At 35.5% G+C, this 576,716-nt stretch overlaps 24 protein-coding genes and 2 long non-coding RNA genes across 35 annotated transcripts; 9 read left to right on the top strand and 17 right to left on the bottom strand.

Annotated features, from left to right (window-relative positions):
* The first annotated feature begins 6,595 nt into the window (after positions 1–6,595).
* On the top strand, positions 6,596–17,150 carry LOC102809767 (uncharacterized). Its single transcript, XM_085496270.1, has 6 exons — positions 6,596–6,685; positions 12,282–12,371; positions 12,617–12,671; positions 14,828–14,887; positions 15,821–15,910; positions 16,641–17,150. The coding sequence occupies exons 2-6, from the start codon at positions 12,303–12,305 to the stop codon at positions 16,724–16,726; spliced, it is 360 nt and encodes a 119-aa protein (XP_085352396.1). The 5' UTR covers positions 6,596–6,685; positions 12,282–12,302; the 3' UTR covers positions 16,727–17,150.
* A 3,445-nt stretch (positions 17,151–20,595) lies between these two features.
* On the bottom strand, positions 20,596–34,554 carry LOC100374581 (uncharacterized). Of its 2 annotated transcripts, none has more exons than XM_006819109.2 (4): positions 34,417–34,554; positions 24,759–24,844; positions 22,989–23,233; positions 20,596–20,987 (listed from the first exon to the last, which is right to left on the bottom strand). In XM_006819109.2, the coding sequence occupies exons 2-4, from the start codon at positions 24,838–24,840 to the stop codon at positions 20,976–20,978; spliced, it is 339 nt and encodes a 112-aa protein (XP_006819172.1). In that variant the 5' UTR covers positions 24,841–24,844; positions 34,417–34,554; the 3' UTR covers positions 20,596–20,975. The 2 variants fall into 2 exon arrangements, with proteins under 2 accessions (XP_006819172.1, XP_002736921.1); XM_002736875.4 differs by lacking the exon at positions 34,417–34,554 and adding an exon at positions 27,027–27,099.
* A 20,598-nt stretch (positions 34,555–55,152) lies between these two features.
* On the bottom strand, positions 55,153–61,237 carry LOC102809305 (uncharacterized). The gene is made up of 5 exons (XM_006819107.3): positions 61,221–61,237; positions 56,995–57,119; positions 56,492–56,598; positions 55,712–55,874; positions 55,153–55,495 (listed from the first exon to the last, which is right to left on the bottom strand). The coding sequence occupies exons 2-5, from the start codon at positions 57,116–57,118 to the stop codon at positions 55,431–55,433; spliced, it is 459 nt and encodes a 152-aa protein (XP_006819170.2). The 5' UTR covers position 57,119; positions 61,221–61,237; the 3' UTR covers positions 55,153–55,430.
* A 15,744-nt stretch (positions 61,238–76,981) lies between these two features.
* Positions 76,982–96,316, bottom strand: LOC144356175 (four-jointed box protein 1-like). The gene is made up of 6 exons (XM_078011030.2): positions 96,047–96,316; positions 87,382–88,101; positions 86,816–86,992; positions 83,800–83,980; positions 81,106–81,255; positions 76,982–79,034 (listed from the first exon to the last, which is right to left on the bottom strand). Exons 2-6 carry the CDS (start codon positions 88,037–88,039, stop codon positions 78,575–78,577), a joined length of 1,626 nt encoding a protein of 541 aa, XP_077867156.2. The 5' UTR covers positions 88,040–88,101; positions 96,047–96,316; the 3' UTR covers positions 76,982–78,574.
* Positions 96,317–108,385: 12,069 nt separating this feature from the next.
* On the top strand, positions 108,386–199,960 carry LOC100376781 (tumor protein p53-inducible protein 11-like). Of its 5 annotated transcripts, none has more exons than XM_085496234.1 (7): positions 108,386–108,643; positions 193,694–193,787; positions 195,662–195,720; positions 196,053–196,101; positions 197,485–197,584; positions 198,225–198,326; positions 198,977–199,960. In XM_085496234.1, the coding sequence occupies exons 1-7, from the start codon at positions 108,552–108,554 to the stop codon at positions 199,147–199,149; spliced, it is 669 nt and encodes a 222-aa protein (XP_085352360.1). In that variant the 5' UTR covers positions 108,386–108,551; the 3' UTR covers positions 199,150–199,960. The 5 variants fall into 5 exon arrangements, with proteins under 5 accessions (XP_085352360.1, XP_085352392.1, XP_077867152.1 ...); XM_085496266.1 differs by lacking the exon at positions 108,386–108,643 and adding an exon at positions 140,109–140,415; XM_078011026.2 differs by lacking the exon at positions 108,386–108,643 and adding an exon at positions 158,127–158,346.
* A 10,179-nt stretch (positions 199,961–210,139) lies between these two features.
* Positions 210,140–216,360, bottom strand: LOC100376631 (ras-related and estrogen-regulated growth inhibitor-like). Its single transcript, XM_006819106.3, has 4 exons — positions 216,130–216,360; positions 212,169–212,225; positions 211,656–211,729; positions 210,140–210,694 (listed from the first exon to the last, which is right to left on the bottom strand). Exons 1-4 carry the CDS (start codon positions 216,254–216,256, stop codon positions 210,275–210,277), a joined length of 678 nt encoding a protein of 225 aa, XP_006819169.1. The 5' UTR covers positions 216,257–216,360; the 3' UTR covers positions 210,140–210,274.
* Positions 216,361–220,849: 4,489 nt separating this feature from the next.
* LOC146750885 (uncharacterized) lies at positions 220,850–222,674 on the bottom strand. Its single transcript, XR_014928623.1, has 2 exons — positions 222,562–222,674; positions 220,850–221,382 (listed from the first exon to the last, which is right to left on the bottom strand). It is a non-coding gene; the product is annotated as an uncharacterized LOC146750885 (long non-coding RNA).
* A 59,811-nt stretch (positions 222,675–282,485) lies between these two features.
* LOC100376478 (harmonin-like) lies at positions 282,486–302,633 on the bottom strand. The gene is made up of 15 exons (XM_085501892.1): positions 302,520–302,633; positions 297,817–297,884; positions 296,971–297,114; positions 295,283–295,430; positions 294,929–295,037; positions 292,710–292,786; positions 291,504–291,683; positions 290,620–290,745; positions 289,028–289,167; positions 288,566–288,857; positions 286,128–286,262; positions 285,267–285,420; positions 284,612–284,721; positions 284,013–284,074; positions 282,486–283,711 (listed from the first exon to the last, which is right to left on the bottom strand). The coding sequence occupies exons 1-15, from the start codon at positions 302,556–302,558 to the stop codon at positions 283,699–283,701; spliced, it is 1,797 nt and encodes a 598-aa protein (XP_085358018.1). The 5' UTR covers positions 302,559–302,633; the 3' UTR covers positions 282,486–283,698.
* A 198-nt stretch (positions 302,634–302,831) lies between these two features.
* Positions 302,832–320,943, top strand: LOC100376326 (eukaryotic translation initiation factor 4 gamma 2-like). 2 transcript variants are annotated; one of them, XM_085501876.1, is made up of 22 exons: positions 302,832–302,920; positions 304,298–304,556; positions 305,271–305,373; positions 305,877–305,990; positions 306,255–306,321; positions 306,495–306,587; positions 307,089–307,147; positions 307,255–307,365; positions 307,513–307,623; positions 308,051–308,122; positions 308,236–308,277; positions 308,897–309,029; positions 309,298–309,432; positions 309,767–309,933; positions 311,769–311,936; positions 314,595–314,678; positions 314,811–315,035; positions 315,310–315,568; positions 315,909–315,955; positions 317,194–317,351; positions 317,750–317,958; positions 318,705–320,943. In XM_085501876.1, exons 4-22 carry the CDS (start codon positions 305,916–305,918, stop codon positions 318,899–318,901), a joined length of 2,412 nt encoding a protein of 803 aa, XP_085358002.1. In that variant the 5' UTR covers positions 302,832–302,920; positions 304,298–304,556; positions 305,271–305,373; positions 305,877–305,915; the 3' UTR covers positions 318,902–320,943. The 2 variants fall into 2 exon arrangements, with proteins under 2 accessions (XP_085358002.1, XP_085358005.1); XM_085501879.1 differs by lacking the exon at positions 308,236–308,277.
* Positions 320,944–321,503: 560 nt separating this feature from the next.
* Positions 321,504–337,989, bottom strand: LOC100376174 (bifunctional FAD diphosphatase/FAD synthase-like). Of its 2 annotated transcripts, XM_006819102.3 has the most exons (12): positions 337,864–337,989; positions 337,288–337,382; positions 334,742–334,865; positions 331,761–331,876; positions 331,010–331,150; positions 330,347–330,495; positions 328,772–328,860; positions 327,404–327,629; positions 326,574–326,672; positions 325,741–325,862; positions 323,777–323,918; positions 321,504–323,402 (listed from the first exon to the last, which is right to left on the bottom strand). In XM_006819102.3, the coding sequence occupies exons 1-12, from the start codon at positions 337,985–337,987 to the stop codon at positions 323,222–323,224; spliced, it is 1,608 nt and encodes a 535-aa protein (XP_006819165.1). In that variant the 5' UTR covers positions 337,988–337,989; the 3' UTR covers positions 321,504–323,221. The 2 variants fall into 2 exon arrangements, with proteins under 2 accessions (XP_006819165.1, XP_085358014.1); XM_085501888.1 differs by lacking the exon at positions 321,504–323,402 and having other exon boundaries at positions 323,773–323,918.
* A 1,142-nt stretch (positions 337,990–339,131) lies between these two features.
* LOC100376022 (liprin-beta-1-like) lies at positions 339,132–395,278 on the bottom strand. 2 transcript variants are annotated; one of them, XM_085501872.1, is made up of 23 exons: positions 395,142–395,278; positions 377,978–378,212; positions 376,803–377,011; positions 376,018–376,047; positions 363,933–364,139; positions 362,755–362,886; positions 362,164–362,281; positions 359,517–359,578; positions 358,743–358,827; positions 355,392–355,483; positions 354,409–354,687; positions 352,292–352,481; positions 349,748–349,907; positions 349,402–349,530; positions 348,319–348,469; positions 347,692–347,892; positions 347,363–347,485; positions 346,182–346,226; positions 345,147–345,272; positions 344,425–344,613; positions 343,446–343,658; positions 343,271–343,330; positions 339,132–343,007 (listed from the first exon to the last, which is right to left on the bottom strand). In XM_085501872.1, the coding sequence occupies exons 2-23, from the start codon at positions 378,048–378,050 to the stop codon at positions 342,957–342,959; spliced, it is 2,925 nt and encodes a 974-aa protein (XP_085357998.1). In that variant the 5' UTR covers positions 378,051–378,212; positions 395,142–395,278; the 3' UTR covers positions 339,132–342,956. The 2 variants fall into 2 exon arrangements, with proteins under 2 accessions (XP_085357998.1, XP_085357993.1); XM_085501867.1 differs by lacking the exon at positions 376,018–376,047 and having other exon boundaries at positions 352,214–352,481.
* A 6,942-nt stretch (positions 395,279–402,220) lies between these two features.
* LOC100375877 (RNA cytidine acetyltransferase-like) lies at positions 402,221–424,174 on the top strand. Its single transcript, XM_078011032.2, has 26 exons — positions 402,221–402,394; positions 402,494–402,585; positions 402,844–403,015; positions 403,773–403,957; positions 404,420–404,534; positions 405,189–405,296; positions 405,923–406,056; positions 406,156–406,249; positions 406,676–406,774; positions 408,110–408,246; positions 408,490–408,635; positions 409,020–409,170; positions 410,280–410,376; positions 410,720–410,836; positions 411,223–411,324; positions 411,581–411,655; positions 414,802–414,915; positions 415,501–415,634; positions 417,108–417,156; positions 417,460–417,556; positions 417,803–417,910; positions 417,994–418,163; positions 419,458–419,676; positions 420,103–420,176; positions 420,261–420,341; positions 422,798–424,174. The coding sequence occupies exons 1-26, from the start codon at positions 402,287–402,289 to the stop codon at positions 422,892–422,894; spliced, it is 3,075 nt and encodes a 1,024-aa protein (XP_077867158.1). The 5' UTR covers positions 402,221–402,286; the 3' UTR covers positions 422,895–424,174.
* LOC144356174 (hsp70-binding protein 1-like) lies at positions 422,899–430,921 on the bottom strand. Its single transcript, XM_078011029.2, has 6 exons — positions 430,859–430,921; positions 430,148–430,323; positions 425,593–425,814; positions 425,164–425,319; positions 423,932–424,140; positions 422,899–423,744 (listed from the first exon to the last, which is right to left on the bottom strand). The coding sequence occupies exons 2-6, from the start codon at positions 430,293–430,295 to the stop codon at positions 423,664–423,666; spliced, it is 816 nt and encodes a 271-aa protein (XP_077867155.2). The 5' UTR covers positions 430,296–430,323; positions 430,859–430,921; the 3' UTR covers positions 422,899–423,663.
* A 955-nt stretch (positions 430,922–431,876) lies between these two features.
* Positions 431,877–436,555, bottom strand: LOC100374427 (hsp70-binding protein 1-like). The gene is made up of 6 exons (XM_002736873.3): positions 436,211–436,555; positions 435,820–436,000; positions 433,833–434,054; positions 433,353–433,508; positions 432,810–433,018; positions 431,877–432,516 (listed from the first exon to the last, which is right to left on the bottom strand). Exons 1-6 carry the CDS (start codon positions 436,358–436,360, stop codon positions 432,436–432,438), a joined length of 999 nt encoding a protein of 332 aa, XP_002736919.1. The 5' UTR covers positions 436,361–436,555; the 3' UTR covers positions 431,877–432,435.
* A 282-nt stretch (positions 436,556–436,837) lies between these two features.
* On the top strand, positions 436,838–459,356 carry LOC100375726 (sorting and assembly machinery component 50 homolog A-like). The gene is made up of 12 exons (XM_006819099.3): positions 436,838–436,949; positions 448,105–448,209; positions 448,834–449,023; positions 450,323–450,429; positions 452,079–452,212; positions 452,539–452,626; positions 452,923–453,048; positions 453,465–453,623; positions 453,888–454,026; positions 454,808–454,954; positions 457,558–457,699; positions 457,865–459,356. Exons 1-12 carry the CDS (start codon positions 436,929–436,931, stop codon positions 457,908–457,910), a joined length of 1,404 nt encoding a protein of 467 aa, XP_006819162.2. The 5' UTR covers positions 436,838–436,928; the 3' UTR covers positions 457,911–459,356.
* Positions 459,346–466,164, bottom strand: LOC100375583 (uncharacterized). Its single transcript, XM_002736881.4, has 2 exons — positions 465,932–466,164; positions 459,346–461,712 (listed from the first exon to the last, which is right to left on the bottom strand). The coding sequence occupies exons 1-2, from the start codon at positions 465,977–465,979 to the stop codon at positions 460,819–460,821; spliced, it is 942 nt and encodes a 313-aa protein (XP_002736927.2). The 5' UTR covers positions 465,980–466,164; the 3' UTR covers positions 459,346–460,818.
* Positions 466,165–467,103: 939 nt separating this feature from the next.
* Positions 467,104–470,540, bottom strand: LOC146750884 (uncharacterized). The gene has a single exon (XM_085496233.1). It carries the CDS (start codon positions 470,522–470,524, stop codon positions 468,401–468,403), a length of 2,124 nt encoding a protein of 707 aa, XP_085352359.1. The 5' UTR covers positions 470,525–470,540; the 3' UTR covers positions 467,104–468,400.
* A 102-nt stretch (positions 470,541–470,642) lies between these two features.
* LOC146750883 (uncharacterized) lies at positions 470,643–471,875 on the bottom strand. The gene is made up of 3 exons (XM_085497834.1): positions 471,431–471,875; positions 470,705–471,135; positions 470,643–470,666 (listed from the first exon to the last, which is right to left on the bottom strand). The coding sequence occupies exons 1-3, from the start codon at positions 471,837–471,839 to the stop codon at positions 470,643–470,645; spliced, it is 864 nt and encodes a 287-aa protein (XP_085353960.1). The 5' UTR covers positions 471,840–471,875.
* Positions 471,876–476,559: 4,684 nt separating this feature from the next.
* LOC102800550 (neurotrypsin-like) lies at positions 476,560–481,428 on the bottom strand. The gene is made up of 7 exons (XM_006819114.3): positions 481,310–481,428; positions 480,984–481,122; positions 480,002–480,195; positions 477,995–478,157; positions 477,705–477,877; positions 477,408–477,555; positions 476,560–477,237 (listed from the first exon to the last, which is right to left on the bottom strand). The coding sequence occupies exons 1-7, from the start codon at positions 481,335–481,337 to the stop codon at positions 477,033–477,035; spliced, it is 1,050 nt and encodes a 349-aa protein (XP_006819177.2). The 5' UTR covers positions 481,338–481,428; the 3' UTR covers positions 476,560–477,032.
* A 3,819-nt stretch (positions 481,429–485,247) lies between these two features.
* LOC100375280 (prostaglandin reductase 1-like) lies at positions 485,248–494,450 on the bottom strand. Its single transcript, XM_006819113.3, has 11 exons — positions 494,283–494,450; positions 493,940–493,985; positions 493,414–493,473; positions 490,180–490,291; positions 489,923–490,002; positions 489,420–489,537; positions 488,659–488,811; positions 487,358–487,463; positions 486,506–486,633; positions 485,932–486,057; positions 485,248–485,592 (listed from the first exon to the last, which is right to left on the bottom strand). Exons 1-10 carry the CDS (start codon positions 494,386–494,388, stop codon positions 485,947–485,949), a joined length of 1,020 nt encoding a protein of 339 aa, XP_006819176.1. The 5' UTR covers positions 494,389–494,450; the 3' UTR covers positions 485,248–485,592; positions 485,932–485,946.
* A 305-nt stretch (positions 494,451–494,755) lies between these two features.
* LOC100375137 (scavenger receptor cysteine-rich domain superfamily protein-like) lies at positions 494,756–501,921 on the top strand. 2 transcript variants are annotated; one of them, XM_006819112.3, is made up of 13 exons: positions 494,756–495,040; positions 496,218–496,244; positions 496,343–496,426; positions 496,927–497,065; positions 497,166–497,359; positions 497,690–497,849; positions 498,259–498,431; positions 498,978–499,119; positions 499,440–499,657; positions 499,979–500,126; positions 500,643–500,824; positions 501,087–501,225; positions 501,554–501,921. In XM_006819112.3, exons 1-13 carry the CDS (start codon positions 494,863–494,865, stop codon positions 501,729–501,731), a joined length of 1,962 nt encoding a protein of 653 aa, XP_006819175.1. In that variant the 5' UTR covers positions 494,756–494,862; the 3' UTR covers positions 501,732–501,921. The 2 variants fall into 2 exon arrangements, with proteins under 2 accessions (XP_006819175.1, XP_085357953.1); XM_085501827.1 differs by lacking the exons at positions 500,643–500,824; positions 501,087–501,225; positions 501,554–501,921 and adding an exon at positions 500,428–500,572.
* A 7,288-nt stretch (positions 501,922–509,209) lies between these two features.
* On the top strand, positions 509,210–512,943 carry LOC102810213 (opsin-5-like). Its single transcript, XM_006819111.1, has 4 exons — positions 509,210–509,240; positions 511,590–511,753; positions 512,262–512,385; positions 512,750–512,943. Exons 1-4 carry the CDS (start codon positions 509,210–509,212, stop codon positions 512,941–512,943), a joined length of 513 nt encoding a protein of 170 aa, XP_006819174.1.
* A 21,495-nt stretch (positions 512,944–534,438) lies between these two features.
* On the top strand, positions 534,439–535,917 carry LOC102810101 (bindin-like). Its single transcript, XM_085497815.1, has 3 exons — positions 534,439–534,490; positions 535,196–535,396; positions 535,672–535,917. The coding sequence occupies exons 1-3, from the start codon at positions 534,439–534,441 to the stop codon at positions 535,857–535,859; spliced, it is 441 nt and encodes a 146-aa protein (XP_085353941.1). The 3' UTR covers positions 535,860–535,917.
* Positions 535,918–542,887: 6,970 nt separating this feature from the next.
* LOC144356172 (uncharacterized) lies at positions 542,888–543,729 on the bottom strand. The gene is made up of 2 exons (XR_013421401.1): positions 543,650–543,729; positions 542,888–542,936 (listed from the first exon to the last, which is right to left on the bottom strand). It is a non-coding gene; the product is annotated as an uncharacterized LOC144356172 (long non-coding RNA).
* A 4,388-nt stretch (positions 543,730–548,117) lies between these two features.
* On the bottom strand, positions 548,118–550,325 carry LOC146750882 (uncharacterized). The gene is made up of 4 exons (XM_085496210.1): positions 550,188–550,325; positions 549,478–549,599; positions 549,098–549,131; positions 548,118–548,554 (listed from the first exon to the last, which is right to left on the bottom strand). The coding sequence occupies exons 1-4, from the start codon at positions 550,260–550,262 to the stop codon at positions 548,381–548,383; spliced, it is 405 nt and encodes a 134-aa protein (XP_085352336.1). The 5' UTR covers positions 550,263–550,325; the 3' UTR covers positions 548,118–548,380.
* A 2,270-nt stretch (positions 550,326–552,595) lies between these two features.
* On the top strand, positions 552,596–559,886 carry LOC100374987 (tumor necrosis factor ligand superfamily member 10-like). The gene is made up of 6 exons (XM_002736877.4): positions 552,596–553,034; positions 556,685–556,742; positions 556,836–556,985; positions 558,549–558,691; positions 559,201–559,279; positions 559,498–559,886. The coding sequence occupies exons 1-6, from the start codon at positions 552,705–552,707 to the stop codon at positions 559,716–559,718; spliced, it is 981 nt and encodes a 326-aa protein (XP_002736923.3). The 5' UTR covers positions 552,596–552,704; the 3' UTR covers positions 559,719–559,886.
* Positions 559,887–576,716: the final 16,830 nt, after the last annotated feature.

Below are 576,716 nucleotides of genomic sequence, written 5' to 3'. Positions count from 1 at the left end.
TCACGCCACTGTATATAACTCAGCGCATAGAATTCATCCAATAAAAACGCCATCGTCAGATATCAGAAGCCTTTTTGTGTGGACAACCAGAACATAAAGGAAATTTAATCATTTCTTTCTATGATGGTAGCCACACGTACAGATGACCCGGAAGTTGTTGTAAACTTGTATTACGGTGACTCAGTCAAAAAAAAAAAACACCAAGAAATACTAGACTTACGAAGAAATAAAAAATAGCAAACACGGTTAAATTTTACGGGCTGGCATTAGGAATCAAAATAATCTCTGATGCAAAACAAGTGACAAGGTTAGGAACTGAAATGTAATTCCTTTGTTACTATGAATGTGTGCAGGAACTCTCTAGGGACGAGTTCTGTAATATCAGTCATAAATTAATGAATAAATAGAACAATCAGTGAAATCGCATTTTAAGAAGCGACACTTTTTGCTTCATCAAAATCGAACAAAACTAATAAGTTAAAAAGAACTAATGAGTGTCAAAAATGGATCACTTAATTTGATGAATGCCTGTCTCAATTTTATTAATATTGAAAAGTCACCGAATTAGCATTATTTAACAGTTGTTTTCAATGCCAGATGATTTTTCTGTGAAGTCCATTGACACCACATTTTGGAAGAACAAATATATTAAAGATACAAATTCATTTTAGTATTGTCTGGCGGATACATGGTAACCGGAGTAATGGTCTTATAAATGTTTATATCAAGCTTTTTGCCTGTACGACTGTATAAACCTAGTTTTTACACGTTAGAAATTTGGATAAAATGACTTCAATAACAGACAAAATTACAATATTTGGAGTGAACCATAGTAAAATTCCAAATTATAGCAATAATTTGTATTTTTGGATAAATCTGTAATAATACCTGCGACATTAGTACTGAACGGAAGATTGGTATTTACGAGGTATACTATGACACAAGAATAAGTTGTTCATCGTAAAAGAGTTGTTCATCGTAAACAAGTAAACCTCATTTTGAATTGATGTTGTTTGTTAATATTTATATATATATATATATATATATATATATATATATATATATATATATATATATATATATATATATATATATATATATATATATATATATATATATATATATATATATATATATAAACATAATCCAGAGTATAACGTGCAGAAAATATAACATTTTGTTAAAATTCCACATCTGGCTTCAACAATATAGCGGTTTACAATTTCCGTGGAATACAACCATAGATGTTTACAATGTGAATAAGAAAATAAAAATAGTGGATAGCAATCTGCATAATAATTCAACAATACAGCGGTTAACAAATTCCGTGTGAATACAATCTTAGACGTTTACAATCTGAATATGAATACAACTATAGCGCTTAACAATTTCCATATGAATACAACCATAAATGTTTAAAATCTATATATGAATACAGCCATATTAGAAATATGGAAATATACAATCTACACTCAAATATAAATATAGACATGTACAGTCTACATATGAGTACAACTTTAGACATGTACAATCTGCATATGAATACAACCAGAGAGATGTGCAATCTACACTAAAATAGAAATATAGACATGTACAGTCTACATATGAATACAAATTTAGGCATGTACAATCTGCATATGAATACAGTCAGAGAGATGTGCAATCTACACTAAAATAGAAATATAGAGATGTACAGTCTGTATATGAATACAACTTTAGACATGTACAATCAGCATATGAATACAGCCAGAGAGATGTACAATCTACATCTGAATACAACCAGAGAGATTTACAATCTACACTCAAATATAAATATAGACATATACAGTCTACATCTGATTACAACCAGAGAGATGTACAATCTACACTCAAATATAAATATAGACATATATAGTCTTCGTATGAATACAACTTTAGACATGTACAATCTGCATATGAACACAACCAGAGAGATGTCAATCTACACTCACATATAAATAAATATAGACATATACAGTCTACATATGAATACAACCAGAGAGATGTCAATCTACACTCACATATAAATATAGACATATACAGTCTACATATGAATACAACCAGAGAGATGTCAATCTACACTCAAATATAAATACAGACATATACAGTCTACATATGAATACAACTTTAGACATGTACAATCTGCATATGAATACAGCCAGAGAGATGTACAATCTACACACAAATAAATATGGAAATGTACAATCTACACTCAAATATAAATATAGACATGTACAATCTGAATATGAATACAACCATTGAGATTTACAATCTACGCTCACATACAAATATAGACATATACAGTCTACATCTGATTACAACCAGAGAGATGTACAATCTACACTCACATATAAATATAGACATGTACAATCTGAATATGAATACAACCATTGAGATTTACAATCTACGCTCAAATATAAATATAGTGATGTACAATCTACATATGAATACAACCAGAAATATATACAATCTACAAATGAATACAACCAGAGGTATAAAATTTACATATGGATACAATCAGAAAGATGTACAATCTACGTTTGTATACAATCTTTGTATAAATACAAACATATCGGTTTACAATCAACATATGAATACTACCATAGTGGATTACAATCTACATATGAATACTACCATAGTGGAATACAATCTACATATGAATACTACCATAGTGGATTACAATCTACATATGAATACTACCATAGTGGATTACAATCTACATATGAATACTACCATAGTGGAATACAATCTACATATGAATACTACCATAGTGGATTACAATCTACATATGAATACTACCATAGTGAATTACAATCTACATATGAATACTACCATAGTGGAATACAATCTACATATGAATACTACCATAGTGGATTACAATCTACATATGAATACTACCATAGTGGATTACAATCTACATATGAATACTACCATAGTGGATTACAATCTACATATGAATACTACCATAGTGGAATACATTCTATATATGAATACTACCATAGTGGATTACAATCTACATATAAATACTACCATAGTGGAATACAATCTAGATATGAATACTACCATAGTGGATTACAATATACATATGAATACTACCATAGTGGATTACAATCTACATATGAATACTACCATAGTGGAATACAATCTACATATGAATACTACCATAGTGGAATACAATCTACATATGAATACTACCATAGTAGATTACAATCTACATATGAATACTACCATAGTGGAATACATTCTACATATGAATACTACCATAGTGGATTACAATCTACATATAAATACTACCATAGTGGAATACAATCTACATATGAATACTACCATAGTGGATTACAATATACATATGAATACTACCATGGTGGATTACAATCTACATATGAATACTACCATAGTGGAATACAATCTATATATGAATACTACCATAGTGGATTACAATCTACATATGAATACTGCCATAGTGGATTACAATCTACATATGAATACTACCATAGTGGATTACAATCTACATATAAATACTACCATAGTGGATTACAATCTAAATATGAATACTACCATAGTGGAATACAATCTACATATGAATACTACCATAGTGGATTACAATCTACATATGAATACTACCATAGTGGATTACAATCTACATATGAATACTACCATAGTGGATTACAATCTACATATGAATACCACCATAGTGGATTACAATCTACATATGAATACTACCATAGTGGATTACAATTTACATATGAATACTACCATAGTGGATTACAATCTACATATGAATACTACCATAGTGGATTACAATCTACATATGAATACTACCATAGTGGATTACAATCTACATATGAATACTACCATAGTGGAATACAATCTACATATGAATAAAACCATAGTGGAATACAATCTACATATGAATACTATCATAGTGGATTACAATCTACATATGAATAATACCATAGTGGATTACAATCTACATATGAATAAAACCGTGGTAGTTTATTATATGCGTAGACACAAACAAAGAGCTAAATGTTGCTTTACAAGAATTATACCACTTTCGGTAATGTGGTTTATTTATGTAAATCGTTTGTTCTTATGCAAATTATAAACCAACCAAACTCAGATACACTGCGATTTCTACATTGTATGATATTTATAGATGCTTGTAAACCAGTCTTAGCTACAAAACTGAACCATATCATGTCAATTAATTACTATTGTAAATCAGACTGTGGAGCCCTGACCAAATGTTTGTCGTTATATCAGGTAACCAACACTTTCTGCTGGTGTTTCCATTAATAAACGTAGACCAATGAGTCCATGACAAAGAGTGTTATCACTAAACATACACTATACAGACTAAAGGACGAAGGTTGTGGATTACGCACACGTATCGTCAATTGATATGCAAATTCATCCGTCACTCAATCAATGACATCGCTGAAAAATGCGCATGCGAAACATTGTTTCGCTTGTCAAAAACAGTGGTCGTAATTGAAGAATTTATTACAATAATGAAATAAAATTATTAAACGAGTAAAATTCAAATACAATGGGATCAATTTGAAAATTTTGCTCACTGTTACACAATGGTCGAGTGGATTCAGATCAGGGTAAGTACGTCACTTAAGACCGGAAGACGTCTCGTTTTAATTTAGCCTCTCATAAGCTGACTCTAATAAAAAAAAGCCTGGCTGTTTCTTTGTTCTGATTACGTCATACTTTGTATATACGCTGAAATGCGATTCTTATTCTAGTTAATCATCCCTGGACACAAGTTGTTTTCGATCTACACTGAACAACGTGGTTTGAATAATAGCATCACAAGAATCACCGATAATCAGTTTGTAGTCAGCGTGTAAAGCTGTATGACGTGACTGGGACCAACAAGTTGATGATGTTGATACCCGCGAAGTTGTAGGACTTATACAAGAAATGGGCATTATTTAAGATGTAATTACGACAAAACAGGCCACCTGTTAACAAACGTTAACGTTGTTTAAGTTTCGTTAATTCCGAGCTCTTTTTTATTATCAAATGGAATTGTAAATATATACAAATTTAATATCTCTCTACCACGAACAATAATACATGCATGTATATGTATTGTTAATAACAATCAGGGGAATGTAATACTTTTGTGGCAATGTAAATGTATTTAGTTTCTACTATATGACTACTCCCGGTATCATGAAAAAAAGCATACGACGATTATACCTATCCATCGTAAAACAGTAGGTACCTTAATGGCGCTATCATTATGTCCTCAGTGACGAACTAAATTGCACGAGAGTAAAAACTTCCCTTTACTATTATTATATCTAATTGTTATTTTTGTGTATAATTGGGTTATATCAAAAACCATAATGCGACTACAACAACCGTACAAATCGAACACATAGAGCCCAAACAATTTACGCGACACTGTTCATAGGTTATCACCAATACTTCAATTTGTGATGAAACACAATATACTTTAAAAAAAAAACACCTTGACAACTGTTCCATTGAATGTTGAAAGAAATTAATGATGTCACTCCTCTACATGACTAAATAACTTCAATAAACCAATGACTGTACTCTAGATATCAGACTACGGTATGGCAATTCAACACGCGAATATACTATAACAACCCAAACATTTTCTAGTTTACGATAATAGAGATAAAATGATCTAGAGAACATGTCAATAATTAATATTTCTCCATATATATGCCACAATCTTCTATATAGCAATATTAAAGATATCAGACGACATATCCACGTAGTTCCGACTACCACGGCGTATTCAACGTTGATTGAAAAATAGATTGTACAACCTTCGGAGAAAGAATTTAGCTTTCAAAGCGCATAGTGATAGTAGAAAGGTGATATTGTTTTGTAATTAACTGTGAATGTTGCCAACAGGAGTGTATTTTTGTTAGATCTCGTTTCACTTTTTCGATTAGCAAGATAATTGTTTTACAGGAAGAAGACCCTATGTCTGGTCCTTCATTTCAAGACCATTATCTCATTCTGCGTTCCAACTACGTAAAACTAGGTATGCTGAGATTTTAATTGTTTTGGCTGATTTACTCCACCCACCACATCGTGACGTCATAGTCATTCTATCACGTTAAATGTAATTAAGTTTGAAACAAATCAGGCGCTAAATCAGTGCACTGATTCATATAATTGATATTCATTAATAAGAAACATCATTAGATACGAGACTATATTATCAGTTGAACAACCTTTTTGTTTCTATATTTGGTTATGATGGTTACATTTTTGCAGAATTCAAACATTAGAATATCACTTATCGAAGTATGCATGTCCCGTGAATAGAGGTAACACACGCCATCCGCATGGAGTGGGCATGGCATCTTCAATCCCCGGTCACAGACATTGAGATGGTGAATCAACGTTGCTATCGCATTACACTCCCTAGCATAAAATGAAAACGATTCCTTGAATATGGCTGCTCTAAATCAATGTCGTTGATATGCGGCACGGCTTTGTGTTGATTGGCGCACTAGATTCCTTGAGGAGGCGGAGTCAATTTGCATATATCTATTTAAAAGGTTTTCCACCAGGGTTATAAGCGCAGAAGGAACATAAACATCATTGTTGGAGCGACAACCTTACTGGTAGTAGTTTTGGATTTTAGTGTATATTTCGTAATAAGGTAAGTTTCAATAACTTCTGTTTTTTACTTTAAGTGTTATCTATAATTACAAACTAGTGCATGTACTTTGGACAATTTTCCGTTCAACACCGAACGAACACAAAAACAATACTTAATGCTAAACAGCGTGATTGTATGAGAAATCGATATATCGATATATCGCACATTCCGGGTGTGCAACTCACGTTGCTTCGCCGTAGTCTAAGCACGACCGTCGTTTCAACGGCTAGATAATAGCATTATATTTTTGATTAGAAATAAAATACGACGAGAATATTTTATATATTATGACTTACATGTTTCTACAAAAGAAACTAAAGGAAAAATATTCAATGAACACAATTTGTTCAATGTACTACTAGTCGTGTAAATTCCATTATAAACATATATACAGTCGTTGGTGGGTCTCATGCGACTTAGTGTTATAATTGATTTTCAGATCACCGCGAGCTTCCATGCAATAGTGTTGTTACTCGTATTGAAGGATGGGTAAAAATAAATTGGCTATATGGTGTGATAAGAACATTAGTTGAGGAATAAAATGCCAATAACATAATGGTACTATTAGTTTAAAAACACGCGTAAAAATCACTGTTTGTTTCTTTAATGTCATGCGTCGCTACATGTCTTTGTCGCCTTCGTTGCACGCCTTATTACCTCCACTGTGCGCATTACGTGCATTTGAGTTGAATGTGACGATAGTTTGAACAATCTCGCTCCCAATTAATGTTGCCAGGCTTCAGTTGTTACTATTATCTTCAATCCTGTAATGAAATTTTGAATTTCCGTCGGTATATTGCATGATAAAATAAAAACACGGTAGACAAAAGTCATTTTCAGGTTTTTTAATACAAGCAGTTCCCATCGTTATGTTTATATATCCTTAGGTAATGGCTTTTTATCAATCTTTACACTATATTGTCATTTGGCTGGCACGCATAATTCGAAAAAAATAAACAAAATTTTAGCATCATTAACGAATCAAAACTGTGTTTGCTTCCTAGATGATTTATATATTTTATACCATGTGCTGAATATATACAGAACTTAAAATTGATACAACTAAATCCCTCAATCTCATATATATTTTTTTCTTTGCGTCAAAGAAGGAGCAAAATATATTTTCTTTATCACAATCGATCAAAGCTGCAAACGTTATTAGATGATCCAATGTTATATTACTATTATTTTTGAAAAATCAGGCATTTTCATGGTGTTAAGCAACTGACACCTTATTTGAATAAAAACACTTCATGCACATCTACGGTTTCTAAGAAACTAACAATTTCTTGTTTTCAATTGATGTATAATATAAGATATATCATTTTAGGAGAGAAATATTACATATAATTATCGTATTCAGAATAAAAGTTGTAAAATACTTGTAATTATGAAGTAAAACAATAAAAGATTTGGCGACAGTAGCAAAGTGAAACTTCTACTTCAAATATATGTCCTACTGAATTTGAGATTAAGACAACCATAGAATCAACTTTTTCTCCTAAAGACTTCCAGACTTTATATCAAAATAGACCATATACATGTTTTCATCCTTTAAATATAATCCATCCATTTCAACTCTGTTAATAAGTTACTTCACAATTAAAAAAATTAAAATTACCTCGAAGAAAAGACACTGTTATAGCATTATACACGAATCTGGGATAACATGGCTTCATAAATATATGTGAGCCGATTCGAAGATATTCATCTCTACGTGCAAATATGTTAGAGAGCACTTTTCCGTGATTTATCTCAGTATGACATGTACGATAGACGCTTCAAAGAAATGTTTAGTTGTATAGTACATAGACCTTTAAAAACAGTCACTGTCCCGTCACGCAGGGTACATAGAGTATAAACATATATACCAATTGAAATATTTTACCTATCGATCGGACAATTTAGACAATCATGCAAGCATTTAATGTCGCGCAACAACGTCATTGCTAAGGTTATACTGCTGTAATTCCGGGAATAATATCTTAAATGTTTGAGAGTTCTAACACTAAGTAGTACTAAGGAGTACTAATACAGGTAACAATGTGATAGACGCTGAATTAGATTCAAGTATCGGTTCTGTTATTCAACACCATTATGGATTCAACTGAGTCTTACAATATCTGACAGACTATTTATACATTTGCATCCTTACGACCATCAACAAGTATCATGATTTAATTAAATGGCAAAATGGTTATTGTTCTGGTTACATCTCTACATTGTTAACATCACAACTTTCTAACGTAAACATAATAAATTTAGCGATCTGCACATCTGACCCGCAATTAATTTGTGTTATTTGCTAAACACGAAACATTGTTTTAAAGTACCACAGGCGTGTTGGCCAAAAATAATTTCTCTGCGATAAACTTGTTGATAATAAGTGAATAGGGCCGATGTGACTTATAGCAGCAGCCGCAAGCTTGTAAAATATGAAAGCCTTGACTATCACGATGTCACGCTATTGCCAGGAACCAGTAACGCCGCCACTATTCATTACGTGCCTTTTGTCGAGTTTCGACGGCAAGATAATTGTGTGATTACCTACTTCGGTTGGTTGATCAATATTGCCGCTAATCTCAATAGATTAGGTTCGCACCGTATGACGTGTGCGTCTTTCCACTCGTCGCTTCTCTGTATTCATCGGTAAGAATTAACTTCGTCAACTCAACGTTAAGTTATCAAAATATGAACTCGGGTATATTTACGGTAAGCGAAACGAAATTACTGTTTGTATCAGTCTCAGCACACTGTATATTGCATTGCTTCGTCACTATAAGATGACGTAATCACAAACCTCAAACGAATTGGAAAGTGATTATCCTGAAACCTATTTTCGAAGGGTGAATGTACAGATGAGTATCACAACATTATACAGCATATCCAGCTCTGTTCTTTAACAATTGTGTAATATGATTAATTTGTTTTACGTATTTCGTTTTCTTAGAACTTTTGTTGGCTTTTGTTTCGTCCGTGATTAAATAGTACTACTTCAACCAATATACTAATTTATATCAATTTAATATATTGTATCAGAGACTCTTTAAAAGGACATTTGATTGATATGTACTTGAACACAGCCTGTTGATTGATTATGCACATGTCTTTGAAGACGCAGGTATTAAACTCACGTTTTTCGCCAGTTTACATAACTATTATAATCGACGTTAAAGAATGCCAATCGTAGAGTCAATACAGGTGTATACTGGATTAGAGTTAACTCATCCATAACGTGTCCGGACGTGAAGAAGTTGTCTTGAGTGGCAAGCTCCGACGTGCAAGTCCAACAAATTACAAAACTCCTGGCTTTTAATACTCAATTGCAATTCCATGAACGCAATCAACTGATACACGGGCGGCCTGAAATCTTTAAATAGATTGACACGCATTAAGACAATTGACGACGTTGTAATCTTCGTTCAAGAATGAAGACACCATTTCATCCTACGGACTGTCTTATCTAGTGTTTTACGCGACTCTCGGGAAAAAACGTTGTCACGATTCTATAGATTAAATAACATGCACTTCAAAGCCGGCTTAAGATAATATACCTAATTTCCCGTGTATAGCGTCATAATATCGTAGTTAGTGTGTCCGTAGCACTATACTTTAATAACTTCATTCAACAATATATGGTAATACGACATTGATCGTTTAGTACATGTAGTTTACGTCGTTGTACGTTTTGCGCGCGCGTGCGCAGAAAATATTTGGCAAGAGCACCCTAAAATAAAATTATGACGATATTGCTGCTTATGTTATTAAATATGTATATTTCTATATTAATATAACAACTTATTGACAAATTGTTGATCAGTGAGTGACTTTTGTTATATTTGAATATTTGAATTCTAGTTGGCAAACAAATGACGTCACAGTGCAATGGTCTATAAATTCGTGGATATTAATTATCCTAAATATTAAATTTTGAGAGCGCCATGATCCAAACACAATTTTTTAGAGGCGCTCTACAGTTTAAAAATCATTGTAGGCTTGATTAAACCGATATGTTTGAAGTTTCTCCTAATGTTACAGTACCATAGTGCTTAACATCTATGGTTAAGACATTCCACAACTTCAGTGCTGCATTAGAGAAAGCGTATATGGTAACCTAAATGAATGTCTTAATTAGCTGATTTTTAATGAAAATTACGTGTACGTTCATAGGACTTGGACAGTGATGATAGGTAAGTACGTGCTGAGTTATAAAGTAATCTGTGGTATTTGTTGATACTAGCAAGTGGGATCGGATACAATTATCGTGAGATAGGTGCAAAAAATGTTTAATTGGGCGACGAGTTCAACATATGTCATAAAGAACGAAATGTGCGGAGACTGATGTCATCCCGTAATTCAGAGTGTGGCTGCCTGTACATAATTATTCGCTATATTTGTATTGTATTGTGTCAAAGATTAATTTTGAGTTGCACCATGCGTTTGGATGTTTTTATGAACCGATGAGGGCCACATACTAATTCAAGCGTTTTTACGTTGTGCTGTACTCAGCATGTATCCCATGCGTACGTGACGTGACGACACATATTCCATGCGTACGTGACGTGACGACACATATCCCATGCGTACGTGACGTGACGACACATATTCCATGCGTACGTGACGTGACGACACATATTCCATAGTATCTAAGCTTAATCATTGTGCATCGAAGACAGAAAACGACATTTGTGATTGGCGTCTGCATTGTACACAACTACCACAACCTGTGATCAGAAATGTGATAATATCGAAAGACACGTACATGTATGTTGAAATACATGTTGTTCGTGGCCATATTTGGGTATGCCTCAATTGTACCACGAAACGAACTTGCGGTAACAATAACTTTGTTCACCCGAAAATAAGCGTCCATAAAAGAAATGAAAGCTACAACTGACTGAGTCTATGTCTATATTTCTAATTTTTTTTAACAGTGATTGGTTGAACATATTTATCGATTTATGTAACAGATGTGTCTATTTCCTATGGTAAACTACCTACCTAGACATTTGCACGTATGTCGTGAATTATTCACTGAGAATGTCGCGATGGGGGACATTCTTTGGGACCGTGTCTCTGAAGTAACGACATTTAATTTGCATAAACGATGAATGAATCACAATGGCCGTGTATGATTCAGACCATCATAACTGTGACACGTGCGTGTGGCGGCGGTTGGGCTCAGAGACCTCGAGTAACGTGATACGGAAAAGTAATCAGGAAAAGGAAAATGTCAATTGACTTGATACGTATCTTGTGTAAAGTAATCTTTACGATAATTACATCAATTACCAGCGTAGAGTAAAGACCCTACAGGCCAACTCGCTAGGTTACTAAAATAGTGGGAGCAGGTTGAGCTGGCGGATATAGTTATGCGTTTCCATGTTTCGTTGCCCGCAACTCTAATATCTGAAGGTATGGCGAGTAATACGGCGACTTCGCAAATTATAAGGACTTGGCTCGTGGGTTATTTAGGGGGGGGGAGTGTAATTGAACATGACCAATCTATGATTATATATTTTATTTTGATTGACACGTAGAAGCTCAAAGTTCAATGTACTGCGTCTTACATATATTCGTTTTTTTTTTGTTTCAGAAAACGTAGGACACGTTCAAAATGAGACTTTTAATCAGCTGTGTTTTATTATCTGTTCTTGTGATCATCACAGTCAGTGCTGAAGAGAAGGTAATTAAAAAAACAATAATTATAAATAAATGAGTATACGGAGATCCTTGGAGGTGTGGATACAATTCACATTAATCCAGCCCATAAGTTGTTATATGGCCATGGTGTTATGGCCTTGGCGTTGTAAATGCGTATTAGAGTCGTGTTCGATGCGATATCATCAGCGCCATCAATTGTCAATATTTCATTTAGCTTAAGATGACATATCCATAAAGTGGAACTGACCATATTTGTTTCTATTAAAGAGAGTGGCGGAAAAGAGGAGGAATAATCCATGGCCCGGTCCGCTCCAAGGACATGGTGAGTATGGATATTTTTTTTATAGAATACAATCTTATTATTCTTTTAATGGTTAGCCATTGAATATATTGATCCCAATGCCTCATGATTTTTTGTCGTATTCAAACGTAATATTATATGAAGCATGAGACACTGTCTTTCATTATTCAAGAAGATTATGTAACATGTTTAGTTGCGTGATTTTTAAATAATTCAACTGACTGATCAATTTCATTGTCTTGTTCCAGCTGCGTAGTATAAAACATCGTAACACATACAAGACTGTTAAAAATAAGACGTTTATTTCATACTAGCATTAAGTACTATTTTAACCAACTAATTATTACAATTAAAAATCACTATTTTCGTTCTATTTCAACAAGAAACCCACCGATTTGTATATTAAAACATAGAAGACAAGTTTATCAAGTAAATAGTTGATGAGGTTAACAATTTAAATCATACAGGGAAATCAAGCAAGCGGTTTGTCAAATTAAACTTCTTGTGAAGTGAACAGGAAAACAGAGACATTGTTAGTTCCTATATAATAACCTTCGTTGTGACTAAAGTATTATTAAATGATTAGATAGAGTTTTCCAAATAAATAATATTATACATCTGTTACCTTAACGCCATAAGTTACAGAGTGCCATAAATTTGCGGTATTTTACGGGGTATTTTCATCCTACCATATTAGAAATTGCGAATTCCAAATATGGAATGATTACGCGCGTAAGCGTCCTCTAATAATAAAAACAAACATGGCTGCCACCAGGGTTTGACCGGACTCCGTACAAAGAAGTTCCCTGATTCTATTCTAAACGTTTTGAAATTCGGCATTCCCATGATGTATCCGTGGAAGGAAAAGATGTATAATAATAAGGTTATTACGAAGATACCTCAAAGAATGCACTCAGACAGTACGCTGTCGCATCGACCTCCGCTGCGTGTCGGTCGATACTGCCGCTGTACTGTCCTCGTGCATACTTTGAGGTATCTTCGTAATAACCTTAGGGACGACGTCAAAGGATCGATGTCGGATAAGAAACTTAATTCCTTTAGTTTTTTTCCAAACCCCCCTACCCCCACTGAAACTTAATTGATAAATATTGGTCATGGCGTCAGACTACATTCACCATTAAATACAAATCATGATCGGACAGTAGTATTGCATAGACGTTGGTTGTCGGGTGGGTGTAACAAGATTTTACAAATGCACCTCATTTGACGCACAGATTTACACTCGAACTAAACCATTTATCTGTTTTTTCCCTTTTCGGTTATTTCTGTCCATGATTAGATAGATAAAAAACGAACTACAAATACTACAAGATTTTTTTGACTTCATTAAAAAATAAAATCGTTTTTGTAGGATGGAAACTTTTTGAGCTTAAAACCCCCCACCCCCAAACTAAAGGAAATACGTTTTTTATCCAACATCGATCTTTTGACGTCGTCCCTTATAATATGCAGCCTCTACAAAGAATAATAACGGCCTGTGAATTAAAAATGTTACTCGATCCAATTATCAGTGTTGGAATAAACGCAACGATGTCACCATGATGTCCAAAAACAATAATTAATGCGGAAATGGGATAACTTTGATTAAAAACTTCAATGTTTTCAGAAACGTAACGTAATATACAGAAAAACGCGTTTCATTTATCTCTTGTCGGTATACTAGTTGACATTCAAGTACGGAATAGTTGTAATGCCATATCTTTGAATACTGACTTACTCAATGAATATCGTTGGATAGGTGACATTCAAACGAAAGCGTATATTGTCACCTAGTATCGAAAACCAGCAGATTTAATATAGTCGATCATAAATTGCGATCATTTAAGGTGCCCGCTATCGACAACTTGAAATCGCATAAATGAGTCGCCCTCTGCAGTTGAACATGTAATGATTTTTTTTTCAACAAACAACAAATGGTTGATTTAAAATAAACATGATCATTGATCTCTTCTCGGATATTCAGTGTATTTAACGTATTAATGGACCTTTAATATAAGTGATTCTTTTTCTGAGAGTTGTTAAAGAACGCTGGTCGTCGCTACGTGTTCGATATGGGTTTCATACGACGCTTGCAGCACGTGTAAAATACATTATTGGCAGAGGCGTTTCATTTGTTCTAAATGCGTCTAATATAGCACGTTATATTTCATCTGCAGTGTCAGGAGGTCAACATAGAAGACAAGGAAAGAGGTGGAGTCCATTCATTTTCAATAAAAGTAAGTCGATGTAAACACAAACTACTAGAAGGAATATATGCACCATATTCATCTCACGTAACAATAAAAGAGGTTTGCTATAAATAAACATAGCAATTGTTATAAACCTTAAACCAAGAACACCCTGTAAGAATATTCAGTGAGATACCCCTCGTACGCTGAATACACTGTGAGTATCATATTTGAAAACTGGGGTGTCTCAATTCCCCGTTCTTATAAGTAGCGCCCCCTAGAGACAACGTTCTTTTGAGCTGTAATCAATTGTATAGGACATCATTGACTGCTTCTATATTGTTTTGAATGCTTTTGCCCATCGATTAGAATTCAGTTTTAGAGAGATTTACTACATTATTAATCACTACATGACTAAACAACTGAGTTTTCTATTCGCACCTCATACATCTAAGTCTTTGAAGCGTTTCGTCGCTAGAGGGCGCCACATTTGGGAGGGTGTAATGAAAATATTGCTGAATATGAATGAGATACTGTCGGAAATGAATTGTATTGTAATTGTAGACGAGTTTGGTCCAAACTTGAAGAACTCGTTGACATAACAATATTAGGATTTGAGGCCCCTTATTTAATTTTCAAAAATGTAGTTCTCGACACATTTTCTAGAGTTTCAAAAAAAAAGAAAAAAACGATAGAACTTTTTATACTTGACAGGTCGTATGTTACTCTTCCCCTAGAGTTCTATCAGGGTGAGATAATAACAAGTTTAACTCTATCAACTACCAGCATCGCAAAGTTGAGTGACCCACTCATTAAAAAAATCGATTTCACTACTGTGTACTATGAGAAAACGTCACTGTAGGCTTGTTGGGGATCTAATCGCAGTGCTGGACAATGCAAGTTGTCGCGCAATGCCTTGACACAATCCAGGCCATATACTCTGACCTACTTATTATGTAACGTTGCAAATTTTATTTTCAGATACTGGTAAACGAGCCTCGGTTGAGTATGACACAGAGAGTGACTTTGAAACAATAATCAAGGATGTGCTCACCTACATGGAGATGAGAGGTATGTATGACGTATCATATCACGTGCATTATGTGTTCAAGTTGTTAGTTGTCTTTAGATAATCATAAACTTGAAACTGATCATGTCCTTGTTTATTTAATTATCACAATTTAAGTGAAATATAATACTTGCACAAATTTCACGTGGACGCGAGCTGGGTTTAGTTCACACGTGATAATAGTCTCAGTATAATACCCGGTGATTATTCACTAGATAAAATAAAGTATGGTTTCAGTATTTGCAAAAATATAGACAAATTAGCAAAATGCGCCGCTTGTAGTCAGTTAATTAAGATGGTTACTAATATACTTATGGAATACAGATAATTCTTGGTTTGTTCGATCATTATGATTTATCGATTATTATGAAGTTATGATTTATCACACGTAAACCGCTCTTTGATTTATTTTTTAGAAGCATATGCACATGAGCATTGATTATATAGTACGTACCTGTATTATTGTGCTCGCTCGACCAAAATAACTTCAACAAATTATTTTTCCCTGCATCAAAGTAGCGTATTTTATTTTGAGGAGTTCAGCGTTCTTAAGAAAACCCAGCATGATAGGTATGAAAAGCCAGTTAACTGAAATCGCGTCGTCAAATAAAAACCTGATTTTGCAACGCCCTCAATATTCACTTTACATGAAATTGCCGTGTTTCACGTTGTTTCAAAACAGAGTACGCCCCCACGTTGACAATAGCTTAATGATTCCGTTTTCGTTTACAGAGAACGGCATATGGGAAGAAGTGACCGAATGCCTATCAAGAAACTCGTATTATGGTGAAGACACTAATTCAGCGGACGAGAAATAAATACAAATATATATACTTGTTCGGTCATTACATCCTGTGGTGTATTTTTCTCAAATTTTCATCATCGTAATTTCCAAGATTATTTATAATACAATTTGCTCGCTATAGTTTAAATTGAATGTTCACAAAGACATTAAACATTGAATATTTTCACATGACATATTTAACCATGTGAGATATATCAGTGTATCCAGATAGTATTTTCGACACTATTTTATTTGTGATTTTATTTTATGAATGCATTTTATCTACGAAAACCGCACGTTGACTGGCCTGCTGGGAAATAGACCGACACTCATTGGCGCCTTGGTGGTATTTGTATACTGTTGTAAATTTATACGATATGTAATGCTGTTCCTTTGCGACAAGATTACTATTATTGTGATATTTTTCGAGGCTGTAAAATAAAATTTAATCAATGACATTTTGTGTAGTGGTTGTTACGTGAATGTTCATTACAACAAGCTATCTCAAGGACAATCATGGTTATTGTAATTTACATAGACGTGGTCCAATTTAGAATTCTTCCTACATACAACAAACATTATTAACATATTTCTTATATAGATATGATAAACATTTAATTATTCACAAGATTTTACTCTCACATTAATTCCAGAACAATCGTAACACATGTTTCATTCCTGGCATACCTGTTTAGAAAAGAAACACATGCGTTAAAAATACAAATGACTGCTAGATTATGTCCTCACTATACAATTGATACTTTTCTAGTGATTGCACAGGAAGTAATCAATGATCAACCAATCCACTCTGGTTACTGAACTAATCACTGTAAAATTTGCCTTCGAATGCACTTTGCAATTCGAAATAACGTTCGACATTTCAGAATACTACAGGGAGTGTCAAAGCGATAATATCGAATAACAAGGACTATCACGATGGCCGGGGGTATTTAATAGCTACACACTCGATGCCGGGTTCCGTGTAACTTTATGCAAATTAGCCCACGTAACGCCATGGAATATATACCCAACGGGATTACAAGAAATCCACGCCCCAGGATGTACAGGGAATACAATTACCATAGTTTAAAGGGCTCTGGCGTGAAAACTCTGATGAATTCAAAGTAACCGGGGCAGTGAATACGCGTTGTGCGCCAGAGGATTTACAAATTAATTCGATACTTCTAAAACTATAACTGCCCTGGTTACCTTTAGGCAGTGACGTAGTTGGTATCCTTATTTCTCGTGTTTTATGATGAGGTTTTACAAACGAAATCCCGCTGATGCCTTCTACTAGTTGTGAACACGTGATGCAATGATGCAACGGACATTAAATTATAATAATTTATTTCGAGTGTCACGCTGCATTTTGTAATCAGATACAAATCCTCAAACGGAGCAAAATGTTATAATGGAGCTACAATGAGATTGACTGGTTGTTCTCTATGTTTTCTTTTATAGCGTGTTTGATGATATAATTGCTATCATGTTTTATATGTACTTATTATTTCCAACACAGCTTCATTCTGTGATTATTTCCTATGTATCGGTGTTATTTTCACTTCCTGATATGTGACATTACGTGATTGTGCAAATATGATCATATAACAGGACGTAGATGGGACCCGAGTTATTGCAATTATTTACAACACACATATTTGAAAAGGCGAATTATAATTGAACAATGTTCAACCGAGAGTGTTCGATTCAAAAATTAACGAAACGCAACCATCTGACTGCTTTTGTTATTTTTATGATTTACTCCCTTAATTTGTTGCAATTGCTTTTAAAAGTAAAGTTCTTAACAGGGCAAGGAAAGGCCCGTGGCATTCAAACAACAATAAGAATCGTTGAAACTTAAGACGGCACGGATATATTTACCATTTGTACATTCGTGCAAATTATCACACAGCAGTAAACAAACTATCTTCACAGCGGATGGGGTTAAATAATACAGGCAATTCAGATTTGATCACGTTTTTCATTTGTTATCGTTACATTAGTCCCGACTTGAATTGAATTTGAGTTATAAAATACCAAACGAAATATATCATATATAGTCTAGCATTCCATTATCATGTCATTATTATTTGACACAAAAATTTAAAAGAATATGAAACACACTAAATCACTTATATATCAGATCTGTATCACACTATTGACGGGATATGTTGCACCAATGTGTTTCAAGACTCCCCAGTGAAATTAACGCGGTCATCGAAGCTCATTTGGTATATAGAAATGGACTCTCATGTTAGGCGTTCCTAAGTGTAAATAAAAGACTCATCAACCTTGTCGATATTTGGGCACCTTGGGTCAGAAGTAACGTTCTGAGAAAAGGATTTCCCAGGGGTGCAACTTCAAAGCTATCACAATCAAATACCGACAACGTAAGTCACAGGCTTGAATATTTATTTTACCACACCAAGTGCAAAACTTTAGCATATATAAGGAAAATACATAAGAAGACCTCCTTGAAGTTTTTCATTAACACAACGATCTAGAAATTAACCGGTGCGTTATATTGATACGATAGTGATGACATTCATAATTAGTTCAGAGACATGTCAGTTCAAGGGTCAGTTCACAGAGTAAGTAAAATCTCACGAACAAATCCCGCGTGACGTCTACTCGACGTTGTATCAGAGCTGAAATAATACCAGTAGGTTGCAACCCCACATACACCCAATGAATAATAAATAAGGCTATTCCATTTTCTGAGGTGGGTGGTCACATTGCTTCCGTAATTTTTTTTCGATGATTTAAAATGGTAATTTTATGCTGACGTTTATATTTTGTTAACGACAGGATATAGTCCTTTTATCATCCCTCATATATGTAGGGAGAGTATCACAATGTGACCGGAGTATACGTAGAGAATTTTAAATTGCCCCAGATCATTTTACTTGCTGTACAAATGTCAGTGGCAGTCTTATAATAGATTGCGAAATCGATTTCACTGAGTCTGCACTGTACAAGTAAGTGTAGCCAAGTTCTGTACATTCTTTCAACTGTGAAACACCTTGTAAAAACCTGTAATTAATGGGAAGCCACCAACTTTTTGTGGATTTACCGAAAAAAAACACACACCAATATGGCACAGAAAATGAAAAATCTGCATTCAAAGATAACTGATACCGTTATTGGGAACATGATCAATTCATATACTAATATACTATTATAATAAGACAGCAGACGATGTCCCGTTTAAAATAAATCGCCGAATAGTATTCAGTTACAAAATTAGAAACAATAACAACCATGTTTATTACACTTTTGCAAATAATGTCAATAGATCTTAGGTTTTATACGTGTCTACATCTCAGATGACCAGTAAGTACAAATGGGTATGAAAAAAGTAATTTTTTGCCACCATATCATGTACTCGAATTTATGTTCTTTTCTAATTTAACTTAATTTAATTTAATTTAATTTAATTTAATTTAATTTAATTTAATTTAATTTAATTTAATTTAATTTAATTTAATTTAATTTAATTTAATTTAATTTAATTTAATTTAATTTAATTTAATTTAATTTAATTTAATTTAATTTAATTTAATTTAATTTATATGTATTATAAAATATAATACCACAATCGCAAATTACGTTCGTGAGATTCAAAGACATGCTTACTATAATATTGACTAATCACGGAAATACGTGATATATATTTGTGCCATCTATATGTGTTTTCTATACTATACGCTTACATATTTTTCATGATATTTTGGGAATTTGTGTGAGGCATTACAAAGTGAGCACTCCATATATGGAAATAAGTAATGGGCGTTTCGTTGCCAGTGGGCATAATTAATTCTACCGGGTTATCTCCTCATAACTTATCCGCAGGAATCGCGGAGTCCTGATGTGAATAGATATGTGTTCAATAATAAATCGCACTTTTATATTTCAAGTCATTTATTGACATATTTACGAAAAAAAATATATGGCTAAGTAACCATGGTGATGTCTACATGATATATATGTAACACGAAACTATAACATTCTTTAAGAACAATAAGAATATATCAAAAAAGGTAAGTTATGAAAGTATTACTAAACGTTTGTGAGGACATTTTCATACAGGAGACTCAAATTACCGTGGCACAAGACCGTGTAGAGAATAGCAAAAATAATACTCTCAGATTTGATGTGTGTGTTGTGATGAGAACATGTGTCACGAAATGGCATCGAGAGTTGGTAGAACATTCCGAGTACTGATGAGGAGGCTAGATGATAATGACGATGATGATGATGAAGACCTGAAGATAGGTGATGGTTTAGGAGAAGCTCTGAAAAAGATAAAATAACATAGTTACGATGACGTTATTAGTTATTGTGTCCGATGTATATCGTAAGTAAAGCCAAAAGTTTGCATTGTGGTATTTCTTTAAGCTATTGGTTAATATATATAATAAAGTGTCATTTTCTTGTTTTTTCTTTCATTTTTTTCTGAAATTACAATCCCAGATTTCAGCACAGATTTCAAAGAATGTAATAGTACTGTTTGTTTCCGCAGTGCACTGTTTAGTATCAATAATTTCAGTTCAAACAGAATATTAAATTGAAATGCTCATGTCACACATGAAAAAACAAGAAACTATTTTGTTGTGAAAAAATACATTTTCCATGTTTATATAAGGTTTTGATGGTGACCGTTTTTTTTTTACCATAAATGGTAATTTTTTTTTACGTATTATTGGCAGATTAATAGTCTAATTACAGATTGAATTGAATGAGGGTAAGTTGCAGATATTCCGCGGTAATCCGCGACGGCCTATTCGGATAGAAATCTGAAGCATAACATTTTTTAAAAATGTTGTATTACATTAGATTTTGTTGCTCATACAGTCAGACTATTTCAGATAAAATTAATCTTTATCTGATCATCTGAACCGGCCTTTGGACAACAACCTTATAAAAGTAGAAATTAACCAATCAAAATACCAAATTATAAAAATATAAGCTCTAATGGGACTGCATCAAATGTTCACAATAGACTATGCTAGTGACTGATTTTCATTTGATGCTTTTGTTTCAAAATCGACAAAACATATCGTGATAGTTGTTTTGGTGAGATGTACCCCTATTTATACAGCGAAAAAGGAATTGCGAGAAAATATTAATTAAGATAATCATCAGTTATTTGACAGCTGACCCCATTCTGGATTTGCGTCGACTAAAGGAATTTATATTTCGACCTTCCTACTTATGTACTATATCATGTGTGTCAAAAGTCACCATTAAATACAGTATTATAAATAATTAGGTTAACAGAAATAATGAAAAAAACGTGACAGTAAATTGCAATATAATAAGATATATGTGTATAAATATTACACATTGTGACTGTATGTTCGTATATTTGGTAAATAAGTATATTTACGTATTAGTAACAAAAAACATGCAAATCCTGATCACACGCCGAACAAACTTGCATTAAAAACAATTATAAAAACGCATTACCTTAAAATATGTTAGTCATTCTCCCTTGTGCGCATACTAACAACTTAGACCTTAATTGGATAAAACGTACTACAGGGGGCGGTATATCAACATAAGAAATATTGTTGTTAGTTACAAAAAAGAAAACAACTATTTCGTGTTAATTAGCAAGACATAAAAAGAACACTAAAAAGGCACAACAAGCACATGATTTCTCCGACAAAGAAATTTTAATATAATCATTTGTGACAATAAACTACCCTTAAAAAAAGGACACTCATGCCATGCTACTTAATATTAAATAAAAAAGAAAACAGTTTTCTACAGTTACAGTTTCTACTAGAGATAAAAAAAACATGCATCAAAAGATGTTAGTTAAAATATCAGCCTCAAAAAGACGGAATATCGTGAAGGAAATGTAAAGTAAGTTTTTTGGTGTTCAGGTCTTGGGTCATAGAAGATATGACGAGTCATCGCTGAGAAGGATAATTCATTCCTGGGCATGATACAAAATTATAATATTGTTCTCTTATAATATTAGTTACTTGGAAATGTAAATTATGGTTTATGTCGATCACTTCACACTAATTTTTGCTTCTGTGCAAAGATCAGTCTTTGTTCACGCTGAGCATAATAAATCAAATTCAAATATACTCGGTTGGAAAATACATTCTCGTAATGTAGACAGCCGTTTAGTGTGTCAATGTGTATTTTTGTTTGTTTATTGTAAATGGTTAGTTATCAATGACATCGGCATCTCGCTTTCCTACAGGCATATGATACATTGTCTCCCAGTAGTTACCGGCAGGAATGCTCTGTCGATTACCCGACTGCCTTCTTGTACCGACCTGTCGCCTGCCGTTGTTCCTTTTAGCAAAATCTGATGATCTCCTTCCGAACATAAGACCTAATGTTCCTCTGCCGGGTGTTGCACGTTTGTTCGATACCATGTTGTAGCTCAGTTCATCGCAGCTGTCCTCAACTTTTCGGAGACGACTATATAATTTACAGTTGATGAAGTCCATCAGACCATTGATAAAGGTTTTATCTTCTTCAACATCTTCAATCTTGTCTTCATCAGCGAAAGTGTACCCTGTAAAACACGATTGATAAGAAGTGGAAAGCTAAAACATGTTTCAACATAGTTAATTGCAATCGATGAGTTTAATTTATTTTCACACTTTAATCAATACGATTGAGTTACTACCGGTAACACCTGAACGGAACGAAACGACGTAGTTAACACAAACGGTTACAGTGATTGTAAAGGAATAATATCAAAATTGCTTCCCGAGAAGTACGGCGTGATATTTACAATAGAATAGTGCATCAATGTAAAAAAAAAACATTATAAGTTTAAACATTTGCCATGCATATATTATTATTATTGCTACCACCCCTCCGTCATCATAGTCACATTGTATATTTTAGAGTGAACGCGATCGAGACGTCGAGGTCGAGTTCATTTTAAATGAGTTTCCTGAGCGGTGAGCTGTGTCATTCTTCTGAGGACATATACCCACTGGGCTATCACCTTCCGTGTTTACATATCCCCGGGGTGTCACCAGTAGGAATTTGCCATCAGTCGTGGGCCATCCAAGGGGTTAAATTATGCTTTATATTGGAACAAGGGTCGGAGTTACCATGATTTTGAACTAGTGTAAATGTCCTTGTGTTTTGTTAAGTTGTGTGTTGACAAGCTGCCGTACATAGAATGTGCAAACTGTTACATTTTGTTATCTCACACTAGAAACCTATAAATAATTTGGTATTGGACAAGGTCAACACTATCTTAAATTACATACTAAATCTCTCTAGATAAAACATAATTAATGATTTGTGGTTAAAACAGAAATTGTTGATAATATCAAAAGAAAACAAATAAACCAGGCACTACATTCTAATTGAATTATTCAGTGATCCAATAGTGTTTAACGCAAACGAAAAATGCAACCCTTGGATAAAATATTTTACTGTACGTGTATTATATATAAAAATGACAAAGAAAACTGTACATGTAAAACATATAATAAAGCTAGATATGATATATTGATGGTATATGAATTAGGCGATTAAGAAATGACGTATCACTAGCAAATAATCAAGCCTAGTGTATAAAACCTATTCTAGTATTTACAGAACAACATTATATTATGCCTAGTTCCAAACCAAAGTCAGAATCTATTGAACAATTTGAGCAAAGGGTGAATTTTTAAAAAATGCAGGTGCAAAATTTAATATGCACTTATGAAACAAAGTTATCTATGGTGACGTTTTAGGGGAGAAACATTTTACTCATATGTGCTTATAAATTACATCGATCGGTGATAATTGGCACTATTAAAAATGAATAAATAATACATAATTTATAGATACACAACAACAATAATAACAACAACAACAACAAAAACAGCAAATATTGCGTATCGGCGAATGCCAATTGTGTATACAGAACTAGGAACACGTTCATATCTGTAATTCAAATATAGTCTTAGACACCCCGCGTGTGTACCACAATATCCATTTACATTTAGTGAGAATTCTGCGTTATTAATGCTATACCAATGTGTGTGCACCGTGAAAACGCACTAGTTATTGTAATCCTAAAGACGCCATACCTGAGTCACCTTGGGAGTCGGCGGCTAGTGTCTGAACACAAAGAATAGCAATAAATGCAGCACAGACCGTTATTTGGTTCATGGTTCTGTGAATAAAAAGATAATAAAAGTACAGGTTAATTGAATTCAAAAACAAATTCAAAAGTTGCTGAAAAAACAATAATGATTATGAGTATATAACAATATGGTAACGTGTCTTATTATTCTCGATCTAATATTTGACAGAATTGTTCACCATGTCTGAATGATTGTGACTACTCAAACTATTTATTTTTTATTTTTGAGAGAACGATTGGGTAGGCGTGGAGGAATCAGGGTATGGTTGAGGTTTATAACGTGTTCGTACATAACATTCAAGTTTGTGTATCTCGCCTTGTATGAAATGGATACCACGACCTCTCATAGCGTTGCTCGCCTCATGTAATGGTTTAAAAATGTGAGAAACGACGCGATAACATGACACAGTAATAACAAATAATTGAATAAGTGATTTATTATTGTTACAAAAATACTTGGATATCAGGCCTACTTTTACCTTCAAATGTTCGATGAGTCTGACACGCTCATTATAAGTGTACAAAATAAAAGATCTCTGATATTACAATATACTTTGTCGTTAAGTTGACGATTTTTTCGAAATGTTCTTAGATGAAGTTTTTAATTTTGAAAAAGTGGGTTATTTAGTCACAGTGCCGATGTTCGTGTGGTTGTGTTTATTATTGTACCCCACTGTTCACGCGTCGTGTGGAAACACTATGTGCGTAAATGTGATATACCATTCCCACTTGATTTGATCTAATTGAAACGTTTAATTTTCTCACGATGGAATGAGGGCTAACGCATTCACTTACCGACATGAATTCAAAGTAAGAGCACCATGTGGTCTTGCCACAAATTGTACACCTGGTAACGTGAACGTAATACACAAGAACTAATTACTAATTTAAATACAAATAAATCAGCAATGTCTTCTGGGTAGAAACGAATGATACCATTCATACAACAACACAAGGTATTAAATTGATGTGTTGTGCTTCTAATCCAAGTTCGTAATGAAATTACAAGTAATTGGTAATATATCTTGTTATAAAGTATGTATGTGTTTATAACCATTGTAAATGCGTTAATTACGCTCAGGGACACGGTCGACAAATAAACGCCTATACGAGTACCAGCTGGGAGAATAATCCGCTAATTAGACGAATGAGGCAGCGGAGCTACCGCCATGTGATTAGTGCGAGCACGCGAACAACGTATGTTCTAATGGTCAGTTCATAACTGGTGCGTTTAAAAAATCAAAGAACATACATTGACGTGTTGAATATTAATTATCGCATATGGTAGGTTTATACAACACGTAGGTATGTTGTTAAGTGTACAATCTGAGCCGCGCCGCGTGTATTATGGGTAATTTCATCTGAATACCAATAACTATATTCTTAAAAATTCCTAATTTCAACATACTGTTTGTTTTATTTGCATGAATCGAGCCTAATTCTGGTACTAAAAGTCTTATATAAACTGCCCAACCGCAACATATACTAGGCAAAAAAAACTGTGCCGCCGCGGCTGCCATAAGCACATTGGTCGATAGCGTGAAGTGAAAATATCAAATGACCATAACAAGTGGAAGAGCTACTAAAAAACAAAAACAAAAAAATAACAAAAAAAACAAAAAACAAACAAAAAAAACAGCACACACAAAATATTAAAAAGAACACGCATATACATATGCAATATATTTAATTTAAGTGTCACTTAAGAACGCACAAATTCATCAATTCATCGACAAGATGTTCAGAGATAATACAAAGAGCATTCATTATCAATCCAGCTGGTATAATGTTTCTGCGCTCTTCACTACAACCAGAGATTACATCACATTTATGGTATCAGTGTTCGGAAACATTATCTGCCACTGGAATTAGTTCCCTAATATCTGGGTCTTGTACATCGTGTTTAAATATGGCTTGCAGAGCTCGTCACACCCTATTTCCGTCCTGACTTAAGTTACAATATACAACAATTGATAAATATTTCTATTGAGTTTGCTTTTAAAATGATGGTCAACATATATATCGCAATATATAAAAATACAATACATTCAACCAGCATTGTAAGTGTCTAAAAATCTACTCTAGCTAAAAGATGTACATAAGAAATATGCACAATATTACTAATTAACTTTGTTATAATTGTTGTTGAGCGCATCAGAATCAACATGTAAGTATATCTCTCAATGACAATTGATCAAATTAATATCCTTACCCTATATAAATCACTTAGATGAGACCACGTTTAAAGTTGCACCCTCTCGCATGTGATCAACTGTCGACTGAATGGTGAAATATACTAACTGCTTGATAACGATACATGATTCTCATGAATATGTAATAACTTATCCTCATTATAACGACACCAACGCAATATTCAAATCGTTGGAAATAGGCGGTCTGACAAGTCATGATTTGTTTATTTCAGCTGGTTAACGTTGGCGGATTGGGGATAGTAATTATAACGTTTTTTAACTTTAGTGAAATTACAGTTCGTATGTATTGTCTGTACAGAAATAGATCTGAAGTTAACACGTAAAAATTGTATTATTAATCTAACATTGACATGGCAGTCTGATCACCTGTAGGTCCAAACTCTTGGTTTTACTGTGGGCATTATAAAGGAAATGCAACACAGTGTGTGTATTGGTCAGGCAATAAGGACGATTATATGTTAGCCTAGAAGAAACGAACACTAATTGTGTACGCTTGACTACTAACAATCTCACTTAAATGTGTACTATGTGTTAGCGTGCTTATGGGAACGCATTGAATTTAGATAGCTAACGTTCTAGTTTAGAATTCGTATCATCTCTGTTTCACAATAGTTAACGCACATGCAAATATTTAATTCTGCAAATACGTCGATGCTAGTGTATTTACGTATAGGGTTTCTAATGAAAAGAGCATCATGCTTTTCAGGAACGGAACGGTGGTGATCAAACATAATTTAGCTAAGAACCCACCTGATGCTTCAATTAAAAACTCCAGTGACTTTACATATGAACCGTATTGCACACTGTCATCTGTTTCAAATCAGAAATCGGCGTGCCAGTCAATACTTATTTATTTATCTCATCTTCTATTTAAAGTATTGAAAAATGAATTCAATTGTAATGCATTATGTGTTTTATTTTGACATAGCTACTCATATCAGATATGTTTAACTTAAGAGATATTATTGGGGCCTTGCTTATTCATTTATTCGGTATATGAGTTTTTTTAGCCGATGGGCATATTAATGTACATCTACTACCCCGAGGATCCGCGATATGCTTGATCAATGCTGACTCTGAACGGCAATTAGAACTGAAGTAAAATACAGTAATGGCTACGTGTAGTTTGTCTTTTTATGAGGGTTGGACGCTTTTGAATGTCACCCAACGGAATCAAGTGCATTATGTACGAAGGAAACTCACTCGCTGAAAATAACATTTAAGAATGAATCGATGGATACGAGAGAACACGAATACAAATTTTACAGCGATGAGCAAAGTATTTTTCAAGTGACATTCAATACTATGGTTCCCTAAAGTTTAAATAATGTTGCGATTTACATAATAGAAATGTCATACTTTTCATCTCTAATTAAAAATAGTAAAGCCAGGAGCATCCGTAAAATATATTCCTTCAAAATGTTAGTGGCATGTATTCCTTTCTTTTCTTTATTAATGACCTAATTTGGAGTACAATTATCTCCTTGAAAAAGCTTATAATCCAGGATCACGTTACTGTCGCGACGGTTAATTCAGTTATTTTGACAAAAAAAAGAGCAGGAGATATTTACTTAATTCCAGGGGATTACCATCCATCCATTGCATTGCGTATAATTGAAAGCCGACATCCATGTTTTCTTAAAGTATATTTGCCGATAAACGTAAAATCATTACTCTCTAGTTAGGGTCGTGACTTAGAATGAAGATTATTCATTGTAATGTTTGCAGACATATCTATATAATATACTGATTATATAAATTGTATATTAATGACAAGTCAAAAATTTAATAAACATATCATAACATCTATAAACAAACCTAATTTGAAAAATCATTTTCCTGAACATTGATAGTCAAATAACAAAAACATATACTCTTGTTGGAAATATATCTCGACAAATAGTGAAATGCGTGAAAGAATACGTCGGAAACAAAGGAGAAAAGGCAATCACGGCATTTCCTGATCCATTATCTCAACCGGAACGGAAAATTTCAATTCAGAAACGTCTGCCTCTGGGCGGTTGTTGTGCTTCCCGGGGATATTCTACGTGAGTCGCATGGGATAATGACAACACCTGTTCGTTAAATATGTATTGAATTTAGCAAAACAAAATAGCGAGAGAGACTCATTGATATTAGTCAGGTGACAGTCTAGTTGCGTTAAGCTTCGAACAAATGAATGTTCCTGTACGTGTTACACACTGTAATGCACTACATGGAGCGACAGTTGTTGATCGCCACTTGATAATGTATATGCCTAATCGATTACCTTAGCAACAAACCAATGCGAATAAATTAGTGTTAAATTGGCTTGGCTCTGTCTGTGGAAACCTTAATTAGTTTCAGACATGTTTTTTTGTCGCTGATGTAGTTGTAAATGTTGATATGACCAACCTCTGAATATCTAATGCAATACCGTAGAATTGGTGCATGTAGTACATTAGTGGTAATCGCACATAATGGCGTTACTGAGTGTTTTACAGAAAATATAGGCCTCTATGTTTGATGATATATATTATCAAACATCTCACGTGCTTTGTCAATATATGTATCTTCATTCACGCTTTTAAATATCGATTGCAGTCTGAAACAATAATATTATAACGATCCCATTTTCGGCAAATTGTGAACTGAAAATTACTGAATCGTCATACCACTTTGCGAACACTATTTCACAACTAAGATGGGCTGGAATTTAGTATTTTCTTAATTGGCATACTATTTGCAATAATTTGCGCAAGAACCTTGTTGTTACTACTACAATCTGCGTGGTTCATTGTACACATTGGTACTGACAATCCGGGAGATCGATATATACATATATTTTCAAAGAACTGGTCAATTAATATATATGGACAGCTCTTAATTACTTTGTGTAATTAGATGAATACAATTAATTGTCATCGACAGCTACATTATATATACATTCCGGTAATGTCAAATTCTGGAATTCTATGGTGACATGACAAATGGAGAGTTATTGATTGACTGATCGGTTGATTTCCTAAAGTCAATTTAAAAAGTTTCGTCACAGTAGCGGTTTAGTCGATTTGAAAATGCATTTAGTGTAGTCTATTTCTGTCTAATATGCCTTCCATAAAAACATTGCCGATCAAACAGTCAGCACAAAACACATACATACACACACTTTGTTGGCATAAGTTGTGTATAATACACTATTATAACGTATCTGCAAAGACGTATGATATGCCTCAAATTCGTACTTACGCGAAATATCAGTGGATCACTGCATTGAATCAATCGATTCGCGCCATAAACGTTACGGGTCAATTAAAAAACTCGCATTTTGTTTAAATAGTTAACATCGATTAATGTGACCTCGACATATTTAATAAACTGACTCAATAAAACAAGATGTCACTAATGATTGTGTGTACATACCTTCTATTTAATTTATATTTGCTTCATATAAAATTAAACCCGTTACTTATGTAACGCTATCTTGGTAACTGCTTTCTGCGATACACGCTTTGTAGTCTTTGCCGCTAAGCGTGACACGTTATCTGATGCTTAAATCATGCATGTGTTTTTGTATGTCACATGAAATATTTAAAATCATCACTTTTACTTCTTTCATTTTGACAGTGATTTTTGTTCTGATTGAGTTTGTTGCACTAATGAGAGCCAGCTGGCTACCCAATTATGGTGTGTTCAACTTTCCCTTGTATCGTTATATTATTACAGGTCTTTTCCTGAATGAAGTTGATTTTTATTTATTTTTATTGATCACCGTCGGACATTAAATTACTACCATGTAGACATGTAATTATGGACAATAACCAATGACAACGTGTTTTTTCCAGTTTTTTTGACAGAAGAAAATTTTTTTCTTCAAAAGATACAAATTTATTATTACATATATTGTTAATATTGTGAATATATTTCCGATAATTTGCCACTAAATGTTTAACGTAAACGTGGATGTGTTTTTTTTTTCAAAATATTTAGCCAACAAATTTAAGAATTGATACATAGAATTGTTCTTGCTCGTAAAATGTTAATTATTGAAGTCAATATGCATGTATATAGCAATGGTTAGGAATTTGTCATTGTTTTTTTTTATAAAACAAACGGAAAAATTTAATTATAGGGGTTTACAAATCGCGACCTCTATGCTGTTTGACATGGAACGAAACTTGAATAACTCTGGTTGACAATGACATTATCCTGCCGTAAACATGTGTTCGAGATGAGAAGCGGCAGTCAGCTGGAAATCTCAAGATATTTGTTCAACAAATGACTAACTCAGCAGATTGACGCCGCGATGTCCTAACGGTGCAAGTCTCTATATTGTTGGACGGTGTTAAGCCATTCACAACTTGCTACCCTTGTCCATTCAATACACCTGAGGCGATGACAAATCTCATATCAAATCCAGATTATCTTATCAAACTGAGTGATTAGAGGTCTCTCTAGAGCGCGTTTTAGGATTCGATAGAAAGGTCCGTACATTACTGATTACAGTCGTGCTTGAATGAAACATACCACCACATCCACAGCGAGTGGCTAATCATGAATAATGTAATATACAGGAGGGAACGCAACGCAGTGGGAATTGGTAATGATACGGAGTGGCCCAAGGGCTGACAAGTACCTGTCAGTCACAGCGTGCTGTCCCACTCGACGCATCATAGATGCTCTATTATGTAGATAACCGCCTTGCAGCTAAGTGAGGGAAAGACGGTGAAAGATATTATTTTTATATTTGTAATCATCGTGAAAATGAAGAAGTATTTAAAAAAAACAGAACATATCGACATATTACGAAGACAACTAAATTCATCTGATATATTTAAATAGTTGTAGGGGAGGGATAGTTTATAACAGTCGTTTATAGCAAAGGCATTCCCGATACGGCGACAGGTTCATTATGTTCAATATACGAAACGATCCGGTTACAGGAAATGTTAGTAAAACTCTAAGTGATTTTTGGCGCTATCTAATCGGTATGTACTGAGCATCTGTACGTAATGTGGAACACGTTTCGCTTGAACCATTTAACGAAGGTGATATACGACAACAACCACTTCAAATAACTGTCTTTAACGGTAAATTGATTGCTCTATAAATTGGCGAGAAAGTGAGCCGCCAATAAGTTTTCATCATTCCATCTCATTTTAACAACTTAACTGATAGACTCTAAGCGATGTGTGTTGATGGAAAAATCAATTGAAGCATTTTACAGGTTTCCATTTAGTATTAGTATACTGCTGGATCTATGCGCAACCCATACACCTATAAATTACTACTTTTTACATTGTACGTAGAACAGTGAAGAGGAAGTAGATTAAAAAAGTATTTTTGAAATTGAAAATCAGGTGAAAGATCAGCGAAATAGAAAAGCCTGAGTTGGCATTTCGTCATGCCTACATTGTCGTGAAAGGTAATCCTAATTCGGTACGTGCCGAATCCTAAAATTGTTTTAACGAACCGTCTCATAGTACTCATGATTGATTTGTGGTATGACATCATCATATATCATTATGTACAAAGTTCAAACGATATAGAATGTGAAATAGGAGTATACGTATACATTGCCATCAATCTTTTTATGCATTTCAAATTTAAACATAGTTTTTGTAGACATCACGGTTTGTTAAATATGGTTTCCCCGGCTAGTTATGCCCAGAGAGATGATAATAAAACCACGCAAGGTCATCGTGAAGCTTTAATAAAAATACGATATTTATGACATATGAGATATAATCAATTTCTTCTTAGTAAAAAATTCAAATATCTTCTGTATGAATTATACTTGTAAAAATGTTAACATTTAACAAGCTAGATGTCGTAGTTTTCGTTTTGCTAAATATAAATAGTAATAATAAGGAAGTGATGAGATTATATTATGAATTTTCCCTTCGCTGAACCGTATATAATGCACTACATATAAAGGTAACTCAGTGAATTCGTTGTTAAACTTCATTTTGCGAGAAAGAGAGAAGAAACAATCGCCGATTGTGTGATAATGGTCGATTATTTGACGTGTATTCTATATAATTTTGAAGTCTAGTAAATTGGAGAAGTATTATCAACCTTGTAATAAAAAAACACGGACTGTTCGACAATTTAAATACTTCACGAATTACTATCACGTTGGTCTCCCGTGGTTTCTCTACACCTTCAAATCGAATTTGAAAATATACTATTCACTATATTCCGATGCAAGACAGTGCGCTTGGTCGAACACAGGGAAGATCTTTTGATCTTCAGCTTGATTGGAGAGGGAATATTCAGTAGCCTTACGCTATGTGTTCATAATCCGCTCAAGTTGAAGCGTTTGATATCTTCACACGTGATGTGAAATTTCTATCAAAAGGTGGTAGTTGGTCCGTAAATCAATCGACTTGCATCGTTACTCCGACAATGGGTATCCGATACTTAATGCGAATAGTGTGTAGGAACTTTTCAAGTCGTTGCACGAGCAAAGATGTGCAGCTGAAGATGCGCATAATGGTATAATATACATAATTGACGTTTTTTGTCAAAATAACTGATTTCTCCTACAATTTCCTTTCGATTGTTCTTTGCTACTGATGAAAGGTCACGTATAACTGTCAATGACACACACAGTCAGTCAGTACAATGGTGAATCGGCTTTACTATCAGTCATAATGAATTCAATTAAATTTAACTATTAACAACCCATTAGTGAAATTATAACGTACACACTAGATTACACTGACAATATTAATAACTCTGTTTATTTAAATATTATACTAAACCACATACATGTATATATTTAATAGAATAACCACGGTGGGCGTAACCGACATTTTTGACAAAACTGACGGATACTCTTCCATTTGAATGTTGAGGATGAGCTCCTAAGCACGCTATTAAAGTGAGATTAACGATGGGAAAACTAGATTAAAAAAAATACTTGACATATACTAGACAGCTAAGGTTTGTAACTATCAAGGTGTCCATGCATACCGCAGAATCAGTAAATAATTAGGGGAACAAACGCAAATCTCGAAACGTTAAAAAATACCACGGCCTTAGTAATCATCATTTTTAGCTGTGACACTATATTAAACGAGAGTAGGAACGGTCATCAAATAATCAGGGTACATCTGCCACTCGCGAAAAAATAAATATAATCTACTAGAGACGTTAACTAATAAAACACAAACCTAACATACACATCTTTATATTCATCCGCGTTACAATTTCGAATAAAGTATATAAAGATTAGGCAATATATTTACTTGGACGATATATTAGGTTGAGTTCATCGAAATCATAATCATCTTATACTCTAAAATCGACAAATAACTGTAAAATCCTAATCACAGTTTCAGCATCCTCATTGCACATTCTAAATCAATCAATTCAGAGACTAAAAGTAAAACGTAAAAAACTTACCCCGTGTTGGTTGCGTATGACACTGAGCTGAAATGCCTTGGAATGATTTACAGAATCACTGTAACCAGTTTCTGTCTCTTCAGCTCTCTATCTTCTGACAGAGGACACGTCTGCTACTTGCTAGTGATTCTCTCACTTATAAGGAAGAACAAAACAATAGCCGCAGAAGGCGTAGTCTCTGAAGCTGTCAATGCTCTCATTGATAACAAAAGCTCTGTCCCAGATGAGCTCATTAAATATCCGGAGGTAAAGCTATTTGCTTACGTACTATGGTTTCTTACTGTGTTTTCCCTCCGGTGCTATGAAGCAAGACCGCGGCCATACGAAAATTCGGGCGATTTTTTTCTACTTGTCCGCGAATGATAAACAACACATATGTTCGCAGAGAGGCTGTAGACTATTTTTCTAGAAATATGGAGCGTTCAACGTACACAATCCTAACCTAACCCATTATTCTGTCTAATATAACATCAACATAGAAAACTTAAACCCGACCGTTCTTATATTGCAGTTTAAGTGATGCGAATTATTTTGTTGAAAAAAATACAAGGTTTGTCAAATATCAAATGAGAGATAGTGAATGAGACAGTATGTCACGTGACCACATGCGCTCATCTTACGTTCATTCATTGAATTCTTGTTTTCTAGCCAAATTATAGATCTCAAAAATGTAGTCCTTGAACGATACAATTGTTTGGTGACTGTTTTCCAGCTGTTCCTATGACGTATCAATCTAAAACTAAAAATGCGTATATCCGACGAGGTCGATGTCACCTGATCTCATGCCACTTGTTTGAAATTGAAAATAACCTGTACAGAACATACTATATTGTAATATGCGAAAAATAATAGCAAACAAACAAGTGACAGTCGTTTTTTGAACGAATGTCTAAGAACGTACACGCTAACATCGAATCACATGAAAATATGCACTCCAAAATAAGAAGAACGACTTTTCCCGGGCCGTAAGGGTACTTGCGATGTTTTGTTTGCTTTGTGATTTAAACGTTCAGAACGATAAAACACTTAGAAATCTGCAAACAAACATCAATAGAGTGTGTTTCGATAAAGGTATGCGCCATTGTACAGCCCATACATAGAAACAGATTGCAGATAATGGACGACAAGTTTTAAGGTTGTTTTATCAACATATAGTTCCTAATTCGATGTTTTCACAGACATATATTTGGGAGTAGGTAATTTATTTGTTCTTACATCCATTTGGGTTTTATTTATTACCTTCATTTCAACCGGACATTTCTAAAAAAATCAATCTCGTTTGTTAATACTGTCGGTGGCACCTGACTTGTACTTCCAACACCAATGTCAAGTGAATCGTGGCAACTTATTTGTGCGGTGAACTCAAATGCTACCCGATGACGCCTGTTAATTTCATTTAAAGTTACTGACATTAATACTCCATGTAATTGCTTGATCTGCACTACTACCGTTAGTTTAGTTAACCGTAATCATTTTTAACGCACTGAGAACGAGCCATTACCGTTAGTTTAATTAACCGTGATTAATTTCAACGCACTGCGAACGAGCCTATTACCGATAGTTGAGTTAACCATAATCGTTTTTAACGTACTGCGAACGAGCCTTTTACCGTTAGTTTAGGTAACCGCGATTGTTTTTAACGCACTGCAAACGAGCCTATAACTGTTAGTTTAATTAACCGTGATCGTTTTTAACGTACTGCGAACGAGCCTATTACCGTTGCTTTAGTTAACCGTGATCGTTTTTAACCTACTGCGAACGAGCCTACGAGTCGCTAATGTAATCAGACAGAATACGACGAGCACCAGAAAACTACAAAAGATATATTTACATTATCGACATAACTCACTGAAGACAATTCCGCTACTGATGGCAACAGTGTCTAGAATGAAACCAGAACGATGAATTAACTGACAACCAGACAAATGAATATGGTTTGTTCAACTAATATACCAGTTTGAAAGTGAGATGCATTCTACGAACATTCAATCGTATTTATCCGAAAATGAGCTCTGTGACCAATATTCACCACCGCAGAGTTTCTGGTCGTGTTCCCTGGTTGCTATGTTACTGAGCGAACTTACGACAGAAAGGGGGAGAGCGATTTTACAAACCCGGTCGCCTGGGAACCCGTTCGCCTCATTATATTAAGTTGAACATACATGCAGTTATGTTGTCTCAATATATTATTGTATCCTTCAAGTATACGTACGGATACCAAGAAAATGTTTTATTTTATCCAAATGTATTGTATTCTGTCTGATTATATATATATATGAATGAAAAACATATGTTTCATTTTTTACGGTAATTTCGCAAACTTTCAAAGGTAACATGGAAATGTATAATATAGAATGGCCATTATCTAGACAAAACTGAAGCAGGAATAGTAAGTATTTTCCACTAATGCTGCTTATTTCTGCTGATCGGAAGTGAATCTACGTCGACTCGATTTCCTTTTATGGGCATGATAGCCAAGCAACCAAAAAATCTGAAACTCGTCTATTAGTCAATAATTTAATTAAGCGTTTACATAATAGAGACAAAAACACGCATTGTCTAACAGTTGCTCAGTTGTAATCATTATACTTTATAATTAATGTTTATCCTTTATTATTATTTTCAATTACCTATTGACGTTGTATCTTTCATTCTCAAGTGAACTAATACCTACGTCATTCGTCGTCTACTGATTACATTATATCAGTTTTAATGAAATGATGTCATAACATTACATGATATAATATACAAACCAGGCGCCAAAGAAACAGATGGGATACATCATATTAATCGTTGTACACAGCACCCTGAAGTCCGAAGGATTGGATAAAGAAGTCAATAAACTGACCGACTTGTTTTAACTGTTAATTATAATTGTAACTGAAACCAACATGATTGATGACAACCAAAAATAAACAAAATAGTTTTACTCGGCATCCAAGCTCAACATTTATCGCTTCATTTCAACTGCTGCTCACGTATTGTGGGGTTCTTCATCGTACTCTGTTGCCTCAGCACATGGGAAATGATACATGTTTCGTTAATAAGGATCAAATGCATCAATGTTCCTGTGGGAACCATCGGCTGATACTCAATGGTAAAAATACCTGCACACGCAAACATATGATACTTAAATGGAGAACAAACTAGAAAACAATTGCTCAAAGATAAAGTTAATTAGCCGGGTAAGCCACAGAAGCTGTCATTAAATCCGATTACATAACCACGTCCGAAATACTTTGAACAAATGAAGGCTCACGAGTTACGTATCTCATAGCGTCAATATGCACGCGCCTACGCCGCTATTAACGCCGCTATTTTCTGAATCACTCTGTTCATTCGCGTGGTCGTACTACTAGTGTGGTTGGGCCATAGTGATACGTCACAACATTTAGAAGTAAAGATACCAACCTTTTCGAAATAAATTTGATTGTCGAAGAAAAAAAACAAACTTTTGTTTAAATTGACGGCCTACTTCGGATATTATTTATCACAAAAAAATATACATTAACATTAGTCAGTAGTAAAGTTACAATGTAGGTAAGTATAAGTGTTAGGATTATTTACTAATTATATAGATTTATGACAATGAAATACAGACTTCGAGCGGACCATACTGTCGTCCAGGAAAACGTTACTGCAACTTTACCTTACAAACAGATCACTCATGTATCTTTGTTTCCAAGGGATTGTACATGCCACATATAACTAGACCTTGTCGCCCACTTCGTCGTATGTCAACTAATTTGCTCACATCCACGTATGGAGGTCATCGCGCTACACGTCGTGTGTTTAAATTCCGTGTACCTCACATACACGTTGTATATGGCGTTATGGGTCCATATCGATTGCGTCATGGCACCCTGACGGCCGCCTTGCGTGTATGTATGATATATGTTTATGAATAACAGTGGGAAAGCTGCTACAACCGATATAATATATGGACCAAGGAAGAAAGCAATTATATTTCTCAATAATTATTCAATATTCACTTTATTCAGGTATCTCACTCAAAAAATGCCATTGCTGAAACGTCTCGTTATATTGAATAATTGTCATTCTGAGAGCGAAAACCTCCGATATAGGTGCAAATTACATATTGTCACTAATACCCATGTCCTTATGTAAACGTTTATCACACTCCCATGATAAGCTTCTAATTTGTTTTTTTGGAAAAAAAGGAACTTGATTCTTGAATAGGTCCAGATTTCTTCTAAATCTAATCGCTTGGTTTATGTTTGAAAGGACAACTACTACTTTCGTTAACTTTCTTGGTTATTTGACCGCAAATAGTCATTTGAAACGATTTTTTGTTTTTATGGCAACAATGTCTAAATCCAAACTAACCTTCTACTGATTGGTATCACTTCTGAAAATAGCATGGGAATTTATCTATAGCTTGTTGAGGTATAAATGGTGGCGGAGATAATTACTATGATTGACTATTCGCACTCTCTATTTAATATTTGTATATATCAAATAAGTTTCTGTATTCGAAACGTATCATTGGTGCTTATAAAGTAACATCAATAACACGGCATTCATTGCACGTATATGCCATGAAATGTGAAATATATGCCTTGAAATGTGAAGTTTATGCTTTGAAATGTGAAGTTTATCCTTAGAAATGTGAAATATATGGCAACAAATGTGAAATATATGCCGTGAAATGTGAAGTTTATGCTTTGAAATGCGAAGTTTATGCTTTAAAATGTGAAATATATGCCATCAAATGCGAAATATATGCCTTGAAATGTGAAGTTTATGCTTTGAAATGTGAAGTTTATGCTTTGAAATGTGAAATATATGCTTTGAAATGTGAAGTTTATGCTTTGAAATGTAAAATATATGCCACCAAATGTGAAATATATTCCAGCGAATGTGAAATGTATGCCACCAAATGCGAAATATGTGCCTTGAAATGTGAAGTTTATGCTTTGAAATGTGAAATATATGCCATCAAATGCGAAATATATGCCTTGAAATGTGAAGTTTATGCTTTGAAATGTGAAGTTTATGCTTTGAAATGTGAAATATATGCCATCAAATGTGAAATATATGCTTTGAAATGTGAAGTTTATGCTTTGAAATGTGAAATATATGCCATCAAATGCGAAATATATGCCTTGAAATGTGAAGTTTATGCTTTGAAATGTGAAGTTTATGCTTTGAATTGTGAAATATATGCCATCAAATGCGAAATATATGCCTTGAAATGTGAAGTTTATGCTTTGAAATGTGAAGTTTATGCTTTGAAATGTGAAATATATGCCATCAAATGAAAAATATATGCCTTGAAATGTGAAGTTTATGCTTTGAAAAGTGAAGTTTATGCTTTGAAATGTGAAATATATGCCATCAAATGCGAAATATATGCCTTGAAATGTGAAGTTTATGCTTTGAAATGTGAAGTTTATGCTTAGAAATGTGAAATATATGACAACAAATGTGAAATATATGCCTTGAAATGTGAGGTTTATGCTTTGAATTGTGAAATATATGCCATCAAATGCGAAATATATGCCTTGAAATGTGAAGTTTATGCTTTAAAATGTGAAGTTTTGCTTTGAAATGTGAAATATATGCCATCAAATGCGAAATATATGCCTTGAAATGTGAAGTTTATGCTTTGAAATGTGAAATATATGCTTTGAAATGTGAAGTTTATGCTTTGAAATGTGAAATATATGCCACCAAATGTGAAATATATTCCAGCGAATGTGAAATGTATGCCACCAAATGCGAAATATGTGCCTTGAAATGTGAAGTTTATGCTTTGAAATGTGAAATATATGCCATCAAATGCGAAATATATGCTTGAAATGTGAAGTTTATGCTTTGAAATGTGAAATATATGCCATCAAATGCGAAATATATGCTTGAAATGTGAAGTTTATGCTTTGAAATGTGAAATATATGCCACCAAATGTGAAATATATTCCAGCGAATGTGATATGTATGTCACCAAATGCGAAATATATGCCTTGAAATGTGAAGTTTATGCTTTGAAATGTGAAATATATGCCATCAAATGCGAAATATATGCCTTGAAATGTGAAGTTTATGCTTTGAAATGTGAAATATATGCTTTGAAATGCGAAGTTTATGCTTTGAAATGTGAAATGTATGCCACCAAATGCGAAATATATGCCTTGAAATGTGAAGTTAATGCTTTGAAATGAGAAATATATATGTGAAGTTTATGCTTTGAAATGTGAAATATATGCCACCAAATGTGAAATATATTCCAGCGAATGTGAAATGTATACCACCAAATGTGAAATGTGTGCCTTTAAATGCAAAATGTATAATCTCATAAGCCACCAAACATGAAACGTGTTCTAGCAAATGTGGAGTGTATGCCTAGAATTGCTAAATACACGACTCCTACGCGAAATGTATGCCCTGGAATGTGAAATGCATGCCTTCAACCGTAAAGTGTAATACTTCATATACGAATTGTATGCCTTAAAGTGAAATGTATTCCACCAAATGTGTGGAGTATGTCTTGAAATGTGAAATGTATGCCTTCAAACGCGAAATGTATACCTCGAAAGGTACGTCAACTAATGTGAAAAGTGTACCTTGAAATGTTAAATTTATGCTGGCTCTCAAAAGCGGAAGTGTGCCTTGAAAGGTTATATATATGCCACAGATTATGGAGTTATGTTAATATGAATATTTTGTCTTGAAATGTAAAATGTATGCCACTAATAGCGAGAGTATGTGAAATATATACCATCAAGTGCTAAATGTATTTCCTGAAATGCGAATAAGGATAAAACTATGATTTAAATTATTGAACATTTAGTTATTTGCTAAATGTACATTTACATAATATATAAAATATAGTTATTTTAGAACCATCACTTTATTTATGGTTCAGGGATAGCATTGGTAACATAATTGCTTTCAAACCATGGTCTCTCAGAAACAGTGACAAATCACTAGTTGGCATGGGCGAATCACATTTTTTGGACGGAAAAATTGAGGTTTAGATAATTTGAAAGACATTGCAAATTTATACGGTCCACATATGTCACATATATTACGTCACTTCCGCGTAAAGTCATATATTCATTAATGACTGATTACTGACTGTTTTTAAGTGATCGCCACTTTTTTGTTTTTTTCTCGAGGTTGATTTATTTCGTGTACATTCCTATTTTGAACTTGCGAATGAACAATCAGAAAACCATCACAATCATAAAATGTTTGTGTATTTTGTAATACTAAGCTATGATGTAAACAGTTCAATCTACTTGCATGGGCAAATCAGATTGCTAGGACTATTATTATACATTAATAAGATAAATCAAATTAATACACTGCTTTATCACACTAAACTATCATGATATACATGAGATATATGGGATAAATATAAATATACCTGTAGTATTAGCTTATAAGTTTTCTCTTTTTTTAGCAAAATGATGCAAAACATATCTATCCCAACTATTATAGGTATGGAAGATTTTAGCAGATGCACTTCTCCCAAAGCGATTACTGATTTATTTCATTTATCTCAAGAAGCAAATTGTCACGGCACAATTTAAATTTCGCATGACAAATTTGAATAACAGTATCCGTACACTACTTTGAATCACAAATCACAGTGTTTACAGGTTGTATAGATTTTCTCATATTTCAAATTGAGACATTGATATTAAGTACTGCCCAATAAGGACAATGTTCTGCACTTCATTCTGAATGAATTGGTTCGAGTACTTTCCGTATTATTTTGATATTTACTAACGCAGTGAGGTTCTACTATAATTAAATTATCATGCTACAATAATCTGTCAAATGTCGTGTAAAAACGAATATTCTGTTATTTCTCATTGACGTCATGCGCGATGTAATTAATGAAACCATCGACGTAATATACCTAGCATACTAGACACACTACATAAGTACCGTGCTAAGTCTAATTATAGCGTTACCTGCGAATAAACCACATGCGAAAATGTCTGCCAATATCTCATTGAGAGTGATGGAGCCTTAAACAGTGTTGTAATCTCTGCCGTCATCCCGTCTATTGATCCTAATACTCAAATACTGTGATGCCCATGTTCAGGAGAACAGAGGACTTTGTGGCCACGACGACAGGGAATGAAGCACTTACTTGTGCCATTCTTATTTTCAACGAGATCTCTTAATAACACATGCTTGAGAATTTATCCTTTAGACTTTCATGTTATTATAATGGTAACAATCTTTGCGGGAAACAACTATATTCAGCTATGCATCATAACATATTGTATATTGGCATCGACACATTTCTAATCGATGTTGAATTATAGTTTAGACATCGTTGTACTATACACTAAAATGTCATTGCAAATAGCAGAGTAATAGGAGTAGAGGTCATTGTTAATATTTGATATACGCCAAACTTTTTCAAAATACACCTGGGACTAAACACGATTCCGTGTCAGAAAACAGAGTTCAATTTCACTACAAACAAATAAATCAAAAATCTAGTATTAAAGCGTGTTTTCACAAATGCCAATACCAAGGTAGGAGTCAACGGTCAAAGCTGATTCGTATTGTATCTAATGGGGTCAACACGGTAACAAAACCTGAACCGTTAGGCAATATAATGAACTAATTCTATCAGCATTTATTATGTTATATTCAGATTTCTCCGTGCTACACAAGTTAACCTCCCCAAACTAACTGCATTAGAATTAAAATACGTAGTTTGAAAAAGTACCGACGGTAAAAATATTGTGGGAATCATTTGCTCTCTTGGGATATTCAAGTACTATTCATGAAAAAACTCACTGTGTGTGTAGATCAACACGTGTACTCGGAAAGTGAAAACTCTCATTTTTAGTATACATTTGGAAATTGTTTCACAATGTGTATTACATATATGTTGAATGCAATTCATTTTGTATAGTTGACAAAAATAATTTTATGATTAAAATGGTTTGTGACTATTCACCAATGTATTGGTATTTTTCAACAAACTTGTGAAAATTGAAACCTTCCACTAAATATTGGTCTAATATACCCACACTAGTATTAATATGTACGTTTTGAATAAGGTTAAATTCGTGATTAATTACTTAATTAATTAAGTAATTCTGCACACAAGTAAAAGAACTGTAAATGTGATAAATAAATCATATTAGTTACTGATACATGACTTGTAAAAAGTGATTAAAACATGATATAGAGTGTTTAATATATATGTCAAATAAAACAACGCTGGGTACAATGGCCTTAAAACATGTAATAACATAATGTTTATGAATAATGTTTATTTTACCTGAAATAATCTGTGTGTGGGCGAGAACATGTCGTATATTCAGTCATGATATATATGTATCTACTGTGTGCGTGTGTTTAACATCCACCTTTTTATAATTGTTATATACTGTAAAACAAACTGAGAATGGATTGCATTTACGAGGTTACCTCTCGAATAATGTCGTAATCTTGGAACAACCTCAACAACAACGCACTGAATATGTAGGATTCATGTATAATGCCAAAGTAGTCCTTTTAATGTGCGTTCTTTTCACCTGAACTAGATGTCCCAAGAGGCTACCATTGCTTACGTATACCCGGTAAGCCAACAGCAACACAGGATGAGTAGACTCTTTAGGAAATGGATAACTATTTCAATCAAGATCCTAAGGGAATTTCAAACCATCCCTGTTTCCGTAATGTATACTCATTTTGACACGGGATGCCCCCTTTCATCAAGATAAAAACTACTGACACAGATCGCTCTGATAGCGGGGGACAAAGTTGTTGAAGTGAATCAGATTCATATCGTAATTTGATCTGCGGTCTGTTGCATTACCGGGCGCATTTACCATTATGAAACCGAAACGAAATACTGCATATTTTCTACTCGTTTAAAATCTTCCTTTGATGTAAACACATTAATTGGTTGACTAGTATTACTTAACGCTAAAAATAGAGACTTTAGGCACAACGATATACTCGTTTTCATTTAGTAACAATTTTGGCATTTTTGCTGCATGTTTTGAAAATATTTAATATTCTATTCAAAATTTAATTCAAAGAGAAAGGGGTCGCAATTTTGAATTATCGATTATGTACGGGACAACTAGAACATAAATATTGATATACTAACTTCAGTGGTAGTAAACTATGTAATTGTTTACTATCAAAATGGCTTTCTATCAAATATTTGTCTACATCTTCTCTCTCATCGACGCAACATAGGAGTTATCATTTTGATTACAGATTCACAGCGGACTTCGATAGAGCAGATTATTGTGTAAGACGTATCGGCATACGACCGTTAGGGTATTCAATTGATACACTACTGGAACTCCCGAAACAATTTCAACTGACCCCGATTAACCTCTTTTAGCGAATCCTGATGCTGTGATTAACAGCAGTGATCTGTGCGATAGTAATCTGATCAGGATTCCCTTGTGTGATACAAGAAATAAACTTCGAAAGAAAGGGTAATTTACAAAGATCTGCAACTGCAAAATTCATGCCTAAACTTTGGTTGGTTGAAATTTTTTTATAACGCGTGCGAGTATGATACGTCAAAAAACATTGGATGAAATACAAAAGAAAACTCATTATCACAATCTGGGTGTTTGGGTTTTGAGTACTTTCTCCAATTCGATACTATATGAGGTACATTCTCGCTGTGAAATCAGACTATGGTTCAGACACCTGTGTTGTAGAACCAATAAGTACAACACTTAAAATAAATGTCTCACACACAAGCTGAATCAATGACTTAAATCTCCCCGAAACATTCCCCACATATTATGCCTTGAGTCAGCGTTGAAATGAATATAGTCTTCATATATGTCGTCATCGTCATGTGCGTCAGTGTAGGTGTACGTCATTCTCATTCCCTTGACGTCATATCTATTTATAAATGATGAAGTACTGTATTAATGCAAATAATTCATGTCAAATAAATGGAGTTTGATCAAAATGAAAAAATACAAGATTTTTGGCCGAACTCGCCAGTTTTATTACTGTAAAACTGAACACTTTGACGCAAAGTTATTTACCTGAAAGAGACATGGTAGCAGTTTCAAGTCATCCACATATCTCTATACAAAACGATACGCTAGCTCCGTTCAAAGCTATCATTAAAACAGATGGACAACAACATATAACTGATTCTTGTTCAATTCTCTTTAAACCATACAGTTTGCGAGTTGAGTAGTTTACTGTGTGTAAGTCGATATGTCGAATTACATGTTTATCTATACTACTAACTGATACAGCACAATTGTCTTTCTCATTTTCAGCTGCCAAAGTCACTAATGACTAAAAGCAATGTCTCTCATTTGTAATGCAGATAGTTTACCCGGCGGCTACGTTTGTGTTGTATAAAATACAATGACTGCATTTAAAGTAGGCATATAGTCAGGTAGATTGATTGTGTAATACCGCAGACATCGCAAAACATGAAATATTGCTCAGTATATGGATTATATTTGCTGTGTCTGATAGACAGTTATGGTGTAATATCATCAAATAATACTGAATTGCACTCCTTATAACAAATCTACACTCGTTTACGCTACCCAAAACAAATGCTGACACCAATTTATGAAATAAACATTGGAAGTTGCTTTCATGATATGAAGTCAATAAATAACCAAATTTGTTTGACTGCATTGTATAGAAACCATGCTTATGATTGGATAGCATAAACCATTGAACACATCCAATTCAAACAAAACAAATATTTACAATAAGGCGAACAAACATGTATACTCGTTGTTATCGGCTGTTTCAAGTAACAAATACATCCCTTTTCACATGATTTATGTATACATTCACGATTATAAACGAAGATTAATGGTTTTAATAGATTAAAAAAAAATATTCACAAAATATAAGTAGACACGACACAAATTGCCATTACTATGCTTTTATTTTCACGCAACAAACCCAGAAACAGCAGAGAAATTGCATTGTATTTCGTTACCGCATTTATCATCTAAATGGTATGCAGGCAAATTAAACGTGATCGAGTAATACTCTACCGTCTGATAATGCATAGCAAAAATATAACACAATGTCCAAATATGGGCATTTAGCTACATATTAATTGAATGGAAATATTTGTAATGCTGATTTCTTCAAACCATATACAATATGAAGAAAGTGTTGTGAATTTGAGCTAATATGGTTCTTCTATATATTTCAAATACAGACATTAATCCAACTCGAAAACGTCCCATGCCTATTTAGGAAGTCTGTCGTATTATATAAGACAATATTACATCTATGATGAGTCGGCATCTCCGTACTATCGGTTACTTGTTTAGATGAATCCTTGACGAGTCAACTAATATACATTCTCTGCCAATTTCCATGTACTGAAAATGCATTGCTACGACAAAATGTATTACGTCATAAATCGTGATATTAATGGAAATGTTACTTTTTCATTGACAACACATCAAATCTAATAAGCACACGCACATGCCGAACCTTGGACTTTATAAACGTTAAAATGCCTCATCAGGGCACCTTCATTTTTTAGATGTACTAACTATACTATGTGACTTTGGCATTTTGGCATGGCAATTTGGCATGTTACTTTACCGGCATCGCGACTTGTATAATACAACATGAAGACCACTGTCAGTGTCGATTGATCACAATTTGTGTAGTGTGATTAAATCTATTCAAGTTTGTCAGTGTATTGGGGTTTGCAAGATTGTTAAATTTACAATTTTGTACTATTTTAAAGGGAACAGTGTTTCATTAATTTACAGTGGATGAGGGTTTTTCTGGTTCCCGTGCTCTTTCACCACTGGTGAAAAACATGACCCAGATCATTCAACGCAGTGACGGAAATGACAGCAGAACGCGGACAAAAAAGTACAAGCCATTATCAAATTTGGGCATTTTGGAGGATTCCCAAAACATACCTCATATTATTATTAAAAACGCGTCACATTATTTATAAAATCAATGAGCAAATCTTTCATTGCATATCAAATACAGAAGTAAAAAAATAGTAACCTAATTCAATCAATTGCTAAAACAAAACAGTACACTGACAGTGGCTTTTGTTTACAATCTCGAATTCCTGAGCCACACGCCATGATGGACCAAATTTCCCATAATGCAATGGTATCAGAAGAAGAAGGCTGTCTTAGCGCAGACTGTTCAACCAAAGACAATAGAAATCTCTTTCTATTGTCTTTGGTTCAACCATGAATTTTGTTTATTCGCCGAATAATGTGAACTTATAGTAGTGCACAAGGTGTGCATATCACCTGTATGTATTGCCTGACATTCGATGTGTAAGTTTGAAAAAAATCGGTCAATTTAATTGGCTGCTAGTCTAAAAAAAATCACCAAGAATAACTGAAAGGAAATTGCAAATCAATTGTATGTACCTGAGAAACAGATAATACACATGTAAACAATGATATGCATCAATGTCATCAATGTCTTCATCTCTATATATGAATATTCAGCTTCATGACTTTAATAAGTGATTAATAATTGCATATTAACTCAGGCATAGGTTGCAAATATAGCTGCAGATGATCTGTGGCTTGCGATAGGATACGATATAATTTCTTACATTAGTCATATAAATTCAAATGAGAATAAGATTTAAAATCATACGATTGATGAGGTGAAAATGTAGCGTTATTAAAATAATGTTTGTTTTCAATGCACCCCCCCCCCAGTAAGTCACCAGCGTGATAGTGCGACAGAAGAATATAATAGCCTGTTTGTATCTGCGTCAATCAATTTAAACTACTACTCTACGTTTGTCTACTATTCTAAGACAGTTTGGGTCAGATAGTCTACTGGTATGCTAGTTGGTGTTGCCGTGTATTTTAACTATCGCGCGTCAACAAAGAATAATATTTCTACCTCGTAAATTAGATAATATACAGTCAAATCAATCATGTATGTATAAAAACAAATACACAATTGGCATAGTAATGTGCTCTCCAACATCATGTTTTCTCAGTGACAACTCGTGACAAATTACACATGCCACGTCGGAATTGTACAATACAATGTATTTTAAAGTGCATGTTTTACATGTATTGTTCCTCTACTACACAAGTAGATACGACGTGTATCTGTATATGTATATGTTTACTGTTTTTGTGTGTTTTGAATTCGAAGGCTAGCGTCAATTATATGTTTTTAAACGTCTACAAGTGAGAAAAATATAACGAATTTGATTGTCACTATTACAGTTGGAAAAGTTGAACCTGGAGCATGTTCGTGATCCGGAAATTGGAAATGATCAGTCTTAAATGTCGCATACTTCCTGACAGGAAGGAATGTGTACTGTCATAAAATCTCGGGGGGGGGGTTATCGATATGATTCTCAATTATCACGACTGGACATTGCATCAATTACATTACACCAATGATCAAATACTATAAAATATATACACCTCAGTCATAGTTCATAAAATACAGACTAATAAGCAATTAACTAATGATGTGCTTACACAATACTCCTGAGAAGTATGAACGTATGTAGCTGCTGAAGATATACTGATATTTGATGCTAGCATAATTTAGCCGAGGTCGACATAGTAGTACCTCTTTATAATACTACATACTACAACCAAAAATTGAACATTGTCAGTGTGTGCGTCTAATGTTGGTATTGTAACCATTGTCTTATTATTTTGGTCTTTGCACTTCACTCTTGTGTACATTGAGCTAATTGGAGTGGTGATGAATATTGCCACAAATCCGTGGACAAATCGAGCTAATCTTCCTGCTTGCTTTTTTTATTATCACACTTCTGTTCCTACGCTTCCTTTTCTATATTGCTTTGTCTATTCACACTATGGCGAACATGTCCCACGAGAATAGAACACTCAATCACGTAGATTACATTTCTACCTGCATAATCAAGAGGTTCGATACATTCAGTATTTTATGACAACCTTGTAAGACCGCCAGTAATCTCGTGTTATATTAGGATATTGCATGTTGAGTGTTTGTTGAAGCTACAACTCGTGACATTCACTAAGAAAGTATCATTTTTTCACTTCAGCTGTAATGTGCCTCGTGTAGCCTGGTACGACCTTGTTAATCCGCGCGATTATTAAGATTACTTTTTTTTATTGGAAATGTACATTATCATTAATTAATATAACAATAGGCTGTCAGTGAGAGTTTGGCTAACTTGCAAATCAAATTATGTATAACGCCTACGCATGACTTGACAGGAACACACGTATTTCGTACAACGGAAAGTTTTTAATATTACGTAGGAGTCATTAGTTGCGGATTGAGTTACATTAATTGCCTAGCCTTGAATCCTTTGAAGAGCACAGGGGTGTTACGCTGGAAAAATCGGGTCAATCATTGGGGCATTCGAATGTTTGCGTTATAGTAGTAGAACGAAATCTATGGTTTCAATTTGTGCTGTAAGTCGTTAAACTCAAGAACATATCATAGAGTATTGCGTTAAATCTGTCAGTGGACACTGTACATTTTGCACTTGGAAGAGAGTGACATATAAATGTCCATGCACTAACAGTAGTTATAAGTAAAAGGCTTCGTTCAGGCATAGTAACAGGAAACTCAATTTATGCGTATGTACACGAATAATACGAGATAGATAATGAAAATCACTTCACAGAATTTGTGGTCGATATATGGTGTATGTATAATCTAAATCTACAATTGATATGTGTGGAATTCGTGTATTTTATTTATTAGTTGAGTTGGTCGGATGATTGATTGATAGATATGCATGGCTGACATACACATCGATCGAGAAGGATGTCCTACCTCACCGAAGATAAAAAGCGCACAATGTCTGTGCTATATCTTTTGTTATGTGAGAGCTGATATTAAATTTCGTTTTCAATGTAATCTTTATATAAATATCAATGTTAAAAGAAAGCTTGGGACTAAGTAACATATTTTCCATGGTACATAATTACATCCAAGTTAGAAAGAAATTTGCCGACATAGCACAACAATCGGACAAACTAGCATAATGTTTTATAAAATATAATGTGCTATTATAGGCTGAATTTAAATTATTGTCACGCTAAATACGCAAAGTTATGCACATAGTGGTCCTGTTTAAAAACATTATCTTCTCATTCTCCTGAACCATATGTGAAGGTGTGTGACCTGGAACTATTTTGTTTTGTATCTTTCACAAGTGCATACCACATAGTTGTTGATTGACAGCACTAACGTCAATTCGACGCAATAGGTCAAACGTTCAGTTTAATAACGTTTGCCGGACGTATGATTTATGTCAGCAGAGAAGCCAAATACATATTCAAAACTAGATTATGCTACGACCCCAGGGTAGGTAGTGTACTTACAGTGACGGGGTATATGCATTTGACTTAAACCTTTATCTTGACGTCGCCGCTGTTAATGCGATTACAATGTCAGCTACACGATATAAATATTCAAATCTCCCGCAGGAATCCTCCCATATTTACATAGTAAAACACCCTTAGGACATTGACGCATGATGCTTGACTTTGACATTGTCAGCATTGCCCGTGACATTCAAAATCATGCATTGTATATTTCAGTATTGTAGATGCGCAATTAAATCTTGATGTATTTATTTATTTAAAAATGATTTTGAGAAATTATTAAAAAATGATAACTATAAATGAATTCGTGTAATTTATTATTTTAATAAAAGGATATCATACTGGGGTGATTTATCAAGTTATTAAAGTCAATGCATCTCTAGCAATATCCACGAGAATGAAACACTCAATAAACTGTGGGTTCACTTCGCTTTTTATTATTTACAGGATTAGTAAGTGTTATTGTACACCTCAGTACTTGCGACACACATTAATACACATGTCTTCCTCGAAAGCAGCACGCGTATTCACAATGTAATTATGCAATGCGTTATTTGTTTCTGTCACCGTGCGTTTTGAAAGTTCGATGTAAGTCTCTGTAACGACAAGAAATATGTGTACGAGGATGCATGCAGTTTCTTAGAGCTAACCAACAACACGCATTTTAAATCAAAGAATTGATGAAATAAGTGAAGGAATCTTATTTCATTGGTGATATTAACACACACAGTGGCAATGTTATGTATGTTGCTGAAAGTGATTGGAAATTGAAAATATTCTACATTGCGATGCAGCAATAACTAAATTACTCTTCATCATGACGTCATTATTTACGTCACCACTGAGTCACAGAAAATTATTTGTATGAGTCCATTCGATGTTTCATTTTACGTTAAATTGACAATATATAATCCGAAGAATTTGATACCTAAAATAAGTACCCTAGTTTATTGCCGTGTAGAGGAACTGACAATTAAGAGCAAAGCCAAGCCGCTGGTTAAGTATATTCAAATCCCAAATAAGTATGTAAGGGGAGGAGATCTTTACTCGTCTAGAAATTCAATTACTATACCCCTCTAAGCATCGACCTTCAACAATAGCGCCCGTAGATAGCGTATATTTAGTATACACTGTTCACTCTTTTTCCAAGAAGCGTTTAAAACTGCAATTTTTGCACTACGAAAAATATTTTTTTTTTCTTTCACAAATATTTCCTCTACGCGTATATTATATTGGTAATAGCCGTGTATAATATCTGTAAATGTGTTAAGGAAACCAACCAACAAACCAAACTGATTTTAGTCGTCGTTCCATGATATATATAGTGAGATATGAGATACTTAGTAAAAGTTGATATAAATGACGTTGTTTGGTGATGCATGTCGCATGAATGACACTTGACAGCAATAGATCTGTAGAAAATCGAAGATTCTACCAACAAAAATGAAGGGTGGCACATGATATGCACTGACGCACATGACATTATTTGAGCACATGTGAATAGATGGTTGTACACGAACAACTCGTTAGCCTACATACCTTACCTGTGCATATAAAAGCGGTCGTTGGTGGCGCGTATCGAAAAATCCTATACTGATGTACGTCATTTGTTTGAAGACAACCGCAATTTCGAGCTAGTACTATACTCCGCTGTATACCATAGATCTGACTTGCGTTTTGATTACGTCACATAAATATGGCTACGAGTATGATTACAGAGTAAATTGATCAATACATTCTGATATAGTATAAATATATGTATTTAAAATGCAAATTTAATTACAACTAATATGCAGACATATAATCGACAATTAAAATGTTCCGGATGTTGTTTTCAGATATTCGTTGTAGGTACTGAGCCTTTATAGTACAGCACCGTTTGTAATAGTTAAGTTCCTGTGTATACCTTCACCAATTCTATCGTATACTGCAATGGGCAACATTTATGTTTAAAATTATTTTTACTATTTCTAGGCTCATTGACTCAATTGTCTCTATTTCTTAGTTAACTCTCTTCGGCTGCCACCTGGTATGATAATACCGTCGACAAAACAAAATTACCTCCTCCGTAAGTGGCGCTCTGAATCCAAATGACAAGCTTTTAAAATCTATGACATTCAAAAATACTTGGGAAAGAGGGCGCTTTTATGGCCAACTCTTATTTCTCCATTGGCTACTGATTTTCCACAAGAAACGCAATGATTCAATACGATCTAGAGCTACTCGTGGAATTTATTCATGAATAATATCTTATAACGTCTCATCTCATCTTTCATATAATCACAAATTACACACATATAATTGTGAGTTTAACCCTATATTATATTACAGTGTAGTGGTAAATTGAACATATCCTACATCATGTACGGTCAATTGGGTGAAACAAATATATCAAGTTTACATATAGTGCACAGCATATTAATTACAAATGTATTCACCCAATCAATGATAGTTAGTTGGCGAATTAACCAACGAAATCATGCGAGAGGGTACATAGTTATAGATATATCCCACTTTATAGCGCTTGAAGCAAGTAAATAGGGTCCAGAACAGGAAGTCACACATCGTCGCACCGTAACTGAGGCCAGCGACTCATTTGCATATAACATCAACAGCGACTTCTCAATCAAAGAGCAGGGTAAACAAACTCGATTTTCGATTTTTCAGTATGTTTCAGCATTGACAATGCTCCAACATTTCAACACTATCTAGCCAAGACTGTCTGGGTAAGAAAAAAACTCACGAACCTGCATCACCGTAAATCAATATTTAGGGCGTTTATTGCGTAGGCGTATCATATTACTATTATTTCTAAAAGAGTGAAATCAACATTATCATTTATCGCGTGCTCGAATCTTTTGTTTTTATATGTATTAATGAGGGCGCACGGCAATGTTCTAAGGAACTTTGCTGTTCACCTCCGTTTGTGCAAGACGCTCATATAACGATTCTTATAAAATAGGACACAAGCATTTATTTTTAGATAATTAACATTTCTGTATGAATTAGATTTCTGTATGAACAGATAATAGTCTGTTTTGTTAATCTAATACTTCATTCACTCCTTTATTTGTTCATCACATCAATGGTTTATTCACGGAATGGAAGTCTGCACCGAACAAAAAAAAAGTAATTAAAATTAATTATTGGTTGAACGTTCTTTCATAGGTTATCTATGCAACGGATAATGTATCGCTGCAATGGATTGGCGGAAATTAACTGTGTTCGGTGTCTTCACAAATACGTATGTTCATTAAAAAGTCGACTTTGAGGGTTTTGTCTTTTCTAATTCCTCCCAAACTTACCGTGACAAAACAAGGTATTAGAAACACCGCTAACTCATGACAATTTACTGTTCATATGCGTGTAAACCGCTAATAAAACTGGACAAAAAATTTGGAAAAAAATGCCAATGTATAAATACATTAATAGATCTAAAAATAATTTGTCTGATTAATCACATCTGTTAAACTGAACGAAACGTATTCACAAAGAAGTTCCATCATTCATGTGTACACGAAAATTGTCCTAAGGCGTTGAGCAGATACTCGAAATGGGGTCGTAATAATTAAAAAATCTGCAAGGATGAAATGTTTTTTTAAAGAAGAACATATTCCATATAGTAAAAACAAAAAAACGTTTACTACTACATAACTTCTATTGGTCCATTTCTAGGAATCTTATACAGATATTACTTATCATTTATTCAAAGCTACTTAATGTTAGCCAAGCGCAAGGTCTGATTTAAAATATATGCTTAGCATATGAAAACAACTGTAGAAATTAATTCTGCATATGTTGGTTTACAATTAGCATAAAGACAAAGAGATATGTGCGAATTTCCCAAAACAACAAACCATTGGCCAGAAAAATTGTCACACGACGAAATTTGATGATCACAGTTCAAACTATCATTGTCAGAGTGTCAGTAAAACACTAGCAGCTACAATGGTGTTATTATACTACTGTGTATCAAACTGTAATTTATTGTCACTGCATGCTCAAAAGTATAAGAGTAGAATTCATTTCAATAAGGCAGACAGAACACAATAATCAGGGATAACGCAAATTGATTCACAATCAGAACAATATATATCCCATTCATAGTACAGGGAATATTTCGAATTAGTTATTAAAGAGAACTACTTGTGGAAGAAGCTTTAATGAACCTAACATCAAATTAGATTAGACAGAAACATAAGCATTGAAAAGAAAATACATGTTTTAGAACCGATGCCTCCCGACGGACGCTGAACACCGCATGATTGCAACATTGCAGATATGCATGCGAGTAAATCTATTAACTTCCCGTTACTAGATACGATATTTAATTCATCGCTTAATAATACCTCAGCCCCCTGCGAGTACATAATGGACAACAGCAGTTACAATAGTCTACACGTTAGATCGAAAACGGTTGTATATTTTATAGCATAAATACTTCTTTATTGTATTTAACAATTACATATGATACACTAACAGTTTTCACAACGATAAGGAACACTACAGTAAAACAGCAAACTCCGTCAAGTTTATGCATGAAATATGTTTGATTGGTCTTGCAATAAGTGAATGAAAGTGTATACTAGTTAATTAAAAGAGATAATCCCATAATGGGATCATTAATTTAACATCATCAGATAAGCTTCGTAGTAATATACTAAGTATGCCAAACAATACTCGCGAAGATCGTAACTAAACATTATAATAAGCTTCTTCTTTCGCGTCTTCTTGAACATCAGGGTAAATGTCACCAAGTTCTATGAAAATGAAAAAAAGAATGACATTGCTAAATACCGTAGAGCATAGCGAACAAGAGCTTAGATAGATTGCAATTGAAATAAATAAATAAATAAATAAATAAATAAATAAATAAATAAATAAATAAATAAATAAATAAATAAATAAATAAATAAATAAATAAATAAATAAATAAATAAATAAATAAATAAATAAATAAATAAATAAATAAATACCTTCTTTCATTTCTGTCAGGTAACTCAACATGCTTTCCAGTTCATTCAGAGATCTTGCCCTGGCAATCGATCTGTATATTGAATAACCAAGACCTTGTTTTGCGTTGAGTATGTCATCATCCACATCGCCATACTCTTGATTATCATCATCTCGTGGATAGAGCTGTTACATTATGATACGAAAAAAGTAACTTTTAATTACTTGAAGATTATGCACACACCGTGATAAATTGATTTATTTCGTTGAAATCCATGCATGTATAGCGCAAATAAATCACACTCTCATGACGTGGTATACTCTAAACTGTTTGTGATATAATACCACAATAACAAGGCTTTAGATTTGATTGCGGGATTTTGTTCAATCAGCGTGGTTTAATTGGTTCCATTTGTATGATTTTAAACGCTATCATGGTGTCATTTGATTTTAAAAACTCGTCACACAGCTCTTTTAAAATTGTTTTAAATGTTGGCTCTACATGTAATATAGCCCAATTTTCAAATTGTTACAGTGTCGTCTATGGGGAGTGGCAATATGGGACCTGAAGAATACTTTATATTGATATTCATTGGAAAGGAACGTCATTATATAAGACTATGTATTCCCATCACACGGAGATAATTAGTTTGCTAAAGACTTTCTTCACCATATGGGATCCGGGCGGCGTTATCAATATTTAGTACACACTTGAGTCGTGTTTTACATTGTAGAATGGACAGGCCAGTCACAATAATTTACAGTTGCAGTTGATGTCTGTAAACGTGATGCTATCCACTAACCGCCTGCATGAATCGTTTTCCGGTTATATGTGATGGAAATGCCATAAGACCTCCTCTCTGTGCACCAGCAGGGCTACAATTCAGATCGTTCGAAGTGGCACCCAGAGCTGTCAAGGAAAGAACAAAAATACATTAATTAAACAATCACACAGACTGGTTACTAAATGGTTCACCCTAAGAAACATTAACAGTAAAATACATTTACATTCACTCTTGCAATACGGTAACCCGGACTCACACTCTCAGCGTAAATTACAATAACGATTCAGTGTTTCTTCGCAAACATACAGGTATTGAACGCATACAAGCACAAGGAACACTCCTTTTTCTAGTCGAGGGCGGAATAATAAAGTAAAATTATTAGATAACACAGCAAAGTCAAAAACAAACAAAATGTAAACGAATATATGACAAATACTTCCGTATATTGTTAACATTAGACTAACATTCACTATTTTGATTTGGAAAACTCGATAGTTGAAAATAAAGTGAACAAATCTTACGACAAATAGGTAAATTGTTTGTCCTTGGCCTGCCCCTTCTTCTCGCTTCTACTTGGTCCATCAGCAAAACCATAACCAAGGCAACGAATGTGGCCAACATGAAGAGTGTTTGTCCCGTTTTCATTCTGAAATTAACTTAAAAAATAGCAATTATTAATCCAAAGAGTATAAGAGTAAGTCAAATCACTGTGTTGAGTCTTGGAAACAGTTACACCAACTGCTCTGTTAACGAGACGACGATACATTATCTATTCCATACATAATATACTGTGCATATCGTATCACTTTATTTTACGTCGAGGTGCCTATTAGTTATTCTTATAAGTTATTCAACTGGTTAATCATCAGTCTTTATTAAATTACATAATTGAAATATTTAGAATTATGTATCATAGCAATACTTGAAGAGGGCATTCTTAAAATGTAAAAGGAAATACAACCATGAACTAGGATATGTTATCTATGAAAAAGCACATCATTACATTTGTTACTGTAACACGTTTACGTACGCTTTGTTAACTGTTTTTGTCTTAAAACGCAAAATTATTATCAAGAAAATCCAGAAGCTATGGGGGATGTTTATTCTTGCAGTGACAGATCCATGTATTGTGTAAGATAAGGTGACTGTTTAAAACCGAACCGAACTAGTCCACAGGTTAGCGTGTCCACAACATCATGCCGTCTACGATACAAAATTATACCCACACGTCAGGCTTGTAGCATTAGTTGGAGAATGCAGACTATCATGGTATAACTGTCACCCCTGTGACGTTTCTTTACTCAGTGCATTGGGTGAACGTCGGAATGACTAGCTGTGAGACAACAAGAACATTCTCCCGTAAAACCCAGTCCTTTAGTTTTAGTGGTACCTGTGGTAGTACTATTGATGAATCGTTTCACGCAACATATACAACGCGAGTTATACATTATCTGCTTATAAGAGATTCGAACACACTGGCGTCCTTTAAGAGGGTACCGAGTATAACTAAAATAAGCAGAGCGTAGATGTATAATTATTTCCAAGAGTACTTTAATGATTACTATATACATCCTATGTCTTGACATTTAATTAAATATATATGTATGTGGACAAAAATAGACAAAATAGAAGACATGTTGGGTTGAACTGATCTGATACCGATCATGAATTAGTTTTCGCGTATCTGTTGACCGACTTATTTAGCTGGTTACTAGTGAATGGCTGTGTTATATCTGTCATCATTTAGGCTCATGCGAGGTCCTGGACGGAACTTGACTCAGTGATTTGGAACTAATTACGATATAACCGTTGCCATCCGGACCGCTATTTCTGACAGTTGGGTATTCGCAGTTAGTAATATAGTGAATCAAAAGATATGACGTGTCCAGTATTTAGTGTGATTGGCTATGTGCAAGTTGAATGTGTGAAGAGTACGCCCTATGTCTTTTAACTGCTTTGTAATTGGTTAAGTTTTGATTTTTGATTTAAATCCAAACAAAAAATACACACACGCTGCTTGGGATTTTCGGAAAAATATATTATCCATATTTCAAAGGTTTCTATTCCAATATCATTCTTGCGACACCCCAGGTTTAAATGGCTTCATAGTTATTGAATCGTCAGTAGCACTGTTTAATTGTCAGTCGTGCTGTAAAAAAACGTCAGTCGTCCTGGAAAAATATCAGTCGTGCTGGAGAGACGTCAGTAGTGCTAGAAAAAGGTAAGTCGCACTTGAGTGTTACACAATGATGATTCCGGAACGAATGAGAAAAGGTGTGGTTCGTAGTAATGTAATTTTCATGTAAGTACATGATTCAAGTAGGTGCCATCTCGGAATCGACACGCAACCAACATCAACATCTAAATCATATGGAAAATGCAGAATCTTATTGCCATTGCAAATGCGTTCATTGCGTGCTAACAGAAACAAGCATGTACTATTATGTTACTAAGAGGAAGATTTACTATTTCAGACGAAATACATATAAATGTTATTGTGCTTCAAACATTTGAACATTCAGTGGACTGCATTCGGTACAAATATAGATAATGTAATAATGTGTTTTGGCCGTTTGAAAATAATTCAAAGAGGGTGATATGCAAATTATCTAATATCTCTGTATAATTTTGGGCGCTTAACTAGAAATTTTATTTGAAAAAAAGCTTTGACCTTTCAAAAAAATTAAAAATGCTAGCTTATCATTACATTGTGATTTCATCACAACGATATCAACATTGTTTGATATTGAACAGAACACGTAAATAAAAGTATAATTTATGCAAAAATATCGAATTATGTTTGATTGTTTTATTGAAGGACTGCGAATACAAACTAATCTTGACACCGTTATATCTTCACGAATGTTTTTTGAATTAAATCGGTTAGCACAAATTTGAATAAAAAGTGTTTATTTTTTCAATTATTTGACCCAACATTCAATCTTTTAGCACTCATTTTATAAATTACAAAACATAACACTATTTTTGATGAGTTACAATATTCTGCATTCTGACTACATATAACATGGCGCACTTCAAAAGTAATTTTCATAATCAATTGGCAAAACAAATGTGGTTAAAAGGGTACTTCTCATCCTTTTACTTCCGGCGATTAGAATAAACAGATATTGTTTTATTTGATGTAAATTCTATTCCATATTTTCATATTCAAAGATGCGTTCATTGTAAGCGCATTAAACTTATAAACATAGAAAATACATTTTCCATTGCTTCACGGAATACTAGTAAAACGATTTAATGGGTGTTCTTCATTGACGTTAAATTAGAATGTGCTCTTCACTTTGTCAGTACATCTGGGTTTAATTTCTTATTGACCGTATAAATGCTACGAATATTTATGGGCCTGTTTCTTCTACGTTTACAATCTGTCTTGGCAGTAATGAAAGAGAACCAGATGAGCATTTAATAGATCGTAAAGAGAAGGCCAGTCGGTGACTGTAATCACGCACTTTAAACGTCAACAACGCTGTAAAATAATCTCAAAGGAATACTATTGCCAGAATCCTGATTTCAAGTTCAGATTATGAATATTACTAATCCTACGCATATGTTTGTACTCAATGCACACACAAATAAGATAACTGTACAGTCAGTCCGTTATCAATCGGGTTATCGCTAATCTGAAGGTGTTTGTAAACGAGCGATTCGATATAGATATATAGGACATAACTAATCCGCAGTATTTGTATTTGCGGAAAACACCGACAGCCTGGCGTCATGTGATTCATATATAGTAATAAGAAAGTGTCTAAATTAAGAAAAGAATAATATTCCATGATATATTCAACCGACATAAAACTATATACAGTATTTGTTCCTTGTTTCGTTCTCGTTTTCAGTTCTCAGATCAATATCAAATATAAATGCCTTAACAGTTTTTGTATTTTTATCTCAATAATCTTATTTTGCTTGATATATCTATCGTCACAGCCGAGAGAAAGACAATGTAATATTTTAATTGTAATGTTCAATTAATCTAACCTAATATGTTTGATATTCTGAAGCTATTACTGGGTATTATCGCCAGTGTCACATCACTAACGATCCTATTATTTTAACGAGTAGTCGTGTTTCTTTCATCTCGAGGGAGTGCTCAACAATGTACCACTCGCGCGACTCTTCATAATCTAACACGAGACGCGATGTAAACCAAAAACATTAATAAAAGATGGGACATGATGTACAATGTATTTCACGATAGTTTTTCCCAAGAATCCACACTATCTCATAGACTCTCAACTAGTAGGCTTATAACACTGTGCCTGCAAGTTGGTTTAAACAATCAAACATATAGCACACATAAATGATGTTTAGAAATATTATATAAACATTTGTACATGTATGTGCGTCAGAAAGCATATTGTTAAAATTCCACATCGGTTCGCGCGATGAATAGAACTGGCTTATATATTAACTTATCAATACGAGAAGGCATTCTATACAACATATCGATAGAAACTAAAGAATATATTAATGTTAATATGACATAGATCGACTTTCTTACACGTATATTCGTTTTCTGCACAATATACACAATCAAAATCCAATTTGGCATTAGCTAGAGTTAATCAGTGTTTTATTATGACTGAATGTATGTTTTTTAACGCGCTCGTGTTTGCGTTACCGATAGACCGGAAATTGCAGAAAATTGAGAAACGCCAATTCATAAAACACTGTACGTTACAATCGAATAACCATCAATGTTAAAATAACCATAAATACTTACCTTTTAATTTGCTTTGTTTTAAAAGAAACAACACTTAAATTGGACAAAATATCCAGACGCTTGAACCTAGATCTACTGCAGTACAGAGCTCGTTAACGTGCTGCGATACGGACAACAAGTCGTTTCAAACTGTCTTGTATTCGGGCACCAATTGTGAAATGTCATGTATATATAATAACGATTCGATCAATAGAGAGTATTACATTAATTATGTTAATAAGCGATTGATGTCGGACAGATATCGTAGGCATGACAGAATGACATGCGATACACGCCTGCCCCTTCATGAATACGCCCACAGAGCAATAAGGAAATCATGAAAGCTGGTTTCATCGTGTAATCTGAACATTTATAGGGTATCGATGGATATCAAATTCAACTCTTCTGAATCATTTCGATATCTCTAGAACGTGTAAAGTTATAGTTGTCACAAAATATCTACTCGCTGAAGCTACTACAGTCATGTGAGTTTGGTCACAATGGCGGACAATCATAATTCATAGAATATCAAGATAATAAACCAACTAGACAACGATTTGTCGGTATCTTTCAAAGTTCGACACAAGGGGCGTTCATGATCGTATTTGAGATTCTTCTTCGGGGACAGATTGTGTCGTGTACTTGAAAATGTCATCATATTGACGTCATATCACTTGATTGTCTTCTTTTCTACGGTCTTGAGTATTTTGAAGCAGTTAAAGTAATTTGTAAGTGAAGATGAAAGAGCCATTTTACGAATAGTGTGCGCGTGTCCTTGCTTTCCAATTGGACATCCCACTCCTGTAGCGACGAGCAGGTTACGTGTTGTGTGTGAGTATACAGTCATCGGGTACACGAATGAGTGGGTGCAAGATAACTTCTTCAAACACCTGAACTGAATTTATTTAAATAAAAAGTATACTACTGTTTAATTTGATGTGTAGAGTACTTACAAAATAACTCATATTGATTTTATCTAACATGTATGGTATATCATTGCCATTGGCGATATTAGCGAATATAGCATGTCATCGTTGACAAATAGGTGTCGTTTTTTAAATGTTAACTAATGTTTGAACCAGTAATACCACAAGTAAATTAGAAGAATTTACTAACGTTCAAATAGTGACTATGAACATGTTACTAGGACTATTTTAGTACTTCAATAAAATCCTACAGGCAATATGAACCAGTTATTGACCATAACACAACACATTAAGATGAGATTCAGCGCCATATGAGACGATATTGTTGTCGTTACATAACATATGTGATTTTATCGGGAAATCTGATAAACATCTGGAAACCTAGCCTAAGTTCATCTTATGTATTCATTACTTGTAGGATGTTTGACCTGTATTGTTATCGAGATAGTAAATTATGTCAGCATGTCACATAGAATTGCAATTTGAATCGCGTGGATCGGAGAATACGACATGTAAATATCAATAAGAGTGTTATCTTTACTGAATAATATCGCAAATATTACAATAGATTTCATTCCAATGCAAACAAGGGTAGATTGAATGTCATAGATTTTACAATAGCAAAATAATTTATGACAAATCTAGCTGCGTAATATGGCATTTCTAGTAAGCATTTGTATTGCAAACCAGATATATGTAAATAAATATAAATAAGTAAATGTAGAATTATTTTTTAGTTAGATCATTACTATTGGATAAAGCTATCAGTGAGGGAATTATCCTTTGATGCATTCATCGTTTCTCATTAGATTTTATGATATCTAGGTTGTACATTTTAACACGTTTTAATTAACCATTGAACAAAAAAGGCAAAAATCTGTAATCCCTAGAACAAGACACATATATGTACTATTTGCCCAGACAAAAAATCAGAGCATAACCTTATGTGTGGCATATGCCTGCTATGCGTTCACCCAGCCACATTGCAATATAACAAGTAGATATGTAGTTAATAAATCATAACGCGATACTTCGGCGTCCAAATTGGCAATCAGCGTTTTGCACTTGTAAAGATTTTGAGAGGGTTCGGTGCGATCTTCGTTCCACAGCCAAATTGATTAGTCAAAACGTATTCTGATTAAAAGATAGTAGGACAATACTTATGACATCGACTGCACGAGGTGTCCCTAATATACGCGCTGGTATCTCATTTGGAGAAACCTAGCAACCCTAGGCCTGCCAATTTAGAATCATTTCCGAATATGAAAATTACTTTACGCACTACATGTACATAGTTGATAACTCAGGTCCAAAACACTAATTGGTACCCTACCCAATTTACATTAAAGGACCTTGCAACACGTCACGTGCGTTATTACTCACTAATATAAAATTAACTGGTTTCCTTTAATTCATGTCAAGAGATGAAAAGAATTACGTCGTTTCGTCGTGTGCATTGCATCACGTAGGTTGCGACACATTTCGCTGATTTCAAGGATTCTCAAGCACGCAATTATATAATGTTACACTAACAAGATTAAGTGTATGTAGTATGTTGACGATTGTTTTATTTTATTTTGAACCGATAAATAGCCGATCTTCCCGTTTTTACAAAGTAGTGACGTTTTTAAACCCTAGGATGTGAGTTTTGGTGAATTATTTATGTAGGCGACCGAGTGTAAAATAACCTGTCACTATACTTCAGTTGGTCTTCTTGTGTTACGTGTATTATTCGTGGCATGGAATTATTCATACCTTGGTTTCTATAGATACGTTAATGAAGACAATAAATTATAAACGCCATGTCACCAGTAGCATCAAATACTATAAAAATAATGACCCGGGCCAAAGTCGATATAAAGATGTGTCGACCCGAAGAAAGCATAGCCGACCTTTCAAAATTCATCTAAAATAGGATGGAAAATTTGATTATGTATAGACTTTGACTTGCTCCAAACAACTGTTTGAGGTTTCAGAAGCTGCGACGTTTACACATGCCGCGCTCGCACACTGACAACACAGCACTGGGCCACGTTTACACATGCCGCGCTCGCACACTGACAACACAGCACTGGGCCACGTTTACACATGTGTGGCGCGTATCGCGTGGACGGGTTTCACGTTCTCTGCACGTAATAAGCTCGGTTATTAAGCATCCTTTTTTGGGGATGCCCGGTGGCCGAGGGGAAGACGTGTAGTGGCGTGAAGCTAGGCGATTAGGTGCCGTACGCGAGCGCCGGTTCGAGTCACGCACGCAGTACGTATTTACTATAATTAGACATAGTCTTTACCTTGCCGTTTATTCGGTGTTATTTGCTCACGTTTACACATGCCGCGCTCGCACACTGACAACACAGCACTGGGCCACGTTTACACATGCCGCGCTCGCACACTGACAACACAGCACTGGGCCACGTTTACACATGCCGCGCTCGCACACTGACAACACAGCACTGGGCCACGTTTACACATGCCGCGCTCGCACACTGACAACACAGCACTGGGCCACGTTTACACATGCCGCGCTCGAACACTGACAACACAGCACTGGGCCACGTTTACTAAAACAAAACGCAATATAACATCACATTTCTGGTTAAATGAACATTTTAATGAAACCAATATGTATGTACAATACACAACGAGTAATAAAAATGACCTTGATGAAATAAATAGAAAAACTATACGTTGGTACAAATCCAAGCCACGCACACGGTGTGGCGCTTTTAGACTAAGTCAACATTCCTATATTATTGTACTTCAATCCGATTCACGCATTTGGCGGTCAATGTGTTTGTGTATTCGTCATCCGTCTGTCGACAAAGGTCAGGTCAGTAGTATTATTTTGAATGGTTTAATCTACCTCACCTCAAAAATCAGCAATAAATTTAGTCAAAATATTAGGATAGTTTGTTTGTCAGATTATCCTATGATTAATTGAAATTTATTCGGAAAGATGAATATTCTATATTTACCATCCAAATAAGTTGCCCAAGTGACATATCCATGTAAAAATACTACATCGTAGTAATAATTCATTTGTATTTCAAGATCTCCGGTATATGCACAAAGTATGAAACTAGATATGTTCGAAATAAATATTTACAAAAATAAAATTACATTAAAACATATATAGAAATATGAAGATTTATTTTTCTTATATGTAGTGCCTTAAAATAATAGTACACAGGTCACGATATATATTAATGTTTGTGGAGCGTAATAGAGATTGAAATTCGAAATCATTCGGATGCACTATGCTTTGATGTGTTGAATTGCGCCCTCAGCAATTGATAGGCAGGGCACACACAATTTTCCACGGCTACTAAATTATACATTTTACATAATATGGCAGTCGTTCCAATGCTTTCGTGTCTTCTCTCTTCAATACCAAAGGGAGACAACCACAGCGAAAACATGCAAGTACTTTGATACATTTAAAGCTTCAGTTTAAGATAGATATTACTCTTTTAAAACGTATGTATGTGCGTAGTTTGGGTTTATTACACGCCTTCTTCCGCCTTTGTTGGTGGCAGACATCTTGAACACAAGACATTAAATTTAAAAAATAAAGATATTTTGTCACCCGCCGTCAAAACCATTAGAATATAATAAATGTGTAATATAGATATCAATACTCGACTCGTCTTAGCTGAAAATCGTGCGATAGGCTTGATGAAATAATATATGCAGAAGGAGTACATATCTTTAACCAAAAGATAATACAACGCTTTATACTTGCAACATGGATATGCATACGACCACGTTCTTCAATAACTTCCCCATTTAAGGCGTTTAAAGGCGTTGTCGTCGAGAAATCATTCTATGTCCCCCCTTTCTACCTGCCATGCTCCACTTACATCAGAATATGCCAAAATATCTAATAACCTCTGTAAGCTTACTATCGATTCACCAAAGAGAGCATTAACATCAGCATACAACAACGAGAATAATATATAAATACCTTGTGATAATTGAATACCCTGAGTTCATTAGCATCAAATTCAATTCTCCAATAAATAAATAAATAAACTAAACTAAAAAGGACTTAGCATACAACGCTGCATCAATCCTATTGGATAATCAAAATAATTTGATGTATAGCTACCATACTTCACAGTTGACATTCTTATACATAGAACGCAAAATAATGTACATATAATGTACCTCGACATACACGTAAGAACTAGTTTGTACATAAGGGATTGGTGATTTACTCTGTACACAACTTACCCTTTCACTTGCTAATATATTTATGTATAATTTCATGTAGCTATGATGAAATTGTTTTCGCGTATCTTTTAATCGACTTAATTAGCTGATTACGAGTGAATTGCTGTGTTATGTCTGTCATCGTTTAGGCAGGCGAGGTCCTGGACGGAACTCGACTCAGTGATTTGGAACTAATTACGAGATAACCGTCGCTATTCGGACTACTACTATTTCTGACAGTTGATATTCGTAGTTATTAATGTAGTGAACTATTAATCAAAAGATATGACGTATTCAGTACTTAGTGTGATTGGCTTTATGATTGAAGGTTACGCCTTAGAGTCTTTTTTCTGCTTCGTAATTGAAAATTGAGTTTTGAAAATGAATATAGTTGTTTTAGTTGGTCTTGGCGAGTACACCACAACAGACGCAGTCCAGTCCTAGAGAGTCTTGGGGCGAGCCTTGAGGCAGTCCAGTCTTGGGCTAGTCTTGGGTCAGCCTTGCGATAGTCTTGGGGATTTTTCCCCAGGGCGCTGTGTCTTATAGAGTGCTCGACTGATCGACTAAGACAAAAGTTGAAACGTATTTCGCTGTGTGTGTCTTATTTGACTGTAGAGCTTAAGTGACTTCCCCGATCCCGTACCTCAAGGGGACGAGATATAGAGACGAGACGAGATTCCCCCTGACACGTGTGGAGAACCCGTGATACGTGAGTGGAGATCCGGGCAGGTGTTTAACACACATTGAGATCCTGTGAAGAAAAGTGAAATGACGAAGGTGTGTCTTTGTTGTGAACCGAATTAACAGCTCTATGGCAGAGACGACACCGCGCTTGACGACTAACGACTTTACCCGTATGGCACCGATGAACAACGCTGAAGAGATGAAGATTTCAGAACCCCTTCGGAAGGACGAGTATCGAATAGGACAGTATAATATAACGACCCGGACTAACGCAACGACAAGAGAAGAGACGCTTATAGACTTTGATTAGAACTTTAGCTATCTGTGTATTGCTTAGAGAACTGCTCGCTGGACACTGTAACTGACACTGTGTAACTCAAGACGTTGAACTCTTTTCCAGAATCACAACACTATTGTTTAGTATGTAATGTATTGGTTGCTTTTCCTATCGTTTTTTCTTAACGTTTTTTTTGTGATATCGAATTGTATGTTATGTAGGCGCCCAGATCTTTTTTGAAATGATATTTAGTGACGTGCGAGGTCCTTTATAACGATTTAAGCGCGTTTCAGTGGACAAGTATTTGCAACACAGTTTTTTGTTTTGTGAAGTTTTATGGTGTTTTAATAAGTTTATGAGTACGGAATATGATGGGAAGAATGATGCCCCCACGTGTTTTTCAGAGTTTTAAGATTTGTCGATGTACAGAGATATCGACGTTTTGAGAGTTGTTTTTGTTTATGTGTTGTTCCGGAATACTTCTGACGCTTTTTGAGTTGAAAGCACCTTTGTAACGTTTTTTAATGTCTTTTTGAGATGAGAGTGTGGTGCGCTTATTACCAAACGCTTCAGCGTGGTATTAAGATTTTGTTTTCAGGGGTGGGTGATACCAAGGTGGAAAATGGTTGCACATATGGGGGGTAATTCCTGGAATTGCAATAGAGAGGGTTCAGGCCGAAATACATATATATAGTGTTTTCATGTTTCGTCTGATATTTCTGTGGTATTCTGCTGCTGTAAATAATGCAAGATTTTTTCCGAAATTCAGTGTGTTGTGTGCACTCCAGGGTTATTCGTTTTTTGCTCAAAACACCCCTATTTTTTAATGGCAGAGTCGAATAGTTTCACTCCCACTGGGAAATCTGCATTGTTACTTGAATGAGAGCTAACTAAACACATTTTCCAGACCGGCGAAAGTGTATGCAACAGCCAATTTTAACAGTCTGTCACGTGATTTTAGTCTGAATGTGAACATCAAAAGAGGCTAAACCATTTACGCAGGTATAACTGGGAATAGAATATGTGAGGGATTGTATCAACAGAGATGTGTATAATGAAAAGTAACATCTATCCTTCTTTTGCATCGCTGAGCATTTCTGTTTTAGTATACTGGTTTGAAAATGTTGAATTTGCATGATTTGCAATGTGTTTTTTTACTGAAACTCCCCTATTGATCGAATCCCGGGTTTGAAAGAGAACGGCACACCACGTGATTCGTTTGAATACAATGCTGATGGCAAACATGCCGTGCTACTGCGGTACTCCACTGACGGGATGACTTACTAGTACTGCATGCTACAACTTCGCTTGTGATGTTGCTTGTTAGCCGTGGATTAAAAAAAATAAAAAATAAATGAATCTTGATTACCAGTCAAATGTTGCTCATTTGACGTTGGCAATCTTTAATGGAACTGAGTAACCTCCTGGTACTTCGTACTATGATAAAAATCAGTCAACATACATCATGTTCTCTCAATCGTAGTATTCCATGTGATGTACACCTAATATGCCAAAAATGTTGCTGAACGATTTGAACTGGATAAAAATACTAGACGAAAATTTGTTTACAAAATAAAAATACTTCGGTTGCCAATGAAAACAAACCGGTAAAAAAAAGCAATATGTTTTCGGCTGTTATCATGGTAGGACATGAATGTGAAGCTAACGTCTGTTTATAACTAAAACCGGGCACCTTATACGAGGTTCGCAAAATAACATGGCAGACATTAGAAGTCACTTTATTTTATTGTTAGGACGTATTGAGCCGTTAAATGTATTATTTCCAACCGTTTTGCGATAGTATTTTCTAGATTGGAGGCAGCATTTACATTTTATTCAAAGTTCAAAGCTGCGTTGGGATTACGTTGACAGTGGTAACAATGTCGGCGCCGGTGATCTCTTACCAGTGCGCAACGTAGCCAGAACAAAAGACATGATCATTTAGACACTGCTATTACAAGACTGGTAGGAGATAATAAATTTGGGGCGAAAGTATTCAAAAAACAGATTTTGGCTGTTGCCATGGTAGCGGTAAGTCAGAATTGTTTTTCCAATTAGTGATGGTACGACCTGCCTGTCAAGTATGAACAAAATCAGCCAAGCCAAAAAAATCACAGAAGAGTTAAAAAGCCATTCCTACTGAACAGTTACTCTAACTTAGGGGTCAACTTTCTCATTAATGAAAAAAGATATCAAAAATTCAAATAGTAACTTTTTGCCCTCACTCAAGCCGAGTACAATGAGTTATGTTTGAGGTGTTGTATCACAGGGAGTTGGACAAACTTATGCATTTTAATAAATTATTGAATAATAAAATGTTATATAACTTTTCTTTTACCCCTTCCCTTCCTGGTATCTATTTCAAGTAATCACTATTTTTATTTTGTAAACACATTTCCGTCTGCTATTTTTGTCGGGTTCAAATCGTTCACCAGCATTTTTGGCATGTTAAATGTACATCACATAGAATACTAGGATTGGGAGAACTTAATGTTTGTTGACCACCTGGAAACTGGGTTTTATAAATCTTGAAGGGCTCTCGGAAGATCCACCCGCAGCCTGGACCCGCATTAAAATCTCCGGTTAATATGCAGCCGCAACCATCAACATCGATATACCATGAGGTTTCTGCTGGCGACTTTGCGGCGTTACTCAGTTCCAAATAAAGATTACCAACGCCAAATGAGCAACATTTAACCGGTAACCAAGACTCAGTCTATCTACGACCAGCAAGCAACATCACAAACGAAGTTGTAGTGTGCAGCTCACGAGTCAGCGACGACCGATGTCAACGAAAGTCATTCCGTCAGTGGAGTACCGCAGTTGCACGACATGTTTGCCAATGCACAGATCTGTGGAGGAACTTTTAACTTCAACATAAACCGTGTATAGTAGTCGCCCAGTTTAAGTTCAGGTTCTGTCGTGGTCCCAACTAAAGGGCGACAGTCGTCGTGTCGCGTCCTGTTCGATATGGGACTCATAGCGACGTATGTAACGCGTGTAAAATACATTGTTTATTTACATGAAATTCGAACACGCGCTGCGCTACGAACACCGCGCTTAAACATCCACGAGTTATTTATTCGGACAATGACTCAAATTAGACGTCTGATTATTTTATTTTCACACGTACAGCGACACGCGTTCTACACTGACAAGCGTTGCTAGGTCGCAGCACTGTCTTGGAGCATATTAATGGGCAATTGGGTTCCCCGACCTAAATTTCTATCCCGGTTTGTTGCACGTTCTTTTTTTAATATGGAATAATCAAATATGGGATCTATGTATAATAACAGAACCCCACACCCTCCCCGTGGCTTCGCTCGTGAAAGTACGGCAGCAGGATACACCGCATCACTCGTGAAAATAACTTCCATACGCAATGAAAGCCACGGGGAGGGTATCTGTCATAATACTTCATTATCACTGAAAACATTTTTCCCCTGATAAATAAATTCCAGTGAAAATGCCATTTCCCCTCATACTCTATTGAGACACAGCGCAGTGAAAATTAGATTCACATGTAATGTCAGCAAAAATAAATTAAGTGAAATTCTACGTGTCTTCATAATAGTTGGAAATGAACAAATTACACCCGACCCTACCACTCCATATACAATGTAAACTACACCCCAAAACATCCTTTCACCCACAGTTACTACCGTGTTTCACCAGTGCATTCTATTTGACGTCAGGAGAAATTGAAATAAACAAATTAATTATAATTTCAGCCTCTAATTGAGCACTGATTAAATAAACTACCTCGTCTTTATGTCAACTTGCAGTTATTCGTTGTCTACATCAGTGACTTCAAAATATATTTTTCAATCCCAGGAATTTCACTCGCTGTTAATTGCATGGGAGTGCCAGTCTTAAATGAATTTCTATTGTCATGTCAATTTCTTGCGATTACTCGAACATTAAGCTGTAACCAGATACCGCCTAGGTGCTGTAACTAAATCCTGGTGTAAGCACCGGTTAGACAGGCTTGAACTATGCATGTGAAGCCAGCTGTGGGGTATATTCAATCCTATAGATTTCTCATTGTTTGGTAACTATTTGCTGCAAATGCAACAAAAATCAATATAAAAAAATATTACCCACACAGCATTCTACAGGTTACTTGTATACTATATTGTTTGATAACGCAAGCTTTTGTTCATGATTTACAGGATTATATGTAACTTAGTAGTGTCTATCGTTTTCCGTCTTATTGCCAGAAGAGTAATGTGTTATGAAAGCGACATTGTCTTTGCATTCCGTTTCCACGCCGTATGACTTTTGTTTAGATTAACGACTTGTGAGTTCAGTTGAAGTTTATAAGCGTATATGACAGGAGTTTAATTAATAGCTTCTTTATTCATTGTTTATTAGTTACCGCTTTGCAATGCTTTAAACGAGAGACGCATCCCTGGTAATCACGTGATCATGCTGTCGACGGCCGCGATTAGCTGTTCACATGGTTACACCGCCACGCCTTAGTTTTTTTTTTACCTTTTGATATAGAGTTTGTAACCTTAGTAACGGGAGACAGTGCAGCGAAGGGTTACCTCAGCGAACCTGTTTGAGAAAAGCGAGTCGATTGGCAGCCTTTCCCTTGTTTTTTGATTTATAACCGTTGATATTTGTGACTTTATAACCATTGTATTTAGACTTATAATCAGTTTATTAATCAGTGTGTTTTACTCTTTTTGATTTATACCTTTTATTAGTATTGTATTTAACCCATATGACGACGAGTAGATGACGGTATCTTTGATTTATGAACGTGTTATGCCGGGAGGCATGGCTTAGTTTGAGTGAAGGGATGTATGATGAAATTGTTTTCGCGTATCTGTTAATCAACTTAATTAGCTGATTACGAGTGAATTGTTATGTTATGTCTGTCATCGTTTAGGCAGGCGAGGTCCTGGACGGAACTCGACTCAGTGATTTGGAACTAATTACGAGATAACCGTCGCTATTCAGACTACTATTTCTGACAGTTGGTATTCGTAGTTATTAATGTAGTGAACGATTAATCAAAAGATATGACGTATTCAGTACTTAGAGTGATTGGCTTTATAATTGAAGGTTACGCCCTAGAGTCTTTTTTCTGCTTTGTAATTGGTTAGAGTTTTGAAAATGAATAAAGTTGTTTTAGTTGGTCTTGGCGAGTACACCACAACAGACGCAGTCCAGTCCTAGAGAGTCTTGGGGCGAGCCTTGAGGCAGTCCAGTCTTGGGCTAGTCTTGGGTCAGCCTTGCGATAGTCTTGGGGATTTTTCCCCAGGGTGCTGTGTCTTATAAAGTGCTCGACTGATCGACTAAGACGAAAGTTGAAACGTATTTCGCTGTGTGTGTCTTATTTGACTGTAGAGCTTAAGTGACTTCCCCGATCCCGTACCTCAAGGGGACGAGATATAGAGACGAGACGAGATTCCCCCCTGACAAGTGTGGAGAACCCCAGAGAAAAGAATTTCCCCGTGATAAAGCTACTGCACTGTTATTTTTGCGATACCCTGCCTGAAAGTCAGATAACAATTATTAAATTCCGCCCATTTTCTCAACCTCGCGTTGCGGACACTGGCGAAAATCTTACTCAAAAAGTTCAGAAGCGATATTCCCCTATAGTTTTTAAAGTCACCACGGTCTCCTATTTCGAAAAAGTGGGATAATCAGTCAATATCTACCTAGATTAAATATGAAGTTGAACAAAGTTGTTAAAAAAGAATACCTACCACTGCAGACAATTTATACATTTTATCTGGGATTCCATCACACACGGGCAATTTTCTTGATTTTAACCCGTTTTAACTAAAATTTCTCCTTCCGTTATTGGTCTGTTTATGTCCTCAATAAATACATCTGCGATGTTTGTCGTACCTTTTGATGTGTTCATATTTAATAAAGTGTCCCGCACCATCCGAACGAACTTTTAATCATTGTATTATTGCATTTATTATAACAATGATGACACAGACTACTGAATTATTCAAACCATTCATTTAAGTATTTGCTGCTATATGTTTACGGTTCATGTACGACTTGTGGATAGACATTATATCAGAATTTTTATTTTCAAAACAAACCCTAGTTTTTTCTTGGACAATATTTTGATATTCGTTTTTCTTAGTTCTACACGTTTCTTTAAATTCTCTTTCAGCAGCAATACAATTTGCCATTGATTTCATATGAATTCTGAACATGCATATGATGTACTGAAATATTGACCTTTAATCCTAAAATTGTAATTCTCACTAGACTCCGGTTTTAACAGCCATGATTTTGAATTTAACAGGCAATGTCCATTTTGAATCATTTCTGATGGTCTAGGCATTGTGAATTTTTCGTAGTAGCATTATTGATATACGGGCTACCTATTTCAACAAAACACTTGTAAATTCTTCTCCAGAACCACTGGACATATTAATAAGAATTTTGTTTTTTTGTTTTGTTTCGCGAATCTCTCTGTGATTGGTCACGTGGTATGGGTTTCTTCTAAACAGAGGGTAGTTTTAGAGAAGCCACAATTACTAGTTTTGTTAATAATATTAATACACTTTAATAAAGTTTTCACTTATCAACCCCCTCCCCCCACGGCATCAAAAAATAATAATACACAACTAGAGAAAGTAATCAAAATGACTAACAAGCTATATACAAGTGCAATCTAAAATGCATCAAGGATTTTTTTTTAATATCTGTGTTTAAAAATATGAATATTATTCGATTGACTAATCTCCTGTTCTAAAGTTGTTATGCGACAATGTACAAGATCATGTAATAGTAACCAACGAACAGATTAAAAAAAACTTAAGATGAGTGTCCGCCTGAGAAATCAAGAATTAGACGAATGCATGTTTCTGTAACCAAAATAGTTTTGACCAACCCGATGATAAGCCCTAAACTGAGTAACAATATGAGAAATAAAGGACATAGAATAGATCCCTTTGGGAACCAAGCAGTCACAGGTCTATTTTCAAAATGGAAACCCTTGATTGTTAAATTGGTATTTGTAAGTATGATGTGAGCAAAGTAATAGCTTTGATAATTCACCGAGTAAAACTGTGTGGCCTACAAAATCAAAAGCTATACGTAGGTCTAATAAAATTAATTCTAGTAAGTCCCCCGGCCCTTCTGTATGGTTGTTATCCCAATTCTCGGAAGGGGGCATCCGGGCATTTTCATCGCATGGCAACCATCACGGTGAAAACAAACGCCGAAAACTCTCAGAAAACGGTAATTTGGGATGGTTGTTGAGACTCCTCTGAACAGTGTAACAAGATGACCCCTGCGTGTGTAACGCATATAAATTTGATTTTTCAGGATTACTTCAAAGTTGAGTTTCTGTTGTTTTCTCGAATTTTCACCGGCTCTTCGCTCGGCATTCCGCGTTCCTCAGCTGCGCGCGCAGAGCCCATAGAATTACGTGGTACAGTAGTGCGCGTCTTAGCAACGTGGAACGTCTTTTGACGTAGCTCGGCCTACGAGGATTGGTACCAGACTACTGAGGGCAGTGTAACATGAATATAGTTATCTAAATCTGACTACGCTGTTGCCAAAACGCCATAATCAGTTACATATTGTGTATGAATGTGCTTTTCCAAAATCTTGGAAACCTCTGGCAAAGCAGATATGAGACGATACTTATTTTCATGTCTCCAGCCTTGAATATAGGGGTTTAACCTTGGCCACTTTGAAAACAACTCCATTTGAAACATAAACATTACAGATCGTAGCCAGGGATTGACCACTACCGGGAGCAAGCCTCACCAACCAAGCACTATTAGCATTAGCAAATGTTGCTTTATTTCGTTTTAAATTATCCAAATGACGCTAGATATCCATCGCTTGTACCAAGTTTGCCTAAAATTGCCTTAAATATCATGGTTATTTGTGCTTATGGCAATATTGATATATCGATCAGCAGTAGATGTAAAAAATAAATAAAATGAAATGGATTGAAAATTTCGTCTCAATTCTCACTAAGTAAGATAATTGGATATTTGCATATATTACGTACAGTCTTTAGTATTGGCATTTTCACTTTCAACATTTGACTCAAAATAGGTAGTTTTAACCTTCACAATTAAGGCATTAATACAATTTCTCGTTTTCTTATAATTGACATGCCATGTTGCATCTTTATGCAGAACTTTTTCAGACAGCAAACAAATTAGTCACGTGAATTTGCCGCCATCTTTGATTTTCATCAAAAATGGTCACAATTTGGGTAATTTGATTCTCATGACTGCTTTGACCGATCAACTAAATATTTGGCATGTTGCATATATGACCATAGATTCTTACGAGAAAAATAAAACAATTGTGATTAGTCACATGTTTTGGCCCCTATCTTGGATATTCTTTCCACAACTTTAGGAATTTGTTTCTTAAGAGTCTTTCAAGTGATCAGATCGACTTGATATGCTGCGTATTATATGAATGGCTAAAGCTTATTATTATGAAAAGATGAAATCATCAGTCACATGGTTTGGCCACCATCTTTGGATTTCCAACCGCTCGACTAAATATTTTGGACAAAGCATTCGCTGAAAAAAATAAATATTAAAGCATATCCAGCCTTCAAACTTGGACAAGACAACGCTAGCTCTACAGCTTCAATTTCTTCTTGTAGTAATACTTAACATACAAAAGCAAATACCGTGACCTTTACCTTTGACCCGAAAATATAACCGAATTTAGTGGGTTGGACAGTGGGTGTAAAGTGTATATGCACTCGCTATTATAATCTGTTAATAATCTGTTAATTTGACCTTTGACACCAGACACTTATGGATCACATCGAAACCACGTATATCAATTTTTAAGTCTATGGTTATTTCCACACCAAGTTTTCGCGTTTTAACATATATAAATACGCACATACGTACACACACATACGGGTCTGAACGCCACAGTCTCACGGGCTGGCACAGGTGAATTATGAGCCCCAACCAAATAGAAACGTCCATATTCAGTTCTGACTCTCTAGTGTATGTGTGTAAAAAGTCGTCTCCAATCCCTTCGGTTCGATATTCACAGGGAAGCCTGAATGAAGCACAGTTGTGCTAAATAGCTAGGAAAGAATAAATCAGTTCAATTTTCTACGGCGAACATTCTACGTGGAAAACTCATTAATAATGTTATCCTGGTTGCACCGTATACAAAATAATACACGCCACGTAAGACCTAACGTATTGGGAGACAGGTGGTGTAATAACTGCAGTGATAGTGAAAGATGAATTGGAACAAGCTGTAAATAAATGTATATAAATATAATATCTACAGTACTAGAGCACACGATGTTCTATTTGATATTGTCAAATACTGTAGTTGTATAGACCGGAAAAACAGTGAACCCGATTAGGAGAGAAAACAGTGAACCCGTTCTCAACGCGTTCTTGGCAGTCAGTGCGGGTCTGGGGCCCATTAGGGCGCCCTCTTGTGCGGAACAAGCAAATGATATCGCTTCGTTCGTTTTCCAAGAAAAAATAATGATTAGCATTGACATTTGCCATCAACAGGTTCAAGTCGAGCAATGTGTTCTCTGGTTCAGTGTTTAGTAAACGACAACACATTTGTGAAATAGCCTGTCCATGGGGTATTGTGGTAGGAAAGAGCAGTCTGACAAGACACGCATAATATAACACATTGCTTTGGCGACTGATATCTACACAAGGAATGTATTCAAAGCACCGTTACTGTTTGTTGTATATAAGGTTAACTTTTATTTCAACATTTGCATACATAAACAAAATGTAAAGCGACGCTTACTTACATACATATACATAAATAAATTGATAAATACATCTCTTTAGGTTCAAATGCATGCAGCTACGTATTACTGCGCAAAATTTCATACACGTGGAAGCCATTGTCAAATAATTTAACCAATTTCCGTAAAAATGTCAAATTTTTGGTATAATAACGGGCGTCTCTGTGCGCTGTATACTCCCAGCTATTTGTAAGAGAGTTATGCGACTAGTAGAATCGATATTCGACACGCACACCTGTTATTTGTGCATGACAATAACACCGAATACACGGCATGTTAAAGACTATGTTGAATGAAAGTAAACGTGCATTGCATGTGTGTCATACGAACGCTTACTTACAGCACTGGGCGTCCGAAAAAACTGCTCAATAAACAAGTCAAAGGCCCTCCGTTCCTGATGGTGAAACTGTTATTAGTGCCAGTGACTTGACATACAATACAGCGTACTAACAGAACAAGGGAACGTTATGAACCAACGTTTGTGGTTAACTATATACAATACTTTGATCACCTGAATATGCTCAAAATATACGTTTACATAGTTCGAATCTAATATAAATATTTTATTCCCTATTTGCCGTATAATTGTAAACTTTCCGTATGAACCAATACGCGGGATTACTGATGATGAAAGTGTGATTCTATACTTTACAGGGGATCCATGTCACTTTACGATTCGTCTGAATCAGTTCACTCGATTATAAGATCAAGGCTTGTCCTCTTCTTGCAACTTTTTAAAACAAACACACGTAGCCGAGCAATGCAGTCTGGGCGATAATATTGGAAGACAGATTGGAACAAAGCTAGTCCACGATTATACAAATACAGTACCTATTGGAGCATACATTATTCCATTCCAGTTTGTGTTACGTTCTAAACAGATTGCTGGTAAACATAATATTGTTGCTATGACTTTCAATTCAAAAATTTAAAGATTTCTGGAGTTCTCAGCATCATCTTTCAGCAGAATGCTAAAAATTATTGTATTTACATACACATGTCACGTGCATGAGTGGATTATTCAGTATAACACATGATATATGTCCACAGACAAAGCACATGCAAAGAATTACGGTATAGCGTCTGAGTATTTTTTTCGTGACCATTTTTTCATGAAATACAATAATATGTGGTCGATACATAGATTTAAAAATGGTTTAGCACTTCGTTTTGTTTCTGAAATTAAATAAAATATGGTAAAACGACACAGTAATGTTGTCACCAATGTGTTTACATGGGAATTACATGGCACGGATTCATGTACTTAAACTGTAGTTCATTTACACGCAAAGACTACAGGTACATAACAGTACGTACTAACTAATAAAGTACTCATAATTGGTTCATATATTGCACTATACAAGTATTGTCAAGATGTAAATAGTCAGTTTGCATCAAATGTCCTCTAGATAAGTTGAATAAAAACAACTTGTAATCCGCCTATAAACATGAAAGAAATACACTAAAGTCACACGTGAATCTGCCTTGCTTGCGAGATGTCAATACGATATAAACACTACGGCAGCCTGGTGGCTTCGGAAATTACCGAACGGCTATGATTTCTGCAATATCGTATTCTATCATACACATCGGAAATTCTTCGTTTTAGTGTCGACGCAAATTGTATTCTTTTTGGAATGGCAGGAAGGTAATGTGCTAGTGGTTCGTTCTGATGGACTGTTTCCAGTAATAAGCTAGCAGGATTCCCGTCACTGTGTAGTCTCTCGATGTTCGCGACTGTTGATTTGCGAAATATGCAAATAGAATTCAACATCTGTTGATGGAATGCAACAAATCGACTCGCTTCGTTGACCCCGTGAGGATTTCGCATGAGTTCATAACCATCAATCAGACCACTTTCATTATCGATTAGCCAGATTGAATTCGTTCTTTTGTTCGTTTTGAGGTTGTGAATATATTCACTCATAATGCTAGGTCGATTTTCCTTGGTGGCAGCATCTTGGTTGTTTGCTACCCTGTGAAATAGATATTAAAAGTGTTATCAGATCATCTAGACGGAATACTTTAGAATACGTTTGCAGTTACCAGATCATTCAGTCACGTGATATTTATTTCCAAATGTGGCGTGCATTCATATCACAAATTCGGCAGAAAATATACAGTTTAAGGTAAAATCTGGGAAACGTCTGTTGCAAAAATCGAACGATTTGATTTTGAATGTGAATATCTTTTTTATAACACTATATCAAAATGCCGATCTTTAAGAGGGGAATTACTCAATTGTCGAATCCGACGCGATGTTGTAACGCTACTATGATGCTTCAGTTGATTACAATTGTTGAGGTTCATGTTTCTTATGGCACTGGTAGTGCTTCTAATTCAAATTATGCTAAAATATGCCTTGGAAAATATTGAAAAGAATTTTGAAAGCAGTGTAGTCTGATCATGCTATTTTTGCATTGTGGTGGCGAATTACTAATTATTTCTATTCATTTATTTTAGCAAATACACTGATTGTTATCCCTATTACTATTGCTCATGTTTAAATTACTAATAATAATATTAGTTTGTCATAAACCCATTTGTGAGACTGTTGCATATACAAGCTACTATCATACCAACGCGTATTTTACATGCAAATATTTAAAGTAGTGGTATTTTGTAGCTTATTCACGTGGTTATTCATTAAGTTAGTACAAATAATGATAAATTCATTGATAAAACGAATGCCTTATTCGAATGAAGTTAAGTTAATTTATTTAATTTATCTTTATTTTATTTATCTCTGCGTGTCATATTGTCTCTCAATGCAACTTTCTTACTGTAAATTCGACGTTATTGTTCACTCTGGCAGCTTTTGGCAACATTTTTGTACATATCGAAATCTTAACAAAATTCTAATTTTGAAATAAAAACTTACATTTGCCTTATAGAAGAACGCCCTCAACACTAACTCGGGTATTTTAAAAACGTTTGTTGTCATTTTAGGCAGGGAGATTTTGGATAGCGCCACCACAAGCTTACGACTTACAATGTCACGCCAAATAGAGGTGAATGGCAAGTGTAAAATCATTACAATAAAAAATACATTACACGTGATTATAAAAATTCACGTTACCGGTCGTTTTTAGTTGGAATTAACACAAAACCACGGTTTTGATATCAAATAATCATTGGAGGCAAATTCTAGCAATTGCATTGTAACACTGCGTGCATACTTTAACTGTGTTAAACATATACACCATATATATTCTGTGTACAATATGGAGAATGGCCACTCGTTATCACAAACTGTCTATACCTGTCTCGTGTTTGTTTGCATACATCGGCCGATATCTAGACAGCAATCGACATATTCAGATTGATTACAATCAGGTATCGGTCTGTGTCCTCTGTTGGTGGGACCGATACAACGCTCGCGTATTTCGACAGATAGCAAGCATTCGATAACTAGCCTGTTCTAATATGCAGCACAAATATTGCTACTCAACAATAGAGAATTGTGTACCCATAGTAACCGCAGGTACACGCGTTGTTTTCACGCTGATGTTACAAAATCTCCTATTGTCATCAGTCCGCTTGTTTTGGGCGTGTATTGGACCGTGTTATAATCATATATACTATTAATATCGTACACGTATTCTATCATCTGTGCTTGTATCACGACTGCACAATGTTTTACCACGTCAATGCTATGTTATGGTATCATTGAACGGTGACGTAATGCCTCGCCGCTATACAATCATATGCTTTATATAAATGCACCGAAGACAGCGGGTTGGTTAGGAAAAAGTGCTGAACTATCTGTAAAAAGCTTTCGCGTATTCCTTTGGGTTGAGTCGCTCACAACGTCTACAGAGTAAATGTTGTCCGACAACCGAGTAGAGCTTCCTATGTCTACGCAGCTTTTGTAGCAATTGCATGGATGATAATTCACTAAATACATTACATTGGCATATGTCTTTTTATGGTTTCATATACACATGGTAATAAAGGGATTGTTAATCACTCTGTTCTTCCGGTTAGGGTAACAGCAATCGATCGCAGCTGCCACAACCATAAGCGATTCTACATTAAAACACGTACCTATCGTAGTTTCCAATGATATAATCAAACACTATAAGGTCAGACCATTGTAATAATTCAACAAGGTCGGATGTTGACATTGTGTGTAACAGATCGTTCTCAGCTGACTTCTTTGTTATAACATCTAAGAGTATACGGGGCATCCTATCCCTGCAATCAGAAAACATAGCATGATGAAAATATACCGGACGATATAATGTTCTAATATTAGCCTGATAGAGGGCGCCATGATAAACATTTCATAACCCGCCTGTAATTTGATATGATGCTATCAATCTGCAATCTAAATCATTAATAACTTAGACAATGGTTATAATTAATACAGTTAGCTGTTTGATTCTCTTTGAATTGATGCGATCTGAAATGTACACATCCAACAGGGCAGATGCATGAGTTGGTCGATAGCAGCAGAGCAGTCGAATGAATCGATCGTTTATGTATTAATTTGACAACTAAAACACTGCTGTCATGGAAATGATGAAGTTTAATGTCTGAATATATCCAATTCAAATTGAATGCAGAATCAAGTCAGCAGTTCAAAGATGGCACTAATTCTCGCATGAGGGCAGCGTCACAGTTCTTACATCCTTTGCAGTGAGGAGTATGACCTTCAGGCCATATGAACAGTAACTGTTCCGTGAACTATACTATAACACACGTACATTGCATCAAGCATTTATAAATTCTCCACATATTTAAGATGAAGCTCCAATGAATTACCAAGTTCCCACGTAAGCTATTGCGCTTTTTAGTACATAATTGAAGCAAATGAAGTAGACGAGACACTGCCATCTGGGCAGGATAACGTCACGTAATCAGATAGAGTGGTATTCTGAAATTTGCATTCCACGTTGAGATTGTTCTTATACACCATTAGTGAGTAGGGCATATTTGGAGAAGGGATCAATGAGCTACCACGTTAGCACGCAGATTTAGTATTTGCTTAGAATAATAACGTGCTCGTTATATGCTTGACATCGTGCCTCTTCTCCATTAGTTATATTACAAATATTAAAGAATCAAATGACGATTTGAAATTTTTAAAAGGTTCAATCACTATTCGCCTGAAAATAGGAGAATATTCCACACGAATATTTTGATATTTATTATTCAATTTCAACTTATATTACTATATCACATATCTACTGAGAATAAAATAAATATATATATATAGTTTTATTTACTCGTGTTTATAATGTATATACTATAAAGGCAAAATACGAGGGCAATTCTGAAATAGACTGAAGAACCCAATGTACGAGGTGCCTCACTAGACTTGAATACTACCAACCACCTATTGAATATACATTCTAACGATCTCATACTTTTTAATGCATTCAACGAGTCTTGTCAATAGCCCCGGGCAGAGGTGGATGCAAGGTGTTCAATTAGACGGGTGTCCCTTTACAATGACGTCAATTCCGCGCTGCATTGTGGGATATAATTCTACGAGCAACGACGATTTTATAAGGGGTGTGCCATCTTTTGTGCTTCCCCTAAAACCGCAAAATTTCTTTCTGGCTAAAAAACACATGGTACACATGTGAACGTCGTGGTTGACTCGGGATGTTTTACTACTCCTACTAATATGAATAAGTACTGATCAACATATGAATATTCATGATCTAATCCCGAACAATCTACAGTCCAATGACTGATATCGATTCGAAGTTCAGGTACTGAAGTGTGCGTTTGAACGCGATATGTAGTACATATACGTCCAGACAAACGCCCAAGCATTCTGATTGGTCGAGAAGCTTTACTTAAATTGTTAACAGCTGACGATAGTATGACGTATTTATTGCGATTATTGTCTTGACAACGTCACGTGGGGTGTTTTATTGCCCGGTATTTTACATTCACGGTTGGTTATTTCAAATCATTGCACGTCAATTCTAAAATGGCTGGCTTAAGATATCCTCCCATAAATCGTATTGTAATGAGAATGAAGTTAATGCGATCAATTCCGATGAACGTAAATGTAGGGTACACACAACTCCGAAGAGTAACCAGACATTGCCATAAGACACGTAGCTGGTCTCAGTATCATGTGGTGTGGCATTGTTCGTCTGGGTAAACACAATTGCATATTGTATTCATGAAATGTTCGTATGCATTCGAAACGTACATACTAAGTCAATCGCACCAGACATCACAATTTCCTTCCCGTGGGTCTTCGCGCCCATACTCCTAAGTACCTCTCCAGTACCTCGCATACTCCCAAGTACCACTCCAGTACCTCGCATACTCCCAAGTACCTCTTTATTGAATGTCGATTATATGGTAATTCGACTTACTACGTACGTACGGTTATTTGTTCACATTATTGTACTTAAACACTACAAAAATAAAAATAAATTGTACTTTTTTTATTAAAATACAAACATGTTCACTAGACACGAGTATCGAACTGTCCTGATATACAGAAACGAGCAAATATGAATGTTGTTGACAAATAGTACTAATAACTATTATCCGTGCTGAGTATGAATACAGTATTAGTGCAGGATTACTATGGGATACAAGCAGTGCGTGGAGCAGACGACACATTGATAACCTTTATCCAAAATAGTACAGGATATCAATATATATTTAATGGTTTAATGTTAGCTGACAGGCACCAAGACGATTACTATCGTTAACATACACTTCACAGTATATCGTAAGGACACACTTACTCTATATTGTACATACCTTTCCAGATTGTCTATCCATTGCACAAGGCCTACAACTACTCCTTGCTGCCACCCTGCATTAGAGATACCCACCATCTGTTTCTTCCACTGTACCGAGGTATGGTTAACTATTGATAACACGACTGCTGGCACATGTTCCATTCCCAGTAAGCGTGACATCCAAAATGAATATAGTTCACCTAATACAAATAATGATGAATATAATGAATAATGGCATAATGGACAGATATATTCCACCGTTCGGTACATAAAGGGTTGTTTCCATCTATGTGGAAGCCAACATTTGAAATTATAAGCGAGTGTGTGTGTAGGATTCTTTTTTCACGTCATTTCAAAAACAAGCGTTGCTTTAGAGTAGAGCAAGTAGACTCAAATTAATGGATGTATTATTCCGCACCAAAAACTAGTATGATCAAATACATATTTTTCCTAGAGGCTGACAAAAGTAAACCAGCCACAACAATGATGTTCCACACACGCAGGTACGTGGTGATGCCTGATATGCAACCTGTATATTCTAGCGAGTTAACTGTCGAATGTTTAACGTCTTCTACAGGTGAGACATTAAAAATATGACATATACTTTTATATATACAATAAGTTCTGCATGTGAAGGAGGAGTGTTCATTATTCTAGTCTGTCATTGTCGGCACTCCCAGCGGTGCGGCACTTTCGAAACCATAATTTTATTAACATTGCGTTGACGACACCTGCTCACTTCGTAGTCCCAGCTCGTCTGTTGCGCATCGGACAATACCCCGGGCGTCTCTGCAACTCTTAATAATATCATCAAATCACAGAACGTTTTACAAAACCGTTTCATATACACACATATATTCATAGAGTGGGATCGATTTGATCCCATACTTGTGGTCTCACATCCCAGTGGCCACGGATGTGAAAACAATCTATCTGTCTTGCTCTTACTTAAGGTATGATCTGGCTTCAACAGAGCAAGACAGGTGGACGTTGTCTACACAGACCTCTTCAGAGCATAATTCGATAAAGCCAATCATATATACTCAGTATACTTGCTTAGGAATTATTACATCCAAGGCTGTCTCTACAATGGGTTTCAAGTTATTTCAATGGTCCGAAGGTCCGAAGCAGTTAGTGTAAAAATGAGCAAATTCTGTCTATATTGTAGTCCAATCAAGTGTACCACGGGCATCGTAATTGGGTCGTCTGTTCTTTACTCAAGTGACAATTTTAGTAATTGTATCTGTAATTCATTAACTCATGTAACTGATTGTAAATTAGTCAAGACAATACATAATATAGACAGACATCTAATCTACCCGGTTGGAATTTTGCGAAATGTGTTGTACTTGATACCACGTTTACTTTAATGCAACATGTTAACTACGATGCATCATGAACCAGAAGTCAGCTTGGTATGTTAAACATTCTCAGGCTAGAAAAAGGCCTTTTTTTGAGTGCATTGTTATCAATGTGAATATCCTTTGTAAGAACCGAGCTCGAATATTGGCAAATTCAGACAGACTAGAATCAGGTCACTGAAGCTTTTTAAAATACTTGTGTTATGTAAGCAAGTATATTATTGATGGTTTCAATTATGATGATTTATCAGTGAATTTAATCTAGCTTTCTTAGGTGACAGTCTGGTGTCCAATTTGTTATCTCCTATTAAATCATCAGTAAATACACATTTTGACTGCTAATCGATGTTTAGCCTTCTGAACGAAACACCAGACATATGAAAGTGTGATGATTCTAAACGCATTATTAATCGTTTACCATGTCTTTTTAATCCTTATTCATCTCGATATACATTTTAAAAGCTGTGCCTTTTATTTTGTGTATCACTGGTTATATATTACAACTAATACGATCAGTACTAAAACGCCGATTATCCTATTGAAGTTTAAATATCTGTATCTGTGTTGGAGTTATAATAATTTAGTAAATAAATCTATACTTCACTGGACTTTAAGTAACAATTATACGTATACGGATTTATAGTACTCCTTAGCACGGAAATATATTATATTACAGGTAGATGACCGATATTCAAAAAAAAACGATGAATACGTTTACCGGATATTGTCACGGATATACATTTCTTGCATAATCTTCAATGAAATCAAATGCAATAAATTAGAATTCAAGATTTGTTAAACGAAAAAGCAAATTAACTTTCTAAACATACACATCAGACTAAGAATATAACGACTATTCAGTTAAATTCCAAAAAAGCCAAGGCAACGAACCCAGCAGAAGAGGCAGCTGTTACGGAAGGTCTTTAACACTATAGAATGACATAATTGTATGAGTCATAACTAGGCCAACAAAGTCTAAAGCGCCGATCACACACCCTCCCTCATTATAATATGTAACCGATACACTCTATAGACGATGTCCATTACAGATAACGTACAGAGTTAGACATCGAGAAATAAAGATGATAAAGCTCTAGACGATATACCTGGATGTTTTGTTTGAGCATTTTTTTTTGTCAAAAGAATTGTACTAGCTTCAACTACTTACAATATCCCCTGAAACCATCAGATGGATTAGCCAATCCAATAAATATAATCGCATGTTTAGTCGTCTAATGTGTATGTTGGATGAGGTTTCAGTAAATGTTTTCATGTTTCAATAAAAAATATCTTTTCCACTATTGTTGTAGTGAAGAAATAATTCACGTACATACACGTAAATAAAACGAGAATTGCAATACAGAAAGCTTTAGTAACGGCCTGTAATCCCGCTACCGCATAGGTCTCGGAACACAGTGTCTTCAACGTTTATTAAAATTATTGTGGACAGTCGTATACGTTGTAACATTATTATATCTAACAGTCAATCAGATTTGCACATTTGTCGTATTAGTAGTTCAGCCTTTGCGCTAGACGTTACAAATGAGCTAAAATTAGTTGAAGCGTTTTTTCAATCAATCAAGCTAATGTGTGTTCATGTAACATGTCCTGGTCATCATGATAGTATTCACAGTCCATTATTTATTTTATTTTACGACAGAGCAGAGGTCTCACCTTGTACCAATTCTATATGTGGATGGCGATATCTTGCACAGATACGAGTACCATCATCCATAATTATCAGTTGGTTTTTCGGTCTACCACACTCTTTCCAGTTAGGTGGGTGCATCTCTCTAACCGCTTGATGACGTACAATGGAAGCCCACCGTGATACATCTTCATCACTTAACCCTAGTAAATGAAGTTCGGAAAAAAAGGGTTAGAAAAACTACATACTAAAGTACATACTAATGTACGTTCATTGACATGTATGATAAAACTACTGCCTCAAATTGCAAACCAGTTTTCTAGACTTTGAATAAAATTACTGAAATAAAAAAAAATAATAAAAAAAACAGTTGTCAGTTGTCAAATTATTGTTTGTGTGTGCATTCTCATTCACACTCAATTTCAGTTGTCTCGCATATTGAATTATATTTATTCTACTTATATGCCTGCAATTATTTACATAATACATAGCAGTTGTTATAAACCGAAGTTTCGTGAAAATTATCATAAAACGACAAGAAAACAAGTTTCCTTGTCTTACCATGACCTAGACGTGTGCAATTCGTCATTACCTCTTTTGAACTGCCGTTCGATGGACTCAGACCAGTATATGCCATCTTCAATTATCTGACTTCTTTTTAATGCTTGATTGCTCAGAAAATATTGCTTAAGTTCCGCGTCGAAATGTTCATACGGATATTTTGCCACCTTTGATGAACTTGGGATTTTAGAGTTATTCGGCGGCCGCTTTCCATTAGACGACTTGTAAGGCTCGTTTTGATTAACACTGATTTTATACATATCTTTACTAAGATCATACTTTAAACTTCTAAGACTTCTCGACAATTCTTCATCTTTGTTGGACTCATTCGCCTCCCTAATTTTGTTGGCGTCTGCTGAATATGTTTTATTAATTAAAATGTCGGTTGACTTGTTTTTTATCAATTTGGTGTTATTGGTATAAGTCATAGCTCTCTTAATGTACAGCAAGGCATCATATCGGTTGCCAAGCCGTGACATCCCTTCTTTCAGCTTCTCGACAATTTCAGGTGAAAGTGGTTTCTTCCTTTGATTCGCTCTTTTGAAGTATTCTTCCCATACGCTGTTGTAGCTCTCCGCAGTGGGTTCATTTGTGTTAGATAGGTACATCCATAACATTCCGACGATCGATATGGTGGCCACAGATTTGATAACCAAAATCAGGTATGATCGGTAGCGTCTTCTTCTCATCTCACGGTCGGATCAGATCGGTCGCCCGTTCGACATTCCACATAACAAAATAATTTGCATACCTGCTTGGCAGAAAAGAGTTTTCAGTTACAGTTTGTCATGGCTATACAATCTCACGCAATTCACTGGAAACAACTCAACAAATGATAATAATGTAACATTCATACATGAAATTTAAACTGGAAAATTTAAATCAGAACATAAACGGGTGTCAACCACTACCGTCGGTGGTTTGCGATGTTCAAGCAACAACGTTCTCCAAGCCTCAATAATAATCTATTGGGTATTTATCGTCAACGCAATACGTGAAAATAAACCGTGATAATAATAACACCAATATAAGTCTTGCTACCAATCAAATTTACATAAATTGTCAGTTAAATCATAACTGCACCACCGACACAAACTACCGAGTTTAGTTTTGTGATTCTTAATTTCCGGTCATTACAATCGAATCTATGTTGTGTCATTTAGTTTCGTCAGTATTTTTAAAAGTAAATTATATAGTTTTTTCTGCATTTCAGGTCTTACAGAAAACTAAAACACAATATATGCTGCAAAGGAATTTGTCACGTTGTTGCGAAAATTAGCTCTATTTTTCGAACTATAAAAATTTTGTTTATATCGGAAATAACCCCAAACAATTAGCTACAATTTATGTTGATTAAGTTAATATTACTTCACAAAAATATCCGGTCAATACTAAAACATAATAATGTAATTAAACAGCAAATTAAGGGAAATTAAAATTAACGGGTGCCACGAACAGCGCCATCGTCCTCCCCATTTGGCATTATGCAAATGAAAAAAAAAAGTGTTCAGACTGAGCTATTGACCAAACATTAATGCAATATTTATTGAGGCTACTCACGCAGCTTTTAGCAGAACATAGCACAAATTAGTTCGACACATGCCATTATCCATATTGATTTATGTAAACGTTCTCAATTATTCCGAAGCCATCATGGCAGTTTCTGATTCGAAATTTAAATTTCATAACTAAAGCAACGATCCATCAAACCCATTCCTGATTTTTCCCATAATGAGTTCATTATTGAACAAATGTATGACACGTGACATGTGACGTCACCTATTCGTTAATATTAAAGGGCAAACTCGCTTTTGTTTGAGCCTTATTAAATACACAGATTTAGTTTTTTCAAATTGTATACTAGGAAAGAAACTGTGTTCAAGTACAACGACCTGCTATTACGACGTGGTCATTAGCATATTTTACAATTTACAAGTTGTTCAAAGAATCATTAAAATGAGCGAATAGTATTAATAGTTGATTCCGTCATATCGCTCCGTCTCCCAATGATTATATTTTATTTAATGAGCCAACACAAGTTTATCCCGCATAAACATTCCATTTATGGATTTTTTCTACGCTACGTCATAAATCGTCAAATTCACTCACGAGTGGGTACTTTATCATATGATATAGTTAGAACTATAAATAAACTTATGAATTCGCGTCCATCATGAATGAAAATGACGCAGTAGGGGCGAACATTTTCGATTAATCGTGACCTCACGTGTAAATGTCAAGCTTAACTCACATTTAACAATGTTTGAGTCCATTTATCGAAAACAACGAGAAGTTGGAACGGCGGTTGAATTATTATTAGACAATCAATGATTCATTCTGGGACACATCGCTAAGAAAGTAGGTAGTTCAACGCGTTATAGATATTGTGTCTTTTTCTGTTTCTCAGAAATATAATTGGTACATTGATGTTACTATGTATTCACGCATTTTTATTTTATGAGCAGCAGATGGGTATTTCCACTAGTTTTGGTATTTTTTATGTGTGTTCGACTTTGGATTGTGGTTACAATGTTCAATTTAATCTGTTTATTGATGATTTAATGTAAGTCTGTGTCGAGTCTAGATTGAGTTGTTGTGTATTAAATTTAACTATTGATATCTTTCCAGATGATTGTTCAAAGATACAATTTAATAAAACTGCAACTATAAAACCTTCATCGAGTGACGCAATTATTTTGTAGCGGGTTCACATTGTGCTGTTAATTTGGATATCAAATTTGGGGTCATTCACGCGTCGGTTCAGTGACAACTCACTCTGACCTACGTATACTATTAATGGAGATCTCATTACCTCTGAAAGAGACATTTAGACATTTATTCGAAAACAAGTTCCATTTCAAGTTCTAAAATGAGGTAGGAGGATAATTTCTTGTCCTTGCATCATTGCAAAAAATCAACCGCCGATTCAGAATTGCAACTAATCATCAAAACACTAAAAAAATGCGTTAAAATCACCCGGTAGACATATAGCTTGATATGACTGAATATGAAAAATGAGATATCCAGGTGGTAGACGCCATTACGGATGCAAAAATAACACGCACGTCAGATCGTGATTGTATAGATGAATTCGAGATACTTGAGATACAGATCTTTAAATTGAGTTTGTGTTGAAAATCGCTAATGTTTAAAAAGTTATTCTGACCCGTAGATGACCTCGAATCAACGTCAATCAGTGTTTTAAGGATGATGCGTTACTGTGCTGTGTTCGTTAATTTTCTTTTTTTTTACAATCGTATTGCGTATGTATATACGACATTGCAAGTTGGAAATAAAAACACGTAATCCGTTTGCTAAGTAATGACGAGGAATTACACTTGATTTCTTTCGTTATTTGTTAACGGTCTTGATCGCGAATTGATGAACAGCATTAATTAAGTTGTTTGAGATAAGTTAAGATAATCGTCAGCTGGAAACCCCGTTACATCGGTTTATCGTAGGAAACTAATTGAGTATTATATTGGACTGTCAGTCAAACGCAATAAATTGATTAGTCCAGTTCGACATGCGATGTTTTTCAACTCATCACTTGCATAGTGATGATTAGGTTTGGTTAGCAGACGACAGATCAAGACATTGAATATTAGTGTTCTTTATGCCATTAGCAAGTGTATTTCGTACATTCAATCCATCCTTTGCCACATAAACCACTGTTCGACATTAGAAACTGTAGATATTAGAAGCCGACCATGCATGGACGTCCCTAAGAGCCCGTGCATGATCGTGTTAGAATAAGGTATATTTGACCTCAGTTAAATTGAAAGATTTGATTGAGCGAACCGAGGAGCTGGATCAATCAGCGCTCCTGTAACTACAAATCGCAACAATTTCAATTGTGCGATTGTTCCGTCTTATATAACGTCATAGCTTAAATGGTGGTAGTCGTCGCGCCACGCATGCGCGAGATATATGGGTCTCTTATAAACAGAGATGGCGACTTTGAATGTTGCGCAGATCAACGTTATCAAGCTTTAATTAGGTATGTTTTAGGTTATTGGTGGTATAGAAGGAGTCACCGGCGGTATTTAGTGCAAAACGTGCCCAGGTTTGAACCTCATATTTCTAATTTCCATTAGAATTGGATTGTGGGAAAATCAATTTTTATCAACACAAATGTCGCACATGCGCAGCGCGAAGACCATCGCCCTTTAACTGACAAAAGCACGCGACTTTGCGTTCGATTTCCCATAAATGTGTCACAACACTTTTTGCTATGGAAACGCACCAAAGAACGTGTCATTGTGTTTGATTTTGTGAATTTCTTCTTTAATGCAATAACTAATTTCATTGCATTTTTGTGAATTTCGAAAAGGAATTTATATGCATTTTTTTACATTTTTTGCATATATTTATGCCTATAATGTAACTTATGTATTAAACGATTCACTGCATGCCATCACGAATCCTTCTATGAAAGTACCTTAAGAATATGTACTAATTACTCGCGGGTTATAAACACAGACTAACTAACTATTTGGAAACACGTAATCTGTATAGAGCCACTACCGATGTATAAATTGCTAAATTATATCACGTTCAGATATAAATTCACATCAAATCAAATAAAAATAATTCACCAATTGTGTTTGCGTGTCTGCCATGACTAAATATTAAGGTATTTAATTGTGGCCTTGCTGATATTTACTATTATTATACATCTGTCACCGTAACGGTATAAGTGACAGCGTCCCCTAAATTTGCGGTATTACACTAGGTATTTTCATCCTACCATAATAGGAAATACGAATTCCAAATATGGAACGATTACGCGCGTACTTCGTTTAGTTTTACGAAATCCTGAGAGCTCTGAACAATCCTGATTTCCCATGACAGAATGTGTTCATTAAACCACATGACAAAAGTTAACGTATAATACATTAATACATAACTGGACATTATTATTCAGTACTGAACATTATTCTTGCTGAATAGTATAATTCAGTTCGAATGTTAAGCAAGATTGCTACTTTTTGACGGTTTAGAATGAAGGTAATAATAAAGCGTTTATGTTCATTCAATTGATTTTTTGTCATAGAGAATAATTTAAGTTGCAAGATATGTTTTCACTTTCTGACGTCAAGTTTAGACATTCTAAACTATTTTTCTATACATTTTCTATAATTTACACACAAATGCCACTACTGAAATGAAAACCAGAATGCTTGATTGGATTGGTATTGTATACAAGAATCTCAATGGCTAACACTGACTTATTGGCTAGGCATACATCATGACATTTGCACAAGTATTTTCGTGCAAATCGTGCAAATAGGTGGTCTGTTTGGATCAAGCATAGAAACGTAACAAATGTTTTTATTTAGTGCCCTATTGTCACAGTACATACCATGAAATGTATAAAATTACCATAAGCCGATTGGTAAAAAACAAAAACAATAATATGCCACTTTATTGTTAGATGAGGTATAACATGTGCAGATTTAATGTATAATGTGAAAAATTCTAAGTGTTTTTTTAATTTCTAAAATCGAACGGTAAAGAATATTATTACAATACAAGAACCCCCATCCCACCTTCCCTGAACCTATATCGCACGGTCTCTACTGCTGTATTTCAATCATAAATTACTACTATCCCCGTACCTCAGTTTTCAGTAATAAACGCAGACCTACACCCTATTCTCATGATATTAATGTATACGAATACATAAGTATGCAGTATCCTAGGTTACAGACATTATTCATGTAATGGACACCAGAGACCCAGAATAATTGAAACTTGAAACAATCATTGCCGCAGAATCGTTACAGATAGATAAAACAATGATAGAAAAACAATATAATGGTCATGCTATGGTTTACGGAGGGATATGACCATATACACACACTAACAATACAACGTTCTGTAATGAACGAATACGTATTATCAATAATTTAATAACTGATTTATCAAAAGGTGTTAGTCCATAAAAAGTGTGATTTCAATACTCATTACTGACGAACTTGTCAATCAAATATTATTATAACTATAAACACGGCACAGAATTGGAGTAAATTTGATGTGATGAAGCATTTGACTTTTTTTACGTCCAAGTGAACAATAACGTCGAATTTACAGTAAGAAAGTTGCATTGAGCGTAGAATGTCCACTGACACGCTGGGACACACTGAGTAAATTTAAAGCATCACAGTGACGCACTTTCAAGTGAAATGCCACTCAGTTGCTTCATATTTAATATTTTTGTGGGCGTATATATATATACATACATATTTTATATCCAGACATGTTCTTTCAAACTCGCTTAAACATCATTGTTTCCTCAACAGCTGTGTTAATCCTACTCAGATTCACCTGTCATTCAACGATCTATCCACGACCAGCCATAACAAAGACACATATACGACAATGTGACTTTCTGTGACACTTTTTAGATTATGTACATAATGTACTTTGACTTTAGATAATCCATAGTAAGTAGTTTTCATTGAATTAATAAAAGGAACCATCTGCAAAGTATGGTTTGGAAATATTGTTTACCGAGGAACTGCTGCTGCAAATGCTGTCAGAAACTGAAACAGTTATGTTTGTCAACATGCACTAACAACAGAGTATGTGTTTAATACACAGTGACCATGTAAACCAGGCACACAGCAACAACCATTATGTCAAACAAAACGTGACAAAATTAATTATGTTAGGAATTGTGGCAAGAGCAATGCACGCGTACAGTTTTCGTGAGTTCTGGGAATAAATACACATTTAAAAAAGAAAAGAATACACCTGTTAAAAAATTAATTGTTTTCTATCCAACATGGGGGCTTGGAATAATGGGTGATCGTTATTGCAGTTTGTTGACCAACTGTGACAATGCGTCCACGTTTACACTGCCGAGTGTAGCCAGCTAGCTTTGATCTAAGGGGCCATATATGACGACAAATAAACGACTATACGCCATTTTTGTTTTACAATAATATTAGTTTAATGCGTGTATACGGACGAATGTTTCCAAACTGTTTACAGAGCTCCACTGCACGGCCAAACTATGTGCTTCAGAATTTCCGCTCGGATGCCCAATAGAGTAAAAACAAATTGGTAATTCACTGACCTAGAACTGTCGACTAGATGCGTGCAAGTTACAAAAGCGCATCGTTCGTCATGTAGCTTGAACATTCAATGTTGACCTGACAGTAAACACGAAAACATTTCCGTTACATCACATTTTGCGCTGTTTTACGAAGTATATATGGCGCCACGTCAGTGAAGTAGAACTCAACTCGAAAATAAAATCAGAATTTACAGGAATTAAACTTCAGTATATTGTACTCTGTGGTGATGGCATTAAACAAGCTGTAGTGGACACGTCTCCCGACCATAGCGTGTGGCGCGAATATTATATATCGTGACTGACATTGTCTTTTTATAAATATCTGTATTACCTTCAATATAGTTATAATAAATAGAACCAAAACAGCGAGTGCGTGTAATGGTGGATTCATGTCTTTCAAAATGTAGTGTTGCAAACCACAGCGGAATGTCGTCAATGATATTTTGACTAAATTATGAGTAGGCTTTTACCTCAATGCTTACGTCATATTTAATGTGTTTATTTGTTTTTCTAAGGTAACATGCTATTTGAATGAGTTAGTGTTTGAAAATTGTTAACCAATCACTGACTAAGATACACATTGACAATATGAATAAATTCCACTACATGCCATCGTTAATATTTAACGCAATTCACTGACAATGCAATTAAACAAGATGCCCGTGGAAGACCTTGGTTGTCGCGTTATTTCAACAGTACTCTGATTGATCTCCTGATCCGAGTAAATTATTCAGCAAATCGGGGCTGCTAACACCTCCCGATTCGACTACGTCAACATCACGTTCGGCAATGATTTGCAGAATTTACCACCGCCGATATGCACCTTTAACATTCATCGTTTGCGCCGTTCCAGTTACAGTGACATTGACACCAGTAGCGTCACTGACAATTGATTTGAGAAGTGAAGACCAAATCATGGAGGCGAAGGTTGATGCTATTAATGTGCATAAACCGGAAGTTAAATTTGACAGTGACTCGTACAGAACTTTAAATCGTAACACTGAAAAAGGACTTCCATAACTTAGCCGGTCGTCGGAATCTATTTGCCCCAGGAAAACATTGCCATATGGCACACTCGAATATTTATTGACAGGATGCAAGTAAACATAATATGATATTTCGATAGACACACGTATGTGCGTATATTCAATGGCTTTTATTTATTGGCCGATTCATTGACAAAATCAACACCCTAGTGGCCGATGTTAAAGTTTTGTTGCGTTAAATACAGACAGCTATGTGGCAAGCAGTGGGGTTTATTTTACGATAAGTCATCCACATGCAAACGACCAATAACCACTTCAGACTGTCACGATACACGATAGAGATGTCGCCGGCATGAACCAAGTCAGACGTGGCCACCGCCTCGAAACAAACCATGTCTCCAAAATCAACAACGTATGCCACCTATTTAACAGAAAACACACTAATATGTCTAATATAATGGGCAATACAACTATGACTTGGTCAATAGACACACTGGGCTAGCAGATTCCAGTAACTGTACACACATGCGGAAACAACTCTTGGTTCAATTCAACAACAGTCTTCCAACCATATCGTTAGGAAGAGTGAGTCGCAACTGTTTGATTATCGACTACGATATACATACCTCCACACGCCACCCACCACTGTAATGCCCGGACGTGGAAGGTGTACTCGTATATAACGCGTATCCAGCCTCACAGACTGCCAATATGGTAGTACACAGTGAACGGTGCCATTCTCACTATCATGCTTTGCGTATGTACTGGGTCGCCACGTCCATGCTTTCTATATAAATAACGATAGAGGTGTTAATTCGGTGGCCTATTCAGTGTTGTCTGCGTGATCTAGCGAGCACAATAACATAGAAAGAGGCCTAGCAAAGGCCCGTATTCCCCTTCATTAACTATTCATATGCTAATGACGTGTTTTTGACCTCTGGCACTAACTATGGGGTCACATCATCGTTCTACAGTTAGGGTTCAGTAATTTTATTAAATAATGAGTGCACTTCAATTATCAGCGATGAAGTAATTTCTCACCAATCAGCGTTTGAGGTCCCCATTACCAATTTACGTTATCGCTCCGGTGAACAGTTATTTATCCACCGCGTGAGTTCGAAATTAGATTCTAACATATGGCACGAATTAGGTGATTCACCATATTGGTATCGCCCATTATTTGGTTGTTTTAATTTATTACAATATTGTAAAATATCAATGAATTTTTTTGTATCACGAAATCTAACTTGACATTTGGTCGAATGATTTAAAATTCTGTTTTTATGGTTTCACGAAAACTCGTTATTATTGCTCTCACCAGCATGACCCATGTGCTTACTGCATTAAGTAAAATTGCTTTTAGAGTAGACACATGAATTACAAGCAATGTGTAGCTAATGGCGTGCATTAAGTTCTTCTGTTCAGGATGTTCGTGGTGAATACGTATGAATGTATAGATATGATACATTCCTTACTGTCCTAGTACTCGCATTTACGGCAATGACAGGTCATGATGTCTTAGTTATAGTCTGTAGGCTGCTGTAATTAGAGTTTGATTTGAAACTGAACAATGTAGCGATTCATGGATGAAGACGTTAAAATTCATGATTACATGCATGTGGTGATTTCAGCGTAGATGATGAGCACCCATATGGAAACAAACAGTTATGGTATCATTCATATTTCCAGCTGTCTTTTTAACTCAATAAATTATAATATACGCTAATATATTTTTCCGTCAAGAACCGACACTATTTAGATCTGCTTGTAAATGAGCTACTATATATACATAATAATGCATAACTATCTTTTTTGTTCATTTGCTGTATAATCACTAATATTAAACGTGTCATACCTACCACTGTTTTTGCAGCGATCTGATTCCCAGACAATGCCTTTTTTAAATGAAAAGAAACACTGCAAAAAATAGCTAATAACATCTGAAATATACTTTATTCAGAACGAACATCTTATAAGGTATACAGAATGTTAACATATTCTGAAGGAATTTATCCATGTCAACGTAAGTGGCGCTACATTTGTTTCGGGAAGTGGTATCATTTTGTTTATATGTGTACTCAGTGGTCTTAGCGTAACCAGTTCTTACGCTTGTATACTGGCTTACTCATCAACACAGATGGTCTAAATGATGACATGCTGGAATCAGTTCTGTAGCGCTTTTCAGTTTTCACTAACGTAACAATCATCATTATGAAAACTTGTATGTTCCAGTGAGATTTTAGTAATTTTCACAATTATCGCCATGTATAATTATGAAAAACAATAGCTTAATTTCTGAAACGTGAACGTTTTCGTATTCCAAGGCTGAAATCATATTCCCATCATCCTATTTCAACTCAAAATCACCATTTCTGACAATATATTGCGGTTTATTTAACTAAATAAATATACTTTAATTAATGCCAGTTTTTCTCCAGTACAATTATGTCAAAAAGCAAGAGCATATTTTTCCTAGGACAGCGCAGTTATGAACCGCCATAAGAGGGCGTGGTAAACGGCAATGAATTGCCGGTTATTTTGCACAGACCGACCCATATTTGAGGCGGAAGCTTCATGCTACACTGACACATCAGGATCACTTAAGGTATAATCTGCACAAAATGTTCGAGCAACTGTGTACTACGCCACATAACGAAGATAATCCCTGCAGTGAGAACTGTGAAAATGCTGCAAATAGTGTCGGCAATTCTTTGTGATTCATTGCTACATTTTGTTTATGACCAGTTGTCACATATTACGACAACTCTGAATGGGTGCATGTTTTAAAAGTTCCTCCAAACAGATCTACGCATTTGGCCGAGGTGAAATACCCGACTTCTCAGTACATAACGCACGGGGAGTATGTTTACATCGAGCTGGCAAAACCTTGGAACTCGGACGATGATGATACCAGGAAGTAATGTTCTTTTGGCATGAACATTGCAAAGTACATGAATCATTATATGTAGTGTCCGTAACACTCACCACTATGTCCTGCTGCATTTGGTATAGCACGTGACACACGACCATTAAATATTGAGTATTTATTATACACATTGTATCGATTATGTTTAGTTTTTTTATTATGAATTTTCATTTGTTTGTAGTTCCGATATTTCAGAATAAACAACAGTATTTATGTAAAATCACTTGCAAAAATAAGGTGTATATTATTATTTTTTTTTACACCTAAATTGTGATTATATCCACTTGTATGCCTATAGATCAAATACGACAAGTAACGGTAGGCGAAAGTCAATACTAAGCGTACAATATCACGTGTCAGATAGAAATGCATACTCACAGCCAATTGTTACTCCAGAGTTTGTCCTGATTTAATCTGATAGCGCCATCTATAGTTCAGTACGGATTATAACGACAATTTACAACACTATACTTAATCTATGTGTTTACGCAGTGAATTTTCTGGCCGATTGACTAAGTGCCATCTTGTACATACAAAGTCAACACTCGTATGAATTTTAGAGAACATGACTGACTAGTGACCTTCATATATTCAAACATTTTCAAATTCGCAACTACAAGCCTCCTCAATCTGCCACAAACATTAATAAAACATTGTAATGTCATTCACCTGCGATGTATTTAATGTCTGAAAATGTTATGTAAACAATCGAACCAAAGCCCGAAACACGTGTACACATACACAAACGCAATTAGTTAAACTCGGTGGGCTATTACAATCTCACACATTACTCGGGTCTGCTGCCCCGTGTCGTTAATATATCTGAACTATTACACTCCACTCGTGCATTACCCATACCCAATCTAAAATCAGTACAACTATTTTGTAATAACTCCGTTCAAAACGTGTACGTTGATGTTGGATGTGATGTTGTGGTGCCGTTAAGAGCACCACCAATGGCAAAAGTCAGAAATTAATAACACACCATGTGACTGAACTCACCATGGTGTTTGGTGGAAGACATAGGGAAACATAGGCATTGACAAATGTACCATGTTGCCCTGGAATTTCCAATCACCATGGCAACGCTATGATCATAGAAACGTTAGTAGTTGAATGATACTGTTCCCTCTTTTTGGCAATTCTGAAATTTTTCTGTAAGATGATTTTTCTGACATTTTAAAGTGCCCTATTCTGAGATTTTTCTGTGAAATGATTTTTCTGACATTGTAAAGTGTCCTATTGTTGTGGTTTTATCTTTGATTATATGATGCTTAAATTTAATACGATTGTTTATTGGAGAAAAATTTCTTTATTCTCTTTCTCTTGACCGGTCGAAGGTCATGCAACATCGGTCCATCCATCTTGGATTTGTTTCCTGCTTTTATCACTGTTAATCCCATGCATCCATCATTTTATTGTCGTAAATTTCACTGGTAAGTAATGTTTTTTATATTTTTTTTTCTTCAGCATTGTATTTCATGTTTCTCGATGAGAAATTAACATATGTTCAGAGATTTATTGACATTTGTTATTGTTTTTTATAGTATAAAACTAGAGACTTATGGGCTCCCGATGACATTACAGTGGTGCTTCATACATCGTCTGTTCACGCACTTTATGATTTCATACTATATGACCGTTTTAATGTAAATTTAATTTAGTGTGTAATTTATGCATTTCCATCTCGTGCCCAGACTGTTAGTTGAGATATTGAAGCTGTGTATCGCTGGAAGTTGTCCAGTCGGGGTGTGTTTCGATTGCGCACGTTTTTAGGATTATTTACAGAAATGTTTACTTGTTTACTACTTATTTACATTTTTATAGTATTGTTAACCATTGTGAACCATACAATATATTTCCTAATGAGGTTAATTACTTTATGTGTTATTCTGATGTTGTTGACAGCATATAAACACCTTGTTTACATTGTTGACAATATGGTCGGCCTATTTGGCGTAGCACTGAATGGTAATATGTCTGAGGTGTCGTGTATATTTAGTATGTATCTAGATATTGATAACATGTAGTCATTTGGAGATGTATTGATTTTTCTCAATTATTTATTATACACAGGTTTTACTTCTGGTTGTATTTACGTTATGTAATTTTAATGTGTGGAGTCCAGAAATAAAATAACTGAATGTTGCATTAAGCTCTATAACGTAGTGTTTGTGTAATAACCTTACAGTACAAAACAATGGTATATGGATCCCAAGGTTAAGACCAAGAAACAATACTCAAACATACATTAGCAAAAACTATACAAGTCCTAACTCATTAGACAATCATTCCATATTACATCTTTTATAATGTCTAGCATGTTCATGTACAAACCGTTTTTTTTCTTCAGTTTACACATATTTTAATTGAATGATAATCTAAATATAATCAACGTATTGGCTAAACATTTTCTTTATTTTTATTCAGTATCACAACAGTAACTAATGTACTGAAAATAGTATTTCAAAAGAAGCCAGCAGGCAATTCTGCAAGCATCTCCATTCTAAAATATTAAAGCACTGGCTATTTTATTGGAAGTCAGAGTCAGAGACAGCACAACACGTCAAATAATTGAAGGTATTAATTGTTTTATTGAAAGCCATTACCTTACTGCATTGTCAGTTCCTAATTTCCAAAACATCACGACCTGACAATCAGGAACATACCATGTGTAATTGATTTAATTTTCAAACAACCTGAAAGGTACAATATCAGTTTAATACAAATTAATATTGCTGAAATGTATATTATGTACATTTATTATCATGAAGTTATTTTTTTCAATCAATCACAGGCTCTCTGAAAATGATTATTAATCTAGGCTAATTTGAAGCTGTAATGCTTGTGGAATTTAAATATATTTGTGTTTTCTGCAAATATTCAAAAATTGAAGGTGTCAGTGCAGTTAAAAAATATCAGTTAAAAGAATGAATCGTTGTAGAACACCATTACTTGTGACAAATTTGTGACGAGTTGATAAATATCGTTTAAAGTAGGGAGGATCCAGGTTAGTCTTCCAACCACGTCGTAACTTCAGAAATCAAGGCTGCATCATCTGGGAAACGCTTTTCTTTCAAAAACAACTTCATGGCTGGGAATAGTTGAAAGTTAGAGGGTGCAAGGTCAGGAGAGTTAGGGGGATGGGGGAGGATTTCATAGCCACACGGCCGAACTTCTGATCTGGCGATTGGCGAGTTGTGGACCGGAGTGTTGTCCTGCAGGAGGAGGATACCTTTGCTGATCTTGCCCCGCCTCTTTATTTTGATAGATTCTTTTAATTTCATCAAAAGTGAAGCGTAATAGGCTCCTGTAATTGTGGTACCCTTTGCCAAGAAATCTGTCATCACTATTCTGTCCTCGTCCCAGAAGATTGTGAGCATGACCTTGCCAGCAGAGGGCTGCACCCTTTCCTTCTTTGGAGGTGGTGAGTCCTAATGCTTCCACTGCATTGACTGGGCTTCGGTCTCTGGATCATAGTAATGGACCCAATTTTCATCAGTCTTTTGAAAAACTTTGACTCATCTTCTTGGCACATCTCCAAATTCATCCTCGAGCACTCGACGCGTTCTTGCTTCTGGAAAAGCGTGATTAACCTGGGAATCCATCTGGCAGACATTGTATGCATAAGCAAATAGTCCTGAATGATAGTTTCCACAGACCCCGTAATAATCTTGACCTCTAGGGCTATTTGGCGAACAGTAGTGCGTCGATCTTCCAAAATGGCTCAACTTGACGAACAGATGCCTCATCAATGGCAGAAGAGGGACAACCAGGTCTGGGAGCTGTTTCCACAGACTACCGGCCATGTTTGAATTCACGATGCCAGCGTTTTACAAGGTCATTTGATAAGGCATCATCACCATAAGTGTCTTTCACTTCATCAAAAGTCTGCTTTGGTGTGCGTCCTTTCAAATACAAAAACCGGATCACTGCGCGACACTCAACTGGCTCCATTTCACACCTGACTCAGTTCAAACACCTGTAAATCAGAAACCACAATTAGTTCAGTACTGTTTTTTGCAACATAACCCATAGAGATGTGAATCGTTACACATGCACAATTTCGTCTAGATCAGACAACTGGAGGTGGGTCAGGGGCATTACTTATTGAACGCCCCTCGTATGATACTAGTTTTGTAACAAAATAGATTATTAATTAGTTTTTTATTGCTGGATTTTGGCAGGGTGCCTTTTTATAAATGGGAAAAACAATTTAATTTTATCATGATGTCGGCAGTCAATAACTAGTACTGGGTGGATCAAATCATGTTCAAATGATTTGTTAAGTTTTTTTTTTGTTTTTTTTTAGCTCTTTGAGAATTTACTCTTCATCACAGGTGCTAAGTTTATTGGGGTATCAATGTTTACATCATCAAGGATAAGATATTTCTTACCCCTGGTTGACTATTGGTCAAGATGCGAGTCAAGACTAGTCTCGAATTTAAAGTGAGGAGTGTCTGTATCCAGGCAACTAAAAAGGTCTATAATATGTGAAGAATTTCTGACAAAGCAACAATGTCTAAATTGCTAAACCTGAAATGGTGAAGAAATGAATATGTGTTCGGTAAAGATCTGTTGAAAAGGATTGAATTGAACTGGTCTAGTGAGTACGAGCTATAGTTTGATTTTGTCAGTAACGGATTGATATCAGTGACATTCATGGGAACCGAGGTATTGAAAGGATAGTAGCAACTTACACTATTAGATCATGTGACTGAGCTTTGCTATTCGCACTGTCGTCATAAGTAAAACGGTTATTTATTAGCTGAATGAGATAGTTTTAAATGAATATTGGGCTGGAGTCCTCATAATCTGTGTTGCACGTTTTTGTTCGTCTTCAGATGTTTCTTTGCATCGTACATGGTATTTCGTAAAAAAAAACGTCTTACAAATTTAGCAATTATTGGATGAGTGTCATTTCATCCTGATCCTCGGTGTAATTTTTCAATGTATTTTGGAGACTTTTGCAACTTTGATGGCCAATGTATCGGTGTTTTCAGCATTAGGATTGCCAGCCATTTCTAAATGATTTCGGCGTGTGTATTGCTGCAGGTCACGTCTTCAGTGTTCAATAGCAATAGCTACAGATATAGATGATGGAGGCATGGAGTTATGTGATGTAGTATGTATTTATGACAGGTGATCCATTTTCGTAGTTGATAGAGATGATAGAATAGTGTTTATCTTGGTGACCTCTTGGGTGAATACTCTCTGTCAGGTGGCTGTTGTTAATGTTGTTGTCCCTTGTCTTCTGCACAACGGTCCGCCATGTTCGAATCAGCATGAGAAATTTGTTTAGATCTTTCACGTTGCTTGCATAGGGGTCGTCTTCATACGTTTTCAGTGAGCGAAATGATGCACCATATAGTTATCGCAATTCGAAAGTGGAAATCTTAGTACTATATTCGATAAATGAGAGTATTTTTCACAAGAGCGATTTACACTAAGGGATCTGTATCACTGACTTCATTTCTATGTGTATTACAAAACGCATTAAAAGTATTTAAAAAATGTGAGTTTGTCTTCCCAGAACTCCCGACCACGTATTGTCGTATAGTTGCAGTCATTCTATTGTACTAAGGCGTTTCTGATGGTGCACAAAATAGCAAGTTGACTTCTATATCCATCCCCGAGGTATCCGTGACCGCGCACGTACTGCTAACTCTTATCATCGACTTGACCTTTGCTGTTTTCCACAGCAGAGTGTGTCGCAAACTTCTAGTATGGTAATTGGAAATGACACTGTACCCCAGCAGCAATGACATGGCATATATTAAACCGCTTTGTAAGGCAATCGATTTCTCTAGAATCATCTTTTTTCCTTGTTAGTCGCCGCTCGTGCGTGACTCGCAAATTCGAAAAAAACAAATTCATGTTAGGATCGTAAAATCCCGCAAAAGAACGATTTTGTTGACAAGGCAAATTTAATTTCCCTATTCAGTCAAATACGGTCATCTGAATATCAATTGAAAATCAATTTAAGACGCGAGATTTCTTTGTCCGGCAATGAATAGACAGCGTGTAAACAGATTACGTGCATATATACGTTAGGTTGGATAGATTACTGATTAGCATAAATCGCACAATCAATGACCTTTGTATGACCCAAATGATATAGAAAAATTCATACACGACAAAATCAAAATCGAACTGATCGTGACCTTCATGTGTTATTATGCCTATTATTTCGGAGATTACATTCTTGTTTTAAAACAGTTATCACCATCCTTATTATCTATCTATTTCATGGACTTGTTTTACATGTTTTTATTGGGCATATGCTGTATTAGTTGGTACATGGCCCGATCGCATCGTCCAGATTGTTCTCGGACATAAAGACCCACATTATTTTATTATTTGACAGTACATAGGTAATGACAACTGACAAAATACCTTGAGGCGATATGGCAAAATCTTTCGTTTTATTGGCATTTCGTAATACATTCCAACTCACTCATTGTGATTCATAATATCTATAGTATGAAATAACGGGCGTATCAAACGAAGGAAGGAATACGTCGAACCATATGAATAGCAACTATCTTAAAAACGAAATCATACATGAATAGTAATTATATTTTTCGCATGAGGGCAGTATACTTATTAATTTCTTATTTTCATTGAGTTGTATTTGTGCAATTTACATGCCACTCACGATAAAATAGCCATGGCATATGAGAGCGGTGTATGCATGTTGTATGTAAATCATTGAAAGTCGTGATTTGTCATTAAAATTGCGTTCAGATTTGACGCGCTTCATAAACTTCACAATACCGCGAGGAGGATACGAACAGTCAGTTGCCGGTATGTTCAATAGACCAACTGTAAATTTGATTTGAAGCTACATTTTCACCTGGAAGATCAGAACGAAAGTTGTCCGCACGAAGTCATCATGCGATTGCTTCTAGATTAAGAACTTTAATCAACTGCTCGAATGTGTCAATTGAGCAAATGCAATTTATGCATCGTTATTACGTTATACTGGTTTGGCTAGTATTATTGCGTTACATTTGGCAATTTATGTCACAGCTTTTTGCTAAATTAAACGCAATCCCGTAATTGTTCATTCAATACCGCAACTCCGTCTTCCCGTACTTGGCGTCTTCTTTTGATGTGCCGTTGAACTGAGACTATTATTTACTAAATTGTGCGTTACAATTATTTGTGATTTTCACTATTTATATGCTAATCAACAGACATTCGTTTACTAATAGTTATTCCCTGGTGTAAAGTGGCAAATTTAAAAGCAATTTAAGTCTGGCTATAGTGGTGTCACGTGACGATATATAGTTCTCGTGTCAAAAGGTTTAATTGTACTTCCACTAAATTATTTTTGCGTATTAAATATCAAAAGTGTTAAAACTGAATGAATTGTGACATGAATATATGCTGTGTACATAAGAAAGCCCTGGAATATTCATGATGGTTCTGACCATATACTACTAGGATTTATTCGTGTGGAGAAATATATTCTGTTTGTTGTTTGAGGCGTCAAACATTCTCATTGCACATGACCTTCTAGTCACTGTAAGTACACAGTCACCCTATGCTATTTGGGGGGGGGGCAGTGCGTTATGGCGTACCGGAGGCGAATCTTGTGTAAATTACATTTAAAACTGCCAAATACAGTTACTCACGATAATCCACAATTATATGTTAATAATCTACTAACTGAATTACTAGTTACAAAAGTTACTGCATATACTGTTTATGAACACAACGTTATAAAGACCCCTTTTATAAATATCAGGTTATTAGATACATAAACACGTACGCTGGTTTCTCTATCGCGTTTTACCTGAAGATTGCAATAAAAAAGGCCTTGTCACATACGTACACTACAGATGAAGGTGTTCGAATATGCGTAAGAGTAGCGTGTACTCAATGAGGTGCATTAACTCGTTCGAAGTAGCAATATGTTTCTAGATGACGGAGTCACCACTTTTCACTGACACTTTCTTATTGACAGGTAACCCCATGCATACAAAGGCGCGAGTTAAACCATGTTGACGTAAATTTAGCAGACTCCCGCCACCCTCACTACACATTCGTCGCAATATGACCTATATACTTATACATAAATACATTTACAACAGTACACATTCACGTACACATTACGTGATATTACAATTTAAAACAAACATGATGCCAATTAACCAAGATAATGTGATAGTAAATAGACAATCGACCCACTCGTATTCCATCGATTGTTCTTAATGTCGCTTTGTAATACCATCAAATTCAACATTAGTAGGTCTATATCGGAGTAATTAATCTGCAATATCGACAGTGATTGAATGAAAGACCGACTGTCATATCGCCGGAGATAGATTGTATGATAACCCGTTCTGTCGAATCAGTTTGTATTCTTCTTTAAGATGATTGTAATTTTAATCTTAAGTACAGATTATATTTCTCTCCATTCCAGGCATCATTTGCCTTGCGAGATGGATAGGATAATTGTGAAACGGTTGATGACCCTCCCCGTCATTTCATTAGAACACTGCGCTCAAATAGTATAGTAACGTAGACTACTGATAATCGTGGTTAATATATTTGTAAAAATGGTAAGATAGAAATTGTGGTTTCAGAGCCAAGTCATTCAACAGTATTTGACAACTATGTCAGCAATTCGTTTATTTTTTACGCTACAAGTGTCGTATTGATAGGATGGCTTACAAAGGCAACTTGCTTCATTCCTCCATACATAGATTCCTTTCAGGAGATTGCCACTAAAGTGAAAGTAACGAATGTTTGATTGACAGCACAATGTGCAGTTCCCGTGAACTAAATGGGCTCATGGTTCCTTTCAATGACTGAACTAACGCTCATTGGTTTTGAATAAAGATGCAAGGAAGTTAGTTTCCAACTGCTAATATGTAGCTGGGAAACGTGTTTTATGGACCGATGATAAGAGGGAGAATTGCTGAACGAGGTTGGCTTAATAATAAAGCGCGTAGGGAAGGTGGGGGAGTGTGTTAAATTGTATAACGTAAATTAGACCTGTAATTGCCAACGGCCGTAATTCATGTTACGTTGTCAATATATAGAAATGAATCAGATCTAGGGGTTTACACTCAGTTAGAACTCCTTTGCGCAGATTGTCGCACAGTTACTTGTGTGAATATTATGTGATTATATCGTTTATTTTGTTTCTGTAGGTCATGTTTTATCTAAGTTTGACCAAGACAGTATATGGTTTTACATAATATCGGTATATAATTTCGAATTACAAAAAATGAAACGGCAATTCCAGTGAGCTCAGCGGTCGAATAATATTGCAAATATTTATGCAGCAAACTAGACTGCTATCTAATACAACCGTGATGCAATGCATAGCCTGACAACGGAGGGCAAATGTCATGAAGTTTGACATGACCATTTCATATCTACACTTTCAAATCCCATACAAATATCGCACAGAGCTTTGCGACCTAGCATGTAGATACTTTAATGCGGTGTCACGAAGGTCGTAGTGTAACTATGGATACAGTGGCCTTCATTTAATACGCTAAAATACAACACATGCAAATGCCTGAGTTATTCATTCTGATACACGTCTACGTAACCAATGTAAATTATTTTCACGTGAAGTAACTCATTGTGTCAAAGTGTAATCCGAAAACCGATATTTCTTGTCACGTTGAATTGACGGCTTTCGTTGGGTACAGCACCGGTTGTCACACGTACGTGAAACGGTAACTAGGTGACTTGAATTTAACACGCACACAAAAACAAATTTCATCCGAAGGTAAAGTCATAGGAAACAATCCGACAACAGACGAAGCAAATATTCGGATGAAGGAAATTAAGTCAAACTCAAGCATATTATAAACTTCGGTTCATTTCTCGGTAACGGAACATCTTTCTTGTTCACAATTTGCATATATTACGATGTATAATGCACTCAGCGATTTGTGAATAACGAATGAAAGAGAGCGGAATGTTCAACTGAGTTACGGGTACCTGTAATATAATGGACCAGTCCACGATATTCAAGTAACCTGTACAATATGTGTTCATTTGTCATCTCTGCAGGCTCGTAGATTGAATATCGTATACTCAGGTGGCAACCAGTGGATTTTTTTTCTCTAAGTGTGTATTTTAGCTGTCACTGCATCAAGGCTCGTTGATTTCCAGCCTCTCTTATAAACATACAGTTGTTGGTTATTACAACATCGAACTTAGTAGATACAGAACAAATGGCGCACCATTTAGGAGAGGCATTTCCACCTTCTCGGGAGTCGACACCACCTCTGTTTCCACGTACAGGAAGATTCGCTCATCCTAAACGGTAAGCAATTCATAATGTGTTTTTTCCTCTCCCAAAAATTCTTCAAAATAATTTACATCAATCCGAAATAGTGTTATATTAAATACATAAAATGCAGCTCAGTTGAAAAAAAGTGGTAGTCGTTCACCCCTACGACCTAGGATTGTTAGGATGTCCTAGATATGACTATGGTCTCCGTGTTCATTTGAGCTAACTTGTGCCTCAATGAATCGATAATAACTACTATGTAGTAAGTGTTGAATAAATCTGAATACACGCCATGGTATGTTGTAATGCTCGAATGTGGAGATGCGAGACTGAATCAACATTGTGGTATGCAACATTTATTTGCGTTGGTACGTTCCTTTTACCCACCAACTGTGTCCGTTGATATTTATCATATTATTAAAACGTTTTGTGATATCCCAGGAGAAAGAGAAGCTCAATCATAGCATTCCCCGTCAATGGTAATGAGTAAATAGAAAACGGTCTTTGACACATTAGCTATTTTACGTCTACTTGCCCACAGTACATTTATTATTCTGTAAATCATACTAGGCTTTCACTCTCCGATTGTCTTGCGTATATTACACTCCCAATCACGGTGATGCACTTTGAGACGTTGCAGACAGCAAACTGCTCGCCGGCTTCCCATAACGATGGCATTATCGTTTAAGTAGCATGTGGTAGATCACAAAAAGTAGATTTCTATTTCAGCTATCAAATTATCAAAATTAGAAGCTTCAGTTTCGTTGTCGACTTCGCCAGCGAGGAATTTGCGTCATTGCTTCAAAACCGTTTTTGTTTTTATTGTCTTCCGAGTCACAATTGCGATAAAAAGTACATTGTCCATGAAGCTTTTTTATACTGCAATGTGTGCTGAAAGGCATAATTTATCACAAGAATAAAACTTCAATAGTGGTCGTGTGAGAATTGCGTTGAAAGAAACTATTAAATTTTTTATGATGTGCTGAATAAATTACGGCATCATTGAAATCATATCCATGAAAAGCTTTCTACAGACGATTACAATTGTCCAGGGCATTAGCATTGACTACACCAGGGATTATTTATAATTGGTATAGCTAAGACATGATATATAGATATTAAATTATATATAACCTAAAACATGGAGCGACCTATTAAGGTATAAGCCATCGCACTATTACGTCATTTGTTTACATCTATGCCAACCAGCACGGCCCTGCACGCGGTCTGCTGTGACACATTACCAGTAATATTTAATCAACCGGTACATGTACGTGTATATTTAATTACAACTGTAGCTAAAACGCCGCAATTTTATCTTCGGGGGGGGGGGCGGTTTTCGCTAACCAGTCACTGCGCACGCGCTCAAAACCTAAAAAGTGCAACGGCATATACTCGCGCGGATCGTGCTCTTAAAGCGCCACATACGTCGGAACGTGTCGTGTTCGACATGAGTCCAATACGTTGTTTGTTACACGAAATTCGAACACGCACTAACTATATTCTTTGACAAGGTGAGTTTAAATGATAACTGACACCCACACACTTATATCATGTTTTGTACAAGTCATTTTATGAATATCACAATCCAAGGTCACAGTTATTACTTTAACATTTAAACAGTTCAATTGAATGAAATCGACCATTTGAAGTCATTATTAAAAGCAGGGGAGTCGTCACCTGCGCATGCATCAGATGGTCATAGTGTGTCATTGTTTACAAACAAGCGTCTACCCATGAGCCTTTGCGTTTTTAGCGTGTGTTGTTATCGTCGCTTGGGACTCAATTCCCGCGCGTTCGCAGATGACGACCCTCCCGCTTTAAATACTTTGAATATTATATTATATTTGATTTATTCTTCATGTGAGATGGTTTTCGATGTCGGAATAATTATATAAGCTCCAAATCGTTACCTCATTTTATTTGCGTTTAAAAGTCCGACACATTAATATATTTTTAATCTAGAACGTTTTGAATTGTAATTAGACGAACAAATCACTGAGGCGATGACGAAGGTGTTTTATAAATAAAGACATAATGTAATATGGAGAATCTAACATAGAAATAATTCTATGAATAAAAATCTGACTGAAGCGAAGCTTACTATAATTTGTTTTTCCAAAATACTGATATTCAAATCTGAGCGGCTGGCACCATATTGTTTCAATGGCATCTATACACTGATCAATAGCTGAACGCCTGCAGGCTAACAAAGGTTGTAGGTTACCATGCTGCTGGAATGTTGCAGTATTAAACTTGTATCTATATGTGTTTTGCTCTCACAATTACTTTTTTTAATTGGAAATAAGGTTTCCAGAGCAATATGTATATCACTTGAATGATTTACTGACTTATAATACCTCGCATAAATACATTTATTTCCTTACACTCGACTTGTGAACTTGTTACGAATTTACCGGGTTTGTGAGCGCATTCAACGAGAAGAAATATGCCGGTAGTCTTGAACTAAAAATAAATATCGTTTTCATATAACATGTAAGTTAGAAACATGGATAATTGTGATTGTTGGTGGTTGTTGCACGATTTGTACATTTGTCTATTTACAAAAATATTTAAGAATTACTTGAATATATTTAATCTCATTGAAACGACCAAGTTTCTTTGTGTATCGGGTAATTTATAATTTTATCAACAAGTTTATGTAACCTCAAATAAAACCTTTCGAAGCATACATTGTTGCACCTGTTTTATCTCAATGTTTAATATCTCATCGACCAAACTACAGTGGTGATACACGTCATTTCCCACCCGTGCTTCTTCAAATTGTTCAAGCAATTACATGTGACATTTAACGGTAGCGATTATTTTGTATCAATGCCATACGAAATAGCTACTAATTAGCTCAGATTAGAAAAAACTTAGTTTTAGTAAACTACACGATCTCTCAAGTTCACAATTATTTCCTCAAAAAAGTCGAAATATGTAATGATTTAATTGCGGCGAACAAGTAAGTGTTGACGTGTAACAGACGCGTTTTTTGTGTGGAATGTAGAAAATATTAAGCATGCATTGTCTTTGCTCCGTTCAGAACCCAAGTCATATATAGCAACATGTTGCTTCTAGAGGGTAATTTTTACACATCTTTCACATTCATGATCAGGACGAAAATGATTTATTTGAAAAAATGAGCTTCCTTCAATTCAAGATCTATTTCAAACTTGACAATATTTGTACCTAAATTACTTGATGAATGTGAAAGACAATTTTTCACAAGTGACGTAAATTGTAATAACAAATCATTCCATAAGAAAATAGTAATTGGCGAAATGTTGGAAAATAAATTTAATGATTGTAACTTTGTCAAGATGCTAGATAATATCAATTTAAATTAATGTAATGCATTATCGTTAATAAAGTCTACCACATCATCTAGATAGTAATAAATCTTCCTTTATTTTCAGAATGTCTATTACGCCAATTCCGACTCAAGCAGCCGCGTTCAGATATATAGTTCTAATTGGAACGGCAGGAAAGAGAACTAGTAATAAGCCATCGTACACTATATGACAACTAATTTTCATATAACATTCTAATTCAAATCCCCAGTCTCAGCTACTGTATGTAAACAACTGAACTCTATATAAATTCAGTAATTTCATACGCTGGGTAGAATGATACATGTATCGCAACAACATCACTGCTATAGAAGAAAACGAAAATATCAGAAAGTACTATTTCACAGAGGGAAATTAAAATCGCAGCTGTCTGTTTACCGCCTACGTTCTACTAACCAAATAGATATTTGCGGTAATCAACCGCTTGCTCACATATGCTACCTGGCGTTCAATTATCCGTCCTGACGAGTTCAATGTAGGAGTATTAACTTCCTCAATAAAACATTCGCTGAAAGTACATTCGTCATGGAAACAGTACACGGTGACATTGTCTGGATATATATTATCAAGCTGCGTAATAAATTTACTTTAACGTGAATAGTTTAAACCCAAAGGTCACTCACAACATAATTGCGCTGTTTGAGGTAATGTTTGAGATTAAAATTGATTAAAAAAAGTATTTAAATTTGGCAGTTTGAAACATGCAAAAGTCATCATGACGTAATGCAACACAAAACCCTTATATTCTCGATGAATGAATGGAAGGTGTCATACACGGATATGAACGCACGAGTAATATTGCGATGGACAGCCTCATAAATAAAAAGCATTATAAATGATCTCGATAAATGTGGGGAGCACGATTGCTGTACCCAAAACATCGTATCTATTGAGGAGTAATATCAACAATCACACTATCATGACAAATTGAACTTGACAAAAAAGGGCAAATGTAATTACAGAAAGGCTACAGCTGCCGATGGGAAGGTCATTAATGTTTTGGTGAATATACGTCATATGAAATCAATAATTAAAAAAATCGAAAAAAACCTACATAATTATGTAAAGTCTTGTAAGCTATTCACGGTGTTTTTTTAAAATTATATACATCTTGGCAGCTACACAGTGCGTAAATATGTCAGGAAATTGGATAGTATTAGATGAGTTAAAGTCTTGACTAAGAGTCAAGGTTGTTGCTCCCTCGTGTATTCTTTATTGAAATCGTTTAATCCCAGTAGACCCAGTTGGTTCACTCGAGATGTTATGATAATTAGACCGATTAGATATCAACAATCTAAAAACCGTAATGATTACAATGAAAAAATCTTTACATTTGCAACGAGCCGTAAGCAGTATTGAATATTGTACATTTCACATACAAATTACTAATAACAATACAATAATTTCAGACGTAATTAAAATGTGAATACATTGAACAGTTCTGCGAACACGCACACATATGTTTACTTACAATCACCTAACACACTTACACTATTGGCCGCTTCAGTTCACCCACACCGTCATAAAACCTTTTATTTGTCTTTAGGTTCTTGCCGAATGCCGTTAAGCAGTACACTATTTCGTGATATTCAGTTTTTCATGTTCTAGTGTTATATAGAAAAGGCAATTGCATTTATTGAATATTATTTTTTATTGAATAGGTAGTAAACATGTCTTGAAAATAGTTTTCAGAATATAATTTGAAACAAGATGGTTCTATTTAATCATCGATTATGAAGGTTTTTTCCCGCGCCGACCTGAGATCTCAACGAAGGCCTAGATCTCAATACGTGGAATCATAGAATTTATTACTTCCCAATGCCTTGATTTCGTCACGTCACTTGATAACTATTTTACTGATGACGATGTTGCTATTGCCAGATCGTCGTTACGTTAACCTGTTATCTCAATGACGACTAACTCAAGGTTAATTATTATGTCACGGACCTTATTCGATGACGATTGCGCTATTGCTTAGACGTTATGACTTCGGTCGAACTATTAACCCACCAATAACGAGTGTGCTAGTGCCTAGACAGCATCACATATCATTGATGAAAGCTGTTACGGTGCATAGACTGTATAATGCACTCAACTCGATAGTGATTTGACCAGTGCCTAGACATCGTAACTTTGGTTGCCTTTTTTCTCACCATTGACGATCATCATTGATTATCATTTAGGTTTTCCTGTTATAACATTGATGAAGATTGTCCCAGTGCCTATACGTCTTTACGTAGATTGACCTGTTATCTCGACGATTACGCTAGGGCTAGGGCGTTCTTACATCGGACGACCTGTTATTTCAAAGCAAAGATTGGCCCAGTGCTTAGATGTATGTTGACGTGTTATATTGAAAGTAGTTTAACAGTGTTGTTGTGAGTGCAAACTAGAAGGTATCTTACCATCTATGAATATATGACGTAATAACGTAAAAATAATAAAACAGATGCAATAACACTCTGACAAACAAGTGAATAGATAACTGTATGACGACAAGTTGAGTTGTATTGTTTAAATGTTGAAATTGACAGTGGGACTTGCATCAACCATATAGAAACTGGTTGCCATCTACGTGAGCATATTTTACAACCATCTCCTTCTTAATTAAAATGATTGCATGAAATCTGTTCTCAATTGCTTGTTCCCAAGTGCTTAAAAATGGGTATACCATATTACGACACAATCTAGATGTTCGAACGTCATTTGATGTTCACTGTTTTCTGTTACGTTGACTTACTTTATTGAGTATATATACCAGTACTGAGATCGAAGCATGGTAACTATTTCACTGAAAAACGTAACTTGGCATAAGATTCTGAAAAACAACCAATACCATCTTGAATAATGATTAATGTACAATATATTAATGTGTCATAGTATCCAATCCGATTAATTTCAATAATGAATTCTAAGATTGTGCAACGAAATGAAAGGCATAGCATACGGTGTTGTCACTGATCCCATGTCACGCCACAGGATTTATACTAAGGTTGTAAGTATGTATTTTCTAATCATTCATGCCGTATATCACGATGTGACCTTATAAGGAACTACCAGAGTGAGGATGTCGGTCTCGAAGTCAGTTGATGTAAAACGCATGTGAACTGGCATAATACCCCCAACTCATCCATATCTGAATTGACATCGATATCATTATCACTATCGTTTGCCAACTCTTGTATTTAATTTTTTACTCCCATTTATTATTTTCTCATACATACAGATATTATCATTTAGATATACTGCCGCTATCAGTAACAATGCTGATAAGAATAGGAATGATAGTTAGACATCAAACGAGATAGTTATATCCTGGAAAACAACAAACCGTTACTTTAGACACGTGCATGTATGATAAATCATTAAGACATCAAGAACCATAAGGTTTTTTTTATAAAGCCTCTCTCGAATAAGCCTGTGCTTGCACGCAATGTTTGATATTCATCTAGGTCAACTATATAAATGACATTCTCATATTCTATGAAGGCTGATTTTTATAATTCATTCATTTATAGTTCTATTAATCACATAGTGTATTACTACTCTAAATTTTTATATATAAATGTATAGATGTATTGAGTAAAGACCTGGAATATTAATTCAAGTAGTATTAGCTCGTAAACTCTGTATTGCTAGACACCCGAGAATACCGTGTAAGAATGCTACATAATGAAATACCAACAGAATATCTGCTAAAATATAAAGGAAGTCTAAGTCATGCATTGTAACGTAAACTGCGCAGAAAATGTATCCATCGAAATAAATTTAATTTCTTTTTTTCAGATTTACGAGTTGTCTTTTAACTAGACATTTTTGTAATTCGGATTAACGAATGATCTCGAAAAGCCCCGAACTCATTATTCATGATCAAGCACTATGTATTGATGTATGGCGAGTGTCACATGTGAAGCACGAGAATAGATTCTTTTCAAAACACCTGAAAACACTTAGTGTGCTAAGAGGTATATATAACTGTGTTCCACTTGTGTGCTTGTTGTTTACCTTTAGAATCTTGTAATTGGATGTGCACCTCGCAGAATATCTATACATTTTTATTCGATATAATGTCATTTTCCTACATTGTTTTTGTGATTACGTGGACTTCTCCATTTCAGTTCGAGTAAATATCTAATGGATAACAATTGAAGAATATGCAACACTGATCCGGTATAAACATGTGAGAACAAGGTTTTGTGTCACACCTCCAATTCCAGAGTTCACTGCCATCGAACACATACAATATGATATATTATAATCCCTCATATGTGCCATATATATTACATTATCCCCACTTTGTTTAAAGTTGAATGATTATTGTGATCATTGTTATTGATCAGTAAAACATCAGAGCAATAAAGCTAGTCTGTAGTCTGCAGCTCATGGTTTTTAATCACTGAACTAAACACAAGTTATCATATATAAGATATAATTCCCAAGAGCCGCATCCCAATCTACTTTAAGTTAGCCGTTTGAAGATTTGATTTCAGGATTTTGTTGGATAAGATTTTTCATAAACTGTTCAAATTCCAACGCCCTTATGTTATTTACAGAGGCTGTCTACGGATCATACAAACTGGAAATGAAATGTTATATAGCCCATATGGAAGAGTTGTATGTCCACGTTGAATGTTCTACGTTTGTTTCATTCGTCACACACACCATAAAGCTGTTACCACTTCAACATTCGATAATATTTTCAACGTAATGAACTCAACATTTCAAATTAGTTTCATTAGTGAAAGGTGTAGTGGATACTTTCTTTCAAATACTATTATATATTTTTCAATCGTAAAGTTAAAAAACTAAAACCAAATAAAAAAAATGATTAATCGTAAAACGTCATCCTTACGAAAATATTATGTTTTTGTTTGGTTGTCATACACTACTCAATAAATTCGTGGACTATAAATCAGGGCCCAGTCACGTCGATGTCTTTTCTTCTACTATCTTTTATGTGCTATCATATTACTATTATTCTGTCTTGTTATCTTGTTGGTTAAGTTCAACATCATCATTAATTATCCATTGCTGAGCACCGTGACTAGAGCTATCTGTTCTTTACAACAAATCAACGATTCAAGACGCGCCAGCCTCAGCAATATGAAACAGGAAACCTGACAGGGGAATTGAAAATCTGTTGTGGAAACGATAACCCCTCGTAACGAACGTATTTATATAATGGTCGGATTACAAATATTGCCAGAGGACGTTAGAGTGATTCAGTTTAGGTGTAACAGTATATAGACGTAAAGCAATGTTGGAATAATGGTTTATAAAACCTTTCTACGATGTTAATACACCACAATCAAAACTACCCGTTAACTATATACATCATTATAATATTATTATTATCAACTTAAACACAAGACGGTTAGAGACGGTTGACTTAATTTTACTTGTTTTGAACCAATGATATAGTGATTAAATTTTCAGTAGACCACACTCAATACATAATTAGAACTGTATTTATATAGCTGCATTTGATTTACATAATTAATATGAACTGCAAACTAGTGTCCATTTGTATGAGAAATATTAGCTTTTGGACAGACATTGAAAACATTAATGTAATAGCTGTGAAAATCTGCTACAAAAAAGATGATTAGAGGTGATTCTATACGACTAACCATCAAATTGCGTTGCTCCTCGAAACTATGTTTGTATTTTGATGTATTATACAGAATATTTTATGTAGATCAAGTGGAATTGTAATAGTAGTCTGACACTAATTTGTACTAATAATTTGTTCGTGATTTTGATCTTTTGATTGTGATTTTGCCTAAATCCAAGCTCTTTACATAAATCATTTTTGACAAGCTGCGATATCCAGCTTTCTTAATATATAAATATAATTTCACATGTCTTTCATTAGCACATTTAAAAACGTAGTTTAAGATATGCATCTCATCTTTGAATAGTGATTGTATCAGTGCATATCAAGCGACTAACAACAAATCAATTGTGTTGACCTCATGTACTACTTAAATAAAACAAGTTTCCATTACTTGTCCAAACCTTTTGACTTGCTATGTATTAGGGAGAGGCTGTAGTAATTGTAATAAACAGAAGTTTTTCGGAAAATCCTTTTTTTTGTTCATCTATCCTGGTATGTTTGACTTATATGATTCACGAACGAAGAATAGCCATACAATGTTCATACAATGATCGATTCGTTAACTGCAATAGTGCATCGATCGTGTTATAAATGAAATCCGTACAGTCGTCAAACATATTGAGTCATCTGAGATAGTGTCCCCGCGTTAGAATATTCCAGTTATCTCATAATAAACGGACGCAGTGTGACAATTATATCTCTAATGAATGTATATTCATTCTTTGGAATGCACACTGCTGCGTTGAAATGATTGCACCATGGCGCGAATATCGCTAGGCCATTCTTGCATCAATAATACATGATATATGCACTAGGCCAGTAAATCACCTTGTATCAGAGTGTGACATCTAATAATCATGTTGTATCGTGATCTTTTAGTATTAAATTCAAAATTCATTTATTAAAATTTGTTTGAGATTGAATTACAACAAAACCCCGTCATACACATGTCAGACAACATATAAGGATTGATCACGTGTTCGTCCAAGAGAAGCATTAACATTGGAGAAAACATAATCAAATAATAAATCTAGGTGGTGACTAATAAATATAGAATCAAAATATTGAGCCGCGATGTAGAGCTGTTAACTGGATTTCAGTGCGTAACGACTCTACAAAATGTTTTGCATGGTATATACTATGCATACATAATTATTTGTTTCAATTACATTTGAAATCTATTTGGGTAAAATGAATCATAGTGACGAACATAACATCGTTTTAGCTTCATTTGCCAAATTACTCGGTGTGCATTACATGATGAAAAATTCCAATACTGAGAATATTGACAATTTGTTCGTTATCATTCTTCTCAAACACTCATAGTGATTGTCTAATCCAAATTCCCGGAGCTTCTTGTGAACCATATTAGACATGAGTTGCATTTCGAAGAAATTACCATATACTTTTACGACTATATTATAACAACCTACGTGCCACTTCAGGTTGGTACTACTTTATATCCAACAGAGAGAAGGAAATTACTTGAAGGCAACATGCATTCTTCGTTCATGATTGTGCCTATTTTCAAATTCATAAAATAAATGCTTTAGGCAGATTATGTGCTTATTTTATTATATCCGTTATCATGTCCGTACTAAGTTATGCTATTTTGCGCTATCAACCGGAATACTATAACGTGGTTACTCCGTACTATAGTAAAAGTGGTATTTGTATATAATTGATTATGTATTGTCAAATTTAAACATTGAATATATGCATACTACATAATGGAGGAAAAAAACAAAATCATTATATTTGAAGATGGCTTTTATATTAGACAGGTGACATGATTGATCGAACGTTTTATCTAATATAACTCGGGAGTTCAATGTCTATTATGATGTGCGTGAAAAGCTCGTGCCATTCCCATTCTCACTCTTATCTTATCTGGTGACTTAGCGTTATACGGGATTGAGTCCTATACGTTTTTTTTATCAGACTATATACTGATTAGTGCAACGTGTGGCATTAATCTGCTGAAGGCGAAAACATTGACGCATGGAATTTCCACAAAAGACGACCAACCCCATTAACGTTTTCACTCCTATCGATCATGATGCTCTAGTCTCTGTGGATGAATCAGTCGCGGAAACCATGCTTTGCGTTAATTAGGGCCCGAAGGTCTTTCCAATATTATGGAACTTACAGCACGGTACGAACACCGTTATACTGTTCTTGTGGATGCTGCCCACTAAGAGGTTCTCAATAATATCCCGGGTACATGCCATATTTTAACAACGAATTCTTTGAGTAATTTACTATTGGCTTTTCGCTTTCCGTGGAATGTGCAAATAGTGCAATCTTGAAACACGTTCGGGTATAACTGTGGTTTCCAAATAGCTGTACACTGTCAAGGGCGTGCTTGAGTAGTGATTTATATGGCAATGCCAAGTTCCACTCGTGTGCATGCACTGTAAATACTTTATTAATTTCTAAGTTTTTCCCACCACACTCTTTAAGGCATTCGACCTGTTTGACATTGACAATAAAGTATATTGACTTAAGATATAAACGACCAAAACAAATCATATATGTATAAGTAAATCACCAGCTTCGAAGAAGCCATTAAATGTGGAGTTTAGTCTCAATGGTTTTTGTTGTTAAAAATGTTTCTAAAATCCTTTAAAATTCGTTTTTCAGATTTCACGGGCTATTAAATGTTTCAGTGGGTGGTATTGAATCCATGCAAGGTTTATTCCAGTAAGTGTACGAATTAAAGCCTAACGGGGTCCCTGTACCATAAGTAAAGGAGGGAAATGGGTATCCAAAGCACACAGCAACTTTTTAGGAACAAAAGGCCATATCAAGTTTATATCACTTGTTTACGTGTTTTTGTCCTATGTAATATAGCTGCATAAGACAAATTAGCCAGTGATATTGGCACACAGCATCCCTGTAATATTTAAATAACCTTGACAAATGTTGAGACCAAATTCACAGTTTATGTATGTGTATAGCCAAATAGCCAAACGTGTTCCCAATGTAACTCGCAATACTCGCCAATGGTCAAGGTCACATTGTTGACTCATGTATGTTCAGTATTGAGCTACAAGGGTGAGAGCGAGAAACCTCAAACTTGAAAACATTCATTCATACAAGCCACATGATACGACAAACTTCAGGACAAAGGGTCAAAGTTCAAGGCCACAATGTATGTTGATATAATGTTAATTAACTACATGGGAAAATAGCTAATGTCATTAATACTGGTGAATATATTCCCTGTGCGGTTCACAATATCTTGATATATTTTGAGGTCAAAGGCCATTTTCCCAATGAGACTCGCAGCTCGTGAGCGCATTTTCGAGCCAAAATGCCAAAGGTCATGGTCTCAGTAAGTGTTTATGTATTTCGGTATTTGGATACAAGGGGTACTAACTAGAAACAAATGTGAAATTATTTTAAAGACCTTATAGCCATATGCAAGCGCATCAGTAAAAACGAAAATACAATTAATCAATAAAAATTGAATAACTTCTTCCACGATTCCATCATAAAGATTCATGATTGAGTGTACTTCCATTTCTATATTAAAGTTTATCCTAAACGCCTGTTCCAGTTATTAAAAGGCGGTGGTCGTCGCGACACGCATGCGGGTCTCATATAAACAAAGATGGCGACTGTGACTGTTGTGCAGATCAACGAGTACTGAGACGTTGGTATTTTTAGATGATTGGAAGGTATCGTAGGAGTCTCCGGCGGTAATCAGTTCAAGTCGCGCCCAGGTCAAAACTCATACTTGTGATTCCCATTAGAAGAGCGCATTGGATTGTGGGAAAATCAATGTTTATCAACACAAATGTCGCCGCGCGACGGCCACCGCTCCTTATTTCATAGACCTTGAATTCCTGTGTATGATGTATGGTGCCATACAGAATTCGTAATGCGTGCAAGGTGCTTTGCTGAAATTTTAATCAACGAGTAACTATCCATCCGTAATGTTTCGCATAAGGTTTCGCTGTCGCGATATATGTCTGGCGTAAACATCTATGTTAGCTCGTTTCAAATATACAGTATTCTGATTAATAGCTGAAATCGCATTGTCCATTGTAGGTAGCTTGAGTAACATAATTCGTCATTGTATAAGCACGCATACACGGGATTTGGGTACAGATACAATCGCCTCCAACTATACAGGTATAGAGGCTTAATTAAATCCTATTATGTTATCCTGCTGCCCAGAATAATGAAACATCGGCGACATAGTCGACATAACCGTGTCGCTGTTTTCATAATATCTAACAGCAATGTAATAATCTGCTTTGTCGGCAGGAAATCATTTTTATTCATTACTCAAAGGTTATAGTTATTTATTATGTAGAGCCGTGTCAGCGCATTAGGCTTTATTAATACGTACTATAGTTTGTCATAACTAGGTTGCTCCTGTGCCCTGTGAAACGTCTACGTAAAAGGCAATTCACTTTTACTTACTCGACGACTGCCAGGATGAGAAGAAATTTGTTGAATGTTCTGTTTACTACAACCAATCAGGAACACGCGTTAGTTACGTCATTAATCTAACTGTTGAGCATGCGTGCTACCATCATAACAGATAACAGACAGCCATTACATATTAGTTAATTTAGTAATTTGGTAATGTATAAACTTTCAAACAAATGAATTTAGAATAATACGACGGTGTACATTACGTGTCGTTATCTGCTGAAGAGAGCAGGTTACTGGAAATCTCCTGAATAACCTCAAATCTCACTTTCTTTACTATGTAAGCCGTTCTCTCTCGAGGGTGTTCAAACTCTCTGCATAATAACAATTGATCTAATTTCCACATCTGTTTTGCCAGCTGATGCGCCAGACAACGCGGAGGCTCGGATTTATTTATCTCCGTGTCATTTGCGTCGCAGCAACAACATTAGCAATGTGTCGTTGAAATTTGAGTCTTTTGGTTTGGTTGTTTTGCGCCCATAATACTGACATCCAATTATACAATAATCTCAGTATATATTATCGTACTTGAATGTTTATTCACGTATAGATAATGTCTTATGAGATGTCTATACGCAACTCATTTGGCAGACTGACATTGGTGATTATGTACGACACAGTGAGTTTGGACAGTTGCCGGCTTTATACAAACAAAAAACAACACACATTTCAAACAGTGGAAAATCGTTTTAGCGCTAAAATGTTGTTCGAATACGTGAGCAACATACAGATGTCAAAATGCGCAATAGCTAACAAATACGGGCATAGTGATTGTTTATGCTAACGAGTCCATGAATTCTACCCCGGTATCACTGTGAAAGCATGACGAATTGAATGATAAATATAAATACGTCCATCAGCATAACGCACTTTATTTATTTTCAGTTATCCATCTGGCATATTTTAACGATTGTGTGTGCATTGTGGAAAAGTGTGTGCATTTGTAAATTTATCACGACAATTTAAGGCGCTCTGTCTATTTGATCAATATTGCAATAGAGATTTGGAATTTATTTGAGAAAGCGTTTTGTTCGGAGAACTGCTGTAGCGTACACTCTGGTGGTACGTTGATATGTGGCTCATTCATACGTAGTGAAATGTACGTCATAAATATTGACAAAGGCAATCGTGATATGTGAAAAACGATTTTTTTTCGAAATGGCTCTAAATGCTAATTCATTGCATATGCGTCTAATGAACAGCGATGTTTCTTGTGACATTGTTGAACCATTTTTCGATATTTACGTGGTTCCACGTATGGGTGATGTGATGTTAGTGGTGAAGAAATATACACTATCCCATCATTTCAGAATAACGACAAATACATTATGGATGAGTCCCCGGTATAATGAAGTGTGCCTAGAAACTAGCAAATGAATACATCAAGGGTGGCGTAAACTATTACTGGCGTAGAGGACGTGATCGTGTTTTTCTTAGAAATTCGTTGATGACCGTGCGAATTGGCGCAGATGGGTGCAAAGGACCATCAATTATTTTTAACTAATGTCATTATGCTTACATATATTTTTTATATATGTTAAAATCCGTCATTTTATTAGTGAAATTCGTAGTCTATGACCAGAATAAGAAACAATCGTATATGAGTATTTTATCACAGTATGTGGGGCTTTGATTGGTACGTAGATAATCACAACAACGTATTCCGGACAATTACATCTCATCCACATTAGATTTTCAAAATTGTCCAAGCGCGTGTTACTCCGTGCTCGATAAAATCGATGGCGGTTCAGTAAGACAGTGCAATGTAGACATATGAGGCAACGCAGGGTGAAGGGCTGGTCGATTCATCGATTGAACTCATTTAGTCGCATTCATAGAGTTTTGTAAATTATTATTCACTTGAGGATGTAGTAGTATATTGTATTCAGAATTAAATTGATTTTCCCGCCAACAAGTGTATATCTACCAAGAGATTTGGCGTTGTCGCTATATCACTGAAACACATATATCTTTATATGTCGCACGACTTACTATTTAGGTAACGTGTTGCGGCAGTGTAAGGTTCTGAAGTATTCATTGTTTGAGGCTTGTTTAAGAATAACTACTACTTCTTTGAAGCTCGAAATAAAGCTGTGCGAAATAAATGTGCGTTGAAGCTAGGCTACACTGCAATATAAATTACCCAGAATTACTGATGATTTTCACCATCAGGTATTGATTTTTCTAGAACGTTTTACTAGCTCACAGGCTTTACAATGTGTAATCACAATGCCCAATTCACCTCAAAGTCTGGCGAATGACAATTTGTAAAGATGCTAGCTTGTAGCTAATTTGCATATAATTTGCATATTTTCGTAGTTATCTGAGAATGATAGAAGTTTGGTTTACTGTTGGCACAAAACGCAACTACACTACTGGCAAAACATCAAGTTATTAAGCAATTGAGAAAAAATGTACACATTAATCATATTCACAGATGGCTGTGTAATGATGACTTTTGCCAAACAATATTTGTTAGTACAAATCCCATAGAAATGTCAGTAATCACACTATGAGCTATAATAAACTGTGTCGTTTTCCAATGTGAAATATGTTAATATGGCTTTTCATCTTGTTAATTTAAATACCAGAATATACCAGAATATAACGCATTAACAAACAATTTGATTACACGTCAAACACACAGATGCCGTACACTAAAATTCCATCACAACAATCATTCAAACCACTGGTGTTATCAAGGGGTATGCCAACACAGTGTGCATGTTCACTTTACGCGAATGCTTAGCGATGCTAAATTTGAAAGCAAGGCTGCTATATCATCTTCGTTTAAATGAAAAGTTTGGTGTGAATATTTTACGACATTGTTTACGTATTTGGAGTCACACATGTTTTTTTTCGACGATATCGATGGAAACGCGCCAAATAATGGTGAAAATAACATTCAGTGCTAAGGGAGATGCAATGTACATTGTACAACGTGACATGGAGTTGGAAATTACACTGACACTGTCAATATTATTACTATATTCTGCTTGCAGGAACATTTTCTAATTATCTAATTTTCTCGCCAAATTGCCATGATTGTATTGGGGCAGCCGCCTGTCTCGACAATACAAATAAGTCTGCTATGTTAAGAACACAATTCAATAACATCTAATGGTTCTGACTTCGATCGTCCAAGCATACATTGGACTCTATCTATATGCCGCAAGCAGAATACAGAGACATGGAAACGACGGTAGTAGTTATAACGGGTCATTACGCCGTACTAATATTTCAAATAAATGGCGATATATGAAAACGGTTGATATGATATGATATTATCATACTTCGTAGCTCTATAAGCCAATCCGAATCGTGCATTTCCGTCAATATAATTACTTTTTAATCTGACTTCATGTCAGCTTTAGCGCCTGCGCAGACGTTATGAGTGATCTACACGTTGCTGCTTTCATGTTCAGGTTTCTCGACGAATCATCTTCAATTGTGAGCACTTTCTACTGACCAAGATATACACCACTTTGACCGAATTGTCTTCTGAATACATTACCGGAAGAAGAGACTTGAAAATCCTGAACAATTATATATGACACCTCGGTAAAGGCAAATGCTTAAATTTGATTGACTGACACGCTACGTGATGAAATAATGTATACTAAATAATTACGTTATGATAAGATATGATACAATACGATACTATATTTTAATATTGTAGGATATTATGTACTCTTTGACCTTTTGGAATCTTTTTTGAACGCTACTACAGTTGATAAACTAGATTTTTCTATTCTAATCATGATGCAGAAATACTGGTTTCTAAAATAATTAATTAATCCACAGTCATATGCACCAGACATCCGAGGTCCGCCTAGTGCTACAGTGATATAATCCAAAATTATACTGTTAGTATCGAATTACACCGAACGTATATAACAATTCGGTTTCAAAACGCAAATACACTTCGTAGATTAAATGCAGCTTAATCCCATAAGAAGATTTTGAATCGTGTTCCTATTCTTTGATTATTTCGTATCATATAATTACAACATCGATCGATGGTTAGTATCGTATCTACGAGGTCGTCATTGTTACTATAACGATGCGTAGAATGCTGCTCCTAAAGTCAAGAAAAACAACATGTGGTAGACCAGACACAGCGCCGTGAGTATTACGCAAAATATGTAATATATGTGCGACCTTTTTAACGCTAGTTTAGCTGTATTGATTATTAACCATGCACACGGCTCTGTTGTGTTCAAATCATCATGCAAACCAACGCCTTGTATCGGCAATGACATGCCTAGGAGTTTCAATTAAATTAGAAAATTTAAAGTGAAGTGCATGACATCGCTTGTTTTCAGTAGATATATGCGATATTTATTTATTTTTTGGATTGACCATGAAACACACAAACTGGTCACATCGAATATATCATTATAGAAAATAATTTACTCACTTGAGAAAAAAAATCAGACCGATTATTGTTTTGACGATGATTTGTTGAACTTGAGAGTGCCTCCGCATCAAATGAGTGTGGTTTGGTTCATCAGCGTTCGCTAGTAAAGCGAGGGTGATTTGAACAAAAACATATACGGTATACAATAACGTTTCCGAGCGTAATTTCTTAACAGACATGGCATCTTCACGACGCGGAGATGAACAAATTGTTCATGAAGGTGAAAATTAAATTCGCTACTTTCACCCATTATTCATACAACAGACAACTGACAGCGCCATTAGCGTCGATGACGTCATTGTGCCAGGTTTTCTTTATATAGAGTGTCGAAGTTAAAAAACGATTCGCCTCACAGCTTGAAATGCCAACTCAAGTGTGAGTGCCTTTTATCAATCGTCGTTACGCTATCATGATTCTTACGTGCAACTCTGTCTTCTAGTTTCCTTTTCAAAATATATCCCATTTGACCAAATTTACTTGAATTTAGTTTAATTGACTTAAGTTCAGCTTTCCGTGCATCAAGTGTTGATCATTTCATATCTACGCGTGTGCCGAAGTAATGATTGAAACACGTGCTAAATGGAAGGGTCATAGTTCTAAAATAGATCAACCACAAATACTTGTGTTGATCATGTGAGTATACGTACATTTAGACTGGAAACGTGTATCTTGGTTTGTACTCTTACAACTCTGCCAATTAAAACAAAATATATTGTTATGGAGTTAGTGACGTGTATTTTGTTCTTCCTCGTACAATCCGATCGAGAATAAATCGTCGCCATGACAACCATACAACCAACCACATATGTATGTAAGTATTACATTGTACGTAAATACCTGTGTACACATTACTTAGAAAACGATAGATTATATATGAGCAATCTCGCGCTGGCGCTATCATCTTACATCGTCGAAGCCATGTCTTCAATTTCTTGGGGTCGCGACAACACATAGTTATATATTAGTGACGCGTTTGGCAGAGGAAGCAACAACCAATGAACACCGGTTACCTGCTAGCTGAGTTTCACAACGCATGTCAATTTGTATGCCTGGCATCTAGCAGTTAGCAGCGATCATACATCATGAAATGTGTATTAAGCGGAGGTCACTGCTTGGGGTACATATGCAATTAACTGAGCACGCACTCTAGGGTTCCCGTGACGTACATGTACGTTATCCACTGTGAATAGCAGGTTATTATTTTACTTGGAAATTAAACAACCAGAATATGATATATGTATATGTAAGGTTAAACAATGTGATTCAACGTAACGACCACAAACACAACAATGTGCAGATATGTTTTTCAATTCTCTTGGTGCATATAATGTGGATATCCCTTTTGAATACACAGTTCATTTGTATAACTGACGTCACTATAGGATAACATGAACCATCAAATGTATATCACTATAGTATTGTATACAATCTCACTCGAGGAGCGTGTGCTCCAGCTGTGGTTTCTGGTGTGTTAATAAAAACACATGTCGATTTACATTTTCGCTTCATTCAGTAGTTTATTGTCGTAAATATATAAATATTTAAGTCATTGCCAGAAATGCTACATGGAAGTTATCAACATTGGCAAAAGAAACTACTACCTTACAGCAAGAAAATATATCATAAAACGATGAATAATCCTAATAACGAAGGGAAATGACGTATGCGTGGTTATTTATTCATCGTGTTTTCCCTGCTTGCGGCCTCGGTAATATACTGACCTCTGTCTCAAGGCTTATTCTACATATGTACAAGGTGAATGTTTCCAGTCACTTTCCACACGTATAGACTCCTTTCCAGCAAAGAAAGTTAATTCTGAATAAGAGCATAGTGCTACGCGATGAATGTCTTTGGATTATATCTGTATCTTGCAGTTTCACGGAAAATAATAAATAAATAAATGAATAAAGTTATTAGTGATTGAACTATTGAAAACCTTTGGCTTATATTTCAAAACCAAGAGACCTAATAATTTAATAATAATAATTTAGTAATTGGTTGTAAATATGGTATTATATTGGTGATATCTAAACGAAATTCGTGGAAGTGATTTTTTGCTATTGTAACATATTATTTGTGCGTGTCACGCTGAGCTACGCTGTGGTTTCAACACATTACAGTGTCACGAGAGACAATTTATCCATGTTTTGTTGAACTTCAATTTGGAATCAAATAAAGTCGTTAATGTTCATTTGATTGCACACAATTTTGGTTAGAGACCCGGATGTCATTTATCACGTCAATATTGAATATCGAGTATCTCTAGCGTTATGATTGTGTCGACCATGGAAACCAGCAACTGTCATTGCACAAATTGAATGTTCGTTTAGTTTCATTCATATTCTCATATGTATTAGGGGAATTTTCACTGTTTACGACTTGTTCCATTACCGTGATGAATTTCTTCAACCGTGACTTACATGACGACGCCTCTACAGATAGGGACATTGAGTGAACGTTTGTAGCTGAATTATTGTATGGTGGAGTCGATATGCAACATATATTTTTCAATGATATGGTAATCAATCGACTGCTTGTTTAAGATATGTCTAAAACTAAAATTGATTAATAGGTGTTACAAATCAAATTGTAAATTGAACGAGTTCAGTTTGGCTCTTACTTATTGTCGTGCATGGGAACGTTAATGTTGTCTTTTAATGTTGATGGTTTTTAATGTTACGTTATGTTACGTTATCCAGGATGGATTCCTTCCATAAACTTTGGTATCTATAATTAAGTTGTGAGTATTAGTTTGTAAAATAAAACACACCTGAAGCCAATATTATTGTTCCAAAAATCAATATTTAATTAATAATGGAAACATACACGTCATTGTATAAATCACCGTGTACTTCAAAGGATACTACTACTATATAACCTAACTGAAGTTTTTCATTTGCCACAGTACTCATAAATCAACATGATGCTTGTGTTGATTATTCAGCTGGTCCAGCTACCATTTATCAAACCTGTTTAAAGTATGATACATCTATTAGGTCACAGTGGTTCAGCGATCGATGTATACTACTCATATTTACGTTCTATGCTTGATTGCACTCTTACGTCTTTCAGTTTGATATAACATATTTATGTAAATCACTTTAGAACCTTTGACCTTAAATCACGCTAGCTGTGAATAAGACATATAGTCATTGTGTATGTATTATGATAGCTCTGAGTATATGCATGTAATATTGAACATAAACTTGTGGAATGTCTATTAATAGAAATCACGCATTGTTTATTAGTCAACGTTTCGATATTGAGTTTTCGGACGTGACAGCTCCATGGCAACATCCAATGTAAATACGTTATGCGAACAAATGCGTGGATATATGAAGTAAATTCACGTATTTCAAGATTTAACGCGAGGTGAATACTTAACTCTTTCCCTTCAGATTTGTCTCACCGCTCGAATACACTGATCCCGTACGTGCGCAAGACAATGTGTCTGCCTGTGTTATGGAAATAGGCTACTTCCTCTGTGTAGCTGATCGACATGTGCGTTGTTCGTGTGTTCAGTTTTAGTCGTCGTCCCTGGTTACTCATTTTGATATTTCGCCAATATATTGACATATGGATTGGATAGCGAGATTACAATATAGAAAGGCTTGGCACTGTGCCCATTTCCATGGAAACTATTTTTGTAATTTCTTAATAGCGTTTTCTCTCTCTCTCTCTCTTTGAATGTCGGGTAAACGTTGTTTTCCACAACCCTTATCTACATTCGGAGTGTTAAATTATGTAGGACATTATCCTATCATAATTTCTCTCATTCCTGAATATTGTGCCTTGAATAATACAAAAGCAACTGCCTCAAGGGGTTGTACATATTTAAATACCGTTCTTTTGTATATTTCATTAACCGTATTATTCAGCTATTTCTTGTATGCGAACACGGTGTACTCCAATAGTCTCTGATCGGCGTGCTACAATTATAACATTCGACACTGTATGAGCTGGGAATATTTCTTTTGACCTGTTTTATAAAAATATTCCCTAGTGATTACTTAGTTTTGTGTTACGTGTCGCGATTAATAATCACTGAAATGTATGTGAAAAATGTCTAGTAGGACACCACGTGTAATAACAACGTCAGGAAGGTCTGAATTGTAATGACCTTTGAATTTGGTAACACATGTCAATGATTCCGAATTATGTACTCCACGGTATTAGAGCTACAAGACAGTGGCTTATACCATGTGTTATTATCTGATGGTATGTCATGCTGTTTATTTTGATCAGACATACGTGTCAATCCCGTAGATCTATCAATGGGGAAACGCACGCACACAGACAGATGTAGTTACTTGATCATCCCCTTATTTGTAATGATAATACACCTTAGGATTATGGTGAGTTTCTCGGTGTAAGCAACCAAACACTTAAAAGGGTAGACTAATTGACGTGGTTATGTAGAAGGCATAGGATTCTGAATAGTGATTTTGTCGATAAACAAACATGCAAATATTCTAATGATTCTGTCAATACAACACTGATCGAATCCTAGAAAACATAGTCAAAGACGTGTAACCATCTAAGATTGTAATTTAAAATGGACGTATCATCAGTTACCGACTACATTGCTTCTATATATGTTTGCTGTATCAGATATTGCACCTACCCCAGTCCCTGACACGTTAATCACTTTAGGAATTATTAATTGCCATGAACAACGTGTTTACCCAAATTTTCAATGGCACATCTTTCTAATTGAAATATTAGACTGAAAAAACATTCATCCTTTTTTTCCTTGGCGAACTGGCACAATGGGTCGTATTCTGTACAACACGTGCATCAATGTGAACTGTTGTTATATGGTTAAAAACATGTATTTACTGTTCAGATCAAAATAAATCATCATACTTTCCTAACTGTTGATTTTCAAATATTGATATTGAAGCTCATGAGTATGATAATTATAGCAACAATAATTTATAGCAATACTATTTAAACCCACCTAGTGCTTCTTGAGTAATCAGAAATATTCATGGCCGGACTGTATACGCACTAGATGTTTCCGAGTCTGACTCGTGCTCTCGACGTAAATCTTTTTGTTCTCAAAAATTGTTTTAAGACTTTTATCACGTGACATCAAGGAAGAAACACTCACCAAGTGTCACTGTGCTAAATAAAAAAAAACAATAACGTGGTTCGATGTCAGTCATTGGCATTAAGGCTAAAGTTAAATTAAGTTAAATGATAAATGTATATACATTGATTATTATGCACACTCACCATATATGGTCCACTTGCCAGTATGGAAATGGGATGCATTTACGCATTGTGTATTAAACTTCTCCAGACTTTTATAACACATTCTATTTATTTAAAATGTGTTAAAATTTATTGCATGGTGGCCATTTCCCACAACGAATTTCATGCAATATATTTCACATGACTCACTAAATGTCTTAGTGGGTTTCAAATCAGATAAAACACTCGTACTTTTACCCATCTGGCATATAAACTCCTCCCACGATAAAATGTCTGTGGGCTTGACATTGAATCACGGATAGGGCTATATATCTCTTTGTAGTCAGCTTTATTCTATATTTGAACCACTCTTACTGACATGCATATTCATATATTAAAATCAACTTTGTAAAAGTCTAGTATCAACCCACGTGTCAAATATTCATAACTTAGTTGCACTTAAATTAGAATAAATATTTTGTATTTTTCAAAATGCATACACTGAATAATAATCTGTATACGCTTAATATTTGGATTGCGAGTGTAGGATGAGAGAAAAATAACATAAATCTACCACTCTACCAAACTACCTATCTTTAATCCACAATGCAATATTGTTTTTTACTACTAAATTTCTTATACGGAGTATGAATATGATATTGATTTGGAAATAATAAACTGATTCACACGGGCAAATTACCCTTCTGTGAGTATTATAAAGAAATATATTAATTGTCGTAAATAAGTACATCTTTGAAGCATATGGTGACACCCTGCTACAGATCCTCAGTTGATAAGCTAGAGTACTTTCAAGATCCCAGTTAGAATGTGTATTACGGCATCTGTTGAACACTATTGACCGCACAGATCATTTGTCTTCACGATGACTTTCAAAGTGGGCGACTGTGACCCGCAAGTATTTTTCAACAGTTTCAACGAATCCACACTTCTGTCGTGACAGACATTCATAAACAGGTTTCATTGCGCAGTGCGCAGAGCTTTAGAACCATTGTGTATGATATGATATTGACTCAAAAAGTACATGCAATTTATCCTCAAAGTACCCGTTCTATTTTATTCTTTAATAATATTAGGATCTTAAATTTGTTGGTTTACTAGAATATTAAAAATTAGGTTAATAATCGCAATAGCTAGCGTATATATTTATAATCTTAATACGTGCGCGCCAGGAGGTAAACTGTAGGAAGCTTCCTCGGGTTGCCAGCCTTTAACACTTAAAGCAAATACAGAAGATTATATTTTAAAACATTGACAGGACCATAGGCAAGTTTATCATAATAGTCTTTCATGTTTCCGCCATTTAGATTATGCCTTCCAGAAACAATCGCTATTATCGCTATTTTAGTACGGTGCTTATTCTCGCAGTTGGATAGTCGACTGTGAACCTGTAGTCTCCATTACCTGCCAGTTAATGTCCACAGTTAAAGACAGATGACTGAAATTAAGTGCCGATATAAAACATTCAATCAAGCCATTAGCAAATTTATATATCATTCACAAAGTGCTATAATAAAGTCGATTTCCAAACGCTACTTAAGAGTGTTTTATCTCAAGAGAGAGAAAGAACTTTCGGCATGACGTGCATTGATGTACATCATCCTTAAGTTGCCAGTTGCCAATACCAACTGTTCTTCATGACTGGTAATCAATTTCATATAATTATTGTCACTGCTTGCTTCGATTAAACGCCAAGCTACATCATAGTATTGATGTCATTCAATCAATTGTTTGACATGTGGTTTCAATAAATATTTCATGTATAATCTATATTAACTCACACTCAGTATCTGGAGTCTCTGCTATATATCTGCGTTCTCGAAACAGACGATCTTTGAGTTCATCATTTTATGGCTGTCAATTTTTATTATGTGGGATGTCATATGAGAGGCATATGGTTTATTTTTGTTCATTTACCTGTCTTATAGAATGAACATTTCCATTGCCGCGCTGATTGCTTTTGTAATTATTCTGCACATATCAATGACCTGATTTGCATTCTACTTAAGCACACAACATAAGCCCTGAAACATTTCCAGATAAGGGTGTGTCACCTCAACATATTAATATTGTAAAATGACATATGTCTTACTTGGGTAATTTGACCTTGAAACAGGTAAAATGGGATGGATGTTTTATATAAAATAACTTTAGATTAGTTTAGTCAACTATATTAAGACGTATCATTACAATCTTGAAATATCATTGCAACGCATACATACGATGTATTTAGGTGTGTTGTTCTAAATATTGATTTGTAAATTACACATAATCGGTTGTAATTGTTCAGATTGCATGCCTTGTATGTCCCCGATTAGTATGTGAAAATAGGTCATACAGACAAAATTGTGGGCGTCTTGCTGGGCAATTAAGATAATATCAGCTAATCAGCTAAAACGCTGAGACATTTAGGCTTAACATTTATAGGTAGATGCCAATAGAAGATTGACTTTAATCTTTATTATTGAAAGACATAGAATAATACAATAAACATGGTATTGTTTCAATACAAAATTACTAATACAACTCCGATATCCAAATTTACGTCAACGAACACAACACACTAGATTCCCATTAACCCACAAGGATAAAACAATTATTGATACATCCTAGATCATCACGGATTATACAGTTCGTCGTAACTATCCGTATGTTATTTGTTTGTGAATATTCGACTTTATATCACGTTAACACACACGCTTCCAAAAATCAGTTGTTGGAAGGGTGTGAGATTACAAATTGTTTACTTTGTCGAATGTGTACACATATTTCATATTTGATGACAGATTTAATTTCAGTACAATTAGTTATAATTTAGTACAACATTTAGTTGATGTATATAGGATGAATAGCACTAAAATAGCACAGTGATTCACGTGATGATGCAAATAATAATGTAATAATACTGATACAATGCGTGTAAAATTAACGTCCCATATATGTTCATGGACTTCACTGATAACTTTCAATTAATCTATTACAGTCGGTTAGGATACTCTGCACATACTTTTTCATTGAACTGCCGTTACCGTAGTGATACACACTAATGAAGCACGGTTTTATATTTCCACTCTGTGATCAAAGGAACCGCGCAAATAGCAACGCATAATAAAGGAATACTTCAGAAATTTAGTGTTTATTCAACGACAGATAACAATTTCTGTGATGAACAATTTGATATATGGAAAATAATGTTGAGCATGCTTTTGACGAAATTGTGATGTATTGTGTTTAAATGTGCCCTATAACTATAAGCATTGAGTAATTGAAATTGTATTGGCTGTAGATTATGTTAGATATCTTACCGTTGAATATGCTTCCCGTCAGATTGAAATAAACGTGCATTTATATCTATACTACTATTAGTGTCCACGGGGATCTAGTACGATTTTGGAACTCAATTCTTTATGGCTATTCATAATGCATTATTGTATCAGATGTTAGATCTAACAATATAGTCAAGTAGTCAGTACAGAACATTGAAACAATTTATAATTTTGCGTACTAATAAAATTCGAATTGTTTAAAACGGTAGATAGGTACAATGTATGTGTATATGACAAATCTGATTAGCACAGTTGGTCATGTTTTTAAATAGTTCCATCTACTATGCACCTTTTTCCCGTATTAAAGAATAACCTAAATTAAATACGTGAGGATATATAATAATAAATTATTGTGAGAATTGCGACACTCAACAATTATTGTAATGAATGAACATAATATTTATCTGTAACACAAAATCAAGAGATAATGTCATGATGTCGCCGGTGATGACGACCCAATGCATTCATGTGGTTTATATGAGACTCGTATTAGTTGCTGAAATCACAAACCCAGACAGATAATTAAAGATGGTCAGTTACATAAATAGAAACACATGTGATCAACTATGTATAAGCCACAGTTAAAGTGAAAAATACATCATCACTATACATTAATAAGCTACAATAATATAAGTTGTACTCCACTGGGAAGTAATCGGTTACTTGGTGGATAAACATCTTATTTTCACTTACTATGTAATTATTTGGTAAATCTTACTTATGGGATTATGTTTAAGTTATATTAAGTACTTCTAAATTCCAACAAGTTTAATCTGATTGGCATTTTTTATGGCGTATGTATGTTTATTATTTATTATATGATGATGAAACATTACATAGTCAATAATATGATGTATTTATGAATAAGGATTGATTATAAATAAAATATGTTATAATGCGTTGTATTTAATCATTTTTATGGGGTGTATTGTGTTACACTTTATATTCAATGTCTATTCGGTTAAAATTATTTTATTTTCAGTCCACATGAAAATCAATTTGACAGTGATTAAAATGTGCGAGCACAGTACACTGATTTCACGGTTTAACACAGTGGAATAATTGGTTTAGTATGTTAATTGCCGAAAGAAACGTGACAAATTATACATCCGCGTGAAAAATAAATTGTACGACATCACCAAAGGCGATGTCTCAGAGGAAAGTTCAAGTGTGGTCAGTTGTTAATGGCCTTACTTTACAGAAGAACAATTACGTTTTAAATTCAAACAGACAACTGATAAAGCAGCTTATATGGCACCCCGAGTGGTGTCGTCGTTTAAAGAAGCAGACATCGGGAAATTCGAAACCTTTCTATACATTGTGTCACATGGTTACATGCAAACTGGTAATGATCAAAAGGGCATGTAGGTAAATTAGAGAATATAGGTTTACTTGGAGAAAAGTTATGTAAAAGACTAATTAAACTCATCATATAGTTAATACGTGCATGTTTATCCACATGGAGTATGTACTCTTTGCTCTGAATATATATTTCAATAAATTAACCTACATTTCGAGATTAGTTAATGTTAGCCTCGAAACATTCTGACGCATATTATCAATGTTTCACACATAGTGAAGGTATATTATTTGGATATTCATGGACGATAATATCATTACAATTCTTGTAAATTTAATTATAAAAAAGTCATCGTGTAGTATTTATTTGAATGTGTTTTTTTATATATTATTTTGAACGTGAAAAACCTCGCTGGCCTCTTCCAATAACTCAATCTATGAGACCAATGGTTAATTATAAATATAACTGTGTTTTAAATTATGTAGTTGTTCGTTTTGTTCTGGTGAAATAGCATCACGAATCGCAGTAAATTAAAGTGTATTAGACTAGTGAGTGAATTGATAGATGCACCTCGAGACATACAAACCAGAAGAAATGTCAGGTGTTTCTACTTCGCATGTCGTACCTGCAATATAACAAATGGTTTCAATTAGAAACTTAAGTCACTAACTAGAGCTACAGTGACGATGATGAACGGAAATACGCTGGTAACCATCCTCATAACATTTATCTCTGCTGCAACCGTATACGAGTGATGCAACACTGTAATAGTTAGCTGATGTGTCGAACAAAGGCGATGTTAAAATCGTGACGCTCTCAGTCAAAAAAGAAGAAAAACTATAAATATTGCAGGACAAAATGCGCAACTGACTGAACCAATTCATATTGTAAATGTAAAAGGTTGTGTTAAGGTTCAAGTCCAATATCAAATTTGAAATTTGATTGAATTTCGCGACGAATAAATATTTCAATCGATCACATTGAAAAGTGTATTCAGCCAATAGGCCTGATTATTTCCATCCTTGACATACTTTTGCGCTATAAAGAAAGATACAGCCTATAAATAAATAATCACCAATCACTTGAAGGAAGGTGATCACGTGTAACCACATTCACCTCAATCGGCTTTATTTATCTGCGTGATTTCAATGTTAACATTGATTTCGTTCCTTTTTGCATTAGTTGCATTCACATATATATGTCCCTTGCTAATTTTATCGTTTTTCCACCGGTTTCAGTGAATACCATTCCGATTCTCAAGTGCTAACGTGAATGAGAAGTACTCCAGCTGGAAAATGAGTTGCTGTTTTTCGGCTATGTGCATGGTATTATAATAAACATATGCAAAGCTACATGATATATCATAATGTTTTTATTTAATTTATACCAGTATCATATAGAGGTCTCTATGCAAATGGATCTGTCATTCGCAATAGCTATCTCAATGATGCAGTGGAGTCCACGCTACATAACCGTAATCTAATCTACAGCACTATATACACTGGCTTTATAGTAGACAGTCGTCTGTTTGTAAGTGTATACTGGCGTCACGCTACCGCTCAATACCTTATCAAAACGACGCCATATGTTAGAATATCCTTCTATTCAAATTTTTCGGCTGCCATAGATTTATGTATATTACTGAAAGAGACAATTGACATGTGTCACGTGATTCCGATTTCATCATATCCGGTATTGATGGTTTGTGTGACAGCCCGTTGAAATCGTACGAGCTAGAGGTGGATCGTACGAGCAAGACGTCATTTTCGTAATCGTTCACGAATACATGTGTTTGTGCGATAACGCCAAATACGTGTTTTTACGACCAGCAATGACACGCTGTACGCATTAAAAAATCTTCCGAAAACGCATTATGCTCAAGTAGGCATCATTAACGACGGATAATCCCTTCCGCTGAAAGAATGCTTTACAAATTCGTATGTGTCGTGTCGATTTTTACTTTTTAGCCATCAAATATTATTCGCGTCATATAAGTCCCGTCAACCTGTAACAATGATTTGACGTACAAGGTATTTCCTTTTACTGAGCTACAGTGTGGTATTATGTAAAAACCTTGAGCAAGTAATATGAGACCCTACTCCATAGCGGAATTTTCCAGACACATATTTTTTTGTTTCAATATTGATCACTAAACAAATTCCTGCTTGTTATAAATTTCTGTTTACATAGTCAAAATCACTCATTTTGTATTATCAAATAACGTAATTTTCTTAATTGCTGAATATTCATGTATAACACAAACATGTGACACATCAAATTAAATGTAGTATTTAATATAGAATCCGATTCTGAAATAAAATCATAGAAGAGATTATTACTTTTTAGGTTATCATTATTTTAGTTCAATTTTTTTACGATTTCCTTTTTTACTCATTTATTCACACTATACCCAACTTCAAAGTGTTATATATCTAATCAAAGCTATTTTTATTTAGAATTGTGTTCTGCAAAGCAATTTAAAATTAAACAATTTGATAGTGAAATATGCATATTGAAATAACATCATGTATGCCTACGTCACATTGTGCCTCGATGCAGCAATGCTCAATACAATTGTCCTAATAGTGGCTTATATAGTCATATAGGCTTATATAAGTAATTGTGGTCCAAATATGCGATGATTGTTAACAGTTGGCAGCACAAATAGTATTGTTTGTTGTCAAATTCAAAACGAAAAAAGCAATAATACAGTTTTTCTGCGGCATTTGACCCTAAAAGATCCAAGATGGTCCCCATGAAATTCACAATTTATATTGAATACTGCTACACTGCTGATAACAATGTACGACAAAATAGATGGATCGTATAACACTTCTACCCCTGTAGTTGTTAATTAACTACAGGGGTAGAAGTGTTATACGATCCATGCAAAATGAATAAAACTGATTGTGCCGTGGTGCATCTACAGATGGTAATTAAATTAATTTGCAATTAAAAATTATTGGATTATTATAACAAAACAGACTTGTGTAATTATATCACCGGTCGATTCACACCCTGTTGTCCTGAGCATAGTTCCAATAGTTAATAGTTCTAGTTTAATTCCAGTTATTTTTCAACGAATACATCTAAACAATCAATGGCAAAACACACGGTAAAAGGATATCATCTTTCATGCATGTCTACTTATCTGTGAGAAAAGAGTTGTGTCCCACGGTACTTCAAAAATGCCGATTTTTGTATTACAATTGTGATACCGACTGAAATAATACTATGCTAACATTCGCTCTCGAAACGAACCATCCTAATGTTTCAATCAGAACTCGTCAAAGAGCGGCAGTAGGAGTATTTAATGAGGAACCTGGCAGATCTACTAAAAATAATGCATTTGTTGCGCCCCAGAGTTAGGTATAATTCTTTCGCTAATTGCTTAATATCTCAACCGGCATAGGCTTAGAAAGTACTTATACTTCGAAGTATACACGTAATATTATGTGTACGATTCGCCGTTAGTTTCACTCTATCAATCGTTAACACTTAAAGTTATCAAAATATTCAAAAATAAAGATTCCTTTGATTTGGTGATTGTCTCCAAATCTGTTGTTTTTGGCCACTAAATTACACGGAGAATAATGCTTATTAATTTATACTGTTGAAATGAAAGTAATATTATAATTATATGAAGTAGTTTAAATGACAACATAATAGCATATGTCAGACGACATCAAACGCTATAAGCTGTCAACATAGACGAGCTAAAACTTGACTGCGATGCATGGACGTGAATAACAATGAACCCCTGCAAAATTAATGGAATCGCCCACTGGGCTTAGTTTACGTGAAGCACCAGTCGGTCGTTGAGCATAACTGTTGACTACTATAAAGCCTGGTTGCTCGCTGTGTATATCAAAGAGCGACTGTGGGGCTTGTTGGATAATGTTTGAGCTACTTTCTTCGCCTACAATATCATCCAATCATTCAATCACGCACTAGTATTCGACTGCATTCACTGGAGCGCACGTTTTTATTTTACGGTTTGCCGGATAAAAACACCATTGCTGCAACAGACGATCACAGCTTTCTTCAATCAAAGCGTTTATGTGTGAAATATGTCAAATAACGAAGCAAACAACCCGATCAAAGAGTTCGAATATGTTCCTATGCGGTAAGGCTCAGTATATAGTTGTATATATGTGTATAACATTCTCAGGATCGAGTGTATTTAAACAAGTATTCATTCAAACCAATAAACAAAAATATTTCTTTTGCAATTTGATGCTGACGTGGTCTGTCAACACAAGAATGTTATGAGATTCACTCAGCAATGTAGCCCATGTAGAGTTGGTAATGGTCGTCAGTATAAATATATCCTTACCCTCCAGCAATCTGGCAATCATTATATAAACAGTTACGTGAACAGCATATGGTTTGTTTAATCAAGAAAATTGTTTCAGGGTTTCCCCTATAACTAATACGTATAAGCTTCATACATCTACTTCCATTAAGCGAATAGGGTTATAATAATCGACGTACGACCTTTGTGTCCCAATTATTATACACTACGTTGACATGTGTGCTTCGGTAAAACATCCTAAAGGAAAACATAATAACATATTAGCTTTTCCTTTGCCGAATCTGATATTATGTTTAATGAGTTGATACCAGTTATATATAGATTTTAGGAATGTGAACATTCATGTCGTCTTTGCTTCGGTGCATGGTTTAATTTATAATGAGTGCATTGGCACTGAATAGTAGCGTTACCGAGAAAATATGCGACTAGCATTACGTTGTGTTTTAATAATATCTTTCCACGCTCGCACCATAACTATTCAGATTGACAATCTAATGCAAAGTCCTTCATTTCTTGCGCTACTGATTCACCAGATTTTGTGTTCGTGCAAATCGTAAATCTAATGGCATACCGCTTTTAACTGTTGGTTTGGTAGCTCATATTCCACCGAACTGAGTTTATTGCGTCGTTCAGTTCAGTCATCACAGTGTATATCATTTCTCTAAGAGTGAAGTGACACGTCATCATCATCATCATCATCATCATCATCATCATCATCATCATCATCATCATCATCATCATCATCATCATCATTATTACCACCAATATCATTATCTGCGTGTGTCGTTGCAATGCAATATATTTTACTGTCAGAAAAAAATCATTTTCGCTTGTTTTGTTATTGCGCAATCTAGTTGAATCATTCTCTTTACGAACGCATGCCACTACACGTTTCTCTCTTTATGTATAATGATGTGTATATGTAGATGGAAATGGATGCTAGCATTCACGTATGGTAACCAGCACAATGAATGAGAATGTTTCCGCACACAAAGACTTTTGTTATTTTTAATGAGGAATATAATTGAGGTGAATTTCAATACATGTTACAAATCGATATGTTTACAATAGGCGTCATAAAACTATTTTATTGAAAATAATATAATGCAAAAAATTATCATTCTCTCAGTTCAACTTCTGTATGAACTCGATTGTGATTGTGAAATAACTAAGCTTATTGGAGAACCAGTTCAAAACATGGCTCAATGGATGTTTGTAACTGGTAAGAGCAGCATCACGTACAACCGAATGGTATTGAATTTGAATAGAAAATAACAAGGGTTTTAACAAGCCATCTTTGTATTCTAGCTTTGACATAATCTAAAGTACAGTTCACATAATGTTCACATAATGTCACATATCTGCATTCACATCTCCTAATTGTTTATACCCACACGATTCATGAAACGAAAGTATTTGTCCTGATCATTCGTGAAGGACACATTTAAATCGCTAAGCACGTATTACATCGATTCACGATCTATGTTGTCTTGACGACTGGGATGCCATTTCCTTCACACAGTATCTGCCTTTAGCAAGAGGTTGAAATCCAGCAGGTTGTAATTCCACATTTTAACTGTACTTTACACGATTTAGATTTGCACTACAGTGAGCTGCAAAGGTCAATGCGACCTTCGAAGACACACGATAGCACAACTGGTACATATCTGATAACATCTCAGAACAATTAGCTACCATTTCGCAAAATGAATGTTGGATAAAGTCCACATTACCAGAATGGTGTCATATTACTGGCTAGTGAAACTGTCGTCTTTTCATATCATAGGACGAAACTATAAAAACTTAAACTGCTATAAAGTCAGCAAATACAATTCGGTATTTCTCTAATGGTGAGCATTCGCTCATATTACAATTGGCCAATTTGGTATGTCCTAAGATAATTGCATCACCATATATAGATAACCGCTAGGCTGTAATTATATGAAAGAATAAATTAAATCGAACATCTCCGGCCTTGGAACAGGAAGCAAGTAATCCATATTTTTACGAACAGTCTTAATCGATATTTTTTTTATAAAAAAAACAAAAACAGGCGGATATGTACGTCTTTCGATGTTTATTATCTTCTTAAACGTTATGTGCAATTAGAATATTTACAATCGAATATTTTGAATTGCTTTTGTTGAGTCCAGATCGGTTGCTCATAAATAATAACGCAGCAGGCAGTGTTATCTTTATCTTTTCCTCGCGTGTATAGGATACAATGGTTAGTCTGGTGATTACAATCTGGATTACAGAAGAGGATGATGAGTTATTTTGATGTTCTATTATGCGCCATTTCTTGCATTTTAACGAGGATAGAATGCCCTAATTTACGTAGTAGAATTCTACTAGTAGAAATAGATATATGTTTTGCTTAGTTCTATTTCCTATCTATTTATATAGCTATTTATTCTACCGGTACCTTTATTGAATATATTATATCTGTGTTTTTACTAGATGCCGTTAATTTTCGATATCATATGGACACAAATAATCATACTAATATATAATACCTATGTACGCATTTGCCCATAATGTACTTTTTTCTTCGCTGAGTGGAATTAACGATGATAACTGGCAGCCAAAGGACTAATCCTGAATGATTGGACTTGCAACAAACAATTGTTTAATGCGACACTGTATGGGTGTACTTTTCCAAGGTGATTCACTCCGCTTGTGGAAATTGCACTGTTTACGACGTATGTCGCTGAACTGCAAATGCCGTAAAATGTCAATGAAATATGGCGATATTAAAAATACGTAAAGGGGCGATAAAATGTTATTATTCGTAAGTGCCCTGTAGTGGCTTTTCACAATGTGAATAATCTAACTAGTCCAACCACTTATTTTAATTTAAAATAGTCGGAACTTTGAAGTATTGAATAATTGACCTTCTTGTACAGCGATATTAACTCGTTCTGGATCGAGTCTATCGATGAGCTCCAGTGCCGACCTCTTTTATCAATATACATATGCGCTGTACATATAATTTCATCTTAATAACAGACGAGGACGTATAGTTACTGAGATTCGTTATTTCGTTTTATTTTATTCTTGTCTGGTAATGCTTTTAAAACACCTGTTTAAATGTCAGAGATAAAGATAGACATCAAGAAACAAGTATGTTATCTCCTCACGGATATTATACACTCTCCCGCAAACTTTGTTCAAAAGTTTCGACTAGAAATCGGTATATTACTACTATTAGTATTATTATATCAGATGATTTGGTTAATCCCGAGTAATGTGATCTTATGAAATCTTCTCTGAGGTCATTTTAATATTCTAATTTAATCATACACTGACATTTCTTTCACATATATATGTATTCTTCCCATGGTCTTCCAGTGTTTATTCCTATGCAGATATATGTGTGCAATTGTATGCCCCAACATAAAACGACCTTGGAGTTATTCATCACTTTATTCGGGCTTGTGTTTATGCAGCTCTTAGGTGTATGTATTCGGACTATTATGGGATTGGATATCACATCGTGTGTCATATATATCATATGTCGAATTCATCGCACAATCTAGGCTTTATCTTGCGTTTGAAGCTTGCATAGTGCTATATATTTCCCTGGACAACATTTGGCATTATGTTTCACTTGGGGTAATCTATGTCTCTGTCATCTTTTCCGTGTAATGTTTGTTATCTGCGTACTAGTTTTTCTCCTGTTTATAACTTTTTCATATATCTATCACGTTTTTCTTACCTCCATTCGATTTCTATCAACAGTTGGTATATGCATCCCTACAAACTTTTTTGTACCTTTTTGTGTTCTGCTTGATTTTTGTTGAGCTGATTTTTTTCAGGAATGCGCAAGTTGGCTTGTTTTGGTTTGGCTTTGCAAATTTTTGTTGTTGATATCAAGGCGAATGTATTAAAAAAATCAATTATCCTGTGGTTTGCTGTGGAATAGTTTCTGTGATATAAACTCATATCCAAGCTACCTGCCAGCATGCCTGGAAATACATTTGTATTACAGTGAAACTGATAAATGGAGGAAGTTAATCATGCATGAATTATCTTCAACCCTGACAACAACAAGTGAATTCCTAGCAACCAGGACAAATAACCTGTTTTGTTTTGGAAACATTTTATGTGCACCATTTAGTTGTTTTTGATTGAATGACACTGACGATATTTTAGTAAATCTATAAACGAAGTTATGTCACATGACATTGAATAATGTTGTATGGTTCAGTATCTCAAATTAACAGGTTTTTCTAAAATTAGTATAAATATAAATTATATGTTATATTAGTCAGGGTCACAGTAAACCCCTAAAACATATTCACATATAGTGAACAGTTTCTGTCCCTAAATAGAAAGTATATGCTAAGTGTATTCGTATGACATTCGAATATGTATAACAACAAAAAGTACTGCACAGACACATGGCAATATGATATTTTGTTACAAACTATAAATGAGATTTCATCAATTGTATGTACATATATATATATAGTTTGGTCTCTTATTCATATCTGAAATGTCACACCTAAACAACTGGCCAAGCTCAAAGTTTAGAAATAACTGGAAGGAACAAATGTACGAATAACTAATCTATATGTGCACGAACCGAAACTGTGATTATTGCTAATATGCATATGAAATCAACTGTGTTAATTACTAATCTGCATAAGACAGAAACTGTAGCTGATTGCTAATATACATAGCGACACAGCGCCAATTGGGGAGTTATAGAAATGAACACATGGTCAAAACAATGAGCATATGTTAATATGTTGATATATGAATCAAGGTTTATTGGCGTCGGCTGAAACAATTGATCACCGTATACCTTAAGTATTCATCGACATAGATACGTATTTCATGTTTTACCGATTAACCTTTCTCTATACATGTACTGTATGTGATGAATATGTTAGCGGTTTGTAACAATTTTGTTTTGCGGACATTCAGTTACAATTAAGCGGCGCCGGAGACAATTTGAAACAGTCGCTGCAATGTTTTCAAAGAAGAGTGCACTAATTTGATAAAGGCGCTTAAAGTGTTTGACCTTATAGCTTGCTGTTTACGCGCGAACGGACGTATCCCTTAATATAATCGTTGTTGGATGCAACGGGTTGTCATGAATTGTGATACGTGATTGTATGCTGTGATTGCATTCATAAGATATAAAATGAATAATAAGGAACGTCATAAGCAAAAAATATTATATATTGTAAGAACCCCGTATAAGATTATTGGAAATCAATATGTGCAGTACTGTATATATCGGGAGTATTCTATATTTCATTATGGTGTTCGGCTGAATATGTATACTAGTACATTTCACACGATATTTTATTCAAAGGTTACAAATTACGTACATTACATTGTTCATTACGATATTCCATAATAACAGCAAAATATATAAATTGCATTACAACGAGATGTTCATTTTGACCGACTAATCGACCAACTGCCACACCTCTATACTTGCCTTTCATTCAGGAGACGAATAATAATGATAAGAGTAATGACTAACTCGTAGTCATGGTTACCTATCATTGCGAGGCACTCGTTCTGTACGTTAATTCGAATTCTGTATTGGATGAATGCTCATTTGTCTGAACGTTTACACATTTCCTCAGTCGATTGTCTCTGCCGGTGGGCAGGATTATCTCGGAGAATTGTCATAAACTGAGTGGTTCGTACTGAACCATGAATAAATGGCTTTCCACGCATGTAGGTAAAATAGTATATGTTGTTTGTGTCGTCCGAGCGTCCGGTTTAAGCACATCACTTCACTGTGGGGTTGTGTTCATCACGAGCATTTTTTGCTAAGCCTTTATAGGTATGTCAGTTTGATTGATAAAATTGTTTTTTATAAAATTTATGAATTTTAAATTTTGAGGCAACTCACTTCTAAACCCCGACTAGTGGATCTAGCTCAGACAAAAGATAATAATCCAACAGCTGCTACAACTTGAAAGTGTAAAAGTAGCTACAAGTAGTTGAAAGTATACGCATGGGATATATTCGAGATAATGGTTCCCAAAACACTAATAGTATACCAGTAGCTAAAAATGCATACATAGATGATGATGAACATCGATTATAACTATAATACACGGTTGCTTTTTTAATATATTTGTAGGAATGTAATTTATTGTTGAAAAAACCTAGTGTATATAACGACACAGCTATATGTTCATTGCTTTGGCCGTTAACCGCATTAGCAACTTGCCAAGTAAATGTGCGTCAACGAGCACTACAAGTGTTCGCTGTTTGGAGCACTCTTATGACGAATACGTTCCGTTTTGCATGTCAACACTTCAATTCAAACGAGTACATTAGCGCAAACTAGGGCGAGTAACCCATCAGGAACATAATTAGATTTGGGCAAATTTAATTAACTACTGTATAATGACCTGGCACTGAATTGGTGAGTGCTGGGCCCACGATTAGTCTGCAGTTCAATTATGCGATTGTAATCGTATTTATTTTTATTGTTTTATTCTGAAAGTCATAGTACAATCAATCGAGCATATAAATATTCTAAAAACCTAACCAAGAATGGTGCAGCACGTTTTCACTGCTCTAGATATAATTACAAACGATGTTTCATGTACCCTGGTAGAAACACGTGGGTTTACAATGTATTGACGGAATAAGGAAGCCAGACAAATATTAATTTCAAAATATTAATACAGTATTATTCACCAGAGGGACGAGATTGACAATTCAATTGGATTCTTGTATTCCATTGTACTCAGCTTAATGGCGATACATTTTCAAAATGTTATTATCGGATTGTTTTAGACTACTTAGATCTGCAGTGTTGCTTGAGGCAAATAATGACATTCATAAAACGTGTAAAAACTATTTGACATTTCAAAATAATAGTAATTCGGTCTGCTAAAGCCGTACAGAAAGTATTAATATTTGTTAGCTAGTACAATAGTCTATGTTTATGATTTACACTATTAAGTGTTGGAGACAAACTGTGCAATATAAATCGAACGTGTTACTGTATATAAACAAAATACCGTAACGACGAGGTCATCACGAACAAATATCAGGTGACTGGAACTATCTGGAGGTATGACACTGCCTTGCATCGCGAACTGAGCGGACTGCGTGACTCCAGGAATAATATGGAATAGTCTAATTTCCAACCCGATATATATGCAGTAACGACACGTGTTTAATCAATACACTTATTTAGCGCGCACAGATGTGTGAACATTCATTCAAACCAATATCATTGATTCAAGAAACACACTTCATTGAATTGATTAAAAACGTTATATCGAAGAACTGTCTAATCAATCATTTAGTTCAAATTAATGTGGAGCCATCGATCTGAGGTACATGATAATCCGTGCCCCAAATCAGTTAATACTTGCCTCTGACTTTCATTCAATGTATATAATTAAAAATCCACGTAATTGCAAATTATCTGTACGAATTAATTACAAGTTTTGCTGCTTGGTATTATATTACCAATTATAAATAGTGTGATAATTACCACCACAACTACCTACAGTCCCGATGCAAACACAGAGGTGCCAAATTGCATATGTAAAATAACCATGATCTTCATAATATAAGTCTAGACAGCATATATGTTTAGTTTAGAAAGTGTTTAGGTCGACTATACAATGTTATTAAATGGAGTCCCAACATTGTGGAACTGCCCATTCATTAGTTTTTTGACACTTTCTAATAAAACGACTCACATTAGTGCGAGAAAATGTATTTTAGTACGAGTTTGGTTAATTACAATCCTTTTCTGGTTTTAATAACATACTAGGTAATACAAACATAAGGTATTTGCGATAAAAATAAGTAAAAAGCATTTAAATGTATTTTTGGGTACTCTGTGAAATTTATATTCACCTACTAAATTAGAAGTCACCAACGCGGTGTGTGTGTGTCAAATTACACCGTAGATGTACTTGTGTTTCATATACATACACATGCGAAAGTCAAATTACCATATTTTGTTATTCTTACAAAGACCCACTGTCCCTTTACTAGCATGAATAAGAAGCTGCAAATGGTGAGGTTATGTCACACTACACTTGGAACTGCTATACAATTGTTATGATTCTAGATACTTTATTGTGCGGTTATCGTGATAAGAATGTTCATAATAACATAATAAACTTAACATCCATCAATTCGTGCCATTTTGTTCCAACTCTTGTCTACTATTATGTGATGATAAGTTCCGTCGTGTTTATTTGTATTATTCCATAATTGGAACAATAAAGTAATGTATGTATTACGTAACATATGGCTAAATTGATGGAATATGCGATGAACAAAAGTCTCGTTTCGATAGTTTGTACAGTCAATATATATCATACGCATATAAGCATATATGGCAATTCCTTTTCAAATGCCTGAGCCCCAGATGTTTAATGTCATATTTGCGTTTTACAAGTTTATAAATGTCAAGAATGCACAGTTTCCGGAAAAGAGGAAAGTTTGGTGACAAGGTTTTGTAATTTAATCAGAGGGTCAATAAAGGATGTAAACGTATTACCCCATATTTCAATACAGTATGTCAAATGAACCAAAATTTAGGAAATTGTTTTGGAAGTAAGTGTCTTAACTGTCGATGACACCAAATTTAAAACTTTTGCGCGTGTGATTTTTTGCTCTTTCATGCCTGCTTTTTCCATTTTAAGAATCTGTCTAAAATGACAGAATAGAATGCATTACATATTCGATACGTTTATCGTTCATTGTGAGTTGCTCTTCAACGCTGTTAGGCTTTTGAGTCAGAGCAATTTGTTTTTGTATCAGTAAAAAAACAACACTGCCAGTTGCTTTATCGGTAGTGGTATACAGGTCTAAAAGCGTGTCAAATTGGACAGTCATTATTGTAATGAGTGAATTAGCTATCCTATTTATCTGGTCATGTCGGTGAGTACACGTTAAACTTCAAACGAGAAAACGAAAACAACTTAAATTACAGTTGAAATAAAACTTTAAGTCAAATAACACAGAACAATGATTGTGAAAAGAAGGTAACGATATTACAATAATAATAATTGAACATTGTATATAATTTAGTAATATAAATGCTGCCATTTAGAGTAATGCATAAATTTTAAATCGTGATAAGTCTGTGTCGAATGTATTCATCGACAAAGTGCCTAAAACATTTAAAACATTTTGTATATTCATTAATCAGTTAAGCTCAATATTGGCTGCCGATATGATTTTCCGTTTTGTGAAGTTTATGATTTAGTTATTAATCGATTTGTAAAATGGATTGCACATTCAAGTGCAAAGGCGAAAACTCCTGGCATTAATTCACTATAACTATCGATGACCAACACAGTCATATTGAATTAGTAGCACAACCGGCTTGGTATGTATGTGGTTGTCTGTGACGCGTATGAGGTCAAAACTTTCGAAATTCAGTACGGTACTGGAAGGCTTCTGTTGTAACTTCACATTTTCTCACCAGTTTAGAAGTCATCATTAATTTCGTTTTTCATCACATTACTGAAACTGTTATCACGTTCACAGACGCACCACTTAATAGTCAAATGACTTGACTCAGTGTGAATGTATTTACTATATACGCCGTATTACTCTCCACCTGTGAACCCACTTGTCGATATTTTTAGCCACAATTGAAATTGATTTTCACTAGAAGGTGTACAAAACAAGTCCCTTGCAACTCAACAGTGAACGTGGTTTAGGGAAAAAAACACTTTCATTTCCGCCCGAAACTTATTCACTTGGGTGCGTAGATGTTTTGACTTTTGACAAGTTTTTTGCCGGCTAGCAAAACGAATTGGCCACACACATCGTCGGCGCCGCCTTTTCTTATGACGTTTAGAACACCTAACACTCAATTTGAGTAGTAACACGCCTGAACGGTATTAATTTTACGTGATTAAATGTACGTAATTCATACACTTTGGTTCCGTTTGAGCTACATTATTCATCAAGCTATGGTCCCATGTGGCCTTTAACAATTCTTGTACCATTTTCTTTGACAACAGATTGAGTCACACGGGACTAACTATGCATATACGCTTGTAAATATATGACTGAAAACAACATGAGGCGACATTAGACCACACGACACTAACAATACAACATTATTGAGATGTCTGTGGTTTTGATTTTTCTCCGGACCGTGTAGCTTAAATTTAATATACACAGTAGAGTAATATATCTTAAAAAGTGTATAAGAGTCACATTCATGACTATTTGATTTCTACCACAGTCGTACCCATGTAGCGTTGGGATAATTTAGAAGTGTTACTTTTCATCAAAAAATTTGTAATCATCGCCTAGATATAATGATGTCATAAATAACCACAAATTACGACACATTCCATTAGTTTAGACAAGTTAGATTTATTGTCAGGTTAGAGAATCAGATGTTCAACATCCATCTGAATTGATTGGCAAATGATACACAAATTACGAAAGTTTGGTTAGCACAGTGCAGACATCAAATTTTGGACACATAATATAGTGTATATATAGTATATGTGGCTATGTTCACGATATGTTTAGTACATCACTTACAAAAGTGAGACGATGTAACATGATTTATCGCCAGTCAGAAAACAATAACAAACAAGTACGACGTTTGTACACATCAAGGCCATCTGGTAAATGTATTCAGATAGTTTTGCTTGTATGTTGAATTACTATGCTATCAAACCAATAAAACAACACGTTGTTGATCATTGAAGGGAGATTGACGATTTGATAAATCAAAATTAGTAAAATATATAATTTGTAAACGTGCTTGACAGCTAGGTATGTCATGGGAATATTCGATAACACAGAAACCACACATGCCCATTCAGTATAATGTTCTGGGTTTCATCGAGATAACCTTTATGTAAAATTCAACTCAAATTAAACAGGAGATACGGTCTCACGAGTATCTTGAAATAAATTTGTAATCGTCGTATATAGTATATGGTATTAAATTATGTACGTGGGTTGACGACAGTTTTCACTGGGATAAATAAATGTTTATGCTGCATCAGTTGCAACCTATGTATACGTCTACTCTACTATTCCAGGGATAGAGGGACTGTGCTCTACTGAAGTTCTCATCGTCGATATGGACAGTGTGTTCTAGCTATATATGTTTTGCTGACGTATAGAACTATTACAATTTTATCAAAGGTGTTTTTTTAAATATATGGTATATTTGTGGTATTTAATTATTTAATTTTCAATTATGATTAACTTTATAATTGAGTATGTCATGAATGTAATATCATTCAATATTGAAAGCAAATACATCGTTTAAATAACTATCATAAATTTTGTCAATCAGAGGGTAATTATTTTATTATTAGTTATTATATTATTAACAAGTTTGTATACGCAAATATGAGTCAGAGAATGAGTCGAAGAAAGAGAACGTGGCGACGGAAAGACTGACTAACCGATACGTGAACTCTGACTGAACCGTCAAATAATTATCCACGGAAAATATGTAGTAGAATAAATTTTAAATCTCGGGAGTGCAAAACCATTAACTTGAGTGGTCTTTAGGCATCACCCATCAATAACCCGTCGTCATTAATTGACCTAGTATTAATATATCTACTGCTACGTTCTACTACATTACAACGTTTCATTGCAATGCTGTTATCTGGTACATGGTTAAGATAGTATGATATCTTGATTGTAAATACCCACATGGATGTATATTTGCGGGACTGTGCGTTTTCTAATATGTATGTATATATATATATATGCACCTAATCTGTATTTTGATATCAATAAAGCAATAATTACGTTAAGGCAATGAGGGAATAGTCGGCTATAGAACCATGCTATACTTTATTGTATCGTCATGGTAACAAGCGAAACCAACCAGCGATCGACATGCCGATATATAAGCGCTATGTTTACTTGAGAAAATTTTACCAAATGTTCGCAATTACTAAAAGTAACATTATTGTTGTATATTCTAAACATTAATAAGAGACTTTATTAATTACAGGCGAAACATATGAGATGATAGGAGCCATGCAATGTAATGAATTCAGTAAATCGTCTTTTGGTGGTTCTCATAGGATTACATCAAAGTGGCGCGATCTTATCATTATTTCCTACTTATGTGTGTTCAATGCTTGAATGCTAGTCAAATTACTGATTGGACAATTGCACTACTTTCCAATGTATGAGTCAGGTTTTTCCAGAAATACTTGAACTGTGACCTTTCGGAATTCCTTGTTTACCGTGATGAAGACTGATAATATTCTCTCGTGTCTTCAGACATTCCAAGGTCACACTGCAAGCAATAATGTATTGCCTTGAAAACATGTGATATAGATTATGTCAACTGAACAGATCCATACATACATGCAATATATATATAAATAATAATATTTTTTTTATTTTTCATATATGCACTATGACATTTGTATACACTCATCATCTGTTGGGATTATCATTATTTAAAGAACATAATCTGGATTACAATTCATCAAGTATTTTTTATTTGTAACACTGGTTCCATTTTAGGTAGTATATACTAACAAATGTCTCCCACATATTATATGCATCTCTGAACAGTTTTATGTAACCTACTTCGTATATTTCTGGAAACGTACATATCCACATTCATGTAATGATTTACATCTCTATGGGTTATGTTGCAAAAAGCATTGGAGATCGTGAAATGGAGCCAGTTGAGTGTCGCGCAGAGACTTTTGATGAAATGAAAGAAACTTATGGTAAAGATGCCCATCATATGACTTTGTAAAACGCTGGTATCATAAATTCAAACATGGCCGGAAGTCTGTGGAAACAGCTCCTAGACCTGGTCGTCCCTCTTCTGCCATTGATGAGGCATCTGTCCGTCAAGTTGAGGCAGCCATTTTGGAAGATCGACGCATTACTGTTCGCCAAATAGCCCAAAAGGTCGAGATTAGTACATAGTCTGTGGAAACTGTAATTCATGACCATTTGCATGGTTTCTGCCAGATGGATTCCCAGGTTGCTCACACCTTTTCAGAAGCAAGAACGCGTCGAGTGCTCGCGGATGAATTTGGAGATGTGCCAAGAAGATGAGTCAAAGTTTTTCAAAAGACTGATTACACAGGATGAAACTTGGGTCCATAACTATGATCCAGAGACCAAAGCCCAGTCAATGCAGTGGAAGCACTTGGACTCACTACGTCCAAAGAAGGCAAAGGTGCAGCCATCAGCTGGCAATGTCATGCTCACCAGGACGGAGAAGTGATGACAGATTTCCTGGCAAAGGGTAGCACAATTACAGAAGCGTATTACGCCTAACTTTTGATGAAATTAAGAGAAGCTATCAAAATCAAGAGGCGGGTCAAGATCAGTAAAGATATCTGTGCAAAGTTTCATTAATCTCCTGCTACGGCAAATGGGTCAGGGGACATTACTTATCGAACGCCCCTCGTACTATGTCATTTACTGATCTACATTTCACCATAAAATTATAATATATATAATGACTAAATACTAATTTTGGAAAATGTGAAATACTAAACTTTGCTATTTCAATCGACATACCCACTGGAATATGTCTTAGATTAGTGTAACTGTTTGATCGTTTGGTTGACTATAGGATGCAATATATTATGAGACGGTGACACTTCCAGAGTCTGTCAGCGATCATTGCCGTACAACGTCACTTACCACAAATGAAACACGATACACACTACTAATTGCGATGACAAATGTACCTCGCACAGCTCGAGCTTGTCCCGCAGAAATATTACTCAAAGTTATTTACTTACATTTCAATCAAAGCAGGAAAATATACTCAGGGGCGGATCTAGGATTCTGGAATGGGGGGGGGGGGGTGCGATAAGTTGGCCGTAGGCCAAGTTCGCGAGCGCCGATGGTGCGAAGCCCTGTTGGTTGTTAAAAATAGCCCCCTCTAAATCCGCCCATGATACTGTATCATATCACTGAATCCCGCTGACTGGTCAATAGTCTACTTAGGCATCTATTGTTTTTTCAATCAATCTCATTTACTAACAAAGCAGCACAGTTACCACAACCATTAGAGATTCTGTCTTCAACATATGACCAATCCATAAAGCACATTATGTAAACGTATTTGTGTTATTGTATCGTGTATTGTCACCATTTCTATGTGAGTACTAACTACAAAATGAGACTCGCGAGCTCACGAATGAGCAACAAAGCACAATAATACAAGCTTCTATCATCTCATATTTGTTGCCTGTAATTAATAAAGTCTCTTATTAATGTTTAGAATTTACAACAATAATGTTACTTTTAGTAATTGCGAACATTTGGTAAAATGTTCTCAAGTAAACATAGCGCTTATATATCGGCATGTCGATCGCTGGTTGGTTTCGCTTGTTACCATGACGATACAATAAAGTATAGCATGGTTCTATAGCCGTCAGTAGAACGGAGCTAATAGCGCCAACAACGTTCGAAAGTTACTACACCCAGTTGTCATGCATGTTTTCATTAGTCACTAGCCATTAGTCGTTACCAAGCCGATTATTTTAATAGACGTTACTAGAAGTGAGGATGACAGTGAAGCAACGACAGTGAACTCGCTATCATTGAACATGGCGAACTATATATATCTATATATATCTGTTATGACGTCTGTAATACCACCTTCAAAATTGACATTTACCCAGACACTGATTACAATCTCTGAGCATCTGTATTTTATTAGAAGTAGTAAAAATAAAGTAGTGTCAGTAGCACTTTACACGCAGGCCTTCAGGCATTACGCCATGCATGAAATATACATGTTTAACATTAAAGTAGAATCGTTATAATAAAACCCTAACCACGACCTGTTAACCTCACTGTCATTGAAACAGTCGATCAATTTTGAAGAGTTGCATTCGTTCTCATTTGACAAATTTACAATTACTACACGTTTTATGGTCCTTACATTGTGCCTCTGCCTTATATATATATCAAAATTAATAATAGGAAACGTTGCTAGGACGATAAATATCATAAATAAAAAATGCTAGTAGGTATTTGCAATCATTGGTAACTATTCGATATAAATAAATGTATCCTTTGCAAAATATTATATATAGAAAATTGTAAACTTTGATAATTATTTATAATATTTTATTCCTGGTAAATCGTGTACGTAATTCACAAGTATAATGACTGTCATACATGTTTACAATTTGAGATTTGAATAACATGTGTATCTCTAGTGGGACCATGTCCCTCGCCGTCTCATCAGATTGTAATAGAGGTTGAAGGAAAATTCCGTAATAGTCTAGTCGTATTTACTAGTGATATTTCATGGGAATACGTGATAATGTCTATTTTTCAAAGCAGAGATCATGCAATGAATCTGTTTACGACTAATCATTTCTATTCGATCGGCTACGTGTCCTATGATTCAATAGTGTTGTCCACGGATGTATTTAGGTTTTCTTAACGCTATTATTCTGGTTCTAAATATTACAAATTATCTATTAAAAATCAGACCTAATATATAACTGACAGAGTGCTCAGCGCAGGAAACTTCTAACGCAGACAACATGAGCAGGAGTTGGTTGTCTGAAATGAATTTATTACGTTTTAAATATTTACTATTTTATTTCCTAACATGATTATTCGTTCGGTTATAATGTCACTACTCATCGGCGCTAACAAAACACACATCAGAAGTAGACATTGTGTGAAATGACACTAGATATTAATTATTGTTATGCCTAGTATATACCGCTTATACAGCAAAACGATTCCTCTGACACACACAAAAACAATATAGGTGTCTTCAAAACATGGCAGCATATCTACACACAGAAATATAGGCAAACATTTTAATTGGTTTCTTGAAATATTAGTAATGAACTCGGGATTTTCATGAAATAAAACGTCATACCAAAATGAATATCGATAAGAATTTATTTACAATACTTAAAATGTTGATGAAAATAGTCAGACAGAAACTTGAAACAGGTGAGAAGGTAACACCACCGTGATCGTCACCGGATGTTACTGGTACCTATGGGACATAAAAGTGAACCTCTGAAAACGTACTCAATAAATTCCAGCCACTAGTTAATATTTTCATGATTTGTTCTATGTTTAATAAAAATATTTAGTACCTCCGTTGGTCATAGAGGGCGCCATCAGTGGTAGTTAAATTATGCATGTACACAAGAAAAAGCACAACAAACTTGGATATTTGTGTAGTCCTGGTTGCTCATATCATACACTTACATTGCAAATAGTGTTCATGTAATATATTCTTTTCCATTAACAAGAAAATATATTGTAAAAAAAGAAAACTGAAGTAAACATCAGTAAATGAACAAAGTATCGAATGTTTGCCAAAAATAAAGAATTGATGAATTTATTAGTAATGAACAAACCTGCTTGTTTTTCTTCTTTTTTTAATTTTAATTAATTATCTTTTTATTTTTATTATTCCCGTGAGCTCTAATTAATACTTGTAACTACAAAAATAAACTCTATCGTTTATAAAGTTAGTTTTCTCATTGTTTCTATGCAAATTATTTTCATCACAAGAAACGGAATTTGCCTAAACAAATAATAATGACCCATCAAAGATAAGCTAGCAAACTAAGTGCAAACTTAGTCCATGGAGAGATAACGACGGTGACTGCATATTCGAACAAAGGTGCCGAGTAAATACAGTATCATATAATATCAATGATATTGACCTGTATTGCTTTATTATTCTGTCTAAAAATGTACTCCTATATAATTTGATACCGCTTTAACCACTACGCGTCAGGGCTGTTAGTTTATACTAAGTACAATATGCATTAAACTGGAAAACATTAAGCGAGAATATCCAACATCACAGAATGCGTATGCCTTATCAATGAGGCAGAATTACTCGTTCTTACAATGTTCATAATTCGACATAATAACCAGCCATTGGCAATGCCGTGAAATCAAGACCATATAATGAACACCCAGAGAGCATATTCGTGATACAACATATCAAGTATTGTGTTGCCCGTGGAAAAGTATGTAAAAAATTACCTCTACTTGGCGTTGCTTCGTTTATTTAACTTACACTATCCACCGTATGACGTCCCTTTGTTGTATGCCTTCGCCACACATCCTTCGCTGACAAATGTATATGTAAATCACCATTCTTCATTTTATGTTGTTTAGTTTTTTTTTCCTGAGTGCTATCTGTACATTTCAAATTGTCATCAATTATCCGGCCTTGAATTTCTCTAATAATTTGAGCATTTACGCATAAGCCCAAATAAAAGGAGCGGGGAATATGCTGTTGCCAGGCAACGTACGCCCTCTGGGTTGCTTAATAATGAATGACCATGATGTTCTAAAATTTCTTCATTCGTTTGATTGGTAGTTCTGTTTTCTCCGCTTCGTTCCGCCACGTTGATTATACATAAACTATATATTAACATTAACTCGACGAAAGCTTGCAACTAATCACTTTGTGTTCACTGTTTGATTTTCTCCAGTTAAATAATATACACAGACTGGAAAAGGTCTAATTTGCATATCACACGTCATGTCACGTCATGAAAACATCATTAGCATATGCGCCACTGCTGCCAATTGGTGTTACGACATATTCGTCGACAGACAGAAGTAGACGTTGCTTCCTTGTTTTCACTGTTCGACTCTCTTTCATTTTTTTTTTTTTTTGCGAATGAAACAATCCTGAGGGATGAGCGTAAATGTGGGTAGATGTTAATTTCATTATTGTGTGAAAAGGAGGAAGGGCCGCAGCATGACTACGCATCAAGAAAGACTACTCCGGCTCGTGTGAGTGTACCAATTTATTATTTATATGCTTCGAATTACCAAATAAGTGCAATATTTGTATCAACTCGTAATGTGGTGTGATTTATATAAACGTATCAGCATTATGAACATATTACTTTAGTGAGCTGGCTGGTCATTTGAACCATTCCGTGGTTATAATTTCGCACGTTCCCCATACTATACATGTTGATATATCGCACAAAACGCTATTGAAATCACAAGACATAGAAATGAATGTAGTTTTGTAATTAGGAAGGAATGTCTTATGCACTATGCTAGCTAAATTGGGGTTTGATTCTGTGTTCTTATATTTGTATAATTAGTGTTATTTGTCAATTATTTATGCAGAAAAAGCAATATATACATAAAACATGATAATTATATTATAACAGACCCTTTTTGAGTGACGCAAATGACGTATTATCGATCAGAATTGTTTAATTTGTTGTAAACTGATTCGTAGATGCAATAATGGCAGATTGCTAGTATAATTTATCGGCTTGTAATACACTAATGTCGCTGCGGTTATTTCATTAGTAAATCACAGTCAATCTCGTCAAAGCACATCATTAAACATTTCGTTTTCTGTTATCGTCGCTCGTCTAGATCTAAATTAGGTAAATAGCCCTTTTATTAGACTCTAAGAAGACTAACATTCATGAAAGCCCCGTCAGCGCTTCTGCTGTTATTAGATATGTATATTTTGCTGATTTTAAAATCGTTTTCCATTAATACCATCGTTCGAGTCTGACATCTATTAAACCACATGCGAGTTTTTAATACCATAGATTGTATTCAGGTAGTACTCGTACAACCAGCCCCATCAATAACTGCAAACCTAAGGTCACCACTACGTCCGCCATTACCAAGATTGATCACGTAGTGTAAAGTAGTATCTTGCAAGACAAAAAACGTCGACATAATAGTGTTTCCTTCGAAATGTTTCACTAAAGCTTCAACAATTCATTGTTACGTCCGCTTAGTCGCATTAACATTGTAAATCAAATCTCAGACGTTTTGCTGAATTTGAGCCACGGCTTTTAGGTAGGTAAAATCTAGTGGATGAAAGTGAGGGTATCTTCGTGAACATTGCGGAAACGTGCATCCGTTACGAAATCTATACTACGAAGAACAATGTGCACTATAAAACGGATGTAGGTCAATTGCGTTGCGTAACGCCAAATACAAACCATAAGAACACACGCGGTCAAGACTCTTCATTAATATTACTTTTGTTGCTTGTTTGAGTGCTAGCAATAATGTAAGCCATCAATTAGTAGAAATCGGGTGAGTTATGGGTATATTAAATCTATATCGTGTTGAGGCACAGGTGGCAAACATCACATATAATCGGTATTGCCCATCATAAATGAGAACTGCGTGATTAGCGTCAGGTTTGGGCATACGTGTCGAATTAATTCAGTGTTAGAATAAATGAAAGTGTCAGTAAGATGGTCAGATTTCTAAAATACACGGTGTTGTGTATCATGTCGGCAGGCATTTCATTTTTTACACAATCCATCTGAATACAATTAAAGAGAATAGTTGAATCTAATGTCACGTACACGCTGTTTTTGTGGTACATATATTATAAAGCGGAGGGTCGTCACCTGCGCACACGCGGGAATTGAGTTCCAAGCGACGATAACAACACACGCTAAAAACGCAAAGCTCATGGGTAGACGCTTAGTTATCCTACTTAATGTTATTAAATTTCGATCAGAATATGTCTGGATGTCAGTGTCATGCCGTTACCAGTGGTGTGAGCATGGCAAGCGTCAAGTATCGCGTTCGCATTTTGTTATAATAACTAACATGCGCTGCTTTACGTCACGGTCGACTGATGTCGAACACCGTGTGGTGCTATGACTGTGGCGATTTAGCGAACACAATCGCTCGAAAATGTATACGGGAAATTGAATTTATACCAACTGCCTGGTTCCGGTTCCGGTTCATTGATGATTGTCAAATAATTACAACACTTATTTTACATTCAGTTCTCGTACCGAACTAACGCGTTTCGTTTGACAAGCAGTCTGGGATTAACGGCTTTAATGTGTCCAGCGTTCGGCATAGTGCACTTTGCATGCTCGATTTATCATAGAATGTGTCAGTGAATGGAATTTAATTGACACGCACGCGTTATGCGGTGATAGTCTAGTGCCAGATTTTGCAAGTCCACATCAGTGTCGCCAACCACAAATGTACATAAGAGGGACGATGAAGACGCACTCGATATCATTATCTGGAAAAGTTGTTTGCTCGATCTACAGAGTGATCTTGTCGTCAACAATGTTAAACGTATGCACATGCGTACTCTTCTTTTCAATTGTTTTTAAATATTTGTTCACACGATAGTGAATTTTAAAATAAAGTAAAGTAAAACAAGATATTTCCCTATACTGTGATTGTTAGCTTCTTAAGTATTGGCCAGTTGTGCTCAACGACGCGTCATAAACGTACTTAAGTAACGAATTAAATAATAGACAGCGCGTAATGCATGCGTGATGTGTTGTCACATTTCAATCTGCGACGCGCTTTTGCCCAAAAGCGTCTGATTGAATGTTCTGGGAATGATTATATCATGCCAAAATATTGATGGATGGAAGTCGTGTATGAAATTGTCTGTGTGCGTCGAATAAATCATTCTCAATACTGTTAATAATAATTGTTGCAAAGAAATTGGTGTTGATTTTTAACAGAAAGGTTGTGAATAGACCAGCTGTATCAATAATAGTTTGTCTCTAGAATCATTAGTATTTACTTAAAGACTACACAGCTTGTCACAGTCAGTGCTACCAAGTCACTGAATCATAACTACACGCGAGACTTAGCTACCCCTTAAAAACAGCTTTTAACTGCCGGTTAACAACATAGCCCGAGCAATTAAAAGAAGTCTAATTATAAAGAACGTCTTACACGTCCATGGGAATATCGATTATTCGTGTGCAATGAATCTTCATTTCGCATCGACTATAGTCCACCGATTATGTTTAAGTAACTCCCCAGGACACTAAATATTCATCTTAGGCGCTGTTAAATAACGTCGTAATTACTACTTGAAAGTTTACGTATTTCTTTCATTTCGCGTCGAGGTATCGTAATTAACTGCATAGTACCCAGGGCCTTTTCAATAGTTTCCAATTATATCCATGAAATTTATTTATTCAACACACGAACACGTGATCCCGTGGATGTTTTTACTAACGTCCTTGACTGACTGCACTATACGTTGAATATGGTGGCTAGTCATCTGAGTCCAATTCACAATAAAAGTCACTTTTTATTGCAAGTGGTAAACGACATTTCAAAGAATGTATGATTAGCATATTGTCTGTTCAATATATGATGTCAACGCACGTTACTCTGATAATGCATGGTAAATTGTTATGACATTTCATAGCTTGAACTCGCGACATTTATATTAGGTACGGTTATTATTTATTCAATGTCTGACTAAAGGAAAGTGGGTGAGAGCACAGAAGAAAACTATAAGAGCACGTTACGACAAGAATGTATCAAGATTCGTTTTTTTTTTACTGACGGTTAAATGTGCTCGTCTAATCAGGCAGGCGCGTACATGATATAGGTGACGATGTGAGTGTTGAACGTAACACAACACAATAACAGATGATAGAAAACCTCGCAAAAGGATTATTCTATTTACCCAACATGGCGCTCTGCAAGATTCGTCATTGTGTATAAAAAAAAGTACTAAACTAAATATTTCAGATCTTGCCGTCGATGATTGATACTCTTTTTGTATTTCCTGAATTGCAGTATGATAAGTTCGAGTTTGATCACTGATGAACAAAGAAATCAATTATGAAGCATTTTTTTCAGCTGTGATTAAAAAAAGTATGTATAATCAATGAGTAATCTACGCCATGTGTTACCACGCTATACATTTCAGTGGACACAAAGTGTTGCCTTTTACTGTCATTTGCGTTAAATGTCAACCTTCATATTTCAATTATCCGTTTGAGCCGTGCGGATTGATAGTAAATTTGTGTAGATATATAAATTGGGTTTACCTAGTTTGGGTTATTCATACGTATTGCATCAACTCTGTGAAAATATCAAATGTCATAACATTTATTATGAGCGAATCCGATTCTTAGTGGGTATCGTGTATTATTTAATGTTTAGCCGTTGGGCCTATAGGTGTGGTAAAATAATCGCATTAGCAGGTAACATTATACTGTTCACCCCAACAGAGATAGACATACAGTTTTAGCGACCCAAAGAACTCATTATCAATGGGCTCTGAGGGTCTCTAAAACTGTATGTCCATCTCTGTTGGGATGAACATTTGTATTATTATACCGAATAAATCTTAAAACAGAAATTGTGGCACTAAATCATGGCAAACTTCAAGGTCACGCTTGTAGAGCTGAACACAAATATAATACAAGTTGAAAGAGTTCAAGATCAGTGATTGAATTCTACTGCCTTTATCCTTTCAGGGTTATTGATAAGCCTATAATAATTCGGCAGCTTAAGTCTGACGAAGAATAGTGCGCAGCTATACGCTAGATTGCGTTCCAGTTTGCATTACATGTAGAACACGGAAATGAGCTTCACACCGTGCTGCACAATGCTTGAGTATAGGTTACATCAACGCCATTCTCTTTTAACAAATACACTTTACATTATATATCGATATACTGTCAAAACTATCAAAATACGTAACAAAATCAAACAAAACTGAACCATCACAAGGCAAAGCCCACGACTCTCAGATGTTTTAAGCGCGGTAGTCGTCGCGCTGCGCATGTGCGAGATATATGGGTCTTATATAAGCAAAGTAGGCGACTTTGACTGTTGTGCAGATCAACGAGTACGAACTGACACGTTTCCAAGTTTTAATTAGGTAATTTTCATGTGATTGGAGTCACCGGCGGTAATCAGTGCAAGTCGCGCCCAGGTCAAACCTCATACTTGTGATTTCCATTTGAAGAGCGCATTGAATTGTGGGAAAATCAATGTTTATCAACACAAATGTCGAACATGCGCAGCGCGACGACTATCGCGCTTTTAGATAAACGAACTGCGCAATCGCAGATCGAATGTCTCAAAGCGCGTAGCTGAGCGCTCGAGAAATGCACGGCAAGCGCGACTAAAAATCACGCGAAATCCTACAAAATCCTAGTTTTTCTCTTCAATAAGGTAGTCAAATAGTGAACGCAAACCTTGCAAACCAATCAGTTCATGAATAATGCCGCGTGTCGTGTTCCCTTGACAAGTTATTGGCGTAAATCTGGTAAATTCAGAAATAAGGTACCCGGATGGAGATAGACTTACGAATATGGCAGCAGGTCGACAGACGAATATGTCTACCTGCAATACGCGAATCTGATTGGATGTCATGGTCATGAGGTATAATAATAATAATTGCCTTATTTTAAGCTCCGTATTTTTCATTGTTAAGAGTTAGGTACACATGTGCGCGTATCCAGTGTTATATTCCATATAACATTATATATATATTATGTAGACAGGATATAATTATTGCTATGTGCATATTTTTGTGGAAAAATCACAAATTTCATTTCATTTTCGTTTCATTGAAGCGCGCAATTTTATTAAGGTTAAAATGACGAATATATGGGGCAATAAAAACAAAACAGGTACATTTCAACGTTATAATGTGTGTTATCACCAATTCTGTTCGTTTTATTGTCACGACAATAGTCTCGATATATATTCATCATCATCTGTATACATATGTGGCCATTCCACATTTTTTACTCCCATTAAACAAACATGTCAAAAAAACTATAACTCGTTCGGAATTTTATAAATCAGTTTACTAATTATTCACAACAAAACAAATAATGGTTGAATTGTCATTGTGGATTTTAATTACTGCCTTTTTCCCATAAATAGAAAGAATGCCGTCGAATGTAAATTTGGCCATTGCTTGTCTCCAATACTGTTACAGTAAAAAAACATTAATTGAAGATACAAAAGCAGTTTAGAAAACGTTTAAGTCAGCGGTGATATACGAATACGAGTGCTATGCGGAGCAGACAATTGTGAACATACACAATAACGTTATTTCAACCTTCATCAACGCATGTACAATATTGTCATTGAATCATTGTTGGAAACAGTCAACACAGTTTGTGTGTATTCTCGTTGATACTGTCAGATGTTACGTAACCCATAATTTATATTCCTTTCTAACACCGTAACGTAAACGTGAGTCATAGATAAATATAATTCATCCATCTTATTAATAGTCGTATTGGTTCTGAAGATCGTTCTATGTGTGTCTCGTGAAGGTCGATGAACAAACAAATCATAACAAATATACTTCACCAGTAGTTAGAATAAGTTTTATCCTGCATATGGAAAGAAGACTAGATTATTGAATCTTGTTTATATGGTAAATATGCTATACTATGACAGACCTAAGGATATTTTAATGCATTTAAATTGCACACTTCTTGTAACATATGAAGACGTCTAGTTATCAAACAATAGAATTTAACATGAGATCAACTAATTCAACTCCATGTACGTTGACACAATGTATATGCAAAGTCTGTACTGTACACTTCACTGTGTTACATAAATTAGAAATAACAAATCCAATCATAGATCGTTGAACATTTCCAAGAACACCACAAAACAAATGACTGGCAACAATCGAACTAAATAAAATAATCCACAAGGAACAAACTATTAAATAGGTAGGGGAGAGTGGAATGTTTTTGAAAAGTTGTGGACAAATTCTATATGAGTATCATAGAAATGTTATTATATCTGTGGTCATAATCGGTGAATATGAAAATATTCAACAATCAATTGACTGACAGACAATGAGTAGTATGTCAATACGTAGTTAAAGTGTTGAGAGTTTAGTGACTTTAATTTGGTTAGATGAGCAATAACTGACCAGGGAGTATACATAAAAACGAATGGGAGTCTGAATATTGTTTAAAACTAGTATAACCGAATTATAACGAAGCGAAACAACAGTCGCATAATTCTTCTGTAATGAATAGGTTTGATCTATTTATGGAATGATTACACTGTATAATTTATAAACTGATCTGATACTTTAATTATGCAGAGGTTATGTTAAACATTTGCTTGTCGTTATAATTATGACATAACGTCGATACCTACGTCATTATGGAGGTACCTGTACAAGGACGGCAATGAAGTGATATACAGCATCAGTTAACTATTATTATATTGTAATTGCTCATTCGTTATTATCACTCGTCTAATATCAGTAATTTGAAAAAACAACAAAGCCTTTAACCAAACTCCGTCTGACGTGTTTGTTTTCATGAGTTTATTAGTTGCAATACAACCAGATTAAGGTTTTAAGGAGTACTCATATATGTTTATACATATTTACGCAACTATATATATATATATATATATATATATAGTTGCGTAAATTTGTTATTGAAATAAGTTCGTGTTAGGTGGCAATTCAGACGGAATCCTAAAAGTAGTTAATTTATAATTAATTGTATTACTATCTACTGTGTTATTCCAACTAATTTTTAAATATACCCTAATTTGCATACACGCTTAGATTATTGTGTGTATTATAGCGTATACTCTCTCAGCAAAATACTGGCAATATCAGTTTACTCGTTCGGTAATTCTGTTCGATTCTTTGATGGCCTATAATATCACGTGAGTCAATCTCCGTAATTTTTAAATTGTCAATTCTCACGTCTGTCAAATGTATTGAAAGCATGCAACACCATTACATAGTTGTCTGCATCTGATTTCAACGATTTCAAGATTGGGTTTACATGTCTAATTGAGTTAGGCATATCGATTATTCCTACCCATTTAGTGTTTGTTAAATAATGCATGAGTTGATCTCTACGACTGTTGAGTTATTTAGAAATTAGAAGGTCGTTGTTACGCAATTTATTCATTGTGCCTTAACAAATGCTATGACAGCTTAATTCGCAGATGATATTTGACGTGAGAACACTAGATTGATTTGAACAAAGCATTCATCTCAACGACGCTTTACTACGAACGTAGCAAAACGCTGCATAGTATGTTAGTGTAATTAATCGAAGTACATCAACGAGACGCTTGGTTATCCAAAATGTCATATAATTGTTGAAAATAAATCATCATTATCATCATCAGTTGTCAAATACTTCTCAAACTCAGCCAGGGTGGGGGGTGATGTTCAGCCTAAGGTACAATTTAAACTTGAGTCTACAGATCATAAGTCTGTTCAACAACCGCTATGTTTAACCATTGGTGATATGTGTAGAGATTCAGTAGTATATGTATGTTGCCTTACTATAAAACATATAAATATTGTTTAAGACTTTCATTAAAATAAACCAGCTAACTACTCGCTTGGTCATAGAGATGGAGATATATTTTCCACATAAATGTGCGTTACTGGATTATGGTCTGCCATTAATAATAACAAAAAATCTTGGCTTCGTATCTGTGCAATAAAATGTGCAAATTAAATCGTCAAAACTATAATACGTCGAAAGAATTCAATAGTTGGATAATGTGTACGATTCAAATCACATCGAGCAATTAAGATATAAAGCAAAGGAAGAAAAGGAAATTATGAAGTTAACTACTGAAATTATGATTTTTCATCTTTTTCTCGGATTTGTTATATACTACACATTTCTATTATTTGCTAATTCACCATAACCCTACTCTATTACGTCACGCAATTTAATGGGTTTGGTAACATGGCCTTCTTTTTGTAACAGTACATTGCAAATGTAACACGAGTGAATAGCTGCGCCGCGCAATACATTCACTACTTATGTATACAAATTTATTATCTGAAAGCAGACACATAATAAAAACACATGCTGAGTTATTCAAATCTATTTTATACAAATATCCGAAACATATAACGTTTTTATTGATGAAAGTAGGTGATTCATAAGAGAGTATATTTTTGTTCTAGCAAGGGAGAGAACGTTATAAAAAAATGTTGCATTGCCGGTATGTTAATTACTATCGCTATTTCATTGTAGTGGTGATTATTTTCTCATTTATGTTGAGCAGCACTACGGCACTCAATCATCTGACTGTTCATATTCATGTTTCGTGTGAACATAAGGTTCATTCTTTTTACAAATAAAAACATTTCTTATTAACCTAATGTCGTGCCGTGCAATATGTGAAGGCGATGGGAATTTTGAATCAATTACTGGTAAATGGAAATCTAAAGGTTAATTACGAGGAAGTCTACGACAACGCGTGACCGCATTATCTTTTCGGTTTCAATGATATTATTATAATAAAACCGTCTGAATTATTCGCGCTACGCAGAACGTAAATTCTTCATTCTTACCAATGGAAAGAGTTGTCACTTGTGTGATAATGACGTTGTCCCAAAAATGTAAACCTAAAGGTGAAATTGAATATGATCACCTACTTGACTTATTAATAATACTCTTATTAATAATAAGTCATGGCTATGGGTTAGTGTAAATGTAGAATTTAAAAGATTCCGACAATATCATCAAGCTAATTGTCCCAGTGAAGCATAATTAGGCAAGTCATTGTCGTAATAAGAGTCACCATTTGGGGTATTCAATAACATATAAGCCATATTCTAGTCCAGTTTTTGTCCAATTAAAAACAATCCCATTTGAATCAAAATACGAAAATAAAACGTAACTTGTTTGTTCCGACGAATAATATGATATAATTACGATATTTGTTTATTCCCCGAGCCCTTTTGTAGCGATTCACTGATTAAGTGACTTCAGGACATTTTTTGACATAGGAACTCTGATCTGAAGCTACCGACAGGAAACGAGGGTTTCCCCCTTTCTACTGAACGGAAGGATTTGCTTTCCAGGTTAAATTCGTTCCAGTTAGCTAACTGGGCCATCATGCGAAGGCGTGGTCACTGATTCATCAATAGTTTTTTTTTCCCGCGAAATACTAGACTTTCTAATACATTATAATGTTCGTGCCTTAACCATTAACTCGTGTAGGGTAAAAAGTGGCATGCACTCGTGTGATTTTTTCACTGAGATTACAAAGATGAAGATATTGTAGCATGTTATACTCGTAAACGTTCGATAAAAAACGTTTTAAAGGTAATGAGGGATTTCAATAAATTGCTAACAAAACCATTTCTTCTAAGATAAAACATACATTGTAAACATCGATGTGAACACGTGGTTACGACAGTCCTTGAAATGAGATTACAGCAATTCACAACTATACATCATTTCACTGGTGGCTTTTAAAGATATAATTGTTAAATATTCGCATGTCGCCTCTGACTGGGAATGCGTTTACATGAATGCATTCACGATTTTTAGTTTCGAAATTTCCTGTAAAAATGTAAGAGCCAAGTAATACCATAATACCAATACAAATGTGCAACTAATGACATTTCTCTACAAATAGTTATTCGATTGTGTTCGACCTCGCACGTTATGATGTATTTCGCCAAAGGGGTCCAATATATGATTACAGCAGTCCATTTTACTTAAGTATCGTTATTTAAATTTAAATTGTACAATTGATTGTACAAGACTATGGAAGTCAAACTTAATTATAAGTTCATTTAAAAAAATAATTAAATGGTCGGAGAGGAGATATCACGTTGCCTTTGCCTGAATAAATGTTATTTTCAAGGCGAAAGGGGTTTTAGTAATGGTTTATGCAATTGCCGAATTATATTGCATCATATAAGTATTTTATATATTATTTATTATTCTACAAAAATATTTAATTGTTTGGAGCAAGAACTAACAAACAGAGTAATATTGAATAGTAAGTGTTTGTAATATTAGTGATAGACAATCGTATTGTTTGATTTACAACACGGTTGATCGTGCTTGTGTGTGTGGTTCATGACGCATGTTCGGTAACACATTAACGGGTCATACATTCGTAATGAACGCATATTTTTATGAAAATAAGGGAAACAGAAAGTAGGATATATAAAGGAAAACAAAAAATGAAAGCCCACACTCCCGTTATCTAATGGAAGACACACTCCCCATCATTGCATGATAACAAAGCTATGTCGAGGAGGTGCGCAATACTGTATGAGGCGCAGCCGAGCTCATTATTTAGGCTTATGGTTACCGTGACGATTACAATTCAGCCATGCGTAGAACGTTCACAAGGAAACGAAAATTATCAGGATGTTTTAACGTGAAAGAATCATTAGGGGTTTGCCTTAACTAGCCATGCAACTATGGACGAACATCGGTATAGGAGATTCGCATAGTCAGCTGTTCGTGATTTGACCCCGTTAACCTAATAACATGGTACCAATCGACCAATGAGAACGCGCCTTTCAATCATCAGCAATTTACGGTGTTATAATGGTTTGCATAGTAGTATGAGTGAAAACTATTCCTGGTTATAGCTTTATATCTCTCCAATCATGATTTAACCCTACCACAGAAATTACACAAAAGTCGTATTATAGGAACACAAAACAAACAACAGGCACCATTTGACAAAACAAGAACAATCAGGAAGAAAACGATACATGTAACAGCAAACACACGTGAATGCAACTTCCGTCTTTTTAATGGAAATATCTTGAGATCAGAGAAAAAAATGAGAGATGAAGATTGATAAATTAAAGTATTTGAATAGAATGTACGAGTTCAGGTATGGTTTACTTTTTATGCGATTATTTTTAAATTGGTTAAAGTGCGGTGGTCGTCGCGCCGAGTCCTTATCGATATGGGACACATAGCGACGTATACAACGCATGTAAAATACATTGTATATTTACATGACGACCACCGCCCTTTAATCTATCTTTTGATTGATCTGAAACGTGACCGATTTGCGCCCTCTGTAGCTGTATACAAATAATCACCAATAGAGGGTGCAACCCGCACTAGACAGATCCCATGTACAGCAAAGTGAACTTATCGCGAATTCGTGTGTTTATCATGTGTCTGTATCAATCGCTATAGATGTATGCGTTTACCGGCACATATTATTACACAGAATGACTTTCCACCTACATTCATCTTGGATAACATTCGTTCAGAAAATGACAGTTGTCCTGCTCAAGCAAATTCGTCGTGTCAGTAAACACAACTGGCATAATTGAAGTGAGCCCTCATGCGTCGCCTCACAGTAGGAAATTATGTCAATAGTCACGGACTGTTGTGGTAGCTGCTAGGCGCCTATCATTGAATGGCTATTTCGAGTACACGTAATTTAATAATGAACAAATTAAGCACATGACGAAAAATAATGTCAATTTTGTAAATGTTTCTGACATTTCATTACCAAAGTTGTCAAAATAACATCATATCCATTTCATATTCAAATGTGTCGCTGCAAATCTGTTAATTGGGCTAAATTGTAGAAAATGCAAGGTCGATACAGAGTATTCCGAATTAGCACAGGATTTCGATCTATCAAGTCATGGGGCTCGAATTCTGACTCAATTCCATTAAAATCGAATGAATGTATCTTTAACCGCAATAGCCCCCTATAGGCAGATGCATTGATTGCACAGTCTCTCAATGTATCTACCGGTAATGTGATAATGCCAATATCATTAATAATCATTGTCAGTGACAAACTGATTTCTCGCATAAGACAAGCAGGCTGATTTCGCATGTAATGTTAACAACCGGCATTCATAAAATACGTCACACTCAGAATTTAGAAGCAGGGATTGTAATTGCCTACGGTTCTATTTCCATGGCAACGATCTCTTCATCATTGATTGCTCAAATGTAGACATAATCACGTGCTGAGAGTTCAGAGTGCAAACACACAATTTCGTTGTTAATCTATACCAAATATTGTGCTTGGGATATCTACGTATAACCATCCTATACATCCAAGATTCACCATCAATGGCGTTATCGGCTAATCTAACAGAATAAAAACAAATTCAACTCAGCTCCAGCTGATCTACTTTATCCACTGTGACCCATTTTCTTATTTGCTCCTATTGTGTTTATTCGTTATGATTCTAGCATCACCGGCAGAGGAAATTACCAATGCAAATAATTAATGGTGACGCCACATCCTCCTCGCGGATTTATAACTATGGTGTACATTATCTTAATGGTTACCATGTGATTTCTTGGCAATTTAGTTTTGTTCAATATGTGGCCAACAGGGAAAAATTACCAACACATTGTAAATAATAGTGACGTCATATCAATCATGATGATTAATATCTCTAGTGTAAATTATCTTAATGGTCATCCCGTAATTTTGTGTGTGCTAGACGATTGACATTTTGTAACTATGATTTATGTAAGTTTAGTTTTAGCTGACCAAGTGACAAATTGTCCATGTTTCGTGATTCTATTTCTATATATATTGAATTAGACATTAGCTGATCTAAAAGGTTGAATTTTCAGTAGCTATATTGGTTTATACACATTAACAAATCATACCTTATCTTGAAAAAATAAAAATACAGTGTTTTGTTTTTGTTATGTTCATAATTTCAAACGAAAATAAAAAAGTAGTTTAAAAAAAAGATTAAGATGAAAATTTATATTAATTTAGGTATTGTATCATCAATAAACCGTGAATCATAAACTACAATGGATCACCGTCAATATTTGATGCGAGTATATTACATAACAATGTGTAAATTATCCTAACAAGTTTCTCTTACATTTTTCGTTTGCCGTCGTGTCAGTCATTACTTTTCACTATTATGAATTCACATATTCATGTGTACACGAAGTGACACATTTAGCAGCAACATTGAAAACAGACAATGGCATATATAGCTCACTGTTTGTATAACTAGGTCAACTCACTCGGATTTTCAGAGACGTAATTACATTGAAATGTGTCTATGTTAATGTGTGTCATGTACATTACTTCAACTGACCTGCCAATCAACTACGCTTCACTGTAGTTAAAAACATCAATTACGGCAAATCACTGTGCATCCATTACACAGTGATAAACGGTGTACGCTCTGACTGTATTCCAATTTAACATCGTCATTTATTATCCACAGTTGGAGGGAAAACTTCTTTGGTATGACCAGACAAACACTCTTGTCCATATATTCACTATAAAGCAATTGCTCTCTCTCTCTCAATCTCTCTCAATCTCTCCCTCCCCCTCTCTCTCACTGTCTCTCACTTTCACTATCTTTCTTTCAGATACACACACTCCAGTTCAGAGAATTTATAACAATACTCATTACATATGTTTATTATTCAATGGAAGATGAAAGATTAATATGATGAATAAACTATCAATCAGGCACATGTGATAGATTGACCATCTGCAGCATGAAGAATAATACTGATCTGTCACGTAGACTACCATTTCGTCACTGTCTCTGAATGCCTGTGATTGACGAGCCAATCTTCGTCTCTAATCTCCGCGCATATTGATAAGATTCTTTGCTACAGTTAATCTACATTTGATGCTGCACCAAAGTATTGAATTTGTCATACAGGCTTTATCCAGTGATGACAATTTATAGGAACAAAGTAACATTGTAACGACGTAGCTTAGGTTTTGGTTTAGTCTAAACGTCACCTAACATTTTATTTTATTTTATTTTATTTTATAATTTCACTTATATAAACAATTGAAGCGATGGCTTTCAATCAAACTAACAATACAAGTGTTTGGCACATACGAAGTGAGATGCTCCGTATGATTACTGTTATTTTGTGTGAGAGTTCGAAATAAGGATAGATTGAAATCTACGATAAATTGTTCAATATTCATGGGTAATTTTTAAACATCATATTAGAAACTAGTCCTTTGTTTTTACCTTGGTGGGCCATTGAAAAACAAGATGGTTCTGGTAATTCTGGACACACAAAGAGGCATGCCATTTCTCTTAGGAGCAATAGATTTTTTAGTGTACAAACAAAATTGTTTTACCACCCTTAACGCCATTTCTGATTGCTATCCACTCTTTATTCATATCTGCAATATTATATCCCGCCTGTTACTATGTGGATAAAGTGGCATGTTTGCCCTTGCAGTAACATGTGAGATTAAAAACGTAATAACAAGTGAGATGGGCATCACAAGGCTTGGTTTGAATGCACGCCTAATACGTGTGTGCTTTATTGTTACATATGACAACCTAGTTACATTGAATTTGTGAATGCATTTATTGGATCTTATGTCCTTGTGTTTGTGTCTGTATGTCAATTATATTACTATATATATGGCTGGGATGATGATTTTAACATACAATCGGTACCATGTTATAATCTATATAATTCACTACAAAAAGCAGAAAGAAAAGTCTGTTTTAAATGAAACATGTGACAAAATAGTCTATTCTTTATGTTTTGTCCACACCTATCATTAAATTTGCTTATTTGTTGGTCGTTTATTAATAACAGCTTCGGTGATAAAATGAACATATACTTTGTGACTATATTTTATCCCTAAATAATAATACTGTATGTATACTATTTTACACCCTTGTGTTTGTGTGATGTAAAACAAATAAAGTGCACTGAAGTAACCAAAATGTACCTTCAGCAATACGATCACTCAAAACTTTTTCAAGAAATAAAATAATTTGCTAGCTACGCGTTACGCTGATGTTATCCGCCACCACTAATATTATAATGAATCATCATGTCACCACTGCGAGAGTTTACTTTAGCTTTTGCTGCATCATAGAAAAATATTTCATATAATTAGTACATGGTCTGCTGATCTTTTTGTCATTTTAACTTTTCATTTGCAAAACTTATGAAGTGCGAATCTAAATCTGATTTGGTTTTTTTATGTTCACAATTTAATACATGGAGAACATTTAACTGCATATCGTTTTAATATCTTATTTCAGCATATCTAGTTTGAAATCCTAATCAGTTTTATGTTAAATTTCAAATGTGTGAATGAAATTAAATTCAATTATTTGCAATGGTCTCCACTAACTGCACGAAATTCATATTTACTCATATACAGATCATTTCTTTATAAATCGTAGCATTAAACAATCCTATGTACAATCCTATGTATACATATTATTACTCATAAATATAGCATTTATCGTACTGTTTGGCGCTATCAAGACAGATTTATTGTATGCCATCAATCATCAATCATCATGTCCATACTATCAAACTAGAACAAATGATAAATAAACCATAAATGTACCATATAAATCACTGTGAAGACCGGGATATATCTCACTCCAATACAAATTACAAGGTAACAACAATACTTGAACGCGAGCCTTATTGAAATCTGAATCGGAAAACGCCGATATTTTAATATAATTATAATATGTTGAGTGCAATACTAAATGTGAGGCGATTCAACGCTGGCTATACGCCGGCGTATTTCTAAGACGTCTGAACTGGGCTTTATCGATGTATTTAGATACCTCCTGAATATTCCTACGAACAAACACACACACATGTTAAACCACTCGCACACTAGTTAATTAGCCTCCAGTATTAACCCTCTAGAGAAAACTGATATTTGCAACTCAGCAAAAATGACCGATTGTTTGTATTGTACTTCCCCAAAGCTTCTTAATACCTCCATGGGTATGATTCAGTCAAACAAATCTACAGCTGTTTCAGCATCTGAAAATTAATGCGTTTTCATCCCTCAAACAATTTGTTTTTTATCACGCGTGTCACGTAGTAGTTGGTAGCCACTTCCTCGAGGACCGAGTTGATGCAAGCAGATACGCATTTAATAGGACTAGCGGTATAATGCAAAAACACCATTAACATGGTATGCCCTCTGGTTTATGCGCATACGATGCACTCTGCGATATACGCATGCATGCACACACTGGGGAGCCCAAGGCACTACTTGGCAGTATTATGCACGAACGGTATGGAGTGACGTTACGAAGGTGTATCCTATGCCGGAAGCCTCTATTGTGTCGTATCATGCCGAGCTGTCCTTGTTACAGTCGTAAATCGGTTTCTATGATATGTACCGTCCCCCTGGTAACGGCAACGTATTAAGGAAGAAGGCTCGATTGGTTCTCCGGTAAACAATATTCACTTGTTCTCGAGCACGACCATCCAATGCCTTTACGCTGACTATCGAAACTGCATTAGCAATTCCACTCACGTCACTACTTATAATAATAACTTCGCGGCTTTGAGTCTGACATGTAGGAAATATAATTCCTGGTACGAAATCCTTCTGAGGCTTCACCGCTCCTTTCCTTTTTACACGTTAGCATATCTCTAGATAATACTGCATTCGAGGCCCACAGACGTCGGACGGCGTGTGTTGCTTAAGTGTTACAAAATGGAAGCATGGTGGGCTCGCGCGTAAGTATTCCATATTACCTTAAGCTGCCCCCTTTTGTGGGAAATTATTACGTTGACAAAAATACACACTTTCAAAAGAGATTCACAAATTGGATGCAAAAACGAGACATTCAATGTATGGTACATGTACAGTGAACTATCGAACGTTTGATTATGTTTAGTCTTGTTCTGTCGCAGCTTACGTGCGCAATGAGGATTTCGATATTACTCAGTTATATCGCTTTCTGTATACTCGGTGATTGATCGCGCTTAGTACTTTTCCTCACCGAGGCGTTAAGTGGAAATTGTGTCTGTTTAGGGGTGTTATCCGCTGTTTGTCTCCAAATTGCAGAGTAGATATCATGAATACGAAATTACTTTGATTGGAAAGTCCACTTTTCTCTTATCCTTTGCCGCAATTTCTCATTGATTTTTCTGTCATTCATTTTGCATGAATTATACCTCACAGAGAAATGCTACAGATGTAGTACATTATACTGTGGCAAATTGGTTGCATATTACTAATCCAGTCTTACTTAATAAATACTAAATCTTGGGTTAAGTTAAATGTTATCTCAGCATGTTTGTCCTGTGTTGTTCATCGCGGAATACTGCTTCTATTCCAGGAAACATACACGATTTTATTCAAGCATGCACGTTGTGTAGCAGTAATTTAATCTTACGCATAGGGAGTCCTATGCTTCATTGCGTGTCGTCGCCAAGTCAATTACTGGAGCAATATGTCGTGCGTTTTTTTTGGAAAAATTTCTTTTTTAAATAGCTAATGAACTAAGATCGTTGAGTACTATTGCGTGCATCAGACTGTATTAAGTCATATTTTGTCCGAACGTCACAGGTGCGTTTTTTTCTGCTAGACAGCGCATTATATGTAATGTTAGTATTGTGAAGTAACGATAGGGTTCCGTAGATAGTGTCATCTTACTCGGGGGTGTCGACCTACGTGCGCAATGTAATTTTCTTTTTTTGTATCTGAATGTTCCGGAGTTATCAAACAAGATGAAATGAGTCATAATTATGCCTCGAGATGTTATAACCTTCGAAGACTAGTGCGTTGTAGTGTCATGTCTGTACAGATGATGTGCGTTCTCTAGTAGAATGTGGTCTGTGGTCATTCCAAATAAACGTATAGCATTCCAAATGCCTACACAGCTACTGTATTTTATGAATAAAGTATGGAAAAAGTAGGGAAATAAAAGTTGAAAATATATAATAATTTTTGTGAGAGGTAAATATACCCTGGTAATTAATAATAAAAATAACAATATTGACAAAAAACTGCAATTACCTACTACCACTTATTTAATATGTGGTTAAATCATAGTTTGTATGTATAGTTTATAACATTAACTGCCACATGTTACCTGTCATATGTACACACAGAATGACAATAGTAGCTATGTATTTGGAACATGATACGGACTCGATAGGAATACAATGTACGCTGTATTATGGTAATAATTTCATTGTTGCAAGATGTCCAAAGAACAGTCTTATCTGCTAACATGTGCACTTAATGCGAAATGCGTTTACATTCACAGATTTCTAACAGATACTGTTAATCATTTCACAAGTAATCATGTATGTTTCATGGAATAAAATAATGCATTGAATACGCAGAACGGTTATACGTATAGTAATGTTACTGAATTGGGTCGTGTTGTATTATCCATTAAATTAAAAACATCACTGTTTTTTTGTTTTGTTTTTCTGCGACGAATTATACATTGTCACGGAAATATGAATATACCAACACAAAAATACATATGCCACAACGAAGGTATCGCAATACGCCAATATTGTCAGTTCGTATGATTGTTTACATGACCAGCTACCTTACGCTTACGTGTATCCTGCAGAGTTACGGACTGTTTAATACTTGACATTGGCATACCATTTCATCGACCAACATCTCCAAATTTCGCATCATGAAAATTCTCGCACTGACTCCTGTGTTCGTAAAATACAGTAGGAAAACCCATAACAGTAAAGTAAAAGACATTTACATGCACATTTCCATTATAATCCACGTCGTAATTTCTTCATTTTATTATCCATGGATACCATTACAACAAATAACGCCACAAATCAAATTATACAGATGACGCACGATTGTGAGCCTTGGAAAAAACAAATACTGTTAGAAAATAAAACGCAATGATTGTAATGGTTCGACACGTAATGAAATGCCGAACACAAATCTGAAATAAATATGTGTCTGGCAGAGATGACGGTGGGATTGCATCGCAGTGTATATACAAACAGTTCTGTCGAGTCAGCTGGATTAAAATTAGATCCCACCGAGATTTGAACAAATAGTTTGATTCAATATTTAGTAACGTGTTTGTATTTGATTCTTTTGTACGGTATTGTTTGCACAATGTGAGTTTCATTCCGAAATGTTACCCAATTTCCGGGAGGAAAAATGAGGTCAGCAAAGCATGCCCGCTTTTTATTCTAACTAGAATGCTAGATACATTTACTTCCGCGAGGTCGATCAGTTTATAGAATTTAGGAAATCATTTTTTTGAACAGTGCTATACCCGAGAGTGGAAACTGAATTTACTTTGATTCGCTTCTAAATCACTCGGAGATATGACTACGTCAATCATTGGCATATTGCATTTACGTATATATTGTATAGCGCACTTAGCTAGATGCTTCGGTATTACTCCTGCTTGATTCGACCTCGTTTAAAATCTTCAGGTTTCAGGTGCTATAGTTCACACTAAGTGAACGTCTCATCTCAAAAGTAACAGTGCCATAGTACAGTAAGACTGCAAGCTACGCACGCAAAGCTGTACAGATTAACGATATGTTGTTGAAAAGATGGAACATCAAGTAGATAATGGGGATACGTGCAGATACAGCCTATCAAGGACATTACAACATTTATCACTCAGTAAATCATCTTGATCATTTGCAATTGTGTGACGGATACTGGGAGAAGGAACACGTTTTTCCACTTGCTTAAAATTAGTAAAATCCTTTGTCGCTGCGTTTTTCGCTATATTGAAAAAGAATCAACCATGGCATGAACTCACCAATAATTGGTACTAAACTTTTATGTGAGTTTTTCTAAAACGCTCACTGGCAGTTAGATGAAAGTTCAGTTTGTGCTTGCTCACTAGTTTAAATTATCATTGATTGCCATGTTTTTTTATCCCGCAGTAGTTAATATCAGTAAATGCCTTCAGCTGTAATGACATTTATTGTGTTCTAATAAAAGTCCCTGGAAAAGGTTGCTCTATTTCTTGACAGAATCGATGATATATACACATTTTGGTTGTGTTGATTATAGACTGGCATTCTAATGATGCTGACTGGCCAATGTGTTTGTTATAACCAATTCATTAAAATGCAGTTTCCTTGACATTTCCCTGTATTAGGTAACACGTCTGTTTATCAGTTTTTTTGTATTTTTATGTAGTTATCTTTGTTTGATAGAAAGACAGTTAATTTGTTCATATTCAATAGATCGAATACCGAATACTTTGTAGATATTAAAACTACGCTTATACATTTTGTATGTGATTTGAGAGCTTTGATTTATAGTAACATCACTTTTGTGTTTTATTCTAATGATAACATATTCGTACTTACGACGTCACACTCCGCGTTTATCGATGAGATATCATATGTTTTCAGGCAATATATGCACGTGTCGTTTTATACCTTCGTAAGCAAACTTATAGCGTATTGTGTGTAGTTACGGCGTGTGATGTTTTGTTTTTATCAAAAACTCACATTAAGACTATTGAATAGTTTTACAACAGTAATGTGATCCAGATATATTCACACAAATATGTGACATATAGTGTCCCAATCATGGAGATAAGAAATTAAGTTAATGATAATATATGTAAATATCATCACGTGTTTACTCGTTAACTCATATATTTCGTCATCAAATCTGTTTGTTATTTTCTAAAATCACTCTTACAAAACTGCTATATATCAATATTTAAATTCATAAAAATCATGAGGTTATTCGAAAAAGGATTTGTTCCAAATATAAAAGATGTCTGTATAAGTAAAACATAGACGAGAACACTGCTAAACTGTGATGTGAAAGCAATACGCATGCCTTGGCTGCAATAATGTATTAAGCTTATAAATAAAAGAAGTACTGAAACTAGACGATATTGTCGACTGCATTAAAGGGACAATGATGGCAATAAGTAAGGGGTCTCGCATTTGCGACGTAGCATAACAAATTAGAATATTTGAAACAAATTGAATTGCTTTCAAATTCATTATCTGTGCTATATGTATTTGTATTTGTTATTTGTATAGTCATGCATGTACGAACAAATACCACATATGCAATGTTGCAACTGGTTTTGAAAAAGGAAATAATATGTTGCGAGTTGCAATGCAATCACCAATGTAACCAATATGTCGACGTTCCGGGTCGGTAACTTTGTATTTACCATTTTCAGCGAATATTCACATTGATACAAATATTTGTACGTCTTAGCCATCTACTACAGAAGTACGTAATAATGAATATAATGCTAATCGTTGCCACTGGGCCGAGCGGTGGAAATTGCCTATTTTCCCATTTCAAAGGATCCCATTAATTAATCTACCTATCATATTTGTTCGTAGAAAAAAAGTTAAGGTAAATACGGATAATAATAATTACAGTCACATATATCAGCATGTGCGAGCTTGAAATAGTGAAGAGTACACTGAACATGGGCTTACAGTGGTTCGATGGACATGCGCAGTTCAAATCTTTAACGTCATAAACAACGTACAGGATAAGTTTATGCACACATATAAAACCCAGAAATTCATTTTCTAAATGACCTATCCTGTTCCTAAGAGATCAATTATGTCTACCGTGAACTTGAGTGGAAGTATATATATTCCGGGCATTTAAACGATAAGTTGCTATAAATGTATTCCGCCATTATCATTATCGACGTTTGTAGATCTGTTTCAGGATTAGGTATCGTGTCTTCATCATTTCCTTTTCCAAATTAGTGAACACACTATATAAGTGTTTACCTATGTAAAGCTACATATTTTTACTCATATCTTGTCTGGAAACCGAGGTAGATTTATTGTGTGGCTTTTAATCGGTTGTTTCTAAAGTTGACAATTGAGGAATAAGCATATTACATAATTTGTTGTATTTATTGAACGTACCCTAGCTTATTGGAAGGTTAATCATTATTTATAATGTACTTCAGCGCAGCACGTTTTCCAAGTATATAATACAAGTATATAATCTTGATGTTTATAATGAACTCATTTGTAATCTCAGTAATACGAAGCAATTTGTGTTTTGTATTCCTTTCTCAGTGGCTAAGCAATATTGAGCTCACGGTATACTGTGAAATACTTTATTTTCGCTATTTCCGCTGAAGACCAGTGATTCTATGAACATGCAATCTATCGAATATATACTTTTCCTATGTTTTACATTCAACTCATTCAAAGTCAGTGAAAATAAACTCCATGCATAACACCCGAACAGTTTTTTTCAGCGAAAATTCAAAATAAATTAAAATATTTTACAGTACTAGATATGTTAGCTACAAATATCAATATACCCCGGGGAAATGTGGTTTTATACGTTTACACCTATCATGTTAAACGTAGTTGTCGTAGTCAATCCCGTTTTTATGTTGAGTCTTGTACCCAGGATTTACAAAAAGCGAAATAATGTTACTAACTGTTAGTACTGTCATAGGTTATTATTGTCCAAATTTAAAATTCATCATTCACTAGTCTGTGTCCTCATCAAATCTTGTTTTCACTAAAACTATAATGCCGTCTGGTTATTCTGGATTTTTTTTATCTGTGACGAAGTATAATTTTGACGCAATCCTAGAAAGGTTTGTTTCATATATAAAGGTGCATATGTACATCACGCAGATGGATAATGTCGAATTTCCGGATTATCGACACACGAGATGTAATCCTTTTTGCGCAAGCGTAACCAACCTAGCAACGAACGAGGGTAGGTAACAAAATATAAAAGGTAAAAAAAGATACTGACAACCGTGAAGAATACAGCGGGTACAAAAGGAACAGCTCGATGAACTATATAAAAAGTGAGTTTTCATTTAAAAATGATGTTTTCTTAAATATGACCGCGACAGTTTTTCAACCCCAAACTAACTCTATATAAAAATATTTTGCAATAGGCAAAGATAATTTACATGTTTTTCTATCTTCCGGTTTGTTGACCTCAAGTCACGCACTATACGCAAGCGCACAAACGACAAACGCGCAAACGCTATCAATTCGGGGATTAGGAATTTTGATGCGAAACCAATATATTCTTTATTGTAAAGCAAGATTGTGTATGTAAAGAAAACGAGAACTAAAACTACACAGCGCTTCTGTTATGGGTGCTCGCATCTATGTCGTATTATTTTATAAAATGACTACGATAATCTCAATAGCAGTGCCAAATGCATTGAGGGCGCAATGATGTCGATAAGTAAATAGTCTCGCTTTCGCGGCGTGGCAATAACAAATTTAAAATTTAAAAGAAATTAAATTTTGATGTTTATACAATTTGCAATTAATACATATATATGTAATCATTATATGTGTATCATATGTATGTGATGCCATATTACATATGCAAATATACATGTTAAACTTAAATTAAAATTCAAGGAAAACTTCCACACGTACCCAACTCATATATACGCACTCATATATACATGTTTCGACTGGTGTGGAATGTGAGTAGCAACGCAATCAGTAATGCAACCAACCTGTAGACGTTCCGGGTCGGCAACTTTATATTTACCATTTTCAGAAAATAGCCACATTATAATTACATATATGCATACGTTTCAGCTATCTACAGCAGCAGTACATAATGATTAACATAATGTTAATCATAAATCATTGCCGCTGGGCAGAGCAGTGGAAATTGAATTTTTTTTTCTTATTCAACCATCTCATCAAATTTCCACCAATCATATGTACTACAGGAAATACTGAAGGTTAAAGTTAAAGTACAGATAATATAAATTACAGGCATATATAGTTTATATTTGCTATAAATGTATATCAGTATTCTCAGTATCAGTGTTCGTAGTTCTTATTGTGTTCTAGGATTAGTTATTGTTTCTTCATCTAGTTGTTATTTTCTTCGTATATATATATATATTACAATTATTAAGCTTATCGTTTCATTGAACATAATGCGTCATTTATATTGTTTTTAATTTTATTCCAACCCACCACTTCATTCTCATAAATTCATATCCAGTATACAAAACACATATACTTGATTGAATGAACTCATTTGTAAACTTACCAGTAGGAAGCGATTTATGTTTTGTAGTACCAAGTGTTTCTGTATTTCCTTAGAGGCCGTGACGTTAGAAATACTTGAACCACTCAGCTACATTGCTTAGTAAATTCCTGTTAGGATAGATGTGTAACATTAACGGCAAATATTAAAATACTCTGTTGTTTTTTTACGCTTTCATCAGTCACATTTAAAGTTGTTGACGTCACTATCGTGAGCCCAAGTCATGTGACGATAATTATTTCCAGGAAACGATTCCGTGTCATCTCGAATGAAGCTGACATTAAAACAATGCCTTAGGCGAACACGACCTATGCCTTACATTGGTTGGTACGCTGGTAATACATTGTATTGCTTATTATTCTATAGACAGTATAAGTTTATCATCCATCCCTCAACAATCGTTTAATGTTGTTATCTATTTGATTTCAATTCTGTGCCTTCTAGAGTGCGACTGTATCATCTGCGGAGCATTTTGGCGCCAGATGACGTCAGCAAGACTGAGTCAATGACGCAGGTCTATATATTGGGACTGACAGTGACATAACTATTGGTGAATTTGATTTGACACCCGGCTCTCTATACGTTATTAGTATGTTGTGATGGAAAATTTAATATAACGTTTTCAAAGAAGATGCGGCGCAGGTATCATCTGTGTGTTGGGAAGTGGGTGTATATTTTGTTATTTGGATATAAATTGTTGGTTGATAGAAACGAAAGTAAATTGTGTGTTCACGTTTATTTGACTCGGCTACAACCATACTATTGTAGCAACGCATGACATAATGTGTTAAATCAAAAATGCACATTTAAATGACATCTTCGTTTCTGGAAAATTGACTGTGATTGACGCTCGTTGCGCATTACCAATGGAATTAATACACTGATCGCATCTTGCATATCACTGTGGAAACGGTTCAATTCTCGCTATAACATCATTAGTCAAGCGTATATCAATGATTTCGAACTTATCGACGATTAATCTAGGTAGGGTCCTAGAATGGAAAACTAGGCTAGAGTCTAAAATGGAAAAATAGGCTTGCGCCTAGAAAGCAAACCAGGCTGGGCCTATATTAAAAACTTGGTTGGGGCTGAGAAAGGAAACTAGACTGGGACCTACAATGGAAAACTGGGCTGGGTGAAGAATGAAAAACTAGGCTGGGCCTAGATGGGAAACTAATCTTGGGCCTAAAATTGAAAGCTAGGCTGGAGCCTAGAATGGAAAACTGGGCTGGGCATAGATGAGAAACTAATCTTGGGCCTAGAATGGGAAACTAGACTGGTGCCTAGAATGGGAAACTAGACTGGTGTCTAGAATGGGAAACTAGACTGGTGTCTAGAATGGGAAACTAGACTGGTGCCTAGAAGGGGAAACTAGACTGGTGTCTAGAATGGGAAACTAGACTGGTGCCTATAATGGGAAGGTGGCTGGTGCCTAGAATGGGAAACTAGGCTGGTGCCTAGAATGGGAAGGTGGCTGGTGCCTAGAATGGGAAAATAGACTGGTGCCTAGAAGGGGAAACTAGACTGGTGTCTAGAATGGGAAACTAGACTGGTGCCTAGAATGGGAAACTAGACTGGTGTCTAGAATGGGAAACTAGACTGGTGTCTAGAATGGGAAACTAGACTGGTGCCAAGGTGGGAAGGTGGCTGGTGCCTAGAATGGGAAACTAGACTGGTGCCTAGAAGGGGAAACTAGACTGGTGTCTAGAATGGGAAACTAGACTGGTGCCTAGAATGGGAAACTAGACTGGTGCCTAGAATGGGAAGGTGGCTGGTGCCTAGAATGGGAAACTAGACTGGTGCCTAGAATGGGAAACTAGACTGGTGCCTAGAATGGGAAACTAGACTGGTGCCTAGAATGGGAAACTAGACTGGTGCCTAGAATGGGAAACTAGACTGGTGCCTAGAATGGGAAGGTGGCTGGTGCCTAGAATGGGAAACTAGACTTGTGCCTAGAAGGGGAAACTAGACTGGTGTCTAGAATGGGAAACTAGACTGGTGCCTAGAATGGGAAACTAGACTGGTGTCTAGAATGGGAAACTAGACTGGTGTCTAGAATGGGAAACTAGACTGGTGCCAAGGTGGGAAGGTGGCTGGTGCCTAGAATGGGAAACTAGACTGGTGCCTAGAAGGGGAAACTAGACTGGTGTCTAGAATGGGAAACTAGACTGGTGCCTAGAATGGGAAACTAGACTGGTGCCTAGAATGGGAAGGTGGCTGGTGCCTAGAATGGGAAACTAGACTGGTGCCTAGAATGGGAAACTGGACTGGTGCCTAGAATGGGAAACTAGACTGGTGCCTAGAATGGGAAACTAGACTGGTGCCTAGAATGGGAAACTAGACTGGTGCCTAGAATGGGAAGGTGGCTGGTGCCTAGAATGGGAAACTAGACTGGTGCCTAGAAGGGGAAACTAGACTGGTGTCTAGAATGGGAAACTAGACTGGTGCCTAGAATGGGAAGGTGGCTGGTGCTTAGAATGGGAAACTAGACTGGTGCCTAGAATGGGAAACTAGACTGGTGTCTAGAATGGGAAACTAGACTGGTGTCTAGAATGGGAAACTAGACTGGTGCCAAGGTGGGAAGGTGGCTGGTGCCTAGAATGGGAAACTAGACTGGCGCCTAGAATGGGAAGGTGGCTGGTGCCTAGAATGGGAAACTAGACTGATGTCTAGAATGGGAAACTAGACTGGTGTCTAGAATGGGAAACTAGACTGGTGTCTAGAATGGGAAACTAGACTGGTGCCAAGGTGGGAAGGTGGCTGGTGCCTAGAATGGGAAACTAGACTGGTGTCTAGAATGGGAAACTAGACTGGTGTCTAGAATGGGAAACTAGACTGGTGCCAAGGTGGGAAGGTGGCTGGTGCCTAGAATGGGAAACTAGACTGATGTCTAGAATGGGAAACTAGACTGGTGTCTAGAATGGGAAACTAGACTGGTGTCTAGAATGGGAAACTAGACTGGTGCCAAGGTGGGAAGGTGGCTGGTGCCTAGAATGGGAAACTAGACTGGTGTCTAGAATGGGAAACTAGACTGGTGTCTAGAATGGGAAACTAGACTGGTGTCTAGAATAGGAAACTAGACTGTTGTCTAGAATGGGAAACTAGACTGGTGCCTAGAATAGGAAACTAGACTGTTGTCTAGAATGGGAAACTAGACTGGTGTCTAGAATAGGAAACTAGACTGGTGTCTAGAATGGGAAACTAGACTGGTGCCTAGAATGGGAAACTAGACTGGTGTCTAGAATGGGTAACTAGACTGGTGTCTAGAATGGGAAACTAGACTGGTGTCTAGAATGGGAAACTAGACTGGTGTCTAGAATGGGTAACTAGACTGGTGCCTAGAATGGGTAACTAGACTGGTGCCTAGAATGGGAAACTAGACTGGTGCATAGAATGGGAAACTAGACTGGTGCCTAGAATGGGTAACTAGACTGGTGCCTAGAATGGGTAACTAGACTGGTGCCTAGAATGGGAAACTAGACTGGTGCCTAGAATGGGAAACTAGACTGGTGCCTAGAATGGGTAACTAGACTGGTGTCTAGAATGGGTAACTAGACTGGTGTCTAGAATGGGAAACTAGACTGGTGTCTAGAATGGGAAACTAGACTGGTGTCTAGAATGGGAAACTAGACTGTTGTCTAGAATGGGAAACTACACTGGTGCCTAGAATGGGAAACTAGACTGGTGCCTAGAATGGGAAACTAGACTGGTGTCTAGAATGGGAAACTAGACTGGTGTCTAGAATGGGAAACTAGACTGGTGTCTAGAATGGGTAACTAGACTGGTGCCTAGAATGGGAAACTAGACTGGTGCCTAGAATGGGAAACTAGACTGGTGTCTAGAATGGGAAACTAGACTGGTGTCTAGAATGGGAAACTAGACTGGTGTCTAGAATGGGAAACTAGACTGGTGTCTAGAATGGGTAACTAGACTGGTGCCCAGAATGGGAAACTAGACTGGTGCCTAGAATGGGAAACTAGACTGGTGTCTAGAATGGGAAACTAGACTGGTGCCTAGAATGGGAAACTATACTGGTGTCTAGAATGGGAAACTAGACTGGTGTCTAGAATGGGAAACTAGGCTGGTGCCTAGAATGGGAAACTATACTGGTGTCTAGAATGGGAAACTAGACTGGTGTCTAGAATGGGAAACTAGACTGGTGCCTAGAATGGGAAACTATACTGGTGTCTAGAATGGGAAACTAGACTGGTGTCTAGAATGGGAAACTAGACTGGTGCCTAGAATGGGAAACTAGACTGGTGCCTAGAAGGGGAAACTAGACTGGTGTCTAGAATGGGTAACTAGACTGGTGCCTAGAATGGGAAACTAGACTGGTGCCTAGAATGGGTAACTAGACTGGTGCCTAGAATGGGAAACTAGACTGGTGCCTAGAATGGGTAACTAGACTGGTGCCTAGAATGGGAAACTAGACTGGTGTCTAGAATGGGAAACTAGACTGGTGCCAAGGTGGGAAGGTGGCTGGTGCCTAGAATGGAAAACTAGACTGGTGTCTAGAATGGGAAACTAGACTGGTGTCTAGAATAGGAAACTAGACTGTTGTCTAGAATGGGAAACTAGACTGGTGCCAAGGTGGGAAGGTGGCTGGTGCCTAGAATGGGAAACTCGACTGGTGCCTAGAATGGCAAGGTGGCTGGTGCCTAGAATGGGAAACTAGACTGGTGTCTAGAATGGGAAACTAGACTGGTGTCTAGAATGGGAAACTAGACTGGTGTCTAGAATGGGTAACTAGACTGGTGCCTAGAATGGGAAACTAGACTGGTGCCTAGAATGGGAAACTAGACTGGTGTCTAGAATGGGAAACTAGACTGGTGTCTAGAATGGGAAACTAGACTGGTGTCTAGAATGGGTAACTAGACTGGTGCCCAGAATGGGAAACTAGACTGGTGCCTAGAATGGGAAACTAGACTGGTGTCTAGAATGGGAAACTAGACTGGTGTCTAGAATGGGAAACTAGACTGGTGTCTAGAATGGGAAACTAGACTGGTGTCTTGAATGGGAAACTAGACTGGTGTCTAGAATGGGAAACTAGACTGGTGCCTAGAATGGGAAACTAGACTGGTGTCTAGAATGGGAAACTAGACTGGTGCCAAGGTGGGAAGGTGGCTGGTGCCTAGAATGGGAAACTAGACTGGTGCCAAGGTGGGAAGGTGGCTGGTGCCTAGAATGGAAAACTAGACTGGTGTCTAGAATGGGAAACTAGACTGGTGTCTAGAATAGGAAACTAGACTGTTGTCTAGAATGGGAAACTAGACTGGTGCCAAGGTGGGAAGGTGGCTGGTGCCTAGAATGGGAAACTCGACTGGTGCCTAGAATGGGAAGGTGGCTGGTGCCTAGAATGGGAAACTAGACTGGTGTCTAGAATGGGAATCTAGACTGGTGTCTAGAATGGGAAACTAGACTGGTGTCTAGAATGGGAAGGTGGCTGGTGCCTAGAATGGGAAACTAGACTGGCGTCTACAATGGGAAACTAGACTGGTGTCTAGAATGGGAAACTAGACTGGTGCCAAGGTGGGAAGGTGGCTGGTGCCTAGAATGGGAAACTAGACTGGTGCCTAGAATGGGAAGGTGGCTGGTGCCCAGAATGGGAAACGAGACTGGTGTCTAGAATGGGAAACTAGACTGGTGCTAAGGTGGGAAGGTGGCTGGTGCCTAGAATGGGAAACTAGACTGGTGCCTAGAATGGGAAGGTGGCTGGTGCCTTGAATGGGAAACTAGACTGGTGTCTAGAATGGGAAACTAGACTGGTGCCTAGAATGGGAAACTAGACTGGTGCCTAGAATGGGAAACTAGACTGGTGCCTAGAATGGGAAACTAGACTGGTGCCTAGAATGGGAAACTAGACTGGTGCCTAGAATGGGAAACTAGACTGGTGTCTAGAATGGGAAACTAGACTGGTGTCTAGAATGGGAAACTAGACTGGTGCCTAGAATGGGAAACTAGACTGGTGCCTAGAATGGGAAACTAGACTGGTGCCTAGAATGGGAAACTAGACTGGTGCCTAGAATGGGAAACTAGACTGGTGCCTAGAAGGGGAAACTAGACTGGTGTCTAGAATGGGAAACTAGACTGGTGTCTAGAATGGGAAACTAGACTGGTGCCTATAATGGGAAACTAGACTATTGCCTGGAATGGGAAGGTGGCTGGACCTAGAATGAAAAATTAGGCTGGGACCTAGATAGGAAACTAGACAAGGTTATCGCAGGGTCTAGATAGAGAATACCATGTAATGTCGTGTAGGAGAGCTTGGTTTCACTTGATAAGGGCTATGTTCTTCAGTATATATATATATTAGGTAAGATATTTATACAGTACAAATGAGTTTGTTCGGCAGATTTGGCTCCAAGTTCCGACGACATATTTAATGATGCAGTTATGTCTATTTGTGAGAAACCCACGTTGAAACACAAAATAACAAATGTGTGCATTGTTGCCGCATTCTAAGGATAAATCTTATATTTATATTCTTGTTTCCATTTATTTAAATGTTGTTTGATCTGGATATATAAGTGTGTATATAAATTATAAATAGCATGCATATACGTTCAGGATTACAGATAAAGTGATTTACAGATACAGTGATTTACAGATACAGTGATTTACAGATACAGTGATTTGGAAACAGGTATATGTTAAGGCGAGGAAGTCGTTACCTACGTATGCGTCAGGTGGCCATAGCGTGGCACTGTTTACAAACAAGCGTCTACCCATGAGCCTTTGCGTTCTTAGCGTGTGCTGCTATTATCGCTTGGGGCTCAATTCCCGCACGTGCGCAGGAGACGACCCTCCCGCTTTAACTATATCACAATTGTCAATGTTCGCAGACTTGCCTTATTACTGATATTGTACAATTGTATAATGTCAATTGGTTACATCAACTGGCTACGTTTATTATTCAAGTATCGGTTATTTTGATTGGTTTCTGCCTCGTCGATTTAAACAGTGTGTTACTCGTTGTCGCCGATTACTGCACTACTACACACGCTCAGACTATGACGTAGGGCTGATTGCATCATCCGGTAAATGAACACAGAATTCTAGTTAAGAATAAGTGCTCACCCAAAATAGATTCTGTCGACTGCATTGCTTACAAATTGCCCTGTATAATTGCATTAATCATACATATATTTATATCTATAGATCCCATAGTAGAAACGTTCCAGTGTAGTTAATGTTAAACAGCACAGAACATGCATATTTACACAATTGAATGTACAGATAAACGTTAACTTAATCAGTAATTACAGCCGTCTTTCACTTATTAAACATATTTAGTAAAACAACTATTATGTAGCTATTAATTGGGGTTAGACATTACACAACAATCTCGTCATGTGTAACCTTAACCTTGTTTGTTATAAATGGACAACTTCATAATATGGGTGGAATTCGTGAAGCCTTGCAAATTGGAAATTGGAATCAATTGTTAGTAGTTTTTAAACAATGTGGGGTGTTAATTAAGGCACCGCTTGTTGACCCTTGTGATGTATTATTTGAATATTAGAAAAAGCGTACGAGGTGAGGTATCACATGGAATTTAAAAATAGTTCTTATTACTATTAAACATCGCGATTTATAAATACATAACAAATACTAAATATAAACTAGTCTAAGAAGCTTTTTCGAGACAAGCAAAAGTTTGTTTGCGAACTCTGAATCTCGTTTATAATACCTGTACCATGCTGAGATCATTCGGCATGATACAACAGAGAATGACGTCAATTGGCATTTGGTTAGAATGTTAAAAACAAGTAGCGTGCAGTGTTACATGCCATATATGACTCCATATAGTCAATAGCTTCAAATCAACGATAGTTAGTTCAACTATTGGAACGTACGTGTAATATGTACTTAATCGCGCGACAATGTCCCAATAGACTACATATAACCGCCACGGTGTACGTAACATCAGTAATCTCCTACGTCTCAGATTAATATAACGCTGAATCTGAGAGTAATCACGCGTTGTTTCTGCTGAATTAAAAACGTTAGAAAACATTTTAGGTTCATGTACCTAAAAATCCATATATATGCATATTGTTTTTTGCTACATATATCATGTTTATGTATGTCTGTCTGATTGTCTTATTTACAATCTTGTAATTATGATGACAACCGTGTATGCTGTAGTATCTATAATCTATGATTACTTCGTTTTATTTGATGACGTGTGTGACATGAATACCGTGTAATGTATATCAGCGTGCGATCATTGAATGCCTGGCGATCAATTGAAGAGCAATAACACTTAATCACGGAGAAGTGTCTGTCTTCTTACAAGGCGTTATTCACACAGTGGCTGTCATTGTGCAAGACAAATCAATACTTCGTTTATCGTGTGCGAGACAAATAATTAGTATCTTGGGTTATGAGTTTCTTGCAAAGTGTGATGTATTTAAAACCGTGCAATTAGATATCATCTTGGTATTCACAAATTTCCTGTATTACTGGTGGTAACTGGCAATATGGGGTAGCGTAATAGTACCCGGATACGTGAGTTAAATATGGTTAGGTTGTGGAATCAACAATGCCAGATAAAAAAGGTTACTAAACAAGTATTTTTGTGGGATCACAATCTTAAATATAAGAGGCCAGAGGCTATGTAGTATTTCTGCATTTTCAATGAAGTCAAAGGAAACCCTAAATTAAGAACGTATATCTTAACGTATGTATACAAAGATGAACAATATCTGAATCCCAATTTGTCAAGATCAAACAAGTCTTTCTTGACTCCTTTCTTTAACTGTTACAATTGAAACTGTTTAAAAATTGATTCATTGACCATTGGGAAAAGAAAATGCGACTTCTGCTTCGATGTAAAATCCAGTCCAATTTTAGGTGAGTTATCTTGTTCAAGACAAATGATAACATATCTTTAAACATATTAGGATACTGGACATATACATTAATTCACCTCCACCAGAGCTGGCAACATAAATTCAAAATGCATTTACAAAGAGGCATAACTTGGTCTATTTATTTATTAATTGTATTGTGCTTAGTGTCTTATAGTGTGTTGTGAGCCTTTTGGGCTGGGTGTAGTATATCGACCACACATGACAATTATACTATCGTGATTGGTAGAACTAACGCGAACTGCAGTTCTATTATTCTGATTGGTGGAACTAAATCAAATTTCAGTTCTACTATCGTGGAACTAAATCTAACTGCAGTTCTATTCTCGTGATTGGTGGAATTAGTGCGAATTACAATTCTACTATTGCGATTGGTAGAACTAAATCTAATTGCAATTAAACACGCGTCTGTAAATACCACTGTGTCGTATTGTCTAGTCAAGATTGAATAATGCAAATAGAGGTATTTACATGCCGCAGAGTAGTTGTTATGTCATTAACAGTGGTGTTGTTCTATGCGAGTAAGTTGAGAAACGTTTGTCCCTTATGTTGCTGCGTGAAATTAATGAATGGTGAGGCACAGGGCGTTGACCGGGCGTGTTTATTCTTGAACTAATTATACACACCACGACATAATTATATATTATCTGGCAATGAAGCCTGACTGTAACATCAATTTGCATACCGTTATGGGTTAAGTAATTACATAATTAGTTAATTAATTTATAGTTGGTCTATTGTTAACATTGGGCTGAATTAAGCATGCGTTGTTGACGCCACATGCGGTGTTCTGTATTGAAACGGGAAACCATAAAGGTCACCAGTCTGGCTGCTGTCTTTCATTGGTCTGCGTAACAATTGTATGATTTCTTCCGTGTCATAATTTCCTACATATGTCGTCATCACAAAACAACCGTCATTACGATCACCGTCGTCTCCAGCATGTTCCTGTTTGCGTATACGTATGTACTTTTTATTCAATTTTGTATGTAATCAGGGTCGATGCGCCTTATTTCTCTCTGTTTGTGACGTAGGTGGTATTTTACATGGTAAAAATTACATGTATTCATGGTAACATGTATGGCATGTATAGACCGCATTCCGTGTCGTGTCTGAATAAACGTTGTCAAGATACGTACATGATGGTAGTTGTACTGTTATTATGTACTCAAACCAGAGTCGTGAACGTCCCTTTACAAGCTGATCGTTCAATGGCCACGGTATGCGTGGTATTCGAATAAGGGAATAATATAGCTTCTCCCGGACATCGTGGCAACCATCGAGATAAATGTAGTTGTTTGTTCAATGTTGTGGTTTTGAGATGTTCAACGGTGAAATTATATGCAAGTACGTCATTAGTGATTTGTGGAAATAACGTTTATAATAACGGATTGTCGTAGTTGCTGTGCTATATTATGTGTGCTGTGTTCATAAATGCGTAAGAGAGATGCCCGTGTAAACATTGGCGATGTTATTAACATGCAGAAGACCTTTGAGTTATTTAAAATTGTGTTATTAATGAATACAACGAACCGAGTAAAGACATGCCTGTTTTCTTAGATCAAACAATGCCCGCCTGTTTTCCTTAAACGTGATATTACACACACATCAATCAAATAACTAAAAATAGAAATGCCTGAAAAAGGGAAGTCTGAATTATAATGGTAATAATGGTTTATTAGTAGTACTGTGGTTGCTTTATTGACTACAATCAAATTAAGAATTAAGTTGCAGATTCTATAAAACAACGCATTTATTAAATTATTTATTTTAGCCGTCGCACAACACACCCTGCTCTCAATTTTATATTCGTTTGTGCGAATTAGTGTTCTACTCAAAAACATAATGTGTCAGACGTTTAACCGCTTCCGGTACGTCGTTTCATTTTATAGATACTGACGTGTTTTTTATTCAAACTGGAAAATGTGTTTATTTCTTTTTTTCAGAAAGCAAAGCAGCGGCGATTTACAAAGCCGGCTCAAAACCAGGAAATTGCTAGGAGTGGGGGAAAGTGAAGACGGATCAGTTCCTCTGTCAAAGGTGAGTTGCTTGTCATCAATATCTACAACAAATACCTTCGGCTTGAAATTCTGTAGTAGCTACAGTCTAGGCATTTTTTATTTCGAATTAGTTTTAAATTACAATTCTCACAGCGTCGAACAAATAAGTGCATCAATTAAATTAACTGCTACCTTGGGTCACAATATTTCTTGTCAATCTCTGTGTATATATAGTGTATATATTGGTTTTTACAAGGCAATCAGTATGTATGAGTCTGTCCGCTAGTGTTTTGAGAAAATAAGTGAAAATGACAGTGGATCTTTGTCATGTTAATGGTGCGGATGCGTTCTATAACTATATCACCACACCACCTACATACTCAAATATAAAATGTATGTCTAAATTAGTCCAGTTTTTGAAAGAAAATCCATACTAGTTACATACATAAATATATACAATTGACGTATTGTTGATTAAATGAGGGTGTATTCACAAAGTACATTACCGCTACCATAGACAAATATATAATGCAACTATTCAATATCCCCGCTTTTGGAAACTCTATATTTACCATACATAAAACACGCCGGTTCATCATTACATTGCGTTGTTAGAATGTTGTTAGTACAACATCTTACAGTTATGATATTCACAAGGAAATAAACGGTTTACATTGGACATCCTAATATGTCCTTTTAGTAATCATGTAGGTGCCACAAAGGTGACAATAATTATTAATATTGATTGAATAAATATAGTGATACATATACAATTTTGGAGGTTTCCCCCACTGTAGCCTCCTTGTGCTAGATCGTTATATTCCTCTGAGACATGCATTTCTATTACTTAGATGTAGAAATTCATATTTAATGTGATCGGATACTTTATGACCTTATTATGTATATGTGCAATAGCTTAGTTTATCGCCAATTGTAGCTTTGTCTGCAAAGACTCCGATGTCAGCGAATGACTCCAGTATATTAATAATGCGTGAAGACAATATGATTGAAAATCAGCCGTTTGGAAGAAAGTCATTCAAGTGGATATGAATTACACTTGTCTTTTCTAATGGATAACTTTCACTGCATATTTCGAAAGATGTAATCGGTGACAGAGAACAACGACCGTATAGTCACTTAAACAGCAGTCCAGAACGTCTAAACGGGTTATTGTAATCGACAATGGTCTTGCATATAATTTATTATGTACCAGAATATCGAGCATGTGATATATTTCTCCCATGTATTCACCACATATTTGATAAGTGTACATTTCTTCCCTTGATTGGTTACGTGCACTGTCTTTACAAATAATGTTTTTACTTCATTTCCTTTATTTCATTTCATTACAAGACTAATTGGAAAAACAAAATCAGACAAACAACAGAACGTGTACTTATCTTACAGTAAAATACGAAACAGGATCACTGTGTCTGTTAGGGTTCTTGAACATCAACTCGCGAGCTTGCAATAATTTTATGTGTGCTCTCTAATTACGCGTCAATCGTCACATTCTAACGTTAATCTTTACCAAACTTTTTGCGCAGGACACAAAATTTACAAATTGTGACAGATCAGAGGTCAGTGAATGTCACTCAAGGTATAAAGTATCATCGGAACATTCGCGTGTATCATTACACTTCCTATCACGTCCTAGGTCATGTACAGGGCCTTTTTTACGCTTGATTTGAGACATGTGTGAATACCACAATCTAATTTCCTCTGCCGGCAGACTCCGAATATTGGTGAAATATAGGCTCCGGAAAGTCGATATATAAACAGAATAATTATATGAAAAAAATGAATTAAATAATCGTTGTTGCTACATCATGTTTTTCCCAACGATACCACGGAGCCTCACATATAATGATGATGGGTTTTATTTTATCTCGTCTATTTATTTTTTTATCTCAGATTCATCAGATACTTGGTGGAGATGATCATTGCATGTTAGTGGTGCCAATCGGATTAAGGTAATGATAACGACCGTGGCTATAGGCAACGGCTACGTGGCGTGTAATTTGACCTCCTCTCTCCATATCCGGGTTTAGATTTATAGGAATATGGTAAAACGTGTCTTACACAAAATTTGCTTTTAAACCTCTAATAAAAGTCAAATTAGAATCAAAGAATGGAACACGTGACATCTTGGGCATCGGTAAAAGTAACTCAGTCTTCTCAAAATGATTTGGGGTATTTTCGTGATATTTTTTGGGGGAGGGGCTTTTTTATTTTTGCTTTGGCTCTTATGGTTTTCTTTCAATAATACTTGTTTTCCTCTATCTGACTCTCTTTAATGCTGAAGGATATGGCAGTTATCTGTAGCTGGTATGTTCGCCACAGTGTCCTTATTGGTGAGTATCACATTACCTAAAAATACCAGCGACATGTTATGTGAGTTAGTCATCTGTTAAATAACACAAGAAGCCATTAGATTGCAGCTACTTGCAATTCCGGTGAATTGTCAATTTTATCAGAGTTGTTATAATAATAAAGGGCACGTTTTATTGGGGGTCGTAATATTTTGTTTATTCTAGAATATTGTTTGTATAAAACCTTAAAAAAATAGTTGCCTATATAAAAAGATACAGTTGATATGTGTATATATCAATGCTGCACATAAATGATTTTCCAGTATAAATAATTATCGAGGTATAATAGTTAAATTTAATACTCTAGGCATTGATAATAGTTTTACATATGTACAATTATAGTAATTAGTTTTTTCCAATATTAAGGTATTGAATAATAAGTGGGCGACTTAGAAATTTTCAACATTATTTCGTCTATTTGCTATTTGAATTTTATCGGAGTATCATATGGATGATATTTATACCGAGAAATTAAATTTCCGGAACGTCGATCCGTTATATAACGCACTGAAGCATACTATGAAAGGCTGCCGTTCTAGTTCGTGGAGGTGGGTCGGTTAGCTGAGAGGCCAGGTTAATGTTAAAGGAAATTCAACACCGTGATATTCGGAATTTATGTATGTGTGTGTGTGTACTAACTAAAATATATATATCCACATTGCTACTTCAATAAATGTAACTCTTATGATTACAGAGAGGTTCTTCAATATGCATCTTGTGAACTATTATCTCACTCCTTAAAATAATTTGTTTACAAATTAGTTCCTTTGATGTTTATATTCTTCATGTATCAGTATTTTATCATTCCTGTGCCTCAGTCATTTGATATCATCACTCTTCGTGTGTCAGTCATTTTGACGTCATCACTCTTCGTGTGTCAGTCATTTGATGTCATCATTCTTCGTGTGTCAGTCATTTTGACGTCATCACTCTTCGTGTGTCAGTCATTTGATGTCATCATTCTTCGTGTGTCAGTCATTTGATGTCATCATTCTTCGTATGAATGTTCTTGATGTCATAATTCTACGTCTGCTTGTCCTTGTCCTTTCGTAATGGGGAGTTGTCATGTATACATAATCTAGTAATACCAAAGATAAATACAAAAATGTCAGTTGTTCAAATTATATTGCGAAAATGATCATAATATTAATAATAATAATATTACTTCCACAATTTTAATTTATTTAATGGCTATTATTTCGTAATAATTTTAACTGGTGATGTTCATAACAAACAAATCTAATCGTAAAACATATAATGTCATATATGTTATCTTTGGTTAACCTTTGACCGCCGTGTAGTACTCACACGTACTCATTGTTGATTTCCATGTAATAACGCCTACTAATTACTCATTCACAATAGACATTGATGTTTCCTGGTTTTATGTTTGACCTTCCTGTTGAATGTGACAACAGATATGCTTACGTCCTTCCTGCCAGGCTTTATGGAGCAGCGTTACTAGGTAGGTCGAATCAATGATTTGCTTTTTTTTTCGATTAGTGGATCTTTTATATGACTCCAACCGATGATCCATAGACGACAATGTTTGTTGTAATTTTCTTATGCCACGTGTATGAAATCATGCCCTCACTAGAACAACGCGTGAGCATCGGTGCTTGTGAATAAACACCCTCTTTACATTTTGTAGAAACGGAGATAAAAAAACTTATTTGTTTAGCAATGGAGGTGATAAGTGATATGAAACATATGGAATTGATCAGACATATGCTGTTTTGCAACGTAGATGGCAGTGCTCAAGTGTATACATTGCATGTACAAATGTAAAAATATGGATGTCGGACGCCAACCCTCGTGTTCAATGAATTATTTCACAGGCATCATTAAAATCGATTGATTGATTGATTGATTGATTGATTGATTGATTGATTGATTGATTGATTGATTGATTGATTGATTGATTGATTGATTGATTGATTGATTGATTGATTGATTGATTGATTGATTGATTGATTGATTGTTTGTTTGATTGATTGATTGATTGATTGATTGATTGATTGAAAAGTGTTATATATTTGTTGTGATGTTATAATTGGTGCATTTTAGTTACTCATTCATGTTACAATTTATAAACTTCGTTGTAGGTTTTGCAATTATGACATGGAGCGTCGTTCATTCGGTAACAAAGCAGGTGATTCGTATGAGTCTAATGGCAGACATTATATACTTTACAATTCAGATTTTAGGTTGGTATTTAATTTATATATCATATCTCATAAATGACGTAACCATTCCGGATTTATAGAATGTGTGTGCATAAAAAAGTAATGCACATTCCTGTGGTGGAGAAAATAGAATGGATTTTGAAAATATTCAGATTTATTATTGAGAGATTCAAGATATTGTCAAATCGCCAAAACAAGTTTTGTTTATTCGGTTTTTGGAGATCGTTAGGTGAAACTGCTTACAAATACGAATCAGAATGAATACATTTGTTTGTTTGTTTCAACACAAGTAATCCGGCGTTCATTTCCGTGTGTTAATACGTAGTTTTTAATAGCAGCACGATAACATTATTTTACCATACATGTGACGAAGCCTTACTTATTTTGAAGTAATATGTATGATAATCATTGATATTGGCAATGAATTTTCTGAATTTTGGTCACATTGGGCAAATAACCTCCGATTATTTATTAGTAATAATTATTCTATACTTATAAAATTAATACGTAAAAGACACCCTATAGTAGGAATATACTTTGAATATTTGTCAGTATGGACATATGTAATGAATTATATATTTGCTTTAATTTTCAGAGAAACGTCTTAAACATTGAATAACTCTTGTTTGAAGACTGATTACATATTCATTATGTATGTGTTTTATTCACAGTAACTAGTTATACAATTTGGCAAGGAGACGGATTTACACTATGGAGCAAATTAGTCATGTTTGTTCGAATCGTCAGTCTTGTCATAACGCTTTTCTACTACATCTGCCTAACCGGAGTCAGAGGATTGAGACGAGTCAGGTCAGCAAGCGATTTGGATAAAAAACTCGAATAGCAGCATTGTGAAAAGTACCTATGTTCGCAGGCACTTCCACCTTTTTTGAGAAAAGAAATATGAGAATTGTGTTTTCAAAATTGTGTACCAAGTTTTGTAATCTACCTTCGTCGATGTGTCTGGGTTTTGTATTCATTCATATTCGTCACGTGACACTACTTGGCGCCGACATCGCGTGTTACCGCGGTGAACAAAACGGATCGAAGCATATCTGACCAATGTAACCTTTAATGTATATTTCATGTAATGCACCTCGTCTGGAGCAGATGATAAGCGTACTTGTTTGTGCGTGCGTTTGACTCTCGCGATTGTTCGCTGTCGCTAATGGAAAGACGGGTATTATTGAAAAAATGTTTTTCAAACAATGACCATATAGTTTATACAAGATGTTTGGTATTTAAACACGGCTGAGATGCAGTATATATTTTTCACGTAATATAGTAGGGTAAGGTATATGAAACATTTAGTATCTACTCGTGAATATTCCAGTAATTATTTTTTCAATTCAAATTCTGTAAAATGTAGTTATGGCCAATAATCCAGATATGTCTTTATTTCCGGGGATATCTATCAAACCCTTTTGGTGATTGAAAGTAAAATTGGATGGGAATCTTATTTTGTTTTGCTATGTTATTTAAATCTAGATATAAAACACTTTCCTTCCCTCCCTGTCATGTCAACGTTTTTTATGCGTTTTCACTTTGACACGTGCACGCTTCCTCTGTGATATTGGGTGCAATTGTAATAGAATGTTCAATAACGCTCACTGTAAATGTTAATAATGTATGCGAGAAATAAACGGATGTTTTCACTTTGGTGTACTTATTCATGTTTTATCGTGACAGTCAAATGATATGACACTGGCATCAGTTGGTTTTATAGAGTGATGTTACATGATATTATATGTTTATATGTTTTAAAATATCGTATTACAAATATAATGACTTTCATGCGGTAGTATATTGCACGAGGAATCGATTATACGCTATATATTGAATAATATAAATGATATTAGTATCATACACAATCACTATGTGTATATCTTCCCGCCATTTTTTTATTGGGAGTTATACCGCCTAATTGTTTAGTATTTTATCTGGAATGGTGTCGTCTTAATGTTAATCTGGGGTGATGGTTTATGTGGAGTGGTCCTGCCTAATTGTTTAGCTTCATAATGCAATTCGAGATGACCGAATGGTAGCCATTTAACTGAACATTCATCAAAATCACACAATTACACCAGTTCGGAACTGGATCTCATTTGTTTGTTGGCGGTTTGGATTTAAACTCGGTACATACATTAAACACAATGGGACCATGATGGAATTATCTTTTCTGAGTTCAAAATGGCCGACTGGCGGTCATTTTGTTTTAAAGAATGTAGTTCGACATGTATATACCTGATATACCTTGGCCGATCAAATTTAAACTTCATACATACATCTGGCATATTCACATACATATTCTGATTCACGATTGCCAAGAAGCAGCCATTTTATTGTCAAAAATGGATCTCATGTGTGCGTGTGATGGATTTTGTTAACATTTGGTACATTTATTGAACATAATGGGGCCGTGTTGGAATTCATTTTATTTTTTGGATTGAGTTCCAAATAGCCGACTGGCGGACATTTTGATTTAAATAATGCCGTATAGCCGATATGCTTGGACCAATCAATGCTAAATAAGATTATATAAGATTAATAATAAAAGTTATTGCCAATTACACATCATTCACTCTTGGTCAGATTTAAAGTTGCTATTATTTCTGTTGGTGAAAACCCATGGGAATTGTACGAACTATTATTCGAATCATTTCAAGCAACCAGTGGGCAAACTGGCAGCATACGATGGGAAATGCGAAGGGGAATTCTCGGAATACAGAAATACAAAAAACGATGCAACATTGTAAATATAAATATGTGAAAACTCTTAAAGTGATCCGGTATCATATCACAAGTACAGTGGCGGCGGCTCAGGGGCAGAAGGGGAGGTCGCTCCTCGAAAAACATGTTAAGGGGTGTCGCTCCTCTCAAAATCAAGCCGAAAATGCAAGAAATAGCTTTTTCAGAGGGATGGCGAGAGGAATGATTAGCAGATCTCACCCCTCCATGCAAAATTTCGTGCCGCCGCCTATGATTTATGAAATGCATATTAAACAGTGTGACGTCACACCTAGATCATAATGTGTTTACTTGTATGGTAAGTTACAGGAGCGACTCAGCGCCTTAGAATCTGAGGACTGTGCGGCACAGACCTACTTTATGTAGGCCTTAGAGGGCTGATTTCACTAATGATACGAACTGGCTTTCAAATCGACATGTTCCATTTGTTATTATTATAAGCAGAGTGTGCTTTCATTTTTTTAATGACACGTTCGGCTGATCCTGTTAGTTAACGCTGCATTGCAGACTGTGGGATGTAATGACTGCCCGTGGGCCATATTATGATAGCACGACACACATACTCAAAGGCTTGTAAGGATGGGAAATATAGGCTTGCTATTTCAAAATTATATTCCTAATCATGTTACATCAGGTTCCATACAGTGATACATATTACTCTCATTTGTTTTTACTCCGTTCGTGCCCACTGTTAGTTCACATTGTAGTTACAAGCAAATAAAAAGTGATAACAATATTGTAAATTCATTGGTGATGCTGTAAACGTCAAACCACCAGAGACGGAATATTCTCTTTGATCGAAAAAAAATATATGAATATGAACATGCTACTATTACAAACGCTCGGGTATTTTGAGAACAAGAAAATAAAACTCGACTAGTATAAAATGTATGTCCTCGGAATTAAGTATTCGAAGATTGAGATTGTAATGTGCTTAGACCAAGAGTCAGGTTGAGATTTGTTTGCTTCTATATGGCTAAAAGGTTGGATTTTTAGCTTCTCCAATAGTTCTGACATTGAGATCACACGTCTTATGTGTATCAATCAGTACCAACATTTTAAGTAACGTTTAGGTAATTACGTTAATATTTATTTTATTTTATACTGGTTATATATTACCTTGTATAGAGACGCCAGTAATTAATTAATAGTAAAATTGATTGTGAATCAATAGAACGTATCATATATAGGCGGACGTAAGATATATAGGCGGACAACACTTTCTAGGATTGCTGGAATATGGGTTATAGGGGGTTTATGCTAAACGTTTGAAGGGCATGGCCAAATACAGAATTGTGAAACGCTTTTTACAGCATTTATTTTGAATTTGTATCTAATATGAATTACTTAGTAAACATTTTGAGGTCTTTGACCTTACTAATACATATTTGAACAATGTAACCAATATCATGTCACTCTTTGCGCGGATATAAGGGTATTCATAAGTTATACGGCTAATCTGGGCGCCATTTTGGAATTTAAGGAGTAAAGTCACAGAAAAAATCGACACATTAAAATGAATCACTTCAAAGCACATTTCTCATAACATATACAAATTGGTCTTAGCATTCATGATAGTTTCAAATAAATTCCAAAAAAATGTACCATGATCTGGAATCTCTGTACAAGCTAATACCCCTAAATCTTATAAACAGTGTCCAATATAATATGATTCCAAAATGAAAATTAACGTAATTACGTTACTCAAAATGTTTACCGAGGTTGATGAACATAAAACTTGGTAATCTGGCAAATAATACTACCCTAACTCGCGGTCGTCAACGCAAGCCACGTGAATAAATTGATAAAAACACAAAATGTGAGGTGGGTTCTCCGCAATTATTACATTACTTCTATTTTCTTTAGTAATAACTATCGTTGTTGTAATCCTTTATGCATGTTGGTTTAGTAAGTGTGTCGTTATTTCTTTATTTTTTTGCTGTTATAATTACATCATTACTGTGCCGTTTGTGGTACGGAAGCAGATCTAGGTTGGAATGTCGTAAGATCGTGAAACCTTTAAATTGGAAATGCGATAATACATAATAGCTGTAAGCTTTTAGAAGAACCTTACAAAATACTACTCATTAGTTCAAATTGGTGACATCGTAAAATAGGACACTGTTGTTGGACTGTACTCATTACATAACATTATTTTGAATGCAAAGAATACAATCTGTCCTGGCTTTTTTATTTTCATATTTATACGTTTATGTGATAGTTTAGGGTACTGAGTTATTTGTATTTTTAAGTATTTTGTTAATCCTTTAAAATAATACGTCTTTATTCATAAAATTATTGGATTCTGGTGATGTCGTGTGGTTGTGTTAAATCAACATATTTAGCTACATAGTTGTTTTGTTTGTTTGGTTACAACCATTATTTTGGCCAATGGTCAACTGAGAGGTTAAATAAATTTAAATTGATATTAGTAGAATATACCGACTGGTCTAGTTTACTTGACAGTAACAAGTAGAATTTCGTGTGTAATATAAATGTAAAGAATCATTCTTCGCTTGTCCCATGTTTTTTCGTCGCTGCCTAACTTTCAGACGTTCTTAAAGTTGCATTTCCACTTTGCAAATAAGTAACCCCAATCTTCAAGGCAGAGTAGTTCTATTTATACGTATATATCTCTGCCACCACGCGATCTTATGCTCGTGGTTGATTGTTCGATGCATCACAGTGGTACAATTTTCAAAGACGCCAAACAAAACATTGCCATGCAGGTGTTCAATTTTCGAACCTAGCGAAAGCGTACGCGTTGTTTGCAGATTCTGGCTGTTTTCAAAGTGAGAGTCTCGTTGTTGTTTTTTTACTTTCCGCGACACAAACGGTGTTTGTCTGGCAATCGACAGGACGGTCAGTTTGATGAACCGAGTAACACCTTTGTAACCGTTATTCCGCGATGAAATTATTTTCTTTTGTAAATTATAACTATTTCACCCCTGACAGTGCATTTACGGAACAATCATTATCAGCTATCGATAAAATATTTTGAAACTTGTTTTCCAGTAGGAATAAATCAACACGATAGCCCTATAATAACAACAATACGCAAATGATACACGTAGTAAAAGTCTTGTGGTGTTTCACCACAAAATGGCGGTGTGTGGTGGCAGTGATACTTATGGTGATCTAACTGCAAGGAACTCTGGGAAGGAGATGAAGTAAACCGTCACTCCCATAAATATACTCAACTGATGCTTTTTGCAGAGACAAACAATTCTTCCTAACTCAGTGAGTGTATTGAGCAGTTTTTTGTATTATCTTTCCACAATCTCTATCACTTTATTTTGACCAATTAAAATCGTATAATAGTCGTTTACATTTTGAGAGACAATAATTCATATCTGACCTTCACGTTGTTCAGTTTAAGATAATTGATTTGATTATAAATTATCGTCATCTAATGAATTTTTAATCGAGTGATTACATCTGCATGGTCGTAATAAACTAATTACGTCATCAGATATTCAATGCAATTACCAACTTGCTTGGAGCTGTATCAGTAAGACGATATGGATGATATCATGGATATTGAGAATGCATATTTATTAAACTACATGTTTTATAAAGTGGGTCTAGTATTAACCGGTAAACAATGTTGTCAGCACTGTAAGAGTTCACACAATATATCAAGTATGTGATATTAAAGACAATAATTTCTTGCATTACATTAATAAGAATTTTAAATGTCATGTGAACTACAATTAGTATGTGTGACGTCATGTAATTGCATACGTCAGTGGCACCTTCAGGAGCTTTTCATTATTTATACACGTCCCTGAAGTTAGTTTGAGAAAGGTTGGCGCTTTATCATGCATGAATGTATTGCCTAGCCTTGTAGTGTCAGTACATTATTCATAGTAATATACAAACGTACGTCACTGAACTATTTAATTTCAGCGCCACGTGCGTATACAATTTCCTCTACATGAAATGATGCAGATATACACGTGGTAAATATCCATCAGTGTAAATCACGTTTTGGTGATGTATAACATTTGTCATTTTAACATGATGTTGTACATTTGTCTCTTAGAAAAAATCAAGAATGTTCCGACTAACTATATGAAAGCTCAGCAACCCAATAAACTGATGAAGCTACTGAAAGACAACATTCTCATCGCCAGGGTATTATGCACTGAAATTATTCAAAACCGCATGCCGTAGTGCTACACAAAAACGTAATACATTTACGTGATTTCCAATTCATGGTTAATTGTCGTTTTCCAGTGAATGATAATACATATTATCGATTTGAAGAAAATTACGAGTTCCACTTCCAGATTGTCGATGAAATGATGGCAATTACAATATAGTTCCTCGGCACGTATCATATTTGCCTGATTCACATTTAGCGTGCCTTAGGCCTACCTAAATTTAGCGTTTTCTTTCTATATTTACAATCAATTCGGTTTTTATCTGGGTTATTGTAAACTTATCAGTGGTGGTCAGATGGAAAGTCAATAAAAGTTTGCTAATGTCTCAAAGTGTCTGCAATCTTGTCATATGTGATACTGTCTATGAGGATTCATTGAATTTGGCAATCCTAAATATCAATCAATGCTCTTCATATGTTGGTAGTCTAAGTGACACGTCTCATGTAAGCCTTGTTGCAAATGTAAATGTATTTTGCATAATGTTTGTTATGTGAAAAATGAGCATGTATTTGTATTTGCTTTTTTTTTGTATGAAATAAAACCAAATCGGCAAAATCAATAAATGTAATCCCATCTTAATACTGAGTCGTGCTGCTATACAAATTATGGTGATTGACAATGTTACGCGTCATAAAAACTATATTTATCTTGATATTTTTGCATGAAAATAACCTCTAGAGCGAGAAACGAGGTGTTTTATATTTACTATTTGTAACGACTGGGGTTATCATTTGTCATATACATATTTCATTTATATACTGTCAATAATTGTAGTTCGAATCATTTAATAATATACGTATAATATACAAAACAAATATCATACAAACGAGTCGCGTTTGTTAACGTATTGTTTACTTTGCCGTGTATACGATTCCATTCCATAAATATATATTGGGGTTGCCGACTCATAATACATATCACTTCCAACATGTATGTTGCATTGGGAGCCAGTTGATATATATTGCACATTGTATTTTCTTATATTTCATTGACCTATCAATGAATTCCTCCGACAAACATTGATATGGCATATGCACTACTGTATTGGCCTATAACTAAGCTTTCAGATCGTATATAGGTTATTTTATTAGCATACTTAGTAACTTTTAGAGAATGTCTGAACCACAGATCAATTGTAATTCACTTTCCCTGTTACTAGCATAGTAAATACAACTTACTTTTATGGTATACACAATTTGAAGTACGCCCTCTTACGTTGTGTGTCTGGAATGGTGTAATATAGGTTTCACCAATGTAAATCCCTGTCATTTTGCTGAAAATAAATAGCAAACTTCAGAAATACCACATTTAATTTAAGTGCAGCATTATACCGCCTTAATTTGTCGATTTCAACATCAAATGGTATGGTGTATTTCAAATACCCTTTTACTGTAGCTCTATTGCCATGGAATGTGAAAACTATCGCGTTTCAGTCTAAGGTTTCTAACAGAAAATCAAACGTGATTATTCCTCATATTATTTGGAACGCGCAGTTTTAATCAAGAAATGCCTAAAATTGGTATGATGCTTTTACCCTGGTCACATACCCCCCCCCCCCTCCCAACAAACAATAATATGCAATACTATGTGTTTTTTTATAACCAATTATTCGAAAGTCGCACACATTGTTATGTCATTCACTTGATTGGTTACATATATTATTTCCCCTCTGGTCGTTGTCTTAATTATTCCTTGTTCTCAATCACATTAATATTGCGTGTCAAGGAACATTTAGTGCGGTAATAATTTAGTAAATTTGCCATTGCTATAATCTGTGTGACTATTTGGCATTTCATAATCGGAATCGACGTAATATGAACTCGTGGATAAATGTGTTTCCTTCAACGAATTGTTATATTGCACACGCAGACTTGTCATAATCTATATTAATGTGTCTAGTATACGTTTGGATGCACATGGATAGTCACGTTGTATTACCTTAATTACACTAATGTGTCTTGTGGGTAATTCTAGTGAGGCGTAAATACAACGTACATCAATACCACAATTTAATGTTACAACAGGAAAAACGAGTAAAAAAGTATGCTGATATAACAATGTATACATATTCTGGAAGCGGAAACGGCAGTTCATATGCCTTACCAATGTCTATGGGATTATCCGGTGGTCAATTTTTCCATTGTTTTTTTTTTTTTACTATTCCAACCATTGAAAACACTTAACAGATACGCGAAAGAATTGTGAAATGCGCGCGTTGTTCGAAAGGATTGTTTTTCTTTATATCTTTCTTTAGCTGTGTCCAAATAACTGCAGACATGCTATCGACAATTCTTGAACAGCCTTGACCTGCTGTAACTAGAAAACAAAGACATGGATACAAAGAATCGATATGCAGGTTTGCTCAAAACAACACTCCAGAATGAATAGAAACCTCATACAGCGTAAAATCACCTTCAGATTTCTTTGACCTACGACATATGTAATACCGTATTTAATTATATACAAGTGTTCAGATAATGTATAAGTCATTATGAATCGCGGATCATTTTTACTCATTTTCCTCTTTAACATAACTTGGACACAATTGAAGTACGCCCTCTTACGTTGTGTTTCTAAATGGTGTGATATATGTTTCACCACTGTAGGGCTCATACCACTAATTGAATTTCCATAGACGACAATGTTAACATATGACGAGATTGATATATGGAAATGACGAAGAAAGTTGAAAATATGGCTCAAAAATGGGAAATCAACATGCCAGTAATCAACCATATGAAAAAAACTAACATGTTGGCCAGTTCAAACTCTTGCAAATCTCAGGTAAACAAGACACACCTACTGTATTTGGATTGCACCAAGAGAAATCACTGGAAAAACACCAAGATTAGAACATCCGAATACACACAGAATAAACCCACAGGTACACAGCCGCTAAGTAGTAAACAAAAGACCACAAGTTGGTCTCACCTCTGACCCAGGTGATTACGCCCTTAAACAGGGAGCACCTGAGAAAAAAATATTTAAAAAATTTCATTGGTTCTTGCTAGGCATTTAAATTGTGCAGCCATTGGTTGATTAGTGGCATGAGACCTGTAAACCGCCGTACTAAATTCAAATAAAGTGTGGGACACAATAAAGACATCTCCAATACCCCTGGCTAACTACTGTGTTTCCCGGGCGTTGAAATAGAGAAGAGAGCGTGTATTGAGATATACTAATACATATAAACGACAGAGACGATAAAATATATTGGGTCTGTAAAATATAGTACTGAGCACTGGTGGGTATTGGATTCAAAATGTAACATTGAGTGAGTTTTATTTTCGTCATTACGCTGTGACGTAACCCCTCTCTGTATGATTGTCATTGGCTAACGTCTTCTTTTCCATGTGATTATATCAGTCAGACCGCTAATTCTTGTTTTGGTAATATATCGTGACATATGTATAAGATAATTACATTGGCAAATACCTGATACAAAACACGTTAACATCATGTATCGCAGTCAATATATGTCTATTTATTTATTTATAAAAAACGGAAACAGGTAAAACTATAGCATAAATATCTGAAAATTGACAAAAGAAAATCTCCTTAACAAAGACAAAGTGAGTATCATCCTAATAGAATTAATGGTTGCAGTCAGGGATTGCGTAATCTTATCAAAATAAGAAGTAGTGTAAGAACGTTTTGTTTCATATACGTTTTACCGGATATCCGCTTACATACATCTGACCAACTCCAACTCAACCAATCAGAGAACATTATTCATACATCGCGACGCACTTTTGTTTGAAAAACGTAGTCTGATTGGACGTTGGATAGATATCTTATTTTAATTAGATAAGGGATTCCTAACTATGTCTTTTTTACGAAATGGTGTTACATTATATGGCAGCAGTGAAGGATTGAACAAATATTAATAAATCATGCACACAGTCTCACGGATAAATACTCTGAATACATAATTGGAATAATCGCGATTGATTCGTCGGTGCGATTGGTTTCTACAAATACAGAGGGCGCCATTTTCTTTAGGTTTGTGCTTTTACACTATTTGTGAACGGTCGAAATTGAAAATACGTTTGCACTGTACCTACGTCACTATGACCACATTCGGGTGAGAGGTAAACAACTCATAACATGGGTGGCTCGCCCAGCTGCGAAGATTGAAAACAAATGTTCAAATCACGTGACAGGTCAAATATAACACGTGACATGATATCAAGGACGATGTGCATTTTAGATACTATGTTGCCAGTATAGTATAATTCTTCGGTAGCCTATAATGTGTATTTCCAATTTGCATAATTGTAGCTCCCACTTATAGTAGCGTGGTGGGACATCAAAGACGAAGAATAACCTCGTACAACATATAAAACAAGTCGACAATCCCCACTGTGTCAGCATTGAGAAACATTGAAAATTATTCAACGTCCTTTTCATAATTCAAAGTTTTTATCTCGATTCTGATTATAGCGAACTGGTTTTAAATGGGTTCTGAATCTAGCCACGAGAGCATTGCACCATTATATAATAATTTATTTGACTTTGATTTGGTCACTAGCATTTGTTTTAATTTAAGTTTCTTTGTGTTTAAGTCTGCAAGTACTGTGTTGAATTTGAACTTGTACTCTGAATCAGATATGCTAAAATGACAACTGCAGTCCCACGTCGAAATTTTATCAGGACGCGGGGAGGTACATTTCATTCGTCATATGTACGGTGAAATAATATTCACATGTGATTGGTTCACAGTATTTGATCACGTGATACAGCCTATTTTCCTCGTGCTCTGACAACAGTGGTCCAACAGAGCAGCATTTGTATTTAGACGTGATAATTGTGATGAATGTCTAATCGACAATTTGATGTCTAAACAACAAGTTCGTGCTAAATATTCACAATATGACCCACGTGACAGAAATGCATCTGTGTGAATTACGTCATATCATCATCTGATATGTTACCTCGATATGACCACGTCATTTAAGCGATATGTTCACAATGTAGCATTTTTTCACTCATGGTGTTAAAGATATAAATGTTCTTAAACTGGACGTTGGCGGCGACATATAACTAAGTTTTTCGTTATGTCCTGTGATTGCTGTTTATTTTGTTCAGCATCTTGTTAATCACTTGTTTAACCTGCTGAGATGAGCTTCGTCGTCGCTGTTTTCCTTCCAGGGCTTTTCTCCTTCGAACCTCCCGATACAGTTCGTGGAAGGCTTCTCGTATCTGTTCATCGCCGTCACATGCTGAGGTTTCAAAGAACGCACATGCAAGATCCGTAGCAAGTTTCTCCCCTTCCTCCGTGCTCACAACTCGTTCGTGCTCCAAGTCCGATTTGTTTGCGACAATTACCATGGAAACGTTCCTGTGCTTTTTAATTTCGTCGAGATAATCCTTTATATGTCCAACATCGACGAAGCTCTGTCGGTCATTCACACTGTATACGACAAGAAAACCATCTCCCCATCTCACGTGACCTTCTCTGTGAATGTTATTCTCCTGCGCATAAAATACAAAATATATATTTTGAAAATGGTACTCATTATTCGAATAATTAAAAATTTGAATTAAACTACTCCAAGACAGGCCATGTATCATGTACTAATATAGCTTGTGTCAATTATTTTCGATTACGTTTTTAATTTCAATTTAAAGGTAATCATCGCGCCACGTATGCACGAGATAATAGTATATGGGTCTCATATACACAATGATGGCGATTTTGACTGTTGCGCAGATCAAGGAGTACAAACTGAGACGTTACCATGCTTTAATTAGGTATTTTGGAAGGTATCGAAGGAGTCACTGGCGGTAATTAGTCCAACTCGCGCCCAGGTCAAAGAGCGCATTGGATTGTGGGAAAATCAATGTTTATCAACACAAATGTCACACATGCGCAGCGCGACGACTGCCGCCCTTTAAATTTTGCTTTATTGTCATATATTTTCTAAACTGCTCACTATTTGACAGCATTGGAAACTGCACATACACAACGAACTGAATTGTTCATATTATTTGGATTAGCAATAGACATAAAGAGTTCGGCTTCATTTCGCACATTTCATTTAAATAATTACAGTATTTCGTTTTAAAGTATCGACAGTCAGAAAATCTCTGATGATTTTATTTGTGATCAAAGCTTAATGAGCATATTACAATAAGTAACGTTTCCGAAGCTGCAATGAATTATGGCCATTCACATTAGATTACGGGAAATGTTGAGAACTGTCAAAAAAAAATTGAGCCTTTGTTCATACGGCCCATATTACTGAAACTGTCACATTTTCTGTAAGATATTGAGCAGCACGGAATCTCGGTGCCGTGGTTTAACTATGGTGATTTAATACTTGGTTTAAGTATTTGCCTTGTGTGAACCACACGTGAAACGAAATTTTCAAAGTCGTTATTTATTTGATACATAAAAACACTTATTTATTCTTAAATATCCATTAATATTCACCTGTCCAGCGGTATCTAGTATTTCCATGGTGATGGGCTCTTCGTCAATAGTCACCTGGTGTCTGTATGTAAATTCTAAAAAAAAAATACAATTTATGAACAACAAGATTATTTTCTGCCAGTCTCTTAAATAACAATCACATATTTCTTATCAAACAAAACATCGGTCCATAAAACAGATAAGACATGTAATAAAGGCGATATCTTGATTTTGACCTCCATTGACGCACTTTGACGTCACTTCCTATAATCAAAATTCCATCTGCAATATATTATTACTCGTTTTCATATTCCTCACCGGACGCACCTGGACGTAGAAATGTTATTCTCATGTGTGAACTTTTATAATGACGTAATGCTGACGCAGATTGTCGTCTTTTTTTGTGTTGCTCGGAGACAAACTATGGCGAAAACATGGTTGTATAACTTCGCATGATTAAGATCCTCTTTATCTTGCAATTGTTGTGTGAAGTGATCTTTTCAGAATGAATTGACTATACTGTTATTGACTTACCGAGTGTAGGGTCGTATTCCCAAATAAATCTCCTCGTGAGAAACCTGACAACCGTGGCTGCAAAACCAAAAAAAAAAAAGATAAGAAACAATTTATTATATACATTTGGCACATTAATTTCTATACCATATATCATGCGGTCGATATGTCAAGATTATTCCGATTAATCACGTAATCATATTTCAAGGACATCCACAAGTCGTGTGCACCAACTCCCAATCCCTCCCACCATCAGTCGGAACCCCACTCTCCAGGAAGGAATAGTTGGTACATGCCATTTGAATCAGTCGCATTTTGAGGCATTTTATGGCTTATTGTGTTGATTTATCTATTATCGCGCAAATTTATTCTTTTGAATTGGCCTTTTCACGTGCTGAAATCGCCCATTTTGTTATCTTGATAAAATGTGAGTGTGTAATTTAAAGGTAATAAACTGAGCAAGTAAAAGTGTCGACAAAATGGCTTACGTAGATTACCTAACGGGGCATGCAGTGTGTGGGTGAGAAATTGTGAAGCGAGTGCAATCAAACAATTGCGAATGAATGGCAAGTTTGCTATTCTACTTTGTGTAATTTGGAATGGAATGAATCCATTTATGTTACGTGCCGACACGTATTATACGAAAATACGCAAGTGGGGTTATAGTCCCTATATATACGAAACAAATATTTAGTGGCAGGGGTAGCTTCGCGCCAAGGTCATTAAACAGGTATTTAGCGATTTATAAAGTTATTGCTCAATAAATTATAGCCTTCATAGTGTTTTATCAGCTATAAACTGTATTAACCTTGCAGCGTCTGATAAGGCTAAGTGGATATCGGGAATCACTAGTACTACTCGATACAGAGCTATTTTCATATTTAAATGTCTTAAAACATGTACAATTAAACAAGAAAGTAGACTGTAGAAAACATTTGTAGATCGTAAAAGTAGGCCCTTAACGGCGCCTACTGCCACTGACACAATCCATATGTTTACGATTGTTATAGCAAAGCTCACGTACTCCCAACGAGCGTCAACCATTTAATTTATTTCGTTAACGTCTCGACAGACTGTGTTAGCCTCGCACATAGATCGTAAGGAGTGTGTTTTATTGTGCTTTTACTGTCAGGCCACTCGAACTCACGACTCCCTTAGTTTGCTTTAGCGTAACTTTACCCTACTGCAAAAGATACATCATGATATTATACTCGACGTAGAAGTTGTTCGTTTACTGTGGATATTTTCCGGTCAATAATTTCAGATTCCGCTGTTTCACACTCTTGCGCACATGTTGTATGCACCATTATGACTTGACAGTCTGTTTTTTTGAAAGTTTATTTCTGGTTCAATAATGCATGTTTGTGATAGGGTGATATGTTTTTGATGACCTAATTCATAACGCTGACCTCAGATAAAATGTTACATGTTTAGTGAACTCCAAATACGACAAAATGATAAAGCGTTATTTCATTTCAATATACGGCATTACTAAACGTTGATATCCTCAGTGAACAACATAATGGAATTTATAAGCAGGCTTCTATCTTAAAAATGTATGGGAGTGCAGGTGGACTGGCAGACTGTGTATTTAGGTCAAGGTGTCATGCTACAACAACGTTGAAACATCGGTTTGAAATTCGACTGGTTACTGTAGAAGATGTTATCATTGGAATCAGATGAAACACAAAAATAAACTGATTTTATTTTTGGTATATTTGCTCGTATATTCGGTGGCCTTGAATCAAGTCAAGTTATTTTCATAAGTGTCCACTATGCCACTGATGAAATATACAAGTAAGCCCTGATGAAGCTACACATGCGTTAAAAGTGGTATGCCACCCTCGTTTATTTATTATGTAACACAGTCTTTAGCGACTTCAAAACAAATTCATCAAAACTGTTTATTTTGTAACTTGAATGCGCAGAATTTGTTGAAACGGAAATAAAAACAACCTTGATCTAAAGCAGATTTTTAGGAAATCAATAAATCATCATTATTACTGTGTCAAAACTATTTACAGATTCTTAAATATACAACATATAGTATACTAACAACTGGCAGAGACGATAGAAAGCGGCATATATTGAATGCAGTTGAGTCCGCATTCGGTTAATTGTAAAGCGGTGTTAACAGTACATTGAAACACGCACGCAGAACATCTTTTTTAAACTTATTCTTAAATTATGCTTCTCTGGATGTTTGACCAGTACAGCGCTAATTTAATATGTATCCGATGTATCTTGGGATCATTATTGGTTTTGTGTGTTATGCAAGATTCTTCTAATAGTGACGTCATATTGGTATTCTATCTCGTAATTTTAGATGATTCCACGGGACAACGCATTGTCCAATCACTGCACAATTTCAATGGTATCACACAGTTCCTTTTTTATGGTAACTCTGATAGGAGTAACGTTCCTGTGCTCATAGAAAATACTGACAATAATAATCGTCTACCGGGCTCGACTCGGCTGTAATTTTGAACAGCATTATGCATACCATGCTAAGCTCTGAACATGGTAATTTCTAGCGATGTCGATGTAGCAATTATACATGCCGCGAATTCAAAGCATTTTTTATTCACGTCATATAGATTGCTTGCTGGGTTTTTGTCAACGTTCGTGATCGACAATATGGGAATCCGTACAAGCGGACATGATTTAATTGATTTAACTAAATAATACTCCAGTTGTAATTACAGAAACGAAATATTTCACAGCCTGTAACAAAAGACGACGTATCGCGTATTTGTTACTGCATCTAAGAGACACGACATACCAGTACGTGAACCGCACCGTAAAACGAAATGATGTACGACGCCTGTGTTTCTAAAAATATAATGTTCGGCATGTTTGTGTTTTTCAGTGTTGTTTTATCATTTTATTTATTTCACATTGATATCCTGAAACACATAATAGATATATAATTAGCTAATGATATGGATATGTCCTGAGATTACATGGGGCGCATCAGTCAAGTTCAATAATACTGACATGCGTTCAACTTGACCTTTAGTTGTGTACGGTATGGATGTCTCACATCGCGTCTGACTGTCTCAATATGTACATGTATTTTTATCACTATACAAGTGCCTGTTTATAGAGCAAAATGGGAATGCAATATGATTGATGAAGTGGACGTTGCTGAAGGGGGCGTTGAGGTCGATACGACCTTTGAACAATATTTGCCAGAGCATATTACATTACGGGATTTTGAATTTTCTATGAAACGTGACGATTGGGTGTCGTGCCTGCGTAATAGTGTACAATGTGAATGTATCTAATTATGACATTATTCTCTTTCATATTATTTTCAGTGTATGCTTGCGAGTTTGTGTCCGAGGTTTCTACTAAAAATGAATGTCGTGATTCGATATTCGTGCAATTATTTCAACTGAGTTAGTAATTATCTTGATTCGTCTAAGAATGTTCTGAACCGATAAAAAAATAATCAAAACAACATGTTTTGGCCTCACAGCCTGAAAAGAATGTTTTGTAATCATTTTTTCGAAATGTCCAATATTGTTTGGTAAACTTTAAAAGGAGTCGCTGACAATAGACCTACTGTACATTGGCGGCATATATAGGGGATATTCGTGAAAAATAGCTATCTCTAGTCGCCGAATCCCCGGAATATCTGTAGACTTGCATCCAGCTCACAGTTTTGTTTTTTTTTTGTTTTTTGTTTATATTTTTTATAAATATATTTTACAAACAAACAAACAGAGACTGTATGCAAGTCTGGGCCATATTGTGTTCTTATATATACTACACAAACACGACACACAGTTCTGTAGTTGAAAGAGTACATGTACATATACGGGCAATGGTCTGTGCACTAAATTCAGTGCATATAGCTACAGGTGAATCCCAACCCATGGTTAATTGATATCTCACTGATAAAACATTCTCAACACAAAGTACCAGTACCCTCTCAGGAAAAAACCGTCTGAACTAAAAAAAAACATGATATCCTTACCAGATTTGCCGACAGCTGTCCTTCCCAGCACCACGAGCTTAACTTCGCCATGTTTCCCGTTCGTCGGCGGAGATCTCTGTAGGCTCATGTCTCTTATATTATTGTTGGGTTCTTTCAACCGTCCCATGGGTAAATTTAACTCCCCCGTCAAAAGCACTGAGTACGGGTGGTTTGAGGAGTCTTTGGAAGGTCGGACGTTAAACAACTGCCGGTAGGATAAAAAACAGACCAATCGTTCTCAGAACAAACTCCGTCAGCGTGTTCATCTGTTCAAAGGTTTAGATCGGTTGTTGGTAGTCAGTCTGTGAGTGGCACATCAACAGATATGGGGTCGATAGCCTGCTAACTGCAGGCCAAATGGGCCAAATAAAGATAAGTCTTGCACCTCGGGGTGAAGATGTCTCACTGGCGGGAAATTGATACTCTTCTTTCAACTTCTATGCCTATAATTACAAAAACCTTCACAGCTTCATCCTGACTGGGTGCACCACTTCACAGTAGCTGTAAAAACAGAAGTTCACAGACGAAAAAACATGAAATATACTTCGATTGGCAGACGACAGACGTGTGGTGAATTAATTATGAAAATGGCGCCAACATATACCAGCTAGACGTGATTGTCCAAATTCGAATGACATTACAATCCAAACGTTATTATCAACAACGTCTCGTCTATTAATATATTATACGGGTTGTTCAGTGTTTCCAAAGAATGTGACTTGATTGTGTAATTACATGCGTGAAATCGATAAAGTATATGGCCAATTTGTCTGGCAAACCAACGTATTTATGAATGGGCTCCCTATAAATTATACAGCATAATGAGCTCTACGGGTCTCCCAACAATGGACACAACTGTACTGTCTACCCAATACTAGCAATTCTTAACACGGTTACTAACGATCATTTCTGAAATAGATATCCAGATGTTTTGAGTGTATAACTTCGAGCACTTCAAGTCGGATCATAAGGGCACAGAGCAATCTTTTCGTCATCATGCGGTTCTTTCGTTGTCGACCATTTGCCGTTATTTAGGAACGTAGCTCACATAACGATTAAACATTTGTCCCTCGCGCCAACGCCAAACGTCGAATATACGCGAGAGTATAGACTCGAATATACACGAATAGTACTAACTCTATTGATATTTACTGCATGGAGTGTTTAAGGATTTTGTAAGTTTGGGGTTAAAATCGGTTAATTTCAGTTTGAGCACCCGTAACTAACATTAAATGTTCGAAGCAAATAATACCGCCGAAATGGAAGGATGTATGTGCACTGGTCGATGAAATGAATGCCTCTAGAGACAAAAGTAACTCACCGAAGTTAACAAACTCCGCCAGTGATTGTCTGAGAGAACTACTATCTTGAAGTGACTGGCGAATTAGTATCAATTACCGAGCCACGATAAACAACCATTTTATATTGTATCCCAGACGCAATGATAAGTCGTCGAATGTTAGTACCCTTGCTTATATACGGTGTAAACACTCGACGCAAAATATGTACGGGACTTCCTGACCTACAATAAATTTTATTACTAACAGATAAGGAGGTCTGAAATAATGTGATTGAAAGTGGAAATTAGTTTTATGAGTTATTGTTATAATAATTCGTAATTATATTTTTATTTAATTTTCATATATATATTTTTTTATTTTACCAAAGTTAAGATGGTTTGTTTTAGACCTGGAAGCTATGGGATGGTTTGAATATATTGTATATTATGGCAAAATTATGCTTACCTTTTCCAACGTTAGAACACACAGCTAATGTCACTTGTAGCAACCGCGTGGCTCTGAATAAATAAACAAACAAATAAATAAATAAATAAAGAAAAATCCGGTTATAATTTGTGAAAAGCGAAACGCGTGGTGCCAGTAAAGTCATCTGTGTATATACCGTAGCATGTTTAGCATGGCGATAACATACACATTTGGGTTGTGCTGATCTAAACGACGGGCTTGTGTATTGCCACCATAGATGGCGCTACTACCGTGCCGCTCGATTCGATTGTACATAGGGCCTCCACATGGGTAAAAAATAATATGGCTTCTTCCCACTTCACTTTTTATGGGTTTCTGCAGTTTCACTCTTCACATTTTATAAAAAAAAATCAATTCACTTCATTTTTTATAACATAAATATTCTTCACTTCACTTTATATAAGCATTCAATTATTGTACTAATTAATATTACTCAGTAACTAGAAACTTTGCATTTCAGATACAATGATTTATTTCATTACAGATGTTATCAGGGTGAACAATTTTCATACTAATAAAGCACTATAGATAGTACTGCTGTTTCTGTTAGTCCCCGATTTGAATTATCAGTAGTCAAAAAAACGGCATATACAATATACCTTCTGTGCATCCAGTCATAACTCAGCTATATATTGTTTTTTGTCATCTTAAGCACATACATCTCATATTGAGGAAATGATGCATGTGCAGGAGTTCATGATTGGACCAAAGATATGTGACTACATGTATTTCATTTGTATGACTGCTGGTAAATGAGAAGCATATTATAAACTCTTTCCCTGCAAATAGACTAGTAATATCATCTTTAAAGTTCGGAAACAAATGCATACAATAGACATTTATCATGATGCAATCATTTATTGTTTATTTATTTATCAATTATATATATAATTGTTTACATAAACAACATTTTTCATGTTACTTTCTGTTTTAAAGCAGGATGAAATGTTGTAAACATAGAGACACTATTATAGCCATGCCGTAGTTGATTGATATTCTGAGTTGGCAAGTAATACTATCAATAATCATTAATATTTATAAAAAATTTCAAAACAAGAATATGATAGTGCAATAAACTAATTCAGTGACATGACAAGCTTAAATCGGTAGAAATATCCTGGAGTCATGTTACAGAAGAAGAAACTTGAAACTGACCTACTCAACTGCAAGTTTCAACACTTGATACTGTTTTATAATTTTGTGTCCCCAGGGAATTACATTTGTAGTCTACATGTATTTATATCTGAGGTTGACCAAAATTGTTTTTGACAATATATTCCCCAAATATACATGTTTGAAAGCCCAATTTATAATCAGATGCTCAATAAGAGCTATCACTCTCAAATACATTGCATCAAATCTTTTACTGTAGTTAAGCTCACACAAGTCCTAAATATCAATTTTGACAAAAACTGACAAAAAACGCACCAAAAATACATATTTCAAAGCCCAAATTTTAATCAGCACTGAATCTCATGTGGCTTTATAAGATATATTACTCTCAAATACACTGCATCAAAACCTTTCATGTAATCAAGCTCACAAAGGTACAAAATATTAATTTTGACCAAAAATGACAAAAAAACACCAAAAATATATGTTTCAAAGTCCAAATTAAAAAAAAAACATATCATAAAAACTTGTTGTGTAATTGGGCTCACCAAGGAGTACTTAAGGTAGCGAGAGGGTAAAAACTAGAAAAAAACATTATATTGTGTACTTTATCTTTGGTCCAAATTTACTGTGCGCAATGCATTTGGTGCGTAATTTAAGTTTATTCCCAAAAAATGTAGTTGGTAGTAAACATAAATGAAAGTGACCTGGGCTCATATTATAGTCAGCCCGCAGAGTGGTTTGAAGAAGAGCCTGTCGACAGTTACAACAAAAGTTCTGAGTGATTGTCACGGTGACACCGACAGTTCAGACAACGACGGCATCGAGATAGAAATCCTAGATACAGACACTGGTTAATGGTAGAATTACAGTCTGTAAATAAAATTGGCAGTGAAATATTGATGTGTCATTATTGTAAAAAGGGGAATGTCGTTTTGGCTGCAAACACGAACATCCACCATGGCTGGGGGAGCCATTTTTACTATAAGTGCATGAATCCAAAATGCAACTCTATGACTGACATTTTTCCCGGCGTCAAAAAGGAGTGGACATTTCTTTTGATGTAAATCGTAAGTTGGTGATCGCAGCTCATGGCATTGGAAAGGGTCATTGCGCAATGCGTAAATTTAGTAGTTACATGGAATTACCGCCTCCTCTGTCTGGAACCACTCTTCAATACTATCCCGCTAGTGGTTCTCTGTGAGCATGGCCAACGCTACATTTCGTTTTTCATCAGGAGGAAAAAACAGTGCTGACTTGGAAATAATTGATTATAACGAATCCGATAAGAGTACACTCTCCATAGGCAGAAAGATATGCAAACATATCTGTACTTAAAGGCATGTATATCCCGTAAGTAAATATATGCTGTCATGATGGCCCGCCCTGTATTTAGAGAACCGATTGTACAGTTGACGCTGTTTAACATAACAACGGGCTTGACAAAATAATTGCGCGGTACGCCATTTTGTTCAAGTTACCACACACTTTTAAGAAACAACCAACCATGTTTTCACGATATAACTGTCCTCGCAGATCTGATACTTGTATATTTATAAAGTATGATGGGAATGGTAAGCATTTGGTAATTACTTAGCTGTTTATAAGTGGCCAAATTCGAAGAAACATTTTATTGAGTTTTTATGGAAACTAATTTTTGACTATCATAACTATTGAAGATGTCATCTTTTAACACTTTTCTCTGAGCGAACGATGTACAAATTCCACAATCTATTCGCCACAAAATGGGCTCAAATATGATGTCTCATGGATGTTTATGTGAGCCCTTGATGTTGAGTTACGGCCTTGAGAACATGAAAATTTAGTATATAAAGTTCAACAGATTTTATCTCCAGAACTATGAGGCACATAAAAATTTCGAGACGAATTTTCAAAGATCATTATCTTATAAAGCAACAGTGAGAAACATAGAAAAAAGGAACACCAAGAAACGGCCAATCCCGCAAAAAAACTCTATATTTAGGAGGTTCACGGGACATACATGATCGTATTCTGCTATATCTCAGCTTTCTGAAAACATATACATTGCCATAACTACATGCTTAGTAACTGGCGAGGAAAGTCCTAATCTCAATTAAACTATAACTTGTATTTCCCTTCTCACTACCTTAAAACTTTGGAACCACCTATTTAAAATATAATCTACAAATGGTCACAAGATGTAAATAACTGGTTATTAGACAGACAATATATAGCACAATAGGAACACAATGTTTCGGTTTCTACAGCTGTATTTTATGGCTTGCAAGAGAGGACCTTGAACTGTGCTGGCTGTGCTTGTGACTCCTATGGTGGTGGTGTTTCTTTTTTCTTCCTCCTACTTCTTTGGTTATTTTCTTCATCCATACTTAGCCTGAAATTACACATTATATGTATTAATATAATGTTACAGTCCCCTGTCCAATATTGGGAAACTTTTAATACACTCCTTATGCACGCTCTTGTTGACTGAAATAAATATTTGATGGCTGAAAAATACCACCTAAAAGTGCACAGATCATCACCAAAACATCACCTGAGTGTGTAAATAAGTTGTCTTAGTTAGTACATGCATATCCAAATACGAGACAAAACATCATTTTCACCTCAATGTTTGCCTCAAAAGACCCCCCTAACTTTCCCCCCAATCATATGTAATGCACAAGGCAAAAAGAACAAAAATTGCTTGTTTTCGGTAAACCTACCTAACCATATTTTCGAGCAAATCCAAACACTTATTTTAGGCAAATTAGCAGTTTTTTTTTTTATTTTATGCAAATTAGCTATGCTCATTCCGACAGAGCTGTGATTAATTTTAATTAATTTTACTGTCTATTTACTGCCTACTGTCTATTGACTTTGTCATTTTGTAAAAATCTATCATTAAAACCAACTTGGATTTGAAGTTCGACTATGATTATACATTATTACGATTATTGTATTAATCACCAAAGAGTGCAATGAAAAACAAATTAAAATGAAAACCCTACCTAATTACCCAGTTGTCATGGCATTGTATACTGTATTAAACCCATGGCCAGATGGCATTATTCAGTGACAAGCGTTTATTTCATATGGCCAAACATGAATTTCACGGTAAACAGAAACACAACCGGTCATTTGGGATGTCTGCAAACTGTAATGTAACCGTATAACATGCAAGCTGATTCGTTCTGTGATGCCAAGGATGAAAATAACGACCAATCACAGTGGGCGATTTGTACAACACGGATAGCAGGCAGTTTTGCTTTTCACCTCTCCATCATTCATGCATCGGCCATGTGGGGCAGTCATGTTGCCTATGATTATGGATGTCGTCGCCAGTGAGCTCTACTAAACAGTGGGGGAACAACTGTAATCATTTGTACCATAAACGTTCGGCATATTTGTTTTTAAAGACCGTTAAAGCAGTGTTTATTTTTTTGGTCAGGCGATCGATTTTTCTCTCGCCCGATTTGCCAAATCACAGGCCCTGTCCAGTTTTACAGACCAACTCAAACACATGGCTGAGGAAATAAACAGCAAAAAGGGTAAACAAAATCAGTAAACTAACCTTTTTATGCGTAGTTATGCAGTACTGTCAGTGCTCGTCAGTCGTTCCGAGCACCAGCTCGTCTGCAAAATTGTTCCGTTTTAGACTTAACAGACATGCGCAATCGCATTAGACGTCAGAGCTTCTTCATTACATGCATTCTGATTGGTGTAGGGTACTTGACCGTCATTTGACAAGCGAATAAAGATGCGGGTAACATATTACGCTTTTAGTCCCTTTTATTACCAAGCAAGATTTTGTTGTGCAAGAATCAGCGAAGCCGGCGATGTTCGGCAATATATGCCATGTATGATATTTGTATCGCGTCCATATTTATAAGAAATTCACTTCAGTTTCCTAATTTTATAAAATAATCACATCGATATTCACTTTCTATAACTCAAACAGGTCACTTTTACAATTTTTATAAGATTTTCACTTCGTTTTTTTACAGTTTTTAAAAAGCATCACTTCGATTTTTACACCTTTTAAAACGGGTACTTCGCACTTCGTTTTTTACCCATGTGGAGGCCCTACATACTAGTAGTTCTGAACGCCGGGACGTAGCTCACAAATTGTATTTTGAAAAAACAACAATTCCCATACGCCGTTTTGTCATCATCGCTCAGCCCGATCCTGTTATTTCGAGCACTTTTAAAAACAATAAATAGTATAACAAATCACGCCAACTCGCTAAAAGCTAACAACGTTGTGTAAATAGATAGGAAACATATTGCTCAGTGATTTAACATAAACAAAGTGTGGGAAGAAGAGTGCCGAGAGATTTCCCAGCAAACGTACCACACATACGATGGGCGTGGACACACTTACTACACCATTAGAGCTACACATTTACATATCGTCACAGAAAATTGATGATGGATAATTAGTCACGGGTCGGAGATATATAACGTGTAAATGTGAAGTTAGCTTTTTATATTTTCATCGGTCAAGGTCTTGCGGTTTAGTGAGGACAGACCCATTGCTGATGGGGGTTACAGAAATTGTACCGTCGTTCGTATGGCGAGATATTTCGCACGACGATCCATCACGAGTGAGAACTTCGTTGCTAGTATTAAATGTGTCACAAAATGTGAGAAATTAAGTATCCGAAATTACAAATCCGGATTTGATCATATGAGGTATTGTTTTAGTAGATATACTCACGAATTTTGCAAACAAGTTACTGATATTGTGCAGCCACGTGTACACTACTTAGTATGTGTGGCTGCAATGCGACAACCGCCCTCAATGTCCACAACTATAAACACGAGAAAATACGTGTACACTAAGCATAAAAGCCGGCCATCAAAAACATCCTCTGAAAGCAAAACTGGTTTGTTTATTTCACTTTTATGTTAATGCAAATGATGTGTAGATAGGGGCATACATGCAACCGTGCGGCGAATCGTCAAGACGCTGTAAACATATTCTTTATAATCATATTTATAATGTTAGAATTTGAAGGGTCATTGTTTTCGAATTCACTCTTCTGTTTTGAGGAAGTTCTGTTTTTCAACTTGAAGTTAATCGACTGGCACATGTTGCCGATTGGCACATTCTCACGGTGTATAGGTAGACATACGTCTCAGCTATCGGTATTTGAACGGCACTCGCGGTGTGACAATAGGACGCAACTTTTAACAGGTACACGCTAAATTCTAATCCTGAAACCCATTATCGCTTGTCGATCGTCTTGATCGGAATCGCAAATACGTCGACAATGTTCGCGTTGTCAAATAAAGACATCGCGGTCTCAAGGAGGGGAAGAAACAATCAATGACCAACTCAATAAAACCATGGAACTATAAACCCCTAGTTCCATGATAAAACGTACACAGCTTTATTGAGTTGGCATTTAGGGACTTCTTATCGAATCAACGTGTATTAAACAATATGTACTCGTTATCCCGATTTACTAAATCATGACACATCACTCACAGAAACGTAATGTTTCCTACTAATTGAAGAATTCATCAGGATACGTATATTAAATATTCAGGGATGCAAACTAAAATGTATATGAAATAACAAATACTCGTTGTCCTTGTTCTGTGTGTATTTTGTACTGCGATTTTCGGAGCAATGACATTAATTCATACTAAAATGTATATTAAATAACAAAAAATAATCGTTCGTTTATTTTATTTTTAGATTTCCGGAGTTCCGACATCAAGTGAAATTCGATGTCATGCCAGCTACAGTATCAGTTACTACCCTGATTCAACAAACACAGGGGGTCAACGACCATGCCTGCCAACGGTCGAAATAGTATATGTGAGTAAATGAGGTTGGCGATAAATCTTGCTAGGGAGAACTGCCCTTTACTGAAATATGCCCGGAAAACTTGTCTTCATTCAATGGATATTTCAGTTGCTTTTACAAGAGAACCGACATAGTATGAAAACGTGTTTCATGTGGGATACGGTTTCTTTCAACATTCTTGTCATGTTCCCCAGGTTCAATCTTGTATCCCAAGCGGGAACAAACGTTTCAAACTTGAAAAAGCCGATTCACTGAGAAAAATAATTCCACGGTTTAATCTAACACAATGCACTACTGACGATATTACGATGGTGATGATGACACAATCGTCTCATCTAAGCTGACCTGTGTGTCCGCCATTAGCATAGATAACCCCAGTTGACGATACACGACAATAAAAAGTATGCGACGACGTAATAGAAATCTTGAAAACTGAGAGGGAGTAGAACAGACTAAACAACGAGCCATACCAGCCAATGATATAAAGACCATATTCGCCGTATTACCTAAAAGCTTATCTCGAGGCGGTGACCTCTCTCAGGGTTTCCTATATGATATATGTCCTTGAGTACCCCCTACAATAGACCAGTAGCGAACCAAACACACATCTAATAGTTGAATGTTATAAAGCAGTTTTGTACTAATGAGCATGGCGTGATATACTAGTACTTAAAGCGCGGTGGTCGTCGCGCATCGCGTGTTCGATTTTCATGTAAATAAACAATGTATTTTAAACGCGTTGTATACGTCGCTATGAGTCCCATATCGAACAGGACGCGGTGAGACGACCACCGCCCTTTGAAATAGTCACTGATGCTGCTGTTGTTAGCCAGTCTGTGTGCGTTCGCGTGTGTCCATCATGATTCAATCAATTCTCGTCGTAGTTGACTTTATGAATGGACTGTTGAATATGCATGCAATTTCAATCTATTTGTGTATTGGTATTAACTACAAACCTGAAACTTCGACTGCTTTCAATACAAAAAATGTCACGATATTGGCGAATTATATATCCGAGATCATAGTATTGTAGGTATTCTTTCAAAGTTTATTTGCGGTCAGAACTATAAATATATTATAATATTGCTGTTAGTGACATTATGGGTGACGAAATAGTTACCATGGTCACGGGATTCATTATAACGTACGCTTGATTGTTGAATCAATATATTCAAATGCATGTAATTATTTTGAATCTAAGTATATGCAGATTTTATCTGTGATGTGATAAGTGACATAATATTTCCACGGCATAGTTATTTTCAGTTGTGGTGTGAAGTGAACATGTCTGTCAGAGCGGACTGTTCGTTTCCTGGTCTATGACGTCACGATGAGATGAGATTTTATTTCATTGTATTGATGATAGATTTCATATTGGTATCTCCTCTTGTGAAAAGAAGCCAATTACTCGACAGGAATTCTAAGGTCGTCGTTTCCAAGGTCGTTATTAAATGTGGATGACCGAGCGGTCAAAGTCTTTTTGACGTTAAAATCTGCCGTTTACTGGCAGACGAGTAAACACGACTGGCAGGGTAGTGTTTCGCACAGATGGCGAAACAATAAATCAAGTAATTAAATAATAGAACCCGTCTGAAAGTTGTAAACGATATGTTCACACCAATGTCGACAAATAATTGCGGTCAACATTGAAGTACCCTGGGGACGTCCGATTCTTAAATACAGTGTTTCAAGGTATAATCAGATTGCCGAGAGTAGGACGGACTTCATATCTAAACTAGATCTTACAAATATGTTTGTGCTCTAACAAGGACAGAACCATCATGAATGCATAGCGTATCTAATACAACCGATAACTGGCCAGGGTCAATGGGAGTACTATCGCGGATATCGCGGTCTATAGGATCCCGCTATATCAATATAGATTTATACGCTTTTGCTTTATCTTCGTGATCAGCGTGTATTTTAAGGATGCGGTAGAGTTATTTTCGTGATTAACCATAGAAGATAACTGGTCGGGCTGCAACCACGTGTTGCCACTCTTAGGTTGTCTGTCAGTGTTTTTGACAATGCTGCAAACATCCAAACACATATCTTTCAGCACAAATCAGGGAAATACTTACTAACTACAAATACTGCCGTGTTTTAGTTTACATCCATGGTTTGTCCAATAACCTCGGATATGAAACCTCGAGTAGAGCTGAGCGCGCCACAACATAACTGATAAACATTACGCCTAACGGGTTATACCGCCGCGCTAACCACCACAGGGGGGGACACATCGATCTATGAACGCCACTACGGAGACCGCGGATCTGGATGGCACAACAGTCCGTGACCCTGGTCCTGATAGTCAACACTGTCCGTGTAAAAACGTGCCCGGGCATGCATAATCTATTTGTTTGTTTATTTGTTTTGCAAAGTTTCTGCTAATTAGAATAAATGTGTGTCGAGCGTTACGCAAAAACGATGCGAACTTTACCTCAAGGACAATGCTGATAGGTCATTCATTGCTATTGATGAATTCTAAAAAGCACTTACAATGTAATGTTGTGAACGGGTACTTCAACATTTGTAATGTGTTACTATTTCCACCCATTAACTGCAATATACTATACAGGTAAAACCGATAAAAAGAAACTATTAAACATTCCACAAACACAAGCAACTAATCCCCCTAGGTGAGTGACGATAAAATTGCAATATAAATGAGTTCTTACCTTTTTTGTGAGACAATGAAGCGAATTGCGATCAGTGACTGGGCAATGATACTTTTGGTGTTGTTCTGTGGAGACAGACAGTACTGTGCCGTATCGTCTTGCCTTCAGTTTTGGGGCTGGTGGTAACTGTACAGCCCTACCTCCTGCCTGCCTCTTTCTCGTAGAGCCGGGTACTTGAATCGGATTATACCATTGTCTGTAAAAGCAACGCCAAAGGGGTGACGGATAATTCCCGTGTAATATATATGGTATTTGTTACCATCATTCGTTAGGAAATCGGCACAATACAAGGTTGTATCATAAGTTAAAACTGGGTGAAGCAACGAGACGTTTTCGTTTCCGATGCTTGTCCCCATCAAACCTTCAACCTTCCACTCCCTCTGCATCTGAATAGACGCGACCAGTCTGTTCTTCAAACCTGCTCAACAATGGCATAATTAGTTGTGTAGACAACATGCAAATTATATCAACATATCTTTGTTGTTGAGAACTTGGGGGTGTGTCCGTCACGGGAACGAAATCGAATAATCCATGAGAAATCTCCTCCCCTGTACATGACGTGAATCGAAAATGCCTGGGCCTCGCACAAAAGAATTCACTTACACACCAGAACTACAAATCGTAATCGATGATATTGTTGTCTTTGTTTTGTCTTACGACACCTTAGTCTATGGCCACGATCACTCAATTGTGTCCACTTCAATCATGAAGCTGTTTTAATAAGTGGCTTGAAGTTAACAGAGCACTATACTACTAGTTATATAGTACGATGATGTAGTTACGTGTATGTCCATGATAAAAAAAAAATATATTTTTTTTTCAATTTAATTTGAACGTGGCATTGGAAATCAAACGCCCTACACTACGTACAATCAATTTATCTGGATCTAAATACAGGTGGTTTATGATAACGCTTCTCGAGATAATACCACTTCTGTGTGATTCAGTAACGTGCACATGTACATCATATGGTGGAACTTCGTTCAAATTAAATTGAAAAGTCGAGATATTGCACAATACATTTGTCACAGGTATGTTATCCCACGGCCGCGTGGGAAAATCGTGGTTGTTTTCAATACTGCTGTAAAGGTGATAAAAAATAGATCCCGTTTTATGGTAATAGTGTGATTATGAATTACTCGTTAACACCCTATAAAACTACAGATCTGTGCAAAGTACAGTCATCGTTAAAACGATAGGAAGTAAAATAAGTCCTGATGAAACAAACAAAAGACAACTGTTGACACATATAACAATGGGTTTGAGTAAACTTATTGTATTGTAACAATTAAATGGTGCGATTTGGTTTGTATTGTTTGGTCTAATCAATTGTGAGGCGGTGCTGTGATTGAATAACCGATCGTGTACCGATTTTACCGATTGATTTTTTTTAGAAACATGTTTGTTGAGAATAACATTACGCCCATGAGATACATTCAAATAATATATATGTCATCACACGTCATGGCCAACTTAAAAAATTGGTCTTCTTAATTAACTTAGATAGATCGAAGTAGCATAGATCGATGTTCATAATACCAACAATGCACACAAAAACATTCGTGTGTTTATACCCACCATGAAAGCTGCATGTTGGAGGTATTGTCATCCGCTTACTAGAACGATCCCCTAACAAGGTAACGGAATTCTAGCATAGTAACAAATTTAGATTTATTTCAAACACAAATATCATTACCATAATAGTGTACTTTAAAAAAACTAATTAAACTGAAGAATTCCAACTTCAAAATACGAACTGATGTTACTGCGCCATCTCGTGGCGAAAGACATACATTCTATATTTCCTTCCTTCACTCTGCTCCGATGAAGTGATTTGTTGCCATGACACCCTACGAATGAAAGAATGTCCCGTCTCCCGCGGGTCTGGTCACGGCGTGAATGCGTTGGTCCGTCATCTCTGCGTGTACCGAGGCATTATTGTATTAGAAGGTGATTTTCAATGACAAAAAAAGGCAAATGCAGATCAACGTAGACAGCGGGGATTATCCTGTGCTTAGTGGTACACGCCACATGACTTTGCAATGGCACAAATATGATATCAATAATGAAATCTGAAAACGTGACAAAATTGAATAATGGTGGTGGTTCGAGTATTCGAAGTAAAGCCACGCAATGTAAACCGAAACCAGGACACTTGAGTCCTCAGAGAGATTTTACTGGGGATTCCAAACAGAAGAACAGACTCAATTGAACATGGGAGATAAAAACGTTCCGGCACACCATTAAAATCTATATTTGTGCATTACGAGAGTCGTTAGAATACCACACGTTTCCTGTAGTTTATTTTTAAAGTTACATTGTATTAAACATAGATTAGACACGCTGCTCTGACAGAATATACATCCTGCCATTGGACCATATAAGGGTTTTACTGTTTTGTTGTTATTTTTTTCTCTGCGTTCCTATGTAATACACAGCACATCATATACCCACGTGTGATTGCATCTAATACACTCCATTTCAAATGGACGAGTAATGCATGGCTCTATCATTGACATACCAGTCTTTGGGTGACTTGTCGATTCTATTTTTGGACGGTGTTGACACATGTACGAGTTCTGAATGTATTTTTAAAGATAACACGTTTACTTCTTTTGAGTGTCAACATACGTCGATTGCATGGTGACGATGCTGCATCATGCATTAGTGAATGCCATTCTAAGCACCATGGTAACCCGGTAAACTGTATTACAATTCCTCGCAGTATCATATGTGGATGGAATATTGTATAAAGAAAAAATGGAATTGAAATGATAATCACGTTTCTGATTTCCTTTTAAATTTACGAACTGAATTATCACATTTTCGTCGATGTCTCGATGTCTAAGAATGGATATACCTTTCAATCACGAGTATTCTTACGGAAGGTACATACATGGTACATACGACTTGCTTGTCTCGACCAGGCTGCCAAAGTTTTCATGCCATTATTGTGGCATTGTTATTATATATTATAACAGTGTTTTCTGCTTTGAGCCACGGGGCTGGAACAAGCTACTCAGTCTACACACGTAAGCGAGGGATATGGCTGGTATAGGTAGAAGAGGCGGCGGCACGACATTTTGCATTGGGGGCGAGATCTGCTCACCAATCTCATCATGGGGTCCGGGGGCATGTTCCCCTTAAACATTTTGAAATCTAGACCTTCTGAAACGCAATTTCCTGCAATTTGAAGGAAACATTTTGCTGTCACAAAGGGTTTCAGCTTGATTTTGGAGGAGCGACGCCCCAACATCATTTCGAGGGCGACCCCCCCCCCCCGTGCCGCCGCTATTGGGTATGTCTTATGAGTGATCTGCAAAATAAAAAAACAACCCTTCACTGACTTTGAAAGACAATGCTACCCTCTTTTTGATAAAATCCGGTCTTATGAAAACAAATCAAAATACTCTGTCTTCCCATTCTGCTCGAACGACTCTGTGCATTTGATGTGTTTGGATCAAAGTAAACATCTGTCAGGGTTTTAAAAAGTACCACTTTTTTGGTTTTCGAAACGTGCTTACTTTGAAAAGTATACTCCTTTCTCCCTTTCTCCGCTAAACTTAGAACGCACATACGTAACCGCCCTTGACTCGCACCAGCCAAATAGCCCCTCCCCGGGAACATAACCCACACAAACAGTAGCCTGAAGTTGTGTTGCCATTTTTAGTTACCGGTATATTATATAAGAATTCAGTGAACAATGACCAAATAAAACCGTAATCATTCTCTTGCTACAAACTTAATTTAAAGGGCGGTAGTCGTCGCGCCACGCAAGCGCTAGATACTAGTATATGACTTGTGTGTCAAATAAACAAAGCTGGCGACTTTGACTGTTGCGCAGATCAACGAGTACAAACTGAGACGTTTCTAAGCTTTAATTATTTTTTAGAGGTGGTACTGTACTGCACGTATCTCTGCACGTACCTCCAATCCTAGCGCATGCGCATTTATTTTATGAAATCAATACTACTTGTGTATACGACCAATACAAAGTATTAGTTTGCATTCACGTCATATCAGCATGGGATGAGTATCACGTGATTATTCAAACGATTGTCCCGTATCTATATGAGAAATAACTAGTGGTGATTTATATAGCGATCTGTACCCCGATTGTGAGAATACAAAAGACCAACTTCCCCGCTCTTTGTTAACTGTGTATTGTTTCATGTTCTTTTAATATAGTTGAAACAACATCCAATCACCGTGGCTGGTTGTTGCGGCAAGAAGGATAAGGTGATAACGTCCACAATACTACATTGAGACCTAAAATATTATATTAGTAATCAATAAATAGGACACATTGGAAAGTATAAAACCTAAATAATTTTATTTATCAAATTTCATATATATCTTGTACTTTTGTGATGTAGATGATAGTCGCAGAGATAACTTGAATGTATCACCTGTTACGCCTAGTTTTGTGGTTTTACATGTGTCAGATGGTACTGTTATTATAATATTGAAAAACACCTGAAATATATTATATGTACAATCAGAGTTCAACAAGCGTAAGTGCGCACAGTTCACAGTTTGTTGACCATACAATCTCAGACAACCAATATTGTATTGTCTGAGATACAACCAAAGGCATGGTGAATGAGTGAGGTGGATGGTAGTGACTGGCAATGAGTTTGACCTTCGACAAATCATGTATCAACATCTTACAAGTGGTTGCCAGTTACTGTTATTTACACAATAAAAAATAGTATGTAGAAAGACATCCTTTTTAACAAACAAACTTTGAGTACGACCGTCCATATCTCTATGGTTCATGTTAACACATAACACATTCATCATTCTTTTTACATTCGTTTCGTGAGACGATTTAAAATCGCTGAAAAGCGGCCAATTTTGTTATCAATAATTCCTCAAGCATTTCTGTCATTGCTGAACCATATCTCGTATGGGCAGATTTCGTTTAAACTTGGTACATACATATATTGGACATGATGGGACCTTGATGCATGCCATTGTGTCTAACGTTTCTGTCTCAGTGCCATATTCTTAACCGATCATGTTCACACATCGTGCCACACTCAGGATTCAACTCAAGATGATCAAATGATGTAAATATCAAAGCTAAAATATCACCAATATCAAGCATTTCCACCGTCTCGGATTTAGATCTTGGTTATGCATAAACAAAATTTGTTAAAACTTTGTACGTACATAGAATGATTAACATAATGATATATTGATGCGTTGTCATTATGTGTTTTAAATCGGATTCAAAATGGTTGACTGGTGGCCATTTTGTTTCAGCAAATGTGGTTTCAGAAATATATTAGTATCTCTCACATGCCTTGTTTAACATACGCGGATGGGGACTGTGCCATGTGATGATATGCTTATTCCTAAACTTCGTGACATGTGACTCTGACTCTCAGTGAAGATGTAACACACTCACTCTAGTGACGTCATCGTATTTTTTAAGATAAGCAAATAGGTAATCGGATACCAACCGTATTGCTGGAAATGAAAGCCCTCGATGTCAAGCATACTGATCGCAATTGTCTGTGTCGTTCTTATGAATGCCGCGTTCCATGAATTTCAAAGAATAGCGAAGCATTTTTTTTTTCTTTTTGTCTTCAGTATTATAAACATGCGCTTATATCAGCATTGAATGCTCTGAGCGGTATCTCGAAACAACGACATAACACTGTATTATGCGACATATTTCTAGATATGTTGTGGAGCACACGGTCGTAAACTGTGGCCACTTTAGGATACCTCGCTGATGGCTACCGCAAAACATTTGATTTGAGCACGATGTAATTTGATAAATGCCTCTTTATTGGCACAACGAAGCCCCATAGGAAACACAGTGAGATTGCAAATGACATTAATTGTGTTCAAATATAGTACATGTTCAACATACAGTAAGCAACAAATTTGAAGTCCTTTATTTGAACGCGATTAGGATTTAAACACACGTCATCGAAAATGATACAATGTAGAGAAAAAAATAATATATCAGGATATTTTGTGTTTTGATTTTAAGTACACACATACACATACACACATACATGTACTATGATTTCCGGGACGTGAAGGTGTTTTGTCCGGTTACCAATTTTCAGGAAAGGAACGTTATAACACGACTGCATGGAAGAGGTATTGCTGTCAAAATAGGGCAGCAGAAAATTATAACAAGTGATTATATATACATACATATACAAGAAGCAATTAATTCTATCATCAGTCAACCTGTCACCGACTACCCAACTAAATAAGAGTTAGGTCAACACATCGTCAGATAATAACCATGCAACTCCGAGTCGCGCAAACGGTTTAGTAGCTAGGCTTTATATTTGTGGGTCACTTTCTATTCTTACAGTATTTCCACGAATATATATATATTTACTATCCACATGACTTTATTTAATATAAAACATCTGTTGCCGTGGTTGCCGTAATAGATGACCCAGAGTGACCCTCTTTTTTAGTAGACACTGTCGCCAGTGTGTTGTTCGTATCTATGCACAAACAAACTCGTCTGGTTTCGTCGCTGGATTACATTCGTCCAACGAGCCATCTTTTGTAATCGACTGAATTGAAAATAAATACGATGTGATCAAAGCATTATTTGAAAGACAAGCCCAGGGTGGGCCAAAGGGTCAAATACCCTGAAGGAAAAATCTCAAAATAACAGACTGGAGTCGTGGGGAAAGTGACAAACAACAAAGGTGTATATCTCGTCGAATGATCTGTTTTACACACCAATGAATCACGGGACGTGAGGGTCAGAAATTTATCATTAGAGATGTGATGAAAAGAAGAAGATTTGATCTCGATATACAGGAGAATTATCGCTCTCCGTGCTCTAAATTAGTTTGATAAAATCAAAACTCTTCAAAACTACTCTTTATTTAAGTTGAGTCACGCAGAACACCTTAAATAAACAACTAACAAAATATTTTAATATAAATATATATCTGACATGCTATGTGTTTACACAAAGTACTAGTATTGAAAACATGATCTGTGATATCTAAATTAATAATTAGGCGCCCACAGACATTCACGACATTCATTCATATTATATAATTTACCACTAACATAACGCGATAGTTTGACCCCAAAAAGCCATAGACGTATCACCGCGCGCAGTTATGTATAAACGTTCATTAACAACAAAATCACAACGAACAGATTACCTCAGCTTTCCCGTACTCCGTTGTGTGACCGGCAACATTTTCGTTTTTAAAGATTTGGATTAGTTACTCTCAGTATATTGAATACCGCGTATTGAAATTCTTTGCTCAAAATAGGTACCAATAATTCGATTGAACGCTGACAAGTAAAGTACGCCATGCTGGAGAGCTGGATTACATATCAACACTCTCAATTAATGGGGGGGGGGGGGGATAACGCGCTGTTCTGCTGACAAGCATTAATCTAGCGCGGAATTCTAATATACTCACATATCTCAACCCCAAGCACACACGGGAATTTCCTGTGTTTATTACGAATTAAATCAGAGAGGGCAAGAATTCCACATCCCATTCAAATATATGCAACACATGCGAGGAATTTTAAAAATACGGGATAAAAATAATTGTGTTTATGGAGGAGCTTTCAAAATATGGATCTCCATGCGCGACGGATCGTCCGAGGTGAACACACATCCTATATACGGGAAACCCGACTCTAGACGTCGAGCGTGTTAACGATGCCAGAGATATAAGTCCAATTAAAACTCATTTATTGATAATATAAACTATGTCATGTTTGGAGTAGAAAGATTATTACACCAAAATGAAAGAACTGAGATTGTGTTTCAAGAGTGAAATTGCTTTTGAAATCGCATTTGTTGAAGTTCCAATGAATCAGCGTTGCTTGGTAAGTGAGTATGATTTCGTCGGAGGCGATGTGCGGTAGGCCTGCGTTCGTAATGTCTTTGTTCGTACACTGTTAAATACAGAGGGACTCAAAACGCAAAAGTAGTCATACAACAGAACAGGTTTTCCATATAGTAATACAGTTTCACTCACCTTAAATGACCGCCGTCTTAAGGAAGCAGACGTTGCACCCGAGAATAATATCGATAGCACTTGACCAGATTGTCAGTTGTTTACGTTGTAGATCAGCACGTTGTATTTCTGACTACTTTCACTCTCAGCAGTGCGTCAATAACGCGCATTGTACTGCTCTTCTATTGGGCCACCACGCATGCACTGTACTTCACTCACACGAGATTTTATGAATACTAGTATGCAGACGACGCAGTGTAACCGAACAGCCGCCTCGACCTCGTCCAGCATTGGGCTGAGTGGACTGCTAATTGAGCACCAATTAGTGGACGAGTAAGTGGATAGCAATGGATGTGATCCCCGCCATCACCATGTGTTCATGTCATACCGCACAGGTCACTGAGTGTAGGCGAGAAACAAAAGTCTCGTTAATGTATTGATACGAGAAAGTTCAATCAAAGAGTAGCCGGCGATTTAGATATTATCACTCAATCCGCCTTCCCCTTAACAACTACAGAAACCCATTGCCTCGTAGAATATTGTTTCAAATTATTGTATAATTGAAGAATGCACCTCCTGTTGTATCCAGTCTATTGAAATTGTGTCTTGTTCAAAATATTGCGATGCACATTATCTAACTTGTCAATATAAATGTAGATCCATCTTGAAATCTCTTTGAATAGAACTGGTACGACGCTCATGCGACTTGCCAGTATGTGTTAGCCTTGGGTTCCTGGATCGTTAGTCGCGCTAGGAGAATAGTATTTTACATGTCTAGTCTAGCGATATAGAATCTGTCTGGACACGGTTGAATACTATCAAAGATGCCAAGCGAGTCAGTTTCCTGCAGGGTATTCATATAGTCTTAGACCAATGTTGTTTTTTGACCGGGGAATAGTTACGTTGGATTATATGTTTACAAATATATTTCGCTATTTCTGACACCGATGTCACCCCCGTCGTCATGGAAACGTGCTTAGCAAATGGATATTGGAAAGTAAAGTTGTAATCGGATGAGGATTATATGTGATCCGCGTCATATGAAAATATTATATCTACAATATGAATAATGATGATAATTCCATGTGTGCCTAGAGCTAAAGTTTATATGGGGACTTGCTAGTACAATATTTTTTTTATTGGACTGTATACTATAGTATTAATTTAAAAGTGAAGTTTATTGCGCAATATTTGCCACCGTGCCCACATTACGTGAGCCGTATTACTGAATGAGTATAACATATAACAGCATACAACGTACTAGTAATTTTAAATGTGAAAACAGAAAATACTAGTAAAATAACGTGAACACGGATGGCATCACGTCGATGTATTTTAAGTGGAACCAAGACGAGATTTAAATGACAACGTTAACACACGGGCGAAAGACAGACGACAGTGATAACTAAATAAAAACATTGACAGACAGACATTACGAGTATATTGCTTGTGTATAACATATCCCCGGTTGTTTTTAGTGTATTTATTATTATAATATATTCCCAGATGACGTATTTTACATATAAACATAACAACCTGAAATATATATTATCATTTTTATACTGATAGGTAGATATACAACGCAACTAATATAACATTGCGATTTAAATTGTACATCACCAAATTATACTTCTAAAACCAAGGTGCGCGTTTGTGCTCAGTACAACCAAGGATATTCCAGTAGAAGCCAGTGACACCAGAGCCAAACAGCACTGTGTTCAAAAAAGCACAGGAAATGTCACTGCATGTCAGTGCAAGCAAGTTAGCAAAGAATATTTTCGTGTACGCCAGCACACAGAACAATGAACAGTACATGCACAACATCCAATACATAGTAATTAATAATTACCTAGCAATATACTGCAATGTGACAATAATAAGTGATTGGCTGTTATACTATCAAACTAGAATAAACTGCGTATATATTATTGACACACAGGGGGACATATCACACCTTTAATGTGACTTCTATCTACAGGCCATATTCCAATACATAAATGTACGTAAATACTGAAGTAGTTTGCTCGGTTATACATATTCACATTAAAATTAATATAACATACTATATCATAAACATGTCTTGGAATCGTCAATTCTATTCCCAGAAAACAGACAAATTTAAATTCTCTATGTATATATTTCTATCTGAACCAATGGGAGGATAAACTAATAATTTATATGAATGCTGAAAATGAGAGCAGAAAAATGTAAATGACTACTCGGGAATCGAACTTGGGTTCAAGTTATTGGAGCCACAGAAGAATTGTCAACTACAACTACTACAAACCTATTACGTAATGTTTTTACAGCCTTTTATAATATTAGAATAAACCACATTCTCTCTATATAGGGACTGTGAATAAGCGCAACACCATTTTCACAGCCTAAATTAATCCCCACTATCACCGTTCCTAAACATCTTGGTCAGAAAATACAATCCTAGTATCAAACTTTATCAGTCTATATATCAGAGTTAGAAAAACATTTCGACAGGAAAGGGCACTAATGGACAATAACAACAGAACACGCTGAAAACGACCATGAACGGAAGTATTATTCTGTGTTGAATACTAAACCATACATCACAATTAAAGGTTAATGCCATAGTCTGTGTGGCCGACAATAACTGCGTGATTGATGGAAACAGTGTGAACGCAATATGCAAATGTAGAGTTGTTACTGAAATCCCTGAAATCGACATAATGAATCTCTATGCGTGTCAGCGTATGCACAATGTTTACTGTATGATGAAATGTCACAGGGTTAAGCTAAAAAGTCACAGCGCGTATTTATACCCCCTCCGAGAAATTAAGAAGCCTGGTCACAATGTCGTGATTTAGCTCGACATTTAAATCGTGGTTTCTGTCATTCGCCGCTAATCACTTATTTACTAGACTGTACACTGTTGTTATATACTGGTCAGTGTAATCCCTGACCCCAACCTCGGACCAGGTGGACGAGTACGGTTACAATACACGGGCGGCAATCACCATAGAGACTCACCCTATTTTTTGTGACATGGAGATTCATACCTCGGAACAAAGTCAGGTTCAGCGCTTCGGCGAAAATACATAAGATATTATTATACTATTGTGTTGCGATTATTTATAGTACAACTTTGATTTAGATATTGGTGGATCTCGATTAGACCATGGAGGTTTTTACCTCCATGATTTGTTCCATGCTGCCAACTGACTATTGTGGAGGAAGTACATTGACCGGCGTAAAAGTAAGAATATGAAACTAGCGAAATCTTAACTACCAACAATAAATTTGTCAAAATGTAGAATTATTATTATCTAATTTGAGTTAATGAATGCATGTTGCACAAATTCTCTTTATTTCATGCTGACTGTGGTAGGAATTTTGAAAAATATAACACTCGCCGTTACGCCCTTAAAAAACACGAATGAAGAGTGTAATACCATTGGACACTTCGTGTCCGCTCGTATGGACGTCGGGGTGATTTGATGAGGCTATGCGGACTCGTTCCAGCACCCGAATAATACACGCTTGGCGGGTCAAACAACGCCCTCAGAAGGTACCATGCCTGCGTTGTTGGCATGCACTGTAGCGATCACCAAATGAAAAACAAATTCCCAAGATTCACTGGACTAAAACCCAAACACGTTGATTACACTATACTATAGCGCTGCTGATACGTTTATGTCAAACTTTTAAGTTAAAGATTTATTTTTGCTGTTAATTTGATTTTAAGTTCAGCTATTGGTTTTCGTAAATATTATGGTTTCCCGCTACAGAAAAAATCCCCAAACGGCGGGCCACCCACTATGCGGAGCGTTGCTTCATAGCCTTGTCAATTGTTGTGTTTCTCGGTGATAATTGGCCTCTTTCACGCTTTGCGTAAACGACGCATTGTTTCGCTAACTTTGAATGTGTCCTGACTATCATTAGAATTGAAGTCATCATCATAAGAGGACGCCGTCCTCCGGGGGAGGTCAAATTTACACTAGTCATGGTATGATGTAAAATGTGGGATGGGGACAGAATCCCCGGGGCTGATGATGCTCCGCGCAGCGTACTAGTTTTTACTTTCGCTAAGTGGCGCAATTGGCTCTTATTTTCATATTTGACCAGTTTAGGATTATTATATTTCCCGGTTGTTTTTCGTGATATGATATGATACAAGAACCACCCACTGCGCTGTCGGTGAAATTTGACGCATATCGGTACAACAATGGCTTTTTGATTGCCTTCCGTCGAATACTGTTCTAGGTCGATGAGAAGCTGTTGTACGTTCTTTTCTTACGTGTACGCATTGTTAATTCAAAGCGCATGCGCATTGGTGTAGTTCATGATTATAACGTCTAATGAATTTCTTATTATGTAACGATGAACATAAACAACACAGGTTGGTTACAAGTAAACAATCTGCCATAAGCAATATTAGTCTTGTTCCGTCCATTGACCGTGACGCACTTCTCTTGAAAAACATGTCGAATATGTTTATATTTTCTATTCGTTCCAATTATCGGGTGTTTACAGCTACAGATCGAAACTGAAAGGTGATTGGCTCGTATTTTCAGTGGAGATCGTCTGTGTGATGGATCTTTGTATTAAGTCAGTATAAGTCCGCTGGGAGTGATGATTACTAGCCTCGTTCTGGGAAACTGCCTGCAAAGAGCACCGACAAATAATAATAATAGTGGTTCTAACAAACACACCATTTGACATTATATAGTACTATTTCAGTCAAAACCCCAGTCACCTTATATCTCTACCAATTTCCCCCGGCTGTGATTACATCAGAGTATGTTTTATTACATCACGTAATGGTAACGTGAAATCATATCTTTTCGAATTTACGATCCAAATGTTCCACAGATTACAGACGGTTAAAGGCATAGTATTTACTCACTTTACTAAGTTGCAATAAAATTGACCATAGAAATTAGCAGTTATCTTGGGGTTACATTATACAACGTGATAAGCTAGAGGGTCTGTTATAACGACCACGTATTACTCCCTATCTTATCATATTTTAGTATAACTGGTACGTACACTATTTGAATTAATGAAACAGCATATTTGCAATAAACCAGACTTATCAGCGAATCTTTTTTAATCAACATGTGTATTGGAAGACTATTCGGAAGCGTGTCGTGGCATATGGGGCCGAAACGATCCCCAGCTTTCTGATGAAATAGTAAAAGTCTAATTGTTTAATAATAATCTAGAAAAATGAAATATGCATTTAAAACCTGACATAAAACAAATAATGTCAGGTATTTTTTTTTCAAAATGAGGCGGTTAGCAAACACGATTTATTTTCATTTTCAGGGAATGAATATGACAATAATAATCCCCAATTGGCAGTTTCTAATTTCAATAACTTCATAACTTGACTTTTTGGCCATAGAGGGCTTACTTTAATTTGAAGATGTGATATCAATAAGAAGGGTAGATTTAGTGTAATTATATCCGTTGACCACAGGCATTCAACTATTTTGCCGCAAGTCTAGTATGATCTTCCTCTGTTAACATAACTTAAAAATTAACCGACAGGAAACCGTAGCTTCACTTTCACTGAAGTACGTTAACCCGAAATCTTCACTGAATAAGACCTTGATCTTGCACATTGAGGTCACGCGTCGTTCTGAATGAACGTCGTCATCGCACACTTAGAGCAAAGGCGAGTACCCAAGGCATGTGACGAGGGGAGATTCACCTGTTGGGACAAATTATTATGTTTAAGGATGATAAGACAAGTTGTAGCGTTTAAAATTACAAAGTTTTGCTTATTTATCATTAACACTACTTAATTAAAGGGCGGCAGTCGTCGTGCCGCGTCCTGTTCGATATGGGACTCATAGCGATGTTTACAACGCGTGTAAAATACATTGTTTATTTGCATGAAATTCGAACACGCGCTGCGCGACTACTACCGCGCTTTAAATAATTATACATACCCATAAATATATTAAAATAAATGTACATCATGATTTCCCACCCCATCATCGGGGAATAATTGCAATATAAACGAGTATACCTGTCCAGCATTCCACTTACCAAGGTTCTCGTGGTAATAATAAGTCACAGCGTTAGTCCGGTCGGCTATATAATGACCACATCTCGCAGTAGGATGTTTTTATTTTTAACAAGGAATATGACCTTGGTCATAAATTTGCCTTGCCCTAGCAACGCACAGATGGCCAATGTTCATTTTATGCCAACGAACACAAAACGCCGTGAACAAGTGTTTTTGTAAAGTTTAGTATCGAATGAAATTACGGTTAAAATATTGATAGACAATAATCAAATTATTTGCGCGAGTACATCTGTCGGTTTCGTCGTCACTTTAGGGAGGAAACCTCAGCTGTCAGTATAGAAATTGGCAATGATCCAAACATATCATTGGTGGACAGGTATACCCTCCACAGATGTTTTCTTTCTTAAAATAATGCACTCAGTATATTAAGTTCAAATTTGAATATGTTACTGCAGTTACCCAAGAAAATATCTGTGAATTGATGAAAATGAGACTGGCAAAAAATAATTATTGGTACTCAACAATTTAAAAAAACGGCAAATACATGTCGAAGGACAGAAATATTGCGTCCGCCCAGTGGGTTACATGCAGAATACAGTGAGATAATTGGACTCCTACCCAGACGTCTTAGAACATACACTCATTTCCGACATGATATCCAATATAAAATGTAACCGGTAATTTTATTCTCATGTTTAAAAAGACAAATTGGGTCGTGATAGCCCGTGGTTAAATTTCCCGTGGTTTTCACTGCCACAAACACACAAGATAAGTGGCAAGCTTTAATTACACGTGAAACACGGGCATAAACAGTCGATGTCCTTTCTCCAATCGGAGAGGTTTTACCGTTGTATTGATTTGTGCAAACGACTTTGCGGTGAATAATTCGCATCTTAATCAAATGTTCGACCTTTCATATTTGCGTTTCTGTTCTGAAAGTCGCTTACACACGACGACACAGACGATTAGGTCATGAATTAAAAGTTCACATAAGGGCAACACCAAGTCATTAAACCTAACGAGAAATGTAACATACTGCACAGAATGAAATAGAACAACAACAACTTATAAAGCATGACTCGCATTGAGCAAACCCCGCGGAAATAAGTATTTTTTTTTTTACATTACGGCGGAGAAGGCATCGTCTTGACTTATCTGTCGTTTTGATTGTGAAAGACAACTGACACATTCTAATATTATAAATTAACACAAACCTCATCAAAATGTGTGTACCCTAAATACTACGAACTTGATTGTTATGAAACAGGGATAATTGAGCCAACCACAGTTCGTCTCAGAAAAGTATGATATTCCAGGTTTCGTGTTTTTTTTTCTCACGGTTCAGGTTTTCTGGATTTCACATCTCACAAACAACACTATTGTGACACATGCTATTTTAAATTTGTAGAAATAATTGCGGGCCTAAGTTAACTATAAATTCACTCACGCCATTAAAGGGCGACTGTTGTAGAGCTACGCATGCGCATGGACGAGATATAAGTCTTATGAAGAAAAAATGGCGGTCAACGAGTACAAGAAAGTGGTGTTACCAAGGTACAAGGTAACGACGTAATTCCTGACATAAAAGAAGGAGTAAACAGTATACAGGGCACAGCGAGTGCTTGCCTTTAGGAGAGTGCATTGGAGAGAAAATCAATGTCTACCTTGCACATGTGTGGCGCTACTACCACCGCCCTTTAAGTTATCTGGTTCTATCTTTGTTGATGTAACAGCGATTATTGTATAAAGCCCTTATACGAGGAGTCTTTTGGAAGACCAACCTAGCATAAATTATTGAGACTGCAGGCAGATACATGTAATCGTGGGAGAGGGCTTCATTACTAGAATAGTCCGAGTATCTGACTTAAAGCAGAGGAGTCGTCACCTGCGCATGCGGCAAACGGCCATGGCGTGACATTTTTTACAAACAAGTGTTGTTATCGTCGCTTGGAACTCAATCCCCGTGTATGCGCAGGTGACGGCCCTCCCGCTTTAAAGACCACTGCACTATGTAAATTTAAAAGAAAGACATTTAGTCCTGTCAAATATCGTGCACGAAATTTTCACGGAAAAGTGGGACCTTATCTCTATATTCCTAATGGAATATGTAATCATAAAGTCCGATTTATTACGTCATCCGTGAATCAGTACACGTGTGCGTGGGCGTTGACCTTTATGCATTTGTGGCAATTAGCTACGTTCTTCGTTACTAGATGTCGACACGTGCCGAATATCGAATATGTTCATTCGTTCGAGTCTGCAAAAGGATTAAATCAGCCGCGTTCATCCTAATCGTAAGCCACATCGTCGGGACTCTCATAGAACCCAATGGGCTTGTGCCAAAATCGCGCCCTCATTCATCAATGTTTTGACACAATCATGGCAGTCGATACGCATGTTTGGCACAAATTTGATGTTATGATACGTAAATTCCAAAACACTAATAGCCCCCATTCTTATACAGCCTCGGAACATCGTGCCGAATGTAAAAATTCAAGAACATTCGTCAAAAACAATAAAAGTCAATATTTTGATTGTATTAAGTCAAATTGTTTGTGTCTTAATTACAATTCATCCTGGTTGCCCCTTACACGTTTGGAGATTTCACGTAGCAACTGTCTCCATCACGTCATCCCAATTATTTTAATACTCCCGCGCGCTTTTTAGACAGGAGAAGACGACATATAATTTTACTTTTGCAGATGACTCACTTCAACCAGTTAATGAATTCATACCAGGTGCCATGGAAATTCAAGTTGTTTGGAATGTATAGTAGTGTTAGTATAGTATGTATTGGAAATGATACATCACCTGGCCCAATGTGTTAAATGGAGAATTCTTTAAATATTCCGTCCACATTTGGGTCCCATACTAAGTATTCAAACATTATTTCTAATAAAATATTTGAATCTTGAATATTTGTTCAAATGCAAAATACCTTGGAGTAAGTCTTTTCTTGTGAACTTCAGTGGTCATCATTATTGATAATTGTCCTGACAAGTCGATGTTTGCGATCATGAAAACTATAAATGAAACTAGTCATTCGAACTTTGATATATTCTTTACACCTTTTGACTCAATCAAGGATTTTGCAAATTATTGCTTAAATTTGTGGTTTCTCAAAGTACAATTGTGTAGAGCATATCCATTATCAAGCGTGTAGATATTTCCTTGATGTGACAAACAGATCGCAAACCATTTGTGGTATAGATGAATGCGGAAAACAAATTTCTAACCACAGCTACACGTTGCATTAAATATTGGGCGAAACCCATTAACATGCCCGAATCAGATACCCTTGCAAATGTTACATGTTATATAGTACCGGGAAGTCTTTGCAGAAATATTGAAAAGCATATTCACCAACAAGTCCTTTATACTTTTATGAGCCAATGGCCTCGAACTTGTAAATAAAGACGATAAATAAAATAAAAACTTTTGAGAATTTTTTTAATTAAGAGCCCTGTGATAATTTATGATAACAAAGATTTGACTTGAGAAAAAATGAAGCATTCTGATTGGCCGAGAAGCAAACTTGTTAAATCTGTCGAGGCTTTTTATTTAAAAAACAAAAATAAATTAGAAATGTAATTTAAGAGAACAAAGATCAAACTTGTATTCGAAGGAAGCATAGTATATGAATATGGTTTTACATCAGTATCTGTGTGTAGATAGTCGCCAATGTCACAACTCCAAAAATATGTTACATTATTCCGTAAGCCCTTCAAAAAGTCGAAAAAGCACGTTTCATTGAACAATTGTGAGTTGGAAAATTACGCTACAGAGCCACCTCAATGTATGTTTTTTAATCAACGACATTCCTTTACAAGCTTGATAATTTCGACCTCGTTTTAAACTCGGATTTTCAGTGTTTTAGTTCCATGGGGGTAGTAATATTGAATATCAGTAAAAATCACCAGATTTTAGTTGTTCATTTGTGGGAAAGCACACATCATGATGTCCAAGTACCAGCACTCATAGCTACTCCAGGATTCACAAATGATGCCTTCGCGTTACGAGTTCAGCGAGATGTACAAATACGGCCACACACACCCATCCGATCGATGAACTACTCACGTTTGTCGGGGAGCTTAAATAGATCATTTCCAAAACGCTTAAGTGACATATCTAGATTAAAAAAACGATGTTTTGTCGAGGTGTTTTGAAGCGAACGTTTCTCGGCAATTAAATCAAAACGTATGCACATCATGCTCTTATTTCTGATATATGTTCCCTGGATACTGCACAGACAATAAAGATTGAGTTCACGTAAGCTCGCACTTAATACTTTTTTAATCTAATCTAACGCAAGATAATCAATCATTTAAGCAAATCTGTTCAATTTAATTATGTCGGAAATCTAAACACTATACATTAAGTGAGCGACATTTTATGGTTGCGACATTTCTACTCAATGTGCAAATAATAAGCTATATGCTAATATCAAGCCAAGCCTGACACGTGTCCCACAGTAGTAACTGAATATACGTGGATCTTCATCCAGTCATGTTAACATGTTAATGACGAGTGGTCAATTATTATGTGCGATCGTTAATTTATATTCAAATTAGGTTAACTAATATATTACTTAAAATTATAATACTGGCCAATCTCAAACGATAAATGGAATAAATGAATGAATAGTTTTAAGTCTAAGGCGTCCATACACAGATTCAACCACCAGATTTCAAATTGTTTTCTATCAGGCTTAAATGCCGTGACAACAAAACTAACATTGTCTTGGAGTTCCGCCAAAACAACTCTAAAACGTCGATACTTGCGTGGGCATAATCTTTGAAGATTTCATGTAATGTATAGTGCTAAAAGGTGTTTTCGACACTACCATGAAATGTTTGCACTTTACTGTACAATTACTGAACAGCACAGGTGTCCCAGCTGATCGGTAAACAACGAGATATGCGTGGAACCAAGGCCTACTCAGTGATGTCATATTGAAATGAAAGAGTAATGAAAATAGCACGAAAACGTGACTCTTAGCGGCTTATTCTACAAAACCGGTCACGACGACAAGTTGTAAAGAATTCCCTCGTCGACGGATGAATCATTTTGGATGGATGGCTATTGAATCACAAACACAAAACGTATGTTATACGTCAATATGTCAATATTATAGTGTGTTTTATTCATTATAAATCAAAATTAATGGTAAATACTATTATGGGTATGGGAAATACAAAGAACGTATAGCGTTCTTCTTGTATGATTTTAAGATTGGGGCATCAGTTTTCTTGGGAAACTTAAATGAATATCACGCAGATTGTGTTTTCTCCTTATTCTGATTTTTTATTTTAGAGTAGCAACCTTGACATAATGCTCTATCATTGTTTCATTGTTGAGTACAATAAAAACACAATCTGAGTAAAATCCTATGTAGGTATGCGACTCCATTTTCTAATAATATTTAAAAAAAAAAATGTGGAGCCTCATACCTACATAGGATTTTAATCAGATTAAATAAAAACAGTGAATATTGGTTCTGTGATAGGTAAAAACTGGTGAAAAATATAAAAGTCCACGATAACCTCACTGACTATCAATCTGAGAGAATAAAAACTAATAGCCTAGACGACCCATGACCAATTCAGTACACCGTGTCTTTGTAATTGATACGTTCTAGATTAACTTACGACACCTGGTAAAACAATTTACCGGCACTTGATCTCAATGTGACTTTTTTAATTTGACTTAATCTCATCTCGGATCCACGGACATGTAAATGAAAGAAGGAATACGCGTACTGAATTATTCACAACGAGCTGTCCTCTCTATCTTTCCCCGGTCCTATTATTTGTGTATTCTTTCTTCTTGAGATTGGAAGAGAACTACTTCCGCTACAAAACATCCATCGTAACATATAAATAATCCAGATTCTAAAATAACATTGTATCACAGACAGAATAACAAATCTGGACAAGAAGACAATTTTGTATCGGCTGTACCAAATAAAATCCCGTTCAGCCGTCACGGTGTATATTAACATGTCAAAAGCAGGGGGTGATCCAGTGGACAAACTGACATCTACTTTGCTTAAGATAACACGCAAGTGGATATAATTATACAAGTTGTTTTTTGAACATAAATGTTGACAACTGTTGACGACGACGGAGAGAGTGCGTGGGTGTAATTACAATGGTTCTGTCAGACAGAAAATTTAACGCCGATGTTCTTAATGGGGAAACTGTACAGAGCTAATTAACTGTGTTGTGCAGGGGAAGTGATTTGATTATACGATGACGGACGGAGTTATTGAATTGGAAACACTTTTTGAGTGCTGAGTTATAGAATTATTAACTGTTTGTCTTAGTTATATTCCATTGGCATTTTGTCTCCCAATTAGGCAATTAACACGTGAACATATTTTAAAGTGCCGAAGAAAGCTCTATTTGACAGTTTTCAACTATGATACGATTGGCTGATTCAGTACCGGTACTAGTAATACATGGGGCATTTTAAAAGGTGGTGTTTGTCGCGCCGCGCATGAGCGGCATTTGTGTTGTTAAACATTGATATTCTAATGGGAATCGGAGAACGAGTTTGGACCTGGGCGCCGGTTACTTCTTCGATACGTTTCAATCACCAACGAAATTACATAGCTAAAGCTTAGAAACGTGTCAGTTTGTATTCGCTGGTTTGTGCTACAGTCATAGTCGCCATCTTATGAGACCCATATCACGCACATGCGTGGCGCGACGACCACCGCCCTTTAAGCACCTTAGATCCAAGATGGTGTTGAGCGCTATATACATATACATCCCCTAAGGCAAATAGCAAATAAATACACATTATATTGACTGTATTTACACATGATAATAAAAATATTCTCTTGTGTAAGTCAACTTACTGCACTCACACACATACATACACATCAATTCGATTTGAAAGGTTCCACCATTTGTTGGCAAAATAACTGAATTATTTTTCAAGTTCAGAAGTTAGTTAATTGGACTTGCACACAATTTATGTTTTTAGGCAGAGACAAAATCATTAATCTAATCCGAAACACTCTGATATTACATATCCGACGTTTCAAAAATATATGACGAAGAACGACATACAGCTACATCAAATCCAATTGACCTGACAGTCCAAACCCTAGGCAATCACCGGTGTTGATGTACAGCGTACGGTAGCGCCACTAAAGACCCAACAGTAATATCCATCCATAGTAAAGAATGTGTAGAGGCAAATGAAAGGACAAATCTATAAAATCAGAGTCGCTATTAAATGTTTACGTTTAATACCGAGTTGTTATTATGTGGATATTGTAAATATAAGCTGGGAACGAGGCTCAATTCTACACGTGTACACTGTTTCATCTAAATACAATAGGGATACAGTCGGGAAAAGGAACCTAGTATTTGAAAATAACAAAAAAATCAACCAAAAAATTATGAACAAATAGAGTCACGAATCAGTAGATATGTAATTCCACTCATCACGATACATGTCATAGGTGACGCGCACGTCATTAGCTCTGACCTCCAAATGCAGTCGATGTCTTTGATATCAGTATACCTGCCTGTTGGCGGCATACATGCAGGTGCACCGGTATTCGATAGTTTTGAAGAAATCGGAGACGAATCGCATAGGAATTTGCACGTATTAGTAAATCACACAGTGTTATCACGCAGAAAATATTGCTTATCTAAATAACAGCAAAACACCTTGAATAGAACATGCAGATGATGTCAGGATTGAAAAAAAGTGGAAATCTAATATTTTTAAAAAATTATTTGTAGATTGAATTTCTTGTAATGTGGCGGGGATATGCGTGATTCTGGGACAATGTTTCGGCCCATGAGATGTGTTTCACCTGTCAATCTTACTTCAATCCGCCAACTCGTAGGAATTATTTAGCATTAGTTAATTAAAAGTGTGTGGCAAGAAAACACATTACATATTACGGCTCAACATTGCCATTTTTAACGTGTTTTGTACGCATATCTTTCACAGTGTTTATTTTTATAATTATGCTATTTTTAGTTTATCATATCTTGTAATTAATTTTAACCTGCAGTAGATTTTCAAAAATATTTATTGTAATTACAACATCTCTTATTCACTCACAGATTAATATTATAACATCTCATATTTTTAAACATATTTTAAACTAGTATCTTATTTTCCCACATATTTTGATGCTAGCATCTCTCTCTGTCAGCATCCTTTATTTTCCTTTTTTGTCATATTACCTCGAAATCTGCAAATAGAAGTGTGCATGGAATCATGGGAAGAAACGGTGCGTATTGCCGTGTGATTACTGTCATAAAGGTGATTGACAGGTCTTACTTGTTTACCAATCTTGAAGGACAATTTAAATCTGCCAGGTGTGCTTCAGATTTACATGACAAAGGATGTTTATAACTTTGGAAGGACAAATGGAATCTACCAGGTGTGCTGTTATTTGAATAACAAAAGATGTTTATGATCTACTGACTTGCCTACGTGACACAGCTTCTAGCAAGATTATATTCTGATTGCCTCATGGGGAACCCAGGTGGTGTCCCTGAATCTGGGCCATTTATGGACATTTGGAGACCACAATGTCCACTGTGTAGCCTGTGCGATATTGTGAGACAAGTGATACAGGCTTCAATCATCATTCTGTGAGACTTGTATGAACTGCTCTGCGATATCCTGCTTTCAGCGGTGCCCTTAAGAATACCAGCGTTCCTCTGCAAGCAAGACTTCAGTATTTCTTCATTGTTGTGCTGCAGAAGCCACTGACTGTAATTCATTTCAACATCTTGGAACTGTGAGTTATCACCAATGCACACTTCCCTAGGCAATCCCCTATTTAGTGACTTTATTCATTGTATTTTTCTGTGCTTTATTTCTTGTCATTATTTTGCGACGTATTAAAGCCAGGAGCTTTAACACAATATTTTAGTGTATGTGTATTTCATTTCCAGTACTATTGTCTTGTCTACCCCATACTCGCAGTGAAAGAACCCTCTGTCCAGTGTGTGTTCTGTGGGTGCCCTCTCAATTGCATAAGCAGGCCTTACACTGTGACACATATCTTATTCTTTCACATATTTCAATTGTAGCATCTCTTATTCTTTCGCATATTTCAATTGTAGCATCTCTTATTCTTTCACATACTTTGATTGTAGCATCTCTTATTCTTTCACATGTTTTGATTGTACCATCTCTTATTCTTTCACATGTTTTGATTGTACCATCTCGTATTCTTTCACATGTTTTGATTGTATCATCTCTTATTCTTTCACATGTTTTGATTGTAGCATCTCTTATTCTTTCACATGTTTTGATTGTAGCATCACTTATTCTTTCACATGCTTTGATTGTAGCATCTTATTCTTTCACATGTTTTGATTGTAGCATCTCTTATTCTTTCACATGCTTTGATTGTAGCATCTCTTATTCTTTCACATGCTTTGATTGTAGCATCTCTTATTCTTTCACATGCTTTGATTGTAGCATCTTTTATTCTTTCACATGCTTTGATTGTAGCATCTCTTATTCTTTCACATATTTTGATTGTACCATCTCTTCTTCTTTCACATATTTTGACAGTAGCATCTCTTATTCTTTCACATGTTTTGATTGTAGCATCTCTTATTCTCTTTCACATGCTTTGATTGTAGCATCTCTTATTCTTTCACATGTTTTGATTGTAGCATCTCTTATTCTTTCACATGTTTTGATTGTAGCATCTCTTATTCTTTCACATGTTTTGATTGTAGCATCTCTTATTCTTTCACATGCTTTGATTGTAGCATCTCTTATTCTTTCACATGTTTTGATTGTAGCATCTCTTATTCGTTCACATGCTTTAATTGTAGCATCTCTTATTCTTTCACATGCTTTGATTGTAGCATCTTTTATTCTTTCACATGTTTTGATTGTAGCATCTCTTATTCTTTCACATGCTTTGATTGTAGCATCTCTTATTCTTTCACATGCTTTGATTGTAGCATCTCTTATTCTTTCACATGCTTTGATTGTAGCATCTCTTATTCTTTCACATGTTTTGATTGTAGCATCTCTTATTCTTTCACATGTTTTGATTGTAGCATCTCTTATTCTTTCACATACTTTTATTGTAGCATCTCTTATTCTTTCACATACTTTTATTGTAGCATCTCTTATTCTTTCACATGTTTTGATTGTAGCATCTCTTATTCTTTCACATGCTTTGATTGTAGCATCTCTTATTCTCTTTCACATGCTTTGATTGTAGCATCTCTTATTCTTTCACATGTTTTGATTGTAGCATCTCTTATTCTTTCACATGTTTTGATTGTAGCATCTCTTATTCTTTCACATGTTTTGATTGTAGCATCTCTTATTCTTTCACATGCTTTGATTGTAGCATCTCTTATTCTTTCACATGTTTTGATTGTAACATCTCTTATTCGTTCACATGCTTTAATTGTAGCATCTCTTATTCTTTCACATGCTTTGATTGTAGCATCTTTTATTCTTTCACATGTTTTGATTGTAGCATCTCTTATTCTTTCACATGCTTTGATTGTAGCATCTCTTATTCTTTCACATGCTTTGATTGTAGCATCTCTTATTCTTTCACATGCTTTGATTGCAGCATCTCTTATTCTTTCACATGTTTTGATTGTAGCATCTCTTATTCTTTCACATGTTTTGATTGTAGCATCTCTTATTCTTTCACATGCTTTGATTGTAGCATCTCTTATTCTTTCACATGCTTTTATTGTAGCATCTCTTATTCTTTCACATACTTTTATTGTAGCATCTCTTATTCTTTACCATGTTTTGATTGTAGCATCTCTTATTCTTTCACATGTTTTGATTGTAGCATCTCTTATTCTTTCACATGCTTTGATTGTAGCATCTCTTATTCTTTCACATGTTTTGATTGTAGCATCTCTTATTCTTTCACATGTTTTGATTGTAGCATCTCTTATTCTTTCACATGTTTTGATTGTAGCATCTCTTATTCGTTCACATGCTTTAATTGTAGCATCTCTTATTCTTTCACATGCTTTGATTGTAGCATCTTTTATTCTTTCACATGTTTTGATTGTAGCATCTCTTATTCTTTCACATGCTTTGATTGTAGCATCTCTTATTCTTTCACATGCTTTGATTGTAGCATCTCTTATTCTTTCACATGCTTTGATTGTAGCATCTCTTATTCTTTCACATGTTTTGATTGTAGCATCTCTTATTCTTTCACTGCTTTGATTTTAGCATCTCTTATTCTTTCACATACTTTTATTGTAGCATCTCTTATTCTTTCACATACTTTTATTGTAGCATCTCTTATTCTTTCACATAATTTGATTGTAGCATCTCTTAGATTATTACATATTATAAAATATAGATCATCACAGGTTCTTGCTCAACATCATCAGTGTCTGATGGTTGCACCTCTGGTAAATGGTATACCATATAGTTGTCATCTTCATCACGTATCTGAGGTCTGTAGATCATCTCTACTGGGTTGTCTTGTTAATCTTACCCTTCGTCTTGTTCTCTATATTAGTACTTGAGTCCTAGTCAGTGGTACTGGGGTCTCAATAGGCAATCCGTCACAAGGTAACAACAGATTTCTATGCAACACTTTTGTTTTGCCATCACCAGTCTCTGGTTTAACCTCATAGACAGGACTGTTTTCACTCTTCTGATCTACCACAACATGAATTTTGTTATGTCAATGTCAATGAATACCAATTCAAATAGTGCAGTTGTAGTTATGTTGACTAGTGGAGCTCTAGTATTGACTGTTGGGTGTTTCTGTTTGAGACATGTACATTGTTTGGTAATGTATTTGTCAATGTCTCTTTGCATATGAGGCCAATAAAAGCGTTCTCTAGCCATGTTCATGAATGCTATTGCATTCACAAGTGGATTACATATTGTATTTGTACTTGAACTAAACTTTTTACATGTTTGTTCAATCACATTTTAACCAATAATTGGGGTTTCTGGTATTTCACCTTGTGATTCATTACTGGAGACTAACATTGGTACTTTTAATACTATATTTATATCTTCTCCTGTGGTACTTCTACCAACCCATTATACGGAATGTCGGTTCCATTCATGGCTTTTACACTAAGTGTTGTACCAATTTGCAGGAGGTTTCCAATTGATTTTATTTCTGTCTTTCCATGCCTGTGATATAACTCATACTTGTAAAGCTGGTGTTTCCTGCAATGGAAACATTGTCAGTCTCTAGAATAATAATTACCAGCATGACATGCAGAACATCTCTGAAAATCCTCCATTTCTTCTTTCTGACAATTGTTACAACTACGGGACAAATTGTTCTTACTGGTTAATCCCTGTCCCTCTGGTTTAACCCGTTCGCGTTTCCCGACTGCTGCTTTGACATCTTACAACCAGCCTTGAAGTGTTCAGCACTCCCACACCGAAAGCAATGATTGCAGGCCTTTATACCCTCACGTACACAGTTTCTGCACCCAAATGGCTTCTTTTTATCTCTTTGTCTTGTGTAGGTACCCTTTGATCCAGTGTCATTTGTTACAGGTTTATTGGTAGAAATGGTATCTTTGAAGGACGCAAAACCAGCTGCTAAACTAGCTATTTGATCTCCAAGCATTCTGAAACGCGTTTCCAAAGCATCAAAATTTATGTTGTCATTGACTTGGGCTGACTTGGATGATTCATGGTGTGGTGTGACTGTTTCTCCGTCTACAGCTTTTTTTCTGTAGTTCCACGTCCAGCAGACCTACGTTTCTGCTGTTTTTCATCTTCTCGCTTAACAGCTACATTGAGTTTATCTAATAATTTTCCATCTTCAATTTGAACATTCAGGAAAGGTTCTATTTTATTTAGTGTGAATGGAATCATTAATTGGGCCAGTTTTAATAGCTTCACAAACAGTTTCATTTAGTGTAGTGTATCAGGTTCATACTTGACTGTGGCATCTGCTGCTTGTGATGCAAAAGAACTTTCTGTCGCAGACCCAATACTCTAAACAAAACGTTTTGAGGAGTTTCCCCAGGTTGATGCGTTGCAGTATCAAGTTCACTACTAAAGCTGTCAACGAGAAATCTAAGGTACTGTTGCTTTCTAAGTAGCCTCGAATTTCTTCCCGAGGATTAATTGCTCCTATAACTGCATCAATTATTTCTTTTTCGGGAACACCACGAGTGATTCACTTTCATTTTGGTGAATCAGACTTGGAAAAGATAATTTATTCTTTTGGTTAGGTCTTCCGATTTGTCTAGTGATTTTAAAATCTCTTCCAATTGCTGTAGTATGTCCCCCCCTTATTTCGGTTGTAACTTCCCTTATCTGCTGCTTAAGTTAATTGAATGACTGCTGGATGGAGGTCTTTAAGCAGCTTAGCAACCGTACTATCAGTGTCACTTATCTCTCCATCTTTGGTATCTAGGGTGTGGTCATTTTTATTCTGGTGGTCAACACCCAATGGGCCCCTATTTGGAATGCCATTTCCCTCCACATTTACAGGGGTTAGAAGTTGGGTAATGAATCAGACAAGTCCATCCATAGCACAGATAAACCATCATCATCCAAATCTTCAGCCCAGATTCCATTTAATCAGAGTATACTTGGTCTTCCCCTCAGTTTACCCACTGATTTTCAGTTTATCGAAACCAACTGTGTAACATTAAGGTGGTATAAATCCCCACATATTTCCAAATAAGACTGTTCCACTTCTGTTTCAGTTGCCATGATGAATTCAATTACAATTAATGTACTCACAGTTACTGTAAAAATTCAGTGATGATTCACTCCTGGCTAATTCTTCGATTTTACAATGTGTTGATGCACACACACAGTGACTAGATGCTAATAGTTCACATCAGAGATGGAGACCTTGTTTTCCTGGAAAATCCTCCACTTAGTATGTGAATGATCCTGGACGAGCCCCCGGAAATTGTTGCAGGTGTCAATCAGGCGTCAAAACATGAAAGCAAATCAGTCAAAAACAGGTTCTTTTAATAATCCTGGTCTTTCCAAAAAACATTACAGTGCTGTTACAGGATGTTAGTTCACTGGAGTCTGCCTAGCATCTAATCACTTACTCAGTTAAAACAGATGGTATCAATTACAACTTCCTGTCATTGCATATATTGACTTTGAAAGTGTACACTTAATAAGTAGTACCAAGGTCATATCTGTACTCAAGACTTAAATAACTAAATAACCATAAACTTGGCATGTAATACAACTCTGCTAAGCTAAATAACAATAATAGTATTTTTCGGTATGTGAAATGTAGTTGTATACTGAGTTAACATATCATTTATTTCTACTAACTTGTTGTCACTAACTACATCTACCATAACCATGCCATAACTGCCTATCCAAGATGACCATCTTGAGGGTGCCATAGTAGCATCTCTTATTCTCTAGCATCGTTTATTCTTTCATATATTTTGATTGTAGCATCTCTTATTCTTTCACATATTTTGATTGTAGCATCTCTTATTCTTTCACATGTTTTGATTGTAGGATCTCTTATTTTTTCACATGCTTTGATTATAGCATATATTATTCTTTTACATGTTTTGATTGTAGATCGTTTATATGTCACACGCAACGTAATATTACCGTAATTGGTATAGTACAGGTGTGATGGTTCAAATACCAAAATGGCAACAGTAGCAGAAAGACTTCCCTGGCGGCGATGATAAAATACGAATACGGAGCCAACAGATGAGGTTTCAACTGGTACTGGTATTATTATACTCTGCAAACATCAAGTACAATAACGCGGTAAAACTCCACTACTCCAATAACTAGATACTTAAACTCCAATACAATTCAACGAGATCTACGATCTGATCACAGTGCTGAACAAATCCCCTATATATACCCGCACTGTCTATAAATAGACCATTACATCAGCATACATAATGAGTGTTGAACTTACTACCAATTTCTAGAATGTTCCATTACCTTCTATTGCCACCTACAGTGTTCTATTACCTATTCAACCATTTTCTAAAAAATATAGAATATTCCACCCAGACACAGTACGGTTCTAGAACATTCTCAGTGACACGGAAGTGGTAAATAAGTCGTATGCGACAATTCTTTCACGTATATTGATTGTAGCATGTCTTATTCTTTCACATGCTTTGATTGTAGCATATCTTATTCTTTCACATGTTTTGATTGTAGCATCTCTTATTCTTTCACATGTTTTGATTGTAGCATCTTTTATTCTTTCACATGCTTTGATTGTAGATCGTTTATTCTTTCGCGTATTTTGATTGTAGCATCTCTTATTCTTTCACATGCTTTGATACTAGCATGTCTTATTTCTTCACATGCTTTGATTGTACCATCCCTTATTCTTGCACATGCTTTGATAGTATCGTCTCTTATTCTTTCACATGCTTTGACTGAAGATTGTTTATTCTTTCACGTATTTTGATTGTAGCATATCTTATTCTTTCACATGCTTTGATTGTAGCATGTCTTATTCTTTCACATGTTTTGATACTATCGTCTCTTATTCTTTCACATGTTTTGATACTATCGTCTCTTGTTCTTTCACATGTTTTGATACTATCGTCTCTTATTCTTTCACATGTTTTGATACTATCGTCTCTAATTCTTTCACATGTTTTGATACTATTGTCTCTTATTCTTTCACATGCTTTGATTGTAGATCCTTATTCTTTCACATGTTTTGATTGTAGCATCTCGTATTCTTTCACATGCTTAGATACTAGCATGTCTTATTTCTTCACATGCTTTGATTGTACCATCTCTTATTCTTTCACATGCTTTGATACCATCGTCTCTTATTCTTTCACATGCTTTGATTGTAGCATATCTTATTCTTTCACATGCTTTGATTGTAGCATATCTTATTCTTTCACATGTTTTGATTGTAGCATCTCTTATTATTTCACATGTTTTGATTGTAGCATCTCTTATTCTTTCACATGCTTTGATTGTAGCATCTCTTATTCTTTCACATGCTTTGATTGTAGTATCTCTTATTCTTTCATATACTTTGATTGTAGTATCTGTTATTCTTTCACATGCTTTGATTGTAGCATCTCTTATTCTTTCACATGCTTTGATTGTAGCATCTCTTATTCTTTCACATGTTTGGATTGTAGCATCTTATTCTTTCACATGCTTTTATTGTAGCATCTTATTCTTTCACATGCTTTTATTGTAGCATCTCTAATTCTTTCACATGCTTTGATTGTAGCATCTCTTATTCTTTCACATGCTTTGATTGTAGCATCTCTTATTCTTTCACATGCTTTGATTGTAGCATCTCTTATTCTTTCACATGCTTTGATTGTAGCATCTCTTATTCTTTCACATGCTTTGATTGTAGAATCTCTTATTCTTTCACATACTTTGACTGTAGCATCTCTTATTCTTTCACAAGCTTTGATACTAGCATGTCTTATTCTTTCACATGCTTTGATTGTAGCATCTTTTATTCTTTCACATGTTTTGATTGTAGCATCTCTTATTCTTTCACATGCTTTGATTGTAGCATCTCTTATTCTTTCACATGCTTTGATTGTAGCATCTCTTATTCTTTCACATGCTTTGATTGCAGCATCTCTTATTCTTTCACATGTTTTGATTGTAGCATCTCTTATTCTTTCACATGTTTTGATTGTAGCATCTCTTATTCTTTCACATGCTTTGATTTTAGCATCTCTTATTCTTTCACATGCTTTTATTGTAGCATCTCTTATTCTTTCACATACTTTTATTGTAGCATCTCTTATTCTTTACCATGTTTTGATTGTAGCATCTCTTATTCTTTCACATGTTTTGATTGTAGCATCTCTTATTCTTTCACATGCTTTGATTGTAGCATCTCTTATTCTCTTTCACATGCTTTGATTGTAGCATCTCTTATTCTTTCACATGTTTTGATTGTAGCATCTCTTATTCTTTCACATGTTTTGATTGTAGCATCTCTTATTCGTTCACATGCTTTAATTGTAGCATCTCTTATTCTTTCACATGCTTTGATTGTAGCATCTTTTATTCTTTCACATGTTTTGATTGTAGCATCTCTTATTCTTTCACATGCTTTGATTGTAGCATCTCTTATTCTTTCACATGCTTTGATTGTAGCATCTCTTATTCTTTCACATGCTTTGATTGTAGCATCTCTTATTCTTTCACATGTTTTGATTGTAGCATCTCTTATTCTTTCACATGCTTTGATTTTAGCATCTCTTATTCTTTCACATACTTTTATTGTAGCATCTCTTATTCTTTCACATACTTTTATTGTAGCATCTCTTATTCTTTCACATAATTTGATTGTAGCATCTCTTAGATTATTACATATTATAAAATATAGATCATCACAGGTTCTTGCTCAACATCATCAGTGTCTGATGGTTGCACCTCTGGTAAATGGTATACCATATAGTTGTCATCTTCATCACGTATCTGAGGTCTGTAGATCATCTCTACTGGGTTGTCTTGTTAATCATACCCTTCGTCTTGTTCTCTATATTAGTACTTGAGTCCTAGTCAGTGGTACTGGGGTCTCAATAGGCAATCCGTCACAAGGTAACAACAGATTTCTATGCAACACTTTTGTTTTGCCATCACCAGTCTCTGGTTTAACCTCATAGACAGGACTGTTTTCACTCTTCTGATCTACCACAACATGAATTTTGTTATGTCAATGTCAATGAATACCAATTCAAATAGTGCAGTTGTAGTTATGTTGACTAGTGGAGCTCTAGTATTGACTGTTGGGTGTTTCTGTTTGAGACATGTACATTGTTTGGTAATGTATTTGTCAATGTCTCTTTGCATATGAGGCCAATAAAAGCGTTCTCTAGCCATGTTCATGAATGCTATTGCATTCACAAGTGGATTACATATTGTATTTGTACTTGAACTAAACTTTTTACATGTTTGTTCAATCACATTTTAACCAATAATTGGGGTTTCTGGTATTTCACCTTGTGATTCATTACTGGAGACTAACATTGGTACTTTTAATACTATATTTATATCTTCTCCTGTGGTACTTCTACCAACCATTATACGGAATGTCGGTTCCATTCATGGCTTTTACACTAAGTGTTGTACCAATTTGCAGGAGGTTTCCAATTGATTTTATTTCTGTCTTTCCATGCCTGTGATATAACTCATACTTGTAAAGCTGGTGTTTCCTGCAATGGAAACATTGTCAGTCTCTAGAATAATAATTACCAGCATGACATGCAGAACATCTCTGAAAATCCTCCATTTCTTCTTTCTGACAATTGTTACAACTACGGGACAAATTGTTCTTACTGGTTAATCCCTGTCCCTCTGGTTTAACCCGTTCGCGTTTCCCGACTGCTGCTTTGACATCTTACAACCAGCCTTGAAGTGTTCAGCACTCCCACACCGAAAGCAATGATTGCAGGCCTTTATACCCTCACGTACACAGTTTCTGCACCCAAATGGCTTCTTTTTATCTCTTTGTCTTGTGTAGGTACCCTTTGATCCAGTGTCATTTGTTACAGGTTTATTGGTAGAAATGGTATCTTTGAAGGACGCAAAACCAGCTGCTAAACTAGCTATTTGATCTCCAAGCATTCTGAAACGCGTTTCCAAAGCATCAAAATTTATGTTGTCATTGACTTGGGCTGACTTGGATGATTCATGGTGTGGTGTGACTGTTTCTCCGTCTACAGCTTTTTTTCTGTAGTTCCACGTCCAGCAGACCTACGTTTCTGCTGTTTTTCATCTTCTCGCTTAACAGCTACATTGAGTTTATCTAATAATTTTCCATCTTCAATTTGAACATTCAGGAAAGGTTCTATTTTATTTAGTGTGAATGGAATCATTAATTGGGCCAGTTTTAATAGCTTCACAAACAGTTTCATTTAGTGTAGTGTATCAGGTTCATACTTGACTGTGGCATCTGCTGCTTGTGATGCAAAAGAACTTTCTGTCGCAGACCCAATACTCTAAACAAAACGTTTTGAGGAGTTTCCCCAGGTTGATGCGTTGCAGTATCAAGTTCACTACTAAAGCTGTCAACGAGAAATCTAAGGTACTGTTGCTTTCTAAGTAGCCTCGAATTTCTTCCCGAGGATTAATTGCTCCTATAACTGCATCAATTATTTCTTTTTCGGGAACACCACGAGTGATTCACTTTCATTTTGGTGAATCAGACTTGGAAAAGATAATTTATTCTTTTGGTTAGGTCTTCCGATTTGTCTAGTGATTTTAAAATCTCTTCCAATTGCTGTAGTATGTCCCCCCCTTATTTCGGTTGTAACTTCCCTTATCTGCTGCTTAAGTTAATTGAATGACTGCTGGATGGAGGTCTTTAAGCAGCTTAGCAACCGTACTATCAGTGTCACTTATCTCTCCATCTTTGGTATCTAGGGTGTGGTCATTTTTATTCTGGTGGTCAACACCCAATGGGCCCCTATTTGGAATGCCATTTCCCTCCACATTTACAGGGGTTAGAAGTTGGGTAATGAATCAGACAAGTCCATCCATAGCACAGATAAACCATCATCATCCAAATCTTCAGCCCAGATTCCATTTAATCAGAGTATACTTGGTCTTCCCCTCAGTTTACCCACTGATTTTCAGTTTATCGAAACCAACTGTGTAACATTAAGGTGGTATAAATCCCCACATATTTCCAAATAAGACTGTTCCACTTCTGTTTCAGTTGCCATGATGAATTCAATTACAATTAATGTACTCACAGTTACTGTAAAAATTCAGTGATGATTCACTCCTGGCTAATTCTTCGATTTTACAATGTGTTGATGCACACACACAGTGACTAGATGCTAATAGTTCACATCAGAGATGGAGACCTTGTTTTCCTGGAAAATCCTCCACTTAGTATGTGAATGATCCTGGACGAGCCCCCGGAAATTGTTGCAGGTGTCAATCAGGCGTCAAAACATGAAAGCAAATCAGTCAAAAACAGGTTCTTTTAATAATCCTGGTCTTTCCAAAAAACATTACAGTGCTGTTACAGGATGTTAGTTCACTGGAGTCTGCCTAGCATCTAATCACTTACTCAGTTAAAACAGATGGTATCAATTACAACTTCCTGTCATTGCATATATTGACTTTGAAAGTGTACACTTAATAAGTAGTACCAAGGTCATATCTGTACTCAAGACTTAAATAACTAAATAACCATAAACTTGGCATGTAATACAACTCTGCTAAGCTAAATAACAATAATAGTATTTTTCGGTATGTGAAATGTAGTTGTATACTGAGTTAACATATCATTTATTTCTACTAACTTGTTGTCACTAACTACATCTACCATAACCATGCCATAACTGCCTATCCAAGATGACCATCTTGAGGGTGCCATAGTAGCATCTCTTATTCTCTAGCATCGTTTATTCTTTCATATATTTTGATTGTAGCATCTCTTATTCTTTCACATATTTTGATTGTAGCATCTCTTATTCTTTCACATGTTTTGATTGTAGGATCTCTTATTTTTTCACATGCTTTGATTATAGCATATATTATTCTTTTACATGTTTTGATTGTAGATCGTTTATATGTCACACGCAACGTAATATTACCGTAATTGGTATAGTACAGGTGTGATGGTTCAAATACCAAAATGGCAACAGTAGCAGAAAGACTTCCCTGGCGGCGATGATAAAATACGAATACGGAGCCAACAGATGAGGTTTCAACTGGTACTGGTATTATTATACTCTGCAAACATCAAGTACAATAACGCGGTAAAACTCCACTACTCCAATAACTAGATACTTAAACTCCAATACAATTCAACGAGATCTACGATCTGATCACAGTGCTGAACAAATCCCCTATATATACCCGCACTGTCTATAAATAGACCATTACATCAGCATACATAATGAGTGTTGAACTTACTACCAATTTCTAGAATGTTCCATTACCTTCTATTGCCACCTACAGTGTTCTATTACCTATTCAACCATTTTCTAAAAAATATAGAATATTCCACCCAGACACAGTACGGTTCTAGAACATTCTCAGTGACACGGAAGTGGTAAATAAGTCGTATGCGACAATTCTTTCACGTATATTGATTGTAGCATGTCTTATTCTTTCACATGCTTTGATTGTAGCATATCTTATTCTTTCACATGTTTTGATTGTAGCATCTCTTATTCTTTCACATGTTTTGATTGTAGCATCTTTTATTCTTTCACATGCTTTGATTGTAGATCGTTTATTCTTTCGCGTATTTTGATTGTAGCATCTCTTATTCTTTCACATGCTTTGATACTAGCATGTCTTATTTCTTCACATGCTTTGATTGTACCATCCCTTATTCTTGCACATGCTTTGATAGTATCGTCTCTTATTCTTTCACATGCTTTGACTGAAGATTGTTTATTCTTTCACGTATTTTGATTGTAGCATATCTTATTCTTTCACATGCTTTGGTTGTAGCATGTCTTATTCTTTCACATGTTTTGATACTATCGTCTCTTATTCTTTCACATGTTTTGATACTATCGTCTCTTGTTCTTTCACATGTTTTGATACTATCGTCTCTTATTCTTTCACATGTTTTGATACTATCGTCTCTAATTCTTTCACATGTTTTGATACTATTGTCTCTTATTCTTTCACATGCTTTGATTGTAGATCCTTATTCTTTCACATGTTTTGATTGTAGCATCTCGTATTCTTTCACATGCTTAGATACTAGCATGTCTTATTTCTTCACATGCTTTGATTGTACCATCTCTTATTCTTTCACATGCTTTGATACCATCGTCTCTTATTCTTTCACATGCTTTGATTGTAGCATATCTTATTCTTTCACATGCTTTGATTGTAGCATATCTTATTCTTTCACATGTTTTGATTGTAGCATCTCTTATTATTTCACATGTTTTGATTGTAGCATCTCTTATTCTTTCACATGCTTTGATTGTAGCATCTCTTATTCTTTCACATGCTTTGATTGTAGTATCTCTTATTCTTTCATATACTTTGATTGTAGTATCTGTTATTCTTTCACATGCTTTGATTGTAGCATCTCTTATTCTTTCACATGCTTTGATTGTAGCATCTCTTATTCTTTCACATGTTTGGATTGTAGCATCTTATTCTTTCACATGCTTTTATTGTAGCATCTTATTCTTTCACATGCTTTTATTGTAGCATCTCTAATTCTTTCACATGCTTTGATTGTAGCATCTCTTATTCTTTCACATGCTTTGATTGTAGCATCTCTTATTCTTTCACATGCTTTGATTGTAGCATCTCTTATTCTTTCACATGCTTTGATTGTAGCATCTCTTATTCTTTCACATGCTTTGATTGTAGAATCTCTTATTCTTTCACATACTTTGACTGTAGCATCTCTTATTCTTTCACAAGCTTTGATACTAGCATGTCTTATTCTTTCACATGCTTTGATTGTAGCATCTTTTATTCTTTCACATGTTTTGATTGTAGCATCTCTTATTCTTTCACATGCTTTGATTGTAGCATCTCTTATTCTTTCACATGCTTTGATTGTAGCATCTCTTATTCTTTCACATGCTTTGATTGCAGCATCTCTTATTCTTTCACATGTTTTGATTGTAGCATCTCTTATTCTTTCACATGTTTTGATTGTAGCATCTCTTATTCTTTCACATGCTTTGATTTTAGCATCTCTTATTCTTTCACATGCTTTTATTGTAGCATCTCTTATTCTTTCACATACTTTTATTGTAGCATCTCTTATTCTTTACCATGTTTTGATTGTAGCATCTCTTATTCTTTCACATGTTTTGATTGTAGCATCTCTTATTCTTTCACATGCTTTGATTGTAGCATCTCTTATTCTCTTTCACATGCTTTGATTGTAGCATCTCTTATTCTTTCACATGTTTTGATTGTAGCATCTCTTATTCTTTCACATGTTTTGATTGTAGCATCTCTTATTCGTTCACATGCTTTAATTGTAGCATCTCTTATTCTTTCACATGCTTTGATTGTAGCATCTTTTATTCTTTCACATGTTTTGATTGTAGCATCTCTTATTCTTTCACATGCTTTGATTGTAGCATCTCTTATTCTTTCACATGCTTTGATTGTAGCATCTCTTATTCTTTCACATGCTTTGATTGTAGCATCTCTTATTCTTTCACATGTTTTGATTGTAGCATCTCTTATTCTTTCACATGCTTTGATTTTAGCATCTCTTATTCTTTCACATACTTTTATTGTAGCATCTCTTAGATTATTACATATTATAAAATATAGATCATCACAGGTTCTTGCTCAACATCATCAGTGTCTGATGGTTGCACCTCTGGTAAATGGTATACCATATAGTTGTCATCTTCATCACGTATCTGAGGTCTGTAGATCATCTCTACTGGGTTGTCTTGTTAATCTTACCCTTCGTCTTGTTCTCTATATTAGTACTTGAGTCCTAGTCAGTGGTACTGGGGTCTCAATAGGCAATCCGTCACAAGGTAACAACAGATTTCTATGCAACACTTTTGTTTTGCCATCACCAGTCTCTGGTTTAACCTCATAGACAGGACTGTTTTCACTCTTCTGATCTACCACAACATGAATTTTGTTATGTCAATGTCAATGAATACCAATTCAAATAGTGCAGTTGTAGTTATGTTGACTAGTGGAGCTCTAGTATTGACTGTTGGGTGTTTCTGTTTGAGACATGTACATTGTTTGGTAATGTATTTGTCAATGTCTCTTTGCATATGAGGCCAATAAAAGCGTTCTCTAGCCATGTTCATGAATGCTATTGCATTCACAAGTGGATTACATATTGTATTTGTACTTGAACTAAACTTTTTACATGTTTGTTCAATCACATTTTAACCAATAATTGGGGTTTCTGGTATTTCACCTTGTGATTCATTACTGGAGACTAACATTGGTACTTTTAATACTATATTTATATCTTCTCCTGTGGTACTTCTACCAACCATTATACGGAATGTCGGTTCCATTCATGGCTTTTACACTAAGTGTTGTACCAATTTGCAGGAGGTTTCCAATTGATTTTATTTCTGTCTTTCCATGCCTGTGATATAACTCATACTTGTAAAGCTGGTGTTTCCTGCAATGGAAACATTGTCAGTCTCTAGAATAATAATTACCAGCATGACATGCAGAACATCTCTGAAAATCCTCCATTTCTTCTTTCTGACAATTGTTACAACTACGGGACAAATTGTTCTTACTGGTTAATCCCTGTCCCTCTGGTTTAACCCGTTCGCGTTTCCCGACTGCTGCTTTGACATCTTACAACCAGCCTTGAAGTGTTCAGCACTCCCACACCGAAAGCAATGATTGCAGGCCTTTATACCCTCACGTACACAGTTTCTGCACCCAAATGGCTTCTTTTTATCTCTTTGTCTTGTGTAGGTACCCTTTGATCCAGTGTCATTTGTTACAGGTTTATTGGTAGAAATGGTATCTTTGAAGGACGCAAAACCAGCTGCTAAACTAGCTATTTGATCTCCAAGCATTCTGAAACGCGTTTCCAAAGCATCAAAATTTATGTTGTCATTGACTTGGGCTGACTTGGATGATTCATGGTGTGGTGTGACTGTTTCTCCGTCTACAGCTTTTTTTCTGTAGTTCCACGTCCAGCAGACCTACGTTTCTGCTGTTTTTCATCTTCTCGCTTAACAGCTACATTGAGTTTATCTAATAATTTTCCATCTTCAATTTGAACATTCAGGAAAGGTTCTATTTTATTTAGTGTGAATGGAATCATTAATTGGGCCAGTTTTAATAGCTTCACAAACAGTTTCATTTAGTGTAGTGTATCAGGTTCATACTTGACTGTGGCATCTGCTGCTTGTGATGCAAAAGAACTTTCTGTCGCAGACCCAATACTCTAAACAAAACGTTTTGAGGAGTTTCCCCAGGTTGATGCGTTGCAGTATCAAGTTCACTACTAAAGCTGTCAACGAGAAATCTAAGGTACTGTTGCTTTCTAAGTAGCCTCGAATTTCTTCCCGAGGATTAATTGCTCCTATAACTGCATCAATTATTTCTTTTTCGGGAACACCACGAGTGATTCACTTTCATTTTGGTGAATCAGACTTGGAAAAGATAATTTATTCTTTTGGTTAGGTCTTCCGATTTGTCTAGTGATTTTAAAATCTCTTCCAATTGCTGTAGTATGTCCCCCCTTATTTCGGTTGTAACTTCCCTTATCTGCTGCTTAAGTTAATTGAATGACTGCTGGATGGAGGTCTTTAAGCAGCTTAGCAACCGTACTATCAGTGTCACTTATCTCTCCATCTTTGGTATCTAGGGTGTGGTCATTTTTATTCTGGTGGTCAACACCCAATGGGCCCCTATTTGGAATGCCATTTCCCTCCACATTTACAGGGGTTAGAAGTTGGGTAATGAATCAGACAAGTCCATCCATAGCACAGATAAACCATCATCATCCAAATCTTCAGCCCAGATTCCATTTAATCAGAGTATACTTGGTCTTCCCCTCAGTTTACCCACTGATTTTCAGTTTATCGAAACCAACTGTGTAACATTAAGGTGGTATAAATCTCCACATATTTCCAAATAAGACTGTTCCACTTCTGTTTCAGTTGCCATGATGAATTCAATTACAATTAATGTACTCACAGTTACTGTAAAAATTCAGTGATGATTCACTCCTGGCTAATTCTTCGATTTTACAATGTGTTGATGCACACACACAGTGACTAGATGCTAATAGTTCACATCAGAGATGGAGACCTTGTTTTCCTGGAAAATCCTCCACTTAGTATGTGAATGATCCTGGACGAGCCCCCGGAAATTGTTGCAGGTGTCAATCAGGCGTCAAAACATGAAAGCAAATCAGTCAAAAACAGGTTCTTTTAATAATCCTGGTCTTTCCAAAAAACATTACAGTGCTGTTACAGGATGTTAGTTCACTGGAGTCTGCCTAGCATCTAATCACTTACTCAGTTAAAACAGATGGTATCAATTACAACTTCCTGTCATTGCATATATTGACTTTGAAAGTGTACACTTAATAAGTAGTACCAATGTCATATCTGTACTCAAGACTTAAATAACTAAATAACCATAAACTTGGCATGTAATACAACTCTGCTAAGCTAAATAACAATAATAGTATTTTTCGGTATGTGAAATGTAGTTGTATACTGAGTTAACATATCATTTATTTCTACTAACTTTTTGTCACTAACTACATCTACCATAACCATGCCATAACTGCCTATCCAAGATGACCATCTTGAGGGTGCCATAGTAGCATCTCTTATTCTCTAGCATCGTTTATTCTTTCATGTATTTCGATTGTAGCATCTCTTATTCTTTCACATGCTTTGATTGTAGCATCTCTTATTCTTTCACATACTTTGATTGTAGCATCTCTTATTCTTTCACATATTTTGATTGTAGCATCTCTTATTCTTTCACATACTTTGATTGTAGCATCTCTTATTCTTTCACATGTTTTGATTGTAGGATCTCTTATTTTTTCACATGCTTGGATTGTAGCATATATTATTCTTTTACATGTTTTGATTGTAGATCGTTTATATGTCACACGCAACGTAATATTACCGTAATTGGTATAGTACAGGTATGATGGTTCAAATACCAAAATGGCAACAGTAGCAGAAAGACTTCCCTGGCGGCGATGATAAAATACGAATACGGAGCCAACAGATGAGGTTTCAACTGGTACTGGTATTATTATACTCTGCAAACATCAAGTACAATAACGCGGTAAAACTCCACTACTCCAATAACTAGATACTTAAACTCCAATACAATTCAACGAGATCTACGATCTGATCACAGTGCTGAACAACTCCCCTATATATACCCGCACTGTCTATAAATAGACCATTACATCAGCATACATAATGAGTGTTGAACTTACTACCAATTTCTAGAATGTTCCATTACCTTCTATTGCCACCTACAGTGTTCTATTACCTATTCAACCATTTTCTAAAAAATATAGAATATTCCACCCAGACACAGTACGGTTCTAGAACATTCTCAGTGACACGGAAGTGGTAAATAAGCCGTATGCGACAATTCTTTCACATGCTTTGATTGTAGCATATCTTATTCTTTCACATGTTTTGATTGTAGCATCTCTTATTCTTTCACATGTTTTGATTGTAGCATCTTTTATTCTTTCACATGCTTTGATTGTAGATCGTTTATTCTTTCGCGTATTTTGATTGTAGCATCTCTTATTCTTTCACATGCTTTGATACTAGCATGTCTTATTTCTTCACATGCTTTGATTGTACCATCCCTTATTCTTTCACATGCTTTGATAGTATCGTCTCTTATTCTTTCACATGCTTTGACTGAAGATTGTTTATTCTTTCACGTATTTTGATTGTAGCATATCTTATTCTTTCACATGCTTTGATACTATCGTCTCTTGTTCTTTCACATGTTTTGATACTATCGTCTCTTATTCTTTCACATGTTTTGATACTATCGTCTCTAATTCTTTCACATGTTTTGATACTATTGTCTCTTATTCTTTCACATGCTTTGATTGTAGATCCTTATTCTTTCACATGTTTTGATTGTAGCATCTCGTATTCTTTCACATGCTTAGATACTAGCATGTCTTATTTCTTCACATGCTTTGATTGTACCATCTCTTATTCTTTCACATGCTTTGATACTATCGTCTCTTATTCTTTCACATGCTTTGATTGTAGCATATCTTATTCTTTCACATGCTTTGATTGTAGCATCTCTTATTCTTTCACATGTTTTGATTGTAGCATCTCTTATTATTTCACATGTTTTGATTGTAGCATCTCTTATTCTTTCACATGCTTTAATTGTAGCATCTCTTATTCTTTCACATGTTTTCATTGTAGCATCTCTTATTCTTTCACATGTTTGATTGTAGCATCTCTTATTCTTTCACATGCTTTGATTGTAGCATCTCTTATTCTTTCACATGCTTTGATTGTAGCATCTCTTATTCTTTCACATGCTTTGATTGTAGCATCTCGTATTCTTTCACATGCTTTGATTGTAGTATCTCTTATTCTTTCATATACTTTGATTGTAGTATCTGTTATTCTTTCACATGCTTTGATTGTAGCATCTCTTATTCTTTCACATGCTTTGATTGTAGCATCTCTTATTCTTTCACATGTTTGGATTGTAGCATCTTATTCTTTCACATGCTTTTATTGTAGCATCTCTAATTCTTTCACATGCTTTGATTGTAGCATCTCTTATTCTTTCACATGCTTTGATTGTAGCATCTCTTATTCTTTCACATGCTTTGATTGTAGCATCTCTTATTCTTTCACATGCTTTGATTGTAGAATCTCTTATTCTTTCACATACTTTGACTGTAGCATCTCTTATTCTTTCACAAGCTTTGATACTAGCATGTCTTATTTCTTCACATGCTTTGATTGTACCATCTCTTATTCTTTCACATGCTTTGATACTATCGTCTCTTATTCTTTCACATGCTTTGATTGTAAATCGTATTTTGATTGTAGCATCTCTTATTCTTTCACATGCTTTGATTGTAGCATCTCTTATTCTTTCACATGCTTTGATTGTAGAATTTCTCATTCTTTCACATGCTTTGATACTAGCATGTCTTATTCTTTCACATGCTTTGATTGTAGCATGTATTATTCTTTCACATGCTTTGATTGTAGCATCTCTTATTCTTTCACATGCTTTGATTGTAGCATCTCTTATTCTTATTCTTTTACCTGCTTTGATTGTAACATCTCTTATTCTTTCACATACTTTGATTGTAGCATGTCTTATTCTTTCACATACTTTGATTGTAGCATGTCTTATTCTTTCACATGCTTTGATTGTAGCATCTCTTATTCTTTCACGTATTTTGATTGTAGCATCTCTTTTTCTTTCACATGCTTTGATTGTAGCATCTCTTATTCTTTCACATGCTTTGATTGTAGCATCTCTTATTCTTTCACATGCTTTGATTGTAGCATGTCTTATTCTTTCACATACTTTGATTATAGCATGTCTTATTCTTTCACATACTTTGATTGTAGCATCTCTTATTCTTATTCTTTCACATGCTTTGATTGTAACATCTCTTATTCTTTCACATACTTTGATTGTAGCATGTCTTATTCTTTCACATACTTTGATTGTAGCATGTCTTATTCTTTCACATGCTTTGATTGTAGCATCTCTTATTCTTTCACGTATTTTGATTGTAGCATCTCTTTTTCTTTCACATGTTTTGATTGTAGCGTCTCTTATTCTTTCACATACTTTGATTGTAGCATCTCTTATTCTTTCACATGCTTTGATTGTAGCATCTCTTATTCTTTCACATGCTTTGATTGTAGTATCTCTTATTGTTTCACATGCTTTGATTGTAGCATCTCTTATTCTTTCATATGCTTTGATTGTAGCATCTATTATTCTTTCACATACTTTGATTGTAGCATCTCTTATTCTTTCACATACTTTGATTGTAGCATCTCTTATTCTTTTACATGCTTTGATTGTAGCATCTCTTATTCTTTCACATGCTTTGATTGCAGCATTTCTTATTCTTTCACATGCTTTGATTGTAGCATCTCTTATTCTTTCACATGCTTTGGTTGTAGCATCTCTTATTCTTTCACATGTTTTGATTGTAGCATCTCTTATTCTTTCACATGTTTTGATTGTAGCATCTCTTATTCGTTCACATGTTTTGATTGTAGCATCTTATTCTTTCACATGCTTTGATTGTAGCATCTCTTATTCTTTCACATGCTTTGATTGTAGCATCTCTTATTCTTTCACATACTTTGATTGTAGCATCTCTTATTCTTTTACATGCTTTGATTGTAGCATCTCTTATTCTTCCACATGCTTTGATTGCAGCATTTCTTATTCTTTCACATGCTTTGATTGTAGCATCTCTTATTCTTTCACATGTTTTGATTGTAGCATCTCTTATTCTTTCACATGCTTTGATTGTAGCATCTCTTATTCTTAGCATCTTATTCTTTCACATGCTTTGATTGTAGCATCTCTTATTCTTTCACATGCTTTGATTGTAGCATCTCTTATTCTTTCACATACTTTGATTGTAGCATCTCTTATTCTTTCACGTATTTTGATTGTAGCATCTCTTATTCTTTCACGTATTTTGATTGTAGCATCTCTTATTCTTTCACATGTTTTGATTGTAGCATCTCTTATTCTTTCACGTGTTTTGATTGTAGCATCTCTTATTCTTTCACATGCTTTGATTGTAGCATCTCTTATTCTTTCACATGCTTTGATTGTAGCATCTCTTATTCTTTCACATGTTTTGATTGTAGCATCTCTTATTCACATACTTTGATTGTAGCATCTCTTATTCTTTCACATGTTTTGATTTTAGCATCTCTTATTCTTTCACATGCTTTGATTGTAGCATCTCTTATTCTTTCACATGCTTTGATTGTAGCATCTCTTATTCTTTCACATGCTTTGATTGTAGCATCTCTTATTCTTTCACATGCTTTTATTGTAGCATCTCTTATTCTTTCACATGCTTTGATTGTAGCATCTCTTATTCTTTCACATACTTTGATTGTAGCATCTCTTATTCTTTCATATGTTTTGATTGTGGCATCTCTTATTCTTTCACATGCTTTGATTGTAGCATCTCTTATTCTTTCACATGCTTTGATTGTGGCATCTCTTATTCTTTCACATACTTTGATTGTAGCATCTCTTATTCTTTCATATGTTTTGATTGTAGCATCTCTTATTCTTTCACATGCTTTGATTGTAGCATCTCTTATTCTTTCACATGCTTTGATTGTAGCATCTCTTATTCTTTCACATACTTTGATTGTAGCATCTCTTATTCTTTCACATGCTTTGATTGTAGCATCTCTTATTTATTTACATGCTTTGATTGTAGCATCTCTTATTCTTTCACATGCTTTGATTGTAGCATCTCTTATTCTTTCACATGCTTTAATTGTAGCATCTCTTATTCTTTCACATGTTTTGATTGTAGCATCTCTTAGTCTTTCACATGTTTGATTGTAGCATCTCTTATTCTTTCACATGTTTTGATTGTAGCATCTCTTATTCTTTCACGTATTTTGATTGTAGCATCTCTTTTTCTTTCACATGTTTTGATTGTAGCGTCTCTTATTCTTTCACATACTTTGATTGTAGCATCTCTTATTCTTTCACATGCTTTGATTGTAGCATCTCTTATTCTTTCACATGCTTTGATTGTAGTATCTCTTATTGTTTCACATGCTTTGATTGTAGCATCTCTTATTCTTTCATATGCTTTGATTGTAGCATCTATTATTCTTTCACATACTTTGATTGTAGCATCTCTTATTCTTTCACATACTTTGATTGTAGCATCTCTTATTCTTTTACATGCTTTGATTGTAGCATCTCTTATTCTTTCACATGCTTTGATTGCAGCATTTCTTATTCTTTCACATGCTTTGATTGTAGCATCTCTTATTCTTTCACATGCTTTGGTTGTAGCATCTCTTATTCTTTCACATGTTTTGATTGTAGCATCTCTTATTCTTTCACATGTTTTGATTGTAGCATCTCTTATTCGTTCACATGTTTTGATTGTAGCATCTTATTCTTTCACATGCTTTGATTGTAGCATCTCTTATTCTTTCACATGCTTTGATTGTAGCATCTCTTATTCTTTCACATACTTTGATTGTAGCATCTCTTATTCTTTTACATGCTTTGATTGTAGCATCTCTTATTCTTTCACATGCTTTGATTGCAGCATTTCTTATTCTTTCACATGCTTTGATTGTAGCATCTCTTATTCTTTCACATGTTTTGATTGTAGCATCTCTTATTCTTTCACATGCTTTGATTGTAGCATCTCTTATTCTTAGCATCTTATTCTTTCACATGCTTTGATTGTAGCATCTCTTATTCTTTCACATGCTTTGATTGTAGCATCTCTTATTCTTTCACATGCTTTGATTGTAGCATCTCTTATTCTTTCACATACTTTGATTGTAGCATCTCTTATTCTTTCACGTATTTTGATTGTAGCATCTCTTATTCTTTCACGTATTTTGATTGTAGCATCTCTTATTCTTTCACATGTTTTGATTGTAGCATCTCTTATTCTTTCACGTGTTTTGATTGTAGCATCTCTTATTCTTTCACATGCTTTGATTGTAGCATCTCTTATTCTTTCACATGTTTTGATTGTAGCATCTCTTATTCACATACTTTGATTGTAGCATCTCTTATTCTTTCACATGTTTTGATTTTAGCATCTCTTATTCTTTCACATGCTTTGATTGTAGCATCTCTTATTCTTTCACATGCTTTGATTGTAGCATCTCTTATTCTTTCACATGCTTTGATTGTAGCATCTCTTATTCTTTCACATGCTTTTATTGTAGCATCTCTTATTCTTTCACATGCTTTGATTGTAGCATCTCTTATTCTTTCACATACTTTGATTGTAGCATCTCTTATTCTTTCATATGTTTTGATTGTGGCATCTCTTATTCTTTCACATGCTTTGATTGTAGCATCTCTTATTCTTTCACATGCTTTGATTGTGGCATCTCTTATTCTTTCACATACTTTGATTGTAGCATCTCTTATTCTTTCATATGTTTTGATTGTAGCATCTCTTATTCTTTCACATGCTTTGATTGTAGCATCTCTTATTCTTTCACATGCTTTGATTGTAGCATCTCTTATTCTTTCACATACTTTGATTGTAGCATCTCTTATTCTTTCACATGCTTTGATTGTAGCATCTCTTATTTATTCACATGCTTTGATTGTAGCATCTCTTATTTATTCACATGCTTTGATTGTAGCATCTCTTATTCTTTCACATGCTTTAATTGTAGCATCTCTTATTCTTTCACTTGTTTTGATTGTAGCATCTCTTAATCGTTCACATGCTTTGATTGTAGCATCTCTTATTCTTTCACATGTTTTGATTGTAGCATCTTATTCTTTCACATGCTTTTATTGTAGCATCTCTTATTCTTTCACATGCTTTGATTGTAGCATATCTTATTCTTTCACATACTTTGATTGTAGCATCTCTTATTCTTTCATATGTTTTGATTGTAGCATCTCTTATTCTTTCACATGCTTTGATTGTAGCATCTCTTATTCTTTCACATGCTTTGATTGTAGCATCTCTTATTCTTTCACATACTTTGCTTGTAGCATCTCTTATTCTTTCACGTATTTTGATTGTAGCATCTCTTATTCTTTCACATGTTTTGATTGTAGCATCTCTTATTCTTTCACATGCTTTGATTGTAGCATCTCTTATTCTTTCACATGCTTTGATTGTAGCATCTCTTATTCTTTCACATGTTTTGATTGTAGCATCTTATTCTTTCACATGCTTTGATTGTAGCATCTCTTATTCTTTCACATGCTTTGATTGTAGCATCTCTTATTCTTTCACATACTTTGATTGTAGCATCTCTTATTCTTTCACATGCTTTGATTGTAGCATCTCTTATTTATTCACATGCTTTGATTGTAGCATCTCTTATTTATTCACATGCTTTGATTGTAGCATCTCTTATTCTTTCACATGCTTTAATTGTAGCATCTCTTATTCTTTCACTTGTTTTGATTGTAGCATCTCTTATTCGTTCACATGCTTTGATTGTAGCATCTCTTATTCTTTCACATGTTTTGATTGTAGCATCTTATTCTTTCACATGCTTTTATTGTAGCATCTCTTATTCTTTCACATGCTTTGATTGTAGCATATCTTATTCTTTCACATACTTTGATTGTAGCATCTCTTATTCTTTCATATGTTTTGATTGTAGCATCTCTTATTCTTTCACATGCTTTGATTGTAGCATCTCTTATTCTTTCACATGCTTTGATTGTAGCATCTCTTATTCTTTCACATACTTTGCTTGTAGCATCTCTTATTCTTTCACGTATTTTGATTGTAGCATCTCTTATTCTTTCACATGTTTTGATTGTAGCATCTCTTATTCTTTCACATGCTTTGATTGTAGCATCTCTTATTCTTTCACATGCTTTGATTGTAGCATCTCTTATTCTTTCACATGTTTTGATTGTAGCATGTCCTATTCTTTCACATGTTTTGATACTATCGTCTCTTATTCTTTCACATATTGAACTATATTTAAATTAGTTCAAAGCATGGCTTATCTAGATCAACCTCCTCTCACGTGGTATGTGTTGGGTCCACCTTACATGAAAGGAAGATTTTCAGTTAATTAATTATCTCTTTACCACAGCTAAAATAGTCACCCATACCACGCGTTTTGATTAATTTAAGAATGAATGCAACAGTGATATACTCGATGTTTTTCACGGTAGAATCAAGAGACGTGCCCTACTTGAATACCAATATGTAAAATTGTGCGATAAGTTGGCTCATCTTGATACATTTTGGGGTAAAAATGAAACTCTATGTAAAGTAGTTGACAATGCATTAGTATTTACGATATAAACAGCCGGCTCTGTTTAAGCTTTAATTAATAACTATATGTGAAAATCGCAACTTTTTATACACATTATTTAACATTTTTAACTACTTGTAACGCATGTTGATATATTCCTAGAATAAACGTTACCTGTTAAAATCTAAAAATTTTCACATATTATCATAGCATCTCTTTCACATTCTTGTACATATTTCTATCATATTCGTTGCCAGACTGTTATCATAGCATCCCTTATTCCCAATATATCGTATTCTTTCGCATATTGCTTTCGTAGTAGCTTTTCTTCTTTCGCATATTTTTATTGTATTGTTGCTTATGACTTCATTTATAGTTATTGTAACATCTCTTATTGTTCAACATCTTTTTCAAAAGTAATCATCATTGCATCTCTTATTTTGTCAATTATTATATATACATATGATGAGATCATAATGCGTTGTCACTGTAGGGAGGCTGTCCTCAAATTAGTTGCGTACGAATTGGTCCATTCCTCAAAATGTCATATATCAAATAACAGAACTGTTTTACTGTGGGCTACTAATTCTAATACTCAAACTTGTTTGCGAACGATTGTTTTTATTTCTCAAATATTTTGATAAAAAAATTCAATAATGGCAAATAATCACCAAAGAAGGCGTATATAGTCACGTTTTTTATACAGCTGTTCATGAAAATCATTCAGCTAACGGTGCTCCAATTACATAATACCTCTATTGCTTAATACAAGTTTAGATCACTAAGATACAAGACAGTGATACGTGCATTGTCAGGCAGAGCACATACAATAATTCCCTGGGACTTAAGTGATACGAATAATAAAAAAGTACATTCAAATTAGAGCAAAGTAGGTCGATTTAATTGTGATTTATTAAATGAAGGGCGCGTTCGTTATAACTCTAGTGAAACCGGGCTCAATGATCAGTAGACATCGTTTTCTAAGATCGCCACGTTTCATATCACGCCTCAGCAATATACACGCGAGCGTGATTGGTTTAATGATACTGAAATCAGAGAGATTTTATTTCCAATTAAATTTATTGCTTTCTTCTATCGCATTGGATGAAACATCTCAATCACGAAAACCATATATTAAATACAATCTCTTCTCCGTTGACGTGATTGTATTATAATCAACACGGCGTGCAACGAAAAAAACAACGGAATAAAGTAATCAGGTACTAAGCTGTTTCTCGAGACTGATACATGCAATTAGCTTATAGGAGCCTTCGTGTGCATTGTGTTGTTGGACACATAGCAGCTTACTTCGGTCTAACTAGTACTACGTTCACATATACGTAACTTGCTCGCTTCGAATTGTTACACGGTTTACATTACGCGGAAATACTATTTGTACGTAACGTTTATTGTGCTTTGAAAACACTACGTGCCAGTATTAACACAGACTTGACAAGAAGCGCTATCATATGTACTGGCATACTAGTAAATTGAAGCGATTTAATTCAAATACAAATTACTTATATGTTTCTGTGTTATATGTTTGTGCGTGATTTCGGATGACAAATCTTTGTGTTGTTAGTCTTTCATGTTAGTTTTAGGTCGTTTCTTCGCAACACGGCGACTGTTATAGGAAACGCTTATTCGACAACAAGGCTGTAATACAGAAGCTTATCTCGGCTCATTTCATGACTTTACCTTCTGAAATGACTTGATTTATTGAACATAAATTAAAAATTGCCGACACTGTTATCATCACTAATGAACACATCAGATAGAGGTCCCGCCGGTACCGACACATAAAAATTATTGCTCTAGTGTTTTTCATTTCGTCTAATGGTACTATAAAAATGTCTACTTGGCTTAACATGCGTCTGGACTCATTTCAAAGAATCAACTTGCTCGGATCAGTGATTGGTTGGATATGCCGCGCTTCAGTGACTTTTTGCTAACAATAACCTGACTCCGGAAACATATTCTATATTTAGTGACAAATTCTATGTCTGCTGTCAAACACGTGCAGTTATACAGAAAGCATATACCTGTAGTAAGAGAACATCACATTGACTTAATGACTTAATTAGAAAGTAGCTGCTTCTTTTGTACACTTTTAAGATGGACGGAGAATATCAAAATGATCAAAACAAAAACTTGAACCTGAAGAACCAAAAAAAAAAAAAGTCGAAGATCTATTTTGAAACAGTGTGGTTAACTCCAGAACACTTATGATCAGTTTTAGGGCTCACATGATACTGAACTATTGTTGAATTCGTTCGTCACATCACTACTTACCCATACTCGATTAGCACCATATTTAATTATGTTTGAAAATTGAACGTATTTGTATGCAGAGATCTCCGATTTCACCAAAGCAATTTCACTTGTATAATTGCCCCCTCAGGATAACGCGAGGCAAAGAAATTTAGACTCTCGATATATTCGTAATGCAACGTCCAAGATTTCCTGGAGCAAACCTATTAGCACATTAACTAGATCGACGTACGTGTAAAACCTCATAAGATTCCGTTCATTGTTAATTAAATATACATATCGTTTTTATAATGCACAGATTATGGAAGAATATTTGTCAGACTAGCCATAATTACACATGAAATGTTTGCAGCATTTGATCATAGTTATGGGTAAGCAATCCGGGTAGCAGCTTTTATATTCATGAGCGAGGATAGAGAATTTCGAATTTAAAAGCTTCTTTAATTGGATTTTGTTATAGAGGGCATGCCCCTGTCGGAGTATGGTAGTGTTTTTTTTATGATGTGAATATGTCTTGCTGTACGCTTGGGACATTCCTGGATTGTTTCGCGAAAAGTCTGGCCTTTACGAGCTGTTAAATTATTCATGGCAAGCAATGTTACTTATAATTTGATATCGATTGATATTGTCACGTACATTTCACCTACAATTGCCTACTAATATAGATTTCCAGCGGCGTGTGTATTCACAATTTTCAAATGGTCGGAGAAAATTAGTCACTCTAACATTTGTAATGGTGTAAAAAATAAATATTAATAGGAGATACGTAGATTATAACTAAGAATATTCGTGGAAACTTAAATTTCGAGAATTTGTGTTGACTGCATGTACTCATTTACAATTGCTGATTATTAATTAGGCTCTATCTAAAGCTGGATGGCGACCGAATCTGACAGCTTGAAACCAAAGTATCCATTATCGTGTCATCAATCTCATATTTTGTTCATATTCTCCAAATGTTCGAAAGCTGTTCCTGCGCATGTCTATTTAAGAACAAGGTCAACTTTAAGCCAAAGTGTACTGAACTTGATGTTTACGTTTAACATAGTGAAGGTCTCCACGAATGATTACCACTAACCTATTAACATCGATATTGTACTCGACAGTTGCAATGTATTTGACAAATATAGTCAACCTTCGCTAACAATATGGCATAAAAACATACATACATTCAATACTTTGTGTTTTCCAATCTGTAAACAGTGCCGGCTAGCTGATTAGCATCGATGACGTAATTAACTGATAGTATCAGTCTTTTAATCGCATCAGGAATTCAGAAACTATTTCAATTTAATGATTATACCGAATATTGTAGTAAATGTCTTAATATTACACGTTTTATTACAGTATCCACTTTGGTATGCAGGTCAATAAAAATACTTTGTACTGAATTATATTATATAAAATGCCTTTCATTGGGTGAAACCATTGGATGAAAAGTCCTGGTAAAGTATTGTTCAATCATATCAGAATATAGAGAAATATTTATAATACTGAAAGATGGATGTTAATTAAATCCACTGTTTATTGGGCACTAGAATATCTGGTCTTGTATCTTTCTATTTATAACATACCATAATAGTATAGTGTGTATAGTGAGAAATGTGGAAAAAAATATAAAATGTATTGTTTGATGTGATATACCTGATAAAATGCGGCCTATTAATAAACAAATTTGGTCCGAGCTATGTGTGCATTGCTAACTATAGAGGGCGCTTAACTGGATGTTTTCAAAGTAAATTGATGACCCAATAGACAATATGAGCATGCATGTTTTTTCAATATTATACTAATCACGTCTGTTGATTATCCCAGAGCATCTATGAACCAAATTTCAATGAAATGTGATGATTTACGCACATTGTGCAAATTTCGGCTTTTAATATGCTCAATTTCAATCCAAAACTAATGCATTGTTCCTGGTCACTTTAATATATACAAAACCTTATTGAAATACAATAATTGTTTTTTGAAATTAATTATTATGCAAATTAAGCAATTATGTAAGCTAAAAAGTATTAGGCAAATTAGGTAATTATTATGTAATGTATGTATACCAAAAACTAATTAGATCATTGAAATACAATGATATGTACCTGAGATATTGATGGAACAGCTGAAAACTGAACTAATTATGTCTGCAATATGTCACAGATCATCAGTGTACAGAGTTTAATTGAAATGTGATTAGAACTCAAGAAATTGATGGAAAATGCCAAAAATTACAAAAATTAAGCACTTACTTATGCATGGATCTCGCCCCAAAACTGATTAGGTCTGTGAATTGTTCAAGGGTACATATGTGCCAAGTTTCATTATAATGTGATAATTAATTCTTATAAAACACGATATGCAAATTACAAGTCCAAAACTAATTAGTTGCATTGTCTTAGTGTATTTACGTACCAAGATTCATTGAAAAAGATGAGTAATTGAGATTTTGATGGAAAAGCCGAAAACTGTATTATTAACCCAAAACAGGTCTGTGCATTGTCCTATAACGTCTATGTACAAACAATGTTACATTGTAATGTGAGAAAAGTTGTAGAACAAAAAAATAGCCAATTATCATGCAAATTAGGTAATTAATATGCATGGATTCAATCCCAGATCCAATCGAATACCACACAGGCACACATACAAATACTCTAACTGTAAAGACTGCCATTGTATGCTTTGCATACAGAAGTCAATAAATGTAACTAAAGGTACCCGCACATGTAAGCTGGGATGGTGCAAACAAGTTGAAAAAAAGCAGCAAGCTGGTCAAAATATAATTTTAATAAACACTGCCTCTCAGCATTAATTCTCAAATTGAAATTAAGTGTGTGATTTAATAATCAACTTTGCTTTCACTAGATAAACAAATAGAAATAAAACTATTAATACTTCATGTTAGAGGGCGCCCTTCATTAAACCATAAAAACAACATAGTTGAACTCTGGTGAACTTGCCCTTTGTTATACAATTCCCTATATCATAGTTTTTCAATATAAATATGCATTGTCATAATTAATTTTGAATACAAACAAGTTTCGGGGTTGAAACAACAGTGGGGAATCAGTCTACCGAATGTCCTTAAAAGATGTATATATCTTACAAAAACACTGGTGCCTTATTTGTTTAATTATTTTAAAAAAAGTGCTGCATTTAGACGTGAATAGATTCATAAAACATGCAAGATAACAGAAAATCTTAGCTGGCTTTTGTCCAAGTATATTGTACAGGTGTCTGTCAAAAATTAATGATTCACTGAGACAAATATGAACTGCCATTGTGCGACTACTGTATTATATGAAAAGTAAAAAAACACCCTCTATAGCTATCGTGTTGCAAGCTCTGCTTTGTATACAAATCAACTTAAATAGTTAGTTGGGTGTTCAGTGGAGGGAGAAGTCAACAGTACTGTTGCCTCCTGAGAATCTACATCTTCAAACACTGCAATCTTTGTTTTTTAAGTGAGTTTTTAAACTAGTATTATAAAAACTATCATTCTGTTCTAATAGCTGAAACATATTCCTGTGAGTTTTCATTTGTCGAATGAACTGTTGTCAAATACAGAATACATATATTTTAGTACAATTTTCTTTTCAAAATGTGGATGCAACTTTTTGCTTTTTATGTATTTTTTATGATTTGATAACTTTGAACTAAACAGATTTTCTATTAGCTTCAGATCTTGATCAAAGTTTGGCACCCAGTTCATAGGAGTGCTTATATTGATTTTCTGACATCTTGTTTTCTGTAAAGATTTTATTTGTAGGTTTGCAAATGTGTATCAGACTGTGCAAAAAATCTCTCCATGAGTTGGTTTTGAAACCCAGTATAGTATTCCCATGGGATTTGGGAGATACATCACAAAGGATATTATTACAAGATAAATGATTTGCTTCGATTAACACATACAACAATGCATATTTCCACTGAGATCAGTGACCTTTGATGTGTATCACCAGTGATCAGTGAAGTAGAAACAGTCAAAATATTTTATCAGATTTTCTCAATTTTTGCATGATATTTTCATACAGGACATCTGTTGTTCAAACTCAGGGAAGACATTATACTGATGAATAAGCTGACCAAGTTTGATAAAGTTTGGAATAGAATTAGTAAAGTTATTATGCACACAATAACAATTATTAACGATGACAACGGCAAAATTTTTCCCTTAATATATCTTTCCCTTCCATCTTTGATGGTACGGGCAAGGTAAAAATCATGCTGCATTATGTTTCCAAAATCATGCCAAGACACAGATGCGAAACCGACTTAATTTCATAGTCTGTCCAGTGGTTCAAGGCCATTGTCCAAGTTTATGCTATACATTCACACACAAATAAGCAAATAAACATTGTCATTGCTGTAATCATTTTACTTTCAGTTTTCAAAATACAAGCCAAATATACATATGTATAAAGTTAAAGTACAAAACGAAGCTGCCCCGTACATTTACAATATTTTGATCCACTGGTATTTGTTTTTAAGGCACACTTCTCGAAAGAAAGTTTTAAAACAACTGCACATAGAGAGTACATTTCAGAATGCTTGGCTGAATACTTGTGTTACATCAGTAGTTAAATAAAACAGTAACATGGATCACTGAGAATTATTTTTATTTTGGTAGCAATAGAAATGTATAATTTATTGTAAAATAAAGACATAATTTTGGCAGCAACCACAAACTTGTATATACATGTATATATCTGTATACAGCTAAGTAAGCACAAATGCATTAGCATTTTCATTACCGGTATTCCATTTACTTCAAAAATAGCATTTTTATTTTACAATAAATTATACCATGTTGTCTTTATCAAAATGCATCATCAAACTAAAAGTTGTTCAAATTTACTCAAAGTTATCCACATTGCATAAAAAAAATCTTGATAATAAATGGATCATCACCATATGTTAATCTTATTCAGTAAAAATATTTTACTGAAATCCACCGTTAATATAGTAGTGTAGTAGCTAATAATGCTGTCAAATCAGTTTGCGTTCGATCTCGAGATGTCTTCAAGATTACATTAAAGTGTGGTAGTAATTCTAGGGAAGCAAGGAAATAAGACGCTGCAATCATTGGTGAACAGGACGCATAATGTGGTAGAAAGGAAGAAAGCAGTAAATGGGTGATACCATTTGGCTGGAGGAGGGGAAGGGGATTGATAAGGAGCAGTGAACAATTTGATGAGAATGTAATTACAGTGAAAACTACCATTATTTTGTCAGAGAGACTCTGTAAAGCGCAAAGACATTTTGGAATATTCCTGCTGAGAAGGTACACAAAGACGAAGCCCAGAGTTTAGTGAAAGCAAAGAATGTATTCTATTTTTAAAGAAGGAACACCCCCTAACCGCCACCCTCTCCCTCACCACCCAGAGAGTAAGATTCTTCAGCATCTTCCATGTTGGCTCAATCCACTTTAATCATGTTAGAGAGGCTAGCATATTGACAGGAAAGAGTTGCCAGCTTTAGATGAGTTGATTCATGGCATATATCTTTGATAACAGAATTTTGAAGTGCATCTTGGTTAATAGTTTGCAGAGTCGCTGTACTCTATGAACCTAAAAAAATGTGCTGTAAATGTAAAAAAAAAAATCACACAGAAATATAAGTTGAAATTATAGAACTCATCACACATCAAGAATAAAGATTATCATTTACACAATACAACAAAATATACAACATCAAAATTATTGGCTATCATATTTTACTATTGACAGAACTGGTATTGTTGAGTACAATATAATTGCACCACTGACCAGTCAGTGAATGAGTGGATTGCTGTCACTGTACACCAATGAAGGAATCCTAAAACAAAAGTATTATTAAAATCAAAGAGGTTTGCATTACATTTGCAAAAATAAAAAATACTTACATTTCGTCTTCATAATTTTTTGGTGGTGCCAATGCTATTACCAGTTCCAAGGTTCCCGTTCCCTGTTAACACAATGTGAGAAAATAAAAGAGAAGATTATTAGCATTATTCAACAAAACCCCCAAAAATTGTGAACAAATATCATTGCATTTATTGGCATTTTCAGACAACTCGAGAAAATTATCTCCAATCAAGTGAGTACGAACTGCAATAAATTCATAACATCAATGATTCTTGAATCGTCACTAAGAGTATCAATTTGATCGTTTACATTCAGATACTTTATGATGTCACTAACAATCAAAAGATCACACAGGGTCAACTAGCATGTCATGTGACAGCCAGTTCAAGACCGTTCCACTTCATTAGTATGCATTTTACAACAAAAAATTTGCGAATCTTTGTAAATTCTTGCTCACTCTGATCGTCATCAGCACATACTCGTCATCTGTGTATTAATCAAAATGGGACACTGAACAAAGGTTGTGTCACAGACTTTTTGCAGGTTAAATTTGAAATGCCAATACCAATGGTAATTGTCTATACCATGTCATAATAATCTTCATTCCTTGGACTGAATTTCCAAACACAATACTCACATCTGTATTTTTCATTGCATCTTTCAAAATCTCCTCAGCTTCAGCCAGTTTTGCATCAGCAGTTTTTTTGCCGTCCACCATCATAATCTGATCTCCCTTGAACAACCCACCTATAAAAATTTTGAGAAACCAGGACATAAAATTAGTAAATAGATTGTGTGTGAATGTATGGGCAAAAGCAGATTTAAGGTATTATAGGGACATTGCAGCATAGGTAGATGAAGATATATGGGTAATTAATACATTGTAAAACTTAACAAACAAACAAACACACATTCTATAAATACTTGAAATGAGTTTGTGAAAGCAATAACTAGGGTGTATTTGGGCTTGTTTGATCTTTGTTAAATTTTGAAGAGTATTAAATCTAAATAGAATAAAAAACATACTTGTATGACCAATATATAATGTTATTAAATAAGCACAAGCATGCCTAAAAAATGGTTAATGAAATGTTGAAAATTTGCCAAAAAAATAGCAACCAGCGAATCAATAATATGTTATAAATTCCGAAAATCTGAAACTAAGGTGTATATATATATTATCATGTTGTGTTTACTAAAATTGAACAAAATCCACCCAGGCTTGACCTATGTGCACGACAAAGGAATTCACAATTTTGGAATACAGTCGCAGCCCTGTGAAGGAAACCTACCATGTCTCCATGCGGCTCCACCTTCATATACTTCAGACACAACACATTTTCCAATAGGCGAGTCTAACCCACCCTCAATTAATATTTCCAATGGTCCATCTTTTTTAATTTTCAAAACTCTTATCTCTCTGCCTCCAATTTCTCTGTCTGTAAACTGAAAGGCAAGTGAAAAAGGAAATTAAGACACCATAATACAAACTTTGTAAGAGCCCAGTATTCAGTAACTTTTTGAATGCGAAAAGCAAACTAAATTCGGTTATTTTTTTCTGTATTTTTTCACAAAAAATGTGTATTTGAAACCTGTAGCAAGTGAGAAATATACCATTTGGTTCAAAACTAGCATTAAAAAAATGGGAAAAATATGCTGTTTAGAAATTTATTGGTAAGAATGGGAATACATGTTTATTCTTTATGGCCTAGCTAGGTAGTAAAAACAGTGGTTGCTAGATATCAAGAATAATGTCATCTGTATTCTAATAAACATCCTTCAATTGTTCTGAAATGTGTGTCAGAAACATTTAAAATTCTTACAGTTACTCTTACTCTTACAATTACTTTGATTTCAATTTAATAATATGTATTGGTTTTAATTATTACTCAGTTGCGATTATAATAAGATACAAAATATTAGTTTGCTGGTTTGTCATGATATGGAAGCAAAAATTGTTGGTCTTATGCAAAATGTTAACCGCCATGTTTGTTTCATGCACGAGTTACTTTTTCTCCCTCAAAAATACCAGGATGTGTGACCTTTAAGGTCATACATTTGGCCAACTGTGGTGTGGAATCTATATACACACAATGGTTTATTTTGTCAGGCAACCAAATATTCAAAGCCCAGGGATACTCTGATGTACTTACAAGCTTTCTGGCATTAAACTGCGAATCAGTATCATCTCTAGTTTGTCTGTTTTTAGCGTATGATTCACTGGTGAGATGGACTTTCATGGTGGATGTAAAATTTTGAGCATCAGTCTCTTGAGGTAAAACAGTACGCTGAATATGAAGTAAGTGTGTAAGCAATGATATGGTTGCTATGACAACAAACAATGATACATTTAAAACAATTTGCTATAATGCAGCAAAGCAACTAAAACTGCTAATGTATACACAACTGTAGCTACATAGTTGAAAGGTGGTAGTCGTCGTGCATCATGTGTTCGTAGTTCATGTGAACAACAACGTATTTTACACGCGTTGTGTACGTCGCGACGACCACCGCCCTTTAATGTTGTGAGTGAATTAATGAATGCACACAGATATACAAGTAGCTTAAGTAGATACACTCAAATTTACAACAAAAATAACTAAAAAAAAATGTCACGTACACCGAATTGTCTGTAAAGTCTCAGTAATTTTTTACGTATTTTCGTCACAAAACCAAGATAAAATATATGATCATCAAACTACTTTTTGCACAAACAGATCAAACATCCCTAAAAATGGTGAAGACATTTACATTTATTTCTGCAGTGAACATGTTACCTCATATTTTCGTTTGGTTACACGCAGTGAAACAATCGTATGTTGTAATAAAATGGATAGTTATGGTTTTAAAAGATTGGAATGATTAGAATTTTGAAAATCTGTTTTGTGCCAAGTAAAAATAACACTTTTGAAATAACATTGCTATTCATTAGGTTAAACTCCCACAAATAACATTGCTATTCATTAGGTTAAACTCCCACAAATAACATTGCTATTCATTAGGTTAAACTCCCACAAATAACATTGCTATTCATTAGGTTAAACTCCCACAAATAACATTGCTATTCATTAGGTTAAACTCCCACAAATAACATTGCTATTCATTAGGTTAAACTCCCACAAATAACATTGCTATTCATTAGGTTAAACTCCCACAAATAACATTGCTATTCATTAGGTTAAACTCCCACAAATAACATTGCTATTCATTAGGTTAAACTCCCACAAATAACATTGCTATTCATTAGGTTAAACTCCCACAAATAACATTGCTATTCATTAGGTTAAACTCCCACAAATAACATTGCTATTCATTAGGTTAAACTCCCACAAATAACATTGCTATTCATTAGGTTAAACTCCCACAAATAACATTGCTATTCATTAGGTTAAACTCCCACAAATAACATTGCTATTCATTAGGTTAAACTCCCACAAATAACATTGCTATTCATTAGGTTAAACTCCCACAAATAACATTGCTATTCATTAGGTTAAACTCCCACAAATAACATTGCTATTCATTAGGTTAAACTCCCACAAATAACATTGCTATTCATTAGGTTAAACTCCCACAAATAACATTGCTATTCATTAGGTTAAACTCCCACAAATAACATTGCTATTCATTAGGTTAAACTCCCACAAATAACATTGCTATTCATTAGGTTAAACTCCCACAAATAACATTGCTATTCATTAGGTTAAACTCCCACAAATAACATTGCTATTCATTAGGTTAAACTCCCACAAATAACATTGCTATTCATTAGGTTAAACTCCCACAAATAACATTGCTATTCATTAGGTTAAACTCCCACAAATAACATTGCTATTCATTAGGTTAAACTCCCACAAATAACATTGCTATTCATTAGGTTAAACTCCCACAAATAACATTGCTATTCATTAGGTTAAACTCCCACAAATAACATTGCTATTCATTAGGTTAAACTCCCACAAATAACATTGCTATTCATTAGGTTAAACTCCCACAAATAACATTGCTATTCATTAGGTTAAACTCCCACAAATAACATTGCTATTCATTAGGTTAAACTCCCACAAATAACATTGCTATTCATTAGGTTAAACTCCCACAAATAACATTGCTATTCATTAGGTTAAACTCCCACAAATAACATTGCTATTCATTAGGTTAAACTCCCACAAATAACATTTCTATTCATTAGGTTAAACTCCCACAAATAACATTGCTATTCATTAGGTTAAACTCCCACAAATAACATTGCTATTCATTAGGTTAAACTCCCACAAATAACATTGCTATTCATTAGGTTAAACTCCCACAAATAACATTGCTATTCATTAGGTTAAACTCCCACAAATAACATTGCTATTCATTAGGTTAAACTCCCACAAATAATCTTAAGTTCTCATACTTCAAGTGTAAAAGGTTTGTCTGTTGCAAACACGGTTAGCGAACAGAGTGTCATAACAACAGGGTTGGACTGAGTGATCCTAAATATTCAAAGATGGATCCAAATTTTATAATTATAGAAATAATATCATATTCTGTTTGCGATAATCACTGATAATTAGCAAAAATGTGATTTTTTGATTGTACTAACCTTTGACTCAATTTCCATCTGCCGTTCAATCTCTTCACGTTCAGCATTCCATTGGTCCTGCAATGACAATGACTTTTGGTGTTCGATCTGCTCCTGATGAAGACTGACTTCTAGCAACTCCTGAGCAATCATTTCTGATTCTTTATCCGTATCTACGGACGTTCGACTCACTCTCCTCCATCTCTCTTCATTTTCAATGTTTGTTTTCTCTTGTTTTTGTTGAGGTGGGTGTTCAACTTCCAGTCTCTGATGCTTCAATAATTCTTCTTTCTGCAACTTTTCTGCCTCAGCTCTGTAAAAATTAGAAGAAAAATATTAATATTAATTGAATATCATGTTTGTTGAGACTGATTTAAAAAAATGTAAACTCTGCTTCCTGAAGCCTATTTTTGGACGTAATGATGAAACCATTTTTTTTGTGGGTGTAGAATGTGGAATAGTGCACTGGGTTTCAACTAATACCTCTCGATGTCTAATCGTTGCTGTTTTTCTCTTTCTCTCTCCAGAGCTAGTTGCCGTAGTTTCATCAGTTCCTCTTGTTCCTGTTGGTCTCTCTGCGGCCGGACAGATCTCTGGGGCTTGGCATATATATCAAAACCACTCTGTGATCAAAAAAGTTATGCAAATACCACATCAACAATCATATGCTTATTATTAATTCACAACAATTGTCAACAAATACTTAAAGCAAATATGTTTTGCTAAATTCCATAGATGGGCAGATCAACATATGAACAGATATAAGTATGGACAGACACACGTATTGACAGATACACACTCCCACACATGGACACACCCATACAGACAGACTCACACATGGACAGACCCATACACAGAAAGAACCATACACAGACAGACCCACACATGGACAGACCCACACATGGACAGACCAACACATGGACAGACCAACACATGGACAGACCCATACACAGAAAAAAACCATACACGGACAGACCCATAAACAGACAGACCCATAAACAGACAGACCCATAAACAGACAGACCCACACATGGACAGATGCACATAGAAACTCGCACATGGACAGACCCATACACAGACAGACCCACAGATGGACAGATCATGCACAGAAAGAACCATACAAAGACAGACCCATACAAAGACAGACCCATGCAAGAACAGACCCATACACAGACAGACAGACCCATACACAGACAGACCCACCCATAAACAGACAGAACCATACACAGACAGAACCATACACAGACAGAACCATACACAGACAGAACCACACACGGACAGAACCACACATGGACAGAACCACACATGGACAGAACCACACATGGACAGACCCATAAACAGACAGAGCCATACACAGACACCCCCACACATGGACAGACCGATAAACAGACAGAACCATACATAGACAGAACCATAATAGACAGACCCACACATGAACAGAACCATACATAGACAGACCCACACATGGACAGAAACATACACAGACAGCCCCATACATAGACAGGCCCATACATGGACAGAACCATGCATAGACAGGCCCATACATAGACAGACCCATACACAGACAGACCCACACATGGACAGACCGATAAACAAACAGAACCATACATAGACAGAACCATACATAGACAGACCCACACATGAACAGAACCATACATAGACAGAACCATACACAGACAGACCCATACATAGACAGACCCATACATGGACAGAACCAAACATAGACAGAACCAAACATAGACAGACCAACACATGGACAGACCAACACATGGACAGACCCATACACAGAAAGAACCATACACGGACAGACCCATAAACAGACAGACCCACACATGGACAGACCCACACATGGACAGACCCATAAACAGACAGACCCATACATAGACAGACCCATACATAGACAGACCCATACATGGACAGAACCAAACATAGACAGACCCACACATGGACAGAACCAAACATAGACAGACCCACACATGGACAGAACCATACACAGACAGACCCACACATATACAGACCCATGCATAGAGCCAATCCACATTCTAGCAAAATGCGAATTTCCTTGCGTCACTTACTTCTGCAGCAGCACCTTCTTTCAGATGTATTGTCAGTTGTTTGCTTGATTTCAACACCATCACAGCTTCCGAGTGGGAGATACCAACAAAACTTACATCATTCACATCCAGGATTTGATCGCCAGGCTTGGTTATAGAAAAGCATGAAAATATAAATATTAATGTGCAGTTCTATTGCAGTGTGTTAATATTATAAACAAGAATAAATAAGGTATTCTCAACTATGGGAATTGTTCACTACCACATATGATCATCTGCCCAAACATTAGCCTGACAAGTCACATGAGTTTCGCCCTCATTGGTACTCCAAACTCAACACACGCCTGACAGAATTATGTAGTTTTTGACTTCTCTCGACTATTTTTGTCGGTACCAATCATATTGCAGGAACATCAGCCATCAAAGATTAACCATTCATGGCAGAGTTTATTTGTTTGTTGACATAATGTGTGATAATGTCTGTCAATTTTGCCGACAATGCAAACACAGCTTTGATTGACGGTGTTACCATGACCGCCAAAATGAATATTCATTGAAACTCATTGCAAGAAGGCGTGAACTTCGTGAATTCGTAGTATTGATCTTGCCGATGAGACATAAACTATTCTGTCAGGCGTTGGTGGAGTCTGATGTTGCTTGGCTGGCAAGGGTCTACTCATGCCTACATGTCAGACTACCCAAACATTGGCTAGGCAAATATTCTTGTTGGATGAGGGCAGTATAACTCAGCTGCCAGTTATTCTTGGGCAAAGATGTTTCGAGTTAGAGCAGTGTAGGTTTCAAACTACAAGTGAAGTTGGATCAAGGCACCCACAAATATAATACTTTTTATTTTGAAAACAAATTTTCGTAATGGCAATATTAAAGTGAGGACAATCCCTTACCTTAATCCCAATTTTTTCAGCAAGAGATCCTGCTTTCACGTACTGGATATAGATCTCATCACGTCCTGGACTGCTGGCAATACTACAACCAAGGGACATGCCACCATCAAGATTGACATACAGTTTACGGATATTGGACTCGCTGTCAGTCACATGTTCAACATTAGTGATCATGTCATCCTACAATATTGAGAGCACAAATACAAGAAAACATAGATTTAATGTAAATTTATATACAAAGCATGTGCATGGTGGTACATTGGGCACATTCTGCAATAGATTGTGTAAACAGAAATGCACCAGACAGGAAGTTGTTCTCTTCAATGAGCCTAATACATTGAAGAGAACAACTTCCTGTCTGGTGCATTTCTGTTTACACAATCTATTGCAGAATGTGCCCAATGTACCACCATGCATAGATAAGTCAGTTGCATATTTTACCTGTACCATATTTGACTGACATCGCGCACCCTCCTAACATTTTTGGGCGTTTTTTTATTTTTGAAGTCAGCTTAGCATTCATCCTTTCTTGAATGCCCCAAATTTGATTGTCAAGCCATGAAACTTGTTTTTTTTCAAATAATCAAATTACAGTATCTATTATGAATAACAATAATCATAAGTATGGTGTCAAAAGGACCTTTCTAAAATTGCTAATCATCAGTTTTTAAAAGAAATCATCTGTTTTTTCACCAAAATCAATACCAACAGATCATACTTCAATATCAATAATTCACTTTCGAAAATCATCAATGAAAGATGTCTTTGCCAATATTCTAGAATTCCACAAGAACAATTCATCATTCTGATTGGTTAAAAACAGACTTGCAGGAAACATGGCAACAGCAATTGCTTTGCATTGAGAGTTTGCGTACAATCAAAAACATTCTACAAATTTTTACGTCAACAATTTTGATGATAAATAATATTGTAATAAATTTGCATACTTTTTGTAAACATTTGTGTTTGTGTATGCCCCCTACCTTGACAAATAGTGGTTGAAAATTGTTATTCGGATGATTGTTTTAGGGGGGTGCTCAACTAAGCGTAATAAACACAATTTGATGAGTATCTTGGGCACTAAGTCAGATGAGTATGCTAAGCCTTGGTAGAATTAAATGCAAAGCTATTAGAGATACTATAGTATCTAGGTTTGATTATGAAATATGGAATATTCCATGTAAACATCTGCATATGTAAACTTACCAGTATACTTGCATTTTCTATATACTTCCATGTTACTGGGTCATTCTTATTGTTCTTAATGGGAATCATACCAACAGCTACAATTGAAAAGACATGTAAATCACTCTCAGTGATTAGGTGGAAAGGTCAGGGATGTGAATTACTTTTTGCGAGACCTCATACATTGAAGTCCCATCAATAAATGTTTCACAGAACACTATATCTATATATACATTACATTCATGTTAGAGACACAATTTATGTAATGCATACATGTATATAGTTAAATTTGATCTGACTACAGATTTATTTGTTGTTCAATGTGAGCAGCATTTAATGCATGTCTTGCCCACATATATGTATGATGTAATTAGTGTCATCCTGAAAACCTGCATACAAGCCTTGCCACTGCAGAATGGCCAATTACAGCCATTCCACTGCAGAATGGCCAATCACAGCCATTCCACTGCAGAATGGCCAATCACAGCCATTCCACTGCAGAATAGCCAATCACAGCCATTTCACTGCAGAATGGCCAATCACAGCCATTCCACTGCAGAATGGCCAATCACAGCCATTCCACTGCAGAATGGCCAATCACAGCCATTCCACTGCAGAATGGCCAATCACAGCCATTCCACTGCAGAATGATCAATCACAGCCATTCCACTGCAGAATGATCAATCACAGCCATTCCACTGCAGAATGGTCAATCACAGCCATTCCACTGCAGAATGATCAATCACAGCCATTTCACTGCAGAATCGCCAATCACAGCCATTCCACTGCAGAATGGCCAATCACAGCCATTCCACTGCAGAATGGCCAATCACAGCCATTCCACTGCAGAATGGCCAATCACAGCCATTCCACTGCAGAATGGCCAATCACAGCCATTCCACTGCAGAATGGCCAATCACAGCCATTCCACTGCAGAATGGCCAATCACAGCCATTCCACTGCAGAATGGCCAATCACAGCCATTCCACTGCAGAATGGCCAATCACAGCCATTCCACTGCAGAATGGCCAATCACAGCCATTCCACTGCAGAATGGCCAATCACAGCCATTCCACTGCAGAATGGCCAATCACAGCCATTCCACTGCAGAATGGTCAATCACAGCCATTCCACTGCAGAATGGCCAATCACAACCATTCCACTGCAGAATGGCCAATCACAGCCATTCCACTGCAGAATGGCCAATCACAGCCATTCCACTGCAGAATGGCCAATCACAGCCATTCCACTGCAGAATGGCCAATCACAGCCATTCCACTGCAGAATGGCCAATCACAGCCATTCCACTGCAGAATGGCCAATCACAGCCATTCCACTGCAGAATGATCAATCACAGCCATTCCACTGCAGAATGATCAATCACAGCCATTCCACTGCAGAATGGTCAATCACAGCCATTCCACTGCAGAATGGTCAATCACAGCCATTCCACTGCAGAATGGTCAATCACATCCATTCCACTGCAGAATGGCCAATCACAGCCATTCCACTGCAGAATGGCCAATCACAGCCATTCCACTACAGAATGGTCAATCACAGCCATTCCACTGCAGAATGGCCAATCACAGCCATTCCACTGCAGAATGGTCAATCACAGCCATTCCACTGCAGAATGGTCAATCACAGCCATTCCACTGCAGAATGGTCAATCACAGCCATTCCACTGCAGAATGGCCAATCACAGCCATTCCACTGCAGAATGGCCAATCACAGCCATTCCACTGCAGAATGGCCAATCACAGCCATTCCACTGCAGAATGGCCAATCACAGCCATTCCACTGCAGAATGGCCAATCACAGCCATTCCACTGCAGAATGGCCAATCACAGCCATTCCACTGCAGAATGGCCAATCACAGCCATTCCACTGCAGAATGGCCAAACACAGCCATTCCACTGCAGAATGGCCAATCACAGCCATTCCACTGCAGAATGGCCAATCACAGCCATTCCACTGCAGAATGGCCAATCACAGCCATTCCACTGCAGAATCGCCAATCACAGCCATTCTACTGCAAAATGGTCAATCACAGCCATCCCACGGCAGAATGGCCAATAACAGCAAAAACTGTTAATGAAGTTGAAGATCTATATACATTTGAACTTGAATTATCCAAATGTTTTGATAATCCAAACTTTGCATGGTACCATTAGTGATCCATCTATGTAATTTTCAAAATAAATTCACCTCAGTTTTGGGATGTTATTGACTCTACTTACTTTTTACTTTCAATGTAACAATTCTTTTACTATTCACCAGTGCTAAGACTTCATCATGAGTTGCCTGGGATATATTGAATCCGTTGACACGTACGAGTTGATCTCCCACCTATGTATCACAGAAAACACAACAAAAACAAAGTTGTTACACGGGAATTGTATAAATAAAAACTGATCTTGAGAAAAACATGTAGATCGCAATCAACAATTTTTGAATAATTTACCATTAGTTTCTATTGTCAAGACTTAGAATTGTGTATAGTGACTGATGACCAGTGAAAAAAATGGTTGTCATGAACTATTAGGAAATGGTGGCAGTTTATACTGTGTGTGTTTGATGGTGAAATCCATTACCTTTAATCCTTTGTTACTAGCTTGGGAGTCGGCAACTACTTCAGATACAAATATACCCACACCATGTTCCACACCACCACGTACACTGAATCCAAAACTTTCCTTTTTCTGTCCTTGCTTGACCAAACGAATCACTCGAAGTCTTTCACTGCATCATCAACAAATAACATGAATGTTTGTTAGAAGCTTACATGTATATACACATACACTGGCCATTAGTATAATACTAAGTCAGACCTCAAACCAAAAATATACATATTTGGCAACATCCAAATATCTTTATTTGGCAGATGAAAATTACATCATTGACAGAAAATGCAAATTATTTTATTGTAAGCGTGCTAAGTTCCAAAGATGTGATGAACACAATACATACTTTGTACCAATGTACATGTTTAAGACGTATTAATATTGCTAATATAAATTGAGTGTGGTATCATGCGAGACAGAAGCAAGAAAAAAAACAATTTTTGACATTTTTTCGACACATACATGGAAAATTAAATATAATTTTTTTTTAAATATATTTTTCTGCCAAGTAACAAAATGTCACTGTTGTCTCTCCTGACTTTTTTATTATGTGTAAGTGAGAGTGCATTTTGGCCACAGAAGTCATTTTAATGTTTGGGATTACATGATAGGGCTGTGCAGTTTAATACACAAGCATCTGTAGATTTTAACCAGTGTTGCCCCAAAGTCACATTCGTTAGTAAATGAGTGAATACAAGTTAAAAGACAGAAATACCTTGGTAGTTTAGGCACTAATCTATCATATATCAACAATACCTTGGTAGTTTAGGCACTGATCTATCATATATCAACAATACCTTGGTAGTTTAGGCACTGATCTATCATATATCAACAATACCTAGGTAGTTTAGGCACTGATCTATCATATATCAACAATACCTTTGAAGTTTAGGCACTGATCTATCATATATCAACAATACCTTGGTAGTTTAGGCACTGATCTATCATATATCAACAATACCTTGGTAGTTTAGGCACTGATCTATCATATATCAACAATACCTTGGTAGTTTAGGCACTGATCTATCATATATCAACAATACCTTGGTAGTTTAGGCACTGATCTATCAGATATCAACAATACCTTGGTACTTTAGGCACTGATGTATCATATATCAACAATACCTTGGTAGTTTAGACACTGATCTATCATATATCAACAATACCTTGGTAGTTTAGGCACTGATCTATCATATATCAACAATACCTTGGTAGTTTAGGCACTAATCTATCATATATCAACAATACCTTGGTAGTTTAGGCACTGATCTATCATATATCAACAATACCTTGGTAGTTTAGGCACTGATCTATCATATATCAACAATACCTTGGTAGTTTAGGAACTGATCTATCATGTATCAACAATACCTTGGTAGTTTAGGCACTGATCTGCCATATATCAACAATACCTTGGTAGTTTAGGCACTGATCTATCATATATCAACAATACCTTGGTAGTTTAGGAACTGATCTATCATGTATCAACAATACCTTGGTAGTTTAGGCACTGATCTGCCATATATCAACAATACCTTGGTAGTTTAGGCACTGAGCTATCATATATCAACAATACCTTGGTAGTTTAGGCACTGATCTATCATATATCAATAATACCTTGGTAGTTTAGGCACTGATCTATCATATATCAACAATACCTTGGTAGTTTAGGCACTGATCTATCATATATCAACTGATGTTTCAACGGTATCAGCGGTCGGATTTCTTCGTACAGAATCATCCTCTTTGGCGTATTCAACACTTTCTTCAGATCACTCACTAATCGTTCCACCGACATAATCCTGAAATAAGATGCATTCGAACATGAGTAATACAACCGAACAGATTAAGCCAACCAAAACTGAACATGTAAACTCGTAATACATTAACCATACATCCAAGCCAAAGTTACTTTCAAGTATTTCAGATGTAACACTGTTAGTTCTTACAGTGACTGATTTCACTAGGGCATATGTAATCACATGTGCTTTGTAAATAGAGAGCACATTTACATTTACCTATGGCATAGGTACATGGCATGGATATGTTTATTCATATCAGAGACTGAAAACATTTATAGAGGTAATTCACTTATAAACAAGCCTATAGTGAATAGAAGAAGTGTTGGCAAAGACATTACATTTTATAAGGTTTGAGACAAATTGATGTCAATTTCTCCATACTCTCAGTATTAAGGATTAATATCAGTTTTTGCATTGGTTTCTATGGAGTAGGTATCTCAAAATTATGCTTACTGACATGGGATGAACAAATTATATACTGTTATTGATTGAAATTTAACCTTGCTTGCAAATGAAAAAAAAAACCCATAGTTTAGTGATAATATTTTCCCATTGTTTTCAATGTAAGTACTTTCTCTGAAGGCGCATGGTCAGTAGCGCAAAATTAGAATTTGTCTTCAATTCCTTTAACATGTACTATGGTGCATGCTATAGCTTATTTCTAAATTCATTAATACATGTAGATTGAGAGATAAAACTCACTGCTTGTAGCTCTTTAGAGCCCTGTAAAGCAACTCCCTTTCATTGTCATCATCGACCAGCATTTGGACCTGTTAACAAAAATATAACTATTATAATTAATTAGTTAAAATTAAAAGCTGTTCCTACTTTTTAATACCTTTTTATAACCAATGAAAAACAAATTTAAAACGTAGAAAGTGAAATGCACAAGACAACTTAGAGACCAAGGGAAAGGTATTCAAGGCAGGTGTACACCTCTCCAAAGAATAAAGCTTGTTGTTAATTTCATTTGTTAACTGTTAACTGCTGTTAACACTCAATCAGACAATTCGTCACAAAACACATGTTACCTTATGTTGAAAAAAGAATTACATACTACCAAAGTTGGAAAGCATGCCAAGTCATAGTAAATACATGTAGTTTAATTTTAACACTCATGTAACATATTAAAGACCTTTTTATAATCGAGATGAAAAAAAAACACAAACAAATTTGAGACAATTTGAAGTTCTTAAAAACAGAAAATCAGTATGAGACATAGCCTATTTAAGATGCTTTTATACAGTAGCTAAGGTGTGTCCAATACAGATATGTCCCCAGAGTTGTTAGAGTTGTTATGAAACGAAATCCAACTATTTTTCAGATGTGTATGCATTAACTGCAAATAAATGTTTGTGTGTGAGGGTGTCCCCTTGCCCTTGCCCTCCTCCAGGGTATATACGGTACAATTTAAATGTGAGAAGGACAGGGTTAGGATTAGAATTTTGGATGAGGAAGCCCTTACGAACTCTTACCACAATTCAATATGTACAGCACTTGCCTCACAAGCTAAATTCTAAAGGGTTTGCATGTAGAGTTCAGACAACTTTGACAGTAATGATTCAAGCAATACAAGTGCTATTTTTATAACATGGACCCACCTGTATGCTATGATACACCATAGTTGAGGTAAGGTACTAGGGCATGAAATTCCAAAAACCACCTACAAACAAACAATCACATATTTTCTCTATCCAACTCTTACCTCCTTATCAAGAGACTTGGCGACTTTCTGGATTTCAGCCATAATGGACGTTTATGCAAGCTGATTACTGAACTATCTGATTACCAGTTACATCGACTATACCCAAATCAAACAAAATGGATCCCCAACGCAAGACGGTGTCAGTGAATGACCAACCTAATTTAGAATAATCTTTACCGCTGCTTATCAAACTTGTCAATGTCAGGAACATTCCATTTAAATCAAAGGTGTGCCTGCTCATTTATAATTTGAGGGTCATTATTAATTTCTGATCATCTGGCCGAGGAACATATAAAAGAAACCATTTACTGTCAGAAACACAGAAAATTAAGATTGATTTATAATTACACCTAATTAGAACAACCACAAGAAGAATTTGATACACCCTCCCATTAATGGTATGATCTATGTTTCAATTAAATCCATAACTAATGTCTGTCAACGATTAACAATATTAACAGGATTGGTTTATATTTAACTAGAGGCTGCCCTCTAGAAAACACTTGAACAGCTACTGTTGTTTTTTAGGCAATTGCAAACTAGCATGAGCATGAACAAGTCTGGTCTGAATCTCAAAATTGTTTCCTGAGACTTGATATTTATGTTTACAATATGCATTCAATACCATTTTGAGGCAGCCAGTTAGTCAACCATCTTCTATCAAATTGCGAACAAAAATGAAAGTCTTGTCCTTTTTATGTTTAAATGTCAGACAATGCATCTTCTAGATAAGAAATAATAGAGATAAAATGATAAGCAAATGTAACTCAAAATCAGTCAATGAGTGTCTGTGAAATGGCCACTTGGAAGCCATTTGAAATTATCATACGTGAAACTAAACAATGGGGACTATTAATTTCACTCAGTGAACGTATGATTTTATATTAAGTGTTAAAGATAACAGCCAAGGAGTTTAATGTCTTCTGAGGAAAAGAACAACTATTAATAAGTTGATTTTTAGTAAATCAAAACAACTGACTTTCATGTTACTAGGGTTAACATTGTATGTGAAGTAGTACGTGTGATTAACACAAGAAGAAAACAAATAATACCTCTCAAGTGAGTCTGCAATGACAAAAAAATTGAATTTTTAATTGCAGTGCTATTGCAACAATCATATTTCCACATCTGGGCAGTTGGTTGTCAAGACTACATTGGGTAGTATTAGTTTGACTAAAATAGAAGTTGGAATATCCAGTTACTACAACAATAACTGTACAAACATAACCAGCTGACTTTAATATTTGACAGAAACTAACAAAATATAACTTCATCCAGTTTCCCAAGTTTTATTTTATTGCTACAAAAAACAAATCCAGTCTCTCAAATAAAAACCATGTTACTGGACAGGTATGTTTACAATTGTGTGATTATGTCCTTTTTCTTTTATCCATAACAATTTAGGATGGTTGGATAATCTCCAGTTAGTTAAGGGGTCTTTGAATAAACACCATTACAGTGTATGTTCACTGTATAAACAAGGTGAGCAAGTTGTAGGAGATATTTCTTATCAAAACTAACTACTAGTACTTAACGAAACGTAAACACGCTGATTGCCAGCAAAAATGCAAAGTAAATACAGCTGTAATCGGAACTGAAATAGAAATAGAATGATGTATTGAAATTAATCAATCTATTTGTACATTAGCCTTAAGAATGAGGTTTAAAAATTTATTCTGATATTTGTAGTAAATTCAGTTCCTACTTATATTCACCAATTTTCAAATCTACAGTAATTTCAAAATGTCATGTCAAGTTCAAACTTGTGAGTATCCAAGTCATGATTATTCTCTATAGTAATTTGTTTGTTGCTAGGAAACCAACAACCATTAATAATATTGTATGCTCTCCTGATTAATGCTATAAGTAGCGGTCGATTTATCACCAAATGTACGAAAATTACTGACATACTAACGATGTGTGGAAAACTGTTTTCAGCTAAATTCACATATCATCTGCACTGTAGCAAAAAACATTGACTGTATAATGTGAGAATATTTTTATATTTGAATCAATTTAACTTGTACATTCAAGTAATCCAGTTGAACAATCTTAACCATCAAACTCATGGAACAGAAAATGGATTCCTTCACACTTACAAAAAAATGTAACTTTATTTGTAAATAATTCAAATATAGTCAGTTTATTAAATTTACTAATAAAAGTATTAGTTTTAAACCATAATTATTTTTTTTTATATAAAGTAGGACAGTATTTTTGAGTAAAAAATCAGAGGTGAAGAGTGTTTTTATGAGGACAGGAGATAAATTTTTTGTTTAATTAGGAAGTATTTTAAGTAACAATTGTTTGCTACATTGATGCTATCAAGACTTTATCAAAAATATTAAATGATAATTACCAATGATTAATTTGCAAGTAAAATACTGTTGCAATGAACAGGTGTCTATGTGGTATGGTGGTATTAATATTTTTAAAGATATTGTTCTACAAATGTTGAAATTATCGTTTGAAGCGTGGTATTTACTCATATGTACACATTGTAGTTCACAAAAAGATCTTGTATTTTTACATATCATTTTCAAGTTTCTCACTAAAAATGCAAGTTCAGGAATAAAAATTGCATTTCAAAAGTATGGTATCCTCTGAAAGAAAGTTATAATTAAAAAACACAATTGGAGTTAATATTGCTGTAAAACAAAATATTTCTTCTGTTTGGTGTGTACTGATATTACGATGGCTGTTTGCTTGAACATATGTTATTCAGATTTAACTATTTGCAATGAGAAACAAGTACCTTTATAAGATCTATATTTATTAAACATTTGAATATACATGTATTGTAATTTCTTTATCTCACAATAACTTGTCTTCCATTGTATTTGTAATTCAGTATACACATTTACTACAAGAATAAGAGTGCATAAGCAAAAATCATAAAAATCCCTGTATGATGACTGGCAGTACCGAGTTCTACATTTATTTACCTATTAGTGTTTATTCACCAAAGGTTTGCAGATAATAACAACTATTCCTTAACAAATTCATGTATTAAGTTATGGTAGCATTGTTTGTATTTTTGAATCTATAAAATAGACTGAAACGTGTTGTTTATCTTTAGTGGGAAAATAATGGAATTGCGAATAGTTTCACCTGGCTCGTACGCCATGGCACAGCCGACCGAAAGACAAGCAAATGACCATTATATTATATTATGTTTTTATACTACTTCAGCGCTGTAACTTTTCTTCGATCGACTCACATTACAAATGATTACCCCGTTAAATTATATAGTGCGCTGTTTAGTTTGGACGTCAAAGATGCAAATAAATACACCTTTTACGAAATATACCAAGGCGTCGACCCACTTAACGCAATCCACTTTACGCCCATTGGTGGAATGGGCAACGTCCGCACCCCACTTTCCATTTCAAAACAGTATTTTCCCCTGTTGTCGGGACTCAGAATTCGAAGGCACTGCCACTTGTTGCAGGGCCGGGCTTGCACTGCGTCAGTAACAAGTATTTTCCAATTATGACAGTAAGTTTAAATTTAACCGCAAATGTATATTTTACGATATTTATAAGTAATTATATAATAAAACGCTAAAACAACAGTTCACTTTCACTCTCTCCATTCGACATCATGCGTCTAACTTCTAAGCATAGAGCTCAGTGTTCTAAGTTACGTTTTAATTATATCCGTCGCAGATTGCAACTATAGTAAATACATATCCACTCACTTTTTGTCCGAATTGCTTTGCGATGCGTTGTTCCGTCATGACGTAAATATGTAATGATATCCAAGCAAGGTTTCCGATCTTGGCCAAGTAATATTGATGTTATGCTTACGCTAGGGGGTATGTTGACCTCGTACCAAACAATTTTTTTCAACAAAACAATACTATATAAAGTCATTAAAAAATGTACATTTGTATATTTCTATCACTTATGTGCAGTAAAATTAATTATTATTTTGTAAGTATTTATTTAAAGATTGTTGAATACGTTTGCTATTACCATTGTTCTTACCTTAAAAAATATTCGTGAAAATAACGCACGAGACTGTAGCAAAGCATGCTGGGTTAAGATTTCAGTTTCGCAATTTTTTTCAGTTTCCGGAATCACACAAATCCTGACTTAGGTGAGTGCGTATTTTCTCCCATTTCTTCAATACGTTATTTCAAATTTATGTTTTTGTGAACTCTTAACGTATAATAATACCTTGAGCTGACTTACATGTAATATCGTTTGTCCTAGTAATGTATTTCTCGCGAAAACCGTGTAAAATTCCGGCGTTTGCTTTGTGTGTTGTGTTCGAAAATTGATCGAACGGCGCGGTTAATCCTATGGAACGCAGTCTGTCTTATTATTGTCCATGTGAATTGTATCCATCAACCAGTAGTTTACCATTTACAGAATTCTAGAGAAAACTCTCATTATGCTCGTGAACCTCGGCCACTTGCCGTATCTGGTAAACTCGATGCGAAAAATGTTGCAAATGTCCACACATTTTTAGTTTGAAAGTGGTAACCGGTGTTATCTGCGACGCAATACTTGACAAATTGTGTTTTTCGTTTGGTAGAGAGCAGTATAATCCAGTTTCCAGTCTAAAAATCATTTGATATTTTTAAGTTCATTTAGAATTGACAATTCCCTATTTGTGAAAAGCACAACAGGTTTATTTCAGAGATATTTAAACCACGCGTAAGGTTTCTGTTTCCTCACTTAGATTATGACGATTGACCGTCTTGACATAACATTTTTCTATAACGTTTAGTATATTGATAATAGAAACCCTACAATTAAAAACGTTAAAACTAATTACTATTGAGTTCTCCTGTGATCTGAATTTGTGTGGCTTTGTGAATCACTGACAGGAACTACATGCATTAGTTTCCCGTTTTATTTCCTTTGTTCCACCCAGGAAATCTTTTTAAATAAATTAACGTCTACCCACTATTTTACCTGTTATGAAACAATTTATTTGAATTATCAACCTTGTTAATTTGATGGAAGTAATAGAACTCTGGATTTCATTCAGTTTCGTTCTCTTCACCTTGAAAGCTATGATAAATAAACAAACGCTGATAAAACACTACTGAGCCTGTCTGGCATTGAAACATCACAGTGACTCATGCGACATTTTTTCAAAGATATTGTAATATCTACATTATCTAACAAGTATTTACAGTCATGGTTGTTATGAAAAGCTTGTTCTTTCAAACCTATGTTTGGTTATTATTTTTTTCTCCCAATGATTTTGTTGTCACCTTGTGTTTTCATTGCAGTAAAGCACGGCCTTGGAAATCAATGGGTTGTTATGCTTTTCGTTTGACCTTGCTGACTGTGATGTCACAAAGCAGGTCAATCTTTTGTTTATGAGACTATGCTATCAAAATGATCCATTGATAATTTTCAAGTGTTAAATAAGCTTAGTCCTGATTTATTAGATTACTAATTATTTCAATGTATTGCCTTCATTGTAATTTAATTTCTGTTTTGTTTTCTCGTTCTATAGGAATCCTACCTGTGAACTTTTTTCCAGAAACCATTTTTTTGCAAGAAACTATACATACCAAGGTGGAAGGCCCCAGAGTAGTAGGTGGTGCTTCTCGTCGTGCTGGGCCTAATAGAGGAAGGCAACAGCAACAGACTCTACAGCATAACCACCAACCATTAAACAAAAGTCACCCAAGATGGATTCCTCCAGCAACATGTAAACGAGATGCCATCACACTGCAGGAAAAACATGATACTATCTTCCGACGTGTCCGTGGGTAAGTATCTAAACTGGAAATGTAATTTTCTCGTCACTTGGTATATTAGTACTAAAATTAGTCACAATCATTTTTTTTTTAGGTGTGGCCTTCTATAGTTTGATATATAATGAAATTACCATAAATAATCACAATAGCATTTGGGTGTGCCCATCAAAAATAATCCTCAACAATAATTTACATGCTCAGTTATTTTGTGTCTATGTCAAGCATAATATCATGAAACTGGCTGGTGTTTGAGGAATAGTATTCATTTATGGTTGTTATCAATTTATGGAAATTGATCCCATTTATCTTTCTTTGCTTCAATTGCAAACTACCTTTCTTATTACAGATTATTATAATCTGGTCTTTGTTGATATATAATTGTAGTTCATTTATCATAGTTGTCATAATATATGAGAGGATAAATAAGTAGTTATTTACACCTGTTGCTAGCTCCATCAAGTGATAATGAAGTTTCATTTCTGTCACCAGTAAATGCATGTGAACTGAACCACCTGCATGTGCCCTCACTGCTATATTTACTTGGGAATGCTATATCACATATGTTGTCAATCTAGTTAACCATGCATTTTCTGATGCGTTGCCATATTTTGCAGTGTCTTCACTCACTGTATTTTATATGATAGTAATAGTGAAAATATTATTCAGGTTTGTACCCTTCCTTTCCTAATACAATGCAATACAATCATTGCTTTTTCTCTTTGACAGTATACTCAATAAGTTAACACCAGAGAAGTTTGATAAGTTAAGTTTAGAGCTGCTCAATGTGGGAATAGATTCAAAGCTTATTCTAAAGGGTGTTATTATATTGGTGAGTTATCTGTAATTTTTTTTTTTGTACAATTTATCCCTTGATTAGACAGGCACAAGTTCAGGCACAGATAGGCACAAGCTCTGTTATAATGTGATCACTGTATTAATAAAACATATTAATAAAACAAAATCATTGTGAAATTGTTATATGATGGGTCTAGTGGAAATGTGATACTGTTCAAAAAGTGTATACCATTGTATTTAATGTAATACTAGTAAAATAACTTGTATTGTTTAATTTAATTCATTTCTGTAATCACACAAATCCCTCACTACTGTAAAATCTGTATTAGAAGCTGCGGCTTTATTGGAATGGTACAATGCAACAGAAGGAATGCGGCTTCAATTAGAGCATCCACACGTATGAAAAATTGTGAATGTTTGGTACTCAATTGCTCTAAAAGTATGGGTGCGACTTATATTAGAGATGCGGCTTCTAATGTAGATTTTACTGTTGTATCTGTTTATCTATACTCTTCTTTTTTTTTTCTCAAATACTAGGTTTTTGAAAAAGCTTTAGATGAACCAAAGTATAGTTCTATGTACGCACAGCTATGTAGTAGACTATGTGAAGACGCACCAAACTTTGAACCACCGGGCAGCTCAGGACCCTCTGTAAGTTATTAGTATATTATTTACATTATACTTTTTATTTTATTTTTGAAGCAAACAATTTTCTGATTTGAAATCTTTACATAACTATTTTCACAAATCTAGATACTAGTGTTCCATGTAGCTATAAACTGCTATACTGAATAAGATTTCCAATAAAAATCACAACTCACACCCACAAATACACTATTGGTTATATCATTGATGATTCCTTTCAGTTTAGTTTCATTTTTGTAATCAAATCTTAATATTATGAATTTTCTACAGACATTCCGGCGCCTTTTAATTGCTAAATGTCAGGATGAGTTTGAAAACAGATCCAAGGCCTTTGCAGGTATGTTATACGCTGCATTATTTTAATGCCTTCTGTTGTCATCAACTATTTCAATCAAAATTGATGTGAAGGTCATATGTGGCGAGTTGATTTGCATCATTTTACTCACATTTGGATCAGGATAAACACAAACGTCTCTTGATTTTATTTTTATATGTTCATTTTTTTTGTAGCCTTTGATAAAAATGAAGGCCCCCTCACTTCTGCAGAGCAGGAGCAGAAACAGATTGCCAAACATAAAATGCTGGGCAACATCAAGTTCATTGGTAAGTGTTAAGTGCACTATTTGTATAACATTCATCCACATTATTTGCCTAAATTGTTTTATTTCAATAGTACATTCAAACTAATAGGTAGTGAGAAATCTTGCAACCATAACTCTATGTAATTCTGGCATTTTGAGTGCCTCTTGTTTTGCTGCATAATTTGACCTGCAACTATGTCCTTTAGCCTGATAGATCAAGTTTGTTATTAACCAATTGGAATGCATTGTGATTGAATAGTGGCCATTTTGATTAAAAAAATGCTGTTCCAAAGCAATTTCAGAATTAGCATGAATGCTAACATTTAGCAATAAACTGGCTGCAGTTGGTATCGTGCATGTCTCGTATACATGTTGATGTTAATCATATTAGATGAGAGACAAATTAATAGAACGTCTAGTATTTGCTGACATACCGCCAGTATGTTATTGTAACATCAGTGCATTATGGGTTAGTCAGGCCAACATTTTTATTTTATTCAACTCTTATTTCTATGCTTTGCAGGTGAACTTGGAAAACTGGATATGCTACACGAATCGATCTTACACAGGTGCATTAAGCAGGTGAGTAGTGCCTCCTGATTTTTTAGTGTGATGTGTTCAATGGCATGTCTCTGAATCACAATCTAATTAAATTCTGCATGTAATAACGCTAAATTATTTCTCTGTAGTTGCTTGATAAGAAAAAGAAACAGAATGTCAAGGACGTGGCGGAAGATTTGGAATGTTTGTGCCAGATAATAAAGACTGTCGGGCCAAGATTGGACACCGAAAAAGCTAAGGTCATTTTCATTCCTAATATGGATACAATAACTATTTTTAAACATTTTCATAGGCTGATTTCATTCAAACTTATTGTACTTTAATATTATTTTGTTATAACTCGTTATTAAAAAAAATTCATTAACATTTATTTAATTGCTTTTTAGGCCCTTGTGGACCAGTATTTTGGGCGTATGCGCCTGTTAGCGAATAATGAAGACCTCCCTGCTCGTATTAGATTTATGTTGGAAGACACACTGGAACTAAGAGAATGCAATGTAAGTACACATCCCTTGATTGAACAAGCTTTGTTATACTTTAAAATCCTAAAGTCTAGTTCCATCGATTTGAATTTAATATGCACAGTACTGACTGGTAGCAGCGATATAGTTGTATCATCTTTGTTGTATGACTTCAATTGTTGATAATAAGACAGAAATTGTCATGATTTTTTCGAACTATGCTGAGGAATAGTATTATAATTTGTGGTGTCCTTTTGGCTTATTTTTTGCAGTGTTTTCAGATGCTGATACAATTAGTTAATTTTGTGTACATTATGATGCAAACCACTACCTGATGTGCACGTTATCCTTTGTGTTCCATACAAGTTGCATTTTACCTGTAAAGTCGTGAAGTTTACAGTACATGAAGTCTTAAAACAATTTTCAACTATGAATTTAAATCTTTAACATTTTTGTGTTACAGTGGGTACCCCGTAAAGTACTACAAGATAATAGTCCTAAAACTATGGATCAAGTGCGACAAGAGGCTGTGAAGGTAAGAATCTATTTCCAAACTTTTAGAGAGTTTACAGTTCTGTGTTATTTAAAATTTCATAAGGTATATCTTTAGGGTATTTGTAACTTGTATGAATTGAATTGTCTTTGCAGTGTTCTCCCCAGATTCACGGGAATGTTAATTCGCATATAAATGTAGGTGATGATTTATCTGAACTACCTAAATGTTGTGATGTAATGAATAATAAATATGGCATGTTTTGTGACGGAGCTCTCTACTATCAAATCTCTGGGGAGTGCACTGCTTTTGACAGTAAAGTCAGTGTGAACCACAACAGAGTAGTTGAATCTTCCTTACTATTAATGTTCTAAAAGTGCACTACATAACAATCTGTGTACTCTAATAATAGTAATAATAATAATAATAATAATCCCGTTATTGATTACTCATAATTTACAGAACTAGCAAAAAGGAAATTAATTGCAAATTTTCCACTCTGTCAGAGCAATCATTGTCTTGTAATAGTATCATCACTGTGTATAACCAACTGGATATTTGTTTACATTTCTTGCCTGTGTTTCTGACTAAGGTGCCCATCATTCTTATTTGCACATTCTTCATTGTTTAACTAAATATTGATGCTGATTTTCAAGTATCCAAACTAACTGTGATCACAAGCTCAGTTTTTGGATAACCATCACTCATGAAACTTCATGGTGCTGCGCATTTGAACATAAAGTAACATTTATTTGAATTACATGCAGTTTGTTCAAACCTTGACTTTGATTGCCTACTGTCTTTCTGCTGTACTAGGATTATGGAGTTTATATGTCGTACAACTCTAATCATAAGCAAAGCAAGAATTTCTTCCCTCTGGACGATGGTTTGATGTCAGTATTACCACAAAAACATGGTGGACTCAGTGACGTCTTTATGCCAACAATTGGTAAGTGTCAATATCAACTCTTTAAATGTTAAATGCTGAAGTCAACTTTTGTCGCCTATTCCCAAAAAACCTGCATAATTTTTCTCCAAAGACTTGATCAATACCATCAGCCAATTGGTATTTTTTTTATTCTGACAAATATTCAAGAAAGTAATTAATTCAGATTCAGAGTTGTTCACAACTAGATTACATGAGGTTTTATGGGCAATTGTGTATTTCTGGTGCTGTTTATATGACAATGTGGTGGTTTCTCATTTTGTAATAACAGGTAGTAGCATCGGTACAGGACCTGGAGTAATCCAAGATGGCTTTAATGGATATACACCTCATGCAGTCAATGTGGGAAGAACACGAAGTGGTGGTGATGTTGGAAACAGAAGTGGAAGCAACTCTCCAAACCAAGGTAAAGATATTACAACAAAAACCACCTAGATTTTGTCAATATTCTTGCTCTGGATGTTAAGATCAGAACAACTAATTACCTACTTTGCTTAAAAATATTGCGCATCTTCAGAAATAATGTAAATATGTCTAGACTGTAAGTCTGTAGTAAGTTAACATTGATTTGAAACTAAGTAGATAATTAGTTGTTCTAATCTTACAACATATAGAGCAAGCTTAATGACAATCTAGGTGGTTTTAGCTGTAAAATAAAACGTTAGTCAGCATTATAGATAGTCCAGCTGGTTGTCCTGAAGCAGTTTAAAAAAAATGTTTGTTTGTTGTTTGTGTTTCAGGATACCAAAATTATGCAAATCCTAAAGGTCAGACATCCAGACAGCAACAAGATGGTAATGGTAACCAGGGTAATTTAGGATATCAGAATCGGCAAGCTAACCAGCAAAGGGATATGGCCCCTAGGTTTATGAAGAAAAGTCAGTTTAATAACTTGAAGACTGACGAGGTGAGTGCTTGAAGTAGCCATTGTGCTGCGGATGAGGAAATTACAAAACTACGCTGGTCTAGACTTGCTGGAGACATCACCATTATTTAATTCATTGGTGGGACATTTGTGTGTTATTATTTAGAAAATGAACAGTCTTCCTGTGAGACATAATTTTAACAAAATGCAATTAGTTATAGAGGATAATTCTCATGTTGAATATATTAGATTCAGGGTTCTCCCCAGACAAAATACATAGCATCGCAGCTAATTTGCATAATAATTTGCATATCATTTACATACCTTTCCTTCTTTGATTAACGTAACTCATTTACAATTATGAATATTAGTGAGCTCAGTCACAGTGCAAATATTTGTTAATGGAATCAACACATTATGTTTCACAATTTAGAAGAGTTTGAAACATTCTCGAAATACAAATGCTGCAGACTAAAAACAAACACAAATAAATTATTGTTGTAATTTAATTGTATTGTATAACGTTGAATGATACGCATTCAAAACGCCTAGCCAGAGTTATGTTCACGAATCTCATAATTTTATTCACTCCAAAAACATTCTCCTTCAAAAAATCGATCACGTAATTAATTGGCGAAATGTTGTATTTTATTATTCGTACCATCAACTTCTAAAACGTTTACATTTACAGTAATGAGCGAACAAATAAAACTTCAAAACGATCATCAAAGTTACGACGTGACATAAAAAATGTTACTTTTTTTTTATATGAAATGTAAGTAAAATCAGACTTATTTTTATCGGGAGCGATTATTTTTGATCACTCAATCGCTTCTGTAAAAAAAATCAGACCCGCCATGATGTTTGTGAAACATTAGCATGTGTCCTTTGACCCGATGGGTCAAGAATGACATTAACCAATCAAAATGTTGCATGGTAGTGCCGGTAGAATCCGAAGTTTTCCGAATGGTACTGATCATAAAAATTGCATTGCGGAAGTTAAGTGATGTCGTGGCATGATGTGTTGGCATTGGTTTCAATTGAAAACTGCATGATGGCCTTTGAAAGAGGCGATTTGCAATTTTTAAAAGGCAAAATAGGTCTTGAAAGAAAGAGTTTTACATGATTCGCGATAACAGTTCAAATGTATTTTACCAAATCACGAAATTTTTTTCTCGTAGCGTAAACTGATAGTGAACTCCGCATTGACCATGTTATATCGAGGTGGAATTGATTTTGACAAAATTTTAGCTTTCAATCTAAAGACTGAATCGCAGAAAGTATTTACTTACAAAGAAGTGCTAATTTCACAAATTTGACTAGCCGCTACATATCGTGTGACTAGGTCTGTTTTTACAAATTAAATCCACGACTGGCAGGATGTGCATCGATCGGTACGTAATTATAATAACAATCAGACCATAGTCCTGGTCAGAAGCATTTCCGTGATGGTCACTAATTTTTGAGTGACGGTCGGGGCTGACCAGCGTGGCGAACAAAGCTTTTGCACATCGGATATTGGCATGTCAAATATGAAATCAAGCGCCGAGGTTGGAACACATAGCGCAGAGCTCCCAAGTAAAGCAGAGATTCACAAGTATAGCGCCGCGGACCCTGGCGCTAAAAAGCCCTGGGGAGAACCCTGGGATTACTATAAATGTGCTGGTTATTTCAGTTAGTAATTCAGTAGTTCTGTGTTCCAGTAATCCTTCCAAGTCATGTGATAAAAAAAAATTGTTGCTTAAATTAAAATAATATAGAAATAGATTTTTCTCTTGGCCGAAAAGTAAAACTACGATGTGAATGTAAAAGGAACTACACAGTTGAACTACATCTTATTCACATGCAGTAAGTATGGCTTATGTTTTCTTTATTAGATAAGTTTACGTCCTGCTAGAGATTCCATGGTGTTGAAACCCCAGGCTTCCAGTATGATGCCGTCGTCACTGAGACCATCTGGCAGTCTGCAACAGCAACACACATTACTGCAACCAACACCGCAGCAGATGATAATACCACCACAGAATATACAGACTTCACCAAAGGTTTGTATTCTAGATATTATGAAGATAATATTTCACTGTGCATTGATACAATTTTAGAAGCATGCTAATCAAATTCTCTGCATAATTTTTATTTATCAAGCGCATCATCTACTTGTATTAGATCAGTCCCTCTATTCTCGGTCTGGAAACAGCTATTGTTGGCGATTCGCTCCGCTAGGATTGCCCTTATAATCACTTTTGTCGTTTTGTGTGTGTGTGTGTCTGTGTGTGTACATTTCCAGTGTTCCAGTGTTCACGTATTATTTCTTCTGTGATTTTTTGGCTTGGCCGATTTCGTTCAAACTTGGCAGGTAGGTCACACCTTCACCCTAGTTATTAGGAAAAATCTGCAAAAAATTTTGGCCCACCGTTGCCATAGCAACAGCCAAAAAACTGATTTTTGGATAGCTTCGCGCCAAATGTATCTCCTCCTACAAATTTGGGATAAAACACTTCAGACATAGCTCATTCTACTCGGCTTGAGTGTGGGCACAAAGTTACCATTTGAATTTTTGATATCTGTTTTCATTACCGAGAAATTTGACCCTAAAGTTGGGGTAACTTTTCCCCAGCAACGGCTTTTAACTCCTCTGTGATTGTTTCGGCTCGGCCGGTTTTGTTCATACTTCACAGGTAGGTCGTGCCGTCACTAATTGGAAAACAATCCTGGCCCACCATTGCCATTGCAACATCCAAAAACTGATTTTTGAATACTTTCGCCCGAAATGTATTACCTCCTACCAGTTTTATCGGTGTCGCTGGGTGTATATGATAAAGGGAAGTTGTGCAACCAAATTTGCCGAGTTCGCAGTTTTTCGCCAATAAAAAAATAACTAAGGCAACAACTCACGGTTTTTCAGCATTTTTGTAATAAAGACATTATTCTCCATCAATAATCCGCCCAAAACAGGAACATTTCTACTAATTCTTGTGTTTTTTCGACGTTTTTCGAAAAACCTGCGATTAGGCTGTGAAAGTAGAACATTCCGGAGGGGGCGAAATGGAAGAGCCATATTTAACGCGTAAAAATAGAACGCGTATTTTGACCTCTATGCGGCCGTCGTCAAAGAGCCCCGCGTCCATCGCCTGGCAATGCTCTTCCGTTTCACCAGTTGCGTTTTTTTGACTAAAATTTGGGCAGTACTGTCAGTCACGAAAATTGATGAATAAATTAATACACATAAAATATGAATCACAGGCTAATTCAATGGTCACCGAACACTCCACTGTGGCAAGATAGTAGCGTACTGTATATTTGACCCAGATTTGACAAGCGTGGTACAGTTTTTTGCGCGTGTCCGTAATAATGCGCACAAAGGATTGTGGGGCAGAGTCCTTTATTTGCTGGCATTCTTGACTTTTGACTGCAGTTCTTTTTTATATTTTAGAGTAAATGCTTTTGATATGCTCTTAGGTTTCTTAATATCCGTCTGAATTTCTGGACTGTGGTCATATTTCACGTGGTCATAGCTTCACGTTTATGTCACACCATGGAAACAGCCAAAAACATGGTGCTTGTTTTTGAGCGGAGCGGATCGCCAACCAGCCTACCGGCTTGTCCAATGTGTGAATTACCTGCTGTGCTCGGACTGCACTGGGTATGGCTATCCGCGAAGCATAGTCTCTTGATAACAGATCATTTTATTGAAACGAACGATTCATTGTTCCCTTTATGTTCTAGTTTTTACAACTGAAATAAACATATATTTTGATATTATTTGACTTTATATAGATTTAGAAGCTCAACACAAGTCTTTAGCCATCAAGTATTTCTATAGTGGCATATTGACATTATTATTCGTGAATATCGCACTTAAATTTGAGGGACTCAATGTTTTTTAGTTTATTGGATAGCTTAAACTCAGTTGTAGTTGGTGGATCGGTTCATTGTGCTTGTTTTATTATATTTATATAGTATACGTATCATATTTAGGCATAACTTTTTCTGTTCAAAATAATGATGGCCTCTCGCCGATTCATTGCCATTCGAATTTTCGTGTCATTATTTTTGTTTCCAAGCATATATTTGGGATGTAGTTTACAATGCTGGTGTTATGTCTCTAGGAAAATAAGATCCTGCAGTATCAATTCTTTAGCACTGCCAGAAATTGAGTAGGCATTTTGTTTTTGATTTACTAACTTACTCGACGCGAGCTGGCGTGTTGGCCCATTTTATAGTATGAAAACTACGTTCAACCATAATATTTTTTTTCAATGTGAATAGATTTGTACATTAACCTTTTGGTGATGTGGTTTGTTTTTTTCTCAGATGTTCGTATTTTGACAAATCATGGTAATATGTTCTGTTCTGTTTAAAGTTTGTGATCAGTGCTAAAGTTAGTGTACGCTCAGTTTTGTAGCTCATTGTCAAAGGTGTGAATGGTTTATTTATGCGTAACCAGCCCTGGGACAATAGTCTCCAGACCGGGGATAGAGGGACTGTTATTAGATCAATTAAAAAACTTTTTTTTCATTAGTAACTACCACCAATAAATTGCATAAAGAATAAACCGATAATTTTTTGTGTCATGTAATGAATATCTATTCAGGTGCTTTCAAGGTTTATTCAGCAATAATTTCCATGCTTTCATAAACTATTTATCAAGATACATTCAGAACTAAGATATACATGTATTTATATTTGATTCATTATGACAGGTCCCAGTAAAACATTCACACGGGGGTGACAAGCCAAAACACAAAAAACAGACACTGAACAAAGAAGATCTCAAGAAGCTTACGGTGAGTACTCGTAGTACATATGTGTGGTGTCAAATATAACCATTGCACTTTTGTAAATAAGAAACACTATATTGACTAAATTGGGCAATTGGGTTAAAACGTATAATGTATGTCAATTTTGTGCCGATGTAGGAAAGCATCTTAGAAGAATACTTGAAGAATGTTGATGTGACTGAGGTCATTAGCCGTATCAAAGAGATGCGAGTGCCCAGGAAACAAATGTCATCCATGGTATGCCAATTAATGGTGAAATCATTGGAAAAGGATGACGATGATGGGGCAGCTAGGGAACTTGTCAGTAAATTGATAAAAGAACTTAAAAGTAATGGTCTGGTTACAGAAGATCAGTGTATGGAGGTAAGAATTGTTGATTTTGTATAATATTTGTGGTTTCAGTGACCAATAAGCAAAGATTTATTGAAAACTCAATCGCAACCAAGTCTATAAAAACTTCCCATTATTTGCAGACATCTGACCTTAGATATGTTGAGATCGTATTAGTTGTGGCTAGTGTATGGCACATTGTGACAAATATGTCAAAGGCTATGAACAAAAATATATTTGATAATTACAAGTTTAATTTTGAACTTTTAAAGACGATGGTAATTATAAAATGTCTTCTCTATTGCAGGGTTTCACATCTCTGCTGGAGCAGTTACCCGAACTAGAAACAGAGATGCCATTAGTGAAATCATCCACTGCTGGCTTTGCAGCTCGTGCTATCAATAACAAAGTGATCACACTCAGTGATTTGGCAGTACCAATGCAGAATGGCAACTGCTACCCATTGTTTTTGCTGACTCTACAGCAATTGCACAAATTGAAAGACAAAGAGTGGTTGGTTCAGTTATTCAACGAGAGTAAAATAAATATGCAGTCTATGCTGCCAGGTAATAATCTTTCATTTATAACAGTGCATTATCAAGGGTGGTTCTAGCATTGTATGCTTCAGTGAACTGCCAACAATTTTTTGCTGCTCGGGAATTTTGCATGTTGATATTTTTACAGCATTCATACATATTGTAAAAGCCACTGACACTTTGTGTTGCAGACCTTAGAGAATTCTTGAAAATTATAGTATTTCTATACATGGTGACTAGATATACACGTCATATTTAAAACTATACATTTCATCAAATAACTGTTTTGACTTTTAAAAAAAACTGTAGTTTCCCAATCTATTGGTGCCAGCTAGTGGCAGGAGAGTAACATGAAACAATTTCATTTTAGAACTTGACCAGAACAAAGAGAGAATGATGGAAATACTTGATGACAAAGTGAGTTCTAAATAAATTCTTTTATTTCAATAGTAATTTTTTAGTGTGACCATCTTTTTGGGACATCACATACTGAAACATCCATGAAATATGTGAAGGGTTGTACTTGTTTGAAGATTGTATTTGACTGCTCCATTTTTATGCCATTACACTTGGTAAAAATGAATAGACATGTACCGTATTTATCCGGGTATAAGCCCCGGGTCCTGAACATGGAAAATTGCCAAAAAATAGTGGTGGGGGTTTGCCAGGAGATTAAAACGGAAATAAATGAACAATATGCAACATTAGAAGTAAAACAAAATTAATGTATTGTTTATAATGTGACAAATAAACCAGTAATAATAAAAATCGACAGTGAGGAATCATTTGAATTTAGGATTTTCCTGCCGACAAACACGCCCAATACGCGTAAACTCAAAATGGATTAAAATATCGGGGGTTAAACTGCATAAAATGATTTCCGGTATCGACAAATTACCAATCAACTGTCAATAATAATTTACAAGTTTACACAGTAAAAATTATTTAAATTCATAGCTGTTTAAATTAAAACTTCTCAGATCTTTATTTGTACTTCATTGCCATCTTCGTCCAACTCAAAAAACCCTCAAAATCCAAGTCTGCATCACTGTAGCCATTGAACAAAATCCCTACAATTTCTTCCTGAAGTTCGTCGATATCGTCCCACACAGATTTCGCAGTCTGTCAGCTTGGCACTTTTCATTCATGTCTAATCAAAAGAAAAAGAAAGACAAGAAAAATGGGGTCGCGTTGCTGCAATGCCAAATGGTGCTTTTGTTTACAGTCTGGCAATCATCTACTAATTGGCTAAGAATGACATCACTACTACGGTAGTATTTCATCATAAAGGTCAAATCGTGACATTGGAATGTCTCACTATATGGATATCGCGGTGGACTTGAAATAGGAAATTTTTTTTTTTATTTTATCCAACGACAGAAGAATAGTTTTCATGACGGAAATGCAATAGCGGTGATGAAAGATGGTAAAACGTTGGCAGTCTTCAGCGTGACATTGCAAAATTGCTGGCCCCAGTTATGGATTCGCAAGCTGCTACGAAATATTTTATGAAGCCAAAATAACGTGATTTCAACCACTCTCCCAGGACCTCAACTTCTTTATTGTGTAAAAAATGGAGGTGGGCATTTGCCCAGGCATGGGCTCTTACCCAGATAAGTACGGTAAAGCAATCATTTGTTTATCTTTCTTTGCAGCAACTCAGTTTCTTGTTTCCATTGTTGAGAATGCAGTCTGACATCTCCAAACAGTTGAAGGCTGATCCAAATCCATCTACACTATATAAATGGATCAAAGACAATGTAGATAATAAACTGCATGCTGATTCAGAGTTCATCTATGCCCTAACCCTCAGGTATGTACTTGACTGCTTTGTAGATAGGATCATATCATATTATATGCAAATTGGATATGCTAATTATATGCAAATTAGCACCCCTCTTTGAATTTTATTTGTGGGTGGGGAGTACTGAGTCAAATGTCTGCATTTCCTAAATATAGAAAAGTTGTTTTGGGCCACAACTATAGTTTGTTTTAAAATCTCTACCTAAATATGCATACATCAGTGAAAACATTTTCAGTTACATAATCACATACCTGGAAAGTGTATACATCTTTTGAAAGCCTGTTTTGTTGTTGCATTAGTTTCATGTGATCTTAGAATCTTTTGACACTCAACATGGGTGTTGTAGGCTAACAAATCTATCTATTTCAATTATACTCTAAATCATGAATTTGTTGTGCTTTTTACAGCCTGGTGAAGTACTGCACCAGCGAGAGTACTTTGTCAGAGTGCATGGATGCCTCGCTCATACCAGATAAGCAACTGCAAGAGAAAGAGAGAGCGCTATTAAACAACTTAAAACCTGTGTTACAAGCGTTTATACATGACCATGTTCAAATTCAGTTGAGTGCGTTATATGCACTGCAAGTTCACTGTTACAATAATGGTTTCCCAAAAGGTTAGTATGAGAATGTACATTCCTTAACTTGTTTCTTCAATGCCTTAAACACTGGATAAAATAACTTCCATTTTTTAGCTCCGCTGTCGACTTTGTCGAGCGGAGCTTATCATATGAGTGATTGTCCGGCTCCATCGTCCGTGTCAATGTTTTACTTTTTCGACTTCTTCTTGAAAACTACAAGCCTGAATGCTTTGATACTTCGTGTATATGTACCTTGGGTAGACCTCTCTCAGATTTGTTTATTTCGTGATGATATCTTTAATTCTCTAATTTTGGTGAATTTTTTTGTCATTTTTGGTAAAAAGTTATATTTTCGACTTCTTGTTAAAAAACAAAAGTTCGTTTGCTTTGATACTATACATATTGTTCATTTTCTAATGTCTTCAGTTCTTTAATAGAAATGTGCATTGCTAACAGCGGAGCTATCTCAGCCGATAGGCTGCTTGTTTGACCAGCCTAAAGCTTTATCAGTGGCACATTGTGTGTTTCGAGTTCTACAAACCTGCACTCATTCAGAACACATTCTTTGTGCTTTAGAACACTATTCAAAAGACTTAATCAAATTAAATGGTGAAAAGCATTAAATTTGAATGTTTATTGTGCATTTCCCACAATTCACATATTAAAACCATCAAATTTTTTCACGTAGAAGACCACACTAACTCTCTATGAATGCTCAAAATGCAACTTCAATAACTGGTATTCCTTGAATTTAACAGTATTCGTACATTCTCTTATCACAGGAATGTTGTTGCGATTCTTTGTCTACTTCTATGATATGGAGGTGGTAGAGGAAGAGGTATTTCTCAAATGGAAAGAAGATATCAATGACAACTACATGGGCAAAGGCAAAGCACTATTTCAAGTGAACTCTTGGTTAACATGGCTGGAAACCGCCGATGAGGAAGAAGAATCCGAAGATGATGATGATGACCAGTAGTAACCATTATTAGTAACTGTTTTTTTAGCAGCTAAGTGGTACAGTTGGTCCATCATTCTAATTTTAAGAAAGAATAAAAAAAAATATTTACTGTCTTTTTAATATTTCTCAAGTCAATTCTAGTCTATATTTATGAGCCAGGAGCTGGTACACCAATAAAACAGGGTTTCTTACATCAGCTCTAATGGTAATTGCATTGCCAGTTGTCGGCATTGATGGAAAAACTCGTACACACTAAATGTGAATGCAATGCACCCTCGCGTTCTACACGCGACTATTTTCATCCAATGCAAATAATTTTAATAATTCTTTTTCCTTAATGCTTTATATAAGCTTTGTACACATTATTTACTAGTGTGTCCATACAATAGATAACAGACAATTGACAGATGTCCTCTGGCACTTTTAACTTTTTTTACAAATACCTTCCCCCCTTACCCATTGACTGATGGAGGGTGGTCAGCCAGTGAAATACAGTTCAGAGTACAAATTTAGTAAATTATGCATTGTGATTTTTTTTTTTTTTGCGGAGCAGCAGCTTCTATCATGCCTTCATATATATGCAGAATTTTTTTGTTGTTGCATGTCCAATTATGTAGCTTTTCTAAATTTTCTGTGGTTATCCAGAGCCAAGGCTAATTATTTACTTTTTGTATTGTATAGTATGGTATGTAGGTGGTGAATAAATTAAAATAAAACTTTCTATCACTGGGAGCCGAGTAATCCTGTGAAAACTGATGTGTCATGGTAAACCATCTTAGTGTTCACACTGATAGATTCTATGGGTATACAACAGTCAACACAGGGTTACTGGACTCTCCTAAGAAATGGCTATTTGCAATAGGTGTGTGGGATAAAAAAAATTAAATAAAACTTCATGTGTTTTTCTTGTCTTTATTTATATGAAATAATTTGTATTGTTTTTATTACTGGTCTGTGTTTATGTAACATTCATTCTACCAATCTTTTTCCCACACTGTTCTGCATAATTGTGATTAACAGTTTTGTTCCACTGGTGGCTAGCTGTGGTTGTACATGCTATTTACTCCGGTGATGGCGACTACTGAATTTGAATTTGGCTGAAACATAGCAATGTTTATTGTGGGAAAAGTGCAATGGATTTTGTCAGAATGATTAAATTTTTCTGGTGTTACAAAGAGCAGTGACCATTCAATATTCATAAAATGCCTTTACACTATATTCAAGCATCCATGTGCAACAACCATTGCCTCATGAGTGGGGGGGGGGGGACCACATAGCTATAACTGACACCGATAGTTTGGAACTTTTCTGCTAATCTATAATTTTATCAAGACTGTGTGACTGCTATTTTATAAAAAGCATCAAAGTTTTATGTTGAAGCTGAATTTGTAAAGGGACTGACAGATTTACTTGTGAATACACATTTTTTTTGTGAATGAATGGAATTGTATATATCAGAATGATTTTCAATTTGTATACTAAGTGGTTGTCAGTATTAATTTGAGGATCGACTCCAGAGACATAGTTGTCATCTTTATTGAGCTTTGCAGATAAGCTTTCACAGCAGTCTTTTTTTACAGTGTAATTAAGTGGATTTATTATATAATCGTGATAAATTAATTGTAACATTTTTTTTTTGTGGTCTTTTCCCAGTTTTATACAGTCTACAGCAGTAAGACGTTGGGGTCTTGTGTATACAGAAAAGGCGAACAATTTGCAGTTATTTTCACCAGTTACTTGATAAAAATAATCTGAATTTTTTCTACATGCCAATTTCTCAGATAATATTAAGTAAACAGTAACTATTTCGAAATTTAGCAGTCGCACAGTTTTGGAATGCAACAGTTTTTTAACATCTGTGAAACTACTTCAGGTTTGGCAAGTCAATCGAAAGCTGAATCGCTCTCAGACCTCATTTTATTTGTGTACTAAAATCATGTTCAACATACGGTAAGTTTGTATTTGATGCTGTAGTATTTGTAGTAATAAGCATTGTATCCATTTATTTTGTACTTTGTCCCCAAATGTAGAAGAAATAAAATATAGCCCTCTATGTGTGACTTTGTTCTCTAGCTCCGTTGATCTATACTATGAACTTTAGAGGTCATGTAACTTTAATCATTTTCTGGAATGTCTCGAAACCTTTTGCTCAACTATTGATCTGACATTTGGGTTGTTACATTGAGGAGCTAATTGCGTGGTCTGGCTACCATCTTTGAATACAAACTGAAAAAGAGAACTTGAATGTGCTTATTTGCACTAGTGCCGTGTGCACTGATTTTTAAGTTCATCCATGACTTTTTCATATAAATGACTGTTCTGGCGTTTACACATCTGTGTCTGGATTATTGCCAAAATTCACTGAGCGGTGTTTGATTTCACGCAAGATTCTCGGACTATGCTGTAAAAGCTTTAATTTTAAAAACTCCAAAAAAATAAGGTGTGCAGTAGATGCTTCTTCGTACCTTAAATCAAGCATGTCTGGTTGTTTCAGCAGTGACCATGTGACTTGAAGCGTTTTGTGTCCTACAGTACAAACCTCTCAAAATGCAATGAACCGTCAGTTTGGTAGTCATATATGCCATTCTTTGTATTTTCAGAAAATTTTACAAATTAATCATTTATTCAAACTTCAAGTTGTTTATTTTCCCACATCACTGGAACTCAAAGTGCTGACAATTCTATTACACCTCAATAACACAATACTAGCTACCCTTGTTTAACTGAGAATTCAAAAATGGGAACTACTCGTATACTAGTTTTTATTCAGCATCCTGTTTATAATGGGGTCAAGCCAATTTAACTTAATGAACCAGTTTTTTAGCAGCTTAACCAAGTGGAACTCTACCCAAGTTATAAGATTAACATTTTTAACCTGATGAAACACTCGGAACGCAAGTTCTTTGATTGTGTTATGCAACTGTGGACTATCCCTATTATAAAATGTGTTACAGTGAAAATGTTTCAAAGACGTGCACGTCTCTATCCGAGGTGTCAGGAATTTCAGTTGAAGCATTTGTAATTAGTCAGATTCACATAAACTGTTAACTGTGTTTAGCGTGTGCCTATGACACGATTTATTGTAGTGAGGACAATAAATTGGTCGATAAATAACTCAACAGTTACTTTTCATATTTGAAAGCTTACAGTACATACAACATAACATTTGTTTCCACGATAACCTTATTTGATTAGACAGAATTACAAGTACCCTGCATTTTCCAATTATCAATAAAACTTAAAAAAAGCTTTCGAGATCACAATGTTTGAAGTGGTCAGTTTATAGACTTCCATACAGTTTTGTTTATTTCAATAAAATATGAGAGCCAGGTTGCTGCAAAACCAGGTAGATCGAACAAGAAACAACAGATACCCGGACTTTTGCTAGTTAGACACTCATATTTTATTGAAAAAACATCAAAAAGAAAGACTGTATGCAAGATTAGAAAAATCAGTGTACACTAGTAAAATAGATGGTGTGAAGAGGAGTTTGTTGTGAAGCAAAGCCTTTGTTAATTTACATGATACAGTGATCTCTTCATTGCTAATAATTATACTCCCACATTACAAGAGAGGAGGGGGGGGGCTCTATTCTGTAATATTGTTGGAAGACCCCCTGTATTATAAATCGTTTTATTTCAGCTTGCAAGTTGTAGCATCACTGGCAGTAGACAATAAATATTTAACTAAGGCAAAAACATCTATAACAAAGTCTGCCAACATGACATGTGAAAGTTTGTTTTGTGCAGTTCTGACAACTTTTAACATGTATTTAAAAAAGGTTTTTCATAAACAGATTTTTCTCAACCATGTTAGTTTATAGTGCAGTGAATTTGTTTTAAACTGACGAATAACGCTCAATCTGATAACAAATTTGTGTCAGCAGAAGCCACATCACTTCAAAGCAAACGACTAGAAATTGTGTTTTCTCATAGGTGCATCATCAAAAGAACATGCGTTACAAGCCACTCTTTAATTTTGTCAGAGATAATTCAAGGTGATTGATTATTGTCTCACTACTTATCTGATTTGAACATTGTTCACCTAAGTGACACAATATACCGGTATGTTTTAAAAAACCTGCATTCAATGAATCCTGCTCCATTTATTGAATAAAAAACAGTCTGTCCAATAAAGTCTCTTGAATGCAACTATAAAAAGTCAGTCAAAAAAGTCAGTTATGAAAGTTACAAAAGTCTTGGCTTTCACTTTCAATAATTGGTCTATATTGCTATTGTCAGTAGAAATGTAACACTGACATTAACATAAAATTCATTTATCAAGTTTGTATCTCTCAGTCAGTATAAAATGTAAATTAATATAGCCGTCAAGCGGCCATTATTTGTCACGATTAACTTCCTTGTTCCATTTTTTATCAGTGGTGCCATTTCTACCGTTTCTTTCTTGGCTTTCATCTTCAAGTTCATAAGCTGGTCTGTAGCAGGTTTTTCCATTCTCATCTATGTATTTTAACAATGCATTAGGCTTTGTATTGTCCATAGCTCCCATTGATGTATATCTATGAGATTAAAGTAATCAGGAATAATAAGTTGTTGTACAAGTATGTATCACTCTCTCATAACAATGCAGACAGCCAAGTGTGTCAAGTGAAAAAACAAAACAAAAAAACACCCAGTTATTTAGTTTAGTGAGTTTGTAAATTCTGTGGAAGATCTATATCCATAGGGAACAGGTTAGCAACATGAAGTTTATTATTATTATTACAACTATCTAAAAATTTATGAATACTAGTTTACATCATCAAATTAACTCCATTTGTTTTGTGTTTAGATGATTGAAGCATTGCAGAAACAATGTTGGTCCATTTAGAATCTATCAAAAACAATCATAGATCATGTCTTTACTGGATATAATGAATTCTGTATCACTTACCCCTGGTCATAAAGGATACAATATGGTATAAAAAGTTGCCGTAGAAACATCCAGACATCTTGATATCTCCAATGCAACAATGGGTTAATTCGCATGAATTGCGGCCAATCAGGATCAGTCATGGTAAACGAATCAAGTTTGGCTGAAAACATAAAATAAACGCATAAATTAAGATTAGTTCATTCAGTAATCAGTAGATTAACTCTTGAGTTGACTTTTGTCGTCTTTCATAAATCAACAAGTCATTGTCAATGACACGTCCCCGTTCCGTTCATATTTGAGTGACATATACATTCAAAGCAGATCATGACCGAAATGCACCTGCATATGTACAACACATTGTACTAAATCTGAACAAAATCCATCCATGCATGACTGAGATCCAGTTCCGGAATTGTGAAAATACGTGATTTTGATGCATTTCCGTCCTTAAAGCGACCGCCATTTGGCTATCGTTAATGAGATCATGAAACAAATGCACATACATATTTGTGACATGATGTACCTTGTGTGTGTGAAGTTTGAACTCTATCAATCCAAGCATGTCTCAGATACAGATCCAAAACTGAATTCTTTAAAACAAAATGGCCGCCAGTCGGCCATTTCAAACCCGATCCAAAAAAGAAAATGACGTGCATCAAGGTCCTATTATGTTTAATGTATGTACCAAATTTGAACAAAATCCGTCCATGCATAACTGAGATCCGGGTCCGGAATGGTGAAAATGTGCGATTTTGATACATTTTCGGCCTTAAAATGGCCGCTATTCGGCTATCGTTAATCGGATCATAAAAAAAATGCATGTGCATATGTCCCATATAATGTGTGATGTATGAGTGAAGTTTGAACTTAATCGGTCCATGCATGTTCGAGATACAGGTGATCACGGACGCACGCACGAACGCACACAGGGCAAAACACAAGTCCCCATTTTCGGACTACGTCCGAACGGAGACTAACAAGCAGCCTGTCGGCTGAGATAGCTCCACTGTTAGCAAAGCACATGGCAATTAAAGAACAGAAGATATCATTAGAAAATGAACAAATCTGAGAGAGGTTGTCACATGTAGTACACCTATATGTATAATATATCAAAGCAATTGGACTTGCGGTTTTCAACAAGAAGTCGAAAATATCACTTTTTACCAAAAATAACAAAAATATTCACCAAAATTAGAGAATTAAAGATATCAAGAGGTCCACATGTAGTACCTATATATGTAATATCAACGCAATTGGACTTGCGGTTTTTAACAAGAAGTTGAAAATATCACTTTTTACCAAAAATGACAAAAATATTCACCAAAATTAGAAAATTGAAGATATCATCATGAAATGAACAAATCTGGTACATATACACTAAGTATCAAAGCATTCAGGCTTGTAGTTTTCAAGAAGAAGTCGAAAAAGTAAAACATTGACACGAACGACGACGGACAATCACTCATATGATAAGCTCCGCTCGACAAAGTCCACAGCGGAGCTAAAAACTGGCATAATTTTTTTATAGTTCTTTTCTAGTTTTGATCAAGTCCTGTTGTAGCCAGTAAAAATTACGGTCAGAGCAAAATCAACCATTTACTGGTTACCTATAGTAACTGTTGAAAAATAAATTTGTAAGATTATGCATTAAAATGTTGGCAAGAATAAAAAATGGCCCTTAAACCAACAAATTAGCAAAATAACAATGAGTATTATTTTTATTTCAAACTTTCTGGTGAATTAAGCGCTACATTCAGAGCTAGGTATCATTTTAAATTATTCGAGAGAGTGACTTGTTACAGACAGCAGCTAGATGCGTTGCAGAATTTCACATGTACAAGTTTACGGTACAGGTTTACGATACACCACATACCCAGTATTTGCACATATGCGAAACACCACATCTTTGACTATGGATATTCTTTGCATCGCTCAGAAAATGGACTATAGAGGGCAGCATAACAAACCTAAAATAAACTTACCTGAGTATGGGTCAGATTTTCTTGTTCCCATTAATATTGCTTTTACATGTGGGGCTTGTTCTTTTAACTGCAGCAAGGCAACTTTCATACTACTCTGTATTGTATAAGATTTCAAGTTGTATCTGAGGAGTGGAAAACAACAAAATTACATTAAAAGTTTATTTTATTTAATATTTATTCAATCAGGAATGTTTTTTTATCATTTTTTGGATCATTAAAATGCTTTCAAAACCTACAGCCAAAACATTCCTATTTCACAGAACTATGAATTTTGACAAGGTACTTTATAATATGAGGTTATTATGAGGATACCTCAAAATATGTACGAAGACAGTACAGTGGAGATGCAACAGTGTACTGTCTGAGTGCTTTTGAAGTATCTTTGTAATAACCTTATTATTATACATCTTTTCCTTCCAAGGATACCGCTGCATCATTGGTATGCTGAAACCAAAAAAGTTTAGAACAGAATCAGCAAAATTCTTTGTGTGGAGTCTGGTCAAACCCTGGTGGCACCCATGTTTGTATTTATTATTATAGGACGCTTACGTGCGTAATCATTCCATATTTGGAATTCACATTTTCTACTATGGTAGGATGAATACCACAACATTACGCCTGCTGTAACTTATGGCATTAAAGTGTAATTACCGGTATTCTCTGAACCAAATAGATGAATCTTGCATGAATTCAAGTTGCTGCTGCATTTCTACTTGATTTACCATGAACACTGCCCTCTTGTGGTCAGATATTGTGAACTGACACATGCAAAGAGAGGAATGACTTCAAACAATGTGTTATTTGGATGAGTATAGATTGATTAGTAGCTTTACCTTTTGGTGCAGTCATTAAAAAATGTTTCTGCTTCTGGGAAAGTAGAGTGATTTTTGATATATAAAGCCTGTAAATGGTCATCATACTTGGGGTATTTTCTACAAAAAAAAAAAGTGCAATAATTTGCATAATATACATTGTCATAAAATGTGTCTAGATAGTTGACAATCTTTATTACACAACTGTACCATCAGATGATTCTGTACAACAAGAAGATTGTAAACATCCTACTGTATTTGCTCTATTAGTAAGCTTATGAGTTTACATAAATGACAGATGTTTGTCTATCGCAAAATAGGTCACATATCATTTCAATGATGCATTTCACAATGGACACGCTGTTTTGCTTAGATGTGATTCTATTGAAGATGTGCTTCTAATAAAGAAAATATGGTATTTGTGTGTAATGTAAATATCTAATTACATTGCTGAACTCTAAAGACTTGTTAACAGTGGGGTTATCTCCTTGAAATAGTGGTCAATGGAGGATGTGGGAACACCACATAAGAATCTAGAATTATTTCACATTACATTAAGAGCATTTATATGATTTGTCAGTAATAAAATCTATTACCATATGGCAGTTACCAGTATGTTCTCACAACATTAACTCATCGAACATTATAAATCAATAAAAATGTAATAATAGCTTACTGGGAAACGACTGAGGGACTTGTCTCTACTCGTCGTCTGTACATCAATTGTAATTACTACCGGATATTTAAATTTAGTTTCTAAATTTATTAATACAATTGTCAATATGCTTGCAACGCAATCCAACATGTACTATCTATCAATAAAATGAGTTAAAATCACAAAAACATTCTACCTTTTAACTACAGCATAAAACAAATGCAAGAGAGCTGTACAGTCCTTCCCACCATTGAATCCAATACAAATTTCATCCAATTTATATTTGTCAAGAGCTTCTTCCATCGTTCTCACAGACCTTCTTAAATATTCTACATATTCATCTAAACGGTCTGATTCTACGATCGAGTAAACTTGTTCTTCTGCTTTGACCACTGAATCTTTTTCGTACTTTACGACAAGCTCTGAAAACGATGAATAAAATCGTTGGCAGGATGCAGTCAAGGATAATTAAACAAAATAATGAAAAATTATATATTATAGTGATGTCATTGCTACTGGTATCTACCTTTTCAACCTACTGCATGACAGTAAATTGTTGTTTCCATCATGCGCCAACCGCCAGCGTCAGTACACGACTGAAGTAACAAAATATCCTAGACACGGTTGGGCCTCTTTTTTTCCACTGGACTTGTATAAAACAACCTGGCCAGATTACAATATTTGGCACAATAGGATAACGTCCATGAGTTGCAACCCCCTGCAGTTTGTTTCCTTGGTAACCTCGCCCCCTCTAAATGTTTGTAACAGTTCTCCCCAATGTACTGAATCAGGTGAAGAAGAGGTGCTTTATATAATCACAGCAACGTCACATTACATACAAATTACCCAGCATTCATTGCTTGATACACTACTTGTTTTTGTACCATTACTGTAGAAGTATTTATATTCTCTGGTTGTTAATTTCTTGATATTTGTAATTCAAACATATTCACTGGATTCTATATTTCCCATTGAAAGAAAGATTTCTGTTGTAATTTTACATACTCACTTAGATTTAAATTTAAATTAGCAGATTAATGATTAATGATTTTACAATCTAAGCTATTCAACCTCATTCACCAAAATTCCAATGCACATTGTTGATATTTTTTTTTATTACCCCTTTGTTAATTTTGGACCATAATCAAAAGGTCAGCAAAAAATTGCAAACAAATCATTTTATCTTGCTATCTACCCCTGGTATGTTTGTTTTTGGGCTGACTGACTGTTTTGACAAACACAGTATCTAATATTACATGCAGAATAATAGTGCACTCCAGTACATGTACAAACATGAAAATAAATGAAATTAGAATATTTTTGAATAATTTAAATATGATTTATTCAAATTATCCGATAATAATTTACATATCATTTGCATACAAATTGATGATGTGTCATCATTTCAAGGACTGTAAACAGTCTAATTTGCAGTGCTAGAGCGATTTAATGGCATTTGTGAGAACAAATGAAGGAAGGTCAATGCGGCTATACATAGTCACTTTGTCTTTAGAAAAACACAGCATGAGCGACATGTTGAAACAACCACATATTTATACTGTACCTGAGGGAAGCATGTTGAGCAGCTCTTCGTGCGCGACGTCTAAAGTTTCTTTACAATCACATTCAAGCGTTAGCTTTACCCTGTAATAGCTGTATGGCAAAAGAAACATTCACAACACTGAGTCAAGCTGTATGCTTTTACAAGTTATACGACAGTGGAGGTACCAGCAGTTTTTTGAATTGTAACCATTTAAACAAGGTTGGGGATTTGTAAAAGCATTTCAATTTTCGCCGGGTTTGAATTCTGAAAGTAAATATTACATGTCAGGTATTAATTATAATCACACAAACTTACACCTACACCACCAGACAATTGTTCGACTCCTGTGATGAAAGAACATACCATGCCTAGATTTATGGTATGATCACAATATTTGCAAAAGGTCAAAGTACGCTTTAAACAATCCAATCAGTAGAGATATCATCATGCTAAACCACGTGCATTGACGCATGACAAATGAAATCTACATACTGTGAAACCATTTATTTTCACTGTTTTAATTTTGCTATTTAAATGCTTCGAAAAATTTCACTTTGTTTCAAGTTTACTAACTTGTCAGGGAAACAATGAATAACATTGTTATTTTACATGTTGATGTGGATTTAGTTTAGAAGATTTTAATTAGTGGTGAAAACAAAAAAAACAGCGAATAATGATGCATTTAACAGACAAGTACATTAAGTCTCCATCAAGGCTGATCAATACACGAAAGCATCAAGAAATTTGGACATGTGAAAACAAAAATTGGATAAACAGACCAAATTGTTCAGATTGAAACAGGTTACTATTTTAATAATACACAGAAGAACACGATACGCAACCCATATGCCATTATGAAAAAAATTAAACACGTTTTGAAACTCAAGATAATGTTGGGAGTTATGTTTTAAAAAAAATGGGGGGGGGGGTCACTGTCTTATTTGTATTGTGATAGAACGTGTTCTCACGTGAGAACTCCTGCATGTCCACTTCAAATTCAACTTTATTTGTAAAACAGTATTAGTCAACCTGAAAGGCTGATTATAAGAGACTCATGTTCACGACTATAAGTTGTCTTTCTAAATTCTAGCGCTTGGCATTAGTGGACAAATAATATAAACTTGTTTATATTTTCAAACCATGCCATTTTAACTTAATTCTATTTATAGCGCTACAATAGGTCAGCAGGTCATCCATTAAGGTCACACAATGGACTTACCGGTACTCTACAGGACAGTACGGACTGTAATCATTAATCTACAAGCATATGTCCTTCAACCCATGTTGAAAGGTACACTATTAAAATACTATTTCATTGACAATTAAAGTCATTATATGTAGGTTACAGTATGATAGATGCATAGGGGGAAAACTTTTTGGTTGACTTCATTTGACCTCAGCAAGAACAATCTAGAACTACAATATTACATCACCAGCAGATGTGGTTGATTTTTATAACTTAGTTGATGAAATAAAATAAAAAATATGAAAATATTCATCCAAACTGTCAGATAAATGACCACAAAAATTAAATGAGTCTCACAGTTAGTTGTGTTCAATTGTTTATACTTAAATAGTAAGGGAGAATGTACTCACTTGTTCAACCAATCGGGATAAGATCCTAGTTGTATAGTATCTTGATACTTGGCATTGAACTGATTGAGTATCGGTGCTATGGAAACCTCATCAGATTTTGTGTAAATTTCTCGAATGTAGAACATGTCAGAGTTTTGAAGAACTTTGTCCTGCAAAAAAAAAAACAATTTAAATTGAACGCACTATTCATGAAATATTATGCAAATCAGATAAAATTATATTTGTGGCATTTGTGGAAAACATAAATGAAATGTTTAATTTAAGCAGTTTTATCAAATGTATGACACGCAGTGTACTGCACTAAAATACCTGGAGTGCTGTAACAAATCTGCAGTGCCCATAAAATTTCTAGTAACTACACATCATAGTGCAGTGATCTCCTTTATTTGCATTTTAAGTTGATAAAAGTACACCCTCTATGGCAGAAAAGGATAGCTATGTCTTCAAAGGTAATATAAAGGTCACAGATGTAAAAAATCAGTACCCTGTGAATAACAGCGTAAAAAAAAAACATTACCACATAATTTTTGAAAAAACAGCAGAGAAGCAGGCACACATGCCATCAACCTACTATCAAACATTGCACAAACTCTTAGTTCACAGTACACACTTTCCACTGAACTGTTAGTATTGGTATTCAACCAACACCGATGGCATACATACCTTAACAATGCTAAATCCTCTTTCTACTAATGTTGGTATTCCAGGGAACATAATCACGTTACGAACTGATATTATGGGATATTTACTTTGTTCACCTGTCTTTTTATTAATACCAAAATGAAGTTCAGATGAAGCAGGTATCTGGAAAAACAAAACAATCTTTTAATAATTCTTTTAGATATTTATTTGCCTAAGTCAAATGGTTAGTATTTTTGGCTTGCTGAAATGTGGAAGATGAGTATCGGTACTGTAAAACGCGTCTTTTTAGCTAGCATGTTATTTTAACTAATTTAGCTAATCTGTAATTCCGCTAATTCAAGATGTAGAAAGTATATTCTCACGATGAGATAGTCAACACTTAATATTGCATGCAGCTATTTCAACGTGTTCTACAGTAATCCCAGTTGTAATAACATGCAATGTGGTACAAACATCTTATTTTTTTATGTTTGATGACTTTTGTGAAGAGGTTCCAAAATGTCACTTATCTGTCTCAACATTTTATTACTGTGGACAAAATCATGTGACAAGGTGGTTTTCAACTGTGTGAATGTTGGTGAAACAGCAATTTATAAATTATGTTTCCTTTTCTTAGTATGTATATCATGTGATACATTGATTCATGATTAGTTTTGTGCAAGAGTAACAGTTCATGCAAGGCTCTTTTCAAAATGCAAGTACGTTTTAAGATCATTGCACTAATTGGCAGTGAATTGGCATAGCAAGGGAAATTTCCCAAGTTGATGCTTACATGTGCCATCTTCAACTTAGGTGAATCAAGGGCAGCATCTTGACCAAAATATTTTCTACAAAGCTCTACTAGTATGGGATGTGGTTCTAGCCTCTCTTCAAATGCTTTGGCTGCACCTGAGTTGTAGACACAAGAAAATGTTTTAAACATCGCATTCTAGAACAAGCAGCCTCTTGACTGAGATATCTCCACTGTTAGCAATGCACATTCTAATTGAACAATGGAAGGTATCATTAGTTAACGATTTTTAACAAGAAGTGAAGTTGAAAATATCACTTTTTACCCAAAATGACAAAAATAGTCATCAAAATTAGAGAATTTAAGATATCATCAAGAAATGAACAAATCTGAGGGAAGTCTACTTGTACCTATATGTATAATATCAAAACAATTAGACTTGAGTTTTTAACAAGAAGTCAAAAATACTACTTTTTACCAAAAATTACAAAAATATTCATCAGAGAATTAAAGATATTATCATGAAATGAATAAATCGAGTGAGGTCTGTCCAAAGTACATATACACCAAGTATCAAAGCAATCAGGCTTGTAGTTTTCAAAAAGCCGAAAGAGTAAATAGTTGACACTAACAATGATTCACTGAATTGATGAGATCACTGGACCATGGAGGTAGAAAAGAAAAAGAGTGAGGACGCTATTTAATCCCATGTTAATCTCATAAACATTTTTTGTCTTCGCTCTGGCTAAGCCACTTATTGTTTTTGTTTAGAAGTCGTTTTATCTACTTTATGATAGCCGCTTATTTACACAAGAAAACGAGAGTAGGACTGAAAAAAATAAATTCCGTTTAAACATCGTCTATAAAATTGAATGCGCAAACCATAAATAAAAGAATTGTGCATGCGCAATGACCTTTATCGGGTCACAAAGGTCATTTCACACTTGTAGGTACCGGAAATTCAGCATACGGACGATGTGTGATTACTTCCTTTCTGATATTTTTCATCAAAATAGTCGTCCAACTTTGGACATTGATTGAAAAAATCCCTCAAATTTTCGTAGTGAAATTTAAAAATACATGATAAGTTTATAACAAGATGTTTTGACAGGGCATTTTTCATCGGTGTGCATAACTGTGCAGATGTTGAAAATCGCGCTTTTTGTTGCAATAGATTTGGGGCATTGAGTACACTCAGCGTACATCTTTCGCTGCATTTTGTATTATTGTTATCTGTTTGGGCATGCGCAGTGCGTCGAGAATCTTCGTGAAGCTTCCGAATACAGCCGAAACACGTAAGCCGATTAACAGTGACACTTGACAGCGTGTTTGCCAATAATTACAATGTGTACTGAGTAAATAAATCCAAAGCATCATGAAACAAGCGGAAACAATAGCGTCCTCACTCCTTCTCTTTTCTACCTCCATGACTGGACACAGTCAACAGCATCTAGCTAAAAACATTTCTATAGTCTACCATTTATAACAAACCTTTTCATTACTAATGCCTAGACCATTGAGTTAATAGTCACCAGTAATTACTTTTATTTATCTCACTTACTGTAAAATACTTTATTTTCGCTTGGAAGGAATGATTCAGCGAAAATAAAATCCAGCGAATACACCTTTTTTCTTACATTACACTCAACTTGTATAAAACCAGTGAAAATAAATTTCATATAAAAACATCCAAAAAGTCTTTTATTTCGCTTACTGGAAAATGCGCTAAATTAAAACCCAGTGAATATGTAAAATTGAGCATAGAACACATTATCTAAATGATAAAACTGTGAATTTGAAACCCACTGAATATGCCTGAAATGAAATTTAAACCCAATGAAAATTAGTCATTTTACAGTATATAATCAGTAAGCAGATGTGAACACAAATTGTAATGTTAAATCTGTACTATGTGGACAATTTTCTGTTGAATAATGTACATAAACATCTTTCTGAGCAGGAAGCTAATCTTTCTATTTTTCACATAAGTGAGATGCAACATGGGAGTATCGATATATATATATACATACATACATATACTATTAAACTAACATCACAATGAGACAGAAGATTTAGTTTGCCACATCAACTGATATTGATAAGATAAAAAGGTCAATGTTTTACAGGCATAACATCAGTGCTGTAGTCTTTCTTTGTTTAGCATTGTTGTGTACTGTAGAAGGCCTGAGGGATTCTACTTATATTAGGTATTGCAAATGATAATTATGTGAGGGGGAAAAAATAGAATTTGAATAACCCAGAGTGACAGCAGAGTTAACCTTTAGTGGAACTGTTTTTTCTGATAGAACATGTTATATAAATGGTTTGAACATATTTAAATTGCTCATATGTTCATATATAACTACCAGGGTATGTACAGTTCATTTTGCTTCAGCACTCTTAAGTAACAAGAATTGGGAAAAATCATGGAAGATAGTCACCAAATGCTAATCTGAAGTGATTACCTAAAATGCTTATTACAATCATGGACCTAAAACCCCAGGATGAACAGCAGATATTAGGAAGATTAAATATTTTTTTGTTTTTGCTGACCCTTTTTATTTCTTGCTAATCTGTTCAAGTTTGAACGACTAGGTCGATCAAGGTAGGTCAATACTAGGTCGATTTGATCAAGATCTCTAAAATGTTGAAGCATGGAACTACAAACTACGTAACGAGCATGGAGCCAAAAACTCCAGGGTTTGATAAATAACTATACAACTATAACCATGGACTCATTGTACTTGGCAAATAAATGTTATCCAAATATGGCTTCTAAGAGCAAAGTACCCTTTAAACGGTTTTTAACCAAAATCCATTAAACAGCATCATGGATGCAGACAGCCTCAACACAACCATTGGTAATTCATCATTCATGTTATAACCATGGAGCTAAAAACAGTATTACATTTTGCAAATCAATAATGACATTGTGAAAGTAATAGTGAATAATAAATAATAAAATAGGAAACAGGGATATATCAAATCTGATGATGAGCTAATGTTATTAAGATGTGCCTTACCTGCAAATGTTATATCGTCGTGAGTAGGTCCAATACCACCGGCAGTGATAACGTGAGTGAACCGAGATGAAAATTCTGCTATCTCTTTAGCTATTGTAGACAGCTCGTCACCAATCACAGAGATCTGAAGTGATTAAAAAATAAATAAAGGATTAGCTTCCATGACAACGCCTCGCTTTCAGAAGACCTGTCAATCAGACTTATCAGACAGGAAGTGTGTGCCCTGGACTATTTGGTTGTCTAAAAAGAATGGACAACACAGTTTATATTTGTCACCAAGGAATCATGTTAGCTGTCAATCATGCTAAAACAATAGCTTCAGACTGATTGACAATAGTTAGTATTTTAGGTACTGTACTAACCCTGGTAATAAGACAACAAAAAAATAAGACCAAATACATGATATAAAATGAAAGTGAGGCTAATCATAAAGGTTTCTTCAGAGCCTAGGTTTATTGAAGGATGTAAAAATCCTTGGTAGGAATTAAATTAAATTGGTTATACCTAACAAAGAATATGAAAATCCAGGATAAGGAAAGTAATACAGAACAAACTACATACAAATGGCACTAGCTAATCAAAAATGACTAATATAATCTAATATGACAAGAATAAATGTCTAAAATACACTCATAATAGGCAGTCTACTAATGAAATTAAACATAATAAAAAAAAAATGAAATTCAAGACAACGATCTGAAAGTTGTCGAGGGAAAGTCAAATTTCAAGGTGTTGTTGTCTCTAAAATTTTTAATGAATTTAGCCCGAATTTAGGGATAGAGGGACTGTGACCAGTGTTACTGTTTTTCATTATCATTATAAATTTTAATTGTTTAAATTAGCAGAGTCTGTGATGTATTTGGTTTTTTTGTCAACCCTGCAAGACAAATTTACTACTGACTATTCAAAATAATAACAAAGACTAATACTACAGTAAACATCTGGACCATCATGTTTAGAGTAATGCTATACAAAAAATAGGAATTGCCAATTCAAAATTGGTGATAATAAGATCATGATGATAAACATGAAACATTGTCTAAAAGCATAGACCATTGCTACGTTCACACAACACTATCTTATCAGAGACCTTTGGCTCGAGCCAGCAAAAATGGCCATGTATACACACTTGGCTCGAGCCAAGTTCGGCTCCAATAAACCCTCAGGCTTGAACTCTGATAAAGATGAGCCCCGACATGGCCCCGTCCGTGTATACATATCAGGGCCCAACTATCGGCCCTCAATCGTTTTATTCAAGTAACCTCTCATTTTAATTATGATGGCAGAGACAACATCATTCGTAATTTCACGCAATTTCCGGCTTGACAAAGAGGTACACGCTCGAATATCCACATGTATTTGGCAAAGTAAAGAAATACTGCGACTGATAACTCACCGGGAAACAGAAAAATGGCATATGAAATTATGCGACGAACTTGAAAGAAAGACTGAACAGATCCAATGGAAATTGAAGAAACTTTTTAAAATCAACAAAGATGAAATTCGTGGAAATGGTCACGGTACGATGACGTGTTCCTAGTCTAGTAGGTTTAGATTGACAACTGTAACACATATCAAAACAGTTGAACATTTACAAAATGATTAATTTGCATGACAATATAAACAGTATACCTGGGCCTTTAAGCGAATAGACTGTAACAAATTTTAGCTGTCGTGTTTCCTGTTTATTCAAGAAACTAGTACCTAAATCATAACATCAGTGCGTTGTCTTTTCTACCGCCATGCTCAGATTTGCGACTGTTTATTTATTTTCTCCCAGCTCGACAGTATCATGCCATGTGAAGAAACAACACAAGCACAACACAAAAATCATTTTCAGCCATGTTTTTTTATACATGTACCAAGGAGCTCCATGCATGTACTAATTATTTGAGGACACTGTTCCGTTCGACTCTGATCAAACTGAATTTGCAGATCTCAGCTCTCGTTCGGCCCGTCCGTGTAAATCCATTGGAGATAATCTCTTATTCATCGGTTTAACCTCTATGATCGGTGGGAGGAGCAGTAGTTCAGCTCCACTAGAATGCTGCTGTGTGAACGTACTATGATTCAAAGAAAAAATGTAGTGCGGGGGGAGGGGGACATTGTGAAATGTCAATGTTAAGTAATTAAATAAATAAATTAATATTATTGTGTGTATGATTCAATATATGTTCTTAATTACTAGAATATGACAATGTCATATGTCACATAAATGAATCCAGCAAATAATATTTATATTCCACACATAGCTATGAATCAATCACATTGCGAATAATTAATAATTTACTCCTTATTCTCACAGTCGGAGCTACTTCACAATCTCCCTAACGTTACCTGGACCAATCACAAACAGGAAAAGACAATGAATTTTTGGATTAGCACCTCTGTTTTCCCCCCATGGTAACCAATCTTTACCCACGCTAACGAAAAAATCTTTTGTTTTCTACTGACTTCCTGTTTGGTCCGTCTGTGAGAATTCATAATTTTTACAGTTTTACAAATGATAATCAAACATAACAACAATGAACTAATTTTTTACATACCCTTTCAACTCTGATGCCGAGTGAATATAACTGCTTCGATAGGAAAAACGAGTTGGTGTCTTGAGTATGCCCTTTCAGAATCTCGTCTCCAATAACTATAAATATAAAATATTGAAAGAATATTAATTAGGCAAGTTATTTACAAGTGATCAATAACTCTGCCAGTGTTACTGTAAGGCTACGGGCTAAGCGTGGAGCTACGTTACGTACTCCGTCATGCAATGGGATGGATGGAGATGCGCGGTTCAGCAGTACGTAAACTTGTTCAGCAGTTATGATTTAAAAACCGTCGATTTCAATGATACAAATACAACAAATACGGTCATGTCATAAAAGCACCTGCAATTACGTACAGTCATTCGTGTACTGTAAAATTGGCAACTGAAATAATAGATGTTAGGTATGTTACACAGTAATAACCTTGTGTAGAATGAAGAGGAAATGTAAAATGTGCACGTACGGGGGTGTTTCCTAGAAATGACGTAATTTCCAGAGGTGTGAGTCAACCAACAGGTTTACGTTAATAAAAGTCAAAGGTCGCCCGTAGTAAATAACAATAATTGTGTACACACTTACTAATTATACCAGCAGTAGGTCGACTTCCCGACATCGTGGGCACTCTTAGCAAATGATTTACAACGGTAGAAAGACGGCGAAATGGGACTTTGCCTGACAAGTGCGAGAACACATTCGCCGACATATCAGTCGGGAACATCAGCTGATGTAAAGGTCAAAGTTTGAAAATTGAACTAGCCTCGATTTCGATATCGAATTCCGTCATAACAAAAACTTCTCGAGTTGAAATGATATTCCTTACTTTTTCCGGTGCACGACATAAAATCTATATAAACACGTCGCACTTGCTTCGTACCAGTGAGAAGTAAAATTATATATATATGGCATAAAGTCAACATTGAATATTTCATTGCAAATTTATTACTAAGTATCGTGATTTCCTTGAAGTCAAATTTGAAAGTAAAGCTCGCATGTCATTTGTTTATATGAAGGTTTTCTGTGTTATTCACACCTAGTCTTGGCACGTCAGCAGACAGGTGTTAGGGTACAGTGGTTAGCACCCTGAATAGCATTACCAACATAATTCAGGCGTAGCCAACGAGCAATAAATTAAAATAGTCAATTCTCTGGGACAAAATTTATTTGATATGATATTCACCAATATCGGCAAGATTTGCAGATTACGTAGTTACTAGGTCCTCTCTATTATAAGCGTTTACTGCACGCCGTACATTACGATATTCGCGTAAAAAGGGGTATAGTTTTCAAAGTTTGCACGTACGCAAAAAAAAAGTTGTTTTGGAAGTTTCGCCTGAATCAAAGACATCAAATGCACAGAAACATTCGGACAGAATGGATATTTCACTAAAATAACAGTGTTTTGATTTTCCAAAAAAATCAGCATTCATCAAAACGGGGGGGGGGTATTTTTTTTTATTTATTTAAATCGGTGGAAAGGGGTTGTATTTGAATACTCGCATGTCATTACAGTTTGAAATTGGGAGCCAGACTAGTAATAAAGTGCATGTGGTCTATCTGTGGTTACTTCAAGTGTGTATTCATTAGGGTCGAAACTAGTAATAGTATCTCTACAGTGCAGAGTCATTTGCCAAGCTAGTTCCCAGCACACATTGTTCCTTTGCTGGCAAACAGTGAAGACTCAAATTACTTGGATGCGCCACAGTCCCTCTATAGATATATACCGGTAGATAGAACGAGGGACTGTGGAGGCGCTCTTTCAAAGCACTAGATTGAACCTGTGATTGGACTGTGATTGAACCACTGTTGCTTGGAGTTTCATAAACTGGATTCTAGAATATAACAAACCATTATGTATATGTTTTGAATACAAAATGTATTTATTAATCTACTACAAAGTAAAATACATAAAACATGAAAATGCACAAATAAAAACAAAACAGAAGAAGGAAAACTACACAGGCTTAAAATGGCAAGACACGCTAAGCTGCTTATTATGTACACATTTCTGAGACGCATTGACTGCCTCATCGCTATTTTGTTAAGAAACCGTGGACAGATCTACAAACACTAGTTTGCCAACAAATATAGAAATATGATGCCTTGCTATTATAGTATTGACATTTGTACAAAATAATCTATGCAAATTAAATTTGGACAAAAGGTACATTTCCCAATCTCAGATCATCTCCATGCTCAGATTTACTGGAAGAGCAGGATCCCTAAAAGAATCCCTAAATACGACTTCTTCAGTTATAATAATGTCTAACAATATACTACATCTCAGTCCCCAGAGACTGCGACTACCCATATGCTTTGGTGTAAGGACAAACGATTTCTCCTATCTCGTATATCTCTATAGTTTGGTACATTTTTCAGTTTTTAATACATGTACTATACATCTCTATTTTCAGTAATTTTTTACTATTTACATTAATCATAACTGTACAATTGGTTTTCTTCACAATAGGTTACTAATACATTATTAGTAACCATGACAGCAATATACCCCTGTGAATACAAAATGCCCCAAATAGAGGACAATGAACTTCAGGAGGCTAGTCAGTGCAGGTTATTCATGTTGTCACTCAATTTAGACTCATTTATTTCTTCTTATATTTGATACCCAATCACTAGCAGCCAATGACTAATTCTCCGCACCGACATCACTGTATTCCTAATTTCATGGAATGAATACATTGCAGTGTTCTCCCCAGAAAAACTGCATACAGTATCTGCCAATTTACATAACAATAAAATATGTTAATGACTTCTATTGTATTTAACATTTGGGACTCCTACTCTACAATGCCCTGGGGAGAATCCTGCATTGTTTTTTTTAAGAAGACAACAGAAATAAGTCAACCCTAAAAATATTTCTTTTGTAATAATCATGTCATTTTCATTTCACAAATGTTTTCAATCATGAAGAGTCTATGGGTCACTGGAAAACTAATCATACAGTGACTAGACATGCATTTTGACGATGACCAATCAGCATTCCAAGTCACATACAATGAAATCACAATTGAAATATTATTCTTATTAAAATTATCGATACTACGCCCTCTATCTATGATGTGATGCACTAAGGAGTTAGCAGCAACATGCAATAGTACACTATATAGCAAGTCCCAGAACTGTGACTTCTGCAATAGCAAAAATAAACTTACAACTCAAGAACATTTACAGCTAGTTTATGTTTACAATTAAAACTTAAAGCACGTAAATTTATCCCATTTTTAGGCACTATTTAAAACAATCTCATACAAGCCCTCCATCCAAACCCAAAACTCAGAATAAAGCCACTGATTTGAGACGATATTAAAAATAAACACTTCTTGTTACAAAACTATTAAAAGACTGTATAAAAATGTTAACTATTTGACGTGTAACATTCATTTGCAAAGGCACATGGCGGGATGTATAAAACTTTGTATTGTTCAAATTTGGCATCGTTACAAAATGGCGCTGAGTTTGAAAACTTTGACAAAAAATGTTCTCACCATTCTGATTGGCAAAACTGTTAGCAGAAAACATAATTTTTTCATTTCATAAACAATTTGTTAAAGCATAGTAATACTGTTAAAGCTTTGCTCTTGTCTACAATATATTATGTCAATATTTCATACATTAGAATTATTGAAAAGCATACAGAATTCTAGTGAATATATAGTGGTACATTCTAATGACTTGGTTGCTATGTAAACCACACATTCCCAGATATCAATCTGTAATCACAGAATGTGCAAGATGAAGATCCAAAAATGCCAAAAATATAGTTTTACTATATCACGCTGAATATGAGCACTGCGAACAAAACTCATCAACGAAACAAAGATTGGCATCCGTCAAATCAAACAAAAATTACGGCACCACAATATCATCTATAAACCAAAAACTGAAGCATAATACAATTAAAACTGGAATGGATATTCAATTTATAAATTTTTGATTTTAAAACTTGAATATATATTTCATCATGCACCAGTAAACCATTTATGTCCAAGGTATTTACTGGTCTTCCCTGTATTCATAAGCGAACGCTCAACAAAGGTTTTCCCAAAGTGAATTACCGGTAATATCTAATAACTCATTCATGATAATTATCATAAATATATGCCATTATACAAATTGTTTTGCATCTTTTTAAAGATACAATAAATAAAAGAACTGACAATTTTTGCTTTGATGATGTCTCAATTCTTTCAAATAACTTTTTTGGGAATACTGTTGGCAAATTTAATGGAAGTTTTGTTTTCAATATACAGTACACAGTACATGTAACAATGGACACGTTTTGATATTATTACAATGTTGCATTCAAATTAAGTGTAATAGATCCGTTATCAAAATATAAACACCCACGAATGAGCAGGTACATAAATATGATATATTTCATGTATTTATGAAGTTTTCAATGGGTTTAATTGACAGTAGAACATGATACAATGAATCTAACAGTTTTCAGTTAAGAGACAGTCCCTGTAAGTTACTGCAACTGAATTAGAAATACTAATATTACTACAGTAATATATGGCAGTGATTGTAACTAAGTGATGATAAAGGCACAAAGGAAAGTTCATATGTTTCACAGGCACATTTAGTTTATGTAAATACCTCCATCTTTAATTAGTCAGAGTGTGAATGGCTTTGACTAGCCAGTAATTTGAATCATATCCCAAGATGTATTTAAATCATGATTCATGTATAATAATTCATAAATGTACGACTGAACAATCTGACATCAATTCAGTGACAAACATAAAATCAAAACAAAAATAGGACTGATAAAAGATTAGATTTGAACATAAACATTTTTGTGTTAGTGTTTTCAGTCTTCATAAATGAGGCTTTTGAGTCCTTGTAACTGAAACAGATTAATAGAAAATATTACACCAAATAACCATTCAGGTTGCTTAAAAAACAGGCATCCGTGAGTGATGCAAGTATCTGAGACAGTTGACAATAATAATAAAAACACTGGTTTCACTCTAAAACAAACACTGAATAGATAAAACATGATTTCAGAAGGCTGGAAATAAAAGGTTTTGACACAAGATTGACTTGTAGATTTGTCTTCAAACAATATATACACAACTTAACTTTCGTAAATATGCTAGTGGACTCTACAATGGTAAATGTTAGACAGGGTAGGCATTTAAATACAATAAATGTTTGTTAATGTACATAAGAAAAGGTATCAAAGCCAAGAATATGTTTTTACTCTGATTTTGTTCAACAACTAAAAACATGAAATTAAAAAATATCAGAACAACTTTATAATGTAAGAAAAGTAAAATTTTAGGTAGAACTGATAAACACAAGAATCATATCGATTAAATAATTAGTTTTCAATTTCATAAAATATCAACTGCAAATACTTTTGACAAATTCTTCTCAGGTTCAAGTTTTGAACTGGAGGAGTATGAGTTGCAGTTGAAACACAGAGACAAATATCGGAATAAAAATAAATAAAGCGATTGATATAGATATCACATGTTAGGGTTACAAGAATAAATAACATTTATTGGAAATTAAATCAGGAAGATAAAACTAAATATTGCTGGGTTATCACATCAAAATAAGGCAGATATGTTTAGATATTCAGGCACACATTGGTGTAAATAAGTGGGAGAAAAGAGGAGACAGGGCAGTAGGAATTAAAACACTGATTACACAGTGGAAGTAATGGCTTCATCAAACATGTCTTCCGCTAACATATTCTGTGAAAGAAAAATAGAAAACAAAATGTTTTTAACATACTTTGAAACAGATGCAAGTAGAGGATTCAGAACGTGAATGCTTTAGCCAGGCAATTATGATTTCATCGTCTTGAAAAGCAACTATTATCTGGCTGTGCATTTTTTCCATATTGCAAATGATAGATATATTTCCACAAAAAAATTATTTATAACGAGACTTCAACACAAGCCATATCTACATAACTATTAGCTTCAAAAATCAGCATAAAAGCTGTTGTACTTACAGTAAGTTTATTAATATCTTCTGAGAACGCACCAATTTGCAGTACAGCCCCCTCATTCAACTGTGAAATAAAAACAAAAGAATCTCATTAGAAAATTATGGACTATACCCTCAGCTATCAGCATACAAAAACTATACATGTCCCTGGGTAACCAAGATGACCTATTTATACTGACCTCAACTTCGCCATCCTCTTCCCCATTTTGCCGGTGTACCATATTAGCACTGCGTATATCCTGTTTATAAGTATGCAAGCTACCATTCGTATGTTGATTTCGTGGCTGTGTTCTCGGGACAGTTGGCATTTCTATATTCATTGGACACAGGTAGTCTTCAGGCTCGCATCCAGATTTTTTTTTTCTTGCTAAGCTGGGTGTTTTCTTTTTGGGCTGGAGTAAAATCAAAATATTATATTGTTAGAGTTCCAGTATCTTGTGTTTTCTTCAGGAAAATATCATAGTGTAAGCTCAGCATAAATTTATCCCAAATTATACAATGTGAAGTACACTATAAGTACATCCTTCATAATACCCAAGGAAGAACTCTGCTTGCATCTTTCTAAATCTGAAACTGTCAAAATTATTAATTTGTTCACACATGTCAGGTAACAAGCTCATGAACAACCAAATTTCTGCCAAGAGATTTCTCAATACTGTGAAATACTTTATTTTCGCTTGGAATTTATTTTCGCTATTTTCACTGAAGAAATGATTCTGTGAAAAAAATAAAGTAAAATAAATAAAGTATTCTACAGTATATAAATCAAATTTTTATCCAAATCCTGATACTATACACAAAATAGATACTGTGATTATTCAGTAAGGACCAAATGGGACAAAAAAGCAACAGGTATGACTGATGATTTTATAATGTATTAGCCAAAAAACTGAACTGAACAAATTGCAGACTCAGATATAGATTACTGTATTTGTTCTATTAGAAGTGCATCTCCGAATAAAGAACATATAAACCAAAAATTGCATTTGTTGTACACTGACTTATTGGAACCATAGAAACACATGTGCTACTCTTAGAAAATTTTATACGTGAATAAATTATCAGCTGAATATGACGTTTGTGGACAACTTACTGTGAAAATATTAAAGCCATAATAAAATTCAATCAATTCACAATTTTAACAACTATGTCAATTACCTTGACTTTTGCCAACTGAGAAAGTGGTATATGCCCCGGTAACAATTCCAATTCACGTTTCTTAGCTTGACAATCAGCACCAACCAACGCCACAAAATGTGTAGTCAGATGTCTTCGGAGTAAAGTTTTATTTGGTGGAATTGATAACAAGGTGGCTAAGGTTTCTGCTGTAAAACTTGGCTCTAGTACCTGTGTAAGAAATGTGTAAGTGTGTTCATAAATGTTGTATAAAGATTAGATGTGTTAAATTAGTTCTATTGTATATTAATCACTGTCAATTACTTCTGTATTTGGATAGTAGTTTTATCTAGATTTTAATGGTATAACCCTTCGTTACCAAGGTGATATCAGGCACCCTGGAAAGCACCAATATGCAAAATCAGTTTGCTCTTTTTCCTGACCAGTCCTAGCACCTAGTTTAGAAACTGATTGCGAGTATTGTACAAATATACAAGAAAACAGAGTTGCATAATTTTTTACCTGAGTAGTCGTATGGATTTTATGAAACTTACATTGTTGTTGTTATTTTGTTAAAAACTCATTCACTGCCACAATTTATTTTACCCACCAACATTTTAGAAGATAATATATTCACTGTAAATGTAAATTCATCAGTAGAGTTGAATCCCCAAGAGAGAATACGATGCTTTGATCAAGAATTTCAAAAGGAATTTCCAATGCCACTATTATGGATTATTATTAATTGACTTCTATAACATTACCAGAAGTGCACCATGGACTCCGCTACCTCTCAAGTTAGGAACATACTCTGATAGATCCACAGAACGTAACCATTCCATTACCCGATGACTTGTCCATACCATAACTTCAGCTCCATTCTGCCATGACTACACAACAACACATACAGAAATATCAATGATGATACAACAACAGAACATGTTGGTTAGACAGCTAGGTGGGTACAAGTAGGATTATATTAGTGCAGGCAGCAAGACAAAAATCATGCCCGCAACATCAGTATTCAACGCAAATCGTACAATGACAAGAAAAATATAGCATTGGCAAGGAATATGTCTGAGAAGCAGAACAATAGCAAGGACAAAGTTAATTAAAATATTAGAGTAACACAGAACAATATTGATGAAAGTTTCAACAATTTAAAATATAATTTTACATAAATTAAAATTTTATATCTATATTTTGGAACAATATTGAAATAAGATTCGAGTAAAGAAACTTGTCAAACAAAGACGAGGGTGTTGGGCATGCGCAGCCATTTTAAGTATACAGAGCTTTAATTTAATTTATTAAACCTGTCAATATTTTAACCTAAATGTTTTGGATGATTATAGTGTCATTGGTAGCGTACAGCACCAGCCATGTCATTGGTAGCGTACAGCACCAGCCATTCTGTGTCATTTTTAAGTCATAGTACAGACATCACAAGACGCGAATATTGTAGTCAGCACATGCTTAGATTACGTCAGCAGCCAAATTTAATATAGGGGATATTATGAGTGAAATACTATATGGAACTCAGGGAAACACTGTGGATATATGGGGAGGAACAGTGAGCGGTGTATTAAATAGAGGGAGGGTAGTCAAAAAGTGAATAAAGATTATAATTTAATTTACTTTATGTATAAAAGGAGACCACACAGAACTCATAAAAGACAAATTTAATGCCATAGCATTCTTGATATTCAGATAGAGTTGTAATTATTAAAATATTGTTGGTTTTGGTTGCTATGGTCACATATGGAGTATTTTGCATCAGGGAAGTCGAGTAAATTTACCCATTCAGAGTTCCAAAGGAATATCTGCGAGGCATCTAAAGTTTGCTGCAGAAAGAAAAGAAATCATGAATGGAAAACAGAAAAAAAGTATGAAGAAGCAAAAAGCACAATTGAAAATATTAGCTGAAATCATAGAAAATGAAAATGTGAAAAGTAAGAGAGGCAATTTTTGTTTGACATCATATCCCACGATAATGTAAAACAGGATTTTTTTATAAAATTCTGGCATCATACCTACATTAAAAATAGCATGAATGTACTGTGAATAAAACAGAATGAAATAGCCACAGCAACACTCGGCAACAGCACTATGTAGTGTTACACGCACTCGAGCAACTGACTCGAATTTCTTTGATGTATAAATGTTGGAGAGTGTACATACATGTTGTTTAATTTTATTTATAAGTTTTCCATTTGCCATACACTAATTTAAATAAATGGATGAATGAATTGAATGGAAAATGTACTTTGAATTGATATTCTAAGTCTTCATTTAATGTTGCAGTAGCAATCTCTCGACACACTGTTGCTATTTTTAAACCTTTGTGTTTGCAGAGAGATTACAGCAGTTGCCTTCACGTTAGTCAGGGCCCACTTGGTACCCACCCACACCCCAACTGGTCCCCGCCTCCTTCATCAATCTATTATCTGACCCAAACATGGTAAACGATATGCATATGATGATAATAATAATTGGTATATTAAAATTATATCCATATGTTATGGTTTTATGAGTCATCGTAAATATAAACATTTGTTCACGTTGATGTAACATTGCACCTTCATCATCATGTCATACATGTATGAATCAGTATATGTTCTCTTAAATTCACCACCAAAGGCGTAATTTGGGTTTGTGCCAAGCGTTCAGGCAGCAAATCTCAGCATGTGCCAAGTTTCAATCCCGAGCATTTATCAGGACAGAGTTTTTTTTTGGCACATGCCAACTTGTTCTCACACAAGTTTCGGCACGCACCGAGACTTAGGACAGAGATTTCTAACGTGGATGCCACTAGTAACAACAAACGACAGATGTATGACTGAGTATTCATATTTTTTGAAGCTAATGTTCAAACAAAGACAATGTACTAGTATGTTGACATAGTACGAATATTTTATATATAAAAATAAATAAATAAATAAATCACAGGTTTTGAGGGATGACCAACATTGCATCTTACCTCATCAGTTGGTCGTCTTTTCAGACAATTAGGATGAAAATTCTGGATACGTAAACACTGAATTCCTCTTTTTAAACTGCTTTGATGTAAAATATTAGTAACTTTCAAAAAATACAAATCATCCTGCAATCAAAACACAAAATAATTTTGAATAATACAAAAATCAAGATGACCATACATCATATTTTTTTATAATTTAATATTTTTTCAAATCCGATAGTAAGAATCATGACCATGATTTTGAATCAATTAAAATAAAGTGGAAGTTATGATCCAATTTAGTGAATACCGTAGATTTTTATACACATAAGAAAAATGTCTGAACTTACCACAGTCATATAATGTAACATCCTCCCATCAACCCTTGATTCATTGAAGGAATCCTTGTACTGTGGTAACCCAACATCATCCAGCCACCTTGTCACCCAGTTATAGTCAAGTTCACCCATTTTATCAGGTTCTTCAGACGCTGTTGCTCTCAGAGCAAGCTGTAATTTCTTTCGATGCAATGGATGTTTAATTCCAAGGTCCTACAAGTATATTATACAAAATTTGAGAGTACATTACAAAATCTTTGACTGTAGATCACGTCTCAAAAACTCAGTCAGTCAGGGTTTGTATCTCACATCCACATAACAGTAAAGGTAGAGATGAAAAATGCAGTTTTCAGCAGTGGCAATTACACAAAATCTTAAATAAAATTAATTATTTTTCTCTGGTTATAAAATAAGTATGAAATCCTGGAAACTGCTGTACTTCTCAAGTGGAGTTTCAGTGAATTTGTGTGAGAACATGCAAGGTCTAAAAAGTAAAGCATGCACAAACATTTCAGTTGCCCAGTTACATGGCTGACATGAACAATAATTTATTTTGTCTGACAATCTAAGAAAAATAATAGTAAGCCCACAAAATGCATTACAAATACTAGCACAATTCTATCTGGGGTTTAAACTTACCTTTTCTAGGAAATGCGGAGTTGCCTTGATGAGGGTAGAACCATTTCTAACACACTGCTTACATGCACTGACGTACTGACCTAATCCCATTTCATGTAACCATGCTGCTACTTTATCAGAGTCCCAGTTAGCAAATGGCACATCAATATCACTGAAATAATATATATGTACACTCAAACATTGTAATGATGATAATGAACATCTTGCAGATTGGTTCTTCAATTCCAGGTGTAAATGCTCTATTGAACTATGACCCTCACTAAGAGGTGTACTACTGGCGCAAGCTAGCTAGTTGTTGACTTTTCTGAGTCAACAAAACGTTAAGCGTTAAGAACAAAACAAAACAGAACACATTGATTAAGCAGCACCTTGCAGCACCTCCTGACAAATGACTTCCACTATCCATTCATTGAAAGTGATACAGCCAGTCAGCCACATTAGCCATAAAGAAGCGATGATAATACGTTACAAAGGTGACATACCGGTATACTGTTTAGATACGCCTTTAAATTAATGACTGATGAGTTTTTCCCTATGCACCACCACTGTTGTATTACAAATTTTCCATGATACAAATATCATTAAGTGGTTTTCCACATTGATATTTTCATGTTTGGCGTTGTTAGTCTGCATATTTGTACTTTCAAATATTATTCATAACTGATTGATTGACTGATTGGGGTTTGATCACTCACTAGTGGTAAAACTACAATGTAACCTGTGAACCAATCAAAATGCTTTTCATATTTTATCTTTTTTTCGACCTATTAAATCATAGTTTGCATTCATACTTTGATTCAAATTGAAATCAATCATTGTTTATGTAACATGTCTTCATCAGAGATGCTGTTTCATGAATTGAACACTTGAACAAGTTTGCACGAACAAATTAAGGCACCACTCAAAATTTATTCAATCAAAAAATAACTTGATGTGTACCTGTACACTATCAATACCTGTCCCTGTACCAACTCTGAACTGAATTGGATGAATGAGAAAAAACTAGTAACGCATAATTGCACACACGGACTTGACTCAATTTATAAGCCCCCTTCAGATTCCAGATCCGTTGCACTAACTCACTTATGGTTTTTAAGATCTTTTGACCATCCCAGTCTTGCACCTGCAGTAGAGCGCAGACGGCCACCACGATTAAAACCATTATCATCTTCTTCTTCAAGGTTTAAACTACCCGAACTGCTTCGCCTCAACCTGACATTGATACAAAACAAAGTACAGATTAGAATATTATTATAATCCAACTTTACGAAAAATTAACTAGTGTTAGTTATCAAATCATTCGAGAATCGAAAAATTAACTAGTGTTAGTTATCAAATCATTTGAGAATAGAAAAATTAACATTACAAATTATACACAAAAATATTATGCATAGAGATTCAAATTGCATCTGTCAAATAAATTCCTTGCCTGCCAAAAAAACGTTTGAAACCACTCTTCTTTTTCTTTTGTTCTTTGCCAGTACCTCCTGCTTTATCCAGGGTTGCCATGCCACCATATCGTTGCAAACTACCTTTGCTACCACGTTCTTCTTCTATCTCTTCCTCCATACCAACTACTTCTGTTTCAGCTGTGGAAGGAATGCGCAAAACTTATAACAAGTCTCATAAATAAATGAAAATAATTTTACAGTGATAATGTAGTAATGAGTGTTATGATCGATCATATATGAACCGTTAAACAGAAAAGATGCTTGAATGACAGAAAATAATTATTTCTATCACAGAGCAATGGTACAAAAATTTAACATTTTTATCATTCCAAAGGGTGATGATCGTCATACTGCACACATTTTGTAATTATAAAACCTGTCATGTACTATCCAGATTAGTGCGTAAAAAATTTAAATTTAAATTTAAGAAATGATTGAATATGTGAGGACGCCCTCTCTGGTCAACAAACTGTGCATGGCCATTGAGGGTGCCATGCCCTATTATGGGCCACATTTTGATTGAATGATGAGATAAGTCAAGCACTTAGAGCTAAACAATTATGTCATTAATACAAAGAGACAGTCAAAGTTATAAACATTTACTACTGACACTAATTTTACCTCATGTGTAGTGTATTACTGAACACATGCAGTCTAACAACCATTGCTTTCTGGATTATGGAACTTAATAGATAAATGTTTATAAATTCAAAACCAAGATTTTAAATATTTGATCATATTTCAGTGAGTAAGAAGAGAACAGAAGATAGACAACATTGAACCCATATTTAGATATGTAAGGAGCCAGGTATATGTAATGCATGTTTCTTGTTTGATAGTGATGTACCATATTTGCTCTATTAGAAGCATAACTCCAATACAAATGTATATAATGCACTACCAATAGAGCAAATACAGTAGTTACATGATGAATATTGTAGAACTTGGTCTTGTTCCAGCAGATATAAATAATTTCCTGTAGAAAACTAATTGCAGAGTAATTTTATAAATTTTCAAGATGTCACAAAAGCCAAGCATTAAAGAAAACATTGGCGCAGAGAATAAATATATATTACGAGACCATGGAGCTTCATACAATGGCTGATTTATTCTGAGTGATCAAATATCGCAAGAGACAAATTTTCACAAATTTCATGTGTTCCTGAAAATCTTGAAGCAATGAACCTTGTTTAATATGACAAAGTGTTAACTGTTTTGTAACTTTTGCAAAATTTTGTCTTCATGAGATATTATCAAGTTGCAAAAATTCCAAGAAACGAAAATTAAACGATTCACAGTACTGTAAAGTGTCATTATAAATTTCCAGGATTCGATAATTCAAGGTCATTCTCAATAAACAAAGATATCGTGAAAGTCATTGTAACCACGTCTTTGGGGTTTTTCCCTGAAAATTTGTCTTGCGAAATTAGAGTAGTTTTCAGTATATGCAGAACATACATGTAGATACAACAAAATAAAATATAGGACCGACACAAAAATAAATAAATAATAATATTAATATATAACATGATGTTCATTTATACCAATATTTCCTATTTACATTAAACTCTAGTTACCATCCACCTAATGAAAGGTAATTAATCAAAATTTATGATATATTTAATGTACATTTCCCATTACCAGTGTTCATTGAAGGGAATTTATAGTGGAGTGGATAGACAGTGGAGACAATACAATGATAAGCCTTCAGGTATACCTGTTCCGATCAAAGTCGAACAACCATCATCATTAGATGACTTGTGAAACCAAACACGTGGTAACAACGAAAATCAAAACAGGTACACACCTGGGGTACTTCAAATTACATGCCGATTTATATTTACATATTACCCAGCATTCTCTGTCTACAATTGCTAAAGGATTAAATCAACTTTACCTTTATCAGGGTGTGAAAAACCAATGGGTTGTTATGGTGACGAAAGGATATTAAGTCTACAATCCTACCTCATCAGGGTGTACAAAATACCATTGGGTTGTTATCGTCAGACATCATAGGAACCAGACTCAAGGGTGCTTTTCATTTAGTATTACTTACTACCTGGGTAGCATGAGAAGGAGGCTTTTTGCTGCAGAAGTCATTTTAGTATCAAATTTGAGTTTGGAAAGTACACCAAGAAATACCAGAAAATAGGAAGGATGCAATTTGTTTATGTTTAGTTTTCATGGGAGTACATTAAATAATGTCAATATATTAGGAAAAAGTGAGTATTAATACAAGCATTAACTTTTAACTAGTCACAGCTTTGTTGTTTCATTAGTTTAAGTAATAGGGACAAATAATCTGTTAAATATAGTTAATATTTATTAACATAATCAAGGTTAATGAACAATTTTATTATTGTTCAATCAAGCTGCAAAGCGTAAATTATGTTAATCAGTTCAATTAGTGCGAGTCACACTAGTTTGGGAGTTGATACACTTACCTAAATTTGGAGCACTGTTAGACCTTTTCCCACCTTTAACTTTAAACACACCCCTCCCATAGGAGGCGCTTGCTTTACCTAGATTATTTTCTTCTACATGCTGCGGCGGGGGTTCCTGCAATCTATCTATACCGTTTGAAGCTTGCTGCTGCTGCTGCTGCTGTTGATGTTGTAGTTGTTGCTGTTCAACTTCTATGGAATAAGGCACATCTTTTGGTTTCCGTGGTGAATTTGGTAGTGTACTGTAGTCTGGATAGGCAGGAGTTTTCTACAAAAATAGAGTCATAGAATTTATATAGCATAGATATATTTTTATCACATAAGTTTTATTTTCGTGACCTTTTTTAGTGAGAACTTATCGGCCATGAATCTAAGCGGTTTAGAGTTTCACAGCAAAACATCTAATAACTTAACTCTTGAAGCGTCAAATTAAATACAATATTGCTCTATTAGAAGCACATCTCAAACAGAAGCCCTGTAAACATAAAACTGTATTTGATTGATATTGAATCATTAAAATACGACTTATTTTGATCATTTAAACATCTCTGTAATATACATAAGCACATGCTTAAAGCATGCTATACATAATTTTTTCCACGAAGACCTCCAGGCAATGAAATATTTGAACTATTTGCTCAAAATTAACAAATGAAATGCAGCAAAATGCATAAAAATGTGTAGAACGTTGCACCAAAATGATGGTTACCAAGCAACCACATGATTTGCTTCACAGAGTCATGGAATAAATCATTTGTGAGTATCTGGTGGGTGTGCTTACTGCTTCACCAACTCATGAATGCCTTCATTTTACCAAATAATAGACACAACATACTTGAACACAAGTCATTGAAAATGACACTGTCCCCATTAAATTTTTGAAAGTTCCCTTTGTGCTCGTCATATTAAAGCAGAGGGATTGTCGCAAGCATGTCCTTGAAACTTGAGTTCCAAGTGGCGTATACAACAGATTGTTTATTTACATCAAACACGTGTTCCGTGTAGTAGTAATATGGCCAAAAATAAAAACAGCCGTTATTCGGCCATCTTTGATCTGATTATGAAACACACTGATATGTATGATGTACCGGTATGTGCCAAATATGAATGAAAATGGTACATAAATTGTGGAAATATAGTAGTAAGGCCAAAAAGTCAGATGGCTGTCAATCGGCCATCCTTGACCAGATTTTGAAACAAATTGTCATGGACATGCATCCTAACATGTATAAAGTACATGTATGTGCCAAATTTGAATGAAAACTGACAGAGCACATCCAAGATACCGCATAAAAAAACGAAAACAAAACAAGATGCCTGCCAGTCGACCATCTTTGATCCAATTGTGAAATAAATCGTCATGGACATGTATCCTAACATGTATAATCTATGTACCAAGTTTGAATGACAACTGACAAAGCATGTCCAAAATACAACATTTTCAAAAAACAAGATGGCTTCCAGTCGGCCATTTTGAATCGAATCGCTAAACCACTGCATGTGCATATGTCGCACAAATGGTACTCGGCACATGCAAAGAATGAACGGAATCGGTTCACAGGATTCTGAAATATTACTCTGGACAGACTGACACACGGATGGATGGACGAACAGACTCAGGAACTCACGAACGGTTGGGGACATGTATCCTAACATGTATGATCTATGTACTAAATTTGGATGAAAACTGACAAAGCATGTCCAAAATACAACATTTTCAAAAACAAGATGGCTGCCAGTCGACCATCTTTAATCTAATTGTGAAATAAATCGTCATGGACATGTATCCTAACATATATAATATATGTACCAAGGTTGAATGAAAACTGACAAAGCATGTCCAAAATACAACATTTTCAAAAAACAAAATGGCTGCCAGTCGGCCATTTTGAATCGAATCGCTAAACTACTACGACTCCGGACAGACGCACAAACGGACAGATGCACAGAGACCAAATTATAAGTCCCCGTTTTCGGACTTCGTCCGAAAAATGCATCAATGAAACTGGGGTAGGTCCATTTATTCAGTATAATGACAATAACAAGTGTTATGGATAGACGCAAAAACAAACATGAAACAGTTATAATTGTATAATTGGCGGAGCTGCATTGGTCCATGATAAATTGTATCAGTAATACTAGTAATCTGGTAGCAGAACATTTCAGGATGAGTCTCAAAGTAGTTGCATACTCACAGCTGTATCTGGCATGTCTCGAATATCTTCTAAACTTGATGATTTATGTGTTGGCATCTGAGGTGTCTTTTCCACATCTGCAACTACAGTCACAGTAGTGTTGTTTTCTGTTGCCTTGGTAACGTGTATGACGGTATCGTTGTGAATGACACTGACTGGACTGGCCCCTTCTTGCATCATTCTAGTTGGCACCAAATTGATTTGCTGAGAGTTAACAGGAGTTGATGTTGCAGTCGGAAACGGCATTGACTGTTTGATTGGAATTGATGTCTCAATTTCCTGTTGAAGAAGTTTTACAATGCATTTGATATATCTAAGCATCTTCTTAGATGTGACATATTATTTTCACACAAAACAAATTTTAGAATAAATTTTACTTAAACTTGGTTACACATCTACCCATATAGGACTTGAAGCATAAATGTATGACACACAATGTATGAAAATAATCAATGTAATTTAACGCCATGGATAACTGAAACATGTATATGGAAAACGTAACTGCCTTCAAAACATGATTCCATTGAACCTCAATAACATTTGACAAGGATTCACACAGTACTGTAAAATACTTTATTTTAGCTGGAATTAATTTTCACTGAAAAGACTTTTTGGATGTTTTGTATGGAATTATTTTCAGTGATTTTTGATGAGTTAAATGTAAAATAGGAGAAAAAGGTATATTTATTTGATTTTATTTTCACTGAATCATTCCTTCAGCAAAAATAGCGAAAATTAATTCCAAGAGAAAATAAAGTATTTTACCGGTACAGTAATTGAAATCAAATTTGACACTCCTCCCCCTCCATTTAAAGAGAATATCTTCGTCGTGCACATGTTTTAATGATCCACTGCCCTCAAGAGTGCATGTTTATAATCATATATTAATCAACAAGCACTAATTATGCAATTGATAATTTAATTAGGACTCATTTTCAATGGATCCAAATTACCTCCGGTAGTAGTTTAGATTTTTGACTGACCTTATCTCTATTCGACTCTTCCAAATCAACAGTCGACGGCTGAGAATTTAACGTTGATGTACTATCACTCTGTGCACACTCCATGCCGTTCTCTAAAACGTTGTAAACAAAACAAAACAATTGAGACAAACAATAAAACAATCAACTGATGACAATTAGTGCATATTCAGTCAAAAGTTATCTTCTTATATCTACGGTGAGAAATGTAAAAAAAAAAAGCATTCAAGTGTATTTTATTATTATGTGTAAACTGTATTTTATATGTGTTGGTAGAATGCCATGAGGTGCCTGCATTGCGGAGATATGAAATCTAGATTCTGTACTTTAATAAAACATTGCAAAGTACTGTAGAGTACTTTATTTTTTGCTTGGAATTAATTTTCGCTGAAGGAGTGGTTCAGTGAAATTAAAATCCAGCGAATATACCTGTTTTCCTATATTTTACATCCAACTTCTCAAAAATCAGTGAAATTGAATTCCATGAAAAATACACAAAAAGTCTTTTCAGCGAAAATTAAATCCAGCTAAAATAAAGTGTTTTACAGTAGATAGGGTTAAATATTGGAGAGGAGGTGCATTCTGTTTATAGATATCTAGTCTAAAATAGATAACATTTTGAAGTTAGTTGTGTGTTAAAACATACAAATTTGGATGTACATGTGAAATATAATGTATCTATAGCCTTGGAGGGTACCAGTGCACAACAAACAATAAAGATGTTGTAAACTAATTTATTGCATCCAGTATAGACAAGCCTGGTATTTCTTATGAAATTTAAACTGTGACAAGGTGATTTACTGAAGCTGACAATTCTTTTGGTGGCATGTATGGACTGTTTGATTGTTGCCATAAGAATTGCATGATGATAAACAGACATTATACTTCATTGAATTCTAGGGTTTAATCTTGTTGGAGGTATGCAAGGTCAAAACATTAGCCAGGATGGCGCAATTAATGATAGTGTAGTGCTCTGAAATTATCATTCTTATTATATACCGGGTACTGAGAATTTTGATAATGATGTCATAAATTTCAAAAATCCCAAAACAATAATGATGATTACAAGCAAGCTAAAACTGCAGCTTGTTATATCTACAACAGTAAAATACTCATTCCTGGGCCAAAAATGTGAAAATAATAATGATGTTTATATAGTTGATATGACCACAATAAAAACCATTTGTGTAATCACTTGAGACACCAGTAAAACTGCATATACATTTGTACCACTTGTGTGTACAAATGGTTAAGAAACTGTTTAAATGTTGCGGTTATTCCCTATTTATACATGTATCTAAATTTCCAGCATTCAGAAGACAAGAAAACCCAACAAGGTGACACAAGAATTAAAAAATTCTGGATTACATATGCTGTAATATGGATCATAGCAAAGAAGCAATGGTAACCATGACGATTATCATTTACATTTATGTGATTCACAAGAAGGAAAGAAATAAGGTCATAAAAACATGATTAGAAGTTTCTGCAACATGTCATTAACTTTTGATGAACTATTTCACAACTCTTCAAAAAATTAGGGGGCACTTTCAATTTAGGACAAAATGGCCATCGCTTTGGGCATAATGCTTTGAGGGAAAATAAGGCTACTGGTTACTGCTTATTTCCTTCAATCAAATAACAAAACTTGTATAATTTGAAATTATAAACATGAAGAATTGAAAGTAATAGGAAAATATTCCAAAAAATTATGATTTTTTTGAAAATTTCAGAAATTTTACAAATTTGGTACAAATATTTTGTACACAAAAGAAACAAAACTTTTCAAGACATATCTTAATAATTTATTTACATAATGACTTCTAAAGTTGTGAAATATCATACAAGCCTATAAATTCCTGTATTCATAAACAGAGAGCAATCAATGATACAAGTTTAATAGCAAGATCTAAAGCAGAAGGCAAGATAATAGAGTAGTTTTTTTAAAAATTAAAAAAAAAATACAAGATGGCTGCCATAGCTCTTTTTGATATGTCCCACTAGTTCTATGAAACAAAAAACATTCCATGCCTTTTGTGCTAAGAGGCGATGTTTTTGATGAGCTGCTATTGTTGTGTGGCCTCTCAGGTGAACCTTAATAATGGAGAGAAAAACAGATGACAGAAAGAAAAAAAAGGATGAAAGAGAGAGAGAGACAAGAGGAAATGGGATTTGGAGAAGCAAAATGACTACACAATAAGCACACATGTGAAGAGCAATTAACAGTTTTAGGCGACAGTTTGGCAATTAAAATCTAAAATAAGCAAAACTACAAGAGTGCTATCATTCATAAAGCTTTATTTGCTCTAAAATTCATAACAAGTTAGAACCTGTTGATTTTAGTTTGATTAAACTAAAAAAAAAGTTTTTTTTTTTTTTTTTACACATTCATGCAAAATTATCATTTTCAATTGAATTTTCACGAGTTTCTTTTGTGAAATTGTTGCCATGCCATTGCAAATTTTAACACTATATCCCGATTTGAAATTCCATATTATCTTCTTTGTTTGGTATACCTGCAATAATATAACTGCAACATCAGTTGAGTAACTTGGTTGCTTAGTCTTACATAATAACAGTAACATCTTACAACAAATCACTCATATAAAAAGTGGCATGATTGTGTTGCTATGTTTAAACATAGCAAGAATAAAGTGATTTGCAAAGACAAACTACATGACAATATTCTTCAATAATGCTTGAACACAAACATTGCATGCACACATACCTAACTAATCATTTACATCTGTCACAAATTAAGCAATAATCACTGCACTCCATAAAATGGTGACTGGCACACACTTACACAGTTCAAAATTTGGCCAGCACAAAAAATGAATCATATAATCATAAAAAAATTATAAAATTTAATTTTTATATGCATATTACGGTGATTTCATTGCTACTGACATAAATTAATATTGAACTTGTCAAGTCTGAAAGAAACAAATAAAAAAATGTACATGCAATAATATGATAAATTTCCAGTTGCAATGTGAGTGATGCTTGATAATGAGTGTGCACTGAATGTATCAATAAGAAAATATAAAACTTGATGTATTAGGGAGTCACTAGAAATAGACTGATGGCAATCGGCTGTCTACTGACCTCCGAACTTTAACCTGTGAACCCAAAACAATCAGGCAAGTTTATCCCACATAAAGCCAAGGATGTAGAGCATGCATGTGTGAATAATGTGAAATTAGAAATCCAATTTGATGTAGTTTTGACCCTTAAAACCAGATTAAAATATTCACATGCTTGGTGTAATGATAATAATGCAAGGAAGAAACAAGAGGTGGGGGGGTGGAGGGCTAAGTAACAGCAGAATACCATCGCTAAATCACCACTCACCTTTCTTACCTTGGGCATTCATGACCATGTCTTGAACTCTTCGGTATCGATTCAACGATCGTTTCAACTCATCAATTTTTCTATCCTGCTCAGCAACGTAAAAGTGTTAATTAGGATTAACACAACTTTTGTTTTTTAATAGGGAGGGTATTCATAGCTAGATCAACCAAATAGATCTTTTGTATACTAATACTATTACAGTATAGAAAATTATTGTTTCAATAACTGACTTATGTTGACGGTTTAATGTAGCCGACAGTCAACTGAAAGGTTTTAGAATTTAATTTAATTTGAAAATTTAATTGATCTAAAAGCAATTAATATCTTGTATAGTAACTTAATGTAGAGGGTGTCAAAAGAATTGCTGCAGAGAAACTAATTTGATTCCTTGGATTTGATACAAAATATAAAAAAAATCAACAAACTTATAAGTTTAAAGCATTCTGTTAAACATGTATGCATAAATTTAGGTAAAAATAGACAAGCATACCATGGTGTCATTTGCATACATTTTTGTCAATTAGCAAGCACACATCTGGTGAAAAATTGGTTAATTAGCACTTGCTTCTGAGATACGCAACAATGTTGCAAGTATATCTCTAAGGACATCCAAAGTGAACTACAATAATATTTGACCTCTGGCCACAAACAACTGCATGTTTCTTGCCAACCAATCACTACACATGTACATAGACACAAAACAAATACACCCTCTCATAATTAAATACAGAAACAGCACAAAGAAATGAAATGATTATTAAACGTCTCACTTACTTTTTCACCATTAGCTACCATCAATGACTCTACTGCTTCTTTTAATTTTCCTACTTCAGTATCTACAACCATATAAGTCAGACTTAAAAATTAGATTTCATGAACAAGCCAAAAATTATTCTACAATAATAGTATGATTCAACTACGTTTGCATGTAAGATGAGTGAGGATCTAGGCAATACAAAGTTTATTTTACTACGGTATAACAATTAGAGATATTCAAAATCACTATTTCACACATTTGTCTAAAGGCAATATATCTACAGATACATTCTAAAAATTAACTTATTTTAGGTTCTGTCAAATTCTATACTCTATCACAGGTGACACACATTGTGAATAGGATACAGGTACAATACAGAGGTGCAATTTGCAGGATAGGAATGGTTTCTTCGTATCATGCATCTTTTTCTCTGTGTAACAGATTTTAAAATTAAACTAGTTAGTGATAGCTCTTTGTTGGATTAATTTGAATAAGTAATAATTTATAAAGTTTAAGTTGGAGAACATATTCAACGAATTTCAATTATTTGATTGTGTTCTACAACAAAGGTCTATTTACAGCAATTCCAGGCACTGATTTGATGCTGAAATAGTGCTAGATGTTGATAATTTTCTACAATAGGTTACACACTTTGTTTTCAAATTTACATAAGTTGTAACTAAAAATATAAACATCGGCTGCAAATCAGAGGAATGATTGACAGATATTGCCCACAATGTTTTCCATTTTTGCTACAAAGTCAGGTACTCCAGTTGAAGTGAGAACAAGAGTTGTCGATTTGTATTTTCATGGACTGTCATTTGCTGAGATTGGAGATTGAAATGGTGTTTCAAAGCAGACAGCTTATAACATTGTCAAACAGGTTGTTACCACCGAGAGTATACTGCCAGGAAACTGACAACGTTATAGATTATGTTGAATATTGTGACTGTGCATTTACGGACGGGAAATTCGTCAAAATCTACTTGTGTACGGCGGCAACCCTCCTCGGACGTGTGATAGTGTGTTGCCTTATTTGGTGGCACAACGACCTGTTGTTTCTCATCGTCAAGAACTAATCATTGAATAACACCCACTCTACTTATGTATTCAATTTCATTACTGATATACTGAATGAAGTCTTCATAGGACATTTGTTGCAGGCACTTTGATCAATAATTCTGTCATGATCAGTCGGTCAGCTGGTTGTTAATTTTATACAATAAAGAAGAAACGAGAAAGCAGTCCTTACATATATGCAGCCAGTTTCCATGGGTACTAGGCCAATTGTACTTCATGGATGTGCTTATTATTTTGTATGTTAATTATGATTGTTTTAATATAAAAGTGCACTATGGAAAAATGCAAACTCCACCCAGAAAAAAAAGGAAAAATGTTTGCATGCACGAAATAGACACAAACTGGTTAATAAAGTTAATTAATTTATTAGCAAATATAAATCAGATTTTTATAACCAAAAAATAACTATATAGTTATGAACGAAACAAAACAAACACAAAGATAATTTTGTAGTACATAGTTTTGCACTCCATTTTCATGGATAATTCACCTTTCTGCAATCAAATATTTTCTCATATAGTGTATTTCCTAGTCGGGAGATGTTCTACTCGCTGTTTTCTGTTCTGAATACGTTTTGCACAGCGTTTTGTTTTTTGCCAAATCACCATCTTTTCTATTTCTCGAGTTGCAGCTGTCAGAATTTTCAAATGAGCTGCTGTCATGCTATTGGTCGAAATGATTTGCATGAAACTCCATGAAAAGGTTAATAAACGCCTTGTAATTTGCCATGGGAATACAATATTTGAATTATATACTAGCTGTATTAGAGCACCACACATGTTGAGTGTACTTTACATGTGCTGCATACGTAACATGGGACCCATAACTAACATGACAACCCAGATGCTTTGACCATTACAACTCCTAATGGTTTGAAAAAATAGATCAAGTTGAATAAGTCATTAACTGTATCAACCAGATAGGGTCCAACTATCCTAAGCACGCATAATTTGAAGTCATTAAAGAAACCTGGATTCAATCCCTGGTAGGATATCCTGTGTTTGATAATCAGAGGGAAAACAATGTCTATAGGTTCTACCGGTAGTCTACGTAGTTGGCATGCAGAAAACACCATTCACTTTATTTTTTTTGCTTACATTTCTGTCTTAATTTGACTTGCAAAAAAGCAATAATCTCTTCTGTAGCAAAAACAAAGAAAAAAAAAGGCACATCCAAGGTCGTAGGTCAAATATTTTTCATCAGGTCAAAGGTTAAACCACTACACAATCAGTATAGCATAGCAAAGAGAAGAAACAAAATATTTTCACCCAAAAATAATTAAATGATACAGTAGCAGTTATTGAGGCAACAAACAATTCCAAAGCATTTCGGTAAAAAGTATCAGTATTGTAAGTTTTTTTAATAAGGTAGCAAAAGCACAAGATAGCATAGATATGAAATACCATATTTGACCTATTAGAAGCACATTTTCAAGTTGCATACAAAATCAATCAGTATACATGTACTGAAAGAATAAATATATCACTTATTTTGAAAACACACATCTCAATTATTTAAGCACATGTGCTGCTAACAGAGTAAATATGGTGCATTTGTGATGTCACAAGCTCACACAATCTTTACCTTTTTCAAGGTTTGTTGTAGCTTCTTTGACTTTCCTCAAGGTGTCAATTTCCCTTCGTAAACATTCAATTTCTTCATCTTTTTCCCTCACCTGGGTTTTATACTCAGCCAACTCATTCTAAGAGAGAGACAGTTGTGAATACTATGCTATAAGACAAGGAAGATTGTCAGGGCCTTGGAGGTTAAAGCAGTTTAGGTTTTTCTGAGCAATGACAATTCACTTAGACACCCTTTGAAAATTACAGAGCATAAGATGATGGGAGAAAGAGTAAAATAATAATTTACTGTGATATTAATTTTCAAGTTAATTGTGGATGGTTTTTGTTTCAGGAAAATCAGTTTGTAATAATGAAAATCAGTTTGCAAAGTGCGATTCTGTTCTGTTTTTCACAAAAACAAACTGACGTAACCTAGCAAAGACAATTTACAAACTGTCAGAGTAAAACAGTCCTGATAAATGTACATAGTTCAATACATGAGGAATGTTTTTTCAAGGCATTGAGGGACAAGTGTTTACATATAGAGTTGATCAGGTCAACAATACTGTATTGTAATAGACGCTTTATTATGGATGATATCCAGTATGTTTACCATATATTCTCGGAGTCTGTCATCAGGTTCTAACTGATCTCTTTCCGACCTGGCAAGTTTTATCTTCAGTTCAGACACAGTATCCACAAGGTTCAACTTCTCGTTCTGTAAAGACGTCCTTTCTCCAATTTCCTGTTGATGACACAAATGGGGAGGTTTGAGAGGCAGGCGGTGATTAAATTTCAATCAATGGCATGTTAGTTTCCAAAAATATAAAGGGCAATCAGCATCCTGTGTTTTTACTCTAGAGAACACAGCAAAGTCATAACAAAAGGCAGTGCATATTCCTAGACTCACAAATCTAAGGGCAGAACTGAATATATACAGTCTTTTGACAAATCACGCAACATACAAATTTTACCACATTGTTTTTAGTGGTATACAATAATGCAAGTTTATATGTCTATACGTCAACAAATAATAAGTATACAACTCAGCTCTATCATTGTAATAGTCAATCTGAAGGTCAAGACAAAATTGTTAGCAATATGACCTTTACTACAATATAACGCACCCCAATATCAAGGAAAATTCACCAGCTACTGTATTCGCTCTATTAGTAGTGTGTTTACGTAAATTGCATGGTTTCTATGGTTGTACGGAGATATTTTAATGATTTAGCAACAACAAATGTGATTTTTGTTTCATGCATGCTTCTTTTGGAGAGACACTTCTAATAGAACAAATATGATAATAGTATACAGTAAATCATTGTCCATAGCAACCACTGTTACCATGGAAACATACATAATTTTATACTCCCATTTGTGTTTACGTCTACAATTATTCAAAAATCAGTCTCTCATCTGCTGCACAAAGTGAATTGCACTGACACGCATGTTGTTAAAATTGTAAACTTAGACAGCTTTATAATAGGTTCATATATATATTTAACTCCCTGGCTATAAAACTGATTTACAGCCAGAGGTTCTCTTGCCAAAATATTTGTGCAATATTTCCTCTTAATTGTTTATGGTGTCTGTTAGTATTACAGCAGAGGCAAGAAGAAATCACTCAAGAGAACAGGCCAGCATTTCTGTGAAGACTCAAAATTGGTTTTGTAAAAAATGTCAGTGTACTAGGTACACACATTTATACAAAGCTTTACGATGTGATGATGACACCTAACAGAGAGCTCACTCAAAGCCAATCCCAACCCCCCAATATTCAAAAAGTACCTGTTGTAACATTTCTTCAGTTTTATCCACTTTTAATAGGGTCTGTTCAATGATGGTATTTAGTTCTCTGATATTGTCTGTCTGCGCTTCCACCTGATCAGTCAATACACTGACTTGTAACATCAATGAAGACTTATCATCTTCCAGTCTTTGCAGCTTCTCCTCGTCATTGTCATGGTGATGACATTGACAACTATTGCCATTAGTCTGAAATTAAAAAAATATATTTCAAAGATGAGATATGATGTAAATGATGCGAAGAAATCAAAGAAAGGTTCATATATATGGTCATTGTCAGAGAAATGGGAGGGATTGAAGAGGGGTTGAAGGGGTTTGGATTGTTTGAAGGGAGGGACACAGGAATTTAGATATAGAATAGATATCAATAAAAAATATTATCCAAGAATCATACAGTACACTGTATGTATGTCTGGGTGAAAGCTGGAGAAGATTGTGCCTGGCACACTACTTGACTTAACGGTCTAGAAGATGCATTTATTAAATTATGTATGGAAATATTATTTCAATACAGTAAAAAAAAATCAAATTTGAATGAATAAGAAATAATTATTTGAATGAATAAGAAATAATTATTTTCATGCAAAACAAAAGGAAACAAATTTCAATGATTGTATGAAATAATACTTCATCAGATGCTAACAAGCTGTGCATGACCCAAAAAATTAATTTCATATGTTTACTTGTCATCCCACAGATGTAAACATGATAACAAAATGTGTAAAAAAAATTGAACGTATAAGGAATAAAAAAAAAAATCAAGTGAAAATAATGCATTACTATGGTGAGATGAGAAAGAAACAGCAAGCCTTCAAATACAATGTAAAAAGTTATGATAAATTTGTTAACAAACTTTTGTAATTTGGTCAGAATGTGTCATTGACCTTAAGCAGTGTTCATGTACAAATACATTGTAACAAAGACTGTGATGCATAAAAGAGTTGTTTGTAATTGTTAGTTGTGTTCATTTTTATCAATAACGCATCGCATCTATTTCTTGTGTTCTAAGAAGCAGTAATCAGAAAGTTAGTGTGATGTGCCAACATGAAAATGTGTTTGTGTGAATCAAAGCATAAATTTACATTAACATGACATCTGTTTCATAGAAGGTAGCAAGAAGGAACAAATTATCACATTTTCTATTTTTTCATAAAATAAAAACAAATGACAAAATTTAAATTACATAATGTTGTAGCCACATAACATTACAAATGATGAAATGGATTTTTCTCCATTATAATGAACAAATTACATTCACAAAAGAGATTTACACTTTAGAAACATAAATCAACTGTTAAAAATTATTCAAATTTCAACCATAAGAAATTGATTGGTATAGATACAATCTAGTCAATACTGATTTAGCCAAGCACAGCAATGATTATATTTCTCAATATAATTCCATCTTGGACATCAACTACGGGATTCAAAGCTTATAGTGTCCATATAATAACTCTCTCAAATACTTTATGAGAGAAATATATGCTCACTAGTTGTTCACTTTCAATTACACTAAAAGTACACTAAAAGTACATGGAAATTAAAGTCCTTTGTGGGTATTTACCCAAATAAATATGGGAGGCAAAATTATCACAATAGTTTGTTTCAAAAGTGTAACATAATAACCATGTCATCAACTTTTTGGCTTTTTCACGCAGTACGAAATAAAATTTATCCCAAAGATTATACATGTATACACCAAGTTTGAAATCTGATGAGTGGATAATTAAAGTGTCAACATACAACTCACATGTGCCGGGTGTAAAAAGAAAATCAGAAATTTGTAAATATTCAAGATCAATTAAACATTTTTGTATTAACCTTTTAAACAAGAAGACTGATAACTAATCTGATCTTTGCAAACAAGTGAGACTAAAGTTGGCAAATTGATATGCAAATTAGGTAATTATTATGCACAGATTTCGATCAAAAAGTAATCAGGTATGAGCATCATCCAGGAGCATGAATTTATGAAGTTTCAATGAAATTCCATGATTAGTTTTCGAAAAAATGCTTTGAGTGAACCAAAATAATGGGTTACTATGGTGATATAAATTATTCAAAGTTCATGATTAGTTTTTCAGATATATTAGACACTTTACTGTACTTCACACACAGAAGTAAAAAATCAGTTCAGCCTGTCTGCTTGTTGTCCGTTACCAAACTATTAATGAAGACACCACTGAGGGGTCAGTGTAGAAAGAAAAGTCGATCAGAAATAAATAAAGGGAAATCCATTATAAACACACAGATGAGGTCATTGTTACCATGGCACATGTTGCTATGGCAATGACAGATACACTAAGTTGAGGCACTGTAAAATGATAGAATTATCACAAGAGCCAATAGATCTGGTGTTATTCATTATTTGTATAATTGAATATCACCATGGGGTGATAGACCTACTAGGGATATAGAATATGAATTGAGATGAAAAAACACATTGACTTTTGACAATGTTTTTATACACACTAAGAATCAGATGTTAAAGTGAGCAGCCATATGTCTGCTGAACGAGCCAATGGAATAGATAACAAGACACGAGGAGGAATGTCTTTTTAAATAATAAATAGAAAGCCTTTCATTTCACTGTGCCTGTCACACAATATAGCTGACCTGCTAGTCTGATGATGTGGCAAACACAAAACATTTGTCTTTACTGGTATGCAATAATATGTAAAATGTTTTAATATGGAAAATTGTAAAATCGTGAACACGCATTGGAGTCATTAAAGTAGTGACTCTGGATTCACAGTGTCTACGGCAGAGGGGTTTACAGTAGTTATTGGATACCAAGATTCACAGCGACTATGGCCAGGATTCATAGCACCAGGATTCACAGCAACTATGGCCAGGATTCATAGTACCAGGATTCACAGCAACTATGGCCAGGATTCATAATACCAGGATTCACAGCGACTATGGCCAGGATTCATAGTACCAGGATTCACAGCGACTATGACCGGGATTCATAGTACATTGTACCAGGATTCACAGCGACTATGGCCAGGATTCATAGTACCAGGACTCACAGAGACAATGGCCGGTATTCATAGTACCAAGATTCACACCGACTATGGCCAGGATTCATAATACCAGGATTCACAGCGACTATGGCCAGGATTCATAGTACCAGGATTCACAGCGACTATGGCCAGGATTCATAGTACCAGGATTCACAGCGACTATGGCCAGGATTCATAGTACCAGGATTCACAGCGACTATGGTCAGGATTCATAGTACCAGGATTCACAGCGACTATGGCCAGGATTCATAGTACCAGGATTCATAGTACCAGGATTCACAGCGACTATGGTCGGAATTCACAGCGACTATGGTCGGGATTCATAGTACCAGGATTCACAGCGACTATGGCCAGGATTCATAGTACCAGGATTCACAATACCAGGATTCACAGCGACTATGGCCAGGAATCATAGTACCAAGATTCACATTGACTATGGCCAAGATTCATAGTACCAGGATTCACAGCGACTATGGCCAGGATTCATAGTACCAGGATTCATAGCGACTAAGGCCAGGAATCATAGTACCAAGATTCACAGCGACTATGGCCAAGATTCATAGTACCAAGATTCACAGCGACTATGGCCAAGATTCATAGCACCAGGATTCACAGCAACTTTGGCCAGGATTCATAGCACCAGGATTCACAGCAACTATGGCCAGGATTCATAGTACCAGGATTCACAGCAACTATGGCCAGGATTCATAATACCAGGATTCACAGCAACTATGGCCAGGATTCATAGTACCAGGATTCATAGTACCAGGATTCACAGCGACTATGACCGGGATTCATAGTACCAGGATTCACAGCGACTATGGCCAGGATTCATAGTACCAGGACTCACAGAGACAATGGCCGGGATTCATAGTACCAAGATTCACAGCGACTATGGCCAGGATTCATAATACCAGGATTCACAGCGACTATGGCCAAGATTCATAGTACCAGGATTCACAGCGACTATGGCCAGGATTCATAGTACCAGGATTCACAGCGACTATGGCCAGGATTGATAGTACCAGGATTCACAGCGTCTATGGCCAGGATTGATAGTGCCAGGATTCACAGCGACTATGGCCAGGATTCATAGTACCAGGATTCACAGCGACTATGGTCAGGATTCATAGTACCAGGATTCACAGCGACTATGGCCAGGATTCATAGTACCAGGATTCACAGCGACTATGGCCAGGATTCATAGTACCAGGATTCATAGCGACTATGGCCAGGAATCATAGTACCAAGATGCACAGCGACTATGGCCAGGATTCATAGTACCAAGATGCACAGCGACTATGGCCAGGATTCATAGTACCAGGATTCACAGCGACTATGGCCAGGATTCATAGTACCAAGATTCACAGCAACTATGGCCAGGATTCATAGTACCAGGATTCACAGCGACTATGGCCAGGATTCATAGTACCAGGATTCACAGCGACTATGGCCAGGATTCATAGTACCAGGATTCATAGTGCCAGGATTCACAGCGACTATGGCCAGGATTCATATTACCTCGATTCACAGCGACTATGGCCGGGATTCATAGTACCAGGATTCACAGCAACTATGGCCAGGATTCATAGTACCAGGATTCACAGCGACTATGGCCTGGATTCATAGTACCAGGATTCACAGCGACTATGGCCAGGATTCATAGTACCAGGATTCACAGCGACTATGGCCAGGATTGATAGTACCAGGATTCACAGCGTCTATGGCCAGGATTGATAGTGCCAGGATTCACAGCGACTATGGCCAGGATTCATAGTACCAGGATTCACAGCGACTATGGTCAGGATTCATAGTACCAGGATTCACAGCGACTATGGCCAGGATTCATAGTACCAGGATTCACAGCGACTATGGCCAGGATTCATAGTACCAGGATTCATAGCGACTATGGCCAGGAATCATAGTACCAAGATGCACAGCGACTATGGCCAGGATTCATAGTACCAAGATGCACAGCGACTATGGCCAGGATTCATAGTACCAGGATTCACAGCGACTATGGCCAGGATTCATAGTACCAAGATTCACAGCAACTATGGCCAGGATTCATAGTACCAGGATTCACAGCGACTATGGCCAGGATTCATAATACCAGGATTCACAGCGACTATGGCCAGGATTCATAGTACCAGGATTCATAGTGCCAGGATTCACAGCGACTATGGCCAGGATTCATATTACCTCGATTCACAGCGACTATGGCCGGGATTCATAGTACCAGGATTCACAGCAACTATGGCCAGGATTCATAGTACCAGGATTCACAGCGACTATGGCCTGGATTCATAGTACCAGGATTCACAGCGACTATGGCCAGGATTCATAATACCAGGATTCACAGCGACTATGGCTGGGATTCATAGTACCAGGATTCATAGAGACTACTGTAAAATACTTTATTTTCGCTTGGAATTTATTTTCGCTATTTTTGCTGAAAGGATGATTCCGTGAAAATAAAATCCAGCGAATATACTTTTTTCCCTATATTCCACATTCAACTCGTCAAAAATCAGTGAAAATAAATTCTATACAAAACACCCAAAATGCCTTTTCAGCGAAAATTAGTTCCAGCTAAAATAAAGTATTTCACAGTATGACCTAGATTCATAGTACCAGGATTCACAGCGACTATATATGGTCAGGATTCATAGTATCGATTATTGGATTGACAGTGACTCTGGCATTGACAGTCATAAATACCATTTACCATTTACACAGTTTACCAGGACAGTATTAAGTCTAACTAGCACATTGTCTTCCAAAAAAAAAAAAAAAATATGACACATATAGTTCAAATTTGTTTATTAAAATCAGAGACTCCATATGGTGCAAAACCTTGATTGAATACCCAAATGTTTTACAAATTAATAACGGACGGGTAAATCAGCAGATAATCATAGACCCTCTGGTCTATAGCTTTATGTAAATTAAGAATTTTCAATAAACCATGACTAATTTTGTTTAATTGCAACAGCACAGAGGATAATTGCATCATGTATTTGTATGAATATCAACATTATTTGAAATATTTGCTCTTTACAATAATTGTTAAAGGTTTGTAAATAACCATGAGTATTGTTTCCCAAAACAAAACAAATATCAAGAAATGCAGGCAGTAATACAAGTAGGAAATAACATGACTGTAAATCAAAGTTATCACATTAATGGGCTTCCCAAGCACAGCTGTGGAGTCACACACAGTATCTTTCAAGCAGTCTCAGTAAGTATGTCTGGAATGTCCAGTTACTCCCCTTACTCATGATACCATCAGATGTGTTACAAAAACCATGGTCACCATATCAAACATTAATAATTGATTAAACACATCAAATTAATCTCCATCTTTATTTTTTAGGGTTATTCATCAGTGTTAGTATACCGTACACATATCTCTTGAGAATACATGATGATAAAATTCAATAAACATTCAATCCAAGCTGTGTGTTTACTGCACATTTTTACTTCCTCTCAAAATATTTAAATAAATCCCACAAAGATTATAGATGGAATACTGTTACTAGGAACATGCCACATTTGAATGAAAGTACTCATGAGAGAGTTAATACAAAAACCATTCCAGCGGATACTCTTATCCTACCATCAGCTGATATACGATACTGAGAAATATTAAGCCTGTGACACAGTACATGATACAACACAGTTCAGTGAACAATGCCATTCTTTTTTTAAAGTATTAGCCAATTTGTAGCAAGATTACTACAAATGACCATCGACATTCAATTCATGAATATGGGGAACAGTTGTTGATGAAATAAGAACATTTAAAACTATTTTCAAAGACAGAGCTCCTTTAAAGTGCTCCTAATTCAGTGAGATGGTGAGATTGATTGAACCCACAGATGTAACCAAAAATTAAAGAAACATAAACATGGAACATTGAACTTTCAATTGGCCCAAACTAAAAATAACTTGCACAAATAAACAGAAAAATCCCAAAATCATTCATAAACATAACACTTTAGCAGCTAATTCAAGTGTATCATCATATGTATTATGATATGGTAAATTTAACTGAATTATTTCAAAACAACAAAATGTCATAGTTTTAACTGAGAAAACAATGAAATATTTCCACCCCAAAACGACAAACAGTCGATGATTCAGAAAACTGGTATGCTTCATTTTTAAATCGCCATTAACATTTGTAAATGCAGCAATTAACTTTATATTAAGCTTTAAACTCAATTTTAAATGCTATGTCTTTAAAGTCACTTGGACGTCATACAGCTACTTAACATTAAAACACAATTATCCCTCAAATTTGACAACAACATTTTTATTATTTTCTTTTTGAGAATTTTCAAGATTATCTGATCCATGATATATGAACTTGATGTCAATCAAAACAATATCATTTAATTAATTCAAAGACAATTTTAGAAAGATTCATCTGTTCTAACTTGCAGACTCTTTCACACATTGATCAAGATTGATTTTCTTCCATATGTTGATAATTGATAAGCTTATGAGCATACAAACAGACATCAGTGACTGACGAGAGCTAAATTAGAAACATGAACAAAAAATCTAGCTCAGGCCCTCCTAATTTTAGTATGAACAATTGATTTTACAGAACTGTCAAGGCATTGCCATTCACTATTGCAATAATAGTATGACTTGATATGGCTACAAGGTTGCCAGGGCACATTAAAAATATCCAAAAACTACAAAAATCACACATACACACACATGTTCTGGATGTAACCATCTTTAAAACAGCATTGAAACTACCACCACCACCACCACCAAGATCACAATGTGTATCAATGTAAAATGTTTTTTTTTTTTGAAAGCCTGTATACACACTGACCTGAACTGCCTTGTCTACTTTCCTACTTCTGTGCTGTGCCATCCCGAGGAGTTGCTCAACCCGCCACATGGCTACATTAAAGGATAGAAACGCTGGGAAAGATAACCAGTACTCCAATGACATGGCTGAGCATGTACTCTGGAGGATCAGTACAGTTTCAGTTGATAACTGATAGCAGGGTGATGTTTTATTGGTTGCCGTGACCTCCAGGATCTGACACTCTTGGATTAATTACCAAAATACAGCTGTCTCCAATGAAAGATACATTAGAGTGAGATTAAAATCCTTCTACTTTTCTCCTCTTGCCATTACGGTATATCTGCAAAATAAGTTTTAGCTTTTCTGTGTGTGCCTGATGAGCGACTGCTGAAATTTCGATCCTACAACAGAACAGTTTAGTGTTCTGCTTTCGTTGTCCTTGGTTGCAATTAACAGCTGTAATGGTTTACATTTCTATGTAGGTATACGTCACAAGATTTACATTTGCTTGTTATTCTCTGGGATTTCCTTTCTTGTAACAATATTTGTGATGGCTGGAATACCTCGAATAATCAGCCTGGGCGTATTAATACGTTAATCCTATCAATTAAATCCAAAGCAAACTCAGCAGCATGTGTGATGCAATGTGAAAACTGTGGTCTTCATTAAAACTCAGCCAGTAACGTTGGTAGAGGTCGGTAGTTTAGAAAAACAACAGTGTTTACAGTACTACTGGTGTTGAATGTAAATGATTCTGGTCCAAGGCTGTCAAATCCAGGAGTTAGTTAATGATTAATGAATAAGAAAGTGATAGCTCCACAGACATGTACGCAATACAGATTCCTCTTTTGGTTGCATTAAAGATGCAGCTCCAGTCACATCTACCACTTCTCACTGAAAACTTGAAAAGTCAAATCGATTGAAGCACAGACTCAATAGTTCGTCGAAGACTGCCTCTTTTACATGTTTCTTTGTTTTTTAAATCCGCTACCGAAATTTGCATTAACACAATGGAAGCCACGTAAATTTCACTCCGTACGACATAGGCAGTATGCTGTATGATAAAACTTAACTAGGCTCGTAATCAATGTGGTCAGCAGAACGTGACACCAGTGCTGTACACAATATTATTGCGCAAGTAAAATATAACCTTTATGGTTGCCAAAATAGGAAGTGATAATCACTGCAGAGGTTAATCTAAATAAATAATATTCGCCATGTGGTTAATGCAATGATAAGGGTATTGCAAAGAATTTGTGTAGGCTTCATGTTGGTATTTCAATTTTCTATTATTTCAAGTAGACACATGAAACATGAATTACATAATGAATTTTAAGTACCGGTACATGTCTTTAAGTGAGCTCTGCCACTCCTAATGTATGGCTCAGAAATCTGGAGAACTTTCACATTTAAATTTCACAGAACTAATGGTGAAATTACATGCGAAAAATAATTTGTTCACAAAAATCAAGCAACATTGTGATAGATGAACTTGGAAGCTACCAAATTTACAGATAGATGATTAGGTACCATGACAGATTTGTAACTGATAAATGTAATGTAATATTTTTGCAATCTGCCTACAACACATGGACAAACTTTATAAGTAAACTAGAAGAAATTACTGAAACCAATGAGAGCCACTGTGATGTTGACAGTTTTGAGAATAAACTAAAGCAAAAATTCATAAAAGATTTCTGGTCACCCACTTTACATAAAAATAAATAATTTGAATACTCTTTCAATCATATTTAGAATATGTAAATGTCATTAGTAAGTTCAGAATTTCTGCACAATTCTGTTATTTACAAGTACGGTACCACCAGAGGAAAGGTTATGCACGCTATGTGATGATCTAGCCATTGAAAATGAGATGCATGCTGCGAGGTGCCAATTTTTGGGAATAATCTTATGATTATGAATTTATGCCGACTGTTAAAATTTTTCTTGTTTTATTCATTATTGTTGTCTGTGACAGTGTTTGTTAAAAAATTAAAAAAAATTACATAAAAGCTTAAAAAAAATTTGTTCAATTATCATGACATGCATTTTGTTTCAGATTCCAATTGATGTATGTATTGGACAGGTCTACAACAGAGTAGTTATCAATTGACAATTTCCTAGACTATTATTATAGATAATAATTATAGATTCCTATTATAATTATATAGGATGGTTACTAAGACGATACCTTAATGTCAAATTACACTTTCAACTCAATCACTTCATGTAGATCAAAGAAATATTCATAAATTTCATCAACCAAACATTCAAGTTCAACATTATATAAACTTAGTGTGGACTATGATATGAATTTTTGTGAGTCTAGAAACTGTTACGATGGATGTATTTATGCTACTGGTATTTAAAATGAAAAGAAATCTAACAACTCAAAGTTGCCATAACAAAACCACCACAACAAATCCAAAGACAAATTTATTTATACCAGGGAAGGGTACTAGTAGTGGGCAGAAAAGGCAACACACTGCTTAAAATGACAAAAAGTATTTTTTTGTCTGTGTAAATTTAAAAAAAAACAAATTATTTAAAGCAAAAATACTAACACTGTCATGGTGATCATGTTGCAATGTACAACATAGATGTGGAATTAACCTAATTTGTAAATACCCAGTCAATCAAATCACAGTTGGTCCAATTAAAATCAATCATGCTAGTATTACACATTGCGTATCTATGATTTAGTTACATCGGTGACAAATGCAATAATTTGCTACACACAGGGCACCTTGGGAAGTCTAACCATACCACAAAGTGACCTTTGACCTTATACTAAACTATTCAACCTGAAGGAAGCAAGATGTGGGTGGTGCAGACACTAATTAGTAGAATTGAACATTTTCAACAAGTTTTAATCAGAATATTTAATCACATGGCAATATAAGAAAAGGATAATATGACATGGTCATTCCACATATGAAATTTTGCCAATTTGCAGGCCAAATTCTAAATCACCACAGAATTAATTGTTCCAGTGCAGATAAACCAAAAATTGCATTTTTTTTGTATTTATTGGAGTTTTCTTTTAAAAATACATTTCTTGGATGCTTAACTTACATAACAATTACATAATTTACATAAAGTATAATTACAGATAAATTCTTGTCTCTATGTTTGTTGACCTGGGTGTTTTTCTTTTGGATTTCAACAAGTGTATTTTCATTCAAATGTTCCTTTACTTTATTGTTTGTGTTCATTCATTTGTATTTTGAAAGTTATCTACATATTTTCTCCATTTTCTATTGTGGGATCTGGTTTTGTTTTTTCTCTTAGCAATGTACAACTCTATTTTTTGTATTGTTTTCACATACTGCTTAAAAACATGAAAATCTGGTTTGGCTTTTTTACATCGAGATATATATATGTCGTTTTCCCAGCAGTACAAGAAAATTTGTAGGACATGAGAGTGATTTATCCCCTAATATAATCTGCCAGCCCCTAAGTCTGTGCCGTAGATCCATTTTCCTTCCCCACAGCATAAAAAGATTTTCCCAGAACAAAAACTGCATTTAATGAATATTGAATCATGGAAGTATAATACCTCCATGATTGAATCATTAACATATTGACCTTAGAGACACCTCCGTTATTTCCGTAAGCACAGGCACTACATATACTAATCATTAGTATACACAAGTAGAGCAAAACGATATTAAATTTTATAATCAAAACTGTAAGCAGTACCTAATTGGCAAGTTTATATGTGTAGAAATGGGTGTAGATGGAGGGAATGTAAGGATTTAATATTGTGGATTGAGGGCGGGGGAGGGGAGGGGCTTAGCTAGCATTATGTTGAGCTTTCATAGCCTTCTCATTTGAAACCTGGATGCAGTCATATCTGGGAGGTGTCCTATGCATCCGATTTACACTGATTATATACAAATAACAACAAGTAGACACTCACAGAATTACTGAAGTTTTTGATATCCAGAGATTTACAATAGTTAAAAGAAGAAGAATCCAGACATGAAGCAATCACAACACAAAGCTCCATTACAGAGTTTAGAACTGAAACGTACATTGCAAAAAGTTACTACATTCATAACAATAAATACAGACAAATGCATTACAGATATATTCAGAAAATTGCAAAATATTACTTAATTTACAAAATGAAAAAACAGAAAAAAAGTTATTTGAGTTAATTTTAAGGAAAATACAAACATAGATTAATTGTGATATCACTTCTTACCAAGACCAAAGGAATAAATGGATATCTCCACTGATTTGGGAAGCAAGGATACAGAAAAAAAAAACAATGTGGGAAAACGTATCAGGAAAGCAGGTCAGAAGTAATTTCAAATAAACATTGGCCTCAAACAGTTTCAACTCTTGAAAGTCAGACAAAACAGGTGATGAATGTTTAGACATGTAAACACAGTGAGCAAATGATAATGAAAATACTAACTGGTTTAATTATATCACCATAATTGTAACAGCAGGTGCAAACAACGTGGTGGTTATATGATTATCGTCTAGGTTATTTTATTTTTCGTAAAAACATTCTACATTCTAGTCAAAATGATTAACATGGATTGAAATATGTGCAAAGAAAGAAATGAAAAAAAGTATAAATTATAACGTTTCAATATTTTCATTATTCTGCTGATATACTCGATGTGGATATAGCGACAAAAACCTGTATAAATTTGTTTCATTTTTTGGGGGTTATTTTTTTTTAAATTAACCAGGTAAAACTCCCATCAAAACAACGCAGCATGTTCCAAATTAACATGCTTGATGTCTTCCATCCAGTCAGTTTCTCTGACAAAAATTAATATCTAATCATGATATGACATTTAATTGCTGGGTTTCATATGTCATGTCCTGAAACATACTACCTAATAAAATGCGCTTGAGTAGTTATCAGAATGTATTTTGTCTACCAAGATGGCCGACAGCTCAAATCGTTTCCAAGGTGACATTATGACACTACCAATAGTTGATTAAAAGAATAAAAAACATCCAACTTCTCACCTGTAAACTATCTTCGCCTTTTAACCATGCTACGATAGACTGTGAAGTAGTCACTGGAACTTGGTTTCTAGTAGAGGCGTTATGATCAGTGTCGGCATTATCCAAAGCGTCTTTTACATCCTCCAGTAATTTCAGGATCTGCACATCCGCACTGGGAATATTACGTGGCTCGGCAGAATTCAGACCATTTTGAAATTGAAGCTTAGTGCCTGCATTGCAGAAAAAAAAAGATTAATTATCATATTTCTACAATCGGAAAAATAAACAAACAAATCAAAGATGCAAAATCATACCAATTGGTCTAATGTTACTTTTTTTTTTAAACAACTGTTTTCAAATGTTTCAGTGTATATAAATATTCACCATACAATTTGTATTCATGTTTTATTCATGATTCCAGTATTTCTCAAGATAAGTCTTAAATGGCTGGCTCACCAGTTCTCAATTGTGTATTGAAAGTTAACAGATATTTCTATTGCAGTGGAGACTGCTGTGATGAATGATTAGATGTTGAATGAGTAAAGATTTAGGTATGTGCCCTCTATAGATCAGTTTGGAAATCTTTTGTTTTTAAGATTCAGTTGTTTAGACCACCATCTGCTGTCTCTTGTTTCAATCTAAAACAATCTGTATTATTCATTTTGCATGTAATATTTGAAAGTTTGGAGGTATGAACATATAAAGCATAGAATTATTAAAATATACAACTGTAAAACAACTGTACATAAGGTACATGTGTTCCCCACTATTTTCTGCCAATATGCCAAGGATTAGAACAAATAAATGGCATGAGGATTATAGTGCGTTTTGTTCGACAAATTAGGCAATTTTGTTATGGGAAAAGAATATAAATTCACAAACAAATGTACACAAATATTACATGTATTTTGTTTAGAAAAACGCCCTCTATTGCTTGAGTTGTGTAAATTCATACTCAATGTCATCGCATTTACAGATGAATATATGGTCTTCAATTTATAACAATTATTATTAGTATATACATATTTATTAGTACAAAAACTGTTTTATGCATTTTATGAAGCATCAATTTATCTATACTGTAATAATGCTTTATAAAAAAAATAACTGTGTGCAACATGTAAAGAAAACATTTCCTCAAATGCACAAAAAATTACGGTACATAATATGCAAATAAAAGTACAATTTACACCAACCTGCTATGATGCCATCCATCTGTTCCAGGGCAGCAGCCAGCATATCACTGGCATCATTACCACCAGTTGACATCTTGAGGTAGGAGGTTAAAGGTCAACACCAGAGGTCATACACAGAGGTATCATACAGGATAAAATACACAACAGAATCCCTTAGAATTCTACTTCTGACTGTAGCCCTGGGTGACACCAGTTACATAAGACTAGGCACATCAAAAAAAAATGGGAACACAATCTAAATAAAATACAAGATGAAGACAATATAAATATAAATTTAAAGAACAATGCAAAGACAAAAACTGATTGTCTGGGATTAAACTATCAGTAAACAGGATGTATGGCAATTTCCGGTTGATAAAACTGAAGTGTTTACATACTGTATTGGCTCTATTAGATGAACTTAGTACATGTATAGTTAAAAATATGAATTCGCTGTAATTAAATTAATTTCAATGTTTATTTCAGTTTTTATCATTTCTGGTCATTTTTAAAACTGTATCTGTTGTGCTAGCCTGATGTTTAATGCCTCTCATTTAATTCTCATCGATGTATAAGAGTTTTTTGTGTGTAGGATAAGATTGCAATCAGGTAACTGCCATGTCAGTGAATGAATATTCACAATATACACGTATATATACTTTAAATATGTTTAATTATGGCATGATGAAATATTTTGTGAATTTAAAGATTCTGGGAAAATAACTAAACTAGCAGAATGTAAATGAAAGGAGGGGGTGGCACAGAATCTTTCGTAAACTTTGTTGCCTGTGAAAATGTCTGTTTTGTGTCATTTTACCCTAAAATTGACACTTGTTCAATTATCAGTAAATTTTATGACTTATCTCTGAGGAGTTTATTATATTGAAATGATTGACATGTATTCATTGACACCATGGTGTTGAGTCAGTGTTTGAAAAGTCAAGTGTTAGTAAATATGCATCAGTTATGGCCAGAATTGGATGGTATGGTTAGGAGGTATTTCAATGATCACAGTTTTATCAAATACAGGGAAGTCGTGAAAGGACTCATGGATTCGCATTTACATTTACATGATTTCATGTTTGTACATTATATGTGCATGCACAACTAAAAGGGAAAATAGGGTATGTTATATTCAGAATAATAAGATGGCATATAATAAATATTAAGTTACAAACAAATAAATTATTTTGTATAATATGGTAGTAAGTCTGCCATTTCCAAATGAACTGCTGATATTGTAGGATGAGGTAGGATGAGGTAGGTTACATGTACTACTGGGAAAAATAGATAAATGCATGGTGCAAATATTTTCCAAATCATCATGCACTAAATTCAAGGGTTGGGATAATGTTAATTAGTTCGATGATGTAATTTTTGAATAATGAATGAGTATATTTATAGTATATTGGGAAGAAATGCTTTCCATTGAGGTGTCGAATGCTAAAAGTCATTTCACTATTTCATTCTCGAAGGGCAATTGCCATAAAAATGAATGGATACTGTAAAATACCTCATTTTCTCTTGGCAATTATTTTTGCTATTTTCACTGAACGGTTTTCCCTATATTTTACATTCAACTCATCAAAAATCAGTGATAATAAATTCCATACAAAATACCAAAAATTTATTCCAGCTAAAATAAAGTATTTTACAGTAGTATCGTAAATCCACCACTTATCAATCAAAACATTTATCATTGAACAGCCAAATTGTGAGAATTAAAAAAAATATTCATAAACACTCAAATTGATCAAATACAAAAGTTGTTGTGACAGTACAAATTTCGGATCCACATAAAAAGTTTTCTTTCATACAAACACAGAAGTTGATTAAGAGTATGAAAACAAAACCTGAAAACTATATAATGCTCACTTTGTTCAGAAATGAAGGTGGATGAACTAATGGACCGAATAAAGTAGCTGTAATTGGTAAAGGAAGCAGCTTATATGTAGCCTGTCTCATTAACTATTTAACATTACCCGGTACTTTATGTCGAAGTCGTTCGTTTCAACATTTCATAATATACCGGTAAGGTTATATATTGAAGTCAACTAAAATATTTACACCAGATCTAAACAAGCCAACATCACAGCTTCAAATTTCACAAAACTTTGTACAGGGTTGACTATCAGAATCTTTAGGAATAGGGTAGTGGTAGAAAATCAATGTATATATTTTTTTCTTCACTTCATTTTTCTGCCGGATCTTTGTTTCTAGTATGATGTAAAGAGTGAACCAACATTTCTCCTGGTTTTGTTTCTGTACAGTTTGCCACCCTCTATCGCCACCCAAAGTTTTATATGATCGATCCCTAGTTCATAGCAAAATCATAAATACCCACAAAATGTAATCGTACTAAGAAATCACCATTTAAAGCAGAAACTTTTTATTTTTCTGTAAACCAAACAATATCCCCTCTTTTATTTATTTTAATAGTTTCCATGTACAATACATGGTAAATTCAAGGAAGGAAGAAACGAACCAAGGAAGATGGGAGCTACTGGTAGAGTTCATATACAGAGAGAGAGAGAGATAACATTTCAGTTTTAAACTATTCTTCATTTAATCAAAGTCATAATCTCTACATTTATCACTATCAATGAGAATAAAGATTAATTTTTGAAGCAAAACATGCAGACAGAGTAATCAAAGACAACATTTTGCCATGCTGATGACCCTGACATACTTATAATGGTAACTCATAATAGACACCATGTGAAGGTCAACAAAAGGTCATCTATAATTGAGTAAAAAATTGCAAACACTGCTTCCAACAAATAACACATTTAGAATACATGTATCCAGTTAAAAGCTGACAATTTTAACAAAGGATACAAAATAAAAAAAAAATGCACAATGGATGTTCTAATTGATACATAAATAGACATATAGTCCTCAATACATGAATATTAATAGCTCACATTCAAAAAATACCGGTAGCCATTATTTGACAAAACTGTGAATCAGAAAGGTCAACGGATTCTCTGAAATCTCACATGAATCTGAACGGCAGTCCGCACATATACAAGATTCTCTTAATTTGAATTAATTGTACCAGGGAGCTGTCTCATTAATGCTCCCTAGATTGTACAGACCTGTATAAAGTCTCTCGTTTGTTTTTTTTCATTGTTTTTTCAATAAAAATCAAATATTATGCAAGTAAATGATGAAAGCCAGCGAGGTTACTGTGCAGCAAACAAGACTATATGCAAGTCTATCAATTGAAGTCAGCTTTATTTTTATGACATAAAAATAAAAAAAAAATTGAATTTTCATAATATTTGGACACTTTCTAAAGTTGAAATCTAGCTGAGAAATACATATCAGGTCATCTGAGAAAATTCCACTCTGGTGAGATTATTTGTATTAATTAGTGAGAAATACATATCAGGTCATCTGAGAAAATTCCACTCTGGTGAGATTATTTGTATTAATTAGTGAGAAATACATATCAGGTCATCTGAGAAAATTCCACTCTGGTGAGATTATTTGTAATAATTAGTGAGAAATACATATCAGGTCATCTGAGAAAATTCCACTCTGGTGAGATTATTTGTAATAATTAGTGAGAAATACATATCAGGTCATCTGAGAAAATTCCACTCTGGTGAGATTATTTGTATTAATTAGTGAGAAATACATATCAGGTCATCTGAGAAAATTCCACTCTGATGAGATTATTTGTATTAATTAGTGAGAAATGTGGCAAGACTTGATCCAATTCAACCGCTAACACAATCCATTGCAAAATTCCAAAAGTGAATCTTTCTGATCCATAGTAAATCAAAACGCAATAAACTTTAGGTGCAAATGATAGCTGACGAAGATATCGAACAAGAGAGTCATGTGACTTATTTCTGTGCCTCAAATAGTGTTTCATTTTCTCATATCATTAAGTCCAAATAACCATAACTACATGAATCATAGGAACAATCGACGTGGGGGCAAAAAACAAGTCTTGAGTCTCTTGATGAGCTCATGGGTGAATACAACTACTGAGGTATTTTCAAGAGCAGCACCTGGTACTAACACGTTTTTGTAGTATATTTTGAACTAAACTTCCAGTTGTTACAGTCAACATGCTTGTCACCGCTTATTCTGTAATGTGTGTACCAGTATATTACGGGTACATATGATATCTCACAAAAACGACCAAAGTATTAAAATCAATTACGCACACTACAGATATAATGAGATGATCTACTTCATGACAATGAGATGTCTGCGCAAGAACCCACAGATAGAAACAGCTAGGTGCCAATTTTTAAAAGCAATGTCAATGTACAATGATAAACTTGTTTTAGTTTTTTTTTTATTACAGAATTTTAGAAATGTATGCAAATTGTTAAATGTTTTCTAGTTTTGTTTTATTGTTGTCTGTGACAGTCCTTGTTCTTTTGTTTGTTTAATTTTGCCATAAATTTGTATTTTTTTTACACTATTTTGAGTTAAATATTCTATTCTATTCTGTTCTGTTTTATCTTTGAATATTGTGAAATACTTTATTTTAGCTAGATTTAATTTTCGCTGAAAATACTTTTTGTGTGTTTTTCATGGAATTTCACTTCTTTTTGACGAGTTGGATGTAAAATATAGGAAAACAGGTATATTCGCTTGATTTTATTTTCATTGAACCACTCCTTCAGCGAAAATAGCAAAAATTAATACCAAGCCAAAATAAAGCACTCTACAGTATATGATTTATGCAGCCACCTTATCACATTACCCTGAGTAACAGGAATGAAAGACAAAGTTTCACTTTAGACGGGGTGTCTATTCAGCAAAAGAACAATATCACACTGCTTCTCGTTTGAAATATGTGGGTGTCTGTACGTGATGGAATAAGATTACGTGCTGCACTCCCACTATATATGAAACCCTATCATGATTGGACAATCATATTGGAAAGTGATATACTACAAGATGTATAATTTGACAGCTTTTGCAGAGAATAAATGTCAAAAAAGTTAGCGTGGATTTCTGATTTTAAGAAATTCGGGAATATTTTGTTTTTCCAAATTTATATTGATTCATAGGAAGTAGTGTTTTTCAATAGCTAGTGTCACTTCACAATTAAATTATACCTTTATAGAAGTAGTTGGAGTCTAGACACACATAAACTGTATTTCCTGTGCATTGAAGGACACATCTTTGAGTAGCACTCATGTTTCTAAAGAGTATGAGTACTAGAAATCTATAATTTAATTTTGTAAACACTGTTAGCTCTGAGTCATCATAATCTAAGAAAGAACTCATGAGTCCTGGCTGAAAGGTATTGGAGTAAAGAACGCACAAGTCAGGTAACAGATGTTGAGAATATCCAAATAAATATTCAAATAAGTCTATTAGATAAATTTAAAATTCTAAAAATGTTAGTCATTTTATTAGCCATATGAAAAACCAATTACCGGTAACTATTAAACCAATTAAAATCTATTTGTGAAAGAACATGGTAATTGAAACTTAATCTTTCAACGTATTAGTACTATTTTAAATTTCCTTGAAAAAAAATAGCATTAATACAGGCTTACAAGTCCAAAATTATTAAAAAGAATAAAATGATAATGAACCAGATTTCTTAATCATTTGAAGTAGAAGTACATCTCAGACTGCAACAAATATTTTCAAAGATTGAAAACAAGTGGATTATTATTAAAGTGCATATTAATGATATTAATATCCACAATTGATAAACATAGACATTGAATGGAACTACAGATTGTACTAGAGACACATGTGGAACAGACAGACATACAATAAAGACTTTGTATATGTATAATAATAATTCACTTGTGTAGTTGATGTATCACTATTTACAAAAAATACTATATGTATACCAGTTATTATAGTTCAATAATTAATTCAAAAGCATTTTTCCCGGGAAATGTACATTTCAGATGTAATTCAGTTGTAATTACCATTAAATTATTAAATATAAACCAAGGAGTTACAGTGACTTTCACAACGTGAATCAAATGATGTCATCATTTAATTTTAACATTTAAATACATGTTGACAACCATCATGCTTTAATATCTCTCACAGATCTTTCATTTCATAGGTTCTATGGGCACTGATAGGAAAGTACACACATGGTGTCGGTGGAAAGATATACCGATAATACCAGTAGGTCAACATTTCAATTTGATTTTCATGCGCTTCAATGAATTTCCTAGATTGACAAACTTTTGAAATAATAACCTCATGACATTTAATATACCAAATCAGGAAATTGTATTCTTCATGGTTTTAATAATCTTACATGTGTATCTAATCGATTAGTACTCTCTAACATTGACTCATAAGTGCTAGGTATACATCATGTACATGCTATATAGATGTACTAATAACATGCAAATTGGTAAAATGACAGCACCAATCGTTATGCATTATGCAAATTTTACATGCATCTACAATACATTGTATGTGTATGGACACCAAATAAAATGTGATGTGGAGTGAATTTCTGTATCACTTTAACATATCATATTCATAAACACGAGTATAACATTTGTTGATGCAGGTGCCCCAATACATAAACAGTAGCCTTACCACTGTGCCAAGAAAAATCTTATGTAGGTACATTGTATATATTTTTTGTAGGCTTCATTTTATTTTTAATAATATCTATTTTTCAGAAGTTTTATTTGCTGATGAAAATTATCAGTTTTTCATATGTCACATTTTAACATCACAAAATGTTACATACATTGGTAATCAGAGAATTCAGGACTGGATGGTGATATGTCATAAACGGGCAATATTTAATTGCCAATTTTTACAAAACTTTATAACTGTCATATACTGTAAATTAATTTATCTGCAATATTTTCGCTGAAAGAATTAATCAGTAAAAATAAAAATAAAATTCTATATTTTAACATTCAGCGCATCAAAAATCGGTGAAAATAAATTGCATACAAACCAGACACAATGTCTTTTCAGCAAATATTAATTCAAGCTAAAATTAAATATTTTGCAAAATTTTAAAAGCTTTAAAAAATCTATGAAACATTCTATTTGTTTTGGATACTTCAATTGGTAAGAATGTACAGAAAAATATGAATAGATATTTTATAGAAAACACAGCATGATGGTGAAAAGATTGTTTTAACAATTGTGTTGCACATGGCCAATGTCACGTTGGCATCACAACGTTACACTGTAAAACCATTCAATGCAGAAATCTTCACTTTTATGTATTAAACTGCATTACACAAAAGACCACAGTGAAATTTTCACTGCTACAAAATTTTGCTAATCTTTATATGAGAAAAATTTTGCACACATGATGAAATTACAGAATAATATAATCATACATGTAATGCTATGATAGTCTGAATCCGCAATCAGACTGCCCCAGCTTCATGAACCAGGAAAAGTTATTTATATGTCACTCCAGGTAATTGTCTTACTGTAACCCTTTATTATTATTTACATGCCATGCTACATTGTAGTACAGTTTTGTTTCAAGATTGTTTTGTATACAAGTGAACAGTACCAGCTAATAGCAATATAAGATCATATATACCTGGAAGTGACCTAAGCAATATTCATACAATATATAGTACCATAAGCGACATCTGAGGAATTCAGCAATAAAACGAAAGTTTACAGTCAACCATTAATTTATACATACTCGTGGCTTACCATACAGCAATGCTGGTGTCAGTGAAAGCAATGGGTGTGACAGATCATAGCGTACCATATGGTGTCCAATCTTACCTTACTGGACTTAATCATTATTGTTAAATACTACACTTCTACATCACAGCAGTGGAGATTATAGAAACATACTAGGGGGTCAAGTGGAATGGTTTCAACTGACATTATACAAACAGCATACCAGCCAACACATTCCATTATTACTATAGACTCCCTAGCTTAATGCATTTTCTTTGAGTATTTGTGGTACATAAGGCACTTAAAATAAACAAATAAATAAATAAATAAATGCAACACAAAACTGTTGACAATTTAGCTCCAATGTTGTGCAAAATCCAGGTGCTGAATAAACAGATTTGTTTGCAATCCATAAGATTTAAATCAAGCCAGTTTAATCAGTAGGATATGGATAGTATCAAAACAAGGCAGTGACTAATAAATTAGAGTGACCTTCATTGCATTACAACAGTTTACCTATTACATACACTGTTAGATACACTGTACAGCTGACTTGAGTCTCACAACACAGGAGCTGTAAAACATCCAAAAATCTAAAACATTTACACAAGACTCCTGCAATATTTGCAAATAGCATCGTGCAGTGGGAAGTTAAATCACCTGGGATACCCTTTTATTCATTTTTCCCAAGTTGCAGGTTTTTAAAGTAAAACTCAAAACAAAAATAGAATTAAAAAATAACATTCACTAAATAAGAAAGTGTGAATGAACAAAGTGATATGGATATTTATATATACATTCCATAGAGTTGGGTTACCCTTGACCTGAAATAGATTTCTTTTTTTTTTAAGCCTCAGATTTAAAGTTGCGTGTAATATAACAAGCTGTTGGCAATTGGTCAACGTCAGCATTTTAAACCATTTTTTGGTGTAAATTTGTATTTTAATGCAGAAATAATGATAAATTTGCATAACCAAATATATTTACAAAGTCACCATTTAACATATACACAGTAGTCTGAGGGATGGAAAAATTTTGAATTGCAGAGCTTTGAAGGTTCAACTTGGTATTTTTCAATGTTGTCTTAATAAATAGTACCATCACCAGGCAAGTGTAAAATCACAGTTTACCGGTAGTCAGTGCATGGAAGGGTCAACTGAGGTCAAATTTTTGTAACACCATCACCATTGATTTGCTTAAAGTGTAAATTTGTACAAGATTTAGAAGTATAACTTAACATGAAGAGTAATAATTTATGTTTGAGACTGTCGTTTGTTTAATGTCTAAGTCTGCCTGACTGACTCAAATGTAAGTTTTCAGACACTCAATGCAAAGGTTAATCATGTTTGGTCATGTTCACCATGGAGCAGCTGACTTTTTAGTTCACTGCGATTTCTAGCATATTGAGTGAATGGGGCAGACCGAACATTTCCCGCAAAAAAAATCTTTTTATAGCTAGCTCAATGTTGAAACGCAGATCTTTGAAGAGGAGTACATTGCCTTGAGATACCCAGACTTCATCAAAATAAACCATCAATAAATGTGTATAAGTACATGATTAAGTGTGGAAATACCCCCCTACTACACTACACTACACTACACTACACTACACTACACTACACTACACTGCACTACACTACACTACACTGCACTATTTGTCCTGTTTTAACTTTGATTTCATGCATAACACAGGATCTCGCAGCGAAAATTGTCTATTTTCCACACATCATGGTTCATGGGCAACAAAACACATAAATAACGATATATACATGTACATTGTGTAGGTTTATACTGGGTATCTTTACTGTAGAGGGTTTCTACTAGGATTGCAATAACCCTAAATTATTAAAGACTTAGCACCAACATAGTAAAGATAGACCCTCATTATTAGAAGCACATTATGGAGGGGTAAAGAGATTCTGATTGTGATAAAAATACAATAATTAATTTCTTTGCACTTTTTCAATCTACATGAAATGACAAGATTTTGCATTGCCAACAGTAAATTTGCATGTAGACTACAGCATTCAACTGGTTGTAGTGAGCAAGTACATAGATAATCTACATGTAGCAGCACTGAATTTGTGCATATAATTTAAAAAGTTATCCTGACCAAGAGAAAATGTTAAGAGATGATGCCGGATGACCACAATGGTAGCGAATAGATTGGTCCTTGTTTGAGTTTATAATGAAAATCCATTCCCAAAATTTGTGTTTCCATAGCAACCAGATGCACAACTCAGCCAAAATTTGTCCTTCACTTAAAATTTGTTCAGAACTTCATCATACTGAATGTGAGGCAGCAGGAAGCTAGATAGACAAACAGACAAATAAACAAACTTTAGAAAAAATGCTGGAGACAACAAAATCGTTCCACTATATAATCTCCCTTTTACTAGTAATAATACCGATAGTGACTAATAAAATGTGCACAGATGTGCATTTAACAATTACATATTTTTTTCCCTAAAATTAGGTTAACTGGAGGCAGAAAACAAACTTGAAATTTGTCAACCACTACTATCCTGAGTAAGTCAATATTTCTAATATTTAGTAATAAATTATGCAAGAATAACAGATAAATCATTGATCAATATTTTCATGATATCAAGTACATTCATTAAAAGCACTGTAACTGAGATATTTATATTACACAATAAAATGTCAAATGACAAATGATTGATACAGAACTAGACTACACATCTGTTGCAGGTTATTCTATACAAAGCAATATACGCCATGATTGTCCCAGCTTTTTAAACTCTACCTATACAAAAAGAATCACACCACGCCAAAAGACATTATTTTTATTTTAGTATGAATTATTTTTCTAATGGATCTTAATTAAACATTTATATTTTAATGATTCATCATTGAAGCTTTTGCACAATCAGCATTAGAACGTACAGACATGTGTCAAGACTCCATGACCTTGACAATGATTGTCATTTTAAATACTTGATTGTATGTATGCATGTAGGTCAAGACATGCTGTATTATAAATGGAAAATTACAACAATTAAACAAAACATTCGTTTCAAATCTACATTGATTAATATGTGGGGTGTGTTAATATGTAATTATTTTCATTTTACAGTTTGTGTAGTTTTCAATCATACATGATGCAGAAGATAGTGCAACTCATTTCCATGAGTGAAGCAAACATCATCGAAGTACACGTATGGGGTCAATGAACCAGAACAACAATTGCTGTCAATAGGCAAAAATGGATTGCATCCCAAAACACATTATAGTGTACATAACTCAAGGAGTACTATCTTTCCGACAATGGACAAAATCGGCTGAGGCAGGTCTGTGTAATGGACTTGGATGAATGGATGCATGCATGATTTAGTTCAGTTAGTTGGATTTACTTTGGATGTAGTCCAAATTGGGAACTTAAAAGCAGAGAACTATGTCTGAAAGCTGTGTAATGTATACATTTTGTTGACTTTCAAAACACTTTGGTTTTAAAGAATCTACATGTATATAATAAACCATTTTCCAATCAGTTTATTTAATGGGAGATGATTTTAATATGAATCTGCAATTTATAAAACCTATTATTTGAGCAGGTACTTACAAATCTAGGGGTTAAAGTGGACCAGGCAAAAAAAGAGCTGCATCTGTCATACTAATAATCACAGTGGTTATGTTCAATTGATAAATGGAAGCAGCCATACCATTATGAGCATGTGGATGGAACAGGCGGCGACAGGCAGGCTGAACAAAATGACAAAAAGTGATCTCATTCACTTAAGTGGAATAAATGAAACTGGTCATCAAGAGATAATCCTCACTCCCTGTAATTTGGACAGAAGACTGGATTTCTGATCAAGCATGGCATATCTGATGCACATGAAGCATATCTACATCAGCTTATTGTCACCGACACCTGTGATTCTACATTTCAATGCTTTTAAAAGCATGTTATAAACATGATTGTATGATGAAAATTCCTAAGGATGGAGGTTCACCATATCTCTCACTAGTTATACATTGTTGCAATTTTTTTGTAAAATGTAATACAACGTGCCGAAAAAATATGTTGTCATGGGAGATGGGGTCATCATAAACTCAAAATATGATGTCCTAATCACATGAGTGATTGGATATTGAATATAAAATTTGCATAATAAAATATGACTCACTCTTATACTTTGTGTTCAACAGAAATCAAATAATATAGAGTATGGGGGGGGGGCAACGTAAATGCAATATTTTTTTGTTCGTACAACGTAAATAGAAAAAAATAAATTCCTTAATTCTGTAATCACAGGCTAGATGTACAACGTAGTCAATGAAATATTTTTTTCGTACACTGTAAAAATGTGTAATTTTTCTTGGTACGTACAAGAATTTACATCCTAATAAAAAATCGTAAAAAATAATCCAGGGAGATTACATTATAGAAACTGTAAAACGACTAGATGACACAATTCACTACAAAATTGAATGTCAAGACGTAAAAGGCCCTCTTACCGAATGAAGAGCATTACGAGGGTAATATGCGCATGCGTCTCTACACACGGCGCAGTAATGGCGGATAATTTGAGTTGGAGAGCTTTTCGGACCATTCAATGTTCCATTTTTTAACACTGTAAACTGTAAAAACGTCTTTTTTTTTCCTTGTAAATTGTAAAAAACCATTTTTATTTCTAGTAAAATCGTACCAGCTAACCCCCTTGCCTCCCCTCTATGGTAATATTATGAGGATCTTACAATACCGAAAGTATGCACGAAGTTAGTACTAAGATCGTATTGAGGTTGATAAATTTGTGTACTGCCTGAGCGCATACTCAATTAACTTATTATTATATCGGTATATCTTTTCCCTACTTGTATAATAATCTAATGAGAGACGAAAGCCCAAAATGTCATTGACGAATGTTTTGTGTTCAGTGTGGGATTCTATTTTCATTATGCGCTAATAACGCTTTGCATCTGATGTGTTCGAATGTGGCGTAATTACATTCCAACACGTCTGTAACACTTTCGAACTTGTGCGTGAATTCTATTTTTTTTGTGACAATCATATAATAATTTGTTATATTGTCAAGAAGACATTCATAACTTTTTCAAAATAAGCATTAGTTGCATATGATGGTAGTTTTTTTTTAGACGATGTATAAGGAAACAGACTAGGCAGGAAATGAATGAACTGAGATGATTAAAGAGGACAAAACAAACCGACAATATAACTTAAACATGTATTATCATAATCACTGGTTAAATCATCAGCATAATACATTTACACTCTTATTCTATATTCCTGGTCCTATATATTTATATATATCCTATATATATAAAAAAGCAACATTATAATTTTGATTTTTTGAATTATAAACACGAATAATATGCACCCTGAAAATTTGAACTAATTTGCACCAACAGTTCTTAAGTTATGGATGAAATCATTTTTTTTAATTTTGTAACAGATGTTGTGATGTCATATTTTACCCATATTCCATTGCTGGAAAATCAAAATGGCAGACAATTTATACTAATTAAAAAATTTAATAGGTATAGAATGAAAAATGATATAGAAAATTTGTAAATTGCATTTTTCTACATTTGCAATTCTTACATCTGGGAGTATCATGCTGTTAGCCTAGATTTACCTTTTAATTTAGTGCAAAGTGACAGAAACTTCAGAACTTTCAAATGTGATTGCCATAAACATCACCCATGTTCTACTATTAAAGATTTTATACATTGATGGTCCTAACTCATTTGTAATAGGGTGTTTATAGTCACTTTTATTGGTATTTTGAGAATGCAAAGTGCAACACCAGAGAAGAATGACTACAATTTCTAGCACTACAGTTGGATCATATCACTGTACCCGATTGTTTACATCACTGTACCATAAAGTTTAAATCGTCACAGGGGTATAATTATAGAACAGGCTGTGAGATGGACCACCAGGGCACAAATACAACACACATTGTAAAGATAGAAATGCAGCCTTGAACCACTCTTGCTGAGGTATTATGGTTAAGCACTAAAGTGTGACCACAAGATGAAGCAATCCCCATACATTGTTATCTCCTTGACCTTTGTAAAGCTAAGGTTAACTAGAAAGAACTGACATAGCTACAGTATAAATGTAACAAATATCTGTCTCAGGAAATCAAAAGATCAATATTATTTTCAAAAAAATATTCTCTACAACATACATGTACATGTCACCAAATTTTGAAACTAAAGTAAAAGTACCGTATTTGCTCTATTAGAAGATTATGCGCTTATATAAATGACAAATATGAATCTATGGTCATAATTATTAAAAACTTACAATTCAAAATTTAAAAATTTAAAATTTAAGTTAAAATTAAAAAGTGCATTTACATTTGCTTCTATTGTTGAAAAAATTGTATAAAGATTTGTAAAATTTTGTAGCACTGACAATTTCAGATGAAAAGAAAGATTTCTGCCTGCAAACATTTAATGGTTTTACAATGTAAAATCATGATGTCAGCATGACATTGGCCATCTGCAACACAATTGTTAAAACATCTTTTCACCATCATGCTGTGTTTATATATTCATTACTAATTCTAGTATCTAAAACCAATAGAAAATTTCTCTTATATAGAACAAATTCCAGACAAATACTCAATTACAGAAATAAAATTGATAGCAGTGTAAGCAGAGAAAATTTAATTTATAGACAATTAATTAAAATATTCTGAAATTAGACATGATATGATTAATCACGTAAATTGGCCATATGTTGATATCAATACAGGTAGCATTAATTTTAAAATTAACGTTAGTACTTGAATGATATTTGAATGATATGAAAAACCAAGAAAGGTTATGAGTTACATGCAAAATTTAGTAGTTTTGGAAAAAAATTGAAATGATATATAAAATGCATGTACAGCGAAAAAATTCATTGCAAGTATAAGGTCACACCAGTGTTCTCCCCCAGGGTAATGCTAGCACCATTTCACTGTAGTTGCATAACAAAAAGGACTATTGTTACACTTTAAGACATGGCAAATTGCGTATCATTCATATGTGAATTAGTAGTTGTATTTCAGATACAATTACATGATTGTTTAGCAGTATAGGTAATGTGATATTAGAAGTGACAGAACAGAATTATATGCATATGCATAATAATGATACAACAGTTATTTGTACACTTTTTAGGCTTTCCTGGGATCTTGGGCACTTTTTTGTTGAAGATTACAAAACAACCGTTCAATTGAAGCGGAAGTGTCATCACCTGCACACATACACAGGAATCAAGTCATAAGCACGCTAAAAATGCAAAGGCTCATGGGTAGACGCTTATTTGTAAACAACAACATGCTATGGCCATCTGTCGCATGCGCAGATGACAAGTCCCTCACTTTAACACTGCTACAATTTGTTTGCGTTTTGATGATTCAATGGTGTTCACGAAAAAAAAAAAAGTCAGTGGGAACTACACTACTACAAAATTTTCAATGAAATAAAAGGGATTTACAGTACTAATCATAATCTCAATTGCTACTACCGGTATTCAGCATGGGAGAGTTGTTGTTTATTGACTGCACTTTATTGGAGCCCTATGTCTTGAGTCAGCAAAAATGGCCATGTATACATGTTTGGCTCGAGACAAGTTCGGCTCCAATAAATCCTCAGGTTGAACTCTGATATGGTCGTTGAGCCCTGACGTGGCCCGACCATGTATACATATCAAAAATCACGGCCTCAATCGTCTTCTTCAAGTTACTCTCATTTCAATTATGACAGAGGCAACATTGTTTGTAATTTCACACAATTTCCAGCTTGAGGAAGAGGTATGCACCCTAATATCAATTTGGCAGAGTAAAGAAATACTGCGCATTGGAGATAATCTCCTGTCAATCGTTGTGAGGTGCAGTAGTTTGGCTTTGATAGAATGCTGCTGTGTGAACGTAGCAAATACTACATTCATCATCAGCCATATCTGAGGTTGAATCAAATGTTTACAAAACTACTTTTATAAAATGCAATTATCAGTAAATTAAATCAAACAAGCAATAAGATAACATTGAACAAGCAATGCAGTGTGCAGTGAAGTCATTCATCCCCTCAGGCAATGATTCAAATATTTCAATCCAATGATACATTCTATTCTAAATAGCAGCCAAGCGTAATAATTATCATATTTATTCATTAAAGCTGACAACCGGCTCAGCGTTTCCTTCCTGCCCTGAGTACCTGTTCAAGTAGTAGTATTTTTGATGGTATTGTAATAATGTGTAATTTATGATTGTATACATATGGACTATGATTGGCACAATGCAGGCTTTAGTTTATACAAGCTACATATTAATAAACGATACATCAACAGAAATTATTTTTATTGGACATCAACAATTAACTAGAGTACCTAGGTAGATGCAAATCAGGTCCTGTCTAGGCTGCAACGTACCGCAACACAAAACGCATACTATAAATATGCCCACAGAAAATAAGGAGACAAACAAAACAACTACAAGAACAGCACTTACAAGTACAATGTAAGACTGCAATAAAGAACTACTGTTAAACCAGATAGGTGTTTTCGTCTACATCTTCAAATATAAGTGCACCAACATATTACCCCTTTCACCTGTTCAGGTTAACTATTTCAAGATCTAAATCATATACAATTTCAACAGAGTAAAATGTGTTTTTTTATTTCACGGATATATATCAAATGCATATGCAGTATATGGTTTGAAACAAATATGATATACCAGTAATCCATCCATACAGTCTAAAATACAATGAATCACTATTTTTTTGTGATTAATGATTTTTTTAATAATTATTTTAATTAGCACAACGCATCATTGCCAATGTAAATACACACAGGCGTGAGAATGCAGATGACCGAAATAATATATTTCTATCTTTGGCGAGTTTACATGAATCACGCTTTAGTTAATGAAGTTCCGGTATAGATGAGACATCTCAACTTCAGTTCTATTTATTGTGATCATCATGCCAGGGAAGACTGGCTTCCTCAGTCTGTTTCAATAATTACGATTTCAACATAATTAAACCATAGACAATATCCGGAAATGATCTACCGATTCTACCATCGAGTTCTATGGATAATGCTCAGATATTTTTTGTTATACTCGCAGTCGCACACCAAAAAACAAAAAAGAAACTGGCACGACATATGATTGTACTAATATTACTTGCAAATCAATATACCGTGGTCCCCTTCCTTTCCGACCTATCTCGAAGAAACTACAACCCTCGGAAAGCGGGTTATCGCCTTTCAGTACTATTGGTCATCAATTTCAGGTCACTGCATTGAGCCAGCCGCGCGCCGTGTCAGGCGACAGTCAACACCGAGTCGGAATGCTGTGTGTTTCTACAAACTACAAAGCACATACACATTCAACACGATATATTCGTGACTCGATATATTCGATACCTGTCTGCGTATTCTTGGATAGAAGTTTAGGCACTCGGAATGGGCGAAAACGAGAACCTGTCTGAGCAAATTCCGCAAAAAATAATTGCACTAATTTCACTACAGCCATTCAGGGTCATTTATCCACAACAATATCGAGATACTCACCCTAGCTTAAGGCACAATGTCACAGTGAATCACACGGTTAAGTCCACTCTGTTACGAAGTAATCAACAACGTTTTGGTACAACTTTGATATCTTACTAGACTTATCCACGATCACACGCCAACTCTCTCTCTCGCCGGAGTGAGCGAGTCAAGTTTTGGTCACGTGACTGGTTATTTACTTCCGGTATCTGTTGCATGTGCGAGTTGAAGTGAGTACACTGTTCACACGATTTGATGTCCTGTCAGTACGCCTCATTTATCATTTTTAGAAAAATAATAAAATAATATACGGTTATTTTTAGTTTTAAACACTTCTTTCTATTTTAATGTATGTCAAATATAACATTTATATTATACGTATGCAGTAAAAATGTACTATCAACTCGATTATATTTGAAATATTTAATTTTAGTTAAAAATAACATAACATGATCATTATACAAGCGACCGCGAAAAAATAATTATGTATTCTGGGACGAGCACCCTATTTTATTCTAAACATTAACATATACTTAATAATAAATGAAAAAATAAATAAATGCGATTTCGATATTTGCATCAGCGGAGATACTATTTATATATAAATGTACTAGTAGTATAACCAAAGACAAAAGTCTTTTGTATAACACATTCAAAAAGTTGCTCGACTTTCGTACTTTGTCATAGTGAGAATACGCCCTCAGCGGCGAAACCCATTCACTAGAGATGCACTCTCCCAATTACTTTCAACGTTATGAGAGTTTGGGAAAGTGGTCAGCACAATTTTGTGAGACAGCAAAATTATGCTCACCAAATTAGATAAGGAATACCTAGCGTAAGCGGTGAACTAAATTTACTATTGAAACATATTAGGAGGGTTTTGAGCCGAATTGGAGGTTATGACATATTCATGTCACCATGATTCAGAAAATGAAAAAAAATAACGTTGGTTTCTATGGTGCAATTATTTCTTTATATCTCAAAATTTTTATCAGTGACAATTTTGCTCGCCCAATTTCTCTTATTCCCCTGCCGCAGTCATTACACCGTGGTTTTACATGGTTTACTCACGGTTACTTTTTAGTAACCATGGTTTACTGCATGTGTACTCGTCTTACCAGTATCATGCAAAACACAATGTAAATACAGTGGATCAACAGATGATGTCAGTGACAGAAATGCAAGTTTCTTGTGTGAAATGTTGTAGACGCGAGATATTGATACCGGTGAAGGGGAAATTTACTAGTAATAATATTTTTTATTAACACTGTACACATTCCCCGGAGGGATTGGCAATGGTTACAAATGTTTTAGAAAGAATAGAAGGTTAAACAAAATAATAAATAAATAAATAAATAAATAAATAAATAAATAAATAAATAAATAAATAAATAAATAAATAAATAAATAAATAAATAAATAAATAAATAAATAAATAAATAAATAAATGGGGCTGCTGTCTTATTTCAAAACACTTGTTTAGGTACCTTGCTACAGGGAGTGTTAGACCACTGGCTATGAATTGTGTCTTTGGCGACAAATTTTTAAAGTTTTGGATTTTGTTTTTTGCCATTTCAATTAAGACATTTATTTCGGGGGTATATCTTTTGCATAACATCATTAGATGATACTCAACTTATACTTGATTTTGATCACAAAGGTTGCATAATCTATTAGCAAGGGGTATTCCTTTGTGTCTGCCAGTCTCAATTTTCAAGTTATGGTCACTGAGGCGTACTTTAGTTAAATTTGCGCGCATCTCAATATTTTACAGGGTAACAAGATAGGTTTCAAAAGCAAAATTGTTTTTTAATTCTCTGTATTCTCTAGTATTTTGGTTTGAACACGGGGTGGTCGTCGCGCGAATTTCACGTAAAGAAACAATTGTACACGCGTTGTATACGTCGCTATGAGTCTCATAACAGGAGGCGACGCTTTAAAGGGTGGTGGTCGTCGTGCCGCGTCCTGTTCGGTGCGTCCTGTTCATAGCGACGTATGCAACGCGTGTAAAATATATTGAAGATAATATTTGGTAATCGTAGTCCTAAATAACTATAAAAATAGCTACAAAAATAAAATAGCTATTTATTTATTATTTATTTATTATTATTAGCGTGTAAAATACATTGTTTGTTCACATGAAATTCGAACACACGCTGCGTGACGACAACCGTACTTTAATTTATAACTTCCCGGTAACCGCTACTAAAAACTGTAGTAGCCGTGAGAACACGCAACAAATGTCACAGACCGACGGACGAGCATGACCAGTTTTAAAATTAGGCGTGGTCGTATACGTATTCATATTGTCTGTGGTGTGTGCGCACTGGGTGAGTCTCCTTTCAATTCCCTGTAATCAAGCTCCTAAAAGTATATTTAATATGGGCGTTTAACGTATATGTATCCAAATAGAGGAACAATGTGGCGTATACACTTTCGTATATGTCACCGTAGATCTAAGAACTAAAGCCTTTGATATTACTTGTTTGTGGAGTTGCGACCGGCAATATACCCGGGTTTAGAAGTCGCGCCCAGGCTCTTGTTGGCACATACTTTGAAAGAAGCGTCTCAAGTGATTGCTGAATTCTGAAGGAGTTTGTCATTCTTGTTTCTGTCATTCTTGTTTCGAATGTTAGTACATTTCACTTTTGATTACTCTGAACGTAAAACATCACTCTTTGAAATCGAGGCTACGTAAACAAATAGACTAATCTCGAAGAACTGTGTTGAAATACACCTCTCTCTCTCTCTCTCTCTCTCCCTCTCTCTCTCTCTCTCTCTCTCTCTCTCTCTCTCTCTCTCTCTCTCTCTCTCTCTCTCTCTCTCTTTTGTTAGGTTTCATGGTTTGTTGCATGAGATGACATTCTACTGAAAGTCACATGCAGTGAAATGGAGAAGACTTTTGTATTTTGGGATTTGTTCACAAGTTTGCAGACACACACAGTATTATTTTTTCGAATGACAACTGAGTAATACTGGTTAGAGAATTTTGTGAAATTAGAAATACTTGTTTACGAGTTTCATTTTTACTGTTCTTATTGTTTCACGTCCATAACTAAATAATGCATCCTCCGACAATTTGTAAGAGCTGTCATAGAATGGAATTACATATTACAAATCTCTGATGAATATGATTGGCCAGAGGGCGGTCACGAGAATCTTATTATTGACTCGGGGTCAATAATGAAAATCCACAAACCTTTATTTCATTGCAGTGATTCCACAACACAAATTAAACACAAATAAATAAATGTCAAGTAATTTCACAATAAGTTTTCTATTTATTCGACATAATAAATAAGTCTCGGTTAATAATCCTGCATTGGATTTGACCGCCACTAAGGTACTGTAAGCGTATTAATTATTGGCCGATTTTTAATTTCGCTATTTTCGCTGATAAGTAAAATCCGCTAAATTAATCCACATGTAAAATAACAATAGAAGTCATTGTTTCTCTGCCAAGTCCATGAACTCATAAAATAAATGGTTTTACAGTAACTACTGTATTTACATATATATATACACCTTATATGTACAATAACATATTCGCTTTACTATTGTATTCTCTATTATGACAATTATATGACACAAACAAAGTTTATTTGAATATTCAATATGAGTTTCTTGCACTCCACTCTTTTAATATTGGTAAGTTTGAGTACTCAATTGCGCCGCGTGACTTATAACTATTTTTGTAAAGCGCCCTCTAGTAGTGATTGGTTATGTCGAATAGATTCCCCAATGACAATGCTGTCGTACGAGGCTTAACTAATTTTAACAAATATTGCTATTTCTGTTTTCCGAATGAACAAAGTTATTTTTAGTGAGTAACGTATTTGGTATTCTGTTTTGAAAAACACAAGGAAAAGCCAAATGGTAAATTCGTTTTCTGTAAACTAACTGGATTGACTCACAACAGCCAAGGCAAGATGATTTAACATTTTCAAAATGGACCTCTGGATTTTTGAATTTGGGTTTCAAAAATGCGAAAACTTGCTTTTCAGAAAAAAATAAAATTTCAAACATGCCTAACGTGCATTAAATGTCAAAACGTGCAAGCCTTTGCATCTCAAATTCGAGTTCCAAAAATGCAAAAGTTCCCTTAGTTTTGAAATGCACCTTTTGAAGTATCTTTTCAAAAATACTTAAATGTGTAATTCAAAAAGTCCAACTTTGAGCCGTGAAGAATCGCATGTATAGCATTTTAGCTACTATCGCATTTTGGAAACGATTTTTGCCATACGACACGGCACTTAACTAAACATTTGGAATTTGGAATTTTTGAAAATCGAGTTAGCACATACATCCAAACACCCCCTTCACAGAGTCATTTTTTTTTTCGCTTTAGAAAAGTACGTTTGTCATTTTAGAACCCAACTCTATTACTAGTAGAGTTTCTAAAATGCCAAACGTGCATTTCAAAAAATTACAAATTCCTAAGTCGCAGTTCAAAAATGTCGAACGTGCAAGTTTGTTCAGCTCAAAGTCTAGTTTCAAAAATGACAAATGTGTATTTCAAAAATGTACATGTTTAAAAAATGTCAAACGTGTATTTCAAAAAATGTAAAACTTTCAAAAATTGCCTGACGTGCTTAAAGTTCCAAATTTGCAATCCTTTCCCAACCTAAAGTCGGGTTTACAAACATGTCAGACGTGCATATCAAAAATGTAAAAGTTTGAAATATGGCAAACGTATAACAATTGTGTAAAACATTTTAGATACATTTTTTATCATGCTTATTTTAGTTTTCCCGTGTTAGATATTCGCATTTTTGATCTCAAATGTATCAGACACGTATACTAGTCAGCTATTGGTCATACCTCGATTGGCTGGTCATATCCCCTCACTAACGCACGTTGTATGTGTACTATACGAGCCGTATTACCCTAGCTTATTAGATCCATGTTCCTGCATGTTCAATGAACAGTGTGATGTAATGCGGAGACAATAACAACTCATTTGTTGTTAATACTGAATCGTTGTTGCGTAATTTATTGATTTACGTGAAATGAAAAGCGTTACTTTTTAAAGAAAATTTTGAATTTCTACTTTGATGTTCGATAGAGTAAATAGTTTCTCGGCATATCCATGAGTTTAATAAAGGACATGGCATTGTACCAAAAGTGTCTGAGTCTACAAAGTGACATTTAAGGCTGTTTTATAGAAAAACAAATCATTTGAATTTGAAAAGTCATGTCCTTGAGAAGGACTGTAATAGTGTAGTGAGCATACTGAGCATAGATCAATACTGTACTGTAGAATTTTCGTCCATGTCAAAAATCATCAATACAATTTCAAAAAAATTAAACAACAAAATTTGAGAAATATAATGATTTTGCAATGTTACATGATAGAGGAATGTAAGAAAGACAGATATATAAGCCTCAAGGTATAGTAAGAGAAGAATAGCCTCCCAACATGCATGAGTAGAATACTAGTAACTGAGCGTCGTCAATGCCGATCGGAAATATTAGTAATCTGGTTGACTGACTTGTACGCGCGTTTGGAATAAGAATAATTCACTAATAACGGATACAGAATGTTTCCGACAAGAAGCCCGAGGGAATCTAAGCCTTTTTTTAATTAGGGGTACAATAGAAAAACTTTTCAACATCTACTAATAACAACTTTAATGGCAGTAGAACATAATGAAAGCAGCATACACACCAGTAAAACCATTTATGTTAACACAAGTTTCACTATTTTGATGTTTTGCGCATCGTAATATTTGCCAGTGGAACAATGTTTGATATAACTACGAATCTCAAAATGATATTCATGACATATGTTATGTTTGTTTTACTACTAGTACTTATACAGATACTGATGTAGAGGCAAACCATCGCCCGTTATATTGAATAATTAGCGAGCAGCTTCGCTCATTTCTTTTTAATGATACAGTAGGCGGAAAAATCAATCCAACATTTTAGTAAAATACACTTTTCTTAAAGCGAGGTGGTCGTCGCGCTACGCATGCACGAGATATGGGTCTCATGTGAACAAAGATGGCGACTTTGACTGTTGCACAGACCAGAGTACAAACTGAGACGTTACAAAGTTTTTCTAAGTATTTTTCTTTGGTGATTGGAAGGTATCGAAGGAGTCACCGTCGGCAATGAGTACACGTCGCGTCTAGATCAAAACTCGTACTCGTGATTCCATTAGAAGAGCGCATTGGATTATGGGAAAAGCAGTGCTTATCAACACAAATGTCGCACATGCGCTGCGCGACGACCATCGCCCTTTAAGCTTTTAGTAAGTTGACGGCAAAGTAATTTGTTATTCTCGTGTTAAGGTAGAAGCCTAGTCATAATTTTTGACAAAATTGGTCATAAATCGCATGACAATGTTCATTAGTTTGTTATGTACAATCAGGAAGCTAATGTCCTATGGTACAATGAAATAGCATTATTTTGTGTCTTACAGTTAAGCTTTTTGAGAAATGTGTTCTAATATTTTTTGAAAATTGCTATTTTTAGAACAATTCCATAGAACACAATATTAAAGAAAAATTGCATTTTTTGACACTTTTTAAAACCCAGATTTTTTCAATAATTAAGAACAACAAAAAGTACTCCATCATTAACAATATATGATTTTTTCAGTCTATGTCACTAGGCTAGATTTTGAGATATTGCATAATATCTCTGCCATAGGAACCAGTGGTAAAAGTGTTATAATAGTGTCAAAATGTTGACTTTCCACTAAAATACAACCATCAATTTCTCGAAAAAAAGGCTGGTGACCCCCAACTGTTATAGGTCAATATCCATATATTGCCTTGGAGTACATTTTATTGCAAAATGAATAAATTATGTTTTTTTTTTTAATTTATGAGTAGGCTTCTAGCTTTAAAATAAAACAAAAAAAAGTGTAACATTAATTTGTTACGACGATCTAAATAACTGAATGATTTGTACAGTATTTTACAATATAATCTCTAGAGTTATCCTAAACTAATGGGTATTATAATTAAACCATGATTTTTTCACATTTCAGAACTTGAAATGTCTCGCTGTACAAATTAAAGTCACCTAAAGGGTTTACCAAGATCGATTACCACTCACCTAGGTAGTCACAATATGCGCAGTATAGTTGCGCAACAGTAGTTTGCACATGTGTCTGTCCAGATAGATCAGCTGTGTGTTGATATTTCGTTGGGAAAATGGTCCGAAAGAAAGTTGATAACCGCATTCGCATTCAGATTGAGAACGGTGTCACGACAAAAAAGAGAAGCTTTTTTGTTGTAGTTGGTGACAAGGGACGTGACCAGGTAGGACATTTCGCGATGTCTCAACGTCTTCGATCATCATTCGTCGTGTTCATTTTTGTTTACGTTCTTCTCTAAGTTCTTCTTATTTAAATTCACCAGGTTGTAATACTGCATCACATGCTATCAAAGTCACAGGTAAAGGCCAGACCGTCAGTATTATGGTGTTATAAGAAGGAACTAGGATTTAGCAGGTATTCTATTGTCCAGAGTGTGTAATTATTTTCCAAATATTATTTAACATTAAAGGGACATTCGCTGTAACTTCTGAGTTCCCAATTTAAGTGATGAACATTGCTCATCTTCACATTTCTATTTGAGCATCTATGATTTAATATCTTTTTATGAATTCATAGATGATGTTTAACTGTGTAATCTGTGCAAATATTGTAGATTTTCCAGCCATCTGATTGGTACGTTATATAGGAGCCTAACCATTTTCTCTTTGACAGTCATCGCAAAAAACGGATGCGCCAAATTCAAAAGAAAATCAAAAGTGGTACATTAGATTTAAAAGATGATGATCCATTTGAATTGTTCATTGCTGCAACTAATATCAGATACTGCTATTATTCAGAAACGCATAAAATATTAGGAAATACATTTGGAATGTGTGTCTTACAGGTAAGATTTGTTGAGAATTATGTATAAACCATTTAATGTTAGCTGCATTTTTTTTATTCAAACCCATATGTATACCAGAAACACTTGTTCGAACAATACACCTTTTGTACGACTTGTGTAAAAACTTTAAAAACTAGACTACATTTCCCTTTTGATAACATGAAAACACTATTTTCTAATGCATAGACATCTGTCACAATAGCATAGTGTAACATTTTGGTAAACAAGTTTTCAGCTGTACGGTATATTGCTTATATATCACTTGTATATTGATCGTCATCACTTGTATGGAATACAACATAGTTTTGATAAAATGGAAATCCCCCTTTGGAATGACCAGTTGTATTTAATTTATTTTATTTTTACCCAAAATTACACCATTTTGGCATATATTAACAATTGGTTAGGTAACATTCAAAGCATTAAATATATATTTATGATAAATAGTTGTCTGAGAAATAACTTCCGGTAATTGTAAGTCTCATTCTGTTTCTTTAATGAGTAATATAAGAACTTTGCCAGATTTATCACTTCTCAGATATATCAGTACTCGTATAATATTCCACATTAAATTTTTGCTAAAGTGCTAAACAGATGATAAAATACTCAAAAATGTGTCTCATTGCACAAAATGGCTGTTGCATATGAATGAAAATATTCTTTGCTCAATACAGATTATTTCATATTTCAATTACATTTTCAAACACATTTTTGTTTCAATATGTCTCATGCCCTAACATATAATTTTATTTCACAGGATTTTGAAGCGATGACTCCTAACTTACTTGCCAGAACAATAGAAACAGTGGAAGGTGGTGGTATAATTGTACTACTACTAAGAACAATGACGTCATTACGAAAATTGTACACAATGACAATGGATGTCCACTCTCGATTCCGGACGGAGGCGCATCAAGATGTTGTTGCGAGATTTAATGAAAGGTATGAATAAAATGTAACCTTTGATCTGCATCATAGTGACAAGCTTCATGCCACTTTGAATGTCATGGTTTCTGATTGGATGTCCTGTTTGTCATACCACAAATGTTCAATACGCATCTAACAATTTTCTTATATGGTTGAGGGCGGTTGTCGCACATCTCATGTAAACAATGTATTTTACGTGTATTGTATACGTCTTTATCAGTTCCATAACGAACAGGACGCGCGCGAAAGTGAATGCCCTTTAATACAACTAACATCACCCATAAAGTACAACTATATTGCATCTCAAAAAGACAAATTACATGTACTGTCAAAAATAACTGATAATTTATAAATAATCAACTAAATGCTTTTGTGTACAGTAGTGTTAGGTGTTTGACAGGGATGGTACGTTTTAAGGTAAATACAGAATACAGCAAAATGGTATTCATTTCAACTTTCATCGTGTTTGTTTTTCAGATTTCTGTTATCACTATCTTCCTGCAATAACTGTATCGTCATTGATGATCAACTAAATATATTACCAATATCAACACATTGTTTGAATATAACGCCAGTTCCAGCAAAATCAAAGGTAGGTTATGTTACAATAATGGTAATTTTTTTTTTTTATTTTTTTTTCATTTCATTGTCTTTAGACTCGCACCTGGTATTGACAATTAAAGCATGTTTGTCTTTGCGAGTAAATTCCAAATAATCCATCTCAAAATATTCAACTGTGACTAAACCCCTAAGATGACATTAAATGATTTTATTGTGCATAAAAACCTCAAAAACAACAGGGGGAAAAGCTGATGGGCAAAGTTATTGTTATAAATATAATATGAGGTTATTATGAGGATACCTCAAAGTATGCAGCGGAGGTTGATGCGACGGTGTACTGTCTGAGTGCATACTTTGAGGTATCCTCGTAATAACCTTATTTTATTATACATCTTTTCCTTCCAAGGCTACATCATGCGAATGCCGAAATGTTTAGAACAGAGTCAGCAAACTTCTTTGTGTGGAGTCTGGTCAAACTCTGGTGGCTGCCATGTTTGTTTTTATTATTAGAGGATGCTTATGTGCGTAATCATTCCATATTTGGAATTTGCATTTCCTAATATGGTAGGATGAAAATACCCCCTCCTAAAATACCGCAAAATTATGGCATGCTATAACGATGACAGATGTATAATAAATAATATAAGTTAATATTACTTTGATAGTATTTTTTTCAATTTTATAGGAGGACTCACTCAGTGCTGAAGATTTGGAGTTAAAAGAACTGAAAGAATCCTTACAAGACACGCAGCCTGTTGGTGTAATTGTCAACTGTTGTAAAACTTTGGATCAGGTCAGTATTTGGGTGATGGGGTATAAAGCAAAACTCTTTGCTGATTGACTACAATTGGTAAGGCCAGACTTTTTTTATTCCTTGTTTCTTGAGTTTTTATAAGACAATTTTTTTTCCATTCGATTTGTGTGATTCTCAAAGAATTGTAAGTGAGATCATTGATTGAAGAGAAGAAATGAAATAAAATGTTATTCCATGTATAACCTTGTTTCTCATCTGCACGAGACTTCGATACTTTGATCATTATACTCCCACGAAAATGTAACTTGGATTTGTTATGCGGCGGGCGGTAAAAAAATGAAGATAAAAATAATATTTTTTAGCATTTTTTTTGCGCTTACAAGTAGGCGGGCGCGAGAAATTACGCTGAAATAAAATTTTATTTTTATTTCATTTTCGGCTCCTGTTCATTCGGCGGGTTCGGGAAACAAGGGATAATAAAAGTCTTGCCTAACTGTAGTTTACAATCATAGACTCCTGTTGCAATCTATATAGGCATGTATTATCTCAGTACCAGTATGTGTGATGCTAGTAGTGTCATTGTGTTGTGTTTTCATATGAGTTGATACAGAATGTATTCAAGATAAACCATCAGTTATAGCGATAATGTATCTACTTCATTCTAGGCCAAAGCTGTACTAAAATTTGTTGAAGCCATATCTGAGAAGACGCTTCGGAGCACAGTTGCCATGACTGCAGCCAGAGGAAGAGGGAAATCAGCAGCTCTTGGGCTTGCTATGTCGGCAGCAGTTGCTTTTAGGTGAGGAATCTTTCAAGTATCTTTCATTTCCTTTGTCATATATGCTTTGATACGCGTATTTGAAATGATGTAAATTTCTATAACTCTATTTCTCTACAGTTATTCTAATATATTTGTGACAGCACCTAGTCCAGAGAATCTTCGTACAATGTTTGATTTCGTCTTCAAAGGATTTGATGCCTTGGAATACCAGGTAAGTGAGTGATTCACATAATCTCATCACTATAGTTACAAGGTGATGAAATAGAAAATGTAACCACAGCTTCATCAGTATTTGAAAAGCAGCATTCATTGCATGAAACAAGTCTCATACAATGTATAACAACACCAGAGTAAATGTATGTTTGAACCTAAACAGCATGGTAAATGTCATACGAGTATCACTGTATGGTACAAGTACAGCCATCCTTTATTTTAAACTTACTGGTACAGTATATAGATATCTAGGTTTATTTTTTGGTTGTCAATGTTATTTTGATTTGTAGGAACACCTTGACTATGAACTTGTACAGTCTACCAATTTTTGGTTGTCAATGTTATTTTGATTTGTAGGAACACCTTGACTATGAACTTGTACAGTCTACCAATTTTTGGTTGTCAATGTTATTTTGATTTGTAGGAACACCTTGACTATGAACTTGTACAGTCTACCAATCCTGAATTCAATAAAGCTGTTGTCAGAGTGAATATATTTAGAGAACATAGACAAACCATACAGGTAATAATTGGTTGCATAACAAGTGAGTTGTGTGTCATGATGGCTCAGCCCAGTTTGTTGATTATTGCAGTGAGTTTTGCTTTTTTTCAAATGTAATTATTGTAATGTTATGCAATTTTATGTTTTGATACAAAGATATTATAAAGATATTAAAGGTATTCAGCATTTTATATTATTTTGTTTGACAAAGATCTAGAAAAGTTGTTTCTAGTCAGTGTGCATGCCACCAAAAAAAAAGTGTGATTTGATCATTTTTCCCCCCACTTATTTTGCCATTGCACTGTGCCCTTTGTTGACGACTTGATTAAACCTGCAAAATTTTATATGCAAATTATGTTTGGAGTTGTAGGAAAACTGTTCTAATCCATGAAAAGCATTATTACTGAATTTCGTTTTTATGTGGGCATTAGATTTATAGGATTACAGCAGACTATATAGGAAAAAATGTGTACCAACATTTTGTTGCGAGCACACTTTGGGTGCAGGCAGTATTTATTGTGGTCTCCAAGTACCACTCAAGTATGTCATATAGCTTGAGTTATGAATAAATTAATATCAAGATAATAAGAATTTCTAAGATTAGGGTATGTAAATGACTAATAACGGTATATGTAATAAAGATATCACGTATATTGTGAGACAATCACAAAATTGCAAGAGAAACCTGTGAGTGAGTCTATGTATAATATATTTTTGAATGAGGCTACAATCTCGTTCCCATTTATGCAATCAAACATATTTCACTGCATTCAGTAATGCTATTGGTTATAATATGTTCACTTGACGTGCATGGAATTAGATCAATTTCAAGAATTCGCAAATCACGAGAGTTTGCTTCATGAGAGATCTCATTGCATACATGGTTATGAGATTTTCTATTTAAATTTATGGTAATACCAGAGGTACATTACTTGAGGTTTGCAACGCGCATAGTACTGTATGGTGACATCATGCCAAGATCCCATTCAAGTCTCATCTCGTCGATTTCGACACATTTACATACATGGAGGTACAACCTTCTGACATGACATAGGCAGTTTGTAATAAAACATGTATTATCACATACATAGTGAAATCATGTAATACATCGAAAATGTACAGAAAATATAGTTATCGTAATCCGTCATATCGTGAGCAGCTATTTTGATTCACCTGGACATCCCAGTATCCTAGTTACCTCGGGCATGCGCATTCGCATTCGCATTTTTCTGAGTTGGAACACTTATGCGAGACGAGATTGAAACGGGATCTTGTTATCATGTCACCATAGTTGCAAACCCCAAGTACAATAATGTACCTCTGGTAATACTAATAGCAGTTGCATTTCTACCACAGTACATCCATCCATCAGATGCTCATAAACTAGGTCAAGCTGAACTTGTTGTGATTGACGAAGCAGCAGCCATTCCGCTTCCACTCGTTAAACTTCTCCTGGGTCCCTATTTGGTATTCATGTCCTCAACTGTCAACGGGTAAGAAATGTCACAAAAACATTTTTTTATACAGGAACACAATTTTATTTGCATAAAGGGTTTGAACTATAGTTAATTTGTCTCTTTTGTTGCAATCTTGTTCAGATTTCTAAGTCCTTTTCCTAAAATGTCTTTTTTGAAAAATATATGGGAAAAAATAAAAATAAATCCTAACTTTATTAAGCAACCAGTTCCTGCATGTTATTACTGTCATCATTAAATTTTACATCATTTTTTAACTAGTTATGAAGGCACAGGTCGGTCATTGTCACTCAAATTAATACAACAGTTACGTCAGCAAAATATGACGTACAGCACTGCTAATAAAGCTGAAGCCAAAGCTGCTGCTGCCATGGCGATACAGACAGAAGCGGGCTCCTCAGCATCAGGTAATAAAGATAATAATAAATAATTCTCAAATGGCATCACAAAGCTGATTAACTATTCATGAAGGATAGGATTCTAACGAACAAAGAGTGTCAAAGGGTGTACATGTATAACCTAAACCATAATAAAGCAACTGATTTTCAACAATGTTCTTGTCTGCAAATACCATCACAGTATTAAGTGCTTTAAAATTGTATATGCTAACTTCATTCTATTGGCATTGTGGACTGTCATGTTTGCTAGAAACACACTGAAGATTTTGTAAATTTGAAAATCAGTTGAGATCTGTTTATATCTCATTATATACTTTGTACGTGCTCAGCTGTAGGAAACACATTCATGACTTTGGACTTAATATTAACATCTGTTTGTCCCTTAATTCCCAGGCCGAATACTGCACGAGATAACACTGAATGAATCAATTCGATACGCTACTGGAGATGACGTAGAACAATGGCTGAATAATTTATTATGTCTAAATGTGTCAAGTATATCAAGAATTAGTTCTGGATGTCCCTTACCAGAAGATTGTGATCTATATCCTTTTATTTTTCCAATTTAACTCCCTGGAAACCAACATTGGTCATATTTAACTCCTTGGATACCAACATGGGTCATATTTAACTCCCTGGAAACCAACATTGGTCATATTTAACTCCTTGGATACCAACATGGGTCATATTTAACTCCCTGGAAACCAACATTGGTCATATTTAACTCCTTGGATACCAACATGGGTCATATTTAACTCCCTGGAAACCAACATTGGTCATATTTAACTCCCTGGAAACCAACATTGGTCATATTTAACTCCTTGGATACCAACATGGGTCATATTTAACTCCCTGGAAACCAACATTGGTCATATTTAACTCCTTGGATACCAACATGGGTCATATTTAACTCCCTGGAAACCAACATTGGTCATATTTAACTCCTTGGATACCAACATGGGTCATATTTAACTCCCTGGAAACCAACATTGGTCATATTTAACTCCCTGGAAACCAACATTGGTCATATTTAACTCCTTGGATACCAACATGGGTCATATTTAATTAACTCCCTGGATGGGTCATATCTGTTCATTGGTGTTAAAAATTGTATGAATCAAGTTAGATTCTAAATATCCAAAATAGAAAATAGTTTGTGAACATATCTTGTAGTTCAGTTATGTTTTCTGTACTTCTGTGTTTTTATGGATCGGATTCAAATTGAATTGTTCTCTTAAAAAGAGCCATTTTGTTTTAAAAAATGCTGTTAAATGTCATGCCTGGATGTTTGCTTTCTCAATTTGTTCATGTTACATTTTATATGTGGATTACATTCCTATTTACAATGTGGTTTAACCCTTTGAGTACCAGATATTTTTGCTCCCAAAATTCACTGCAAATATTTTTACATTTCGTAAAATTTTCACAAAATTTCATCATCATTTTGGACCATACAGACACTTTCAGATATTGCTTTTAGTTTTTGATCAAAAGATTTGTCAATTTTATCAACATTTCATGTGAGGCAACAGACTGTACAAAATAATTTGTAGATGGCACCAAAAGCTGATAATGGCACTCAAAGGGTTACCTGTATAATACAAGTTTTCTATTTATGTATCAAAGAAATCTTTTTCTTAATATGTTGTCCACTTATTATGTTAATCGGGACACTCTATTCAGTTATCACAAGGCTTCTGAAGTGTTCTTGCAAAGATTAATGTCGCTCTATGTGGCATCACATTATAAGGTATTAAACTGATTTATTTATTTATTTTTGATTGATTGATTGATTGGATGGCAATTTTTTTTATTTCTACATTTCAATGTTATCTGTTTTGTGTCCACAGAAGGTTCATCTGTTTGTTCTTCTTTTAATTTGAAATTGTCAATGTACTGCTCAATGTTTATTCTCAGAAATGATGTTGACATTTTATCTGAAAAAAAAATAAACAGAAAGTATAGGGATATTGCATATAACATAACACTTTATCACAGAGATGAGTAACATTGCCTTTAAACACTTTTGTCACTTAATATTAATATGTAAATACAATAATTATTATTTTTAAAAATATTTTTTTTTTTTTCAGAACACTCCAGATGATCTTCAGTTGTTATCAGATGCACCAGCACATCATTTATTTTGTCTTTTACCACCTGTCAACCCTACCCAGAATGCTTTGCCAGAAGTACTCTGTGTCATTCAGGTAATATTTCCTCACTGTAATTTGTAAATAAACCGCACATGCCAGTACCCCTATTTATTTCACATTTTAGAGTTACATGTAGGTGAGGAAAAACTGGCTGTATTGAAAGAATCCATGTTTTAGATAGAGAGGATGTACAAAATTGCTGACTGGAATTCCTAAATTAACTTGTAATTTGAACATTCCTGTGAAGCAGGGCTTGGAATTATTAGTAACCCAAAGCTCAGAGAATACCAGTTGTGCTAAGAAGACCATTTTAAAAAATTAGTAGCCCAACTGGAATACTAGAAATTTTCAGATAATTCAAAATATCTCTTCACTGGATATAAGTTGTCCTTCACAAAACGATTAATAAAGAAATGGCATCATTTACACTGTATTCATAGGTTGCTTTAGAAGGTGAGATTTCTAAGAAGTCTATTATGAATAGTTTATCACGAGGAAAGAGATCTTCTGGTGATCTCATACCATGGACCATATCACAACAGGTAATAATATTAGAATATTGTCGGCATTTTTGACATTTCAGTTTTAGCTGAAATTGATTGCTGACAACCACTGATACATTGCCATCATATAAAACTTACCATACATGTACGAGCTTAATACATGTAGTAAAAACTGAGCAAACTATTGAACAGTCATCTGAACCATGAACATATTTTAGTGATATCATTGCTATAGATTTATGTAGTTTTAGTGAAAGTGCTGTTCAGTTAATTGTTGTTTCTCTTCTCTCTTCAGTTTCAAGACCATGATTTTCCAGGTTTGTCTGGATGCAGGGTGGTTAGGATAGCCACTCATCCTGATTACCAGGGGGTAAGTCTCTTAATTTCAACAGCATAAACTTTGTTAAGGGTAGGTATCAATTATGTTTAGTCATCTTTAATTAGTATTTTCTCTTACAAACTGTTAAAGTTACAAGTTAAAAAAGTTACCAAGGGCACGCATGTTTGTTATCTGCACTTTGTGTGAAGGAAGGTAAAGGTCTTATGGAGTTGCATCCACACCAAATACATATATTCCAATCACGAAAGATAAGGTCAGTCTGCACCAAGTGGAATTTGTAATTTGCCATGTAACTGCAGGTCAGCCACATGCCTGTTGCAACAAGAATTTGAAATCTTTGAACGATTTTTAGATCCTGAGCTTCTTTTGGTCATTAGTTGGATCGAGGACACATTAAATAGTTGAAAACATTGAACAAGCCAAATTCTGGAACATGAAACCAGGTAATTTCAATGGATCAGTGAAATTGCAACCATGTTTGCTAAGTATTGTAGCAACGTTGTTTTTAGGATCGTGCCGTAACAAATCGGGTCTTCCCAAGTTATAAATCATGCACATCTTTAGTGATTACAAGAATATTCTTTTTAAGGTAGAGATGCAGGATCGTGGGCACTTGGGAGTGAAACTTTTTTTTTTTTGCTTTTTATTATCCAAACAGCCTTGGCTATTTTGTAGAATTGTGAATAGTGGAACATACTCAAAAAAACGATTTTAAAATATAGATAACAGGTGCAAACATTCTCTCTTTTGAATGCTTAGCAAGATTTAGCAAAACTGTACATAAATAATAAAAAAGAAACATGGTGAAAGAAAGAAATGACAGGATCTCCATATTATGCACTATATTTAACTTTTAACAAAACGATAATACATTTAAATTTGGAACTATTACAGCCATTTTAATTATGAGCATTAACAAACTTCTTACTGAGTGAATTGTTATGCAAATTAGCAATTATCTCAGCTTCTTTTTAGTGCACATCCCAGAAAAAATAGCTCATAGATGCTTTGACCTTTTGTTTTGAAATTTTCACAAATGATTGACAGTGTGTTTATCTTCAAAACTTCGTCGGGGCATTGTTTTTGGTTGAACAGTGTTACAACAATCGTACAGACGACTAGCCAGGGTGTTAATTTATGCATAAACTTGAAGTAGTGAAATTGACAACTGGTAGACAGTTTTAAAGACGGCACTTTCTTCATAGTAAACAGATGTGTACCCATAAACCAATTTTGTCAGGAAACGGAAGCATAGTTTAGAAGCTATTTTTTTTTAAATCACTTTTGACCAAAAAAGCACATTTTTGTGCATATTTCAAACTACAGTGTCCATAAAAAAAAATACTAACAAAATTCATACAATAAGCTTTCTGAAAATATATAGTTTTGTGGACAAGGGAGGTGATCTTGGTTTCCTAATTAGTCCCCGTTCGGACGCAGTCCGAAAACGGGGACTTATGTTTGACCTCCGTGTGTCCGTGCGTGTGTGCGTGCGTCTGTGCGTGCGTCCGGACCTGTATCTTAGAAATGCCTGGACCAATCACAATCAAACTTCACACATACATCATACATGATATTATACATATGCACGTCAATTTGTTTCACGATCTGATTCAAGATGGCCGAATGGCGGCCATTTTTGTGCTAAAAATCATCAAAATCAAGCAATTTTTCGGCTGTTTACAGATGGATTTTCTTCAAAATTGGTATATATGTTAGACATTATAGGACCTTGATGCACATCATTTTGTTTTACAATCTGATTCAAGATGGTCGATTGGCGGCTATTTTTGTTCTAAAAAAATCTAAAAATCAAGCATTTCTCGACTGTTTACAGATGGATTTCGTTCAAACTTGGTACATATATTAGACATTACAGGTTTCTGATGCACATCATTTATTTTTCAGATCTGTTTCAAAATGGCTGTCTGGCGGCCATTTTGTTTTAATGAATGGGCTTCTAGAGCCATATCTCTGACTTGTTTTGACCGATTATGTTCAAATTTTAAATATTCATTATACATCATGTCATAGATAGACAGATATATTGGTTTGACGATCCTATTCAAAATGACTGAATGGTGGTCATTTTTGTGCTAAAAAATAATCAAATATCAAGCATTTCTGGCATTTATGGATGGATTTTGTTCAAACTTGGTACATATATTAGACATTACAGGTTCCTAATGCACATCATTTTGTTTGTCAGATCAGATTCAAAATGGCTGTCTGGTGGCCATTTTGTTTTAATGAATGGGTTTCCAGACCCATATGTCTGACTTGTTTTGACTGATTATGTTCAAATTTTTAATATTCATTATACATCATGTCATAGATATACGAATATATTGGTTTGACGATCCTTTTCAAAGTGGCCAAATGGTGGCTATTTTTGTGCTAAAACAATTTTCAAATATCAAGCAATTCTTGCATTTATGAATGGATTTTGTTCAAACGTATAACATACATTAGACATTACAGGTTCCTGATGCACGTCATTTTATTTTTCAGATTGGATTCAAAATAGCTGACTGGCGGCCATTTTGTTTTAATGATTGGGCTTCGAGAGCCATATCTCTTAAATGCTTTGACTGATTATATTCAAATTTTATATATTCGTTATACATCATGATATATATACATGTATTAAAAATGGCTGATTTTGATTGCTGTTCCAGAGCAATATCTCTCAATATGGACAAGTACTTGTTTGACGATCAGATACAAATGTCAATCATTTTAATGTTAAAAAATCATATTCCTGACATGGTTATATTCCAGCCATATTACTATAAACAAAACTATATATCTTAAATTTGATAACTAACAGGAACTGTGCCATGCATGGCTTGTTAACTAATTAAAATACCTGTCAGGTAAACTGCATCTCTACCTTAAATTTACAAAGAAAGTCTTTGAGCCATGGTACCATCATTCTATCAAAGTCAGCCATGGTCGAAAATGTGAAACAGACACACTTGCATTTTGAATCGAAGCTTGACCTTTATCATGTGACTAGCAACCGGTTACTAGGCCAAATTAACAGTCTCCCAAAGTCTTGTTATACTTGAAGATTTGGGGCACAAATGTCGAAGTTTGAACAAGATTTTATTTTAGGTGAACAAAACATGACTGCCCTGGTTAACCTCATATCCTTTTGTTTTCCTACATTGTAGATGGGTTATGGTAGCCGGGCATTAGCAGTATTACAACGTTATTACGAAGGACAGATACCCAGCATGTCAGAAAATACATTGTCCCAGCAAGACATCCATACTGTGGATACTGATGTAAGTAACATTAAGTGACATAAAGTTATGGGTAAATATTTTCCAGCATGATGTATGTCAATATGCATGTGTAAACTGAGAACAGACTTCTCAAGGTAGAGTGAACCAAGTGAGTATTGGTCAACAAATCTGGGAGGAGAATAACGCACTGGAAAGGAGCTAAGATGTTTATTGCTCAACTGCTAGGCCTGGAACTGAGTCTAAATACTCACTAGATGTTCCATACAATGTATCAATATCATTATGCAAATAACTAAACTAAACGTCGTAGCCTCAAATCATCACAGTATGATAAATTACTTAGAATGTGAAATTATGATCGAGTTAAAGTTCAATGTTCTAACCTGAACGACAACTTAAATAAAGATTCTGTATTTGTGAACATATCTGTCACTGTTAACCAACTGAACAAGAGAGAAAAGTAAAGTTCAAATATTAATAAAAATGAATACCATTAGATTAGACTATAGATGGGTAATTCTGATATACATTCAAATGACAATTAAATATTTTTAAGGTGAACAGCAGATTATGATAAAATGCATCGTTTACAATACAAGATAACTTGCAATGTTTATTTGACAGCATGTATCATTACTGGAAGAAGTCGTTGGTCCGAGGAAAAATTTACCGCCTCTGTTATCTAAACTAAGTGAAAGACCTGCTGAAGAATTAGATTATTTAGGAGTGTCGTATGGACTCACAGCTGATCTTCTCAGGTGAGTTTATATATCTGTATTTGAGGGTCATATGGGACTGACCTTTTGATATTGAAGGGAGGAGGGCTCAAATCAAATTTGTTTACCAAAGCAATTATATTCATAATCATATTGTAATGCTGTTTGCATGCACCACTGTGTCACCATAGCTAGTAGGGATACTGTATATCATAACTTGACATTCAGATATCTCACCAGTCCAATGGAAGTGCTGGTCAGTCATGATTATTAATAAGCTAATGAATATTAATGATTTGGTCACATTGCAAATGCTTTTTTTTATTCAAGTCCAAATATTACTCGTTTCATAATTTCATAAAAAGATTGTTATTAAAAAACAAATTTGTTAAAATTAAGGACTTTGTGTATCGCCACAAAGTGTTGCACTTACAAACAATGAGGTGCTAATTTTACAAAACTGACTACCGGGGTAGTATTGTTTATAAGCCACTACCACATTGTGTGACCATAGAAGGTACTAACGGAAGGAGCCGTGACGCAGATCAAGTGGCCACTTAAGCCTCTTAACTGGCTTATTTCCTTTTGTCTCAACATTGTCTAGCTCATCTTTGATGTTGATGATAGTTTGCAATTGTTTACACAAGTAACGAGTTAGCGGAGTATGATATAACCTCGCCCATTTTTAACATGACCATAAAATATATGCGCATTATGAAACTACGGCCATCACACATGCGCACTTTGTTTTTTTAGGTGCAAATGGTCAAAATACGCATTTCACAGCTGGAAATTCAACAGATGAACTTTTGATTTCACAGATTTCACATGTTTTCATTATTAGCAATTGTAACAAGAACAAGATTTTGAGCATCTACAACAAAAATTCATAGAGAAAGTGTCTAGGCATGCCCTTCTTTCGATACTATCTTTTCTGGTTGTGTTCGCCGATGCCCGATGGTCGGAAATTTCAAACAGTTTTGGGTGTCAAACCCACGCACTGACAATGGTACCATTGAGTAATGCAATCGTTATTGTCACAGGCAATCATGGATTACGTCTCATCATCGTTACAAATACAAACAGATTCACGATTTCATCAGTTCTTCAATCGATGTTATATCTGTTATATTTTACATTAAAATTCGCCAAGATCTCCGGAAACAACAACATTCCAACTAGACGTCATTTTCAATCTTGTGCATGCGCAGTTCGTCTATTGCTACCAAACATGCTCCGAATATTACCAAATGCTCGAGATTAGCGTAACCTATTGTAAGAAGGTGCTAAAAGCTAACAAAAACCAATGTTTGTGAACAAACATTGACAAACGATCATAAGGTAAAGCTAAAACAATAGCAACATGGCTCCTTCCATGGTGCGACCACCACCAACCAGAGATCCCTGGACCTTGGAATGACTATACTGAGCTAAATCTAGAAATATGACAGTCAATGTACACAAGTGTGCTATACTGATTTCATTAGAAATGTGTTTTAACTTTATCCTCAACAGATTCTGGAAGAAAGCAAAATTTGTACCGGTGTATCTCAGGCAGACAGCTGTAAGTTAAAGAACAACTTTGTATTAGGTTATATAGTGAATTAGTGTGTTGTCACTGATGTGTTTTGATGAAATCACATCTGATAAACTGACTTTCTTTCTACTATCTTGAATTCTGCCTCTGCATTGATCATCAGAGACTTTGTATGTTTAACATTGTTGCCATGGTAATTAAAATACTAGTCAGTTGGGTACTGATTAGGTTGCAAAATTTTTTTTTCAGTCATTCAGTAGCACAAAATAAAAAATGTGTCAAGGTCATGTGCAATCTGCGAATGTGTTAGTGAATTTCATATCTTTTCAGAATGCCCTCACAGGTGAACATTCCTGTATTATGTTGAAGTTGCTGAATTTAGAGTCTGTGAAAAATGAATCAAACTGGTTGGTTGCTTTCTGGAAAGGTGGGTCACATGGATGTCCTAGGTGGTAAAAAAATAAACAAGAACCTCAGTATATATTTTCACAATGAATATTAATCATCACGTAATAATAAATTTACTATATTTCTTGTGGATCAAAGTACTCTAAATAAAATATATAAATATTAATTGTGTTATTGAATATTTATTATAAAATTAAAATTTTTGTACTAACAATGAATTGTTTTAACAATTAAATTATTTTATTGTTTTTTTTTTTTATGATAGATTTCAGGAAAAGATTCCTGTCCTTACTGTCATACCAGTTTCATAAGTTTACACCATCTTTGGGTCTCAGTGTACTGCACAACAAATATTACAAGTCTGACACAAATGGTAAGAACAGAAGTTTCTGTACTGCAAACCAAATTGATTATACTGTCTTTGAGCTATGTAGTAATTTCACTTTTCTACAACAGGTCTGACAAAAGAAGAGCTTGATGCGGAGTTTTCTAAGTATGATTTACAAAGATTGGAACTCTATTCTAAAAACATGGTGGACCATCATCTCATTACAGACATGTTACCAGCCATAGCTCGATTATACTTCCTAAACAGATTGGATATTCAGTTGTCTGCTGTACAGTCTGTAAGTTTTCCACTGTAGTTAGGAAGGGTGTATACATTTCATATTCATGTGATTCCAGGTTGTCCATCATAAAAAAGAAAGAGTAATTTTCTAGTAACAAATAAATAAATGAGACTAAAACTGTATTGAAGACTAACTGATGCGACCTTATTGCATACTGAAAGAACCACCATAGATGTACATGTTAAAATGTTGTGTAAGTAACATTGGACTTGGATGTTTAGGTCATCGCACATTGACTTCATGTGTTTACGTTTTTACCAAAAAGCATGCGAAATATGATAAGAAATGTCACTCAATGATCCACACTGACTCACGATCTTCCTCATAAGTTGTTTTATAAACAGGAACACAGACATGTATATTTAATAACAACAGCAGCAAATTACACCGTTATTTCATCTTTGAGTTCTCACTAACCAGCCATTGTGCATGCACTTAGAATGTCAACAAGTATTACAGTCTATATCAGAGGTACATTACTTGGGGTTTGCAACTCGCATAGTACTGTATGGTGACATGTCAAGATCCCATTCAAGTCTCTTCTCGTAGATAGCGAGACTGAGGCTACGACCTTCTGACATGACACATATCAATGTTCAAGGTTTGTAATGAAAAAATAAAACTTTTCTTGCCACTATCATAGTGACAAATGTAATACATCGAAAATGTACAGAAAATATAGTTCTCGTAATCCGTCATGTCGTGGGCAGCTTTTTTGATCCACCTGGACATCCCAGTCTCCAAGTTACCTCATTTTTCTGAGTTGGAACGCTTATGTGAGAGCGAGATTGTAACGGGATCTTGGTATCATGTCATCGTAGTTGCAAACCCCAAGTAATGTACCTCTGCCTATATACATTGCTGTTTGTAATATGACACCCATATTAAACAAATTTGATTGCCACAACCACATATTTATATACTCTAGACCAGTACATTGGTGCAACATGCAGCTTCCCTGCAAAGAATCTTGAACCTTGGACCACAGCTTATGTGTACAATATTTGGATGCTTCCATCAGTAATACATCAGATAATGTTATAATTATACTATCTGAATTGTTTAGTTAAAAATGTAGTCATTCCATAAAGAATGAAAGTGATGTATTCAGGATCAGAAAATACACTGTCTATTTATATTCATAAAAACATGTCATTAATTTTTTCCTCGCAGATCAACCACAGTAAACTGAGTGTCTCAAGTTCTGGGAGTTATTCAAATTAACATAGCACAGACCTAAGCGTAAACGGATAACTGATACAACTGCATTTCACTCATTTACTATTCATAGGCAGTTATACTTGGACTTGCACTGCAACACAAGACTGTAGAGGAACTAGAGAAGGAACTGGACCTGCCTGTCAGTCAAATTCTTGGCTTATATAACAGAGTTATTAGAAAAGTCTCCACCTATTTGAATTCTGTTGTTGAAGCATCAGTTGAGAAGGAAATGGCTGCTGAGAAGACTGTAGTCATGGAGCCGACTAGAAAGACTATGCAACAGGAAATGGTACTGTTTTTTTCTCGTTTTCAGTGGCAAATGCTTAGTTACAAGGCAGCAGCAGTCAAATTGAATATATAAACTATTATCACATAACCATGGTGCATATCATTAACAGTAATGATCTGATCAATATATTTAATGGTCATGTGACCTTATCTGGAACACTTTTGCTGATATAGATGTTCAACAAGTGATTGTAATAAAGATGCCAAGAGATCTGCCATCTCTGACGGATTTCTTCTTGTACGTTATGGGATTTGTATTGTGGAATATAATCTGTGTTATTGTTGGAAGACAGAAGACAATCCCAATATAGAAATGCCTCTGTCAGTCGCCTATATCTGAATTGTTTTATTTAAAGCTGGCTGGCACCATACAGATAATCAAGTAGGGCAATGCTATAATAGTTTCACTATGTATTTTACTTACTAGGAAGAAGGAGCAGCAGAAGTACAAGAAAAACAGGATAAAGAAATGGAGCAGCTAAGGAATATTGATTTGAGTCAGTAAGTATAATTTGCATTTCTTCTTCATGCACCATTCCTAACTAGTTTGATTACCATATTATGCTATTGTTCATTTCTCGTCAGATATGCCATTAAAGGAGCTGAAGACGACTGGAAGGTTGCCTTGACAACAGGTGCATCCCCAGCTGTGATCAGTATCAAGAGGTAAATAAATGTAGCTTATATATAAAGTTCAAATTCACTGTATTTTGAATATCATTGTAAATAATACTCAGGATCTGAAGGATATTTGAAACTTGTACTTGTTAGTATATAGAAGTAAATGTGAAAGAATCCAAAGAAAGATTGACTGGGTGATGCGCTTTCTGGAAAACTGTTCATGAACATTCTATTATACAAGAAACTGAGAACATGATACTCACACTGCTACAATTATTATTGCTTGATAATATCTATTCTCAGTTTTATGATCATATTACAGGAACATTTTTTGTACCTACAAAAGCAATGGAATAGTCCAACTATTCCGTCCAATGTGATCACACTTCAAAGGCTTGTTGTGTCCCATGTTTTGATAATCTTTCTCAGGAAAGTCATCTTTGAATGTTGCAAAGCTCCTCGGTAACTGCCTACCAGGCATGGGGCTAAGTGTATGCAACTATTTTTGCGCTTGAACAAAAATATTTCTGGCTTTCTACAAAACAGTGTTGGGAATGCACAATGACTTTATAGTCCTCGTTCAGCCTTAGTATCTCAGACATTCAAACTTCTCGCACATCATATCATACATATACATATGATCCAATTCAACGGGGTCAAATGGTGGCCATTTTAGTTCTAAATATTCATCAATATCAAGAAGGCTGTCAATCTGGAACTGGATCTTGGTTGTAGGTTCATGCTGGTATTTCATTCAAACTTCCTAGGTCTACTAAACATAAGAAGTCCTTGATGGTCCATAAAGCCATTTTGTTAGTCCCCGTTCGGACGCAGTCCGAAAACGGGGACTTATGTTTTGCCCTGTGTGCGTCCGTCCGTCCGTGCGTCCGTGATCACCTGTATCTCGAACATGCATGGACCGCTTAAGTTCAAACTTCACTCATACATCACACATTATATGGGACATATGCACATGCATTTTTTTCATGATCCGATTAACGATAGCCGAATAGCGGCCATTTTAAGGCCGAAAATGCATCAAAATCGCACATTTTCACCATTCCGGACCCGGATCTCAGTTATGCATGGACGGATTTTGTTCAAATTTGGTACATACATTAAACATAATAGGACCTTGATGCACGTCATTTTTTTTTTGGATCGGGTTCGAAATGGCCGACTGGCGGCCATTTTGTTTTAAAGAATTCAGTTCTGGATCCGTATCTGAGACATGCTTGGATTGATCGAGTTCAAACTTCACACACACAAGGTACATCATGTCACAAATATGTATGTGCATTTGTTTCATGATCTCATTAACGATAGCCAAATGGCGGCCACTTTAAGGCCGAAAATGCATTGAAATCGCACATTTTCACCATTCCGGACCCGGATCTCAGTTATGCATGGACGGATTTCATTCAAATTTGGTACATACATTAAACATAATAGGACCTTGATGCACGTCATTTTTTTTTTTCGGATCAAGTTCGAAATAGCCGTCTGGCGGCCATTTTGTTTTAAAGAATTCAGTTCTGGATCCGTATCTGAGACATGTCTGGATTGATCAAGTTCAATCTTCACACACACAAGGTACATCATGTCACAAATATGTATGTGCATTTGTTTCATGATCTCATTAACGATAGCCAAATGGGGGTCGCTTTAAGGCCGAAAATGCATTGAAATCGCACATTTTCACCATTCCAGACCCGTATCTCAGTTATGCATGGATGGATTTTGTTCAAATTTGGTACATACATTAAACATAATAGGACCTTGATGCACGTCTTTTTTTTTTTCGGATCAAGTTCGAAATGGCCGACTGGCGGCCATTTTGTTAAAGAATTCAGTTCTGGATCCGTATCCAAGACATGTCTGGATTGATCAAGTTCAAACTTCACACACACATGGTACATCATGTCACAAATAGATATGTGCATTTGTTTCATGATCTGCTTAACAATAGCGGAATGATGGCCATTTTAAGGCCGAAAATGCATCAAAATCACGTATTTTCACAATTCCAGAACCGGATCTCAGTCATGCATGGATGGATTTTGTTCAGATTTAGCACAATGTGTTGTACATATGCAGGTGCATTTCGGTCATGATCTGCTTTGAATGTATATGTCACTCAAATATGAACGGAACGGGGACGTGTCATTCATTGACAATGACTTGTTTTCAACGAATGCTGTCATTGGAGCCATATTGCTAACATGACTGGACTAATCATGTTCAAACTTTACACGTACATCATGTAACACATTTGTTCATGTATCTGTTTAAGAATCTGATTCAAGATGGCTGATCGTCTATTTTAGGCTAATAAACGGGTTACACTTCAAATCATGTCTTTCATATGATTGCCAATAATTATTTGGCACTAATGTTTACAGTCACTGAAATATGGATGGGGACTTGTTATTGACTGTGCCGTGAAATGTTATGAAAATTGTTTTTGTTGATTAATTCATGTATTCTTGTTTTACTTACAGTACTGGTACTGACAGTGTTCGCAGTAAAAGGAAAGATGACACCGATAAAAAGAAGCATAAAAAATTCAAGAAGGCAAAGTTCCCAAAAAAACAATAACACATCAAGATAAATAAACTTTTGTTTTTCATTCTGGTAAAAAAGTGATACAAGTTTATTTTTAATGTTACTATTAAAATACAGCGTAATGCTATTATAGAAGAACAATAAAAAAATGTTGTTTATTAATTTGTGCTTTTTTAGCTGTTCTGTGCATGTAAATCTCGCTAGTAGCCGAGCCAGTTTTAAGACATAAAAATATTATGCCATATTGATGAATCATGGTAGCCAAAGTCATTACTGTAATCTAAATAACATAATAATTGATGAAAATTAGAGCAAATCTTTTGATACAATGACAGAATATATGATACACAATATTTTGCTGCTGTGTATTTGCTACAGAATGCTTGATACTGTAGAATACTTTATTTTCGCTTGGAATTTCGCTATTTTCGCTGAAGGGATGATTCCGTGAAAATAAAATCCAGCGAATATACTTTTTTTTCTATATTTCACATTAAACTCATCAAAAATCTGTGAAAATAAAGCCTTTTCAGCAAAAATTAATTCCAGCGAAAATAAAGTATTCCACAGTACTTGATATAATATACCTAGATCGATATAATATACGTTGTTTAGATTTTCATTTTTTTCAAATGTCGCTTTTTTACCATTTTATTTGGATATCACAAATGTTCCTCTTCCAAAATAATTGTACACAGGATAATAATACACAGGATAATAATACACAGGATAATAATTAACAGGTAAAAGACAATTGGATAATTTATACTGTGTGCAGATAATGTAAATGATTTCTTCCATGTTATGTGCATGTCTTGTCCATATCATGAAGGCGATGTGGAAAACACGTTATTAACAGCTTTTTGGCATATTTTAATTCTTCCTGTAAAGTAATTTTAGACAAATTTATTTTAATTGACTTTACAGGTGGAAAATTGAAATAACTTGAATTAAAAACATTTTGGTGTGATGATTATTTTTTGATTAGAAGTGACAAAAGTTGCAGATCTATTTATACGACAACATTTTTTTTGCAACATCAAATAAATAAATAAAAATTACACACTTACAGAGAAATGTGGAATTCCTTCAATGCTGTCAATCTTAAGATTCAGTGTTCCTTCTAAAGCCACTGACGGGTTTCTGCAGATCTCTAAACAGCCGTCATGATCTGTTACCAGATTATTCAACATCACCAGGAAGTGCTTGTGTGATGCATTGTGGGTGGTCTGTAACAGCTCCAGTAACTGGTGAACATAACCCAATTTGTACAAATTGTCTGTTACCACAAATAAAGATTAAAAAGATTCAAATGTCATATTTTAATTATTAATTCTTGTCAAACATTGGAATGTATGGAGAATATTTTTTATGGTAATATGAAATGCATCTCCACTGATCACAAAAAAGCACGTCGGTTGAAAAATTAAATAATATCAAGTCTGTGAAAGAAATGTTCAAGTTGGTGTAGTTCACCTTGAAACAACCATGCAGATCCTCCATTGTTTACGGTTAGTGTGTCTATGTGTATGAATGTATTGCTGCATTTGTGGTGTCAACTTTATGACTTTCATTTAACTTTAAACCTACTAAGTGATGACAGACCTACCGACTCGCGACCCTCACTATTTTCATAATTTTTTTAATATTTAATCAAACTTAAGTCATGTTTGCATTGCTTATATTAATATAATTGTACCATACCTACCCTCTTTACTAAACCTAAGCTTTGCAAACATTTCTATGTTAAGTCAGCGGATATTCAACTTTTATTTAATTAAACTGTGTTACGATGATGCGAAGATGTGTATATGCGTGTGTGTTTGTCTCTTTCACTAATATCTCAAGAAACCAATTATTAGATTTCAATGAAACTTGATACATATATGTAGATTATCTATGATAATGTGCAGTCTGGTTCTGATTCTCCATCAAAACTATTGCATGTTCATCTGTGTGAAGCATTTTTGTTTCAACCATTTGTGTGCTAAAATGCGTCAAAATCAAGAAAAATCACAGAACTGCCTTTTGGTCATTCATTGACAGATTTCACTTCAGCAAATCATGAATCTACCGGTAATTCAAAGTGACTAACAGCCATTATTTTAAATACTGTTCTGCATTCATATCTCTGACTGATTATATTAAAACTTCCATAGATATGAGATCAGTGATTTAAGATGGCCGACAATCACAAATCTGCCATTGCACAATTGGGTCTAACATTTCATGTCAGTTGTATTTTACTGGTAATGAGAACTGTGTTGTATCTGCAATGACTTGTTTATAATATATTTCATACCTTGAAACTCCTTTCTCGATAAAATAATCTTATTCAACATTCTTGCCGTTTTTATCTGTAATTTTTCAACTTCACTTTGTAGTGTTCTCATCAACACTGAGAATCCATCGTATTCCAAAAACGCATCTTGTGCTGCTGGGTACGACTTCACAATACCTAAATGTGAGATTTGAAAAAAAAAATATCAATTTGGGTACCCTATACTGTCAAGTTACAATTTGTGGAGACCCCAGTAAAATGACAATATTTTTTGTTGAAGCGGGGGAGTCATCACCTGCGCATACGTCAGACAGCCATAGCGTGTCATTGTTTACAAACGAGCATCTACCCATGAGCCTTGAGACTCAATTCCCTGCATGTGCACAGGTGACGACCCTCTCGCTTTAAATATTTCTCCATGTTACCTACTATATATCGCAGGGTACTTACTTAGAATGGCATTGAGTGCCTGGTTTCTTATCGTCTCATTCTCGTCTTTGTCCAACAAATCCAGCAGTTGCCAGAAACATTTATTTTTGAATAGCACCTCTTGACAGTATGGATTTTTGTGCGCCATGGTTGTCATGACATCTATAGTTCGTATGCGTATCTCATCATTAGAGTCCAAAATGTACATCTTTAGATATGAAACTCCTCCAATCTCGTGAAAAACTGATCCATTAAAGATAACAAATATGGATTATTTAATTGTTATATATTATATTATATATATTTATAATATATAATATTAGATATTTATAATTATATTATTATATACCCGGTACCATATATTCATATCACTGGGCATCAGAATTTTTTTATCACAAACTGCACAAAAACTATTAAAAAACGAAAACATGACAATTTCAAGTTGATATACACTCTCTTCACTTTAACCATTTTGCAAATAGGGTGCACTGTGGGCAGGCCTGTACACCAATGCTGCCATGAACACTGACAGATGAAGTCTAAGACCTATCCAGACACAAAATGCATCAAGGCATTATGGGCAGGCCTGTACACCAATGCTGTCATGAACACTGACAGATGAAGTCTAAGACCTATCCAGACACAAAATGCATCAAGGCATTATGGGCAGACCTGTACACCAATGCTGCCATGAACACTGACAGATGAAGTCTAAGACCTATCCAGACACAAAATGCACCGTGGCATTATGGGCAGGCCTGTACACCAATGCTGTCATGAACACTGACAGATGAAGTCTAAGACCTATCCAGACACAAAATGCACCGTGGCATTATGGGCAGACCTGTACACCAATGCTGCCATGAACACTGACAGATGAAGTCTAAGACCTATCCAAACACAAAATGCACCGTGGCATTATGGGCAGACCTGTACACCAATGCTGTCATGAACACTGACAGATGAAGTCTAAGACCTATCCAGACACAAAATGCATCGTGGCATTATGGGCAGACCTGTACACCAATGCTGTCATGAACACTGACAGATGAAGTCTAAGACCTATCCAGACACAAAATGCACCGTGGCATTATGGGCAGACCTGTACACCAATGCTGTCATGAACACTGACAGATGAAGTCTAAGACCTATCCAGACACAAAATGCATCGTGGCATTATGGGCAGGCCTGTACACCAATGCTGTCATGAACACTGACAGATGAAGTCTAAGACCTATCCAGACACAAAATGCACCGTGGCATTATGGGCAGACCTGTACACCAATGCTGCCATGAACACTGACAGATGAAGTCTAAGACCTATCCAAACACAAAATGCACCGTGGCATTATGGGCAGACCTGTACACAAATGCTGTCATGAACACTGACAGATGAAGTCTAAGACCTATCCAAACACAAAATGCACCGTGGCATTATGGGCAGGCCTGTACACCAATGCTGCCATGAACACTGACAGATGAAGTCTAAGACCTATCCAAACACAAAATGCACCGTGGCATTATGGGCAGACCTGTACACCAATGCTGTCATGAACACTGACAGATGAAGTCTAAGACCCATCCAGACACAAAATGCACCGTGGCATTATGGGCAGACCTGTACACAAATGCTGTCATGAACACTGACAGATGAAGTCTAAGACCTATCCAGACACAAAATGCACCGTGGCATTATGGGCAGACCTGTACACCAATGCTGCCATGAACACTGACAGATGAAGTCTAAGACCTATCCAGACACAAAATGCACCGTGGCATTATGGGCAGGCCTGTACACCAATGCTGTCATGAACACTGACAGATGAAGTCTAAGACCTATCCAGACACAAAATGCACCGTGGCATTATGGGCAGACCTGTACACCAATGCTGTCATGAACACTGACAGATGAAGTCTAAGACCTATCCAGACACAAAATGCATCAAGGCATTATGGGCAGACCTGTACACCAATGCTGTCATGAACACTGACAGATGAAGTCTAAGACCTATCCAGACACAAAATGCATCAAGGCATTATGGGCAGACCTGTACACCAATGCTGTCATGAACACTGACAGATGAAGTCTAAGACCTATCCAAACACAAAATGCACCGTGGCATTATGGGCAGACCTGTACACCAATGCTGTCATGAACACTGACAGATGAAGTCTAAGACCTATCCAGACACAAAATGCATCAAGGCATTATGGGCAGACCTGTACACCAATGCTGTCATGAACACTGACAGATGAAGTCTAAGACCTATCCAGACACAAAATGCATCAAGGCATTATGGGCAGACCTGTACACCAATGCTGTCATGAACACTGACAGATGAAGTCTAAGACCTATCCAGACACAAAATGCACCGTGGCATTATGGGCAGGCCTGTACACCAATGCTGTCATGAACACTGACAGATGAAGTCTAAGACCTATCCAGACACAAAATGCACCGTGGCATTATGGGCAGACCTGTACACCAATGCTGTCATGAACACTGACAGATGAAGTCTAAGACCTATCCAGACACAAAATGCACCGTGGCATTATGGGCAGGCCTGTACACCAATGCTGTCATGAACACTGACAGATGAAGTCTAAGACCTATCCAGACACAAAATGCACCGTGGCATTATGGGCAGGCCTGTACACCAATGCTGTCATGAACACTGACAAATGAAGTCTAAGACCTATCCAAACACAAAATGCACCGTGGCATTATGGGCAGACCTGTACACAAATGCTGTCATGAACACTGACAGATGAAGTCTAAGACCTATCCAAACACAAAATGCACCGTGGCATTATGGGCAGGCCTGTACACCAATGCTGTCATGAACACTGACAGATGAAGTCTAAGACCTATCCAGACACAAAATGCACCGTGGCATTATGGGCAGACCTGTACACCAATGCTGTCATGAACACTGACAGATGAAGTCTAAGACCTATCCAGACACAAAATGCACCGTGGCATTATGGGCAGACCTGTACACCAATGCTGTCATGAACACTGACAGATGAAGTCTAAGACCTATCCAGACACAAAATGCACCGTGGCATTATGGGCAGACCTGTACACCAATGCTGTCATGAACACTGACAGATGAAGTCTAAGACCTATCCAGACACAAAATGCATCAAGGCATTATGGGCAGGCCTGTACACCAATGCTGCCATGAACACTGACAGATGAAGTCTAAGACCTATCCAGACACAAAATGCATCAAGGCATTATGGGCAGACCTGTACACAAATGCTGTCATGAACACTGACAGATGAAGTCTAAGACCTATCCAGACACAAAATGCATCAAGGCATTATGGGCAGACCTGTACACAAATGCTGTCATGAACACTGACAGATGAAGTCTAAGACCTATCCAGACACAAAATGCATCAAGGCATTATGGGCAGGCCTGTACACCAATGCTGCCATGAACACTGACAGATGAAGTCTAAGACCTATCCAGACACAAAATGCATCAAGGCATTATGGGCAGACCTGTACACCAATGCTGTCATGAACACTGACAGATGAAGTCTAAGACCTATCCAGACACAAAATGCATCAAGGCATTATGGGCAGACCTGTACACAAATGCTGTCATGAACACTGACAGATGAAGTCTAAGACCTATCCAGACACAAAATGCACCGTGGCATTATGGGTAGGCCTGTACACCAATGCTGTCATGAACACTGACAGATGAAGTCTAAGACCTATCCAAACACAAAATGCACCGTGGCATTATGGGTAGGCCTGTACACCAATGCTGTCATGAACACTGACAGATGAAGTCTAAGACCTATCCAGACACAAAATGCACCGTGGCATTATGGGCAGACCTGTACACCAATGCTGTCATGAACACTGACAGATGAAGTCTAAGACCTATCCAGACACAAAATGCACCGTGGCATTATGGGCAGACCTGTACACCAATGCTGTCATGAACACTGACAGATGAAGTCTAAGACCTATCCAAACACAAAATGCACCGTGGCATTATGGGTAGGCCTGTACACCAATGCTGTCATGAACACTGACAGATGAAGTCTAAGACCTATCCAGACACAAAATGCACCGTGGCATTATGGGCAGACCTGTACACCAATGCTGTCATGAACACTGACAGATGAAGTCTAAGACCTATCCAAACACAAAATGCACCGTGGCATTATGGGTAGGCCTGTACACCAATGCTGTCATGAACACTGACAGATGAAGTCTAAGACCTATCCAAACACAAAATGCGCATTTAAAAAAAGCATGTGTAGCATAATCTTCCTAAATATATGCACCATGAAGTGCTCAATACCCTTTAAATTTATAACAGGTCCAAAACAGATCTTAGCTATCATAAATAGTGCCTAGGAATAATAAATAGTGTGAGAAATTAAGGTAGCAACATAGGTGAAACTTGTCAGGAATTGTTCTGTGATTCAGACATGTTGTTGACAGTCATTTGAGATATTTCCCTGCAATGAAATGTTAGATTTAATACCATACAGAGGAAACTATTATTAAAAGTTACTCATAACTTGATGAAACCCCTATTTTAACGTACCTTTAGCATATTCAGGAGATTCACACAGATTGTTAATGTTTTTGAGAGCGTAATCTTTCATTTTCTCATCATAGTCGTCACTGCAGCCTTGTTTATCTTTCAAAATATGAATATATTTTTGCAACTCTGTGACTTCAGTTGTATTCATAATTTATGTTTGTAAATACTGTTTATATCTAAGAAGGAAGTGGTTAAAAGAAAACAATGTAACCATGGAAACTAATAATTTCATCTTATTTGCATCAAGACAAGTAATACTGTAAAATAATTGTTTTAGCTGGAATTCATTTTCTAATGAGACCTTTTGGCTATTTTGTATTTATTTTTGATGAGTGTAAAATATAGGAAAAAGGATATTTTCACTGACTTATTTTTACTGATTCATCCTCCAGAGAAATTAACATACTTTACAGTATGGTCCTAGTTGAAGAGGAGGTCACTACATGTAACCAAAATATAATATATTTAGATTACAGTATGGATGGTGAAATTGCATTCTCCTAATAAGCATATGTTCTAATGATACAACAAATAGCATTCATTCAGTATTCATGATTTAACTATTGTATCATTTCCTTTACAAGCATTTAGATGTCATCAATGTTGATGATACATTTCTGAAAACTTGATATCTTGGTAACACATACCACGTACATGAAATTATGTTATACAAAACTGGAGATGTACCCAGGAAATTAACAACATACTTACAAAAGACTGGTTCTGTGAGAGGAAATGTCTTTTACTATCAACAAAGCATATGGTAGATCTCTGTATGTAGGATTACCAACAGCCCTGAAATAGCACTCTAATCCAGACCAGGTATTATGCACAGGACTTTATTTTAAAGCTGATTGGCATACTTTATCTTGTATTTAGTAACAAATACTTGTTGATTTTTTTAACGAAAATCATTAATTTTAACATTGTCTCCCTGGAACAGCCTGATCGATAACATATTCTCAAAATTGTGTGTGTGTTTATGCAACTCATCAAAATTCAATGTTTCCTCAGTTATAAGGATATTTTAAACAAATCCACCATTATTTATTCAGGTTAAGAAATCCTGGTCATTTTATATGGAAATTTACCTATGTGCACATGTCCTTTGCTTGTGAACTTCTATGTGCAACTGGAATACGCGACCACAATGCGCTAACCACACTTCTTCTCAAGGTATCACTCAACATATATTCAATTGTTCAGCAATATATTATAATTGAAATAAACAACTCTGCACTGCCCATTATTATGACATAAAGCAATACTCTCAGAATTCAAGTTTTTATGATGTAATAACGACATTGTTACACGATAATGTAGATCTCTATTCATATTAAGTAAATTCATTTCAACAAAAAGCCCCCAAATTTACCGGTAACTCCTTTTTTTAAAATTCTAATGATGGTGATTGACAGCATTATATCAGATTTGAAACATGGTCGAAACGCAGTCTGTTTGGCTTCATCTTGCTATATTTCCCCTCTGCTCATCAAATAATGACACTGTGGGGGGGGGGTCCTTATTGTTTTAATAATGGCAAGGACGGGAATGTTAATTACCGGTAACTAGGTAATATGCTAGACTCCAACTTACCCATTATTTGGCACATGCCTTTCCTTGCCATTACAATAATAAAATATCTACTCAAATGTGGCTGTAGTATCAATTTTTAGGATATTGTAGATTTCTGAAACCCTTCACATATAAATAAAACATCAGACAGATGTAATCATCATCATATGCAAATTTTTATTTCAACTTTAAAAAATCTGAATATTGCCAGATTTTATGCTACGACAGTTTTTAACAGAATTGACAGATTTAAAAATAAAAGAACTGAGACACTGGTAGTACAAGCCATACAATTGCAACATGATTTTTGATGCAATAATTCTACATTCAGGTACAGCTATGTGACGAATCGATGCACATAGCAATTTATGATTCAGCAAGTAAAATTTACTGAGCTATTCAATAGTTTCAGTCATGGACCTAAAATGTGCCTCACTGAGAATAAACAGCGCCATCACAGATCAAACGAAAAGTGGCAGACCATTCACGCGTTAGTAGTCTGAATAACTATACACTAACCACAGTGAAAATGTATTAGAAACAGTTTACAGCAATTAAAGGAATGCTCAGTACAATATATGCCTTTCAATTTATTATTGACATGATACAAGACTGAATATATTGTACACCAAACAATAAGTTCTCCCTCGCATTTGAAATACATGTATATACAATTGCGACTTGTTTCTTGTGATGATATTCGATGCAAGATCCTATCTGTCAGTTGACGCTGAGTTGTCAATTTCCGTAGGAAAACACAGTGATAGCAACTGTTTTGTATATTCTAATTCCTCCTGAAAAAAAAGCAAATGAGAATACATTATTTGCATTCTTAGGAAATTACTGTAAAATCTGTATTAGAAGCTGCGACTTATAGAAGAAGGGACGCCGCTTCTACTTGAGATACATTACACATATGAGAAATGGTGAATTTTTGGTTCTCATTTGTTCCAAAAGAATGGGTGTAGTGAATGTCGTGCAATGATGTAAAATGCAATGTTTGTTTCTACTTCCCAAACCAATTATTTTGCAATTGACTAATATTTTACCCTCTCTAATGTAAACTGTAGTAAATAAAATCACTTACCAAGTATTCCTCCTTTCCTTGGACATCTTCAATTTTAAGTTTGAGGGTTTGTTCTAGATTAAGACCTGGTTGTTGACATTCTTGTAAGCATCTTGGGTGTCCAGTGACAAGGTTACACAATATAGAAATAATATGTTCATGGGAAGCATTGTGTGACGTTTGCAATAGACCTACGAGCTGCTGTACATAACCCATACTGTACAAATCATCTGCAATGAGGAAATAAACAAGACATGATATTTTCATTAACACAACACACTAGAATTTAACCATTCATTCGCTAAGGACTTGCCATGAATGCTGTTTTTATGAACTCACCAAACCGATTCCAAAAAAAGTCATGCAACTGTAAACAAACAGTCTTGTTTTTGTATTTGTATGAAGTACTCGGTATGCCTATTTTTGTTTCAATGTTTGCTTAAATTTTGTTTGAATAACATTTACAATGCTGTTTTTAGCATAATAATGTATAATGAAAATAAATATACTGACCGAAATCATTATAATAATATGAAACGTCACTATTTTGTGAAATGAACATACCTTTTATTGTTTCCTTTTCTAATATAATGGCATTCAACATAAACGCTGCCTTAATTTGTAATTTCTCGATGCCACTTTGCAATGCTCGTATTAAAACAGAGAAACCATCTTTCTTAGTGAAGTCATCTAGTGCATTACTGCAATTTCGAACCATACCTAGAAGATAAAATGATTACAATGATGATGATGATCCTGAAATAAACCATACTTAAACAATATCTCATCAATTCTGCAAAGATTATTTGATGAGCCTGCCCTGAAATGAGAGGAAACAATGAAGAGATATACATTGATTTTTGATTACATAATCATTTCATCCATCCTGGAGTTTACAGAAATGAATACCAATGAATGAGCGGAATCATTTTACCACAATTCACTGAAATTGCATGTCACTTTTTAAACATGTTTTACAGTATGACTGTCCAGAATGAAACATTTTTTAAAATGTGACACACTTTGTTCATGACTCAAACTTACACGAGACAGCATAAATAGCCTTTACTTTTACAGTATCATTTGCATCTGAGTCTAACATTTCCAACAACACCGATAGAAACTCTCCTTCTAATAGTACTTGTTGGCAGTATGGATTATTCTGTGCCATTGTAGCTACTAAAGCAGCCGCTCGCCATCGTACGCCACTGTGCGAATGAACAAGACATTGCTTTAGAGTTGGAAGACCACCAATTTTATCAAAATCTGTGAACAAAAATAAATGCATAGCCAAGTTAAGAGATGCAAATTTTTTTTTTCTCCCTTCACTGAGTGTCAAATAGATGTTTATTTCCATGACGATTTTTACGTTTTTCGCTAATCTCTACCAGTTGCGTGTTATTTGAACAATTTTTATCTGTCATTTGCATGCCACCCAATAACATTCCATTCTAACAAGCCATGCATGGCACAGTCCCCGTTAGTTATAAAATTTAAGATGTATAGTTTTGTTTATAGTATTATAGCTGGAATATAACCATGTCAGGAATATGATTTTTTAACATTAAAATGATCGACATTTGTATCTGATCATCAAACAAGTCCTTGTCCATATTGAGAGATATTGCTCTGGAAGAGCATTCAAAATTAGCCATTTTGAATACAGGTATATATATAACATGATGTATAAAGAATATATAAAATTTAAATATAATAAATTAAAGCATTTAAGAGATATGGCTCTAGAACCCCAATCATTAAAACAAAATGGCCGCCAGTCAGTCATTTTGAATCCAATCTGAAAAATAAAATGACGAGCATCAGGAACCCGTACAAAATCCACCCATAAATTCCAGAAATGCTTGATATTTGATGATTGTTTAGCACAAAAAAGGCCACCATTTGGCCATTTTGAATAGGATCGTCAAACCAATATATTTGTCTATCTATGACATGATGTATAATGAATATTTAAAATTTGAACATAATCAGTGAAAGCAAGTCCGAGATATGGCACGAGAACCACATTCATCAATACAAAATGGCCGCCATTCGGCCATTTTGAATCTTATCTGAAAAATTATTTGCATCAAGGTCCCATAATGTCTAATGTATATACCAAGTTTGAACAAAATCCATCTGTAAACAGCCGAGAAATGGTTGATTTTTAGGATTTTTTAGCCCAAAAATGGCCGTCATTCGGTCATCTTGAATCAGATCGTGAAACAAAATGACGTGCATATGTATAATATCATGTATGATGTATGTGTGAAGTTTGATTGTGATTGGTCCAGGCATTTCTAAGATACAGGTCCAGACGCACACACACATGCATGCACACACACATGCACGCACACACACACACACACACACACGCACGCACGCACGCACACGGAGGTCAAAACACAAGTCCCTAATAACAGAATCTCACATCTTGGCACTATGAAAATTTTTTTTTAAATTTTATACCCTACACTCACTCTGCAGTGTAGTAAATTGAGATTTTTTTTCAAATATACTACTATTTATTGTTTTCTGCTCTCAAGTAACTAACACTCTTATACATTTGTTTGCCATATTTTTAATTAAATTGTTTTTTCATGCATTTTATCGAGAAAATTCTTATTGAACTACCAGGATGTGTGACATCCTAATCTTTGTAGACTGGATACGGTGCAGGCTTGAGCGCTCTCACCACTTGACTTTGGGTTGCAAAAGCCATACCCAGTCCATGAAGGTTTTTATCATATAAGGTATAGGTGCCACAATTTTACCACAGCACGATCTCAAACATACAAATTTTTCTTTTGATTGATGAAAGCAGGGCGCGCTGGGTCAGGCATGATACGGGAAATTATTGCCCTGATATGAGCGCATGCTTTCCATCGTGTTACCAGGCCAAGCAATACAAGGTATATGATAAAGGACATTACTGCCCTTATATGAGGGCGCACTCCTCATAGCACGATGAAGCTGGGCAATAGTATAATAAAGAGTCGTACACCAGGTCACTAATGCAAACCTGACACACCTCGTGCATTATCCATTGATTCACAGATATCCTGGATATTTTCCAACATAATTTCCATTTGTTCTAATTCTTCGTCACCATCACTTTCAATCTTCTCTTTCATAATTGATAAATACTGTTGCATTTCTTTAACTTCATCTCGGTACATGTCAGATAAAGCATTATGCAGCCATTGCTGTCTCTAGAGTGTAACACAATAAAAACAATGTTTCTGTTATTTTATATCCTACTTGGTAGGCATTTCAGAATACATATGATGTTACCAAACCATCAGTAGGTTGGAATCAATATTTGACATATTTTTAAGGTAAAAAACAAGAGATAAAAAAAAAGATTAGACAGAACAGCTATTGGATGCTAAAAGAATGAATTAAGAGTAAAATTAGCATACTTCTTCTGATAGATCCCTTTGGTCTGAAGCAGCGGCTGTATTACTTGGAGTGTTCTCTATGGCAAGTTTTAGAACGTCTTGTAGTTTCTTAGGATCAGCGCCGCTCCCTTCAGTTGGATGGCGATCGTCTCCACTTCCACTAGAAGCCATGGTCACGGACGTGGTTTGGAGCTAACTGTTGACTACAAGTTACTAGTACTACCCTTTGGTTGTACAGACGCGAGATGGGTGGCTATCATATGTCTCATAACATGGTTTTGTTATTAGGACACGCGTTCAAGAACAGCCTAGAACTTTCTCAGGCGAGCATATCAAACACATGTTTCATTCACAATAAGATGGCGGCGCAACCACAGTACAGCGCCACCTCTGTTGATGCAGTGACACATGTGTAGAAAGTCGAAGTTGAAAGTTCATCGTTCGCAAACGGCTCCCATTTTTTACGAGATACCTATAAACTAAAAAAACAAAAACAAAACAAAACATTTTCGTTTCGTCTTGACACCATTACGCAATAAAATGAGAAACTTTAAACAAATTCCTGTCACACAGTTCAGAAAGTATATGAACAAGTTTGTTTAGGGCTCATCATTGGAGTTTAGAAACAACCTATAACCAGACTTTTGGGGTTACGAGGTCAATGTACCGGTCACACGTCTTTCCTCAGTCGACTGGTTAAAAAATAAACAGTTGTTTTATCGTATGTGCCTCCGCTAGTATGGGAACTGTGCATGCAAAAGTAAGTATATATTTCAAACCATATAATTACACATTTGTTGTCTTATAAATTCGATCGCCATCTTTCTGTGTCCTACTCTTGACTCGAGCAAGGCGGTGGAGTGAAGACCGGTGGAGTGGGGGGGGGGGGGGTAATCTATCATCTCAGCTTTGTGAAGTAGATATTGTGTAGGTATCAAGGTAGAAGCCTACTCATAAATGAAAATACCCAGAATTTATCCAAGTTGCAATAAATTGTCCCCAGGTCAATATAAGGATAATTGTGCGACTCGCCGAATGTCGATTATTGCACTCTGCGACATTATCGCAGTGTCACTCTTCGAAGAGTACGATTCCTATTGGCTGGTTGGTCGAACAGCGCGAATCCCAATGGTAGATGTTCACCGCAGGCCTTATAAAAAATTAAGTTTTAAATGGTAAAAAGGTACGTTAAAAAAGTGTGTGAACACTATGTTGCAATAAATTGTCCCCATGTCAATATAAGGATAATTGTGCGACTCGCCGAATGTCGATTATTGCACTCTGCGACAGGATCGCAGTGTCACTCTGCGAAGAGTACGATTCCTATTGGCTGGTTGGTCGAACAGCGCGAATCCCAATGGTCGATGTTCACCGCAGGCCTTATAAAAAATTAAGTTTTAAATGGTAAAAAAGGTACGGTAAAAAAAGTGTGTGAACACTATGTACCGGCGACATGCCGCACTGTTCGGTGATCGGCAAGCACATGGAAGCCCTGGAAGACAAATTGTGGGACCAAACAAATGACACATGGTTTACGGTTTTTAGACACATCACACCGTTGGCTAGAAAATTTAAATAGTGTAACGTGCACGTTGGTTTTGACTGCCTATTTAATACGGTGTTACGTTATCGCCATCTTGGAGTTTTAAGGCTTCGTCCCAACAACTATGCTCATTAGCATAGGCGGCAACTTCAAAGCGAGTAGAACGGGAAGTACTTTTCACGCGTTCTGCAACGAATGTTGTACGTCTGCTTTGACTTTGTTGAGTGCATCAAGGAAAATAATTTGCATGCAGTGAAAAAAAAATCATTCACGACGTGCAACGTTTGCCATGACAGCAGTTGTTTGCAATCGTCTGCCTTCGTTTAGATCATAAACAGACTCAAGACTTGTGGTCTACGATCAATCAGCTGGTATTTTAACCACCAGAAATGAAATACTTTGTAACAGTTGTGAAAAGTAAACAAAAACGGCGTTGGTTTGTGGTATGAATGTAATTATTTTTGTATCATAATTTTTGAAGTCAGTATTACTGAAAATTATGGTTTATTTTTTTAAATCAAAGCCAAATTTCGGTGGTGGTACATATTGATCTTAATGTAGCGGGAAGGGAAATTCTTCTTTTTTTTCTCTTGATTTTCCAATAATTGATAAAACGGTTACTTTGTACCTTGATTCATCATCCCAGCTTTTCGAAATTTCGGAAAGACCAGTGCTCAAACGCTAACACCACTACCGTTTCGTTAATATTTGCACAATGTTTATACCATGTATATGTATACTACCGGTTATACTCTGTTGTTGACGATTCTGATAGAACGGGTGACAAGCTTCCTGTCGCAAACAATGCATAATTATCTAACGTCCATTGTCAGCATTGTTACAGTCAAGACTTCGTCTGAGAAATCGTTTCATTTTCTAAGTCTATATTCTATTTTAATAACACCATCTTACTAACGCAATGACGATAAAAAAAAGAAAGCAAAGACGCCAATGACAGACGAGGCAAAGAAAAATATGCAACTCAGGGTCATATTTACTAATTTAGACTTGCCTGCAGCCTGTTGTAATTCCGATGCAAATGTAACGTGCAGATAGACACACATAGAGACACGCATGTATGTCATTCACTGCGTTCTTTTATTCCAAGTTCATACTATGGTTAAGATAACATAAAACAAAAACAAAACAAAACAAAAAAAGAAACCTGTGTAGACAAAATATGTAAACACATTAATAAGTACATTTGACTCAATGAAGTGTCAATATTATACAATTAGTTATTGCAATAAATTTCGATAGGCTGTCTAGCTCAGGGACTACATGTACATTTTGATATCAGGGAGATATAAATACATATTTGTCAGAAAAACAGAAAGTTTATGCTGCTGGCAAACATGATAAATAAAAATATATTCATCTAAGAAATATAACGGCAATAAATCTCAGAAATACATTATATAGAAATATACAAAATAGCTCACCCTGACTAGAACAACTTTAAATTGAGTGAGATACAGTGCTCTCCTCGGCTTCAGGTTGCCATTCACACAGCTCGAGCTCTATATGTCAAATACATGCAATTGTACACATTTTAGAAGATTATAAAGAAAAATGTGCTTGACTGACAATAAACTCATAATCAAAGAAAGCTTAGAAAGAACTCCCATGTGCTGAGAGTATTGGAGACACATTAAATATAATTCGAAATTACTTAGCTGAAAACTAATTATGCAAATCAGAAAATTAATATGACCAGATTTGAGTGTAAAACTAATGAGGTCTGCGCAATGTAACAGAAAATCTATGTCTCCAAGTTTAATTGAAATGTGATTAGAACCAAAAAATTATGAATTATTATGCTTATTAGGGAATTAATATGAATAGATTTTTACCCCAAACTAATTAGGTTTGTACATTGTCCTAGAGCATCTTTGTACTAAGTTTCATTGAAATGGAATAATTAGCACCGCGAAAACTCCAAAATTTCGACCCCTCTAAAAATTTGACCGCCTATTTATTTGCCGGGTTTCGGTGTTTTATTTACCTCCAAATTTTCGACTCCACTAAAAATTGCCGACTCATTCTTATTCGAAAATTGCGACCAGTTTTAGTTTTCCCCCAAACGAAAAAAAAACCGATGTGAGCGTTCAAACGGGACCTTCCTCAAAGGCATGAATCCGGGTTTCTGATTGACTGAGAGATTTTTATTTTATTGGTAACGAAAATATATTCTAAATAAACGAAGTTTCAAATAAAAACGAACACAAAAATCTCGGCATGCTGCGTTTCTGAATTGTTGATTATTACTGTACTCAGTAGCGATTATAATAATGTACACAAAATAAATTTGTTGAATGGTTATGAAATACAAATAAAAGTCAACTTAGTTTCATCGTAAGCGAATGATTCCGGTCTCGTATAAACGTTTGATGCTGTAGGATATCCGCCATGTTCTCTTAGGTCAAATAGGTCAAATCGCTAATTAACCAATCAAAAAGCTGGATGATGCGAAAACGGCATGATTTTTTTTAAATAAAAAAATTAGTTGTTTTTAAAAAATAAACTGGTCATCTGAAGAATAATTTAACATTGTTCACAGTGATAACAGCTCATTCTCGAAAGGAAGCTTACCCGCTCACGCTAGTCACGATAAAAATCATACACGTGTACTCTTGAATAGACAGACGTCAATGACTACGGTAAAACTTAGACTCTATTTTAGCCGGCAGGATTGATTGAAATGTCCGACAAATGACGCCAAAATACACCTTAAAAGTCCCATTTTATTTTCTTAAATCCCATTATATTTTTTAATCCAAGGGCGAATTTACGGCAGAATTTGGTCCCTCAAATCACCGGTACGGTGCTCAAATAAGGGACACGTGAGCTTTGATTCTAACCGGATACATTGCACTGGGTCGGGGAGATCGTTTGCTAAACTTCCATGTATCTTTTGTCCAATGGGTACCTGTACTTCGAACATTCGCAAGTTTTCCTAGGTAGTGCGAGACAGCTTTGTCTTTTGACCTATTAGTTTTGTGCTGACCTCTTCTCCGCGTCTTGATGTTTTGTTTTGCTTGTCATAATACTCACTGATTGATGACTTTGTTTAGATTTTGAGTTACAACTCGGCCACGACCTTTGCTTTTACCGTGAAACATGAGGAAGTTTACGTCAATTGACGGACATTGCATTTTTTAAAAACTAATGAAGCACACTGTCTATCATCCCCATTTTTTTTTGCTGATTTCTATTCTGAAAAATTCGACCGTCCGAAAATGCACCTTAATTTTGACTCTAAAAACACGTCACATTTCTAACACCAATTATTTAAAACCGGTCGAAATTTTGGAGTTTTTACGGTACTTTAGATATCAGTGTGAAAGCTTAAAATTGGTTAATTATGCAAATTAGGTAATTAATATGTACAGATTTTAACCCACAATTATTCAGGTCTGTCTATTGTCCTACAGCATCCATGTACATTCATTGATATGTGATGTATAGTACCTGAGATATCAGTGTGAAAGTTGGTTAATTATGCAAATTAGGTGATTAATATGCACAAATATTTACCGGAAACTAATTGGGTCTGCATAATTCTAGATTCATTGAAATGTGATGATTAGTACTTTAGATATCAGTAGAAAAGCTGAAAATTAATTATGCAAATTAGGTAATTAATATGCACAATTATTTACCCTAAAACTAATCAGGTCTCTGCATAGTCCTAAAGGATCTATGTACCAAGTTTCATTGAAATGCGATGATTAGTACTTGAGATACCCGTGGAAAAGCTGAAAATTAACTAATTATGCAAATTAGGTGATTAATATGCACAAATATTTATCGAAAACAATCAATCTCTGCATGGTCCTTGAGTATGTAAGTACCAAGTTTCATTGAAATGTAATGCTAACTACTTATATCAAATGCTGAAAATTAATTAATTATGCAAATTAGGTAATTAATATGTACTGATATTACCATAAAAACTATCAGGTCTGTGCAGTGTCGTATGACATCTATGTACCAAGTTTCATTGAAATGTGATGATTAGTACTTGAGATATCAGTGGAAAAACCGAAAATTGACTAATCATTATGCAAATTAGGTAATTAGTATCCACGGATTATTACCAAAAACTAATCAAAACCTAGCATTAGTTCAGAGCATCTATGTACCAAGTTTCATCAAAATCCAATGAGTGGTTGTTTAGATATCAGTGGAACAGTCATAGAACAGCTAAAAATTAGCTAATTATCATGCAAATTAGGTAATTAACGAGCATGGATTTTTACCAAAACCTAATCAAATCTGCGCATTGGCCCAGAGCATCTATGCACCAAGTTTCATCAAAAACCGATGTATGGTTCTTGAGATAGCAGTGGAACAGTCGGACACACATACACACATACACACACACATACACATACACACATACACACATACACACATACAGACACACTAACTGCAAAGACTCCCATTTTGTGCTTCGCACATGGGAGTCAAAAATTGGGCATAGAATATATATCAATATATATATATCATCGGAATCGCAACACATAGCAAGCACGTCTAGGTCATAATGACCAACCTCGGGAGTGGTTCGAAAGGGACGATTAGGCTGAAATATTCGCATCAACGTGAGTTTCAACTACTTAACCGATGACGACACCGATATGTGAGACCGTCGAGGGCCGGTGATCAGACGAGGAAGTGAGTACAGGAAATCTGTTGCTCGTCGACATCGGCCAAATAAACAAAGCCATCGTTTCCGTTTATGCAGAGAGCGTGCACTCATCTAATTTTCCGTTGACACTGCCGTTTTAGTAGTAGTTTTCCATCTTCAGCAGTAGTTTCAATCCATTCACACAGCTTTACGTTTTTTCTCTCTTAATATTCTTAATAAAATGATATTGATTGCCTAGGAACAGTTTGACCCGCTACACGCTTTATTTGGAAATTCAAAGTGATGAATATAGTCATAACAAATTATAATTATAATGACAAAAAAAAAGAAAGTAACATCGTGTGCCCCGGATCGTGTGAAACGTACTTCGCGCTCTACTCGCTTTGAAGCTGCCGCCTATGCTAATCAGCATAGTTGCGAACGAAGCCTTACAACATCAAGATGGCGTTAATGTTGCCAGCTCCCTGATGTTACACCGTAATAAGGCACCCAACACCAATGTGCATGTGTTTTGTAACCCCTCTCATTCCCTCCGGGGGATGTTATACATGTTAATAAATCAATGTTAAATACTTGCTGATTACCGAACCGTGCGGCATGTCGTCGGTAAATACTTCTTTACCGTAGTTAGCGAGCAGTCGGCGAAATAACCATTTAAAACTGAACATTTCTATAAGGCATGCTGTGTACCCTTACATCGATCGACCATTGAGATTCATGCTTTTCGACCAACCAACCTATGGAAATCATGCTCTTCGCAGAGTGACACTGTGATCCTGTCGCAGAGTGCAATAATCGACATTCGGCGAGTCGCACAATCGCGTCGCAGAGTTAGTTTTTAGACCCCTATACATACCTCAGTATTATGCATAGTCACTTGGGGGCTGAAAATCAATAAATACTTTTTTATTAAAAAGTCATCCGCTATATGCATATAAATGAACAAGTTATGAAACATGGTACCTAGCAAAATCGACACCATGTCTGTTTCAAATGTTGATTTCTTACCTTAAAACACGAAACAAAAAGTTCAGAGGGGATCGGGTGTTACATTAATAACCATTGTTCATAATCGCTAACTTAGTTTTATTCAAAACTGCACAAATCCCGCGTTTTCTGATGATATTCGATGATTTCATGAACGAAAATGGCCAGCAGCCAGAATCAAGGGGGATTCGCACAGAGTTCTACCCTTCTGATTTTGATATGTCCATGGAGGATTTCATCAGGCAATGTGTTGAAAGAACCGAGTTGTGGGTTTGTACACGTATGTAGTTCATAAATATGAACAGTGATCGCGCTAGGTTTCTACAAGTTGCGTATATCGAATGCATCAATCACAAACAAATGCGTTTCTACGGATCATCAACGCGTATACACACGACACATGTTTAGTTTCAGTAGTTTTTATTAACAGCACGTTTTTTATACAATGTTGCAAACTAAGTATTTCAAGCCACAGTTAGTATTAAAGTGCGTACCTTCACAATTTGTGACGATCTTTTTTCTGATGATAAAGTTCAAGTGCACGATCAAAATCAAAACAATCTGTTGGTGGTCCATGCATCGAAATCAGCATGAGATTGTCAACATTCACTTCCTTTAGACGAGATCGTCTAGCACATTTTATTCGACTTTGCGTGGAAAAATCACACTCACATGGTACGCTTGTTACTGGAATTACAAGTGAAATTGCTGCTAATGAAGCAAATGCTGGGTATATTTCACTGTAGTCTTTAATTAATAACCTGCAAGACTCATCAACGTTTGGGTGACCATGTCCTCGTAATGTCAATTTCATTTGGCGGAAGTCACGGGGAAGTGTAGCCTCGTCGATCAAACCATCCTCTATATCGCCGGCAAAAAAATCAGCAAGCACATTTAACGCTTCATTTCCATGTTCACCAATAACTCTGTCATCTCTTGGATACTTGCTTGTATTGAGCACTGTGTCCAGACTAGCTAACAGGGACAGGTCTTCCTCAGGAAATCGACTGTGTAAATTGTCTAATAAATGCTGAATGAATTGTGCATGCATAACATTATGTGCGTTGATATTTACATCAGCACTGTAGACGAGACGGTTACCCTTGTACTCCGATGTTTCCCGATTAAAATTTGTTATGAATTCATTTTCACTATCACCACAAAATTCGGTGTCACAGAGTCTTTCAAGTTCCCGAACTGTGGATTCAACCATCGGACGAATAGTTCCCAAGTTAACATTGTCCCGGTGAAAAATTGGAAGTATGTCACTAGCATTTTCATTGTGACAATGAAAGCCATCATACACTGCAGGGCTCCTTGAGACTTGAAAAGTCTTCATTGGACATGGTGGCAGTAAGTTCACGTAGTCTGCCATACCGGGCAGCAGAATGTTGAAAAAAATGTAATATACGATTGGCGGTGTCTCTAAATTCTTTGACTTTGGCGGTTTTGTTTGCCGCAGTTGACGATGCCAGGGCTATACGGTGCACAACACTATGTACGTGAATGCAGAATGGAGAGGTCCCTTTTAAATGTACTCCAACACCGCTGTGTCTTCCCATCATGACACTGCGCGGTCAGACCCAAGTCCGACCAATTTGCTGAACAGGTTGTCTCCCTTTTCGTCTATTACTTCATGCATTTTATTAAAAAATTGTTTCAGCATCACCACTTTGATCAGTATAGTTACCACCAAAAATAGTTTCAGCTCTCCCGTCCTCATTCAACACTCAGAAAAATACAATTAATTTCTTATAAATTGTCACATTAACAGTTTCGTCCACAAGTATTCCAATAAAGGGACTTTCCGCAATATTTCTTTTAACATCCTCTCTTATTGTCTCGACAATAGTTTCCTGCATTTCTGTCACATTCAAATGGTGTGTTGGGATTGCAGTATCTTTAGAATTAAAAGCCTGGCAGCTGTTCACGCGCTGTAAGTCGGTAAGCCCTCCATAAACATCATTCGGTATCTTGTTTGGATAAAAAATACACTGTGCGGAAAACAGCTTTCCATGTTGTGTCGGACTGGATTTTATTATCTTCAACTGGAGCACCAAGCATTCGACTACTCTTGTCATTCATTACAGCTCTCCTGTGTCCGGGACTGTCCATGTGTCATTTCAATGCCGATTTCTGCAAATCCTCGCATCCTTTTGAGAAGGCATTATTTTCTCCTCGTTTCTCGCACAGTCGGCAGAACATGACAGTTTTATCTTCGCATTCCCGTTTTTCCGGACATAGCCATTTATACTCTACTTCCCAGGCTAACTGATACGTTTTCTGACGAACAAACTAGGCTTTCTTGCTGCAATGAACACCGTTTTCTGTAATATTCGTGACATCGGGGTGCGTTTGTCGAGAGTCTGTCGAAGGCTCGGGCATTGGCGGTAATTCAGCAACATCGGAGTCATTTTTACCTTGCCCGTACCATCAAAGATGGAAGGGAAAGGTATATTAAGGGAAAAATTTTGTCCGGCGTTGTCGTCGTCGTCGTCGTTGTTGTTAATAATTGTTATTGTGTGCATAATAACTTTACTAATTCTATTCCAAACTTTATCAAACTTGGTCACCTTATTCATCAGTATAAAGTCTTGAACAACAAATGTCCTGTATGAAAATATCATGCAAAAATTGAGAAAATCTGATAAAATATTTTGACTGTTTCTACTTGACTGATCACTGGTGATACACATCAAAGGTCACTGATCTCAGTGGAAATATGCATTGTTGTATGTGTTCAATGAAGCAAATCATTTATCTTGTAATAATATCCTTGGTAATGTATCTCAGAATCCCATACTGGGTTTCAAAACCAACTCATGGAGAGATTGCACAGTCTGATACACATTTGCAAACCTACCAATAAAATCTTTACAGAAAACAAGATGTCAGAAAATCAATATAAGCACTCCTATGAACTGGGTGCCTAACTTTGATCAAGATCTGAAGCTAATAGAAAACCTGTTTAGTTCAAAGTTATCAAATCAAAAACAATACATAAAAAATACATTAAAAGCAAAACATTTCATCCACATTTTAAAAAGAAAATTATTCTAAAATATATGTATTCTGTATTTGACAAACAGTTCATTCGACAAATGAAAACTCACAGGAATATGTTTCAGCTATTAGAACAGAATGATAGAGTTTTTATAATACTAGTTTAAAAACGCACTTCAAAGATTGCAGTGTTTGAAGATGTAGATTCTCAGGAGGTAACAGTACTGTTGACTTCTCCCTCCACTGGACACCAACTAACTATTTAAGTTGATTTGCATACAAAGCAGAGCTTGCAACATGATAGCTATTCATAAATGATGGTTTTTTTTACTTTTCATATAATACAGTAGTCACACAATGAGGCAGTTCATATTTGTCTCAGTGAATCATTAATTTTTGACAGACACCTGTACAAAATACTTGGACTAAAGCCAGCTAAAATTTTCTGTTATCTTGCATGTTTTATGAATCTATTCACATCTAAATGCAGCACTTTTTTTTTTTTCAATGAGACATTTGTTTTTATACTAAAATATTTGAATTACTTTGAAGAAAGTAATTAAACAAATAAGGCACCAATGTTTTTGTAAGATATTTACATCTTTTAAGGACATTCGGTAGACTGATTCCCCACTGTTGGTTCAACCCCAAAACTTGTTTGTATTCAAAATTAATTATGACAATGCATATTTATATTGAAACAAACTATGATAAAGGGAATTATATTATATAACAAAGGGCAAGGTCACCAGAGTTCAACTATGTTTGTGTTTTGTGATCATCTGCTGAGAATGTTGATCTTGCTCTTTTCGTGGTGACAGAACTTGAAAAATATGAAAAAATAGGCTTCTCCATGTTATCACTACCATGTGCTCTATTCGCACGTGGTTATCAGCCATCGCGTCAAAATTGTTGGTGTTTCCAATTGGCTTAAATTTATTGTTCAGAGACGCAGAGAAAAAAAAAAGTTGTCAATTTCTCAGTGGCCTTGTGAGAGTGGAATACGTGTTAGTCAGGTACACGTGTTACTGAATTTGTACATTCGGCATGTTTGTTAATCGGTGTTGGAATGGACCGTTTAGTTTGGCGTCAGCGAATGATCACTATCAGGAGGTTAGTGAGAGTAAATTAAATTGTCGTATTTTTTGCGTATATAGTACGCACTGTGTTTATTTTTTTGCATACAATGTGACATTGATGCGTAAAATACGCATGGTTTTGCGTAAACGTGACCATTGTATGAAATTCATAGTAGGTTATTTTGAGCTCATATTTATCAGGCAATATCAAACTTGCTCATTTAGCGTACTTAAAATAAATCAACACTTAAAGTTTACTATAAACAAATTCTGAACAGAGAATTTAACCACTGGGACATTAAACAGTCTGGTTGACTCTGTTATGCCATGCGTTGATGTTAGGGGTGTCAGATGGTGGATGAAACATGATTGTATCATCATGGATGTGCAATTACAGTATTATTATAATCAATTATTACCTTGTTTATCAAAAAACTAGACGGGTTTTATTTGAAATTTGATGAAATCAAAGTTTACACATGACAGGGAAAATAAGATGTTTGAGTAACTGCAAATTACAGAAATCGTAATTTTTGTAATTTTAATCGTTCAAGGCGTATTGGCCCTGCTTACAGAAAATATAATTTGCTTCTTTGTCAGTAAAATTGTGTACAACTAGACATTATATATTGAAAGTTTTTTATTATAGACTTTGGACTCAGAAACCTTCCCAGCAATGGTTGCACATCAAGGAATACCACCACCACCTCCTGATGGTAAACGTGGACATGTATTGGTATTAGACAACCAAAAGGTAGGACGTCAATGTACTGTAAAACCGTTTTTTTTTTTTTTTTTTTTTTTTTCACACTGGCATTTCATTTCATTATTTTGATGTTTTGACCATATTTACTGGGTTTTAGGATAGGATATTTTATTTGGCACATACACAATACAGAGTCTGTGTAAAGTCCAAAATAACACAAACAAAATTCTAAAACATGAAAAATAAATTTTGCTAGACTACTACAAATAAAAAGATCAGAACTTGAAAAAATCAAAACAAAAATATTTAAGTTTTAAGTTGATGAATTTGTCATGGAAACAATGAGTTATATGGTTATTTTACATGTTTTATTTTACGTAATTACATTATTATCATTCAATCACAAATGATCTGTATCTGTACACGACTGTCACCAAATTATTTACTCTCTGGTTTGGTGATGCCAGTTTTTTTTTTTGAGTTCCTATTGTAATTTAGTAAGAGAGCTCTTATATAAGAGAATCAATATATTGGGTTGAAGTCATTTAAACTTTACACGATCCCCTAGTTTATTAAAATACATATGTTTTGAGATTATTAAAATGTCACCATAAAATCTGTTGATACTTACATTCAAAGATTCAACAGTCTGTGTGTGTGTTTTACCCATAGGCTAAAGTTGAACATATTTATATCGAGGGTCTCTCAAAGACTAAGTCTGATGTAGTGACTAACATTGCTAAAGATGTTCTCCAAGCTGAAAGTATACAAGATGTCATTAGAAAATCCACTGAGGCCAGAGCTAAAATGGAAAAACTAGGAATTTTTAAAAATGTTGGAATCCTTATAGATACAAATAAAGGTATGGTGTGCATTTAACATCTTAGTGAAGTGTGACAAATGTATGCGTTTGAAAACAAGATCCCAAAAGCTCAGTTATTTAGAATATTTAAACCTAAATTAAGATATATATCGATATAATATGGCCAATGTTCATAGTGAGACATGGGACCCCACCTCTAGAGGGCGTGCTCACACCCTCATGACCCTTAGGTCTCCAGTTTTCTATTGATTGCAAAGGTGTTCCATGAGTTAAAAAACCTGTTTTTGTCTGCTTCGTCTACTACCGGTAAGGAATGAAGAATGTTTATTCACACCTAGAATATGATTTGATATACTAAGTATTGCAAAGTTTTCTATCAGAGGATGCTTATGTGCGTAATCATTCCATATTTGGAATTCGCATTTCCTAATATGGTAGGATAAAAATACCCTGTAAAATACTGCTAAATTACGGCACGCTGTAACTTATGGCGTTACGGTGAAAGATAGATGTATAATAATAACAAGTATAGCATCAGAATTTATTTTCACTCTATAAAACATCATTGTTTTCGCAAGTACAAATTAATGTGTATACAGAAACCGTACAAAAATAAGTTGTGAACAGATAGTAGGATTAATAAATGAACGACAATGAAATAATAGTGAATATGTTAAAATATTTTGTGTCAGTGACTGACTTGTTTTTAATAACCATCCAAAAAAACTCTGAATTACTAAATTTTTTCTTTCCAGAGAGTAACATTTTGAATTTTACATGAGGTAGATCAGCTAATAAATGGTGTTCATTTCTCAAACCAAAACCTATTGTATTTTATCATTGTAGTGATTACAATTTAACACTAAAACTGCTCAAAAATAGATTAGATTATGAAACATATATTATTCCAGATTCATAAATTGTCTGTATATTTCATTGTTGTATGTACCGGTACTGTGTATTCCACTATAAACATTAATGTCTAGATACAAATTGTAAAAAATCATTCATCATTTTCCCAATTTTGGTGGATTAAATTATCGGTACTGGCAAGATGTACCGGGTATGTACTAGATGTGTGCCAATGAGAATCCTATGATAAATGACTGTCTCTCTATTTGTGTATTCATGAGAATAAAATGGTTAATTTGCATATGAGAAGGTTAAAAATGTATACTAATGCAGTTGTTAAAATAATGTGGCTAAATGTATTCAGGCATTATTGTGATCATGTTGACCACCTCACTATGCATCTGTTGTTATGACAACTGTACTTTATATTCTTGCATACACATACTATTCTCGAATTACAGTAAGCTTCTAACATGATTTCTACAGGTCCCAAAGCACATCCAGATGGACTGAATGTAACATTTGAAGTTAAAGAAATGAGATCAGTAACCGGAGGAATACATACTCTAGTTGGCAACAATGAAGGAAGTTTGGTAAGCTAACATTATAGTTGTTATATGTGATCGTCACAGAAAAACCATAAAAGGGACTAATAGTTGATGACGTAAAATGAAAAAAAAAGTCTTGTTACCGTATTACCCCGGGCACGCGCCCAGGGACCTGAACATACAAAATCGGGAAAAATTGGGGGTGGGCGCTTACCTGAGGACCACCCCAAAAAAGATTTAAAAAAGTTGTTTTTGTGATCGTATGATAAGGTCAAATAAAGGAATGCTTTCGTACACTTTGTACACATACTTATTTCTTGATTTATGCAAGGTTTCAATAAACGTGAGCACTCGGTCAAAAACTGTGGGAACACTGAGACACAGGGTCGAATTTCAAAAATAAAACTTGTTTTAAGTCAGCGAATGAAGTTGTATTACTCACTGAAATTGGCTACAAAGTATGATAAGTATTGTAATCAATGCACGGTTACTTTTTTAGTAACCGTGATCAGTGCAAGTCGAAACGGCTGGGAAAAACTACCGCTTGTAATCCAAGATGACGATGACCTCATTAGCATAATTTGATGCATCGCATCGTAATTACTGAAGAATAGCAGACAGGGTTATGAAACAAATAAACCTTTTATTACTGATGTGAAATGTTTACAAACTATTGTGAATACATAAACATATCCAAATGGCGATACATAAAAAACAGACTGAAAATAAACTCTGGTCGACCTCATTAACATGATTTATTCACGCACATGACAAAATTACAAAAATAACGATGATGCAACAAGTTCCCAGCATCGTAATGGACTCGAGGTCGGCAAAATGTTTTTTTTTCAACGACAGAAAAATAATACACATGACCGTAATGACATAGCTGTGATGAAGGATGGAAAGAAAGTAGCAAGTTTACGACGTGATGTCTCAAAAGTGTTAGCTCCTGTTATGGATTCACAGTCAGCGAAATGCTACGTTTTGAAACCAAAGCTAAGTGCTTCAAACCATTCCTAACCAAGGTATGGATTATTGCAATATTGGATTCATCGTGAATGAAGAGAAAGCAGAACGTGTGCGCCACATGCTGCGTGATTCATCTTACGTTGTTAAGTTCCAATGAGTTTTTACGTAAAAACAAAAACAAAACGGCCCTTTTCAGGGTCACCACACACTCCAAAAAGAGAACTACCGTAACAAACACACTATTTAAATAAATCAAACGCGTTTGTTTTTGATAAATAAAACTTTATTGTTGACCCTGTTCTTGGCTAAAAATCACCCTGGGCGTTTAACCGAGGATGTCCCCAACATGTAACTTTTGTGAAAACGGGGTGGGCGCTTGCCCAGAGAGGGGCGCGTGCCCGGGGTAATACGGTACTTGATATTTTAAAAAATCATCATTTATTTTGTTTAAAAAAATATGATTTTGTATTTGGAATCTGATCATGGAAAGGATTTTTTTAGTAGAATGTAGAACAGTTGAGGTCAGCTAATACAAATAGGAGAAAGAATAGTATAAATGCCTCATATTTCAATGATGCAATCCCGGGGATTGAAAGACTTCCCCTTTAATTTCAACTTATAGTTATATTGCAGTGAAAATCAGTTGCCTGTTTGCGTCATATTAGGCCCTAGAATCATGTCAGTACCCCAGTACACTTTTATTCAATGCTTGTTTTGTATAGGTCGTGGGAGTAAAAATGCCTAACGTGTTTGGCCGTGCTGAAAAACTTGTTTCTGAGTACTCGTATGGAAGCCGTAAGTCAACATCTTATCAAGCCTCATTCATCAAACCAATCCAAGCAGACCTTGACAAATGGTAAGTTGATATCAGTGCTTTTAGTGCCATAATTTATTGTACACCTGCATTTAAAAATGCAGAGATGTAAATGAATCATGGCATTATTGCCGACGAATGATGTATCAACAAGATAGCTAAGACAAGACATCAACTCTATTCTGAATGATACAATTTTATGCTCTCATTTATGCAAGAGATGCAAAATAAAAAAATGTTAACGGTAGTACAATTCTTGGCATAACCTGGCTTGCTGACATGAAAAGAATATTTTCTTGTCTCGTCTGGCCGCCTTAGTGGCAATAGCTTTCTTCAGTTCTCACTTAATATCCAATGTTACATTACAGTATTACAGCAAGTGGTTTCAAGATGATGGCAGATTACCTACCTAGTGGATATAAACAGACAGACAAAGGAATATCACTAGATCTTTCGGTAAGCCAGTGCGGATGAGTGTACCGGTAATATTCATTGCATCCACAGACATGAAAATGACTGTGACAAAAGTGCACTATGTGTTAGTCAAGCCATCCAGTCACTTGCAATTTGCACATGAAGCGAGACAACAGTGACATTCAATGTTGAGAACTTTCAGATGTTCAGTTGATTTTAAAATGTTGTATGCAAACATCAAATCAGATCTTCTTTCTTCTTAGATCTTGAACTTGTTAGATGATCTCATACCCCATACCAGATAAAACTGGTTTAACTATGTTTTATTCTTCCAATAGTTCCCCAGTTTCATTGGTCGTCAGTCACTACGATGGGAAGGTGTTTGGAGAGAATTATCTTGCCTGAGAACTTCTTCATTTGCAGTCAGAGAGGAAGCTGGTCATACACTGAAATCATGCCTTAAAGTAAGATTGTCTTCTTGCAATCTATAGTATATTTTTATATATATATCAATGCCAATTTTATATATATCAAATAATTATGCAATTTTTTTTTTTAATGGGAAAGGTGGAATTGTCTTTTATTGCACATATCTTATCATATCACCATCATGCATCATGCTTTGAACCTTTTCAGTGCTTGAATTTATCTCTTTTATGTTTTTCACTTTTTCTATTTGATGGACCGAAATAGATTCACATCAGCATGGCATCATCTAGTCTGTCCAAATTGATAATCACAACCATAAAAATAAATTTCTTATTTATGTCAAAACATACATATGTATCAGATAAAGAATTTAAATTCAAAAAATGCTGGCGGTGAAATTAGCTTGTTTGTGACAAAGATAAAATGAATGTTTTGACTTGTCTTATTGTAGCATACATACACACGTGATACACGGGATGAAAACGTCTTGCCATCCAGTGGATATCTACTCAAATTAAATCAAGAATTAGCAGGCTATACAGGGGGCGATATCAAATTCTTCAAAGAAGAAATGGAATTACAATTGAATCAGAAATTATTCTGGGATATCGTAAGTATACTGCGGTTGATAATGTGTGTGTGTGTGTAATGTTTCCTGTATTGGTATAAATTTGTGACAAGCTACCTGCAAAAAGAAACGGCGATAAAACAAATACATGTAGTTAAAGCTGAGATGATAGTGTTAATTTGAGCTTTGGTGATGATGCTGGCCTGAATTAAGGGTCAAAATGTCTTGGGGGAAGTGCAAGAAAGTTTGGGAAATCATTTGGCCCTTGATGCTATGGACTTTCTGTTTTTCTTGCTCACTCGATAGGTGGTATCCTGTTCCTTATCTGGTGGAATGTTGAAGCCACTGGAGAAGACAAAGTCAAATATTTTAGACAGATTCTTTCTGGGAGGACCCAACTCTGTTCGTGGTTTCATGCTCCGAGGCATCGGACCTCATCAAGATGGTAAGAAATATGTCACTTGTTTTCCCACCAAACATTCTTCATTTTGGCATTACATTTGGGTCAAAGTTTATGACCATCTTCAGTGAAGTAGTTGTTGCTTCATACTTATAATAGATCACTTCAGTAAAGATTATCTTAGAGTTGAAAACTAAAATCATTTAATGGAAGATGCCCAGACATTGGGTGAGTGCGCCTCAAACTGAGCAAATTTATTGAGGAACATTTTTAAAGTGTCCAGATTGTGATTGTTGACGGTGCATAAAATTGGGATTATGATAGGAAGATGGTTACTCAGTTGTCATGTACTTCCAAGAATGGTTTAAAAATATAAAATTACTATGCCAAATGACGGTTACAATATTTATACAATGAAATTGCTCAATACTCTAAACCAAGAGATCAATTACATGAGTAACACAACGTAATCAACTGATTTTCAGCCTTGTTTAAAATAAGTTTTCATGATTTTCACTGGAATTTCTGCCTTTTTTCAAAACTTGAAGTTGACGTTTGCACTCGTCAATGATATTCATATATTTGTTCTTATTTTGTAAAAATAATTTTGGATAGAACGCTTTTGATTAAATGGGAAAACTATGACAGGCTGTTTCATTGTTTAGATGTAAAGGTAAGCTGGTGTTCAGTTTATTTAGTTGGCAAAAAACATACCTGGGGATCCAATTATTATTCATTGTATTAGAAATGAAATACCATGTACATGTATTTATAATGAATTGTCAAATGTTTTTAGAATTAAACACAATTTTATTTTCCTTTCTAGGTGATGCAGTTGGTAGCGAAGCCTACTGGGCAACTGGTTTACATGTTTATAGCCCCCTACCATTTAACCCAGCAAAAGGAGGGTTTGGTGATCTGTTCAGAACACATTTCTTTGTCAATGCAGGGAACCTGACAACAATCAATCTGGGTAAGTCATCTCTATATTGACTGCAACTACTTTGGTGATAAAATCTGCTTTATTTTGAAATTATTAGTCCCCGTTCGGACGCAGTCCGAAAACGGGGACTTATGTTTTGCCCTGTGTGCGTCCGTGCGTCCGTGCGTCCGTGATCACCTGTATCTCGAACATGCATGGATCGATTAAGTTCAAACTTCACTCATACATCACACATTATATGGGACATATGCACATGCATTTTTTTCATGATCCGATTAACGATAGCCGAATAGCGGCCATTTTAAGGCCGAAAATGCATCAAAATCGCACATTTTCACCATTCCGGACCCGGATCTCAGTTATGCATAGACGGATTTTGTTCAAATTTGGTACATACATTAAACATAATAGGACCTTGATGCACATCATTTTTTTTTTTGGATCGGGTTCGAAATGGCCGACTGGCGGCCATTTTGTTTTAAAGAATTCAGTTCTGGATCCGTATCTGAGACATACTTGGATTGATCGAGTTCAAACTTCACACACACAAGGTACATCATGTCACAAATATGTATGTGCATTTGTTTCATGATCTCATTAACGATAGCCAAATGGGGGCCGCTTTAAGGCCGAAAATGCATTGAAATCGCACATTTTCACCATTCCGGACCCGGATCTCAGTTATGCATGGACGGATTTCATTCAAATTTGGTACATACATTAAACATAATAGGACCTTGATGCATGTCATTTTTTTTTTCGGATCAAGTTCGAAATAGCCGACTGGCGGCCATTTTGTTTTAAAGAATTCAGTTCTGGATCCGTATCCGAGACATGTCTGGATTGATCAAGTTCAAACTTCACACACACAAGGTACATCATGTCACAAATATGTATGTGCATTTGTTTCATGATCTCATTAACGATAGCCGAATAGCGGCCATTTTAAGGCCGAAAATGCATCAAAATCGCACATTTTCACCATTCCGGACCCGGATCTCAGTTATGCATGGACGGATTTTGTTCAAATTTGGTACATACATTAAACATAATAGGACCTTGATGCACGTCATTTTTTTTTTGGATCGGGTTCGAAATGGCCGACTGGTGGCCATTTTGTTTTAAAGAATTCAGTTCTGGATTTGTATCTGAGACATGCTTGGATTGATCGAGTTCAAACTTCACACACACAAGGTACATCATGTCACAAATATGTATGTGCATTTGTTTCATGATCTCATTAACGATAGCCAAATGGCGGCCGCTTTAAGGCCGAAAATGCATTGAAATCGCACATTTTCACCATTCCGGACCCGGATCTCAGTTATGCATGGACGGATTTCATTCAAATTTGGTACATACATTAAACATAATAGGACCTTGATGCACGTCATTTTTTTTTCGGATCAAGTTCGAAATAGCCGACTGGCGGCCATTTTGTTTTAAAGAATTCAGTTCTGGATCCGTATCCGAGACATGTCTGGATTGATCAAGTTCAAACTTCACACACACAAGGTACATCATGTCACAAATATGTATGTGCATTTGTTTCATGATCTCATTAACGATAGCCAAATGGGGGCCGCTTTAAGGCCGAAAATGCATTGAAATCGCACATTTTCACCATTCCGGACCCGTATCTCAGTTATGCATGGATGGATTTTGTTCAAATTTGGTACATACATTAAACATAATAGGACCTTGATGCACGTCTTTTTTTTTTCGGATCAACTTCGAAATGGCCGACTGGCGGCCATTTTGTTAAAGAATTCAGTTCTGGATCCGTATCCAAGACATGTCTGGATTGATCAAGTTCAAACTTCACACACACATGGTACATCATGTCACAAATAGATATGTGCATTTGTTTCATGATCTGCTTAACAATAGCGGAATGATGGCCATTTTAAGGCCGAAAATGCATCAAAATCACATATTTTCACAATTGCAGAACCGGATCTCAGTCATGCATGGATGGATTTTGTTCAGATTTAGCACAATGTGTTGTACATATGCAGGTGCATTTCGGTCATGATCTGCTTTGAATGTATATGTCACTCAAATATGAACGGAACGGGGACGTGTCATTGACAATGACTTGTTATGATTTAATTCTTGGGTCAGCAAATAGAGGTTGATTTTTTTTCATTTTTAAAAATCAACTTCAAATGCTTTAGTCATGTGACCTACAAAATGAGTTCTCACATAAATATTTTGATGTCATTTGGATTTTTGTTTTTTCAAATCACATTTATTCACTGATAGTACTAGTACCTAATTCTTTGTAACATATTTTGAAACTGTCACTCAGAATTTGTCTTTTCTATAATGAACATACACATTTATTATTTATATAGTGGACATACACAATTATTCTAATTTTTTGGTACTGTATTCATTTTGCAAGTCACATGGATTTTTTGTGTGGACTCACACTTGCACACTTGAAGACGATCATGTTTCTTTTCAAATTTTTCTGAGCATATGTCCTCCTACTAATATAATTTTGAGATGTTTGGAAACTAATTCTAACCGCTGTGCATACCGAAGATACGCCACACAGACATTAGAATCCAGCATATACATCTGTAACTTAATTACAAGCCATGTTATTTTCTCTTTCTAAAATTCAGATGATCCATGGAATAAGAACAAGGACAAAATGTTGGAAAATTTCCGGTGGTCCTATGGAGTAGGTTTGGTTGTAAGGTTTGGAAGGATAGCTAGAATGGAATTAAACTATTGTGTACCTATGAGGGCAGCAAACTCTGACAAGTAAGTACATTAATATGTATGTACCTGTGAGGGCAGCAAACTGATTAGTGATTACACATACCCGGTATATGTAGAGATGGGTTATGCGTGGCTACATAATAAAGGGGGTGACTGAGGAGAGTGACACTAACAATTTGTAACTGTTTTTTATATTTATCTCTACAGGATCAGTGAAGGTTTTCAATTTGGTATTGGGGTCAACTTTTTGTAAAATACCTAATTTATTGAAAGACGTGGACCACTCGGAAAGGTGTAACTTTTATCAACAGCATGACTATCAGAAAGCAAGCTGAAACCGGTACTGGGCTGATCTGTATTTTAGGTTAGCACAACAGACAAGTTTCGAATTCTTCCTTTTAGCTTTAGAAACTTGTACACTCTGATGTAAAAATGTTCTAATTTTATTTGTGTAGGGGGGGGGGGCATTGATTTCACTGCGTAAACATTCAGTACCGGAACAACAGGGATAAATTGCGCGATCTAGAACATGCCGAGGGTGCTATAACTCGAAACTTGTCTGTTTAATACTAATGTTTCTGTTTAAAACAGCATAGTCTGATCACGTTTGAAATTGACCAGGAATACTAAACTAACTGAAATTAGTGATGTACCGAGTGATATTTTCAAAACAGAATTTTAATTATGTAAATGAGTGTTTTTGGTCACTGAAACCTCAAATGTTTTCAATTGATTTAGGCTACCCGATGATGCAATGGTGTTTGTAGTACTTGTATTTTACAACACAACTAAAAACTATGCAACTAGTATTCATGACTCGTGTCTGTCTGTAGAAATAATAATGAAATAAACGCCTAGTTTCACTTCTATCGGTAATACACATAATCAAACAGTAATTTTGACTCCATTGCGAGGTAGAATCTTATGTGAAGAAACTGAAATATTTGTCTTTTCAAATATATCAAGTGTTTGTAAATCTTATTTCAAAAAAATGGATTTTGAATTTTCGAAATATCCACTCTTGTATGTAAAACACAGATATTTCATGTTGAGAACCAAACACGTTTGTCTAAAAGGTGTGCTTTTCATCTCCCTTTGAATGATTGATATCTAAAAATATTGGATTTTCAGTAAATGTACTACTTGTCTGAAAATTAATTAAGTCAATCTGTTCAGGATTTTGTGGAAAAAAAGAACATAACGATTTTAAGAATTTGTATCTTCAGTTTGAACAACCATCAAAAACAAGATTATCTAATGTCAAAAAACATTCGAAGACCTATTAATAACTTTAACTATGACCCCCCATTTGGAGAGTAAAAAATTGAAACTGTTTCTTAGCAACCAAATTTTTTTAAAATTTCATCCAGGTTGTAAATCAGCATATTCAACCCAACCAATCAGGGTCCACGTTATAAGCTTGTCAGTGTTGGACTCTGGTTGGTTGACAAAATATTGTTCTATGCAGATATAGCCAATCATGATCATATTCAATACTGCTTAGTTGCATTTCACCAGGTGAAATTTTTTTAGGGATCAGTGATGCTATCCTATAATAGTCTTCAATTTATGTAATGTCCAAGTGGTGCATTAAATTGTAATTGATTGGTTGTTCCATAGCAATGTATTTCATAATGAATTACTGCAAGACCTGGAGGATTGTTTTATAATGTCAAGCAATAAATAGCTTGTTATTGTACTACTGACTGCAATGCTTTATCATTCTTACGTATACAAATTGTAATTATACAGTTGTGATCATCAAGTAAACAAAGCCACATAAAGAAAAAATAATAAAGTGGTGATGCCCTTACATTATTCAGAAATGCTCTAGTTCTCATACAAAACAAGATACACATCACAGATGCACAAAGAAGAGTGAATTTTTACTCCTTACATACTTCAAATACAAACATAGTTGTAGACAGAAACATTGTAAAGTTCTTAAAATATTAGGAAATATTACCTATTTCAATCCTTTCTCGGTCTGTGATAATAAATTCAGTATGAAAGCTATATATTTATATTACTCTTAATTATCTCCCTAAAGTTTTCAACCAAGAATACTATTAACCAACCAGTACACTATTTACAATTTTGCCAAATGAGAGCTTCAATTGCAACTGCTAAGGGAGCTACCCAACAAAAACGTAGAACCGTGGATCTGGGAGACAACAAGCTTCCAGTAAAGTAACAAGTTGATGAATGCAAAATGAGAAGAAAAGAATATTAAAAAATAATATCAACTTAAAGATGGTCATTACACATACTCAAATGCCATGATATTTCATCATGTTGAAACTTGCAACAAATATTTACACAGTAAAAAAAATCTTCAAATAAACAATGTAAATGTACATTTTTAAAAAAATCATTGAAGTTTTGTACTCTTTTGAAATATTATTTGTACTGTGGATGTTTTCATATTCATCCCTCGATCAACTGTCGCACTGTCTATATAAACACATACCATAGTGTACATTATGAGAATTAACTACTGTAGTTGTGAAACAACGAACTAGTGTTTGCATTTTACACTAATATGTTATAAGATAGGGTTTCACTTAATTAACTTGTGTCTTAAAAACTGGCAGTATTATATAAAGTGATTTGTTTATACACATTAAATGGGATTTATGACACAAACAGGGCTGCATAGCTGCTAAGTTGCAGTACAGCCATAACACCATAATTCAGCATGCAAATAGCATAGGCAGTAGTGGCTGCAGCTATTAAGGTTAGTAGCAGTAAGACTGCACATGAGGTGCTAATATACATTTGATAAACAATTCAATTTTAAAGTCCCTTAAAATATTGCAATGTTAAAATTGTAAAATATTTCTCAAGATGAATAACATATTACAATAACAATTATTTTGCAACTTGAGAAAAATGAAATTTTTTTTTTAGATGATTCTCATGAAATGATTATCAATTATTGAAATTTAATGTGCATTCAAATTTTGTGTAAATAAACATACTTTAGTACTCAACTAAACAATAGGATATTCAAATAATGAATATTGATCAGCTCATAAATAATAATGAGCAAATGATACTTGCACAACTCTGATTTTCACAGAATCCTAATAGTAATGAGTGAAATGGGCATAACAGTGGAATTTGCTATATTAATGCTATATTATGTAAACCCAACACATTCAAGAGATTGTTTTTTTATTATGTGCAGACCATGCATTATTTACAAATTTATTCAAGGTATCCAAATAATCATCTGGGTATTTGTACATGTGGCTCACATGATGAGAACCTTCAAAACATTTCAATGTAATAGAGTTGTCATGGTTAGCTCGCCACTTCCTAGCAATTTTTTCATTTAATTTGGGTGTACTGACAGGGTCGTTATCAGAATAGATGAGCAGAGCCGGGGCACTGACTGGGATGTTGTGAAAATTTGTTGATGCCTTGGCATAGTATTTGACAGACATTTTCCATGCAACCTTCATGTAACCTTCGATTAGCTTCTGGAAACTCAACTGCATCATTGGGTGTTTTGCCACAGCTTTGGACAATCCCTCAGGAATATCCTCCATATCCACTCCACTGTCGTAAATCTGTCCCATAACACGCTGATAAAACTGGTGCAGCTGCGTCTCACTCTCTGCCAGTTGCTGCATTTTCAGTAGCATCTCGCTATACAGGTAAGCGCCAACTGAAAAAGCATGAATCATTAATGGCTGGTTCTGTCTGTCCTCGTGCTGCACAAAATTGACAACGTTCTCGGCCACAATGTGGGAGCCTTTGCTTGGAAGCAGAAGCTGTGATGGCTTGATCTTAACTGTCAGAACATCCCAACCTTTTGTTAAATAGTAATCCCCAAACTTTTCCAGATGCCTTTGTTTTGCTTGCATCCAACTAAACAGCAGGACAAGAGGTTTAGACGTAAACTCCTCTCCATCCTTTGCATTGCTGCTCTCTTCATCATGTTGAACGTCTCTGGTTCTAAATTCCAGGTTTTCATTGATCTTTCTAGCTGTCACATTAGCTAGTGTCAGAATAGAAAAAGCTCTTGCCAATTGTCCAATGTTTTCATGCTGTAGAGCAAACAAAAGTGAGAACATGAATAAGACAGCAGCCACATATGCAATTGTTTTTACTGATTAGTCATCAATTATAAGAAAATTTTAGGGAAAACATTTATTTTTTGCAGGCAAATAGTAAAAAACATCCATGTGAATATATTTTGAATCCTATAGTATTGAAACATGGCACTGTACATATATATAATGTACCATGTACACATTGCGATTCTCACCAATAAATATGATATTTGTGAGAATAAATAATAGCTGAAATACAAAAAACAAATGTCAGATTCTCTAGTCTTGCACTTTTTACCAATAATAAGGAAGACCATATTTTCTCTATTAGAAGACCAGTATACACTACTGGTACTAACTGGATTTATTCTTTATGGTACCCATTTGAAATCGAGGGAAGCTAGAGAAAATCCGGAACCATCTAAATATCAGCAAATGTCTTATTGTCAATATCAGTACTTTGCACACGTATGTACATGTATTCCTTTCAGGGTTCAAAATTTTTGGCTGTCCAGTTGCCAAGGCAACCCTTTTTGCCAGGTGATAACCAAATCTTGAAACTGTTGAATGGGACGCTAATTACTTCCTGATATATGTAGATATACTAGTAGACCAGTAATTTGTAATATTTGTTTAGATTAAAATTATTGGACAACTACATTTTTATGTGAACAAGACCAGACTAGAAATGCTTCACAAAGTGCTAATGTAGAAGACACATTTGGCATTGAGAGTAACTAAAACACTTTTCTTCCAAAATGCTTCATTTGGAATAAGAACACCTAAAATACCTTTCTTGAAAATGTGAAGTACTGCAAAAAACAAACACACATGCAATGTTTCAAACTAAAACACCAGACTATAATATCAGTATTTATGTACTGGACACTTTTTTAAATGCAGTCAAAAGTACACAGCCATAAAAACAACAAACAAAACAACCCATATTTAAACTGTATACAGTTTATTAGAAAAATAAACACACATCAATATTGTCAGAATATATGTGTGACTCATGTAATTCAAAAAGTGAAAAGATGAATAAAACATAATGAGTTGAAATAATACACCCATAATATTAAATTATTAAAAAATTGGGTTAAGGATGTAGTAGAGGTTATTGCTATTGCAATTGCATAGCACATTTCTGAAGTAACATATTCTTTGAATCCCATCAAGTTATATATGTTTGGAAAGGTTACTTTTCAAATAATATGAAATAAATATTCCAACAAAAAAATGGTACCGTGTAATCACGTGATCACTGTGCAAATATTTTCGAAGAAACTGAAATATAGCCACAGAAATTATGTTCGCTATACTTATAAAAGGTTTGGATGTAATTTCCCAGTTCGTCTACTGTTGTGTGACCTAGATTTTGACCTCATAAAACTTTTTAAAAACATTGTCACCGTTGTAAAGTCAAAGTGATAGACAAACTATCTTTGCCAGATTTCATTAGCAGCTATTGGAGAATACCTATGCCAAAAATAACCATCGTGGAGCAGCTGGGAGTCGAGATCAACTCTCTAGACTAACCCCAAATACCGATGTTTTCTTATGCATGAAAAATCACAAAAAACATAAAACACACCAAATCTCAGATTTACTCAAAATGTATTACCCTCTTAAACTATCGCTACAATTGTTTTTTTCTAGTTGAATGCATGCTTTATATATTTTTATAAGAGAATATGGAAAAAAGTAAATTTTCAAAGAAAAAAACCTACACTACATCCTTAAAGTGCCTGTGAAATGGCTGCTTTTTTCACGCCTAAAATTATCCATTGATACATAAATATTATTATTTTTTTATGTTTCTAAGCATGAATTATTTTTTTAAGTGAACAAATGTGTTTTAAACTCAATCTACGGCAACTTTATTTTTGTGTATTTTAAAACGAGGCTCCTCATTAGCTTCTTATTTACATACAGAAATTCCCCTTGTGACGTCAGAAGAGGAAGTCGCATGGCAGCTTGCATTGCCGATACGTGTAAATAAGGCAAATTTCTTCTGCAGTTTTCTCGTCTTTGACTAAATTTTCACTTATGTACTTGTTCATTGAGGAGGAATGGACCATAATGAACACATAGTATCAATTTTGTTACATGGGGTTGAGTTAGATGCGAAATATGTTCGTTCTGGTGTAGCTGGTCAACGTGATCGTCAGCGGCGCACGTTTGTACACTGTCGCTGGACAAAATAGAATTTGACGTCGGAATTATCTCGTTATTTAGCAGGTTACTAGGCATGTCACTACACTGTTTTATTTCATCGATCGTCTGAGTAAAACTTTCAAAATTAAAATAAAAGAGAACATATTTTGACATTCTAAACATTAGACCATAGTGATCACTATAAAATAATTTAAAAAACGACAAATCACAGTTACTATAAATGACAGCCGCGTGGAAATAAATTGAAATTTTGTTGAAATAGGTGAACGCGTCGGGTCACGACGAGGGCAAGTGCGTTAAAAGCGGCGTTTAATTGGATAACAAAAATAATAGAGATCAACACACATACAGATAAATTCAGAGTGGATTCGAGTTAGCGTGATCCATGGCGTGATTGTCATAATTATAACATCATATTAAAACTTTATTTGGTGGAAACACATTGACCAAGCCCGGATTCTTATTTGAGAAATTATTACGCAGATCAAGCTGCAATCATGGAGGTAAAAAAAGAACAGAGGTGTGAATTCGACATTCAACACAAACCACCAAACAATTCAGAAACTTTTAGCCTTCGAAAATGAAAACAATTAGCATTGTGTAAGGGCTGTGTAATTTCTTGTTTGTCCGACGCTTCGTTTTCGTGTCACTGTCAAAATTATTGCTACCTTACACTTGCCGGACGTCTCTCTCTCTTCTGAAATCCGCCTTGGTGATCATGGTCCGGAATCTATTTCTTTCAAAAGTGTTGCGCCAGGTTTATGTTGTCGGCGTTTCTCTTTACACCTAGTTTTTTTTTTTTTCATGGACGAGGACAGTTTTTCCAAAAAAATGAATCTGAGGTTAAGTGGCTTTCGTCCACTGATGTCGCACCTTCGGATCGATTAGAAACATGTGAATACTTACACTATGACTATACATTTCACTGCAACTGCCCACAACACAACATCTAAAAACTCTCTCTCTCTCTCTCAAAAAAAGAAAATAGACAAAAAAAGAAAGAAAAAAAACGACGACTGAAAAATGTATATCGTTTAAAAGTATACTAAATGACCAGTGTTATTACGGCTCAGGGGTATGACTTCCTCTCACATTTTGGCATTTGGTGGCGCACTTTCGGCAAGAGTCAGAAATCCGGATACAGTCGACCGTTTCAGGATCGGTGGGCGTGGCTACAACACGAGAAATATCCCAAATTTACTTGGATACGAGTAATCATTTTTAGCAAAAAAATCAATAACTGCCCATTTCAGTGGGATACAGATCTAAAATGGGAAACGTGAAGGTGGGCATTGCACAGGCACTTTAATAAAACTTTTCTTTATAAAATTTGCAGAACATAGAACTGAAGTTATTAATAACTTTGGGCTGGTATTATCTATAGCAATTTATTTTGATTTCACAGTTGCTGTACAATCTGATTAAAATCCAAATGTAGATATAGGCTCCAATTTTTTTATTTTTTATTTTAGATTTTTAGTTATTATTTTTGTTTATTTATGAATATTTTTTTGGTTTTACTCGCTTTTATTAATTTTGTTTATATCGTATCCAGGTGGCTTAAGGCGGCAAATAAAATTAAAAAAAATATAAAAATAAAAAATAATTGGAGCCTATATACCTACATTGGATTGTAATCAAATGTAGTTGCTGGTTATGTGACGAATGGTCGGACAAGTATGTGGTCTTACAACTGAGCAATCAGTCAATATGGTAGTCAGACAACTGGGTCCGCCAAACAAAACAGGCACATTACTTTTGTCAGTCATTCTGAGCAGACTTTGAACCAGTTACCAAAATCTCACTCACACATCGTCATTCGTGGGTCATTCAGATTTAGGAGTAACGCGCGAAATTACCGCAATGCTACATAAAAAATGCTATATAAAAAAATTGGCCACGCGTAGAGATATTGAAAAATATTCAACTTTACATAATGGCTCAAATATTAGAAACACGATTACGGAGCCCACGTGTTGTGAACATGGTCCTTCGCACAGCTGATCTTTTGTGATGCCGGTGACGCTCTACTTACCTGCTTACTTATAGTCACCGCGAAAATACGTCTTATGGTCACCAACATGTTGTTAACCTTGATTATTTCATACAGTCCCGGGATTCTAGGTGATAAAAAACGAGCAATAATTTGCGTGTGACCTAAAACAGCTTAGAAAACCCAAAGGCACGGGATTCTGCTATTCTGCATCTGATTGGCTCGTCGCTGTCTGGCGATTTTTTTCTGAAATCATCTACGTTGGTGGCGCTAGACAACACCGCATCATAAATGCGGATGAAATAATCGGCACTGATAACATTCATCATCGACAATGAATATATAATTGTAGTGAGTCGGACATTACTATGACAGTAATGTACGAAAAATAATGTACGAATTTATGTATTTAAATTTTATTTGATTTCAAAATCCATTATCATTTTAAGGAAGTTTATTAGAACTGTGACTGTGACAAGAAAGAGACAAAAAAACAATAAGCAAATGTTCAGAAAATTCTTCGATGTAAGCGAGTGTACGCATGGTTTTCACATTTCAGGGGACTAATTTATTTCTACGTCCAACGTCTACGATCAGGTCAGTTTTACTAAACAAGGAGGCGAGTTTTCTAAAATCATTCAACTACATTTGGAAAATCTAAATATCGACTGAAAAACTTCCGACCAATCACATCAACAGAAACATTGTCATCTGGTGCAAAGGAAATAATTACCTCCACCAAAGGGAACGGTTTTGCTGCATTTGATAACTTAAACAGTTAGGCATGAACTGACATGTCATTTTTTAGGAGAGGTTGTCTCTGACAACACAATTGATTAGATTCGATGGAGATGTTAATCATATTGCCATGGGAAACATTTTGGGGGAATTTATTATAACTCAAAATGTTGTGGTCGAATTGTTATGAAATTTCCGGAAGGGGATACGGTTGACATAAGTTTTTTTTCAAAACGGAATTAGAAGTTCATGTCAATGTAACAAGTTTGTTTTGTCACAGAAGATATAAGGATTTTGGCACATATTTATACTTTATATAATCTATAGGTATATTCTATGAAAATTGAGCACCGGAGCTCTATTATAAATAGGAACATACATAAAACAGAGGTCAAAACAACCTACATTCAGATTGGTGGGATGACTAAATTGTCATTTTTGCATGTATTTTAATAAATAATTAATAAATGACACAGTCAAGTATACAGTGTAATATAATTTCAAAATGTCTAGAGATGTTTACCAGTTATCTATAATTTATTGTCATTAAAACATTTGTCACTCCGCTATACATCCATTGATATGCAAATTAGTCTTGTCTGACATCAACATGACCAATCAAATGAGTACTACTCAGCAGCCACTCATCAGATTTCTTCACATTTTTCAGAGATTGTAGATGTGGAATATATGAACAATACCTGGTCATAGATTTACGCATTCTTAAGATTTCAGTATCTGAATGTAAACACGAACAAAATGCAAAAATAAACAGCTCTCCGAGTTGCAAGTGTGAATGCGAGTTTGATCTAGGCACGACGTGCAATAAGTCACGACTTTAACTCGTGAGAGTCTTTCGACGCGTTCTAGTCACACCAGGAATTACCTTATCAAACTTTGGTAATGTATCTTTTTGTACACGTTGATCTGCACAACAGTCAACCTTTTTCAATATAGGACCCATATCTCGCGCATGCGCTGTGTGACGACCACACCCTTGTTATCATTTCGAATATATGTTACTAGTTATTAAGCCACATTAAAATAATTTAAAGACACTTTATATACCTATACCAACAATCGATTTCATACACAATATTATGTCATATGGAAGTTATAATGTTTTTAACTAAACCAACATCGTGACAGTCCGTCTATAAGAAACATACTGTAATTTTAAAAGCAGTATCAATACCCGAGTTTAATTCGTCACTGGTGTGATATCAATTCATTTGTCCCTTATGGAGATAATATTATCTCACTGGTTGCAAGTATTGACCATCAATTATGAGAAAATATATTATAGTTCACATCATGCTAATATGACACTGTGTTATAATATTTAAATATTGAGTGTGTGGTACAACGAAGATGTTGTGAGGAACACCTTTGTTTTGGTGTTCACTTTTTTACTCAAAAATGCTGAACAATATTTTACATCTCACTCGTTTCACACCAAAAATCATTAACAATTCCAATCCTCGAATAAATTACAGTTAATATGGAATGGACGTGTATGGCTCGGAGTATACACCAATAAAGTTCAGCTGTCGAAATGGATTGTCCATTTCCGCAATATTGACTGCTGCAAAATAAGGTATGATTTTGGTGTCACACCTCTATCACATTCCGAGTGTATTTTCTCAGAAACAAAAACAGTGATGACTTAAAACATACAATAATAACGTCACGTGTTGTCCACGTCCTTATTGGTAGAGACACCAGCATATGAACATACTCCTAATCCCGGGGACTTGACAAACATTGCCCAATTCAAAATAAAGAACACTGTAATTTTGATTTCAGCGTAACGCCACCCTTCTCCTTCAGAAATGTTGACGTCGACATGTGGTCATGCCTTAGTGCCAAAGCTAAAGGCGTGTCCCCGTTTTTGTCCGGTGCGTTGACATCTGTACTTCTCTCTATTAACGCCTCAGCCACGACGAGGTGACCATTTTCTGCAGCATAATGTAGAGGGGTTTTCTTCATGTAATCAGCCACGCTGGTATTTGCTGAATTTTGGAGGAGCTTCTTCACAACGTAGAGATTACCACCCTTTGCAGCATAAATCAGCGCAGTGGATTTCTGCCTATCACGCATGTTGACAGCAGCCCCGTAACGGAGGAGCAAATCGATAACGTGTTGGTGGATGGCAATGGTAGCAAGATGAAGTGGGGTTTGTTCTTCCTCCGACATTGTGTTAGCGTCGGCAGAACCTTTAATCAAAAGTGCTCCCACAACCTCGCCGTGTCCCCTTTGAGCAGCATGATGAAGTGGAGTAAAACTGCTTTTGTCACCGACGTTAATTTCTGCCCCTGCATCTATCAATGCTTCGGTAAGTTGTTGATGTCCACACCTTGCTGCATTATGCAGCGGGGTTAGCCCATTTTCATCGATCGCTTGGAGGTCTGCCCTGTGTTCAATAAGATAGTTCACTACAGACACATGTCCATGTGAAGCGGATATGTGCAGAGCCGTTGTTCCAAATCTGTCCTTATGGTTTACTTCGGCGCCGTTTTCTAGCAGGCATGTAACAACCTCCAGATTATCTTTCATACAGGCCAATTGAAGAGCTGTTAATTCTCCCATCTCGACAGCATTGATATCGGCACCATGCTGTAGCAGTGTGTGAACTGCATCGCAAAACCCGGAATTCGCCGCTCGATGAAGCGCTGTCTGCATGTTAGAATCTTTGGCTTCGATGTTAGCCCCGTGCTCCAGTAGTACAATTATGCATTCAACCCGCCCTCTACTTGCCGCGACGTGCAACGGCGTCTCTCTCTCCTTGACACCTTCAATGTTGGCACCATTAGCTAGCAGAAGACGAATGACCTTATCCTGTCCAAACTGAGCGGCGCAATAAAGCGGAGTCCAGTCGTTCAAATCAAATGCATCTATCTGGGCTCCGTATTTCATAATATAAAGCACTACATCAATGTTGTTTTGACTTGCTGCCCAATGCAGAGTGGTCTGTATCGCCATTGTCACGGCATTTGGCTTTGCACCTTTTTTGAGAAGATATTTGACAACAGATGCATGTCCAGCTTTGGCGGCTAGGTGAAGAGCAGTTGCATTTCTGTTTGTTACGAGGTCTACAAATGATCCTCCACGTAGTAGCAGTTTAACAACGTCTAGGTTTCCTTTCAAGGCAGCCACATGCAACGACGATCTTCCTGATACATCTTTAGCATCCACGCATGCCTTTGCCTTCATGAGATATTCAACGATTACCGCAGCTCCATTTTCTGCAGCAATATGAAGGACGGTTAGTTTATGATTATGTTCGTTCTTCCTAAAACTGCGATGTCTGTCTAATTCAGACTCCAACTGTTTCACGGTACAATCATTATTATCTATGGGATTGGATGGTACAATTTTATTCACGTCGCTCTTAGAATCTATCAGCAGTTTAACAATTTCCGCATGATTTCCTGCCACTGCTAGTGACAGTGGATGCCAGCCATTTTTCTCACGCGTGTTGGTATCGGCGCCGCACTTACACAAATAGGCTGACACTTCATAATAACCATAATACACAGCTATGTGTAAAGGCGACCGATGGTTCTCCTTGTCACGAATGTCGACACTGGACGAGTGATCAATCAACAATTGCACTATACTGCACAGATTGTTGGTGCAAGCCATGTGCAAAGGTGTCAATCCGTCCAAATTCCATACATCGGGATTTGCTCCCTTGTGTAGGAGAAGTTCCACTAAGTTTGGGTAGTTATTACATACAGCTATATGGAGAGGACTGTTCTGGGTTTTGTCTGCGATATTTGGATCCGCTTCATTCTGTAACAACAACCGAGAAATATCAATGTGGTTATAACAAACAGCTCTGTGCAACGCAGTTTCGGAATCCTCGTTGACAGCGTCGATATCGAGGGACTCCATTCCGGTTGAAAGTAGGTATTCGGCGATATCATAATGACCCCACGACGCAGCACGGTGCAGAAAGGTATCCCCTCGACTGTGTCGTGTATTGATATCGGCGCCCCATTCGACGAGCTTTTTAACCACATCGAGATGTCCAGCGCTAGTAGCCATATATAATGACGTTATATTATCGTTAACTGGCAAATCAACGTCAACGCCTGTCTCGCAAAGGGTCTGCACGGATTCCAAATCACCCTGTCTAGCAGCACGGTGCAAATCACTAAGCTGGTTCTCCATGCGTGAGTAATCCTCGATTATTTTCACCAGTTTCCAGTCCCCTTTATTTTTCGCGAGTTCTCTGGCTGTTTTGCCAATATTCGCATCATAACATTGCACAGGTTGTTCGATCAGTAGGCTGAATTCAGTGAAATGAAATAGAGCACTCACTAGGCTGGGCACGTTGAATATAGCTGCCTGGTGCAACAAGGTGTAACCATCTTTTTTAACTTGTAAGTCAGCTGACTTGATCAGTTTACGTATTCCCAGAACATCGTTAGTTCCCACATAGCGAAATAAATCCTTCTGTACGTCCTTGTTAGCGGAACTTGGAACCTCCACAGCACGAGTCACTAAATGAAGGATATATCAAAGTGAATTAGTTCAGGAACTGAAAGATAAGATGGGCTACACACGTATTAACGACGAACAGCGAACTAATTAGCCCATGCATAACTGCGCAAACGACGGATAGTTAAATGTTAACCTGCACAGACAAGCCACGGTTCCAATTTTAGACACGACTAGAATGATCCCAACCCGCCACTTTTAGTGATATATTTATACCTATGCACTCACGTTCGAATAACAATTACATACTAAACAGTGTAACTAAACGGATATCAACTTTTCCTTGATTGGGCTTACCGTCTGGGTTATCCTTTATTTCCGGCTCTGTAATCGCAATATCTTGGAAATGCAGAGAATGTTTCGTATCAATGTCGTCAATTTTCTCGGAACACGGTTTATGCCCAATTGATTCACGTGAACTTAGTTTGCCTATTTGCAGCTGGTCGTTGTTGTTTATGAGGCTATTCCTGTCGCATTCCAGATATGCCCCACTCAGAGGCCTCTCGGCTTGTACGCTGTTATCGTCCGTTACATCACTGTGGCAACGTGCCTGAAAACCATCCATTGACGGTTCATCTGCATCTCCGATAACGCCATCATCAACGTCAATTTGTGTTCCTTCATCATTAATGTTGTCGGAGTCACGGCCTCTACTCCCATCTGCATTTGACTCATTTCTTTCTGGGATTCGGTCGTTTTCTGCCATCTGACAATGTTTTGTGTTATCGGTTATTTTTTGAAATCTTGCCGAGCGTTTCAAACACATATAACCGATTAATGTGAGTGCCATCAGACGTTTTCGCACGAATATCCTTAAAATAAACAAAATAACTAGATTCAGTGTTTCCATATCAACTACAACCCAATATAAATCAACACAGTAACTTCCTCAGCGACACAATACACTATACATGTTGGTGTTGATATTATATATATAAACGTAATACCATGCATAAATATAGATTATATGTGACGCTTCTTTCCTCATAGATAATTTACCTGCGATCGATCTGTTGGGGTTTTGGGTAGATTTTGAACTAGGCACCCGCTCTTCATTAATCATGACAAATATTCAACATAAACTGGGAGGCCAGCCTTAATGACGTCACAGTCCTACCTAGTGAAACGACCCACTGTGACACTTCGGTAGCGTAATTTGCATAAGTATTTTAAAATGATTGTAAATAGCCAGATACCAGGGTAAATTAAAGGTCACATCACCGTGTTAATATATGCCACTTTCATCTTTATGTGTGCGGTTACTCAGCATTCACAGTATAGTTTTAAAAATAATTATCTTACACCTATTTTAGGGAGGCGTGACAGAACCGGACTAGATTTTTGGTGCCAGCATTAATACCTACCCTACTCTGCATACAATTAAAGCGCGGTGGTCGTCGCGCAGCGCGTGTTCGAATTTCATGTAAATAAACAATGTATTTTACACGCGTTGTATACGTCGCTATTAGTCCCATATCGAACAGGACGCGGCACGACGACTGCCGCCCTTTAATTACTGTCAGTGAAGACGTTCTCAAAAACGAAGAAAACCGTCGCCACCCTTGTATTTTTTTCATTTTTAAGTATATGGAGATTTTATACCATACACCTGTAATCACGTGGGGTTGTAAACCACACACTTGTACTCCATAGACATTGTAAACTACGCACTTGTATTCATACGAAGATTATAAACTACACACTTGTATTTATATGGAGATTGTAAACTACACACTTGTATTTATATGGAGATTGTAAACCACACACTTTTACTCCATAGACATTGTAAACTACACACTTGTATTTACATGGAGATTGTAAACTACACACTTGTATTTATATGGAGATTGTAAACTACACACTTGTATTTATATGGAGATTGTAAACCACACACTTTTACTCCATAGACATTGTAAACTACACACTTGTATTTACACAAAGATTGTAAACTACACACTTGTATTTACATGGAGATTGTAAACTACACACTTGTATTTATATGGAGATTGTAAACTACACAATTATATTTATATGGAGATTGTAAACTACACACTTGCATTCATATGGAAATTTTGAACCACGCACTTGTACTCTGTGGAAATTGTGAACCATATAATACTTTATTCTTATGAAGGTTGTAAACTACACACTCATTCATATGCAGATTGTATGTGTATACATATTGACTGTTAACTACACACAAATAGTTAGAGTAGAACAGGTGTGCGCTAAATTGTCGGTGGTATAAAGCATATTTAGACCGCTAACTGCTAAATAAAATAATCCTTATGATACCACCAGTAACAGTATTATAGATTTATGGTAGTGACAACGAATTTCAGTATATATTGGTGTTTTTATGTAATTTATTAGTATAAAGTTAAATTATTGGTAAAGTCTGTAAGATTATTGATAATCATTCACATCATCATAACTGAGCATAATTAAACATTTAACAACAATAATTACAATTACAATATCTAATAATAACAGCCATCATCACTATATGTACTGGTATCTATGAACGTGATGGCACGGTATGTTAAAGTTCAAACGCGGAAATAACCTTGAGTCACAGCAATGTAACTAACAGCAAAGGAACCTCGTTTACCATAGCCCGAATCGCACGGTATTTTTGTTCTGATTCATTGCCGACTCCCGAAACAAACGTTCCTTGGCTGGCGAAGGTGCTCGTTTACTTGACGAAGCGATTTCCCTATACAGTCTACACTGCAGTGGATGGTAACTTAAAATTAAACCATACAATTAAATCTCACATTCTAAAATAAGATTCTACTGTATATATCGATAAATTTGTCATTGTATTATATTAATACACCGACTTTAAAACAAACACGCATATCGGTGAATGGGTTGAAGCTCACATCGGTGCAATATCCCATACACATGTCAGACCTCATAACTTCGTACATAAAATAAAACCGAATGAAGACAGAGATTGGTGTTTGAATAAATTACTCCATATTTAACGTAATAAGATACTCCATATTGGATGTAACGGCAACGATCTATGTAGAATGAAGTAAATTTGCGAAGATGTATGCAGAAATCGGTACTCGAGCAGGGCGTGTTTCTTTAAAGATCTTGTCAAACATCCAATAATTTGATCACATTTGGGCCCTACCGGATCGAAAACACACCTTTATGTTGTGCTGCGAGTTGCTATGCCCTATATCCCACAGAGAACGCGATTTCATATTCGCGCCGTGCGGGCGCTTTCTGTGGCTTATGCCGTTAAGTAAACTCTTGACGTTTCCTCGACGTTCCTGACAAGAACGTTTTTTTTTTGGGGGGGGGGGTATAAATGGTTATTCAAGTTCGTAACCTTTCTGGGAACTTATTTGAAAAATTCTAGTTTATTTATATCTAGAGTTACACATATGTAAACCACAGACAACAAATATTATGTTTTATTGGCCACCGTTTTTTATCAACAAAAAGTATTTTATGGTTTTGAAATTTGTTCATGTGTTCTCACAGCTCTCATGAATGTAATAGAAAATGCTTAGTGTTTTTCCAACGATTTAAGAAACTATTTACCTATAATCAAATGTAATGTCATTTTAATTAATAGTGATTATTTCACATTTTGGTGGTGAATGTTGTTTAAGCGGAGGGTTCGTCACCTGCGCACGCGCGGGATTTGAGTCTTACGCGGCAATAACAATGCACGATTAAGACGCAAAGGCTTATGGGTAGACGTTTGTAAACAATAACACGCTATGATCACCTGCCGTATGCACAGGTGACGACTCCCCTGCTTTAATTATTTTCGTGATTGGAAACAGTCATAAGTATAAGTATGGTGACAATCATTATACATTTCAGGGCTGAGTTTTGATGTGAAAAGTGTGTTTTTGTGTAGCATATACAACCAGCACACACTGTCACTGCTCAGCTGATCGTCTGCGTCGATGTAAGGCAACCACTGTCACGTGGTGACGATATATACCAAAAATAGCATTTTTCGAACATTCAGAAGTAAACGAGAACTGATCACATTTTTCATTCTTGCCAAAAAGTAAAACACTTGTCTCAAATGTGGCATAATCCAGGGACTACCACAGCATCCATGTATAACGTCTGATTCCAAATCGTTTGCAGTTTGTTTTGTTACGATGCTACTACGATGTCATTACGAAACCAAACCGATGTCAAATTAACCTGCGACACATCATATATGTGGTTTACAAAGGACGTGGAGATGACCGTGGCATCGTGACCAAAAATGAAATGATTGGTTGTCCAACTGTGGGCATGTCTTTTATTTCTGTGTTAAATGTGCAACACCAAAGTCCCGCCATTTATTTTTCATGGTTGGTTCGACCATAGTCGTCTGCACTAGTATCGCGAGTTCTAAGTTTGATTTATTATGTTGGCCGCTCGACACCGTATTCACCGCCTCTCTCTCGGTACCGACGCTCAACTCGGCGTTGCCGGGGAGGAAATCAACTCACCACGCCACGCCACGCCACCTCGCCACCTCTCTTTCCCGGAAACATGCTTTCCAATACGAGACCGATTTCTCTATAATTTCGGCCATTTAAAATCATATTCTGGACAAGATTTTTATCAATTAAATGGTCGGCTTCCATTGCTGCTCCAAATCACTCAGAAAATGGCAGTGCAAAAACCGCGCAAATTTATTTTACCGCCACTTTACAGCGGTTTTCACACAGACATCAGTTAATTCCGTTAACCAATGGCTGAAGCAATTTCACATCGACCAGACACGCCCCAACACAGATGACGAGATTTGACAGGATCGGTCAATGCGCATGCGTATAAAACAGCTGGTACTAATATCCTAATAACTAATTTTGCACTCGTACAATGCAAAATACATATTTGATTAGGTTGGTTGGCCATCAAGTACCATTCTATGGCATCCAATTCATATATCACCAATACCATAGTACAGAGTTATGTTAACAGCGAGTCAAAAATAAGACTAATATACTAAATTTGTATTTAATTAATTGAGATTACATCCTTGAATGGCCACGTGACGGTTTACAAGATTCTATGAACCACAACACTATAGTTAATTGTTGTAAACGCGCTTAGAGTGGTTTGTATGGATTACGTCATTTAGTATTGTAACACTCCGACAAGCTCTATATGACTGTACTTATAAGACTCCCTAGCTAATCATAACTTATATAGTGGGTTTTACACTAATGACCACGATTATAATGGCCATTTTTAAAAAAAACAACAAATCAACTGACTGTGTTCCAGGTGCGCAGTTTTTCTAACATCTTCCCTTATATGTCTAATGGTCAATCCATGAACGTTCGGGTTAGAAGTGACCTAATGTTTGCAATGCAAATCAAACCAAATAAAGTGATGTTCGATACCAGTATACAAGATATTGAATGTTTCAAAGAGATCCCGCGATATGATGACTGTAAAACATTGATTTATTCTGATTATATATACAATGATACATCGAGAGTACACAGTACACTGAAATAACAAGCAACTACATCCGATAGGTAAATTAAACATAAACGCCGCGAAATAGGACGAATACTCGGTATACAAAATATTTAAAGACTGTAAAAGTGAACTTGAGGAATATAAATAAAAAAATAAATAATTGAGGCAATACATGTATCTAAAGAAAGAAGCACAAGGCGGAGACAAGGAAGTGTAACGTCACACCTAAAGTAACCCAGAACGGGACAAATATTGTGACACATGGAATGGTCATAACATTCACTGAATGGAAAGTGATATGCAAATTTTGCAATAATGGAATGATACTTATTCATTATTATTCAGATCAGAGTTCAAAGGAATGTTGTCAACAAACTAAAATATTACACAAAGGAAATACGGTGCATGCGTACCGAGTGTTCACGTCTACCGGAAATCATCTACACATTAGTGTTGGCAGTGTACATGGATAGTTCCACTCGCCCTGAGTGCCTTGTAAATAACCTGACGTTCTGCATTCCATAATCGAAGATTCAGAACCGATACAGGACCAGCTTTCAACGAGAATCATCATCACTAACAAGTCGTTCGACTGTACATTTTGGTTGAAATATAAAAGGGACGATTTCGATGAATTGCCACTATCAAAGAATACAAACAGTACCAGTCAGTGATATTATAGAGGTTTGAAGATAATAGACATATTCATATTTAACAAGAGAGATTTGATATTGCCCATCACTATATGTGGTCGTGACGAATGATTTACGCAACGTAGTGTTGAAGTCCCAAGTGAAATACACTTACTTACCTAAAACCAAGTTGTCTACAAAGTACGTCTGGGACAGAGGTTGGATTTTTCATGACGTGTTTGTGGAAACAGAGGGCGCCACCAACTTCATTCACGTGTATTTCTACCACTCCTTCCCGTGCAACAATGCCACTGGGCAAACTGAGCTCTTTTAACAATCAGAATATGAAGTATAAATAAATATTCAATGCGACCATATTAGACACATATTTCAGGTGGATCGGTTCGGAATATATAATTGAAATCAATGCAATACGAGACAAGCCGTCCAACTACAATGTATAAACATCTAATTACCAAATTTCTGTATACGGTTGTCACATTTTACTACCATTGGAAAACGCATTAACAAATCAGTATATCCTTCATCAAGACATTCAGCCAAAGACGATTCACTTCCATAGCACGACAATACACGAAGACGTTGACTTTTTGGCACATTTGGTTCTAGGATATGTTGAACAACGCCACTGAAATATACGTACAAACGATTGAAGTGGGGACAAGGCGCAAAAAAGATTATGTAAATCAAGGAAGGGACACAGATTGAGTTGGATTTTTCTCGTCGGAGTATTGAGTACACTTACCTGTAACCCAGTTGTTTACAAGCAATGGCAGCAGTTGAAAAGTAACGAAACACATTGTACGATTCATACCACCCTTGTACGAGCAATGTATCCCAAGACGCACCATTCAAAGTCACCTGTACATGGCCCTCTCTCGGCAGGACACCCCCATGGAGTCGAACACCTATCGTGGTGAAAGTAGAGCGATAATGAGATATAATTTAAACAGCAAAAATTTGTCAAAGATTGGAAACAAGACACGCTATGTACACGTATGTACACTGGAAAACATTTTTCTTTAGGAAAGCCCTGTCTGTGAATTTAATCTAATAGAATTTCCATGAAAATTTGTCACGTGACGGTCGAATTGCTTGCGTTCATTGGATGACGGCGTGTATAACAACGCGATAGGTATACGCTGTGTGTGTGTGTGTGGGGGGTCTTTACACGGGAATTGACATCACTATATCTTATACACAAAACATCATATTTTATAGAACTCGAAGTCACATGCCTGTACAGGCAATTTTGTCAGGGAGTGATAGTTTGTAAGGCGTATTCATCAAAACAGGGTAGCTTTAGTACAACCGAAGCAAATTTCATAACTATGTTAAATGATTTGATTAGACACAGTGAAATATATACAAAACTATAATCAATTACTTCATACATAGCATGGTTAGGTCGCGTGAGTTGCGCCCTCTGTTGTGCTCCAAACCCAATACACGTCGGTAGTGGGTCTGATGCCGTTCGGCCGGCGAGGGCGCCACTCACTCCTACATGTCAGGCCAAATCATAAACTGTTGCCCGAACACATCTCATATGAGCGAAACTATTAAGCAGTTAATACTATATTTAACAGTGACAAGGACTCATGTTAGCAGGCCGCAGAGCGCCTAACGTTCGTCGAAGTTACTTCTTGTGGGCGAATTACACACATTATAAATTTGTTCGCTTATATGGTAAATATAACTAGGTCTGTGTGAGTTATCTTAGAAAGATATAAAGGTGGTTAAGAGCTTGTAATTTTGTATAATAAATTGAGCTTATAAAAATCAGCTCGTTCTGTACATGACAGCCACTTCATGATATAGTAACTTTATAGACTTCAAATAAGGGTAAGCCTACTTCTCCCGCGGAAACTACTACTCATTGTGACGAGAATGCTGCAATTGTCGACGTGCACTGAAGAAAGGAGCAGCAAACATGACCAAAAGCTTCACGTCCCCTGCGAGTGGACGCCAAACTGCGTTTTTTATACTAGTAGTACTGAGTGGCAGACATACCGAGACTCCACACGTAGACCCAAGTGATCGATGATTGGCAGTACCATTGTACACAACATATATTCAGTGCGCTAAATTACATCATTTTATATTAGGACACGCCTTGCTTCCACAAACATATTCTTTTTTTTTTACATATTTCTAAATACTTTCTAGGCTGCGGCTTGTTCTGGCTGCGATTGGTGTGTATGGAAGACAGTTTTTTGGAGAGCGCGTACAAAGTGTCATCTCATGTGAACGTATAAGCTCGACACGTTTTTTGCCAGCAACTAGAACGATGCTAAATGTGTCTCGATTGAATAATTCGTACATCATATAAGTTTTGTTGTTCGGATGCCGAAGGTCCGATGTAGACTACCACATTATGTTCAAGAGTAATATTCCCCTCGCATTAATTTACACACTCCGTACTTCAAGCATGGAACCTCCATGATTATTTAAATGTAGGGGTGACCCTAGTGTCACATGCGCAAACGGTTGTATGCAAAACCGTCGTCATGCATATTACAAAACATCGAACACATGCACACACTCGACATACATGCCAGTGTTAGTAATACTGACTTGTTACATGTTAATTTGTCATATGGGTGACATGGACAGGCTAGTTCTTCTGTAACAACTTCCACCCATCTTCTACTTTGTCAGCCCTCTCTTCTTCTGTCCACCCCAAAAACTACACAACCGTAGTTGGCAGGAAACGTTGAACCTTGTTATACTATTTAGAGACTGGATTACTTACGCAGGGAGTTGTTACGTATGCCGCATACAACACCAATAGTGCTGGTTTGCCGACACGACACGTCTTTAGATATGGAATATTCACACTGTTCGATTGCAGTCTCGTCCCCATTGCAAAGCAGACTTCTCATAACAACAGATGCATTACTTTTTCCAGGTCCGAAATGACTGTTATACCGAGGAGATGCACCGCCCCTTGGAAACAAATATAATATTTGTATCGTATAAAAATGAGAAACAAAAAAACCTTCTTTCCATGGATGTCTATATCTCATCAGGCAAGTTTATAATATTGAAAAAAGAGATAGCGATGGGGGGGGGGGGCAAATTAGCGAAGCACACTGAACAATGGGAATCATTCAATATGCGGCGACGTTGACATACCCCTATTCTTTTCTTTTTACTTTACTTTATATTCGTATTCTTATAATTATCTCGTTACCATGTTTTTTGTGTAGAAATTGTACTCTTTTGATGGGATAATTTTATGTATTTACCCATGGCAAGTGGTTAACGTATAAATAAAATAAATTAAAATAAAATAAAATAAAATAAAATAAAATAAAATAAAATAAAATAAAATAAAATAAAATAAAATAAAATAAAATAAAATAAAATAAAATAAAATAAAATAACAAAACAAAAGTAACGTGTAAAACACAGAGGCGGCGTCACGAAGATTTGCATGAAGGGGCGAAACCTGTTTACCCACCTTGCGCCAAAGGCGTGACCTTACAGGGGCATGCTCCACCTTGAACATTTGGACATCTGAAACGCTATTTCCTGCATTTTGAAGGACCAACTTTGCTGACACAGAGGGTTTCAGCTTGATTTTGAAGGGCGGCGCCCCCAACATTTTTTTCGAGGGGGCAATTGCCTCCTTTGCCCCCCACCGTGCAGCCGCAACTGAAACAACAGTATTAATCACTGTACAGGACTAAATATATCATAACATTTGTTTTATATATTCATTTGACAATTACCTGATTCCGATATGTCGACAAATAACCACGGCTTCCACGTGTTTGAAGTGGCCCTTCGTCCCACATAGTGATAACCATTCATTGTATGCCCACACTTCGACACTGCCTTCAATCTCGTTTCCATCAACCAGACGTAAGGCTGTATGCAAAAATATAGTATATCATTTGTTGTTTATATATGGTTATACGTATTCAATACTTTGAGATAATCACTGAATGACGAAATAACCAATTAACGAGTTACGGCGGGATATTTCAGTTACATTTATTTTTACTGTTTTATAATCACGCTTAACGTAAACGTGAACATGGTAAATGTTACATACATTTCCATGGAACAGTCTGTGGTGTCATCTGTCCTACCGTACTCACTGCCAAGAAGAAAAAAAAAACAGTTTTATTTGAAAATGTAGCTCACCCTAAAATGTGCTAGCATATTTCCATAGTAATTCCCAGTGATATTATACTGTTAATTTATATATCGGTTTAGTACACCCATTAGTATCTCATTGATTCTGGTAGACCATGCCGATCGTTGACCCTATTTATAATAATTCAACCATGTTCAAAACAGTGATGTAATAAGGATGACAAACAAGTAATCAGAGATGCTTGCCTATAATATGTATGCGGTGTAAGTTTGTATATATACCAACACGAATTAGCTTAGTTATAGAAGCCATGTTGTTTATCTACTAAGCAACTCAGACTTCGTTTAATGTTACTCTCGGGAATATCTATGAGTTAATGGGTGTGACATTATTTAAACTGGGGGTCAGCAATTGAGTGAAAATTATTTGTTCCTACTATAATTGGTTTCAGGGCCGCATTTGAACAATTGTAAGGAATATCTCTGTTTCTTCAATTCCTGCATATCTCCAACAATCAGAGGTCCCACTACTTAATAAATAACTCCGATCATACCTTCTAGCAGTTCATTGACATCATACTCGCCCAGTACCACGACCGCAACAACAGCCACGATGGCAATGACACACACAGTAAGTACGATAACTGCCACAGCTATTAACATCAAGCGACCGCCGGAGTACGATATCTGGCGAGCCGCGGGCGACAAGTCTGAATTACAATGCACATCCATATCTCGGCCGCCGATATGGCAGTGGCACAGCTGGAAATATCGTAAAGTAAGCGTTATGTTTTCGAGCACGACACTGGTTTACCGTATTGTTGAACTTTGACATTTCACTGTGACAGGTTTAAAGGCCGTACTTAACCCAAGATATTTTATAAGTGTCGAATTCCGGTTTTTTATTGGTCACGTGTTAAGCATTTAAACAAGGCGCTACACCGAACCGTGTCACAAAACAAGATTGCTTTCTGTTGTGTTAGATATGATGTAATATTAACCATAAACCTACAGCGACCTTTAATATATCTTTTTCTTTCTAAGTGTTTCCCTATTGAACTCAACAGCATGTATAATGTATTTCTTAATGGTACCTGTAGGTGGATCACTTGAGGATTTGATGCATAAAAATCGTGTCATTTAATTGTTTTTTTTTCAACTTTATTTTCCTTTAATGTATCTCCTTATATTTTACTACAAAACGCTAAATCTAGTGTAAATTAGGAAGATTTAACATGGCCGGATTGAGTTATATGGATGTATTACTTGAGAATGTTGATGAAGCCTATGCCATTGTTTCTATTGCTTGTTTTGATAACATTCTTACATTAATAAAAGCGCGGCTACACTAATCGTAAATAGTCTCTCAACCTACTGTAGGGATTTATTTAGAATGTTGTGTTGAGGACGCTGTTTTTCGTTATAAAGTGTATAGCAGTCTTCTACAGAGTTGTGGTTAGTGGCCACATGTATATACTGAATCCGTTTGATCGCATTTCGACTTGAGTGAAACTAAGACATATGCTTTTTCTGGAATAGCGTAACTGAATAGGACATACTTACCATTCATGAATACCCGGGCCTATACGTGACGTCAGATACGCAGCTTTCGTATTTTGGCGTTGGTTCATTGGAATTTCGGTTCATTTACTCACTGTAAGTCCGCGCTCATTACTTGCTATATAAGTTCTAAACGTTAGACGCATGGAGCCTGGAACAGCCACTGGTGGCGCTGTATACAATAGAGACCTATTGAGGCTTGTCGTCGCTCATGTAGATTTGGGTAAAACCCCAAAACAGTTGTTAAATTTGGTGACCAGTTTAGTATGATAGAAAGCATTTACAGTCTTCAAAATTACCACAATAGACAGAGTGGGACCAAGACCGAAATACGTGATTCCGACGTTCCACTTTCAAATAATATTCATGAGATATACCCACGTCATAACTGTCAGCATCCTTTATTTCATGTTTTGTCATATTACCTCAAACCCTGCAAAAAACGTCCTGTACAATCTGCACATGCTCTTCCCAAGATTTTGAATAAATTAAAATGTCATCAATTAAATTCTCAACTTTACCTTCAAGACCTACCAACAACTTGAAAATACGCATCATATAGGAAAAAGAGGCTGGTGCATTCACAAGCCCGAAAGGCATAAGTCGAAACTGAAATATACCATCAGATGTGAGAAAGGCTGTCTTTTCTTTAAACCCCTCACCCATCGGGATCTGCCAGTACCCTTGGTTAGATCAATTTTGGTGAAGTACCGACCGTGAAAATAGGTCTTCAGGTGATGGCATTGGTTCTGCATCGAACACTGTAATGCTATTGAGTTTGCGAAAATCAATACAAAACCTAACACCCCTGTAACCACTTTCTTGTCATTCAGTTTGTCTCTTTCGTAATATGCAAGTTAGCATGATACATTTTCACCTTGCCTTTTACACCCATTCTGTAATCCGTCATACCCACTCTCTTCTTAATTACATATGGCCCCTGCCATTGCATCAACAACTTATTGTGGTCAGTGGGAAGTAACACTAACACTTTATCGCCGGGTTGGAACTTCCTATACCTGGCCTTCCTATCATAATACTTTTTGTATCTAACCTTTGCCTCAGCTAACTCAGCTTGAGCAATTTACATGTCTCTTCAAGCCGATTTCGCAAATCCAGGACATAATGGTAAGTAGTTTTAACGTCTGGTGTAGTAGCCTCCTTTGTGCACAACACTCTTAAAATCATCATTGGGTCCCTCACTGTTCTGCCATAAATAAGATTGAAGGGTGAAAACCCTAAACTCTCCCGAGGAGCTTCTATTGTAGCCTTACACTGTGACAATAACCTTGTTAAAGGTTATTAGCATAATGTGTACGCAGTGCGCATACTTCAGGCTCTTTTTCCGTATCCCACAATGTATTCGTCATCACAGTGATGTTACGTTTCATGCAACGTAACATTCAGCACCGTCAATGAGGTTTCACCACATTGATGGTGCTGAACGTTGTGTTCGGATTCGAAGACCGCACATAAGCAATGCTACCAGATATATACAGCTAACAAGCCACACCAACCCAGCGACGGCTTAGGATTTGTACACACTCCCACCATGTCATACGCTGTATTGTGTTGATCTTCTGGTATACAGAATATTCTTCGCTATAAGGAGAAACTGCCAGGTCTCGCATGAGTGTGTTATCCTGCAAATCGGTTGGTAACTGGAACGGCACTTCTGATATTGTATGAATTAAAGTAAATTTTGCTTGAGAACATTTGAATGCAACAAGTGTTATAATGAAAGTATTGGACAAGAGATATGACTAACATATCACATGATATCAGATACGGACATGTGATCTTATTAATATGCATAACTGGAATACCTGAGGAATAATGCAGATACACACATGAACAATGCTATATTAAAGACATTGAAAAAGAGACGACTGACGTATGAGAATAATTTATGTAAGTATACTTTTTAATACTTTAACTGATGTTCGCTATTTTCGCTGAAGGAATGATTCGGTAAAAATAATATCCAGCAAATATACCCTTTTCCCTATATTTTACATTCAACTTGCCAAAAACCAATGAAAATAAATTCCTACAAAACACCACAAAAGTCTTTTCATCTAATCCATTATAAATCATCGGTTCACATTGCCTAAACAGCTCAATTTAATCAGGTTTGTTAATCTATCTTTAGTGCCTTCGCGCTTAGCCTTGAAAGCTGGTAATTAGTGCTTTGCAATTTTTTTTTTATTTGAAACAAAGAGAAAAAAGATGAGACTGTGCCCACCGTTGGTGGCTTATATCGTGATCACGCATGTGATGGTCGATTGGTTGATTCTTGAAGTTTCATAAAAAAAATAGAGTATGACAGTAGCATTAAATATTTACAAGTATGCTCCGACTTTTATTGTTTTAATGGTGCAATTTCCAAGCAAACACGTTAATAGCAATTTACTGCACGTACAATAATTATGGAACATATATATGATTATATAACGAATTATAATAAACATAAACCATAAGAATTCCACATAATATGGTATGACAACATACATTGTAACATCATTATGACACTGTTTACAAATGGAAACTTGTTCAATGCGAAATCCTGTGCCGCTGGGAGTATTGTGACGAATATATCAATTGGCTTCTCAATTAATTCATGGGATAAAATCATCAATAGATTATTCAATATGGCTATATGGGTTGGTTATATTGGCTCTGTAATTGTAAAACATATTAACAGTGTCATCGAATACTGCCGAGTAAACAGCATCTGTACATCTGCGTATACACACATTTGAAAACATGAACGATATACTAATTATAAATTCGCTCATTTTCTATTTCAATTATAATAAGCAAGCTTTGTGCTGAGTGTGCAGTTACAACATGAATCGTAACATTTGATGGCGATGTAGAAATGAATGTGAACGACATATCGCTAATTTACATTGTTTTGGACAGCAATTAAATGTGCCATGTTTAGCGTCAGTCACCAACCATATCTTTCAATAGACGCATGTTGATCTCCCACACCACTAGATGCAAAACTCTTACCTGGTCTAGCTCAAGTTATACTTTAACAACCACTTTGCCGAACTTGTCGCCACTGAAAATCCCCTTAAACGCCTTGGGCATATTTTCAAATCCCTCTATGACAGCCTCTTTGTATTTCAGTCTCCCCTGTACAATTAGAATAAAGGTTTGTTCATATAACTCAGAACGTTGATAGTGTACTATATTAGTTACTATAGTAAACAGATATGAAAAGTGGATGCTAAGTAAATCATTGAAGTACTTGTCAAACACACCATCATTATAAGGCGGGCATTATAAGTAACACAACGCTTCAGTGACAGAAATGGATGGACAAAAAGCCGTCCACATATTTTGTGATCTGTACTTGTCCGTTAGTGAAAAATATTTGTTAGACAGACTTACTATGGTGTAAAAGGCGAACTACTTTACTTCCGAACATGCAAGTTAGTTTGATTGACCATACACTGAACCACGTGTATTAGAAATCACAGTGAAATGGTGTCATCTTCCATACCACCTGTTTTTGCAGCATTTATACCTGACTTCTTGTTATTGACAGTTAATATTATCGGACAATATGATACAATCCTACCTCTTTAATCCATCCGATCATTTCAATCAAAGCTTTATGCAACACATCTGGTTTGTCAACCATATCAAAAAACAAAAAACCTTTGATGCTTAGACGTTTCATCAATATAGTGATTTCAGCGCCAGGAACTGTCAGGGAACATATACAATTAAAATATGTTAACCAGGGCAGGACCAAGATAAACAAAATCAAAAAGAGAGAACACGGAAGAATGAAGGATTTTGGGTGAGTGGACACATCTACATTGACGTCATCATTGCCACATTGCATTGTGGGATATGGGCTGAGTAACATCTGTTTTAGTAAATAGTTTATTGAAACATACTGCATGACCAGATAGACCCTTCTCCGTATACCTCATATGAAGTAATTGTGATATTATCATTCGTGAGAAGAAACCACAAGATAATTGGAGGCTGTTAAATATTTTAAACATTGATGTCCCCCATTTACTGTCCCTCCTACTAACGAATTGGATCATATCACCAAATAATGATTATCATGATGATTTGGTGATCATGATTTGGTTGCTTCCTATGGGATTTCTGTCTGTAATATGATTGCAGATTTGTTTTTTGATTGATATATGTGGTCGTGTTTGTCCTTGTGACTAGGTGTGGTTGTTTGACCAGTAAACTTGATTTGACATTTTTCCCTGACATGACTTTGGAACATCATTACGACGGCTGTGGCATGCCAGCAGCAGAAGCTTACTCTTCACGTGCACCTGGTCTGACTCCCTTGTGGGGTTTGTGATGTTCCGCTTCCATCAATTTTGTCAGTATATTTTTTCTAGACTACTGATATTTGGAGAATGGCTTATTGGTACTACTATAATTATTATTACTACACCTTTGTCCTGTTCCGATTTATTGTATTGCGAAATCACTCCAAAGACAACAACACGTGCTCTTTCGTTTAAATGGCCATAAGTAACAGCTGAGCTTAATCCACCAACCTGTGAAAGAAAGGATATAATAACTGAATAATGATTTGTTTTCATTTTATTACAAACAGATCTTCACGTGAAGCTGTCGTTATTGCATTTAAGTCCCTATATTATTACTTATCAACACGGGTCTAGAATTTCGAGATGGAAATATCAATGAAGCAGCACATATAAATTACTGCAGAGACCATTAGTCATACCAAAATCAGCCGCTCGAGACGTTTTTTTTCCAATGCCAGCATGGCGAGTTACTTCAAAGTCCATCAATTTTGAGTTGAGAAGCTTTGATGTTAAACTCCTAAATTATGTATTGCAATGAGAATGGTCAGGTGTTCAAGTGATCGGATGTTGGCTCGGATAACTGAGAACTAAATTTATAATTTCCCTCCGAAATACATTCGGAACTCAGACGTATAATTTCGTACGAAGTGGCAAAGCTGAGAACTTCGCTGAAACGATACAGTCCGATCAGCTTGCAATGTTATATTACTCGTAAACAAAATTCCCAATACGTCGCTATTATACTAAAACAAGATAAATATGAAAAGACAGCCAAGCCCCTGTCAATATTTCCAGTGTACACTTGGCCGGTACTTATGTCAGAGTATCATGCAATCTGCAACAACGACCGAAAAAACATTTTTATTTTTTTTGCTAAAAGTCATTGCAGACAGGGTTTTTCATGTTTCTATGCCTGTGAACGTCTAGTTGAATACAATACGTCTACTTTTTTTTTTTTTATTAAAAAAACGTTTTTGTGCTAGGCGACAGTTCCGGACTTTGAGTGCTGACACATAGTGTATTTTTCCACAGAAGTCATTCCATGTTTGGGACTACATGACAGGGCTGTGCGGCCATCTACCTATCGAATGGCAATTTAATGTGCTATTCTGGCGTCAACCGGGCTAGGTCATACACATGCACCTGCGGGCCTTAACCAAGGTTCCCCCAAAGTCGCATTCGTTAGTGAATGAATCGCGGCCAATCTCAATTGGCCTTCCCATTGAGTCTGTGGCACACTCACCCAAAGTAGGAGTCGACCCTTTTGATGTTCAGCCTAAGGTAGGATTTTAAATACCGATCATGAGTCTGATGCGACAACCACTATGCTACCAGTTATATACGTCTACTTAATATATGCCCAAAACAGCAATCGATTGCAACACAATAACATTAATTTACTGAGGTGCCTATGAATACTCACATTATCAAAGAAACAGTCTATTCCATTAGGCGCCGTTCTTGTTAAAGCCTCGTCGAGTTGCTCTGTCTTGTAGTTGAAAGCTTCGTCAAATCCAACTTCTTTAAGAAAGGCCACTTTCTCATCAGACCCAGCACTTCCAACAACTTTACATCCCTATCAACATAATCAATTGTTTGCAATTTAAGATGTCACTCTGTGTGTTGGAAATCGTTCAATAAATTCAAAATTGCCATATTTTATTCAGTTTCAATAAATAAATCTTATAATTGAAACCACTATTTAAAAATGTAAATCCCAATATTGCTCTGTGCTAGGATTCTGTTGCCAAAACACACAACAACCAAACTATTTTCAAGAATATTTAACACATACGGGTTACCATATTATGAGTATTACGAGGATGCCGAAAAGACACGAAGACAGTACAGCGGGAGTATCGACCGACGCGCAGCAACGGCGTACTGTCTTAGTGCATACTTTGTGGTATCTTCATACTAACCTTATTATTATACATCTTTTCCTCCCAATGATACATCATGGGAATGCCGAGATCCAAAAAGTTTAGAACAGGATCAGCAAACTTCTTTGTGTGAAGTCTGGTCAGACCCGGGTGGCAGCCATGGTTGTTTTTATTATAAGAGGACGCTTCTGCGCGCAATCATTCCATAAAATACCGCAAACTTACGGCACGCTTTAACTTATGGCGTTACGTTGACAGATGTATAACAATTCTCATTATCAGATTACACATTTTGAATTACCTTAATCTTGGCTATTTGTCCAACGGTGATTCCCACTGCGCCAGCGGCAGCATTCACGTAAACTGTTTCACCTTCCTTGGGCTGACAACAATCCAATAAACCAAAATAGGCACTCAACCTTCAATAACAGTTGTAACAATATTACTAAGCGCCTCTGGGATTCGAGACAATAGTACGTTTTCATGCATAATTTGTACACGCAAGTGTTATTTCATGTACGAGTTAGAATGTGTTCGGTCTGTGGATATCAGTCCTCTTAAACTAATATGCTCGTTTGTATCGGGAAAAAAACATTATTCGAAAAAACACACTTTTGACAATTGCTAATCTTACATAACAGTCGACTTGCGGGTTTATGTATCACGTGATATGGTCATCAGTGTACGTAATACAAACGGTTGTCTCGTTTGTAGAAATAATAATCAAATACAATACACTATATGGTAGGCAAGGAAATGGCTGACGTTAAACACCATGAAATCGGACATGGAACAAAAACCTACCCTGGCATGCCGAGTAGTCCTATTGCATAGCTTATAGGAATGTCTGGAGGAAAGTCAATCTTACGGAATGTGCCATCCAGCTGTAATTTAAATTAAATTGTAAAACCATAATCAGTATGACAAGTTTGATTTTAATACGCTATATCGATTTAAATTTTGATATACAAAATAGCACACGTCGAATACCAATAAAGCACCACTACGATTATTGTTCTTGGATAGTTAGAATATCCGTCAAAAATGAAGATATGTATAACCTCTGTCACAAAACCGGTATGTCTCTTATCTGGTACGCTATACGTCGTCCAGCCGGTATTACACACTAGCAAGTCGCCTACATTATAATTCGGATTCTTACTTTCAACCACCCTGAAAGAGAAACGGTATTTCACATAAAATTTGTTAATATATTTTCATCAATATTACAGTGTTCTGCCATTCTACAAGGTTTAAGCCGAAGCCAGGCACGCCCCTTTCCCCCCCCCCCACTCAGGATCCATAGGGGGCCGCATGCGCGTTCCCATTTTCTCGGGAAAGGGGGTACTTTTTGACGATCTGTCTCGGGAACATTATCCCGAGAAAATCGTAGAAAAGGGGGTATTTTTTGCTTGTTTTCCCGCGATTCTCAAAATAGGGGGTGTATTTCAAAACACAAGAACAAGCATAGGCCCCCCTAAATATAGGGAGTGGGGGGGGGGCGGGCCCTTTTCTGACCTGTTTTATATCCCTGCTTGCTATTCGCCTTCAAGCGTGATCCACGGTGATGCTATTGTTTAAACCTCCAATTATATGTCTGCATTTCATTATTTTCAAAATCCCATAGCCGCTATGTGTTTCTCTATGTCAATCGCTAGAATCCCCTTCATTTGCGTTAAATCGTCTGTTACAGCAAATGTGATTGGCTGATACAATGGGCGCCTACTCCGGTTAACATCGCTCATACGGAGCCTGAAAGCCAAAGAGTCTGAATGCAGAAAACGTAAGCGTTTGTACATTTACGTGAGCTATTTTTCATACTGCATGCGTTTAATAAACAACTACACTGTACATTCAGGAGAAACTTTGGCGAATAATGTTTTTTAGGATTTATTATGATAAATGTTCGATTTAACTGTGATTTAGTGGACGCTTGCAGACCTTATCCTGCCTTCGACAAATTTGCTCAGGTTTGGTCATTTTAGAAGTATGTAACAAGTATTTACAAATATTCTTTCGAACTATCAGGGGGTAAATCTTCTTTCTCGGGTTTCTCCACACTTGTCAGGGGGGAAACTCGTCTCGTCTCTATATCTCGTCCCCTTGAGGTACGGGATCGGGAAAGTCACTTTAACTTTACAGTCAAATAAGGCACACACAACGAAATACGTTTCAGCTCTCGTCTTAGTCGGTCTTTTGGAGCACTCTATAAGACACAGCGCCCTGGGGAAAAGTCCCCAAGACTATCGCAAGGTTGAACCAAGACTCGCCCAAGACTGGACTGCCTCAAGGCTCGCCCCTGGACTCTCTCGGACTGCGTCTGTCGTGGAGTATTCGCCAAGACCAACTCAAACTCTCTTTATTCATTTTCAAAACTCTAACCAATTACAAAGCAGTAAAAAGACTCTAGGGCGTAAACTTCAATCATAAAGCCAATCACACTAAGTACTGAATACGTCATATCTTTTGATTAATCGTTCACTACATTAATAACTACGGATGTCAGAATAGCGACGGTATCTGGTAATTAGTTCCAAACCACTGAGCCAAGTTCCGTCCAAAACTTCAAATAGGCCTACACGATGACAAACATAACACAGCAATTCGCTAATAATCAGTTAATTAAGTCGGTCAACAGATACGCAAAAACAAATTCATGACAGAACCTTCGATTTACCTGAGCGAATCTGTGAACCATTGACATCAATTTGTTTTTAATTAAATTTTCACCATGTATTATTAATTCCAGCAATGTGGCAAATGTTACTTCATTACTGGCCTTGTTCACTCCCGTGTAGAAGCACACTATGGGAGTCTTTGCGATTAGTGCGTCTGTATGTGTGTCAGTCTGTCTGTCTGTCTGTCTGTCCGTCCGTTCGTTCCACTAATAGTTAAAAACAAATCATCATATTTTAATAAAACTTGGTACATAGATGCTCTGGGATAATTATCAGACCTGATTAGTTTTTGGTTAAAATCCGTGCATATTAATTATCTATTTTGCATACTAATTAGCCGATTTTAATCATGTTTACTTGTTTCTCATGTACAATTCAACAGATTTCAATAAAACTTTATACATGGATGATCTTGAATAATACGCAGACCTGATTAGTGTTTGGTTGAATAATTTGCATATTAATTAGCTAATTTTAAGCTGTTTAACTTTTTCCTCAGGAACAATTCTAAAGATTTCAATAAAACTTGATACATAGATGCTCTTGGTTGCTGTGCAGACCTGATTGGTTTTGGTTGAAATTCATGTATATTAATCACTCAATTTCCATATAAATTAGTCAATATTTAGCATTTCTTCCAATATCTCAACCACTCATCAGATTCAATGAAACTTAGTACTTAGATGTGTTGGGATAAGCCATATGTATGTTCAATTTATGGTTAATTTTGTGCATAATAACTACCTAATTTTCATAAATTAACCAATTTATAGGTGCTCCACAGATAATCAAATGTTAATGAAACTAGGTGCATGAGTGCTTTTGGATAATCCACATATCTGATTACTTCAGGGTTGAAACCCATGCATATTAATTACCTGTTGTTGGTTGCATGTGTCTTGCATAACTGTAATGTAGATATAGTGATATGCAACCAGCGCTAACAATGTGATATGACTAATGTATGGTCATGTGACCTCAATAATATGCATAACTATAATATTTTAAGTACTGTTAGGGGCATGTAATTGGTGCTATAATTTAGTTGTCTGACAAGATATATGACCAAAATATGAAATCATTATATATGGTAATTATTTCATTGAATATTTGGAACCTGGAACCATCACTTGCAGTTATATATTTAAATGCTGTATCTGCTCTATTAGAATCATATGTGCTTACTGTAAATATTAAGGACAACGACAAGTCCATGGTCAAAATAAGACATATTTCAATGATTTTGCATGAAATAAACATGATTTTTGCCTTATGTGCATAAAAATGTGCTTCTAATATAGTAAATGCAGTATTTCTTATTTGTACTTCATGACTCCTAAGGATTTTTTCAAACAAGGGACCAGGGGCACGGCACCCTCATGTGGCCACAGTCTTCAACTGTGAACTGTCTGATAGTAATTTTAGCCCCAAGGAAGCCATAATATGCTCCATTTTAACTTTAGAATTATCAACAACACCACACCCTGGTAGGAAGAATCCTATCTCCCCCACTTGGTGGTGCCGCTGAATTGCAGTGCTCCCTCTTGCAGTTTTTTTTTCTAGAAAAACACCTGACTCCAATACCTTCAGCAGACTAATTATATATTCCTGACTTACCGTGCAACCTGTTCACCCAGTATTGTGTCAACACCCTCTTTCACACCAGACATAAACAACCTGTAATATGATATGTGACCATGTCATGAAATTATAAAAAAAAATAAAAATAAGACATATAGGTCAACGATTTGTCTATTTAAGTTTAGGAGATGGTATAGTAGTTGTGATAGAGGTCAATCATAAATCTCGCTGCTATAGGGTTGTACAGTATTCACATGAACCATCAGACATTGTACATGATTATTAACAATGTTACAATACTTGACTTTGGTAAAAAAAAACTAGTTACCGGAAATAACAACTTGAGACAACCAACATTTATGATTGTCTTCAATTAAAATATATTCTTTAAATAATTTGAAGGGCATGGGTCCTCAATGATGTATAGAACGAGTGTTAATCACATTGTGATTGTACTGGACCAGTGACAACTCAGGGTGCGATAGCAGAAATTAGAAAGCAAAATATTAGTGTTGCGTCCCTCGAGTTTTTAACGGTTTTCCCCTTACATGTGTTAACATACCGCATATATGGGTCCACTGACAGATACAAAGCTTTCACCAATATCTCTGAAAAGACAAATACATGCGAGGAGAGTGATCAGTTTATCAAACTACATGTAATACCATTGCATTACGTGATCACTTGCATTTATTGATGTATTTTGGCAGATTACTGGGCCTTTTCGTTCAATTTGTTCAACAAACCTCTTATTAAGCTTCAGACAAACAACATGAGATTCCAAATTCCTAAGAGTAAATCACAGGCTATTATAGAGTATGCAGTTTCATATTCGAGTTCACTCTCAGCTGACCCGGTATATACAACAACCATTGTTACCATTGACGATTGTCCCGTAAACTTACCGCCATCTTTCAACTCTGGCAACTTGGTTTCTAGAATTTTAAAATCTGTGAGTTGAGGTATTCCTTCTACCTGCTTGGCCAGTACAAATCTTTTGATGTTTGACATTGTATTAGTAGTCTGATATGCTCGTTACACGCTACAAATTCATAAGCGCATTCATGTCAGAGGTCAAATAAGCACCAGTGACTCATTCGGGCTCATTCCATTTTTAAAACTAAACAGCTCTCTCAGTTTAGACTCACTACATCGTTTGTATTGGGTCTAAATATGTGTAATTGTTGTATCGACATGAACTTGACCTTTGACCACTAAAATGAGGCACGTTGAGGTCAACCTAGAAAGCACTCTCGTTCCCAGAGTTCTTAGCGCAAGCAGGCTGATTTGAAAAGTGATTTGAAGAAGCGCCATCTTGCGTGGAGAGTGCCTAGAAAGTGGGTCTCATTTATGGATGTGAGGGCGCTTTGTATGGCCGAGTTAAGGTCACTGGTAGCTTTGAATAAACGTAAACACTGGGCGTCTGTGCCCATGGAGTCTGATCTGATTGTCGTATGTCACACCGATCACACGTTATAAAAGAGTATGGCTAATGAAGACAAATATCGACTAGACAGATCAACAGATGAAACATCATATGAAGCACCTAAGGGTCGTACGTTGGCAATCATCATAGGCGTTATCGTTCTCATTGTCTGCGTCATTGTCGTCTCTGTGACAATATCTGTGGTCGCCGCCAGTTCTAAAGGCAAATCACAACAAGGTATGACACGTGTCTCATGTAAATATGGCTCTGTTTTAATACTACTTTAGTTTAAACGATTCAGTGAATTAAAAGAATAGCGTGAATTCATTGTACACGAATTCACCCTCGATTGCCCACGTATGACGTTTGTTACTAACAAGACCATTATAACTAATGTAACTCCTTTGTTCATCGATGAACAGTACACGATTGAGTCCCTGTAAAAACTCGCCTTTCCGTTCAGGGCAATATGTTAGCTTCTGTAGTAACACTGTTAATGCGAGGCAAATAGTGTCACACATGCTATACTGCACGACTGTTACATCATGTCAGTTCAGTACATTAAATGTTCTCTTTGAATAATGTGGCCAGTGGCGCCCAGCACTCATTTCAGTGAAACGAAGCTTTACAAACACTATACATGAAATTCCATTTACCGTGTCTATTAGTTTGCTATTTATTAACTCCATGACCCAGCCGACAAGCAGTTTTTATAAAAATGTATTTTTGTGGCCGTGTCATCATGAAATCAATACACAAATACTTTATGGTGTATCACAATAATAGAACGATTTTCTGACATGAAATTGGGATTGTCATTGTGATCTTGATCATCTATACGAAATGTGGTGATTTTAAACTTTAATTTTGGGGAAATTAAAATTTCGTTGCATATTATTTGTAAATTGCGATTAAGAGATAAAGAGAGATGGGGAGGAAAAATAATGGGAAGAGAAAGGGAGTGAGAGATATGAATAAAATCTAAAAAAAACACGTATTTGCGAACAATTCTCTGTTTGTTCTCACAATGTCATCGTTGAATCAAATCAACACTGGACTAACTCGTTACATTCTGTCGGTGAAAACAGAGGGTTGTAAGAACAAGAATGGGTTGCAACGCACTTGGCTGATTATAGATTTTAAATTTATGTTAACAAATTTATTCAAGAAATGACCAATCAATGTTGATTTTCACGTGCACTTTGAGTTGTCAACAAATTGTTAAAATGTTCTAACTCATTCGTTGCTTCAATTTAATCTGGTTCTATAACACTCACATGTTCATGGTATGACAAGGGTTTATGCTTCAATATAACCGACATCTAAATTAATCGTTGGCCGCAGTGTGTAAAGACAAATGACGCAACACAGAAGAGCACTCAGTAATTTCAAAATGTTCTGTTTTTTTTCATAGATATTATAACTGTGGTACCGGGAACTGGTATGTTTTATTTCGTTATCATTTAACACGTAGCACAGTTAACATTATCCATATGAGCTAATAAGTATTATTATTATTTTATTGTCTCATCTCCATAGCGACCACAGTGAAAACGGGGACAATCAATACTATGTCGAAGTTGACAACAGTGACGCCGACCACACAGCCGATACCACGATCACGTATGTTACAAACATTACATCACATTACTTCCACATCACATAAAAGTAATTAAATAAATCCCACCAATGATCTTTGAAATAATATAAAATTGTACTCCTAACTACGCACGCAAACATATGAATGAATGTTATTTTATTTGTTATAAATATGTTATAATTTATAAGATAATTTATCTGGTGAATGTTAACCAATGACCTCGACTGTGTGACATACCACGTGACCAAATGATGCCGGGATGCTTCCAATAAGGTATATTTTAACTATTTCTGGTTTAAGGTGGTGTTATTTGTTTTTCTTTGCATGTTTACAATATTTTGATACAAAACAGGACGTTTTTGAGGGCCTATAGAAACGATAGTTCAATCAATTAATTTTAATGACATTTCGTGGTGTTAGCTAACAAAGCCATGGGAAGCCCGCGGCGTGAAAAATGGCAGAAACTTTGTGTTACTGAACTCACCACGCCAGACGATTTGTTGACATGTACACTTGTTTATAGCACTGCGTCTGTTTGGAGGCAATGATACACAGGGCGGTGTGGAAGTGTGGCAGAACGATCAATGGATTGCAATATGTGGACTTAGAACAGATTTCACATACGCGGAGGCCAAGGTTATTTGCAGACATTTGGACATCAGGTAGATTCGGAGTCAGATTTTCATAACAATATTGATAATCATTTTATTTTATTGTGTTATATTTGCATTGACTGCAATTGTTTGACTACTTTCGTCACAGGGGCGGTGCGTCACCTCGCTACAACAGTCATTTTGGTCATGGTTCAGCAACCTCCTCTTTCGTGCTGAAGAATCTGCATTGCCATGGTAACGAGCAGACCATTGACCAGTGTGAATGGACAATATCTCAGGACGTGTCATGTCTTCAATATTTCACTGTTGGAGTCGTGTGTGGAATAAGAGCAGACTCGTTAGGTAAGAATTACGAATTTGTAGTCACGATGTTTCTGCCTTCCAGTGGCGCATTTGTAGCAATAATTTAAGTTCGTCGGATCAAACTTCAATTTGAAATTGTATTTGTTCATTATTTTATTGAGACAACGTGCTGTAATAATACCCGGTTTGTTGCTACAAAATGTATCCAAATAATCAAAATAACCAAAGAAATTGAACTAAATATTAAATATCAAAGCGTCTTTGTTATGGCGTCAATTTCGCTGGGTCTCCCCTGTTTTTGAGACTTCTCAAACTATATCATTGTTTTCTGAGAAACGTAATCATATAGTCTTCCTTCTCACGTTATAGCCGTACGATACGAACAAGGCAATTTGACAAAGGGTGGATATATACAGGTGTTTCGCGGTGCATCATGGGATACATTATTGCTACAGGGTTGGCATGAATCATGGGATACGAGTAGGTTCTTTTCTACCGCCGTAGTTGCTTGTCACCAACTCGGTCACGGGTATGTTCTTATATCGGTTATTGTAATATACAATTTCGTGCATAATCGGGCATGTTATGACATCATTGACAACTGTTTTAGTGCATAATAATAATACCGTTAAGAATGACACTAACTAGGGTTAGCAAGGCTTGATAACATGCAACGTTTGATGTTTTAGTAACTCGCGATCGTCGTCATCAAGAGACCGTTGTTTTCACAACTTAGTTAGTAGCGCGTATACATAAAGTTAACGTCAGGTAACTGATCGGTGAGACATTGCGACTATTTATCGTAATTAATACTTGGTAACGTTGTGACAACTAGTATGTGTGTTCATATCAGTGTTGGGTGTGTTCATATCAGTGTTGGGTGTGTTCATATCGGTATACGGGTGCATATTCATACGTATCTCGTGTTCGTATTCCAGGAGAGATGTACAGTATATCTACCAAGAACCAAAGTACCTTGGACCGCGTTATCTGCAAATGGTTTGCCATGGTACAGAGTCTTCTCTTGCCGAATGTATCGATGACGGTTATACCGACTTTTACACACAATTTCCGATGACTGTTGAATGTGATTATATTGTGGAGCAATTTGGTAATTGTCAAATACGTTTTGTATAGACTTTGTGCTTGAGTAGCATGAACTGTACTGAACCTGTACTGAACCAAATACTATTTTGATATTTTGTAAAATCAATTTTGTTATGATGTGTTGTTGCAAGCGATTTTAACTTGAAAATAGGTTGTTGAAGACATGTGTATACCAGACAATAAATTGAAAGTTTAGTCTAAGTCTGCTTAAAATAAACTTTATTAATATTCAAAATAATTAATGGAGAGATAAACACTTAATGTTTATTATTAAAAATATACTGTTGATTTCACAGGACTGCATAGCGAACATTGCACTTTAAACATCATTATTCCAGAAATCGCAATTTCCGTAAATATTGGCTTGCTTACAAAACACGTAATTTGCGACTTTAACTTGAAAATCCCGTAAAACGACACATATACATTGAAATTATGACTTCACACCCACACGTGTAAATAATTACAAACAAACAAACATTAACTATTAATTACCATATGCATATACGCGCTACCAATCCTGTATTCATACAAATGTCTCCTGTAACAGATCTACGATTGATGGATGGGATTGGTGACTTTGAAGGGGGCGTAGCCATATCCGCAAATGGAGTAGATGGCCTTTTATGTTATGAAGACATGAAAAATCCCACCAGAGTGCCAAATGTCATTTGCACGGAGCTAGATCTAGGGTACGTAAAGTCTGAGACGAGATTATAGCATATGCTAAAGCTCATCGTGCCTAGAGCATATAAAAATAGGATCGAACGTACTGTGGCCGCGAATTTGATCCGTAGAACTAACCAACAATATCGTCAGGTAAATTGCTGACAATACAGCTGCCTCTAAATCTGAAAACGCTCTACTGGTTTCCTGTAACACTGACAGACAATTAGCTGATATTGCTGGTTAGGTTACGAAACAAATTCGACAGACTTACGTGTCTATAAACATACTAATAATAATCATTAACGTATTCTGATAAATATAATTTATGTGCAATTCAATTCAGCGGAGACCCTTCCTCATCCGTGAACTACTTGACAAATTTCAATCAAGATATGCAGACCACCGACATCTTAGCAATGTTTCTGGTTCGTGATTGGTCATGTAAAGGTTCAGAGTCAAACATCCGGGAATGCAGTACACTAGGTTTTATAGAGGGCACCCTCCAGGAGTGGAACTACCCGTGTGTCCAGCCGAGGCTAGTGTGTAATCTTACATCAATAGGTAGGGCAGTTGTGTGTGTGTCTTACTGGTGTGTTTGTGTATTTTTGCCGTTATTTAAAGCGGGAGGGTCGTCATCTGCGCACGCGCGAGAATTGAGTCCCAAGCGACTATAACAACACACGCTAAAACACAATGGCTCATGGGTAGACGCTTGTTTATAAACAATGACACGCTGTGGCCATCTGACGCATGCGCAGGTGACGACTCCCCCACTTTAAAAAGACAATTTACATTATTCATCATTCATTATTTAGACCCTGGTTAAAACTAACAAGCTATAATACAATTGCGAACTCTGTCCACCTATGTTTTTTTTTGCAGATATCCGATTAGTAAATGGACGGAACGTGAAAGAGGGAAAAGTAGAAGTGTCAATGAATAGATTACCATGGATGGGTATGGTGGCTGTTGCCGGTTCGTCATCAAACTTCCCGATTGTCGGTGTCATATGCAGAGAACTGGGTTATCAGTAAGCGAATTTAAAGTATTAGAATACCAGTTCTTTGTGGTGGATAATTAAATAAAAACGTAAAAACATAGTTTAAGAACTCTCATTTAAAACAATGCATCAACTGCCTCGAATGTGCATTATCACAGCGAAACGTCATTTTTAGGTATTATACCATAGACCCTCCAGTAGACTGGAGGGTCTATGATTATACGGAGCCTTTTCTTCCGTACGTCAGCTACAATCTGTCCCAAAACAAACGTCTTGTCTTCCACAGTTTGTACTTGCTCCTTATCTTCTATTGTACCTGCATCCCTTGTAGATATGAAGCTATGAGAGTTCAGTACCAATTTGGTGATGGCACCCTGGAACGCCGTCAATTTAACTGCGATGGTGATGAGTAGTAGACTGGAGGGTCTATGATTATACGGAGCCTTTTCTTCCGTACGTCAGCTACAATCTGTCCCGAAACAAACGTCTTGTCTTCCACAGTTTGTACTTGCTCCTTATCTTCTATTGTACCTGCATCCCTTGTAGACATGAAGCTATGAGAGTTCAGTACCAATTTGGTGATGGCACCCTGGAACGCCGTCAATTTAACTGCGATGGTGATGAGACCGCCCTCATACAGTGCAGTGATGCAGGAATGGCTACGTGGGGCAGTGGTCAGTCGATAAATGATTTACAAGTGGTGTGTAACGTCAATATGAGCACATTCGGTATGTTATTTATGCTGTATATTATTAGTCTGCGTAAACATGATGTGACACAGTGTTAACACGACTGACTTACAATTATTATGATGAGCATTCTAACACACTGATTGTGTTTTGTCATTTCAACTATTCAAATCCAATTTCAACATTACTGGTCAACTAGTATTAGTCAAAATTTGGTGTCTACATATTGCGAATAAATGTACACGGGCTTTATATCAATTAAACTGTTAATTTCACAGTACATGTTTTGTTTCTCGTTAAGACGTCCGTCTAGTTGGAGGAAGTACAGCCAATGAAGGAAGACTTGAAGTATCGCTCGAGGACATATGGGGCACGGTTTGCCACACCTATGGATTTGGACATGAAGAAGCCGTTGTTGTTTGTAAAGAGCTGGGGTTTGGGTAAGTAGCCATGGTGATTGTAACATATTGGGTTATTATCATACATGGCAGGTTGATTTTAAACTTGGTTTGTTATCATTGTTATTAGTATGCTTAGTCATGATGTTAGCTCCGTTCTGCGAACCCCTGTTTTTATCATTTGTGTCAAGACGTCTCTCTTCTATTGTATGTATCTGTTTACTGTGTGCATTGGTGGAATCGTCCCCCTGCTTATTTATCTGACATTGCGAACTCTGAACACTATATAGCGAAATCCACACCGATCCAGGTAGAATATCCCAAAATATAATAAATAATTATATATATATGCACGTTTATCTTCTCACAGATATAGTAGCCCACAGGTAGTGTATGCAAGGACGGACTTCGGAGTAGGAACTGCAGACATATTAATGCAATCTGTGAATTGCCATGGCAATGAAACCTCATTGGCACAGTGCGACCACAACGGATGGGGATTTACGTCCTGTCAACACAGCACTGATGTTGGATTGATTTGCCTGTAATACGGCGACACCAAGACACGCAACGAATTCGAACGACTAGCCATTGCTTTAAAAATGTTATATCGTGAGACTTCTTATATATATAAAAATATATATATCTTTATATCTAGTTTATGAGAGTTAGGCTGTGTTATCATTTTCCAGCCAGTGCCTTTACTTAATAATACTCTGACCGTCACATATAGCATTATTGTCAAGTCTATTCGGTTTTATTTGGCTCGGTTAGTTGTCCAGATTTATTCTTGCAGCATGAAACACATTTTTACAGAATTACGCACGCGATTCCAACAAATTGTTCGTTGTGAATCCGGAGGTTGTGTTGACCCTCAAAATGACATCGTGCGTGTGACACGTCAGTATTTCTTTGAAATATTGTCATTTATAAGGCAATTTTACATGTATCAACGTTGCCGCTAACAAACAACTACTCAAATAAGAATTCACAATGCCAAAATACGAGAGCGAATTTGCTCCACCGCTCGGTGAATCTATAATCGTTGTATACTAGTTCCAGGGCCCATTTTTTGTTATTTTACCACGTTTTCAAATAACATTCGGGCGCTGTATCACATTTGTTCATAGTTTTAGATGACTTATATTTTCATGTTTCAGAATCACACTAATTTAAATGATGTTGGAATAATATAGTGGCATTAAACCACTGCCAAAGTCAAGCATAGAACTTGATATTGCACAATCTATGTCGCCTCAGACCATAGAACCACGGTTAGTAACCATGATAAAACAGACTAGCAACGCCTGTTGTTGTTGGTGTGAATTGGGAATTAGACCCGTAGGATGTGTGCCTCGGCAGACCGTGCTGGTAGTTTATTGACACATGTTAACCCACAGGGAGTAGGACAAACTCATGTATTTTAATAAATTATTAAATAATAAAATGTTATATAACTTTTCTTTTACCCCCTCCTGGTCTTTACCCCCATTTGTTTATACCACTCTTTCCTTTATCACAACTTTGTTACGCGCTAATGTTAATGTAAATTTTAACGCGCGATGTAGACACACCCTATTTTGAAATCGATACCAGGAAGGAGGGGGGGGGGGGGTAAAAGAAAAGTTATATAACATTTTATTATTTAATAATTTATTAAAATACATAAGTTTGTCCAACTTCTTGTGGTTAACCCGAAGATATCCGAACGCATTCGCATTTACCTGCTTCGTGTGTTTTCGTAATGTCATTCTAGTGTCATACACACAGGCGCATACTTACAGATCTAGCCGGATAATGAAATCTGCGAGCTTTGATCGATCGTAGTCGTTTCTGTTCAAATCGGTCAATTTGGATGAGCTACGGCATTTTTACGGCATATTTCTCATTTTTTGTACTTCTTCCAGAAATTGTCGAACTTATTCTAATGGTCAAATAGCGGTATTGGTGATGACATTGTTCTTTTGCGTTTGAAAATTTGATATACTCACGCAACTAAGCGATTGCAGTCATTTAATATTCATTAGAAAGCTGATATTTTAAATGAGCATACATTTTAATTACCTCTATTCTCTCGAGCAGAGACATGGATACTAAACATAGAAATAACTTACAATGTTTGTTTTACAATAATTGTTTTTCCGAATATTCTTTAACAAGGTCCATTTCTAATCATCATTTTCTTATTAAAAAAATTAGTTTTATTCAAAAAATGAGTTAGTATTTATAAATACATGTTTATTTATTATTAAAGAACAATAGTATTTGACCTTTTACGAACATAAGAATATAATTTCGAATAGAAGCTTAAATTTACGCATACTCAATAGGGTAAACAAAGTAAACATTACCAAAATGAAATAATGCTTAAATTTAAGCTTCACGAATAAAAATGTTAAATACAGCAGTTGAGTGAAAAAGTACTTATATGCAAAGAAAATCTTAATATTAAGCTTCACAAGTAAAATGTTTATAATGATTAAAGCATTTGGAACTGTGTATTAAAATGTTTTTGGAGATTAGACTCGGCCTGGTGGAGCGGCCCAACATCACGTGTCATTGACTGGCAGCAGTTAACTATTCAAGCTTAGTAGCGCGTCCCCTTTTCCAGTTCGTGTTTTTGACGTTTATCCGACAAAATCTGAACTTGTACACTATTTATTGCCATAAATACACTGCTGTGGTATTCATAGTCACATACATTTACTTTGGCATGACATGTAAGTTCGAGAAAACGCGTTTTTACCGGAGCGTGGCTGAAGCTGTTTAGTACTGCGTGACTTTCAAGCAAATAATCCCTATTGTTTAAAAGCGTATTTGTAGTATCCATAAATACCCATTTATACTGACTTGTTTATGCAACACGCCGTTCACAAAGCCCCATAGATCATTGGAAAGCTGGGCTCTGTGCAATGGTGGACGGAAGTTTCGGCCGAGGAGTTCGATCAAAAGTTCATTCGTAGAAACTCTGAACAATCGTCATAATCAATCGTTGTAATTCAAAAATAGTTCTCTGTACAGTGGAACACAAATTGACTACAGATGCCAACTCACAGTACAAGTGTTATTCAGCAGACAGTTTGAATGTAGAAAAATTGAGAGGTAGAATTAGTTTACCCTATTTCAGCATAGTTACAGCATAGACCTTAAAATTCCAGGTCTATGGTTAAACACGCCACCAGTCAGCTGTTCTTGTGATGAATGAGAACTGTTGTCATCAAAAGTTAAGGTCGTGATTGACCCACTCCCGCTGCATAGGAAATCTTGAAATACAGCTGGAAACGTCGATTCCGGTTCACTTTCCCGAAAACACAGTTCTCTTCTCACAAACTAGCTGAAAACGAGAACTACGATTTAAAGATGAAATCACTTATAACAAGCGAGTACATGGCTATTTAGTGCTGATTAGGACAGAAACTAATTAGTATAATAGGAATTGAGGTGATTAATATTAATTAGTCGACAAATTAATAATTTAACTAATTAGGCATGTGATAATAGTGTATTGGTTGCGGTTCATTTAGTTTTTAATTTTGAGCTATTGATCTTACAGTTATCAAGATTACAGAAGATATAAGCACATACCAGGCAATTTCTCAGAAACAATGGGTAGAGCTGTTTTTCACTCCATATACGGATCGGGAAATCTTAGAATCATTAAAACCTGTCGAAAAGTACACCGTCATTATCAGATAATGAACTGATTAACCTATAGGGTATGTTCAGAGGTGGAGTTACCCCTAGTAAAGATCTTAGTTTAGCTTGCACGTTTGGATTAGTCAGCATATAGTTCCCAGAGTATCAGTCCACAGCGTTTTACGACAGTTCTGTGGGAAGCAGTTGCATTTCAGATTAGCCATGGACGTACTAACATGTTAGTCAATAGTGACAAACACGGTCACTTTGAATGTATATATTTACCACCAATGAATGAAAAGTAAACATTTGATATGAAACACCGCAAAATTCTGAAAAAAAATGTATTCATTTGAAGGATTGTATTTGTAAGCTTAAAAAAGTTGTCTTACCAGTGAGACTAGTTACTTCAAATTAGGTACTAGATCATTAAAGATTATAGGGATATTTATGAATTGACGTCATTATTTTTAGTAAATTGACTTCGTTAGGATTGTAACTTCAAGAGGTTATACGTCATTATTTCTTATGACCAATTAAAAAGAACGTGTTATGTGACAATAGCTAAGACAATAATCTATCGCCTCCTGTACCAGGAGCTATGAAATAACAAGTCTGCAATTACCTATTCTAGGAGCTCCATTCATCTTCTTTTGTATCTGCGCACACAAACAATTGACTGGCACAGAAAACACTAATTGCTCAATACATATTTGACCTGTGACCCTGTCATAGTTTTTGTTTCATTATAGTTACATATATATATATATTTGTAAACATGTTCTATATGGTGATTTTCAAGTATTGCTACGTTTTACTATGATACATACGGCCACACTAATGAATGAATTTGCAACTTAAATAATCACATATTTTTTATGATTTACTTGAAATGAAATATACACGTGTGCAATTGACATGCGCAAGCACATTTTAGATGTGCATTGAATACATATTTATAAAAAAAATTCATGATAGAGATTTTAAGCATAGTGATTAAAAATATGAAAAATATAAGGACACGTGTCTTATCTGTCTAGTTCAGGTGTTCAATTTCATCAAATATCGCTTACATGCAAAATGTGTGTTTACACTGACATTTGTTTTGGTGATAATACGTTTAATTCAAAATTTTACTAAACCAGTAATAATGTTGCCGATTGCTATTGTAAACGAGCAGCAGTTAAAAGGTAGGGGAATGGCGATAACAAATAAATAGACATCTCAAATGCACATCCTGAAAGGGTCAGCCACTTGAAGAATAATACAGTAGACTTTACTAGTTTCGCATATCTAGCTCATACACGATATGAATATAGATAGATTATGGCCATCATCCACGCATTTAGTATATTTCACTCTCCACAAATATGTGGAGGCAGTAAGGTGAAACATTGAAAATTCGAGATTGTGGGAAAATCCATGGAAACAAAAACGATACTTGCATAGATTGGCAATGTCAATCAAAATGTGTGTACTGGTGAATGTGGTTGCGAGTCTACCCGATATAGTGTGGCAATATACATACCGCGGACAAGTCGGTTAAAGCACGGCTCCGCAATCCCAGGGATTGCATCAGTGCGTCATGGGAAATGTAATTTGCATGGTCAGCCCAGTTGTTAACTTGGTACAGAGCTGGTATCATTTGTTATCATTTCAACCGAAGGCGTTAATTCCGTAAGCTGACATAATGCATTACGCTATAATCCGATTTGAATTCCAACTCTCACGGGGCCCTGCAATCTTTTTAAAGCAGTTGTCTTACTTGCATCATAGAGCTCCTTATTTAGTTCCGCGCTTGCAACGATTACTGTGGTTTATTTGAATGAAATAGACAATGTATAGTATCGCAAAGTACAACGTTTGCCATAACGTGTCTTGTCGGCTAGGCAATAATAACGTTGTGCAACGCGATAAAGAGGCTCCAACAAATTAAAATAAGAAAAATGTCATGATACAGCTAGGTGGTACGAATATATGTGCGACTCATACGTTACAGAACACGGACACGCATTACGCAATGTTTCCAGTCAACAATCATTTCACTGGGGGATATAGTTCAGGAAACATAACATTTTGGAACGGGAACTTTCGATTTATTTTTTTCGAGACACATTTGTACTTTTTAAAATTGTCGAGAATGTCATATATAAATTCAAAAAAAACATTCGCATATTCGAAGCATACTGTCGGGGAATTATTTGTTGACGAGCCCCTCGAACGAACCCCGCTATTATCATAACCAGCCAGGCCCGTAACAACCGCCAATAAACTAGGATAGTACCGACAGAATGGTTCGTCTTGTCATCGACAATGGGGTTTCCGCTTTAAAAATAAGGATCGAGCAAGTTATTGGAATGTTTACGCACAGTCCATCCCCTTTCGTGCACAGCTCAGCTCAGCTCATGCCATCCGCACTCGCTCGGGCCGGACCACTTCGGTGACTGGACAAACAGCTCACAGCCTCATGATCCCACGTACATATACCATCAACTCCGTAATTATATAAACATATCCAGAGATTGAACAAACTCGAGACTAACACCTTGCATGTACATAAGCACGTGACTGTTCGAATCATGCTTTCCCATAGCTTGTACGTGGAAATCACACTGACAATTGCTCTGAACGTGTAAATTAAATCGAAATTGTATTGCGGATATATTCATGTTTGTGTACGACATGAAAATAAATCACCATTGAACATTTTATCTAATTTTGAAAAAAAAAAATTCACTCTTTAAAAAATTACGCTCTGTATACACCACTCTTCGCTACGTCAGACCAAGTGCTTTCTATTTTTGTTGTATACTTTTCCACGACTACGTGGTTGTAAATCTAAACACTTTTATTGGGCTCATAACAACATAATAGAATGTAACAAGTAAGAAATGGGAATTCCCCTATTTTTGACTCCTACGCGCTTGTCTTTGTACTCAATTTGTCATTATCCGTGTTTGGTGATGAATAATAATAACTCCTGTTTCGCCATGTAAGACTATGGGCGGTTAGTAACCTTGGTCTTATCGAGCGATAATCGGTAATGGTTTTCAAGTGGAGAAAGACTACTTTAACAAGTGTACTAAATTTTGGTCAATGTAATAAACTTGTTTGTAAAAGCGCCGCATATGACGACAAAGTCAGTGTCACTGTGGTATACGTATAGATGACTCTGACTAAAGCTAAAAATTTGCCCCTTTTGTTAAGCTGTGGACCCTGGATTTGTACCAACGATTTCCTGATCAACGAGAGATTACGCTAAGTAGGGAATCAATGCTATAATGAAACACGTAGTTCTCTGTAATATCACGCTTACTAAATCCGGTGCGCTTTCAATGGGGTATTGTTCATTTTTCTATTATAAGGAGTTACGTAATACACGTACAACTACAATTTGCCAATTTCCCAATATTAAAGTGCGGCAACCCGGACAAGAACGGCAGTTAATTGTCTGTTTAGAGTCTCAATTCTAGTAAACGCTACGGGCCTCGGACGTTTCCTAGGTTGTTAGCTTCCTTTAACTATTAGTAATTACGCAACACATTAACAAATAGTTTAAATGCAGTATGTACAAATATAGAAGCCTAAATAGGCTAGGCTGAAATGTGCTTACTCGCGACCGAGACTCCAAAAGTATGATCGAGCACCACCATAATCGTAATAGACAACATCTATTAAATGGTGCTGGCGGTGAAGTTATATGTTCTCACATAATAACACTGATTAAATGCTTATAATATCTTGTCCTTTAAGTGAACCAAAAACATATTAAGTACAATCATTCAGTAAATATTAAAACTAGGGCCGCCGTTGCACTAGGTTCCATAATGACGGCCATGATTTCGGGTATTCGAAGGACGTTACTATGAAAGTGGTTCATTTAAATAAATAACTAATTATAGAAATAAATAATTAAATTATTTCGCAATTTCAAAACTAGAACTCTGGTTCAATATAGACTCATATAACTTGAAGAATAATAGTGTAACAGTACCATTGTCACGTTTCGCATATCTAGCTCATATATGATATGAATATAGCATATAGTATGGGCATCATCCACGTATTTAGTATCTGTACATTTCACTCTCCACAAATATATGGAGGCAGTAAGCTGAAACATTATACCTTGTAAATTCAAGATTATTGAAGAATACATAGAAATGAAAACGATCCTTGCATAGATTAGCAATGTCAATCAAAATGAGTGTGCTGGTGCATATAAACTTCCCCGAAATGAAATGGAACATCCCTAAAACCACGATTGTATATAAAAAGGCGCACCGAGACGTACACGAACAGTTTCTGACTACTGGTATACATTTACATGATGTCAACAACAGAGCCAGAGATGTTGTACCCCCCATCTTCTATGAGCTTTGTTACTAACATGGCTATAGGCACTTACTTGACGTCAATATGTAAGTATATAATTTTTCTGTTCTGTTTTGACTTGTGTTGTATTCAATGTACGCATTGCCGCCAGAGTACACTGTATATGTACAATTAGTTTGGATGCCATACGAATGCAATAAACTATGTTTTTCAAAATTTGTATTCAAGTTCATTGCTTGCACTGGGCTGAAACTAACACCGTAGGAGACATTTGTTGAGAATACGTCGCATTAAATATAAAACCCTTAAATATAGATGCAAATACCAAAAGAAATGCAGGAAGTGGATGTACGAGCCATCGTTGCATGTATTATCTCTGCCCAACAGTTTCACACCTAAATGCATGGTTGCAAGTATGTCTATGCGATATAGCGCGGCGGCCAACCTTGTGCCCTGTGCCAAAACACCCTCTCGGTTAACGTATTTACAGTAATATCTTTGTCTCATGCCTATTGTCTTAAACATGATTCTTACTTTTGGTAACGGACTTTTTTCGTTCGGTATCTTTTGTCAGATTTACTAGAAATGTACTATAATTTCTTACCATATACATGCTTTAGGAATTTATTAGTTCACTAATCGGAGTACTACTTATTTTTTGGCTCTTCTCTATTTGTCTCAACAGTTTTTGTGCAGGATTTACTAGGAAACAATGTTTTCCTTGTTCCGAACAGCACCCGTCATCTAGTTTCTTTGTTCTCCATAATACTCGTTTACTAGGAAAGTACTGTTGTTTGTAGAACGATCTTGTTCCACGTGATCCGCCACTATTTAACTAGAGTCACGTGACGTGCTCTATACAATAAAGTCAGTTTATTATTATCTCCGTATTTATGAGACAATACGTTGACTAAATGATTGCGTTTTGGGAATGGGATAAAATGTTACAATATAAAATGTTATACAATATAACTCGAGCAAATTTCGTGCTCCACATATGTGCCTAGCCCGTGATTGTTCAGTTATATTGACCAATTAGATTCGTTAAAGTCTCGCGTATAGTGGTTGCTATTCATGTTTGTTATACTGCCCTCAACGGTATTTGTTATTACAATAAAGCAGCTCCATTCGCCAAGGTAGTGCAGCGAGAGTGGAGCCGATTGTTATTCAATCCTGGTGTGCCCTGTAATCACAAAAAACGGATTATTTAATGCATTTGAACTAATTTTTAATTTTATTGTGAAATTTTAACCTGTATTAAACATTTTATCTAATTTTGAAAAAACACACTTTTTGTACCAACGACTCCAGATCAACGAGCGATTGCGCTAAATAGGGAATTTGTGCTTGAATGCAACATGTAGTTCTCTGTAATATTAATTACTTACATAAATCAGGTGCTCTTTCAATGGGTCATTGTCCATTGTTTTTTCTATCCAAATGAGTTACTCACTGACCAACGCGAGCACCACCAGAGTCGCAATAACACTTATTAAATGGCGCTGGCGATGAAGTTTTATGTTGTAACGCAATAACACTGATGTAAATTTTTATGATCTCATGCCCTTCAAGTGAACTATAGAATAAGCCATTCGGTAAACATAAATATCAGGGCCGTCAAATATAGTCTCTAATAAGCATAAAGGCAATACGTCTGCCCAATGAACCAGCATATTTCACTGTTTAAATAGCAAAGATTTCCTAGTTATCTTCACTTAATTTATCCTGAATAACTTACCACCAAGGACACACAAGAGAGCATGAATTCAGTTTCTTACCTTGGTCTGTTCCTACAAAATAAACTTTATGGTTTACACTGTAAGTTGCAAGATAGGCGGGATAATTTCAATTTTGGAATTATCAATTTCTCGTATCTTTTAAAAGTAACAGCTCTAACTGAAAAGCTAGTTAAGGAAGGTCAAACAGAAAAGTTTATTTCCTAGACATTAATTTAAGATAATTACCAAATATCTGTCAAGCAAATTATACAAGACAACATTCCTAATTATGACTATATAGATCATAGATTAGATGCCTATTTACGTGACGTAACATAAGACCAATCATGATGGGTGTGACTGGTCAGCAAGTTATGCTTACTCATATCGAACACCTGTTATCCCCGATAAGTTGTTAACAGCGAACTAGCAACAATTTGTTGCGTTGTAAGGCTTCGAACACTCCTCCTGTTGTGACAAACTCTTGTCAATCGCTGTTTTGCACAGTAACGCTAAATAATCTACGCGTTGTTATCAGTTTATACGCATTTACTTACAGAACGCTAATTGACACCCTAAATTTCAGTAGCCACACCCCCTCAATTCTGTCCACGCGGCTTCGTGAAAGCATTTAAACAGCGTATGAGTGTTGATTATTAATGTATCGTTCGTGTTTGGAATCCAATTCTAATAAATCTATTGAATGTTTTTGTTTAGGCCTACTGTCACTGTTCGGCAATGTAATTTATTTAGCTTCGAAATTTAAACAGAGAAAACAGCTAAAGATACCAGACTATTTATTAGCTAACATCGCCATTGCTGATATTGGCGCCGTTACTACTAGTTATATGTTAGCGGCAATTTCATCTTTTAGTACTAAGGTAAGTGAAACAGTTGATCATTAATTCCTCGTTAAAACTCATTATTTCAACGGTCAGTCAGCCATTCAGTAAGTCATTCAGTCAATAAATAATCTGTAGCAATTATCGAATTTGTCACATTTTTACTATGTAGGATGTCTTTCATCTCACATTGGAAACATGATTAATTGAATATGCAGATGTTAAGTACCTCATTTGGTTCACTATTTTGTTGAATTTTGGAATCATAACATAAGACGTCTATTAAAAATAAAGTACTTCCCAAAATTGCATCTTGAGATTGCAGCAAAGAGTAGTTTTGCTACTGAGTCTGTAGCGTAATTAGATTCATAGTGGTAATCGGTAAATAACAGTTGTTACTTCTAATTAAATGTTGATATGTTGATAATACTCTCCCACTTTTCAAACTTTTCTACACTGTTTACCAAAGGGGCTTGTATTGCACCTATGATTAGGCTGTTGATGAGCCACACACATGTTATGATAATATTCTTTTTTACTTCTCAAGTGGCGTTTTGGTTCAATTGGATGTACTTTGACTGGATTTTCTGGTTGGTTCTTCAACTGTGTCAGTATGATAACGTTGGCTGTCGTGGCAATCGTGCGACGTTTACTTGTTGTAAATAACCATGGTAAGTATGTATATACCATCATTACACGTGTTTGTAAAATAACATGAATTAAAAACTACTGAAAGTAAACAATCTCGTGTCTTAGCCAACTATTCAATATTATGTATCGCTTTACACAAGTATGTTAATATCACTAATTTAGTATTCTACACTTCAGTGTGATAACCAACTGATAACCATTGTAATATGTTGAATTAGCTTGTAGTATTCTGATTTAGTAAATGGGGGTTTGGCTATCCCCTATCTCCTAATATACATGTTCATGCCCCTGGGCTTATACTCGGGGAAGTACGGAAGATCATAGTTAAGCAGTGTATTTCGATCAAGGGTCTAACATCTCTAATAAAAATATGGTGTTCATCAGGGGTCGGTGCTCGAGCCGCTTTTTCCAGCATGTACACTTTCCCACTTGGTAGTATTATAGAACATCATGGGCTATCATATCATCTCTATGCTGATGATACCCAGTTATACATATCATTTCAACCAAACTCAGTATATGATCGTGACATAGCTATGACTAATCTTAAGAATTGTGTCAGTGAACTGAAAGATTGAATGTACTGCAATAAGCTAAAACAGATATTTTAGTTGTTGGCATGCCTCAGTAAATTAAGAAATTTAATTTAATTTAAACATTTGAATATGGCAAGTCATGTTAGTCAGGTAACAAAATCATAATTTTATCATCTGTATAGGATTTCCCAGATCAGAAAATATCTTTCAATAAAAACTACCGAGATTATTGTTCATACTCTTGTGGGATCAAGGCTTGATTACTGCAATAGTTTATTATATGGTATGACGAATGTGCAATTATCTAAATTGCAGAGGGTACAGAATGTAGCAGCTAGAATTGTTGTGAAGAAAAGAAAATATGCCCATATTACACCTGCTTTCATTTCTCTTCACTGGCTCCCAGTGAAGGATCGTATTGTATATGAATTATTGCTGTTAGTATACACAGCCCTCAACGGCCAGTCCCCCAAATATATTACTATTATTATTATTGGAGTATATTGCTTTATATTGTAGTATTCTGATTTAGATTGCATTATGTTGAATTAGATTATAGTACTCTGATTGATATTGGAGTATGTTGATATAGATTTCAGTCTTCTGATTTAGACTGTAGTATTGTGATTTAGATTATTACCAAACGCTTCAGCGTGGTATTAAGAATTTGATTTCAGAGTTGGGTGATACCAAGGTGAGAAATGGTTGCACATATGGGGGTAATTCCAGGAATTGCAATAGAGAGGGTTCAGGCCAAAATACAATATATAGTGTTTTCATGTTTCGTCTGATATTTCTGTGGTATTCTGCTGCTGTAACTAATGCAAGATTTGTTCTGAAATTCAGTGTATTGTGTGCACTCAAGGGTTATTCGTTTTTTGCTGAAAAGACCCCTATTTTTAATGGCAGATTCGAACTACGTTCACTCCCACTGGGAAATATGCATTGTCGCTTTAATAAGAGCTAATTAAACACATTTTCCAGACCGGCGAAAGAGTATGTAACAGCCAATTGTAACAGCCTGTCACGTGATTTTACTCTGAATGTCAACATGGAAAGAGGCTATTCCATTTTACGCAGGAATAGTTGGGAGTAGAATATGTGAAGGATTGTATAAACAGAGATGTGTATACTGAAAAAGTAATATCTATCCTTCTTTTGCATGGCTGAGTATTTCTTTTTTAGTATATTTGTTTTAAAATGCTAAATTTGAAAGATTTGCGATGTTTTTTTTTATTAAAACGCCTCTAATGGTTGAATCCCGGGTTTGAAGGAGAATGTAACAGCACACCACGTGGTTCGTTTGAATACATTGGTGAAGGGTTGTCACAATAGGGCACCGTCCGATCTCGATGGAATGTTTCGAATCAGTCATATGTAGTTTAAATTAAGTTAAAAGTTCCTCCATAGAATTGTGCATTGGCAAACATGCCGTCACAACTGCGGTACTCCACTGACGAAATGACTTTCGTCGACAGCGGTCGTTGATGAGCTGAACGCTACAACTTCGCTTGTGATGTTGCTTGTTAGCCGTGGATTGAATGAATCTTGATTTCCGGTAAAAATGTCGCTCATTTGGCGTTGGTAATCTTTATTTGGTACTGGGTAACGCCGCAACGTCGCCAGCAGAAACCTCTTGGTACTTTGATGTTGATGGTCTATGATAAAGCTCAGTCAACATACATCAAGTTCTCTCAATCGCATTATTCCATGTGGTGTACAGCTAATATTAGGGATTTCAGTCACTTGGTTAATGACATCAAAAACTACAAAATACGTGAGCATAAGTAAAAGCAAAAAAAATAAATTACTATGAATTCTAGCTCTATATCTTATGGTCATTTTCTGAAAAATGCAACCCATTGCGAATAGCCGTTTTGAAAACACGGGAGAATAAAAATTGAAACATATGAAAATCCTGGCAAGCGCCGTAAACGCGAGCGTGACCTCCAAATTTAACCCGGTGTTCTAAATCCAGAGAAGTTTGCTGCGTTTTCCCCGCGTTGGAATGGACCGTACGAAAATGCCACAGAAATCAAGTAGGGGATGACAGCTATAGAATCGGCCGAAAATTGGCGAAACGGCAATAAAAACAAAAGTTTAACGGCAATTTTCGTATCGACTTACAACTTTCTGAGTGTGACATCAATTTAAAGAGTGCGACAAGCCCATTTTAAAAGTGGTACCTCCAACCCGGTACTTTGTTTCCATGGACTTCATTTTTATTTACGAAGAGAATGTTTCACTCCTTCACTTTTATATACGGCAAAATACGTTTATTTTGTTTTTAACATGTCGAAAATGCAGCATAAATGCAAAGTAAAACGAATTGTACATGTTAGAGCATTCAAAGCTGTAGAATTGAGATGATTCATTGGTTATTTTGGCATAAAAATGGATCGATCAGGCACAGAGATTTCAAATTTTTCGGGCAGCTCCCAGTTATGTTTTCCATGCATACTTCTTTTCTAAGTTGCCAAAAATAAGCTGTATATTATGCTATCATGTTATATCTTAACATTTATATAAAGTTCATTTGTTGAAAATTTTGTGAAAATTCAATAAAAAGGGGGAAAGATATAGCAGTTTAAGTTCAGATCCAATTAAATAATTAGTGCTTATTCATCCAAAATGGTGCCGTTGTCTTTACTACTAGTGCTTTGTTGTGTCATCCTTTGTCCAAAATTAAGAGATACTAATTGAAGCTACAAAGTACCTTATCTCGAGAACGGTTACCCTGATTTACATCAAACAAGGTGCATTGTATTGCTCTAGTAGAGATCTGTCCACCATGTAAACTACTCTATGATATGTGTATAATTTTCCCCAGAAATCCCTATTGATACAGTGTAACAATGTCGGCGCCGGTGATAAATAAAATAAAAGGCATGATCATTTGAACACTGCTATTACAGAAGAGTTAGTTAAAAAGCCATACCTGGTGAACAGTTACTCTAAATTTTGGGTCAACTTTCTCATTGATGAAAAAAGATATCAAAAATTCAAATAGTATCATTGTGCCCACATTCAAGCCGAGTACAATGAGCTATGTCTGAGGTGTTGTATCCTAAATTTGTAGGAGATACATTTAGCTCGAAGCTATCCAAAAATCATTTTTTTACTGTTGCTATGGCAACGATGGACCAACATTTTTTTGCAGATTTTTCCTAATAACTAGGGTGAAGGTGTTACCTACCTGCCATGTTTGAGCGAAATCGGCCAAGCCAAAAAAATCACAGAAGAACTAATACATGAACACACTGGAAATCACACACACAAATGATTTGAGGGGCAATCCTAGTGGAGCGGATCGCCAATACCATGTTCATTAGCATATTGACCGTGAAAATACCGAAAACATTATTGCATGGGTGATATGCAAATTAGTTTTAGTCAAAATAAGTGACTGCCTAGAAGTACCATTACTGTTGTTCAAATTTCATTTCACTCGGCAAGTATATTCATGTACCCCAAGGGTAAAATATCGCACTTCTAAACATTGTTTATTTCTGCTATGTTTCGAAAACGCTATTCTTGAAAGGACTACTTTGTTTGCATATGGGGTGTGGAAATACCGATTTCATAGACGAATCAAAATAAACTGCAGTACATATGTAATAATGTAGTATACTTCATTTTTACTGAAAACGTTTTTCCCCTGAAATATATTCCAGTGAAAATGCCATTTCCCTCACTCTATTGAGACACAGCACAGAGAAAATCGGATTCACATGTAATGCTTGAAAACTTTTCAATGGAAATAAATTAAGTGAAATTGTATGTGACTTCATAAGAGTTGGAAATGAACAAATTATGTGACACCCGACCCTACCACTCCATACACAATGTAAACTATACCCCCAAAACATTATTTCACTCACGGTTTCACCAGTGTATTCTATTTGACTTCAGAATAAATTGAAATAAACACATTATATGACAACGCACTTAATTATAATTTCAGCCTCTAGTTCAGCATTGATTAAATAAACTACCTCGTCTTCATGCCAACTTGAAGTTATCATTCATTGCCTACATCAGTGACTTCAAAATACATGTTTCAATTCCAGGAATTTCACTTGCTATTAATTGCATGGGACTGCCAGTCTTTCATGATTTTCTATTGTAATATCAATTTTGCGATTACTCTGAACATGAAGCTGTAACCACAGACCGTCTAGGTGCTGTAATTAAATCATTGTATAAGTACTTGTTAGGCAGGCTTGAACTATGCACGTGAAGCCAGCTCAGAAGTATATTCAATCCATAGATTTCTCATTGTTTGGTAACTATTTGCTGCAATTGCAACAAAAATCAATATAAAAATATTACCCACACAGCATTCTACAGGTTACTTGTAGTATATAGTATTTGATTCAGAATGCAATGCCCTGAATTAGATTATAGTATATTGATTTAAATTGGAGTATATTGCTTTAGATTTAAATATTTGAATATTATTGCAGAATCCTGATTTAGATTGTAGAATCCTGAGTTAGATTGCATTAATCTGATTTAGATTGCATTTCTCTGATTTAGATTCGAGTATACTGATTCAGATTGTAGTATACTTGTTTAGACCGTGGTATGCCGACTTAGACTGCATTGTGCTAAATTAAATTGTAGTACACTTATTTAGTTCGCAGATTTCTATATGTGATTTGTTTTGAACATTGAAACGAAACATTGAATGCTAAAGTTCATTTTCCTGTTACCTGTTAAACGGAAAGCTGAAACGCTAATGAGCGTGATACAATTCATCTAATTGCAGTTATGTATTGTAATAATAATTATGTCTTTACAGAATATTTTCAAAAGAAGAAGACGATCTTTGTTATAATCACTAGTATATGGTTATATTCAGCATTTTGGGCTATTGCACCTCTAATAGGATGGAACAGGTTCGTAGTTTAAGCAGTTGTGCATTTCGAGAGCCAGTTGAAAAGAGAAAATCGTGTATATGCTTCATTGGAAGGCGTTTACAAATGAAGAACATTGACAAAATACAAATGGCAATTCATTGAATAAATTATTATATGGCGACTTCGGTAACTATATTCAATTATGATTTTTAGTGTTGCTGTTTCGTCAAATGAAATTGCGTGATCGAATAACAGAGAATACTACACAATATAATAATACTTTTCACATTCCGAGTGTCATCGTCCTTTCGTGCAACCTTACACTCTCGCGTCTGTTTTCATTAATGCAGGTATGCCCCAGAACCGCACTTGACATCATGTACGTTAGACTGGACAAGTAATCTACCAGCTGATATCATATACGTTATTTGTATATTCGTCTTTTGCTTTGGATTTACCTTAATATCACTCATATACAACTATTATGACATTACCTCAAAGGTCAGAAGAATACGGCCGCAAATAGATGCAGATCAATCTGAGCCGCAAAATATTGCCAAGTCACGTAACATTACACAGGTATTGTAAAATATATGTGTACTAGAACAATTATTGAAAAGTTCAATTATATTTTTCAACCAATGTTTATGAATATTGAAATATTTCACATGTCTACCAGACTTATTTGCTGGTTAAGCGTGACGTACATATTTGGGAGCTTTCTATGTGACCCGTTCAACTCACGTGATTGTCACATAACAGTGCGGCACTCGAATTGAATTTGGTTAGCCACTAGACACTACTAATTTTTGCCTGAGCAATTAGTATTATGTATGTTGTGTTTGATTTCAAAAAGTAGTATTACGGATTATTATGGATAGCTATTGTATTACTTGTTGTTGGAAAAGAGCGTTAGCGAGGAGTTAATGTTTGGTGATACGTTTAACGTTGTTTTTTGTCAGTGAATGAAATCCTTTGAAAACTGTCAAAACTTTGATATATTGAAGATAATATTTGGTAATCGTAGTCCTAAATAACTATTAAAAATAGCTAGACGTTTCGAGCAATGGCTCTTTATCGATAGCATAGAAGCAAGTGTGATAACGTACAGGTAGAACATAGGAACGTAAGAACGCGCATGAACTATAAGTTAGAATCACGTTGTTCCTATGTTCTACCTGTACGTTATCACACTTGCTTCTATGCTATCGATAAAGAGCCATTGCTCGAAACGTCTAGCTATTTTTAATAGTTATTTAGGACTACGATTACCAAATATTATCTTCAATATATCATACTTATCAGTCCGAGCAGCGTTTATTTATTTATAAACTACTATTAAAACTTTGATATGTTTGTTTGGTTAGCACTTGATACATTGTTGACTTGACTAAACATAATCTAGTATTTCATGCATTTAAAAGTTTACAATTTACTATGTTTGATTCGTCATTTTTCTACCGCCCCGTGTGTATAATCACTAACTTACTTTGTTTGATTTTGTTTTTGTTTATTTTCAGGTGTTCGTAATTATCACAACATGTTTCTTTGTTTCTTGGACTCCATATGCTGTTTTGTCGTTATTTTCCGCAATACAAGGTAGTTCTGCTGGCATTCCAATAATAGTGACGGCGTTACCAACTTTGTTTGCCAAGTTGTCGTGCGTGTATAACCCACTAGTTAACTATTATTCGGACAGGACGTTTCGAAATTCAGTCAAAAATTTGTTCCCTATTCGTGTAAATCGAGTGACACCGGATGTGCCAAAACATAACGTGGAGACGAACATAGATATCTCAAAATCAGTTAGGCAGCTTCAAACTCAAACTCTATGTAACCGATCAACACGAAGTCCAAAAAGTCTCGTTTACAAAATCCAATGCGAGCACCGTGACGACATTGGACTACAGGTCGCCTCTGGTAGCTACCCTAATAGCCTCATATAGAATAGGGAATGTATTTCTACCCTGTCAGTCAGAGTGAATCTCCATTAATATGATATTAGAACAAACTAGAATTCTTCTAATTTTATAGAATCACATAACAGCATATTATTATACATCTGTCACAGTAACGCCACAAGTTACAGCATGCCGTAATTTTGCGGTATTTTACGGGGTGTTTTCATCCTACCATATAAGGAAATATGGAATGATTACGCGTGTAAGCGTCCTCTAATAGTGACAAACATCGCTGCTATCGGGGTTTGACCGGACTCTACACAAAGAAGTTCTCTGATTCTGTTCTATACATTTCGGCATTCCCATGGTGTATCCTTGGAAGGAAAAGATCTATAATAATAAGGTTATTACGAGAATACCTCAAATTATGCACGCCGCGAAATCGACCTCCACTGCGCGTCGGTCAATACTCCGGCTGTACTGTATATCACATCGTGACTGAGTTTTGTATTTAGTGTTATAACCCCCAAGTATGCGCTAGTTGAGGCCAATATCAAGAATTATCAAATGATGATGTGAGTACTTTTGATCAAAACTGTCTCATACTTCATCCGCGGCCAGTAACTGCATATAGACTTGAATGACATAGTACATGGTTTGAGATATTGCCATGATCGGTGTAAATGTACCACCTGTCTATGCAAAACTCAGGATATCATATTTCCTCCACATAGAGTGTCGGTGTGAGGGCGCAATTCTGTGTTATAAGCCACTAGTCCCCGCGTATATGCACTCCAGTCCTCACATCATCATATTTTTTTGTGTGTAATCCGACTGATTTGACAATACTGGACTAAGTGTTGGTTATTAGTTGGTAATTAGTAAATTAAACAATATAGTAAACAAAACTGAAAATTCTTTGTGTTGCTCTAAAATGAATTATAATTTGCGATGAGTTGCATGTTTCCATGAGCCTGCTTGTCGTCCAGACCTGGTTACTACAGTGTACTCTAACATAGCACTTTTCATCTACTTCGCTGCTGCTGCCTATTTCCTGGTCCACATTGTCATCATCCCCAGGGTCATCAGACTCTGATGTATGTAGTGTAGGTGGTAGTGATGATATTGGTACTAGCAACAGTAGTGGGGACTGGGCCGCTTTTGTTGGTGGCAATGACGATTTTGTTACTGTGATTGCAGTATGGCCGATGACTGTGGTGTGGGTGGTTGAGATGATGTTGGTAGGCCTACATGTAGTGGCAACAGGTCTGGTGTAGGTGACAGTGGTAACAATTGTAGTGGGTCCAATGCTACTTTTCTTGGGTGTAATAAGGATGTAGTGATGACATTGTCACTTGTGATCGTAGTGGGTCCAATACCACTTGTGTTGGAAGCAATGAGGATGTTGCTCCTGGTGTTGGTCTGTTGCCAGTGGATTAGGTGGCAGTGTAGATGGATTGTCAGCTTTAATAAGATCTGTTTTGCAATAATGGATACTTGCACATATTTTAAACACAAGATATTTGCATGTACTGACATTTCATGTTTATTTTTGTGATATATAATATTTTACATCTGTTAACAAATCTGTTATTTTTTTATTATATTTAAATATATTCAGTTTATTTATTTTGTGTTCAATCAATAAAACGTAAAGTACAGAAAATTGTGTCAATCTTTAAGAAAAAATATTTGGCCCCCTTCAGCCTTGATAAAAAGTCACTGGCCCCCCTTAGTGGCTTCGAGAAATGTGCTGACCCCCCCCCTGTTTTGCCCGACCCGCCTCAGGAATAATAAATGGTCATTACCTAACACAAAATGTTTGGGTTATTCATAGAAATGTATTTTTTATCCCATATATAATGTCATCATTTTAGGGCCAACTGATAGTGTTTAACAACGTTTTCTATACTGTCTTCTGGTAAGCAGGTTTATGTTGTGTATCTTCGTCAGTTTGTACACACACACACACACACACACATACATACACCCCCCCAACACACACACAGAATAGGGAAATAAAATAACTTGAATATATGCATAATGATTGATATATAATGAAGTAGTGTAATATTTTATTCTATATCTCTGTATTATGTGATTTGTGCAAGCAGACTGATGCAGCTGTCTCTATGTGAAATCTCAGATGAAATCTTTGGTGATGATGAACACGGGTCGTTTGTGATAGGGATAGCGAGACTGATGCTACGACCTTCTGACCTGACAAAGGCGGTTTGTAATAAAATAAAACAACATGTATTACCACATTCATAGTGAAAAAATGTAATACATAAAAAATGTACAGAAAATATAGTTATCGTAATCCGTCATATCGTGAGCAGCTATTTTGATCCAACTGGACATCCCAGTATTCTAGTTACCTCGGGCATGCGCATTCGAATTTTTCTGAGTTGGAACGCTTATGCGAGAGCGAGATTGAAACGGGATCTTGGTATCATGTCACCGTAGTTGCAAACCCCAAGTAATGTACCTCTGACGGAACTTGATAATGTTTTTTTTCCAATTTAAGTTGCGTTTTAATCGCGTATTTTAGTGAAATATTGTTTAGTGAGTGAAATATTAACAACAGAAAAACACACGATAACGATAATCAAATTTGTGTTTGAAGTTCGAAAATATAACATCCTTTAACGCGATAAAATCACGCATAGAACTCCTTCCGAACCAGACACTAGCAGCGTAAACTTTGCAAATTTTCGCAATTTGGGCCCAGTTTGTTCTTACACGTTTTCTAAGTTTCATTTATCATTATTTAGTAAACAGGTCCATGAAACGATTTAATATATCCGTAAAATACGTGGCAATCACCGAAAGTATCACTCTCCTTTGCAGTCTTCTTGGCCCAGGGAGCCATAGAGAGCCACATAGAGCCACAACTAGACTCTGCCACAGGCGACATTTTACACCAAAATGGTTGGTGAACTAACCGCAAGGAACTCTGGGAAGGAGATTGATTCATCCATTGACGCTGCAGGTGTACCGGGAGTTTGTTCGAAATTTCGAACGTTTCGAAGTTAATCGTCGATTGCCACGTATTTTACGGATATATATTATTTCCACTTTTTGTAGTACGTTTTCAGATGTAACAACTAGTGGGACGTTCCCTGACGACTACCTAGCTTAGTGATAAAAGACTCATAGTCTCGACGACGGAGAATGCGAAAGTATCTCTGCCACCAATCTCCTCTTTGCGCTTTACGCAATAGTGCCTCTGCCACGGGCAGCCTTCAATTTTGTGGTCAATCTCCTCACTACGCACGGCCATTTTTCTGCGGTTGTTTTATTTGAAACCGAACTATTAATGTTAGACTTCAGTACAAACGTAAATACGAACCAATTTATCGCGAACTATGTTTTGCAAGGTAATGTTATTGTAGTGAAATGGCGCACGTGATACACTAAAACCAGGAAAAAAAATTGAACCTGCTCGGTGGACTCCTGATAAAACACACTCAGTCGTCAAGCCACATTTTCTCTGTGTTTCGCGCATTACATCACGGGAAAAGATAGACATTTTGCATAACTCAAGAGAAGAACTGATCTACCTTCTTCCGAGTGTTGAGGTTGTCCAAAATAAAGTTCAAGTGTCAGTCTTATTATAACTTAGATAGAGTTCCACTCAGTTTAGTCGCAGAATAAAATGTGAAATAAAAATAATCTTACCGTAGTATTAAGGCTTAATAAAAGTCGCATATTAAGTTAACGCATTTTAAGTGAACAGAAAAATAAATGGACATGATTTTAACTTGGTCCCATAACTGAACCAACACAGGGAAAATAAAATGCTGAATAAAAAAACATATATGTTCCCGGAAAAATAGCAAATAGTTCCTATTATTGATTCTCGGCCGAACGAGGGTAGTAAGATGTGTAATTCTATCATTACTGATATGTTTTGAGGTTTAATATATTGGCCAACCAGTATTTCATACATTTTGATGAGTTGATGTGTTCCGGTGACGTGTAAACATTAGTTTGAATACATATGACAAATTTAACGTCAAAAAAACGTTGAATACTGCATTTCTATTATTTTATTTTATTAGATGAAAATACACAACACACGTACTTCTATAATGGCTGATATGACGGTTCATTGCATTTTATATTGCCATTTAGCTCAAAACATTGTTCACTAGGCGTGGTTTGTACTGCAGAGCACAAAACGTGTCGACCCCGGAAGTTTGAAAATCACGTGGTTAGTGCCGAATCGAACAGAAGCGCTGTAATAGAGCTACTGAGAATCTGTCCCACCCGTTGTTATGCTGATAAATATAATATGTAATCATGGCAGCGTGTTTTAAAGTTATCTCGTTGAACGTGAAAGAGATGCAGAGTTATAAAAAAAGAGTCGGTGTTTTCAATTGGTTAACTTCTATTATTACTTTTCTCCAAGAGTATTCAAACTGACCATCCCACCATCACACTTACAATTGGCGATATTAGGCATAAGCTTGGTGTGAAATTAAACAACAGCTTATTGTTAGGTGAGAATTATACAAACCTGCGTTGATGAATAATGCGATTGAAATGCCGACCGTCTTATTTGGAAATTCATCAAATATAAAATAAAAATTAATACAAATGTCTACAATAAAAAGAAGACCTGTCAAGGGAAAGATAATATAAAATGTTTGGAAAAATTATACAAACAAAACATTAATTTAGCTAACAATCCCACTGAAATTATTAAACAGCAAATTACGTGACATTACGTCACGGAAGGCTCTATTATTCCTACACGGATAGCATGGTATGAGATGGGTGAAAATAATACAAAATATTTACTTGGTCTTGAGCGACGTAATGCTAAAAAAAGCCAAATTACACAATTATTTGACCAAGATCAATTGACATAAAAGCAAATTTTACTGCGAGATTTTAGTCACTCAAAGAATCGCGTGACTAGTAATTATTGCGAAGAAAACTATTTAAGAGTGCAGGCTGAAAGGTAGCTTACCGTCTATCAATATACTAGTAGTACGTAATAGCATTACAATAATAAAACAATTGGAATATGTTATGTCAAAGAAATATAACACTAAAATAACAAAATAAGTGGAAAGATTGTAATGTTTTAAAGTCTGTATGCGTTTTCTTTTCTCTAGTCAATGTAAGAACGTTGTGTTGTATTGTATTATAAAAAGGAAGATTCCTGAATAAATAAATAAATAAAAAACAACAACAAAACATTATTTATTATCTGAATTCTGAACAAAAGTTCGCGTGGACGCACAGTGGCATGAACAGAGAGGGTGGGTGTTTCGGGGAATTCGTGTCTACGTCCGTAGAAACAACATGACGACGAAATTACCACGACTGGTATATTCTACTGCGCCCTCTATAGTTGTCACCACGTTTTTGTAGTGGTAAATATGCTAATGAGTAAAATAAAATTATAAAGATAATAAAATCGCTACGACTGAGCCAGTCTAATTTCTATTTGGCAAGAGAATAGTATTTTAGATTGACACACGGAACCAATTCCATTTAATAGACAAAGTTTTTGATAACTCCACTAAAGTTGTGACATTTGAAACTACAATTCAAGCGTTTTTAGCTAACGTCACTATGACGTACATAGGGAAGATGCATATATGCTATATAACAATACGGTATTAAATGTTATAACGTTATAAATTATTTGTATGATATTGCACGCATCCTAAAAGTAAATTAGCAAGCAGTAGTGTAGTTTAGTTGAGGAATTTGACCGTCTGCGTTGCGACTGCTGCGAGAATTAGAAACAGCAAAATCAAAGCAAACTAATGTTGGTGAATGCATAAAACTATTGGTATATAGCGGGAACATTTAGATTGATTATATTTCAAAAAGTTTTCGCACAAATAATTTGTCTAGTCATTAAATGAGATATGTTTATTAGTTGTTCAAAACTCCCAATTGACTTTCGAATCTGTATCTTTCTTTGTACATGATTCATGCAGAGGCGCAGCAATGGCGGCGAAATTTGAGACAATTTGTGAATTTCACGAAGCATTCTGCAGTGCATGATGATTTTTTTGTATATAGTTTGGTCGAGTAATTACAATCAGCCTATTTTGCCTTTGGGTTAGATATGATGAAATTGTTTTTGCGTATCTGTTGACTGACTTAATTAGCCGATTACTAGCGAATGGCTGTGTTATGTCTGTCATCGTTTTGGCCCATTTGAGGTTCTGGACGGAACTCGACTCAGTGATTTGGAACTAATTACGAGATAACCGTCGCTATTTGGACTACTATTTCTGACAGTTAGTATTCGCAGTTATTAATGTAGTGAACGATTAATCAAAAAATATGACATGTTCAGTACTTAGTGTGATTGGCTGTATGTGTGAAGGCCACGCCTTAGAGTCTTTATACTGCTTTGTAAGTATTGTTTTGAAAGTGAATAAAGTTGTTTTAGTTGGTCTTGGCGAGTACACCAGGACAGACGCAGTCCTGGAGAGTCTTGGGGCGAGTCTTGACACAGTCTTGGGGCAGCCTTGTGATAGTCTTGGGGACTTTCTCCAGGGCGCTGTGTCTTATAGAGTGCTCGACTGATCGACTAAGACGAGAGCTGAAACGTATTTCGTTGTGTGTCTTATTTGACTGTAAAGCTTAAGTGACTTTCCCGATCCCGTACCTCCAGGGGACGCGATAGAGAGACGAGACGAGATTCCCCGCTGACAAGTGTGAAGAACACCAGAGAAAAGAATTTCCCCGTGATATAGACATGGGATCAGTTCAAAATCAAAGACTTCCACCAAGCGTCTTAATAAATACAATGTGTGAGGCGAGGTGGGGTGAGGTGAGGTGATGATTTCCAATGATCCCCAGTTTCACCATATATCATTATACTGACTTTATCACATTACGTGTTTAAAATGGTATAGAATGAACGGGGAGTCAGATGCATGCCATGGCAACGTATATTTGACTTGCCTGGTGTGTCTGTAAGTGTGGCAGTATACCCTCTTAATTCATGCTGCACTTCTTCGATAAGAGACTTTGTTAAGTTCAGAGCATCCTGAATGCAAGATTCAGGTGTTCTAGACAATCTATAGTCAGTAGGCGGAATTTCAATCAAGCAACATACATATAGGTGTGCTCAGCGGCATAGAAGTGTTAGTATGTATGTTTACATTGTCATCGTACTTTACTCGTACATATTGGTGTGGTACAGCTTATCTGGGCCATCTTTTTCTATATCATAGTCATATCGCTTGAATCATTCCGTAACATAGTAGGGTTCTTGCCATTTACATTTCAAAAGCTTGCAGGTGTCATCGAATCGATTGTGTAGGTCAATGATCATATCATATATTTCAGAATTAGGGATCGCTCTCGCAATATGGGGGAATGCAGAGAGTCTAACGGGCGTTATGTATTTCTCCCAGTCTTTAGACATACACATGCAGTTGAGCATGGATTGAGGATGCCATTAAACGTTGACATTTGCCTCCTGTTTGTGAGTCATATGTGGGTCAATGCCAGTTGCATTGCCAGGACTTGCACCTGAATAATTGGTGCCATACTTTATGGAGCTTAGGAAACGAACCATTTTATCGCGGACTATGTTTTGCAAGGTAATGTTAGTGTAGTGAAATGGCGAACGAGATACACTAAAACTGGGAAGAAAAAAACGTTCTGTTAACGTATATAGTTGGGAAAGAAACATTAATGACTAATTTCACTGAAAGGAGTTTCCTAACATTTCCGTTTATCTTGTATTCTGGTGAATATTTCAATAATATTTCTGGCTTGAACGGGTTCAATTTTGCGCGTCTAACAGCCATAGAACACACAGGTTCTAGTAAGTTTATAAAGTTAGTCATTTATAGTAGAAACTAATGTTTTGGCATGTAGGAAAGGATTGTACTTTTCTAACGCAAGTCATGTATATTTTAATTTAATTAACTGAACATTTTATTCGGAATCGGGCGTGAAACGTCTTATTAAAGTGATTAGAGTAACCAAGTGACTTACGCATAACTTTGTTAACCGACAGGGTCTTGTAGTTCGAACATATTCGAATATGCAAATGAGTTATATGCAAAGTGATGATAAGTAACGCGTATCGAACTGTGCGGAGTTTGCGGGCACCCCTGTCACCAGGACGCGAACGCACTGATGTGATAAGAAGCGTGTATCGAACTGTAGGGAGTTCAGCATTTCCGAATAAAATGCCAAAAGGACGCACACTGGAACCGTTGTGTCGTCACCGGAAGCGCTGTCCCAGCACAAACCTGTGCCATATGACGCCTTACTAGCCGATTTTGGCTAAAATTCCGCTCCGCCGCCTCTTTACAACAGTATTCATACGCGGAACTTGATATTGCTTTTTACAATTTGGGTTGCCTTTGAATCACATATTTTAGTGAAATATTGTTTATAGAGTGAAATATTATTGTCATGCATAATTCAATCTTTGAAACAACAGAAACTAACACATAATAACGATAATCAAATTTGTGTTTGAAGTTCGAAAGTAGTTGCGTTATTTCCGGTTTTAACTAGTTCGAAAATAGAACGTCCTTAAGCGCAATAAAATCACGCGTAGAACTCCATCCGAACCAGCGTAAACTTATTGCAATTTGCGCAATTTGGGCTCAGTGTGTTCTTACAAGTTTCATTTATCATTATTTAGTAAACAGGTCTCTGAAACGATTTAATATATCCGTAAAATACGTGGCAATCGACGATTGACTTCGAAACGTTCGAAATTTCGAACAAACTCCCGGCACACCTAGCGCGATATGCGTCAGATCGGTGTAGAAGACGCCGAAATGCAGCGTCAATGACACTGGAACAGTAAACGTCGAATGGTTCGATTTGGAATCAGGTAAACTGTCAATTTAGCATTCCGTTGTATTTCTTTTAGCTGTGAGTTTTGTTTGTAGTACAGTTGGTGCTCTGTGTTGCTTTTTTAAAAAAACAGGTGAGTCTGTTTTAGAGTACAGTAGATCTACAAAGATACATGGTGCAAATTGGCCCGTATGTTCCAACTTCCAACAATTTATCATTCTGCATATTCCTAGTGAGTTGTTGAAAATGTATATTACCTTACATAAAATGTTAAATAGGTTAAAATAGGTTAATTATGTCTAAATTAGGGGAAAATACCCCAAATGTTTAAGTACCCAAATAATGAATACCTTTTGATTTCAGAAACCATGACTTCTGAAAGATTCCGATTGGTTGCATTGGTGGTGATTGCAATGTTGTCGTCACAGTGCTGTCATGTTTCCGGCGGCGCCTGGCGCCATGATCAGCCTGAGTGTCCTCTAGGGTGTTCGTGTGCTGCCGACGAGATTACATGCTTTGCACCTTACACGACAGAAACGGACATTCCCGAACAATATTATAAACTGTAAGTTTCTAAGCTCGTACGTTCATTTTAAGAAACGTTTCGAAACCCGAAAATTTGTTAAGTTTTTTATTGAAAATTAACCGCTAAATTACTGAAGTCACCAACAGTTTTCAAGTTGTTTACAAATATCAAACATCGTCTGAAACCGGAATTTAGTTTGGTTATACTTGGTTTATAGTGTGAATAACGATTTATTTTAAACGATCAGTTGTTCTTGTTGTCGCTTAATCAAATATGGTTAATATTTTGTCATCATTTTATTTCAGCGATATAGAAGGCGTATCGGTTGAAGCTGCCCAAGGCATCATCCGACATGCTCCCCACGTAACGGAGTTGTCGTAAGTCATTCATCCATTCATTATTCATCATCTCTAAATTCAATATGATATATTATACTAGTAGATAATATTTGGTAATTGTTGTCCTAAGTAACTACTAGTTTTTCTAGACCATGTGAACCAGGTATTATTGAACTTACTACCTAATGCACGTAACATGTTCTATTGTGGAATCATTTAGTGATTCTATTTTATAGTTGTTGTGTGCGTTCTTATGTTCTACCTAAGAAATTAGGTGCCGTACACGAGCAATCTCCCAGCCAGAGTTCTATTATGAATATATCTCTGCCACCACGCGATCTTATGCTTGTCGTTGATTGGTCGATGCGTCACAGTGGTATTATTTTATCTGTTCGTAAACGGGACGTTGTTGCTTGACGATGGGCTATGGACGACTGACGGTCGAAACGTTCCATTCAGATCAGATGGCGCCCTCTCGTGCCAATCCCCCCTGCAGTCGTTGTGTCGTCACAGGAAGCGCTGTCCCAGCACAAACCTGTGTCATATGACGCCTTACTAGCCGATTTTGGCTAAAATTCCGCTCCGCCGCCTCTTTACAACAGTGTTTATACGCGGAACTTGATATTGCTTTTTACAATTTGGGTTGCCTTTGAATCACATATTTTAGTGAAATATTGTTTATAGAGTGAAATATTATTGCCATACATAATTCAATCTTTGAAACAACAGAAACTAACACATAATAACGATAATCAAATTTGTGTTTGAAGTTCGAAAGTAGTTGCGTTATTTCCGGTTTCAACTAGTTCGAAAATAGAACGTCCTTGAGCGCAATAAAATCACGCGTAGAACTCTATCCGAACCAGACTCTAGCAGCGTAAACTTATTGCAATTTGCGCAATTTGGGCCCAGTATGTTCTTACAAGTTTTCTAAGTTTCATTTATCATCATTTAGTAAACAGGTCTCTTAAACGATTTAATATATCCGTAAAATATGTGGCAATCGACGATTGACTTCGAAACGTTCGAAATTTCGAACAAACTCCCGGCACACCTAGCGCGATATGCGTCAGATCGGTGTAGAAAACGCCGACCTGCAGCGTCAATGCCCCTGCAGTGGTACTACTTTCAAAAACGCTCATCAAAACATTACCATGCAGGTGTTCGATTTTCGAATCCGTCGAATGTGTACGCGTTGTTTGTATATACTGGCCGTTTTCAAAGTTAGAAGCTTTATTTTCTTTCTGTAGCACAAACGGTGCAATCGTTTCTTTATATTTTTGTCTGGAAATCGACAGGACGGTCAGTTTGATGAACCGATTAACACCTTAGCAACCGTTATTCAGCCGCATGAAATTATTTTCTTCTGTAAATTAGAACTATTTCACCCTTGACAGTGCATTTACGGAAAATCGTTATCAGCTATCGATAAAACATTTTAAACCTTGTTTTCCAGTAGGAATAAATCAACGCTAGATCCCTCTAATAACAAAATACGCAAATAACACGCGTAGTAAAAGTCTTGTGGTGTTTCACCACAAAATGGCGGTGTGTGGTGGCAGAGATACTTTCGGTGATCTAACCGCAAGGAACTCTGGGAAGGAGAATGGTACACGAGCGCCGATTCGAGTCACGCACACAGTACGTGTTTACTATAATTTGACGTAGTATTTACCTTGGCGTTTATTCGGTGTTATTTGCTTACTTTACTTCCTATGTCAACAGCAACTATAAGTTTAAAATTATTTCTAAGTACTTATTCACTGTTATAATGCTGTACCATTACTTTCACCATCCTAGTACAGCCAAATCTGAAGACCTTTGCCGCAATCTGGCCACGCTGTGTTGCGCGGATCGCGTGGACGGGTTTCATGTTCTCTGCACGTAATAAGCTCGGTTATTAAGCAGTACGTGTTAACTATAATTTGACGTAGTATTTACCTTGCCGTTTATTCGGTGTTATTTGCTTACTTATGTTCTACCTATACGTTTAAACATTTACTTCTATACTATCGATAAAGAGCCATTGCTCGAAACGTCTAGCTATTTTAATACATGTAGTTACTTAGGACTACGATTACCAAATATTATCCACTACATGTATACATCCAGAGGTACATTACTTAGGGTTTGCAACAACGGTGACATGATACCAAGATCCCATCACAATCTCGCTCTCGCATAAGCGTTCCAACTCAGAAAAATGCGAATGCGCATGCCCGAGGTAACTAGGATACTGGGATGTCCAGGCGGATCAAAATAGCTGCCCACGATATGACGGATTACGAGAACTATATTTTTTGTACATTTTCGATGTATTACATTTTTCACTACGATAGTGGCAAGAAAAGTTTTATTTTTTCATTACAAACCTTGAACATTGATATATGTCATGTCAGAAGGTCGTAGCCTCAGTCTCGCTATCTACGAGAAGAGACTTCAATGGGATCTTGACATGATGTCACCATACAGTACTATGCGAGTTGCAAACCCCAAGTAATGTACCTCTGATACATCATATTTATCAGTTCGAGCAGCGTTTATTAATTTATTAACACTGCTTTTACGTATTTTATAAGTATATGAAATAATTTCGGCATTTCGGCAACAACCTAATAATGTTCAATAAAACTTAGAAACAGAACACAGGCCCGACAATTAACGGGAGTGCATTCCATTATCTTGGATTTAAATATTAACGCGACTTAAGAGAACACCTGTGGTTGCTTAACTCTGATACAACACTAACATTTTTCTGTTAGTTTAACAATAGACAATTTAGAGCCACGTTGTAGTTTATCAAAATACATTTTAGCAAGATAATTTTTTCACTGCTTTATATATATATATATATATATATATATATATATATATATATATATATATATATATATATATATATATATATTTGAGCAAATGAGGCAAATTTGAGCGGAGCCAGTCACATCGTGGAACTCATGGAATTAATGACGGTCACGTGATTTTCCATATAAATATAGTACTATCTAAAAATGTTATAAATGTTATCATGATCACCGATGTATTAGCATACGTTGGATTATTGAAACGGCAAAACATTTACTTTATTTTAAATTAGTTTAGGACTTGTCATGATTGAACTGCATGCAATGTCCTGTCCAGTCCCTAATTAGGGTTAATTGTTAACGCGTTTTTATTTTGTTCACATTATGACCTTATATAATAAATCCCTTAAAAAGGTGTCATCATTTTTAAGACGTTTATGTAACCGTATTGAAGTTTGTAAATGTTCAGACGAATGACACATCCAATTGTTATAATTTATTTTAGACTTGAAGATCACGGACCTGAGAAAATAACTATCCTTCCAGTAAATTTCTTCCAACCACTGACTCATCTGCGCAAATTGTAAGTATCCACATTATTTGTACAACGGTAGGTATTCTAGCTCAGTATAGGTGTCAGCAAAATATTAAATAACATTTGACAAAGACAATATTGTATTTTCTCCGTCTCAAACCTCGCGACGTATTTGCATGTTATTTTGTTTTGAATGTGGAATATGAAACATTATTTCTGTGGCGGTAATTTGCATACCGAATTCACAATGGTCAATACAAAGAGCTGTCATCTTGAGTGTATTATATAATGTCGATATACGATTTAAATTTCAGTTTGTTATTTTTTCAGGCACGTGAAAGAATTGGCATCCCGGAGCATGCCCGAAAATTTTATCCAAGCAATTAAAAAAGTACCCACACTGGTTGAGTTGTAAGTATTGATTGATTTAGCTCCCCTAATATAGAGTCGACTTTCTTGTTTTTATTTTCAAACTGATAAATGCATGTTTTTGTGGTTCTTCCTTCCTTCTTCCAGGACTATTGGTAATAACGCCCTAGCTTGCACCTGTGACCTGTTGGATTACGTCAGTAAAAGCAGAATTCACATTCTGGCAGAAGGTCGCGTTACTGGTTGTACCGGCTTTCAGCACAACATCTACAGTTTTCGAGTTTTTTCACACCTGTGTAGTAAGTTCTAACGTTACTGAGTACTCACAATGTCACTCGAGGGCGAGGGATACACCCTTTTAGCGTTTTACATGTAAAACGCTTTTGAAATTGTACTTTGAGAGCATTCGCATGGTTTTATTAAAGTTTGAGGGCTATCATAAGACATTCTTGATAGTCTGGATTGAACTATTCTCGGGGTGGACATCCGGGCATTTTTACCGCCTGGCAGACATCACGGTGAAAACTCTCCGAAAATGGTACTTTAGGATGGTTGTTGGGACTCCCCTGAACAGTGTAACAAGATTACCCCTGCGTGTGTAACATATATAAATTCGGTTATTCAGGAGTTGAGTTTGTGTTACTTTCTCAAATTTATTTTCACCGGCTCCTCGACAGATGTCTTGTGACGTAGCATCGCCCCGAGGACGAACTCCGCACAGTTCGATACGCGTTACTTAGGGACGACGTCAAAAGATCGATGCGTTAGAAAAGTACAATCCTTTCCTACATGCCAAAGCATTAGTTTCTACAATAAATGGCTAACTTTATAAACTTACTAGAACCTTTGTGTTCTATTGCTGTTAGACGCGCAAAATCGAACCCGTTCAAGCCAGAAATAGTATTGAAATATTCACCAGAATACAAGATGAACGGAAATGTTAGGAAACCCCTTTCAGTGAAATTAGTCTTTAATGTTTCTTTTCCAACTATATACGATAACAGAACGTTTTTTCTTCCAAGTTTTAGTGTATCGCGTGCGCCATTTCACTACAGTAACATTACCTTGCAAAACATAGTCCGCGATAAAATGGTTCGTATTTACGTTTTTACTGGGGTCTGACATTAATAAATAGTTCGGATGTCACATAAGTTTTTCCCCCACTTTTGTAGTACGTTTTCAGATGTAACAGGTACAAGAAAATGGCCGTGCGTAGTGAGGTGATTGACCACAAAATTGAAGGCTGCCTGTGGCAGAGGCACTATTGCGTAAAGCGCTAAGGCCTATGGGAAGGAGATTGATCGGTGTAGGGACGCCGACCTGCAGCGTCAATGACTAGTCTCTGCCACAAGCTAATTTAAATATTAATGACCGGACCTACTTTTTGCTTTTCCATGAGTGCGTTCGCGTCGCCCCCTGGGGGTGCCCCAAACGACGTGGTAGGAAGTAGATGTATTTGTCCGTTGCTATGCGAGCGAAACTCGTATAAAATTTATTTTGAAATCACGCCTAAATTACCTAAACACCTTTTTACCTATCGATTTCGTAGTTCGCTATCTTTTTCCTAACATCGCTCAGTTGTGACGTCATATAGCAGTCGAACGAAAACTTCTCCTACCGCAGGATCTACTTTTTCATAATTTAACATTTTGAAAAGATTTTAGCACTGAATGTAAACATATTTGATATATTTATTTTAAATAACACACATTTTTTTCAACAGAAACTTTCATTTTCATTTCGTTTCATTTTCGATTTACCGTCCACAGTTACTGTAATTCGAAACCAGGCAGATCCTGATAATTTTATGTTTACCCCAAATGCAATTTAGAAATGATTTCGGAGTGCAACTTTAACGTGCCAATATTCATATCCCATGTTGTACGTCATGTTTTCGTTAATTGTCTTTCATATTTTTATTCGTTTTAGAAAGAGAAATTATTAACACGCGCGAATACTTAATGCAATGGGAATGTGGCAAATTAACCATTCGTCACAGCTTGAACCTACAGTTGTACCTCCAATATCACGTTGACCATGAAAAACAGTTTGAAATATATTCACTTGTAATTAGAGTATTTATAATAGCCTACTCATCGTGTTTTTAACATAGTGAAACAACGTGTTTCTCTTTTCTTTCGTCCTGAAAAGGACGCCGCAGACTTGAATTGGACAACACCGTTACTCAGGCTGTTACCAACGCCCCAGATGTAATTATAGCTGATGACCAGCCTGTGGCTGTGTACGACTTGCAACAGTCAGGTAATAGAACAGTCGACCTGGCAGAGAATATACGAGCTAATATTGACGGAAAGGAAGTAGATGAAGCTCAGCTAAAAGGCGACACAGAAGGTATCTACTAACATGATGTGAATAAGACGAGACCTCGATTCTAAGGTTTCCATTGATTCGAGCACGTGCAATACAATTATATATTTTTTTGGAAGGGTGGCTTACAAAAAAATGTGGACATCGTGCTTCAACCACATATTTATGCCATGAATAATGTGTATCATGTATAAGGTTGTTAATCTAGCTATGTGCATTCAGTATTACACATCACTGGAACAAAGCTCCTCCGTTGAAGCTATGTTATATAACCTGCAATTGATTTATTTTCTCCACAGCTCCAGCAGAGTTCGATATCCAGGCCGATATCCCACAGATAGTTGATGTCCATCTTAATGTCAATGACCCATATGAACTGGGTCTATTGGTACGCTTTCTTCGGAGACGATCCGATCTCCTTCACAGCATTGAAAACCAGCATATCAAACTAAAGGTGATGAACGCTATGAGTGGAAAACACGAATAGGACATTTACAAAAATACCAAAAAAAAGATAATAATGTTAATAAACACATTTAGAAAAACGTGCCGTAGATATGCTATGTTCGATCATTTAATATATATTTAATAATATATAATAATATATTTAATTGGTTTCTGGTATACACTTGAACTGCGCAATTGTGATTAGAAGACTCACAACGTACAGTTAATCGTCAAAATGCTCTGATAATGATCAAAGGATGTAATAGCTGTATATAAAACAAATTGATAAAATACCGCTTCGGTTTCACGTTTTATTTTTGTTCCACTACGTCATTGTATTGGCCATTTTGTCTTTCTAGTTCTTACTACTTAGTCCTAAAGATTAGTTTACCATACCAGAACCTAGCGGATAAATGCGATATTAGAACAAATTTGGAATCGCTTGATACGATACACTACTAGTATTGAATTTCCCGTAAATCACGCCCTCTAGTGGCAGAGCGCTTATGTGACATCAAAGTGACATACTCGATAAAGGCAATGCCGTTTAAATCGTCAATTGTGCTTAGCTGCGTAGTCGTTCGTCACCGAGAACATAATCAAAACTCTCAAAACCCAAATCTTCATTCATTAACGACTGTCGACGGCAGATCAAATCAGTGTCAACGATTTGAACGGCTTTCTGTACGGTCAACCATTTACATCACTAGAGAACGCGATTTATAGAACTTGAAAGGTGTATTGCACGAGCCCACGACCACGATGACCCGACGTGTCGTGAACAAACCTGGAACGAGCCTACGAGTCTAAATCTGTTTGAGTCAGGCAGAAAATCATGAAAATTGTATTACTAGTCTGGGAATCAATAGAACATACAGTCACGTGCATAAGCTGCCACCGACAGTATCAACACACATCGTTCAGGGGGATTGGCACGAGAGGGCGCTGTCCGATCTGGATAGAACGTTTTCAAATCAGTCGTCTGTGATCCACCGTCGAAGCAACAACGTCCCTTTTACGAATAGGTGGAATCATTTAAGCGATTTCTTTATAAAATAACTCTCAACGAAACTTAGAAACATTACATAGAAATATACAGTTCAACCGACAACCAGTTTGACTCTACTAGTTGCTTGCAGCAGTCAGTTCTACGCGTGATTTTATTACGTTCAAAATTTTCCATTTCAAACTGCGCATGCACACACACAATAATTCATCGAATTGAATACTAATTAGGTAAGTTGTCACTGGTAAAAGTTATTTTGAGCAATAGTACTAGAGTGAAATATCAAAGTGTCTCTGCATTCTCCATTCTCTCCCGTTAAAGAAAAAACCTCTGGTTACTCACAGTTTGCTGGAGTCTGATCAAAAACGTGTCTCAAAAAACACTTTTACATCAGTTTTTCAAATAGTTTTTTAGCTTGTAACGACAGGAAGCATTTTGGCACAATTTTACTGAAAAGACGAGTTTTTCATTACTCATGAATATTAATTTATGCAAATGAGACGATTATTTCAACCAACGGCTGTATGTAGCTTTGAGGACAGACAGTCTAATGCTTTTGCAAACAGTTGTAAACGCCACTATATACGACTTGGAATAAACCCCTTCGTACGATCCTCTGTTACTCAGTTCAAATGTCACGATGGAAAGGGCATACCCAAATGAACATAATACTCGTAGTAAAACATCCATCCAAATTGACATTGAACTTGAATACAACGGTGTTTAGGCGCTTAACTTGAGCCTAAGCGTTCGCGCACACTAACTACATTAGCCTGTGCCAAGGATATACTGCCTGTGCTAAGGTTCTAGACCGGGTCTTAAAAACGGGGCACAGATTTACTTCGTACTTACCTTGCTAATAGTTGCGTAAGCACATAACACGGGCTTTCTTATCATGTAGGAACAAACCTTACAACTTGAATACAAAATAATCCCAACCAAAAGTGTGTTAGCTACACATCGTGGTTCGGGCATAGACCTTTCTATGGTTCGGGTGACAATGAGTTAAAATAAACCCAAAATTGCACACTTCATCAGGCCATATTTGAAGTTCTTTCAAATATTGTGACATGAAAATGATGTACTGAGGTTACATAGACATTTTTTTATCCATATTTAAATTTCCGAATGCCCTGTGTTATAGTCCAGAGAAGCGTTGGAGTAATAAAACACCTCCTTCCCTAAAGCACCTTTGTTATCTTTAACTCGCAACTCTATTTGGAATTCCGCATGTTGATCTGAATCACGCATACATGTATGTGAAGTCGCGCGAGAAAGTCGTTCATCGGTCGGTTGACTATACTCTTGCTGTGTACCTATGGCAACGTCAACTTGTTTCCCTGTAATGAATCGACTACGCTGTTCCACTTTTTGACATACAGAGTTTTCACAACCTTGATTTCTCACAACGTCAATTTTTTTACCGGATTTACTGTTCAGGCGTCTCCCTTTATTTTGAGGGGACCGTATTGCCGACCTTTTGTCGCGATCACTGTGAGGTTTCGGCTCGCGTGCTGTCTTTGGTGTCAGTGTGTCACCGTAACCGTCGTGTGGCAATGTAATTCTTTCCCGACTAACGTAGTTATTCAAATCACCCTCCGTCTGCATCTCAAATATTTTGAAATTCGAGTGTTCTTCGGTCTGTGATATGTTAGCCTTGTCCCTTCTCCGCGTAACTGTGACTGTTTCAACTGGCGCATGGCATAACTTGCCCGGATCTCGGAACGCTGATGTGGACTGCTGCCCGGTAGAGTATTGTAAAGGTGAATCTTTATGTACCACTCTTTGTTCATCAATACGAGTATTGGGAGGCACTGGCGACGTTGGCCTATCATCGCGGTGGTTGTCAAAAAGATTGACTTCAGTGTAGCCCGGGGGCGGTTCGCTCGAGTTTGATGTTGTTTCTTGACTGCATCTATTATGATGACTCGGGCTTGTGTTTTGACGAGGGTCAACATAATGCCCCTGTTTTCTAATTACGTGGCGCTGTCGATGCAAATCGGATGTATTGTCAACTACTTCTCTACATAGACGATTTTGTCCCGAGTTAACAACATGAGGAGGTGCCGTGTCGTTTTTCTGTAAGTCACGTTCAATTGCCCCACAATCCGCCATTCGCATCTCATGTTCTCTTTTCATAGGAGAATACGAACTATCCCGCCGAAGATTTTGATATCTGCTGGTTCCACGACTAGGTGTTTGTTGTATGGGCGTTGACGCAACGTCAGGTCGACAGGATGCGTTGACATTAGAGAGAGTCACATGGGAGTTTTGGGCAATGTCAGGCGGTAATATCTGGGCAGACTCGGTTCTCTCTGATTGGTTACCACAATACAAGTTTGACATGGTGGAAGCGAATATATTGACCTCAGTCGTCACTTCCGATGGGCTCGTATTCAAACTAGTCGTGCTCATTCCAACGCGGCTGGTGGAAGACGTGTTTCTCTGTCTACTGTTGACCAATGTTCTCCCTGAAATTAACGTACGAAAGAGTATGACTGAATGGAACACCAAATCAGCAACATGGCATGCTGATTTTCTATAACCATTCAGCTCATTATTGGAATGTGGGATTCGATATGGGGGGTCATACAATTATCAAGAAGGTGAATTTATATTTACTGCAAGAAAAACTCTATTTAATGTTCCTTGTACGATGTGGCTCGTCTCTTGATAGTGTTACTCCAAATCAAATTTTGCATTTCAATGTTCAGCTGAATGGTTAACCATTTAGCTGACAATGTACTATCCGATATTGTAATGACTGGTATTTAGCATGCAATGTTATAGTCAATGTCGCCTGCATAATTAATTGCGCATAGAGCTTTCTGGATTTTATGAAAACTACAGGAACATATTAACGACTATTGTGCAAGTTTAATACGCTATGTAAGAAACGTAATTTCCTTTGCTGTAATGCAGCTTGTCACCCCTTATACCAGTTTACTGCTATTCGGTGTCAATGATCTCAAAATTCACTTTACATGTAGTACTTGGGGGCAACACATAACGCTGTTGTAAACTCGTTCACATTGTTAAATATTTGCTGCATCTCTTTGCCATGCCTTCTCACTGACTTGCATGTCATTGTCATCTCGTGATGAAGCGGACAATGACCGGGTATTATGGACATGACATGTAAAACAGTAAGGGCTGATCAAAGTTCGATATTATAAATCTGTCACCGTAACGCCTTAAGTTACAGCGTGCCGTAATTTTGCGTTATTTTACGTGGTATTTTCATCCTACCATATTAGGAAATGCGAATTCCAAATATGGAGCGATTACACGCGTGGGGGTCCCCTCTAATAATGAAAACAAACATGGGAGCCCCCAGGGTTTGACCGGACTCCACACTCCGATGCTCGTCGGTCGATACTTCCGCTGTACTGTCTTCGTGCATACTTTTCGGTATCTTCGTAATAACCTCATAATATTTCATTTCATTTCATTGTAATTTTTTTTATATCGGCACACATACAATTTGAGAATTGTAACTAATATAACTACATAATGACAGAATTGAAATAAGAGTTAAGATATAAATATATCGCCGAGTTCTCTGCTACACTACCAACATTATTTGACTCCAGAAAATCATTGTATCGATTTCGTCATCAATTATAACACCCACAGTAATGAAGTGTAAATGATATTTTGTCGAATTTATTTCAAAATGGGGAATATAAGTTTTATCGTTACAATCAGTGTCAACGCTGCATATGGTGGCCTTTACGGGTATTGCGACCAAGAGGGTGCAGTTAACATTTCGGCTCATTGTTTGACTGTGTGTATTATCCCTATTTCGTGTGTTATCGAAATTGGCATGTTTGCAAATTAGCAATGAATAAATTATAATAATATGTACAGTTTCCCATATAAAGCCCGTGAAACCTATGTCACACTATTTAAATGACATCATGATATTATAATAATTAGTACGTACCTCGTGTTTGATATCTTTCATCTGCCAACGACTCAAGTGCGATAGGGTTAAACCGTGCAGCTGGATGACACGGGTTGCAAATCGATGAACGGGATCTGGTACGTGTAAACCGCTGTGTGAATTAAACAGTTTTATAAGTAACATGTATGACAAACCGGTCACTGGTAGCATCGTGGTTGTCGCATCAGACTCATGATCGGTAGACCCAAGTTCAAATCCTACCTTAGGCTGAACATCAAAAGGGTCGACCCCTACCCTGGGTGGGTGTACCACTGACTCAATGGGAAGGTTTATCCCACTGGCCGAGATTCATTCACTAACGAATCCGACTTTGGGGAACACTTGGTTAAGGTCCGCAGGTGCTTGTGTTCGACTGGGTCTGGTTGACGCCAGGATAGCGCATTACAAATTGCCATTTGACAGAGAGATGGCCACACAACCCTGTCATGTAGTCTCGAACATGAATATGACTTCGGTGGCAAAATGCACTAGGTGTCGGCACTAGCACTTGCAATTTGCACATACAAAAAAAAAGTCAGGAGAGACAACAGTGACACTGAATGTCCGGAACTGTCGCCTGGCACAAAAAAATATATATATATATATACAAAAAACAAAAATATGTATGACAACAATAAATCATCTATACAAGTGGAAGACGCACTAAGTGCCAACCTTTGTTGAAAATCAGTTCTCTGGAGAGTTTTTGGAAATACAACCGAAACTCAAGATATCTGTCACCATTCAAGAAATTGAGATGGACGCCATTAAAAATAACGAATAACAAGTCAAAATGTGAGCTTAAAGCGCGGTGGTCGTCGCGTGTTCGAATTTTATGTAAATAAACAATGTATTTTACACGCGTTGTATACGTCGCTATGAGCCCATATCGAACAGAACGCGACGCGACGACCATCGCCTTTAAAACTAGACACGGAAAAGGTAGATTGAAGCAGAGTTGAAAGTCACCTGAAACCGTTGTTTTTCCTCCACTGAAATGACCCGGACTGCGACAATAATTGTTATTACCGATATAATCAGCTCAATGATCGCTGTAACCATAAGGCCCAACGATATGAGTGTCATGGCGAACGAGTCCTAGAAAATATAAATTACACATAACAACTGTGGACCCACCGGGACGGGATAAACCTATTTTGTGTATTCCGGGGCGACAAATTAACCGAATCTCGCGATAAAGGTCAAGTAAAATATAATCTTCTTCCAGTTGAAGGGCATTCAAAACTACTTGTGAGATTTTATTTCGATCGCGCAATGCTTCCTGGTAATTGTCATACGCCATCGGAATAATAAATAATAACCCTGGCCTTTACCCGTGATCAGCAACGCATTCGTTTCTTTTCATAACAACCGTGTCAGAAGCATGGTATCAAGAATGAAGCTATGATGGTACTTACTGCGGATACAATTGTGAATGTTGCATGGAGTGTCTGAGCCAAAGTCATCACAATGGCGTATACAGACGCAGCCACCAATCCACCAACCTTGGTAAAAAAACAACACACACATTGAATAAAGAAAATGTTTTCTGACGCATTGCAGATATGGTAATAAGAAAAAAATATTTCCGAAAAAAGTCAGAAACTAATATAGTTATATAATGTAAACATTTGTTTGTATGACCTCATGTGAGATAATGCGATTTTTTTAAAAACTTCCTGCTTATGATAAAACACCCTGATAAACTAACATTGTTGAAATGTGTGACGTCATTATTTGACACTTATAACAGTCGGAGCACTGTCCAGCCACTTCAAACTACAAAACGGCTTACTTTCTAAACCGACATACAGCATATACATAAGCTAAGGAATATATTCACGGGTATTTACAAGTTAAAAATGGAGGTAACTTGAAGACCAAGAGAAAAACGTAAATTTCGTAAAATTTGTTTGATTACAAGCTCCACGCCTACTACATTAGGACCAAATTTGAGGTATGGCCACCCAAAATAGACTTTGTCTTCAGTATAGAAAACCACATGTTAATTTGTATTGCTGCATTTTTAATATAATAAAATACATTAATGTTAATGAATATACTGATGATGTATATGGGGTACAAGTACTCTTTAAACCAATTCTTACCGTTGATATTTTTCGTTTCCTTCCCAAAACGCATCCAATAAATCCTGGTACCAGGTACTGAAACGATTAAAATAAACGTGTTTTTCTTCTAATATGGCCGGGCGGGTTATCACGGAGTGAAAAGGGCAATTCTATGGACATCCACACCAAGGAAAATAACATTATTGATGCAATTTAGTAGAGAAATTAGACACATAATATTAATTACACATAATATTAATTATTTTCCTTGCCTTACCCATCCCTAGCCATTTTAGTTAAATAATAAAATATTGCATTTGCATAAGACACTCCATTTCAACGTGGTACATGGGAGCTGTTACATACTACTGTGGTGGTTAGTTGACCATATCAAGATTAAGCAAAACAAATGTTAACACAATGTTAATACTCTTACATCTTGCGTGAAGGCTGACTTTGTAATCCCCATGGTGCATCGTACTCTTATAACTCCATGCAAAAATTATAGCAAAGTCGCTATTCGTTAAAAATGGGCCATTATTGTTTTCTTATAAAATATAAGTTAAATGGACTTCAGTTGCGTTTTTTCACATATTTTCATGTTTAAATCAAGTATAATACTAATGATCACAATAAATAACATGATGTATATGATAATATAATATAATACAATAGTTTCTGTTGTTTAGGTGCTTTTTGGAAGTGTATCATAAACATTTCCTCTATGAGTGATGATTACATGTATTTTGTTTCTCAGAAGTAGTTTCGTCTCAGTATTAGACGGAAGAAAAATCTAATCTGAAACTCACAAATGCACCGCAGACGATATGCAGACCTATTTCCCATCCATGTCCCTGTGCCGCGAGACTAGTATCCTCGTCCCAGAATAAAATCAACAGAATGCCAAGTATGATTGTGAGAGTCGCTAGGACTATGTGACCAATACCAAGCTTAGGGAGCATCGTTGACGAATCATTCATGTAGTAATGCTGTCTTATATAATTATCAATAGTATATTTTGCCGGTCTTCACATCACTAAATTGGGAAAAAGGAAAAAAAATCATTATAACAGGTGGATTAATATAGGTTAAATGCGGATGGGATCTATACATATAGTGTCCCACGCCCACTTCTCTTTAAAAGTCATTCGTACTTCCCGTTCTGCAGTTGAATTTGTCGTGTACCGAACTCGCCCTGCGGGCAATCATGGTTGAATCTGGTAGTGAATCGATAACAAGTAAACATATTTGAACATGACGTAGGAATAGGGCATATATCCCTACATCAGATGACATGGGTTGACTCGCAGCACAATGTATTTATAAATATAGATGTAGTATGAATGAAATAAAAACAAAATATCAATAGACGATTTCACAAAACAATTATAATTATGAAAACATTTTTTTGTGCAAAATGTGGTATGATAATTGTTCAAACAGTTTTATTTATCCTGATATTAGAATTATACAGCCTTAGAATTTTGAGTGATTTTTTAATAAGAACCAGTCAGTTTTAAAATGGTGGACATATTTTGAGTGGGTGCTCAGCTGAGTGAACTATTCCAATGCTGCAAGTGTAGTTGAAACAATTTGATTTGTCAACACTGTAATGATGCCGTATACTATTTCAATTTAAAAACTACAACTTTTTTTAAATTATTAAAAATTATGGGTTTTTGACATTTTGGCTTCTTGTGTAAAATGATTTTTATGTTTGCATTGTCGTTCACATGGAGTTCAATGTTTTCTTTATCAATACAATTTATTGGCTGTATAGCAGAGAATCACGTGTATTCCCTTCTTTGATTTGGACACGTATTGTAGTAGGGCCAACGTCAACGGTCAGCCATCTTCATAAATCACATAATGTGATATTATTATCAGGGAATTATGAATGTGGCTCTACCATTGTACCTTTTCAAAATCACATACACAAATACTTGATTTGAAGTTCAAATTCGAATAAAGCGTCACCCGTATTATAGATTCAATCTTTGTTAGATGTTCACTATGCTACATGTGTTTACTGCGAAACAGTGCTCATTCTAGATTGTGTTCGTCGCACAAGTGTCAACATCACCGACACTATATTGAAAACACACAGTATACAGCATTGGGGTGTAGTATATGAAGACTGCATAGTGGAAACCTCAGAAATAGACATTTCAGAGGAGATATTTATGATAGGCAATCTCAATCGACAGGTGCGACTGTGTCCTCATAAGAACATATATACATCAATACGTCTTATCATAATTTATTTGAATGCAACGGGTCACTAGGCGTATGTGACACACAGAGCGCCAGTATAATTATAACGCTATAAATACTACAATTATGTTGGGCTGGTATGCGTTGCTACATGTCAAATGCCGCATGATACAAGCTAACAAACACATGTGTGATTATTGGTATGTTCAAAGTCGTTACAGCAAATTGACCTTCGGGATACCTGAAATATATTGAGCGTAGAAGGCTTGATACTTGACCTTGACTCTATGTCTAATTAACGCGTGTATAGATGCCAAGAGGTACAATTCGGCATATCATTTTCTTAATTTTTTTTTTTAATTTAAAAATAAGTTTCAATAAACATTATGCTTACCTGTGTGCGTGGTTTGGTCGTTACAGCATATATAACCGATTGCTGGTGAGGTTTTTTCAAGCCATTGGGGGAATTGAATATAAGGACAAATTTCTATATACACGGTAGAATGTATGTCCAACACACAATCTGTCACATAAATGAATTGGTATGGTATGATTATCCAACATAAGCAACAAAGCAACATTTCTAGTAGGTACGATACGTAAAGACATGGCTCGATATAAGCTGCTAATCTCCGCCATCATACAACATGGCCTGCATGAACTCGCAATTGAATATTCGGTCAATATCAATATTAGTTTCATTCAACAATAACTTACCAGTTCAATTGTATGGGAAACGACAGCTTTTTTGTAGGATTGATGATTCTACTGGTCTCAGTTGCTTAACTCACCAATGATATTAAATCGCGCTTTAATATAAGCATAAAATGGCCGACAACGGTGCAGAGTTCATCTGGGTTGTCAACGGTAACTACGATATGCCAGGTATGTCCATAATTCCGGTATATTAACAGCGAATGAAATATTGTAGGTATCCACGCATGGCCGGGTCGAAGGTCACTTTGCCACTGCCCACTAGTTTGTTAAGTGTATACTACTACCATATCTAAATTACAATTGCCAATTCATTGGTTCCCTCCAATATCTCGCCAAATACGGTTGCTAGAAAGGGCATTGTACAAGAAGAAACCCTGATTAACGAATACACTAATAACATTCATAACATTAAACCACGTCCTGTATTTAGTGCAACGACGCCCAGGCTAAGACCACGCGAATCAACCACCCAGTGTTTTCGGAACTTCAAACCATGTCTATAATGTGTGGTTATTTTCATTCATCCATCCATCTATTTCTTCCTTCGTTTGATCTTTCGTTTAATCTGGCTATATTTTTATGTACTTCCCTTTACGTTTCAAGTGAATAAGTCATAAATGGACATAGCGCCGCCAGCGTTCGTATTGTCAAATTAAGTACCCTGTGGTTTGCACACGAACTCAGTGTGTGTGGTCGATTTGATTTAGGCTTATATGTAATGCAGAGAAAGAACATTCAGCTGTACAAAGGCAAGCAATCAGGACGTGACCTGCAATGTGGAATCGTTATCTATTGAACTATGTAATAATGCATTGTTTTGCCCACAGTACAAAGTCGTATTTATTTTTTCATCGGATTATCAAGTATGACTCAATGCAGAGAGTTTTTACATTTTGGCATCTTTTCAAACTTTTCTTTACTAAGAAAAGCTACAATTGTTGAAAAGTGTTTCTATGATAGACTGCTTTTCTTAGAGTCAGTGGTATTGAACGAACTTGAATAGTACCAGCGACCTCAGCGTCGAGAATGTCTCACAACTAAATATTATTTTGTCTTTTGGCCCATGGCTGAGAATTGTCAAAAACGCTACCCACATACCTGTATATGTATGTATGTACAGGTATGATGCATGTTGGTATTGTGATGGATTACAATCAGACTAGCCATGTCGTGACAATTTTATTCTTTTATGTGATAATTTCTCAAAGAACAAGTTTGTATATTCTCTCGCGTTGACGCGAAATTTCCACTGCGCCCTCTATAGTTGTCATCGCGTTTCGTTTTTTGGGGGTGATATTTTGGTCTGATCTCTTCTTTGCAACTATAACAGTGACACACGCGTGGCCAGACGCGTAAAATTGTACTCACGCATACTTTCCTCGTTTGGAAGTGTTCAACTCCCGGGTTCGAAAACGTCACTGTAGCATGAATAATTAATAGCAAATGCGCCTCGGAATAGACCAGTCGTGGTAATTTCGCATAGGGCCTAGATTTAAGAAAGAATTATAAAATTGAGACAGCTACCAATGCGAGGTAAAGGGAAAGAGGAGTGGGTCTTGCAATTGGGTCGATTGCTAAGAGATCATGTAACAGTGCCATTGCACTGAAGTGATGGCAACAATCATCTTGTCTTATGATATGATGCGCCAATGGGGTCCAGGTAAACAGTATAATAACACCACTGGCTTTAGGTCTGTAATAAGTAACACAACTGGCCGGGCGTTTGTAACGGTTTATGAAAAGGAAGCTACATTTTTGGCAGGGAAGTCCTTGCATTATCTTTTTCTACGTCAAAGTATATTTATAACAACCGATTAGAAATAATTACCGATAGTCTAATTTTAGTCTAATTGGTTATTTTTTGTGTAGATCTACTTTTCTAGAAAAGATGTTATGGATGCAACAAAAGCAACTGTCCACGAATCGGGAAAAACACGGGCAATTTTAATATTGGACCATGGGTATGTTAGATGCAGTGGTGGTGCAGCAATTGAAATAAAATGTTGAATCAAAAGAAATAGACTCTCGGTAAATTTAATTGTAGATTCACGTGTAATTTTCTGGTGGGCTAATAATTTGTACCTGTGTTCTGATAATTTGCATGTAAGTATAGACCTCAGAGAGGGGCCTGAAATAGAAGTGATACAAACAAGTCATGCACCCTACACAGTCTACTACATTGAAAGGTTATATTACATGTACGTGACTGTCCTATGATAGGAATTTACACGTGGGTGACGAACTGGCAAACTGTCTAATTATTGACCAAATTAAAAAAAAAATCAACTATGGAATCCAGTGCCAAATAATGGAAATTCTTGTTGTGTATTACAATCTGTTGTCATCTTGGATGTAATTTTATTGAACAATTCACATAATATGTTAAATATTGTTAATAAACAACTCATTTATATACATTTCATATTACATGTCAGTGATGCAGAACAATGTAGTAAATAATAAATAAATATATCAAGGGTCTGAAAGTTGAATGAAAATAAACCGATATATAAATGGACATGGCTAATCTTGGATCAGATTGTTGTATAATTTCTACACGCTAATGCGGACACTCTTCATTACAGACACCATTAGACTTCTTTAACGTGTCACTGGTCATATACCCACAGATAACATCCGACAATCTGTTGAAAACGACGTAAAAACTGTTTCGTGTTGAGTGGCATGAGGCCAGTCAGGCTCCCGGTAACTCTACTGGATGTTAAAATCAAGAAGCGAGAACCAATTTCACTTTGATGCTGGGTGCAACAAATAAGACCTGCCTAAAAATAAACATAAACAGTACATTCATTTCCACTAGTTAATACAGACGAAATGTAGATAAATGTTGACTGTGTAATGATTGGCCAGTGTTGGGTCACGTGGGGTTATGGCCGCGCATGAAATTCCTTGAATACTAGTACGCAAATTGAAAGCGAATCAGATGATGAAAACAAGATTCCGAATTACAATGGCGGAAATATACATGTATGCTTTACTTTCTATGGTGAAAGGGATGAAAACAATCATATATTATTATTGATATAAATCTTGATATTGTTAAGATACTAGTATCTAAAAAATTTACATTTAATTTAGCGAAATTCCAGTGATTTTCTTCGTTATTTAAAGTGAATTGTTCTGCCTTAATTCTTTGAATTTTAAATCGGCTCGAACTATCGGAAACCACGCCGTTTACAGTGTACTTTATTTTAACTATTACTAGTATATATAAGAGTTAGTGAATACATAGTCCGTAGAAAACAACCCAGTTAATGAATTGAACACATCATCCATGTTGTTCTTCGATAATATGCACGTTGTACCTGTATTGCCAGTAAGGAAGTTTTGCAAAAGATCCTGGAAGTGAAGAATATGCGGAGAAATAATTTACTGTGCTGCATGTACAATAACATGTGAAAGAATAAACTTGTGTAATAAAACGAAAAATCATCATATCTCAGCTTTAGATTCATGCTGATGTTCACATATATCTTATTATGAGATAAAAAACATGTTCTGATGTAAAAAAAATACTTTCGTCATCGCGTGCGTTAGTTTGAAACCTAGATTGCAAACGTGAGTTTTCTGTTTCCAATCGTCTTGCCGATCCAAATTAACCTTAATCATTTTTTTTATTATTGAATATATATTTTGTTGTGATATTGAATACTGTTACATTAAGCGGTGACATTTATGAACTCACCAAAACCATCTTTGGAAAAAGAAATAATCTCCCCAGGGAATGATAATCAACGAGTCCAATAAAGAGGTTTCTAAGTGGCAATCAATGGTTCGTATCTCTGCATCTCGGTTTCCATGGCAAGGCTGGAATAGTACATATATGTTTGACTGGATTAGTATATTACCAGTTGTATTGTGAACGGACTAATGATAGCACAGTATATGTATCCAGAACGCAGTAACGTCAATACTAGTAAGTTACATATTGTAAAATACTTCATTTTAGCTAGAATTAATTTTCACAGAATAGACTTTTTTGGTGTTTTGTATGGAATTTATTTTCACTGATTTTTGACAAGTTGAAAGTAAAATTTGGGAAAAATGTATATTGATTTTATTTTCACTAAATCATTCCTCCAGCGAAAATACTCGTAACGAAAATTAGTTCCAAGCGAAAATAAAATATTCCACAGTATATACGTATATATATATAATTATGTATTTACTTTTGATATACTATGCTTATGCATTGTATCGACACATTCTTACATAACTGATAATATTATATATGTTATATGACATTTAAGTGGGAAATTAGTCAAAAACTGAAATGTATAAGAATATTTCTTATTCTGTTTGATTATTACACAGTGTCGATGAAAGGTAAACGAGTTTGGTCCTTGGAATTGTTGACGGTGTAGACATATCCGTGCACGTAATGTAACTACTTACTTCACTGTTGGGGTATATGACGCACATTCTTCTTTGTCTTCTTAAACCTTCGTCGAGTGACCTTGTCAATAACATTTGAAGTAAACATATCGCGATTGTTCATATAAAGTGATATCGTTCGTGGATGTGACAGCTTATTACTGATCACTGATAGAGTTGCCACCATTGGTCAGAGATTATCCAATAAGATTCATGCTATGATGTCACGTGACTAAATGTTAAACAATAGCAAACCGCTAACAAAAGAGTCACTGTACGATTTCCTGTAGCCGATACAAATCATAACGAACTCTATTATTTTGAATAGTAGTAGTACATGTGTTGTGAAATGTATTATAATCAAAAAATAGATTAATGACACGACAGTCATGTAGAAGTTCGAGTTTGCTTCTTTACACGAAATCTTGTTCTGGTTCACCTTTATTGTGTATCAGCCGACAGACAGCGCAACAGGTGTCGGAATGATTCTTCATAGTGTGATTAGCTTGTGCTGCGCCCTCAGCGACGGTTATTAATACATTTTTTACCCATACATCGCACACCCGTCAACACCCGTTTTTGTGGATGTGTACCACTAATATGTCGATACTAAGAGTATGAGTTACGTGAATTATATACTACAATACACGGTAGATTTACATAATTTAACGATGAATATTTATTTAAGACACTCGACCTCATCATGCGATGTCATGGTTATTCATTCGTATTTGACTCAGTATTACACAGTGGTAACATATGCATCAGTCACATGTCCCTTTAAGTCTTATATTGGTTAAGTTTCGAGTACTTGGTTATTTGTTTTTTATTGATTGAACTTTGTTCTTATCTTTGCCCTAAGATTGTAATTTAATTCAGTTGCAGACTTGTTGACCTTAATATTTACGCCGTAAAAATGCTGCACGTGAAAATCTGAATACGGATAACTAGGATATTGGAGGCTGTTACAAGCTACTGTTGTCAGACTGCTTTGCTTCCACAGTGACAACAATCACTAATCAATTCACAGAAAACTTATAGTTTAGTGATTTGTTAATTATTATATCTGCATAAATGTTACGTCAACTAGATGAATTTGCTATCTTTCCACTAGTGACAGAATAGTACGTTATATTATGAACGTGTTGTTTTTTCGTCATCGTCAGTTATGAATCGTATCGGTATGCCACGAACAAATGTGACGAAACAACACCCCAAGATTTCAGGTAAAGAAGCAAACTCGCACTTCTACATGACTGTCGTGTCAGCTTTGCGTGGACAAATCTGAAACAAATTAAGATCACGATGAAATACCCACAGTTGATACGTTTAGACTAAATGACCTAATGAAACTAACTAATGTAAACATGCTGAATTGACAAATAGAAATGGTTTAGCGTAATAGGCGACGCCGTATAACCCTTGTCTGATAAAGTCATTGTATTGGGGGCTGGCAGAATAAGGGGTAAACCACGCATATAAAGAGAGGAACATAGCACTGGCGAGGCTCGCGTATTGTATATAATCAGAATAAAAAAGTCTTAGTCAATCCTCGTGACTTTGCATACGCAGTTATAAACCATATATAACACGACATTTAGGGTTGCCTCATCGAGTTTCTCGTAACATACATCGTGATTAGTAGTCAATACGCAAATACGGAAGCCGGATTCAGGATTAAATAAAACTAAATATATTTCCTCATAAATACTTTCATGCCTTACTTATTTCCGGGGTTATTTATGAATCTGAAACAATGCTATTGACTACATGTATATAGAGACGCCGTATCCCGTTCTTTGCCATGACTGGTCTGTATGAGGTGACATGGAGTTGTATAGAATTACACAGCCATCCGAATGTACTATTCCCAAGTTCAACTTGGTTTGGTGCGATATTTTTTCACCGTGTTCGCTCAAAAGATATCCAGGGTCCAGAACACGCTTACTTGGACCTGGGGTTATCCTTTCACATGCTTGGTTCGCAAAACTTACAACCAATACAACCACTAAGCTAGCCAATGTGTGGCGCAGTCGTTTGTTCGTCAAACAACTAATAAATGTACTAGTTCTCTGAGATTGAAGTAACAACTTGAATGGCGGGGGAATAATTAAGTTGACTCAACAAGATTATTTATCAGATCCGTCTGTGGTGATTATTGATACATATAGAAATGTGCATCAACCAATTTTGGTCACTCAATAATTTACTATTTATTTGAGTGTATTTCCTAGTATCGATTAAATCAAATTGTTAAGACATTATTCCGCGCATGCTCTGTAATGTCACCTGTATATAATCAATCACAGACTGAACTGAAAGGTAAACACAGCATTATGACCTCCGGTCCGACTTCCCGGTTTTTCGGTAATTTCCCGTTCGTGTCCGGTTGATGAATCTCTCCAATTTTCCAAATCACAACAGCCATCATCTTGTGCACACTGCATGAGTCCACCATTCTCCACCTGGCGTACGTGGCAACGTATCGTAAAACATATTAATGTTGAATTTACAACGTGAATTATCGGAACACTATCGATGGAAAGCAAAACTAGCTGCAATTTTTCCACAATCGTTATTGTGCTTTTAGTTATCCAAACGGTGATAATTTTACTAATATATCCAGCGGCTATAGCTATTGTGGTGGCGAAGTTTGAAAGCGAAATCGGGAACTTGGAAACGTCTATAGGTAGCCTAAGTATGAAAACCCAAGGCATGTTGCAACGTACGCCGGATGCGGAGACAAACTTGGAAACAGATAATCGATGTACTTGCACAAAAATGTCTGAAACACGAGGCGTGAGTACTTCGGTCACAGACGAACATTTACCACTTTGCTGTACAGCAGATGAAGACGACATGAGAAAGGTAATACTGCTAAATTTGTTAGATATACGTCTTTCTCCATACATGTTTCAAAATAATTCAAGTGCAGCCGGTGTTATTATCAACATACATGTAGTAAATCACCTTTGATATCGAAGTCCGGGTTATTATAGTTGAACCCGGGCCTGATTCTCCACCACTGAACCGTGTCCGGTTGACCCGGATTGTAAGGGTTCACCTACTCGTGTCGAAGGACAAAGCTTTAGTGTGCTATTTTTAGAAAGCATACGCGGAAATACCAGTCTAAAAAGGTGAACAAAGAAAGAAGCGTTTACAAATCTGTACTGTATAGGGCCTACTTATTAACTGGGTCTTATTTTCACTTATTTCACTGATAGCTAAACACACTAAATTCAAACGCAGTGTCAGGCACAGTGTTAATGCGAGTTAGCCATAGAATAAATGTCGTCTTTCACGAACCAATTACTAAAAACCCTGTGAATATCTATGCAATTACAAATGCGCCAAAATTTAACCCAGTGAATATCCCCCCTTCAACATTATTACCAGGATGTCGATATGATCTAGTTCCGGGTACTTTCTACTTTCTACCTCCATGTTTATACTTAGGCGCGTAAATAATTTAAATCTGTCTTTTTCTTTCCTTTCCTTTCGATTCGATTGTCAGTCAGCTCACTCACATCATGGAACTATAAGGGGTTTATAGTTCCATGGTCACATCATGGTCACATCATGGTCACATCATGGTCACATGAATCCTTACTGTTACGGAATCAACGGGAGACGAATACACAAATTAGATTTTCTTTTTAAATACGTATTTTAAAAAAAAACAGGTATAGCATCTTTTTTCGGGTCGGCTGGTTATTCATGGTATCCCCACGTTAGTCAGCATCTTGATATACACGCACTTACATTCATGAATCATTGAATGTGTATCTCCATCGCCCACTATAATATTATATTTAGAAAGCGCAGGACAGCCCCCGTCACAAAGATTGGTGGGTATAACACCATTCACTGCCTTTTTACTGTGCACTTAATACTTTATAGTTTTTTTGGTATTTAAACAAAAAAATAAACAAGTAAGACGAATTGTAAACAAGTCCAGCAAACAGTCCTAAATAGCCTACTTCGATCGCTCAAATACAGATCCTTAAACAAGAACATTGAAACAAATTACTAGTATAAACGGCTACCACGTAACTGCCGATAGTTGAATAACCAGCTATACACTATAAACACGGTTACGTTCTATAAACAACTCACTAGTCTCCATTTCTGAACGCCGTAAATAACAACGAATCACGTGACATGTTTGTAATTCCGATGATTTAATGATACTGCACTTTTACGTAATTTTCCACAGTACCACGAGCACTAGCGAAGCGAAACAATTACTGCCCATAGTTTCCAATAGTTTGTCGTGATCGGAGTCGGAATATAGGGAGCAAAATCCCCCGGGTATATTTTTTTTTGAATCTTGATGTGTCCAAATTATTTGTGATTAAACTCGTGAAAATTTTCCATGAAGCATAAAATCATTTATTTGTAGGAAGTCGCGGGAATGTACCACCGATCACAATGTGAACAATAGTTCCCAGCATAAATGAATATGAATGAGTAAAGATCGATGACAAAAACATACTAGTACTCCTAGACTCGGAATGCTAACGCCACCAACGGTAAAACAATTCGAACAATACCTCAGTGGATGAAGTGTGGATAATGCAGTAATCATACTTTATAGCTCGTCCCTATTTTTCTTACATTTTAACCTTCGATAGCGGACGATTTTTGTTCAGAATTGAATAGGAAAGTACTTTTGGTCCTAGAAAACGTCCTTTTGGATCTGTGGACCTCGGAAGTTTAGCGCCCTCGTGGTCGTGTACTACCATGCAAAAAATAAATAGTGTAGCATTCATAAAAACAAGTATAATAACTCAATGAAAGAATACTGTTTAATTGAACTTATCGCTATATTGTCACAGTTAGTTTATATGGGGTTAGCCGCGCAAACAACGACCAGCGTACGAGGCGGACACACACAAAAAACTATAATGCTGTATATGTCGGTTAGTGTTCTTGACAAACGTACTAGTATTGTTGTTGTTCGCTTGAAGACCCTAAACTCATTTGAAGTTATAAAAAAAGTTGTTGTTCTTGTTTAGATAATGTTCTAGATACTTATTGCCATGGCAAATCAGATAGTATAGTCGGGTAGTATGAGGGAATACACTGTATAAACCAGCCTCAGATTATAAGTTATTTTATTTGTGTTTATTAATGTTGTTTATTGATGTTTAGATCAAACAAACAAAACTTTATTTTTTTAATCGATCCAACCAAGAAACAAGTTTGAAATTTAGGAAAAAAATACTTTTGGCAGTAGATAACAAAATCCTACTTTATATGAAAAATCAAAGATGAAATGATTTTAATTGAAAAAATGTTGAGTTTCACCATAATGTGATGTATGTTTTATATTTATATCTCTATACAAGATATTACAACGAATTTTGAAGACTACATCATTTTAACTACTGTCGAATATTCTATTTTTCGCTTTGAATTAATCTTCGCTATTTTCGCTGAAGGAATGATTCAGTGAAAATAAAACTCAACGAATATACCTTTTTATCTATCTTTTACATTCAACTCGCCAAAAATCAGTGAAAATAAATTCCATACAACACACTTAAAAAGTAATTTCAGCAAAAATTAATTCCAGCGAAAATAAAGTGTTCTACAGTATTTCTTTCATCACAAACAGTCGTGAATTATTGGTGACCCAAACAACACTCTGTGGAGTCAAAGTGATACATGTATTTGGTAGCTGGTTTATAGTAAAAAGTTGAATAATATAGTATTTGTGTTAAAATTATTAATGAAATAAAATGAATCTCACATGCTGTCATGATCTTGCTTTCGGCGTCAATTTACGTCTAATGTCCATTCCTGGTATGCGGGCACTCATACAAACTGAGTAATTTATTGATGATACAAACAAGCTGAACTTACAGCCCTTCATAATCTACTTGGTTGTTGAGGTAATACGTATTTGTCCCCTCTCCATTCTACCGATTTGTTCACAATAGACATATCTGTTGAAAACTTTGACGAATCTTAAGTGCGTATTTGGAATTTGCAGCGCATACATGTGAACGTACGCGTACACGTTTCGTGAAATCTTAACATCTCAAATAACCCAATCTTGATGAATACCCGCGCATAAATTGGGCGATGACACATCGTGTTTCAGCCCTTCATATTTCGAAAACAAAAATTGTTTAGAAATGATAAATTATGGTGAACAAACCAACGTTGTGACAGATGCGGACACGCTTATGGCATTTAAACTTGGAAATGTTTAATTTAAAATGTCCTTGGTACAAAGTAAAAATATGTATATACAATCCAGCTGTGTCCAAAAATACAAACATGGCCCATAACAATCTGTTTTTTTTATAAACTGAAGTCCCGAGTCATTGATCACAAACTATGGTTTATATAAACAATATAAATATATTCTTTGAACTGTGAAAATGTTAAACATGATGGCAATTCAATAGGAATGTTTATTTCCTGTAACCCTTGTTTTATAAAACTATAAGTGACTAAGTATAATAATAGTATAATAATCGTAATATATGGTCTATTCCCTCTTGCAGCTGATTTTGAAAGTCATAGATGAAGACGAACAGCAACGTAACAGAGGACAAACACAAGGTAGTTGAAAGTACCAAGTCGCGATCGTCTAGAACATTTTGTCAGGATAACACAATCCGGTCAGTCAAACCATGAGTTTTGTTTATTTTGCAGATGAACCGTATGTAACGATCAGAGATGTACAGCGATTGATTGAGCAGATTATACATCACAATAAAACTGAGATTATCGCTGGCAACACCAATAGTTTTCCCTTTGCCGTGCACGTGACTGGACGACCATCGCAATACGGATTTACCGCAAGTAAGGATGTTACAATGAATTCACGTTAAACTTCACGAATGTCTAGCAGACAAACATTATTACATGCGTTATACACGCTGCATGGGACCCACATTAAACACATCCCAGTGTGACGACTGTAAAGTTTTTAAGGTATATTCAGGTGTAAATAACTGAAGATAACCTGCCAGCAAGGCGAGTCACTGATTGTGATATACAGCCAGAGGGCGCTTTTTTAGATTGGCGCCGTCCGGCGGGCGTTTTCTATAACAGCATATGTGATTACGTAAACTCTTGACATTTTATGATTGAACAAACAACTATTTTATGCGTGAATCAGTGTCCAATCCATTAATTACGATGCCATTTGCTCATTTCAATAGTGACTAACTAAAAGAAACACATATTATGTTTTGCTTTGTTTCTTAATTTCTTTGGCATATTTCTAGGCTGAATTATTTGAGAAAAGGACAAGTACTTTATGGTATTTACAGCTGTGTATATATCAGAATGTAATGGCACCTCGGCTATATTTTGTAAACGTTTAAGGCTGTAATCATTTTGTTTTTAATGTATAAGGTTTTGGTGATTATTTCAAATTTATGACGATGAAAGTCGATGTTAGTGATTCTTAGTAATTGCAACTGTCGTAAAATGTACTTGAAGCTAAAAGTGAATCGGTGAATAATTATTTGGGTTCAGTATCGATCCACACTACGCGATATTTTTGACCCGTGTTTTTTTTCACGAAGGTCATCGCACAGGTGTATTAACGTTTTTCATGTTTTCATCGAACCAATACAAACGTTTCTTTTAGATTACAACAAATTTGGTCTCCAACATGCCGTATCAAATAATAATATTGCATATTCAATACACGTACCATCAATCGTCACGTATTTGAATGCACGCAAAAGCTACACTGTGCCACCTAAAATGTTCATGTTCCCATCCGATCAGCGACGTTACTTGAATAGGAAACTGGTTGGAACTATAACCCCGGCGAAAACACCATGAATACGAAATTAAATGCAGTGGTCTAAGCATCGTCCGAATCGCACGGTCCCGTGTTTTCGACCTATAGGCTTCTACGCGATACCGCACGGGATCGCATAGGTTAATTGCGTATCTTAAGCAGTGAAATCTGATTGGGCGCGCCTCGATACAAGGCGCCCAATCAGCTTGGACGTAACAAATTATAAAATAAAATTCAACTGCGTCGATTGCCTGTACCTGATGAGGCTTGAGAGCACAAACACCGAAAACTTTTGCAATTTTATCATCACAAATATCACGATTTATGGGCGCTGCCATTTTGTTTAAAATGAAACGCCAAAGAGGGATTTGCAACACGCAAACTTATTGGACAATGATTAGCCGCAACTGACTACTGGGGGCGCTGTTAGAATACGTATAATTGATGGTCGTTCTACCACGTGGTCGTTCTGCCAACGTCTGAGGCTTGGCCGAATAAACTCAGACCTTGGCTAGCGAAGATGTGGTCTAAGCAGTTCACATAATTTAAGGAATGTTCACGTCACAACTAAGTCACGCCTTTATCAGCCTTTTTTGTACTTCGTTTAGATAAACGTATTCGTAAACAACCGAATTACAAGAAGGTTGGTCCCTGGGAATGTCATGACGGCAAGTCGTTCACTAAACAAGTACATGTTGATGAACATCACATAGTGGTCCCCAAGTCTGGAATCTACTACGTGTACAGTCAAGTAAGTATGTTACTTAAAACAATAACACTATCACCACCACAGCCTAAAATTAGATGAAATATTGGAAAGACCTAAATCCGTGTCAGATCATATCGTTTTTTAGTTTTTACTTTGTGTTTAGAAAGATGAAACATCAAACAGTAATTTGAGATTTTTTAGTGTTTTTTAAAATTCACTGATGCCATCTTTTTATCATCAGTGAAAATAATATTATATTTCGTAAAAGTTCCCTATTATTAAAATCCAATGAGTGAATTGGGCTACAGATATCTGGCAATGATTTGGCTTGACAGACTATTTTGCATTAGTGATATTGAACGAATGTTAATACTGTCGCCATGGGCAATTATTAAGTGGTCTTGCGTCAGATGATGATCCACACACTCGCTGTTTCAATGAAAACCAACCGTGACTGTGAACTTGAAACACCAAAAACCGAACACCACCCAACAGCCACTTACGCCATATTCCATGTACGATAGCGTATGACGTTCCTGTTCCACCCTTAGGTGTACTTTCGTGACGATTCAGGAGGAAACGAACGGCTAGCAGGACGCCCCAGCGAATATCTGCACTACACCGTGCGGGGTTAGTGAACTCACATTATGATGCAATGTATTTACCGTTATTCTCTATGCTATTCATTAGACCCACTGCCCGGTCTTCGTACCGGAGAATCAATAACCATGGCAACCAGCAAACATAAAACTTTTTTACCACAAACCAAATAACGGCACAGTGAAATATAATGAATAAAATATTGATTGCTCGTGCATTAACTTTTAACATTTCATTTTTTCGAACAGAGAATCGAGCCTACCAACCTGACCCAATAGATCTTATGAAGAGTGGACGTACCCAGGGGCATTCTGATTTCTATTACAGCAGTTTCCATTCTGGATTATTTCGATTGATGAAAAACGATAAAATTTACATGAAAGTGTATCTTCCTGACGACTCGGTGAGGTTAGATTCACAGCAAGAGTCCACGTTTATGGGGATGTATTTTTTGAGTGATGATAATTAGGAGTTTGATGCTAAATGCATTTGCATGGCAAAATGTGGTAGCACGTTACCACGATAATCGTAATTAAATTTTGAATTCTGCGATCATGGTAGAAACGCACAGTATTTTTAAATATCGGTACATGTATTATATACATTTTTTATAATTAAATCGAGTTGTCAGTTCTAACTGCGTCTTCACTTATATCGTAGTTTTAGTGTGGATCGCAAATTCAGACTCATTCCATATTTCATTCAACGCTCGTACAGAGAAACGAATATCCACAGCCTCAGTCACGATTTCCCGATCCAATTTTGAATCAAAGATACCATGCACATATGTCGTGAGAATATAAATATGGCGAAAGAAAATGCTCCTAATGCACAACATAAAAATTAACTTGAAAAACCGAAATAAGACATTCAAGTTTTATATCCAACTGGTAAAGCTGAAATCATGGCGTTGTTAATACAATATTGAGATATACTATGTTTCCACTCTACCACACTGGCACACCATAAAACCACACACACACACTGGCAATCAGAGTGTGATGCCGTTGCCATGAGTACACGGATCTCAAGATTTACTAACAAATATGTGTAGTAACTACGTATACATAGATGAGGAAATTGAAAACTAATAGCTATTGTACATGGGGTAGTAAAAACGGTGATTCCTATAAGCGGCACATAAGCCGTGCAGAAAAAAACAGAAATAAAAACCCGAATAATGACGGGTCTAAAAAACCTTTGGTAATCTGCACCCGCCACATGCTTGAATGCACGCACCTGAGGGAGGGTGGCGGGTTTCACTCCTATGCATGTAATGGAGCTGTATGTCTACGAGTATGCTTACTGTAATAAACAATAATGCTGTTATTTAAATTTCGAAAATACTCTACTTAATAGCTGTTCCCTAACAGTGGGTAAGTGAAGTTAGTCTGAAATATAAACTACAAAAAGGACAGTTGTATTTATTTACTGGAATTTCATTTCGCTTGGAAACTGTACAAATTTTACCCTTTTTACTTATTTATAATTACGTCAATTACACAGATTAAAAAGTGTTTTGACTGAATTTATAACGATATAGTTTGAATACGTCGGTTCACATTGACACCTAAGTCATATTTATATAATGCCCACATTTTTATCACTAGTATTTGCAAATGTATCATTGACAACTATATTTGTAAAGAAATGAAATAATGGTTTAAACATTGCAGTCGACTGTGTGGTATGTGAACAAAGTATTTTGAGAAAATAAGACCTACATGTAATTGTGCTGTATACCTCGTATATCCTTGGATACACACATTGACGATAGCCCACACTTTTAATAACAGTTGCCAAATTAGTAGTGATATTTGTCGCCCCGTTAAGTACAACTGCATTCAATCACGTATTAAAACCGCTGAAGAATACGCGTCAATGTTATGTTGCGAAAATTGTAACAGTGAAATCGGAATAAGAATGTTTCTTTTATTGGGAAAAACACTCATTGGTCGGTTGTTTTCAAATGATCAAATGCCCACCACCTTGCGTTTTACCTTGAAACACGCATTTCACACAGGTTATTCCAACTACTCGTAACTACAAAATCAGATTACATCTCTGCTGCTCCATACAATACTAACAGAAATATGGATCATCATACATGCTCATCTCTTTACCGTGAGACTCACAATACATTCCCCCAACCCTGAAGAACAAACACTTGGAATCGTTGCACTTCGGACGTTAATCATATAGCATATCGCATGACATCACAAATGACAAGTATATTAAATATATGCCTGAATGCAATTGTTATTTGTATGTTTATAGTGAAAATATTAATACTATTTATCATAATCTATTATTGATTCCATTATGAGTAATTGTTATACCTCTATATATTAACCAGTGATCATGGAAAAACGCCATAATGACGATCATCTTTGGTGTCTAGGGTGACAAATTAATAGATTGAATTATTTTGAATTAATTATTTGGATTTTCAGCCCCCGGGTAACCGATTGTGAAACATCTCGAAATCACCGGCTAGGAAGAAAATCTTCTACTGCAGATTTATTTTCCGTGATAATAATGGATTTTATTGGGCAGTGCATTGAAGAACATATCACTAGCTTTGCTAAAGACGGTGCACTTAAACCATGTTTTTCTTTCTCACTAGAATCTGCCAAGGTTTGGCGATGAGGCGAAGTTGCACCTCACTATTCATAGGTTTCTTTTTCATCACACATGTTGCAGTTTACATTTTACAATACTATAGTATACTATATGCGACAATTGTCTTTAACATTCTGTCGCGAAATTCTTCAACTTCACTCTAAAATATAAATATTACGGACATTTGAAGATATAATTTGAACGGCGCATTAATTATTACTAATGGCATCATAGAGTTTGGTGTTGAACTATAATTTTAGGGCTTTCAGAAACTATATCATTATTGGAAAAATACAGTTCTCGTACCCACCCTGATAGATGCACAGCCTGTGAATGGTACTGACCTGTGCTGACCTTTCTTCTCTCATACGACTCCAGCGTGTGACAGTTCAGCTGATCGTCGTACACATGGTTACCGTATATTCCCTGTACTTCACGAACAGGGCTAGTAGATAATGTCGCTGACGAGAGTTTAGCAAATCTGTTACATGAGTGTGTCTATCCTATTTATTAACCGTTGTGTCGGGTCAAAGTTCAATATGTTTAAATCATGTGACTGTAGCTACTAAATAAATAACCGTAGGTATAATATGACAGCAATAATGAGCCCCAACCCCAAAAGCTCTGTTGGATGGGGGGGGGGATCATCTCACGGAACCTTAGCGGTTACGTAACATTTTCCACCAGGTTTGTTCCCGAAAAATGACAAAATTTCTTACAAATCTTCACTGAACACATTTATCTGAATTTTTTAAAATGCTCATTCTAGTTTGCAAAGTTATTTATGATTGGTCACATGGTTTGGCTGCCACCTTTGATTTCTTCTAGACAGGAAGTATGTTTTTACTGATGCACCATTTATCGGATTATTTTGAAATTTGCTATGTTGCATATTTATACCGAAATGCTTCAGAAAGAAAACAAATTATTTGGGTGAGCCGTATGATTTCGTCGCCATCTTGGATTTTCGCAGTTGTTTCAGCTGAATATTTCGCACCTAGCATATATGACCATAGCTTGTAATGAAACAAATGTTTTGTTCGTCATTTTGGATTTTGGGAAAATGATGGGATTTGTTTCCCAGGAGTGCCTCAATTTTGCATGCATCATATATGGTCATATCTTCGTTCACGAGAATTTGTTATATTTTCAAATTAACGTGCAAGGTTCACCTCCAACTACTATTACTTTCTGTCAATGGAGCATAGTAATAATGTTCCATAATATTTAATACAAGCCCCGGAATCTGATTGATCCAGGCAGTCATAAAATACGCCAATACTGATGGTTTTACAGTATGTCGGCTAAAATGTGTATACACGCTAGACATCATTTCGAATAATCCTAAATTGTACTGGGTACCTTGAGTTTGTTAAATCCATTATTTAGTTAAATCCATTATTTCTTGCGGATTGATTTGACTCCAAAAAGTAATCATGTTACCAATGCATTCCAGGAATCATGTATTGATTGCCACAAAAATAAACGTAAAGTAACCGCAATAGGTGTTCAAATAAATAGAAATATATTTTTGAAGCTCCCAATTTATTTATGAATTCGGGCATACATTGGGAAGATGATTACAAATTTTGGAGTAAATTCAATCCATGACCTTCACACAATGCTTGAGAAATTCCCATTGGACTTTGAAGAAACATGTACATGAAGAAATTAAATTAGAAATGGCGAGTCATGTATGCTCGGCTTTATAACAAAATCGTATTTAATTGAAATATTTAAATTCATATACTTCCTAGCATACCTCCAAGTACATTGTTGCTGAATCATCAATATATTGAGTTGTCGGCGTACTATGAGATTTCTAGCCATTATGTCAATGGTTGTAATCATTTTGTACGGACAAATCAGATTACCTGATTTGTTAATACAGTTTAGAAATATCGAAAATTATTACACTACTTTATCACACAACATTGTCGCGAACGCGACATATGACATATATTACATACTATTGACAAAGTATTACCATTACCAATTAACGAATAATTACCACAGAGGCGATTTTACCACGCATATTTAGACTAGTTTCATGGCGTATACACACGGGGGTATAATCTTATATTATACCAACTTCATATTAGAGCTAATTCTGAGATACAAAAATAAGTATTTAAACTCGCTTGTCATTCACCTTGCCTATTTCTAAACACTGAAAACTGTGGTATGCCAGCTTGCATAAATTAAGCGTGACACACTTGTGAAATATAATAATGATATAATCAATAACCCAGTGTTCTCTATCGTACAATACATAGCATGATTCGTAAACAAACTACAGAACTTCATCATTGATAAAAACCTATAATGATAGGACAGGTATGAGATAATACATATATAGATTAAGCTATATTGCTCTTCATCAGTAATGCAAGATTATACTTACCGTTGTAGAAATAAACGTATCTGTATCGTTCGTCACTAAGTCATTGAATACTACTTTAGGATTTGATTATCTGTCAAGTGGATGTAACACGTGAATTATATGTTTCGTATAAATGAAATATTAAAACAAATATATATTATCCATGTATATAATAATGAATAATTAATTAATGCAAGGCAGAAGGTTAATTTTAGAACGTTTCGCTCACGGCCACCATGTGCAGGTGCGAGTTATTCGACCAGTCTGTGTTACACAAGTTCAATTATTCATAAATCAAATAAGTGTTGGTTTTATTTTAATATTTGTTTTGCAGTGAGCCCATTTCGTAAATATTGCCATATTGCAACCGTACTAGTAATTTAATCACAATCCAATATGTCTAACATTGCATATTAATGCTATTGAAATCCCAAAAAAATTATACTTAATAATCCTCTGCCTCGAGAAACTTTTAGATCCCTCTTGTACAACTCCAAAATACCCACAAGAACGTTATATATTGTGTCAGCTATACTATCACCTACAAAGTCCCATCGCCATGATCAGTACCATCTAGAATACCAACACAGTGTTCTGTTAACAAGGTAGATGTATACGATTTGTCTGTAAAAATGGCGTATTGTCGTTGATGTCACCCTCTTCACTCGGCGGTTGAAATTCTGACTGGTTCGACATTCGTCGATACTTATATTTGTATTAATTTTTCCACTGATGGAGTTTTTACGAAATATTCTGTTACAGTATTATTCAGTGGATACATTACCTAGCTCAGTTGCAGTTGCAACGCAGTTATAGAAATTCCAATACATTTACATGATAAACAAGGCACACGTAGCACAAAACAACTATTAGCGAGTTGTCGTTCATGTCCGTGATATTCACATACACATGCGTTAGTGACTCCTGTACAGGGATGCCTTGATTCCATTCTATGTAATGTAATTTTTCTTCTCTTCTCTTCGACTAACGAATGCAGAAGGTATACTTGCAATTCGCCGGCGATTGGGAAAATCTGGAAAATCCCTTCACTTTCTGAAAAAAAATAATTCTATCTTTCCTTGTATTATGTTATAAAATATTTTAAACCTTACAGTAATAATTAACATTTTTATTATGTTGTACAACTTATGGCCTTCCACATTGTTCGAAACGTATCTCCCTCCTCGTAGACAGACATTCATCGGTGTCATGGGCAGACTGTCCTTATCTCACTCTTTAAAAACATATTCGTCGTGCAAGGTCAATTGGAAGCGATGTCGAATAAACAATTTAATATAATAAATTATACTTCATTCTGCATGCCTCATGTAAATTTCATATATTTCTATTGAATTACCAACTCACTCCAGCAACGGTGACATGTATACCAATTCCAATCCTGCCATTTGTGTTCAATTCATCAACTATTTTCCAATCAAATTATCAAATTATCTTGTATTATATATTATATTAGCATCAGTGTGTCTACATGTTACAATAATATCATCGTCATCACCGTTTTCATATATAGTTCAAAGTTGCCAAGAGTTGTTCTAACAACAGCATCTTTGACGACTGTGACGACTAATATTGCAGGCTTGCTATCTGACGACTTCTATATTGAGGGGTTGTTTTACGCTCAAAGTGTAATACAGTACTATCGACAATCCCAGAAACATTGTCCACTACAAATTAGTTACTGTCCAGGGTAGGCCGGAACTTTACCGACGGTGGTTTCATAACGGGAGAACAAGCAAAACAAATCTCTAAAACATTTTCTTCCTCTTCCTTGAAATAAAAGGTAACTTTATATGTGGACATATTCTATAAAACAAACACAGGTATATAAATGAAGATTTGTTTGTGATATTTCTAATTAATTTGTAATTTGCATAAACTGGCCAGTAAATTGCGATGAGACTAGGGCGAACCAATTAATGCCAAACAATGCAGATATTCCAACTTGTGTGGGTTCTTGAAACCAAGCCAGAAACTACAATCATAGTATCTCGTAGTTGTAGAACGAAGTAGTAGTGTGGTGTGAATACATGAAACAGACAATAGAATATTTTTGACGGTCAAACTAACCGCATTTATTGGGATAATAATACACACGAGGACATGAGTTGACTAGTGGCCTATCTCTGTTGTGAATACACTACTTAAAATTAATTACGATTCGCAAAGACTACATGCGTTTGGACCAAGACCGAAATATGCGAAACAAACATAAGGAACGACTATGCACCTATTCTAATGTGTTTGTGGGACCTGTTACTAACCAGTCTCTTGACGCAAAGTCCGACGTCCCAATATGTGGTCACACAAAGTATTACTCTTCACTGTAGTTTTCCGTCATCGGCAGTCCCCGTACATGTGGTCTTCTAACAACAAAGCAAACTGTGGTGAGTTAATGTTTAATGTAGTCGTCGCCTTTACCGGCGAACAACGAACATCGAATAGCGACCACTTCGTCACGTTGCTCCTTGGAACCCCGTGCTGTATGGAGGGAACCCCAGTAGTAAACGACAGCCACGAGGCTTGATTTAGACCCCTTTTTATAGACTAGTCCACCAGACTAGATTATTACACCGCCTTTGAATGGTTGACCACCGAGCATTCTCCCAGAGTCTACTGTACAGCTGTATCTTAACCAAAGGACATAGTTATGCCAAACAATGACACGCTGAATTGTCCACGCGTACAAGGTGATGTCCTCTTAGTGCTGTTGTTAAGGTGATTTTGTTGTTACCGAACAGTTAATATGCACAGACATTCACCAAGCTGTGTTAAATAAAAATCGAGATCGAAAGTGTAGCATTATCACTATGGTAACCAGATTATGTTCACACTCCAAACTGCAGAAATATCAACTGTCCAACGTGTCACCCGACACACAATGTAGACATATAAGGTTTGGTACATTGGCTATTAACAGTCCCAGCGAGTGTGAATATATGTATTTAACACTAAGCTAAATTAAAATCTAATTACGTGTGTATTTAGACTACCCAGGATTTATTCAAGTTCGTACCACACAATTAAACTATACACAGAAATGCACACTTTGACAGGTGGTTTATAGGTTGAATCACAGTCAGTCAATCACATTGTTTACTGATGTGAACGATGCTCAGACCAGTTTCAAACTATTGAGAGGAAGAGTGTTAGGTAGGATGCAGTTTACCTGACAGGTATTTTAATTAGTTAATTAGGAAACCAAGATGACCTCCCTTGTTCACAAAACTATATATTTTCGGAAAGCTTATTGTATGAATTTTAAAATTTTGTTAGTATTTTTTTATGCACACTGTAATATGCACAAAAATGTACTTTTTTGGTCAAAAGTGATTTTAAAAAATAGCTTCTAAACCATGCTTCTGTTTCCTGTCAGAATTGGTTTACGGGTACATCTGTTTACTATGAAGAAAGTGCCGTCTTGAAAACTGTCTACCAGTTGTCAATTTTGCAGGGCAGCAGCTTAAATTTCACTACTTCAAGTTTATGCATAAATTAACACCCAGGCTAGTTGTCTGTACAATTGTTGTAACACTGCTCAACCAAAAACAATGCCCCGACGGCGTTTTGAAGATAAACACATTGTCAATCATTTGTGAACATTTCAAAACAAAAGGTCAAAGCGTCTAGGAGCTATTGCTTTTTAAAGTTCTTGGATGTGCACTAAAAAGAAGCTGAGATAATTGCTAATTTGCATAACAATTCACTCAGTAAGAAGTTTGCTAATGCTCATAATTAAAATGGATGTAACAGTTCCAAATTTAAATGTATTATCGTTTTGTAAAAAGTTAAATATAGTGCATAATATGGAGATCCCGTCTTTTCTTTTTTTCACCATGTTTCCTTTTTATTATTTATGTACAGTCTTGCTAAATCTTGCTAAGCATTCAAAAGAGATAAAGTTTGCACCTGTTATCTATATTTTAAAATCGTCTTTTGACTCCCAAGTGCCCACGAACCTGCATCTCCACCTTAAATAGCAAATATACATACCTGTCCCTCTTCAAGGCGTCTTTATTCTAATGAATCTAGACGAATGTCACATTAATTTAATGTACATCTGTGAAATGAAATATACAATGTGCGTGGTGAAACACATTAAATCCTGTTAGACAAATAACCTACTTTTACAGACTAACGGAGTATATTTATTGTTTATCTATTAAATCAAATCACGCTTCACTGGACCTCTGATCCTGGATTCCCTCTAAGTTTATGTAAGATATAATGATCACTATACTGCTGTCCCCATAACCAAATACTGTTTGTAATATTTCATGATTAAATGCATCATCAAATCCAAGAATCAGTTAGTTTTCTGATCGTGATACTATAAACACTGCGAGACACGAATGTATTTCACAGATACATGCTCCATGTTTATACGTTGAACAGTAGTCACTGATGTTACACGTTTTTCCTTCTATTCCCCCGGGTGCACACACACACATGAATACACCATCTTCATTGGCGCACGTTGAATCCCTTGCACATAGGTAGCTACGGTAATAATCTGTATCTATTATTCAATACAACAATATATTGATTGCATTACACATATCGCTTTCTTCGCCCTCGGGCAAATACAGATTCATCCAGTTTTGTTGATGATACAAGTGGCTCAGACTTCGAATGGAAATTGTTCAAAATATTCTTTGGTTTCTTGTTACTCAAGACCGCAGTGTTAGTATGGTGTTCGTTCAGAACTACGTGATGTCTTTTTATGAAATTTATAGAAATATTGTTTACGTCATAAGAGCGTGTTGGACAATCATTATTGGTTAGCATTTGGAACAGGCAAGTAGAAAGTAAGAAAGTAAACCTACTTTGTTTAACCACTGGTCCACCTTATTATACTGATTCATATTTTGCTTTTTTTGGTTGTTGTTTGCTTATATAGGGACTTATATGGATTATATGGACCTGCTGGCCGGTTTTCTTCACGCTGATTGATCACAGAAGATGTCAGGACCATTTAATAAAAAATATAAAAACATAACAGCCACAGTAATTTTTGTTATATCTGAATGTAGAAACGAAAAACTTTATTTTTGTGAAAAAGAATAAACATTTAAAAAAACTTAGGACAAAATCGCATAGTCAGGAAAAAATAGATATTCATTTAATCTGTTCATATGACAACACATTTGAATTACCAATAAATGATTATTGACTTAGCAGTCACGTGACCACCTGAACTTTGTGTCTAACGTAAGATTGGTTTTTAATTAGTATTAATTATTATAATAAACGGTATTCCCTGCCATGTTTTTACAAACATTTGTCACGGCAATGCTTTGAGTGAGTTTATTTTAAGTTATTCCCCTATATTACATGTCACGCCTCATTGATTTGAAAGTTACCTCTCATTCAGTACTAGAGAATTTTAGAGAATAGAGTATTTGTAATTTAAAAATTCCACACCACATACTAGATAGCCTGCAACGAGAGTGAGGCTGACCGTTTAACAATACAATATTCAAACAATGATAACAGCAAAAGAGCGCCACAGTCGATATACATTGTTGTCATTTTTTGTTAAGCAGGTGAGTAGTATACGATTTAGTGAATGATTCTGCCAAGACCACAAAAGCAAATCGAGTGACAGGCTTCATATAGTAATGTGTGCATCATCTACCAAACGGTAACACATACCTACATTTCGTCACAGTCTCCAAATTGCATAAGGCGACTTTCAAGCAAGGGTCACAATTTATGATTAAACTTAATCCGTGTATAAAAAATACCATATATATAATAGCTAAATAGGTTAAATATTTTTGTTCACGACTTGTCAATATAGGTAAAGGTGAATGTAAAGCTGAAGTCGCTCTTTGATCAGCGGAAGACAGTTATACTTACCACGACAATGAACAGAATTAATATATATACAATATAATAGATATACATAAAATGTAATATGTCACAAAATTTAGAAAAGTAATTTTTGTTCGGATATTTCATTGATTACCTATTGTGATAGACAATACATTCATTATAACAAGTACTGTCTTTCTCCTTCATCCAAGTGCCAATTTGTATAATATGGTGGATTGACATCACTGGCATGGTAACTATGTGTACACTGTTCTAACATGGTATAAATTCAGTCCATTTAAATGAAACCTCTCAAATATGTGAATGCATAATATATCCATGTTAGCAAATATACTTAGTTCTTTATAGGCTTCATTTACAAAAAATGATAATACTACTTTCATCGGTTCATTAAAAGTCGCTGTTAAAACGGGCTTCCAAAACGATTTTTGATCTCCAATATGGCAATCGAACATGAAAATAGAGTGTATTACGTGCAAAGAATACGTTACATTTAAAATGATTCGTAGCTTTGCTTTGATACCCCCGACTAACCCCGTCATTTGGCATTAAATAGTATTATTTATGATTGCATAGTAAACGTCTCCTCCTCCAATGCACGTAAATTCAAACCTTCGCATTCTAAGCTTCAGTGAAAACACCAATGACCCTAAATACAGGCAAATGTATATTATATTATCGCACTAACACTGCTTAACACCAATGAAATAACCATACGCCCACGGCGTGAAATGCTTATTTAAGACTACCCATTGCGAAAATCAGCAGCGTAATTATTATCTGCACATAATAGCGCCACATTTTGGCACTTTAGGCAATTTTAATTTTACATTGAATGGAGACATTTTAGATTGAAAGCAAATCCCCCAATGGTTTTTAGTACTAATTAAAATGTTTCAATGTTTGTCCTAATTACATAAATGTTTCGATCCATTTCTCCCGAAACACGCGGTATCAATAAGACGATGAAGCATCATATGGAGAACATGCTGTTATCGGAATAGCCATAGGCTATTTAATTTAGACGATGTGTACCGTTGAAAGCACACGCACCGTGGGGAATTACGACATCGACTGAAGTGTCATGAATGCGAATAGGACTGCCAAATGGAAATAGAAAATACATTGATAACATTACTCCACGATATATAGACAAATACACTATAATATAAGGTATAAGTAATATTTATTTCAATCACATAGCTCTATACAGTGTTGCAGTGTTTGAGTTTTAAACTTTATACATTAACCCTGACCCCAATTTAGTAGTCATGTGACTGGCTTACCACACCTAGGTTGATTACATACGTGTTCTGCTAGCGTTCAATGATTGGACCGTCACCTGCAACATCGACATCCTTCACCGCTCCATTGTATTTTACACAGATTTCCGGATTTGGTTCAATCAGGTCATCTCAGCCTCTACTTCAATTTGCCTCGATCATCAGATTAAAACAGTGACAGGTTGAGAATTATGCCGCTCTAAAACAAAATAAGCTTGCTGATAGATCACCCTGTATTACCAACATATTTGCATATGCTTTTTTGTTGGTAGATACGTGTTATGTAACGATAGGTTGAAATAACAATATTATCACATGTATTCTTTAGGTCTTTGAATTAAATGTTCTTATTCTCACATAGAGTCAGATATTTATCGTATGACATGGTATTATCTGTGTAATTAATACAAATGTAAAGCTTTCATTTCAAAGGGGACGATGAAGCTAATTTCACAGTAACAAATGGTGACATGGAAACGAGTTTCTTGATTATTATCACAAAGCGTAACGAACAAACACTCAATGCGTTTAGAGGTAGATTTATTGATTGGATAGTCTAAAGACAATATGATGCATACACATATCATATCAAGAGCGAATCTTTTGATACTGAATAACGTGCTCTCTGCCGCCATGTCGGAAATCCTTGAGTGATACGAGAGTTTATGGGTCAGTTGTCCAATACTGTCGGCAATACTTATTTAAATTTCTTTTCATTTTATATATTCACTAGCGATTTCAGTTTTAATTTAGACAAAAGTTGTTCAAACAATTTATATTATTTTTATCTTTAACCTGACCTTAAACGTCGATTGGATAAACATATGTATACTGTCTGTTTTTTTATAGTTAGTTTGTCATATTGTGTCGACCGTGTTCTTTTATTGAGATTCTAAACAAAATAATAATTTGTAACTTCTTAGGCAAGATATGTTTTAAATTAGTACATCGTAGCCTTGACAACTTTCACTGGCAGGTTGTTCAATTTACACGAAACATGCACACGCTTTATTTGTAGTGGTAACACTGTGGTAAAGTGAAATTCCTTTGATTTGTTTTTGAAAACCCTGAAGACAAAAGATTTTGACTACTGAATCATGCAATATATTTGAAATAATCCATAACGAAATGTATTCCACATGCACACCAATAATAATGTTTATAACCACCGATTACACATGTGTGTTTGCATTTTATTTGTCTTGAATAAAATTGTTGAATAAAATTACAAAATATATAGCGTGGTTAACAACTCATGTATGAATAATAACTTTAAAATGCTATATTTTCCTCCATTAAAACAAAAGAATTTCGCAATGACGAAAACGGAATGTCTTTGTTGAAATGATTAGTATTGTTTGTTCCTATGTTGTTTTATCCTTCTGGAATTACAATTTGTAAATAGGTTTACTTGAGTTTCCCATTCATATTTTTGTTCATTTCTACTTAATTGCATACAATTGGTCGATGATTCGATTAAATAGGTGATAGTCTGAGTCAGTGAATTAATATGCATGAATAATGATTACTTTAAACCAGATGAATACAGTAAATTAGAACTAATTGCTAGACAATGTGGTACAGTGGGTGTGTCATACTCATATAGACATCATCTAATACAAACATATAATAGAGACATGTTTTTATAACAGGTACCAAGTGTACTGTTGTGAGCGATGTTTCAATTCAACTGTCAGTATGTATGTGTAATATAAGCTGACAGAGCCAAAACACTATAGTGTCAAACGCAAATGATTTACGACGCATATAGTTTAAATGTGATTATCTGCATTTAAGCTAGAACGATGGTTTGTATTTGTCAGTGGGGAATTTAACTGTTCCTCTAATTGCCATATTGCCTATTGACGATATTTACGGAAAATCAACTCCGACAATGATCGGAATTTGATGTTTTTTTGAGCAATTAGGACTTGCTGGCTGGCTCGTTATTTTATGGTCGTCAAATAACCTTTTATCTACTCAATAGCAATTGACGAAAAATCACCACCATGCAATCGATATAGAGATAAAATTTTCACGACACATTCGAACAGAAGCTTGACTTGAGAAATGAACATTTCATAGCCGTTTTTTTAGACATATATCATAATTTATGTTTCCAGTTGGATGAATAACATATCCTGGATGACTAGTACTGAAATGATCATAAACACCGAGTCAATTGTAAATCGCGTATACATGAGCCACGTTGCTTTCTCTATTCATTGTGCGTGAGCCGCTTTCGCAACAATAGTACAACTAACCCGAATTTATTCAGTGTACGTGGGTACTCTTCGGGATAGGCTTACTGTGATAAAGACTGAATGACGTAAATGGGGTAGGTATACATATATAGACTACAATAGCATATTTATTTCCAATTGTTTTTTACTTCAAAACAAGACATTTTAGTACGCTTTATGGACTTACCCATTACTGTGAGGTAATCATCGCAAAATAGTTCAGTCGTTGAATAACATAAGTCTAATATTTTAAGATCCTCCGTGTATGCGTAATCATCGAGATTCACCGTACTATGCACATTGCAGTTAGCTTAACCACGTCCCTTCCATGGAAACACCTAATCTGCAAATAGCAATTCGAAGCACTCACAGTAATCATTTCACTCCTGTATTGCTGTTATTGTTACTCGCCCAAGTAAAATGTACTTTCGATTAGTTGACATTGAATGGAAATCGCCATCGTGAAAATGAATCTATCATTCTGTATTTTGTTGCGTGTATGCTCAATGAATACCGGTATTTGCAGAATATGTGCGGCCATCTATGCCATCCTCGTGACAATCTTCAATCCGTGTATTCACGCATTTGCTACTCACGCAAATATTATTTGACAAAAAAATCATAATAACAATAAAATAATACAGATGCGGGAGGCATATTTGTTGCCCGTCTGCCAGTTTCAAATATAGTATCCATCTATCAGTTTTAAATATAGTATAGTGTGAAATATATTAAAAAGAAAATCTAGGGAAATAAATAAAATCGTGCTGCGAATGTATCATTCCGTCTGATGGACATTTGTTGCTGGGCAATTTTAGCTGTCTGTTGTGCTTCGTCGTCAAACACATACACAATATTTGATTATTCAAATATTTGCATTAGTGAAGTAATGTATCTATGAAAGAGATATGTATGATCGTGAATTACGTTCCATGCGACAGACAAGTTATTAATGTATTTGTTGAAGTGCATGGCATAAATTCAAATTATTGAATCAGGCGCTATTTGCAGGCGTGACGTGTTATCATGGTTTTCCATTTAAAAATAATTTTTAACGTATTTACGTAATTGTATTTACGAAATATATTTGTATTTACGAAATATAATTGTATTTACGAAATATTTAGTCCCTGTGAAATTATTACATTAGAAATATATAATGCATTTCAGACATTGATGCATATAAGTATAAGGATTTGAGATAAGATACCATCAACACCAACGTTATTATCGCGACGATCAATATAACACAGCGTGCTATCTCATTTTGTTTCGGCGTATCTAGTCACAATCTCTTTTATATGGAAACATGACAACAGCGCTATATAATATAAAAAAAATAGTCGGGTCACTGGGCCAGCAAAATATTGATGTATTTTTTGTAATAACTAGTATATGAATATTTTCCATTTAACATGAAACGTACGCACGCGAAATATAATCCTAGTACATACCATTGTACAAACATACAAGAATGTATGTATGATGCTATGAGTGTAGCCTGTGTCACTGTATATAAATAAACTACATCAAAAGCTTTAAAGGCAAGGCATATTCCCTCTTTTCATTTCCACTACATGATGCTTATACCAGGATGCAGGTTAAAGTGATGATGAGAATTTGGTAAACGTTAAATTGTGTTCACACAGAAATCACTTACACTTTTTGTTTGCTAAAATAATGTACAAATCTGGCCATGGTTATGGTATAAGACTGTTGATTAGAGGACACTCCGAAAGCGAAACCGTCCGATACGTCTAGAAAGTACTAAATAAAATTAGCAATACTTCTACCCTATTGTATTAATATGTCTTCTTATAAGAAAATACCTTAGCATAATAAATAGTTTATTCACTCAACTAATCATAATATTGACTCTCAAAAACGGGGAATTCTTCAATTGCTCTCTCTATGGTACCGGATTCAGACCTATCCAAAACTAATCGATTGGTCTAGTGGTAAAAATAGTCCCTCCTAAACACTTCCTGAAAATTCTGACAATTGTGAAGAATCATATGCAGATTGTAGACCACCAGAATTGCATTCATATAGGAATTGTAATCCAGAACGTTTGCATTTATACGAAGCTGTAACCCACTATGCTACATTTAGATGGGAATTGTTAACCACCAGAATTGCATTTAAATTGAGATATAAACTACCATGGTTGCATTTATATAGAGATTGTTAACCACAATAATTATATTCATATAAAAACTGTGACTACGTTTGTATTCACATGGGTATGGTAAAGCAGACCCTCGCCTGACTGAAACACTATGACGATTTTAATTTATTCACTGGATTTTGATTTATGTATATATTTGTACTTTCACTATATGAATTATAATGGATCCGATTTAGTCCCACACTTGTATTTGTACCGTTCTGTTATAAAATCTAATCAGTCAACACTTGATCCAACATTGTAACCTGTAGTTGTGTATCACAAACTTGGCACACTGCATTAGATCTAGTGGCAGCCATTGTTGAGACCGGAAGTATACGATCCATACCCTTGTTGTACATATTAGATGTCTGTTTTCAAACATATGCGTTTAAATCACAGTGTGCAGGTGTTCCCTCATCGTTACCAATAATGTAGTGAAAACGATCTTATATGGAGGTCCGGACCAGGTGCCTGATGCCAATATTTATTTCGTTTAGCACTTTGGTGTTTAGCACAAGAGTATTTCGAAATAACAAATCCACCACTTAGTAGTTTTAGCATGCATAGACAAATGTTTATAATACCATATATTACTGCACCGTAGTTACTGTCCAACTCCATCTAACACAGCACTCACAGCGTAGTTTACACAGCTGATTCACTTAACTGCAATCTAACTTTGATGTTCTTTTTGCAAGACTTTCCGCCTAATACACACTATATAAGATTTATTTTGTGTATATCTACACATATGTCTCAACTTCCATACCGATGATTCACAATAATCGCAATCATAAAATCAAACTTGCAATTAGACATAAATATTGTCTTATTCAAGAACCGACAGAGCATTTATTATAACACGCATTGTGCATTTTTTATTAAAATGGCATGAACATTGTCATTGTAC

This window comes from Saccoglossus kowalevskii, chromosome 1 (genome assembly GCF_978046115.1).
Source record: "Saccoglossus kowalevskii chromosome 1, keSacKowa6.1, whole genome shotgun sequence".
NCBI lineage: Eukaryota > Metazoa > Hemichordata > Enteropneusta > Harrimaniidae > Saccoglossus > Saccoglossus kowalevskii.
This window is presented reverse-complemented; position numbering and strand designations above follow the sequence as displayed.

Excerpts from the sequence above, each read along its gene's own strand:
- LOC102800550 (XM_006819114.3), bottom strand. The coding sequence starts at position 481,337 with ATGACACCACAGACTGTTCCATGGAAAT. Across the intron at positions 481,123-481,309 it reads ACAGACTGTTCCATGGAAAT|CCTTACGTCTGGTTGATGGA; the intron begins GTATGTAACATT and ends TTTTGCATACAG. Across the intron at positions 478,158-480,001 it reads CATACGTAACAACTCCCTGC|GTGTTCGACTCCATGGGGGT; the intron begins GTAAGTAATCCA and ends TCACCACGATAG.
- LOC102809305 (XM_006819107.3), bottom strand. The coding sequence starts at position 57,118 with ATGAAAACGGGACAAACACTCTTCATGTTGGCCACATTCGTTGCCTTG. Across the intron at positions 56,599-56,994 it reads AAACAATTTACCTATTTGTC|CTCTGGGTGCCACTTCGAAC; the intron begins GTAAGATTTGTT and ends TTTCCTTGACAG. Across the intron at positions 55,496-55,711 it reads CCTGACAGAAATGAAAGAAG|AACTTGGTGACATTTACCCT; the intron begins GTATTTATTTAT and ends TCATTTTCATAG.
- LOC146750883 (XM_085497834.1), bottom strand. The coding sequence starts at position 471,839 with ATGGCAGAAAACGACCGAATCCCAGAAAGAAATGAGTCAAATGCAGAT. Across the intron at positions 471,136-471,430 it reads AATAAAGGATAACCCAGACG|TGACTCGTGCTGTGGAGGTT; the intron begins GTAAGCCCAATC and ends TCCTTCATTTAG. Across the intron at positions 470,667-470,704 it reads GCGTTGACGTTGATTTGCCA|CGCTGGACATCTCGATGTGG; the intron begins GTTAACGATAAT and ends TATGGCTACTAG.
- LOC102809767 (XM_085496270.1), top strand. The coding sequence starts at position 12,303 with ATGAGACTTTTAATCAGCTGTGTTTTATTATCTGTTCTTGTGATCATC. Across the intron at positions 12,372-12,616 it reads CAGTCAGTGCTGAAGAGAAG|AGAGTGGCGGAAAAGAGGAG; the intron begins GTAATTAAAAAA and ends TTTCTATTAAAG. Across the intron at positions 14,888-15,820 it reads TCCATTCATTTTCAATAAAA|ATACTGGTAAACGAGCCTCG; the intron begins GTAAGTCGATGT and ends TTTTATTTTCAG.
- LOC100375137 (XM_006819112.3), top strand. The coding sequence starts at position 494,863 with ATGGCTAATGAAGACAAATATCGACTAGACAGATCAACAGATGAAACA. Across the intron at positions 496,245-496,342 it reads AACTGTGGTACCGGGAACTG|CGACCACAGTGAAAACGGGG; the intron begins GTATGTTTTATT and ends TCATCTCCATAG. Across the intron at positions 496,427-496,926 it reads ACAGCCGATACCACGATCAC|CACTGCGTCTGTTTGGAGGC; the intron begins GTATGTTACAAA and ends ACTTGTTTATAG.
- LOC102810101 (XM_085497815.1), top strand. The coding sequence starts at position 534,439 with ATGAGTGCGTTCGCGTCGCCCCCTGGGGGTGCCCCAAACGACGTGGTA. Across the intron at positions 534,491-535,195 it reads CCCAAACGACGTGGTAGGAA|GACGCCGCAGACTTGAATTG; the intron begins GTAGATGTATTT and ends CGTCCTGAAAAG. Across the intron at positions 535,397-535,671 it reads GCTAAAAGGCGACACAGAAG|CTCCAGCAGAGTTCGATATC; the intron begins GTATCTACTAAC and ends TTTTCTCCACAG.
- LOC144356175 (XM_078011030.2), bottom strand. The coding sequence starts at position 88,039 with ATGAGAAGAAGACGCTACCGATCATACCTGATTTTGGTTATCAAATCT. Across the intron at positions 86,993-87,381 it reads CGAACGGCAGTTCAAAAGAG|GGTTAAGTGATGAAGATGTA; the intron begins GTAATGACGAAT and ends TTCATTTACTAG. Across the intron at positions 83,981-86,815 it reads ACATATAGAATTGGTACAAG|GTGAACTATATTCATTTTGG; the intron begins GTGAGACCTCTG and ends TATTTGTATTAG.
- LOC144356174 (XM_078011029.2), bottom strand. The coding sequence starts at position 430,295 with ATGAATACAACTGAAGTCACAGAGTTGCAAAAATATATTCATATTTTG. Across the intron at positions 425,320-425,592 it reads GGCACTCAATGCCATTCTAA|GTATTGTGAAGTCGTACCCA; the intron begins GTAAGTACCCTG and ends TCTCACATTTAG. Across the intron at positions 423,745-423,931 it reads AAGGAATTCCACATTTCTCT|GAAGAATTAAAATATGCCAA; the intron begins GTAAGTGTGTAA and ends ATTACTTTACAG.
- LOC100374581 (XM_006819109.2), bottom strand. The coding sequence starts at position 24,840 with ATGAACCAAATAACGGTCTGTGCTGCATTTATTGCTATTCTTTGTGTT. Across the intron at positions 23,234-24,758 it reads CGACTCCCAAGGTGACTCAG|GGTACACTTTCGCTGATGAA; the intron begins GTATGGCGTCTT and ends CGTGTTTTACAG.
- LOC100375280 (XM_006819113.3), bottom strand. The coding sequence starts at position 494,388 with ATGTCAAACATCAAAAGATTTGTACTGGCCAAGCAGGTAGAAGGAATA. Across the intron at positions 488,812-489,419 it reads GACAAATAGCCAAGATTAAG|GGATGTAAAGTTGTTGGAAG; the intron begins GTAATTCAAAAT and ends TTATGTTGATAG. Across the intron at positions 486,634-487,357 it reads TAAATCGGAACAGGACAAAG|TTCCTGGCGCTGAAATCACT; the intron begins GTGTAGTAATAA and ends GTTCCCTGACAG.
- LOC100375726 (XM_006819099.3), top strand. The coding sequence starts at position 436,929 with ATGGGAACTGTGCATGCAAAA. Across the intron at positions 436,950-448,104 it reads TGGGAACTGTGCATGCAAAA|ACTTTGGACTCAGAAACCTT; the intron begins GTAAGTATATAT and ends TTTTTATTATAG. Across the intron at positions 452,213-452,538 it reads CAAGCAGACCTTGACAAATG|TATTACAGCAAGTGGTTTCA; the intron begins GTAAGTTGATAT and ends GTTACATTACAG.
- LOC100376326 (XM_085501876.1), top strand. The coding sequence starts at position 305,916 with ATGTACGCACAGCTATGTAGTAGACTATGTGAAGACGCACCAAACTTT. Across the intron at positions 306,322-306,494 it reads CAGATCCAAGGCCTTTGCAG|CCTTTGATAAAAATGAAGGC; the intron begins GTATGTTATACG and ends TTTTTTTTGTAG. Across the intron at positions 306,588-307,088 it reads GGGCAACATCAAGTTCATTG|GTGAACTTGGAAAACTGGAT; the intron begins GTAAGTGTTAAG and ends TATGCTTTGCAG.
- LOC100376631 (XM_006819106.3), bottom strand. The coding sequence starts at position 216,256 with ATGGGACGGTTGAAAGAACCCAACAATAATATAAGAGACATGAGCCTA. Across the intron at positions 211,730-212,168 it reads GGAATACGACCCTACACTCG|AATTTACATACAGACACCAG; the intron begins GTAAGTCAATAA and ends TTTTTTTTTTAG. Across the intron at positions 210,695-211,655 it reads TACTAGATACCGCTGGACAG|GAGAATAACATTCACAGAGA; the intron begins GTGAATATTAAT and ends TTTTATGCGCAG.
- LOC100376781 (XM_085496234.1), top strand. The coding sequence starts at position 108,552 with ATGGCGCACCATTTAGGAGAGGCATTTCCACCTTCTCGGGAGTCGACA. Across the intron at positions 108,644-193,693 it reads AGATTCGCTCATCCTAAACG|AAAGCAAAGCAGCGGCGATT; the intron begins GTAAGCAATTCA and ends TCTTTTTTTCAG. Across the intron at positions 195,721-196,052 it reads GTGGTGCCAATCGGATTAAG|GATATGGCAGTTATCTGTAG; the intron begins GTAATGATAACG and ends TTAATGCTGAAG.
- LOC100374987 (XM_002736877.4), top strand. The coding sequence starts at position 552,705 with ATGGAAAGCAAAACTAGCTGCAATTTTTCCACAATCGTTATTGTGCTT. Across the intron at positions 556,743-556,835 it reads TAACAGAGGACAAACACAAG|ATGAACCGTATGTAACGATC; the intron begins GTAGTTGAAAGT and ends TTTATTTTGCAG. Across the intron at positions 559,280-559,497 it reads TCTGCACTACACCGTGCGGG|AGAATCGAGCCTACCAACCT; the intron begins GTTAGTGAACTC and ends TTTTTCGAACAG.
- LOC100375877 (XM_078011032.2), top strand. The coding sequence starts at position 402,287 with ATGGTCCGAAAGAAAGTTGATAACCGCATTCGCATTCAGATTGAGAAC. Across the intron at positions 402,586-402,843 it reads AAGGAACTAGGATTTAGCAG|TCATCGCAAAAAACGGATGC; the intron begins GTATTCTATTGT and ends TCTCTTTGACAG. Across the intron at positions 420,342-422,797 it reads GCTGTGATCAGTATCAAGAG|TACTGGTACTGACAGTGTTC; the intron begins GTAAATAAATGT and ends TTTTACTTACAG.
- LOC100376174 (XM_006819102.3), bottom strand. The coding sequence starts at position 337,987 with ATGTCGGCGAATGTGTTCTCGCACTTGTCAGGCAAAGTCCCATTTCGC. Across the intron at positions 337,383-337,863 it reads ACCTACTGCTGGTATAATTA|TTATTGGAGACGAGATTCTG; the intron begins GTAAGTGTGTAC and ends TTATATTTATAG. Across the intron at positions 326,673-327,403 it reads TTTTATGCTGTAGTTAAAAG|AAAATACCCCAAGTATGATG; the intron begins GTAGAATGTTTT and ends TTTTTTTTGTAG.
- LOC146750884 (XM_085496233.1), bottom strand. The coding sequence starts at position 470,524 with ATGGAGTCCCTCGATATCGACGCTGTCAACGAGGATTCCGAAACTGCG.
- LOC100376478 (XM_085501892.1), bottom strand. The coding sequence starts at position 302,558 with ATGACGGAACAACGCATCGCAAAGCAATTCGGACAAAAA. Across the intron at positions 295,038-295,282 it reads CTAGTAACAAAGGATTAAAG|GTGGGAGATCAACTCGTACG; the intron begins GTAATGGATTTC and ends TGTGATACATAG. Across the intron at positions 291,684-292,709 it reads TAGAAAATGCAAGTATACTG|GATGACATGATCACTAATGT; the intron begins GTAAGTTTACAT and ends TCAATATTGTAG.
- LOC100376022 (XM_085501867.1), bottom strand. The coding sequence starts at position 378,050 with ATGTCAACTGGTGGTAATGATGCCAGTGATATGCTGGCTGCTGCCCTG. Across the intron at positions 359,579-362,163 it reads TACAACAAACCTTGAAAAAG|ATACTGAAGTAGGAAAATTA; the intron begins GTAAAGATTGTG and ends ATATGGTTGTAG. Across the intron at positions 358,828-359,516 it reads TGGTAGCTAATGGTGAAAAA|GATAGAAAAATTGATGAGTT; the intron begins GTAAGTGAGACG and ends GTTGCTGAGCAG.
- LOC102810213 (XM_006819111.1), top strand. The coding sequence starts at position 509,210 with ATGGCTATAGGCACTTACTTGACGTCAATAT. Across the intron at positions 511,754-512,261 it reads TTTCATCTTTTAGTACTAAG|TGGCGTTTTGGTTCAATTGG; the intron begins GTAAGTGAAACA and ends TTACTTCTCAAG. Across the intron at positions 512,386-512,749 it reads ACTTGTTGTAAATAACCATG|GGGTCGGTGCTCGAGCCGCT; the intron begins GTAAGTATGTAT and ends GGTGTTCATCAG.
- LOC100375583 (XM_002736881.4), bottom strand. The coding sequence starts at position 465,979 with ATGTTGGTGACCATAAGACGTATTTTCGCGGTGACTATAAGTAAGCAG. Across the intron at positions 461,713-465,931 it reads CGGTGACTATAAGTAAGCAG|CATGAAAACATTGGACAATT; the intron begins GTAAGTAGAGCG and ends TTTGCTCTACAG.
- LOC100374427 (XM_002736873.3), bottom strand. The coding sequence starts at position 436,360 with ATGGCTTCTAGTGGAAGTGGAGACGATCGCCATCCAACTGAAGGGAGC. Across the intron at positions 433,509-433,832 it reads GGCTATTTATGCTGTCTCGT|GTATGGTTCGAAATTGCAGT; the intron begins GTAAGTTTGAGT and ends TTTATCTTCTAG. Across the intron at positions 433,019-433,352 it reads AGAAAAGGAAACAATAAAAG|ATGATTTGTACAGTATGGGT; the intron begins GTATGTTCATTT and ends TCCTCATTGCAG.
- LOC146750882 (XM_085496210.1), bottom strand. The coding sequence starts at position 550,262 with ATGTTATTGACAAGGTCACTCGACGAAGGTTTAAGAAGACAAAGAAGA. Across the intron at positions 549,600-550,187 it reads TCATATACCCCAACAGTGAA|CCTTGCCATGGAAACCGAGA; the intron begins GTAAGTAGTTAC and ends GTACTATTCCAG. Across the intron at positions 548,555-549,097 it reads CTTCCTTACTGGCAATACAG|GCAGGTCTTATTTGTTGCAC; the intron begins GTACAACGTGCA and ends GTTTATTTTTAG.